The 435,621-nt window shown below is 35.8% G+C and overlaps 8 protein-coding genes, 2 long non-coding RNA genes and 1 pseudogene across 16 annotated transcripts; 5 read left to right on the top strand and 6 right to left on the bottom strand.

Annotated features, from left to right (window-relative positions):
* The first annotated feature begins 25,071 nt into the window (after positions 1-25,071).
* LOC126753059 (sarcoplasmic calcium-binding protein, alpha chain) lies at positions 25,072-38,389 on the top strand. The gene is made up of 6 exons (XM_050464183.1): positions 25,072-25,131; positions 28,048-28,141; positions 35,221-35,387; positions 35,464-35,544; positions 36,441-36,593; positions 37,567-38,389. The coding sequence occupies exons 2-6, from the start codon at positions 28,090-28,092 to the stop codon at positions 37,681-37,683; spliced, it is 570 nt and encodes a 189-aa protein (XP_050320140.1). The 5' UTR covers positions 25,072-25,131; positions 28,048-28,089; the 3' UTR covers positions 37,684-38,389.
* Positions 38,390-39,388: 999 nt separating this feature from the next.
* On the top strand, positions 39,389-42,060 carry LOC126753985 (NHL repeat-containing protein 2). Its single transcript, XM_050465796.1, has 3 exons — positions 39,389-39,738; positions 39,799-41,006; positions 41,066-42,060. Exons 1-3 carry the CDS (start codon positions 39,555-39,557, stop codon positions 41,849-41,851), a joined length of 2,178 nt encoding a protein of 725 aa, XP_050321753.1. The 5' UTR covers positions 39,389-39,554; the 3' UTR covers positions 41,852-42,060.
* A 204-nt stretch (positions 42,061-42,264) lies between these two features.
* On the bottom strand, positions 42,265-44,047 carry LOC126753997 (gamma-interferon-inducible lysosomal thiol reductase). Its single transcript, XM_050465816.1, has 3 exons — positions 43,640-44,047; positions 43,207-43,551; positions 42,265-42,867 (listed from the first exon to the last, which is right to left on the bottom strand). The coding sequence occupies exons 1-3, from the start codon at positions 43,736-43,738 to the stop codon at positions 42,619-42,621; spliced, it is 693 nt and encodes a 230-aa protein (XP_050321773.1). The 5' UTR covers positions 43,739-44,047; the 3' UTR covers positions 42,265-42,618.
* Positions 44,048-44,320: 273 nt separating this feature from the next.
* On the top strand, positions 44,321-45,787 carry LOC126753994 (DNA-directed RNA polymerase I subunit RPA43). The gene is made up of 2 exons (XM_050465812.1): positions 44,321-44,977; positions 45,058-45,787. The coding sequence occupies exons 1-2, from the start codon at positions 44,435-44,437 to the stop codon at positions 45,517-45,519; spliced, it is 1,005 nt and encodes a 334-aa protein (XP_050321769.1). The 5' UTR covers positions 44,321-44,434; the 3' UTR covers positions 45,520-45,787.
* A 472-nt stretch (positions 45,788-46,259) lies between these two features.
* On the bottom strand, positions 46,260-117,622 carry LOC126753973 (uncharacterized). The gene is made up of 13 exons (XM_050465766.1): positions 117,279-117,622; positions 68,274-71,373; positions 62,829-63,061; positions 59,347-59,715; positions 59,080-59,275; positions 58,912-59,013; positions 56,807-57,002; positions 55,527-55,715; positions 55,060-55,202; positions 52,990-53,432; positions 52,757-52,912; positions 52,545-52,691; positions 46,260-50,133 (listed from the first exon to the last, which is right to left on the bottom strand). Exons 2-13 carry the CDS (start codon positions 70,691-70,693, stop codon positions 49,061-49,063), a joined length of 5,667 nt encoding a protein of 1,888 aa, XP_050321723.1. The 5' UTR covers positions 70,694-71,373; positions 117,279-117,622; the 3' UTR covers positions 46,260-49,060.
* A 6,272-nt stretch (positions 117,623-123,894) lies between these two features.
* On the bottom strand, positions 123,895-135,985 carry LOC126754004 (uncharacterized). Its single transcript, XR_007666249.1, has 2 exons — positions 135,669-135,985; positions 123,895-124,010 (listed from the first exon to the last, which is right to left on the bottom strand). It is a non-coding gene; the product is annotated as an uncharacterized LOC126754004 (long non-coding RNA).
* A 104-nt stretch (positions 135,986-136,089) lies between these two features.
* On the top strand, positions 136,090-198,694 carry LOC126753980 (sodium/hydrogen exchanger 9B1). Of its 7 annotated transcripts, none has more exons than XM_050465785.1 (9): positions 170,414-170,481; positions 172,098-172,125; positions 172,958-173,356; positions 179,964-180,102; positions 188,571-188,825; positions 190,836-191,008; positions 193,907-194,674; positions 197,523-197,877; positions 198,109-198,694. In XM_050465785.1, the coding sequence occupies exons 3-9, from the start codon at positions 172,970-172,972 to the stop codon at positions 198,258-198,260; spliced, it is 2,229 nt and encodes a 742-aa protein (XP_050321742.1). In that variant the 5' UTR covers positions 170,414-170,481; positions 172,098-172,125; positions 172,958-172,969; the 3' UTR covers positions 198,261-198,694. The 7 variants fall into 7 exon arrangements, with proteins under 7 accessions (XP_050321736.1, XP_050321739.1, XP_050321742.1 ...); XM_050465783.1 differs by lacking the exon at positions 170,414-170,481 and adding an exon at positions 170,546-170,608; XM_050465779.1 differs by lacking the exons at positions 170,414-170,481; positions 172,098-172,125 and adding an exon at positions 136,090-136,437.
* LOC126753740 (uncharacterized) lies at positions 152,505-153,450 on the bottom strand (annotated as a pseudogene).
* On the top strand, positions 158,338-399,679 carry LOC126754003 (uncharacterized). The gene is made up of 3 exons (XR_007666248.1): positions 158,338-158,655; positions 158,810-158,909; positions 399,663-399,679. It is a non-coding gene; the product is annotated as an uncharacterized LOC126754003 (long non-coding RNA).
* On the bottom strand, positions 203,893-211,999 carry LOC126753972 (HEAT repeat-containing protein 1 homolog). The gene is given in 5 exon segments (XM_050465765.1): positions 203,893-205,149; positions 206,453-209,507; positions 209,510-210,309; positions 210,377-210,633; positions 210,731-211,999. Coding segments are annotated over 5 exon segments (6,429 nt in total). The 5' UTR covers positions 211,897-211,999; the 3' UTR covers positions 203,893-203,998.
* Positions 288,818-349,095, bottom strand: LOC126753983 (zinc finger protein ZIC 2-A). The gene is made up of 5 exons (XM_050465790.1): positions 348,391-349,095; positions 311,175-311,943; positions 310,670-310,999; positions 310,092-310,273; positions 288,818-289,740 (listed from the first exon to the last, which is right to left on the bottom strand). Exons 1-5 carry the CDS (start codon positions 348,860-348,862, stop codon positions 289,301-289,303), a joined length of 2,193 nt encoding a protein of 730 aa, XP_050321747.1. The 5' UTR covers positions 348,863-349,095; the 3' UTR covers positions 288,818-289,300.
* Positions 399,680-435,621: the final 35,942 nt, after the last annotated feature.

Raw genomic sequence — 435,621 nt, 5'->3', positions numbered from 1 at the left:
TTATTTTCTATTTTCTATTTTAAATTTTTAAATTAATTTTCGTAAGTTTTTTACTTTAAAATAACATTTATATGTATGTATATTGTATTTATTTTTTTTAAATTTAAAATTTTTTCCCTACTATACATATTTTTTTACTTTTATTTTTGACTTTTTTAATATTATTTTCTTATAATTTTTTTTTTACTATGCCTTATATAAATATATTATTTTCTTGTGATTTTTTCTACATTAATGCATACATAATGCAATTTGAAATTTTTGAATTTTTTATTATTAATTTACGTTTTGTATATGATATTTAATTTTATTTTTTGAAATTTATTTGATATTTTATTTTGCATTAAAATATATGTATTTATTTTTTAATATTGACATACTTTATTTAATTCCATTATTATATTGAATAAAATTTAGAGTTTTTGAATTTGTATTTTCTTACTAAAAAATGTTTTATATTATATTTCATTTCATTTTTTTAGTTTTAATGCTATTAATTTATTATCAATAATTAAAAATATTTTGTTTATATTAAATTTTATTTCAAAAACTTAATTTTTGTTTTATTTTTAAGTTTTTAAATTAAACAAAAAATGCAAAATTAAAAAAAATCTTACATACAATTTATATTTTTTTATGTATAAAATATAATTTTTTTATATAAATATATAAATTTTTTATATAAATATAATTTTTTTTTTTGATTTTTATTCTTTAAAAAAAAAAATACATACAATTTATATTTTTTTATGAATAAAATATAATTTTTTTATATAAATATAATTTTTTTGATTTTTAATTCTTTTTTTGAAAAATTGTGTTTTTTGTTAAAAATTTTGTTTTATATTTGAATAAAATTTAGAATTTTTGAATTCTGTATTTTCTTATTCAACATTTTTTTTATATTATATTTAATTTAATTATTATTTTTTTAATGTTTATTCAATAACTCTATTACAAATAATTAAAAATATTTAATTTGTATTAAATTTTATTTTAAAAACTAATTTTTTTCTATATATTTTTTATAGTTTTAGACTTTGAAATTAAAAGAAAAATTACAAAAACTTTTCAAATATAAAAAAAAAATCATATTTTATTTCTAAGAAAATTTAAATTTTTTTATGTAAATGTATATTTTTTAATTTTAATTTTTTTTGTTTACTTCGTTTAAAATTTTTTAAATTTAATTTTTTTGTTTACTTCGTTTAAAATTTTGCTTTATATTTGAATAAAATTTAGAATTTCTGACTTTTGTATTTCAAAAATTTTTATATTATATTTTATTTAATTTATTTTGAATTTTTATTTTATTACTTTATTATAAATAATTTAAAATTTTTCATTTATACTAAATTTTATTATATAAACTTTAAATTAAAAGCTTATTTTTTTGTTTTATTTTTTATATTTTTAATTTTTTTAAAATAAAAAAATACAAGTTTTTCATAAATTAAAAAAAGTATTTAAAATTTTACATACATATTTTATTTATAAGAAAATTAAAGTTAAAATGATTTTTGTAAAATAAAAAGTATACATTTTTTAAAATTAAATATAATTAAAAATATTTCATTTATTTAGTATAATATTATTTAAACTTGAAATTAAAAACTTATTTTTTTGTTTTATTTTTTTATGTTTTAATTTTTTTAAATAAAAAATACAAGTTTTTCATAAATTAAAAGAAAATATTTAAAATCTTACATACATATGTTTTGTATAAGAAAATTAAAATGTTTCTTGTAAAATAAAAAAAGATTAAAATTAAAATGTTTTTTGTAAAATAAAAAGTATAAATATTTTTAAATTAAAAATAATTAAAAATATTTCATTTATTTAGTATAATATTATTTAAACTTGAAATTAAAAACTTATTTTTTTGTTTTAGTTTTTTGTGTTTAAATTTTTTTTAATAAAAAATACAAGTTTTTCATAAATTAAAAGAAAATATTTAAAATCTTACATACATATTTTATTTATAAGAAAATTAAAATGTTTCTTTTAAAATAAAAAAAGATTAAAATTAAAATGTTTTTTGTAAAATAAAAAGTATAAATATTTTGAAATTAAAAGTATTTTATTTATATTAATTTTTTTATTTACAATTTCTTTTTAAAGCTTATTTTTCGTTTTAATTTTTTTTAAGGTTTTTAAATTAAAAAAATACAATTTGGAAAAAAATTCAAAATATTATTTACATTTTTGTTTTTAAGAAAATTAAAATGTTTTTTTTTTTGTTATATAAATATTTAAAAATAAATTGAAAAATATTTATATGCGCAGTAAAAAGTATTTTATTTGTATTAAATTTCTTTATTTAAATCTTATTTTAAAAACTTATTTTTTTTAATTATAAGGTTTTAAATTAAAACAAAACAAGTTTTTCAACTCTTAAAATCTTACATTTTTTATTTTTTTTTTAATTTAAGTTTTTTTATTTTTGAAAATTTTTTGTATATTTTGTAGAATTCTATTACTATATTATGAATAATTAATTTATATTAAATTTTATTTTAAAAACTAATTATTTTGTTTTATTTTTTATATTTTTAGACTTTTAAATTAAAAAAAAAACTACTTCACATTCTTATTTTACTTATAAAAAATATTTAAATTTTTTATGCAAATGTATATTTTTTAATAAAAAAATTTTTTTAGTTAAAAAACTTTTGTATTTTACATGCATTATAATTTCGCGCATTTTTTGATTTTTTCGCCCGCTTTCTACAAAGCAGTTTTCTTGAAAACTGTCCTCACCTGTTTACTCATACGATTTTAATAAGTAAAAACTAATAAACAAATATTATGCAAATGCACTCCAAAATATTGTAAAACTACGCAAAAATATCTCATATGAAAGCAATAATTTTTTATATATTTATTATACAAATTGATATTAAATAATTTTTATTTTTTTTTGTTATATGCAAAAATAATTTTCTTTTCCAACTCAGAAATATTTTATTTGCACTTAGAACAAAGCTCACACAGTTATCAATTGGTTTTGGTTTATAACGAATTTTAAGCAATTTAAAATTTATTTGAATAGTCCAACATACATATATTATTTATATGAAAAAATTTAGTAAATTTCACTGTCATATTTAGTTTTGGTATTTATTGGTGCTTAAAAAACTAAGTTGTATGTGTGTAGCATAGTGAAGAGAGAAAGGCGATGAGCAACTACGATCAGCACCAAGAGCGAATAAAGTATTAAAGGTTTAGGCAATGTATGTACTCGTATGTATTGTATATTATAAATATTAGTTGAAAATTTAATGTGGCCTTCTTTAATTGAAAATAAAAACAAATGAAATAAATAAATAAAGTAATGAACACAAACAAAGACTAGCTGCCAATGAATTTGGTATTTGATATATGCAAAGAAAACATGAAATGCGTAAATATATGTATGTAACTACAATTTGTAAGAGAAAATGCGTAAAATTGCAGTTATGTGTATATTGTTTGTAAAAATGTTATGTAAAATGTGTAATTAAGAAGGGAAGTCAATAAGGCAGTAAATAGGTGAAATCAAAATGCAACAGTGCAATTGCACACAGTCACACAGTCACACATACATACACACGCATAGATACAATACATAAACGCATGCATGAAATATTTTTTATAATTACAATAAATGCACATATGCATACATATATATAAACACGCTCACATACACATGTGTATAGTGTGTATGTAAAAACAACAAACAATAATATGTACATATGTATGCATGTGCATTTATGTCATTTTCTGTATGTATTCGTATACTATGTAGCTATACAATATACATATTTATAAAATTCTTCTTTAAATGAATGTGTTAGGCGCAAGGCAAATGTGTGACAAATTGTTGAAACATGGATTTATCAATTATGGACTATATGTGTATAAGTAAAGTGGAATAAAAGAAATATATATATATGAAATAAAACTATTCAGTTCCTGGTATACTGACTACGACAGGTCTTATAACGTGAAAAATAAACAATGTCTTTATTATTATAAATATATATAACTGGCGAAGAACATACATATATATACATATATACATAGTAGATAATGAAGTATACTATGGTAATAAAAATGTTAAAAAATGTAACAATTGTGTTGTTTTTGTTTGAAAATTTGGTTACTTCTTCTTCTTCTTTATTGGTCGTTGTTTTTGTTGTCATCGACGTTATACAACGGTAGGCTTAGGAAACATGCTGTTTCGGCGGTTCGGACCAAAGGAAGAAGGGTGTCAGATGAGTAGGGTTAGTATGGCATGCAAGAGGTGGCTAGTGTCATGCGGAGTCTTATTGCACACTGCACATACATATGTTTGTTATGTCATAAGTAAGAGTTTAAGCTGCTATAGTATCCAGAACGAAGTAAGGGTCACTCTCGTTTCTCGCGGCATCTGGAGCTCTTCGTCTGCAATGGCTGGTGGTTTATTCCAAGTACGCCATTCACTGAGAGGGCGTCGCTGAAGGTGTTAATGGCTCCATTATGAACGGCGGTCAATGCTTGTCGAAAGTTAGTTGCGCACGAAGTCTGGTTGGAGATTTAGCCCCGTTTATATCGGTAAGTCTTCTTTATTGGCGTAGAGACCGCTCACGCTGTTATAATCGCATTTACAACAGCGCACCAGTCGTTCTTCCTTTTCGCTGTTTGGCGGCAATTCGAGATACCAAGCGCAGCCAGGTCCTTTTTCAACTGATCTCTCCAACGGAGTGGAGGTCTTTCTCTGCTTCCCCGGCTGGTACTGCATCGAATACTCTCAGCGCTGGAGTGTTTTCATTTATCCGGACAACGTGACCTAGCCAGCGCAGCCGTTGTCTCTTGATTCGCTGAACTATGTCAATGTCGTCGTATAACTCATTCAGCGATATTCACCGTTGCCATTGCCAAAGTACTATAAATCTTCCGCAGGACCTTTCTCTCGAAAACTTGTAACGCCGACTCATCAGATTTGTCATCGTCCGTGCCTCTGCACCATACAGTAGGACAGGAATGATGAGTGACTTATAGAATTTGGTCTTTGTTCATCGAGAGAGGACTTTACTTCTTAATTGCCTACTTTGACTGAAGTAGCACCTGTTGGCAAGAGATATTCTGCGTTGGATTTCGAAGCTGACATTGTTGTTGCTGTTAATACTGGTTTCAATATAGACGAAATTTTCTACGACTTCGAAGTTATGATTGTCAACAGTGGCGTGAGGGCCAAGCCGCGAATGCGTACTTGATAACAAAAGATATTTCGTTTTGCCTTCGTTCACTATCAGACCAATTCGCATCTAATTCCAACCGCAACCAGCGTCTAGTTGAAGTCTTCGACTATAGGTACAAATTTTTTCCCAAGATTGGTACATTTTTTCGTCGTGTTGGTATCTGAGACATAGCAGTGGATCGCATCATCTCTTATGGATCGAGTCAACATTTTTGGTTAATATTTTAGGTGTGAAGCGTATCAAAGCTAGACTCGTACCGAAAGACCTGAACTTTTTCTAAAAATTCCCAAACAATTATGCTTTGATATTTTTATCCTCGCAGTGTGGTGAGTTCAACTATAGTGAAAATCCATTTGAAATACACTTGTGTGTGAAGTAAGTGCTTAGTAAGTGATGGTTTCGAAGCTTTGATATCATTTTGTAAGAAATGTGGTGAGTTTGACTTTCTACTATTCCCTATGAGATCTTTTCAAGCCACTTGTAGGTGTAGTTATGATGATTTTGAAGCATTTTAAGATTGGAATTTTTTCTTTGAAGTGTGGTGAGTTGGGCATGGTGTTCAAACATATGTACATATGTATATTCTGTAAAAAATTATCATCATACATTTGCACATCATTTTCTTTAAGCCTAGATATCTTTATTTCCGAGGTGTGGTGAGTTCAGTTTGTATTTAAACATTAATTTCAGACAAAATTTGTTTTCTGTATGTTTTGATATCATTTTCTCTAAAATATGGGGAGTTCGTCGTGGCTTTCAAAAATCCATTTCATACAAAATTTCATTTTTGTGCAATATCTCGTCTCATCAGCTATGATATACAAGCCTTTTCAGCATAAATATCAATTACTTCGAATTTTGGTGAGTTTGTCGTGAACATATATTCAATGCAAAATTGCGTTATCATTCATGCTTCTGTCATATCAGCGATAATTTCGAAACCTAGATACCTTTATCACCGAAGAGTGGTGAGTTTAGCGCCGTACTACAGCATACATGCATATAAAATTTCATAATTGTACATTTTCATATCATATCAGCAATGATTTCGAAGCATTTTAAGCTTAGACGTAAATATTTCCGAAGTGTGGTGATTATGGTTCAGTATTCAAACATGTGTTCCATACAAAATTTCATCATTTTACGTTATCCTAACATACATGCGATCATTTCGAGGCCTTCTAAACTTAGAGGCTCTAATCACCGAAGTGTGGTGAGTATGTAGTGATAATAAAACGTATATTCCTTATTTATTGTCCTGTCATATTAGCGATAATTCAAAGCCAGATACCGTTATGGCCGAAGTGTGGTGAGTTTGGCGTGGTACTAAAGCATACATTTCATATAAAATTTCATAATTGTTCATTTTAATATCATATCAGCAATGATTTCGAAGCATTTTAAGCTTAGACATAAATATTTCCGAAGTGTGGTGATTATGGTTTAGTATTCAAACATGTATTTCATACTAAATTTGCACTTAAAGACTCCAATCTCCGATGTGTGGTGAGTATGTTGTGATATTAAAACGTATATTCCATATTCCTTATTTATGTTCCTGTCATATTAGCGATAATTCCGAAGCCAGATACCTTTATGCCCGAAGTGTGGTGAACTTGACGTGTTATACAAACATACATTACCTACTAAAGTCAAATGTGTGTGTGAAATACTCAGTAGCAAAGAATTTACAGTTTTTAAGCCACGAAACCTTTAAACCCGAAGTGTGGTGAGTTCAGCGTCGCTTTAAAACGCACATAACTGCTCATTTGCGTATCTTACACCATCACCAAACATTTCCAAATATATTGGGTCACACTATGACACTCTCATATGTGCAGTAAATCCTTAGTTGGCCGTGCGTCTTGCTCGCCTTTCATGTGTCAGCAATGGCAGCAGCGTAAAATGAATGCCACTGCGGCAGACAGTAAGGGCTTTATTTTTGCTAATTTCAAAACACAACAATCAATGCTAAATCGCGCAAAAGTAGCAACATTGCGCTGTGCGCATACAAACCGACACTCACACACATATGCGCATACATACAGACATTGGTGTTATTATGTATTTACACATGTTAGTACGCGCCTGTGGGTATTTTTAATTCAAACAATATGTGCACAATGCAGATTACGTTGTAATAAAGTGTCTTTTAGCAATCACCTTACCACCGGCGATATAAAATATGGGCTACTGCATGCGATTTGTATGTGCCAAGTGCCTGCTGAGCTAGCCGTAGATAGGCGTAAAAATAGAATTAGCTTTTATATTGACATTCACTGCCATTCTTTTCCTACAAAAAAATACGGGGTAGCACCGCGACAAGATCGCACATTGACAGCTACATAAATATAACACTGCATAAGTATGTACATATGTATGTATGTATGTGTATGTATGAAAGCATGTAAGCATGTATGTTGGTGGCATGTTGTACAAATTGCACCACCACCTCCGCTGCTTTGGTCGAAAGCGTTTCACATACACTTAAGATGTGATTAAAAAAAAAAAAAAAAAGTGATTTCAAAAAAATTAAATGCATACATATGTATGTGTGTATGTCCGCAAAAACATGCCCGAGTAAATTAAAACACACATACATACATATAAATACATATGTTTTACCAGTATAGTGTATGTACATACATACATATATCGTTTTGTACAATTGTCTCGTCGCTGCTGCAAATCACAAGCGCACAACGATGAAAGTGGCATTAAATAAAATTTGAAAGTATTTCGATTATTTGTTACTTATTCAGCTTTAGCTTGCTTGCTTATGTTAAGTGTACGAATGTTTTTTGCCAAAGTAATTCGAAACAAATACCATGAATTTGAGTAAACCCAAATTTTCCGAATACTACAACATGCCGCATTCTTTACTCAAGTGCTATACATACATACATACACATACATTTATGTATTTAAAAATTTGTGTTAGTTTTCTTCTTTCCAACTGTAAAGAATGGAAAAGCTACTGCTGGCACAGAAATCGACTTATTGACACCTAAATACATACATACATATGTACTTGCTGTACATGTTTCCATATATGAATAATACTTTCGAAGGAAGTTATTTTGGAGGAAACGGAAGTGCATACCACCATACTTGACTACATACATACATATACATATATCGTCACCTAAATGCAAAATAAAGTAACAAAAGTTTACAGGCGAAGGAAAAACGATATAATAGAAACCACTCATATTGAAACAAAATTTGAGTTTTGGTTATAAAATGGTTATATATTGGTTAGGAAGCTGAAAATGTATGCTACATACATACATATATGTAATACGAGGTGTGTTCAAAAAGTATCGCGAATTTTGAAATTTCGCGTTATGTTGGTACTCATGTCTCTCACTTATGCCGACAAGCTCGGCCATTTTGAATGTTCATTTAATTGTTGACAGCTGCTTTGCTTGCACGTGTTTTGGATCGTCTTCGATTTTTACCTATTCAAAAAAATTGAAAATGAAAAATTGATTGAAAAATTGAAAGAACCTGTATCAAATTTTGTGTGAAAAACGAAATTAAGTGCGCGAATGCATTCCGAGTGTTGACTGTGGCATACGGAGAAGCTACCTTGGACCGAAGCAACGTTTATCGGTGGTACAAAATATTCTCAGAAGGCCGATAAGATGTGAACGATGAAGAGCGTGCCGGACGCCCGAGCACTTCAACAACAGACGAAAAAATTAATGAAGTGGAGAAAATGGTATTGGCCAATCGTCGAATCACCGTTAGAGAAGTTGCTGAGGACCTAAACATATCGATTGGCTCGTGCCATTCGATTTTTATCAATGATTTGGGCATGAGACGGGTCGCCGCGAAATTCGTACCAAAATTGCTCAATTGTGACCAAAAACAGCATCGCATGAACATTGCTAATGAGATGTTAAATTCTGTCCGCGACGACCCAAATTTGCTCCAGAGGGTCATAACTGGTGACGAATCGTGGGTTTATGGTTATGACGTGGAAACCAAAGCTCAATCATCTCAATGGAAACCAAGACCGAAAAAAGCGCGCCAAGTTCGGTCGAATGTGAAAGTTTTGCTGACAGTTCGATTGCAGGTTCGTGGTGCATCATGAGTTCTTGCCACAGGGAAGAACGGTCAATAAGAAATATTACCTGCAAGTTATGCGCAATTTGCGCGAAGCAATCCGCCAGAAACGCCCGGATTTGTGGAAGAACAAAAATTGTCTTTTGCACCACGATAACGCCCCTGCTCACACATCGTTGCTTGTGCGCGACTTTTTGGCCAAAAACAACACACTAATGATGCCGCAGCCACCGTATTCCCCAGATCTGGCCCCCTGTGACTTTTTCTTGTTTCCTAAACTGAAGAGGCCCATGAAAGGACGACGTTACGCTTCTCTTGACGAGATAAAGACGGCATCGAAGGAGGAGCTGAAGAAGATAAAAAAAAAATAATTTTTTGAAGTGCTTCGAAGATTGGAAAAACCGTTGGCACAAGTGTATAATATCTCGTGGGGATTACTTTGAAGGGGACAAAATAGATATTCATGAATAAATAAATAATTTTTGAAAAAACACAAAATTCGCGATACTTTTTGAACACACCTCGTATGATATATGTAGTGGAGCATATAAAAAGTGAGCAATAAAAAACTCAATTTCGAGTTTTTGATGATACGTTGTTTTGCATTTTAGGTGACGATATAAACTTTATATACATACTTATATGTATTTGTTTAGGATTAGAAAGAAGAATAAGAAGAAGTTGTTATACAAAAGCTCAGCAAGATTTAAGAATTTATAAGAAAAGCATAAAACCATTTATACAAGATGAAATTTGACTTTAGCCAGCTATAATACCCTTCACAGGTTCATTTCTAATAGCTCAAATGGGTATAAAAAGATCTTATCATGATTTTGATAGGTCTGTTCGAATGGCAGCTATATGCTGTAGTGCTTCGATCAGAGCACTGTTCTGTCTGTTCGGAGAATGTAGCAATTGCATTGCAAAATTTAGTGGAGATATCTTGTGAAATAAAACAAATAAAACGATATTTTCGGTTGAACCGAAGCTAGAATACCTTTCACAAATAAAAAAGTTTTCCATACGAGAACTTGATGATGATTTGAGTAACTATAAGAGCACATCAACTTCATTATGCTTGAAATCATATAGAAAATTGTATAAAATAAATGGTGAGCCATTCTGTGGTTCCCTACATTTTTAAAGAAAAAACACAGAAACATCAAATTTAATGGGAATACTGACTATCATTCAAAAGAACATTCTTTGGCATTTATTTTTTGAAGAGTATCTCTTTCAAATCTTGGCCTCGACTACGTCTCAAATGTTTTATACGTAGAGTCCAATTTTCGATGAGACGTTCAAGCATTTTGACATTTGGTAACTGGCGAATGACAGGCTTGATGTTTTGCTGCAAGGCCTGAATCGAAGCCGTATTGTCCGTATAGACTTTAGACTTTACATATCCCCACAGAAAAAATGCTAACGGTGTGTTATCATACGATCTTGATGGCCAATCGATCGCTCCAAAACGTGAATTTTTCTGCTTACAGTAGTGTTCTGTCAATAAATTCATTGATTGATACTAACAATCCTGAATCCTTCTCCGAATGGTGGTAGTATTTATTGAGGACCTTTTTCATGGAAACTTTACGACCACAGGCGTCTGTTATTAAAAAAAATGTGCAAGGTGCTTTCCAAAGTAAACAGGACTTTAAAACAAAAACAGAACACACGGTTTTTTCAGCAAAATCAATTTATTTTATTCAAAATAGTCTCCTTCTGCTTCAATACAGCTTTTTCCACGTTCCAAAAGCATGTCGAACGAGTGTTTTAGCTCGTTGGCCGGTATGGCCGACAGTATGCCGGTGCAAGCCTTTTGAATGGCCTCTACGTCTGCATAACGCCTTCCTTTCATGGACAAATGCATTTTTCCGAAAAAGAAGAAGACGAATGGTGCCATATTAGATGAATACGAAGAGTGATTAATGGTTAAAATGTGATTTTTGGTCAAATAATCGGTCACAAGCGTCGATCGATGATTCGGATTCTGAGCAATTTTTGGTCATCAGTCAATTTGTGCGGAATAAACCGTGCACACACCTTTCGTAAGCCCAAATGTTCGGTCAAAATGCGATAAATCGATGTTTTGGAGATGTTCAACTCCATTTCCATCAATTTCAATGATGATTACGGCTGATTTTTGATGAATTCACGCACAGTTTCGATGGAATTTCCGATGATCACGGATTTTGATTGGCCCACATGTTGATCGTCATTTATGTCCTCACGACCACTTTGAAAACGTTGAACCACTCGTGCACTCTGCTAGGGGATAGGTAATCATCGCCATAAACTTGTTTCATTAATTGAAACGTTTCGGTAAAAGTCTTTCCAATTTTAAAACAAAATTTAATGTTGGCTCTTTGTTCGAGGCTCATTTTCGCACCGATAACACAAACATACTGACACTTAAAACGTAATAATTTCACTTCCAATCAATGAAATGTCATGAAACTCGCACTGGAAAATCGATAAAGACAGCAGATTCTAACGCACCAGTCGACATATAGATTTGGAACGCACCTTGTATGGATTGGAATTTATAATCAAACACATGTCTACAGAAAGACCATTGCTAAATGCAGCTCTCCTATTAGTTGTCTTCGATTCGCATTGCAGTGCAACCTTGAGGATTTGTTTCTCTGACTCTTCGTAATTGTGTTGCATCATTTTATTTTTATGTCATTTCATCATTCAATTAGGTAAATGCAAATGCTTTTCTAGATAATTGCCACATATTTATCATTGTTCAACCCTAGAGTAAATAATTAATAAATATTTTAAAACAAAGATTAGTTTAAGAAGACAGAAAGGTGAAGAATATTCACAGATGCTTTCTACTCACACGGTCACGAAAGGACTGCAGGACGGTTGTTGGCTCAATGACAGGGAACAACCTACTGGCGACCTCCGAGCGGATGGGTATAAGTAAAGACGATACATGCAGGAAATGCTGGGAAGAAGGCATGAGAGAGACGTTGAAACACCTTCTATACGTCTGTGCAGCATAATTTAAAACTCGTCTCAGGTATCTAGGAGCTTCGTAGTTCAAAGGACTAAGTGAAGTATCAAAATTTGATATCAAGTCGCTCCTAAAGGTTGCAAAAAGCGTTAACGTATTTCAGCTCAAATTAAACTTCTCCTCCATCTGACAGTACTAAGGACCAGTAGGTTTATGTATGAGGTGTCAGCTGAATAATATAACATAACCTAACATTTTGGAAATTAAGATCTGATTACTGAGTTGATTGATCCTTACCTTACTTAGACTGATTTCGAGATTCCTACCTTACTTAGACTAATTTCGAGGTTCGAGATAACAGCTCCAAATCGAATTATGGATTTTGTAGTCCAGTGAGCATAGCTATTACTTTTAAATTTATATGTCAGTTTTCTTAGCAGACAAAGCAGATTGTACCGTAAAATTGGGGAGACATCGAAGAGTTCCGTCGATCCGCCCCTGGTCTGCATAGACTACGTAGACTGTCTTTTATATTTCGGGATTTGGCAACACTAGTGTTTATGGAAATTCACAATTTTATCGTAAAGTTTGACAATTTTACATACTCCGAACGTTTTGACTTACAAGCACTATTTGTGCTTTTTACAGTAACTTAAAATATTCTTCTCCACCAAAAAATGGAAATAAATCGCGAATATTTTCAAGTGATTATATTTACAACTTTCGACGTGGATTAACTCATCAAGAGTGCATAGATAAACTTAATTAAATTTTTGACGATGAAGCTCCATCAAAGACCAGTGTTTATCGATGGTATAGTGAATTCAATCATGGTCGTAGATCACTCTAAGATGCTGATATTTATGCTGTGCGCAAACTGTTATTGCAAGAAAGTCATGTGACCTACCGTGAGAATGAAATACCTATGGGCATTAGTGGGCCTTGGATACATTCAATAATTTGCAAATTTTTTGGTCAGTTGTCTTTCAAGAAATCAGGAAAACCAACTCCCAAAGATGGATCACGCTTTACCACGGCTAGCTAGCAAAGTTAGCTCCCACACATCGACTGAAACAAAGCACTCAAAACATTGTTGTGATGAGTCCGTACAGTCCTAACTTGGCACCGAATGCCTTCTTTTTATTCCCTTACGTAAAAAATAAAGTAAAAGGTCTAGGTTATTCGATAGGCGAGGCGGTCGATGCATTTAAAAGACATGTTTTGGAGATACCTTATTCAGAGTGGCAAAATTGCTTTGAAAATTGGTTCAAACGCTTGCAAAAGTGCATAGATCTTAAGGCGGAAAATTTGAAAAACAATAAAGCGACTTTTGATTACTAAACTTTGTGTTTTTTCTCGAATTCCGAAATATAAAAGCCTACGTAGCAGTGGCGCCGTATTTTGGCAAATTGGGGGTGATGATTGCGACATCCGGTGCGTGGTCATGGCATAAGAGTACTTATTTCTTAGTTAAATGATTCCGTTTCTTCTGTAGTTTTTTCATGGTGAACAAACTGAACACCAATTGTCCTGACAATTTTCTTCTGTCAAATAAGCCGGTGGTAACATTTTAGCAATATTTGTGTATGTTTCATCAAAAATCGAAGTGGATGACGTTGGAACTCGTTAAACCAATATTTGACGGCGCCTTCGAAAGAGAAAAGTTACCGTGTACTGCATCCAAGTTCTCTTTGATTTTACTGCGCAATTTCATTTCCAAAAACTAGTATCGAATCATCGACCGATATTGCTGTTGTTGCTGTAGCGGCAAAAAACATCCCAGCAGTTGGTTGGAGGAATGCTGCCGAGTTGAGAGCCCTTGGCGGGTAAAAATCTGGGTCTGTTCCAGTTACGTAGACCCGATAGTCGTGGAAATGGACCGATATTGCACTTTTACCACGGCAAGCTCATTTCCATGTGCAGTCAAACCAAACTTTGAGTTTGAGGCGGAAATTTTATAACCTTTGACAGTAGCCGTCTACGGGAATGCCTTTCTTTTCAAATTTTAGTTTATAGATTTTGAGATTTGTCCTCGCACGGTTTTTAATTATGTAAGTAATTATGTATGTATGTTATATACATATGTATATATGAATCTAATTGTCCGCTAAAAGGAAATTTATAATTTTTTACAGTTTTTAATTGCATTTATCTCAGCATATTCATATCTGATTGAAAGTGCATGCTTTAGTATGTATATAACTCAGTATATATGTGAAGTATATACACATGAGCAAGCATGTTGCCTTGGCATGCCACGTATTTAACCTTAAAACGCATTGTAGCGTTGACATTAGTGCCCATAATTTTCGCAAAGTAACAGCAATATTTTAGACTTTTGCTGCAGAGAACGCATTTAACTAAAACTAAAACTGAAACATACTAAGTATCTAGCTTATTACATGATATTTATTTATAAATTTAGTGTATTAGCTGCGGCACCCGAAACTCACTGCCCAACCCCATTCAAGCATCCAAGCGTCGAAGCATCCAACAGGCGGGCGACTAGGAAAACCTCGAGACATGCGAAGAACAGCCGAAGTGGAGGAGATCTTTTGATGTTGGCATTGTTACATGAATTCTGCGATAAAGCAAAACAAACAGGTCTCATAAATAATTTCATTCCGTATATTTTTACAAGTGCACTTTTCCTACGAACTCACACACACACACGCACATACCCTACATTTGAACGAGGTACCTTAATTGTGGTGGCATAGGTACAAATCTATGCCTTCATATACTTGGCTACATATTTATTTAGATATACTATATTTATGTGTTTACAGTTAACAAAACGCCCAAGAGTGTTACACTCGACGCGGCGTAACGAATAAAATCACAAATACCAAGTAAGGAAGGGCTAAGAGCGTGTGTTGCCATATGAGACACAAGTACCCGCTGTTATTAGGAAAAGACATTTTATGAATTTTATTAAGATAATTCATTTATTGACCGATATATGTACATATATGGTGTTAAGTCAACCGGAAGTTCGAAAATCTTTGTATTAGGTATACGGGAGCTGCGGATAGTATCGACTCGATGTTATACAATTTTGATACAAGTATCTATATACTGTTGGGAGGATGAAACCATATATAGAAGTTCAAGCAACTGAGGAAAGTTCTCTGAGCGCCTTTCACTTGAGAGTGGCCAGAAACGATTCTTTTACATATGGCTCAAGCAGCTCACGAATTCCGGTCTTAGACCAAGTATCCTCTGGGTAGCTAAAAAACATCCTGCTCAGGGTTGTGCGCTGGGTTTGGCACCCGCTACGTAAAAAACATCCCCAATGAAAATAACAAAACAACCTTAGATGAGAGACCCCCATTTTGTTGACGACCACTGTAAACGTATTAATGATTAAAATTTAAGGGCATACACCTGGAACGTCCGGGCCTTTAATTGGGAAGGTGTCACTGCCCACCTTTTTGATGTTCTCGTAAGAGTGAAGGCTGACCTCACCGTCGCCCAAGAAGTGCGATGAACGGGGTAAGGACTGAGACGAGTAGGTTCTTGTGGCATTTACTACAGAGGCCATATAAGTAGGGCGAATTCGATGTGAGAGTCGTCATGGGAGAGAGACTTTGATGCCGAGTGCTGGCATTCATTCCGGTGGAAGAACGTCTACCCACAATCCGCATCAAAGCGAAGTTCTTCAACATATCGCTGATTTGCGCCCACGCCCCGACGGAAGAGAAGGACGATGTGACAAAAGATGCCTTCTATGAGCGCTTGAAGCGCATTTATGAGAGCTGCTACCGCCAATCTAAATCGTGCTTGGCGACTTTAAAGCCAGGGTGGGCAAATATTGTATCTTTGGCACAACAGTCGGTAAATACAGCCTCCACAAGGAAACATCCCCAAATGGGTTGAGGATGATCGATTTCGCCGGCCCCCGAAATTTGGTTATCTTTGGTACTAGATTCCAGCATTGAAAAATCCATCAAGCTACCTGTCTGTATCCGTGCCGAAAAGCCACCAATCAGATCGATCATGTTGTGATCTCGCTCTACAACGTTTTAGGTGTGCGTAAGCTTCGAGGTTCTAATATTGACTCGGACCATTATCTTGTTGCAGCCAAGATTCGCACCCGCCTCTGTGCAACAAAAAACGCACGTCAACAATCACTGGGAATGTTCGACGTCGGGAAGCTGCAATCACAACAGACTGTTGTTAACTCGGCTATAACCTACGTCGTTAAATAAGATAAGTAGACGTTTATATACTCCGATTTGACCCATTTCAATACCAACTTTCTTATGTTACCATGTGTATCGAGTTTTATCAATGTGTATCTATATCTATATCTATATCTATATCTATATCTATATCTATATCTATATCTATATCTATATCTATATCTATATCTATATCTATATCTATATCTATATCTATATCTATATCTATATATCTATATCTATATCTATATCTATATCTATATCTATATCTATATCTATATCTATATCTATATCTATATTTATATCTATATCGTCTATATCTATATTTACATCTATCTCGATCATCCAAATAGCTATTAGGCCCATAAAACTATTATACTCTTTTGCAATATGTTTCGAGAGTATAAAAATATTTATATCATACAAACATATAATATAACAATGTGTGCAAGTGAAAATTCAATAAAAGGGATGACACATATGCATGTGCGCCGTTTTTACTGTTACTACGTGAAAACTAATATTACAGAGCTCATTATAATGACCCAATCAAACTAAAAACAGAAAATAGCAACAACAAGCGGTCTGCCATAGGCGTTGAGCGGACTAATTGCGTAAAAATTTAGGCAAAAAAATAGAAAATTGTAAAATTGATCGCTCACATCAGATAAGTTAAGAGCTCAGGGTGTATTTTTAACTTCAAATATATGGTAAGGAATATCCTAGGCATGTATACAGAAGAAATATTCTTCAGGCAATTAATCCACCTATTTATTAATCTATGCGTGAATGTGGCCTTCGTAGCACGAATAATCTTAGCTAAATCTAATATCTACAATTAGAAGAAGCTTGCATTAATGGCGATAGCCTATGTGTGTATGTCCGGGAGATACGAGGTTTTCGGACAACCTAACGACATCCAATGAAGCATCCCTGTAACAAAAGATTTCAAACTAAGTATGTATTCTGCGGTCTTTTAAAATTTACTTTCTACCATAGTGGATAGGAAAACGAAGAGCTCTCTGCCTTGTTTAGGTCTTATACTGATTATGCCAATAAATAACGTCATATAATGAGATTCTGTGACTGATGAATTTACGTACCTTTTATATTTCGGGATTTGGTAATTCTAGTGTTGCAATCAGGAAACTCACAATTATATCGAAAAGTGACGTTTTAGAAGTTAAGCATAGTCTGGACGTACTTGTGTTGTTTACAGTAACTTAAAATATTCTTCTCCACGAAAAAAATTCGAATTTAATCTCAAAAATTTTTGCGTGATTTTTTTCAACAACTTTCGACGTGGATTAGCTCATCAAGAGTCCATTGATGGACTTAATTAAATTTTCGACGATGAAGCTCCATCAAAGACCAGTGTTTATCGATGGTATGGAGAATTCAAACGAGTTCGTAGATCACACTAAAAGTAATTTCGGGAAGGTCGTCCAAAATTGGTAGTTGTTTCGGAAACTATTGTTGCTGTGCGCAAGCTGATATTGTAAGATGGTCATCGCGATATTGAGACAAATATGGGCACTAGTGGGACTAACATATACATATTTCAATATTGCATAAACATTTGACTGTAAAAAAATGTGTTCACGTTGGATTCCACACAATTTGTCAATCGAATCCAACATAAGTTATTCGCGTACTAAGCACTTCCAAGTAATTGGTTGCCTGTTATTTGGAAAAACTGGACATGGCGCAACCATACTATTGAAACAACGCAGAAGAGTAAATTATGAGTGGTATGAAGCCAGTTCTTTGTCAATTGTCCTTCGCCACGATAATGCTAGCTCGCACACATCGACTGAAACAACTGCATTTTTGAGCATTCAAAACATCGTTGCGGTGAGTTACCCTCCTTATAGTCCTTGAACCGAATGTCTTCTTTATATTCCTGTTCGTAAAAAATAAACTAAGAGGTCTGCGTTATTCGATACCTGAAGAGGCGGTTGATGCGTTCAAACCCGATATTGTGGAGACTAAGGAATATGGCTCGCATTTTTTCTGCATCCACACTCCGTCCAAGACCATGTTTTCAATATCAGTTCACTAAAATTCATTATCCATGTCTTCGTAGCACTAACCTAAGCCAAGATAACATATCTAACAATGTTTTCATTTAATACTTTAATCAAAATACTATAATTCTTCCATTTAGAGTTGCCATTGTTGAAACTCAAACTAAAATGTCACACTCTAAGGATCACAGGTCCAAAGTTCACATTAAATTTTTGGACTTTCTGAAACATAGCTGCAAAATCTATATTAAACATTTAAAGGCTTCTTAAGGATTTCCGACCTTTAGAGGTTGCAGGTTTGTTGTTTTGCTGGGTTCTCTATACTTTTTCAGGGGTTTTAGATCTCTATTGTCTTAAGTTATTTAAGTTTTAAGGTTTCCGGTGCGTACATTTCATCTGATGACTCGTTAACCTTCTTTGCAAGTATAGTGAAATTCGCCAATATGTACAGTCCTCATAGTCGGACACCTCCCATAATTGGATACATTTCATGTTGTGTTCATTACTATTTTCATGCAAAAGCAATTTCTATAACCAGACATGAGAACGTTCCCATGACCGGACACGGAAACTATTTTGGTAATATTTCGTTCAATTATGTCTGATAAATGAACAAGACTTCGTTTTTCAAGAAAGCTAAGTACAATTTATAGCTCCCGATTTTTTATATTCTTATAATTTTTGGTGTTTTGAGACAGTTAAGAACAATACGTAAGATGATCAAGCAAATTAACTTGCGTTGGCGCCGTCTGGTTCGCGGTGGCTCAACAAAACCTGATGGGATAGTTGTCATTCATTAACTCCTGGCTGACATTGGTTCGCATTTATTAGTTCAATAGAAATATACTTCTGAGTTGGAGGTTCTGATTCGAAGAATACGTTTTAAACACCCTGTCTATCCGTTTGTCTTTCGCTATATACATACAAACTAGACACTCAGCTTGTTTGCAGTGTTCGTCATCAAATAGGGAGTCTCTTATCCGAGGCTGGTTTATTGCAGTCGTCGCACTCGCAATATGGCTCCAACGTCATTGTTGATAGTCATAACTTCGAAGTCCTAAATAATTTCGTCTAGCTTGGGACTAGCATTAACAGCAACAACAAAGTCAGCCTCGAAATCCAAGGCAGAATAACTCTTGCCAACAGGTGCTACTTCGGTCTGAGTAGGCAATTGAGAAGTAAAATCCTCTCTCGAGAAACAAAGACCAAACTCTACAAGTCCCATCCTGCTATATAGTGCAGAAGCATGGACGATGACAACATCTGAGTTACGAGTTATGAGTTTTCGAAAGAAAGTTTCTGCGGAAGTTTCTTCATTGGCAACGGCAAATACCGCAGTCGATGGAACGATGAGCCGTACGAGACATACGTTCAGTGAATTAAGAGGCAGTGTCTTGGCTGGCTAGGTTATGTCGTCCGAATAGATGAAAACACAGCTCAGCTCTGAGAGTATTCGAAGTAACTACAGCAATAAAGAAGAAGAATTATATCATTGGTGCAGCCGAAGTTAATGTTTTCTCTTGTTTTTAGTCTGATTTATTGTTGAACCTATAAGTTATGTTCTATTTTTTCCGACATCAATCGCATCGTATGTGCTTTATTTTATAAAAATTCGATTTCTGACAACGTGCCTAAGATTTAAAGTCTTTACGCTTATGAATTTATAAATTTTTCCGACCCTAATTTATAATTGATGACTTTTAAATAAGCTCATACAAAGAAAGAATTTTCCACACAAACAAGTCAGGGTCTATGTTGGTAGGATTGTATGTTTGTCTTGGGTTTCTTGGAAAAAGTATATGGTTTAGAGTAAATAATTTTCATTTTGATTACTCTATAAGAGCCACTTATCAGGTGCGCATCCCGTTCACAAACACACACACACACACATACACAGTCACAGGTATTTGCATACGCAATAAAGTCTGCGGTGTTTATTTTGGCAGCAAAGACTGATCAAAGGAAAGAAATTGTATATATTTACACTCTATAAGTACCTAGGCACGCATAATTGTGGGTGTATACAAATACTTTCGGCGGCACCTGGCCTAGGTCCGGGCTGGCGACTTTTTTCTTTCTCTGCCAGAAGCATATACGTGTGTATTTACATATGTATATACATACATAAATATCTGCTCATATATACCGGATTGTTTTTTAATTGTGGGCAGATATGAGGAACTTTATGGTGGGATGATTTTCCAGCTCGCCATTGGCACAGCAATGGCATTTCATATGTGACAGCCTCTGTAGCAGTGGAAGCGCACTTGCCACGTGTTGACCTTCAATTATTTTGGGGAACAACTCAAAAATATATAGCAAAAAAATTGTTGGAACTTTTAGCGTGGCAGTAACAACAGTCAATAAACAAATGTGATCGTGAGAGACTAGCAGTACGCACTGGAACAATGCAGCACACGGACGATATTCAACCTTGTTGGTTGTGGTTTTACTATTAGATTACAGTCATGACAATATCAAAATCGGTTCATGCAGAGTTAGGTCGCTAAAAATGCAGCACCTCCCTCGGTTGGATACAGGCAGACTTAATTCCGGTAAAAAAGTGATCTTCGTGCTTGACATATCCAAAAAAAGACTGCTGTTCTTCTGTCCTTATGGTGGTGACCCCGTTTAAACAGCTAGTTTCCTGAACCTCTCTCTTAGATAACGCTGATTAGTATTTCTAACTGACTTTCTTGCCTGACAACTAGAAGAAAGAAGCCTTATGGTGCCACCCCATCTAAGTGACACGTTTCCTAAACCTTTCGTTAGATAGCGTCGATCACTATACGAAACAGAGCAGGGCCTGACAAGGTAACGGGAAAAGATCCATACATGCATAACTAAAGCGTGAGAGGACAGTGGAGTACCGGCCCTTTCCCAATCTGATGGAACTGCTGATTCTACTGATAAAAAGGTCAAACACTCCTTCATTAGTATTGAGCGCACCTTCATTAGTCTTGAGATCACTTCGAAACGATACATCTCTTTTACCTTGGTAGCACCCACTATTGCAGTGGTCTGGAAGCTTGAAGTTAGAGTTGACAGAGAGCTCGCGACAGAAGACTCCCTCTCCCATCTTTACCAGAAACTTCAATCCGTCCGTGAAAAATTTCACTGTACATCTTCTCAATATTTGGTTGTCACGAAACATTCCTATCCAGCTCATAGTACTTCACTCTGTGCACAAGTTGAACGCTAGAGCCTCCCAGTGACGGAAAGGAAACATATGCATTCTTGGCCAATGAAGTAAGTATTCAGTTTTATTTGATGTTTACCACATTCAAGTATCCTTGTCCTAGACCGTAGGCGATGTTTAGAAATTCTCCTTTTACCAAAATCGCTATTCACCGCCTAGGCAATCACTCGACTGTCTAGTTCCACGAGTTCGTACAGTAAGTCGTTCACTATCTGAATCCAGAGCAAGGAGGAGCTAACCCCACCTCCGAAGTTACCTATATTTACCCTCCGAAGTCCATGTGTACTAACCAACTCCATCACAACAGTTCTGTCGAAAAAGAGACAGGTGTACTGGAGGTTTGTCTCAACCGTAAACCCATCAAGAGCTCTAATACTCGTAAATGCCTCCGGTGGTACCTTATTAATGGCCTTCTCGATATCAAGAAATGTTTTCTTGCGAGTTCATTGGATGGAACCGAATTGTTGAAAATTTTGAGCGTACATTTTCTTTGCATAACGCTCAAGTACCAATCAAACAAAGAACTGCTCGAAGTAATGAAAATATTACTGATATTCAGGCAAGTGTTGCTGAAGACTGCAATTTGTTGATTCCAAGACGTTCTCAAGAATTGGGACTGTCTCAAACCAAAACCTGGCGAGACAGGATTCGAGCTGGCATCCGCATAAAATTATTCTCACTGAAGAACTGAAGCCATTGGACAACCGTGAACGTCGGTTCTGCTGATTTCGCCTTGGAACAACTTGAAAACGATAACGATTTTTTTAAGAGAATCATATTGCCAGATGATGATTATTTTCATGCGAGTGGTGCGGTAACTAAACAAAAGTGTCGATTCTGGTGCGAAGAAAATCCACATATTAATCGTGAATAACCACTACATTCACCCAAATTGACAGTTTGGTGTGGTTTTTGGTCTGGTGGAATCATCGGTCGAACTTCTTTTGAAATGAATATGGTGACACCGTTACTGGCAATGGAAAGCGATGTACAAGTAGATCGATGATAACCAACTTTTTATGGCCGCAATTGAAAGAAGAAGTTGATCTTGACAACATCTGAACAACAACCGAATTATTGCGAGAAAAGTTAGGCGATTCGATTATTTCAAGAAATTGTGTCATTGAATGGCCTCCAAGAAGTGGTGATTTAAAAGCATTATACTACTTCTTGTGGGGTTATTTGTAGTCAGTGGACTACAGCAATAAACCAGACTCTCTCTCGAAAAATGGTTTCACCGAATTCGTTCCTGCAAAAGAAGTCGTCGTTCAATACCTAATTGTATCAATTGTAATTCACATTCAATAAAAAAATACTTGAATTTCTTAAACAATTAGTGTGTTTTTTTTTTAAGAAATCATATCACTCTTTCACTTATTCACTTATTGGGAAACCGCATATTTCACAACTTATCTTGCAGTGACCTTTATAAACCCCTTTTAGATGCCATATTTCATCTCTGGAAAAAACAATTAGTTGCTAGAACATTTTGTATTGAACTCTCCCAGAACCAAATTCAACAAAAAATTGGTTACCAGTAGCAATTTACATTCTCTGTGCTATTGTAATGTGTGGGTTCCAAAGCGAATAAAAGCTCGACTCCTACTTGGTTAGATAGATAGATAAAAAATTGAGGCTTTGCATTGCGACCTATGGTCTATTCTGACCTCTCCTACATCACATATGGTCACAAAGGTCCTGTATTCTGAACAATTCCAGTAGCCTGCTTGATGTGTCCCTGTCTACGTAATTGGAACCTAGGGCCTTCATGTGTTCAAGAGTTTTTTGTTCCATGTCGCAAAAGTGGTAGTTTGCGTAAGAGACTATGCCCATTTAGAACAAGTGCTTCCTGAGCCTACAATGCCCTGTATAGAATGCTACAAGAAGGCGGAATTTGTCTCGGGGAGGTTGGTCATTTCTTTGTGAAATCCTTCTGGCTTAAAGTGAAAAGTAAGAGGTCCTTTGAAGTACTTGCTCTAAGCAAGCTTCATGTCGCTGCCATGGTAGGCCTGGACACTAGCCAATACGCACACATGAGGTGAGGTTACATTCTTGTTCGACACCATCTGCCTAAGCTGCGTGGAAGATTTGTGATTTCTATCAGCCATTTTAAGAAATACAAATCGAACCAGTATAATCAATCCAAAAATGATTTAGAAATCTCTGAGGTGAAGACATTGAAATCGCACAGGATTCAGCGCTGAGAGAGTGATTGTGAAAATTTTCTGATGCCAGGGGAAAAGCAAAGACACCAAAGTTCGAAAAATTCCAAATTCCAAAAGTCAGATATGAAAATACTGAATGGCTCTACAGTTATATTGAAAAAGCGATAAGAGAAGAGATGAAATTATGACTTGTAGAATAAGCAGAGAAATCGTAAAAAAAATATTTCGAAATACCAAACTAATTGCAAATTACCGACACTTATCATTTCCGTTTCCGTTTTTCGTACGAACAGACACGGGCATTTATAGCTCACAATACACTATAGTTGTATGTGTGGATGTGTGTGTACAAATAGCGCGCGTGGTGGCATCTCAAAGTTATTGAGCGAATAATATGCTCATAAATATGAAAATGCAGCATTTTTGGCAGGTGGTTTCAAAAATGCTGCTTTCATGATATTTTGCTGAAACTATGTACCTATTGTTCAATGAATGTATGTAGGTGTATATGTAAGTGTATATGTGTATGTTTTCAAAGAAGATATTTTAAAGTAGAACGTTCAACCTTCCCGGTGATAGGCGGTGATCTGCAATTCTTAACAGTTGGCTGAGTAAAATATCCCAAATGTTAAACTACATACATACATATGTACATACAAGTGCATACACACACTTAAACGCCAGCAAATGCACGTGTGCGGGCAGATGCCAATGTTGAGAAAAGAGTGTGCAACATGCAACTGGCAACCTCTGTAACTGTAAATCGCGCAATTTGTTTATTTATTTGTTTTTGTTTTTGTTATTGTTTCTGTTTTTGCTTTGCGAAAATTTATACGTTCGGACGGACACTTTTGGCCGGCTGAGCAAACGCAGCAAATGGGCAACTAACCACAGCACACACACATACATACACACGTAGTATTTGGGCGCAAACAGATGATGACGACCCTGAATCGGTGATGCTGGCCACATTTGCGTCTACGAAGGCGGCTTCATGCACCCACACACACACCGACACACATTTTCATCATGTAATTGTAACAATTGACTAAAATACTACAATGGCGATAGTCGTAATAATAATAACAACAGCAGCAACAACAACAACAATTTAATCGTATCGAGCTGAATCGAATGTTTACAAACATTTTTGTGAATTTGTTGTTACTAAGCATTCGAGCATCAGCAATGTTGTATGAAAATGTGGCAAGTGAAAATTTCGCATTGTTTGGCGGTGCTTTGAAGCTCACTTGATAGTCACAATACATTCAGTCGATCAGAAGCGAAACGGCACTCAGGTAGAGCGCGAGAAAAAAACCCCATACTAATAAATTGTGAATTAAACTAATAAGAAGCTGCAAGATTTACTTTGTATTTGAGCACAATTGAAAAGAAAAGAAATTTAATAACATAAAAAGAAATTATTAATCAAAAAATATAAATAATAAAAAAGAAGTTGTATAAAATAAAATTATTAATAACATATAACAACAGTATAAATTAAATAAAATTGTTAAGTTGACACGTTGTTGGAGAATATATTTGAAAATTGAAATGAAATAAATTTAAAGTTATTATAAAATGATTAAATAATTAAAATAACTGCCAAAAATTAAAAAAAAAAATTAAAAATGAAAGTAAATTTTCTTAAAAAAAAGTTGGAGTATTAACTAAAAATATATAAAATAAAATTGAATTAAATGTCATATAATTAACAAAAATGGTGGAAGTTAATTAGAAAAAATTATGAATAAATGAAAAAATCACAAAAAATTTAAAAATAATATTTATATATAAAATATGTATTTGTAAATAAAATAAGACAGTATGACGACAATTTATTTATTCATAATTTTATCAAATTGACTTCGACAAATTTTTACGTGACTAATTATTAAAAATTTGTCGAAGTCAATTTGATAAAATTATGAATAAATGAAAAAATCACAAAAAATGGAAAAAAATAATCATATATAATATTAATAAAATAATAAAACAATATGACTAAAATAAATTAAATATTAGCTAACAATATAAGTAAAAAATTACATATAATACATATGTATATTTATAAAAAAAAAACAAATTATTTAATTAAAAATACAGCTTAGCTAAATACATAAAAAATATTACAATAAAATAAAAACATAAAATATATCAATAAATAAAATAATATCATAAAAGTTATGTCCCTTTAAATTTCAAAACAAATGTTAAAAACAAACTAAATAATTTTAAATTATTTTTAAATAATTATTTGAAATATCAAAAGCAAAACATTAAAAAAAAATCAAAAACAATTTTTTGCTTTAATTATGAAACTTAATTAAAAAATTATTGACTTTTATTAAAAAATGATAGAAATATCAAAAGCAAAAAACAAAACAAAAAATTCAATAATAATTTTTAAATTTTTTAATAGCAATTTTTTTGGTTTCATTATTAAATTTATTAAGATATTATTAACTTTTATTAAAAAATTATAGAAATTGCTTAAAAAATATAACTAAATAAAAAATAAATAATAAAAAAAAAATTGTAATAAAATAAAAATGTCAGGGAATTTCATAAAAGCAGAATAAAAGCTTTTTAATTTTCAAAAAATAAATTAAAAAAAAAAAAAAGAATTAATAAAAATATATATTACTTATAAGATGGAAAGTTTAACTGAAATATTTACATAAGATTATATAAAAAATAGCATACATTTTTTATATAAAAAAAACAAATAATATTTGACATACAAATTTAAACAATTAAACAATATTTTAATAATTAAACTTATAAATTTTTTTTAGTACAAAATTTAAAGTCTTAATTTAAAAAGAAATTAAAAATAAAGAAAGATAAATAATTAATAATCAAATTTATAAAAGAACAACTAATTTATTTAAAACGAATTGGAAACTTTTATTTTAAAAATAAAATAAATTGAAATAATTATTAATTTTTATTTCAAAAATAAAATAAATTGATATGATTAGAAATAATTTTACGAAACATTAAAAAAATAACTTTACTTAACAATAATTTGAGGCAATAATTTGAAAAGACAGTAAAGTAAAAAAGAAAATCAAGTAAATACAAATAATTTTTTAAGGTGTAAATAAATTTATTTAAATGAAATTATTAGTTTAAATAAGTTATAAGAAGTGCAAATAATTAATACTTAAATATGAAATATTAAATATAAAATAAACTATATATATGTACATATATAATAAATTAAATTAAATTTTTTAATTTGAAACCCAACAAAAAAATTTACGAAAATAATAATAAGACAATTTTCGAAAAAAAATAAAAACAAAACTCAATAAAAATATAAAATATATAAATATTATAATAATTAAAAATAATTTATAAAAAATAAAACAAAATAAATATAAATTTTTAATTAGAAAACCAACAATAAAATTTAAGAATATTATAAAAGAGTTTTCGAAAAATAAAAACAAAAATAAATAAATGGATGCATAATAATAGTAAAAAATAAGCTATAATAATCTATGAAATATAAAATTAAATAAATATAAATTTTTATTTCCCAATAATAAAAACAAAAATCAACAAAAATACATAAATTGATTAAAATAAATATAATTTTTTATTTAGAAAATCAAAAATAAAATTTATGAAGATTATAAAAAATTAAAAAAAAAACAAAAATAAAAAAATAAAAAATAAATAAATAGTTGCATTTAATAATAATTAAAAATAATTTATAAAATAAAAAATTAAATAAATATAAATTTCGAATTCGGAAACTAACAAAAAAACTTTTTAAAAAATTTTAACAGAATTTTCTAAAAAATAAAAACAAAGTACATTAAAAATAAATAAATAAATGCGCATAATAGCAATTAAAAATGATAAACAAAATAAAAAATTAAATAATTAAAAAATAACTTTCAAATAAAAATAAATAATAAACAATAAAGTTTAAGAAAAATATAAATAAAATTCTAAAAAATAAAAAAAATAATCAAAATAATTACATAGCTGCATTTAATATTTAATTTTTTTTTAGTGATATGCATGCAAAAGATATTAAAAATTAAAGAAATTTAAAAAGAATTAAAATAAACATACAAAAGACTAATTTTTCAGTAACGCAGCTTTCAAATGTGAAAATACATTTTTAATAGAAAGAAATATTTTTTTTATTTAAAGTGTTAAAACTTTTTTTTTGTATTTCATTATAACTATTTTAGATTGTGTGTGATATAAAAAACCACCGACAAAAAACAAAAAAAATGTCATACTCCTGGGATAACCGTGTAGACTTTGTTGTACGGTATATGTATGGTAAGTGTGCAAAGAAAATTTTACAAAATAGTTAATAATTAACAAATGACACATAAATAAACAGGCAAAGTTAATTTGTATGAATTTAGACACTTCATAGCAAAGCGTACATCACCAGTATACTTGTTTAATAAATAATATACAATAATATACATATGTACATATACATATATAGTATATGTAGACATGTGGATATATGGACTGCACATCTGCGGTACATCATAATCTTTCATTAGCAGCAACTATTTACTATAGTGTAATTAAGTATGCGCATATGTGCAGCAACAAAAAACAAAACTCAAAAATCAAAAAAAAAAAAAAACCGTTTGAATAGTTTAACCCCACACCTGTAACAATGCACAATTTACATTCGAACCGATTCTGGCGAAAATTTATGTGCTGATATAAATATTGTTTTGAAATTAATGTGTTTCGTTAATGTAAGCAGTTTTCGCCAAAAATTTTCAACGAAATTTTATATATCAATACGCACATGCTAGCACCTACTCTGCTATCGACCGCATATACACACTTGCATGCATACATATGTTTGTTTGTACATGTCTGTCTGTGAGGAAGTAGTAAATACTAAGTAGTATATGACTTTGCAGCGAAATTTAGGGAACCGCGCCATGCTTCTTCTTCTTCTTGATCTACGACCAACACAGATTTTATTTACTTCGACTACATTTTGTTACTAAAGGAAAAGACATCAAATAAACAAAGTCTAAAAAATATATTAGCTGAAATCTGCATACCTGAGATACCTGTGAAAAACTTGAAAACTCATTGCTTGCTTGTGGTAAATATCAGTTCTCAACTTAAGGCAATGTATATTAAATTTAATATTGACTAACTCCGAGGCACCGAAGACGAGAATCAAGAGTAAGAGATTAATCACATAACCATATATGTTATGTTGTTGTTTTCCACTAGATAGTTTTGAGGAATGTTGCCGTGTTGACAACATAAATTGATGAATTGTCATAAATACGCTCAGTGGTTCATGTCGAGATCAGCCGACGGCACTTGAAATCTTAAAAATCGTAAAAAAATGTAGAATCTATTTATGTCCGCTAAACTTTACCCTTCTTCTTCTAGACACCGCTTACGAGGTTATAGCCGAGTTTATAAAAGCGCGTCAATCTTTCCTTTCGCTGTTTGGTGCTAGTTGGATATTCCAAGTGAAGCCAAGTCCTTCTCCACCTGATCTTCCCAAATGAGTGGATGTCTTCCTGTTCCTCTGCTTCCACCGGCGGGTTCTGCATCGAATACTCTCAGAGTTGGAGTGTTTTCGTCCATTCGGACGATATGACCTAGCCAGCTTAGCCGCTGTCTCTTAACTCGCTGAACTATGTCAATGTCGTCGTATAAAACTTTACTCCCTACATCGGACAAAACATACACAAGTATCTTCTTAATTTTAACGAAACACCGAAGAAGTTCTGTAATTTTAAAATTTTGTTGATAGGAAGATGTACCGCAATGGTGTGACAAAACGGGACCCGGAAAAAGATTATGTTATTAAGCTACAATTAGTTTCCTAGTTTTGTTTCAGCTATGTAGTGAACTGTAAATCATTTCATATACAGGGTGACCCATCCATTTTGAAGGTTACTTCATACATAAACTCTTGTAGAAACGCTCTTCCATATTGGCAAATAACCAGGAAAGTCGATTTTCACAAGTTTCTGTTGATACGATTTTTTATCAGCAAAATCATTCGCTTTAGACAGGAATAGGTAGTTTACTCGGTGCCGAGGCCGGTCCGGTTATAACCGCGTAAGTGGTGTCTATGCCAATAAAGAAGAAGGTCCTGACTATAAGCTGGATACAGAAGAACCTCCTAATCAAGCGCCTAGAGCTTCTAACGAGTCAGTATCGATGTGTATGGTCTGGCGTTGTCCTAATGGAACACAATTATTCTGCTATTGGCGTCCAATGCTTGACAGTGCAGGTCCAATATATTAATAGATTTAAGAAACTTATGGTCTACTGTGCCCTCTCTGTTATTACAACATTTCGTTTAACTCAGTTGAATCAAAAAACTTACTAAAGCTTCTGGGTTATTGTTTGTGATGTGTTTTCTCACCGGCGCTGCTGGCGTACGCCAATGACATCGATATCATTGGTCTCAACACCCGCGCCGTTAGTTCTGCTTTCTTCAGAATGGATGAGGAAGCGAAGCAAACTAGGCTCCTATGTCATTGTTAACAATCGTAATTTCGAAGTAGTATAAAATTTCGTCTATCTTGGAACCAGCATCAACATCAACAATAATGTCAGCCTCGAAATCCAACTCGGAATAACTCTTGCCAACAGGTGCTACTACGGACTGAGTAGGCAATTGAGAAGTGAAGTCCTCTCTCGACGAACAAAAACCAAACTTTATAAGTCCCTCATTATTCCCATCCAGCTATATGATGCAGAGGCATGGACGATGACAACATCTGATGAGTAGACGTTACGAGTTTTCGAGAGAAAAGCTCTCCGAAAGATTTGTGGTCCTTTACGCGTTTACCACGGTGAATACCACAGTCGATGGACGATGAGCTGTATGAGACGCCATTGACATAGTTCAGCGAATTAAAAGACAGCGGCTGTGCTGGCTAGGTCATGTAGTCTGAATGGATGAAAATACTCCAGCTCTGAAAGTATTCGACGCAGTAGCCGCCGGGGAAAGCAGAGGAAGAGGAAGACCTCTACTCCGTTCGAAAGACTAGGAGGAAAAGAGAGAGCCTGGCTTCGAATTTCCAATTAGCGCCACATAGCAAAAAGGAGAAGCGACTGGCGCGCTGTTGTTAACTCAGCTATAACCGCGTGAACGGTGTCTACGCCAGTAAAGAAGAAGATAAGTGATCAGCGTGACAAACTGTTTTTGAGATACCGATCCAAAACTTTGCATATTTCCTTTTATCTTCAAGAAGCTGCTTATTTGTCGGAACCGCTGATATCGCATCACTATATCATATAGCTGTCATACAAACAGACTGATAAAAATCAAGATAAATATCTTCATAAAAGATGCTTTATTTCTTCTCATTAGTCAGTATAAGTGCTTCCACTTTAAACCCAATAGAAAATCATTTCAAATATATATGGTATAAAGTCTCGTGAAAGTTCGAAAACCTTTATATTGTATTAGGTATATGGAGGCTAAGGAAAGTACTGACCCAATTCTACCCATTTGTAGTACACAGACATAATACTATCAGGAAAGGATTCTCTCTGAATTTAATGTCAGTGGCGTATTTAGTTATTCATATTTATCGCACTTTTAGTAATTTACAACAGTACCGTTATATGGGGAGTGAATGGGGTTACCATCCGATTTCATCCATTTTCACACTGTCGATAGGAGTTCTTATAATATTTGCGCTAGGCGAATTTGATTGTTGTAGCTTTAGTGATTTAGGTGTTATGTAGACACATTACATTTTATGAGAGGGTGGCGTCACGCCCGCTTTTTCAAAATGTTTTGCCCACAGATGCCCTTTGCAATTGCGATCCCCTATGCCATTAGAGTTTTATATCTTAATTTAGTGTTTAGATATGGTAATTTATAATTTGGTACGATAACGTCCATCTACGAACTCGTACTTTTTTACTAAGGGAAGCGCATAGCAAGCTTCTTCAAGATATATAAATTTTTGCTCAAGTTACTTCTTGAACGGACAGACAAACAGTCACACAGATTTCAACTTTTCTCGTCATTCTGATAACCATATATCTATATCGCTTAGTTTTAGGTGATACATACAACCGTTAGATGAACAAAACTATTATACTCAGTAGCAACATGTTGCAAGAGTATAAAAATACCCGTCTACCGTTATGTTTGCAAAATTTGCAGAAATCAATATTTTAGAAAAAAATTAAATTGAATATGAGATATTTAGTAATCGTAAATTTATTTACTCAAAAATATTAAATTTTCTTTCACTTTCAATCAGAATAATATTTACTTCTCTATATAGTACAATATACATATGTATATATGTAAGTGTGCAAGTGTGTGCGCAAAAATGTGTTTGTGTGTGAATATAAATTTGTAGTATCTGCAAAAATTCACAAGTTGTTAAACGCACCCAGCAATTCGCACACAAACAAGCAAAACATATTTAACTAAACACATACACAATCACATAATATGTAGGTATAAGCGTGTGTGTCTGCGCCCAAGTGCAAGAATTCGGTTGACTAAGATTTTTTATGCACCGGGAAATTGATAAATACAACTTATGTTATACATTTAAAATTAATTTAATTAAAAGTAATAGAGCATATAAATTTCTGGGCGTGCAGTTGTTTTAGCTTTTTGTGTGCTCGGTCTGTTCTACAAATACATTTTGGCGGGCGAAAGCTTTTGCTACACACACACACGCGCTTGTTTCACTTAAGCGCTTAGCTGAGTGTTTGTTTGGTTGTGTGCGTGCAATTAAAGTACCCAGATCTGCTGATAGTAACTGTACACGAATAGACAAACGCTCAACAATTTTCCTATTCACTGTGCAATAGCTTTAGTGCTGCAGAGGCGCTATTTATAAATGCTGCAGACATATTACCAGCAAGGACCAAGCAACTACGAAGTGTTATACATTACATATATATGTATGTATATAATTTCTGTGAAATATTAGATTTTTATATTTTAGGGGTGATATTCGCTGCAGTTACTATATATAATTATTTTAAATATTTTTTGTTTACTATTAAGAAGAACTATCTTCGTTCTCAGTTCCCTGTTTTTTTTAAGAAAAAACACATAAATTTAAAACTTAATGAGGAATGTTTATTATCATTGGAAAGAACATTCTTTGTTATTTATTTTTTAGAGATTATCTCTTTCAAATGTTGGCCGAGGCTACGTCTCAGATGGTACATTCGTGTAGTCCAATTTCGATGACTCGTTCGAGAATTTGACTGGTAACTGGCGAATGGCACGCGTAATGTTTTGCTCCAAGGTCTGAATCGAAACGGGATTGTCCGCATAGATATTGGACTTTGAATATATACATATATCCGCAGGAAAAAGTCTAACGGTGTGATATCACACGACCTTGGTGGCCAATCGATGATTCCACCGGCACACAAACCACACCAACCCGTTGTTTTTTCTGAATGAAATGGCAGCTTTTCAATCTCTTCAAACTACTCTTTGTCCAAAATGTGAGAATTTTGCTTGTTTACATACCCCTGGAGTCAGAAATGGGGCTCATCGCTGAACAAAATTTGGCTCGAAAACGTCGAATCTTCTTGGAACTTTTCAAGAGCCCATAGAGTGAAGCTATGTTTCTTGGGAAGGTCGAGCGGCTTCAATTCTTGCACAAGCTGTATTTTGGTATGCTTTAAATTAAAGATCTTGACGTAAAATGCGCTAAGTCGTTCCATACGTCAGTCCGAGCTGTTGCGAACGGCGCTGTCATAGCAACGGTATATTCCATTTTCAGGTCACTAAACCAACTGCCGCGACTCTTATTCTCCCATCTTCGTTTCCATGCGAGTATAGTTTCTTTCTTTATTCGGTCAATTCGAGCTTTACCACTTATGACTAATACACTCTGGCCAATACCTTACGCCAGTTTTTGTTTTTTAGCACATCTACCCAAATCTCTGCTCCGTATAGTAAGACGCTTATAGTTTTTGTCATTAAGAGTCTTCTCTTTTCTTGTGTGGGGCCTCCTATGTTGGCCATTATTCTGCTAAGAGACGATTTCCTGCTGCATGCTGGATTTGTAATCAGAAGGTTAATTTGGGGTCCAGTATTATGCCTAGGTACTATATATCGCTGCCATTAAATATATCATTAATTTGGGAGGAGATTCTCTTCATGCCAATTTTTGTGCTAAGGGACCCAAAAAATTATTAATAAAGGGTCACAGAATACTATTTCAGACTCTATAAAAGTAAATAACACATAGGACTACTAAAGTTAGAGATTTTTCCACACAAAAGCTCACTCAAATCGCAGAGTTCGTTAAATGTATATACCATCTGATCATATTTGACAAGGTCGGAAAAAAATTTAACTACGATTTTGCATAAATTTCTGTGTTTCCGATGAAATTATGGCTACGGAATCCTTAGAAAAGTTGCAGAAGTGTGTGGGAGAGTCCAATATATCATGAACACATGTATCTATTTGAGAGGAACAAAGCATTCGATTCTTTGCAAAAATTACGTTGAGTAGAGATCGCAAAAGAAATGCTTGATAACGTACCTGAGGCTCATACCTTCAAATAAACGGATCATGACTGGTGACGTGGGTTCATAAATATGACGTCGAAGCTGTCCAACAATCTAGCGAATGGCACGAAGTCAAAAAACCCCACCATAGTTGGTAAAAATCATAGTGATGCCCATCGTTTTCCTTGATTACTGTGGTGTGGTTCGTCATGAATCCATTCAACAGAGTCCAACTGATAGATCCAAAAATTTGTACACATATTATGGTATCTTTTGACTGCATTTTAATGCTTAGTATTAGTAAAAATATTTATTTGGAAAGGAACTACAGCTGATCTCCGAAGCTCCTCTCAAAAAAGACGTTTTGCGGTGAACACTATATCTCTGAACTGGATCCTCTGAAATTAGAAAACCAAACAGATTTCGTTAAAGTAGTGTTAAATCAAGTAATTAATGGGAAGAATAAGTAAAATAAAATGATTTGACAAAATAGCGGTTTATAAAAAATCGATTTTTGACCAAAATTTCGAACCTAAATTGTTTATAAAAAAATATATATTTATATCTAATATATATTTATCGTGAGAAAAAATCTAAAAAATATATTTAAGAAGCTCACGTTAAAATTTGAGACTATCGGTTTAGCCCTTTTCGAGTAATGTGGGTCACCGACTTTGAAAACATCATTTTGAGAAAAAACGTTTAAAGTTTGGAATGCACTTCCAAGCACTCTGAAGAACCCTGTAACTTTCAAAATATTCATCGGAACGATACGAAATTTTCTGTGTGCATTCTTAAATATTTGTACATTAAGAAAATAAAATAAAATTTTTTTGAAAATTCTGACTGTATATAACCCCTTAATCACTCCCACTTTCTTTATTTCATTCTAGATATCGACAACAATGGCTATCTGGATCAAAATGACTTCCAGTGCATGGCTGTACGAGCATGCGTTGTGGAGGGCAAAGGCGACTGCAGTGCTGCCCGCATTGAAGAATATCAAAAACTTATGAAGAACTTGTGGGATGAAATCTCAGAAATTGCTGATGATGACAAAGTAAATAAACGTCATAAATATTTCATTTGTTTACAGTTTTAATTTACATTATTTATTTAATGTCTTTTTGCTTTAGGACGGTAAAATTTCAAATGCCGAATTCAAAGAAGCCGTACGAAAAACTTGCGTTGGCAAGAAATACGACGAATTCCCCCAGGTAAGCGTTTTCAGTGATTTATGAATACGTATAAAAATCTAAAACAAAAAGAGAATAATGTTAATATAGAGGAATACAGGTATTGATCGAAGAACTAGAAAAAATTGAAATTTTTGACAAAATTCCGGCTTCCTAAAAAAGTGTTTTTCACTGAGACAGAAATTTGCACTTCAGATGGGCATGAAAAATTCAATTTATAATCGAAAACCTTGTTCCTTCGATCATGGCCTAACAAATATAAATTAGAAGAAATCTTATTCCTTCGATCGTGGCCTAACAAATATATCTTAGAAGATCGTGTTAAAATTTCAAGTTGACCAGCCTTTTCGGAGAAATTTTCCTCACCAACTCTGAAAAGAAAATTGATTTTTTGAAGTTCAGAAGGGGTTAAAACTCCTTCAAATATTTTGAACTAGGAAACAGTCACATAATTAGAGTAAAATTCTGAATTATGTAAGATGATAAATTTATGTCGATAAATAGTCTAGTCATGTAGAATATCAATTTAGGGCCGCTTTCTCAATGTTTGGTTAGCAGCCATCTGTCAGTTAAGTTCTGGTTAACTTAGCCAAGACTCCTACTTTCGGTAAAGAACATTTTTTTTAACAAGAACTTAGCTGCGTTTTCTCAATGTTTGATCTGACAGTTAAGTTCTAGTTAGTATAACCAAGACTCCTTCTTTCAGTAAAAAACCTTTATTTAACTAGAAGTTAACAGACAGATGGCTGTTTACCAGACATTCAAAAAACGACCCTAACTGAATGATATCGAACTTTTACTTATTTGAACAAATTAAGATCCTTTAGCAGAGAGCTAAAATTTACAGTACTTTCAGCTAGAAATATAATTAATTATTAAAAACAAACATTTAATTTTTTCACTCTTCTCTACTACAGGCAATGAGGGCATTTATTGAAGCCAATTTCAAAATCCTAGACATCAATAGTGACGGTATTGTGGGTGTTGAGGAATACCGTTATAACTGCATTACCAGAATAGCTATCGATGATGTTGCACCAATCGATAAAGCATTCGAGACTCTATTAAATGTAAGTCATTTAATAATTAGCCTAATTTAATAAAAAAATTAATTTGCTTAATGAATTATTTTTAATTAACTATTTCTATTAATTAAAATCTTTATACTCTTAAAAGAGTAATTTAATTAAAAAAAAAAATTATTTAAAGTTAAAAATTAAATTAATTTAAAATATTAATTTTTTAATTAAAGATTAATTATTTATTTTTTTTTTTATTAAAAATATATAATTAATATACTCATATATATTTTTATTTTTTAGTAGTATACTTTTATGAAATTAAATTTAATTTCATGAAAACTTTTTTAAACTATTTTTGATTATATATTTATAGAGTATACCTTTATAATATTAACATTTAAAAATCAAAATAATTTTTTTTTTAATTTTAAAATAGTCTTTAAAAAGTATATTTTTTTGAAAAAAGTATTTTGTTAAAATAAACTATTTTCATTTGTCGTTCCTAAATTGTTTTAAAATATTTTAATGCAATTTTTAATTTCTTTTTAAATTTAAATACAATTATTTTTTATTTTTTAATATAATAATTAAAATTTAAAAAAATGTAAGTTAAAAATGTTTTTTTAAATTAGTGTTTGAATAACTTATTTTTTAACAATATTTTATTTACTAGTATACTTTATAATGTTAAAGTTAAATTTAAATAAAATAATATTTTTTTATAGTTAAATTTGAACAAATGATTTTTAATTAACTATTTTTATTTATTAGTATAGTTATAATGTTAAAATTACATATAATTAAATTAATTTTTTTAAATTATTTTTGAAAAAATTATTTTTAAAATTAATTTTTTTAATAAATAACTTTTAGCAATATTAGCTTAACGTTATATTGTAACAAATTGATATAATTGAAATTTAAAAATTTAAAATAATTTTTTGAATAAATTATTTTTGCTTATAATCTTTTATTTTTATTATTTATTCCTTATTATTATTTTCTTTGCATTTAAAAACAGGACGACGACAGGAAACGCGGTGGTCTGTCATTGGATCGTTACAAGGAACTGTATGCTCAATTTTTGGGCAACACTGCCGACGACCATCCAGCTGTCAACTTGTTCGGGCCTTTATAAATACACAAATAAAAAAACAAGCAAAATTTTTAACTATATAAAAATAAATATATATTTTTTTGATTGTCTTCGCTGTTGTTCAACTATTGTCATTTAAGTGTCATTCATAATCACTTTTACATTATATCTAATTAATTAACTATGGCAAAAAAGTGAATTTACGTTATGTACCCACGCACACCGAAAAGTATGTAGAATCGTTAAAAAACATAAAAACAATACAATATACATATATACATAGATAATTGTTAATGGAAAGCAATAAAAAGCAAAATCTACCTTTTTTTGCTCTCCCACAAAATGAAAAAACAAAAAAACAATCTTGACATATGTCTCTCTCTCTTAATCTTAAAAAAAAAAACAAAATGAACATAATAATGAAATAAAATATTTAAGGACTTTCTATACAGAATATACATTTATGAAGTTATGAAAAAAGAAAGAATATTTAACACACAGAAAGTATATAAATAAATATAACATATTTACACATATGTATATATATAATACATATATATAAATATTTTAACATTATTAGCACACAATTACTATATATTTTACGTAAAACTTATTAAATGTTTGTATCAATAACGGCACACACTTCAAAAGGCAAGTGTAAAAAACTATCAATTTTAAGTACACACTTTAACAAATTATGATGTTCCTTTATTTTATACAATAAAATATATAAATATCTTCGGATCAAGGCAACTGCATTTTAATTTTGTTGGATAGTGGAGAAACCGCCATTTTTTGTTTAAAAGAAGATTGCTGTTCGCTAAGGACTTCCATTTCTGATTCTAAGGATTGGATTGAGAAATTAAATAATAATTTCCAACCCCAAATGCCGCTCTAAAAAATTAAAAAACAAAACAAGTTTTTGACCTGAACAAAAATACAATTGCTGCAGGTCAAAAGCGACCAAAACTGCGAACTGGACGGTCTCGTGTTTTTATTGCCGGCGGAGATCGCGTGCTTACTTACTTACTGTGTAGACTTCAATATGTATAATTATATTCTTACATTTTGTCTAATTTCCAAAAATCACTTTTTTGACTATGTATGTCAAAACGAAACATATAAAATAGTGGTACAATTGCACAATGTCTACCACAGCTCTTGTTTTTGTTTCTAATACGTTAGCGTCTGACAGTTATTAACATGCCGCCATTTTGTGAATAGTCTGTTTGAGCGAAGTTAGGTTATAAATAACAAGCGCATATGGGAAAATTCAGCACTTTTTAATTTATGTACATACATATATATGTATGATTAAATAAACAAAATTTACCTTAATAATTTATTCCATAGATTCACTTCCGTTTCCAAGACTGTAGCAAACATTTTGCAGCGCAGATAATATGAACTCTTGCAGAAAAATGAGGGCTACCGTGGATAATGTTTTTTATATGTATAAATACAGCACGACTTAATTATCAACTTATCCATCAAATATTTAAACCATTTATTTGTAACCACATAAGAGTTGACATTATTATGTTGACTTACCAATTTTAGCAATTTCCGCACACCTCCTTCCGCTTACACCATTTCGTAATGACTTCCGTCGCTAAATCTTTCCCGTTCAAAAGTGTTGCGGGCTTCACATTCTTTCCCTAATTCTACAAAGTTACCGGACAACTCAATCAATTGTTTTTCCTTCCCAACTATTTCTGCTTTTCGCTTTACATAAATTTGTCAGATGTGGCAACATTTACTGACTTTCATCATCGCCTAAATTTACTATATTTTTGTACATAATCAGTGTTTCAATTATTTCACCAATCAAAATTGCTTCGCCATTTAAAAGATTTTTGGGCGGCTGCATTGGTCATTTAGCAATATTTCACAAGCAGTTGCGAGGAGCTATAATGGATACGGAACCATTGGATCCTATGGATATATTGGCCTACACTACTGAGGAATTGCAAGGGCGTTTTCGCCGTGCCAAAGATGGCACAGAGAAAGCTAAAGTCTTTGCTGATTTCCTATGTCGTTGGGATGCAGACGCTGCGCTAGCACCTGTGAAAAATATGAAGATTGAATTTCAAGCAGGTTTTTCATTAATTGTTTCACCATCTTTTATGTGAATACTATTGTTTAAAATATTCTCAGATCTAGATTGGTTCAATGTTACACGGCCATTACCTTTGAAGTCACTGCATGGCAAGCTAGTTGTGCTCGATTTCTTTACCTACTGTTGCATCAATTGTATGCACATTTTGCCAGAGTTGCATGCGCTCGAAGAACTCTATCCACCCGAAAGTGGTCTTGTTGTGATCGGTGTGCATAGTCCCAAATTCGAAAATGAAAAAGATGGTGCGAACATACTCTCTGCAGTACAACGTTACGGTATTACACACCCCATCGTGAACGATGCGCACATGACGTTATGGCGCGCAATCGGCATACGTTGTTGGCCATCTTTACTGGTGCTGAGTCCCAGCGGTGCGCCAATGTTACTACTGATGGGTGAAGGACATGGCGCTTTTCTACAAAGCTTTACCGAGCAGGCATTACGTCATTACAAAGCAAAGGGTGAAATTGATAACTCTGCGCTACCGCTGAAATTGTCCACCGATGCGGTGCCAGCGTCAAACTTACGTTTTCCGGCAAAAATTGCGCGTAGCGAAAATGGACAATTTGCTGTTGCTGATGCCGGCAATCATCGTGTTTTAATTTTTGATAGCGCTGGTGTAGTGCGTCAACGCATAGGTGGCTGCACGGCTGGTTTCGTGGATGGTGATTTTGCGACGGCACGATTTAACTCACCACAAGGTCTGGATTTTCTTGATGATGACGTTTTAATTGTCGCCGATACAGAAAATCATGCTTTACGCCAAATAACATTGAGTGCGCGTCGTGTCGAAACCCTTGCCGGCACGGGACAACAGGGTAATGATCGTGTGGGCGGTAAATTGGGTCCACTACAAGCCATCTCATCGCCTTGGGACATAGCTGCGTTCCGTATGCGCGACATGGATATGTCATTCCACTTAGATGAACGTAATGTACCTGAAAAAGCGATTGTTTTAGTGGCTATGGCTGGCACTCATCAAATTTGGGGTTACTTTCCGGAAGGTATCATTTGGTGGAAATACCGACAGTTAGATCCACGTGCATGTGTAGCAATTATCGGTAATGGCATGGAGGAGAATCGCAATAATTCATATCCACAAAATGCCGCATTCGCACAACCCTCTGGCTTAGCTTTGGGCAAAAATTTTCTCTACATTGCGGACAGTGAGAGTTCCAGCATACGTAAAGTGTCGATGGTGGATGGCAAAGTAATGCCGGTTGTAGGCGGTGACCGTAATCCATTAGTAAGTGGAAAATATTTAATTAATCTATATTTAATATTTATTTATCATTTGCATTTCAGAATTTATTTGCATTCGGTGACATCGATGGCAAACAGTATAATGCAAAGTTACAGCATCCGCTTGCTGTCACCTATAACAGTGCAACTGATAAAATATTTGTTGCCGATACCTATAATCACAAAATCAAAGTAATAGACACCGCCTCAAGTTGTATAGAAACACTGTTGATTAAAGACGAAAGTGGTGCGCCATTACAATTTAATGAACCCGCGGGCTTGTGTTTCGATGCCAGCGGCCAATTGCTTTACATCGCTGACACCAATAATCACCGCATACAATTGGTAGATATGAAAACACTTAACGCGAAAACCTTCAAACTAGACTTCAATGCAATTGCGGCCGCCACCAGTGACACGGAAACCGATTCAGCACTTAGCAGCGGCTTGCAATTGCTCAAAAGTGTGCCATTGCGTAGCTGTGTACAATTGAAGTTGCATGTAAATATCAATTTAACTAACGAATTGAAGTTCACTGAGGCGGCACCACAACGTTGGACACTAAAAAGTGCTACACCGGGTTTGAAAGCGTCAGCGACTTCAGGCCAAATAACTAATGGTGTAATGAATTTGCAATTTGATCGCAATGCCGCTTTGCTGCCGGCGGAGGAAGAGGTTAAGTTGGATCTAGCGCTAAGTTTGTGTGATGCCAAAAGTTGTCTTATGAAGCGTTTTGCTTTAGTGCTGAAAGATAGCAACGCAGATGCTGACAAGCCAATTGATAAAGCGTGTGTACTCAATGAAAACATATATATTAATATTACGCCAAACGAGATTGTTATTAGTTAGTGAAGTTTAAGCATAAACTTGTGTACATTTGTTGTACAATTTATAAAGAAATTGTTGTGCGTTGTGTTGTTGCCTACAAGTCAACAAATTATATAAATTCGCGGATATGTTGTAAAGTGACCAATTTTGTAAAAAAGCAATATCAACACTACAAAGAACTTGAGGCGGGTTTTATAATTGCAAATAAAGTGTGTACTTAAAAGGAGTAAGTGTGCATAGTGTATTTTTTTGCAACAGCAAATGCGAATTACGAGAGTCACCACAAGAAAAAAATATGTCACGTACTTCAGATAATTTTGTTATCATATGGTAAACACTATTCATATCAATGTGACATTTCCTATTGGCTGATTTGTTATATTTACTTATATTTTAAGATTTTTAGGAATTTTTTCATTAATCAGACAAAATACTTGTATGTTAGGTGGATTGAGGCATTTGGCAAGCAAATGTTTTTACAGCTGTATTTACAACAACAATAATGATTTTACAAACGCCATAATAAAAAGTAAGTAATATCATTTAAAAGTTGTTTAAAAAATACATAGTTTTCATTTTGTGCTTACTTCATAAATGCTTTATAAATACATACATATATATAAATTTTTAGCTTAATTTAAAAACTTCATGCGGTAAAATATTCAAAATGATAAGTATTAAAAATGCATTTGTTACGGGCTACACGCAAGTGGATGACTTGTTGTTCATATGTGCTGTGTTGCTTTTTCATACATCTTTCGCCATTTGGCAAACGTCCAATGTTCTTTCTATGTAACGCAATATTCTTTGACTTTCTGTGGATCGCCAATAATTCGGCATACTTCAGCCAACAAGTCTTTTAAAATGGCTGGCTGACGATGTTGATCACCATCCAGTGTGATAGTGGGTATAAAACTAACTGGCGGTCGCAGTGCATGTGTGGCGTCGCCGTTAAGCTTTAGCAATTCTCCAGCATGATCACTGCTGAAGCATTTTTGTATGAGATCAGTGTCTTCAACGCTATGTTGACGGGCACACTGTAAGAAAATGTTACATAAATCAAAAAAATAATGACAAAAAAGCTTTGTAAATATATAAACATTTGTTTTGGCACACAATATATTCCGTATACAAAATAAAAATATGCATGCATGCGTTTTTTGTGCTCAGACGATTGCAAATAAGTCAGCAGCTGTTGTGAAGTTAGCGTGTGAATATCATTCATTCATTGTTTTGTTTTACATGAATATAATTGCACGCTTTCTTACCGTATAAACATGCAAAGCACTTTATTGCACCTATACTTACAAAGCAGTGCCGGGTGACAAAAGTTATAAGATCTTTACAAATATAGTTAGATCAGTTTATTTAGTTACCTTAAGCATAGCCTCCTTAGGATTTCGATTATCACGTATCATACATGCAACCATATTGAGGCGAGTTTGTGGATTTTCAACGGCTTCAATCACACAGGCATGATACATGTTACCCTCGCATTCGACATTGCCATGTTGGCATTCAAAACGATAACCACCATCGGAATTTATAAATGTTTGTGCCTTGCCATAGGGTATCAATTCTATATCCATAAGTGGTGCAGCTTGTCTAAATGCCGGCAGTAATTGTTTGATTATGAAATGCTTTGAATCACCACACAATGCTTCATAGTACACCGACACCAACACGGGTGCACCTGGAGAGCGTTTGGGCTCTGGTAGTGGCTATTAGTTTAAATGAGGCGGAAATAAATTACACATTTTATGTCGTTAAACTTTTGATAATTATTGTAATATATTCATATATACTTACAGCCAGTATGGCGCCATGGAAGAGCATATAGCGGACAAAAAGGAAGACGAGCACAAGTGTAAACACAATAATCAAACGTTTATGCGCTGCGGATACCATTATTAGTTATCGATGTGCCTATTCCAACTATATCAACGTTATCAATTAAATACTTAAAATATTTGTTTCATTCGGCTTTTTGTGATTTTATTGTTAGATAAACATATTCACATAAGATAAGCTACTAATATAGCGCTAAGTAATGGTATTAGTGTTGTACGAAAGGACTAGAAAGAAATTTACAATTTCCGACGGTCACCCTTAACGGACACGTTGCGAACGTAATTGAATGCACAACTTTTACTTGTTTTGTTTAAAATTGCAGTGTTACCTGAAAAACAACAAGTTTTACAAATGTAAGCAAATTGTAATACAATAGTAAATCGGCATCAGCTGAGATGGCGATTTGCGAATTCGCCGCAATGCTGCCACATGTGTATGCCACGATGTTATAATAACCCGTGGTAAGATTTTAATAGTTTGCATTTTTACAACAAATGCAATATTTATTTAAAAAAATTAAAGTTTTTCAAATTATTAGCTGTTAATAGTTCATATTGTTCACTCATATAAGTTCAATGCTGAAAGAGGCTGTTCAGCGTTTAATTTACTCTCAGCGTACGTTCAGTGTCACGAAACTTTGATTTGACATTTGACGAGGTTGGATTTTGGTTGGAATCAAATTCAATGTGCTTGTGGCTAATATTTAGAATTTAGTATATATTTTATGATAGATTTTATGAAATAAAATAAAAAATGGCAAAAAGACTACAAGAATATGTGAAATATAGCATAAAAGAGTTGGAATCTTATACAAAACAAGAAGGTTCTTGTGTGCGTAAAATAAATTCCAATTTACATATATCATTAGGTCCATATTGCCTTGCCGATTTTAAACATGCGCTCAGTGCTCATATAATGCGACGCAAAGTTGGCTACTATGATGACAGTCTCGAAGGCATTGTCTTGGACATAAAGAATATCAAAGTGTTGAGCAAATCAGCTGCCTTGCGAGCAGATGATCCACGTATACATGTTGACGTGAACGCCGATTGCTATGTGTTCTGTCCAATCGCTGGTGCGATATTGAGCGGTGTGGTGAAACACATTGGTAACCATCATATCGGTGTAATCATTTACAGAGTTTTCAATGTGAGCATTAGGTTTGCAGCAAAGCTCAATAAGGAGGAGTTCAAAATGGATGACACGGTGCAATTTCGCATAAAAAATTTCAATTTACAAAATGTCTTCCCGTACATTGAAGGTGATCTTGTGACAGCCAGTGGCGATAATATTACGGTAAGTGGAAAATTTAAAAAATTTGGACCTTACCACTTTTTATTTCTTAATATTATTGATTATAAATTTATTATTTGCAGCATAAATTTATAAAGGTTGAACCGGAAAGTGCAGATAGCAACATAGATTCCGGCATTGAGTCGCGTGATAATCAAGAGCTAGACGAATTAGTAAATCTAATCAAGCAAGAAAAGGATTCGGAAGAGGAATGCACTCCAACGAAAACAAACAAGAAAAAAGATAAAGCTAATTCCAGTAAAAGAAAGAGAAAAGCTAGCGAAAGTGTGGTGCCAGTTACCACACCAACACCTATCAAAAAGGAGCCTTCATCGGAGAAAAAGAAACGTAAACAAGCCGATAGTGTAGAACAAGAAAATACTAAAACTGACAAAGCTAAAGTGAAAAGTAAAACGAAAAAGATAAATGGTGAATTATTGAATGCAACACAAATTAAAAAGGAAGAATTAGACGATTTGTTTACAACGCCTACCAAGAAACGACGCAAGTCGAAAACGAATAGTATATCACTTGATAGTAGCTAGTGTTATGCTAGTGTGGTATTGATTCTTCCCGAAACTCTCAAATTATTTGGGTATATTGACTGTCGCTAATTTTAGTGTGTAAGAAGAAACATATTCATGTCCTTAAGACCCAATAGAGCCGCATGTAAAAAGTGTCCCTAAAAGTTTCAAATAAAAAACAACAACTAGTTTTTAATAAGATAAGAATTGATATTTGATAGAGTCTATAGAGTGACCTAAAAATAATTGTTGGATATTTTTAAAATAAAAAATGAAGAAAAGTTTATAACGCAAATCGTTTAAATATATATACATAAATATATGTATATGTAGTATATAGTATAACTGCAAATTGTGCCACGACCGTGAACACTTTTACGTTTTGAGCTAATATAAAAGCCAACGTGTATGTGCTCTGAAATATGTATATTTGTGAGTTGATATACTTATTTTGTATAAGTATAGAGTACATTTAAGTTTGAATAAGTTATTTTGTAAATTGGCACTAATAAAATGAAGAACTTTAAATATAAAAATTTGCAAACAAATTTCAATTGTAAATATGTGTATACATATTTCACCGCCAACTTATTAGACTTTATGGAGACTTCAAAGACCAAATTTCCATATGTACGGAATCAAGACCTTTGGATCCATGTATTGGACTTTATCCGTGTTGAGCCTATGTGATTCGTTGTAAGAGCGAGGAGAGCACAAAATACCTTAGGTAATGGTGCAAAATATCAGTTTTTTTCTATCTATATATTTGTTGGTCAATATTTTATTTTGAAAAACTCATATATCAACTATTTGCGCTTAAATTTATACATTCAGACGACAAGGATGCGAACTGTTTTACTTCCCAGAGCTGTTGTCTCGCCAATATTCGGTCGATTCGGCGCCGTTCGCAACAACTCGGAGTGACTTATGGGACGACTTGGCGCATTTTTCGTCGAGATCTAAAATAAAGCGTACAATGAAAGCGTACAAAATACAGTTTATCCATGAACTGAAGCCACTCGACCTTCCCAAGCGACATCGCTTCGAGCTACTTCTCACACATCGCATCATTCAATGGTCTTATTAAGAAGACACTTCGGTGATCAGATAATTTCATGTTTTGGGGCGGTCGATAGGCCACCAAGATTTTGTGTTACCACACCGTTACACTTTTTCCTATGGGGATATGTAAAGTCTAAAGTCTATGATGAGAATTACTCTTCGATTCAGGCCTTGGGTGAAACATCACCCGTGTCATTCACCGGTTACCGGTCGAAATGCTCGAACGAGTGATCGAAAATTGGACTCAACGGATGGGCCATCTGAGACTTAGCCTTGGCCAACATTTGAAAGAGCTAATCGTTAAAAAAATAAATGACAGAGAATGTTTTGTCGAACGATAATAAACATTTTTCATTAAATTTGAAGTTTCTTTGTTTTTTCTTGAAAAAAGTAGGGAACGTCGAGTCCATCACCCTTTATAAATGATCAGCGTAAGGATTTAAGTTTCGTCGTTTTAACTATGCCTGTCCTTCCGCGAATACGCCAACAGTTTTTGAGATATCGATATGAAAGTATGCACAAGTCCCTTTCTCGCACAGAAGCTGCTCATTATAGTCCGATGTACGGCTACATTCTCCGATTCGAATCTTATTATTATGGCATATTGTTGCCATACAAACTGTCCGTTCAAAATTAAGGTAAAGAAGGGTACAATTCTGTGCTTTAAGAAATACACCTGTGATCATTTTAAAATTCTTAATTCATTCTTCAAAATCTATGTCGTCCCCTTCAATGCCCCTTGTGCCAAAGTGTTTTGTAATCCTCGAAACCGTTGTTATAGTCAATTTCCTTAATAGCCTTCAATACGCCTGGCGATTCACGTTTAAAACGGTTTCCTCGGAGCAATCGTTTCAGTTTGCTTAACAGGCAGAAGTCAAACGAAGTTAAATCAGGTGAATACGGTGATTGCGGCAAGATATTGGTTGAATATTTGACAAAAAGCTTACGAAGAATCAATACAGTATGCGACGATATATTCTCGTGGTGTAGAAACGAAAAGTTGTCGGCCCATAATTCCGGTCTCATTTTACGAATAGCTTTGGACAAACGGAATGAATTTGGAGTGCAGTACACATTGATAATCGAAGACAACTGCCGACATAACCTTGATTTTGATAATTTTTTTGGTTTTTTTCGGGTTTGGCTTATCTTTCCTACGACATTCGGCCGATTCATCTTCTGTTTCCTGGCCGTAAGCATAGATCTAAGACTCATCGCCAGTAATAATACGTTTCATGATATCCTGGTAGTTGGAAATCAGTGTTTCACGCGACGCTGTTTTTGGAAAAATTGTGTGATTTTGGAATCAATCGTGCTTTCACTTTTCTTAGGCCCAAATGATCTTTGAAATTAATTTCACTGATCCTTACGATATTCCAACGATGTCAGTAAGATCTCTGACTATTAATCGTAGATTCTCAAGTAGCAATTCCTTTATTTTTTTGACATTTTGATCACCAGTTGACGTTGATGGCCGTGCTGGATGTGCTTCGTCATCAACGCGTTCTTGACCTTCTTTGAATAACTTGTACCACTAAAAAGCCCTTGCTCGTGACAAATAATTATCACCGAACGACTTTTTCTACATTTCTACAATTTGATTCCGCTCACAAAATTTAATGGAGCTTCTTTGTTGAATAATTTCATTCATTGTAAAAATCGCCGAATGCTTTTTAAGTACTTCAGAAAGACAAGCGTATATTTAAAATTGTATATTATTTTTATGTGACATTTGGCACAGATGACAATGACAGTCATACCAACCCAGGCAAAACGCATATTTCGGCGAATAGATTTTCAGACGAAATTTAAATAAAAAAGTCTTACTATTTTTTGGCCACAGTAGTATTTTTTCGGTTTACCATTAAAACTAGCTCGTTTTAATTTTGTCCAACAATAAATATAAATTTATTAGTACTAAAAAAGAATTTGATTCTTACATTACATTTTACATTCATATAGTCACCATACAATATATTATACAATAAATAATTATTTTTCACTTTTTTTACTTTTATTTTAATACGCACAAATATGCGTATTGTATCTGAAATTTTCCTAAATATATAATATATATATATATAATACGTAAATATAATATAATTTACAGCAGAATATGTTAGGTGTTTATTTGCTAAATAAGAAGCCAGTTAGACATATCTTGGGCGCCACCAAAAAGCGAACGCGAAAATCAGGGTAACATTTCGGAAGTATAGAATATAGTAATGTTTAGTGAAAATCATGCTACAGTTGAAGTAACTGCACATGTGCTGGAACTATTTGTTTGCTAAGTTAACGGTAAAATGTTATTGTTTTTAAAATAGAAATAAATTTCAACAATAAAACTAGATTTTGCTAAACTAACGGCAAAGGAAAGCAAAAAAAAAAAAAAAATGAAAAGAAATATTTGTAGAATAGCTAGTACATTGTACGATATTCAATTAGAGTATTCATTAGTAATTGTATGCATACCTACATAAGTATTCGTATTTGAGTAAGACTAAACCGAAATCTCTTGAATATGTACACGTTTCTTGCCGCTCGTCGACGAAACCGTATTTGAACCCGACGAACGCAAGATGCCACCTTGTTGTTGTTGCTGCTGCTGTTGTTGTTGTTGCAGGTGTGCGCTTTGAAATGAACGTGGCGGTGGTGGCGGTTCCGGTATATCATCATCCAAATCATTGACAATCTCATCGGTGGACACTTTGACCGCATTCTCAATCTCCTTGAATGACAACTGATCCGACGATTGCACCGCATAATCGAATTGCATGGACGTCTGACTGCCGCTGGCCAAGAACGAGCTACGTCTACTCGGCATTAGCGCTGATTCGAGCACCGCTATGCCGGGTGCCAACGGCATTTGTGTGCTGTATGTGGCCATTTCGATATTACTGATGCCTTGTAGATGCTGCATATCAGCCGCCGCTTCCTTGCTGCCGCTGTAGCTGGCCGCCTCTAAAGCGCTGTGATGTTTCGTCTTCAGCAAGTCCAAGGTGCTGCTCGTACCACCGCCGCCGCCGGGCCAATTCAATTCCATATGTGCGGTTGTTTGTGTGGGCGGCAGTTCGACCAGCAGCTTCTCATCCTTGCCGCAACCTTTTGGCGGCTTCTCATCGTAGTAGTTGTATTCGCCGAAAACGACGGTGCTCTTGCCGCTGGTGAGCGCATCAAAGCGCATGCTGCCATCGTCATCGCCCAGCGTATTCAATTTAAGTATGCTAGCCGTTTTGCTGGTCTCATTCGTGTCTTGTAGTTCCTCTTTGGTTTTGGCGTCACGTGCACGCTTTTCGCGCTGATGATAAATGCCGGCGAAGATGAGTATGTTTAATGTGAGCAGGAAACAGCCGACGGCAACGGTGGCTACCAGCGCTGTGGTGTAGCTTGGGAATTGTTTGCCGCTCAAGCGTCGGAACATTTCCAAATTGCCGATGAGTCCGGTGGAGGCGGTCGCCAGATCCTTTTGTTGACCACCATTCTCCAACATTGTGCGATTTTCCGTTGCTGAGGGCTGTTGGGTGGACGCGCTATCGCCAATGTTCGCATATATCGTGCCATCGGGGTTGCATTCTGTGGATTGTGGAGAAGGGTTTATGAAAATAAGTAGTTGTTATGATTTTGGAAGACATTATTTGGTATAAAAAAAGACCATGCCGGTTTATAGGCTCTACAATCACGGAGTAGCTCAAGGTTTTCAGGGTAGTGGAGGTCGCGGCACATCCCAGATTGATGCCAGATCAGTGCGTCGTAATTTTGGTTATATAACTTTTAGTTAGAACTACGTAAAATAATAGAAAGAATAAAAGAATATTTTCGAATAGTTCCTAACTGATGGCCGAATGATTTGAATTAGAACCAGGAACATTATATCAAAATTCTTATTTTCGTATGTCGGATGTCTTTCATCCGATTATATCAAAAAAAGAGATTATGTCGGTTTCAACTCCACTATTTCCGAAATGCTCAGTTTTTTTGGGATAATGGAGTTCTCGGCTTGGTCATGTTGTCCGGATGGAAGAGAACACTCCAGCTTTGAAGGTTTTCGATTCAGTACCCGTCGGTGGAAGCAGAGCAAGAGGAAGACCTCCACTCCATTGGAGAGATCAGGTGGAGAAGGATCGGGCTTCGCTTGGAATCTCCAATTGGTGCCAAATACCAAAAATAAGAAACGACTGGTGCGTTGTTAAATCGGCTATAACTGCGTAAGCGGTGTCCACGTCAATAAAGAGGAAGAAAAAGAGTTCCCGGAACATCTCTGTTGTAAGATATGGGTTAGTTGGAAAAATTATAGAAAAAATATAATATCGAACTCTTTCTCCAGACCATCCAACCGCCGGGTGTATGGCAATTCGACATTACCATCAGTCGTTTGATGGCAGAACTCTTTGCCAGACATTATTAAGATGGTTCCCCAAATTTACAAGAACCCTTACCCTAGGGATCTGTTCAATTGGACGTAAGAACCAGAATAGATGGCAAGAGATGATCTGTTTCTAGGGTCTAATAAAGGACTGGACTGTTACCCTAGCGATATCTTCAACTGGATGTAAGAATCAGGAAGGATGGAAAGAAGAGATTCGCTCCTAGGATCCAATCAAGGACTGTCATCTCCGCAGGGTTTTTTATGATTATTCATTTAATAAAGCTCAACACTTCATTTCGGAATATTTTTTTATCTGATGTGAGAACAGAACGGTCAGAAAGGGTAGAATCGCTCCAAGATTAGTCAGGAGGAACCCGGTGAAGGAATGTCATCTCCACAGCATTCTTTAAAGATATTATTTAAGGAAAGCTTATCAGTTCTCCGAAAAATAAGTTTTTATCCGATATGGTTGTTGGACCTGAGTTCAAGGCATTTTTGAAGGCTTTAAAAGTTATTTCAGTTACATAACGCTATTGATAACATTGGTGAACAAGCACAGAAAATTACGCTCTGTAAGTCGGTCAATATTCCCATTACATTATAAGACGAAGAAACACGGATGACGTATCGAGATGAGAAAGTACTTGGAGCATTCGACTTACTTCGCAGGATCTTTGAAACCGCCATCTATGGGTGGACAATGGGAGCAAGAACGCCTACGCATCCATTAGAAGCACAAAGTGCATAGTAACCTATCTGCATTTTAGAGGTATAACTGGCGTGGCCTCGCAAAGGACAGAGTGAACTGACGAAGTTTTGTGTTCTCGGCCCAGATCGAAGAACGGTTGTAGTGCCAAAGAAGAAGAATGCTAGCAGCTGTAGAAAATATTTCACAAAAAATTGTGCGGATGGCTGGCGATCTGATCAACTTTGCTTGGATAAAAATTCCGCATTGTTCTGGTAACCTAGACATACCAATCTCTTCAGATCGGATATATGTATTGCTGGGTCTATTTTGGGACGTTGGTCAGAATTATTTTAATGGATTTATTCATGCTTTGGACCAACCTTTATTGCTCTCTTTCAACTTTAAACTAATGACGAGTGCGACAAAGACTTTGGTGGAAGGGAATATCGGAGTCCCTATAAAGTATGAGTATATATTTATAGAAATTATCAACGTGACGAGGTGAGTCGATTTAGCTATGTTCGTCGGTCTATAGATACCGATCTAAAATTTTGCACAGAACTCTTTCTCCCCAAGAAGCTCCTTATTTGTCCGCAGATATCCGACCGACTGATCCATTAAAATCAAGTTCCTGTATGGAGTAGGCAGCGCTACAAACTCTGAATATATTGTTCAGATTGGACCACTATAGCACATGGTTACCATAGAAACTGCTCGATCAAAATCAAGGCCTCGTAATTAAAACTATTTTAGTACAAGGATATCTTCACGAAATTTGGCATCGATTATTATGAAAGACAACGCTACAAACTCCGAACATATTGACTGTCACATCGGACTACTTCAGCATATATGTAGCTATCATACATTTTCGTTCAAGGCATGATCGAGAATGAGATAAAGGATCAGCATACAAGCTCCAAGTATTACCTGTTGTTGTAGCGCCGATCAAAGTATTCACGCCAGCCTTAGTATTATTACTCACAGCCTTTGTGGCTGTTGTAGATTTTGGCGTCTTCACCACAACGGTATCCTCATCATCCGGCGGCTTCGTTTGCATTTGTGGACGTACGACACCTGTGTGGGCGATAATTTTTATTTCTTTCAGTAAATTTTGTATACATTTGTTGGCTACATTTTACCTTCGTACAAATCACGATTACTGATGTCATCGGGAAACTGATGATGGCGCATGGACTGATCATTGATATTGGAATGCTTGTGCAATTGTGGTATCAAATTCAACCACATGGACAGTTTGTGACCGCGATAATGACTCTGCACCTCTGCCTTATTACCTGCAAACATTTGGAAAAAATGAAAATACAGTTACTGTCATTACCCACAAAAAACATGCATCTTCATAATCTCTTACCCAATTCCAAGTAGAGTTGATTCACCACATCGTAGGCATCCCAGAAGGGCAAATGCTCACCACGTCCAAGGCTTGGCTCGTCGGCAACAAATCTTAATGCCGCGTTGAGTAATTCATTCGATTCGTTGTTGTTATTATTATTATTGTTGTTGTTGTTGTGCATATGTCGTTTGTAGTAAGCGCGTCGTTCACGCATCGCACCGCTACGTCGCTGATTGTAGATGAGCGCGAGATTTATGGCGCCGCTCGTGTCCAGCAAACTGCCATGTTGCAGGCTGAGTTGATGTGGTATGGTGAGGTTGAAAAACTTGTTGACGGCATTTAGTGTTTTGAGTGAGGCGCGTTTCACTTTGCCATGGTCGAGTTGTGCGGTGATATAACCCGGTGATCGGGATGCTGTTGCAGCTATGGATGGTGTGTCTAAACCTGAATGATTTGGATTGCTGAAAGAGTGATGAGGTGATTATTGTTACTCACGGGTAAACATGGCGTATGAGTAATATTTATAGAAATACAAGTGTGGTACCATGGCGTATGAGTGATATTTGTATAAGTGCAATTGTGGCACCGTGGCGTATGGGTAATATTTACACGAGTATACATGTGGTACCATGGCGTATGAGTAACATCAAATAAAATGCATATGTACAGTGAGAAAAATTATATTTAATTTATGAAAATGACAAAAAGTTTGAATAAAAATAATAAAAAAAAATGAAAGACGAGTGATACCAACATATTTCTGCTATAAGTTTTTTTATATTTGAATTTTTTCTCACATTTCATTATTATACAGGTTAGAATTAAGTTTAACTTAATTCGTTTAATTTATTTTCTGCGAGTAAAATATTGTAAAATTTTAATTTAGATAGCACTGTTAAGAGATTTACAAGACATTTGTGATCAAAAATAAATTAAAAAAATAATCAAATTAAAAAAATTATGATAAGTTTAAGTTAATTCGTTGAATTCATTTTCTGCGAGTAAAATATTATAAAATTTTTATTTAGATAGCACTGTTAAGATATTTACTAGACATTTTTGTTTCAAAATAAATTAAAAAAATAATCAAATTAAAAAAATTATGATAAAAAACACCTTTTCTAAGAAATTTTCAATAAACAACTTTTGTTACTATTATTATTTTATTTAAATAGAGATTTACGAGTCTTTTTTGATCCAAAACATAATTAAAAATTAAAATTATAACATTTTTTAAGAAAATTTTTAATAATTCGTTCATAGTACTGTTAAAATTTAATTCTGGATTGAAGTAATATATGTATACTATTTATAACTTTTCCTACAAATCCAAAAATAAATTTAACAAATAAAAAAATTTAGGTAAGTTTTTTAAACTCTTAGACACACGCTAACCGTATTTTAATTAATTTAATGAAAAGAATTTCAAAAATTTATCTATGAATACATTTGAATCTTGGTGTATATAATTTGTATATTTATTTCCATAATTGAAAAAATTAAGTTATTTTATTATTTAACTGTGCGTATGAGCGTATAATTTTCAAATAGTTGGCAACCCTATTTTATTTTTCAATCCCTAAGTTCACTGCTGAAATTAATTAGTTATTTATAATTTCATAAATTTTGATTTGTTTGGAGAGTTAGTAACCCTATTTCTTCAAATTATGCGCTAACTTTGCAAAAATAGAAAATTTTTTAAAAATAAATTATTTAAATAATTTTTAGTAAAATTAAAATCAACTTAAGCGCTAATGGATTTTTGGGTCAATAATTGGATCATGAAAACCAATGTTAATCGCTTCTACTTATTTAATATGTCGTATAATTTACAAATGGTCACCCACATTGCAAAACAACGTATCATTAAAAAAATAGAAATTAAATTTTTTATTGCTTAAAATTCACTATATTATATTGCTGTCGCTGCCAGATATAACCAATATATAATTTATAACCATTTTATAACCAAAACTCAAATTTTGTTTTTCCGTTTTTCCTTCGCCTATAAACTTATGAACAGTGATGTTACGTTATTTTGCATTTTAGATGACGATATATAAAATATTTAATTAGCAACTTGCTTACCCCGTTTTCGCAAAATTCGCGAGATAGCGCAGCATAAGGCGACTAATCTGTTTCTCCTGAGTTGTATAGTTGTGCGGGAATAGTGGTGAAATGGGTAATCCTAACCAAAAAGGCACATCTTCACCACGAACGGAACCGGTTCGCTATGGAAGAGATAAAAAATTGTGATAGAAATTTAAAATTTTAGTAAATACAACATTTTTTGAAAGTTGACAAGAAAAAGGCAATAAGTTTAATTGGCTAAAATCACAAAAATTTGCCTATATATTGAAAATGAGGAATATAGAAGTAATTGGAAGTTGAAAATTTAATTATTTTATAATTCCAAGGCATTTGGAAAAGTAATAAAACTAAGTAGAGCCTATATCTTTTGGCCCTTTCTTGCTTTATTTCCTTAGTACCTTTTTCATACCTGTATGATTTATTATTATTATTTCTTTAATTTTAGCTACTTATTGGTCACTTACCTGCGGATACTCCTCTTCGACTGTTCTATGCTTAAAATGTATAAAATAACTGCGACCACCACGTAAGCTATGCATATAGCCTAGTTTAATCAGCGCTGCCGCGGTATGCCCATCACTCAAAAAGGAGAGAGTAGCATCACGTGAGCTCAAGGGACTACGTATGGCCTTCTCCCAATCGGTGTATTCGTTCTGGAAACAAAATAAAAAATTGAGAAAAATATTTAAAAAAAATATAGAAATTAATAAGAAATAAAAAAAAATATATAGAGGTTAAAAAAGTTAAAAAAAAATCTATAGAAATTAAGATAAAAAAATGAATAAACAATTTTTATTTTTTGTTAAAAAATATTTAGAAATTAATAAAAAATTAAGAAAAAAAATTATAGAAATTAAAAAAAATGAAAAAATCTTAAAGAAAAAAATTAATTTAAATTGAAATTAAAAATAAATTTTTTGATAAAATAATTTAGAAATTAATAAAAAATTAAGAAAAATACTTAAAAAAATTATTGAAATTAATAAAAAATTAAAGACAAATTTATAGAAATTAACAAAAAAAATATTATTTTGTCTAAAAACATTTAGAAATTAATAAAAAAATTAAGGAAAAAATTAGAAAAAAATTAAAATTAATAAAAAATTAAAAAAAACTAAGCAAACAAAAAAAAATTTTTTATTTATTTAAAAAAAAATTAATAAACTAGTAAAAAATTAAGGAAAAAATTAGAAAAAGATTATAGAGCTTAAAGAAAAATTAAAGAAAAATAAATTGTAGAAATTAGCAAAAAATTAAAAAAAAAATTATAATAATATTACTTTTTCGTTAACAAAAATTTTAGAAATTAATAAAAAATAAATTATAGAAATTAATAAAAAAAATTAAGGAAAAAATTAAAAATAAAAAAGTTATAAAAATATCTAAGAATCTCCCAGTAAAATATACTACTTTAAATAATCTTTTTGATAAAATAATTTAGAAATTAATAAAAAATTAAGAAAAATCTTAAAATAAATGAATAAAAAATTAAAGAAAAATTTATAGATATTAACAAAAAACAAAAAAAAAATACTATTTTGGTTAAAAAAATTTAGAAATTAATAAAAAAATTACGGAAAAAATATAAAAAAATAGAAATTAACTAAAAATTAAAAAAATAAGCAAATTAAAAAATAATTTTTTATTTATATTAAAAAAATTAAGAAACTAATAAAAACTTTAAACGCACTAAATTCAACTCCAACACATGACTTATAACGTTTTAATTTTTGTGCCTACTCACCTTTAACACAGCAAATATTTCGTTTAAATGATAATGAAAATTATTACGAACAAATGTTCTTAGTATACGATCACGTCGTGTTTCGTTAAAACCAAATTCCAAATCTTGTGCACTCAAATCCAGATACGATTCCACTGAGGTAAGGCAAAAAATGAGGTCGCGTTTTGGAAAGTTTGCAAATTCAATTCCTGATGTACTGTTGTTGGATAGTGAAAAGAAACAGTTGAAAAACACAAATATTGAAAATTAATTCGTTTTTGAAACTAAAAGTTTTTATTTAAATACAGAATAATGAGTTTTTAAAAACATTAGGGTGGTTCGCAAAAATAAAAACATTTAAACAAATTTTCGAAATTGTTCAGTATAAAACTGTGTCAGAATTGAACAATTTGATATGAGTTCGCAAGTTATTACCGTTGGTTAGTTTTATAAATGAAAATATACATTGTCTACGCTCATTTATGTATGTCTTTTCAAGCATTAGATAAAAATTATCAATATTTTTCTAATACAAAAAAGTTTGAAAAGAGAATCGAAAAATAAAGTTCGAATTTGATCAAAAATTGAATTTGGAAGGAATTTGAACTTCATTTTGCGAACTTATCTCAAAAATTTTAAAAACTTAAATTAGATTTTAAACATTATAACGGTAATTAGAATAATTTTTGAAACCAATTTTTAATGAAAATTGTTAAGAACCCTTGTAATATTTTATAAACTTTAATTTTTGGGCCTCGAATAGTGACCAAAATGATGAATTTAAAGTTTCGAACTAAGTTCGAAATTCAGATTTCGAAGAAAAACCTATATGGGTCATATTCGAAATTAATTTTTCGATTTTACTTAAAAATTGCAAAAACTTGCATTCAACTTTATAACAATATTTCGAATTGTTTTTGATATTCGAAATAAATTTTTTGATTTTACTAAACAATTGTAACAACTTATTTTGGGCCTCAAATAGTAACAAAATGGCAAATTTAAAGTTTCGAACTATGATCGAAATTAAGATTTCGAAGAAAAAAGGGGCGATATTCGAAATTAATTTTTTGACTTTACTTAAAAATTTCAAGTATTGGCAACTTATAATCGAATAGTTTCTGATATTCGAATTTAATTTTTCGATTTTACTTATAACTTGCAACTTTGTAACAATATTTCGAATAATTTTTGAATATTGTTTTTTTTAACTAAACATTTTACAAACCGTTAGAATACTCGATAAACTCTAATTTTTAGGCCTCAATACGTGACAAAACCGTGAATTAAAATATTTGAAGTAGGATCGAAAAATTAATTTTGAATTTGATTGAAAACTATATGAATGAAATTGGAAATAACTTTTTCGATGAAACGCCTATATGAGCCATTTTCAATAAATTTTCCATTCTTTCTACAAAAAATTTAAAAACATAAACATTATAACGGCGTTTAGAGTAATTTTCGAAAATTATTTTTTCAACTAAAATTGATAAAAATCGTCAGAAAACGTGTTTAGAATAATTTTCGAAAATCAGTTTTTCAATAAAATTCATAAAAACCCTTAGAATACGTGTTTAGAGTAATTTTCGAAAAAAATTTTCAGTTGAAATTGATAAAAACCGTCTGAATACGTGTTTAGAATAATTTTCGAAAATCAATTTTTAATAAAAATTCATAAAAACCGTGTTCTAAAGGTGTTTAGAGTAGTTTTCGAAAAAAAAATTTCAGTTAAAATATATAAAAACCGTCAGAATACGTGTTTATAATAATTTTCGAAAATTATTTTTCATTTAAAATTGATTAAAACCGTTAGAATAATTTATAAACTTTAATTTTGGGCCTCAATCTGTAATCAAAACTGTGAATTTAAACTTTTTAATTAGTTCGAAATTGATTAAAAATCTATTAGGAGGAATTTGAACCTCATATGTCGAAGAAAAGCCCATATAGGTAAAATTCAAAATTAATATTTCGAGTTAAGTTCAAAAATTTTAAAAACGTGGTCCTTATAACGGTATTTAGAAAACGGTGAATTTGAAAAAATAAAGATCGAATTCGATTATTAATCTATATGGATGAATTTCAAAGTTAATGTTTTTTTTGTATTTGAAGCACTTACTTACCTAACAATAGCAGAACCTAAAGGCAACGATAATTCTCCAATTGGATCGGTATTCGGCGATATGACTGTGCCATCGATGAAAGGCGCAAATCCACTCAAAAATCTGCAAGAAACATTGGTTTTATTCCAAAAAAAATCTTCACCTTACAATACCAAACGTCAAACTCACCGCGGATGATCAATTTTCACGGCTAACAGTTCAGCAACCGTTTTAGTGCGCAGACAAGGCGCCAAATCATCGTACAACATATCACCATGACAACCAGTCTGTTCGGCAACACGACGCTTCACGAACAAAGGATTCTTTTGTATGGCCCACGGTGAGAGCGCAGAGCCGCTAACCAGCACTGCGCGCTGTACAAGATCTACAAAAAAGAAATTTTATTAATTTTGCTCAACGAAATCATACGACTTTCGACGAAATTAGCGCACTTACCGCTTGCCACAGGCGAGACCATCAATATATTGGCCAACGCTGCGCCCGTGCTATGCCCGAGCAATGTTATGCGCTGTGGATCACCGCCGAAAGCGGGCAGATTTTCCTTCAGCCAATGCAAACCAGCTACGAGGTCCATTAAGCCGAAATTGCCCTGCGCGCTCTCCTTCCCACCCGTTTTCAGAAAGCCAAATATGCCGAGGCGAAAGTTAATCGTCACAACGACGATATTACCATGCGCCGCTAATTCCGAACCATCGTATGGATTGCCCGAATTCCATTCATACGATTCGCCATGTAGTAGTAGTACGGTGGCGAGTAGGGTTGGGGGATCGTGCGTGTGCTCCATGCTGTTGCTGCTGGTGGAGCCTGTAGGATGAGATTATGTGTTTAATTATTTAATTTTATTATTTTTATTACTGATTTTTTATAGTAAAAGTTAGGGCTAGTTCACATTGAGCAGTTTTAATCAAATTTTTATTGACACTTAATGAGCGAATGAGTTCAAATTTCTGGAAAAGGCTTCCGTTGGTAGTTTTTTGTCGCAAGCAAGTGATTCGTGATTTTTGATTAGTCAATCAAGGGTCAGGAACGCGTTGACGACGAAGCAGGTTCAGGACGACCATCAACATCAACTGATGATCAACACGTCAATAAAATAAAGGAATTGGTGCTTGAGAATCGACGATTAACAGTCAGCGATCTTACTGGCATTGTTGGAATATCGCAAGAGTCCGTGAAAACCATTTTGAAAGATATTTGTGGTCTTAGAAAGGTACGATTGGTTCCAAAACCACTAAATTTTATCGAAAAACAGCGATTAACATCTGTGAAGCAATGCTTTCCGACTATCAGGATGTCATGATCTTAGACCTATGCTTAGACTCAGAAACAGACGTTCAATATTGTGACAAAGGTGAGTCGAAGCCGAAAAACCCACGTCAAAGCAGAAACAATATCAAGGTTATGTTGACAGTATTCTCCGATTATCAAGGTGTGAATTCTTTTGAATTCTTTCCGGCTAAACTATGAACAACACTGTTTGAATGTTATGCATTGTTTGCGCGCAGGTATTCGTAAAACGAGCCCGAAATTATGGCCGACGACTCTTGTTTTTTTTATACTGCATTGATTCTTCGTAAGTTTTGCGCCAAATTTTCAACCAATATCGTGTCGCAACCATCGTATTCACCTGTTTTAGCTCCGCGTGACTTCTGGCTATTAAGCAAACTCAAGCGACCGCTCCAGAGAAACCGTTTTGAGTCAACTGAAGACATTAAGCGTAAATCGATAAGCGCATTTATTTTGAAGAATAAATTAAAAATTGAAATAGTTATAAACAAAGTCATATTCTTTTAGGTTCATAGTAGTACTTAATTGGCAGAAATTTCTTTTTTACTATGACTCCATCTCTCGAAAAAAATTAGTAGCCATTGGCAAAAGGTGAGGTGTCTCACGGAAAGTGATTCTCTGGTTCTACGACACCATAGTGTGGTGGTGGAGGGCTCTAGAAAAGACCAAACTTGGAAAGAAACTCGAAAGTTCAACGTGTGGCGCTCATTAGCATGTGTGGTTCACTAAGGTCCATTCCAGCCAAGGCATTTAACGTCATCTTGCACATATTACCAGTAAACATCATCGAAATTTTCGAAAGTTGCTATCAGACTCAGAGCATCTGGGTTCCTCACACACTTTGACTTCATACTGGATCTCTTGGGTCATGGAGTGCCAAAACGAACTCTGGCGGCTCCTTTTCTTCCCATATACTGGCGAGGCAATTGTGGGTGAGACGAAGCCATTGGTGGAGAGGGGTAGTGAGCTTCTTTATGGATAAATCAAAGCTTGGTGAGAATGTTGGTGGTGGGGTTTACTGTCAGAAGCTCTCTATCAACTCCAGCTTCAGACTTCCTGAGTATTGTAGTGTTTTCCAAGCCGAGGTTGCAGTCATTAATGCAGCAGTATATTTACTGCTCCGGAGTGCAGTCTCCTTCAGAGAAGTAATCATCCACTTAGCAGAGCGGCAATATTAGCCTCGAACTCATTAACAGTGCGTCAAGGAGTGCCTAACCTCGCTTTCAATAGCATCGAGTTTTTATACCCTGAACAGGGTATATTAAGTTTGTCACGAAGTTTGTAACACTCAGAAGGAATCGTCGGAGACCCTATAAAGTATATATATAAATGATCAGTATGTCGAGCTGAGTCGATTTAGCCATGTCCGTCTGTCTGTCTGTATATATACGAACTAGTCCCTCAGTTTTTAAGATATCGTTTTGAAATTTTGCAAACGTCATTTTTTCTTCAAGAAGCTGCTCATTTGTCGGAACGGCCGATATCGGACCACTGTAACATATAGCTGCCATACAAACTGAACGTTCGGAATCAAGTTCTTGTATGGACAACTTTCACATTTGACAAGATATATTAACGAAATTTGGTATATATTATTTTCTAAGGCAACAATGTAATCTCCGAAGAAATTGATCAGATCGGTTAACTATAGCATATAGCTTCCATACAAACTGAACACATAGTTACTAACAGAAATACACCTGTGAAGGGTATTTAGCTTCGGTGCAACCGAAGTTAACGTTTTTTCTTGTTTCGTTGTAAGACTGGGATGTTTTCCAGGCCACAGATGAATCGAAGGAAATTGTAAAGCTGATGAGCTAGCCAAAAAAGGCACCCTAGAACCGATACCGGTAGAATGGGATTGGGTCGGTGCTCCCGGATCCTCTTGCATTTTACTACTGGATAACTGGGCTTAGCGCAAGCTTGGCCAACGCTGGGCCATCATCGCTTCATGCGCTATCGTAAAAGCCTTTTGGCCCAAGATCGTTTGCCAAAGATCTAGTGATCTCTTTAACCTTAGTAAGGCTAGCCTCTCCCTAGTTTTGGGGCTTTTAACAGGCCATTGCCCTAGTTAGCGTTCCCGCAGTAATGCTGGGAGTCCTACCAGACTCCAACTGCCGAAGCTGTATAGAAGAAAACGAGGTGGAAACAACTCAAAGCTTGCTTTTGACTGTCCCGCGTTTGGGACGTCAAGACTGTGACACAACTTTCTCCGCAAATTATATTAATTATTATATCTAAAATGAACAAAAATGCGACATTTTGAAGGTTGAAAATTCACTTTTTTGATTTTTTGTAGAACACTTAGACCTATTTATGTATATAGTATATATTTTTCGATAACGACCGAGTTTTAACTTTCTTCCTCCTTATAATTTCATTTATTCATATTCCTGCATTATTTGATTCACGCTGTTTGCCGCTGTGGTATTATCACTTCCACAATGCTTGCAGTAATTGCAACAACAAACTGCAATGCACTACGGAATTGATGACTCCATAGCGTTTTCCATAACAATATTACGCATTCAACTATTATTATTATTGTTATTATCATTTATTTTAACTATTATCGCATTAATATATATATATTTTATATAATAATCGCATTCTGTCGCATCTCTACTTACGTCTTTTGCGTCGATTTTCATATGGAACATAAATATTTAAGTATAAACAGTCTTCCGATTGATTGCTGAGTAACGGCAGCAGACGTCGCAATTGCGCCAAACGTGCCCGCGGCACTTCTAGCAACGCCTCGGGGCCATTGGGCGGTATGGGCACCGTTTGTGGGCATACGGGCGAGAAGCGATCTGCATTCCGGACATTCTTCCAAGTGGATGGCGTGATGGGTGGCATGAATCTGGCAATGGTGGGTAATGAGAGAGAAATTATTTTCATTCATTATAGGCAAAATTGTGTTTTAAAATATTATGTTGTATTAAAAAATGTATTGGGAACAAATAAACAGCTGCTACTACGAAATGATAGGTAGTAGAAATCAAAGAAGCAATCGTTTAGTATCTACTGTATATAATTTTTATTCTATCAAAAAGTAGAGATTTCAACAAACATAAAACCTACTGATATTAAAAAAAAAATCTGATATTTTGACGAGAGTGTTTTATAACCGAAAATTAGGTTTTTTTTTTAATTTAAATCGTGACAAAGTTTCCGCCCTAATACTTTAAATAATGCCACACAGCTATTACAAGACCAATTCTGCTCTACGTTGCAGTATTATGGTGGACAGGCGTACGGAATTCCACCTACCGGCAGCCAATGGAATGGGTTCAGACGGTCGCTGTGCTGTGTATAACAGTAGCTTTAGGAACAACTTCAACAGCGGCTCTTGAACTGGTACTAAATCTGCTAACTATAGACCTCTAGGTTGAAAACTGCGCAGAACAATCGGCGGGACGACTACTGGCTGAAGGAGAATTTACATATAGAACCCTCGGATATAGTTCAGTGGGTAATGACAGTTAGGCAAACACCGACTACATGATCTCACTTTTCAACTGAGAAAGAAGGTTCAAAGTAAACGTTGAAAAAGATGGCTGCCGTAAAAGTATGTTAGCTACGCGTAAAACTCTAAATATCTATATGGATGACTCGAAAAGGGACGATGGCGTTACTGCGGGGTTATAATGTCCAGAATTAGGCATAAGGCAACCTTTAAAGTTGCCGGACCACTGCAGTAAATTTCAAGCTGAGGTCTTTGCAATTGCGAAAGCCGCGAAGTTGACCTCTAATGCCACTGCAGGCAATTCCAGAGTTAAAATCTACGTATACAGCCAAGCAGCAATCAAGGAAGTAACTTCGTATCGTATATCGGCCAGAATTGTCTTGGGAAGCAGAGCGGCAGAAAGATGCAAGAAACTTTACTTCTACTGGGTGTCCAGTCTCAAAGGCCGAGATTGCTAAAAATGGTGTACGGCTAACATCCGAAAACATGATCAACATTGGGAAACGCTTGCATTGTCTTTACGACGATCTCGACAGAAGCTTAGCAAAGAAAATCAAACCCTATGGAGTGAACTACCTTTGTACAAAACTGGAAAAGTCATTTGCAAAATGATAGATCGGAAGTACACAAAATTTCTATTGGCACACGATAGAAGAGACTGTAGGAACATGATGGGAATACTAACTGGTCACTCTCTGGTGGCGACATACGCCTGCAGGATGGGGCTGACATACGAGAAGACTTCAGAAAATGCCTAGAGCAGGACACCAGAGAAACAATGGATTATCTCTTGTGCACTTGTCCCGCATTGGCAAGACTAGGCTGTAAGTAGCTGATAAGATACACTGGTGGAGGTATCGATAGTAAGACCGCAGAGTTTAATCTAACCTAATATTTTAAATAAAAAAGGGTGTATTTGGGACATAAAAAGGCAAGTTTACATCAAATTTCGTCATCATCAAACTTGACTATTTCAATTTTGCACATACATTTTGAGGTTATGTGAAAAAGGAGTTTACCCAAAAGCTTCAGATCTTTTTATTACCTACATTTTTGTCATACATCTTTTTATAGGACTCGTAGTTTGGTGCTTAACCCTTAAAATTTAACCATGCTGCTTCTCTTTCCCGGCCTCAGATTGCCTTTATTATGAATTTCTTTTAATTTTTTCAAAGGGTTATGCGTGTATGGCTTTATTTGCTTTTAAGAATATCAACACAGGTTATAACTTATTTATGTTTGGAAAGATATCATTATTTATAATATAGATAATGTGTATATCTGATCACAGAACAGGATCTGCATGTTTTTGCTCTTAAAGTTGACCAACATTTTGGCTAAAGGAATCCAATAATTTCAACTACTGTTTGTTTTTGTACAGAATATAAATCCTTATGTTACAGTTTGAAATAAGGCTAATCCCCATATTTCGGTCCTTTTTATGCTAAAGAGTTACAATAAATAATATAAATATCAATGAAGATATCAAATAAAATTCAGAGTTAGCTGCTTTCATGATGTGACTAGTCTTGGATTATACATAAGAAGGTAACATTTTTAAGCCTCGGGGTATCAATGAATGAAGGCCTCAGTGACCATGGCTCCCTCTGTACAAAAATATCGGTGTATTGTCGATATATCGTAATGAAATTATGAGGGCATATTTATAATGATCTCCAGTACCAAAAATGAATAATTAAGTGTAAATAGATTAAATAAATAATTAATATATATCACGTGAAATTCTTTTTTATGTATTTTTTTCACAGTAAAAAAAGTTGTTTCACCCAAAATGATATAATTCACAAACTAATGATCCGACAGCTGTCAAATTTATACAAGCGCCTTTTGAAGGTTAGGGCTAACTAAATATTATATGGATATAACTCTAGTAGACCGGGGGCTTTTCAATTGATTTGTTAATATAAGAATATGCAACTTCTCGTTTACTCTAGATCGTATTGATTCTTCGTAAGTTTTTCGCCACATTGTCTGATTTAGCTCCATTGACTACAGGCTATTCAGCAAACTCAAACGACCGCTCCGCGGAAAACGTTTAAGTCAATTGAAGACAATATATATAATACATTTTATTGGCATAAAGTTATCTTGGACATACTGTTAGTATGTGCCTAAATCATTGATTAATTATTCTAACATCTTAGAGATCGTTGACCTAAAATGCAAATGTTATGAACACAAATTCTTTTTTATGATTTACAACACATGAATGAAAAAATAGCTACCAAATGAGTGAAAAAAAAAATAATATTGAATGTCAAAAAATTTTGACTTTTTGATCAGATATTTTTGAAAATTTTATAAGTAATTTTGAGTTTTGAAGTTTAATAAAAATCACTATGGAAATATTGATTAGTAAAAACATGACATGTATGGTTTAAAAATTATAGTTTAATAATTACATTTGTCGAATAGTATTTCGGACAATGTGTGAGTTTTCTTGACAAAAATTAGTGAAAATATGCTCTCGAGTATATGAGAATCCATTAACACTGATATTATATGTTCATCAATATATAAGCTATTTTAATTAAATTAAAGCAAAATGTTTTCTGGAAAATGATTTTGTGTCAAAAATTAATGAAATCGGTTCAGAACTTGTTCTAGCATTCATCTATCAGATTATACAATTTTTGTACCACCACCTAAAAGCTAACGTCGGAGAATCTACAAGATATATGAATATAAATAATGACGAGCTGAGTCAATTCAGCCATGTCCTTCGTGCGTCTGTTTGTTTGTAAATACGCGAATTAGTCCCCAAGCTTTTGAGATATCGATATGAAATTTTCCACACATTCTTTTCTCTCCAAGTAGCTACAGATTTGCTGCATTCGTCGATATGGAACCATTATTACATACATATGGCTGCCATACTAAATGAACGATCGGAAACTGGTTTTTGTACAAAAATCTTTTTTGTTGTACGAGATATCTACTCGAAACTTGTCATGGGTTATTTCTAAAAAATTTCTAAAGTCTACGAGTATATTGTTCAGATCCACCCACTATAGCATATAGCTGTCATACAAACCGGCCAATAAAAATCAAGTCCTTGTATGGAAAACGTTTTTGCTTGACGAGATATTTTTAGAAAATTTGGCATAAATTATTGCCTAAAGCAATGGTACAATCTTCGAATAAATTGTACAGATCCGACCACTATATTATATAACTTCCATACAAACTGGTCGATTAAAATGAGGTCCCTGCATGAAAACTTTTTTATTTGTAAAGACATCTTTACGAAATTTCGTACTGACTATTATCCAAAATAACAGTGCATTCTCCAAAGAAATTGCTCAGATCGGATCACTATAGCATATAGCTGCCATACAAACTGGTTGATTAAAATCTAGATAAATCTATTTATACTTTTTATACCTCGCAACAATGTTGCTATATTATAGTTTTGTTCACATAACGGTTGTTTGTAAGTCCTAAAACTAAAAAGAGTCAGATATAGGGTTATATATACCAAAGTGATCAGGGTGATGAGTAGAGAAATCTGGAAAATGTCCGTCCGTCCGTCCGTCCGTGCAAGCTGTAACTTGAGTAAAAATAATGAGATATCGTTGATGAAACTTGCTACACGTACCTTGGCTCCATAAGAAGGTTAAGTTCGAAGATGGGCAAAATCGGCCCACTGCCACGCCCACAAAATGGCGGAAACCGAAAAACTATAAAGTGTCATAACTAAGCCATAAATAAAGATATTAAAGTGAAATTTGGCACAAAGGATCGCATTAGGGAGGGGCATATTTGGACGCAATTTTTTTGGAAAAGTGGGCGTGGCCTCGCCCCCTACTAAGTTTTTTGTACAAATCTCGGAAACTACTATAGCTATGTCAACCAAACTCTATAGAGTCGTTTCTTCAGGCATTTCCATATACAGTTCAAAAATGAAGGAAATCGGATTATAACCACGCCCACCTCCCATACAAAGGTTATGTTGAAAATCACAAAAGTGCGTTAACCGACTAACAAAAAACGTCAGGAACACTAAATTTTACGAAAGAAATTGCAGAAGGAAGCTGCACCAGGCTTTTTTTAAAAATTGAAAATGGGCGTGGCCTCGCCCACTTATGGACCAAAAACCATATATCAGGAACTACTAGACCGATTTCAATGAAATTCGGTATATAATATTTTCTTAACACCCTGATGACATGTACGAAATATGGGTGAAACACAACGCCTTCTTCCAATATAACGCTATTTTGAATTCCATCTGATGCCTTCTCTGTATAATACGAGTATATACATTAGGAACTAATGATGATAGCGGAATAAAACTTTACAAAAATACGGTGTTTGAAAAATATGTAAATGACGTATAATGAAATCTCGATTATCACTTTATCATGCGAGAGTATAAAATGTTCGGTGACACCCGAACTTAGCCCTTCCTTACTTGTTTATATTGCAAAATATGCACCTGTGAAGGGTATCACAGTTTCGCAGCAGCTGAAGTTGCGCTTTTGCTTACCTTTAATATTTTTTTTTATATTTTTTTTAGCAATTTTAAGCCAAATTTAACAAATATTTTAAGCAAATTTAATATTACAATTTTTTTAGCACTCACCTTAAGCTACCGACCGGCGGCGAGGCATACGGTATGCCCAAGTATGCTTCAACCATGGGACTCGAACGCACCACAATGCCGCGCAGCAGACCGTATTTCGTCTTCACCGTATTCGCGCTAAACTTGACGCTGCCGTGAAAACACTCGGTGCCATGCCACAAGGAAGATAACAAAATCAACACAGTGAGTGAGCGATGTAACAACGGTAATGAGCGACACTGCCAACGCCAGCGGCAGACATGAAAGTAATTCGTAATAATAAAATGAAAGTGACAAAAACATTGCAACAACAGCGGCGTGATGATGCGCTGTGCGAAACCGCAAGTGATATTTGCTATTTTTTCTGCCTGCGGTTGTTGTTGTTGTTGCGGTTTTTGTTGTGACTGGAGCTGCTGTGTTTGTTGTTGCTTCTGTTGTAGCTGCATTCGCTGTGGTTGTTGTTTTTGTTGCATTTGCAGTTGCTGTGTTTGTTGTTTTTGTTGTCGCTGCACTTGCTGCTGGGCTGGCTGGCGCTTGAGTTGCTTCTGTGGTTGCGGTTGGGCGCACGAATATGTCTGTGGTCGCGACAATGTGTGGGTGACTAACGGTAGTTGTGGCTGTGCTTGTGATGGCGCTTGTGCGTGCTTAGTTTGCGGCGTCAACTGCGGCGGCTGCGAGGATGTTGTCACTGACACTTCAGACACTCGCGCTTGCGGCGTTCTTGTTGTTGTTGTTGTCGGTGCTAATGTTGTTTTTGCTTTTAGCCTCAACATGTGCTTGCTGCGCGCTAAGCGACAACCGACAACAGCCGCTGCAATGACGCTGCTTCGGCAGTTTTGTAAACGCTTATGAAATACATTTGATTGTTGCTTAGGAATTTGTAGAAATCTCTTTAATGATATCAGTCTTATAATGCAAATTCCTTGTATTACTAGTAGTTGTATGTGTAAGTGCGATAAATAGCTAAAGCTGACGCTGTCACTGTCACTACGCGCACTACGACTATGTCTCTTCGATGAGCTACGGCGGCGACTGTGGCCTCTGCTTCTGCTTCTTCTTCGTTTTCTACTGTTATATGCTTTTTTGATTGCTGCTGCTTTGATCGTTGTGTTGGGGTGCGTGTGGGTGCGCGCGTTTGTGGTGAAAATAAGTTTAGTTGTAGAGGAGTGCGAATGCGGTAGATTAATTTTTGATTTTTCAGCTAGTGATGTTGTTGTTGTTGTTGTTGTTGTTTCTGCAGTGCAAGTTGTTGTTGTTGCTGATGTTGTTATTTTTACAACTTCGGTTGTTGTTGGTGTAGCTAATAATTTTTGTCCAGCTACTGTAAATGTTGTTGTTGTTGTTGCAGCTGTCGATAGTGCTGTTGTTGCTATTGCTGCTACTTCCTTTGTTGTTACTTTTAATGTTATTGTTGTTCTTGTTACTGCTGCTACTTCTGCTGTAGCAAATTTTAATGTTGTTGTTGTTGTTGCAGTCGCCAATATTCTTGTTGTTGTTGATACTTTTGCCGTTACAAGTTCTGATGTTATTGTTATAGCAGGCGACAATGTTGTTGTTGCACCAACTTTTGTTGTTGTTCTTACTGCTGCTGCTGTTATTGTTATTGCTCTTTCTATTACTGCTGTTGTTGCTGTTGCATTTTTTGTTTTTGTAGTTTCCTCCGTATTTGCACTACCCGTTGCAGCAATTTGCATGGTATTAAGCCAGCTTGCAACATACTCGATAATCAAACACTTCACCAACAACACACCGGCGACGAAATGCCGCTGCAACAACAAGCACAAAAGCACCCACACTGCATGCAATTTGCGCCACTTACTGCCCTTATGTTTTTCTTCGCCGTTATTGTTGTAGTTGCCCGCCGCTGTGTGCTGATTGCTCTTCGTGTCGCCCGATATTCGGTCACAGCTGCCACCGTGACTGATTGGTTTTACAAACACCAAGTCATGGCAGTTGATTTTGGTGATGATGTTTGATTTGGGCGCACCAACGCTAGAGCTACGACGGTGGCTGCAGTTTGTGGAGCAGCTGGTGCTGCATGGCGTATACGCAACATGGTTTGTGTGCTCGTTTGTGCTGCTTGCTATTGGCCTACCTGACGTATACGCAACCTTTGCTGAGGTTGGTTGACTTTTGTCGCTACTTGTTGTTGTTGTTGGCTTGCTTGTGGTGCTGTTTGTTGTTGGCTTGCTTGTGCTGCTATTTGTTGTTATTGTTGTTGGTTGACTTGTGCTGCTATTTGTTGTTATTGTTGTTGGCTGACTTGTGCCTCCACTAGTTGTTGTAGTTATAATTGTCACCCTTCTGACACTATCTCTGCTGTGTCTACATGGCGTATACGCAACATCATTTGCAGTCGTTTGCTTGTCGTTCGCGCTGCATCCTCCTCTACTGCCACCACTTTTGCTGCCCCCGGTCGTAAAGTAATTAAGTATAAGCATACAGTATATACGCAAGAGATTAAAGTAAATATTTAGTTGTCTGATAGCTGATCGCCGGTCAGCGTTGTATGCCGTAGCTGTAAAGGTAAACGGCAACGGCCAATCTGCCAGTGCAAGCTGGCGCCACAACCATTGTCGACGACGCTGCCACAACCAAGTACAACGCCAGTAGCACAACTCCACTGTGTGACGGGTGTTAGTGGTACCGTTATTGTTGCTGGTGGTGCCGTTATTGCTGCTGTTTGTGTTGTTGTTTTTGGTTTTGTTGTATTTGTTAATGCATTTGCCGCACCAACGGCTGTGCGTAATTGTTGCTGTTGTCGCTGCGTCTGCTGCCGCGGTCGCCTCGGTCAAGTCAACTTCATTTTCACCGTTGTCGTGTGTAATGTCAACTTCGTGCGTCGCGCCTTTAACGACATGCTGTCGCCGCGATACTTTGATTTCAAATATTATATAATTTATGCAGTGCGTTCGTTGCGTTCAAAAAATATTTGTTATTAAATTTTTAGAATTTTCTCGCTCTGTGTGTTTTTTGTTTTTGTTGCTTTTTTTCAGTTGGCTTTCCGCTGCTTCCGTTTTGTTGTTGCTGCGTAATTACGGTACTCTTCCGTTAGCTATACTTTTAGTTCGAAATTATTTTTGTTATAGTTTAGTTGTTGTTGTTTTTTTATGTTGCGTTACTGCAAATTGAAAGCGAAAATGAGGGGAGAAGTATTAGAATAAAATCCGTTGCACTTAATTAAAGAACTTTTTAGTTCGCTTTGTTGTTGTTTTATTACAATTTTATTTTTATTTATTTTTGCATTTATTTACGTTGCTTTTGCCATTAGCAAGGCTAAAGCTAGTTGTGTGTGTATGTGTGTGTAATGAGTATTGCAGTTGTTGTTGGTGTTGTCTATGTTGTTGGTGACACCTTCTCGGCAGCGAGTTTGAGTGCAGACTGTGCGACCGAGATTAGTTGCACCAGCTTAAGTAGCCTCGGCAGCGGCAGTTTGGTCGGCATGCGACCGCATAATAGTGCCGTAGCCATCAGCAATGTTTTTAGTTGTGTGCATAATGCAAGACGGTAAGTGATGGGCATATATTATGGGGTGCTGAGCGCGCTGTTGTTGGATGTACAAACTCTATATATATATACATATTTAAGTTGTTGAAAACTGAAATGCTTATATATGTACTCATATAACTGCATGCGTTCACAAACAAAAAGGTAAAGAGATAAATTTTGATGGGTCAGTTTGTATGACAGCTATATGCTATAGTGATCTGATCGAAATAATTTTTTTAGAGATTGAACCGCTACATCGAACAATGGTTCATGCAAAATATAGCGCAGATATCTCGACAAATAAAAAAGTTTGCCATACAAGAACTTGATTTTGTTTGATCAGATTGTATGGCAGCTATATGCCATAGTAGTCCGATTTGAACTATTTCTTCGGAGATTATAGCGCTAGCTCTTAAAATAATTCGTGCCAAATTTCGTGTCGATATCTCATCAAATGAAAAAGTTTTCCATACAAGAACTTGATTTTGATTGTTCAGTTTGTACGGCAGCTATAAGCTATAGTAACCCGATTTGAACAATTTATTCAAATATTGTAGTAGTAGCTTTGAGAACAATTCATGCCTAATTTCGTGACGATATCTTGCCAATTAAGAAGTATGCCATACAAAGACTAGATTTTGATTGGTCAGTTTGTACGGCAGCTGTATGCTACAGTAGTCTGATATCGGTGTTTCTGACAAATGAGCAGCATATTGGTGAGAAAAAGACCTGTGCAAAAATTTCAGATCGATAACTCATAAACTAAGGCAATAGTTTACTTATTTACAGACGGTTGGAAGGACAGCCAGATGGACATGTCTAAATCTACACAGCTCATCACTTTGATATTATATATATATATATATATATAATGTATATATATATATGTTATAAGGTCTCAGAAGTATCCTTCTGTGTATTACAAACTTTGTACCAAACTAAATATACCCTATTCAGCTTATAAAACTCACAAATACAAACTTCTTTAAAAGCTTACATATTTAGAGACGCATGAAAGTCCAAACTTAGTAACTTACAGATTTACATATTCACACACATTTACACAAGTCGCACACAAACACACCACCTCAATATTTATACTCAAGGTACATCATCAGCACTTGCGCTTTGCCATGCAAATGCGCTCTTGCTTGGCTTTGTGCGCGTGCTTAGCAGCTTCTGTATTCGCTCGGGTTTATAATTGTGCACTTAATTAAAACAAATAGTTCATTTGTCTACACAAATTGGCATTAGAAGTCGTCTATAAGTTGGGGGGGACTTTGAAAATACGTTAAGCTAAATTAGAATCAGCAAAGGTGCGCTCAAAAGTATGCTACAACTGCAGTGCGACCGCAACTGCTTATAGGCGCTTGTTGAAATATTTTTACAAAAACATTTATGAAGGAAGGGGTGGAGTTACGCAATAATTTGGTTGCTGCGAGATTAATATAATGACAATATTTACCGTTATGTGGTAAAAAACACTGAATCTTTAGTGCTGGGGGTACTTAAGTTGATCGCAGAAGTATGCGAAGCTCACGAAGCGAAAAACAGCAATCACCTTGAAAGCCACAAGTATTGGATCTAAACAGCCAGCTTGCAAAATGGAGATCACGAATAATCATATAAAATAATATCAAGTATTAAATGACTTTGACTTTGGATCACTTGGATCATGTCGCCAAACCGAACTCTGTACCGGCGAGGGAGAGTTGTGAGTAGGAAGAAGCCGTTGAAGGAGAGAGGCCGTGAGCTTCTTTATGAATGGGTCAAAGATTTGGGTTAAGGTTGGTTGAGGGGTTTACTATCAGAAGCTCTTTATCAACTCCAGCTTCAGACTTCCTGCCTATTGCAGAGTTTTCCAAGCCGAGGTTACAGCCATTAAGGTAGCAGTAGATTTACTGGTCCAGAGTTCAGCCTTCTTCAGAGAAGAGACCATCCACTCAGATAGCAGAGCGGCAATACTAGCTTTGAACTCATTAACAGTGCATTCAGGGTTGGTCCAAGAGTGTATAACGTCGCTATCAATATCATCTTTCTAATTGTCTTTAGTCTCTTTCTGATAAGACAGGTATGGGTGATAGGCCACAGCGAAAGCGCAGGAAATTGATGAGCTAGCAAGCGAAGGCACCCTAGAACCACTATCTGTAGAATGGGAGCGCGTCGGTGCTCCCGTATCCTCTTGTGTTCTACAACTAAATAGCTGGGTTTCGAGGAAGCTAGGCTAACATCGGTGCATGGATTGTCACGAACGCTTTTGTCCTAAGATCGATCGCAAGAGATCTAGTGCTCTCTTTACCCTCGGTAAAGCTAGCCTCTCCCTAGTTGTGGCGCTTTTAACAGGTCGTTGGCTGTAAGGCTGTGAATCTTACCAAACGCTATCAGCAGAAGCTGTATGGAAGAAGATGAGATGAAACAACTCAACATTCCCTTCTTGACTGTCCCCCGTTTGTGAGGTCAAGACTTAATCACTTGGGAGTGCATACCTTCAGACATCCTACCGAACTGGCTGGAATGGAAATTAAACACCTGTGGAAATTTGCATTGGCTACTAATCCTTTGACAATTTTTAAGTTCGAACACAGGAGTTCTTCTTTTCTATGGATTTACAAAGGACTACATATAGTAGTCCAGGTTCGATTTCTCTAGATCGCCCATCTTACTTAAACTAAGATTATTTAAAGGATTTGGACGTGGTATAAGTGAAATTTTATACACGTAAAAGATCTTTTCTCCAGAGGTGTCTTTTCAAAAACGAATGTAAATAACGGGTATGAATTCCAAGAGAGATTTACTCTTAGTATCACTAAAGTTTCCTACAGCAACTGGAAACGATGTAAATGTACTATCTAGAAAATGGTGTCTGATACACATTAGTTAGCTTCAAAGTTTGTAATATTTAGAAGGAATCGTTGGATACCTCCCAGCGAGGTGATTACAAGAATATCTTACAAAATGAATTCCAAAAATTGCACGATTATTTGAGGGATTTAGACATGATACGACTGAAATTTCATACAGAGTCCGGAAAAGATTATTTCTCTAGAGATGTCTTCTCGAAAATTTTCTGTCTATAGAATGGATATGAATTTCATGAATTCCAAGAGAGATTTATTCGTGGTATCACTAAAGTTTCACGGGGGTGTCTCCATTCATTTCAGCGTGACGATCTGAGTCGATTTAGACATGTCCGCCTATTTATACGCATGCAAGTCTCCCAGTTTTCGAGATATGGGTTTGTCATTTTGTATACGTCCTTCCCTCCCCAAGGAGCTGTTCGTTTGTCGGAATCGCTGGTATCGGTACACTATAGCATTCAAACTGACTGATCAAAATCAAGTCTCCGTACGGAAAACTTTTTTATTTGGCAAGATATTAGGTTGTCAAATATCTCCCTTGCGCCTTTTTGTCTTTTGAATTCCGCGGCTATGAGCTCGTAGGTCTTGACATAACCTACAAAACAACGCTATGCATGATTAGTTTGGATATTGCGTTCAACAGTTCTAGATGTGTAAACATGGAGTTCACTAACGCCGAAATTCGCGCTTTTTTCAAGTATTCCATCGTTAAAGGCAAATCCGCTAGAGAAACGTTCCGTGAGATTAATGGTGTTTTGGGGGATGGTACTCTATCTCTTCGAACTGTGGAGGAATGGTTTCGACGATTCAGAGCGGGTGAAAACGACACCATTGATAAGCCAGCCGGCGGAAGACCTGTGACAACGAATACCGATCAAATCATAGAAAACATCGAGTTAGGTCGGCATGTGGCATCTCGTGACATCGCCCAGAAGATGGCAGTTGGTCACCAAACCATTTTAAGCCATCTGCAGAAGGCTGGATACACAAAAAAGCTTGATGTTTGATTGCCGCATGATTTTACGCAAAAAAAAAAACGTGCTTGATGCAGGCCATCGACCAGAAGCGTTCAGAATTGTCCAACAGCAAGGGTGTAGTGTTCCACCAGGCCAACGCTAGGCCACACACTTCGTTGATAACTCGTCAGAAGCTACGGGAGCTCGGATGGGAGGTTTTATGGCATTCACCATATAGCCCGGACATAGCGCCAAGTGATTACCACCTATTCCTGTACATGGCGAATGCCCTGGTTGATGTAAAGTTGAACTCAAAAGAGGCTTGTGAAAAGTGGCTGTCCGAGTTCTTCGCAAATAAGGGAGGGGGGCTTCTAATCAGATTATCGAACGACGCATACTTGAACTAAATCCGATCACTGTAACACTTTTTATAAAGCATTGAAGAAAGAGCAAAAACCGGAATTTGACAACCTTATATATTCACGAAATTCGTCATGGATTGTTTTCCAAGGCAACGCTACAACCTCCGAACATATTGTTCAGAACGGATAACGATAGCATATAGCTGAGAAAAATTGGTTTACGATGCTTTTAAAGATCTCTGACATCCAAATATTTATACCTCACATATCGGAACAGTAAACAAGGCTTAATGGTTTATTGGGTAAGCCAGCATCTTTGCCATGCAATGCATTTTAAAAGTGTATATTTGTATGTGTATAGTATATGCGTAAGTGTGCATATCGAAAAATCCATCTTCATTCATTTCATAAAAGGCCATAAAAGCTGATAAAATTGCTGGCGACATTTTTGAAGAAAAGCGCACACACGCACACGAACAGCCTCAAACAGAACAAGAGCAACAACAACGAAAGTAGACACAAATGTCATTCATGTTTGCGCATAAATATTACAGCACTAGGAAATGCAAACATTTCCGTTTCACGTTAAAGAAAAGTGATTGCACACAAACTACTTACACGCTGGTACAAATACATAAAAACACACACGCACACATATGTATATACTTGTAGGAAAAATATAGATACATTTAGTTGCCATTCAACTGCCTGTGCGCCGGTGTGTATGCTTAATGCAAGTGCTTGGCAAGGTGCATATGTAAATATTGACATACATATTGTTACAATCACACGCGTACACATATGTGTGTAGGTGTATGTGTGCGTATTTGTATTGTATGTGTGCCTATCGTTGGCTGTTTGTGCACCTATTTGAATGATACTCAAATAGAGTGAAATACCTGTCCATCTCAATGTCCATCAGCACGTTCGTTCGCCGCTCAATTGCAACCGTCAGTCGGTGTTTGCCTTTATAACGAGGGAGGTTGAATAAGTAGGAGGTTTATCGCAGTAAATAAAACAACGGTTGCAGTAGTGGAGAGAAGGATGGATAAGAGTAACAGTAAGGAAGCCATAAGGCTGAACGAAACGCATATCTAAAACTTATCCATCCAAATTAAGTTAGATATCCGAAAAAACAGTTCTTTTCCGCAAAAAATCCGGGTCAATTTCGATAACGTAGAACCGAATGTCGTTGGAACTGTATCCCACAATATGTCCCCTGCATGACACTAACCACCTCTTTGCATGCCCAGCTAACCCTACATACCTGACATCCCACTCCCTATGGTCTGACCCCGTTGAAACAGCACGTTTCCTGGGACCTACCGTTGGATGACCTCGATGACAACTAAACTGAACCTTATCACTCTAACGGGGTCTAGATAACCGTTACAACAACAACAAAAACAACGAAATGAATATTTCGATAACAATATTAGAGTCCTAGCTCCCAAAGATTTTGCTTTTAACTTAAAACTGAGTTATACTTAATTACGCTGTAGTCAGTGTGGCAGAAAGAGTTCATTATGTTATAAAAATCGGTGGAATCCACAGAATTTTATGGTGGGAACTATGAACGTCAGTCTCTGAAGAGGTTTCTGAGTTTGGACAGAGCGAAGTGATCTAATATCAGTTGTCTTCGTTTCGCCATTGATATCTTTAATATCTTGGCGCGCTCATATTTTGTCTAAAAATCAGCATTTTAAAATTCCCATTCCCGTTTCTAGCCAATATCACGGATTTTCGAAATCCCATAGAAATTAGCTTAAATTCGGTCCCCAACATTGTCTTCTCTGCCAGAGAAGTGTGGGAAAGAGGTGAGAGAGAAGTTTGGGAAAGAAGTGAGGTGGATAGGTACAGAAGGATAAGCGTCCAAACTAGATAATCGGCAATGGATAATGTTTCAGACCACTGCAAGCGGAGATCACAACAACTAAACAAAGTCTTCTTGTTCTGAGAAAGAGTCTGTTCACACAATCACAATAAGCGACACCTCTAGAAATATGAGTTTTTAATTGTAACGGAAGGTCCTCCGTTGGTTAACGGTTTTCTGTTTTTCTTATTATCAAGATAGAAAATATGCTTCCAACTACTTGAAAAAATATCTTGTTAATTATACTAAAATAGATTTTTTCGTAAACCCAACCGTTTAAAAGATATAAGAGTTAAAATTTGACTAGAAAAATTCTTTATTTCTATTAGTTTATAACTCAATGGAAAAAATTATTATGAATGATGAAACACATAGTTTTGTAGGAAATTTACTGCTCTATAAAAATGGTCTGATTAATCACGTTTACGAGATATTCATCGTCAAACATCAATGCATATTATGGTGGATCAAAAAAAGTTTTTTTTTTCGTTTGGTACTCTGACAACTAAAAAAATAGGTTCCTACAAAAGACACGAATATTTCCAAGAAAGCCCTCCAAAGATCTATTCATAATAATTTTTTTCATTGAGTTATAAAATTCATAAGAAATACAAAATTTTTCCAAAAATAGAGGAAGAAAGTTGGGTTAATATCTAATATTTTAAACGGTTCGCCATTTAGAAAAATCATGGCGAGACCATATTTAACATTCAATTTTAAAAAGCTAGTTAGAAACATAAATTTTTCTAGTAATAAGAAAATAGAAACCGACTAGTTACAGAAGGATAAAAACTCATATTTGGAGAGGATAATGTTTCTTAGAGGTGGGAAGTATCAATTGGAAAAAAAATATTTTTGAATCATTCCTAATGAATATACAAATAGCCAAGCGGCTTTGAAATCTCTACAGTCGCTTAGGGTTTCCTCAAAGATAGTAGGTGAAAACACTCCAGCTTTGAGAGTAATCGGCGCAGTATTTGCCGGGCGAAGTAAGGGAAGAGGAAGAAGTCCACTTAGTTGGAAAGATCAGGAGGAGAAGGACCATGTTCCACTTAGAATCTCCAATTGGCGCCAAAAAGCGAAAAGGAAGAACGACTAAAGTCTCTTAGGGTTTCTTCAAAGAAAGAATGGTTTGAGCTCTTAAAGTATTTAACAATCTATTTTACGATAAAGCTGCATTGGGTTCCAAGACAAGGTATTGTTTCTGGTAAATGTGAAGCAGGTGAACTAGCCAGAGCAGGCACACCCTTACTTACTCCCTCTGGCTACTTGAAGATATTTAATCGTCAAACATGGTATAAATAGAGCCGAACCTCGGTCATCAATCCCTAACTTGCTCAAGAAGCAGGCAAACGTGAAATGAATGGAATATGGGCCGCACATGTAGACTAAAAAAATTGAAAACTAATGGCATAAGAAATGTTGTAAGAATGCCAACAGGTTATTGTCTATTGTAGAAGCTGTCAGGAGGTCGCAAGAAAGGTGACTAAAATCCATCTTCTAAGCGAATGCACAAATAAAACTTTTTATACTGATGAATTTCATCAGGATATAATAGAGTTAAGGGATTTTCGTTTCGGTGATTTCACAAAGGGCCTCACAAAGGCTTAAGTGCGTCGTTAGACCATACCTGCTTATTGACCTATTTGTCCGAACTGCCTATATAGAATCAGGATAGGATATAACGACGCCATACTTTTCCTGCTCTTTTGATATTTCTCTTCAGTAAGGTTTGCCATTTCAGCATGGAAAGATATACGATTCAACAACGAGTCGATATTATTGAAATTTATTACCGAAATTCGGAGCCAGTGGCCGCAACTTTAAGAGCGCTACGTCCAATTTATGGTCGTCATAATCGTCCTGTCAGATCAATAATTGAGCAGACACAATACAAAATGTTCCCATGGTAGTGAGAGAAAGAAGTGCCCGCAGTGTCGAGAATATTGCTGCCACTATCCTATCAATTGAGCAAGACCGAAATCCGTCTCCACACGTCGTTCTCAAGCATTGGGCATTTCTGTGACGTCGTCGTGGCGAATTTTGCGAAAAGATCTTGGCCTACATCCTCACAAGATCAAATTGACGTAAGTATTGAAGCCGCTTGACCACCAGAATAGACTTACGTTCGTGAATTGGGCTGAAAGTGATCCGGATTTACATCGAAAATCATCTTCAGCGATGAGGCTCATTTCTGGCTGAATGGCTTCGTCAATAAGCAAAATATGCATTATTGGTCAGGCAGCAATCCACACGTACTCCATGAGTCACCATTGCATCCCGAAAAAGTTACGGTTTGGTGCGGTTTATGGGAGGGCAGCGTCAATGGGCCGTACTTTTTCCGTGATGATCAAGACCGGTACGTTACTGTGAATGGAAATTGCTACCGCTCAATGATAACCGAATATTTTTGGGCCGAATTGGATGATGTGGACTTGGACAATATGTGGTTCCAACAGGACGGCGCCACAAGCCACACAGCGAATGTCACAATCGATTTATTGAAAACCAAGATATTATCTCACGAAATGGCCCAGTCAATTGGCCGCTTCGGTTTTGCGATGTGACGCCGTTAGACTCTTTCTTGTGGGACTACGGCAAGTCAATGGTCTATATCAATAAACCAGCGACGGTTGTTGAACATCGTACGAATATCGAACGTGAAATTACAGCCGATCGAACAACCGATTTATGCCTTAAAACCGTCGAAAATTGGGTTCAGCGTGCCCGTGATGGCCATGCAAAAGAAATCGAGTTCTATATATAATGGCATCGAATGCACTTTCACAGGAATGAAGAATTTCCTTGATATCCCAAACCGTTTTTGTTTTATTTAAAAAAAACTTTGGTACTCTTAATGAAAAATCCGTTAAATGAGCCATCAAAGTATGGCATCTGAGGTCAAAATGTTAGAAAATATCGCTGACTAAAAGAACTGTCCTTGTAGAAGTGTATTGCTATCTGCATATATATATTTTTTGTATATACATATATATATATCTAAGTATATTTGCTTAATACCCGCATGCTGCTTTGTCTTCGTGGACTATGCTGAAATGCTAGCTTTTAGTAAAGTTAGCAAAAAAATTTTAAAATGCAATTTTCCGCACAGAAACGTCATCACATAACATACTTGTATATACATATATGCATATAAAGATAATATGGTAGATATATTTGTCTGGCGTTGTGGCGCTGATTTTATGTGTAGATATGTGCAGATCTAAAGAAAAAAGCTTCCCTAAAGGACGCTATAACGGAAATCAGCACACAAACGTTTGCCATAAATGCATTTTACTGCCAATACACACACACACCACGCTCATACACAAACATTAAAATACATATGTATATATGTGGGCTATGCATATGAGTTTGGCATTCAGTTGGGTTATAAATAATGGTGGGAATGCTTGCGAGATTTGATGGTGCAGTGTGAAATAATGTTTGGCATGTGGCAAATGATTTTCCAGTTGATGTCAACCGCAAAAGCCAATGAATATTTGCAATGAGCATAGTTTTTATGTGTACTTAAAAGCAAGCACATGTGTGCTTGTGTGTGTGTGAAGTATACATTTGAGGATCCGCAAATAAAGTTAAATGGCGATATTTATTTACATATGGATAATGTATATGTGTGTTTGTATAGAGGGATAGATATGCATGCCATACATACTTACATACTCAATTACAAAATACACACACAAACACACATATATATATTTATTTTAACTGCAGCTTAAATCTAAATTAACACTAATTGCTTTTCTGTGCTGCCACTATTTACTTATCCAACTTGTTAATCTGCCAGGTAAATATTTTCGGTAACTGTGAATCGAATATTCTATGCCATTTTAGGTTAGTATGAACACAGCGTTTTGCCAAGATTGAATGGAGATGGATTTTGCTCAAGCTAAGGAAAACATACTTTACATTGAGAGCGGTTGATGCATGCATTATTAATATTGCAGCCAAGGTGATCATCACAGTTGAGTAGGCCAAGTGTTCGACTACTAACTGGTCGAAACTGGGTTCGAGTTTCGAATAAGTGATACAAAAAAAACCAATTGTTGTTAGTAGATGGTAATTTGTACCAAATTTCGTCTAATAAAGAAGTTTTCCTTACAAGGACCTGATTAAGATAGTTCGGTTTGTATGGCAGCTGTATGCTATAGTGGTCCGATCTGAGCAATATGTTCTAAAATTATAGCTTTATCTTGGATATTAGTTTGTGCCAAATTTCGTGAAGTTACCGTGTCAAATACACAAGTTTTCCATATAAGCACATTATTTTGATAGATCGGTTTGTATGGCAGCTATATGCTATAGTGATCCGATTTGAACAATTTGTTCAGATATTATAGCGCTGTCTTAGATACCAATTTGTGCCAAATTTCGTGAAGATACCTTGTCAAATAAAAAAGTTTTCTATACAAGCACATGAGTTTGATAGATCGGTTTGTATGGCAGCTATATGCTATAGTGGTCCGATCTGAGCAATATATTCTGAAATTATAGCATTATCTTGGACATTTTTTTCGTGCCAAATTTCGTGAAGTTATCGTGTCAAATACACAAGTTTTCCATACAAGCACATTATTTTGATAGATCGGTTTGTATGGCAGCTATATGCTATAGTGATCCGATTTGAACAATTTATTCAGATATTATAGCGCTGTCTTAGATACCAATTTGTGCCAAATTTTGTGAAGATACCTTGTCAAATAAAAAAGTTTTCCATACAAATACATGAGTTTGATAGATCGGTTTGTATGGCAGCTATATGCTATAGTGGTCCGATCTGAGCAATATATTCTAAAATTATAGCTTTATCTTGGATATTAGTTTTCACGCCAAATTTCGTGAAGTTATCGTGTCAAATACACAAGTTTGCCATACAAGCACATTATTTTGATAGATCGGTTTTTATGGCAGCTATATGCTATAGTGATCCGATTTGAACAATTTGTTCAAATATTATAGCGCTGTCTTAGATACCAATTTGTGCCAAATTTCGTGAAGTTACTGGTCATGAATATCGGTTTGTATGGCAGCTATATGCTATAGTGGTCCGATCCAATACATTCTGAAATTATAGCATTATCTTGGACATTTTTTCAGTTTGATAGATCGGTTTGTATGGCAGCTATATGCTATAGTGGTCCGATATCGACAGTTCCAACAAATAAGAAGCTGTTTTGGTAGAAGAGTACGTGTGCAAAATTTCAAAATGATAACTCAAAAATTAAGCGATTAGGTTCTGTATATATTTCTCCGTCTCCGACGTTTCCTTCTCGTTTAAACTTCACTACATATTTGCCTTCCAAAGTAGTTCAAAAGGTGGTATATGTGTAATTATTTTCAATTAAATCATGGAATGTGAATTGATGACGCGCTAACTGTAAATTTTGAGAACATAATTAATGTAATGTCGGGTTGAATGCGTCCAGACTTTCGCGATCTTCACTATAAAACCAATCAATCAATCAACGTTGAACTTTAAAAACGGAGTCTACAACAGTAAATACTAATTATACACTTAAATTTAGCCACAAACTCGAGTTTATTGTCAACTCTAGGTTTTAATATGCAACACTATTCTCAAATACGGAATTCCCTTAATTACGCCGCACCAATATGGTCGTTTGGGTGCAGTGAAACGCAGACGAAGAAGCAGACATGTCAGAACACTGTACAGACATGTCAGAACACTGTATTCCGGACAACAAGTAGATGTCTCTTGGTGTCTTCTATCGAACATCTGATTAGTGAGGTTCGCATACTCTCAGTTAAGGAGCAGAAGGAACTGCCTGTAGCGGAACCGCCTCCTAGAAGCATCGAGAGTTCAAAGGTCCACCCTCAACTATGTTAACAACTGAAAACAATACGCCGATCACACTTCGGACGCAACAAACCTCAGTGCACTGACCGCCATTCACAGTGGAGTCATAAACATCTTTACCCGACTCCCTCTTAGTGAATGGTATACTTGGAAACAAACCACCACCCATTGGAAGACGACGAGCTCGAGTTGTCGCGAGAATCGAGAGTGATCCTTACGCAGCTTTGTTCTGGATACTGTAGCAGGTTAAACTCCAACTTATCCAGAATTGACTCCGACACATCAAATTTATGTCGAGCGTGTAACGAGTTTCGCATGACATTAATCACCTCTTTGCATGCCCAGCTAACCCTACACATCTGATATCCCTCTACCTATGGTCCAACTCCGTCGAAACAGCACGTTTTCTGAGCCTACTATTAGCTGATCTCGATGTCTTGACATCAACGACCCGACCCGACTCGACCCGAGATCCAAAACAAATTGTCGGGGGTATAACTGATTAAAATGTTCCTTTGAGAAATTTCTGAGTCTTTTCAAACTAGACATAGTTTTCTTAACGGAACTGTGGTTAAAGAGTTTTCTCAATATCTGCGAATATCTGTATAAAACCAGATAACAAGGAAAGTCTTGTTCCTTATGAGCTCGCTATTTTTGAATGAGTCTCTCCGCTTTTCTCTTCTCTAACTGATTTTCTCTTCTTTTCAGATTACCAGCTGAGTTCTTAGATATTCTGAAAATCACAACTTGGAAATAAGTTGAGTTCGGGGTCGCCATAGTTGTCCTTAAATTCAGCCAAATTTTCACCACTGACCTAAGCTTATTAGTCTTCGCAAAAAGATTTAGATTTATAACTTAAGAGTTAAGAAAGCTTATGAAATTGAATAGCGAATCTCTTCTTCTTCTTCTTTATTGGCGTAGATATCGCTTACGCGGTTATGACCGAGTTTACAATAACGCATCAGTCGTTCTTCCTTTGCGCTGTTTGGCGCCAATTGGAGATTTCAAGGGTAGCCAAGTCCTTCTCCACCTATATTTCCAACGGAGTGAAGGTCTTCCTGTTCCTCGGCTTGCTCAGGCGGCCGAATACTCTCAGAGCTGGAGTGTGTTCATCCATAAGGAAAGCATGACCTAGCCAACATACGCTGTCTCTTAATTCGCTGAACTATGTCAATGTCGGCGTATATCACGTACATCGGTATTTGGAAAGAAAGGAACTTGAGTAAAGTCTAAACAGCGATCTTTACAACTCAATTGCTTTTAATGAAATGATGAGTGACTTGTAGAATTGGGAATCTCAATGGTTCGAACTTAAGTAAAGTCTAAAATGAGATCTTTACAATCCAATTTCTGCTAATGAAAGTTACAATCGTGTGGCTCTTATATTTACATCCCATCCTTTTCGATTCCAATGCCCAAAAGCAAGTCTATGAACTTTATCACAGTAGAGTGATTGGATTTTAGTATAACCGCAGTGCTCACAAGGGCCCTCATAAAGACCTAGGTGCGTTGTCCGAAATCCATCCTACCTAGCTAACTAAGTCTCATGAACTAGAAAATATGCCGAGCAAAGAAATGCAAATAAGAAGGCAAGAGACTCGTAAGCCTACTAAGAGTAAAATTAAAAAAGACCCACAGACTTTCGGCATACAGAATTCAATTTAGGTTAAGTTGGTAGCTAATTTTAAATTACAAATGGCGTGAGAAGATGCTTAAGCGTTGCGATTAAATGAAAACAAGAAAAGTAATCTATGCGCATACTAATGAAGTTTTTCAAAAGACGCTATCTCTCTACACAAAATGCACCAACACAAGCACGCTTCATTTACTCCTGCCAGCCATTACACATACGTCTCAACACACACACACACACACAGTACACAGAGGCGATTTATTAAGAAGAAAAAGCGTCATGGCAGCAGATACTCAGTTTGCTCGGCTGCTTTGTCTGACGGTTGGGTACATAAATATTTCTGTTTACACATACAAATGAGTATTTAGTAGCAACAAAGACGTCATGTAGCAATTTATTTGGTAGATTGAGGTCGGCAAAAGGTGGTAACCGGTAGAAGAGGCAGCAAAGACAGCAGTTAAAGGTGGTGAAAGGTGCACACGAATTGAGGATATTATCTAGCTGCAGCTGGGCGAAAGGTTTGAGCGGAAATTGCCGAGGCTCATATTGCCACGCAACGGTATAGATAAAAACATAAATATCGGTACAAATGAGAGTACATACTTACAAATATGGGTACGTGCATGCGGTAAGTTGGAGAAGTCAGTGATTTTGCGAATTTCAAATGCAACACTGCGAGTGACAAATAACAGCTGTTCGGTGACAGATGACAAATTGTTCTAAATGATTTGTGTCTGTTGGTCGGGTTTGACAGCCAATGAAAATAAGTAAGCTTACGCATTTTAATGGAAAGTGAAAGATTGAAGACTTCAGCTACGAAAGCTAGATTTTTAGTGCGAAGCCAACAGTACAACCAAGGAGGTATTTATAGTTAACATGAGTGCCTCAAATAGTCAAACAAAAAAGTTTTTCATACGAAGACTAGATTTTGATCTGTCAGATTGTATGGCAGCTCAATGCTATAGTGGTCCGAGGGGATTGCTAAACTCTGTTTGAACTCTTACAAAAAGTTTGAATAACCGGTTCTTACAAATGAGATATTTAAAAAAAAATTTTTGAAAGATGTTGTTGTTACAACTTTCTTGGTGCAGTCTTGGACAGGGTGAAATAATATGAAAGCGCAGTAATGCCTTATATATGTACATAGTTTAGGTTAGTCTGGTAGACCAATGAGCCACGCATAGACCAGTTTCGGCCCTTTGCGATACCAGACGGAGTTCAGTTACCAGGTTCATGAGGAGTAGTCAACCTTTAGGATGCCTGCGTTTGACACGAATTTCAACAGTGTCTGGTACCTAACTACCAATACGTCCTCCAGTGTATCATAGCGTGGGGACCTCAGATGCATACAGCGTAGTCTTGCCAAAGCACAAGAGCTAATCCATTATTTCCCTGGTGCCTTGCTCAAGACATTTTCTGCAGTCTTCTCGATCTGTCAGCCTCATTCTGCGGGCGTGTGTCGCCACCAGACAGTGACCAGTTAGTATTCCGACTAGCTTACATACAACTGCGTACAGGAAGTAAATGGAAAGCGTTCATAGGCACCTTGCTCTGTGCATAACGAGAGCTCTAAGAACCACTCCAACGGCTGCTTTTGAACTAGTGCTAAACCTCTGAACTATAGACCGCTTCGCCGAAAGCTGCGCTGCAAAATCGGCGGATTGACTGTCAAGAGTTCGGCATAAGGCAGCCTCTTAATCCGCCAGATCACTACAATATAGTTCAAGCAGAGGTCTTTGCTTTTGAGAAAACCGCGGAGCTAGACTCTAATGACAACAGACAACTCCAGAGACAACATCTACGTGGACAGTCAAGTAGCAGTCAGGGCTTTAACCTCGTTTTGCATATCGTCTAGAAATGTCTTGGAAATCAGGACAGCAGCGGAGAACGTCACCAGAATCAAGCGACTTCACGTTTAATGGATGCCAGATTACAAATTCATTGCGGGCATTGAGGACGAGAATGCCAAGACTAGAGTACGGCTGTCAACCGAAAAAGTGATCTATATAGGAAAACCAATGAATTGTTTATATGACGATCTGGTCAGGAGCATGACAAGGAAAATAAAAACGGTATAACATGATTGGACTACTCACTCATCTGAGTCTGGTAGCGTCACACACCTACCTGTCAAGAGCAAGGCACCAGGAGAGAAATGGAATATCTTTTATACACTTGCCCCCAGGCTCAACGATATGAGACACTGGAAGTGGTATAATTAGTAAGGCCACAGAGTTTGTTGAAATTCAGGTTAAGCGCAGACATCCTAAAGGATGACTACTCCACAAAGACTTCTAAACAGTATTCCATCTGGTATTGAAAAGGATCAAACTGGTTTACGCGTGGCTCGTTAGCTTGTCAGAATAACCTAACCTAAACAGTTGTTACAACAAAAAATCGAAATTCACGGATCAATTACAAAGAGGTCTTTTCAGAAGGCAGTCGTTTCAACTAAAAAACTTCAGAAAGTTATGGTTTTTGTTATAACAACAATTCATCTGGGCGCTTGGGTCACTAAAAAGCAGTCCTCACAGCAGAAATCATCGCTATGCTTTTGCAAATGATCTGGAATTGTCGAAAAATGTTGATACATGTTCTAGATGAGCATGGACTCACATTTTCAAAAGATTTTTGGAATACGAAGAAACTTTCTATGGAATGAGACGTGGAATAGCAAAAACTATATAAAGGTGGAGTTGTTTTTACATAAACTGTGTAAAAATTGGGTTGCCGTAGCTCAATCGGGATACTAAAAACCGTCGAGATTGATTAGTTTCTTATTCAGCTCGAAACACACCATCTTTGGAAGACATATGGGGTTAAGGAATAATCGAATATTTAGATTTGCCAGCTGCGGAACGGGGTTCAATGATCTCGAAAGTCTTTTCATTTCTCAATAAAAGCCAAGACAAATAACTTTTAGGTTAAAAAACTTAAAAAAACTTGGGGTGCAGCTCATAATATTTGAATCTGCCGAACCGCCAAGACGCATGGTTCTGGTTCCTCATTATAAAACAGAAGTAGCGGCATAAGTACCTCAAAAATTTCGGAATTTCGAAGCTCAAATTATTTGGATCTGTCGAACCGGCTCGACTTATTGATGTGGTTCCTCTTTTTAAAACAGATGTAACGACATAATACCTCAAAAACTTCGGAATTTCTAAGCTCATAGTATTCGGAGAGGCCGAACCGGCTCTACTCTTGGCTTGGGTCCTCATTATAAAAAAGAAGTAGCGACACAACTACCTCAAAAATTTCGAAGCTCAAAATATTCTGCCGAACCGGCTCGACTCATGGTTCCGGTTCCTCATTGTTTGGTCTGAAAGTTGCAAGTAACAAACAAAAGTTAGACTCAAGAAAAAATTGCAAAAGTTACTACATTGAGCAATAATATTTTTCTAGCGCTAAAATATCTCTTACATCAACAACAACTGTTGTATCAAGCCGACGGACCTCGTAGACTCATATAAGAGTTTAAATGTCTGTAGGTACAAATGCTGCTTTTAAATAACGGCCAGAAAATCGCATGTGAGCGCGACATTAAACTAAGAAAGCTTTACGCTCGGTCTGTGTATGTGTGTATGGGCGCGAATGGGTTCGCGTCAGTATGTATGTAGTATCTGTAGCCATGTGTTTGGGCAGCCATAAAAAGTGCCTTGGCAGCTTCACTAACGATGTTGTCAGGCACAATTAAGTGGGTTTTGTTGCCACCGTCGCCGACTTTCTGTATAAGATTGCTGCTGCTGTTGCTTTATTATTGTTGTTGTTTGATATACACGATATGGCTTCTTTTGAGCGTCACACGCTCTAGTACATACATACACACACATATTATACGCTTAGATGAAAATCTACAATCATAAAGGAAAACATAAAAACCACTACAAGTGTAACAGTCAACGAGCAATCGAGTAAATGAAGGGTTAATGTTACGCAGCATTATATACGCTTCACTCTGGCCTGAACCGCAATTTCCTACAGGGCACACACATACATACATAAATGTGATACGTGGTAATATGTTTACATCCTTGCATGCCTGTTGTCACTATATTCGGTTGAGAAAAAACCGAACGGATATCTGTTGGAAGCAAGTGAAATGGAGTATCGTGCGCCGCCGCTGGTATAAAGGCAATTGCCACAAAGCATCCCAATAGCTATGCCATACATGAGAACAACATATAAATAGCAGCGCATAAGGCTGCAAGTACTTAACGGCGTATCATGGCCTTTAAGTGCTTGACGGCAAAGGGTTGAAATAATAGCATTACAGTGGGCTATTTTGCATTAGTAAGCAGGTAAAAAATTTCGATGAATAGTGTGATAAAATTATATTTTCTTAACCCAAAATGGGTTGTTTACCAATACCCTTTGCCATCTTTCGAACAAAGATTGATTCCCAGCTCACACAATGTTTGATCCTTGCAGGCAAAAAACTGATCCAAGTGATTTTTGATGTCCCGATTTGAGCTAAAGTTTCTCCTACCGCAGCAAGTAATAGTCAGTTTGGAGCATCCTCTTGGGTGTTTAGTTAATCACTCAATTTGTGCAATTGTTCTGCAATACATTTCAGAATTAATCGTGCTGTTATCGAGAAAGAGCTCAAAATAAACGATCCTTTTTAAATCCCACCAAACAGACAACATAACCCTGTTTTGGTGGCTATCGGTCTTCAAAGTACCTGTATTTTGAGCTGGAACTTTTGATACTTGATACTTTTATACTTTTAGATCACGATCTCTAGCGCTTTAGATTCTTTTAAACAACCCACTTTTCGTCCGCAGTAAGAATGCGCTGTGCAAAAGGATCACTTCTTTGACATCACCTAAAGCAAATCGCAGCCGTTAATGCGACGCAGCAAATTTCGTTCTGTAGGAATGTGAGGAACTCACATATCAAGCTTCAAATTTAATTTTAGACGTTTCATGTGACTGTGAACGGTCGCGTTAGACATATTTAAGCTTCCAGCAATCCAGCAATCCAGTTGTTATTCGCCGATTTGCATCGATCAACGACTTTAGTTAATCCACATCGGCTTCAACAGTACTTCCAGGACGTGGTGCATCCTCAAGATCGAAATCGAAGTAAACAAATTTTGAAAATTAATTTGAGCGTTGGAAAACCATCACAGCCCCTGCTACTCTGTTGTTCTTCAGGCGGTAATTGCTATTCGAACCTCTATTCTATCGTCATCGATTATGGAATCGGGTTCGCCATCTCCAGATCTTACATTTTCACTGCCGTTCAGCAAACTGGAGATGTGTTCCCTCCATAACTTCAGTATGCTCTGAACATCAGCCACTAGATCACCAATTTGGACACTACAAGAGTATGCTCCTACAGCCGTAGGGCTATACCCAATTCTTATTCTTTCGTCCTCGCCGCGCATCTTGGAAATTTGAATAACCCTTGTGTGAGATGCTGTAGCCAACCTATGTGAAGCTAAAAGAGAAAAAGCTTCAGCGGAGCCACTCCGACGTAATCGGTTTAAGGGTACGCTGAAGTCTAACTGCAGCGTCTGTTCACCAGACGCAGCCGTATCTCGAGCGGGCGTCGGCTTTAAAGCAAGCTACTCGCTATATAAATGTGTATAAAACTTTATGCTACTCGCCAATCGAGGTTCTGCGCTGGTTTTGGGATCAGCCACAAATAAACAAACCCCCTTGAAAAAAAGAAACGACAGTATAAGGTTTAGTAAAAAGAAATTCATTATTTTTCAAATAGATGGAGTAATCAGTGCCTTTGGTACCGTTCAAATAAAGGTGAATATAAAAGAAGCTCGATGTATGGCGCCACGTCAGTTGACGCTAAAAACTTTATGTACCGAATATCCATTTATGATTCGCTGTTGAACAAAATTCATTCATATCTGAAGCGGGTGGTTACAGGTGATGTAAAATGAGTCACTTTGAGAACGTCAAGCCAAAACGATCGTTTTGAAATAGCCGTTAGCCGGCGCAAACGATGGTCAAGCCAGTATTGACAATCAGGAAAGTTTTCCAGGGTCTTTGGTGGGATTGACAGGGAATCAACTGCTATGAGCTATTCTTCTATGACCAGAATATTATTTTGGAACGGCGATGTCAACAATTTTTCCAGCTAAAGGAAGTCTTCAACCTAGTATGGACTTCTTTGGCCGATAGGTAAGAACTTGACTTCTTTCAGAGACAGACCAGGCTAATCACATCGATCGTTGTTGAATCACGATCAGGCGGCGCAAACGATGGCCAAACCAGTATTGACAGTCAAGAAGGTTTTCCAGGGTCTTTGGTGGGATTGACAGAGAATCTTCTGCTATGAGCTGTTTTCCTATGACCATAATTTTATTTTGGACCGGCAATGTCAACAATTTTATCTTCGAAAGGAAGTCTTAAACCCAGATCGAATAGCTTTGGCCTATAGGTGAGAACTTGGCTACTACCAGAGACATCGCCAGGCCAATCACATCTTTAGTGATCGCCAGTGGCTTCGGTAGCTTAGCTGCTTGGTTCTTATACATTCCGCTTATAGTCGTGGCTGACACAAACTCATTACTATGTCTTACTGTCTTTGTCGAATGATTTTTCCGTGAAAAATTCGTCTCGGGAGAAGCTGGTGAAAATCGACTGTCCTAATTTTGTCAATAGGAACGAGGGTTTTTGTGAGGTTGACATTTTGCAATTACTTTTAAAATTTCAAAAATTTATAAAACAAAGTATGAAACATTGTAGATTTAAATCGGAGTATAATAATTATGCTAAATAAATTCTTCAATTAAATGTCCATTAATTTTGATTTTCTTTTAACTAAAAGAAAATGCCTCGAACTGGCGCTGAAATCTTGTATGGAGATCCACGAACTCACAAACGCGACATCTATTATTGACATACCCAGTAGTGCCATTGAGCATGGAGCTACAAGTATTAGCAGTCTCTGTTTAGAAAAAGGTAACGAAAGTGATTCGGTAATGGGTATTGAGTACATAGCCATCGTTCAGTAGTTCAGGGTAGTTATATTCAGCTTTATTAGACCAGTTAGATGGAACTTCGGTCACCTTGGATCTCTTAATGGTGTACAGCTGTTCTTCTCTCCAACTGAACAGTTTATTTCGTTTGGTATGTTTATGCTGGAAGTGGAAGAAGAAAAGCCAAGTTTGGCTATACCCAAGCAAAAACTTTCTTACAAGTGTATTTCTTACAACAACTACATATATGTACAACTATTGAGATCTGAAAACGTAACTGTTTGTTTATGGTATTGGGCGATAGAACTTCGGCCCGACACAAAAGATCTCTCAAGCGTAGCATCTGTTATCGTCTCCAGCAGCAATATTTATTTGGGTTCTTTGGTTTATGGTATATTCAAAACCAGTTCAACACCACTGACTCTACTTTAGGGCCTCAAAGTGATAGCTTTGTGTATTGATCGAATGATTTCGAGAGCTAGGTTGAAAAACACGACTGCTGGACTCAGGAGGATAGCAGACAAACTGGAAAAAGTTAACTGGAGTACAGCAGTTCACAGAGTTCAAGAATACAAAGTCTTGGAGAGGTTTCCAAGGAGTTTATTTCTCAGCATGTCTTGATCATTACTTTGGCTTCTTTGCAGCAGCTTTTACTTGGAGAGTATAAGAATAAGCCTATACGATTAGCTCTAATATACTCTCTTGAGTTTTTGTCAACAAACCAACAAGTCAAACCAACAAGTCCAGATGTTTGGTAGAATACATTGAATGGAAAGCCTTATAGACTTATTAATGCTAATAATTATATTTCCGCTTTTAAAAAGACATCGCAGTTTTCGGATCGTCAACCTTGGAGAGTTGCGAATCGAACAAACATTTAGTAATAATCAAATTTCGAGTAATCAGAAAAGCGGTGAATTAAAGACAGATAATGATTCTTTGACAAAATGTATTTCCTTACTTACTTTTTGAGTTTTTTTAAAGGGTCTAGGTCTTTTACTCTATATATCCCCATAATTTTTCCAATAAAACTAAAACGTTAGACACAGTAAATTAAAAAGTCTGCGTCAAGGAGGCCACCAGACAAACAATAAGGCCGGTGCGGAGTAAGCGGATACGCCGGTTGACAGCCTATATGTTTTTTTCTCGCATGTCTACAACAAACACCAATGAAGTTATAGTATGTCTCCATATATTTCGAGCCTTTTAAATATATATAAATGGATACATAAGCACTTGGGACGCTAGCTAGACGCACAAACACTTCTAAGCTGTTGCTACTAACGGACGTGTTGTTGTCTTTATTGTTGTTATTGGTGTTTGTCACCCGTGTTGTTGATGTTTACGTTTGAATAATTTATGACAATGCATGAAAGTGAGACAGAAGTGGGCAGCTATGTACGAGTATGCATGAGCATCCACTTTAGGTACGCACACATACACATATACATACAAGCGGAGGCTTAGCTACAAAGATACACATATTTGCACAGATTTGTGTGTATACATATTTCTAAATACATATAAATACTCTAATAGGACTTGCATTTATACACACATACACTGAGGTATTGCGGCTGTTAGAATTGCAAAGAAGCATACATCTAGGCGCTGTGTGTACAGCAAACAAATTGGTGACTTCTGACAGCACAGCGGGGCACTGCAGCCTTTCAAGAGCCTGCACTTGGTTACTCAGTGCATCTCATTGAATAAAAAGAAACGAAAACAAGTAAGGAAGACTGAGTTCGGCTGCAACGAAGTTATTTATAAAATGTTTTCCATACAAAGATTCAATTTTGATCAATTAGTTTATATGGCAGCTATATGATATAGTAGTCCGATCTGAATGAAGTATAAAGAGATTGTAGCATTCTTTTGGAAAACAACTAATGTCAAATTTCGTGAAGATAACTTGCGAAATAAAAAAGTTTTCCATACAAGGACTTGATTTTTATTGGTCGGTTTATATGGCAGCTATATGTTATAGTAGTCCGATTTGAACGAAATATTTGGAGATTGTAGCATTACTTTGAAGAATAACTTATGCGAAATTTCGTGAAGATAACTTGCGAAATAAAAATGTTTTCCATACAAGGACTTGATTTTTATTGGTTGGTTTATATGGCAGCTATATGTTATAGTAGTCCGATTTGAACGAAATATTTGGAGATTGTAGCATTACTTTGGAGAACAGCTTGCGCCAAATTTCGTCGAGATATCTCGTCGAATAAAATCATTTTTCATACAAGGACTTTATTTTTATTGGTCGATTTGTATGGCAGCTATATGCTATAGTGGGTCGATCTGAACGAAATAATGGGAGATTGTAGCATATACTCAAACAATAATGCATGCCAAATTTCGTGCGTATATCTTGTGAAATAAAAAAGTTTTCCATACCAGGTCTTTGTGGCAAACTTAATGCACCCCGTTCAGGGTATAAAAAATGCAAATGCTAACCACTAATATTGCATAAATATGGCAAAGGCGAGCTGGAGACACTCACACACTTACACAAACACACACACACCACTCTACATGCATTAATATGTGTTCGCACTTAATGCAAAAGCGAAGAACAAATAACTACAAGTAAAACAAAAATTGTGAAAAAAATAAGAAAAACAAAAGCAACAACAACAATAATAATACCAACAACAGCAATAAAGATAAAACCCATAATGGCAGGCGAACGAAGATACAAATAAGGACTTCTCGACTGCAGGCAGACAGTCGTACGCTTGAATTGCTTGACTGGCTGGCTGAATGCCTAACCAGCTTGACTGGCAGCTCGCACGGCTGGTCGATTGGTTGGCTGCTCGGTTGGTTGGTTGTTTGGTATCTTGGCCGTTCAAATTATTGCATGTTTCACTTGCTGGCTGGCGACCACTGAACGCCGCTCGACATGTTAGCACTTTGAATGGTGGTTAAGTGAAAAGAGAAAAACGAAAATTAAATGCATTCACACATACACGCACACAGAAACCCCTATACTAAACACACACATACACACTTATATATAAATAAAAGCACACAGACACACACACACACACGCATAAAAATACCAATTGAATGCCCAAGCTAAATAGTACGACGTCGCTGGCACGTTCGTAGAATCGGGCACCGCACCGGGTACGGCACAGCGTCGGCTGTGTGGCAATCACAAGACAAAAATATGACTCGAAACTAAAAAGAGAATATAAATTGCTGCTTAAATATGGAATTGAACGATAAAAATTCCGAGTTGTTATGTTGATGTTGATGCTGTGATGTTGGCGGGGGGGGGACCCCCGTATACCCACACTCACACCCCGGCTCTGACCGTTGCTCCAACAACTGTCGTTTCAGCTAAATAAATAGAAATGCGTGTACAGAGGAAATTTTTTAAATGAAAGCGCACTTTATATTGGCTCGCTAACGAGCGGAGGCGAACGGACGCCAGGCAGCAATGGCGAGGAGTTAATGTGTTATAGCCTTGTTGGGAAAGCACTGCCAAGGGATTTTCAGGACTATTTGGATTTACGTGTATTTTTCGTATCTTTTTTGTAGCTGGTCTGATTTGTGAAAGAAATGCTCTGTTGCAGTTGCATTAAAAGTAAGGAGAGCCACATAACTAGCTCATAGCTGGGAAGTAATTGGTCGGGCTTTTTGTACTTGTGGACCTAAACGATCAACAGTCGTCGAGACGTAGAGATAAAAATGAAAAAAAAAAATATTTATTTCATTCACAAATAAACAAGTTATCCATACTCGAACTTGATTTTGATGTGCTGATGGCAGCTGCAGTGCCCTAAAGTGAGCCGATATCGGCGGTTCCGACATATGAACAGCTCCTTGAAGAGGAAAGTTCAGAACAATTTCTCAAAAACTGGGGCATTAGTTCGCGTATAAACAAGCGGCAAGTCTAAATCGACGCAGATCTTGACGCTTATCCCTTATATTTATAGATACTTTATAGGGTTTCCAACGTTTCTTTCTGGGTATTATAAGCTACATGGCAAAGCTGAAATAGCCAACTCAGAGTATAAAAATGACTTTGAAAGTTTACGTAAGTATAATCCGGACTCAAGAAATATTTCTAGTTGGCCATTTTCCTTGTTCCTAAAGTAAAAGCACCTATACTAAAGTCAGTGTTATTTCATAATTTCATAAGCAGCCATATAAACTCATCTATTAATCGACGATTTTCTACATGCTATTTTCCCAAAGCAAAACGATTTTATGCCTAATCGATCTACAACAAACTTAAGAACTCAACCCAAATATTCTCCTTTGAAGCCATTTACTCAAAGCTCCAACCATAACACAAACTTAGGCGAAACCAGCATTCAACCATGACACCTTTGCCCTAGTATAGTAGGCAGAGCTTTCTTCTAGATGTATATCCTATGTATTCTAATATACGTTTTATGTTTTAGGGTATGATTTTAATATTGAAAGCTCTACTGCTTCTTCAGAGCTCAATTCAATTGTTGTGCTGTCATTGGACTCATATATGTATACTTAGCTACCTTCCTTCTAAGATTTTATCGCTCATAATCTATCCATAATCCAGTAACCTATTGTAGACAACTTCTTCTTCATCTTTATTGGCGTAGATACCGCTTATGCCATTATAGTCGAGTTTACAACAGCGCGCCAGTCATTCTTCCTTTTCGCTGTTTGGCGAAACCAAGTGTAGCCAATTCCTTCTTCACCTAGTCTTTCCAACGGAGTTGAGGTCTTCCTCTTCCTCTGCTCCCCCAAATCTACCATAGAACCCTTTTCTTGAAAAACCATAACGCCGACTCAACAGATGTTGTCATCATCCACTATCTGCACCATATAGCAGGACGGGGATCATGAGTAACTTGTAGAGTTTGGTTTTTATTTTTCGAGAGAGGACTTTCCTTCTCCATTGCCTCAGTCCAAAGTAGAAACTGTTGTCAAGAGTGATTCTGCGTTGGATTTTTGAGGCTGATGTTGTTGGTGTTAAACTGGTTCTAAGAAGAAATTATCTACGATTTGAAGTTATGAGAACAGAAGTCGCCGACTGTTTGTTTGATGATAAGAGATATTTCGTCTTGCCCTCGTTCACTACCAGACCCATTTGCTTTGCTTCTTTGTCCACCTTGGAGAAAGTAGAACTAATGGAGCGGTTGTTATGGCCAATGATATCGATGCCATCGGCGTACACCAGCAGTTGTACACTCTTGTAGAAGATTTTACCTCTCTATTCAACTCTGAGACGCACTGTCTGTAACCTCGTTTGGCATCAAACAGCTCGGAGAGGTCCTTCTCGATCCTGACGGAGCTTTTGGTATTGCTTAACGTCACACAGCCGTATTAATTTTCCGAAGATACCAAATTCAGACATAGCGCCATAAAGGCAACTCCTTTTCGTGCTGTCAAAAGCTGCTTTAAAACCGAATAAAAGGTGGTATGTGTCGATCCTCTTTTCACGTGTATTTTCCAAGATTTGGTGAATATCTGGTCAGATGTTGATTTCCGGACTTGAAGCCACACTGATAAGTTCCAGTCAATTTGTTGACGGTGGGCTTTAATCTTTCACACAGTACGCTCGATAAAAGAGAAAAGGTTACCAAAGGAGTATCGGAAGGAACGAAATCACCAGAAGCTTAGCAGAAATGCTTATAATTTTCAATTTGCATTTGAAGAAGATTGACAGCTTTTTCACTAATTATTTCAGGTAATGAATTTTAGACAAAAGGTCAAATATTCTTGGAAGTTTAACCGAAGTTGGGAGGCAGTTTCCTTCCCATATATCAGGACAAACACCTCTCCTTCCTATATATCAAGACAAAAACTTCACCTCGTAACGTTCTCGAGGGCATACTTTTGAATCAGTTCGTTAACTAACTTACGGCTTTAATAAGAAAGAGCCTTTGAGAAGTAGAAAAACGATAAAAAAAGCGAAAGGCGTCTTCAGAGCTTCGAACTTACCGACCGGGCTTGACTGAGGCTCTGTGTTTTGGGAATAGTATATATTTTCCCATAGGAATGGGGAAATGGGGTCCGTGACCTCGTCAACTTCATACTCACGCGGTACAACCTTTTCATCACGAAAGATGACCAATTAAAGTATGGTATATTCTTACGATTAGTGACGAGGATGTTTCTACGGATGTCTCGAAACAAGTCTCGAATGTAGAAGGTGAAGCCCGTACTCCTCTAAATTTCTTGACTACCGAAATGGTAATAAACAAAAATGAGAGAAATGCTTATGCTAATGGTAACTAAGTGAAGTGTTATTACAGAAAAAAAGTTATCTCCAGAACTACTTTAGTGCGTCAAATATATATAAAATTGAACTCCGTACCAAATTTAGGTAAAATTTTGGAGGATGGAGTCATGTTTAGAAGTTTACGCAAGTTAGAAAACTTCTCTGAGCACCATTCACTTGGGAGAGGCCAGAAACAATTATTTTACATATGGCTCAATCAGCTCACGACTTCCGGTCTTAGACCAAGTATCCTCTGGGTAGCCAAAGAACATGGATGTACTGCTCTGAAGAGCAGCTTCCAGATGTGAATTCACTAAGATAGCAGGGTGGCAACACTCCTCTGTCCTCTTCCGCTATAGCTTTGAATATATGGACAGCCTGTGAGCTTGGTAAGCTCTAATCAACAACAAGAATTTATGTGGTTGCGTGATCTTTCTGGCACAGAATGGAATTCAAGAGGTTCCCTGAGCTAATTGCTTTTAGTAATGTTCAGCTCACTTGTGTTCTGATCACTTGTTTATTATCTGTTCAGTTTTTTCCAAACTGAGCTTGAAATATTTTGATAGACACACATTCGGCGAAACTTGGCGAAATGGATTGATATTAGTCGCCTTGATAAATTTTACCAAAGGACCAACGTTTGCAGCTGTCCAAATGAGATTCTTCGTTATCTTTGGTACAAAGGTCAGCCCAATAACCTTACCTAATCTATGAACTCCTTAAAAGACACTCGGAGAGCTTACCACGAAGCTTATTTAGCAGAGATATTACTTTGGTACGTTGTCTGCTTAAGAGCTTCTCTATTATCAATGAAACTTTCACTTAAGTTAAAAAATTTCTTAAAGTTACGATCTCTTAAAAATCCCTTGTAAAATTCTGCTCACTTTCATTCGATTATTCCTACAGGCTTTCTTACACGCGAATACATGGAATACCAGATAACGGAATATTCGCAAAGTATATAAAAAATTTACATTATTTTTGTTGTCGACTATTCGGCTTCTTCTTCTTCTTATCACAGCCATTTGGTAATGCGAATAAAAGCCACAAACGTTTTCTTAAATAAAACAAATTGGTACATTTACCAGTGAGAAGTTGAAAAGTGTCAAGAGCACTTTGAAGATAGCCGGTTTAAGAAGAATATATAGTTAGTAATATAAAATAAATTATGTGCGTGCATGTAGACACCACCTCGAGAGAGCGGTTTGAGTGGTCAAAAAGTGTATTAAAAGTGCTGAAATCTAAATGTTTTCGTTACCAAAGTATTTCTTCCTGAGGATTGAGTATAAAAAATGCGATTTGGTAATTGGTGTTTGTACTACAGACACACAGACATACATGTGCATAAGAAAGGGCGACATAAGTGCGTGAAAAAGGTCGACATATCTCAGAATATTAACTTTTGACCGTTAGTGGTATTTATAGTGACAAAAACTGTAATTTGGTTGAGATTTGATGAAAGTAGCAGACTGTTGGATAGCGCTGCGAAATACCGAAGTTAAGACGCTGATTTAAGTTGCTGAGAGGATTTTGCTGGTGAGTTGGTTTTGTGACGAGTTGATGGGAGCGTATTTTCGATAACGGGATTTGTGTTTGTATAGCAAAGAGGAAGCAGAATATAAGAACATTTTCGTAAGCTTATGATTTTATACTCTCGCATGATAAAGTGCTAATCGAGATTTCATTATCCGTCATTTACATATTTTTCAAATACCGTATTTGTGTAAAGTTTTATTCCGCTATCATCATTAGTTCCTAATGTATATACTCGTATTATACAGAGAAGGCATCAGATGGAATTCAAAATAGCGTTATATTGGAAGAAGGCGTGATGTGAACCGATTTCACCCATATTTCGTACATGGCATCAGGGTGTTAAGAAAATATTATATACCGAATTTCATTGAAATCGGTCTAGTAGTTCCTGAGATATGGTTTTTGGTCCATAAGTGGGCGACGCCACGCCCATTTTCAATTTTTAAAAAAAGCCTGGGTGCAGCTTCCTTCTGCCATTTCTTCCGTAAAATTTAGTGTTTCTGACGTTTTTTTGTTAGTCGGTTAACGCACTTTTAGTGATTTTTGTATGGGAGGTGGGCGTGGTTATAATCCGATTTCTTCCATTTTTGAACTGTATATGGAAACGCTTGAATTAAACGACTCTATAGAGTTTGGTTAACATAGCTATAGTAGTTTCCTAGATATGTACAAAAAACTTAGTAGGGGGCGGGGCCACGCCCACTTTTCCAAAAAAATTACGTCCAAATATGCTCCTCCCTAATGCGATCCTTTTTGCCAAATTTCACTTTAATATCTTTATTTATGGCTTAGTTATGACACTTTATAGGTTTTCGGTTTCCGTCATTTTGTGGGCGTGGCAGTTGGCCGATTTTACCCATCTTCGAACTTAACCTTCTTATGGAGCCAATAAATACGTGTACCAAGTTTCATCACGATACCTCAATTTTTACTTAAGTTACAGCTTGCACGGACAGACGGACGGACGGACAGACAGACGGACATTCGGATTTCAACTCTACTCGTCACCCTGATCACTTTGGTATATATAACCCTATATCTGACTCTTTTAGTTTTAGGACTTACAAACAACCGTTATGTGAACAAAACTATAATACTCTCCTTAGCAACTTTGTTGCGAGAGTATAAAAATGTATATATGGATACCTATTATAATATGTAGAACATAAATATATAAAAAGTTTATTTCACCTTACCTAAATTTTAATGGCTATACCGAATTCATTCCTGTATCAACCTAGCATATGGGATTACTAAACACTTTATGATAAAATTATTCCCTACCTATATTTATTTGAACGCCCGAAGGTTTCCTGCCTGTGAGTTCTTAAAGATCAACCGAGTCTTATATAAGCTTAAGGTAGAAGATTGATCGAAAAGAGAATCTCACTTGGATAGCTGAAAGCCTCAGGGCATTTTATAAAAGGTTAGGTTAAAAGGTCGATCGAAAAGAGCATCCCACTTGGATAGCTGAGAACCACAGTCCATTGTACTATCTAATTACGTTATTAAGTAATATTAGTATTTATTAACCTTCAAAAATTGACAGAGCGCTTTGGGACCGAGCCTGAAACACTTTTGGAAACGGCTAATATCAATTAAAGACTATTTCGTCAGGTTCGCCGAAGATATGTGTGCCGAGATAATTTAACCTCAGTCTTGCTGGACAATTAAAGGGAAAGCGCTTGGATGTTTCTACCACTCCTTTCGTTATAGAACTTTGATAGTTAGTCGCCCACAAGATTTTCAGCCTTACAGCTTGTGCGCCTATTAGACAATGTCCAGCAAGAACTCCTACGACTGCGGCAAGTTGAATCTCGCTGAGAGCAAGTACTTCAGTCTATCTCCAGCAAATATACTCTGGACTTGGAGGATTTCGCAGTCGCACAAGACATAGCTATTGTCCAGCGTCTATCAAGCTCATGTGAAATCCAGGGAACCAGAAGAGAGGAGATCTGCGGTAATAAATTAAGTTAACTGAAAGGTAAGTACTAAATTGTGAAGAGTTCGAATATTAAGAACAAAATAACGAGGGATTGCGAGTTGAGAGGAGTGTTACCAGATCTCAGACTCTGAGTTCACAGTCGTAGCAATATATCGATAGTGGAGAAAATACCAGATTTATTGACCTGAATGTCTGCTAAATGTAAACCAAAGCCTATATTTTTACGTCGAGTCAATTAAACCATAGCAACCCATAAAAATATATGTAGTTAATGCCACCAAATATGTAAGCCAGGTAAAAACCAGTTTACTGCCATAATATGTACGTATTGCAAAGTGAATAAAAAAGTTAAGCGGATCACGTACAAGCACAGACTGTTGAATTCACTAGGTCTCCACAACTGCTTGGACTGGTAAGCTGACCAAAAAACTCTAGTGCGTACATATATTACCTTCAACTATTGGGAAAATATATTATGTTGCTCCAACAACAGTATGAATAACGGAATGAGGAAAATACGCTCTATGCAGTTCTTGTTTCATAATTTTACCACTGTCCAATTAATAAAACAATCAACTAGAGGTCCAGCGAGCCAATTTTCTGATGAGAAAAAATTCATCTTTGGGGTCTGGTATCCATTCAATAGTACATACTTATATAAATCGGTACTATTTGTTATACTTAAGCCCTTGTATTATCAGTTAAGTAGCATAACGGCAGACGATATCCTGGTACTTTTGGGCACAGGTATAATCGAACTTGTCCTAACGTTACATGAATGTTTGTAAGCATTTTTATACGACAGATGAAGATAAATTTTAAAGAATGAATGCTGTTGGAACTTCTTCTTTCTCTTCGGAATTAATTGCTGTTGCAACAAAATTGATGCATTTCTGAAGCGGATGGTTACTGGTGATGAAAAGTGATCACTAGCGGAAACGTCAATCGTTGTTTTTGTTGTTGAAGCGGCAGAATTCTGCCGAGTTGACAGTCCACGGGCGAACAAAAAAATCCGGGTCCGTTCTCGACTATAATGGAAACGGACGTAGTCAATCGTCGAGGGCGAATAGTGGTGAGCCGTCGTAAGCGCTGACCACGTCAGAGTTGACGGTCAGGAACTATGAGTTGCTCTCCTCCAGTCAAACTCTTAATCCGGACTTGTACTGTCAACAATTGGACGGTCTGAAAGAAGGAACCACCTCTAGTTAGCTTTTGATGACAAAAGAGAAATTGTATTCCATTAGGACAACACCAGGCAATACATATCCATAGTGACTCGCCATAAACTGCGGGAGTTTGGTTGGTAGGTTCTTATGCATCCCTGTTTAGTCCGATACCTGACATCAAGTGTTTCTGTCTATGATTATTGATTTTGCTGTTGAAAAATTTGACTTAAGAAAAGCTTGTGCTTTTGGCTAATAAGAACGGGGATTTCTTTGAGCGTGGAATTATGAAATTACCTTCTGTTTCAGCAAGTTTGTGGCTATATAGCCTGAAAATTAAAAAAAAAAGGTTTGATTAGCTTTTAGTGCTGTCCCGAGATTAAGCAGCCCAAACGCAATAAGCGCCTAAAGCGTAATTTTTGTAAGCTTTTTTTTAAGTTTTAGTCCTTAAAATCGGAAAAGCTCCGAAAAATTTGATTGTCTTTTAGTTCTGCTCCAAGATCTAGCACCCCGAACGCAAAAATTACCTAAAGTGCCATTTTTTTGTAATATAAACTTAAATACTTGTCTATGTAGAGCAATGGATCTCTTGATGTCCGCCTCTAAGACTGTACAAGGATTTGATCATTGACTCGGGTAGAAGCAAAGGTTTGTTTTTCTCATGTTTCTCGATCAGAATAAGAGGTGGTCATATTAAAATGAAGGTCTATAAAAGTCTCGAGTTGCTTTCCGAATTTTTTATAAGCTTTCAGAAACTTACACATGCCACCCACACAAGCTGACGTGAAACAACCATCGATTCAGCAACTTTTTTTTTTGGTTCTACGGATATATGGTGTCGAGGAGAACCATCGAATAAGCAATTTTCTAAGTGAAGCTTAGCTCACAAATCACAACAACAACAATTTGTTTTATATTATTGTTTATTAGTAGCAAAGCTTTTAGTACTCAGGCCAGAAAACAAAAATGCAAAAAATGACTCTAAGTCGCTCACCAATTTGTTGCCAGCCAAAAAACAGGTCACATGCATATGTATGTATGTATGTAGACATCACAACTCAGTTTTGCTTGCGTGACACGAACGAACATATGTGTCACTTTAGTTACAGCACATCTACTTCGAACAATAATGCAAGTTGCATTGCAAACACAGAAGTTCCTTCACACATCATTTAATTTTATTAGTTCTACACTTTTTCACATCTTATGAAAATTCATATCTCACCGGTGAGCTACACAAACACACACATACAAACGTACATAGATACATGCATACACCCAAACATACATACACAAATATAGTTGGTGAGGTAAGTAAGCGAGCAAATGGCAACCCTGCGTGCGCCCACTCATGCACATGCGTGTCACATACGTACAGTTATATAAGTTGTGTTGTGTTGGTGTGCGTGTGTGGCTTGGAGTACTGCCAGTGTGTATACAGTCATATTCATATGAATGCATGTGTGTGTGTGTCCTCATTGAGCACAATGCGCGTATGAAAATATGTGCATGTGTGTGTGTGAATTATATATTATATAAAGCGCTGGTTGGCATGGTGGCGAATTATGTTGAACGTGTGGCTTTGTGTGCGTTAAATTACTTTTCTTTTCATGATTTGATGTTGCGGCTGTTATTTGCTGAAACTTTTTACATTTCTCTTCTTGGCACTTCTTCTGCTTACTCTGCTTCTACCACTGCTACTTAGCCATCACCTCCTGTGGCGATTTGTGGCGGCTGAGATTTGCGTTTCGCTACAAACAATGTGATTACTTTTGATGAATGCTTTCGCGTTGTGGTTTCTATTTGGTTTCTATTTTATTTAAATCATTTTTTTAGATTATGATGGAAAGCGAATTTTTCGTTATTATTTTTTATTTAAATTCTATACCACATTATTTTTTTTTTCTTCGAAATAATTCCTTTTGTTATAAATTGTGACAAAAAAGTACTCAGAAATTGTAAATAAAACGGAATATATTTAATTATTCATCAAAATTTATTTTGTCGCCTACAAAGCAATCTTCACCAGTTGTAATACAGTTATGGCAAAGATTTTTCCAGTCCTCGCAACACTTTTTATAAGCGCTTTTGGGATGGCCTTCAGCTCCTTCGGCGAATTTTATTTTATCTCTTCGATCAACTGATAACGAGTTCCACGAAGCGGCAATTTCAGTTTGTGGAACAAGCAGAAATCACACAAGAACCAAAGCTGGTGAATATGGTGGTTGTATGCATTGCGTTTTTGGCAACAATCGTAGATCGGTGAGATAATGCATCTTGATCGTGCAAAATCCATGAATTATTCTTCCACTATTCCGGCAGTTTTCGATGGATGCTCTCTTGCAAACACCTCAATACGGCCAAATAGAACTCCTTATTGACCGTCTGTCCCTTCGTAACAAATCCATGATGCACCAAACCATGAATATCGCCAAAAGACAAGGAGCATCAACTTGGTTTTTCAGCGGCTTTTCACGGTTTTTTTGTTTTTGGCTCCTTTTTTTCTCCATTCCGATGATTGTTGACTTGTTTGCATGTCAAACTGGTAAACCCATGTCTCATTGGCAGTTATAGTGCTCTTCATGAGTTCGCACAATCAAGCATGTCCAAAGAGATCTGTTTACGGTACCAGTTTTTAAAAAAAAACTCAACTTTATCGGGACAAGTCGAGTTAGAACGCATTTCATACCCATAAGGTTCACCAAAATTATTCGAACTCCTGAGAGATGTCAAGCTCTTTTGCTATTTCTCTAACACTTGCCTGGCGATTTTCACCATTTCCTTCACTTTTTTAATATTTTCATCAGTTGAAGAGGTCTTCAACGATCTCTCGACCGCCTTTGAAGGCTTTATACCACTCGTAGACTTGTGTTTTTGATAAAACTGAATCATCTTAACTCTTTTTCACCATTCCCAACGATTTTGCACATCAAATTTGGTTAGAAATACAAAATTTGACAAATTCTTTGTTCGATTTTTTTATCCAGTCAGTCCTAGCAACTTAGCAAAATAGACGAAGCGTTCAATTGCTTTTAATTAAATATCAGAATTTGATTGATAAAACATTTTTGATATCAAAATTTGTGTATTTGTATAACTTATACGCTAAAGTAGTCCGATATGAGATTGTAGCCTTACCTCGGACAATAATCTGTGTCAGATTTCGTAAAGATAACAGTCAAATTTAAGTTTGATCGGTCAGTTTGTATGACAGCTATATATTATAATCCGATATTAATTCTGATACTGATACTATATGAGCCATTCACACATATTTTTAGTTTCATCGATTTCGTTCCGATAATCTTGAGACCAAAGATGAAACGTTCTCTGAAAGGACAATTGTCGAAAAGACTCCCACTATGCAAGCATTGTTTAGATTCTCCAGCAGCTAAAGATCGCATCAAATTCCGCTTTGATACAAAATCAGTTCGAAGTATGAGTGCCACATGAGTTAAACCAAAAAACGTCATAAACCGAATCTGCGAATAACAGCTGATTTGTAACAAAACTTATTAATTCATGTAGCGAATGATTATTGGTGATGGAAAGTGGGTCACTTACAACAACGTTAAACTAAAACAAGAAAAAACGTTAACTTCGGCTGCACCGAAGCTAATATACCCTTCACAGGTGCATTTCTTCTAGTAACTATGCGTTCAGTTTGTATGGAAGCTATATGCTATAGTAATCCGATCTGAACGATTTTTTCGGAGATTACATTGTTGCTTTAGAAAATAATATATACCAAATTTGGTGAAGATACATTGTCAAATGTGAAAGTGTTCCATACAAGAACTTGATTCCGATCGTTCAGTTTATATGGCAGCTATATGTTATAGTGGCCGATATCGGCCGTTCCGGCAAATGAGCAGCTTCTTGAAGATAAAATGACGTTTGCAAAATTTAAAGAGGATATCTTAAAAACTGAGGGACTAGTTCGCATACATATATACAGACAGAGAGACGGGCATGGCTAAATCGACTCAGCTCGACTTACTGAGCATTTATATATATACTTTATAGGGTCTCCGACGCTTCCTTCTGGGTGTTTCAAACATCGTGACAAACTTAATATACCCTGTTCAGGGTATAAAAATGATCGTGTGCGAATAGAAGCGATCCAAGGCAAACAGTGGACAAGCGAGTATAGACGGCTAGGAAAGTTAAAATCATCTACTATGAGCTCTTACCCGAACGCTTTATTCGGATATGCACTATCAACGATTGTATCGTTCGAACGAAGAAGCGGAGCGATTAGCCAATAAAAAGGAATTTTATTCATTCGAGACAAAGCCAGGCCACACCTATCGATAGTAACACGCCAGTAGCTCAGAGAGCTTAGAGTTATGCATCAGCTTTATAGTTCAGACCTGGGACCAAGTGGCCGTTACTTAGTTTTGTTCATGGCGAATGATTTTTCAGCTGAAAAATTCGCCTCAAGAGAAACTGGTGTTAATCGACTGTTAGAAATTTTTCCAATTTATTGCGAACCAGTGTTTCTATGTGAGTGCCTTTATAAAATTATTCTCCAAATGATAATAAGTTATCGAAAGAGCGGTGCCCGTTTAAATCGCTAATATAACTAAGCTATACAAAACTATGAATTTAACGAAAAAATAAAGGATTTCTTTTTACTAAACCTTTTGCTCGTATTTTATTAAAAAAAAAAATCAAATTTTCTTCTTCCTTCTGAAAAAAATTTATTTCATTTTCAGATTTTATAAATTTCAAAATTTGTTTTTGTACCCTGACTAGAGTACATATAATAAATTTGCCACGAAGCCTCTAACACCAAGAAGGAAACGTCAGAGAGAGAGAGAGAAAATATACAAGTATATCTGCCGTTTACTATAGATATAGCAGTCATGTAAACTGAAAGATCGGAATCAATTGCTTGTATGAGATATCTAAACGAAATTTGGTTATTATCTAAAAAAATAATCCAATCTCCGAAGAAATGTTTCAAATCGGATATATATGTAGCACATGGATGGCATACAAACTGAGGAATCAGAATCAAGTTCTTCTAAGGAAATTTTTATATATAATATATATTTCAGTACAACTGAAGCTAGCGTTTTTTCTTGATTTTTTTTTATTATTTCTTTTCAACATATTTTATTAATTATTTTAATTTTTTGCTGTTATTTTTTAACCAAAAGTTATAATCATAATTTTTTTAACTTTAAAACTATTTTATTTATTTTAAAGTTTCATGAAAAAAACTTTTATAAAATAATATTTTATTAATTAAAAATTTCACTGTGTTAGTAAATACATATATAGTGCAAAAAATTATTTCTACAGTTTTTATACTCTCGCAACAAAGTTGCTAAGGAGAGTATTATAGTTTTGTTCACATAACGGTTGTTTGTAAGCCCTAAAACTGAAATAGTCAGATATAGGGTTATAATATATACCAAAGTGATCAGGGTGACGAGTAGAGTTGAAATCCGGATGTCTGTCTTTCCGTCTGTCCGTCCGTCCGTGCAAGCTGTAACTTGAGTAAAAATTGAGATATCATGATGAAACTTGGTACACGTATTCCTTGGCTCATAAGAAGGTTAAGTTCGAAGATGGGAAAATCGGCCCACTGCCACGCCCACAAAATGGCGGAAACCGAAAACCTATAAAGTATCATAACTAAGCCATAAATAAAGATATTAAAGTGAAGTTTAGCACAAAGGATCGCATTAGGGAGGGGCATATTCGGACATAATTTTTTTGGAAAAGTGGGTGTGGCCCCGCCCCCTACCAAGTTTTTTGTACATATCTCGGAAACTACTATAGATATGTCAACCAAACTCTACAGAGTCGTTTTCTTCAGGCATTTCCATTTACAGTTCAAAAATGGAAGAAATCGGATAATAACCACGCCCACATCTCATACAAAGGTTATGTTGAAAATCACTAAAAGTGCGTTAACCGACTAACAAAAAACGTCAGAAACACTAAATTTTACGGAAGAAATGGCAGAAGGAAGTTGTGCGTGGCCTCGCCCACTTATGGACCTAAAACCATATCTCAGGAACTACTCACCGATTTCAACGAAATTCGGTATATAATATTTTCTTAACACCCTGATGACATGTACGAAATATGAGTGAAATCGGTTTACAACCACGCCTTCTTCCAATATAACGCTATTTTGAATTCCATCTGATGCCTTCTCTGTATAATACGAGTACATTAGGAACCAATGATGATAGCGGAATAAAACTTTACACAAATACGGTATTTGAAAAATATGTAAATGACGGATAATGAAATCTCGATTATCACTTTATCATGCGCGAGTATAAAATGTTCGGTGGCACCCGAACTTAGCCCTTCCTTACTTGTTATTATTTCTTTTCAACATATTTTATTAATTATTTTAATTTTTTGCTGTTATTTTTTAACCAAAAGTTATAATCATTATTTTTTTATCTTTAAAACTATTTAAAGTTTTATGAAAAAGAACTTTTATAAAATAATATTTTATTAATTAAAAATTTCACTGTGTTAGTAAATACATATTTAGTGCAAAAAATTATTTCTACAATTTTTTTAAATAAACTAATAATTGTTTTATACATTTTTTGAATTTCATAAATTTAATTTTTACTTTAAACAATGGCGAAAATGCATCACCATGTTTTAATTATACCGTGAACAGGGTATATTAAGTTTGTCACGAAGCTTGTAACATCCAGAAGGAAGCGTTGGAGACCCTATAAAGTATATATATAAATGATCAGTATGTTGAGCTGAGTCGATTTAGCCATGTCCGTCTGTCTGTCTGTATATATACGAACTAGTCCCTCAGTTTTTAAGATATCGTTTTGAAATTTAGCAAACGTCATTTTCTCTTCAACAAATGAGCAGCTTATTTGTCGGAACTATCAATATCGGACCACTATAACATATACATAGCTGCCATACAAATTGAACGATCGGAATCAAGGGCTTGTATGGAAAACTTTCGCATTTGACAAGTATCTTCACGAAATTTGGCACAGATTATTTTCTAAGATAATAATGTAATATCAGAAGTAATTGTTCAGATCGGTTAACTATATCATATAGCTGCCATACAAACTGAATGATCGGAATCAAGGGCTTGTATGGAAAACTTTCGCATTTGACTTGGTATCTTCACGAAATTTGACATGGATTAATGCTTAAGGTGATAACATAATCTCCGCAAAAATTGTTCACATCGGATTACTATAGCATATAGCTTCCATACAAACTGAACACGTGGTTACTAAAAGAATTACACCTGTGAAGGGTATATTAGCATCGGTGCAGCTGAACTGGTCACTGTCTGTTGGCGACACACGCCTGCATAATGGGGCTGACAGATCGAGAAGACTGCAGGAAATGTCTGGAGCAAGGCACCAGTGAAACAATGGAGCATCTCTTGTGCACTTGTCCTGCATTGGTATGACTACGCTGTAAGCAACTGGGACCCCATGGTATGATACACTGGATGAGGTATCGATAGTGAGGTCACAGAGTCTGTTGAAATTCATGTTAAGCGCAGCCATCACAAAGGATGACTTCGCCTCATGGACCTAGTAAATGTACTCCATCTGGTATCGGAAAGGAAAAAACTGGTCTATGACTGGTTCATTGGCCTACCAGATTATCCTAACCTATTACTTAATTTAATGATGGGGAAGGAATTAATTTCAAATTTTAAAAAGAAATATGTTTCAATTATACAAACTTTTATCTTTATTAATTATTTATAGAATATTTTGCTTATTAATTCTTTTTGATTTTTTTAAATTATTTTTTGGCTTTATTTTAAAAAATCTTTTATTAATTTTTTTTTTATTTTATTTTAATTATCAGCAAAGTTAATTATTATACTTCAAATTTACAGATTTACATTATTTATTTAAACTATTTTTATCAATTAATTGCTAATTTTATTTCCAATATTAATTGCATATAAATTATTTATTAATTTTTTAAATCGTGGCAATATTATTTATTCATGACACATTTTATTCATTTGTTATCTATAATAACTATTAGAGTTGAATTCGTAATATTTATATTTATTTTAATATTTTAAAATTTATTTGTATGTTTATATAATTTCTGATATATTAAAAAAATTTGAAAATTATAATTTTTCCTAATTTCTGTTACTTACTAATGACATACCATATTATTTATTTTTTGATATGAAAGTAATTTGAATAGCAGCTGCTGTGTTCTAAGAGTTTCCTTTTTTGATATTTAAATTTTGTGCTATATTTGTATACATGTACATATATGTATATATATGTGTGTGTATGGCGCTTAACAGGTTGTCGAGGTAACAATATTTTCATTCCACTCCAAGCACACTAAATTCTCAACGCACATAAAAACAATTCAAACACGCATAAAATCAACTAACCATCACCAAACCCACTTAAAACATATGTATGTGGCATACACATAAACGAACACACACACATACACAAATACATTTGCTAGTTTACAATTGCAAATGTAGTCATTTGTACATTTAATGAGGTCCTTGCGCGCTCATGCAAATTTATTCCGTATATCATAAGCAGCGCACAAGCACCTAGTCACACACACACACACGCGCGCACATATAGACACATGTATGTAACAATATTGTGTATGTGTGTGTGTGCTCATATGTGGACGAAAAATGTTGTTTTGGTGCGCCGATTGTCGATTTGACCCAAAAATGCCACTACATGACTTAGTGCCTGCTGAGGCTGCCTTTGCGGCTGTAACCGTAACGGCGGCCAAAGCTGTGTGTGTGTGGCACTGTGCAAGTGTTTGTGTGTGTCGCTCACATTGCCTCGCCGCTACCACTGTTGCTATTGAAGCTGCGGTTGCTTGGCTTATGGCTAGTAGCTGTTGGCTGTTAGTAGTTAGTTGTCGCTATCTCAATGTCCTTGCGGTTGCCGCCATTCCCACACACACACACTTACACGCGTATGCATGCATGGCTAGAAAATGCCAGAGAGGGTGTTGTACTAACTGTATACAAATGCATGTGTGACATTTGCTAGATTATATGGTAGTATTAGTGGGTGACTAGGCATGCGTGTGCGTACGTTGGCCACACAGTGCTGCCATATTGGTGCGAATGGCAAATAATTGTGTAACTTGTTAGTTTTCAGAATAAAAATTAAACAAATTTACTTTTTAGGCAGTTTTTGGCAGGAAAATGAACTTAAGACAAGTAAATAAATTAAAAAAAATTATAATAGCAAAAATATGAGAGAAGAAAAAATAATATAAAATTATATAATTAATGACAAAAAATGTTAAATTTTAAAAAGAGCAATAAAATTGAAAAATACAAGTATAAAAAGTATAAACTTGTTTATAAAATATAAAAGTAAAAAGTAGTACTAAAAGCAAAAAAAAAAAAAACAATGAAAAAAATATTAAAGAAAAAAAAAACAATAAAAGTAAGTAAATAAAAGAGAAAAAGTCTAAAAGCAAAAAAAAAAAAAAAATGAAAAAAATATTAAAGAAAAAAAACAATAAAAGTAAGTAAATAAAAGAGAAAAAGTCTAAAAGCAAAATAACAAACTCTTCAAAGAGAACAAATTATCAGATCAAAAGATTAAAAATCCCAATTAAAACTTTTAATTAAAAAAATACAATAAATTTAAAAAATAATGAAAATAATAACAAAAAGGAAATAATAATAAAAGCAAAAAAAATATTAGTAAAGGAAATAATAAAAAATAAAATAAAATAATAAAATTCTAAAGTTAAAATAATCAAAAAAAAAGTTACAAGAAAAATTATAAAAGTGAAAACATAGCAAAATTTATATAAATAATAAAAGTAAAAAATAGTGAAAATAATAAGAGTAAAATCACTTAAAAATAAACATATAACTAAAACAATAAAAAAATTAATAAAATTAACAAAATATTAGTAAAGGAAATATAAAAAAAATAAACCCAAAAATTTAAAATAAAAAAATTAAAAAAAAAATATGAAATTAAAAGAAAACTAAATAAAAGTAAAAAAAAATAATAAATATGCAGTATGTTAATACTAAAAAATAATACAAAAGAAGAAAATAATGAAATTAAAATAGATTAAATATAAAAAAGTAGTAAAAGAAACAAGTAAGGAAGAGCTAAGTTGTGGTATCATTGAACATTTCATAAACTTGCAAAGAATTCTTTCTGAATTTAAATTATATATCTCATACAATGAGCGATATTTTTAGTAAAAAGTCGGCTATAATACTAGTTCCACATATTCAGTAGTTAGGGGCACTATTTGGGCAAAGTTTTATCCTGATTCATACTAGATTTGTATACTGGAAAGGAAAGAGTCATATAGAACTTAAAATTGTTTTATATGGAAGTAGGCCAAATTTGATTGAAATCGGTTTGGTGGGTTTCGATTGTGATATGTGATTTCAACTAAAAGTGGACGCTGTCACGCCCGTCGTCGTCCAATTTTAAGGGTTTTCGGATTTCAAAAAATCGATTTTTTTATTATCTTATTAAATACTACAACACTTCTAGAATTTTGTGCTAAATTTTCAAGTTGATTCGAGTAATAGTTTTGGAGAAGGAAGCTAACTGCGCCGTCAACTAATCTTCAGAAATTTTACATAGGTCTTTGATATACAAGTCTTAAGGGCTGTGTCCACTTCTATTATTGAATTTTTTAATAAAACTTTCCTAATTCATCAAAGGATCCTTGTCATACTACTTTAAATCCCATGAGCATCATTCGTACTTACAGATTTATTGAGAAATTAATTCATGATTTCTTTATACCGCCAATCAGTAGACGCCTATACATATATAAATCTCAACTTATTTTCTTTAAAATCCAAAAACAGGTAGAGTTAGGAATCTTTTTGAAACACTTTGGCAAATACCATAAAAGTAAAAAGAAATCAATTATTTTCTGGTAGATGGCTTTAGTAATCTCCATCTCATGTTGTGTAATCAGGTTTCGCTATATGGCCTATACGATTTCGTCTTAAAAGAAACTTTTCAGACGGTTTTATGATTGCTGGACTCAGAACTCTTTAAACACCCGTCAAATTGGACACCAACAAAGAGAAGTCTTTCTCGGATAAAGGCGCTCGCTTGGCGGCTGAAAAGATAAATAGTGTTTATGATCCTGATACTGTAATAGAAAATCACGCGGAAGTTTTGTTTCATCGTTCGGCTAGTTTTGATGTCAAAAATGTAGCACGCACTAGGAGGAAGGTTAGGTTATGTTACACTGGCCGACTGTCACACAATACATACACCTATACTTGACCTATTGGTCTTTAGTAATGCCAGATGAAGGTTCAATTCAACTTCAGATGAAGTATTCGTCATAGAGAACATCAACGCTTTTTATGAACTTGAAGATCGACCTGATATCTAATCGTGATACTTTATCTAGTCCCTTGAACTGCAAAGCGCTTAGATACCTAAGGTGGCTTTTGAAAATGCTCAAAAGAAGCATAAGAGGTGTTCCAGCGTCTCTCTTATGCCCAGCACTTTCTGCATGTATCGTCGTTACTTATGCCCATTTGGCTCGCAGCTGATGCCAATAGGTTGTGACTTGTCATTGGGCCAACAACCATGCTGTATTCGGGAACATGTGAGTAAAAAAGCATGCGTTGTTGTTATTGATCTAGTGATAGATTCTGCCGAGTTGAGTTTACGTAGACCCGACTTTCGTGGGAAAAGGAAGTATCCTTGTTTTCCTTCGGTGGTCTTGCACATGATTTTGGGGATCCTGCATTTCATTAAGACATCCCATCTCGCTCTCATTTGTCTTTCAGCTCTTTCGGAAATTTCATTGTATATAGTTTTTAGTGATTTCTGTATTGCCTGTACTGGTTCGGTAGCCACACGGATGACACTTTTGGCAATATCATCAGCCGATTCGTTTCTAGGAATTCCCTAGTGGCCTGGAATACAGTATATGTGTATATATGGCAGCCACTACAACTACTGCCTTCCTGCTCCGTAATTTTCTTGACCGCAAAGTCCGCTCTGGAGAAGTATTGTCGAAAACTTCGAGGAAATAATGGAAATCATCACTCAGTTCGATCGTCATACCGTCACCATCTCGATTGTCCAAGGCTATACTTGGCACAAAAACCCTCAAACCATTGAGGCTGAAAAGCTCAATGCAAGGGAGCTCTACGAGTTGGCACAAAAAACCCACATTAGCCGAATTTCTAACTGCGAGTTCCAACAAAATCAATCCATTTTTGCAGGAGGTGATTATTGATGACGTAAAGTGGGTTAGATACAACATCACCAATCGAAAACGGTTGTGGTCGAATCGCGTTGAGCCGGCGAAAACGGTGACCCAGCCAGCATTGACCGGCAGAAAGGTTTTATAATGAGTTTTTTGAGATTGGCAGACAATACTATGAACCGTTCTGCTACGATCAAAATCTTAATTCGGACCTGTACGGTCAACAATTGACTGTCTAAAGGAAGCATGCCCCAGCAGCGACCAGCTTTGGCTAAACGATGAGAATTTAGGTTCCATCAGGACCTCGTACGACCACTTTCAACGATAGTGAGTCGCTAGAAACCGGCAGCTTGGTTGAAAGGTTCTTATCCATCCACTTTTTGGCCGGACCACAAAATAACTGATTGCTAACTGTTATTGTGAATGGCGAATGATTTTGTTGATGAAAAATTCGCCACAACAGAAGTTTGTGAAAATCAGCTGTTCCGGTTGTTTGCCAATATGGATGAAGGAACAAAGAAACCTACCATTATGACAATTCTTTCAAAGTAATTTGGACCTTATATAGTTAAAACTAATTCAAGTAAAAGATTACGAAATTCAAACTTATTCTGCTGCGAAACCTTATTCATTTCTTAGACCGAAAAAAAAAAATACTCCGGCAACACTGCCGCCCAATCGTCGTCTCTATGCTGCAGGCTGTGTAGACAAACGCTTCATCGCTAACCGAAAACGGCACCGCCGCTACCAAAAGTGTAGAGCAACATCAACAACGGCAACCCCTGCACTTTGGGGCAGCTAGACTGCTGCGTCCAAGACACGCACACACATACCCATACACATACGCTGAATTATACGCTGGCTGTCAGCCTTTCAGCTGCTGCAGGCTGCTTGTCAACCCCACAACACACGCACACAGTGTGACACACATAGACACACATGTACGCACTGGGAGCGAGTCTGGTTTTGCCGCCTGCTGCGCTAGGCCATGATTAACAGCCCCCAACGAGCCGAACGTCGCATAACGCGTCGACCGAACGAAATTGTGTCTCTATCGCCAGAACGGAAATGGCAACAGCAACACCAGGCGAAAGCATAAAAGCGCACACATACGCACGCACAAGCAAGGGTACGTAGCGAATGTATCGAATGGTAGTGGCAAATGGCTAATGGCAATTGTAACGGTAACGACGGCGGGGGCATTTTTTGTAACTTTAACAGAAACTGCCACAGCGGGAAAATGGCAACGAGCCAGGGCAGCAACAACAACAACAGAATAGAGATGTGCTAACAACAACAACAACAAAAGAAATTACAAAAACAGCAGCAAAAACAATAATAACAACAAAAGAAAATACAACAACAACAACAATAAGTTGCCACAGCAACAACAACGGCAACGAAATTGGCGAGAACAACAACAATAAAATCGAAAGCTACAACAACAGCAGCAATGCCACTGAGCACGCCAACAACGGTGGCAGCTTCGGCGGCTGCAAGTGTGTGCGTGCATGTGTCTGTGTGTACACGCATGCGGGGCAAAAACGAGCGCTGCTGCGAGAATTTGTGTGCAGCATCTTTTTGGGCGTTGATGCCCTTTCACTTTTTTGCACGCATCGTGTTCGTTTTCCACTATTTTTTTTTCTCTAACACACTTGAATGCTTTGGGGAATTTTACTGTACCCACTCATATTACAAATCCTTTTTCTTTAGACTTTTTCCCCATTTTTTGTTTTTGTTGTATACTTTAAAGAGATAAGAAAATGTGTTTGCCATAGAGTTTGTGCAAATAAATGCCTGTGTGTGTGTGTGTCTTTAATAGTAGCGGAAATTCGTTTAGACTTCTTGGCCTACAGCGTAGAATAGCATGCAAACACTATATACATATAACGGTATATTTATTAGCATACTGTCAATAGCTTATGGTTTGTATATCATCTATGCTTACAACAGCACATTTACGAGCGGTTTTTTTTTGTATTTTCACCTCTTTACTTCCAGCTCATCAACACCGAAATTAGCCTCATTATGCTCGCCATTTGGTCAGTGCAGTATTTAGTTTCGGATTTTCACGCAATTAACGCCTTATTGGCTGTCTCATTTTAACACCCAGCACTTTTACCGTTAGATTTCTTTTGCGTTTTTGCTATTAAACTTGTATTGGTTTTTAACACATATTTCTCAATTTTGTAGCTATTTATGCGGTTTAAAAACTGTTTTGAAAGAATTTTCGAACTTGAACACTGTTTGTGAATTTTTTTTAATTTGCAAATTTCGTTTGATTATTTATTTTCGGCTTAGAAATCGATTTTAAAACAAATTACGCTTCAAAACTGTTTTGAAAAATTATTTTTCGGCTTCAAAACCGTTTTGAAAAATTCTTTTTCGACTTCAAAATTGTTTTGAAATTTTATTTTCTGCTTAGAAACCAATTTTAAAATTATTTACGCTTTCAAACCGTTTTAAAAATTTGTTTTTCAGCTTCAAAACTGTTTTGAAATTTTATTTTCGGCCTGAAAACCAATTTTAAAATTATTTATGGGTTCAACACCGTTTCAAAAATTTGTTTTCTGCTTCAAAACTGTTTCAAAAATTTGTTTTTCTGCTTCAAAACCGCTTCAAAAATTTGTTTTCAGTTTCAAAAACTTGTTTTTCTGCTTCAAAACCGTTTTGGAACTTTTTTTGGCTGCCGAACCATTTTGAAATATTTTCGAACTCGAAAACCGTTTCGAAAATTTGTTTTTTAGCTTAAATAATTTTTTTCCAACTTTAATTTCGTTTCTCAAAATCTTTCAGCTTTTATTACGTTTGCTGATTTTCGCAATTTTTTTTTCGCTCAGCTTAATTGCTCACTTTTTGCCATATTTGCTTTATTTTTTTTGCTATTACACACACTTTTTGCCTTGGCTTTCCAGTTGTCAGCAAATTTGCTTGAACTTTAAACTTTTCTTTCATGGATTTCTTATTTGCACAACGTTTCTTTTTTCTTCAGATTTTTGATTTTTGTTGGTTTCTATTATTGACTACTCCTTTTCTGCTTGTTAGTTGCACATCAAATACTTGAATGTACTAAAGTTAGTAGAAAATCGCAGCAGCAGCACCATTTTCCGTGTCGGCGCGACCAAGCGTTCGTCTTCTCTAATTGCGTTAAGATTTGTTCGCGCTTACAAGGATTTCGATTGAATCGTGGTTGTCGCCGCCACCGCTGTCTCATTGCCACAGCACAGCATCATCGTATTTGTTCTCCCACTTATGCTTCCTCTTTCGTCTACATATTTATTATGCTCTCCTTTCACTTGTGCTCTTCCAGCGCTAATATACGAATGTACGAATCGTATGTGAATATCTTCGTATGTTTTTGGCTGCTCTTGATGTTGTTACAAATTTCGTTGTTGGTTTTGTTATTATTGTTGTTGTTGGTTTTGTTATTGTTATTTTCACTGATTCGTTGATGTTTTTGTTATTGTTGTTGCTGTTGCTGGTTTTGTTTTGTTATTTTCACTGCTTTCATCTCATATAATATGTAGACAGTGGGACAAAGTAGGTTGAAAATCGGACAGAAAAAAAGTAGCGGCAGTTTGGAGATAATTATAGAGATTTTTAGGAGCCCCATAATTTGGGTTACCAGTCAAAGGTACATGTTCTATATTTGGCGCAACGAAAAACCAGACCAGCTGGCCAAAAGTGCCAATATTTCCTGCTATAAGAATTAAGGCGTTTGGTCGTTGGAACAAGAAGAGTTATGACCATAGCTAATGCTGAACCAAGTCGATACTAATCTAAATAAATCAGACTATACGGTCCCAAGCTTCGTTTTCAATAGTTATTTCAAGGTGAGAATACCCTAATAGACATGAATGAAGAAGAGGTAGAGCAGTAGGGGAGAAGAATACTACCTTAGCCTTTATCGACGGGTCCAAAATGGACCGCGGTGTAGAAACGGGGATATATTCTGAGAATCTTGAATCTCTCTATTTTTCCATCTACGAAACTCAGCTAGCATCTTCTAAGCGGAAGTACTAGGTATAAAGAATGTGTGTATCCGAGGCAGAGCCAACACCGTGTCCGCTGGGTATGTTCAAGAGAGAAGTCAATGAGGATATTTGGAGAGCAATGCTTAAAAATTGGTATGCCTATAATAACACTTGTCGTAGCTGCAATCTCGAAAGACTTAAAATCAAGTATCGAACTCTTGGAATCCATCAGATACCAAACCTTGAATATCTGTTTTCAAAAAACCATAACGGAGATAAGTGGTTTCATTGAGGGCACCAATTGATTTGAACATAACAATGAGATGAATGAAAGATATCAAGGTTTAAAGGTCTTACGAAAGTGTATCAAAATGGCGCATCAAGTACTAATTGATTCCGAAGGGGCTGAACTCTTACTTACCCACCTAGGATAATATTCGATATATTTCATCTACTAAAAAGCAGAAAATGAAAGAATTCTGAGATGTTGAATTACTATCAATAGTCAAGTTCATAGTCCAATTTGGCTTAGTGATATCGAAGAAGGCTATGATTCTGTATATGGCGCACCACCTCCTTTGCTGGCGACCGGCAAAAATGTATTTCAAAATTTCAACTGGTGACATGTTAACGCTGTTTAAGCTTAATCCAAAAGAGTTCACATGATTTAGTGACCGTAAATATTGGACTTCACCCGACATACTTCAATTTTTCAATCCTTGACCGCCGTTTTATAAGATTCACAAGATTTCATTTACATCGACACTCTGAAAAAGTGAATTACAGGACTCAGAGCATCTTTAGACACCGAATTACGGAATTAAAGACTCCATTTGGCGTAGATAAAAGCACTCTTCCGGCATGAACAATTTAATGGTTAATCACCGGATGGAATTTTGATTTGAAAACCAACCTCTTCGGAGGCTTATTTCTCAAAACTTTACAAGTCGTAATATCCAGATGAGCTTAAAATGCTGGAGCATCATTGGGTCAAGTGTACCTAAAAAAATTATGTCGAGAAATAAGACGCAATTTTTTCCAAAACTTTCACTATTATTTTGTAGCCTATGTACTATGTACTCGGAAGGAGAGAATGATATAAATGGAAGTTATGTAAATGCTATAGTTCTCTTCATTTAAGAGGATGTTCAAAACAACAAAACAGCTTTCATAAATTCTATTACCGTTAGAGACTTTAAGGAAATCGTCTTAATTTAACAGATTTTCGATATTATATAAAATTCAGAGGATTCAAGGTGAGTTCAGTACCGGCTATTATAATTTTTTTTTTGAACTCAAGAGATTGTTGTTAGAAGTAAATATATTTTTGAAAGCCTATGTAGCTATAACCACCAAAAATTAAACTGTACAAGTCACTCATCATCCCCGTCCTGCTGTATGGTACAGAGAGCTTTGTGTTATGAGTTTCGAGAGAAAGATTCTGCGAAAGATTTATGGTCCTCTGCGCATTGGCAACGGCGAATACCGCAGTCGATTGAACGATGAGCTGTACGAGGTATACGACGACATTGACATAGACAGCGGCTACGCTGGGTAGACATGTCGTCCGAATGGATGAAAATAGTCCAGCTGTGAGAAAATTCGAAGCAGTACCCGCCGGGGAAAGCAGAGGAAGAGGAAGACCTCCACTCCGTTGGAAAGACAAGGTGAAGAAGGACCTGGCTACACTTGGAATCACCGATTGGCGCCAAACAGCGGAAAGGACGAACGACTGTGCGCGCTGTTGTAAATTCGGCTATAACCGCGTAATCATAGGCAAAACTTAGATTGGATCAAGGTCCTAAGCACAGAACCAACAGTTTCTCTCATATGTCGTATGAACCTTGCTGTTTTCATATAAATAAAGAGACTTACATGTTTAAAGTCGGCTAAAAATCGCGGAGAAGCTTTTTCATGATCAAAAAATATGTAGAGATTTGACGTTACCAGACGAAGTCCCACTGTTAATCGCAGAGCCCTAAGTGCTACATTATCATATGAGATTATGGTGTAATCTAACTTAATCTATGAGTTACTGTGGTTCGAAGCGTCAAGGTTTGCTAAGGATCACAAATTGTTGTCCGACCTGTATAAAACGTTGATCTTTACCTAACGGGATTTCTTTTATTTAGTAGTAACTCTCTGGAGGAGGGAGCTATGTGTAGAAGTTTACGCAAGTGAGGAAAGTTCTCTGAGCGTCATTTCCTGGAGAGTGGCCAGACGATTCTTTTATATATGACTCAAGCAGCTCACGATCCCAGGGTTGTGTGCTGGGTTTGGAACCCGCCACGTAAAAACACTATCAAGATGAAAACAGCCTCGGATGAGAGGCTATAACCGCGTAAGCGGTGTCTACGCCAATAAAGAAGTAGTCACCCCGCATATATTTTATAGATTCCTCACAATTAGTAGGAATTCGTGCTATCTATCATCATAAAAAATATTTTTGAATACTTTTTCACTTACCGTTACACTGTGCATCCACCAGCTGTTCGGCGTTTGTCAAACGCGCTACGTATAAAAGCTTTGAACTTCGTACGCTTTTGTATGTGTACGTGTTCCAAGGGCTGTTATCCTTTGTCGGGATATCTCATTGTTGCTCCAGCAGCAGCAGCAGCAGCTACGAGTGCTGCAACGGCATCGTGGCGCGGCGCGTGAGAGTGTTTTGTTGTGAGTGAGTGTTTTTTGTAGCTTTGGCTTTTGTTTTGCTGTCGTCGCTGTTACTGTTTTTGCGCGAAGCGTACGTGCGTTGCTCCAGTTTATATTGGCGACTGTGTAGCTTGGTTGAATGCTCAATGGTTGCTCGTTGCCGCGTTCGTTGGTTGTTTGCTTGGTTACTTGACTAGCTGGCTGGCTGGCTGAGTGGCTCGGTGGCGTTCTGGCTGACTGGTGTGCAGCTGAGTTTCGCTGAAGAATGACTCCGGTGTGCTGCTGCTAGTCTGGCTTGCTGGCTGCACTGCACGCGTGCCGACTCCACTGTGTGTGTGTTCGATTGGCGCTTGTCTGTTTTGTGGCATCGCCACACACACACACACACACACAGGCATTGTCGTTTGGCAATCGTGTTGTCGGTCGCACAATCGCCTTTTTGGCGCATACTCAGTATGTGGCTGCTGCGCTGCTCACACTATTGCTGTGCTCGGCTACTCGGCTACTCTCCTAAAAAAGCATTGTTCTCTGTAATGTTTTGTATTGTGTTGTTATTGTTGTTGTATTGCCTTACCATAATCAAACGGTTGCGTGGCGCTGCATGTTGCTTTCGCTTTGTTCGTCGGTTTTGCCTTTACAGCTTACGGTTTTTTGTTCTACAAATATAATATATTGTGTTTGTTGTTGTTGTTGTTGTTATTATTATTATTATTGTTTTTGTTGTTAATGTTATGCTCGCTCGCTCTCATCGCCGCATACACACATACATACATACAACTGTAAATGTTGACTGCTGTAACTGTTTGCTTTTAATTCATTCGTTGATGTTTTAGTTGTTTTTGTTGCTGGTATTGTTATTGTATTTGTTGTTTACTTTCAATGAGTGTCTGAAGTGTAAATTTGCTTAAATTACTTTGAGGCTTCTGCACTCGCTGACGGCCTGAGACTCAGCCATCGACATGCTGCAGCTCTTTGGCTCAACCCCTCCCACCGGCCAACGTCCACGAACTCGGTGCCAGTTTCGTTGCATTATTATTATGTTGGCTGGCGGCTATAACGCCCCCTACTTCTATTGTTCGTGAATATTCTCCGCTACATTGCTTTCCATTGACGCGTAAGCAATTTCAAGCCGCCGAAAGCTTACGTAGCTTCTTTGGAATGGTGCCTTGGTGCCTGCTGATTTCTGGTTACTGGAGTTTGGGAATGGGAGTATGCTGCTTGCTGCCTGGCTAGACGGCGACTGTGGTTCGCTTGTTCGCTTCTCAATGCTCAGTTCGGTATGATCGTTTCTGCCAACGCTAAAGCCGCCGAGGCTGTGCTTCGTCACTGCTTTAATAGTAATTGCTCTTAATTGATTGTTGTGTGTGGCTTTTCACTTTTACTGTCATCATACCCCGTAAGCCCAGTGTTACTTACAGTTGCTGCTTCGGGGCGGCTATTTTTGATTTATGCTTGGAGTGTCTGGCTGCAGCGTATGCTTTACTCCAGCTTCGATGGCTGGTCGTCTTTGGCTCGTATGATTGTGCCAAATCCGATGACGATAATGCTTTTGCGGCCGTTGTTCATGCAATTTTCATTGGTGTTAAGCGGTTTTTGAACCTGGTGGCGTTTGTGTGGTTGGGTATTACAGATTTATGGTTTCGAAGTTTGTCAGAAAGAAGCGAGGTATTGGGACATTGTTTGTTTGATTGGTTATAACGCTGGCTGTGAATGCTGGGTTCAAAATTTCATTGTTTTTGCTTCTTCTGAGAACTGCAATTTTATTATCTCTAAGCTCTCGATTGAATCATTCTTTCTTTCTTTTGGCGTAGACACCGCTTACGCGGTTATAGTCGAGTTTTCAACAGCGCGCCAGCCGTACTTTCGCTGTTTGGTGCCAATTTGAGATTCCAAGTCAAGCCAGGTCCTTCTCCACCTGATCTCTCCAATGGAGTGGAAGTCTTCCTCTTCCTCTGCTCCCGCCGGAGGGTACTGCGTCGAATACTTTTAGAGCTGAAGTGTTTTCGTCCATTCGGACGACATGTATATTTTTACAATTGAGCTGACAAAGCAGAGTCAAGAGCTCGATTGGGTCCTTCGTTGAACTTAATATCCATCTGAAATCTCTAACCGAATCAGTTTTTTTTGAAAATTCATGATTGTTTATGATATAATCTTCAACTGTTCGTTAAAAAATGATCAAAAAACTCAGGTCCAGTCTTTCCTTTTATCCAAAGACTGAGTTCTTTCGCACACGAAGGTCGTTATTTCTTCATATAAGTATTATATATTCTGTTAAATCAGTAGAAAATACGAAAAAATCGCTTGCAAATTAGTAGATCTGAGACCTTTCGTTAGTGTAGCGACATTAACGTTGGAACGATGCCAACGAAGGAAAGTTTAACAGATTATTTGATCAATCTATGAATGGCGTTCTACTAGTAACTAAATTAGGCGTTGCTTTGACGAATATCAGTGTTTTTCGTGATCTCTTTACCACCTCACTCGCCTTGAGAGGGAAGAGAGAGAGATATCTAGGAACTCTGATAACATTAGGAAAACTCGAGATCATCTTAGCACCTCACACAACTTGAGAGGTGATGAATTGAGTGAGAAATATATAGATTTTCGTGATCTCTTTACTCACTCGCCTTGAGAGAGAAAGAGAGAAAGATATCTAGGAACTCGGATAACATCAAGAAAACTCGACATCTCCGTACCACCTCACCCAACTTGAGAAAACATGAGTTTAGAGAGAAATCTATAAGCTCTAATAGCGTTAGGAAAACTCAAGGTTTATCTACAGAAGCGTATGATTCGAGTTAACGGAACTACATTTTCCCCAAATATGAATGCTAAAATCTGTCTAATAGTACAACTGATGAAATGCCTTTTTCGGACACTATACTTCGTCTAAAATTGATTAGTATGTAGTAGATAAGATTGTAATCACTAAAGGCAGCTTCTTAACCCGCCAACTACAGTGGGGAGCAAAACCGTCAACATGTTTACTGAATGCGACTAAAGGTGCTTATAACTTTTTTTCTGCTATCAGTATCGGCAACATTTATACACCAAAATAAAGATAATAATTCAATTTATTAAAAATAGAAAACAGAACAGCTTTTATTTATTCTTGAACGAAAATATACGATAAATTCCATTTACAAGTCATTTTAACAGTTTTGCACTTTTACACTTAGACCTAAGTTCTTCACAGGGCTTAGTACTTTGTCCATAGACCTTTATTTTTTATTACGCTTTTTATGCGTCTGGGCATACTTTCAACCAAGTTTTCAATAATTGAGTGGGGTATATTTCTCCACTCCGTCTGTACCCGACTCCACAGTTCGTCCATGTTGAAAGGCGGATTTCGATACTTAGCTAGCTGCTGCTTAACGTATGCCCATAGATTTTCTATCGGGTTAAGGTCGGGACTTTGTGCTGGTCATTTGAAAGTTTTAAAACTTTGATTTTGGAGCCATTCTTGGACAATTTTCGCCGTATGTTTCGGGTCGCCATCTTGTTGAAAAATTATTTCCTCCGCTGGATAGGCACATTCGTCCACGAAGTCAGGCAACTGTGAATTTAAAATATGCAGATATATCTCCTTATTCATTATTCCACTTATTCTAAACAAAGGACCAATATGCCACCACGTGAAGCAACCCCATATCATCAAACTTCCGCCACCGAATTTGACTGTTTGCTTTACCTGTCCACGCTGAAGCTTTTCTTGCGGACGATGCCAAAAATATGCCTTACATCAGATTGATACCTGTTAATTTTCGTCCCATCTGACCATATAACCCTTTTCCAGTCCTCAATTGTCCAATCTTTCCGTTCTCGGCAAAAATGAAGTCTAGCTTTAACATTTCGTTCAGATAAAGCAGGTTTTTTTTTGTTTAACCGCAGCAACCATACCAATTTTATTTAAAGAGCGTCGAACTGTCCATGTACTCGCTTGAAGTTCTAACTTAGCAGCAGCTTCTCGAGGAGTCCTACATTCATTTTTGCGTAATAATCGCTCAACAGCACGGGCATCACCATCGGTAAGCTTCCGCGGGCGGCCTCCAGCGTTTACAACTTTTGTCTTTTCTTCACATTTATTACCGTTTGTCGACTTATATTTAACTTTTCGGCAATTTTCCTAGCTGAATAGCCGTTTTTAATTAAAACAATAACTTTATCTTCGACGTCTCGCAGTAACTTTCGCATTTTTTTTTTGGTTCACAAAAAACCCCTGGAAAAATTTTTAGTAATCGCCACGACAGACAAAACGTTACTAATATAAATTGTTAACTCCGTCTCTACTCAGAACTTCCATTTAATTACCGAACCCAGTCATTCCGGTAAATATAGCGGGACTTTCATGGCATACTTATACAATGGTGCAAAACTGTCAAAATGACTTGTAAATCGAATTTATCGTACATTTTCGTTCAAGAATAAATTTCTATTTTTGATAAATTGAACTATTATCTTTATTTTGGTGTATAAATGTTGCCGATACTGCTAGTAGAAAAAAAGATATAAGGACCTTTAGTCGCATTCAGTAAACATGTTGACGGTTTTGCTCCCCACTGTATATGCCCACTTATCGAAATATTTTTCCTTCGAAGACTTTATTTCGGGCCAAACAATTTCACCCGGTTTTGCCCGTGTAAGCTGCCACAACGCTCAAAACAAGTCGATAAAAATGTTTACCCTAACTTGGTAAGACCTCTTTTTATATTTATTGTGCCTAATGTTAGTCGTCCCTCCACCACTGTTAAAGACAATAACATCGAATAAGTTAAAGAAACAGTGTCTGAAATGCCTCGTATTGCCAACAGGGAGATAACAGAGGGTCTCAACAACTTCTATGGACCTACTCAAGACATTTTGGGTAATGATTTGAGTATGAAGCGTGTCATTGCTAGATTTGTACCAAAAACCTGATTATTTTGTAAGAACGACGTCGAGTAGAGAATCCTACATTCATCTAATGTATCATTTAGTTTTTTTTTCAATCCGGGTCAAATTTGATATTTCAAGTTTTTTCAAAGACTTATTTTCCATGTTCATTCAACAGGTTCCTTTGGACTTGTTTTTCTAGAGTGCTTGAAATTCATCGTGTTGGCATCAAATACATAGCAGCTAGATTTGTACCAAAAACCAACATTGAATCAACCCAAGTAACATTTTTTTTTTTCAATCCGGGTCAAATTTGATCTTCCAAGTTTTTTCAAAGACTATTTTCCATGTTCATTCAAAAACCTGAACTTTTGCAAAAACGAGTAAAAGTGAAAGTCACAAAAGAGATGCTGGCTAATATAGTTGAGTACCTTACATTCATCAAACGCATCATGCAGTTTTTTGTCAGTCCGGGTCAAATTTGATCTTATATGTAAAATATAATAATGATAATTCTAAAGACCTAGACCATTACATATTGAGATTATTTCGTTCATTTCGTGCGAATTTCCAAATTTATTTCGTACACTGATTTTCCATGTTCTTTCAAGAGGTTCCTTGGAACCTGCTTGTCTAGAATATGCACCTTATTCTATATTATGAGGAAATTTTTGAAAAGATATGCCTGTTTCGTCTCTGTGAGGCGCAAAGCCACATTTGTTCCTCAAAAATGTACACTAACCCCAATGAATGCCCAAAATTCTGTTGCGCCCGTATTCAGCACATGCTTACTTGCAAGCGCTTTTGCAGTTCCTTTTATGTTGTTGTGTTTATATTTTATGCTAGCTCGGTGGACTTTTCGCACGCGCTCATAATCACGCAAAAACAATTGAAGTCATTGTGCCTACTCACGTGAGCGCTGCAAATCAATTGTTTAGCAGCGACAACAACAAATATGTATGACTAACCGCACGGCCGCAATTAAATTTGGTCTCGTGAGCTGGCTGCCAACTCGCCAAGAGTTCGCGGGCGCATCGCCATCCACTTCACGAGTATGCGCGCAATGGTCCATGTGTTTGCTTATGCAAGTGCGTTTGTGTGTGTGTGTGTGTAAGAGCGCTTGTTTTGGAGTGCGTATGATAAGTTGTTGCAGCATTGTTGCATCTCTAGACATCCCTCTGCGCTGCACTTTGCGTCTTCGTTGCAATCCATTGGCATCTGATCATTTATTTCCATTGTGGTGACAGTTATTAGCATGAACTGGTATATGTATGTATGTTTGTATCTTATCTGCACTTCAAGTGAAGTCACGCGAAAAACTTAACTGACTAATTAAGTGAAGTGATATTGTAAAAATATTGATTTTTCATCTATAAATATAATTTACGTGAACTATTGGGCGGAACTTATTAGACAATTGAAGAAGGTCCTTGATTATGAGTTTTGGTTCGCTTCGGACCACATTTACTTCAAGGATTGTTGCGGTATTTACTGTTACAGCTGTAGACTTTGAAGGGGTGTCTTTCAGGATTCATTTACTAAGCACGTGATTGAGTAAGAGCCTTACAGTATCGTTGTGTCCTTTGCTTCAAAATAGGCCTCAGTTTCGCCGATTAGCTCTTTATTTGACGAAAATTTCTTTCCAGTAAGCAATCTATTGAGATCTGAGGCGAGATCTGGAGAATACAGTGGATGGGCAAGCAATTCGAAATCCATTATTGGATTTTGGCTCTCGTTTTCACAGACTTGTGACACGGTGGATTGGCTTGGTGAAACAAGACTTTTATTTTCTGCAAATGTGGATGTTTTTTGCTGATTTCGTCTTTCAAGCGGTCCAATACTGTTATGTAATAGTCGCAGTTGATGATCTTTCGATTATTGCGTTTTTCTACGCTTTGTAGATGGTTCGTCCTTTCCAGTCCATCCGCATGGCTGTGCAAATTAAGTTGACTATGCTCAATCCATAAAATCGGCGCCAACTACCGTGGAATAAGCCTCCCCAACATCGCATATAAGGTTCTATCGAGCGTACTGTGTGAAAGACAACAAACTCATTGGCCCTTAGCAGTGTGGCTTCAGACCTGGAAAATCAACAACTGATCATATATTCACCATGCGTCAAATCTTGGAAAAATCCGTAAAAAGTAGATCGACAGACACTACTTCTTCGTTGATTTCAAAGCTGCTTTCGACAGCACGAAAAGGATCTGCCTCTATGCCGCTGAACTTGGTATCCCCGCAAAGGTAATGTGGCTGTGAAAACTGAGGTTGAGTACTACCACAAGCTCCGCCAGGATTGGGAAGGACTTCTCCGAGCCGTTCAATAACAAACGAGGTTTCCGACAAGGCGACTCCCTGTCGTGCGACTTCTTCAATCTTCTCTTGGAGAAAATAATTCGAGCTGCAGAACTAAATAGGGAAGGTACTATCTTCTATAAGAGTATACAATGCTGGCCTACGCCGATGATATTGATATCATTGGCCTTAACAACCGCGCCGTTAGTTCTGCTTTCTCTAGACTGGATAAGGATGCGAAGCAAATGGGTCTGATATTGAATGAAGGCAAGACGAAAGATCTCCTGTAATCAAAATTAGTCGTCGCACGCGCAACAGGCTTCCACTTCACTGTTGACAGCCATAACTGCGAAGTCGTAGATAATTTCGTCTATCTTGGCACCAGCATTAGCACCAACAACAACGTCAGCTTCGAAGTCCAACGCAAAATAACTCTTGCCAACAGTTGCTACTTCGGACTTTCTAGGCAAGTGAGAAGTGAAATCCTCTCTCAACGTGCAAAGTCCAAACTCTATATGTCACTCATTATTCACGTTCTCTCGACGTTACGAGTTTTCGAGAAAAAAAGATCATGTCGTTCGAATGTACGAAAACACTCCAGATCTGGGCAGTATCCGCCGGAGGAAGCAGAGGAAGTAGAAGACATCCACTCTACCAGGTGTAGAATGACCTGGCTTCACTGGGTATCTCGAATTGGCGCCAAATAGCGAAAAGGAAGAACAACTGGCGCGGTGTTTACGCCAGTAAAGGAGAATAAGTTACTTTCATTATTCTTCTTCAGCCCACGAACCACTAATGCTCATATGATCAACCAGCTGATCCATAGTGCTGATTAACAGCTCAATTTGTCTTTAAAATCAAATTTTTAAAAGCGTGAATGCAAAAAGTTCTCCCTCAAACGCAAGCACCATTGCGTGAATCTCACTTATTGGAATTAATTGCTAACCTTCTGCAAATCATGTTTATTTTATTCAAATATAGACATTTTTAACGCACGACAAAATTTATGACGATGATTTGGCAACAAAAAAACCCCAAATACAATGATTAGATCAACGATGAGCACTTGCTAACAGTAGATAGAGTGAAATACGAGCAAAAGCTTACCATTTGACGTGTTGGAGTTGACATTTTTGACAAACATTTACAATGGACACTAACCAATTGTGCTCGCAATGAATTATATCAGAGCACTTTAATGTAAATAGTAAGTGACGCGCAAGCAATTATCAGCAAATATGTTGAAATGTTAGCACCACATATACATACTGTACATATGTATGTACATACAGGCATAGATGACACTCGCATTATGTGGATTAAGGCCAGTTGAATGCTAACTAAACACGAAATTCGAAAATTTTTTAAATAGATTATCTAAATTTCGGCTGTGAAATTTATGACGAGCGTATTAACCAAATATTTGTGCACATACATGTATGTATATATGAGAATATGTTGTGTATTTGATCTTTATCGTCAACTCGATTGCCGTATTTAGATCGGCTGATAATAATATTCGCAATAAAAATTAAGGCAATCATAATGAGTAAATTCAATAGAGACTGCACTGAGAGTGGCATTGGTACTGGCATACGCAGACAAATGAAAGTGCAGTTTACTTTTGCTCGCGTTCGTTATAATATACAGATGTAACAGCTCAAAAGTCTCCGTATAGCAAAACACATTTTTTTCGGCAAAATTAGCGACACTGCAACTTTTCGATCCCATTTTTATAATATGATGTATCTTTTGCTTCAAAGCAGGCCTCAGTGTCGGCGATCAGCTCTTTATTCGTTGAAAATTTCTTCCCAGCGAATATTCTTTTGAGTTCTGAGAATAGGAAATAGTCGCTGGTGGGGAGGTCTGGAGTTGCGGAAGCAATTCGAAGCACAATTCATGGATTTTTGGTATCGTGTTTACTGACTTGGGACACGGTGCACTATTTTGATTAAGCAGCTCTACCTTTTTCTTCGAACGATTCAATAATTCCATATAATAGTCGCTGTTGATGATTTTACCTTTTTCAAGGTAGTTAATGAAAATTATACCATAGATAGATAGATAGTGTTATGAGGTAATGCACCGCGACCTAGGGTCTATTGTGCCCTCTTCGATATCACATGTCTTCCCAGAGTCCCAGCAGCCTGAATAGCTCTAGGAGTTTGCCGGGCGCTACTGAGGTGGTGTGATCCCTGCTGATATAAATGGCATCCAGGGCCTTAAGCCTTTTTCCACAGATTGCTGTGCAATCCAGGATTAGGTGTGCTGGTGTTTCCTGTTCCAGGTCGCAGAACCGGCAGTTAGCACAGGAGACTATGCCCATGTTGGACAAGTGCTTTCTGAGCCTGCAGTGCCCTGTGTAAATTGCGATGAGGAGACGGAATTTGTCACGGGGGAGGTGAATAAGTTCCTTGAACCTGGAGAGATTGTACCCTCCTAGTAGCAGTTTGGCGTGGCGCATGCCTGATGCCTGTCGCCAATGCCGGTCTTGCTCTAAAAAGCAATATAAATTTGCATTAAGAGGTTATATCATCTTCTTTACTGGGGTAGACACCGCTTACGAGGTTATACCCAAATTTATAACAGCGCGCCAGTTCTTTTCGCTGCTTGTCGTCAATTAGAGATTGGAGTGTAGGCAGGTCCTTCTCCAACTGGTCTTTCCAGCGGATTCTCAGAGCTGGAGTGTTTTCGTTCATTCGGACGACATGACCTAGCCAGCGTAGACGAAAGGACTATAAATCTTCTGCAGAATCCTTTTATCGAAAACTCAGGACGATGACTCATAAGTCCGAAGTTGTAGCAGCTGGCAAGAGTTAGATTTCGAGGTTGACATTGTACTTGGTATTAATACTGGTTTCAATGTAGACGAAATTATTTACGAGTTATTTAAGTTATGACTGCCAACAGTGACGTGGAAGCCAAGTCGAGAGTTCCACGAATGTTTGTTTGCTGACGGGATATATACGTCCACATTTACTACCAGACCCATGTCCAGTCTGGAGAAAGCAGAACTAATGGCGCTGTTGTTGAGGCCAATGATATCAATATTATTGGCGTACGCCAGCAGCTGTACAGATTACTGTGTTTTTTATCGGAGTAAACTGTTATTCTTCTTCTTAATTGGCGTAGACACCGCTTACGCGATTATAACCGAGTTAACAACAGCGCGCCAGTCGTTTCTTCTTTTCGCTACGTGGCGCCAATTGGATATTCCAAGCGAAGTCAGGTCCTTCTCCACTTGATCCTTCCAACGGAGTGGAGGTCTTCCTCTTCCTCTGCTTCCCCCGTCTGGTACTGCGTCGAATACAACATGATCTAGCCAGCGTAGCCGCTGTCTTATAATTCGCTGAACTATGTCAATGTCGTCGCATATCTCGTACAGCTCATCGTTCCATCGAATGCGATATTCGCCGTGGCCAATGCGCAAAGGGCCATAAATCTTTAACAGAATTTTTCTCTCGAAAACTCGTAACGTCGACTCATCGGTTGTTGTCATCGCCCAAGCCTCTGCACCATACAGCAGGACGGGAATTATGAGCGACTTATAGAGTTTAGCTTTTGTTCGTCGAGAGAGGACTTTACTTTTCAATTTCCTACTCAGTCCGAAGTAGCACCTGTTGGCAAGAGCAATACTGTTATTACGTCGACATATTTGCAATCTTTCATCACACTACACAACATTTGGAAAAATTTTACGTCGTCAAACCGAAACTACACCTGTACTGTTACAAGTATTATATATTTATTTTTACGCCCACCCAATACCGATAAAATTTCAAAGCAAAGTCACAATATTTTCTTTAAGCATGTACTAAACATATATTTACACAATTTAGATTGAACTAGTTAAAAGTCGTTTGAGTTTGTTTTAGTAATTAATATAAAATTCTCTCAACCGCTAACCACAAATTCTCGTTAATACTAATAGCAACGGGGGACGCAGCTTTTAAAGGTTTGCTTGGAAGTTGCAGCGTTTATGAATTTGTTAGTTTAAATAAGGTTTACAATCTAGCAAATCAATCGACATATATATATATCGATATGTATTACGATGAATAATATCTCTTACATTTAATAGTTTCAACTCTATAATATCTATAATAGATGGTCCATCCGTTGAGTCCAATTTCCGTTGACTCGTTCGAGCATTTCGACTGGTAACTGGCGAATTTCAATTTACAATCTTGTCGTAAAATGCGCCAAGTTGTTCCATCGTCAGTCCGAGTTGCTGCGAACGGCGCCGAATCGACTTTCTACGGTCTTCGTGTATACTCTCAGCTATGACTGCTATATTTTCTTCACTACGTGCTGGACCTAGTCTATTCGGACGAATATTATCCAATAATAAAGTCTCAAGATGGGTTATGGTGTTGCGAATTGTAAGCTGAATAGGCAGGTTATGTTGGCCATAAGTTGAGCGAAGCGCACGAAACACATTATTTACAGAACTCATGCGTGAACTGTCAGAAAAGGACATTTTAGAAGTACCTTTGATCTTCTACTTGGATTACTCGTTAGTTCCATGCATTCAAAGCATGGAAAGTTAATGAACTCACTAGTTACCTGAGGAATTATAAACGGTGTACGATATTCGGGTTTCGGATAGCGAAAGTCCCTTAGATACTATAAGATATATGACAGCGGAGGAGCTTCCAATAAGTCAACGGTATCGATCACAAACTTCGAGGAAGGCTACTACTACTAAGTGTTCGGTTCTTGTAAAATATTCATAGATTAGGTCCGAAAAATTGCCCTAACAATATAATATTTTAGCCTAGAACAAAGCAAATGTTCCAAAAAGGAGTTGTTTTACAAATTTGGACAAATGCCAAAAGATAAGGATTCTTACATATGATATACGGGTATATCGGGAGATTACTATCACGATATGTGAAAAAACAGGCCAAGTGAGGAATAATATAAATATAATATCATATATTAGAGTAGATCAGAGAAAATGTTCTAAAAAAGACTTGTCTCTCAATATCGGTCAATTGCCAAGAGATAAGGATTCTCTAATACCGTACATGTCTATATCGAGGAATTACTTTAACGACAAAACGAGAAAGAAAGCAAGTTCGGAATGCACTACTGAACTAACGAAGAACTAACTACCATTATAGTAGACCAGAGCACATGTTCCAAAAAAAGAGTTATATTCCAACTACGGCCAAATGCCAATAGATAAGGGATGATACATATGTATTGAGGGATAACTTTAACGATATGTGGTAAAACGTATCAAGTTTGGAATGCACTACGGAACCGTTAAGTTACAATCGGTTTGTCAGGTAGTGTGTTATTGGCTTAAAATATCGGCAGTTGATTCTAAATTCAATAGATGATGTCAAGAAGCGATTAGAATGGGTGACGGTAACTGAGATTTGGCATGCCGTTGCTGCTGTTAATCACACATTTGACAAGCAGTTACTAAATGGTACCCCACAAAAGATTAATAAAACTCATTATAGTATAGTTAGGACTGATTAGGAACCCTCTTTGGCGCTCGTCTATCTGAGAACCCGTAAAAGATTTATGAAACTCACGAAAGTATTGTTTAGACTAGTTGGGAAAGCTCTGAGTCTAATTGATTTAGTATCAGCTGTTGGTAGTAGAAAACGAGAGTGATCTACGGGATGAGAGGAATGGTTAATGGTAAATGAGATTTGGCATGCCGTTGCTGCTGTTAATCACACATTTGACAAGCAATTCCTAACTGGAGTTCCATAAAGGATTTATAGAACTCAAAACAGTATAGTTAAGGAACCTTCGTTGGCTCTCATCTATCTAAGAACTCGCAAAAGATTTATGAAATTCACCAAAGTTCAGTATAGACCAGCTAGGCTATCTTCTAGCTCTGAGTCTATTTGATTTAGTACCGGCTGTTGCTAGCAGAGAAAGAGATTGGTCTTTGGGATGAGAGGAAAGGGTGACGGTAACTGAGATTTGGCATACCGTTGCTGCTGTTAATCACTGATTTGACAAACAGTTCCTAACTTGAATCCCACAAAGGTTTTATAGAACTCAAAACGGTATAGTTAAGGAACCCTCGTTGGCTCTCGTCTATCTGAGAACCCGCAAAAGATTTATGCAATTCACCAAAGTATAGTTCAGATTAGCTGGGGAATCTCCTTAGCACTGAGTTTAATTGTTTTAGTATCAGCTGCTGGTAGCAGAAAAAGAGAGTGTTTTCCGGGATGAGTTGAAAAGAAAGCTGGAAGCAGCCATATTACATTCTCTTAGTGTTTTTTGTCAACTTTCAAAACAACAACTCGTTGAAAATTTGGTAAACGTTTATCAATTCAATCAAAAGGATTAAAATAGGGATTTTTTGTAGAAGAGTGAATTAATATTTTAGCTCTCTCGGGTTTTGCGTTCACTAACGAAAATGAACAACATGAAAACTGTTATAAATACATATACTATAGCGCTATTAACGGTTAATTTAAAATAGGTCTTAATTATACGATTTTTCGTAATTATTACCTACCTAAAATATTACCAAGCGGCGTGACTACTAAAAATTGTCAACCGACAATTATACAAAATTTAACATTTCATATAGAAATACATTTACTTACTGCTCCGAAATAGTCAATTACTTTTTATTCACGAGTACTTGTACGCATACCTATGCATTAGCAAACACAGAGTACTAGTTAGAGCGTATTGATCTCATAACACTTGTTGCCGGCGTAATCAAATCGTTTTGTTTTGTGAACTTCTCGTGATCATTTACTTATTTTGTCGTCGTATGCGACTTCGTTTGTTGTTCGTTTATTCATTGTTGTTGCAACGCCGCGTTTTATCGGCCATCGATCGATGCATGCTGTTGTGGTGGGTGTGAGAGTTGGTTGGTAGTTAGTTTAGGCTTTTGCTTTTGCTGTGTTGCTTCGTCATTTATTGGCTCTTCAACTTGATCGACACACACTCGCAGCCTATAAAGCGACGAACCAGTTTACGCGCACCGTCAGTCGGTGTGTGACTTAGCGACGACGTTTACTTTCGAAAGGATCGTTGTTACGGCAGGAAGAGCAAGAAAGTATTTGAAGTGGCGTAAGATAGTTAACGGCGTGCATATCAACGAGTTTCTCGAATTTCTGTGTGTCTGTGCTCTAGTAGTTATATTTGAGAACTAAAAAAAACATAAAAAAATTAAATAAATAAAAAAAAACGATGAAATAATTTTAAGAACTTTGATATTGTGAATTGAAATAAAATATACGTACATAAGTAAAAAATTACGAAAGTGAAGTAGTGACGGTATATTTTGTGCGAACAATTGAAAACAACAGAGAGCCAAAGCTGAGCGTTTTCAGTGGAATTTTCTTCAAGCAGCGGAATTTACAAGTACGTGTAATTTCAATTTATTTTTAGAACTATTGTAATATAGTACAAATATATTGTGTTTTTATTTAAATAATTAAGGAAAAAATTAGCAAAATTTTCTTGCGCCTTCAAATTGCTAAAAATAGTGTAGGAGAGAAAAGCGATAATTTAAATCAAAAAATTATTGAAAATAAAATAATTTCAAAAAGTAAATAAATGTAACAAAATGTTTGATATATTTCTAATAATATTTGGATGTAAAACATTTAAATTGATAACTATTAAAAAATATTCGAAATTCAATGAAATTTTTAAGTGAATGTAAAAATTTAGTGGAGTGAAAAACTACAAAGGAATAAGAAATAAAGCAATTAAATATTTAATAAAAAAATTAAATTAAATTGATATTAAAAAATGATTGAATTTTTTTCCGTTTCAATTAAAGTTTTCAAACTTTTATATGAATTAATTAAATAAAAATTTTTAATTTGACAAATTTTTTTCATTTAAAAACTACAGAGGAATAAGAAAAAAAAAATAAAGCAATTAAATAGTAAAATTATAAAAAAATTATTTAAAATTAAGAAATAAATTAAATTAATATTAATTCTTTAAATTTTTAGTTTAATTGAATTTTTTTCCGTTTCAAATTTAAAATTTTTCAACTTAAAAAAAAAATTAAATGAAAAATAAGAAATTAATTTAAATTTTTAATTTGACATTTTTTTTATTTAAAATTTTTTAATCTATATTTTACTTTTCCTAACTTAAATTTTAGAGTTAAAAAAATATATCTCCCATAAGTAAACTTATAAAAATAATAAATTAAACTTTCAGTAATAAAAATAATAGTAACATATAGGATTTAAAAAATATATAAAAATTAAAAACTAAAAAAAAGATATTAATTTAAAATTTTTAAAAACTTTCTCTTTTGAAATAAATTTTAAATTATTAACACATAAAACATTGTCTAAAATTTAGTTTTTCAAAAGTTAAAATAAAAATTATAAACAAATTTGTGGAAAAATGTTTTTAATATTAATTGAAATTTATAAAAAAAATGTTTTAAAATGAGTTTTTGAATAAAATTTTTGTCTTAAATTTATAATATAATTACAGAGCTAAATTATAATTAATAGCTAGAGTTTAATATAAAAATCTAATACAAGTAAAACAAAAATTATACAACTAAAACAATTTCTAAATTAATAAAATTTAAATTTTCACAAATATGAAAATTAAATAAAATTTTAAATTTTAATAAGTTTAATTAAATTAAAAAAAAGATAATTAAAATTAAAAAAAAATTTTATCTAATTAAAATTAAAAGCAAAATATAGTTAAAATTAAAAAAAAAAAATAATTCAATTAAAATTAAAAAACAAAAATTTAATATAATTTTAATTTAAAAAAGTGCTTTTTAGTAACAAAATAACTCCGAAATAAATAATAATTAGAATTTTAAAAAATTTTAAAATATATTTTAAATTTATATTATTTGTTTTAAAATGTTTTTTTAATTTTAATTTCTAAATTTTTTCAAAACAAATCTAATTAATATTTAAAATTACCATTTTATTTAATTATTATAAATAATTTATATTAAACATTTTTCATGAATTTGTAACTTTTTTAAATTTCCAACAACCAAATTTAAAACTGCAGAAGATTAACTTAAAAAATTAAATTACAGTTTTATACATAGTTTTAAATAAAATTAGTAAAAAAATTGCAAAATTTAATAAAAGTAAAAAAAAATATTTATTTATCTTTCAAAATAAAAAAAAGTTTTAAATTTAATTATTATAAATAATTTATATTTTTAAATTAAGTTTTCTTTTTTAAATAAAATTTTGTTTTAATTTTTAAAATTAATTTTTTTTGTTTAATTTAATTTATTTTATTTGTTTTACCAAAAATGTCTATTTATTTTATTAAAGAATTGAAATAATTAAAAAAGAAAACTTATAAGTCTCAAAATTTTAAATATTTAAAGTATTTTATATAACAGTAAACTAAATTTAAATTTTTTGCAAATTTTTATAAAAAAAAAATTATGACAAAAAATATTGTATATCTGAAAACCTATAAAAAATTGATAAAAATAATTAATGAAAAATTAAAATTTTACAATAATATAATTAATAAAGAAAGTTTCATATATTGGATTCAATTCAAAGAAAAATATTACATTTCGATTTTTTACAACAATAAAAAAATTTCAAAAAATATTTATTTAATGAAATTTTAATAACTATTATAAATTTCAATTATGTTAAAAATTATTATTATTTTTTTATTTTATTTTAAAATTAATTTTTTTATAAAAATATGTCTATAAATATTTTATCAGAAATAATTAAAAAATCGAACCAAAAATTATATATTTTAACAAACAGAATTACGCTTAATAAAATTATAATAATCATAAATAATTAATTATATGAAAAAAATCAATAAACTTCAATTATCAAAAACAAAAATTCACAAAATGTCAACAAAACAAAAATGCAACGAAACCAGTGTGTGTGTAATGTACTATATGTATAACCAGTTAAACAAAATTTTGAAATATTTTCACACACTCTTGTATGTGTGTATGTATCACATGTAGGCAGACACAATTGAGTTTATTGATTTGGTTTTGGAAGTGTTTAAATTGTTACGCTACATGAGGGCAGGCGTTAATGACACGACGCGATGCGCGTATGAAGCTGCGCAAGCGTTTAAGAACCGAACTCTGTTCTCGCTGCTGAAAAATAAAATAAATAAAAAAGTTAAAAGACATAGTAAAAGGGGAAAACCCCTCGGCGGCGCAATGCGCACTTAATTCCCGGCTTACAATCCAATCATGTGACTTATGCCTTTGTCATGTTTGTTTTTATTGTCAAGCCGACCACTAATTATTTCGTCTGTGTGATATTTTTTTTTATTTATTGAATTCTTAGCCACAGAATATGAGCACATAAATGTAAACAATGGAGAAAAACATTTAATAAATATCCAGTACAGTGTGTCGTGAAAGTGTGCAGATGTAATGAGTTATTGTTGTAGAGTGTTGGTAGCGAAAAATATTATTACTGGAGCACGAAAAACGATCTTAACGAATTTCGAATATATTGAATGGGTATTTCTAAAGTTTTTTTTTAATGAGGTTGTTGAAAATCCACATATCCGCTAACATTTCTAAGGTTTCAGGGTTTGAAATAAATTTTGTGAGTATGCGTCATAGTCTAACCGGTGGTTAAAGTGACGGTTAACTTATTATGAAACAAATTTTTGGGTGATATTAGTATTAAAATTTCGAAAATTCATGCTAAAACTTAATGGCATAGTCTAACCGGTGGTTAAAGTGACGGTTAACTTATTAAGAAACCAATTTTGGGTGATATTCATATTGAAATTTCGAAAATTCATGCTAAAACTTAATGGTATAGTCTAACCGGTGGTTAAAGTGACGGTTAACTTATTAAGAGACCAATTTTGGGTGATATTCGTATTCAAATTTCGAAAGTTCATGCCAAAGCTTAAAGACATAGTCTAACCGGTGGTTAAAGTGACGGTTAACTTATTAAGAAACCAATTTTGGGTGATATTCATATTGAAATTTCGAAAATTCATGCTAAAACTTAATGGTTAAAGTCTAACCGGTGACGTTAATTTCGAAAATTCAGTGACGGTTAACTTATTAAGAACCAATTTTGGGTGATATTCGTATTGAAATTTCAAAAATTCATGCTAAAACATAACGAACATCAGACTTTATCTAACCAGAAGTTTAAGTGACGTTTAAGTGTTAGTTACATTGAAAACTCTTACAAATCCGTTCCATATTAATGAATCTGAAATACATTTTGAGTAATGAACACGTAGAAATTTCTTTAAAGTCTGTGCTAAAAACTTAGCGGAAATCAGTATCAGTTATCTAACTGCCGGTTAAAGTGCCAATTAAGTAACTATTATATTGAAAATTCTTGAAATTTCTTCATTAATTTTGGTTGATGATTGCACTGATCTTAATTATAAGTCCATCCTAAAGCCTAATGAAACTTTTTTAACCGACGGTTAATGTGGCGATTAAGTGATAATATTGAAAAATCGTATATATTCATCAAATACCGTGGTTAGGAACCAAATTATGGCTGATAATCATATTGGAATTTCTTAAAAATTCATTCTAAAACATAGTTGAAATCAGACTTTGCCGAACCAGAAGTTAAAGTGACGATTAAGAGTTAGTGAAATTGAAAACTCTTACTAATCCAATCCGAATTAGTGGGTCTGAAATAAATTTTGGTTAATGATCACATTGATCTTACTTATAAATCCACCATAAAGCTTGGATGATATAAAAGTTTCTCTAACCGACGGTTAATGTGACGATTAAATTATAATTACATTGAGAACTCGTATGCTTTCATGCCAAATCAATGGTTAGGAACAAAATTTCGTCTGTTGATCACATTTAAATTTCTTAAAAATTCATGCTAAAAACAGTGACAATCAGACTTTATGTAACCAGAAGTTAAAGTGACGATTAAGCTATATCATATTGTATATTTTTTTGAATCCATTTAAATTATGAAACTAAATGTTAAATTTTCAAATTATTTTGTTTGAATTCAACAGTTGCTAATTAAATCAAAATTATAATAATTAATAAACAAATTGGATTACTTCATTTTATAGTTTAATTTAATTAAGTTACAAACAATTAATTAATTATTTTTCTTAAATTTGTCAATTATTTTCAAATAATTATATAAAATAAAATATATTACAAAAACTAAATTAGTTAAGTTAAATTAAATTTAATTAATTAATAAAATTAATAATTTAATTAATAATTTATATTTAAGAAAAAAAAGTAATTAACTTAATTAATATTATTAATTAAATACTTTACTTTCAAATAATAATTATAATATACTAATTAAATTATTTTTAAAATAAATTTTTTTTGTTATAATTTAATTGAATTAATTAATTAATATTAATAACTTAATTATAAAAATTAATAATTTAATTTAATAATAAAAATGTAATTAACTTAATTAATATTATTAATTAATATAATAATTAATTATTTTTTTAATTTAATTTAATTAATTAATAACCTAAATTATAAAAAAGTGAAAATGTAATAATTAATAACTTAATTAATTAATAATTAAATTACTTACAACAAATTAAAAAAAATAATTAATTTTTTCAAATCTGTCAGTTACTTTACTTTCAAATAATAATTAAATATACTAATTAAATGCTTAATTAAAATAAATTAAATTTAATTAGTAATTTAATTAATATATTAAATTATTAAGTTTGAATTATTTTCTTATAAGTTATTAATTTTTTTAACTAATTAAATTGAATTTAAATTAAATAGAAAAAAAGAAAGAAATAATAACTATAAAACGTACAAAATAATTTAGGTACAACCAATTATTTTGTGTTCTAAAACACCTTCAATGCAGTCATTTAAATAAATTTGTAACTCTTTATAATTTTATCATTTCATTTTTTAATACAAATACTTATGCAACACACTGTATGTCACGAGTTTCTAACACTACCGACACATAAACCAGAAGCTCGTTAATTATTTACATATGTGCATACACTTACATATGTATAAGTATGTCAGTCAACGGCAATAATTAGTCTGAGTGGACGTGATTTTGTTTTCGATCACAATTGGGTGTCGAGAAACAGGCGAAACGTGTATAATGTATATAATTGTATATAATTTTGTTTTGCTTTGCCAAATTGCACATGAATGGCATAGCGGACATAACTTAGTGCACATTTGATTTCAATTATTATTGTCTAAATCTTATCAACTGACTTGGCTAAAAATTAATAAACTTTTTGCCGACAACAAAATTGAATAATGAGCAATAGGTGTGTAATTTATTGAACAATAAATTGAACTTCTTTAGAACTGCGTTTTGTAATAATTGATATGCATTTGAAAAAAAAATCGCATGCAATAAACTTTATATACGAAAACAATATATTTGTTGTGATAAAAACGCAGCGAGTTTCGTTCAAAAAATGTAAAGCGGGGCCGCACAGTCGCTTCATACAATCCGAGGCAAAAAATAGAAGGAATCGAGGTAGGGCTTTGAAATTTGGCACACATCTCTCATATTGCCAAATTAGATGGGGCCCACCTCCCATATAACACAAAAATCAAAAATCATCCTACAAACAAAATTTTGTCTTCGCCCACAATTACGCCCATCTCCCATATAATATAATCACAAAAGTTGCAATATTTTCGCTGTTATCACAGCTAGTTGTAGTAGATTAAAATGCTAATTTTTTTAAATATTCAGATTTTAAAAAATACCTGCGCGCTTCAACACATTTTTTTACAAAATTTATTATAAAACATAAAGAGTTATACACACACAAGGTAATAATCTGAATAACAATAAATAAAAATTCCGACAAATTGTGTCGGAAAAGTGTACAAGATGGTACAAATGGAATGATAAAAAAAATCTGGTTTTTTCTAAGGTTTTTTTAATATTCAGAAAAATTTACTATCAATTTATTTGTAAAATTTATACATCACTGTTTCTGAATTACAATAAAAAAACCGTATTGTGAGAATTTTGGAACTTCAGAATTTGCGTGGCTTCTAGTTCCTAAATTTTATATACTTAATATGGAAGATATTTTGTAAAATTTCACTTTTGTTCGAACCACTTCATGAAACTTGTAGGTAGGTAGATAAAGGGGGGCGCCAACACAGCCGTGGCTCCGGGCGCCTGAAGTTGTAGCTACGCCACTGAAAAATTATGTCGGTGAGTTACTAGTCGAAATGCGCGAACGGGTCATCGAAAATTCGACTCAACGAATGGACCATCTGAGACGTAACCGCGGCCTACATTTGAAAGAGATATTCTTCTCTTATCAATTATCTTTCGAATGATAACAAACATTCCCCATTAAATATGAAGTTTCTGTGTTTTTTCTTAAAAAAAAAGTAGGGAATCTCGAATTGGATGAAGCTTTATAAAATTTTGGTTTGAAAACATACAATTTCTCAACAAAAATCCTACCATCACTGATATTACAATAAACAAACTAGAAAGTATCGCGTTCTATGAATAGAAATGTGACGTATAACGTCTCAACAGTCAGCTTACTATGCTCTCAACTATAATACAACCTTTCGAGAACTTGCAAGGATTATTAGGATTTACGAAATATTTGAAACATTGTTGAAAAATGATGTTTTTAAAAGCAAAGCCCGTGTACTCAACTAGAGTATTGCACACTTTTCAGAGAATGACGTCGGTTGCAATATATTACTATTACAGTAACGGATATCCGTTGCATCACTTCATTACAGCACATACAGTTATTACCTGCAGTTATCTCAAGTCTAAATTATTGATAAGTTCTAATACTTATAAAGTAAATACTTTTTATATCAATCAATAAAACAAACAGCATTTATATTCGTCTCATCAAAACACTTGAGCTCTGATAGAAGGTAATTACCAATTAAGGTTTAGCACACATACGACGTATATTTGTATATACTTATTGTACGATCTTATCTGAGACGACTCATCATATTTTGAATATTTTCCATTCCTTCATAAAATTTTTATTTGAGTTTTTATTAAGATAAGAACGTGATCACATTTCTTGTTTTTTATTAGCGTTTTTTTTCGCTTCCATGACGAGTAAAACTACCGTAGTAATAGTAAATTATAAAGCATTGTCATCATAATATATATAGTACATATGTACAACGAGTGTTTTTGATAGTAATCCAATCATGATATGTCTATTTAATTCTTCTTCTTATTCTTATTATTCCATTATGTATAATTTTGGCACACACTATATAAGCTTTCTATTTCAATTTTATTTATAACAACCAGAAACATTCAGATCGCAACGGTGAAGACCCTATGAAGTATATAACATCTTCGATGTTCTCCACTTTTTAAATAAAAAACACAGAAACTTTAAGTTTAAGGGGGTATTCTACTCTAGAATTTTGAAAAATTCGTTTTTTTTTCATATGTGACCTGGTCTACGGAAAGGGGGCTTAGGTGTCAAAAAACCAATTTTCACTTTTTAGTTGATTCGGATGGAAGATGAGATGCTTTTTCACGTGATGGAATCCAAAAAGTCATAACTTGTTTGAAAGTTCCCTAAAAATGTAGAGAAAGAAGAGTAAAAATACGCTTCGATGTGACTTAGTATCACTAAATCAAGTTCATTTTTCGACATCTCTAAACAATTGTTACGCGTACTCTCGATCATTTCCCGTGGTATCAGTGTATGACATTTATTATTACAACAATCTTTTGACAGAAATTTTGTTACCAGCTCCTCCTCCTTTACTTCAACAACAGACAGGTTAATCTTAACAAAAGTTTGTTCGGTATCATCTTCTGCCTGAGATACACATACTTCGTCTTCATCATAATCGCTCTCTTCATTGTTTTCATCATCCTTTTCATGGAAATATTGTCCGTATACGGCACTGAACTCCTCATCAACACTCATGTTTCATTTCATGCGAAATGCGAAGACGATAATCAACAGAAACACTTACACAAATGTGATAACAGAACATCCGGAAAGAGAGACGAATGAAAACAAGACAACAGCAGCTGCGCGGTATTAGAGTAAACGTCACTTCTTCAGTGTTACTTTTTTAAATGTTCCACACTAGCAACTTACACGATGAACTATAATAATATTCCGACCAAAAACAACACTTACTGGACGTCCTTGAAGCCTCTGGAAAGGAGAACAATTAATGAGATAACGAGAAACTGACGAAACGAGTTGTTTATTTTTAACAGCTGTTTCCCAGAAAACTAGTTTTCGCACGTTAGCTCCCTTTTCGTAGACCAGGTCACATATATTTAAAGTATAGACCCTTAAGAACATATCCTCCAAAGGATTTTTAAAAATTAAAATTATTTTAAGAGCTACAGTTACTTTAGTGACGCAGTACCTAGCCCGGTTCGGCCGTATCGAATTTTTTAAACGCGTTTTTCTCGAAACTACTTTTTTCCACACAGTACCGGCATTATCTCAAGTTCTATACAACCGATTTACTTGAAATTTTGTGTGAACCTTCTTTATATAATCCTTTATCGTTCCTACCAGCATTGTGTCTGAATTTTTGTTTTTAATATTTTAAAAAAATTCAGGAATTTCAAAAAAAAGCGTAAAAAATGATTTTTATTTTCAGGCAGTCGCCATTTTTCAAAAAAAAAAAAATTTCGTGTTCCCTGAGGTAAGGACTATAACAGCATCCTTACTGATTAAGAATTTCTTTTGATTTTTTTTTTTTCAGACCACCAGGAGAGTCAGGATCAATGTCACCAGGATGCGCCATTTTTTTACACCTGTCTCTCCCCCCCCCCCCCCTCTAATTATTTTAATTTTTAATATTTTTTGTAAAATTTTTTTCTGTATTCTTAAGATATCAATGAAAACACAGATGGTCCATTCGTTGAATCTAATTTTCGATGACTCGTTCGAGCATTTCCAAGGCCTGAATCGAAGCAAAGACTTTAGACTTTACATATCCTGACAGGAAAAGCCTAACGGTGTGATATCACATGATCTTGCTGGTCAGTCGAAATAATTTCTTCACCGAAGTGTTCTCTCAATAAACCCATTGATTGATGCGATGTGTGGAAAGTGACACCGTCTTGTTGAAACCAAATGTCGCCGAGAACACGAGCTTCCTTTTCAGCCAACAAATAGCCGGTTATTATGGTCGCCATTGACGGTTACGTTCTCCACCGGCATCATTTTTGAAGAAATATGGACCGATGATTCCAGCGGCCCACAAACCACACCAAACCGTTGTTTTTTCCGGATGACATGGCAGCCCTTGAATCTTCTGCTGGATGCTCTTCGTCGCAAGTGCGGCAATTTTGCTTATTTTCATGCGCATATGAACTGCAAAGTGAACTCTGAAAATCCCAATTTTAGTAATCAAGGGATTTGAAATAATTGATACGACTAGGTTAGGCCATGCTGATCATTGGTGCAGCTATAGAAATGTTAGGTTCTCAAGAGAAATTGATATATTTGCTACTTATGGGTAACAAAGCATCTTTAGCTGTAAAAATGTTGCGTAAAATAGTCATTGCTGCGTTGAATAGTGGACTTTTGAATTACGAGAGATATACTCTTTTCAAGTATGTACCTCTCACTTTTGGCTACGTAGACTATGAAACTGAAAGGAAATTCATTCATTCAAGTTTTGTTTCATAGAATTTATAAGATAGCTTACATAATAAGTATTATTATCTTCCTAAGCAGAGTTCTTCGGGGTAATACCATTTGATACAAATTTTCCCGCACTAAGGAAGTATTTATTATCGCTTTCAAAATAGGCTCTTTTTGTGTCCTTCGGGATAATGTCATTTGATCAAATTTGACACGAAAACGAACTTTTGATTATCAAAATAGGCACCTTTTGAGCCAATACAAGCCCGGCAATATTCAATTAAAGCTTCTGCATACTTGATAAAAGCCACGGCCCATAAGGCCTTCAGCTAATAATTTCTAATGGCAGCAATAGAATTCAGTCAAAAATCACAGGAAGCGACAAGGCGATGACTCTCGTATAGTGTTTGGCCTAAAGCTCAGCCACAGTCATACTACATAGAATGTGACGGCGGATTATGGTGGGGAAAGTTCAATGGATTTTCTGCACACAAATCTGGTCGTTCACTACGAACTGTTTCTTGTAGACTGCCTAAAATAGCCAAGTAGTATTCCTGCCTTACCATTGACTCTGTGGAACGAATGCATAGTGAACCGCACTACGGTAGTTGAAGAAAATGATGAGCATCATCTTGATTTTTAACCGACTTAGACGTAGTTTTTTCGGTTTCGGCACAATTTTACAGCGCCATTCGCTGGTTTGTGGGACAGTTTCGACGTCATATTCAAAAATCCACTTCTCGTCAGCAGTAAAGCTGCATTTGAAGCGTTTGATCCGCTACGTTATGAATAATCTCTATTGCGAGCTTGGCGTCATGTTTTAAGTCTAGCATTGACACTCTAAATACTCGAAACTTTAACCGAAATGTATTGAGTGGATCCATAAGAGACACTTCATACCCAAAATTTTAACCGAAATGTACTGAGCCGATACATAAGTAATGTTAAAATCATCTGTTATCTCTGTGATGCCAACAGGACGATTTTGAAGCACTGTTTCTTAAACCTTTTTGATGCTATGAGTATCGTCTTTAAAAGAGGTCGATGTACGAATCGCATCAGGCAAGTTTTCGTCGATTTCGCGACCTTCACTGAATGTTTTGTGCCACTGAAATATTCTAGTTCGCGATATAGTAGCCTCCCAAAAACATTTTTGTAACATTTTCAAGGATTTCGTTGTGGGAACTCCATAGGAAAACCCAAAATTTCAAGCAAACTCGTTGTACAATTTTCTTTTATGGTAAACTCGTCAGACGAATTTTTGGCGTCATAAACAAACAGCTGCCAAAAACCTACTAATTAAAATAAGAATATCAAACTCCACAGGAACATTGAAAAAGGGTATATCAATCTAGAAAAAAATCGATTCGGCTTGTTTCGGTAGTGGACCAGTCCGAGTCAAATTTGATCAGCTGGTATAATACGAAAAAATTATATTTAATATCCGCAAATTAGTGGACCAGTCCGAGTCAAATTTGATCAGCTGGTATAATACAAAAAAAATTATATTTAATATCCGCAAATTAGTGGACCAGTCCGAGTCAAATTTGATCAGCTGGTATAATACGAAAAAATTATATTTAATATCCGCAAATTAGTGGACCAGTCCGAGTCAAATTTGATCAGCTGGTATAATACGAAAAAATTATATTTAATATCATAATGAGAAGAAGAAGCAAACTGCTAAAGCTAATTCTACTTAAGAGTTGTATTAGTTGGTCTTAGGGATCACAAGTTTTTTTCTGGTAATGTTGCTTCAGCGGAGTAACCACAATTTATAGATGGACAGATAGAGATTTTGAGTATTGTTTCTGCGTTTGAAACGGTATATCGGATCAATGAGATGCAGAACTTGGTACTCTAAGGAATTAGAAATACAGTTACAAGCTTAACCTTGAAAGTAAGGCATACTCAGCGCTACAATGTACCGTTAAGTGCGATTTTATTATAAAACTCAAACGATTTGGCCTTAAAAAACGCATAATGTGTAGAACGCTGCCTACTTAATTCATAAAATGGTCACTTGTGGATAACATACTTATGTACCCACCCAGAAGTACTATTATCGTACTGCCGGCCGGACGCTGCTATGATGGCTATGATAATTATAAGTGTACTCGAAAGATATAAAGCCATTAAAATTAGAACATTTCAATACAAGTGTACTTAATACACATACAAACACACGCGCATATATATACATATGTATATCAGTAAGTATGCTTTCATAGATATTAGCAGAAAATCAACGATTACCAAACAAGGCGCAATTCAACCGAACTGTTGACATTTGTATATATGTATATATATATATTTTTGTCTGTATGTGTGTGACTAATCAATGATGGTGTTAATAAGTAATAGCAACAATTAATAATGAGCACACTCACATACTTCCCACTGCGCCCACGCCAACAAGCCTTTGTTGTATTGGTGTTAAGGCTAACAGAAAAAGCGCAATAACAACAACAAAAGGCTAACTTTTCAACTCTGATTATTTACATCCAGAATCAGTTGGTTATCAGCTAGCAACATTAAGACTTACAAGTTAAGAGTTAAGTCATTACGTTGAAACAACTTTTGACGAAGACAAATTTGGGTGGCATTTCGGCGTCGGCTACTGGCGATAAATCGCTCGCATATCAATACTCAATAATGACGATAATGTGTATATTTGCGATAATAATGCAATAAAACAATAAAGCGAATGTTTGTGATCGCAATCAATCAAAATAGTCGCTGAATATTGATTGATTGCGAGCAATTTTTGTGATTTATATCATTGGGTATTAGGCAATAAAATGGGTTTTCAATTTACATGCAGATATAGTTACATATATGTATGTATGTATGTATATGTACGAGGACAATCTTGAAAGTTTTTAAGCGCTGAACCTAATTTTTTTTTTAATATAAAAATAATACATATGCTATCCACCAACAACAAGAGTCTCACAGAGTCTCACATCATTTCGTTTTGTTTAGAGTACTTGAAAAGTAAGAGAGATTTATAGCGTTTACTTTGAGTAACCGTTAGAGAGTGCTTACTAGAGAAGCAATACTATTTTTCACTGTTGATTTTCTTATAGTGTAAAAATGCATAAAAATGTCTTGATCTTGCTTTTGGTCAATAAATTTGTATGGCAGCTATTTGATATAGTACTCTGATCAGAAAGAATATATTCGGAGATTGTATCCTTGACTCTGGCAATAAATTGTGCCAAATTTCGTAAAGATATCGTGTCAAATAAGAAAGTTTGCCGTACAAGCACTTGAAACCGATCGTTCAGTTTGTACGGCAGCTATATGCTATAGTGATCTGATTTGAACAATTTATTGGGAGAACGTAGCGTTGCTTTTGACAATAATAAGAGCAAATTTCCGTGATGATATCTCTGCAAATAAAAAGTTTGTCATACAAGCACTTGAAACCGATCGTTCAGTTTGTATAGCAGCTATGAGTTATAGTGATCCGATTCGATCAATTCGTTGGGAGTTTGTAGAGTTCTCCAAGACAACAACTCATGATAACTTTTATGAAAATATCTTGTCAAATAAGAATGCTTTCCATACTTCATATATGATCATTTCTATATGTATGTACATATGTACACTACATGGTCTTCGACGATTCGTCCAGTGTGTTCGAATCGTCGAGGTAAACTATTCTCTCACTTGTCATCACTTGTCTTGTCTCTTCTAAATATGTATCTCACTTGTCATCCATCAAACGTTCTCAGTCTCTTCAAAGCGGAGGCACAAACAACCAATGAGAGCAAAGTGATTTCCAAAGCATATTTTCTTTTAAAGCGCAAAGAGAGATCATCTGTTGAAAACTTACCCATACAAACGAGGTTAGATATCCGAAAGAACAGCACTTGACCGGATAAAATCTAGGTCAATTCCGTTAACGAAAAACCGACTGTTGTGGGACCGACCTTTCACGTTTCCCCGCTGCACGGAACCTAAAACTAAATCCACAGCGACCATATTTACTAACTGGACGAAGGAGTACAGACTTGACCTTAATATTGCAGTCGATGGCGTTAAAATTCTTACTGTCAATAACAATAAGATTTTAGGTGTGACATTCGACAGCCTGCGTTCCTTCACTTCTCACACGACCGCGATTAGTGCCGAAGTACCGAGCCGTAACAAAATGCTCAAGCTGCTAGCTGGCAGCACAGAAAACACAAAGAAATGTTATTGGCAACATACAAAACGATCGGTCGGTCGGTTCTTAAATACGCCACACCAATATGATCGCATTGATTCAGTGAAGCGTAGACCAGGAAGCTGAAGATATGTCAGAACACTGTACTCTGGACTACAAGAGGAAGCCTCTTTTTGTCTCCCATCGAACACCTGCGCGGTGAGGCCCGTATGCTACCAGATAAGAAGCCCAGTCCCAGTTTTTAATGGACGATGTGCTGTCGCATAAATCATTCCTGCAGTCACCTGCTTGAAGCGAAATCGTTTCCTGGTCAAGAAGTCGTAGAACTATATCGACGGACCAGACTTGGGACGCAACAAACTTCAGACATGCACTGACCGCCATTAACACCTTCCCCGACTCCCTCTCAGTGAATGGCGTATTTGGAGTCATATCGCCACCCATTGCAGATGAAGAGCTCGAGTTGCCGCGAGAAACGAGAGCGACCCTTACGTAACTTCGTTCTGGATACTGTAGCAGGTTAAAAACCCACTAACCCAGAATTGATCCTGACATATTTTGTGAATAACTTATTCAGACCGTGCGTATTTACCTACAAAAATTACCTAAAGGTTCAGCAAATTGAAATATAAAGCCAATCCTTCCATCGATAAGTGCTATCATTTGAATGGACTCAGACATATTAGTTTGAAGTTTTCGAAGCAACTGAAGAAAAATTGATAACGCAGGCCAAATCCGGACAAATATGTCAAATTTGGTGTTTAGAAAAACGAAGATTTGCCAAATAAAAAAGGTAGAAAGGGAAATGTTGAAAGAAGTCAAATTTATATAATATTTAGTTCGTCGCTCTTTAACATTTTTAACAGCTTGCTTGATGCGGTGAAGAACTTCTGAATTTGACCCTTAGTTGTTACCATGAGTCCTTTTATAAACCTGTAATGCTGTTGTGATAGGATTCGCAATCTTTTTGTCAAATCTGTTTTGGCTTAACTGATAATTTTTTCATTCTTTCACTCTTTCGAAGGACCTTAAGCGAAAACTCAATTATAAAGCATTCTCAAAAACTTAATAACAGCACACCACATAGCCTTGTATTTGAAACTATCAAGCGTCTCACTGACTTACTTTTCAAACGACCCTTGTACCTATATGTCATTCATAAAACCACATGGACTTTTTATTTACAAACACTCTCGCTCATAAAATGAATAGAACCACAAGCTCGTCATAGACAGGCGACAGACATTGGTCAGCTTTATGACCGCAAAACATTAATCGCTGACGTCATCTACATATCTATTTGGTACTCACATAGAAGAGTGAAACAAGAGAGCAAAACACAATTTTTAGTTTAGTGTCCAATGATAAATACTTTACACATATATTGTAGGTATACATCGCATACATTTGTATTGGTTTAGAGCGTAAAATGAACTTATGCTTAACAAATGTCCTGCTATAATTTGTGTAAGGTTTCCGGTTCACTTGGAAAGGTTGATATAGAACACTGGTCTACAGTGGTTTTGTTGGCTTAGATATAAGATCGACTATTCTTTCCAAAGTTATTCGAATATGTCTTCCGATTATTCATCTGTTCCCTTGACCAGTTCGAAAAGATTTATCTGCGCAACTTCTCAGATGTAGTCAAAAACCCTCGATCTATAGTTGCTCTTCTTTTCCTCTATAGATCCTTACGATCGCTTGGAAGATGTTTAAATGCTTGCTCCTCTTCTACCTCCTGACTGCTTCCAAGTACAATAGTCATTATAAGGCATTCTTGGTCTACTGACATGTCTGCATGTTAGACAGTGAGCTGTTAGTCCTCCTACTAGAGTTTTTATATCATTCATTTGAAATTTTAATAGTCGGTATGTGCGGCCCATATTCCTGCTTGCAGAGCAAGTGTGATTCCACCGAGACTCGGCTATTTTTATAATATGTTTGTCAATTAAATAGCCCGGGCATATAAATAGCCTCTTTTTCGAAATTTAATTGTAGGGTGGTGCTTGTTCTGGCTAGTTCATCTGCCTCACAGTTTCTAGGGATATCACTATTCCTTGGTACCCATTGCATATTTTTCGTTAAATAAGATGTTAGGTTCACTAAGAGATCAAGACATTTCTTCATTAACTTTGACGAAAACCTAAGAGACTCTAGTAATCTGAAAGTCGCCTGGCTGTCGGTATATATGTATAAATATATTCCTTGTTTTGAGCACACTTCATGTCAAAACAAGAAGGCTCTCTTTAATTGTTGTGATCTTGACCGCTTGGACAACTGCAGTGGTCTGGTAGGCGGAAGGAGATTTTGGTATTTAGCTGTGTAGAGAACACGCCACCTCCTACTCAGTTGTCTAACTTGGAGCCATGTTGTTGCTGTAGCAGCAGAAATCTGCCGAATTGACAGTCCTTGGCCGGATAAAAATCCGGTTCCGTTCCATTTACGTAGATCCGACGGTCGTGGGAGCTATCCGTATAGATGCTTTTCCTTTCGGCCTTGTCCACCTTGCCCATTTTCCGCTCTTTTATGGAAGGGAAGGCAATATTGGAGGCCGAATTTGGAATCAACTCTATAGGATTTCGAAAATCCGTGGAAATTCGAGGAAACAGAAAGTTTTTAATCAGCATAGAATGTTAACAGGGAGGATTCCCTCAATCTAAGAGCTGACTTCGCTGTTATTTGTAAGATCCATTCAGCATTTTCTTCGAAGATATATGTTTAGAATTGGAATAGTTGGAAGGTTGCTCTGAAGATCACGTGAGAGAAATATGACAGATATGTATAGATAATTTTTTTTGAATAAAGTCTATAGACTAATAGATAATAACTCGATCCAAATCAAAGGCAATATACTGAAGTAGAGTGGAATATAAATTTTCATCAAATAAATGTTAGACAAGCATCGAGTATCTCAAATGAGAAAAATTTAACGCTCACAGCGTAACTCATTTGTGTCTAGACCCATTAATTACTAAAATTCGCTGTCATTTACCGTATTATTTAGCATTACCTTAGAAAATTCCAAATTACTTGTAAATATTTATTTATCCTTGTAAAATTTGCATTAACTTTCACGTTATCGTATAATGAACAACACACGAAAATTGAGTAAATCAATATGTTTACAAATGAAAAGCAACAATACACAGTATCCAGCAATTTATGATATTCAATTAGCACCAACAATTAACACCATTCAAGCGACTTTTTTGACTACTTTATTAACAAAGCTTTATATTATAGCGTAATCAAACATTTTTCCATGAAGAAATGGCTTGTAAATATTTACAATAATCATAAATTAAGATTTCTTAGCCGACGGTTTGCGTATAGTCCACATGGGCCTGGTGATCCTCGTCGCCATGCCATTATAATTAGAGTGAACAAGCTTAATGATTGATAAACACATCGTTGCTGATTATTGTACCCTTCGCTATTTATTGCTTTTCATAAATAAATCATGATTTTATGAGTAAATAATAAAAGTTAGGTTCGATAAGCTGATGAATGAATTGAATTGCCGATTAACAATGAGAGTATCTAAGATAGAGTGAGAGAGGTAGATGTAAGAGCGGATAAGCTTTGCATTGTTTTGTTGCGTGAGAGATTCTCACTGTTACGAAGATATAACATGTGGTACTAGACTTTTGCTCTTCTTCTTCTTTACTGGCAAAGACAACGCTTACGCGATTATAGCCGAGTTAACAACCGCGCGCCAGTCGTTTCTTCTTTTCGCTACGTGGCGCCAATTGGATATTCCAAGCGAAGTCAGGTCCTTCTCCACCTAGTCCTTCCAACGGAGTGGAGGTCTTCCTCTTTCTCTGCTTCCTCCGTCGGGTACTGCGTCGAATACTTTCAGAGCTGGAGTGTTTTCGTCCATTCGGACAACATGACCTAGCCAGCGTAGCCGCTGTCTTTTAATTCGCTGAACTATGTCGATGTCGTCGTATATCTCGTACAGCTCATCGTACCATCGAATGCGATATTTGCGGTGGCCAACGCGCAAAGGACCATAAATCTTTCGCAGAACTTTGCTCTCTAAAACTCGCAACGTCGGCTCATCAGTTGTTGTCATCGTCCAATAAGTGACTTATAGAGTTTGGTTTTTGTTGAATGAGAGAAGGCTTTACTTCTCAATTGCCTTATCAGTTCGAAGTAGCACCTGTCGGCAAGAGCTATTCTGCGTTGAATTTCGAGGCAGTCGTTGTTGTTGCTGTTAATACTGGTTCCAAGCTAGACGAAATTATCTACGAATTCGAAGTTATGACTGCCAACAGTGATGTGGAAGCCTAGTCACGAGTGCGACGACTTTTTATTTGATTACAGGAGATATTTCGTCTTGCCGTCGTTCACAACAGGACCCATTTGTTTGGCTTTCTTATCCCGTCTGGAGAAAGTAGAACCAACGGTGCGGTTGTTGAGGCCAATGATATCACTATCTTATAGAGGATTGTATCTTCTCTATTAAGCTCTGCAACTCGTATTATTTTCTCCAGCAGTAGATTGAAGAAGTCGCACGATTGGGCGTCGCCTTATTTGAAAAATCATTTGCTATCGAACGGCTCGGAGAGGTTCTTCCCGATTCTGACGGAGCTTTTGGTATTGCTTAACGTCATTTTACACAGCCGTATTAGTTTTGCGAGGATACCAAATTCCGACATCGCGGCGTAAAAGCAGCTCCTTTTCGTGCTGTCAAAAACAGCATTGAAATCGACGAAGATGTGGTGTGTGTTGATCCTCTTTTTACGGGATTTTCCACGATTTGCCAGGCTTAAAGCCTGTTAAGGTCCAACCAGTTTCTAGACGGTGAACTTTAATTTTTCATTCTATACGCTCGATAGAACCTTATATGCGAGTTGAGGATGCTTATCACACGGAAGTTTACGCAGATAGTGGGATCTCCCTTTTTGTGGATTCGGCAGAGCACACTTAAATTCAAATCGACGGGCAAGCTTTCGTCCGACTATATTCTACAAAAAACCAGTTCTTCGCCGCCGTATTTAAATAACTCGGCCGGCAATCCGTCGCTGAATTGTTCATCAGACGAGCACTTGCTATTCGAATTTCTTCATGGTCGTGTAACGGCACGTCTGCTACATCATTGTGGATAGGAGAATCGGGTTCGCCTTCTCCTGGCGTTATGCTTTCATTGCCATTCAGCAGGCTGGGAGTAGTGTTCCCTCCATAATTTTAGTATGCTCTGGGCATCGGTCACTAGATCACCTCTGGGGCTTTTACTAGAATATACTCCAACCTTGAAACCTTCTGTTAGTCGCCGCATCTTTTCGTAGAATTTTTAAGCATCTTCCTTGCCGGCCAGCTTGTGGAGCTCTTCGTACTCACGCATTTCGGCCTCTCTCTTTGGATTTGAGTTAATTTGAAGCAAAAAATCTTCTTCACTGCTAAAGCGATTTTTTTCGGAGGCTCTACTGGAGATCGACTACAGCATCAAGGGAATCAATTTTATCAAAATGAAACAAGGACTAAAGTTCATTGAAATCTGTAAATGTACATAGGTTTTGTGTTATATTTTAAATAAAATGCCTCTTCAAAAAAAAAAAAAAAAAATCATGACAAAAGCGATTTTGCTGACATGAAAAACCCTTTGAGTGCACTAATCCACATATCATGTGTTGCATTAATCAAAATATAGGCCAACAAATGACAATTTATATGCAGCCTCTGTACTAAATCAATAAAAAAAGTGTTGTTATTGTGGTTACATAAAATCTCTGCTGCCTCGTGTTATGAATTAGGGTAAGTGCGACATAACCGACTTCACTTTTCGATGGCTTTATGTGACTAAAATATTTATGCGATGCAAAAAATTGACTTTGTCAATAAAAATTTGAAAGTGGGTGTGTGTTGAAGTTTAGATATACATATGTATATAGATATACCATATGTATGTATATGTGTGTCTTCGTAAAATTTTCTCGATAAATTGCTAGTCTATAAGAAATGCAGAGCATAATTCCATATCCACAACTGCAAAATAAATCTATAAGAAATAGATAAACACAAAATTTAGATTTATGCACACATACATACATACATATATATATATGTATGTATACATGTATTTGTTTGCTTATGCATATTAGTCGCTTAAGAGTATGTACATTGTATGTGTGTAAATAGCAATCAAATTGGAAAATATTTGAAGCACGATCTTTGTATTTATATAGCTAATAGCCGTAGTAAGAAAAACAACAACAAACACCCCAGTTACCAGCACGTCGCGCCGAGCCGCAGTGAGGGCATCACGTGTGAGGCATTTAAAAAAAATCGCTGTGATTAATTAATATTCATTGCGAGATTTTACACACCGTAAAATGTCAATAAACTACTCTATACAATATATAACATTACAATAATAACAACAACAGAATAATGTGTAATAAGTAAGCAAAAATGGATTAAGGAAAAATGCAATTTGCACTTTTTTCACAAACAGTTGCGAAAAAGATAAATTATTTAAGAAAAAAAATTGAATATGTTTATATTATTTGCGGTTTTTTTCTCGAAAGTATAAAAAATGAAAGTGATAATCATACATGCAAAACATGAAAAAAAAATGTTTCTTACAACCTTGAAAAAAAATAAAAAAAACATTTCAAGAAATTTTTTGATAAATTTTTACGTTTTAAAATGTCGAAAATAGAAAAAGTTAAAATAAAAAATTTACAAAAACAAATATTTTAAAATTGTGCTCTTTGGTTATCGATTTTTGTAATATGAAAATATTATTTATTTCCAAACTTGAAAAAAAAACATTTTTTTTTCGCTAAATAGAGCGTAAATTTAATAGAATTTTCAATGCAATTTTTATTTATGAATTATTTTTAATATCCTATCTTCTAAGTTGATTGGAATTGGACACAGTGTACTAAATTTTACTAAAATCGGTTCAGTAGTTTAGGAGTCCATCGCGGACAAACAACGTGACACGTACTTTTTAAATTCAAAGATTTGTAATTTTTTTTTCTCTACAACATTAAAATTAAAGAAAAATGCGGAGAAAATAAAATTTAAAATTGCTTGAAAAAAAATAGAAAATATATACATATGATATATTTAATTTTTTTATTTTTATTTTATTTTAAAATATACATATATGATGTATTTCATTTTTTTTCGGAATATTGTTGAGTATATAAATTGTATAATTTTTCACTCAAAATTATAGAAAATTGAAGTGAAAATAAAATTGCAATTTTTCCTTAAGAAATAATGCTAATTAATATTCTCTCGAAAAAAACAAAAAGTTAAAGTGAAATAAAGTGTACAAATATATAAAAAAAAAATATATTTAAAAAAATATTTATATAAAAAAAAATAAAATAAAATTCCAAAAATATTTTTATAAAATTCTTAAACATTTTTTTAATTTACTTTATTTTATTTTATAAAAATTATTAAAAATTTTATAAAAATATACTTTTATATTTTTGTTTTATTTTTCTTTTATAAAAATATATTTTTATATTTATACCCTGAACAAGGTATATTAAGTTTGTCACGAAGTTTGTAACACCCAGAAGGAAGCGTCGGAGACCCTATAAAGTATATATATAAATGATCAGTATGTTGAGCTGAGTCGATTTAGCCATGTCCGTCTGTCTGTCCGTCTGTCCGTCTGTCTGTATATATACAAACTAGTCCCTCAGTTTTTAAGATATCCTTTTGAAATTTTGTAAACGTCATTTTCTCTTCAAGAAGCTGCTCATTTGTCGGAACGGCCGATATCGGACCACTATAACATATAGCTGCCATATAAACTGAACGATCGGAATCAAGTTCTTGTATGGAAAACTTTCACATTTGACAATGTATCTTCACCAAATTTGGCATAGATTATTTTCCATAGAAACAATGTAACCTCCGAAGAAATTGGTCAGATCGGTTAACTATAGCATATAGCTACCATACAAACTGAACGATCGGAATCAAGTTCTTGTATGGAAAACTTTTGCATTTGACAAGATATATTTACGAAATTTGGTATAAATTATTTCCTAAGGCACCAATGTAATATGTGAAGGGTATATTAGCTTCGGTGCAGCCGAAGTTAACGTTTTTTCTTGTTTTATTTTATTTTTCTTTTATAAAAATATTTTTTGTTATATATTTCAAAGCTATATTAAGTAAAACATTACAAAAAAATCAAAATTCCACGCTTTGGTTATCGAATTTCTTTAATATGAAAATATATACACACTATATGAACAAAATAAGAAAAATGTTTAAAGTATTAAAAAAATAAAAAACTACAAAAATTTTAAAAGTAAAACTGGTATTAGTCCTATACAAATTTTAAAATTTAGTGATCGCACTCTTAACATTTAAAAAAAATCGATCAATATAAAAGCAAAGTAAAGGAAATTCGAAAATTTTAAAAACTTTAAATTTATTTAAAAAAATTAGTAAATTAAATTCTATAATATTTCATTAAATATATTTGAAATTTTAAAATTCCGATTTTTTTAATCGATAAATTTTTACCATCAAAAGTAAAAAAATAAACAAGTAAGGAAGGGCTAAATTGGGGTGTAATAGAACATTTTATACTCTTGCAACTTGCAGAGATCAAATACAGGTAAACTCTTTCAGGTGCTGGAAAAACTTAATATTAAGAATCGACTTTAGTATCGACCCGATTTTATCTATTTTTGCCCATACTAAATACTATAAAATGTTCCCAAGGTTTCATTAACGTACCATACATACAATCGGCAATCATTTTAAGTAAAGTGAGCTGGATGTTCGAAAACCTTGATATTAGCTATATGGGGGATAGGTTAAGTTTTCGCCCAATGTTACCCATTTTAGGCGCAAAGCTACACTGTTATGATGAGATAATACAGATATTGGCTGATATATACGGTATAAAATCATACGTAAGTTCGAAAATTTTTATATTAGGTACATATGTATATGGGTGTTCAGGGAAGTATTGACCCGGTTCAACCCATTTGTAGCACACAGACATAGTGCTATCAGAAAAGGATTCTTTCTGAATTTCAACTATGTATATACTACAGTGATCAAATTGAAAGGTGACTTTTTAATTTATCTTCGCGTGTTTTTCGAATCGGTAATTTTTTTTCTGTAAGTTGGTAGTACACCGTTAGTGACATCTATTTTTTTTTTTTTTTTGTTTGTGAGACTCTAAAAGTGAATTCTGCGATTTTTACTACGTCTAAATTTATTTAACAAAGAAGTGCGATAATGCACCATCTCATACTGCATTGGTGATTAGTGATCATTTCGTCACATTTTCAACTAATATCGTGCCGCAACCACCGCATTCGCCTGATTTACCTTCGTGTAATATTTGGCTATTCAGCAAATTCACTCCGAGAACACCGTTTTGACTCAATTGAGGATAATTGTATGTATGTAAAAGCTGGATCGAAGAAGGTCTGATGGCTATCACGACGAAGGATTTTTCCAACTGCTAGGATGACTGAAAAATTCGTTGGCATAAGTGGGAGGGGATTACTTTGAAGGAGATGAAATTGACAAAATTCACCTTTCAATTTGATCACAGTAGTATCTCACACATTGAGCGATATTTTCGGTAAAAAGTCAAATAGAGATACTGGGGCCCAAATATTCCGTGCCTAGTGGCTTGAACAGTTTTTATTGGATTTGCCCAATTTTAGGTCATAAGGTGGCAAATCTCTAAACGCATTATTCGGGCAATGTTTTATTCTGTTATATTAATTATTTCTTATTTGTGTACTGGAAAGAAAAATCGAAGTGGAATTTAAAATTGTGTTATATGGTAAGTAGGCGTGGTTGTAGTCCGATTTCGCCCACTGTGATATTGGAATGTGAAAAGAATGCCACGGAAAAAATTTAGTCAAAATCGGACAGACGAATCGTGAGACATAATACAGTATAAAATTATATTAGTAAAAAACTGAAAATAAATAAATAGTTTTATTGTTGTAATCAAATTTTTATTACAAAAAGCTGAAAATAATTCAATATATTTTTTTTTTTTTTGAATTTTGATTTGTATGTAGAAAATGTTTTGTTTTATATTTTTAAATAATATAATAATACTTAATATTTAATTTTTGTGTAAAAAAAAATATTTTTATATATTTTTTATTTTTGTTAAAAAATTTTTGAAATAAAAAATTTTAATAAATTTTAATTTTAAATTACAAAAGGCCGAAAGTAATTAAATTTGTTATTATTTTTTCTCAATTTTGATTTACCATATGCCAACAAATTAATTAGGTCATATTTTTAAGCAATATATAATAATAATAATTTATATTTAATTTTTGCATTAAAAAATAATTTATTTTTGTGAAAAAAATTATTAAATTTTAATTTGAAACTACAAAAAGCTGAAAATCATGAAATAATTCTTCATTTTTTGTTTTTTTTTTTTTATTTTTGTTAGTCAAAAAATGGATTTTTTTATATTTTTAAATAACATTATAATATTTTATATTTAATTTTTGCATTAAAAAATAATTTATTTTTGTGAAAAAAAATTATTAAATTTCAATTTGAAACTACAAAAAGCTGAAAATAATGAAATAATCTTTGGTTTTTATACTCTCGCAACAATGTTGCTAAGGAGAGTATTATAGTTTTGTTCACATAACGGTTGTTTGTAAGTCCTAAAACTAAAAGAGTCAGATATAGGGTTATATATACCAAAGTGATCAGGGTGACGAGTAGAGTCGAAATCCGGATGTCTGGGCCCGTCCGTCCGTCTGTCCGTCCGTCCGTGCAAGCTGTAACTTGAGTAAAAATTGAGATATCTTGATGAAACTTGGTACACGCATTCCTTGGCTCCATAAGAAGGTTAAGAAGATGGGCAAAATCGGCCCACTGCCACGCCCACAAAATGGCGGAAACCGAAAACCTATAAAGTGTCATAACTAAGCCATAAATAAAGATATTAAAGTGAAATTTGGCACAAAGGATCGCATTAGGGAGGGGCATGTTTGGACGCAATTGTTTTGGAAAAGTGGCCCCGCCCCCTACCAAGCTTTTTGTACATATCTCGGAAACTACTATAGCTATTTCAACCAAAGTCTACAACGTCGTTTTCTTCAGGCATTTCCATATACAGTGCAAAAATGGAAGAAATCGGATAATAACCACGCCCACCTCCCATACAAAGGTTATGTTGAAAATCACTAAAAGTGCGTTAACCGACTAACAAAAAACGTCAGAAACACTAAATTTTACGGAAGAAATTGCAGAAGGAAGCTGCACCCAGGCTTTTTTTAAAAATTGAAAATGGGCGTGGCGCCGCCCACTTATGGACCAAAAACCATATCTCAGGAGCTACTAGACCGATTTCAATGAAATTCGGTATATAATATTTTCTTAACACCCTGATGACATGTACGAAATATGGGTGAAATCGGTTCACAACCACGCCTTCTTCCAATATAACGCTATTTTGAATTCCATTTGTTGCCTTCTCTGTATAATAAGTATATACATTAGGAACCAATGATGATAGCGGAATAAAACTTTGCAAAAATACGGTATTTGAAAAATATGTAAATGACTGATAATGAGATCTCGATTATCACTTTATCATGCGAGAGTATAAAATGTTCGGTGACACCCGAACTTGGCCCTTCCTTACTTGTTTATTTTATTTTTGTTAGTCAAAAAATGGATTTTTTTTATATTTTTAAATAACATAATAATACTTTATATTTAATTTTTGCATTAAAAAGTAATTTGTTATAATTTCTAAAAAATAAAAAAATTGTACTAAATTATATTCTAACCAGAACAAAAAGTATAAACAATGAATGCAAACTAAAATATTTAAATAAATTTTCTATAAATAAAAAATACAAAAATTTACATTTTATAAATTAATAACTATAATAATATGTATAGTAATATCATACTTTGATATCATATCTGATAAATATATAATACAATGGCAACTCCCACACACAATTGCCAATTAATTTAAAACGCGTCATGAAAAACAGATCAAGTACGAATGCTACGAATTATATAAATTGTAAATGAATTAAATTTTTGCTCGCGCACAGGGCTGGAAGGTTGCGTAAATCTCTCAACAACGCACAGTGAGGGTCGACCCCCAGCGAAAACCCGGCTTACGTGCCACGCTTACAAATTTATGTTAAATAGCGGCACTAACTAAATGTAAATACACACATAATACATACATATACATATGTGTTTATATATGTATGTACATATGACTTATATAAGTATGTATGTGTCCGTATGTATTTACAACAACTATTTATTAGCGCTTACATTGTTCTCTTTAGTTGGGCTATCAGTTAAGAATCGTATTTAAACGCGTCTATAATGTGCTAATTTAGCGGCAACACAGCGACAGGCATATTTATATGAACACACACACATATACATACATATTATAATTATTTTCATTTCGCTTTTAACAATTAACTAGCTGACAATAAATAATTTACGAATATTTACAAGAACGACAGTTAATTGAAAAGTTAACATTCATATTGACGGACTTGTTAATTTAGGGGGTTGTCAAAAAACAGATAGCAATAAAAACAAACACAGTGGATTATAATAAAACAGTTTGAATGCTAATTTGCACCTGTAAAAATATATATGTACATATAGTTAACGGCAACTACTGACACTTTAATGAGCAACCATATAATATCCAGATAAAAGCAATAATCGTTAACTTGTAGGAGTGGAGATCTCGCCATGTAAATTATTTAAATCGCTTGTCAGCCGCTCGATTTATGCGCTGTGACAGTTATAACAATGTAGGCGAGCGTATTTTTATAGCGCCGGATGGATTTTTCCATTTAAAAAATATTTTTTGTGAAAAAATATGTTTATTACTTTCGAAATACAATATTATTAGCAATATCTGGAAACGAATGTCACAAAGTGGATCGTAAAGTTTTGATTTATTGTTGTTACACTAAAACAAAAACAAAAACATGAATCCGGCTGCGCCGCGGCAGGAATACCCTTTACAAATAAAAACTTTTTCATATAAAAAGTTGACTCTGATCGGGCATCTTGTATCGAAGCTATATCCTATAGTGGTCTGATATCTGTGGTTCCGATTACCGAGCATCTTCATGAAGAGAAAGAAACGTGTGCAAAGTTTCAAAACGATATCTCAACAAGTAAGGAAGGGCTAAGTTCGGGTGTTACCGAACATTTTATACTCTCGCATGATAAAGTGATAATCGAGATACCGTTATTAGCAACTTTATTGCGAGAATATAAAAATGATGCCCTCTGAATTACATGAAAACATCTGAGAGATTTACTGATATTTTCGGTGAAAAATTAGGTTAGGTTAGGTTAGGCACTGAATTCTTCTTGTTCGATATAAGGGACCTTGAAAAGTTATAGTCCGATCACGACAATTTTTCCACAAGGGATACCTCAGCTCAAATACCGTATTTGCGTAAAGTTTTATTCCGCTATCATCATTGGTTCCTAATGTATGTATATATTATACAGAGAAGGCATCAGATGGAATTCAAAAGAGCGTTATATTGGAAGAAGGCGTGGTTGTAAACCGATTTCACCCATATTTCGTACATGTCATCAGGGTGTTAAGAAAATATTATATACCGAATTTCATTGAAATCGGTCTAGTAGTTCCTGAGATATGGTTTTTGGTCCATAAGTGGGCGAGGTCACGCCCATTTTCAATTTTTAAAAAAAGCTTCCTTCTGCCATTTCTTCCATAAAATTTAGTGTTTCTGACGTTTTTTGTTAGTCGGTTAACGCACTTTTAGTGATTTTCAACATAACCTTTGTATGGGAGGTGGGCGTGGTTACTATCCGATTTCTTCCATTTTTGAACTGTTTATGGAAATGCCTGAAGAAAACGACTCTGTAGAGTTTGGTTGACATAACTATAGTAGTTTCCGAGGTATGTACATAACGTCATATATATATAGCTGCCATATAAACTGAACGATCGGAATCAAGTTCTTGTATGGAAAACTTTCACATTTGACAATGTATCTTCACCAAATTTGGTATATATTATTTTCTAAAGCAACAATGTAATCTCCGAAAAAATCGTTCAGATCGGATTACTATAGCATATAGCTTCCATACAAACTGGACGCATAGTTACTAAAAGAAATGCACCTGTGAAGGGTATATTAGCTTCAGTGCAGCCGAAGTTAACGTTTTTTCTTGTTGAAACTTCGTTCGGAAATTTTGCATAAGTCCTTTTCTCCCGAAGTAGCTTTTCCTTTGTCGGAACTGGCGATACCGGACCATTAGAGCCATTCCATGCGAGCTGATCGATTAAATCAAGATAAAACTCTTCATAAAAGATTTTTTTATTTACATATGTATGAAGTTGCTATAAGAAATACACTTGTGAAGGGTATATAGATTCGTCGTAGCCGAATCGTACGATTTTTTTTGTCTTGATATTTTTTCTATTTTGTATTGATGAAACAAATTTTATCTTGTCTTACTGCCATTATTAATTTCTTAGCCGGTTTATAACTTTTTTATTTCCTTTTCTACTATCTTTCGCATTATTGTCAATTTGCATAAATTGAAAATGCAGAAGTGACGTCACATTTGTTATCGAATTTTTTATACTTGATATATATACTTCATATGTATGTATACATACTTACAAATGAAACTTTCTGCAGCAGTTTACACGTTATTAATTGTTTATCGTTTTTATTGCAAAAACCTTTAAAAGCCGTTAAATACAGTTGCATTTGGTAAAAAAGCAGATTAAGCGCCGCTTAATCAAAAAGTCTCAATACTTTTTTGCATATTGCTGAAGTTAAAAAAAATGTACTCGTAAAAAATGTGATCCAATATAAACTAAATATTATGTTTGTAAGCAAAGCTTTTTTCGCTTGCATGCTGAGTATCAATGAAGAAATAGATTAAAAAATATTAATATTATATTTTGCCGGAAACAGAAACATGTGACCAGAGATTTTTGTGTCACTTGAATGTTGAGTACTACATATGTATGTACTCAATAATCGCTGCCGAAAATAATACTCTTATGCTTATATAAAGTGCTTAAATTTCGCTACAGCCTTTCCTAATCCTTATCTCTTATAGAAGCATTATCATATACGTATAGAAGTAGAGTGTCTTCAACTATATCAGGATGAATGATAAAGTTTTGTGAAAGAAAAATATACAATAGATATTTTCGTCCAATATTTATACTCACTCGATACAGACTCCCATATATTATATGTACTATATAATGACTTAGAATCTCAGCCCAAGCATATGCCCTATAGCACATGTTTCTCAGACTTGATATTATTAAATTTGAAACTCAAAAGATTCTTGGCCAAAAGTGGATTCATATTAATTTGAGAACATGTTCGAGCTGCTTAATATTCTTACATTTATTGAATTCTCTGGAATAACTTAATATGAGTAAGTTGAGCTCAGCAAAGTATACTAACTCTTCTTAAAACAAGTAAGGAAGGGCTAAGTTCGGGTGTCACCGAACATTTTATACTCTCGCATGATAAAGTGATAATCGAGACTTCATTATCCGTCATTTACATATTTTTCAAATACCGTATTTGTGTAAAGTTTTATTCCGCTATCATCATTGGCTCCTAATGTATGTATATATTATACAGAGAAAGCATCAGATGGAATTCAAAATAGCGTTATATTGGAAGAAGGCGTGGTTGTGAACCGATTTCACCCATATTTCGTACATGCCATCAGGGTGTTAAGACAATATTACATACCGAATTTCATTGAAATCGGTGGAGTAGTTCCTGAGATATGGTTTTTGGTCCATAAGTGGGCGAGGCCACGCCCATTTTCAATTTTTAAAAAAAGCATGGGTGCAGCTTCCTTCTGCCATTTCTTCCGTAAAATTTAGAGTTTCTGACGTTTTTTGTTAGTCGGTTAACGCACTTTTAGTGATTTTGAACATAACCTTTGTATGGGAGGTGGGCGTGGTTATTATTCGATTTCTTCCATTTTTGAACTGTATGTGGAAATGCCTGAAGGAAACGACTCTATAGAATTTGGTTGACATAGCTATAGTAGTTTCCGAGATATGTACAAAAAAACTTAGTAGGGGGCGGGGCCACGCCCACTTTTCCAAAAAAATTACGGCCAAATATGCCCCTCCCTAATGCGATCCTTTGTGCCAAACTTCACTTTAATATCTTTATTTATGGCTTAGTTATGACACTTTATAGGTTTTCGGTTTCCGCCATTTTGTGGGCGTGGCAGTTGGCCGATTTTGCCCATCTTCGAACTTAACCTTCTTATGAAACCAAGGAATACGTGTACCAAGTTTCATCATGATATCTCAATTTTTACTCAAGTTACAGCTTGCATGGACGGACGGACGGACGGACAGACAGATATCCGGATTTCAACTCTACTCGTCACCCTGATCACTTTGGTATATATAACCCTATATCTGACTATTTTAGTTTTAGGGCTTACAAACAACCGTTATGTGAACAAAACCATAATACTCTCCTTAGGAACTTTGTTGCGAGAGTATAAAAAGAGTTTAGTCTGTATATGAACTTATTTAATTATCATCAAATGATTGTGAAAGCTGTCAAAGGATTTTTAACTCATAGAAATCAACATAGTTAGACCCTGACTTCAATACTTGCTTCGTACTTGCTCAACAGAAGTACAAGGTGCTTTCCAAAGTAAACAGGACTTTTTGAATCTAAATCTGGCCAATGGTGGCGCCATCTATATGTCACCTGGTGCGTTAGAATCTGTTTTCTTTATCGATTGTCCAGTGAGAATTTCATGATATTTCATTGATTGGCAGTGAAGTTATTGCGTTTAAAGTGTCAGTATGCTTGTGTTATCGGTGCGAAAATGAGCTTCGAACAAAGAGCCAACATAAAATTTTGTTTTAAAATTAGTAAAGCTTTTACCGAAACGTTTCAATTGATGAAACAAGTTTATGGCGATGATTGCCTATCCCGTAGCAGAGTGCACGAGTGATTTCAACGTTTTCAAAGTGGTCGTGAGGACATGAATGACGATCAACATGTGGGCCAATCAAAATCCGTGATCAGCGGGAATTCCATCGAAACTGTGCGTGAATTCATCAAAAATCGGCCGAAATCATCATTGAAATTGATGGAAATGGAATTGAACATCTCCAAAACATCGATTTATCGCATTTTGACCGAACTTTTGGGCTTACGAAAGGTGTATGCACGGTTTGTTCCGCACAAGTTGACTGACGACCAAAAATTTCTCTCATCGATCGACGCTTGTGACCGTTTATTTGACCAAAAATCACATTTTAACCATTAACCACTCCCCGTATTCACCTGATATGGCACCGTGCGACTTCTTCCTTTTCGGAAAAATGCATTTGTCCATGAAAGGAAAGCGTTATGCAGACGTAGAGGCCATTCAAAAGGCTTGCACCGGCATACTGGCGGCCATACCGGCCAACGAGCTAAAACACTCGCTCGGCATGCTTTTGGAACGTGGAAAAAGCTGTATTGAAGGAAGGAGACTATTTTGAATAAAATAAATTGATTTTGCCGAAAAAATCAATTGTTGTTTGTTTTTGAAAACTCCTGTTTACTTTGGAACGCACCGTGTACAAGAAAATTTGTTCGGAGTTTATAACATTGCTTTGGACAATAATCTATACCACATTTCGGAAAGATACTACTATAGCTCGTCAAATAAATCAAATAAAAAACTTTTCAAAACAAGAACTTGACTTTTGATCGATCAGTTTGTATGGCACTGTTCCGGTATCTGCAGTTCCAATAAATGAGCAGCTTCTAGGAGAGAAAAAGACGTGGGTGAATGTCAGCTTGATGTTAACTACACCCAAAATATATTTAATTTAATTGTAATCAAAATCCTACATTGAACGCACATACACAGAAAGCATACATAATATTCAGTTAAAAAAAAAAAAGATCGAAATATTTACATCCTAACATAACACCCTATAGATTCCAAACTTCTAATATAAAACTTAGAATTGGTTTAATGAGATCGTAGATCTTGAAATATTGACATCCTAACACAAAACTCTTTTGATTCAAAACTTCTAATTTAAAACTTAGGATTGGCTTAGGAATCTCTGGGGCCTTGAATAGATCATGGATTCCTCATGTGGCATAGTTTCTCATATATTCATCATAACTTATTCGAAATAACAATATAGTATGCTTCCAGTTTAATAAAGCTATATATAGGTATCTATATTTCTTCAATCAAAGACGGTCGAGAGATCATTGAAGACGTGCCTCGTTTTGGACGACCTTCAACCGATAAAGCTAATTTTTTTTTCAAAAAAAATACGATTGTGACCGAATTTAAAGACAAAACCTCAATGAATGCCACCGATCAACCACAGTATTCACCTGATTTGGCTCTATGTGATTTTTTCTTGTTCCCCAAACTGAAATTGCCGCTCCGTGGAACCCGTTTTCAGTCGAGCGAGGAGATAAAATGCGCTGAAGGAAATCCCAAAAAGTGCTTATGAAATCTCTTCCGAGAACTGAACAAATCTTTGGCATAAATGTATTACATTTAGTGGGAACTACTTTGAAGGCGACATACCGATGTATAATTAAATATCCAATGTATACTGTATGAAGCAGTTAAAATTTGAAGAAAAAACGATCACTACTTTCTCCAGGCTATTTGCGATCGTTATCCCTAAGCTTGTTTATACAAGCCGGTGGCAGGTTGCCACTCGTCGTCTTCTTGTTGGTCTAGGAAAACGTCTCGAAAAAACCTGTTTAAACTCATAACTTCCTCATTTGTTCCTAATCTATTGGCTTATTGTGATTTTGAGATTATATAAAAAATACTTGAAAACATTTGTAGACATGCATGCACTTCTAAGTACTTTTAACAAGAAAAATTAAAATCGTAAAATAATGTTAATCACACTTATTAGTGTTTAAAAGGCCGACAAAGAATAAAAAAAATACGTAGGCTGAATTTTAATAACGTTGCGGATAAAATAATGGGAAGCAATGCTAATGAGATGACAGCATTGAATGCACGTGACATTGTTTATAACTTGTATAATAACAAAAAAGAAGGAGAAAGAGAGCGAAAACAATAAAAAGGGAGAAAATAATATAGAAAGGAAAGAAGAAGACGAAATAAAAGCAATAACATTTTTAGCAGGTAAATAAATTAAAATAGAAAGAAAAAGACAAAGGAAACAACAATAACATTTTTAACTGAAAACTAAATAAAGAAAGAAGCAGACAAAAGAAAAACGAAGATTACAGAGAATAAAAGCGCCGATTTTTCATCGTAAGCGACTAAAAAAAGGACAAAAAGACAAAAAATAATATTAAAAAAGAACAAATAACTAACAAAAAGGTGGAATGCAAACAAACAGCACAAAAAGAAAAAAGATTAACGAAAACTTGAACAAAAATTTGTATAAAAAATTAGCAAAGCAAGAGACACAAAACACGACAATTAAGTTAAATTAAGTTACAAACGTCATAAAAAGGGAACAAAGAGAGCGTAGTCAAGTCAGACAATTGGCGAGCGACAGTTGCGGGTTAACATTTGCGAAAACGTGCGCAAGATCGATAAATCGAATGCGCAAATATATTTAGAAGCGGTGGAGGTGTTAATTGCTGTGGTAATGACCACAGAACTCGGTAATCAGTAATCAAAAATCAGCGTTGATCAGCTGAGCGACAAACAACTGTTACACGTTAGAGCTAAATTAGACAAATTAAAGCTAATTGTGTTAGCACTTGCTGATAAAAGGGGGGTTTCTCTAGGGTTTGTCTATTTCGTTATTTGCTTTTGTTCGCTATTTTTGTAATTCCATGTTCTTTGTTTTTGTAAAATTTATTTTTGTTATACCTTGAATAGGATATATTAATTATGAAAAGAATCCATTAAAGTATATACATATGTTTAAATGAATAAATAATCAGCAGGACGAGCTGAGTGAGATTTAACCAGAGCAATCCGTTTGTATGTATATTCACGAAATAGTCCCTCAGTTTTTGAGATAACGCAATGAAATTTTGCATACGTTTTTTTTTTCTCAAGTAGCCGCTTACCTATCGGAATTGCCCATATCGCACCACTGTAGGATATAGCTGCCATACAAACTTATCGTTCAAACTCAAGTCTTTGTATGGAAAACTTTTTTATTTGTCGAGGTATCTTCACGAAATTCGACATGAACTATTTTTTAAGAAAATTATGCAATCTTGGAAGAAATTTTTCAGATCGAATCACTATATCTTATAGCCGCCATTCAAACCGACCCTTCAAAAGCAAGTACTTGTATGGAAAACTTTTTCATTTGTCGAGTTATCTTCACAAAATTTGGCATGTATTCTCTTTTAAGGCAATGGTGTAATCTTCGAAGAAATTGTTCAGATAGATACACTTTAGCTTATAGCTGTCGTACGAAATAAATGATCGGAATCAAGTGCTTGTATGGAAAATTTTTTCATTTGATGAGTTATCTTCAAGAAATTCGAGATGGATTATTTTTTAAGGTAATGATGCAACCTTGCAAGAAATTTTTCAGATCGGATCACTATATCATATAGCCGCCATGCAAACTGACTAGTCAAAATCAAGTCATTGTATGAAAAACTTTTTTATTCGTCGAGTTATCCTCACAAAATTTGGCATGTATTATACTCAAAAGTATCTCTATAATCTCCAAGAATATTGCACATATCGGAGCACTATAACATATAGTTGCCATACAAACTGATCGCTCAATATCAAGATAAAGACCTTTTTATACCCTTTTATGCTATAAAATATATATGTGTAGGGTATTATAGCTTCGCTACAAACCAAGTTAACATTTTTCTTGTTTTTGTCGCTTTTTTCGCTCTATTTGGTACTTTTATTTTCGTTTTTTGTCTCCTATTTCTGTCTTTATGGCACTTTTATTTTCATTTTTGTAATTTTATTTTCGTTTTTCTTGTCGCTTTTTATATCTTTTTTGGCTTTATTCTAAGCTTCTTTACTTATTTTCTCTCCTTTTTTGTTCTTTTCTTTCTTTTTCTCTTCGTCCTTCCTCTTACTTTATTTTTATTTTTGTTTCAAATTTTGTTTTTGTATTTTTCTTTGTACTTTCCTCTCTTTTTCTCTTCGTTCTTCTTCTTACTTTTTCACTTTTGTAATTTTGAGTTTTTGTTTTTGTATTCTTCTTGCTTTTGTTTTCAAATGATCTGCTTTTAACCAATTCATTTCGCTATCAAATAAAATTGCTAATATCTTGAATACTTCACATTAGTAATTTCCGGCGTCGCAGCGCAGCTAACGTACGAAGTTTTTACATACAAATACAACTAGTTAACTTGGGGATGTTATGTGTATATTTATGCCAACACCAACATTGTATTATTATTGACGATGTCATTTCGCTATTAAACGGTGAACGAAACGGATCATAAAATCAATCAACGCTTGACGATCAAAGACGCGACTACAACGATTGTAGCACAAACGGCAACGAATAACGAGTAGCGAGCAACGGCAAACCAAATTGATATTGAAACATACAAAAACGAAAGCTCGTATTTAGTGTTTCGCGATGCGTTCGAATATCTATCACGTTGTAAGTGAATATAGATAGTGGGTGTTGGTTGCCTAAAATCCTAACTATTGCAAACGCCTATTCGGAAAGTGTCGTTAATTGTATAATTATGAGATCATAAAGCTCATAAAATGCATAGAAAAATTAAATTAGCTATTAAAATGTAAAGTGTGTGCGTGAATATGGGGATTAAATAGAAATATATACAAATTTATGAAATATATATAAAATTATGTGTGGGCCTTCAAGGCATAACTCCCATAGAAAAATGTATAAAAACTAAAAAACAAAAATTATAAAAAAAATTATAAAAAATTACAAAAATCTAAAAAAATCTAAAAAAAAAAATTATAAAAATTATAAAAAACGTATAAACAATTTATAAAAAATTTATAATTTTTTTGAATTATAAAAAAAAATGTTTAAAAAAATTTAAATTTAAATTTACTAAAATATATACACATACTCGTATAGTAAAAAAAAATTAAGAAAAAAATTTCAAAAAAATATTTAAAAGTGCCTTAAACTCACATTGTGCTCATTTCGGTTGCTTACAGAATCCAAAAAATATGAATGAACGCGCCGAAACGGTGCCAGATGTCCTTGTTAATGGCCAGGCGAATGGCAGTATTATGTCCCATTCAGCCGATGGGAATGCGGGCATTCTCACAAACAACCATAGCAATAGCAACATCAATAATCACAATGGCAGCAGCAGCACCATAACAAATGGTTTGAATCACAATAATTCGAGCATATCATTGCCTGTGCCGCTTGTGTCCAATGCAGCGGTCAATAATATTGGTAATAGCGCCGCCTATAAGAATACCATTGTTATCGATAATCAGCCGAAGCGTAAAGTTAGCATTGTATCGGATCCGGCAAGTGAAGCGCGCAGCATTGGCGCCTACGACAATCCAGCCTATGAACAAAATCCACATCGCAAAATATCACAGGTGAGTTGTCAGAGTGAATTTGGCAAGTCTAAGATTTTAAATTAATTTTAAGTTTCGTTAGTAGAAACAAGTTTTGAAAATGTTAGAAAAATTAGTTGGAAAAATGTTTTCGAAATTCAAATATATAATGAAACAAGTAAGGAAGTTCAAGTTAGGTGGTACACAAAACTTGGTACTCTCGCAATTATCATAAATAAAAGTCGGCGGCATATTTTCAGGTATTAAAAATGTTGCGAAAGGAACAGACCAACAGACATTAATCGACGAAATTATGGATTTATCAAAGTCATATTAGATATCTAACTTAAGCTATAGGTCATACGAACACTTCGTCCGATACAAAAAGCCCCCGAAAAACATTTTTTTATTTCTATTCCCGTTTTAATTCAGTTTATTCAATATACGAGGGCTGCTATATATATTTCTGGCCTAATAATGAAAATAGGAATATTTATCAACGAAAATGGTTTTATTGTTTTTCAAAACATTCTCCATCAAGATTTATACACTTTTGCATGCGCTCAAACCAATTTTCGAAGCACTTTTTCCACTCCGATTGAGACACCTCCAAAACATGGTTTTTGAATGCTTCAACGGCATCTTCTGGCGACGAAAATCGTTGACCACGCATTATTTTTTTGATGTGTGGGAATAAAAAGAAGTCATTGGGTGCCAAGTCAGGGCTGTACGGCGGATGACCCATCAATTCGACGTTTTTTCGACGTAAAAAGGCGCTGGTTTGAGCCGATGTGTGAGAGCTCGCATTGTCATGGTGCACAATGATTCGTCTACTCTTGTTCGTTTTTCGAATTTCTCCGAAGACTTCAGGCAAACAAATGGTGGTGTACCACTTAGAATTGACCGTCCTACGTTGCTCAAGCGGAACAGTCGCCACATGACCAGTTTTGCCGAAGAAACAGGCGACCATTTGCTTCGAAGTGCTTCTTCCACGAACAACTTTCGTTGGATTTGGCTCGTCTTGGAAGACCCACACGGTCGATTGCTGTTTTGTTTCGGGCTCATACGCATAGATCCATGATTCGTCACCTGTGACGATCTTATAAACGTCTTTTGAAGCACCGCGATCGTATTTTGTCAGCATTTCTTTACACCAATCCACACGAGCCTTTTTTTGAGCGATTGTCAAATTGTGCGGGATCCAACTAGAACAAACCTTTTTTACGGCCTGGTGTTCATGCAATATCGAATGTATGCTGGTGGGAGAAATGCATAGGCATGCCTCTATCTGAAGGTATGTTACATGACGGTCTTGCATTATCAGTTCACGTACGGCATCGATGTTTTCTGGCACAACGGCTGTTTTTGGACGACCTTCACGGAATTCGTCTTTGAGCGAGCGTCGGCCACGATTGAATTCGTTGTACCAGTTTTTCACAGTGCTATAGGATGGTGGTTCATAGCCATACAAAGATTTTAGTTCATCGATGCACTCTTGTCGTGATAATCCACGTCGAAAGTTGTGAAAAATGATCGCATGAAAATGTTCACGAGTTAATTCCATTTTTTGGCCGAGATGAATTTTTTAATTCCCTGTAAATAAAAAAATTCACGTTTAAATGACAAAACGTACTGAGTGATGTTATGCTAAAAAATGTCAAACTTTCCGATGAAAATCAGTCAGATTGCACCCGGCAACACTTAGTGTTGCCTAGGCCAGAAATATATATAGCAGCCTCCGTAGTTCCCTTCAAGGGTGATGCACTGGTTATAGCGACCCTCCCTCTTTTGTTTTTTAGTAAAATTTGTACTTTGCTTCAAAATAGGTCTCAGTTTCGGCGATCACCTATTCATTCGTCGAAAATTTCTTCCCAGTGAGTATACATTTGAGATCTGAGGGCAGGAAATAGTCGCTGAGGGACAGATCTGGAGAATGCGTTGGACGCGGTAGCAAAGACTCTGTTTAATTGCGCTTGAACATCTTCAGACACTGCTCCGAAGCATCAACTTTCCGTTTCTTTGTCAAAAGTAAGCTCGCGCGGCACCCACTTTCAACAGAGCTTCATCATATCCAAAGATTCGTGAATGACATGATGTATTCTATTTATCTTTATATAGACTACTACTCCCACAGTTTGTGAAATATCGATCGATTTTACATATGTATCTCCTTTTGTTCCTAAGAAGCTGCTCTGATCCCTCTCCAGTCGTGAGTGAATAGAGAAGGATTGCAGTATCGCAGCATCTCCTCATTTTCCTCGGGGGTGAAGAGTTTAGCTGGGAGTTAGACACAAGCTCGAGGGCATAGTGGTAGATCTACTATAGCCACCGCCTCTAGTTTAGCTTCTATTCAACTTTCCTCCACTCTTGAGACAGTTTTCTTATAAGGGGATTCCAGCCGTACGTGAGAACATTTTATCAGCTTGTGGAGGTCGTGGATATTTCTTAAGAGGTGCACCGGGATTTCGCCTGACAACAGATATACTATATAGCCGCCACTACTCGATAGATAGACTCTCTCTAAATTTAATTAAGGTAGCTTACAAATATATCGGCCAAATGCGGTATAGAATCAAAGGGAAACTCGAAATTGTTCATACTAGGTATTGGGAGGTTAAGAGAACCATTTACCAGATTTTACCCAGTTTCAAATCAGATCACATTCAGATTCTCTATGAAATTCAGTAATAATTCTCAAAGATTCAATAATATTTACGGTATACAGTTAGACATAGGCGCCGAGGTCCACATATTCGATATCTGCGGGCTTGAAAAATTATAATACGACTTCAACCGCTTTTTATAATAAAATAAAGGATTTCACATAAATAAATTTTCAATTTTTCTATATGTATTTATCATCACCTTTATTATCACCTTCGAGATATGCTCCTTTTGAGCGAAAACGAGCGTGCCTGCGATTAATCCAACTTTGCATAAGGTTAGGTTAATCTGGTAAGCCAATAAGCTACGCATATACCAGTTTGGTCCTTTGAGATACCAGATGAAGCTACGTCCAAAAGAAGTAGTCATCCTTTAGGATGCCTACGCTTAATGCGTATTATAACAGACTCTGCGGCTTCGCTACCGATACCTCCTCCAGAGTATCATGTATCATACCCTGGGGACCCCAGATGCTTACTGCATTGTCTTTGCGATGCAAGACAGATGCAATATATGCTCTATTGTTTCCCTGGTGCCCTGCTCTAAACATTTCCTGCAGTTTTCTCGTTCTGTCAGCCCCATTCTGCGGGCATGTGTCGCCATTAGACAGTGACCAGTTAGTATTGCCATCATGTTCCTAGAGTATCTTCTATCGAGTGCCAATTAGAATTTTGTGTAGTTCCGATCTACTGTTTTGCTCCAAACTTTTACAGTTTTGCACTAAGTTAGTTTGTTCCACCGGGTTTTGATTTTCTTTACCATGCTTCTGTCAAGATCGTCGTACAAACAATGCATGGGATTCCCAATGTTGATCACGTTTCCGGATGCCCTCGGTGCCTTTGTGGCTTGGCTCAGTAGAATTGAACTTGCTTGCTTTCTACTGCCGCCCTGCTTCCCAAGACACTTCTGGCCGATATGCGACACGAGGTTACTGCCTTGACTGCTGCTTGGCTGTCTACATAGAAGTTGACTTTGCAATTGCCTGCAGGTGCATTAGAGGTCAGCTCCGCGGCTTTCGCAATCGCAAGGAGTCTTGCATAAACTTGTTAAAAGCCCCAGCAGAGATGGTCTTTAGTGTCGTGTAAGAATTTTGGTTTTCTTGATTTCGCCTAATTTTTGACGCGCCATTGGCTGGATTGTTAGACAGTTTTGACGTCAGTTTCCTTTGATGAATGTAGGGTCCTCAGCTACATTGTCAAGCATCTGTTTTCTAACCTCTATACGAAGTTATTTTTGCTAAAGTTTCACGTCTTTTGATAGGAGTCTAACATTGACACATTTCATACCCAAATCATTAGCATAAATGTGTTGAGTCAATACATAAGAGATGTAGAGATCCTCTGCTATCTCTATGATTTCGATTTTCAAGCGGTATTTCTTTGACCTTTTTCGACGTTATCGTCATTAACAGGGGCAGAGCTACTACTCGCATAAGTCACGTGTTCGATAACTGCTAGAGCTTCTCTGAGTGCCTTGTGCCACTCAAATACCTCAAATAATGGTGTTTCTGTTCCCCAAAACATGTTCAATGATTCCGTAGGCGTTAAGCCTGCTTGGTGCACTATAAACGCCCCACTTTTTTATTCCCATTTGATTATACCAATTTGTTTGGTTTGTACCAGTTGTTTGTACGATTCGCCACTTCAAATTATGGAGCGCTGAATACAGCTAACTGCGCAGCAATGGAAAATTTTCTTTTTTATTTTATTAGTCTTATATGGTATATACATATTTACGATAATTATGGTAATACCAAAAAATCAACAATACATTATAAATTTTAAATGCGAGCAATAGGCTATGCTACTTAACCCTTAGGACTTTCCACAAAGCTACAAAAATACATACTTGTACATACTTTTTATTTGTCGAATGTGTGTTTTATGTGACAATGAATTGTCGAAGTATGATTAACGTCCATAGATTTTTTATAGGGATTGTAAATCACTGGTTAAACATTGTAAATCAAATCTTTATTATCACTGTGGTGAATTTGGTTTATTGGTTGATTGCTTTAATCAGTCTAATTTTTAAATACCTAGTCAAGGTAGGCAAAGCTGAGTAGCTAGAGGAATTATTGCTGAGTTCAGTATTACATATCAAAAAATGTTATCGGTGTGCAGTTACATATACTAAAATCGTCTTAGTAGACAAGGCCACCACGTAACATAATGCGGTGGTATACCTCTGATAAGAATTTATGTGGGGGTTGCTTGCAAACACGCTCCAAATTGAGCAGCAGTTCTTCTCTTGCTAGTTGTCACATCTTTTAAGCATATCTATGAGATAAGAAGTCTATAGCTTATTGTAGCTTGTTAAATAACGAGACTCCAACTTTTACTCTTGATGGTAAGATAATTTTTATCTTGAAGCCACATGCAAATCGTGCTATTGAACTACTGCAAGCAGCACATTGTTCCATGAGTGAAAAGAAGATATTGAGTAGCGTTTAGAAATACGGAGAGAAAAAGACTGGATACTTGCGTTACTACTTTCAACTAGTAATCTTATCATCTGTCATCTTAAATAAAACATAATTAATTCGATGTGTCTCTTAGACTCCCAAATCCCCTATTCAAAAGCAATCAATTAAAAAGCCCAGCAACAGACATTTTTTTGGCAAAATTCGTTTTTTTATTCAATTCATTAAAAAGCCCAGCAACAGACATTTTTTGGCAAAAATCGTTTTTTTATTCAACATAGTTCTCTTCAAGGATGATACACTGATTATAGCCATCCTCCAACTTTTCGATACCAATTACTTCGATGTAATTCTTAAACGTCCTGATTCACTTCAAATATATATAAAGCCTTCGATTTTTCGATTTTTCTTTTTTTCTTTTCTTTTCTTTTTTTTCTTTTCTTTTCTTTTCTTTTCATCGATACTTAAATAGACTTTTCAGCTAACACACTTCACTTCGAACTTGAAAATTAAAATACTTACTAGCACCGTATTCGAACTCAAGCTTATCAGCTAATAATTTTTTTTAATTTTCAATCATTAAACGAACTTTCTCCCTTTTTTAGAAAGATATCTCTATCCAAATATAGAACTATAAGTTCTGCTTCATCTATGTCAGGCGTGAAAACGGTATCAGTATGGGTTAGTGGAGACATATAGGTTTTTGCCAGTTTTCCCCCAAACCCAGCGCACAACCCTGGGTGGGATGTTTCGGCTTATCACTTTAGCTCGCCTTCAAACGGATGTTCGTTGGCTACCCAGAGGATCCTTGGCCTAAGACCGGAAGTCGTGAGCTGTTTGAGTCATATGTAAAATAATCATTACTGGTCAAATAAATAGCGCTCAGAGAACTTTCTCAATCACCAATCACATGGAGTAAAGTCAGCCGTATGTTCGAAAATCCTGATATTAGTTATATTGAGACTAGGTTGTTTAGTCACAAGGTGGCATACTCTAAAGGCATTATTCGTGCAAAGTTTTATCCCGTTATATTAATTGCTTCTTGATTTACGTAACGGTAAGTGAAAGTTTCAAATGGAATTTAAAACATTGTTATATGGGAAGTAGGCGTGGTTGTAGTCCGATTTCGCCCATTTTCGCGCTGACAAAGCATACCAAGCTTCATCAAGATATCTCAATTTTTGCTCAAGTTACAGCTTGCACTGACGGACAGACAGAGAGACAGACAGTCACCCAGATTTGAACTCGTCTCGTCATCCTGATCATTTATATGTACATACATATATATGTATATAACCCCATATCCATCTCGATTAGCTTTAGGTGATACATACAACCACTAGGCAAACGAAACTATTATACTCTGTAGCAACATGTTGCCAAGGTATAACAAGCTCAAAAAGTTCACTTTATGCTTTCTAATATAAATAATACAGATTACCAGGCACTGAATAAAAAACCGATGTCATAAAACTTGAAATGCCAACGACTTTATCGATTGTTGTATTTTATATTTTTTTACGAGTAATTAAAGCATTTGTTAATTGATTGCCAATATTTCAGACTTCCACACATTCACACACAGAATTTGGACCCACACGAAGAAAGAGTATATTGGTGAATTCGACAACCAATATAGCACCGTTATCCCTACCGAATACACATGATAATGAATCCGATCGAGGATCACTGCACAGCACTGGTAAGTGTACAAATCAATACTTAAAACTTAGTTGAGTGAAAGGAGAAATGCTGAGCGGCAGGTAGATGAAACAAAAATAGAAAAACAAAAGTTATGAAAAATTTTAAAATATGTAAATTTAAAATAATAAAACAAAAATTAAAAACAAAAAAATATAATAATTAAAAAACAAATAAGTAAACAAAATAATAAATTAAGTAAATATAAAAAATAATTATAAAATATTAAAAAACAAAAAAAAATTTAATAGTTAAAAAACAAATAAGTAAAAAATTAAAAAAAAGGAAAAATTTAAAAAATTTATTTCAAAAAAGTAATAAAAAAAAGAAATAAAAAATCAACATTTTTCAATTTAAAAAAATTTTAAAATTAATTAATTAATTTTCAGCAAATAAAAAAATAAAGAACTAAGAGTAATTTAAAAAAATCAGTAAAAAATTAAAAAAAATTAAGTAAAAATTAAAAAAATATATAAAAAGTTAAAAAATTAAATAATAATAGTAAATAATAATAATAATAAAAAAATAATAATAATAAAAAAAAATTAAAAATAAAAAAAAGTAAAAAAAAATAAAAAAAAAAAAATATAATTGAAGAAAAAAACTATTTTATTAAAAAAAATTAAAAAATTAATTACAAATAATTTTAACATATAAAAAAATAAATAAAAAACATAATAAAAAAATATTAATAATTAAAAAAAAAAAATTTAAAAAAAAAAATTAAAAAAAATTTTATAATTAAAGAAAAAAAATTTATATAAAAAAAAAAAAAAAATTAATTAGCAAATAATTTCAAAATTTGTTGATAATTAAAAAAAATAAATATGAAAAAACACAAGTTTATAATTAAAAAAAAGCTATTTTATTAAAAAAAATAAAAAAAAAAAATTAATTTAAAAAATAATTTCAAAAAATATAAAAAAAATAAAAAATAAGCGCGAACATATAATGTTAATAAAAAAATTAAAAATAAAAAATTAAAAAATATAAAATATTAAAAATAAAAAAGTTAAAAAAAAAATTAAAAAATATATAATTAAAAAAAAAACCTATAAAAAATTAATAAAATATTAAAAATTATTTACAAATAATTTTAACATATAAAAAAATAATACTTAACAAACAAACAAATAATTAAAAAATTTAATTAAAATCAAAAAAAAAATTATTTAAAAAAATACAAATAAGAAAAACAAAAACAAAAAACAATTTATAATTAAAGAAAAAAATATTTTAGTAAAAAAAAATTAAAAATTATTAGCAAATAATTTCAGCAAATTTGCTGATAATTAAACCCGTAATTTGTGTAATGAGCTTTGTACTTAATTTCGCACATTTATTTTTGTACATTTTTTTCGCACTCTTTATCACCCTTTCACTGTGTTAAGTGGCGATGAAATCATACTTAAACATGCTCAAATATATTTGCATTTAAATCTGTAAGCAAAAACAACAATGAGCACAATAAGTGCAAAATAATATTCATCAATAATGATTTATCTGTTTAAAGATCACTGATCGACCAGCCACTTGACGCTTCCCTGGATCATTTGTGCAAATTCAATTATTTGTTGTTGCGACAGTTCGTCGGTTGTGGCAGCCGTCAAATTATGTGCTCACACGATAAGTGCCCTACATAGTGATTATCTTGAAATTTTCGACGGGACTCAATGGGTTAATAAACTACACGCGCCTACTGTTTGTTAACCGGGAATTGCCCATTATTTTTAATACAAACGCAGAAGGGGGCAACTGCGTGTTGATTGATTGACAGCTTTTTAATGATAACGAAGGACCTTACTTGACAGCAATGTGTTGTTTTCCATTATAAACTAATAAATACAGTTTGTTTCTAGAGTTTGGAAAAGTATTTGAGTCTTTGTTTATAGTTATAGTGAAAATTTGTTTAACGAGGCGTTACACCAATTTCGAGTGACGAAGTGTGCCCGACCGTTCTTCACCCCTTTTCTAGCCCAAGCCAGCCGTTTGACCTCTTCTTCCTTCAGGCTCGCCTTATTTTTAAGGCGATTACATATTCATACATACATACTCTTACATACACTTTTGCCTTCAACACCTCCTTGTTTGGCTTCTTTTGGGGCCCTCTCTTGTTGCCAGAGCTGGAAGCCTCGGTCGCCTGCACAGGACAGCAAAGAAGTTCTTCTTCCCTTTCCGCGTTTATGCTTACAGCGCTTTCTTGGTCCGAGTCTGCATGGACTGTGGCAGTAAAGCTGTTTCGACAGTACTACTACAACCACCGCAATCTCTTCCCGTTCCAGTGGACAGGCGCGCGGAGAATACAGCTAAGAGAATTTTTTTTTCCGAAATAAAAAAAATGAAATGAAAAATGATTTACGAGCGATCTAAGGTTCCGAAGCGAAAGAGGAGAGGTTAGATGGAATTTTTAAGTGTTACAAACTGAAAAATCCGTTGCCGGGGAACGTGTCATGGTATTTTTCAGCTTCCAAAAAATTCAAAGGCAGCCAAGTCTGGTGTTCTGCAAAACGAATTTTCAGTTCCAGTGCAAAGAACAAAGACAATAAAAGTAATTCGCTGTAGGCACTGAAGGATACCATAGCCGAGGCTTATATCCAATGCACGGTTAAGTGGATTAAGTGTTGGCTTTCTTGTGTTGAGTCAGGAGACTATTTTGAGGAAGACAATAAAGTTTGGAATTAAAATAGGTGAAAATGTATTTTTTAGTTAGTCCTGTTCAAATTTGATCAGCTGGTGTATTTGGTTCAGTATATATGTATCTGCTATAGTTTTCGGTATTACAAGCAACCGTTAGGTGCATATAACTATAAAAATATCTGTACAAACTAAAATCTTCATTTTGCACATGTTTTTCGATGTAAAAATATTATCTCTTGTTTTTGTATTACTTATCAAAATAAAATAGGTACTTTATATCGTCACCTAAAATGCAAAACAACGTATCAACAAAACCATCGAAATTTAGTTTTTTTATTGCTTGCGATTAGTACATACATTCATACATATTCAGCTTACGCCGTCAGGTATAACCAATATATAACCAATATGTAACCAACATATAACCGATACGTAACCAACATATAACCAATATATAACCAACATATAACCAATATATAACCAACATATAACCAAAACTCAAATTTTGTTTCAATATGAGTGATTTATATTGTATCGGTTTTCTACATCATATTACATATACCTATGTATCATAAACTTTTAAGCTTTTGCTACCCAATATAACCAGTATATAACCATTTTATAACCAAAACTCAAATTTTTTTTCAATATGAGTGGTTTTTATTATATGGTTTTTCCTGCGCCGTCAAACTTATGAAAAGTGATGTTACGTTATTTTGCATTTAGGTTTTTAGGTGACGATATGTATGTATGTACATATGTATGTAAGTATTTATACTTGTATATCTTAAATAGCATACGTGGTGTAATTTCTCATATTTATACTTAGATTTATTATATTTTTATTGTTTTTATAAAAACAAATATTTATTGCCATAAGTGGCCACATAATTACATACATACATACAAATAGGCGCTTTAAATTAATTGTGACTGTGTACAATTGTACACATGTTTGCATAGTTCACGCTTCTAGGGCTACTATGGCTGGCTGGCGATAAGCACGTGGTTCGCGTTATCCACATGTTTAATTGTTGATAATAGTTTGCAAAAAAAAAATATATGAACTGGTATACATACATACATATGTACATGTGAAGAATATGAAATTATTATTGGCAATTTTTTGCGCACAACTTGACGTTTCGTCAAGTGTGTGTGGTTGCATGTGTTTGTTTGTTTATCTTTTGCCAGTATTGACAGCCGAAGTTGTCCAGTTTGGCTAATGATCGCTCATAGGGGCAAAATATCTACTAGCTAATTTTATAGAATATATCACTCTGCTATTTTTTGCATATAAACATCTTGCCAACTGTCTGCGGCATCCGCCGGAAATGTCCTGCTTACGTGACATTTTGGGTGTGACTTTGAATTTGGCTGAAGATAAGATAAATAGACGAGGATTGCACCGCGACTTTAGGTCTATTCTGGCCACTCCAAAATCACAAAGACTCATCTAGCGCCAATATTTTGGTAAAGTTCAATACTCTCCAAGGTGCTAGCGAGACGATGTGATCCCTATTTGGAAAAATGGTACCCAGGGCCTATATTCTGCGTCTGCAGACTGCTATGCAGTCAATTAGATGGTGGAGTTTCATTGTAGAAGAACCGGCATTTTGCACAAAAAGTTAGGCTCATGTTATATAAGATCTTCTTCAGTTTGCAGTGGTCAGTGTAGAAGGCGACAAGTAGCCCGAGTTTGTTCCTGGGGAAGTTGATTATTTAAACCTGCTAAGGTTATAACCTCCCATTAGCAACTTGACATGGTACGGGTCTTGGAGTTGTTGCCAATACCTCTCTCTGCCTACCCCTTCTTCCTTGCGAAGCAGCTCACTTATGGTATGAGAACCCATCCAGATGAATGGTTCAGGTCCCACCATATTAGTGGTTGCTGCGGAGCGGGCGAGCTCAACAAGCAGTTCATTCCCGGCTATACCTTTGTGACCGGGCACCCAGATAGGGTGCACTTCAGCCGTTCTTTACACTACTGCACCAGTAGCGATTTGATCTCATAGAGAGAGATTGCTTTCAGTGCCTCTCGACTGTCTCTAAGTGTGGTTACACGTTCATTGCGATAGTTGCGTTGGAGGTTTATCTCTATGCACCAACTTATGGCAAAGACTTCTGCTAGAAATATGCAAAACAAACTTCCCATAGGTATGGAGAGTTTGGTGCGTGGCTCTTAGACTCCTGCAACAATTCCTTCCGACCTTTTCGAGCTGTCGGTACACCACTTGATTATACTCGTACTATCTCTAATCAGTAGCTCGAGAGTAATCATTCCATTCAGCCTTCCTGCTAAGGGTAACCCTGAACTTCTTGATGAAGTTTACCCTTTTGGTAATGCTGTCCCTAGGGAGAAGAGCCAATGGTATTACCTCACTTGATTCTAACATCCGGTGGGGTGAGATTACCTTAACATTGCATACCCCTTCTGCTGTCATTTAGAGCAGTGTGGGTTTAGCTATCTCTCCGATTACTAGGTAAAGTGGTGTAAGCTCAAGCAAGAGTTAATTATACCCTAAACACTTGAAATTTGGCACACGACTTTTTCTCCCCAAAAAGCTGCTGATTTGCTGACACCGGCGATATCGTTCCACTTTAACATATAGCTGCCATACAAGCTGACCAATCAAAATCACCTAGAAAAGTTGACAAAGTCGAAGCTAACACTGTTTCTTGTTTTTATTTTTGTTGTTGCTTATTTGTTTATATTTTTTATTAGAGAGTTTTTTGATCTTGTCGTTGTTGCTTGTTTGTTTACGTTTTCATTCGAATTTTTTCGTGGTTTGTCGTTGTTTATCTCATTCTTATTTTATTTGCTTGTTTCTTTTCGGTCGCCAAGCATTTTTGTTGCTGTTGTATTACTGTTACTTAAATTTACTATTGTTTAATTATTTTATGTTTCTTAATGAGCGTCGCGTGTTTTTTGTTAAGAAACTCACATGACATGCATGTGACTAATTGATTGTTTTAATTTTGTTAAATATTTAAGAATGACTAGACTTGGGTAAACATGGGCGGCGGTGTGGAAAAGTTTGCGTGGGTGGTGGGTGTTCAAAGACAAAGTAGAAAACTAAGGCGAACATGTGATCAACAAGTTTGGTTGTCTTTATATAAATACAACTTTCTAAAAAAAATTGAGGTTATGTTAACTTAAGTTTTGTTTAAATTAAAAAAAAAAAATTCAAACCCGGACAAGAGATTGGCAGTTGGATTGACAGTCGTTCTTTCTTTTCGCTGTTTGGCGCCAGTTGGAGATTTCAAAGTGCAGCCAACGGAGTGAAGGTCTTCCTCTTTCTCTGCCACCCCCGGCGGGTACTGTGTCGAAAACTCTCAGAGCTGAAGTATTTTCATCCATTCAGACGATATGACCTAGCCAGTGTAGCCGCTGTCTCTTAATTCGCTGAACTATGTCGATGTCGTCGTATATCTCGTACAGCACATCGTTCCATCGACTGCGATATTCGCCGTTGCCAATGCGCAAAAGACCATAAATCTTCCGCATAACCTTTCTTTCGAAAATTTGTAACGCCGACTCATCAGATGTTATCATCGTCCACGCCTCTGCACCATACAGCAAGACGGAAATAATGAGGGAATTATAGAGTTTGGTCCTTGTTCCTCGAGTGAGGACTTTACTTCTCAATTGCCTACTCAGTCCGAGGTAACACATGAAGGCAAGAGTTATTCTGAATCATCGATTTTTAAAATGCATTAAATTGTTTACCGCTGACCTTACTCTACACTCAAAAGATCCGATAGACTTTAGAGCCATTTTAATGTCTACTGAGAAACTGTTGGTATTGCCAGAAACTACTTTCGTGCATTCCACGTTCTCTGCTTAAAAGACGATTATGGTCGTGAAGTTTAAATTTGATTTCGACGGTTTCACAAGCGTTAGACTTTCATGCACCGGATATTCTGATAAACCCTGTATGAAATGTTCCATTAAACATACATCGTAATCATTTAAGTAGGACACCACAGTCTCGGCTGAGAATCAAGCGGGAGGTCTCTCATTCGAGGCTGTTTTCTTCTTTCCATTGGGCGTGTTCTTTTCGGTGGCGGGTCTCTAACTCAGCGTACAATCCTGGGGAGAGATTTTTTGCCTTTTCACTTTCGCTCGCCTTCAAGCGGATGTTTTTTGGCTGCTCAGAGGATACTTGGTCTAAGACCTGTAGTCGTTAGCTGCATGAGCCATATGTAAAAAAATAGTTTCTGGCTACTGCCAAGTGAATGGCCCTCAAAGAACTTTCCTCACTTGCGTGAACTTCTGCACATGCCTCCATCCTCCAACCAATTTCACGATAAACTTACAGTCGACTCCATTTTTGGAAACAGTGAAGCAGATGAACTAGCCAGAGCTGGCACCACCCCACAATTAGACTCCGGAATAGTGGAAATTTATATGCCTCTGGCTACTTGTAGATTTTTAATAGACAAACGCCTTCAAATCATTGTTTTTTGGCTACCCAGAGGATACTTGATCTAAGACCGGAAGTCGTGAGCTCATGAGCCATATGTAACACAAGTAAATGGTGCTCAGAGAGCTTTCCTCACTTGCGTGAACTTCTACACATGACTCCATCCTCCGCGTAAGCGATGTCTACCTCAATAAAGAAGAAGAAGAATCATCCAAATAATTTCCACATTTTGGGGAAGTTAAAAACACGAACTAACACCACTTACTACATTAGAAAAAATGCTTCTAAAAAACTTTATAAAAGCTTGAAGCCAATAAAGAGACTAAACCTCTGCTAACATTGAGTTAAAATAAAAACAATTATTTTTTTCTGAAATCATAGATTTACTCTTCCATCAGGTTATTGTTTTTCACCATTTTTTTATGAATGTTAATCGGTTCCTTTCGGAACAATTCTAATAACATTTCTTTGACTTTAATAACAACTGTATTCGATTTGGAAAACATAAGTGAGTAGTGAAACGAACAAGCAACTGGCTTAAATCACAAAGAGTGTCTGTCGTAATCAAATAGAAATATAACACCGATTTTGAAGAAGTATCCAGCTGCTCTCTTGTATTATATTTAATTCAATTGCATAACTATATTGTAAATTTTATAACAAAAGATCAGAGTTCACTGATAGCGTGCTGAGCAGGCGATAATCGAAGAAAGCTAATAACAATTGGAATTTTATAATTATTTATAGCATCAATATTTTGGAGGAATCCCAATCTAAACAAGCGGGCGATCCCCACCATAAATTATTAACTACGCTCTCGTTGATTATTCATATCTCGCAAGAAATATATACATATGTATATTATATAAGCATACATACAGACTATGTCGTGTACGTAGCTAAGCACCATAACTGATCGCTGATCTTCAGTCAATTGACGACAAGGCTGAAATCACAAATTAAAAACTGTTTAACTGACCTACCAAACAGTAGAAATTATTGCTGTTTTAGTTATTATTGTAACTGACAAGATCAAAATAGCGATATGGAAAATATACGACTGAAATAAAAAAGGTTGATAAAACGTTGAACTTAAGAAATTTTAGTTTTTTTGAAGAGAAATCCCACGAGAATTTTGTAATAACACAGAGTACTCGGTAAAGAGAGTTTCTCGACGTTTTTAGCTAAAACAAGTTTGAACTTAGAGATTTTAGTAGTTCTTGACGGGAAATCCTTCGATAATTTTGTAAGTAATTTTCATGACTTTGAGTTCGTTTTGTTGACGTCACTTTAGCTACTTTGACAGCTTCAAAATTTCACACCAAACGAAATTTCTATTAACTAAGCTACAAGAGTACACAATCTATCTAGTTATTTACTATTTTCCTCTTTTTTTATCTTACAGGCGACAACAGTCGACCCTATAGATCATCAGCGCTCGACAATTTGAATGCGAAAATCTATCAGCACCAACAGGAGCAAGCGCTATATGGACAAGGTAATAAGCTGGAGGAATCGTGGATTTATTCATTCTGCTTAAAATGTCATGGCGAGGAGAATCGACCGTCTTGGGAGCCACCTTATTGGCAGAAAATTTGTCCATATCCATTGTGTCCATCGTTTCGACAATTTGCCCGTCTACTCGTGCTCATATTAATCGGTGAGTAATGATGTAAAAAAAAATTTATAAAAAATAATAAAGTAATAACAAAGTCTAACATAATAAAACACTTACATTAAAAATAAGCTGTAGAATGTGTACGTTTAAATAAACAGTATAATATCAGGAAACTTACTGGAGTATAGAGAGTAACCGGTGCAGGAGTTATCAGGGCTATTAAGTCATATCCACTGATGTGCTCAATACACTCCAGCAACAGCTGCTTATAGACGTCTTTACTGAGTAGCAGATAAAAAAAAATTAAATTAATATTTTTTTTGTAAAAATAAAATTTTTTTCTCAAAATTACAAACTTGAAAATATATAAAAATTATATAAATACCTACATATATTTAAAAGTAGGAAATTTAATAAAATAAATAAATAATTTAATTTAAAAAAAATATAAAAATATAAAAAATATAAAATATGTATAATTCAAGAACAATAATTATAATGTCATAATAATATTTAATGTATTAAAATTAAATAAATTGTTATAAAAAGCTACCATAAATTGTATAAAAAATATTTTTTTTCTAAAATATAATTATTATAGTGTTATAAAAATAATTAAAAAATTATATTATTTTTTCTAAAAAATAAATAAAAATAAAAAAATTACAAATTCCAAAAACATAATTATTATAATATCATAAAAACATTAAAAAATTATGTATAAAAAGTAATATATATTTCTAAAATAAAATAATTATCGCAGTGTCATGGTAATAATTAAAAAATTTGCTTTAAAAAAAATTGTAAGAAGAATTTTTTTTTTAAAAACCAAAATTAAAAAAGAGTTTTTTTCTAAAAAATATAACTAATATAATGTCATAATAATCAAAAATTATGTTTAAAAAGAAAGGTATAATTTTTCTTTAAAAAACGATTTTTTAACAAATTTTTCAAAAAACAAAAAACGTTTTTTTAACAATTTTTTTCTAAAAACAAAATTTTTTCTGAAAAACTATTTTTTTCTGAATAAAACAATTTAAAGAAAGAATTTTCCCATTTTTTTCTAAAAAATGTTATTATAAAAAAAATTTGTATGAAAAAATAAGTTAAAAAAAAAACAATTTTTTAAAACAATTGTTTTTTTAATTTTTAAAACGATTTTTTTTCTAAAAAACAATTTCTTTTCTAAATAAAACAATTTAAAGAAAGAAACTTTCCCATTTTTTCTAAAAAATGTTATTATAAAAAGAAATTTGTATGAAAAAATAAGTCAAAAAACAGGTTTTTAAAACAAATTAAAAAAAAACGATTTTTTTTCTAAAAACAAAATTTTTTTCTAAAAAACTATTTTTTTCTGAATAAAACAATTTAAAGAAAGAAACTTTCCCATTTTTTTTTTAATTTTGTTATTATAAAAAGAAATTTGTATGAAAAAAATATAATGTTCCTTTAAAAAACGTTTTTTTTAACACAAAATTTTCCAAAGAAAAAACAATTTTTTTATACCTTTTTTTTCTAAAAACAGAACATTCTTCCTAAAATACAATTTTTTTTAATTAAACAATTTACAAATTTTTTTTTTCTAAATTGTTTCTAAAAAATTTTTTTTTCTAAAACAAACCCAAAAAAAACATGTATGTATGTACATACATATGTATGTATGTATGCATAATAAAATTTTTTTTAAACAAAAAAAATTTGTTTTTTATAAAAAAAAAATACCTAAATACAATTTTTTTTTTTTTTTATAATTTTTTTTTTTTTTCTAAAATAAATTTTTGTTTATAAATTTTTTTTTCTAAAAACAAATCCAAAAAAAAAACATTATGTATGTTGCAAAAAAAAAAATTTAAAACATAAATAAATTTGTTTTTTATACGTCCTAAAATACATTTTTTTTTAAATAAAACAGTTAAAAAATTTTTTTTTCTAAATTGTTTATAAAATTTTTTTTTTTCTAAAACAAATCCAAAAAGAACATTATAGTTGTATAATGCAAAACAAAAAAATATTTTTTTTTAATAAATAAATATATATATTTTATACGTGCAGGTATACTCATCTGGTTCACGGCTTATGTAATCATCGGCGATTCAGCTGCGCCAGGAGGTCAACTCTTCAATTTGGTTGTGCTGGCGGTGGCGGCTAATTTCGGCGGTTGGCTAATATCGTTGACGACATTGCCGCGGCTCATTGGTATGCTGCTCGTAGGCATACTATTTCAGGTGAGTAAAGCTTGTATGACTTCATATGCATTGTCTATATACATACAAATATGTATATGTACGTATATAGACATAGATATATATATGTACGTATGAAAATAAAATCTTACGATTGACAATTACAATGTGTATTTACATACGTACATTTGCGTAAACAATCAAATTTGAAAAGCGGCGCAGGCGCAAGCGCAAGCAACGGCGCAGCACTCCATAACAACTACTCAAACTAATTTGTATTTCAAGTATGTTTTTTCTCGACTTTTTATCTCCGTTTTGCTAGCACAAACAATCACGAATGATATGGTAATTACAATACAAGCATGCATGTTTATACGTATGTATGTATGTATGCATGTGTGCAGGTGCTTGTAAGCATGTCTGCCTGTGTGTATACAATATATTCTGGGAATTTATTTGAATAATTAGAATGTTTCGTTTTTCGTCATTGGGTAGGCTTTATCAAAGTCTGAAAACGAACCAACAATAACAATAAAAAGCCCTATAATAATTTGACTGTTGAGTGTCAAGGCCGAATCGGTTATCATCGTTAATTCTGCCGTCGTGTAAATAAAAAATATAGCTTAGAACGTTTACTAAGTTCTAGACGGAAGAATTAATTACATTTTAGACATCTAAGGCCAATTAAGAAGATAACAGCAGACGTGACTCTGCTGTAATAACATTTTTTCGGTTCTAACCTACAAAGTGGTGAAATAATGCAAAATCATTTAAAGGTTGGAAAAATATAGGGTGGCCTAAATGTATGCGCGCCCGAACGTCCACAATTCTACTTTTAATTTAGTTCACTTCAATTTCCACTAAAAAACGTTAAACATAACCTCAAATGCCACTCTCAGTAGTTTATGTATGGAAATCGGCAAAATGTGTATATGTTAAATTTCTTCTTCTTTGTTGACGTAGACACCACTTTCGCGGTTATAGCCGAGTTTACAACAGCGCGCCAGTCGGTCTTCCTTTTCGCTGTTTGGCGCCAATTGGAGATTTCCAAGTGTAGGCAGGTCCTTCCACCTGGTCTTTTCAACGGAGTGGAGGTCTTCCACTTCTTCTGCTTCTCCCGGCGGGTACTGCGTCGAATACTTTCAGAGCTAGAGTGTTTTCGTCCATTCGGACAAAATGACCTAGCCAGCGTAGCCGCTGTCTTTTAATTCTCTGAACTATGTCAATGTTATCGTATATCTCGTTCGGCTCATCGTTCCATCGACTGCGGTATATGCCGTTGCCAATGCGCAAAAGACTATAAATCTTCCGCAGAAACTTTCTCTCGGAAACTCGTAACGTCGACTCATCAGATTTTGTCATCGTCCATGCCTCTGCAGGATAGGGATGATGAGTGACTTGTAGAGTTTGGTCTTTGTTCGTCGAGAGAGGACTTTACTTCTTAATTGTCTACTCAGTCCGAAGTAGCATCTGTTGGCAAGAGTTACTCTGCGTTGGATTTCGAAGCTGCCATTGTTGTTGTTAATGCTGGTGCCAAGATAGACGAAATTATCTACAAATCCGAAGTTATGACTGTCAACAGTGACGTGGGAGCCAAGTCGCGAAGAATGCCCTCGCCCTCATTCACAACCAGACCCATACGCATCGCTTTCTTAACCAGTCTGGAGGAAGCAGAACTAACGGCGCGGTTGTTGAGGCCAATCTTATCAATATCATCGGCGAACTCCAGCAGCAGTACACTCTTATAGAAGATGGTACCTTCTCTATTTAGTCTGCAGCTCGAATTATTTTCTCCAAGAGTAGATTGAAGAAGTCGCACGATAGGAAATCATCTTGTCTGGAATCTCGTTTGATATCAAACGGCTCGGAGTCTTTTGTCTTTCTTAGGTTAGATCATGCCGTATGACTGGTTCTCGTTTCAAAGGTAACGCAGGATTCCATTGTGACAACTTTGAACGCTGGTCCATTGTGAATTCCAAAACTTATATACATATATGAGTTAACAGATCCTTATAGAACCAAGAAACAATTTGAGCTTACCACTTGATTTGTTAAGGCGGCTGATATCAATCGCAGGAACTTTGTAAGGGTTCGCTGAAAGTGTGTTTGACAAAAGCCGGAAAGTCAAGAAAAAAGTCCTTTTCCATTCTTCTTTCATATAGCTTTGATTACATACGATCCGAAGTTACATCCGACAAGAAATTTAGTCTCTTCGGTGAGATGAACCTTGCTGAAAGCAAGTAGTTCAGAGGTTCAGAGAAGTGTCCCAGAGCCGCACAAGTTATAGGTGTTGGTTTTTGACCAGCACCCGCCAAGTTCCCGGGAGATCCTTATATTAAATGGTACAGCGGAAGAGGACAGCAGAGAATCTATCTGTCTGCTGTCTGAGCCTCTTTAGCAAGCTCATCTGCTTTGCAGATTCCGCTGTAAACCGGCACCCAAAAAAATCGGATAGTAAAGTAGCTTGATGCTATTAATAAAGATGACAAATACTCCTTGACAAATCTTCAGCGATGTATTGTTCCTCTAGAATCGTTCTGAATGCATACCTCTCTTCGGAACAGTACATCTATTACTACCTTGATGCTAGCCACTACCTTTTGAAAAGACTGTGCAGCGGTCTGGTAGCCTGAAGCTAGAGTTGATGGAGAGATCTCGATAGAAGACACGTTTCTCTTAAGCTTCGATCCATTCGAGTAAAAGCTCACTGCAGATCTTCTACAGCGTCCGTCTCCCTTAAAAAATCTCAATATTTTCCAAAAAAATATTCTGTTAAAAAAACCAAATCCCATCGATGTCGACTTCCTGACAAAAGATCTCTACGAAAGTTTCGATATTTTACTCTGAACTCAGGATTGTTCGAGCTTTATTTAGTTTTCCTCACAAAGACCAGAATTAGAGAACAATAACAATGAAGTCATATTTATTTTATACTTCCAGAATGTCGGCTGGGTTCACTTGGATGGCGATTTCTCACAAGTCACAGCGCATTTACGCAAATTTGCACTCAACATTATACTTATTCGAGCTGGACTCGAAATGGAACCGGAAGCATTTCGTAAGGTCTACAAAACCATACTGAAACTTGGCCTCATTCCATGGTTCGTGGAAGCTGTCGCTATTTCAATCACAACACATTTCCTCCTGGACTTGCCGTGGATTTGGTCATTCCTCTTGGGTTCGGTTGTTTCTGCCGTCTCACCGGCTGTGGTAGTGCCATGCCTCCTGCGACTACGCTCAAAAGGTTATGGCGTGGCCAAAGGTATACCCACATTAATCATTGCCGTGTCGGGTATTGACGATGCGCTCTCTGTGGCACTCTTCGGTATTATAAGTAGCGTAATGTTCTCGGATCGTGGTCTGGCCTTTCAAATATCACAGGCGCCGGTTTGTATCGTTGGCGGCTTGGCATTCGGTGTGATCTGGGGTTATATGGCGAGATTCTTTCCCGAGAAGGGTGATGAATATGTTGTGCCGTTGCGTTCTATACTTTTGTTCGCCGGTGGCTTAGTCGCGATTTACGGCAGTGAAAGGTTGGAATTCGAGGGAGCTGGTCCGTTGGCTGTCGTCTTTGCAGCATTCATATCGAACCTCTTTTGGTGCAAGCAAGGCTGGGAGGTGGACGATAATCCGGTGGGGACAGCATTTGAAATTATTTGGATGATATTCGAGCCGATATTATTTAGTGTCACCGGTGCCACAATTAAGGTGAGTGGAATGTCACGTGATTTAATTTTGTTTGTTTTATTTTAATTCTATTTATTTTTTAATTGTAAATAATTGTATTATTTTATATTAATTTATATATAAAAAATTATTACTTTAATTTATTTTAAGTTTATGAATGGGTTTATTTAAAAAATATTTCTTTTATATTTGAAGATTTTATTTATATTATTTAAATTAAATTTAAAACTGATTTTAATTTAATTAACAAATATAATAGTAATTAAAACAGCTAGAAAAAATTTAAATAAAGTTTAAAGAAATAATTAAAATATGTATATTAAAAAAGTAATAACAAAACATATAATTCAATAAAAAATATTTATTAAAAATAGTAATAAATAACAAAAATAACTAAAAAACACTAATTAATAAAACTCCAAAAAAGTAAAAATGTTAATTAAAAATAATATCAAAAAAAATTAAAAATAATTATAATTATAATAAAACATTAATTAAAAAGTAACTTAAAAGACAGTAAATAAATAATACTAATAAAAAACTGAAAAATAATAATTAAAAAAAAATTATTAAAATAAATTATTTAAAAAATAAATTTAAAACAGTACATAATATAGTAATCAGGACACCCCACAAACCTCTTAGCACATCAGTCGCAATTTTTTTAGATTTGTTGAGTAGTGTAATAATTAAAAAAATTAACAAATAATTAGAAAAATAACAAATAATTAAAAAAAACAAATAATTAAAAAAATTTACAAATAATTCAAAATAATACCAAATAATTAAAAAAAAACAAGTGATTAAAATAAATTAACACATAATTAAAAAAATTTACAAATAATTAAAAAAAAACAAATAATTTAAAAAAAATTAACAAATAATTCAAAAATAACAAGTAATTAAAAAAATAACGAAGAATTAAGAAAAAATTACTAATAATTAAAAAAATAAAAAAAATATATTTATTTTTTACAGCTTAATAATAATAATGTTTTTATTATTTATATCAACATTTTTTACTTTTGAATTAAATTATTTTACTTGCTAATTTATAGAAATTGTTTATAATATATTTTGTGGCAAATATACTTGTATTTATTTTTTTTTTTGGTTAAACATTCTTTACTTTTTAACAGTCAACTATGTAGGACTTTATCGTAGAAATATTTAAAGAATAAAATATAATAAATATAAAAATATTTTTAATATACACACATACGTATGTAGGTATGTATATGGAGCTTTAAAGATGTTACGAATTTTTTTATGACAATATTATTTTTTTTATATTATCAATTTTTTTATTGAAAATTACTTTTTTGATGAAAATTATTTTAAAACATTTTCAATTTAATTTTTTTCATAAAAATGTAATGCATTTTTTTATGTATTATTTTTTCATGAAAATTATTTTTAAAAAAAGTTCAACTTAATTTTTTTTATAAAATATTATGAATATTATTTAGGTATACTTTTTTCATAAAAATTATTTTAAAAAAATTTCAACTAAATTTTTTTATAAAAATATTATTTTAGGTTGTATTATTTTTTGAATGAAAATTATTTTTAAAAAATTTCAACTAAATTATAAAAATATAAATTTTGAATGATTAATTTTTTTTTATACAAACAATGATTTTTTTATTAAATTTTTTTTTTTTTATTATTGTTAAAATATTTCAACTTTTATAAAAATATTATGAGTTTTTTTCGTATTAGTTTTTTCTTGAAAAGTATTTAAAAAAAAATGAAAAAATGTTTATTATTTACGGAAATTATATTAAAAATATATAATATAAAACAAATATTTTATTTAAATGTTCTATTTCACTTTCACATATGTAATTTTTTTGTGAGTTTAAATGTTTGTATTTTTTTTTTTTGATTGTGAAATATAATTTTTATATGTTTTATAATCATTTCATAAATCCTTTTCAGTAAAAAAAATATTTTTGTTATTTTGCTTCAATTTATTTGCTTCTCAAAACAAGAACTAAAAATTTTTTGTTTTTATATAAAAACCCGTAAAATTAAAAAAACATTATTTCTTAAAGAAGGAAAAGTTTGGTAATTAATTTTTTTAAGTGTTTTATTTTTATAAAAAACTGTAAAATAAAAACAAAAAAATTTAGTTTTTTTTTAAATAAAATAAAATATTTTGAAAAGACAAAAAATTTAGTTTTTTCTTTATTTTATTTTTTTTTTTAATAGAGCGTTTTTTTATAAAAAAAATTATATAAAAAAAAAATATTTTAAGTGGAATGGCAAAAAGTTTCGTTATTGTTTTTATTTTTATTTTTTCAATTTTATTTTTATTTTTTTAATATAATTAATATTTTCTAAAAAACTGTATAATAAAAAATATTTTATTTGAAATTACAAAAAATTTAGTTATTGTCTTTAATTTTTTTATAATAGAGCCCAAAAATTACAATTGGAAATTCAAAAAAAATTTTGCTTCAAATTTACTTAAAATTTTTTTTTTAAATAATAAATTTAAATAAAATTCACATTTTCGTAATTATATTTTAATTTTATGCATTTTTTTTATTGTTTTCCATTACTTTCCATTAAATTATTTTATTTTATTAATTTATATTATTAAATTGTATATAACGTAAATATATTTAATAAATTTTATTTTTATATTTTATTGATAATTAAAATTATTTAATTATTATTAATTTTTTATATTTGTATTAGAAACAATAAAAAAATTCAAAACTTTATATTTCTGAAATAAAATATTTTATATTAATTTTATATCGCTTTACCATTTTCCTTTATTTTTTAGTTTGTTTTATTTATTTTCACTTTCATTTATAAATGTTTTAATTATTTTTTTTTTATTCGCTGCATTCACCAGATAAACGAATTGGACGGCGACGTGGTCTACCTAGGCGTGGCCTGCATAGTTGTCTCGGCAGTTATACGCATACTCTGCACCGCTGGCATCGCCTTCGGTGATCGACTCAACACGAAAGAGAAATTCTTTGTTGCCTTCTCGTGGATGTCAAAGGCCACCGTGCAAGCGGCACTCGCACCGGTCGCCTTACGCAACTTAGGCGACACCGCCACCGACGCGGAGAAACGTTACGCCTATATTGTGCAGACAATTTGTGTTTTAAGTATTGTGTTGACAGCGCCATTGGGCGCCATCTTGATTACACTCAGCGGGCCGCGCTTGCTGACACGCACCAAACAGCCGCAAGTGCTGGAGGGTAAGTAAAAAACAGAAAAAAAAACAAAAAAAGAAAAACCAAGAAAAAAAACAAAAAAAAAACAAAAAGAGAAAAACCAAGAAAAAAAAACAAAAGGTATACGAAAAAAATCAAAACAACAAAAACGCCAAAAACAAAAATCACAACAAAAACACAAAATCACAACAACAAAAATTACATGCATTAAAGCAGTGATTAAATTGTTATTTTTCTCTTCACTCCTCTTTGCAGGTTGGCGCCGCAGTCATCGGCCATCCATTCGCGACATTAGCATTATTGACGAGGAGGAGGAGCGCGAGGATCCGGAGTTGCCGGCAGATAAAACCACCGCCGACAATACACAATCGAATGCACACATCAACAATATTGGCTATGGTTATTAGCCTACGACCTCGTACACATACACACACCTACGCACACACATCCACATATGCATATACATATACATATATATAACCACGAGAAAATGCAATTGTGCAGCAACAACTCTTCCGCTTTTGGTCGGCGAAGTAGCAGAAGAAAAACGCAAAATTTCAATATTGGACATTGCTTTTGTTTGTAGTACGTGTTGTTGTTGTTGTTGCACAAAGTTTTCACTTACGTTTATGTGATTACGTTGCTGAATAAATAATAATGTACGAATATGCTGAAAATAGTATTAAGCAGCCGCCATCGGCAGTAGTTGTGAATATCTATTATACAGATATTACTATGCCTACCCCCCTCTACCGCCCATAATTTTGTTTTTGTGTTTGTTTGTTTGCTTATTTTTTGCGCCCAATCGTTTATAAGTTATAAATTGCTTGATAATAAAATATTATATATTTACTTAATTAATAAAAATAAATATTCAAACGAATAAAATTAAATTTAACTAAAGAAAATGTTGTTGTTGTTGCTTAGTATGTGTTTTTATGTTCGAAGATTGTAATGCTGTCTTGAACAATAATCCATGCAAAATTTCGTGAAGAAATCTTGTCAAATAAAAAAGTTTTCCATACAAGTCCTTGAATTTGATCGTTCAGTTTGTATGGCAACTATATGCTATAGTGGGCCGATCCAAAGAATTAGTTCGGGGGTTGTTGTATTTTCTTGAAAAATAATCCATGCAAAATTTCGTGAAGAAATCTTGTCAAATAAAAAAGTTTTCCATACAAGCACTTGAATTTGATCGTTCAGTTTGTATGGCAGCTATATGCTATAGTGGTCCGATCATAACAATTTGATCGGGGGATATTATGTATTTTCTTGGAAAATAATCCATGTCAAAATTTCGTGAAGAAATCTTGTCAAATAAAAAAGTTTTCCATATAAAGCTTTGAATTTGATCGTTCAGTTTGTATGGCAGCTATATGCTATAGTGGTCTGATCGTAACAATTAGTTTGAGAATTGTAGCGCCCGTCAAAGACAAGCGTCGTCCCTTTTACAAAGCGAAGATCACTTCCGGACTAACTAACACTTGGTGGCAGGGAGTTGGAAGTATCTAAAGAGGTCAAATTCCTAGACCTCACATTAGACTTGACGTCGAAGGTGCATTGACAATGCCTTTCATGCAAGTGTCATCAAGGAACTTGAGAAAAGGAAGGTGGCAGCTGCAGTATGCAGATGGATAGACGCTGTACTGCGTACTAGGATAGCTGAAATCACTTTGGGAGAGAGAAGAATGCGTCTTGGTACTAAGAGAAGCTGACCACAGTGTAAGCTTCTATCCCCCCTACAATGAAGTTTAGTAGTAGATAAACTCCTTAAGTTGCTTATAAGCAATGGGATGCGGTGTTAGGGCTACGTCGATGACATTTTCATAATGGCACGAGATAAATTTCAGAACACTCTCTGTAACATAGTCCAAAGGGGCTTAAGTCTAACTAAGGGATGGTGTAATACGGTAAGGTTAAACATCAACCCATCAAAAACAATCGTCGTCCCATTTTACAAAGCAAACACTTGGTGGCAGAGAGTTGGAGGTGTCAAAAGAGTTAAAATTTCTAGGCCTCACATTAGACTCAACTTTACGTGGAAAAGGAACGTAGAATTAACACTGTCCAGAGCCACCAAGGCACTCATGATATGCAGACGCCTAGCCGGTAGATTCTGGAGCTGCGAGCGAGGTATCATCAGGTGGCTGTATACCACGATCATAAGCCCTATTTTCATTTATGAAGCAGTTGCTTGGGCATCGAAGACAATGCAGTCTTCAGTAGACCTTCAACTATTGAAGCAGTCCATGAAGTTTTGCTGGAGCTCAGACCGCTGCATTTAGTGATCAAACCGGCAGTGAAATATACAACGCTGCTTATGGCAGCAGAGGGTTTTGGTAAACGGAAGATAATGTCGTCTCAACAACCGAAGGCTTTACTGGAAGACACATCACTGAAGCTTCTTCCAAGAGACGGCATTACGAAGTGGGTAAACTTCACAAAGAAGTTTAGAGTTACTCTTGGCAGTAAGGCGGAGTGGAGTTATTCCACGCTCAACCTACTACTGAGGGACAACACTATCTTGTCGTACACTGACGGCTCGAAAACACCGAAAGGCATTAGAGTACGGCATACCAAACTATCCACACCAATGGGATGTTGTCAGAGCATCTTTCAAGCTGAAATCTTTGCTATAAGTCAGTGTACAGAAATCAATCGCCACTGCAACTATCGCAAGCAGCGTATCGCTATACTCAGCGATAGTCAAGCGGCGCTAAAAGCGATATCAGCTTATGAAGACAAATCGCTAATAGTGGAGGAGTGCATAGGAAGGTTAAACCGCCTATCAGTTTGCAACGGTGTACACCTGGTCTGGGTGTCGGAACATTAAGGGGTAGCCGGAAATGAGCTGGCCGACGAACTAGCCCGCTCTGCCGCGGCTTCCAGGATGATAGGGCCGAACCCATACATTGCGGTGGGGCCCCACATCATAAAAGAGTTGCTCTACATGGAGGACAGCGTGGGGAAAGAACGGCACTGGCAACAATAATCTGTCACGCCGTATTATAACTGAGAGGTTATATATTTTGTCAAAAAAAAGTTTTTTATACAAGAAAATGACTTGAATGGGTCAGATTGTATGACAGCTATATTTTATAGTGGTCCGATATCGGCAGTTCCGATAAATAAGCTTCTTCTTGTGGAGAAAAGCACGTGTGCATAATTTGAGATTGATATATAAACAAACTGATAGACGGACATCGCTAAATGGACTCAGCCCGTCACATCAATATGATATGTAAATGTATACTTTATAAGGTCTCCGACGTTTTCTTCCAGTATTACAAACTTCTAGGTAAACTTGATATTGCCTTTTCAGTATAAAAATATCATAAATTGCCAAATCTGAATTTTTTAGTGAATTGGTATGTGTCTCTACTAAGTCGCTGTTTGCCTTTGGTTTGAAACTCGACTAAATTTGTTTTTCGTAATCATAAGAAAACATAATTTCTAAAATCTGTAACTTCTCTCGATATAAAGTATAGAAAAAGTAGAAGTAGAAATCTCTTAATTACATACATTTTAATAAAATTGGAAACTGATATGTTATAAAAAAAAATCAAATAAATTTCGAAGTGCATCGTTGGTATTGATGAAAAGTGGAGCGAAAATGATCTTGAACGAATCGCCGCTAACGGTGGTCCAGCCAGAATTGACGGTAAAGAAAGTTTTGCTTTGTTTTTGGTTGGATTGGTAGGGAGTTATCTACTATGAGATGTTCCCTTCAGCCAAATCCTTAACTCGCACCTTTACAGTACCTCGAACCCAGCATTTGACCGTCTGATGGAAGCTAGTGCCCAGAATAGTTTTGAGAAATTTGTTTCCATCACGACAACGCCAGGCCACACACACATTGTTAGTGACTCGACAGGAACTTCTGGAATTTGGTTGGGAGTTCTTATGCACCCACCTTAAAGTCAAGAGTGTTTACTACCTGGTGCTGTCTATGATGAATTATTTTGCTGATGAAAATTCGCCCTAATAGAAGCTTAAGAAAACCGACCCGAGAAATTTCAAAATTTCGAATTTCAACTCGCAAATAATAGAGGGTTGTGTGATATACTTATCAAGCATCCGGACTTTGATGAAGATTCAACCTAGGTTTAGATCCTCGGTGGTAAGCGGTCGATCGATTCGATTTGGCAGGTCAAAGAGAGTAAAGAGAATTGAGTACTCTGGCCTATATATCACTATACTCTTAAATAATTTATTATAGTTCTTCAAAACTTACCTGCTGCAATTTGCTTGATGATAATAATGATTTAAAAAGTTTGATTGATGGATATGATTATTTCAAAAATGTGGCATGTGGCGACTTTAATATGTTTGATTGATGCATTTTAACAGTGCAATACCTGATCAATGGGATTTTGAACTTGATTGATTATAGTTTAGTTTGATTGATTGATTATAGCTTAGTTTGATTGATTTATTATGAATTATTTTGATTGATAGCTTATAACAAGAATTCAATTTTGATATACGCTTTTCCTTTATCATTTTTTTGTAGATCTCAATATTTGATTGATGTAATCTTGCTTATTCGATTCAATGATTGAAATATAGTTTTGATTGAAGATTTTAAGATACAATTACTCCACTATGCTTGATGGCAATTTCAGTGTCTGATTGTTGTATGGTAAAATGAAATTCAAACTATGTGATTAATGATGGTTTGGTTGAAGATTGATCTGCAGTTTTGATTGAAAGTTTTAAGTCAAAATTGTTCTGCTATGCTTGATGTGCATTTCGATGTCTGAGTGATTTAAATTTAAATTTAAAATATTTGATTAATGATAGTTCGCGTGCAGATTGATTTACAGTCTTGATTGAAGATTTTAAGTCAAAATTGTTCTACTTTGCTTGATGGCATTTTCAGTGTCTGATTAATGTAAAATTAATTGTAAAACATTTGATTGATTGATGATTGATGGTAAAACTTTGCTTTTAAGCTTGATGTGAATCTCAATGTCTGATTGATGTAAATTAAATTTAAAACATTTGATTGATGATGGTTGATATGCAGTTTTGATTGAGATTTTATGGTAAAACTATTCTTTTGAGCTTGAACAAATCTCAATGTGTGATTGATGTAAAATTAAATTTAAAACAATTGATTGATAATGGTTTGCATGAAGGTTGATCTGCAGTTTTGTTTGAAGTTTTTTAATCAAACTTGTTCTTTTGTGCTTGATGTGGATTTCAATATCTGATTGATGTAAAATTAAATTTTGAGCTTGTTATGAATGTCAATGTCTGATTGATGCAAAATGAGATTTGATTTTGGTGGTTCGAATTAAGATTGTTCTGCAGTTTTGTTTGAAGATGTTTAGTTAAAATTATTCTTTTGTGCTTGATGTGCATTTCAATGTCTGATTAATGTAAAATGAAATTTAAAATAATTGATTGATTGATGATTCGCATGAAGATTGTTCTGCTGTTTTGATTGAGATTTTATGGCCAAATTTTGATTTTGAGCTTCATATGAATGTCTGATTGATGCAAAATGAAATTTAAAATATTTGATTGATGACAGTACGCACGAATTTCTTTGCTTGATGTTGAAAAAATGTTTTGAAACAAAACATCATATTGCATTTAAAGAATTTTCCAAATTGATTGATGAGTGCTTGAAGTTAAAAATATTTGATTGAAGATTGTTCGCCTGCATTACCTTGTTTGATGTTTAATAAATTATTTTCAACAAAACGAAAACTTATTTCATCTAAATAACTTGCGAAATTGTTGGAAGGGTGCTTGAAATTAAAAAAAATAAATTTTTGATTGAAGATAGTGCGCTTAAATTACTTTGCTTGATGCTGAGAAATGTTGCTTTAAAACTAAATTATAGCTTATTTAATTTGATTGACAAGTGCTCGAGCTTTTTTCTTGATTGATACGTGCTTGAAATATCTAATTTGATTGATGCGTGCTTGAAATTTCAAATTTGATTGATGATAGTTAGTTTTCAAGCATTTGATTGATGCACGACGCTTCCGAATCCCAACTTTTATAATAACATTTTTGGACAGTAGATTTTTGTTACATTTTAAAATCAGCATGGATGCATTAATTCATGCAGATCTTCGTCAAATATTTATTAAAAATTCTGAGACATTTTTCAAATCTTCTATCAGCAAACTTATAAGTAACTCTGCAGCGATTCACCAAGTATGTTCTCCAACTCTTGCACGGCCTTGCGTGTGTTCTTCTCGACACGTTGATTCTCATCCTCCAACAGCTCCGCCACGAAAGGCACCGTTTCCGGCAGTAGCGGCGTAAAGTCTTCACCCAATTTACGCGCAATCTCTAGGCAACAATTGAAGGACAATATGCGCACCTCCGGCACATTGGTGCGCGTCTTCATCAACACCTGATAGTTCAGTTGCTTCCACATTATGTCATTGGAGACGGCCGCAGCCAGTTGGGCGACACACATCTGCAAAACCTGTTGCAATTCTTCGCTCTCCAACACCAAACGATTCTCCAACTGATCGACCAGCGGCTGCATAAGCACCTCAAAGCGTCGATTGTTAACGAAACCCTTGCTGTCGTGCAGGAAGAGCGTGTAGAGCGTGCTCAAAATGGATTTGACAATATCGCTAGTGAGTGCCTCTTGATCGGCTTCGATATTTTGCTTTGCCGCATTATATTCATTGAGCAAATTCGCCGCATCATCGATGATGCCGTCACGTGCAAAGAGCGCGAAGAGCGTCTTGAGCGCTTCGGCAATTTTGTTTGTCAGCAAGAAGAAGGTGAGTATGGTTTCACGTTCTGCGCGCTGTTTGATAGCCCATTCGTAGACTTTCTGGTAGTATGGACGGAAACTGCTTTCGGATAGTTTCAGCACCCATGTGACGAATGCGTCAATGATGACCGTCTCAGTGCTGGCGACACGTTCACGCTCACAATTGTTGCGCACCTGCAGGCGGAATTCCAGGGTGTGCAAGAAGAATGCACCCAATTCGCTTTGTACGGCTGTCAGTTCGGCGCTTGGTGTCTTATTTATGCATTCGGGCAGTAGTTGCATGAGCACAGCGATATCGGCGTAATTGTGTGCAGCCATTAACTTGCGATAGGCCTTTTCACAGCTCGGCACCAGTATGCGCACCGGCACATCGCTGGCGATCTTCGACCAAATTGTGCTGATGCGGTGTAGGGCGGTGGCGGCGCGCTGATCGCGTTCGGATTGTTGTGCGCTGATGTTGGCGGAAATTGTACTCAGTGCTGTTATGACGTCGACGACATACGGTCCCAGGAAGAGTGGTAGCGATTCGAAGAGTTTTTGCGTGCCTGGAAAGAGTTCCGAGAAATGTTAATTTTAAGTTTTAATGAAAGACAAGTTTTTTTATACCCTGAACAGAGTATATTAAGTTTGGGTCACATCTTGAAAGAAGCCGTGACCCTATATAAATGAGCAGCGTGACAAGCTCAGTTAATTTAGCTATGTCCGTCTGTCTGTCCAACCGTCTATTTGAATATACACGAACTAGGTCCTCAGTTATTGAAATATCGACCTGGAATTTAGTTTAGAAACGAACACAGTTTCTTCGTTTTCATCTCACTCTGTTTTCTTGACTTCTACAAGGCACCTAAACTGAAGTCCCCAACTTTTTTGTTTTCATAGCGACCAAAAAAGCATTCCGGAAGTAATTTGAAGGAATGTTGCCAAGTTGACAGTCTTGGGCCGGATAAAAATCCGTTCGGTTCGTTCCGATTTTGTAGAACCGACTCTAGTGGGAACGGTCGAAGCCAACACTATGTTATCAGTACTCATTTTGCTCTGTTTCCATACTGCCAAGCCTCCCGATGTGTTTAATATGAAAAGAAATTCTATAGCTAACTTCCAGCTCGGAGAGCCCAATCTCTTTTTTGGGTTAAGTGGAGTCTGCAAGAGGTTTTTGATTTTTGAAGCGTTTTAAAGTGTCTGTTTTCGAAGTTTCTGTAGTTCCGTTTCTTCTTCTGATTTATTCAAACTGATTTGATTCACCTTAACCTAGATTTGCACTGTCATGAAAACTTGTAGTAGTCTAAGGAGATTATTATTGAAGCTTATTTCCAGGCGTTGTATAGCTTCGGAAGTTTTCCACACATTTGAGGTTAGATAGATAGAAAAATCAAGGCCTTGCACTCCGAACTTTGGTCTATTGTGCCCTCAAGTTTGAGGTTAGGAATTTAGTTCCTGAAAACTTTTATTAGTATTCAGGAATATTTTCTAGCTTTTATCCAAACTAATTTGAATTTGGTTCATCCTAACTTAAATCTTCATACTCAAGAGTACATGAAGAACGCTAAGGAGATAAAAACAGAAATAATAAAACTTATTTCTAGGTACTGCAAAGCTTCTGAACGTTTCCACCTGTTTGAGGTTAGGTATTCTCTTCCGAAATACTTTTTTACGGAGCTCAGAAATATTTTCTCTCTCTTTTACCCAAACTAATTTGACTTTGTTTCATCCTAACCTAAATCTTTACAGTCCGAGAAGATTAATTTTTATATTTTTTCAAGGCACTGTAGAACTTTTGAAGTTTTTGAGCAAGTTGAGGTTAAGATTTTCGCACTTTTGAAGTTTATTTTTCATGTTGTAGTCACTTACCCGTTATAATAGCAATGCAGACATTATCCGGCAGCTGAGACTGCACCAGTTTCGCTTGATCCTGTAGAATCTCTATCATTTGAGGCATATATTTCGGCAGCAAAGCCAACGAGTGAGCCTTCAAATTCGAAGAGATCTCTATAATGGTGAGCACCACTGTAGCCAAGACAATTTTCGAAATCTTTGAACGTTGCTTCAGCACCTTGATAAGATGAGCGAGTATTTCCTTGAACTCTTTAATATGTTGCAAAGCAAACATTTTCGATAAGAGCTTGATGGCAATGAGCGCGGTCTGCTGGAGGAAAACCAACTCATTGGTGGGCGTGGAAGGTGAAGCTGTGCCCGGTGTGGCGGACGACGACTCGTGTTGGGTCAGTATGCCCATGGTGATATCGCTAAGCGGCTCCAGCAGATTATAGAAATTTTGCGGATCACTACGATCGAAGTAGCCATCACGTTGTTGTAGTTTATTAATAAGCAACTCGATGACTTTCTTGCGTATGGAGACCAATTGATGACGCATGAGACCATATACGACCACGAGGAACATGTCGGGGGACAGCAATGAGATGGCATTGTCCAACACATCGTGCAGATGATGGAGTATGACTTTCCAGAATTTCAATTGTGATGTTTCCTCAACAGTTTCGATGGCTGTATTCACTAACGGTATGTACGTGAGTGTTTTTATGATGAAATTTTGATAATATGGCTTTATGGCCAACTGTTCGGCATCGCTGAGCATGGCGATCTTACGCAAAAATTGCGGTGAACTCGAAATACCCGAAAGGTATTGCATAATTACGTATTTGTAGTGACGCAATTGTTTGGCGGTGCGACATTTCACATCGAACAGACACTGCTCGGTGGTGTCGATAGCTTTCTTTGCTTTGCCTTTAGCGCCTTCGGTATCCGCTTTATCCATGGGCAATGATTTGATATAACCGAGCAGCTCAATGCAAGTGTCGAGCGTAATTTCGGGCGCAAATTGGTTGGTCAGCTCCAGACAGACTTCCACACGTTTGGAATACTTCTCGGCAGCCGCCGCTGCTGGGCCGCTGGGCTTATCATTCTTGTGCTTGCGCTGCAAAAGACGCTGCTTCTCATCCTCCAGCACATGCGCTTCGAAGACGATGCATAAGAAAATCCATAAAAACTGCTCGGCGCCGAGCGTCAGCAACAGCTTGCTGTAGAGCGGCAAACGGCGGTGCTCCGGCACGTCCAAGAGTATGTCGGAGAACACCTTCAGCACCGGTATGACCAGCTCCACGGTGCTCGTGTTATCCACCGCACCGTCGGCATGCCCTGAACGCACCAAGATCGGCACGATCGATTCGATCACATTGTTGATTATGTGAAAACTGAAGGCGTCGTCGTGACGCACCACCGACGAGCCCATAAATGTGAAGACATCCACCACGCTATGCAGCACCTGGTGCGGAAAGAGCGCCGCGCAATGTGACAACAACAGCAAAGCATTATTTTGTGTTTGTGGATTTTGCGCGCCGCGCACACACTGCACAATCAAATCAATGCGGAACGTGGACTTGGGCAACACTTCCGCCAATTGTACGCCGGACGCTTGCGCCAGCTGACAGCAATGCAGCAGCGTGGAGAGCGTCAGTTGTTTGGTGTACTCCACCACAGCTTGCTCCTCCAATTCCAAACAGAAGCGCAGCAAATCGAAGAGCGCGGGCAACAGCTGCTCGGATTCCTCGAGCTTCTTCTTGTGCTCGAGCAGTTCCAACAAGGCGACGCCCTGCTTCCACGCCTTGGTGGTGACTTGCGTTGTGAGTTGGTTTTGCGCTTGCGCGTCGCGCTTGGTTGCCGATGTGGGCGTTGACTTACGCTTAGCCGCCGCGCCAGCACTCGCCTCGTTGTTTTCGACAATGCGCGACATTTGCGCCAACAATTCCACCAATGGTGCGCAGTTGATGCTGCAACGCTTCAACAATTTATTGGCGCTTAAGAAGACGGCATCGGTGTCGGTGGCGGCCATCGTTTGCACAATCAATTTGATCAAGTCGGTTTTGTAATTTTGCGGTATCTGCTCGTAGCAGTACTCGTCGAGCGCCTCGAGCAGCACACACGGCACCGCGCGCAATTTGCCGCCATGTTGTATGTACACATTGTGCGCGCCGAATAGCTGCACGATGAATTGCCAAGCGGCCGTTTGATCCAACAGCACCGTTCCGATAGTTTGATGCTCAAAGCGATCGCATATCAATTGCAATATGGTGCTGTAGGGTTGCGGCAACAACAACAAAGCGTCCTCGACGTGCGTCTGCGTGAGCGTGCGCGCGCCCAGCGGTATCAAGTCGGCCAGCAAACTGGCATCGTCTATATGCTTGAGCGTCTTCAGTATCTGCGCGGTGAATGCGGCATGTTGGAGCGCATCCTCGGCGGTGACCAGCTGCACAATTTCGCGCAATACTTTCAAGCTTTGCGGCTGTTGCTTCTTATGCGTCGGCTTCAGTATGGTGTAGAGTATGAGTGGAAATTGCTCATGATCCATGCTAAACTCGTAGCTGCGCGCCAGTATGCTGTCGACAAAGTGTTGAAGCGGCGCGCTTAGTTGCGTGCACGCCTTCAGCACTTGTAGCGTTTCGAGCGCTTGCAGGCGCATCGTCTCCGAGGGCGCATTCAAGGCGCTGGCTATGCGAAACACGTGTGAGGTGTTGATATGCAACTTGTTGTTTTTATTTTTGAAAAGCGCATTGGTTAGCTTGAAGGCGCGCAAACGCAGCAGCGCATAGTCGGCGCCGAGTGCAGCATTGCTCTCGTATACATAGAAATTGCTGAGGAATTCCAACTTTTGCTGCGCGTTGTCGAAGATGTGGTCGAAAACTTCTTTCAGCGTACGCAACCATTCGGTTTGCTGTGCGGCCGCTTTGCTTTGTTGGAAACCCTCTTCGGCGAGTAGGTTGAAAATGTCGAAAAATGTGCGTAGATCATCGTGTATTTGCTCCCACTCGAAGAGATGCTCGAAATGTGTATGCTGCGCTAGCGAAACGATAAAATCGGAGAACAATTGCAACGGTATGCATTTCTCTTTTCCACCATATCCCATTGTTTGCTTTCGAGTTGACGCACGCGAAAGCGTCGGTAGGTGGTGCGTATTTGTGTGAATATGTAACCAGCTTCGGTGCCAGTCAAATCAGTTTTCAAGCACGCAGTGGCCAACAACAAGAAGTGTGAAAAATGTAAAGCGTTTTTGAAGATACGTTCGCCGTGCGTCTCTGCGCTGCGGAAGAGACTCAAACCCGTCGGTGTAGCTGTTGATTTGGATATAACATCGAGAAATTGTTTTTTGAATTCCACTGCATTAAAGCTTTCACTATCGCGCACCAGTTTCAGCTCTTGCAAGAAGCCAATCTTCGCGCTTAGCGGACTTTTAAGTATGCTAGTAATGGCCCTAAAGGTGTTGCTGCTGCTGCTGTCTGGGAAGAGCAGCGGCATTAAAGCTAACAGTATTATGTTAGTGTCGTAAGTCTCCACAATCTCACGGCTTGTCAAATGCTGCACGGTCACTGCTGTTAGTGGCGCCCAGTGCTCGGCGTCTTGCTGCACTTTATTCAAAATGGCAATTAAAGCTTCGGCTACGTTATCAGCGCCTAACACTTGCACAAATTCTGCGGTTGGTAGCTTCAAGATTTCTGTAACAACCAATTCACTGTCGTCAGCTATGCGGTCGGCGAGGCATTCTCGCAGTAAATGCATATTTTGTGGACGCGCGCTGTAATCGCGCAAATTTACTAAGAGCGTTTGCACGGCAAAGGCGCGTATTTTGGCTGTGTGGTGGTAGAGTTGTTCGTAGATATCTGTGGCGCTTGGATCAAACGTTTTCAAACGGAAACCTGCAAATTTTGCACCAAGTTATTCAATTCTAGTAAATAATAACAATAAGAACCATATGTTATTTACCTAAGGCCATTTTAAGCACACTGCGTTTGTTCGCGAATTCTTGTGAATTTGAGGTTAGACCCTCTTTTATGGTGTGATCGAATGCGACGGGATATTTTCGTTCGAGCTTACGCAAGTATTCAGAATACCACGCTTGGAAATTACTATTATTATCTACCATTTCCTCGTCGTCATCCGAACTGAGCTCAATCATTTCACCGTCCTGTAACGCTTTCTGCGGTGACAGCGGCTGCTCTTCGTATGCATTGAGAAAAGCGCTAAAACAAAAAAATTTACATATATAGTGTGTATGTGATGTGTGAAACTAAACTATAAAAGTAAATAAACATTTAAAAACAAATTAGAAGCACTTACTTAATTATTTCCTGCGCCGAATCATCATTTAGCGCCACCTCATTTAATAAACGTTCCAGAAAGGATTTTAAAGCTTCCGAATCTTTGTGCTCAGCTTGTATGGCGCTAAGCGCTTGTTGCAACAACGCTACATACAATGCATGCAAATATACATTGCCTTTAGCTAAGGCGGCCAAATTCGCGATAAACCATTTTTGTGTTGCCAAATGCAATAAAGTATTGTCACTGAAATGCGGCTTAGCGCGATGCTGTTTATCGAACAGGAAAACCAGAAATAAGACCGCTGTTTGGCGTAAACGTTCCAAGGACACGGACGCAGCACGTTCCAACAAGGCATTACACAATTTCGGCGTTACCTGTGTACGCGCCACCAATTGTGTGGCCACAATATAAGAAGCCGCTGCAAAATCCAATACTTCAGATTGTAGACCCTTAAGTAATGACGGTAGTATAGTAATTATATGCCACTCCTCCACTGCCGCCGCGTGCTCAAGTGCGCCAACCACAACGGAAGCATAAAAATTCAGTTGTGTTTGCAACGAGTTGGCACGTGTGCCCAACTCTTTTACAGCGTCCAATGTCGCTTGACAAACAAATTTCAAGAAGGCTACATCGCTTGCCGCTCGATTGATTAGCACTGTTTTCGGCACAGGCACACCGGGTTTCTGCAATGGATGCAACCAATTCCATTCTTGATCGGCTTGTTTAATACGTATTACTTGTAATATTAATATGAACGTATTCGTTTCGTGATACGGCAAAGCTAAAGCTAGTAGCTCATTGCGATTATATTCTTGTATATGAAAACGACGTATCAACCATTCCAAACACATGAGCGTGGGTCGCAACAAGAAGTATGGCGACAAGTGTTGTAGGAATTTATTGATATTGCGATCGATTAATTTATTAACATCTGTATGCTCAACGGAACGTTCCAACTCAATAGTGGATTCATTGAAAAGGGTATTTTCAAAAGTCTGAAAGATGGGATTCAGTGCGGTGAGTTCCTGCAAACCAGCTAAACCTATCTCATATATGATACGCCGTGTTTTAGTGCCAGCTTCTTTGCGATCGAAAAGTACGGAAGCTTTCGAACGCGAATCAGCCAATGTCATAGTCTGCGGCACGGCTAGCCGCTGCAATTGCTCCTGCAGCGAGGTCGACATTTTTAACACCTTCTGCTATTTAATTAAATATTTATATAAAATTCACTGATTTATGTTTTTCACTTGTAAAATGCAACAAAACACGCGGGACGTTAAAAATTGTGAGAGCGTGTTCGTGCAATGTTGTTAACATTTGATTGTAGGGGGAAAAAATTGGCCCAACTAAAAATTTTCCCTATATACTACCAATTTTGTGAATTATTATATTTTTAGAGTAAAGTGGCACAAATATGTTAATGGTTTCAAGAAGGAATTCTAATTTGTTCATAATCCTTCTATAATATACATTCGAAGTCAATTTCAACAGTATGAAAAAATTCCCTTTTGCAATAAAGAAACTGCATTGTTTTCTGCTCAGCTGTTTTGTTGGCTGTGTTCATGGCTTGTTAAGTCTCAAGTATAAACAAACACAGGGTGTTATATGTTAAAAAATTATTGAATTAATAATTAAGTAGGCCTTTTGACATAAGTAAAACTTTTTTAAAATAATTGAATGTTTTGTTATAAACAATTTCTATCCACAATTTTTTCTATAAGGTAGAGAATATTATTGATAGAATTTTTCTATCAGCGTACTTAAACTTTTGCCTACGCTAAAAGTACGCTATGCAACTCTGAATACATCCTCTTCCGTTGTCATTTGTAAATACCGCTTATTGCGCTAATTTGCTTTAAAATTGCAAATGTCAAACAAAATTATGGCAAATATAAAATATTTTTGCGAAATTCATTTATTAGAGACAAAAAGTGTTAGTAAAGCTTTTTCAAATGCATTGTCTACAGCTATTACAATAAATAGAATGTATTAAGTGTAATATTCGCACGAACGCAATGGGAGCCACAGCAGCATACATAACCCTTTGTATGTGCAAACACAAGTAAGTTCTTCATTTCACTTATTACTTCTTTTTTATACTATAATATGCATTAATTTCTTAATAATTGCGAACTAAATGACTTTGCCGTATTCAATCTCACAAACAATCAAAATAAAACGCTTCATTCAGCCGCCATTGTTCACCAAAACTGCACGCCAAAAGCTGGTGTATGTGTATCGCAGCTCAAACGCTGTCTATTTGTAAGCGCTAAGCGATAATAATACGACGGACATAAAGATAATCCGGTTTCGGTTTGAGTGTCATCAAATTAACAATCGCCCCAATAATTTATCATTTACTCTTGAGTTTGATTCCTGCACTCTAGCCATGTTGGACCGCCTGCCATCCACAACAACTACAACCTATTTGTCTTGCTGCTGAAGGCTTTCTGCAAATCATGTCAGTACAGATTTCAAATTCATATCTGCCATGGCAGCAGCTACCCTTGTGACGTGCGCTAGCCATGCATACATACATACGCACAAACTGTGAGTGCTCAAATGCAGTATGCTGGAGGTGGCAAAAAAAAAGAAAAAGTCGTCCGGCTAATAGTTTTGTCAGCAGCTGTTTTGTTCCACAACTATAAGTGCGTTTGTGTGTGTGTGTGTATACTTTCTCGAGTTTATTGCCGCTGACATGTTTCGTAGGCGCATGAGGGTTTATTCTCGTGACTGGCAAAAGCACACAAGCCACACTTACTGCTGTGTGCACATTGTTGTTAGAGAAGAAAAATCAATGAACTGCTATGCTTCATGAATCACATGGCAGGCTCAATTATTTGTTGCGGGGATTTGCGTTTCTTGCTTTATTATTCATATGCATGCATTACTTGTTGGCTGCTACTACTACTAATGCTGTTGTTGTTGTTGTTGATGTCAGTGTTATTAATGTGGTGGTCGGCAAATATTTTGGCAAATCGCTTTTGTTCTCTTGGCACATTAATAACTTATGAATATTGTCTTCCATCTACTGTCATCGATGAGATTACGAATCAGCGTCGGAAAGTGCATTTTTTCTCCCGCAAGAGGGGTGAGCGAGCGCTTTATTTTGATTTTTAATTAAATTTCTCAATAATACTGCACTAATGACTTGTAAATATAGTCAAATATGATATTGCGGTTTAGTGATTTTCTTTTGTCTCACTATTCGGGTCATTTGAGGGTCACAACTAAGCTGTAAATGAATTAACTTGTTGGTGAAAAATTTTTGAACGTAATTATAAACACATTTGTGTATTTATTTTTATAAAACAACCCTTCTAAAAATCATTTCAATGTTTTTGAAAAGAAAATGTGGTTCAAAATATATTTGTTACAAGAAAAAAAAAGTTAACTTCTGTTACACCCTGATGATTCCTATGGCTTATGTGGAGAATTCTTCCTTCAAGTCTTAAGTTGGAATTCTTCTTTGACTCAGAGTAGAAGTATGGACGAAGAACTTTAATTATGGGCATCTGTAATAGCTCGCCCCGATATTACCAACTAGCGGTGGTTTGATAAATAGCATAACATAGAGACCTATGCTAACTTTCGCATCGGACCATCTGCCCATAATTATCTCGATTGAGAAACCTCCCGACTTTATTTGTATGGACAACCACACCTTCGTTAACTTTAACAAAGCTAATTGGATCGGTTTCACAGAATTTAATGAAAGCATCTTCACCGCACTACCCATTCCTACGGACGTAATCGTTGGCGAATGTCAATTCTGCAAGGTGATCGCAGCTGCTACCGCTCGTTTCACCCCGGCTGGAAGAATCGAAGAACTCCACGCCAATTTCCTAGCCGAATCCCATGATTATTTTGATCTCAATTTGGAGATTCGGCAAATGGTAAATCAACATAAGCGGACAAAATGGATTAAGCGCTTGAAGTTCTGCAACCTCTCCACCGGTTTGAGTAAGCTTTGGGCTTTATTTAATCCGAAGAGACATGATGGCCGAGTTGAAATCTAATTCAATGACCATACCTCTTTGGACCCGAAGAAATGCGCGAGCTACTGTAGCCGGCAATTTACACTGCACCCCTTGGTAGACAAAGCCAAACGATGTGCTATCCGACTCCTGAGCAAAATGCCAAACGATTCAGAGTATCATCAACAAGGCAAATCGTCCAAATCCATTGGCCTGATGGAATTATCATGCTGATGTTAATGCCGTTAGGCTCGACAGGAGTAAGTTTCCTCATCAAGGTCCTCAATCTCTCAAATACCCGATGTGGGGAAAATTGGAAGAGTGGTCCCATTACAGAAACCTGTGAAACCCGCCAACAAAGCGGAGCTCTATCGTCCGACAACTCTCCTCTTACCAGTAGTGAAGACACTTGAGGCCTTGCTACTCCCTTCACGCACCACGTGAGCCTAGCAAAGCACCAGCATAGCTTTCGAAAAGTGCACCACTACAGCACTTAACGTTATAAACGCCCAGATGGTTCATGGTCTCAACCAAAAACCAACCAGCGAGAGGGCGATCCTCGTAGCGTAGCACATCGAAAAGTCTACGCTCCGTCCAGGACTAAACTGGAGTGGACTATGGACTACATGAGCGGTCGACAATGATCCGTACTGTTTCGAGGTAAAAACTCTAAATTGAGAAGAATTAATGAAGGGGTTCCGCAGGGTGGTGTTCGCAACAAAATCCTCAATGAACTCCTCTCATAGAAGCATCAATAGGTCATTCCTCAACTACGTCGACAACATAAAACAATACGCCGACCAGATTTCGGACTCAACTAACTTCCCATATGCATTGACCGCCATTGATAGTGGAGCCATTAACATCCTCTCTCTCAGTGAAAGGCGTACTTGGAGTTAAACAACCACCCACTGCAGACGAAGAGCTCGAGTTGCTGCGAGAAACGAGAGCGACCCTTGCGCAGCTTCGTTCTGGATACTGTAACAGATTAAACTCCTACTTACAGAGAATCGACCCTGATATATCAAACATTTGTCCAGCGTACAACGAGTCCCCACATGACACTAGCCACCTCTTTGCATACCTATTTAACCCTTCTCATCTGACACCCCTCTCCATGATCCGTCCCCGTCGAAACAGCGCGTTTCTTGAGCCTACCGTTGGCTGACTTCGATGACAACTTATCTAATCCTTACCATCCCAACGGGAATTAGGTAACGGTTACAACAACAACATTAACAAGAACTTTAAGTGACATTCACGGACCACCTCTTTTCTGTTCCCAAGATAATCGGATTAACGTAATGGGAGCGGGATCGGATTTCTATACGGCCAAGAGCTGTAAATTCGACAGCATTTTTCGAGTTATTTGTGTAATTACAGTATCAATAATAACCGAGATTTGGTCTCTGGTAGGCACTCTAAATAAGATCTAATACGTTTAGACTATATTATGTTAGTTTTAATACTGTAAAAACTCTCCAATGCAGATTTCTTCAATTAAAATCTGCCACTAAAATGGTTAATTTCTCGTTAGCGCAACCTAGCCGGGGTCACATTTTTATGCACGCAGCTGTATTTAAGTACTTTAAGGCCAAACTCACAATTTATAAAGTCACAGAGAGATAATATAACCTCACTTTTATTTTCATTTTATGGTGATGTTTTTGGCCAACAATTTCAAGCAGACATACTACAGCGCAGCATTACAACCTCTTTCGACCACAGCAGCCCACCAAAATAATGACGAGTACTTTGCTGTGCCGCAAGCGACAACTTACAGCTACAAGCTGTGGCGCGTTGGCAGCCCTACGAGCTAGCAACCGATGTAAAGTTTAGTCCTTTAGTGGCACATTTTGACGCTGACAACTAATTTAGCACAATTATACTTAAAAGTTTTGTTAATTTGCGTACAAATGCTTTGTCGGACAATTGTTTGCTGTTCTACCATTTGGTTTTATGCCTCTTGTGTGTTCGGTGCGAGCTGCTAATAGTTTTAATTATGACAGCTACGAAAAGTTTTGAGTGATATTACTGTGAAATGTGTGGTTATGCTTAAAGTTTTGACTTGTAAGTATTTTATATATGTATGCGTAGATACATTTTTTTGAAAAGATTTTTGTGTATTATTTATTATTAATTTTAATGCGCTTATCGTCAAGACTTCGATAGGGTCCTTTAGCGCTTCTTTTTCAGCCCCTGCTACTTTCTCTTTTGTTGTAAGTGAGTCGAGGTCTCTAATCTCTATAGTAGCCTTTGATTTAAGGTAGGCAGATTCTTTAAGGGTGGTCTTGAGTGCCTCGCAGAAGCTGGCTTTCGTTGACTGTCCCTTCTCCAGCTCAAATAGTAGGGTCTCGGCTCTTGTTTTGTGGATTCATTTGATCTTCACCTCTGTTCTACCTTGCTATGTATATTCTTAAGGACCTCAGTCTAGCTATTATATCCTGCTGGCTTTATGAACAAGGCCACTGATTGTCGTTTAGGCCTATTATTGCTCTCTGACTGGCAGCTGTATTCCTCCCTTGTTGTCTCTCTTTTGCGTTTTTATGTACTTCCTCCACCGTTCCTTCGTTTGCGTGGAACTTTCTTGCTTCCACTTGTAGTCGTTTTCATTTCGTGGTCGCACTGTTTCACGAGGCTCCACAGGGCTTGTTGCACGCCACTTCGGGGGGTAGTGATGCCTCTGCTTAGATGTTTCCGTTTTTTCTCATTTTCTCCAATGTGCCGGCTTCTGCGGTAACTCTTGATGACGTCGAAGAGTTTGTCTAGCTGTGCCATAACATTCTTAACATCCATGCTGACGTTCTTTTGTTTTGCCATCGCCATCTTCATATTTTATATGATATGTATTCTTCCACTTTTCTATTGATTCCTCTTCTGCTCGTCTAATTTGGGTAATGTATTCTTGTTTCGGTGAGTGGCAGCTGGAGTGCTCTTCCCTTCTCCTAGTTTTGCCGGTGGTGCTTGTGTGGCCAGAGTTTCGCTTGAAGCTGTATTTTTTCGAGTTTTCTCTGGTTGTTTTGGAGTGGATCTAAGTATCCTACTGTTTCTACGGAAGACGGTCCCGTATTTCTCGTCTTGGCCATCTTTATTTTGTTGTTCTTTCAGTTGGGTTCTTTGTTGCTGTTGCGGTATAATAATTTTTATTTGGGAATCTTCGCTTCAAGCCGCTTTCTCCGCACGTTGTAGCGGTATGAACCTCGTGGTTATCTGTGCAAGCAGGGAGGCCATGCGAGGGTTGACACAAGTCCTTATGGGAGCTTATGTTCTGAGCCAGGTTCGGGCACGAATCAGGAGTTCGTCTCAACTGAACTTGTGCGTCCAAAAAAAAATTATGGCGACGTGCATTAAACGTACTTGACCCAGGGTCTTAACGAGATGGAGGTGAGAACAGTATTAGCCTGCTGCCATTTTGGTAAGATGTCACTCTTACTTACTGAGGGGACAGAATACTGTGCTCACCAGCCCTTTGCCAAACCGATCCGTTTCGGGTTTCCAGTGCCCCATAATCAGAATCTTACTGGCTCTTATTTCTCACCTCTTCGCGGGAGGTTCATTGGGCGCAACCTTAACAAGCTCAGTTTTACCCTTTTGGATAAAGCTGACATAAAAACTGACCTATCAAAATCAAGTTCTTGCATGAAGAACTTTGTTATTTGACAAGATATCTTCATAAAATTGTAAATGAATTATTTCCGCTATAATCTGCAAATAATTTTTTTCTATTGGACCACTATAGCCTATAGCTGACATACAAACTGAACGATCAAAATCAAGAAAAATGTGTTTTTATTCCCTTTTATGCATCTGTGAAGGGTATATGCAGTCGAAATCACCGTTTTTCTTGGTTATATACATAACTGTAAATATATTTTTAATAATATTTTTTTTTATTTTTAAATTCTTAGTTCCAGCATTTTCATTATTGAAATATATTTTCAAAGAAATCAGAAGTGGCATAAGAAAATTTCCAAAAATCAATTTGCAATTATTGCATTATCACTGTAATCCTACCCACACACATTTGCAATCAGGCGGGCGTTCGCAAATTGCCGATACCATCTCACGATACGACAGGCACAACTCAATCTCGAAATCCCCCGACACACGCACCACAAATCACACTGGCTTTTAGCAAAAAAGAAACTCACATACTCTACTTAACAAATATTATTTGTATGTCTGTATGTTGGCAGCAGTCCTTAACCGGCTTATCAACCTGTTCCACTGGCCGTTTGGTCGAACACTTGTTCAAAAATAATAACACTTAAAAATCTTTTTCCGCTATTCAAAAAGTGTTGGCTGCCGTCCAAGGAGCGGGGTAGTGGTGGCGTGGCAAATGCCTGGGAACTACATGCATTGCTGATTTCCGCTTGCGTTTTGTTGTGTTTTCCGTTATGGAAGTGCGTCGTGCGACACGTGACCGACGCGTTGCTAGTTGATTATTTGATTTACTGTGTTTCGGCGACAACCCTTGTTTTGATTTTTTATAAGTCCTCCTAAATATGAATCTACTTATGAATGTGTAAATATACTTTTATATAAGTATGGTTGCATAACCGCGTGTACCGTGAAGCCGCCAATAATGTCATAAATATGCCCGCCATTATCATGCATGCGCTCTTGTTTGTGGCTTCTTTTAATGGAGTTGTTTTGTAAACCTTTTTTTGTTTTTTTTTTTTTTGATTGTTTAGTTTATGTAGAGTGTCGGTTAATACGAGTATGAAGAAGTCAATTCATATACGATAGTCAAGCGAGAATTTTAAATAATTACTTTAAATCGTCTGGAGCTCGACAGCTTCAAAACGCTTCATATTACCTCAGAAAAAATTGTCTCTTTCTTTTTATTCTGCCAAAGAGATATGTCTAAACAAAGCCCCAGATTGAGAGTTTAGTGTTTTAGATAGCGACTACCCTCAAAATATGTATTTAGAGTTTTCACTTAAATCTATCATCATGCTTGTCCGACAAAGCTCCAAAGGACTAGATTTTTCGACTTAAGTCTATCAAGTTTAAGCTTGTCCGACAAAGCTCCAAAGGACTTGGAGTTTCTTTAAATGACAGCAACACATCTATGATGATCAACTTCTAGACTTTCTATATGATATTTAGACTTTAGTTTTCTTAAAGTAAGTTAATCCAATCCACGAATGAACTGGTCGTGAAAAAAGGAACAGGTTTATTGAAAAGTTCGCTTGGTCGATGAATTACCAGCTGAGCTGTGTAAAGCCAACGGCGAGGAGTTGGCAAGACGCCAACGTATGTATACATGTCCAATGATTGGAATATGAGTATACTCTGCTCTTTCCACAAGAAGAGAGATCTCGAAGTTTGCGGAATCAGCCTTTTTAATATCGCATATAAGGTTCTTTCAACAGTACTGTAAGAAAGGCTTGAGTTCATTGTAAATAAACTGATTGAATCTTATCAGTGTGGCTTTAGACCTATCAAATCCATCATAGATCAGATTTTTACAATTCCTCAAATCCTGGAGAAGACCGTTGACAAAGAAATCGAAACAAATCATCTTTTTGTCGATCTCAAGCCATTTTCGACAGCACTGAAAGGAGCTGCATATTTAACGTCATATCTGAAATTGGTATCTCTGTGCAACTCAATGACGTTAAGAACAAGCATCATCTCCTTTAACATCGGGTAGAACCTTTTCGACCGTTCAATATCAAACAAGGTTTTAGGCAGAGTGATTCTCTCTCGTGAATATTTTCAATATAATGCTAAGAAAAAGAGAAATATGCCGCTAATCTGAACCGCGGAGACACTGTATACTCTAAAATCTACTGGATATCGCAGGCCTTAACAATAAAGCAGTCAGCGATGGCAAGACAAAGTACCTGGAGTCCACAAACAAAGATTCTTCGTGATCCTTGGGTGGACCTCGGAAGCAAGGGCGCTCACGCATTCAATCGAAGGACTTAATGCATAGCGAACTTTCTGCAAAAGTTTCGTGCTCTCTGCCCATACCGACCCAAGAAAATCGGTTGAATTTGTATTTTTTATATAGAAAAAACTGTTTAAACCCATCAGAAATCAATTTAGGTGCTTTATTTCTTCTCTCGCTAATACTACCTAGATACTTGAAGCTGTCAGATCCAAAGTATTTTGTCTTGAGCCCAGGACTAAGTAGACGTCTTGCGATTTATTTCAGGCCAAAGAGACTTTACGTTGGCATAGTTGCTAGTAGTTGACAGCGTTCGGTAAGCCCACGTGAGGCGCAGGTATCCAGTAAGAAGAAAACAGCGGGACTGCGACCAGTTCCATAGTTGCTGATAGTGACACAGAACCTCGTCAGCTCAAGAGCTTTGAATTCCAAAGAGGACAGGCATCAATAAATGTTATATTGAAGTAGCTCGATGAAATAAATAGCGAGGCTGTGTATTCGTTCTTTCGAAGAAGTGTAATCCTTGTAGAGAGTATGTATGGTAAAAGTTGTTCAGAGAAGATTTTATACACGAAGATGAAAGAATATTGACTTAAATAAAATTTTTCTTCCAAGCTTATTCGAGAAATGAAGAGCCACACCGACATACTATGTGAAACCTGATAAGTTGCGAGCTGTCTACCCTCCGAATATAGTAGAGCTTTCTGCAGGAATTCCAAAACTGCCGAAAGTTTCTTTGCGAGCTCTCTGCTCCCCAATATAGTGAAGCTTTCTCCGGGAATTCTAAAACCGTCGAAAGTTTCTTTTTGGCTTCGGACTAAACAGATCTTTGGCTGAAGAGCTATGTAAATAAAAATTAAAAGTCTAGTATTACAGGAGATATTACGCAGTACATGACCTTCCGATTAGTTCCGCAACCATATTTATGGTCATAAATCGGAAGAACTCATCGTAATATAAGGTCTTCCAAAAATATAAGTTATTTTTTCATTAAAAAAGGACGCTTTATTTAACGTAGTTAGAATGATCAGATTTAGAGCAAATACGCACCGTTTTGTTCGATGACTTGTTGTCATTTTATAATTACACTCTCATAGAAACCCTCATCCCTATTGTCAACAACCTGGAAAAGTCGATTTACTCTCGAGCTTCTCCTGAGACGAATTTTTCAACAAAAAAATCATTTATCATATTCAAGAACAGGTATCAAGAACAGTGATCAGTTGGTACCTACTTCGGGCTATAAGGTGGAAGGCAAAATGTCCTCCCAACTAAGCTCACGGTGCTTCTGGTGAGTTACTACGCTGTGTGTTGTCTGGCGTTGTCCTAATGAAACAAAATTCCTTTCCTTTTGACCAAAGCTGACCGCTTCTGGGCAACTGCTTACGTCAAACGGTCAAATTGTTGCCACTTGAGTTCCGAATAAAGAGTTTGATCGTTGAGAAACAGCAGAAGTTGGATTCGCTGGCAATCCCATGAAACACATAGCAAAACCTTTATGAACGTCGAGTCTGGCTTGGTTACCGTTTACGCCAGCTCACAGTGATTCGCTCACCCGATTTCACTGAACGTTTTCATAAGTAACACACTATTCATCACCAGTAACCATCCGTTCAGAAATTGAACGATTCTGTTACGTTTCAGCAGCGTTCCGAATATGAAAATGCGGTTCCGAGCTTCTTTTTGTATCCAACCTTATTTGAATGGTTCTAAACGGGTTTTTAGTTCCTGGACAATAAATACAGTGCATTATGTATGGTTTTACTTATTTTATCGGCTTCGACAAGTTTTCTACCGAAACGACTTAGTTTTTGACATAAAGATTTCCGGAACGGAATCCATGAAATCAAAATTTGACGTGATCGGCTGTTATATTATGAGAATTGTAAATACTATTCACATTTTCAGCTGTCTGGTTTACGTTTTCGACTTTAGTGAAGAAACACTGTAAATATTTTTTATTTTCCCTTTCCTGGTGCCCATCTTTGACTCGTTCTCTAACAATACTGAGTCAAGCAATCTAAAAACTGTCTGAGAGGACTTTTAGTACGAAGTCTTTATCTTTCTAATGGCATATAACGTAACCTTATCGCATCTTTACAAAGCGAGATCCATATTACTAAAGTCATGTATTTGGAAAAATAGTGGGTTTCTTCGGCTATACTCGGCTATAATCGCGTAAGCGGTGTCTACGCCAATTAAGAAGAAGAAGAAGGGTTTCTTCCTACTGGGTCTTATATCTTTAAACAGCTCAAAATTTATTTATTTTTTCCTACCTCGATAATCGTTTAAGGTTATGTTGAATATTTAAATGCTTACCTTTCACTTTGCATTCACCATCCATGAAGATTAATGGCCTACAACAAATTGTTAGTGTCTTAAATCAATGTTTAATAAATAATACATGCGCCTTGACAGGGTTAAGCATAATAAATTAAACTTTATAAATTACAAATCAACTCACAGCAAAAGAAGGAAAATCGGCAATTAACCGACTGAAGAGCCGAACTGAGAAAATAGCAACAAAAACAAATGAAATATCAACAACAAAAATAGCAATAGCAACAACAACAATAGCAATAATGACAACTATTAAGCAAATTGGTAACGATGTAATGTCAAGATTCAAAGTGATGACAAAAGCAATTAATTAAAGCAGGAAACACAGCATAGCAAATGCCAAAGCAGGCAGGTGAACGCCAGCACACACACAACCATGCACACATGTGTATGGATATACTACTTATAAATTATGTGCTAAGGGAGGCGGGTTTGCATTGCCACTCTGACGTAGAAGGGTAAGCGCTTGCCAACTGATGGGTGGTGGAGTATGTGTGCTGGTGTTGTTGTAGTGGTGGCCAACAGCAGTACACCGGCTGAGGCAAATAAATGGTAAGCGACATTATTGCATTCCACTGCCGCCAATTTACCCCCGCTGCGGCAGTTAAATCACCAATCAAAGCATACAAGGTGGATTTCCGGTGGTTGAGTGTGTGGTGCGCTCGGTGCAAAGTTTCGGTGTGCAAAAGTTGTGGCGCAAAACTTTCTTTTGTGTGTCTGTACACACATAAATACATGCTTAATTACTTATACATATGGACTTAAGTACAATTATATCGAAAGTTCAACAAATATTAATACAACTTGGCACCTGGATTTTGAAAAATAAAATTTATTTGAGGTGAGAATTTGTGGAAAACAAGAAAAAAGTAAAGTTCGGCAGCACGAAGGTTATTATACCCTTCATAGATGCATTTCTTATAGCATACAATTGCATAAAGACTTTTTAGCTGGATTTTGAACGGTCAGTTTGTATGGCAGCTGTATGTTATAGTAGTCCGATCTGAACAATTTGTTTGGAAATTATAGCGTTGTCTTGAAAAATAATCTGTACCAAGTTTCGTGCAGATATCTTGCCAAATAAAAAAGTTTTCCATACAAAAACTTGAGTTTGATCGTTCAGTTTGTATGACAGCTATATGCTATAGTAGTCCAATCTAAACAACTTACTTAGAGTTTGTGGCGTTGACTTGGAAAATAAACCGTACCAAATTTTGTGAAGATATCTTATCAATTAACAAAGTTTTCCATACAAAGACTTGACTTTCATCGTTCAGTTTGTATGGTAGCTATGGCTTATAGTGGTCGGATATCGGCGATTTTGACAAATGAGCAGCTTATTGGGGAGAAAAGGGCATGTGCAAAATTTTATATCGATAGCTCTAAAGCTAAGGCACTGGTTTGCATATATACAGAGATATATAGACGGGCATGGCTAAATCTACTCAGATCTGATCATTTATATATACTTGTATAACTCAGAGGGGCTCCGACGTAACTTTTGGGTATTACAAACTTCACGGCAAGCTTAGTATCACCTGTACAGGGTAAAAACATAAATGGGCGTAGTTCACAAGCTGAGAAGATTATCTTTTTACGATTATCTTGCAAGATTGCAAGTCATATAAACTCGGTTTCTACAAAGTTTCCTTGTGGTACTCGGCTCAACTTCCTCAACCTCAAAAAACATTTCTGTCTAGAAGGGGTAAACTGCAAAATATTGTTATTGTACTAGGTATTAGCATAAAATATTTGATTTTCGAAAAATATATCTGAGTCTGCAAATCTTGATACAATTTAGTCATATATATAGACCCGACTATCGTGGCCATCATTTCGTACTTTGACTTAGTCTTCATCTAACATTGAGCACTGCAGACTCAAAAAACAGCTGTCCAATCTGGGCATAGGCTCTTGTGCAAACGGCCAGTTTTGTGACATGGAACCGGAAACTCTTGACCAACTGATTCTTGATTGCACAGCTATGTGTTGACGCAGATTTAAGGCCCTTGGATCCATGTAACTGGTTATAGATCACATCACCTCAGCAACGAACAGCAAGTTCTGGAAATTTATCAGAGTTCTGGGCCTTTGTGAGTACATATGATAGAGAGGACACAATAGACAATAGGTGGCAGTGCAAACTTCTATTAAATTCTAGTTCTAATTCTCGTGCCAACTCGGTATGTCAGCAAGACCGCAATGTTCTTAAGAAAGTTCTTCTAGATAAATTATCTTCTATAGTACTTAAAAAGCTTTAAGCCCTGTAGATATTTACTCTTTTCAACAGCATCCCTGTTAATTCAGGAAACGAATAGCTGGACACCGTTGAGCCATTCTCGTGACAGTCGAGTCTACGTAATTGGCTATTATCCGGCCAAGGACTGTCATTTCCTCAGCATATCTTGAAATTGCTACAACCGATTGGCTACAGGTTGGGATTTGACAAACTTAACCTAAAACTCGCCGATCCAAACAGGGCTCTTATTCTTCTCTATTGACATATACACCGCTTACGCGGTTATAGCCGAGTTTACAACGGCGTAACAGAGTTAGATCGCCGAAATAACATCCCTTGAAAGGATAGAATCCGGGTCAAATCTGATAACGTGAAACCGGCTGTCTGGTTCTGGATACTGTAGCAGATGAAACTCCTACTTATTCAAAATCAACCCAATATACCAAAAATATGTCCAGCATGCAACGAGTCCCCGCATAACCCTAACCACCTTTTTGCATGCCCAGCAAACACCACTCATCTAACACCCCTCCCGCTATGGTCCGACCGAGTCGAAACAGCATGTTTCCTGGGCCTACTGTTTGATGACCTCGATAACAACCAACCTGAACCTAATGTGAGCAAAAAATAGTAAGACCTTTATCATAATTTTATAATTCTTAATTTATTCTTCAAAATCTATGTCGTCCCGCTTACAGTAATCTCCCTTGGCCCCAATACACTTATGCCAACGTTTTTCTTAGTCATGGAAACAGTTGTTAAAGCCAAAAAAAGTTTTATTTCTTTAATGAACTCAAGACGGTTTCCACGGAGCGGTCGTTTCAAATTGCTGAATAGTCAGCTGTAGGCCGATAGTATATCTTTTTGACAGTATAGCCGGTCGGAAGGAATTCGGAGTGCGCCAAACCTCGATAATCGAAGAAAATTGTCTATAACCTTGATTTTTGACCTGCCTTCGGCTCACCTTTGCCACGATATTCGGGCGACTGATCGTCTGTTTCCGGATCGTAAGCAAAGATCCAAGACTCATCGCCAGAAATAATACGTTTCATGACAACCTGGTAGTCGGAAAGCATCGTTTCACAGACGTTAACGCCACGCTGATTTTAGGAAAAATTGAGTGATTTTGGAACCAATCGTCCTTTCACTTTTCTTAGACCCAATTGAACTTTCAAAAATGGTTTTCACTGATGCTTCCAATATTCCAATGAAGTCAGTAAGATCTCTGACTGTTAATCTCAATCATACTCAAGCATCTTATTGTCGGTTGTGTTCGCAAGGCCAGCTTTAAAATGTCTAAATAGTCAAAAATTATAGTGCAAGGGCCTAGCGGAGTCATCTGCAGCTCTAATTGAGTTTAACACTCTCAAGCAATGATTTTATGACATTGTTTTTGGATTTCTTAGGACGGTTGCCAGCGTCGCAATTGCTTTGGTATCTTTAGAAGGCTCATTAAACAACCCACTTTACTCAATGTCCCCTTCAAGTGTCTTTACGTATGATTATTTTGTATCTCGAGGTGTAGTTAATTATACCAATATATCTGGTGTATACTATAGTACCACTTAAATGTTGAAACATATTTTTTGGTATATGTAAAATATGGTGAGATGTATCGATAACCATATTCCCATTTCAAGTATAGTATTTTCCTAAGCCCCGTCCTCTATACTCAATTGTTAAGTTTACTACCGGTTATCCAGTAGGCGCCTTTGCTTTTGAGTTAATCGCAGGCAAGCACAAAATGTAATTAGTGGGATTAAAGGATTTCCAAAGCTTCGCAGACAAAACTGTTGTCGTACAAGTTACTCCATGCACTGACGCATTTACTTAGATGTTACCCCTGTAAGAAAATTAGAACAGTCATTGGAATTGAGAAGGTTAGAGGTTATTAATGAAGTTCAAAATAACAAGGATTTTTATTGCTGAATAAACTGAGAATATTTGAGAAGGTTTGAAATATAATACACACTGATCAAATCATATTATCTGAGTCCAATATCATTAATCAATTGTTTCTTCGTTTACGTCCTTGATATTAACAAGAGTAAACAATATATTCACGAATCACTAGCTTGATTTTTAGATTTGTTAGAACAAGACAAATTCGGGTTGGAACCGAATCTAGTATTATCTTATATAACAGTTTTCGTCTTTCTATCCTTTGACTATAACCTAATCTGTGAAATATCGCTCTACCGTTGGCATTTACTAGTTTTTAGTGACGATTTACTCATTCGGGGTTTTCCTGACACATGATCCTCAGAAGGTTCATCCGTTGAGTGCAATTTTCCATGACTCGTTCGAGCATTTCGATTGGTAACTGGCAAATGACAAGCGAGATGTTTTGTTCCAAAGCCTGAATCGAAGAGGGATTGTCCGCATTGATTTTAGACTTTACATATTACCACAGGAAAAAATCTAACGGTGTGATATCACACGATCTTGTTGACCTATCGACCGGCCCAAAATGTGAAATTATCTGCTCACCGAAGTGTTCTCTCAATAAATTCATTGATTTATGCGATGTGTGGGAAGTGGCGCCGTCTTTTTGAAACCAAATGTGGCCGAGATTACGAACTTCAATTTTAGGCATCAAATAGTCGGTTTTAATGGCGCTATAACGGTCGTCATTGACGGTTACGTTCTCGCCGGCATCATTTTTGAAGAAATATGGACCGATGGACCGTTGTTTTTTCTGGATGAAAAGGCAGCTCTTGAATCTCTTCTGGCTGCTCTTTGTCCCAAATGCGGCTTTTGCTTGTTTCCCTACCCATTGAGCCAATAATGGGCTTCATCGCTGCACAAAATTCGACTCGGAAACGTCGGATTTTCGCCGATAGAGCGAAGCGATGTCGCTTGGGAAGGTCGAGCGGCTTCAGTTCTTGCACAAGCTGTATTTTGCACTCTTTCTATTTAAGATCTCGATGTAAAATGCGTCCAGTCGTTCGCGACGTATGAAGTCCGAGTTGCTAAGGAAAAAAGTTCCTCTGCTTGGATCATCCGTTTTATGTCATAGTAATGATAATCGAATCAAAATACTTAAGTTTCCCAGGATATATTGTAATTGACATAAAACCCTTCCGGTAAAATCCAGTAGCGGTTCGGGGACTGGTCGTACTCAAAAGAACATTACAGTTGTCGACTAAATAACTGGATGTAGTGTAAGTGGTCTTAAAAAATAACGGTAACACGGGACATACCATGTGTTTGTTACTTATTGTAACTCCGATTCCCTTAAAAACGTAATTTTGTTGTTGAATTGAAAATCTGCATAAAAACTTCTCGTTACTCAAAATATATTTGTATATTATTGACTATTGTAAACCTGGGTTCAGTGACAGATCTTCGAGACATAATAGGTACGTCATGAACAAGAAAATGCAATGCAGTTCCTCTCGGGTTTTTCCAACCATCCTCTGGTAGTGTTGTTTAGAAAGCAATCTGACGCACAGGTGCATATGTGTGAGCTCTCAGCTGCTGGCAAGGATACCGAAGTGAGATATATTACATACTTACAAACTCCCATGTAAAGAGGAGAGAACACATGGAAGGATTGAAGGACTTCCTAGAATATGTGAGACTAACTGAAATTCTGTGGCGACGACGATGATTACGACAAGGCGACGATGGCGTTGACAACAACTGCTTATTAACTTTAAATACGAGTGGGGTTTGGGATGGGCTGATGGGCGGGTTGGCGAATGGTTACTTGTGGCGGCTACGTCAGTGACGAAGCTAAACGCATAAATTCCCCTTAGCTGACAATGCTCTTCCGTTGAGTGGGGGAAAATGCTGTAAAGAGTTGGCAAGCTGCTCGAAAGTTTGTATGCATGTGTGCATGTGTTGTTGTTGTGTAGGCGGAAAATGCAAAATAATTGTGAGACAAAGAGTAATGAGTCGATTGTCGACGGAGCAGTTTGTTGGAGATTGCCATCGGTGAAGGGTAAGATGGTTGGAGTAATAGCGCATTATGCCGAAATCTCAAATATTTGCTGCTAACAATGGAAGACGCTTGCCTCTGTGTTGTGTGGTTGGGGTGGTATAAAAGGCGTTGATTGGAGTGTAAGCAAATTCAACGGTGACTTAATTGAGCGCCATAAATTAAATGTGAAACTTATCAGATACGAAGCGAACTGGCAAAGGTGTGATTGTTGATGTCGGTATTTGTTGGAGTGAATGTGCGATATTTGTGGTTGTTAGGGTGGTTCTCACGTTTTGGGAATTGTAAATATGCCGTATGCTAGATAAGAAATGCTTGTGTGAAAATGGATCATAATTTTTGGGTGATATTAATCGAGATCGCAGCATTCGATATAGATAAATACTTAGGTATATGTATATGCAGATTCAGCCTCCATGATGAAACATCCCTAAATAGATTGAGGCTGATAGACTTCGCTGGGACCCGAAATATGGTTTTCTGTAGTACTAAATTCCAGCATTTATCAAGATACCTGGCTGTCTCTGGATTGGAAAGCCGCTATCCAGATCGATCATGTTGTGATAGATGGAAGACACGTCCCCAGTGTTTTAGACGTGCGAACGTTGCGAGGTCCTAACATTGACTCGGACCGCTATCTTGTTGCAACGAAGACCCCGCACCCGCCTCTGCTCAGCAAAAAAAACATGTCAACAAACCCAATACATGTTCGACGTCGACAAACTGTAATCACAACAGACAGCCGAACGATTTTCTACTCGACTTGCACTACTGCTCTCTGAGAGCACTCGTCAGTAACTCGGTATAAGGAAACTGTGGGACGGCATTTCAAGCTCCTTACGTACAGCTGTAATCGAAAGCATTGGTTTTCGAGAAAGGCAAAAGAACAGCTGGTACGATGAGGAGTGTCGTGTTGCAGAGGAGAGAAAACATACTGTCTAACTCGCAACGTTTCAATCGACCACAACACGAGCGGGATGGGGTAGATACCGAGAGTTGTAGAGGGAAGCGAGACATATTTGCAGACAAAAAAAGAGAGAGAAATTCGTCAGTACGAAGTACTTGACAAGCTGACCGACAGGAGAAATGTTCAAAAATTCTACGGAAAATTGCGGCAACTAACAGAAGGTTTCAATACGGGGGCATCCTCTTATAGAACTCCAGAGATGTTGTAGTTACTGTTGCCCAGAGCACACTGAAATTATGGAGAGAACACATCTCCAGCCTGCTGAATGGCAGTGAACCTGATTCCCTAATCGATAACGATAGAGAGCTTTTGACAGCACGAAAAAGAGCTACCTTTATGCCGCTTTGACTGAATTTGGTATCCCAGCAAAACTAATACGGCTGTGTAAACTGATGTTGAGCAATAACAAGAGCTTCAACAGGATCGGAAAGGACCTCTCCGAGCCATTCGATACCAAACGAGGTTTCAGACAAGGCGACTCCCTATCGTGTGACTTCTTCAATCTACTTCTGGAGAAAATAGTTCGAGCTGCAGAACTAAGAATGCCTCTCTCTTTACCAGGGAATAAGGACCTGACTACACTTGGAATCTCCATTTGGCGTCAAACAGCTATTTAGGGTATAAAAATCCATTAAGTGCCACCCTAATGCCCACTCACTACACTTTAATCCAGCCGACAACGCTCAATGCCAACATGGCTGCTGCTAACGGGAAATCGGAATGCTTGCTGGCGATTGCAAAACGACATTAAATGCGCTCATTCTTGGTTTTCAATTAAAAGTTTTCAAGTGCATAAATTTGAAAGTGATTTTTTCACACACACATACACGTATGTACGCCAATGTATATGCAAATGCGCATGACTAAGCCAATTTTATAAAAATAGCACGACTTTAAGCGCCAATATTTCTTGCAATTAGCAAGGGAAAGTCAACATTTGCGAAGCGTAAAAGTCAAAAGCAGATGGCCGGCCACTTTGGCAAATTGTTGACATCAATAAAGCACTTGAGTTGCAAAAATACAACTTAAAGCTGAAAAATATTGCAAAATGTGTGTGTGTGTGTGTGTGGAAATAAAGATAAAATTTGCTTTATTGCTTTGGGGCATTGATGGCAAAGATTTTCGTTTCATGTGATTTTTAGTTCGGCAACTAATTGCGAATACATATATGCAGATAGAGTATTTACCGTTACAAATTAAAATCACACATAAATATCTAGTGCTGCTTTGCCCAGCAATGGAACACACACAGCAGCAGCTTGGATGCACGCTCACTCACACCAAGAGCTATTGCAAGCAATTACACATATACCTATATAAAATATACACACATAAACACACATACATACACATGAAGCTTCATTTTCGTATATTTTAGTGCGATTAAGTATGCATAAAATTGTCAACACAAAATAAACAGAATATAAACAATTTTGCGTCAGTGTTGTGTAAGAATTTCAAATTCAATTATGCACAAACACACTGTCACGTGGACAAACCGAAAATCCGGGATATACTCACATATCGATATCCTTATATTTTTATGTAGATATGCATGTACATATGTACATATTTAAATAAAATTGTCAGGCCTGTGCGGTTTACTTTAGTGTGGTATTATATAATTGTTGCAAATTTTGGACAATCAGTTGATTTTCAGAATTGAAACAAAGTTGCCGTTAATAAAAAAAAAAAATAAAAATAAATTTAATTTTTTTAATGGAACTTTTTTTTATATATACAAATGTGTAAAATTATAATTATTTTTTTAGATAAATGTATTAGTTACTATAAACAAAATTTTTAAAAATGAAACATAGTTGCCTACGATTATTTACAAAAAAAAAAATAATAAAAAAGTACACAAAAATTTTTTAAATTAAAATAAAACTTTTTGAAAATTTTTGATTTAAATATTTTTTTTTTTGTTTTAGCTTTAAATAAACACTTTTTTATAATCATTAAAAAATTATTTCTTTTTTGTTAAATGTAAAATATAACTAATATTTGTTTTTAAATATTTTTAATTAATTTTTTTTTTTTTTTATAATTTCAAATAAAAATTTTGCCTACGATTACTTAAACAAATTGAAAAATAGACAAAAAAGTTGTAAATAAAAATATTTTTTTAATTTAAATTGATTTTTTTAATATTTAATATTAAATATTTTTTAAAATATTTTTAATTAAAATAAATATTTGTAATTTTTTTTTTAAATAAACGTTTTTTGTTATACTTTAAAAGCTATTATTTTTTTGTTAAATCTAAAATATTATTGAGTACAAAAAATTTCAAAAATTAAGCAAAGTTGCCTACGACTACTTAAAAAAATTGAAAAAAGAGGAAAAAGAAAAATTTAAATGAAAATAAAAATTTTTAAATTTAAATAATTTGTTTTTTATAATTTTAAAAATTTAAATGAAAAAAAAAATTTAAATAACAAAATATGTTTAAATTTAAATAAATTTTTTTATAATTTTAAATTGAAAATATTTTTATAATATTTTATATTAAATATTTTTTTCAAATATTTTAAATTAAAATTTTAAATTAAAATATTTATTTTTATACTTTAAAAATTATTATTACAAACATTAACAAGTGCAAAGATGTTTGAAAATTAAACAAAGTTGCCTACAATTACTTAGAAACTTGTAAAAAATAGACAAAACAATTTTTAAATTAAAATTTTTTTTTTTATTTTAAAATTCAAATGTTTTAAAGTTATTGAAAAATTAAAAAAAAAAATATTGTCAGAAAATAATTTAAAAAGTATATAAAAACTCTGTCATAAAATTAATATTTTTATATTTACTTAGTTATTCACTTTTTTAAGCTTTAGCTAAATTGTTTTATATACTTTTAAAAATTTTCTCACTACTTTTTTTTCTACTTTAAAAAATAATTATTTTCACAAAACCTTGAAGTTTTTAATATTAATCAAACAAATTCATTATTTTTTATAGCGTTATAGCAAAAGTTTTGAACTTTCGTTAAGAATTATATTTTTAAAATATTATTTTTTTGTTTTTTTTTATAATTCATTTAAAAAAATTTATTTTCTTATTAATATTTTTCAGTAAAAAATAAACAAAATATAAGGTAATTTACATTTTTGGTACTAACTGAAAGTTTTTCAACTTTCAAAAAAATAATTATTTTTCAAATTAGTTTTATTCCTTAAAAATCAAAATGCTTATTCTCCTCTATTTTATTTTAATAAAAATAAAAAAATAATAAATTAAAAAAAAAAAAATTTCAAGTGAGATTTCAAAACAGCAAGCATAACTATTATTTTCGAATTTCCAAAAATGTTCATACCATATAAAGGGTGTAAAAATAGTTAAAGTCAAAATTTGAAAGTCAAAAATTGAAATATTTGATTTCGAAATTGAGCTTATTGAAAGTGTTTTATTAATATTATACTCTGTATAATTAATGGTATATAAAATTTTCTGGTCAAGTCTATATTAAAGATACTGTAAGGTCTCAAGTTTGGAACTTCGAAAAATAAATAAAAGTTTTGTATTGCAAAACTGCTGACCTTAAGACAAATGTTAAAAAATAAATCTTAGTTGAATACACTGACTTTACATTCCACTTCCCGGTAGAGATATGTTTTACTATTTTTGTTAAGGTTTTGGTTTGACAAAATTTCTGAAACGTTAAGGCAAAATTAACCATTCTTTGAGAATAGTTGAAAAAATTTTCAATATTAGAGACCAATCTGCAGCACCAGTATCTAGTATAACTGAAACTGAATATATTAAGTGTGTGTAACACCCAGAAGAAAAGTTGGGAAACCTTATAAAATACATATGTATGTATGTACTCGTACATATATACAAAATGATCAGCGTGGCGAGCTGTGTCGATTTCGGATCACCACAGCGTTTAGCTGCCACACAAACTCCTCGTTTAAAATCAAGTTCATATATGGCATATTTATTTATTTGACTAGATATCTTCACAAAATTTTAAGTGTTTTATTGTCAAAGGCAGCGCTAGAATCTCCAAACAAATTGCTCAGATCGGACCACTATATCAAATTCAAGTCCTGGTATATGGAAAACTTTTTTATTCGACAAGGTAACTTCACGAAATTTGGAGTAGATTTATATACAAGGCAAATGTACAAACTCCGCATATATTGTTCAGATTGGAGCACTACAGGGTCCGGCACTCGGCACTATAACAAATAGCTGTCATACAAACTGGTCCGATCAAAATCTTCATAAAGCATATTGATACCGTATTAAATGACATTAATTCCGCTTGTAGGTTGTTTACATTTATTGCAAAATTGAACTGCTTAGTCAAAAGATTTCAGCCATCGTCTGAAACGAGTCGAAGCTCTTACACGCCTTACTTTTCTGTACATTATGCATGCATACATATTATATTTAGTTACACTATCCAAACATCAGCACAAGAATACATACCTGAGTACATGCATACATTCACACTACATATGTACATACAAACATACATATATACACACATACATACACACGTAAATACATACATATGTATATCCAATATAATGTCCACTTAAACCCTTGAGCCTATGAAAATTTTAACTAACCAACACATCAAAATATGCAACAGTAACAGTATTACGGGTGTAAACAACAATTGTCGAATTTTGAAACTACAAACTAGTTAAGCACTAAACCTGACTGTTGAATTGTTTTTACCGCAATTTAGAGAATTCAATTCACGACATGTTTGTATTAGCAATAAAGTTTTGGTTCACCCACCGGTGATGAGGATGCTCACCAATGCGTATTATGTGCTAAGTGTTTGTCGCTTGGGCAGCTGCTTAATGTCCGCTCTCACTGTTGTTGCTGCTGTTGGCGTGTTTGTATAAAACATTTACCGTTGTTTAACCAAACTCATTTATTGAGTTAACAAATTTTGTATTTGATGTCGTAAAATTTAGAGATTTCCAAGTGGACACATGCAAATTATTTCTACTCATCGTTGTGTGTGTGTGGGTGAATGAGTTTATGTGTTTGTAGTATAGTAGTTAAATAATAAACACAAAACACGTACAAGAAGTTAAAGTAATCAAGTTTGCATTAAGGCGAGTATTTGGGAGATAATTAAAGTGTTCGACATAAAGCTGGTTGATATTTACATAAATTATGTATTATATATACATATGTATATACATATTTTCATAGGTAAGCATAGTATATGCTTGCTTAATTGGGATAAATTCGAGCACTTCTACACAGTGGCGTAGCTAGGGGGGGCGAAGGGGGCCGTCGCCCCAGGCGCAACGTCTTGGGGGTGGCAAAACGATTTTCACTGTTTTTTAATATACAGAAAAATACTTCAACAATTTTTTTTACAAAATTTATTATAAAAGACAAAGAGTTGTACACTCACAATGTAATAATCTGAATAACAATGAAAAATATTAATTTTTACTCGAATACTCTTCAGCATTTGAATTTGTCTTATATCTTTTGGCTTATATCTTTCTTAAAAATAGTGATAGAACTTAAAGATGCACTTTTCTAGCTTTGATCGCTGCAAAATCACATATCATATCATTGTAATTTAAAGTTGAAGCAGTTTCACATTCTATTGAGAGAATCGCAAGATTGGACAGTCTACTCTGACTCATGGTCGATCTCAAGTAAGATTTGATCAATTTAAGTTTGCTAAAAGATCTTTCACAAGATGCAACTGATACAGGTATACTGAGTAGTATTCTTAAAGCTGTCGCTAACGTCTTGTAGGCTTCCAGTCCCATTAAAGAAATGTATAATAAAACTTTTTCTGGCGAAAATCCAATTTGTTCTTCGTTTTTTCTTCGCTCTCTTTAATAAAAGTAGGACGCCTTGGTTGTCACTGTATAAATCTTCGTTATCCAAGTTATCTGGATAGCATTCGGCAAGTTGCTGGCATTTTTCTTTAATTTCGACGAGTTTGTCATTGTATGAGTCTCTGGTTAGTTCTATAATTTGTTCAAAATCACAAAGAAAACCAAAACGGTCATTAAGCTTTTCCAAATTGGTGAAACGGGTGGATATTTCCATTGATAGCTTATCCAGATTTTCGATCACACAGCATCTTCAGATATTTCCCCAGACATATTTCGCTTCTTCCGAATTCTCTTGATAATAGTAGCACCCCACTGTTCGCACTTATTTTTGGCTTTGACTTCTAGTTCCTAAATTTTATATACTTAATATCGAAGATATTTTGTAAAAATTCACTTTTGTTCGAACCACCTAAAGAAACTTGTAGATAGGTAGATAAAGGGGGCGGCAAAACACCCTTTACCCCGGGCGCCCGAAGTTGTAGCTACGCCACTGCTTCTACATAAATTCAAAAGATTTTCCGAGAAACAAGTTGAATCAATGAGAGCTTTAAAAAAACCAAGAAAAACGTTATAACGGGTGATCCCAGTAGAGGTACTTTTTTCAATACATTGAGTCGTGTCAAGCTGTCATTTTATTTTTGTTCAGTCAAGACTAACCCCTAAACAACGTTTCCAAATCAGTCAACTTTATTATGACAATCACACTCTGTAAAGAATGTTTTTCGGGCGCCTCGCTCAACTTATGGTCAACATAATCAGCCAATTCAGCACTATTCGAAATCCATCGCCCATCTTGAAACCCATCATTCATTATTGGGTAATATTCGACCGAATAGACCACGTCCAGCAAGCAGTGAAGAAAATATAGCAGCTGTAGCTGAGAGTGTATACGAAGACCGTGAAGAGTCGATTCGGCGCCGTTCGTCCAATGGACTTATTGGAAGAACACGTGGGTGAGCAGATAATTTCACGTTTTGGATCGGTTATTTGGCTACCAAGATAACGGTGTGAGACTTTTTCCTGTGGGAATATGTAAAGTCTAAAGTCTATGCAGACAATCCCGCTTCGATTCAGGCTTTGGAGCAGAGCAAAACATGACGCGTGTCATTCGCCAGTTACAAGTCGAAACGCTCGAAAGAGGCATCGAAAATGGAACTCGACGGATGGACCATCTGTGACGTAGCCGCGACCAACATTTGAAGGAGACAACTTTTAAAAAATTAATGCCAAAGAATTTTCTTTCAAAGGGTAGTAAGTAATCCCCATTAAATTTGATATTTTTGTGTTTTTTTTTTTAAGTAGGGAACCTTGAAATGGATCACACTTTATATAGTGGTCCAATCTGACTAGATTGTTGGAAGCGTTGCTTTGAACCATAACATATGCCAAGTTTCGTCAATATATCTCGTTAAATTAAAAAGTTTTCGATAAAAATCGGTCAGCTGTTCGACATCTCAATCCCATATGGATCCAATATCGCCGGTTCCGCCAAATCAAGGGCTTCCTGCGTAGAAAATAAATCGAGTCAGCACGTCGCAGAGATCATTTGTATACACCGATAATTTAGAGGTTTTCGACAATTGGCTGTTTCGGGTATACTTGTAAAAGGATAGTAAAAATAACTTTACAATCAACCAGAGTAGCAGACTACTCCACTAACCTATACCTTCTTAACAGATAGATATGCTATATCTGGACTTTCAAAACTATTTAATTTTTCTTTATAAAGATAGATTAAGTTAGTCTGGCAGACTAGTTAGCCACGCATAGACCAATTTAGTTCATTTTCATTAAAAAGTCCATGAGGTGTAATCAATCTGTAGGATGCCTGCGCTTGACGCGATTATAAACAGTATCTGTGGCCTCACTACCGATTCCGCTTCCAGTGTCTCAACAGTGGTGGTCCCCAAATCAAACGTTCATGAGGTGACAAATACACGTAGTCCGTATTTCCAATAGATGATGCCTGATCTCTCAGCATTCAGCATGCCAGTATAAACATTCGATCAGTGCCAGTAGGAACTTTGGATCGATTGATTTTTAGTCTTGAAACCAGGTAGGTCGTTCCATTAAATTTTTATTTTCCTTGTCATGCACCTGTCGAGTTCGTCGTATAGACAATGCATGGGTTTTCCAATGTTGATCAAGTTATCGGGTGGTTATCTTACATATTATACAAGTACTTCTGTTACCTCATTGCCCTCGATGCCTTTGTTATGTGGTAACCAGTAGAAGTGAAGTCGCTTGGTTCTGGCGAGACTCTCCACCTGCCCTGATTTGCAAGACATTTGTTGCGGAAATGCAAAACAAGGTAAAAGCCTTAAAATATGCTTTGTTTCCCTAACTTTGAGACGTTATTACATGTCCTAAGAAAACCATTAACCAGAGACCATATTTCCCATTTGGAATTGAGGTTCGAGGTCCGTCTTAGTTACAACTAGAGAGGGAAAGGGAGCTTTTCTTTCTTGGAGATCTTAATCAATCGTTATAAAATGATGTGTAATAACGGTCGTTGCCCTTATCTTTAAAGTAATCTGTAGACAAGATAATTAGTCACAAGACAATAGGTCTTTCTGAATATAAATCTGCTGAAATATCGTGTTGGCTCTAAGAAATATTAAGTTGTATTCCTCAAGCATTGACTATGACAGCTTCATAAGTGAACTCCTTCATAATATCGATAACTGTATATGTGCGGTCCGTCAAGAATTTGGAAGTTCCAATATTCCGAAAGCTACAGTCTTAGTTTAAAAACCTCAGCCGGTGACAGTTTACGGCGAACATGCTCTAGCTGAACGAACGTGACAAATGCGGCCAAAAGACTAAAAGACTTCCTAAAGGTTAGAAACTGGAAGCATTACTCGATGAAAATTGTTGCCAAACACAAGAAGAGTTCGCAGAATCGTTGAGAGTTACTCAAGCAGCCATTTTAAAACGTTTAATACACAGAGGGATACTTTGAAAATCATAGAAATAGAATGCCAATTAAATTGAAGCTAACATAATTTACATATAAGAAATGCTGGTTGAAGACTTCAAAAGTAAGTCGTTTTGCATCGGATTCTGGTGATGGATTGGAACCCATTATGACCACCCTAAACGCAAAAAACCATATGTAAAACCTGGCCAACCAAAACCATGACACCAAAGTGATAAATACTCTGTATTTGGTAGATTCGTAATGCCGTGAACTCCTAAGACCAGACGAATTTATTCAATCATGAGAATGATTGGCCTCATGTTGTAAGAACGATAATAAAAATATTTGGAAAAACAGCGGTTGGAGAGTTTTGCCTCATCTGCCTTACGAGTCATGCAATACTTGTGCTGAGCTCGCTAACTGTGCGTTCAAAGCTAGTCAAGTGGTGTCTGTCCTCACTAGAAATAGCTTTAAACTACTTCATCATCATCCTCGTTTGGGTGCCTGGTCACAGCGGAATTGCTGGCATTGGCGTCTTGCGTTCTAGTACTGGACCAATGGGCCTAGCGTGCGCTTAGCAGGCGCTGATCGATGGCCAGCTTCTGTGCGTCTGCGAGTTCTTTCTGGACTAGAGTAGAATGCAAGAGATCTACTGAACTGAGGCGGAAACATCACTCTCTGATATTAACCGTCTCAACTAATTTGTGACAGGCTCAAAGCGCTTCGACGATCTGTAAGCGTCTTATGATCCAGCATATATGAGTTTATAGATATCTCAACGAACCGGCGTTATAAGCTATCCAAGATCGAACTTTAATTTAACAGAACCTAACCTAAAAAGGTGAATGCTAAGAATATAAATGTGGTTGAATATGAATGAAGTCGGTGATCTGATATGTTGAAGTTGGACCCTGAATAAATATATTTATATAAGTTTCGGACTGAGCTAGTTTTCTAGGATGAATAGTTTCTTCGTAGTATCTGCTGTGGGTTACAACCTCATCAAAATGTTAAGTAAAAGGTGTCTTTCCGGTTGTTTAGAGACAAAGTAACACGGCTTGGCTGTCCATCTTTGCTAGTTCGCCATTTCTATTTTGGCGTTTCCAATCGCTTAAGCACTTATAGTCTCACCCAAGTGAAAGAATAACTTGATTTTTTATGGCAACTTAACTAGTAATACGAAACTTCTGCATTAGTCTAAGCAGTTTATTTGTACAAGTAATAAATTATGTTGTATTTGCTATTTATTTTGAACGCGCCACACACCAATGCCAGCACACTTCCCACGAGTGCTCATTTCCATATTGAGAACTCAACTTTTTTCATACATTTCGGTGCGTGTCTAAATGGATCTAAGCGCCTCAATTGTTATTAATGCCTACTTATGTGACTTACATGCTATGCTATGCTTGGCTATGCTATGCTAGGCTATGTTTGAATAAATAGCCAAAGCAAATACGCGCGCATAAAAAACAAACGGAACTTTATCTATTGATTTAAAAGAGAAATATTACATTAATTGACGTTAACACCCAAACCCCGGTCATATGATACGCGCACTAAGTAGCGCCCCCCACCAACAACGCAGCCAGCGCATTCGATACACTCGCTAATTTACGAAAGGCGGGTCGAATTGTACGCTTGTTTGTTATTGTATTGTTGTTGCTGTTTTCGATATTCATTTTTTCGCGGTTTGCTGTTTTTTCGGCTCTCCGCTTGATTGATCCTAGTCCTGCGTGCGGTAATGCCGTGAGCCCTTGGCACCCTCTATTGGCATTTTCATTACCAGTTCACATTAAGCATTACCAATTTCTCACACACACACACACCCATTTCGCCCATTCCCTCATTTCCCATGGTGTGTGCACACCTTAACGCCTCAAAAACCTCTCGAAATTCAATTGGCACTCATGGTGGTGGCAATTTTTTACCCTCTTAATCAATTAAGTCATCGTCATCGTCGTCGTCGTCACAATTGGTGTTTGTTTTCGCATTCTGCTTGTGTATTTGTTGTTGTACACGTACCTCTCGTTTCATCGCGGGAGCATGTACGAATATAGCTCATAGTTATCTCTATGGGCTCATTGTCCTGGTATTGACTTTTTATTGTCGTGTATTGTCTTTTGCTTGCTTTTTATGTGTGCTTTCAGTAAGTACTGTTATTTTTTTATACCCTGAATAGGAGATATTAAGTTTCCCACGAAGTTTGTAACACGCAGAGGAAACGTCGGAGGCCCTAACCATACACTATATGTGACCTGGTCTACGAAAAGGGGGCTTAGGTGTCAAAAAAAGGAGAATCAATTTTCACTTTTTAGTTGATTCGGATGGAAGGTGGTATTTTTAACAGCTTTTTCCCAGAAAACTAGTTTTCGCACGTTAGCTTAGATAGGTGACATATACATATATAAAATGTCGAGAATCCCATGGGAATGAGAACTAGTCAGTTTATGAGATATCGATCTGTAAATGTTTATACGTTCTTTTTTCCTCAAGATGCTGCTGATTTCTCGGAACCGCCGATATCGAACCACTATAGCATATAGTTGTCATACAAACTGATCGATCAAAACCAAGTCCTTGTATGGAAAACTTTTTTGTTCGACGAGGTATCTTCACGAAATTTGGATTAGAATAATACACATGGCAATTCTACCATCTCCGAAGAAATTGTTGAGATCGGTTCACTATAACATATAGCTGCCATACAAACTGATCGCTCAAAATCAAGTCCTTGTATGGAAAACTTTTTTATTCGACGAGATATTTTCACTATATTCGGCATGGATCATTGTCCAAAGCAGCGGTATAATCTCACAAAAAATTGTACATAACTGACCACTATAACATATACATAGTTGACAAACAAACGGAATCATCAAAATCTTGTTCTTATATAAGAGAACTTTTCTGTTCGACGAGATATCTTCACGAAATTTGGCATGGATTATTGTCCAAGCCATATAAACAATCTCCGAAGAAATTGTTCAGATCCAAATGCTATAACATATAGCTGTCATACAAACTGTTCCATCAAAACCAAGTTTTTTAGAAAATTTTTTAATTTGTGTAGGGTATTATAGGTTCGGAGACGAAGTCAATGTTTTTTCTTCCATTTATTTGTGCTCTCACTTAGTACCGCTGCTTTTTTAATTCTTATTTGGTTACTATTGCTTTTGTTGTTGTTATTTACGAAATCAACACGTGTCTTTGTATACTTTTCCCATTGTACTTGTATTGCTTTGTATTGGCTTAATTCTTTTTTTTTTGTATTCGATCAGCAGGCGGACCATCCCACCATGCCATCCGATCCCATCTTGCCGTTTTTTATGCCGATTATCAATCGGCGGGCCATCAACAACGCACGCTCGGTGTGCAGCTAATTAAGTTGTATCCGACTGCAGTGTCTACTAAATTATTTCATTAAACAAAGGAATGAAAAAAAGACATGAATAAAGTGCGTTATAATTGAATAAAAAAGAGGCATGTCATATGCGCAACTGAAAAAACTAAGAGCCTGATCTTTTTTGCTTGCATTGAATATTGTAATCTTGTACCTAATAATGTAATCTTATGTCTAATAATGTAATCTTGTTACATCAGTTGGCTTATATTGAAATTTATAGGATTTGTTATTGATGGCTTAACGTTTATGTTGTAATCCAAGTCCCTAACAGCTATGCCGGGGATCACTTTTAATTTATTTTTTTGGCGAAATGCTATAAGAAATTTGCTTTTGCATATTAACTGCTCTCCATTATGATGAACTCTGCAAAAATAATTGTTTTTTTATTCAAAAATTATGGGTATATTCCTTTACACGCCTAATATTATGCATACCTTCAAAAATCCTTGCCTACATTTGAGCGCGGAAGTGATAAAAAGGAGAATAGCACACAAATCTAAAAATGTTTCGAATATAACTTCAAACTTCAAGCAAAAGCAGCAAAAAATTAGAAAAAAAGTGAAATTTCGAGGCTTAATTCACGGGATCCCGAAATGTTTGTTAAAGTAAACCTAATAATATTTTAATTTCCGAGCAAAAGCAATGAATTTAAATTAAAAAATCGAAATTTCGAGACTTATGTATATAAAATAGCTAATAATATGCATACCTTCAAAAATCGTTGCCTACATTTGAGCGCGGAAGTGATAAAAATGAGAAAAGCACACAAATCTTAAAATGTTTCGAATATAACTTCGAACTTCGTGCAAAAATAGCAAACAATTAAAAAATACGAAATTTCAGGGCTTAATAAACGAAATCCCGAAATGTTTGTTAAAGCAAATCTAATAATGTTTTAATTTCCGAGCAAATACAATACATTTAAATAAAAAAATCACGAAATTCCAAGACTTAATAAACGGGATCCCGAAATGTTTGTGATATATTTTAAAATTCATAAGATTCTTTCAAATATTATGCATTACTTCGTGGATCATTGCCTACTTTAGGAGCTAATAAAAAAGATAGTAGCGAGGAAAACTAATATCGTATAGAGAATAACTTGAAATTACGATAAAAAGAAGCAAAAAATTAAAATATAGTTCGAAATTTTTAAACGGGATCACGAAATCGGGATTCGTTGTTTACTTTTCATCAATATATTTATGAGTATATTCCATTAAACCATGATCTACAAAGGAAATTACAGTACTTGTATTAGAATAATAATTATAATATTAGAATAATTTCCTTCGTGGATCATTGCCTACTTTTGAGCGCGTCTTTATTAGAAATGATACCTGCTAGTATACAAACCTTAAAATATATCGAAAATAACTTCAAACTACGAGTAAATTGAACAGTAAATTTAAAAACCTCGAAATTTCGGCTCTTAATAAACGAGATCCCGAAATATTTCTGATATAGTACTTATATGTACATATGTATTTTTGGGATTGGGATTTGATACTTCTCATCAATATATTTAAAGTTTATGAGTACATTCCATTGCAATTCTCATATTATAAATTCCTTCGTTTACATAGCCTACTTTTCAGCGCAGCGCTGACAAAACTGAGACCAATTTAATAAAATATGAGATCAATTTAACAATTTTTAGAAAATAGCTTCTCTTTTACAAAGTAAAAATATCAATATATTTTTTATTTTCAATAATATTTTTCTCAAATCTACTAATCTCTAAAGAATAATTTCAAACTACGAGCAAAAACAACAAGTTTAAATAGTGAAAGCCCCGAAATTTCGGGACTTAATACAGGAGATCGCGAGATTCTGCATCCGAATTCGGTGTCAATGGTTTCACCCCCAACACAGCATGAAAAAAATATTTTTTTCAATAATTCTTCACTATTGCATATTTTTGAGCGCAGAGCTATTTAATATGGAAAAGCTGCAAATTCACCAATCACTTAAAATTGACTTTAAACTATGTTTAAGTTTCACCCAGTTCCTATTGCAGACACTCAAATAAAGCCCATAGCTGGGGATTTTATATTATATGTATATGTAATGTCGATTATCGTTTCGATGATCCCGGCATTTTTCTGATTTTGATTGATTGAATATAGAAATCATTAAAAAATATATATGTATATTCTTTCCTAATATTCTTCACACCTTGCTGTTATATTCTGAATATCATGATCCCGAAAGTTTTCGGGATTGTTTGAAGAAACATTAGTATTCGTTTTATAAAGTATTATATGTGACCTGGTCTACGAAAAGGGGGCTAACGTGCGAAAACTAGTTTTCTGGGAAAAGCCGTTAAAAATAATCGTCAATTTCTTGTTATCTCATTAATATGAAATTCTAAAAAAATACTTATCGGTTCCCGAAATTTTTCGAAATTGTTTAGAGAAACTTTAGCATTAATTTTATAATTTATTGTGTATGAAATTCTATAAAAAATCCTTATCGGGATCCCGAAATTTTTCGGGATTGTTTGGAAAAAAATTAGTATTAATTTTATAAATCATTGTGTGTGAAATTCTAAAAAAAAAACTTATCGGGATCCCAAAATTTTTCGGGATTGTTTGGTAAAATTTAGAAGTTTAGAATTTATTTTATAAATTATTATGTATACAATTCTAAAAAATCCTTATCGGGATCCCGACATTTTTCGGGATTGTTTGGAGAAATAATAGTATTAATTTTATAAATTATTATGTATGAAATTCTATATATTTATACATTTCTTTAGATGATAGATGACTACAATTAGGAACCATAAAAATCTTTCGAGTTTTAACTTATTGAAGACATCAACATCAGCAAAACTATTGAGATGGCGCTTTAAAGGACCTCATCCAAAAAAATCCAAAGAACAGAAGTCATTTCTAACTGTTCATTGGATTACTCACATTTCTAGGTTGCGCGGCGAGGACGCGAGAGTAAGAACTGGGTATAGCCATACGACTATAACTGCTTAACAGTAGCGTGATTAAACCCCACTACATCATTTTATGTTGTTATCCAATTAAAATTCATAACAAATTGCAAACGATTTCCGGTCTTGCTGCTTTTCTTGAAGCTGAAATTACAAACGCACAATATTTGCATATTATTTAAATTGATTGCCTTCCCTGTCTCAAACCACCAATGATTGATTTCTGGCGCTGTCGCAAAATTTTCGCAAACATCAATCAATAAATTTGTTTTAAAGATTGTTTTCGGCACGTGCTTCTTTTCAGGCGCGGCGAAGCTCAGCTGCGCGAAATTTTGCAATGAAAAATTGCAAATGCAAAATCTAATTAAATAAAGATTGCAGTAACTTGAAAGCCAATAATTTAGTTCAATTACAAATTATTGAAACGAAGAGCTCATCTGGTTGTATTTGTCATTAATCAGGGCATTGTACTAGGGAAAATAATGGAGATCCCAAATATTGGTCACATCTCTGCTCGATAAGCTAGAAAAAAAGCCAGGTCGGTTATAAAGTTTTATCTTGAGGCCCAGCATTTATTATTGGATAATATGATAAATGGAACGACTTGGCGAACTTTACGTCGAGATCTTAAATTGAGAGCGTACAAAATACAGCTTGTGCAAGATTGGAAGACGCTCGACCTTTTCAAGCGACATCGCTTTGCTCTATGAGCGCTTGAAAAGTCCCAAGAAGAAATGACGTTTTCCAGCCAAACTTTGTTCAGCACGAAGCTTACTTCTGGCTCAATGGATATGTAAACAAGAAAATTGCCGCATTTGCGACGAAGAATAATCTGAAGAGATTCAAAAGCTGCCTTTTCATCCAGAAAAAACCACGGTTTGGTGTGGTTTGTGAGTCTGTGGAATCATCTGTCCATATTTCTTCAAAAATGATGCCTGTGAGAACGTAATCGTCAATGGAAATCGGTATCGCGCCATGATAACCGACTTTTTGAAGCCTGAAATTGAAGCTCGTGATCTCGGCGACATTTGGTTTCAACAAGACGGCGCCACTTCCCACACATCGCAACAATCAATGGATTTATTGAGAGAACACTTCGGTGAGCGGATAAGTTCACGTTTTGGGCCATTCGATTGGTCCCCAACAACGTGTGTTATGACACCGTTAGACTTTTTACTTTGTGAATATGTAAAGTCTAAGGTCTATGATTACAATGCCGCTTCAATTCAGGTCTTCGAGCGAAATATCACGCGTGTCATTCACCAGTTATCAGTCGAAATGCTCGAACGAGTCATCGAAAATTAGAAAAAATGAACTCAACGGATGGATCATCTGAGACGTAGTCGCGGCCAACATTTGAAAGAGATAATCTTCAAAAAATAAATGCCAAAGAATGTTATTTCGAATGATAATAAACATTTGTTATAGAGTTTGAAGTTTCTGTGTTTTTTCTTTCAACAAGAAGGGAACCACGAAATGGATTACCCTTTGTAAATATATAATATATAATTTGTATAAGAATTTCTTAATTTTCTAAGAGTTTTCTTTTTTTTTACACGAAAAAAATAAAAAAATTATATGTATTTATCTCCTTTCTAATTTCAGGCAACCATTTTTCGGCTGATTAACTACAACAATCTTTCAGAATAACAACAAAAAACAGCAATTAAGCAATTGAGAGCGAAAAGAGTGCCAAAAAAGTGCGGTGAGTACAAAAAAAATTAATCATTGCCACAAATTGTAGAGTGACTAAATTTTTTTGTATTTTTTTTCATCAAAACAGACATATATTTTTTTGACTTTTGAACACGAAAGGGTTGCTCTTTGCATAAGTATCTATTTTTTCTGCTTCTTCTGCCACGACGAATGTTATGCATTTACATGCGCTTCATTACATATTCACGGCGTGTCCGCTGTCTGTCGGTCCGTTTTGCGAATTTCATTTGAGGACATCATTTTTTAAAATGTTAACTGTCACACCGTTAAGGAGATATTAGAAAAACAAGATAAATGATTTACTAACAAGCCATGCGAGGGTGGCAATTGAGTGGAAGTGTGCTTAGCCACTACCGGAAAAAAACTGAAAAATTAAAATAAAAAAAGCAATTCTACAAAACTAGCAGCAATAAAAAGAAAATAAAAAATGTGAAAAACCGAAAGGACAAAGGTTGACACTTATATTTAACAGCGTATTAACCAAATGAGCGCCGAACGTGCGTGACAAAAGGTAACAACACTGTGGCAGCCCTTTTCCTGTCATTTATGTGTAAAGTCAGATGCATTAAGTCTTGTAAAGAGAAATCCATTATTTTAACATAACACTGAAGGTTTTGTTTAGCATAGTTAGAATGATCTCTCATTCGTAGTGGCAAAAAACTGAGACAATAGATTGTTTCAAGCTTGTTTTGAGAAGAATTTTCCACCAGCAAAATCTTTCGTCATAGACGGAAACAGGTAGTATCACTTCGTGCCAGGTCCGAAATATAAAGTGGATGCAAATCTCCCAATCAAGCTCCTGAAGCTTTTGGCGAGCCACTATCGATGAGTGTGATTTAGCACTGTTCTGGTGGAGCACGATTATTACTCTTCTTTTGGTCTTAGCCAGTCGTTTAGGGGGCTGCTTCCCTTACACGATCTAATACTAGGTGATACAGGGCCAAATTAAGAGTTTGGCTTCAAGGAAGACAAGATTTCCGTAACCAAATTATATTAACATATCTTCCACGATTTGTATTTACAAAAGAACACTGACTTATAGAGGAAATTCAACTTCTGATACCCTGGCTCCCTTTGTCGTAAAGAAAATGACCCATATATTTTAAATAAGGTTAAAATGTGGTTTCATAATCACTTACTGTTATGAACCCAATGTTTTGATAATAGCTCCGAGTTCACCGTGGAACGTATTAAATTTTTGAAAGTATCTAACCTAGTTTAACAGTCTCCAGCTGTTAACGAGAGCACCGAACTCATAGTAGGTCCTATCATAGCACATATTTGAAAAACCTTAGCCTTACATAACAGGTTCATAACTGACATCGAAAGAATACAAATGTACTCCTGAAGATAAGTCTTTTGTGAAGCGAAGAAACATCAGCTGTTGTCATCGTCCATGTCTCTGCATCATAAAGCAGGACAGGGTAGATCCTGCTGATAGTCGATGCCATTGTTCTTCGAGAAAGGACTTCACTTCTCATTTGATCTTTCAACCAGTAACCTTCGTCAGCATGTCCTAGCCAGCGTAGCCGCTGTCTCTTAATTCGCTGAATTATGTCAATATCGTCGTATGTTTCGTACGGTTCATCATGCCGTCGACTGAGATATTTGCCATTGCCAATAAATCTTCTGCAGAAACTTTCTCTGGAAAACTCGTTACGTCGACTCATCAGCTGTTGTCATCGTCCATGTCTCTGCATCATAAAGCAGCACAGGGATGATGAGTGGCTTGTAGAGTTCGGTCTTTGTTCTTCGAGAAAGGACTTCACTTCTCAATTGCCTACTCAATCCGAAGTAGCACCTGTTCTGCGTTGGATTTCGACGTAGACGTTGCTGTTGGTGTCAATGCTGGTTCCAAGATAAACGAAATTATCTACGACTTCGAAGTTATGACGCCAAGTCGCGAAAGTGACGACTGTATGATTGATGACAGGAGATATTTCGTCTTGCTTTCGATTGTTGAGGCCAATGATATCAATTTCATCGGCATACGCCAGCAGCTGTACACTCTTATAGAAGATTGTACCTTCTCTATTCAGATATGCAGCTCGAATTATTTTCTGCAGCTGTAGATTGAAGAAGTCGCACGATAGGTCCTTTCCGATCCTGACGGAGCTTTTGGTATTGCTCAACGTCCGTTTATACAGTTGTACTAGTTTTGGGGGGGATATTAAATTAGCGGCATAAAGGGAGCTTTGAAATCGAAGAATATGTGGTGTGTATCGATCGTGTTTTCACGGGTCTTTTCCAAGATTTGGCTCATGGAAAATATCTGGTCAGTTGATGATTGGCATAAAGCTTGTGGGGTCTCTCTGTTGTTTTCTTTTCAATGGGGTGTTTTTTTACGTTGCGGCTCCCAAACCCAGCGCACAGGGAGGGATGTTTCGCCTTCAAACACATGTTTTTGGCTACCCGGAGGATACTTAGTCTAAGACCGGAGATCGTTGCTTGAACGGCATGAGCCATATGTAAAAGAATCGTTTCTGGCCAGTTCCAAGTGAATGCCGCTCAGAGAACTTTCCTCACATGCGTGAACTTCTACACTTTTACTTCTTCCTCCCTGATCTGATTCCTCCACTTTCAACAAATCAAGCTCTAATGTATATATCGGGATAATACTTTGCATAAATAGTGCCGAAATGCAGTATAAAAATTGTGGGACAACTGTTTATGCTCCCAGGTACCATATATGTGGACCCAAACGCATATACTAGCTGACTTTTTACCTAATATATTTCGTCAATGTGTGAGTTATATATAATATATTAATGGAATTCGGCGAGATTCCTTTTCTGAAAATGGGTTGAATTGGGTCAATACTTTCTTGAGAGCCTATATACCTAAAATAAAGATTTTTGAACTCCGGTTGAATTTACTTTTTTTTTTACTTCTCTTAGTCCAAGTATACCCGAAATAGTGATTTCTGACGGTATTTACGTTGAATATTGTTCTCTATTTCTCAATCGCAATTCATGTTTTAACCGAAATGGAATCATTAACTTTTGTTGTTGCTACAATAATTTTTTATATTCAACGATCATAACAATTCATTGTCACAATTTATAGCCGACCACGAGCCTTTAAACAAACATAGAGGCATGCATATCCTTAAAGTAAACTCCAGCGGGTATCATGTCGTTCGTTTACGAGTCGTTGACGAAGTATTAAGTATATGAATGCATTCAATTGGAAAACCACTATTTGGACATATGTTGGCATTGTTTACGCTGCTGGCGTTTAAATACCGCACAAGCAGGGGTCATAGGGTGACTTACACTACACCAACACACATGCACGCTTCATGCATATACTCTGCCTTAAATGCCTAACATTTTACTTTTGAAAACCTTCCGGCTTTTCTGCCTGCTTTTATATGCATATAAAGGTATTTGTTGTTGTCCTTGTTGTTGTTGTGAGCGTTAATAAATCGCTGTGTGTTGTAGAAAATTAAGTGAACAATGTTGTACGTTCGGTTGTAGTAGTTGTTGTGACAGATGGTAGGTGACTGCGTGCTGCATTGATGATTAGGCGACTTTTTGCTTTTCATATACCGTTATTTATTTGCTTTTCGGCCGGAAAAGTTGACTATTTGATTTTCATTCATTGCATTTGGCTGAATTAATTTGTGAAAGTATGGTCGAAGATTGTTTCGAAGTGATTGTTATTGTTGTTGTATATAGTTCACGGGTTAGTAAACTTGGTATCCGCGGCGTTAAAAATACACTTATACTCGTATGACCATCAGATCCATAGTCCGCCAGTGAGTTGTGATAAAAATTTGCGAGGCTTTACTTCCAAATATCTTACGAAGCCCGACAGCTTTCGGCTCAGACTTTGGACGCTGAAACGGGCTATTGCAAAGTCCTTGAAATGAGGTCATGATTTCTCCGAGGCCCAAAGTTTGAAGTCATCGAAGTCTTAAATCTCCTACAACAACTAATTTGGGTTAGGTTAGGTTTGATGACAATACAAATCTGCTTATATATTAATTTCGATTCCCATGATATTTGAAAGTGCGAGCTTCCAAGTGTACATATAAACCTTGATCTCGAAAAGGCGGGACAATAAAGAGGAAAGTGGTAAGATGATTCTACTTCGTCTTCTTCCATGAAGTTTCAGCAGCTGGAATCCGGTAGGATTTTTATCCTTTAACCTGTCGAAAGGGCAATGACCTGTTAGAAACCTTCCAACTAGGGAGACGCTAGCCTTACTGAAGACAAAGCTCACTGGAATTCTTCTAATCCTGCGCTGGCTAAGCTCCAACGAAGTTCAATTATACAGCAGTAGAGTGCACGAAAAGACAATAACGCCGCCCCGTTGCCATTCTTCTGATGGCGGGGTTAGGATGTCTTTCCTTGTCAGCTCGTCATCTTTGCAGTTGCCTACGATCAGATGTGACTTGTCATCCATATTAATCTTATCTCAAAGTTACTCAATGCCATTGATAACGAGTTTAGGCATTCCTTAACCTGCCTTCAATGGACGGTTGGTGAACTCAAGGCTAGCATCGCCGCTCAGCTTTCAAAGCCACTTCTCTGTCGCTGCGCTAGCGCGGACGAATTTCAGTAGTAAATTTTAATAATCTCGACTTGTTGTTGAATCGTATGGCTTTCAATGATGAAATGGCAAAAAAAATGGTTCATTAGACTTATTTTTTAGTTAAGAAGAATCGTAGAAGTTAGGTTAGACAGTCCTATAAACACGTGGATCTAGCTCCAAGGCACTTAAAGAAGTAATAAGATACTCATCAGCCGTTAAGAGCATAAGATGTAGAAAGGAAGTTTGCAATGACGAAACCTGTTTAGAAGAAGTGAGAGCTCTTATGTCGACTCCCTGTCAAATATGGACAATTGAAAAAATAAGGTTTTAATTTATCTCATAATCCTATTCCTTATTTTGTTCTTAAAATGTTCCTCGCTTAGTTTTTGGCGAAAGCTACTGAGGTTAAAGTTCTTGACTGGATATAAATCGGTATTAAAGACATATATCTGGTTGACTCGCCTCAACTTCCGTAAGACTTCAGACAGAAATATGCTTTAGATCCATTGTGTTCAGGCGCATCTGCAGCTGCAAGAATAGAACCCAAAAGGTCCTCTGAACTACCTTCTCTTAGTAAGGTACAGCTCGCCGCCACTACTGTCGATGCCACCAGTCCAGAGTAGTGTGGAAGCTCCACTGGTAACGGTTACAAGGTCTTACCGGAGACTTAATTCTGGTACCACAGGGAGCAGGAGGCCTTGGAGTTCGATCCAACCTGCTTATGCGGACCGGCTCTCGGATGGGTATCGTGGTGGTTGTGGTTAAAACCCGAAAGCGGGAAGAACTGACACTTTGTCAGTTGAATGTGAAGTTGCATTGCAACTGAGAGCCGGACCAAAGTACGGCATAGATTTTAGATTGGCCTCGAACCTTACCAAGTTGTTTAGTATGTCCATTCTACACTACCAATTGGTACTGAAAATGTCTGGCATTCTCAGGGCGCTGATCAACGCATTGATTTCAACCGCTGTGCTTATGAGTACCGTGGGGTAAGACTGTCGTTACCAGGTACCCACGTTGCTTTCGATGCGAGGCTGAGCCCTCGTCCTAACGTAAGCTAACCTAGATGTTTAACGTTTAGAACTAGGAGACATGGTTTTGTTACCCTATGGTTTTTGCCAGTACGGTCCTTATTCACACTTGGCTAGGAGGTTGTTGCTTATTTCAAACTAGAACTCAACAACTAAATGTTAGAAGGGACGATTTGAGGTTGCTGAAAAGTTTTATTTTGCGGTACTGTTTCGAATTAAGTGATCTATCGACAAAGATTTTCTGAAGAATTTGAAAGAGAATACTTAAGATTGCAGTTGAAAATACTTAAAAAGTATTTTCCAGTAGCTTATCATTCAAACTTTACCCAACAGTATTATGTGTCTTGCGGAAGGCTAGAAGTAAAGTTGACTAAAGTAGCATGACAGATATGCTTATTACACAATTATCGGCCAAATGCACGACACACGCCCCCTTGGGCAATGGCTAAGAGTGGTGAGAGAGGTAACCGTGTGCCAGACTTTTAGTTTGGAGAGGGTTGTTGACAAATAAAGGACATCAGCCACACCTGTTTGCCAAGTGGTAGCTAGTTATGCATACTTATAGGCGCTTGACATTGCATGCGTTTAATGCCTTCCTTGATTTGCTTGTAAAGCTTGTAAACTAAAATGTATTGCCATGAAATTATGAATTATTGCTAACCTAACAGACTAAACAAACAAATCGTCAACATAGTATGCATGCCGCCTCACATTTTTTATTCCAATCCTACGGGTAGGCAATGTATAATCATGGCCATAAAAATGTCAAAAGAGGACATAAACTTTGTGGCAAGAAAGAAGTTTCGTAGTTCGAACTAAATTGGAGGAAATCAAACAAAATCAAGCTCAGAGAAATTATATTTTTGTATTATGAAATGCAGACGAAGTAAAATCATATATACAGGGTTGCTTTGGGAAAGTGCTTCACCGAAGAGTTAACATCCATAATTCCGGCCTTATTTTACAAATAGTTTCGGGCAAACGACGCGCAATACAAATAGTATGCCTTGTTGACAGTTTGGTCGGTCAGAAGGAATTCGAAGGATGCATCACATCTCGATGATCGAAGAAAACTGTCAATTTTTTTGGCTGCTGTTTCGGGGTCGTAAGTATAAATCCAAGACTCATCGCCAGTTTTTCCAAAAAGTTTAGTGATTTTGAAACCCATCATGCTATCACTTTTCTTAGGCTCAAATGAACTGATCCTTTCGATATTCCAACGATGCCAGGAAGGTCTCTGACTGTTGGTCGTCGACTCTCAAGCACCAATTCCTTTATTTTATTGACGTGTTGAGCATCAGTTTACGTTGATGGTGGTCATAGACGTGGTTCGTCGCCAACGCGTTCTCGATCCTCTTTGATCAATTTGTGCCAATCATAAATACATGCTCGCGACAGACATTTATCACTGAAGACCTTTTCCAAAATTCTAAAAGTTTCGACACCAGAAAACTGATTTACACACAAAATTTAATGAAACTTGCTTTTTGAATAAATTTTCGAATGCAACATACTTCAGAAAGTCAAGCGTATATTAAATCCTAATGATTATTTTGATGTGACATTTGGCAAAGATGTCACTGACAGTCATACCAACCGAAAAAAAAAAATATTTCGACGATTGAATTTTCGCGCGAAATTTTAATTAAAAGGTCTTACTATTTTTTGCCCACAGATTTCAGATTACTTGTGGATTTCTTCCGCAAGGAGTTATTTATATTAAGATCAGACCGCAAAGAATTGTCAAGAGAAGAGTAGTAGTACTCCATTTCTGAAGGAGAGTTCAACTCAAACTCTGCAAAAGTAGCTCAAGGTACTGAATCAACTAGAAGAGATCTCAAGGGAACATGTCTAGGGAGGTTAGTACTGCAAATGAGCGAAATCAGACCATTGTCTAGCTCTCAAAATTCCAGTAAGTGAAAAGCTTTAGAGGGTTACAACTAAGCCAGAAGTTGAGATTAAGATACAAAATCTTCAGTTTACATTAAAAAAAAAAGCGTCGTGGCCCCACCCTCTAATGGGTTAAATGTCCATACCTTACAAACCACTAAAGCTACATATATAAACTAAATTTACTAAGAACAAGCTCCTCTAGCTGCTCCTCAAACACTGTGAAAGTAGCTAAAATCAGATGATAACCCCGCCTATTACCGGTTGTGTCAAAAAATACTAGAAGTGAGATAACTCACTAAATAAAGACTAAAGGCTTCAAAGAAATCGGTATAAAATGCGAAGAATGAGCGTGAAACTTCCACTAAATAACATAAACCAAAAATATTCGAACTCAAGTCAACTGGAATACTATCAATACAATCGCGGCAATATCACCCTTACTACCATACTCTGTACCTCATTAAAATTTTAAACTTTTGGTTGACCTTATACCGTATATAGCTGTCAATATATAAGATATCTTAGCAAAACTTGGTGAACGTAAAATAGCGGATTAGATCTTATACATGGTAATTTGAAAAGCCCTCTACACATAGATGGCGCTACTAAAATTAAATCTATATGATTTTTACTTCGTCCTAACCAAAAGTCGCATGCATAAATTAGACAGCTATCGGATCATTAGTTTGAGAATTAAAGGGTGATTCATTTTGAGGTTTCCTACTATTTTAATGAAAAACCACAGTAACTTCAACATGATTGATGCGATGTATGAGAAGTGGCGTCGTCTAATTGAAACCAAATGTCGCCGAGATCACGAGCTTCAATTTCAGGCATCTCATAGTCGGTTATCACTGTGCGATAGCGGTCGGCATTGACGGTTACGTTCTCACCGGCGTCATTTTTGAAGAAATATGCACCGATGATTCCACCGGGCCACAAATCACACAAACCGCTGTTTCTTCTAGATGAAATGGCAGCTCTTGAATCTCTTTCGTTTCTTCTGGATGAAATGGCAGCTCTTGAATCTCTTCAAGTTGCTCTTCTTCTTCAATGCGACAATTTTGCTTAGTTACAAACCCATTGTGCCAGAAATGGGCCTCATCGCTGAACAAAACTTGGCTTTTCAAGAGCCCATAAGGCGAAGCGATGCTGCTTGGGAAGGTTGAGCGGCTTCAGATGCGCTAAGTCGTTCCATACGTCAGTCCGAGGACTGCACTCGTTTTACCCGCTCCAAAGCGTGGAAAACGCAACTGTCGTCTGGCAAGGTTATGGCGTCTGTATTTTGGGATGCGCATGGAATATTTTTTTATTGACTACCTTGAAAAAGGAAAACCATTAAAATCGACTATTACATAGCGGGCGCATTTGAAGAAAAGAGAAGTGCGATTTCAGCAAGACGCACCGTGTCACAAGACAGAGGAAACGATTGCAAAAATTCATGAATTGGGCTTCGAATTGCTTCTGCATCTACGGTATTCTGCAGATCGCGCCTCTTACGACTATTTTCTGTGCTCAGATCTCAAAAGAATGCTCGATGGGAAGGAATTTTCATCAGATGAAGAGGTGATAGTCGAAACTGAAGTCTATTTTAAAGCAAAGGACAAATCGTACTACACAAAATGATATCGAAAAGTTGGAGGGTCGCTATAATTAGTGTATTACGCTAGAAGGGGACTATGTTGAATAAAAAAAACGAATTTGGCAAACAAATGTGTTTTACTATGGTAAACAGGGGACTTTTCAATTAACCAAGCGTGCACGGAAAAATTTCTCAGTTGACAAGATATCTTTACCTTTTCATGTATGAAATCGACCGATCACAATCAATGTTGTATTCGTGTAAGGTATTGTAGCTTCGGTGCAACCGTAGGTAACGTATTTTCTTCTTTTAAGTATCGTAAATACCTAAAAAATTTCAACATAATTTTATTACGCTTGTTATATAATTTCAACAACAGCACTTACACCTAACCACCTTATTTACCCACTCCGAAATGACGCTTAACCCACATGCACACACACACACGCAAGCTAACGTACCTACAAACCGTGTTGTTCAAATATTTGTTGACATTTCTGGCCAGCGGAATTACTATAATTAGTTGATTTCGAAAAATGCAGGTTGTTCCCACTTTTCGCCTATGTTTTGTTGTTGTTGTTGCTTGTTCATTTTGTCGCGCCAGTGTTGGCCTTCGTGTCAGCTCATCATGTCCTGTTTGCACCCATTCAAGCGACAGGCCAATAATTAGAGCATATGTACAAATGTATGGATGATTTATATGTTTGTATGTGTGCTTTTTCTATGTGTTTGTGTAAGCGTTTATGTGTATGTTTGCTATTTGTTCCTGCAAATATTGTGTTTGTGCGTTAACCAGCTCATTTGCGTTAAACTCCTATGTTGTCCGCGTTATCCGTCACTCATCGTTTGGCTTCGTTTGGCTTCGTTTCGCTTAGTGGGAGTGTAAATGCGAATTAATCAGTTTGAAATAAATATTTGTGCAAACATACATATGACATACTTTTTTCATAATTAATTTTTTTTTTTTTTTTTTTTTGGTTGCACACTTGGACCTTGGTAATACTGTATGTTTGTATGCTTGTATGTATGTAAGTCTGATTGACGTGACATTGTTGATGATGAAAGACCATGTTTATTTTGGTGGAGTTAATTGAATGACATTTGGGCGGTATTTTGTAATGGATACCTAACGTTATAAGCGCGTTGAACGGTAATTTCAGTCTGGGTGTATGTGGGTAGCAAGTATTTACAACGGCAGTTAGTTAGGGTGTGTGAAAACAACGTTGTAAAATATATTAAATAATTAAATTGAAGAGCTGTGATGAATGGGAATGAGAAATTGGTTGATAATCTTAAAAAAAAAATTAAATAAAAAAAAAATTCCTATAGTAAAATTTAACATTTTTGTAACGTTGCGAGACAAACTCGAGTTTATTAGTACCAGTTTAGGCAACTTTGAGTTTAACATAATTTTTTTTAAATTTACGATTATAATATACTAATTTAATCTTAAACACCAAAATAGCCAGTAAACTCGAGTTTATGATAAACACGACTTTAGGCTAATTCGAGTTTAACTTAGTTTTTTTTAGGCAACTCTGGGTTTAACATAGTTTTTTTTATATTTGCGATGATAATATACTAACTTAACCTTAAACACCAAAATAGTCAATAAACTCGAGTTTATGATAAACACGAGTTTAGGCTAATTCGAGTTTAACATAGTTTTTTTTTATATTCGCGATGATAATATACTAACTTTAACCTTAAACACCAAAATAGTCAATAAACTCGAGTTTATCATAAACACGAGCTTAAGCAATTTTATATTTTTTTCTTATTTACGATGATAATAGACTTCATAACTTAGTATTAAACACTAAAATAGTCAATAAACTCGAGTTTATGATAAACACGAGTTTAAGCAACTTTTATAACAGACAAAACAGTTAGGAAAGAACAATACTAATACATTGTGGAACCAATATTTTTTTTCATAGTTTCCATAACTCGAGTTTTTGATAAACACGAGTTTAAGCAACTTCTATAACAGAGAAAATAGTTAGTAATGAACCATAAATATCCCAATCGGGGACTAAAATTTTCTTTTCCATAGTTTCCATAACTCGAGTTTTTGATAAACACGAGTTTAAGCAACTTCTATAACATAACAATAGTTAGTAATGAACCATAAATATCCCAATCGGGGACATTTTTTCCATAGTTTCCATAACTCGAGTTTATGATAAATTGAGTGACCAATCAACTTTTATCCATAAAATTGTTGTCGATCATATATAACAATTTTCCATAGTTTCCATAACTCGAAAGTTTTTTGAAAAAACGAGTTTCTTTTAAGCAAGTCTTTTATAACAGACAAAATAGTTTAGTATATAACCAAAATAACAAATTTTGCATCCAACGACGTTTGATCTTTTTCCACTACGACCATATTTCATCTCTTGGAACTCTCAAAATGTTTGTATTTAAAGCGAGTTTAACAGAAAAAAAATTTGATATAACACCAAAAATTATCCATAAACTCCAGTTTAGCAACTTTAAATTTAACAGCATTTTTTTATTTACGATGTTAATAGGCAAAATAGCTTGTTATGAGCCAAAAAATAATATTTCTTAGACACCAAAATGCTTAAAGAACTCGTATTTGGTGCAATTATTGCTTTCGTATTTTCGGATCTATAGCTAAGGTTAGCGTATAAACATTAGTTTAATTACAATGTCAATGTGCTGAGCTCAGCTAGGAAGTTTTCGAAAAATATACACAAAGCGACGATTAACAGGTTAATTTAGTTCGATTTATAGTGTTCACCTCGAGATCTTTTATGGGATGTTCCTCATTATTTTGAAATAAGTTTAATACCGTTGGAAATAATATTAAATAATAGAAAGAAAAGACCTACGTTGTTTAGATTAGAGAGTGTCTCAGAATCCAAATGAGTGGAGAAAACGAACCTACAGTTTCAGAGACCTTTCTAATATTCATTTCGATAGATCTATTGCAATCCAGATGACGGAACAAGCTTATTATAACAATAGAGCTTATGTTTCAAAAATCTTTCTGCATTTCGATTCATGAGATCTTTCGCAGTTCAGATGGATAACCAGGAAAGCTAGCGAAAAAATACATCTTAAATTCTAAAATTCTTTTCTACAATTCGATACATTTCAAATGATGTGGTATTTAAAGGAATGAAGATGACCGATGGATAAATGTTATTTCTTCTTCTTCTTTAAAGGTATAGACAACGCTTCTACGGTTGTAGCAGAGTTAACGACAACTGGCACGCTCTTTTCTTCGCTATATAGTTCAATAAGAGATACCAAGTACAACGTCTGATAGTGTTTAACGTGGGATCCTGCTGGCGACAGCTTAACTCCACGGTGCTCAAAAGCACAACGGATCAATACAATGCGTCGATCAGCGCCCTGAAAACTGGGTAACGATTTTCAGTACCAATCGGCAGTGTGGCATGGACACACTAACCACCTTGGTAGGGCTCGAGGCCCATCTAAAACCTCTGCCGTACTTTGGGTCCGGCACCCGGTTGCAATGCAACTCCACATTCGACTGACAAAGTCAGTTCTTCCCGCGATTTGGGTTTTAACCACAGCCACCACGAATCTCCACAAAGGGCCAAACCCAATGAGCAGACTGGAGCGAACTCCAGGGGCAACTGCTCCCCGTGGTACCAGGTTAAAGTCTTTGGTATTGACCTTGTAGCCGAAGCCCTGGACTGGTGACCAGGATCTTAGTCGCCTGTTACGACAGGCATGCCTTACCGCGGGTATATTCGGTTTCCCCTCGAACCCGGAGGGGTCCCCCCGTACCCGCAGGGGGAAGTCAGGTCCTTCTCCAACTGAACTCCCCAACGGAAACCTTCAAAGCTGGAGTGTTATCTTCCATCCGGTCAACATAATCTAGCCACCGCTGCCGATGTCTTTCGATTCGTTGAACTATGTCAATGCTGCGATATTCGCGGTTGCTAATGCGCAAAGGACCATAAATTTTCCGCAAAACCTCTCTCCCGAAGACACTTAAAGCCGACTCATCAAATGATGTTATTGTGCATGCCTCTAGAACACATAGCAGGACGGGCATAATGAGAGACTTGTAGAGTTTGGTCTTTTTTCGTCGAAAGAGGACTTGTTTTCTCCAACAATAGGTTGAAGAAGTCACACGACAGGGAGTCTTCTTGTCAGAAGCCTGGCTTGGTATCAAACGGGCAGGTGAGATCCTTCCCGATCCTGTCGGTTCTTTTCCTGCTGTCGAAGGCGACTTTGATATCGGCGAAAAGTTGGTGTGTGTTGATTTTTCTTTCACGAGTCTTTTCCAAGACTTGACATATGATGAAAATCTGACTGATATCCGTAGTAGAGTTTCCACTTCAAAAGGCACAATGATAAGGTCCAATTGGTTTGTTGACAATGGTCTTCTATCTTTCACATACTAAGCTCAATAAGAGATTATATGCGATATTATGGCGGCTTGTCCACGGTAATTGTGGATTGAGCAGAACACACTTGTTCCAATCATGGCGCATGCTTTCATCCGACTCCGTCTTGCGAAGAAGTTGATGCATGCATCTTGTCAGTTCCTCCCAACGTATTGGAATGGCTGGGCCGGTAATGCCTCGATTATTGGTCAGTCGCTTCAAACTTGAAAAAGAAACAGTAAAATTATAATGAGAACTTGACTAAACATTCAGAAAAATTATATCTCCACCTTCTCTTCTTACGATGCTATTATTAATGAAATAAATTCTCTTGATCACTTTCACTTTTCCCAATGCAATTAGCTTGTTAAATATCTTATGAGTTCTGGAAAAAAGTTGTTGGAGTATATCTTCAGCGTATACCTCCTCTATTCGAATGCACCTTTGCGTCTCTCACTAATTTATTGTCGTAAATCACGTAAATATCATAAATTAGCAGCCAACCAGCTAGTACATTGACCAAACGAATGCTGCACGACCGCCAGTTTCGCTTCCGCCGCCCTCAACTTGCTAAGATTTTTCCACCACACAACCGAAATGCGAAATGAGTCTTTGTCGCTGGTTGTGAACCTGTTTATTAGCTGCCTAATATACAATAATATTCATTGATGTCTGAGGGTAGGAAATTATTTCCATCCTTGGGGAATACTTAAGCCAAAGTAGTTAAGACTCTCGAGTGCAGCCGAGCTGAGCGGTATTGCGGCGAGTCCACTCGCCTATTTCGCGTCACATTCAATTCACCTAAAACGCCAAACAAATGTGACCTCTGCGCCGGTATACCAGCAGCAGCCACAGACGCCGCCTCGGCCTCGCTGGCGGTCTTCGTAAGTTGCGACTGTGCGAAGTCGCTTTGAGCGGCATTGAATTACAATGCACGTCTCGGCTTTCAAGCGAAAATCTGCTGCCACTTCGTTATATTCATTTGCTACAACAACAATGCGATACAAATTCATAGCACTTAAAGGCTGATTGCAGGCGCAGGAGCTCCAGCCTCAATTTGGACGGGGTTGTTTGTTTGTCCCTGTGTCGCGACGCATTGAGATAAATCACATTTGTGGACTGTAACAATCAGTTCAGTTTTTGTAGGTAATAATTTTTACTACATTTTGATTTTTATTAACGGTAAGTGATTGGTGTTGGGTTCGGCGTGGCCGTGGAAATATGAAACATGTAGCACAATGAGCTTAATTCGAGCGGCTTAAGGCAGGAACCACTTACATTCGCGTGTTGAAAGCACATTTGGTTATGCCACATCAAATAGCCAAAATCCAATTATGACTGATTTGTAAATTGAGCGCGAATTTTATTCAAAAGTTTTCACTTTCAAATGATATGTGTCTAGTACGTGAGGGGAAAACAGTAAGAGATTAAAGCATGGAATCGAATATGTATACTGCTGAGATTACCTCAAATTTGCGGTAGACAGTTGAATCCCGGCATCCTTTATGTGCAGTTCTTCTGGCCCCATAGTAAAGGTTGGCTTGAGATTTGGAAAAATTCTGAAGATAATCGGTGAAACAATTAACTCGAAGCGTCTAGACGCCCTTTATGAGACATTCTTTGTCCGTATATCAATGATAGGCGTAAGATCAAGTTCTGTCTAGAACATAATAGTTAATTTTAGACGTCTAGGCGTCATTTATGGTACATTTTCTAGAAAAATTTCAGTAAACAAAATGATGTGAGCCAAGTTTTGAGAGTACTTCGAGAACTTCTTCTGCAGTGACTTCAATGTCATGATGCGTGTGGAGCAACCCCAGCCCAATCAAACTATCTTGAAGCATTTTCGTCCTCAGCCACGTTTTCTTGCGGCGAAATGTCGTCAAATGAAGTGTTCAGAATATGCGAAGAAAACTATGAATTATGGGGTATAGTTCTACATACATCGCAGTTCTTCAACATTTCCAATGCAGTAGTCGGTAACTTGTTGTCTTTTGACTGGTGAATCTGCCCTCAATGGCACTGCCAGAGATCAAGTTTACCTTTCAGCTTCAAACGTCGCACGACATTGTCATTATCCAAAAGGCCTTTGAAACCAGCTATCAAGCAGTCAATACGATTTTCCATTTCTTTGGTTTTCAAAGCACATACTTTTTCTGGAAGCAGCAATCTCAGTTGAAATCCATCCAATACTTCTACAGAAAAGCGCATCTTCAAAACTTCGCCGATTATATCCAATAGAGAAATGTACACTGAGACCCTCCATTATTTTTCGCAAGTTTTCATAGAGAAATTTTCGCGCAGTGTTTGCCGGCCGCAGATTCTTGGTTTTTCTTCGTAAACTTTCAGTTCTGTTCCCATTTTCTTCGTGTCTAAATAAATGAATCGAAAATGTTCTTCAGCTTTTTGTCTTCGATTTCGGAACGTTACAAACAGCATATCTATCATATTTGATGCCTTAGTCAGATCTTGATTCTTTCTGAAGGTAACTTCAGAACTTGTAACTTCACTGGTATCTCAGCAGTATTTATTATATTCAAAAATAAAGACAGTCTTTAATTTTGTTTCTGAAATGAGATAGCAAAATCCTGGATTATATTTCTGTTAATTTATATTTATTTAGAATAGTAGAATAACTAATAAGCCAATGGGCCCTTGGGGAGGAAACTTCCCCCTTCCCCCCTCTGAATCCGCCACTGCATTTACTTGTGATCAAATTGAAAGGTGAATTTTTAATTAATACTTCGCTTGTTTTTCGAATCGGTACATTTTTATACTCTCGCAACAAAGTTGCTAAGGAGAGTATTATAGTTTTGTTCATATAACGGTTGTTTGTAAGTCCTAAAACTAAAAGAGTCAGATATAGGGTTATGTATACCAAAGTTATCAGGGTGACGAGTAGAGTTGAAATCCGGATGTCTGTCTGTCCGTCCGTCCGTCCGTGCAAGCTGTAACTTGAGTAAAAATTGAGATATCATGATGAAACTTGGTACACGTATTTCTTGGCTGCATAAGAAGGTTAAGTTCGAAGATGGGCAAAATCGGCCAACTGCCACGCCCCCTACAAAGTTTTTTGTACATATCTCGGAAACTACTATAGCAACCAAACTCTACAGAGTCGTTTCCTTCAGGCATTTCCATATACAGTTAAAAAATGGAAGAAATCGGATAATAACCACGCCCACCTCCCATACAAAGGTTATGTTGAAAATCACTAAAAGTGCGTTAACCGACTAACAAAAAACGTCAGAAACACTAAATTTTACGGAAGAAATTGCAAAAGGAAGCTGCACCCAGGCTTTTTCTAAAAATTGAAAATGGGCGTGGCCTCGCCCATTTATGGACCAAAAACCACATCTCAGGAACTACTAGACCGATTTCAATGAAATTCGGTATATAATATTTTCTTAACACCTTGATGACATGTACGAAATATGGTTGAAATCGGTTCACAACCACGCCTTCTTTCAATATAACGCTATTTTGAATTCCATCTGATGCCTTTTCTGTATAATACGAGTATATACATTAGGAACCAATGATGATAGCAGAATAAAACTTTACACAAATACGGTATTTGAAAAATATGTAAATGACGGATAATGAAATCTCGATTATCACTTTATCATGCGAGAGTATAAAATGTTCGGTGACACCCGAATTTAGCCCTTCCTTACTTGTTTATTTTATTTTTCTACTATGCCGGTCTCTTTCGACCAATTCAGCGATTTTATCGCAATTTTCGACGACAGGCCTTCCGGAGCGTGGCGCATCTTCGACCACCTCTACACCAGAACGAAAACGTTGAAACCATCGTTGTGCGGTGGAAATGGAAACTGTAACGGGTCCATAAACTACACAAATTTTATTGGCGGCTTCAGATGCATTTTTGCCTTTATCGTAGTAGTACTGTAAAATATGCCGTATTTTCTCTTTATTTTGCTCCATGTTTGCGACGCTTTAACTCACGAACGACTTAAAAGAAACGACAATCAATCAAACACGTGTTAGCGCGTGAAATGAGCTTTTCAAAAAGGTATAGCATGGCCCGATGCGACGAATAAAACTAGAACTACGCGCTTTCAGCGCCAACTAGCGAAAATACCGCAAGACTTTTTTGACAACCCATTATTACAGCCTTTTTGTTCGATTTGTTCCGAAAGTTTAAAGAGGAACTCGATTAGGATCGGAAAATCATTCCGACTGTCATATATCTTTACGAATGCAACATTGTTATAATGAATTATCATCAGTTGCGAGCAAAGCTCTTGGTGTAAAACGTGCTCCTGAAGTAAGACACAGACTTTGCTTTTAGAGTTCCGAGGGACAAAAAGTGAGTTCTGTCGCGAACCGTATCACAATACTAAAATGCTGAAATCATTCTAATTATTTCTATTAAGTAATTTCGAATCACTTCAGCTTCACATTAAATTATTTAGGCTACCTTTCGAATACTGGTATATGAGAACTGTCCTTAGAAGCCAAGTGTCTGAGAACCCTTCAAATTGAGTACAAAGAACCAGCATTCTTAGAAGCTAAGCATCTTTGAATCAGCTGCAAGAAAACTTCAACAAAGTATCCTCAAATACTTGAAAAACTTGTGAGAATATGAAAGTCATCTCAAAAATTAGCTCATCCATTGGCTTCCTCATTTAAATCAAGTCATAAAATCTTTATCTTCAGGGAGGGTGTGTCTGTAGTTTACAAAAACACTTCACTTTTCCATATAACAATAATGCCCCACCACCTTATCCCGACAATTGTGGGAAACGGATTTAATATTTTTCCTTTATCCAAAAATTCATAATAAGTGGTAAATATTTTCATTTCGAAAACTGCTTTGTGGAGCAAAGTAAACCCTTTTTTGCGTTGGTTATGCGGCAAATGCTGAGAAGCAACAAAGCCAAACACATGAAGTGCAACAACAAACACCGCAAAAAGTACAACAATAGCGGACAATAACAATACTCGACAAAATACTCATAATAACAATAACAATAAAGCGGGAATAGGAAGAGCAAATACACGGTAATTGCCGAAGGTTGCACAGAATCAACCGGCGTTTACCGCCCGGTCCGTCATTTACGACTTATGACACCAAAGCGTTTAATGTGCTGCGCTTGTAGCTCGAGTTTCTGACGTCCGACGTTAGACGAATGCGATTTGAATGAAGGCGAACGATGATTGCCAGCCGTCGAGGGGTGAGCGCAAGACGGAGCGAACGATAAGGGCAATGAGGATTGTGAACTGAGGATTGAGAAGCGAGAATTGTGCGTGAATTTCAATTGTCGCCGCGGCAGCATGCATATTCGTACCAAATTACTCCAGTGGGAATGTAGCGGCTGCTCTCAATACGCACGAGCTTCAAACCCGCGTTTGTCTCAACTCGGCAGCGCCGCCCCGACAAGGGTGGCAAAGCAACAAAACACACTGACGATGATTGCACTTGATGCTGCCGTGCAGATTGTGCTGATGCACAGCGCCGTTCTATCGAGATGAGCGCTTAAAGGCCGCCGGTCGTGGTGGTGAACTGCTGTTTTGGTTGCTGTCGCTCCTGTTGCTGTTGCTGTGTGGCTGCCCATCATTGCAATTGAGACATTTTGCCAAGCAATTTGTGTGGCTATGACTTTGTATTGGCTTGAATTGATGCATATTGGGCGCATTGGCTGTTGCGCCGTTAACGTGCTGGGCGCGTTCATTGATTAGTCGATTGCCTTTTTACAGCCGTGACGCATTTGAGAGGCGCGAGGCAAGTGTGGTTGTGTGTGGCGTGATTGTGTGTTTGAAGGGCAGGCATGTGGTGGTGTAAACAGACAAGAGGAAGGTCATGTTTTTGCAGGGGGTGGTGTGATGGCCTGCTGTGCCAACGGAAATTATTATTGCGGTTCACAATATTTGTCTTCGCTGCGTTAGTGTCGAAGAATTGAGATTTCGAGCTGGCTGGATGTAACCGCGGGTAGTTACAGTTACATATAGTGGAAGGTCTCAGTCGCGGTGAATGAAATTATTGTTTGAAAAGCTTTGTATGTAAAGCTATCAGGTATAGAAGTTGGTTAAATATATTTTCGGGAGATCTTAAGTTGGTTCAATCCCCAGGAATCTTAAGAGGTCGACTTAAATAAATTTGGCAAAAATATATTTTTGGATTTAAACATGTAAAAATATGTAATGTTAGACTTCGGATTAAGTATTGAGATCCCTATATAAACCTATTAAATTGGGAACTTTCGGTCGGCGATGTTCGAAATATTTCGAAAAGAACGTTCTTCATCATATGGACGCGAGCTTCACAATGTGAACTTTTTGCTTAAAACCCCCTCGCCTTCTGAAACCAAAAGTCACTCTCCAACTCTTTCCAAGGTCCAACTAGGCTTAAGATCTCGTAAAACCCGGAAGATTATCGTCTAAAAAGTAAAGAAAGTAGGATCAAAGTTCTTTTTTAAAATTCGTGATTGGACCTGATATCCGGAATACATTACTTCGTTAGTCCGAAGCGCCAAAACAGAAAATCTGACAAGTAGCTGCCATTGTTTTCGACATCCTCTTCGTCTAGCCTTAAGTAAGACGCTTCGTCTCTTCAAGTAGTTCTTTCACATGTCTCGTCTCTTTAAGTAGTTCTTGCGCATGTTTCTTGCGTTCTGTTCTGTTCGGTTCTGTAGCGAGACCTGAGACTAAAATAAATTTAGTCAAATGATATTACATTAGTTCCGATTAGATTTCATTAGATTAGATGATCATGGTCAGAATAGATTCGATTAGATTTCGTAGAGTTAGACTAAATTGAATCAGTGAAGACTAGTTGTGATCCGATTGTGTCATATTAGATCGAATTAAATTTAACCTGGTAATAAAACTCCGAATAAAGAGGCTAGAGAACTAGGATCGTAGTCCTTTTTCTTAATATTTTACAGCTACTCATGAACCTCGTATCCAGTTCAAAGCAAAAGAACTGAAAAGGAACTGACTTTCTTCGTCTTCTAAAGTGCTTCTTTTTCATGTTACGTGGGTTCCACACGATACGTGACACTAAGAGAAGCAAGATCATAAAATATTAGACTCAGTTATATTAAATTAGACTAGATTGGATTCGTTTAGACTAGTTGAGACTCTATTGAATTCTTCAGAAAAAGAGAAAGTCCATTGGTTATCGAAACTGTTCAATAGTTTAGCTAATGGCGCTCCAAAAGTGAGCCGAAATCGAAAAAAACGTGAAAGTCAATCAAAAACCAAGATGATGCTCATAGTCTTCTTTAATTGTCGTGTTTTGTTTAAGCCTCAGTTCATTTCACAGAGTCAAAGGATCAATAACCACGTGGTCCTTTTACGGCATCTACGTGATCCAATTGGTCATAAGACCGGATATGTGGACAGAAAATTCGCGTATGACACTAAAGACCGTCCCAGCCGAGGCTTATATAAAGTGTATGAAAGACTGAATTAAGCATTGGCATCCTTTTATTGCCTCAGAAGCAGCTCATTTAAAATATGGGAATAATATTTTTTTTGTTAGACCGGATCAAATGTGATTAGATGAAGCACTCTAGGTTATCTTTAGGATAATTTGTTTTTATTTGCTTCGGGGAACGCGCCATGAGTCCAATGAAGCCACTAGGAGTCATTCGCTGATGGCACTAAAAACCATTCCAGTCTAGGCTTATAAATAGTTTATGAATGAATGGATTAAGCGTTGGCATCCTTGCATTCGCTCAATAGGAGCTAGTTTTAAATAAGGGAAAAAAATTTTTTGTTGTTCCGGATCAAGTTCGATTAGATCAAGGACTCAGACTCACAACGATAACTGAGAACTTACAGCCTCCGAAATGATGCTTTTAGTTGAAAATTCCTGAATGAAGCTAAAATATCTATTGGATCCAACATTTTTTTTATGAATGAACATCTAAACCGGAAAGAAATACAAATTTCTTATCGACTAACCGGTTTTGCTAGCAAGGTACGCAGGTAACAGAGAAGCAGTGTCGAAAATGTCATCTCTCGTCGGGAATATTGAGCTTCAGATCCATGATATTTCGTTCAATGTTGACTAATGTGCTAGTGAGAATAGTATTCTACTACCTCGATAAGTAAAAATAAAGACATTTTGAGGTATCTAATAGACTATTGTTATAATGAAACTCGAACTCAATGAATACTCCAAGAAAAATTAAGACTACAAAGAAAAAGTGGAATTTTTGGAAGACTTACTAGTAATTTCTCAACAGAGCCCACGTTGAAGCCGAGATACTTGACCCAGCGACTATCTAATTTCTTCAATCCGTTTAAAAAGTACGTTTCAAGGAGGCCTTCAGAACAGTCAGAGACTCCGAGCGGTCATAACCTCTTCATTCGATTTAAATTTTTGCTTGGGAAGTGACTTTTTCAGATTTGAAGACAATAAGAAGTCGATAAAACTTGATCATATTGAAGATTCTCAAAGAATAATATCACTTATCAACCAGGTATGGTCTTCCATACGTATATGGATGTAAATTTTGGAATCTTCAAAAGTTTCCAGAATACACTCGTATATCAAATAGCTAACAAACCCGATTACTCTCGATTAAACCAACAGCTTTCCTAACTCAACACCATCCGCCACCAACGTCCTCAATAACATCCCTCCCTCGGGGTTGAATTTAATTTTCGTAATGATGAGATTCCGCCTCGCATAGAGCGCAACATTGTAACCGTTGCTGTTGTTGTTTTTATAAAATTATGCCCTTTTTGTTATTTATTAGCCTGCTGTTTGCACCGGTTTCAAGTGGCCGTGTGCGAAAACACTCCACTTGCAACGCCAGCCAAACACTTCACCCCCTCGACCAGGGCGCAGGCGGATGAGACGACCACTTGAAATTGTCAGCAGGTGCTTTGCAACAACACAGCTTCTTTTACTTACAATAACAACAACCAAATGTTCCAACAAATGTTCGGTGGACAAGTAGGAAAATGACAAAATCAACGTTTATGCAACATTAAAAGCACAACAAAAAGTAGCAATTTAATTCAATTGCATTTGGTTGGGCTGCGGATTCGGCATACGGAAAGAGATTGGGAGTGGGAATCGTTGTTGGAATTGGAATTGATTGTTTTATCTTGTCTGTTGAAAGCCGTTAACTGTGATCCGCCGAGCGCAATTAACTGTGTGTGGCAAGTTGACAACGGACGGCGACGACGACGAGAGGCCGCTGGTGATGCTGGGCGTTGATGGTCATTAATTGTTGTGCGGGGTCATCGGTTAGATAATGTGTATACATTGTTTTTGCATTTAGTGCGCGCAATAAAAACGCAATTATCGAGGAACTAAAATGAATGCGGGTTGTGCGTGTGGTGATTTTATTTCTTCATCTTGTTTTATATAGTTGAAGAATGGGATTTTTCCGATTTTGATAACTTTATCAGCAAACAGTTCATCCTTGGTCCTTCTTATGTTCGTAACTTTGTTAGCGACTTCGTCTTCTTCTGTACTGGCGTAGACACCACGTACCCGGTTATAGTCGAGTTTATAACTACGCGTCTGACGTTGTTCCTGTTCTCTGTTTAGCGCCAATTGGAGATTCCAAGTGTAGCCAGGCTCTTTTTCAGCTGATCTCTCCAACCGAGTGGAGGTCTTACTCTTCCTCTGCTTCCCCTGGCGGGTACTGTGTTGAATACTCACAGAGCTGGAGTGTTCTCGTCCATTTGGACGATATGACCAAGAAAGCGTTGCCGCTGTCTCTTAATTCTTTGAACTATGTTAATGACGTCGTATATCTCGTATACAGGTAGCTCATCGTTCCACTGACTGCGGTAATCGCCGTGGCCAACGGGCAAAGGACCATACATCTTCCGCAGCACCTTTCTCTCGAAAGCTCGAAAGGCCGACTCATCAGATGTCGTCATCGTCTATGTCTCTGCATTATATAGCAGGACGGGGATGATGAGTGACTTGTAGAAGTTGGTCTTTGTTCGTCGAGAGAGGACTTTTCTTCTCAATTCTCTACTCAGTCCGAAATAGACCATACATCTTCCGCAGCACCTTCCGCTCGTAAGCTCGAAACGCCGACTCATCAGATGTCGTCGTCATCGTCTATGTCTCTGCATTATATAGCTGGACGGGGATGATGAGTGACTTGTAGAAGTTGGTCTTTGTTCGTCGAGAGAGGACTTTTCTTCTCAATTCTCTACTCAGTCCGAAATAGACCATACATCTTCCGCAGCACCTTTCTCTCGAAAGCTCGAAAGGTCGACTCATCAGATGTCGTCATCGTCCATGTCTCTGCATTATATAGCAGGACGGGGATGATGAGTGACTTGTAGAAGTTGGTCTTTGTTCGTCGAGAGAGGACTTTTCTTCTCAATTGTCTACTCAATCCGAAATAGCACCTGTTGGCTAGAGTTGTTCTGCGTTGGATTTCGAGGATGACGTTGTTGCTGATGTTACTGCGTTGTTTCCAGAATAGAAATTATCTGACTTCGAAGTTACAACTGTCAACAGAGACGTGGGAGCCAAGTCGAAAAAACACCTCACCGAAAACTATCGCATTTTGTTGGATGTACATAAGTATATGACGAACATGCTCCAGCGAAGTTGCCAAAAGTGGTAATTTTGGCTTGGAAGACGGAAAATGAACTGGGCTGTCAAGAGAGTTTGAAAATGAGGAACTGAAAGCATTACTCAGTGATGATTGTTGCCAAATACAAAAAGATCTTGCCGAATCTTTGTGTGTCACTCAGGCAGCCAAACCAAGCCGTTTAAAAGCAGCCGGCAGGGACGAAAGCACGATTTCGGACAGGGTTTTTTGAGGTGTTACTTTTATAACGGGTGATCCATATCGAGGTCTCCTAATTTTTTAAAGAAAAAATACACAAAATTTCAAATTGAATGGAGAATGTTTATTATCATTCGAAAGAACATTATTAGACATTTGTTTTTTGAATAAAAGCTCTTTTAAATGTTGGCTGCGGATAAGTCTCAGATGATCCATTCGTCGAGTACAATTTTTGATAACTCGTTCGGGCTTTTCGACTGGTAACACGCGTGATGTTTTACTCCAAAGCCTGAATCGAAACAGGATTGTCCACATAGACTATAGATTTTACTTATCCCCACAGGAAAAAGTCGAACGGAGTGATATCACACGATCTCGGTGGCCAATCGACCGACCCAAAACGTAAAATTATCTGCTCAACAAAGTGCTCTTTCTCTAAATCCATTGATTGATGCGATGTTTGGGAAGTGGCGCCATCTTGTTGAAACCAAATGTCGCCGAGATCACGAGCTTCGATTTCAGGCATCAAATATTTGGTTATCACCGCGCGATAACGGTCGCCATTGACGGTCACATTCTCACAGGCATCATTTTTTAATAAATATGGATTCTATCGGTTCACAAACAACGGTTTTATGGACCAAATGGCAGCTCTTTTCTTGGCTTATTCTCTTCAGACTTCTCTTTGTCCCGAATGCAGTTATTTTGCTTGTTTACATACCCATTGAGCGGCTTCAGTTCTTGTACAAGCTATATTTTGTACGCTTTCATTTTAAGATCTCGACATAAAATGCAAGTCGTTCCATATGTCCATGTCCGAGTTACTGTGAACGGCGCCGAATCGACTCTCAACGGTCTTCGTGTACACTTTCAGCTACGACTGCTATATCTTCTTCACTGCGTGCTGGACGTTGTTTATTCTGTCGAATATTCCCAATAATAAATGCTGGGTGTTAAGAGCGGTGATGAAGCCTAGGCAATTTCTTTCTAGAAATCATTTCCTTGAAGCCTGAAAAAGAAATCAATGGAGTGTTCAGACCACGATGTTTCGGTAGGCCAATCCAAACGATTCTAGCTAGTTATTTTTTCGGGCTCACGGAAAGTCTAGCAGTAGCAGTAAAATCACATCCATTCCGGGATTTAACCAAGATATCAAATTCTCTTTAAGCAAAATTTTATTTTCTCAAGAAGTCCTCTCGCATGTTTCATGGAATCTTTAGCGAGTTAAATGAAATCAGAAGATATTGTGTTAGCTGAGAAGAGCTAGATCAGAACATATTAGATCAAATTAAATTGCATTCTTCATTTATGGAGTAAGTCCATCAAATATTCCAAATGACTGTATATTTGTTCAAGTTTTCGCTTGTCTAACTTCTGGGACCTTTTGGGATTTTTGGTACAAAATTTTATTGCGGTCCTGCCACTAAGCTTTCTTACCACTAATTTAAGTGCCACCAAATCACACGTAGACAAATGGCTACACAGGCATATGTATGTATGTAAATATATTTTTATATTCATAAAGCACACTTATGACATATTAAATTTTAATCAAAAATATTGCTTTTCAACTTTCCAATTACGCTTATCGTATTATGACATTTCGCAAACGTAAAAATTGATATTTGAATGGAAAATAACTGTATTCGAGAATTTATATGTATTTGTGTATGTACATACATATGTATGTATGTATGAATATCTGTGTATATGTATGGCTCTATTCAATGATGCATGTAGGTATGTGATCTAAGCTGTGTGCGGTTGAGTTATGCGAAATTCCCTTAAGTGTCCGGTTGACAAACGTTTACCGCTATAAAAGTACCGTAAGCAGATATCACATATCAAAAATACAAATGGAAAATTGAAATATCCAAACAGCAGCATTACAATGTCATAAATACATAAATGGATGTATGAAGAAAAGGGTTTGTCCACCATTTGATTGTCACACGCACAAACACACACACTCATACACATACATACATATGTAGCTAGCAAATATTACAATAAAAATATTGTAGATACAGATATGCTTTGTTGTTATACCTTTAACATATTAAGTTTGGCACGAAGTTTTTAAGACCCAGAAGGAAACATCGTAGAGCCCTGACGAGCTGAGCTAAGTCCAATTAGAGTTATATGGGAATTAGTCCCACAGTTTTTGAGATATCGCGCTGAAATTTTGCACACATTTTTTTCTTCCCAAGCAGCTGTTTATTTGTCGGAACTGCCACTATAGCACTACTATAGCATATAGCTGCCATACAAACTGAACAGTCAAAATACAGGTCTTGTATGGAAAACTTTTTTATTTGAAAAGATATTTTCACGAAATTTAGTATAGATCATTGTCCGAGACAAAGGAACTTTTTACGAACAAATAGTTCTGATCGGATAACTATAGCATATAGCTGCCGTACAAACTGAACGATCAAAAAAAATCTTGTATGAAAAACTTTTTATTTGACGAGATATCTTAATGAAATTCGGCATGAATTATTATCGAAAGGCTATTCTGCAAGTTTCGAACAAATTGTTCAGATCGGACTGCTATAACATATAGCTGCCATACAAATTGACCGATCCAAAGAAGGATTTTGTTTAGAAACCTTTTTTATTTGACAAGATATCTTCTTGAAATTTGCCGTGGATAATTACCCAAGGCAACTCTACAATCCTTGGAGAAATTGTTTGAATCGAACAAATATAGCATATAGCTACCATACAAAGAGATCTAACAAAATCAAAATACATCCCTTTTAAGACACTTTAATGCTATAAAAAGGCAACCGTGAAGGGTATAATATGCGACGGTGCAGCCGAAGTTCTATTATTTATTGTTTTGTTGTTGTTGTATGCGCGTGTAATTCCCACGTCTATCATTTGTTCGGTTTTACTTGAAAATATTGCAATGACTTTGACGGTGTGCCATTTTCTAAGCGGTCGCTGTGTGTGTGTGTGTGGATGTCTAACGGAATATATGTATGTATGTTTGTGTATGTATGTGTGTGTTTTCAACTTAAGTGGTTTCAACGAAATTGTATTTTCTTCGTTTAACTGTAATAAGCATATGAAGGTGTATGAAATTATACGTGTGTGTGTGTCATATAAACATGTATATGTGTGTGTCATATAAACATGCATATGTGTATATACATATGTTTGTATATTTATATATATGTATATGTGTGTGTCAAAACACCTCTAAAACGTCAACCACATTGCAATTTCATCAATAAACCCATTTACTATGCATATGCATATCGCTCACCACTACCAACACATACACAAATATGAATATGAATTTCAATGTTTTTGACAAGTTGACTTGTAAGCTGTGCGGTAAAAAAGCTAGCAAACCGTTGTTGTACGTGTCCATATCCATATCTAGCACTTGGACGACATTCAATTGTAACGAAAGCTTAAGTGGCGCGACGATTGATTAGAAGTGGGTGGAGTTGCTGGCAAAATCCGTTAGTATTTTTTTTTCTTTTATACACCTAGCAAACACACACTCATGCACATGTAGCTGTAAATACATGCCACTCTAATTCAGTCACGTTTTCGAAAGGATTATCACAAATGGATTGGTCTGGCGGGCGTTCTACTTATGCATATTAGATAGTTATGACTACATTTACACTAACTATTTCTTATCATTTATGAATAGCACACTAACAAACACACACATACACATATGTACATTGTATGCATGTTGTACACGCCCAGCATGGAAACTAAACTCATTTGAGTTGGGTAAAAAGTGAACGCAAATAATTTATGGCAAATGGAATTGGTTAAGAAACGTGTTATTTACGACGTTACTACTCGTACACAGATAGTGGCTGCATGTCACTGCTTGACAAGCGCTTTCTATTTATTTGACAAAATTGAAAAACTAGCAGACTGTTTTCCATTTTCTTGTGTAAATTTTACAATGTTTGGTTGAAGAAATTTTTTATATTTTTTTTTTTAGAAAATTCTTAAAATTTGAATACCATTACCAACATATTTGTTCAATCAAACTTGCTCGATGATCTAGGTCGGTATAATATTTTTTTATATTCTCGCAACAAAGTTGCTAAGGAGAGTATTATAGTTTTGTTCACATAACGGTTGTTTGTAAGTCCTAAAACTAAAAGAGTTAGATATAGGGTTATATATACCAAAGTGATCAGGGTGACGAGTAGAGTTGAAATCCGAATGTCTGTCTGTCCGTCCGTCCGTCCGTCTGTCCGTCCGTCCGTGCAAGCTGTTACTTGAGTAAAAATTGAGATATCTTGATGAAACTTGGTACACGTATTCCTTGGCTCTATAAGAAGGTTAAGTCCGAAGATGGGCAAAATCGGCCTACTGCCACGCCCACAAAATGGCGGAAACCGAAAACCTATAAAGTGTCATAACTAAGCCATAAATAAAGATATTAAAGTGAATTTTGGCACAAAGGATCGCATTAGGGAGGGGCATATTTAGACGCAATTGTTTTGGAAAAGTGGGCGTGGCCCCGCCCCCTACTAAGTTTTTTGTACATATCTCGGAAACTACTATAGCTATGTCAACCAAAGTCTACAGAGTCGTTTTCTTCAGGCATTTCCATATACAGTTCAAAAATGGAAGAAATCGGATAATAACCACGCCCACCTTCCATACAAAGGTTATGTTCAAAATCACTAAAAGTGCGTTAACCGACTAACAAAAAACGTCAGAAACACTAAATTTGACGGAAGAAGTGGCAGAAGGAAGCTGCACTCAGGCTTTTTTTAAAAATTGAAAATGGGCGTGGCGTCGCCCACTTATGGACCAAAAACCATATCTCAGGACCTATTCCACTGATTTCAATGAAATGCGGTATATAATATTTTCTTAACACCCTGATGACATGTACGAAATATGGTTGAAATCGGTTCACATCACGCCTTCTTCCAATATAACGCTATTTTGAATTCCATCTGATGCATTCTCTGTACGTATAATATATACATTAGGAACCAATGATGATAGCGGAATAAAACTTTACACAAATACGGTATTTGAAAAATATGTAAATGACGGATAATAAAATATCGATTATCACTTTATCATGCGAGAGTATAAAATGTTCGGTGACACCCGAACTTAGCCCTTCCTTACTTGTGTTTTTTTTTTGCTTCGTTGATTCGTTTCGGCAATTTTGATGTTAAAGATGCAGCACACTCTGAAAGACCAAATGTTCGGTTAAATAAAGCTGGATACAAAAATAAGCTCGATATTTTAGGGCAACCACTGCCTCACAAGTTAAGCAAAAACACGCATAGACCGAGTTTCTGTCTGAAATCTCTGCTGAATTCCATCAGAATTTACCCATTTTTCAAGCAGGGCAGTTATTTGCGGAAAGTTTCTGCGCGTCATTCACTTGGAAGTGATCAAAAACTCTTCTTTTATATATGGCTCAAGCAGTTCACGACTTCCGGTCTTAGACCAAGTATCGTCTGGGTAGCCGAAAACATCCTTTTGACACGTAACACTACCAATGAAAAGACGAAAACAGCCCCGGATGAGAGTCCTCCTATTTCGATGAGACCACTGCAAACACATTAAGTATTACGATTTAAAACCATGCACCTGGAATGTCCAGTCCCTTAATTGGGAAGGTGCCGTTGCCCAGCTGATTGATGTCCTCGTTAGAGTAAAGGCTGACATCAGCGCCCTAGAAAATATGCTAATATGCACACACGCTTGGACGGAAGAGATAATATGTCTTCCATGAGCACTTGGAGCTGCCCCCGCCACGATATCAAATTCGTGCTTGGCGATTTTAATGCTAGGGTGGGCAGTGAAGGTATCTTAGCACAACGGTCGGTAAATTCAGCCTTAGTGAAACATCCCCAAATGGGTTGAGGCTGATCGACTTCGCCGGAGCCCGAAATAGTGTTATCGGTAGTACTAGATTTCAGCATAGGAAAATTCAACAAGTTACCTGGCTGCCTCCGGATCGAAAAGCCACCAACCAGATCGACCATGTTGTGATAGACGGAAGCAAAGATGCGGCGACTAACAGAAGGTCTCAAGACTAGAGCATACTACTGTAGAACCCTCAGAAGTGATCTAGTGACTGATGCCCAGAGCACGCTGAAATTATGGAGGGAGCACTTCTCCAGCCTCCTGTATGGCAGTGAAAGTTTAACACTAGGAGATTATGTACTTGATTCCCCAACCGATGACGATGGAGCAGACGTTCCATATTCCGACCATGAAGCAGTTCGAATAGCAATTACTCGTCTGAAATACAACAAAGCGGAGGGGGCCGATTGCCGGACGAGCTGTTCAAATATGGCGATGAAGAACTGATAATCATCATACAAAATGTAGTCGCGCTCGCAAATTGACTCCCCGTCACTGTTGACAATCATAACTTCGAAGTCGTTCATAATTTCGTATCTTAGAACTACCATTAACACCATCAACAACGTCAGCTGTCGACAGTCAGAAGACGTAGGTATGTAGATTATTTCGTTTATCTCGTAACCAGCAGATTAACTCTTGAAAATACGTGGTACTTCGAACTGAGTAGGCATCTTAGAAGTAAAGTGCAAGTTATTCATCATCCCCGTCCTACTATAAGGTCCAGAAGCAAAGACGATGACAGCATCCGATGAGTCAACGTTACGAGTTTTATGAAAGAAAGGTTCTGCGGAAGATTTATGGTTCTATGCGTGTTGGCAACGACGAATACCACAATCGATGGAACGATGAGCTGTACGAGATATACGGAAACATTGACATAGTTCAGCAAATTATGAGACAGCGGCTACTCTGGCCAGGTCATGACGTCCGTATGGATGAAAAGATTCCAGCCCTGTAAGTATTCGGCGCAGTACCCGCCGCAGGAAGTAGAGGAGGAGGAAAACCTTCACTCCGTTGAAGAAATCAGGTGGAAAGGCATCTAGATACACTGGGTATCTCGAATTGGCTATAAAGTTGCTTTAGTTCTTACTTATTGACCTGATCGTACCGCGGAAAGAACACCAATATTTTAACATAGTGTAAGAAACCTAACTCGGCTATAATCGCGTAAGCGGTGTCTACGCCAATTAAGAAGAAGAAGTAAGAAACCATAGAAAGGTCCTGACAAGCTTATGACTCTATCGACACAATCGATGCAGAGCTCATTTAACAGGTTATACAATTAAGCTGAGTTTGCCTATAGTCTGCTGGCTCTTGAGGTCGTTTTCGAAGCGTTTCATTGATGTATTTTGTCAAAGGTCACACTAAAACACGTTGCCAAAAGTTTAGAAATGGGTTATCTTAATTGATCTTATGCCTATCTTTTTTGAAGCTTGCGACAAATTTGGCGTGATTGAAGATCAACTAAAACTACAGTAACTCAGCCTATAAAGCTACTTGGTTCTTGAATTAAATCTGTCGACCAGTTTTATGTATTCCTCAGTGCTACGGTGGCAATTAAACTGAGTGATCAATAATTTTATTTTGGACTATTCAGGAGCCTATCTTACTGAAAAGGAGTCAAACCTGCTGCCATTTAGGCGTCGATCTCTGTGACCTAGTTCAATTCGCTATTTGTTGTAGCGAAGTATTCACATTTCTCATGTTTTTTGTTTGTCGCGAACTGACGGTGTCCAACTCAGAACTGGACAGTTGAGAACTACAAGTGAGCCCTACCACTTACATATAAGTTTAATAGATATGTTAGGTCAACATCTTTGTGATGTGCTCATAGATATTACAGCCACATTCCACATCAGAGTAAGAGATGAGGTTGTGCGTTTAGGGCTTCATCCTAAATTGAGAGGATGGCTGCTATATCTTCAACGGCTAACCGGAAGACTCCCGTTTTGAGGTAAGCCGTGTCAGTTTTGAACACCAAGTGCAGCATCAGAAGACTGGACTCAGCAGTTATTATCCGCTGTTTCTCACTGCGCTTCTAGCGGTCCGGAGCGTTTGCCAGTCCTCGGCCTCGGCTCCCTTACTGGTGGCGTGGTGTTTGATGCACTTTTTGTTCATCTAAGAGCGAGGTTGGGGTTTCCAAAAACCGTTTCCAAGTTTCCAAGAAACAACACAAGGTAAATATAGTTCGCTTTGTCCTCCTACTCCATTAAACGCTTACCATCAGTCAATCCATCTTTCTTGATTTTACAGCTCGGGCTTGGCACTAGCTGAAGCGGTGGATACCCGGTGTGGATAATTCGAAAGTGCAACTTAGTAAGTTCTTAAATAACTGCGAGATATTGATTGAGTAATTTGAGTCTATATCGCCGAAAATTTCAGTAGAAACAAAAGCACCAACAACAACAATAAAAACAATAAAATTCTCTACAATATGTTGTAATAACAAGCTATCAGTTACTTTAAATCAATCATATTCAATTTGTTAATGTCAATTGGAGTTGTGTTGAACTTCTGACATATGCAGAAATCTACGCTACACCCGCAATAACTGTTATTCACTTATAGTACCGAACGATGTTGCAATCATAACGCAATTGATGAAGAAAGTCACATGCACGAACGTCTGCAAACGAAGAGAGGTACCATCTCGCATGCACGAAATAATTTTACAACTGTTTGGATGTATGTTGCTGTGTATGTGTGTGTATTTGTTTAAGTATATATGTATGTACATAGTAGATTTAAAAAGTCAACTCTATTGCATTTCCTCGATGATCGATCACATCCTGTGGGAGTTAATTAAACAAAGTTAGCCGCCGTCAAAGTAAAGCACAGCGAAAGCGTATGATCAACAGAGATGCATATTAGGGTGAGCCAAAAAATTTAATTTTATTTTATTTTCTTTACGTAGTAGGAAATGCTGAAAAAGCACTGAAGCATATACATACATTTATACGTATATGTATGTACATTAGGGTGAGCCAATTTTACTATTAAATTTTAAAATCAAATTTAAAAAAAAAAAATAAATTTTAATTAAAAAAAAATTATTTAATAAAAAAAATGTAATTTAAAAATTAAAAAAAAAATTTTTTGCCCATCCTAACGTAAATATGCCTTAAAATAATTTTAAAAAAATGTAAAAAATATGCCTTAAAATAATTTTAAAAAAATGTAAAAAAAAATTAAAAACAAAAAAAATTTATTTTAATAATTTTTTTTGGGCCCACCCTAATGTGAATATATTTTTATGAGTGATCTTTCGTGATTTCAAATGATATTTTCACGGTATCTAAGGAATTTTCTTTAAATTAAAGTTAAACAAAATTTTTAAATTAATTTTTTAAATTAAAAATGTATACAAAAAAATTAATATTTATTTGGAAATAATTTTAATTAGGAAAAAAATTTAATTAAAATATTTAAATTAAATAAAAATTAAAAAAAAAATTTATTCGAAAAAGTAAATTAAATAAAAATTAAAAAAAAAAAATTTTTGGCCCACCCTAATATGTGTAAATACACGTATGTATGTGAGCGCTTTTTCACCCATTGGCATTTATGAGCATTTGGCTGCCCAGACCACCAGTCATCGCTGATTTATAGCCAATATAAAATAAGAAAATTTGTAATAATATATCCACCAACACGCATACATGCTTGTACCGTTATTACTACTGACTACAACTACAACTATCTATTTATAAACTTCCAGAAATCAGCAATATCCGGTGTAATGCATCAAAGATTATAGTTTTTATATTGCCTTTGATCGCATGTCGATCGACTAATTCATATTTATGCGCAAGCGCACAAACACACACACCACACATATGTACACACATACAGCACATAGCGGCTTCTCTGACTGTCTGCATGATTTGTATATCCTTTAGTTAAGTTCAATTAGTTACGTTCGTAAAATATTACATTCGCATACACATTGTTGTTGTACTTACAACATATTATTGTTATTGTTGTTGTTGATAAAGACAATATAGCAGCGTTCTTATAGGCGCTCGCTGCGGGTCTTTTGTGTGAATTAAGCCTAATTACGAAAGGTACTTCATAGCTCGTAACAGTAAATTCAGCTGCATCGCTGACAGCAGCAACACTGTGGACACACAAGCGCACCCTAAACTGTGAAAAATGCCGTTATGTGAATTTTTTTTTACGGAAGAAGTTTTCAATTCGGCATGACTTAGCGATATGAAGTGTGGCAAGGAGGAGAATTTCGTGACTTAAAGAAAATGCTTGATCATTCGCTGTGTACAGTGGTGGTCATACAATTGGATACGGCAAATAAAAATTTTAATCCTTTTTTTTATTATTATTGTTATAAAACAGCTAACTTATTCGCCGTTGCCAAAGCCCAAAGGTCCATAAATCTTCCGCAGAACCTTTCTTTCGGAAAGTCGTAAAGCCGAGGTGATGTTAATGCGCTCCTTTGTTCCAATTCGGAGAAAGCAAAACTAACGGCGCCGTTGTACATATGCTCAATGATATTGATATCATCGGCGTACGCCCGCAGTTCCCCACTCTAGTAGAAGATTGTACCTTCTCTATTCAGCTCTGCAGCTCGAATTATTTTCTCCAGCAGTAGATTGGAGAAGTCGCACGATAGGGAGACGCCTTGTCTGAAACCTCATTTGGTATCGCACGGGTCGGAGAGGTCCTTCCCGGTCCTGACGAAGCTTTGGGTATTGCTCAATGTCAGTTTACACAGCCGCATTAGTTTTGTTCAGACATCGTGGCATAAAGGCAGCTCCTTTTTGTGCTGTCGAAAGCAGTTTTGAAATCGACGAAGAGGTGGTGTGTGTCGATTCTCTTTTCACGGGTTTTTCTCCAATATTTGGCGCACACTGATAAGGTCCAAACAGTTTGTTGACGGTGGGCTTTAATCATTCACACAGTACGATCGATAGAACCTATATGCGATGTTGAAGAGGCTTACCGCACGGTAGTTTGCCCTGATTGTGGGGTCTCACTTTTTGTGGATTAGGCAGAACACACTTAAATTCTTAGTTCTTCGCTGCCGTATTTAAATAGCTCGACCGGTAATTCACCGGCCCCGCCGCTTTATTGTTCTTCAGACGGGTAATTGCTATTTGAAATTATTCATCGCCAGGCAATGGAACGTCTGCTTTATCATCATAGATTGGAGAATCGGTTTCGCAATCTCTTGGCGTTATGCCTTCACTGCCATTCAGCAGGCTGGAGTAGTGTTCGCTTCATAATTCTAGTATGCTCTGATCGTCAGTCAGTAGATCACCTCTGGGGGATTTACAAGAATATGCTCCGGTCTTGAAATCTTCTGTTAGTCGCCGCATCTTTTCATAGAAATTTCGAGCATTACTCCTGTCGAACAGCTTGTCAAGCTCATTGTATTCACGCATTTCGGTCTCTTTCTTTCTTTGTCTGCAAATGCGTTTCTCTTCCCTCCTCAACCCTCGGTATCTTTTTTCTCTCCACTGCGACAGGCTACACCTCATCGTACCAGCTGTTATTTTACTTTTTCGAAAACCAACGCTTTCGTTTGCAGCTGTACGTAAGGGTCTTGAGATTCCGTCCCGCAGTTCCCTTAACCGAGCTGCTGATGAGCGCTTTCAGAGAGCAGGAGTGCAAGTCGTGCAGAAAATCGTTCGGCTGTCTGTCTAATTGCAGCTTTCTTACACAGAGCGCTATTTTTTTGCTATTTACCATTTAGTTGACTTAATTATTCCACAAGCTCCGAAAACATCGAAATGTTTTGGTCCGTAGCCCCAAATCAGCGATTTATTTTGATCTTGTTACTTAGTGTATTCCATTTTACTAGAGACCACGGAAGCATAAAAATTTTGTTGGTTCTGGATCGAAAACTTACGATGAATCCATATTTCGACCCTGTTTACAAGGAGTCTCTCGAGTCTTTTTAAGCTCCAAATAAAATTCCACGAATTTCTAGAGGATTTCTAGTCCCAAAAACTCTTCCAAATGACCTGAAAAAAATTAAAAATGGCATCAAAGAATTTGTTTTAATTTTGAGTGACTCTAATTATATTTCCACAGTTGTATACACATCCCATGTTAAGATGTTAAGAACTAAAAATAAAAAAAATATATAAAGTTGTGAAATTCTTAGAGCACCAAATCAAGCGTCCTTCCTTTTGCGCCCATCACTGTATGGATTTCGGAAAATATTTTACAGCGCCTGTCTTTTGATTAGGTCGTAAATTGTAATTATCTAAATTAAATGCTAAGAAATTTTTTATTAACACTACAAATGAGTGAAAATAGAAATTTTAAACATTTCAATTATCGACTCCCAGCATTTGTTGCTATTGTTGTTGGCAATAAAGTCATATTAAAAATTAATAATTATTTTAATGTCTTTCGGATGATTTTAAAAGAAGGGGTGCTTGATTAGCGCTTCGTTATGTGGCAATTGTGTTGTTGTTTGTTGGCTCAAGATTGCTATCGTTCCTTTCAAGATTAGCTGAAACCGATATCACGCGATTTTTAAGCCGGTTGCAGAGTTGTCCGAGAAAGACATTTACTTTACTTTCTTCCTATTTTAGCTTCTGCTGAGATCTTAAAGTACCACAGGAATCATGAAGTTATTAACAACTAAATTACTGGTAGTTTCTGAGCTTACAAGCCGTCGGCTTTCAATATGCGCGTTTCATTTCTACATCTTCGACTGTGGAAACACGGTCAGCGCTCATGACACAGCAAATCAAATTCATTGGAACTCAGAATAAATCGATGAACTAGTTCTTCGATTTCCTTGAAATGAAAAATGTTACCTGTTGAGTGCCCAGTAACTGGTAATAACAGTAATTACTTACGTTTCTCTCGAAAACACATAACGCCGTCTCAATAGATCGTCTATGTCTCTGCAGCATATCGCAGGACGGGGATGTGGAGTGACTTTTGGAACTTGGTCTTTGTTCATTGAGGGAGGACTTTAATTCTCTATTGCGTACTCAGTTCGAAGTAAAATCTGTTCTCAAGAATTATTCTGCGTTGGAACTCGAGGCGGACGTCGTTGTTGCTATTAATGTAGTTTCCATGATAGACGAAATTATCCACGACTTCGAAGTTATGACGTATGCGACGACTGTTTATTTGATGACAGGAGATATTTCGTCTTGTCCTTGTTCAATGTCTATTTGCTTCGGTTCCTTATGCAGTCTGGAGGGAGCAGAACTAAAGGCACGAATGTTGATGCCAATAATATCAATATCATCGTCGCACGCCATCAGTTGTACACTCTTGTAAAAGATTGTACCTTCTCTATATATGTAGCTCTGCAGTTCGAATTATTCTCCGGGACTAGATTGAAGTAGTCGCACGATAGGGAGACGCCTTGTCTGAAACCTCATTTGGTATCGAACGGGTCGGAGAGGTCTTTCCGGTACTGACGGAGCTTTGGGTATTGCTCAATGTCAGTTTACACAGTCGCATTAGTTTTGCGGGGATACTAAATTCAGACACAGCGGCATAAAGGTAGCTCCTTTTCGTGCAGCAGCTTTGAAATCAATATAGAGATGGTGTGTGTCCTCTAAGCCTAAGTCCAGTCTAAGGCTTTGCGCATGGTAAATATCTAGTCAGTTGTTGATTTTCTAAGCCTAGACCCACACTGACAAGATCAAATTAGTCTTAAAATTTCGTTGCGAGTGACTATCTCAAGTTTTGGAACAAAAAGAAGTCATATTTACGGAGCTGAAGATGTTGAATATGGTGGATGCAGTAAAAATTCGTAACCCAGCTCGGCCAATGTGATCATGGAAATAATGTGAACCCTTGTCATGTTGTGGGAGAACATTTTTTCTTTGACAAATAATGCGGGTTTTTCTATATTGCATGAACATTTGACTGTAAAAAAAATTAGTTCACTTTGGATTCCACACAATTTGTCATTAGCTCAAAAAAGGCTCCTGTCGATTGGTCCAGAGAAATGCTTAAAAATACCATTGCGGTGCGGAGATTTACGCGCATAAGCCCGAAAGTAAGCAGCAGTCTACAATATGGATGTTTCCAGATTACCCGAATGAGTCTTGAATCTATGCTTACGACCCGGAAACAGATGATCAATCAAAGCCGAATATCGTGGCAAAGGTGGAACGCAGCCGAAAAAAACCACGTCAAAGCAGGTCATAAATCAAAGTTATGTTGACAGTTTTCTTCGATTATCGAGATGTGTGGGTGCACTCCGCATTCCTTATGACCGGCCAAACTGTCCACAAGGAATCCTATTTGAGTGTTTTGTATCGTTTGTGTAAAACTTCGTAAAACGAGGAGGGAATTATGGCCAACAACTTTTGGTTTTGCACCACGATAATGCGCCGCCGCATACTGCATAGATTTTTCGTGAGTTTTTCGTCAACTTTTCAACCGTGTGACTTCCGTTGTAGTCAATTGAAAACATTGAACGTGAAGCGCTACGCGCATGGAAGAAGGCTATTCCGGAAATTGGCTCTAACAACGGTTTGGAGGATTGGAAAAAATGTTGCCACAAGTGTTGGGGCCAAGAGGGACTACTTTGATGGGGACGACATAAATTAAAATTATGAAAAAAGTCTTACTATTTCTTTCCCATAGTAGTATACCTAGCATACAAACTGACCAATCAGAATTAAGTTCTTCAATAGAAAATTTTTGTATTGGTTGAAGTATCTTCACGAAATTCGCCACAGATTATTGCCTAAGGCTTTGGCACAATCTTCAAAGAAATTGTTCATAGCGGATCACTATAGCTTATAACTGTCATACAGACTGAACTACCAATATGTTGCAATTCAAACAAACCAATTTTTTTTTTTTTTAATTTTTAATCTGAATTTTCATTTCAATAAATTCATTTTATTTATTTGAAAACAAAAAAAAAGTTCTTCATCATTTTTTAAGCTATTTACCAATTAATTAACATTAAATGAATGTACATGCTTGAATTATTTTAATTATACTTGTACAATAAAAACGTTTTCACTTAGTTTTGTTTACAATTAGATAAATTAGACTAAATCTTTGGAATGACAATAATATCAAAAGTTCTTTTTATTTTCACACAACCAACAAGCCGACACTTGTATGTATTTATATGCGTAAGTGCATTTGCATGCGTACATGTGTGTGGGTGTGTGTGCATCAATAAAATTCACGGCTAACTATTTATTTAGAAGCGAGAATTATAGTTTATAATACATACAAACGCGTGCATACATGCATACATATGTATATACATACGTACATGTAAATTTACAATGCATATGCTATGTGTACACACATATGTACATATATACATACATGTGACAGTGTCCATTGTGTAATTTATATTACAATTGTATGCATGTATGCGTGCGCCCATTTAAGTTTAATGCACATTTATCGAGAAATTACGGTATTTACTTACATATACAATTACAATTACATAAATACAATTTAATTATTTTTTACATACATATACATACATATATACATATGTATGTAGGTATATTACAAGGTAATCTCTAGGCAAATATTTACAGTTTACAAAATGCTAATTACTTATTGTTGTTGTTTGGAAAATGGCAAAGTTTCATAGAAGTAGTAGGAAAACTGTATGCGTGCAAATTAGAAATGAGTTTCATTATATAACTTGTTTTCTGCTTGCAAGTTTTGCTTACATTCTTATTAATTTATAAATTTTTTATAATTTTTATTTGATCAAGGCGAGCGCATACAGGGTGGTAGCAGCAATTTTTTGAGTGTTTAACTGTCAAAGTCTTAAGTTTGTTAAGTTTTGTTCTCTCTCTTAGTGACATTTTTTCGAGTTATACATTTTCTTGTACTTGTTGTTTTTGTTCCGCCATTCATTACGTTTGCATTAGCCTTGCCATATTTAATTATTATAAATTTTTTTACTTTCATTTATTTTGCTTGCAATGTGATTTCTTTTTTTATTTTAATTTTAATTAAATTTAATTTTGAAATTTAATTATTTTAATTTCTTTTAATCTTTAATTTATTTTATTTTACTTTAACTTGTATTCAATTTTTCTTTGAATGTTAATTTAATTTTATTTTAATTTTTTATTTTAAATTTAATTTAATTTTAATTTTGACTTTATTTTGAAATTTAATTATTTTAATTTCTTTTACTTTCATTTAATTATCTTTATTTTATTTTACTTTAACTTTTATTTAATTTTTCTTTGAATATTAATTTAATTTTATTTTAATTTTTTATTTTAATTTTACTTCCAATTTTAATTTATTTTTTAAATTTTATTTTATTTTAAATTTTATTATTGATTTTATTTGAAGTTTTAATTTAAATTTCTAATTATTTATTTTATATTTTTAATTTTTATTTTAATTTTTGTTTCCATTTTATATTTTAGTATAATTTTTTTCTGAGTTTTAATTTTTAATTTAATTTCGAACTTAAATTTTATTAATTATTTTAATTTAAATTTAGTTATACTTTGAATTTACGTCTTAATTTTTTATGTTAATTTCAATCTTAAATTTTATTAATTATTTTAATTTAAATTTTGATTTTAATTTTAATTTAGTTATAATTTGAATTTAAATATTAATTTTTTATTTTATTTAGTTTCAATTTATTTATTAATTTTTATTTTAATTTAATTTAAATTTTTGTTGAATTCTAATTTTAATTTTATGTTAATTTTGGTGTTAATTTCAGTTTTATTTTAATTTTAGTTTTAAGTGCAAATTAAATTTAATTTTATTTCACTTTCAATTTTACTTTTAATTTATATTTCAAATTTAATTTCTTTTTAATTTAAGTATTAATTTTTATTTAAGTTTCAATTTAAATTTTGATTTTGATTTTAATTTGAATTCGGAATTTTCAATTTTAATTTTTATTTAAGTTTTTAATTTTAATTCTAATTTACTTTCAATTTTAATTTGAATTTTATTATTTATTTTAATTTAAGATTTAATTTAAATTTTGATATGAATTTTGATTTAGTTATAATTTAACTTTAAAAATTTTTTATTTTATATTTTTATTTTTATTTTAGTTTGACTTTTAATATATGTTTTTTTTTAATTTTAATTTGATTTTTATTTAAGTTTTTAGTTCTAATTTAATTTCATTTACTTTTAATTTTTATTTTAATTTAATTTAAATTCTTACTGAATTTTAATTTAAGTTTTATTTTAATATTAGTTATAATTTTAATCTAATTGCAATTTTAACTTTATTTTAATTTTTTTATTTTTGTTTTAAATTTACGTTCAGTTTTATTTTAATTTGCATTTTAAATTTAATTTTTATTCAATTTTAAATGTTATTATTAATTTTAATTTTAATTTAAATTAGCATTTTAATTCAGCTTTAATTTTAATTTTTGATTTAAATTTAAAATTTGAGTCTTTATTGCATATTTTTAATTTTTATTTTAATTTATTAAATTCTTTTATTATTATTTAAAACCTTTTTGAATAATTTTTTTAATTAATTTTTTTATTTTACTTGACTTTATTTTATTTTATTTTATTTCATTTCTATTTCATTTCATTTTATTTTATTTTATTTTATTTTATTTTATTTTATTTTGTTTTGTTTTATTTTATTTTATTTTATTTTATTTTATTTTATTTTATTTTATTTTATTTTATTTTATTTTATTTTATTTTATTTTATTTTATTTTATTTTATTTTATTTTGTTTTTTTATTTTATTTTTTTTTTTTTTTTTTTATTTTTTTTATTTTTTTTTTTTTTTTTTTTATTTTTTTTATTTTATTTTTTTTATTTTATTTTTTTTATTTTTTTTATTTTGTTTTATTTTATTTTATTTTTTTTTTTTGTTTTATTTTATTTTATTTTTTTTTATTTTTTTTTTATTTATTTATTGTTTTTAATTTATATCATTTAATTTAATTTTAATTTATTTTCTATATTATTCCAACAGAATTTGCTCCAACTCTAACACTTAAATAATAATTTGTACACACTAAATTATATAAAAAAAGCGCAAAACTATTGCTTTGCTTTGGCAACACTGGAAATTTCGAAGTATTTCATTATATAATACAAATACTAACTGTACATGGAAATTCACGCAAACACTCTGCGCCCACAATTCGTCTTTTGCACAAAAATTTGAATAACTGTTCATATATTTTACATTTTATTGCACATAATCGTTGTTGTGGAGTGTTGTTGTCATTATTTGCTATTTTAACCCGCCCACTCGCTCCCATCGCCCTAACACCTTAACGCCTAATCGACTTGCAGGCATTCTTGCTGCATGCGCAGCTGCTGCTCTAATAATCTCTCATGTTGTTGTTGTAATTGTAGTTGTTGTCGCTGTTATTGTGCCTGTTATACCAACAACGACACCTTTTGGCAATTCATCGAAGCCAATTGCGTGTTGATGGACGTTGCAGCTGCCGCCGCCGCCGCTGCTGCTGCTGCTGCGGGGCTCATACCGTTAGCGGTGAGTCCAGCACCGCTACTGCCACCGTGATTGTGGCCGCCCATTGTGGGCGTCAGCGCATCGTGTTGGCCCATTTGTTGCGCTGCCGCCGCCGCGGCCGCCGCCATGAACTCCACCTTGCCGCCGAGGTTGCGCTCGATCAGCGGTCGCAGGTCGGTGTGTTGCGTCTCTTTGTGGCGACGCAGATCGACTTTGCGCTGGAATGATTTGTGGCAGAGTTTGCAGGCGAACGGCTTGTAGCCGGTGTGCTTGCGTGAGTGCGTGATGAGGTTGGAACTTTGGCTGAACGCCTTGCCGCAGACCGTGCATTTGTGGGGCTTTTCGCCTGCAAAGAGAAGAGAAAACGGATGGGGTTAGTTTAATTGAAGGTTTGCATTTGTGATACTGTGCTATATTACATCCTTTGTATAAAGTTTGTATAACAAAATTCATATTTATAATAAATGTAGTTTGAATAAAATTTTTTTTTTATCTGGTAATATTTGGTATATTGCTTAGAAGCTGAAAATTATCGAAATTCCTTAGTCAAACTTATAAGTAAAATTTCTAGTTTAGTTTTCTATAATCTATTTGAACATTTTTACATGAACTTTCCACCGTAGCTTAGAGTCAAGTGTTATTCCTAAGTATTTAGGTAAGAGCCGTATCTTGTGGTATGTGAAAACAATGTTTTCAAACATAGCTTCAATGAGTGTTATCTGAGTTTTCTTTGCCCATTGTAGAACTTTATTGTTTTTGGAGATTAGTAGTTGTCTCGTGTTCACTACTACCAACAGCAAGCAACGCAGTATCATCAGTTAATGTGGCCGGTGTATAATTGCACTCTACTGTCAGTTCATGCCTGAATAGAATATAAAGAAGAGAGCCCAACATACTGCCTTGTGGAACTCCTGATTTTATTTCCCTTAGAATAAAACACTGGTCTCTCTGTTTAACGCGGAAGTAGCGACCTGATAACTATGATTTTATGATATCATAATACTGTTTCCATAAAATCAATTTCAGTTTCGAAAGCAGTCCTTTGTTACAAACTTTATCGAATTATTTTTCAACATCCAAAAACACGATGGAACAGATTTTTTTCCTCGAAAGGCTTTTTTAATAATGTGTGCAATTCTGTGGATATTATAAGCAGAAGTCATATGAGCCTGACAGTATGTAGTACCTTCTACTATATATGTGTTTCTCGAATGTCTTCCATTGGTTAGGGACCGAAGATATTTTGCGAAACTTTCATTGTTAAACCTTCTAAATTTCCAATTAAGATCCTTAACACCTTATTTAAAATATATTTATCAACTGGGCAACGAGTTTAATGCCACTTATGTCGTAGTTTTCGTTTTAAATTAATTATTTCTTTCTTTTAATAATAGCTCTACGAAAGTTTTTTTTTTAAATAAAACAAAAATGGTTTGGGATATCAATGAAATTATTTATTCTTGTGAAAGTACATTCGTACATTATTCCGTGATGATCAAGACCGGCACGTTACTCAATGATAACCGAATATTTATACACTGAACGTATATTAAGTTTGTCGATTTGTAACACCCATGTCCAATAAAGTATATATATAAATGATCAGTATGTCTGATTTCTGTCCGTCTGTCCGTCTGTCTGTATATATACAAACTAGTCTCTCAGTTTTTAAGATATCGTTTTGAAATTTTGCAATCGTCATTTTCTCTTCAAGAAGCTGCTCATTTGTCGGAACGGCCGATATCGGACCACTATAACATATAGCTGCCATACAAACTGAACGATCGGAATCAAATGCTTGTATGGACAACTTTCACATTTGACAAGATATATTCACGAAATTTGGTATATGTTATTTTTTAAGGCAACAATGTAATCTCTAAAAAACTTGTTTAGAACGGATTACTATAGCATATAGCTTCCATACAAACTGAACACATAGTTACTAACAGAAATGCACCTGTGAAGGGTATTTAGCTTCGGTGCAACCGAAGTTAACGTTTTTTCTTGTTTTGGCTCAAATTGAAAGATATGGAATTGGGCAATATGTGGTTCTAAAAAGACGGCTCCTTCCGGGATATTTTGCCGACAATGAAAAAATCTATCAGGTCCGGACTTTTTGGCTATCTGATGGCCAATATGATGGTAGGCTCGGCGGTGTTATTTGTTTAGGCAAAACACCAGCTTATGTAGAACCGATTTAACTGAAATTCGTTGATAGTATTTTTTATAGATTTGTCTACGCTTGAAACGAATCGTATCCCCAAATTTCAAATTTTACTATTTAAAAAATATATAACAATTAAAAAATGTTTACAAAGTAGTATTTTTCGAGAAATCACCATTTCCTGATAGATAATTTTATTTCCTGATTATAAAAAAACAACTAATTTTAATTGATTTTATTTTTTGAAAAAAAGGTTAATTTTACTTAATAAAAAAAAGAATTTTAATTAATTTAAAAATTAATCTTAATATTTTGCAGATATATTTTCCAAAATATATAATTTATTAGAAAAATGTTTCTTGTTTCGTAGAAAATAATTTTATTTTATGATGAAAAAAATTAATTTAATTAATTAAAAAAAAATATTTTAATTAAAAAATTATTTTAATTAATCTTAATTGTTTAAGTTTTTTCGGATATATTTTGCTATAAAAATTTTACTTTTTAATGAAAATTTTTTTTTTTAATTTTTAAAAGTTGTTTTTGGATATAGTATTTTCCAAAAATATATACATATATTGTTATATTAATGCTTCTTGTTTGAATTTTAATTCATGAAAACTAATTGCAAAATATTTTCCTTTACTTTTTATATTCCTTTTCCTTTAATAGTTTTAAACATTTTATTCGTTGTGTGTTTTTAAATGCGTTAAAAAGATTTTAATACATACATATATTAATTATTTTTAATAATTTTTAGAAGAAATTTAATACTATAAATTTCCATATTTATATACAAATCTCTCACCTAAACAATGCTTCTTCTGTTTTTATAAACTTTTTTATCGTAAATGTATGTATGTATAAAAAAATTAATTTTCAAAAATACCGAAAAACGATTTTTACATTTTCTTAACAGAATTTCTTCTCATAAAATTACAAAACCGCTTAAACTAATCAATCTTATATTAATTATTTTAATATTATTTATTTTTTAATTTCGGAAATTATTTATTTAAATTTTTTTAATTTCATAAATTATTAATTTTAATTTTTATATTTTCATAAATTAATTATATGAATTAACTTTTTTAATTTTATAAATTATTTATTTTAATTTTTTTAATTTCTTAATTTATTTAATTTACTATTTCCCTCATACTCTATTTTTAAGCACAAAAAAGTCATTGAAAGTAATACATACTCACAAGCATAACTGAAATATTGCAATAAACCAACACTTATGCAGCGAACGCGTGCGAAATCTCAGGCTTTAAATTGCTTCGAATGCAAAAAATCGATAAAATCATGAAATCAGCGCGAAAGCTCGCATTGCGCTAACATATTTTTTCTACTGTTGTATATTTTCACGTTTTTGTATTCGGTTACATTTGCTCGTTTCTGTTTGGATTTTCTTTATTTTCCCCATTTTCTTTTATTTCAATATTTTTGAGCTGAATCCCAACCGTTACTGCTTGCGCTTAGCGTTTTCATTGCATTTAGTTTTACGTTTTTGGGTTTTTATTTTATCTTATTGTTTGGAGAGCATGTACAACAGCAACTGCTATGCATGTGTGTATATATAGTATATAATCTACATTTTATCCTTAACACATACCGTCGGTTACGGGCATCACTTTTAGCTCAGATATCTCAGTTTTTCAGTATCATTGCTAGGGATTTCTCTTCTCAACAACAACATTCACACCCATACAAATAAAAATGTCTGCCAACTTAAGCCGCTCATACTTTTCTCTATTTATTCATCTAACGGCTCAAGTAAGCAGCCAAGCATTATGCCATGTCGCTACCCACTGCCTAACGCCATTAACCCCACTGACATGGCGGCCAAAGCTGTGTGTGCTTGTGTATGTGATTGTATGCTTTGTGTGTGTGTTTGCATGTTTGTGTGTGTATGTCATTGCATGTTTGTGTGTGTGCTACACCCATTGCTCCAATTTACAGCAACCCCCCAAACAACATGCCGCAATGTAGCCACCCTGTGTCGGTAGTTGTGGTATTTTTATTTGTTTTTGTTGTTGTTATTATTTTTCTTCTTATTGCACCCCCTCCTATATCGTTTCCGTTAGCTTTTGTAGATGTTTAAATTTCAACATGCGGATCATCTGCGGTTTTTGTGGTTTTATACACGTATGCGGAAGCGGCTGCGCTGTGGTGGGGGGCAAGTTGAGTTGCGGCAAGCAAATTCAAGTGTGAAGCGCTTAAAGCTGGAAGTTTTCGAGGAGCTCTAAATTAAAGTTTTTGCTTAGAGGTTTGTAGATTTATTTTAAAGCTGCGGTTGCTCTGGAGGAAGTATATAAGATGTCTATATACTACATATATATGTTTTTATTAAAACATTTATATGCATATATCGCACATAAAATGCAAAACAACGTATCATCAAAAAAAAAAAAACGATATTGAGTTTTCATCATATTACATATATGTATATAGCATAAAATTTTCGGCTTCTTCTGTCAGATTTAACTAGTTTATAACCAATGCATAACTAATTCATAACCAATATATAACTAATATATAATTATTTTATAACTAGTTTATAACCAATGTATAACGAATTTATAACCAATTCATAACTAATGTATAACTAATTTATAACCAACATATAACTAATATATAACCATTTTATAACCAATGCATAACCAATTTATATTATTTTATTTATTGCTTCAATATGAGTAGTTTCTATTATAGCGTGTTTGAATTTTCATCATATTAGAGATGTACATATGTACTATACATGTGTGCATAAAATTTCCAGCTTCCGCTGTCAGATATAACCATTTTATAACCCATGTATAACCAATTTATAACCATTGTATAAGCAAATCATAACTAATATATAACCATTTTATAACCAAAACTCAAATTTTGTTTCAAAATGAGTGGTTTCTATTATCTCGTTTTTTCTTCGCCTGTAAACTTATGAAAAGTGATGTTACGTTATTTTGAATTTTAGGTGACGGTATATGTACATATGTATGTACATTTATCTATATATTTCATTTCATATATCAGCACTGAAAAAAATATCCTCTATATACATAAGTAGATATAAATTATACTATATGCCATCACATATCCATGCATTTTTTGACCGCTTTCTCATGCACATATACATATGTATATGTACATACATGCATTTGTACGCTTATAAACGCAATCAATTTAATCATTTCTAATGAAATCGCCGCTATTATTAGCCGTAAATGGTCTCTGATTTTATTGCAATAAATAAAACTTAACTACTTTCAATTATATGGTTTTATATAGCACTGTGCTTACGAGTATATATGTTTGTATGCATATACTCGTACAAATAGCTGATACTCGTACTTAACTTTAAAATACGCTGCCATAATCACGATAAGATTTTTTTTTTAATTTTATTGTTGGCTTTAATTTGCCAAAATTGTGAAGTAAGACGAGCACGTACGCAAAGCAATCCTAAGAATATCGGATCTCGAACCGTTCAGAGAGCCTGAAATCATCAATACTGTTCACCATTTTTATACTACTATGAAGGAAACAATGAAGAGTAACGCAAGTAAAGCGAAACCAGTGGAGAGCAGCAAGACCACCTGCGTCGATTTAGCTCGATTTTTATGTCCGTCTGTCTGTTTATACGCAAACTAGTTCTGTCGTTTTTTGAGATACCAATCTGAAATTTCGCACACGACCTTTTCTTACCACGAAGCTATTCATTTGTTGAAACTGTCGATTTCGGACTACTAGGGAATATAGCTGCCATACAAATTGACCAATTCAAATCAAGATATTAGAAATACAGTCGAAGTTAGGTGAGGTTACACTTCCTACAGTCCCTTGAGCTTGGAAACTTCTAGATATCTCAACCGAGTTCCAAACATCATACCAACCAATCAAAATCAAGATATAGGAAATGCAGCAAAAGATAGGTTTGGTTACACTTCTCAAGTCCCTTGAGCTTCGAAGCTCCTAGATATCTAAGCCGAGTTCCAAATATACCGCCATACAAACCGACCTTTGAAATTCAAGATATAAGAAATGCAATCGAAGTTAGATTAGGTTACACTTCCTCCAGCCCTTGAACTTCGAAGCTCTTATATAGTATATCTAAACCGAGCTCTAAATAAGACCGACAAAAACAGAGGAGCTTTTCCTGCGTCGTTTTCATGCCCACTTCCCTACACTTTTTACACGTGTCATCGTCCATAATGCCTAACGGGCTCATGTGCTGCCAGTAAGCTGTAGCCAACAACTGTCCTGCAGTCTTTTCGAGACCGTACGCTTGCCTTCGACACCCTGTTTTCTCTCAGTTCCCTTGCACAGGTTCTTGACGATTCTGCTTGTACCTAAAGCATTCCATCTCATCCTAATCCGTTTGACAACCCTTCGAAAATTCACAATGCATCGTTCTTAGCGACTCTTAGCGAACGACACAAGTTTTCTTCTTTATTGGCGTAGACACCGCTTACGCGGTTATAGCCGAGTTTACAACAGAGCGCCAGTCGTTCTTTCTTTTCGCTGTTTGGTGTCAATTTGAGATGCTAAGAGCAGCCAGGTCCTTCTCCACCTGGTCTTTCCAACGGAGTGGATTTCTTTCTCTTCCTCTGCTTTCTCCGGCGGGTATTGCGTCGAATACTCTCAGAGCTGGAGTGTTTTCATTCATTCGAACGACATGACTTAGCCAGCGTGATAACGTTAGAGTCTCCCAATCAGTAATACAATTTTCTACATTGTTGACCTGAATATTTCAAAGATGAAGTCGAAACCTTGAATCAAACTCAGGAAGAAGAACGCTATTGCTATGCATAGAGAAAGTTAATACTTTCAAATCTAAAATAAAGATCCACGTTGAAAGTGGAACCACAATAAAAGCACAATATTTCCAGAAGGGTAAACTAATGTTTCTTGGAAGAAATGACAATCTTCACTAAGAGCGAGAACTCATAACTAGATCGGTAAACTCTCGAACACAAATAAAAATTGGCTAACTAAGTGAAAGGCTTGCTAGATCTCAAAGTCAGTCTTGGTGTCTGGAGTACTGTAATTTAGAGCCCAAGAAAGAGAGCAAGACACAAATTTGAAACCAATAGCTGCTCTTAGTGAATCATTAAACCTTCAAAGCCAAACTTTCATTGGAAATAAGAAAAGCCGACGTGCAGATAGAATATCCAAGACTGCACCAAAAATCTAAATAATATAAATCGAACTCTTAAATCATTAAAAAAATTTCGAGCAAACGTCCTTAAAAATTTACCAAAAATTTTCCGCCATTTTTGTACAAAGCTTCGTAATCAATTTTCGTTCACACTCATACATACATACTATACCATCCAATGAGTACACACTCCTCCTCTAAATAAACCTCCGAAGCAAAAATTGCAAATAAAAATCAGAACTTCAATCATCACATCTCATCTGCTCGGCTCATTCGTTTGATTTTTCGCCAATTTTTTTTTTATTTTTTTGTTTTTTTCATACCAACTTCGTGCTTTTTTCATTGCTTGTGCACTGAATTGCTGAAAGCGGTAATGTGTCTTTCGGGAATGAAAACAGACTAAATCAATTTAATGTGATTTTATCACTCTACCATAACCGACGCTCTACGCTCTCACACCCTCCCAAGCTCTCAGCAGCTGGTATTTGGCCAGTAAAAACTAAAGTTTACTTAACTCTGATATAACGGATAGTGGCATGAAATTGGAAAGAAAAATGAAATGGATGTCAAGTGGAAGGATACAGCGACTAGATAAAACATGCCATGCATATACACATACGATTGTAATAGTACTGGTATGTATAAAAACAACAACAACAAAAAACAACGTTAACCATTTCATGTGGCTCCTATGTACTGCTATTATTCGATATATATTGTGGGTATATACATATGTATGTATTTGGTTTGCGAAAATTGTCGCATGTGACACAGGGTGACACCGAGTGGCCGAAAAGCGCAGAGATGGGAGTTCCTATGATATAAACAGCAGTTATCATACATACATATGTATGTGTTTGTATGTGAGTAAAGGAATTGATATGCATCAACCTATTGCTGTTAGTGCGCGCTGTGGCTTTTGTCTATATGTTCTGTACAGCGATGGTCAGTAAAATATGCACACTTTTAAAACCAAAAGAGGAATGTAAATGTAAAAAATAAAATTTAATGAAAGAAATGTTGATAGCTGCAAATGATAAAAACTAATGTAAAATATTTTCAAACATTTTTTTTATATAATTTGAATCAGAAAAAAAGGACTGTAGCAGTTTTACATAAAAAAATTGCAATTAAATTTTAAAATTTAATTTAAATCCCCAATTAGTAAAAAAATAATTAAATTAAAATTTAATTTAAAAAAATTATTTAAACATAATTTTAACATTTTTTGTAGATAATTGGAATAACAATTAAATTAGTTCAAATAAAGATCTTCTAATACAAAAAAAAATTCTATGGAAAATAAATTAATTTTTCCATTATTTATTATTTTATACGACCTTGTCCTAATAAACATTTTATGATTTTTAAAAGTTTACGTATTATATTTGAATTTTTAACATTGAAAATTGTACAAAAATTAAAATAAAATATATAAAGTCGCAGATAATTAATAGTTCCCTTTTTAAATTAAGATATTTTAATTTAAATTTTTATTTCGAAAATTAATTATTATATTTAAACTTATAAAATTGAATTAAAATCTCGAATATATACATATAATAAAAAAAATTAAAATATATTTTAAAATTTAATTCAAATATCCAATTTGTATAAAAAATCAAATTATAATTAAGTTAAAAACGAAATGATAATTATTTATAAAAACTAAATCAAAAATCAAACTAAATCAAAAATAAATAGATAATAAAAGAAAAGAAAATTAAATTATAATTAAGATGTTTAAATTGTTTTGATATAAGTTTTTTAAGTTCGAAAATTAATTATTTAAACTTGTAAAATTTAATTAAAGTCTCCAATTTATATAAAAAAATTAAATAAAGTTTTATTGGGATCTTTTTTATATAAAATAATTAAATAAAATTTAATTGTAATCTTTTTTATATAAGTTGGAGATTTTAATTAAATTTGACAAGTTTAAATAATTAATTTTCGAAATAAAATTCCAACTTACAAAATTTGGTTAAAAAATTTATTAAAAAAAATTTTCTACTAAATTATCTTTACTGGAAATATGTATAAAAATAATATTTTCTGGTTCGCAAAAAATATATTTTTATATCCCTTTTCTCAATAAAAAAATAATTAATTTTAATTATTATAATTATAATTATGAGACTTATAATATTTAGTTAAAATACGCCAATTTATTTAAAATAAATCGCAATTAATTAATTAATTTTTGGTAATTTTTTGTAATTATTATAAAATAAATAAATTTCTTTAAAATAAACGCTGTTAATTAATTTATTTTTTATAATTTAATTATTAACTTTTAATTCAAGTATTTTTTACTAAAAGTAAAGTTTTGTAAACAAAACAAAAAAATATTTTCGAAAAAAAATTCGTTTGCAAAAAATATGCTGATATTTCTTTACTGGATTTGAAAATTATTAATTTTAAATTTATAAAATTCAGTTAAATAAATTTCTTATATCTCAATTATTTTCTTTTAGTTTTTTTAGTTTTTTAATTTAATTTAATTTTTCGTATTAAATTATGTAAAGAAATATAAAGAAACAAAAAAATTCCGCTTTTCAAAAAAAAAATATTTTGATACCCTCTTCCTTAATTCCAAAATTATTTTAAATTTATAATTCTGGACATCATTTTTTATAAAAAAAGTTTGCAATTAAGTTTTTTGTAATAAAAAATGTTGAAATTAAAGTTGCTTTTATTCAAATAAAACAAAAAAAATCTTTAAAAGAAAAATATTAATTTTCTAAATTGGAAATACTATTTTATGTAATTATTTTCAATAAAAAATCGTTTATGTAACATATAAACTTTTTTAATGTTTGATGATTAAAAAAAGTCGGAATAAAATTTTTTGTGTAAATTTTCTTTACTACAAATAAAACCAAAAAAAAAAATGTTGAAACGAAATAAAATAATTTTTAAATTGGAAAAAACATTTTATGTATTTATTCTTAATAAAATTTCTTTATATAACATATAAAATTTTTATTGTTTGAAAATTTAAACAGTACCGTTATTTTTTATAGCTGATTTCGAATTTTTACAAAATTAAACAAAAATAAATAAATATTTTTATTAAATTTGCAAATTTTACTTAAAAGCATTGTACTTATTTCAATGAACGATGCTGTTATCACACTTTTGCTTATACATAAATGCACACATACATATGTATATACTATATATAATATATAAGAATGATTTCGCAAATATGTATGTATGTATTTTCACGATAAACACAATTTCCGATGAATCAGTATATACGATTACATAGTAAATATATATTATTATGCTATACATACATACATACATATGTCTGTATATTTATCAGTATATATGTATGTATGTTCATGCCTATTTTTTCATGCTATAAAGGCCTACAATCAGAGTCACTTATACGAGTATCAACAAAGTCTCATATATGTATACTTTTATATCAGTGTATGTATGTATTTTTTTATAAATTTAAGTTATATCTAAACAAACATATATATGTATGTACTTCTAAAGTATAATATATGCACATACATATGTATCTTCAGCTCGTTGTCTTCGCCAAGCAAAGATTTAAAAGAATTTCCGCAATGTGTTGCCATAAAGAAAAATCCTTGAAGAGCCCTCTCTGTCATGCTCGACAGCAAGCAATTTTCATGCTTCCTCTTCTGCTGATTTTCAGAATTTCTGATTTCATTTACTACACTATTTACTACAGTGCTTCAGCGCTCAAACGCTCCACAACTCGGCAAACTGGTGGGTGGCGCCACCCAACAATATATGCGGAGCGCACACGAGCATAGTTGTAAGCACATGCACACATACACACTTGCGCATAGCAAAAGCAATCTGATACTCGGAGTACGCTGCTTTGCTTACTTTGGTTTTTATGAGTTTCCAAGGATAACGACGCTTGGAGTTGGCTGGATAACGCTTAGTGGAGTTCAACAGACGGACATATAGTATATATGTGTATATATTCATATACATATATAAATGTACAGATGTGTATGGATATCTGTATGCAATTTCTTTTGTATGCAGGTTTTCGTTAGTTTTCCGCCCTTTTCGTCCACCCCCTCTCCAGCTTCGTGATAAATAATAAAAGCTGCTCTATAATCTCTGCGTCTACGTGACGTTATTTGTTCCGTTAGAGTACGTACGTGCGCAGCGTATGGACCACAATAAACCCGTTTACATATCGACACACATATATATGTATATAATATATTCTTATATATGTATATACAAGTATATGCTTAAGGACCTGCTTGCGCTGCTGTGTGCCGGTCTAGCTGACCCTAGCGGCTCCGACTAGCTGGAAGCTATGGGACATATGCACGTGATAGAGCGCATACACACATACATATGTACATATGTACATACATACATATATATGTATGTATACATTAACTTCCAATTGCACTGTTGCTTTTATTGTGGCCTCTGCGTGTCTGTTGGGCACTTTTGGTTATTTTCTTCTGCCATTTCTTTGCAGTATATGCATACATATACATATATATATATATGTAGCTTTAGCACGTTCCTATATACATATTTACTTAGGCATCTATATGTATATGTACATGTGTGTAGTGCATTAACATTTGCCTTGCTCCTCTTTCTCTGCTTTGGTCTCGTCTTGTAATTTTTACAATCGTTAGCCGCGTTGGCTCGGTCATGGCACACAATGAATCCGTTGCTAATGCTGAATCAGAGCACATCCCTACGGTCGAATGTTTCGCAATCACATCTCTGCAATACCATTATGGGATTCCACTCTGCTTCGCATTCAATGTCAGCACCGGTGCTGGTATGCCACCAAATATACACCCATGTATATATATACAAATACCATACATACCAACTTATGTTAATACATATATACATACATATATATATATATATATGTATATATGTTATATAAACGTAGTAGTGTCTCTAGATTATAGATTTTTACAAAGCGTTTAAATTTTAAGGCTTTAAAGCAAGTTAGATTTTCTGGTTGAGTAAGCTCCGAAGGTAATTTTCTGTCCTTTAGGTTATAGGAGCTTAAACACCTTGAAGACTAGTTGCGTTGCAGCTTCTTTAGCGTCTTTCTTGATTCAATTTATTGACCAGGTTCAGGTATGAGTTGAAGAATTTAATTTACTTGCTCCTTTAAAAATTCAGAAGAAACCCTCGATCTCAAACATACATATGTATATATAAACCGGGTTTTTGGTTAATTTTTATCTCCTTACATTAATTATTGAGAATTTGTTTGAGAAGCAGTTACTTTCTGACGCGAAGAGTTTGTGTTTTTACCATGAGAAAAAATTGAGCAACGAGTTTGCTTCAAATTTTGTGCTTCCAATGGAATCACGGCTACGGAATTGTTGAAAATGTTGCCGAACTGTTCTCGGGAGTCTATCAAGAACACAAATCTTGAGTCATCGAAAATTTGAAGTCATCTGAAACTTGCCTCATTCGAGTCGTCCATCCGGCTCTGTTAATCGAATATGAAAAATCTAAAGAAAGGCTCTAAAGTCGTAGTTTTGATCTCAAAGAACTAACAGAGGAGCTCAACATCTTTTTTGGAGCGGCTCAGATGATTTTGGTTAATGTTTTGGGTATGAAGCGAAAGCTAGACTTGACTCTTTTGCAGAATCGACGTACAGTAGAGGTCGCAAAAAAGATGCTTGGTAAAACCAAGTAGAGATCGCAAAAGAAAAGCTTGACAAAATCGACATCAAGTGGAGGTCGCAAAAAAGCTGCTTGACAGCATTTCTGAGGACCCTGCAACGAAACTGTTCAACAATGTACAGAATGACGCGCCAAAACTGAGCCGTAACCAAACAAATCAAACTTGGCTAATGCACTACGGCCCAACCCAGCCGAAGCTTATAAAAAAATCGAACTTCGCTGAGGCACTGAAGACCATCCGAACCGACTGTTTTAAAAATTATATGAAAATTTGGCTTAAACATTGACTTGTATTTGTTTAGGATACTATTTTGAAGGCGTTATTAGAGATTTGTATTAAAATCCATGAAAATGTATGTATATTTGCTCTCAGTCCGGTTCAAATTTATTCAGTTACATATAAGAGAGGCTCAAAGGAAAAAACATGAAATGAAAATAACAAAATCTTCTTCTTTAAAATTTTCAGTCCGAATCCTGTTACATAGGGCGTTATTGTCTCGGGTAATACTGTTCAGAAACTGGATTCGCACAGACGAATCAGTAAGAAATTGTTGTCTCTGTTAAACTCAACTTTGCGAGGGGATAAAGTAGGCAAAACTCGAGTCCAATGTAAGATTTTCTATAAGCTACTGTAATCCATGTGATAAATAATGAAATACTACATATATATATGCCTGATATTAACCCCGTAAATTACAACTTTATGGGTATCTGAGCTGAGTTAAAAATATTGGAGCTCTTACTGCGGAGAATATTGTTTAGAACCGTTTGAAAATAATTTACTTTTTCTAAATCAAGAATTCCATTTATTACCAGATTGGAGCTGGATCTTTAAAGAATACGGCAAAGCAAGTTTTCGGAAAGTAGCATATAATTTACTTTGACGGTTTGAACCAACGGACTAATAATTACCACATAACTGGCTTGGAGATAATGGATCTGACATTGACGTTATGCATATCTGCTTTGAGTGGACCTCATCTACTTTCCTTTACACATAACCTCAAAATACTTCGGTATAGTCAACACTTTTAGGTTATGTGTACAGGAAACTAGATGTTGCTTCTTCCAACATAGCTATAATGATATATGATTGAAATCATTAAAATTTATCATCAAATTGTTATTTCAAAAGCCATTAAAGTTTAAAATTTTGATTCTAAAATTTAAAATTCTAATTCTAAAGCTACAAATTTAAAATTTATATTCAACTAATTATTCTAAATTTCATTTTTAACTGAATTTGCTAAAAAAAATGTCGAAACTTTTACTGAAGATCTGTGAATATTTGTTTTTCTTGCTGGTCTATCTGTACGTCGGCCTCTCTATACGAGAACTAGTCCTTCCGTGTTTGAGATATCGCTATGAAATTTTGCACAAGTCTTTTCCACCTCAAGAAACTTCTTAATTGTTGAAATCGCCGTTATCGGACCACTGCAGCATATAGCTGTCATACAAACTGCCCTATGAGAATCAAGTTCTTGTATGAAGAACTTCCTTATTTAATTAGATTTCTACACAAAATTCTAATGAAAATTGAACAAAGTTCTTATATGGAGAACTTCCTTATTTGATGAAGATTTCTTCAAAAACTTCAGCATATATAATTATCTAAGCCAACGCTACAATCTGCGAAAAAATGGTTGAGATCGGTTCAGTATAGCATATAGCTGCCATACAAACTGACCTTTGAAAATCAAGTCCTCATATGGAAAACTTCTTTATTTGACGGGATAGCTACACAAACTTTGGCATATATATTTATATAAGTTAGCGCTATAATCTACCAACAAATGGTTTATATCGAATTACTATAGCATATAGCTGCCATACAAATTGAACGTTCAAAATGAAGATACAGAGCTTTTTACACATCTTTTGCTATTACATATAATATGTACATATGTATCTGTGAACGGTATTACAGCTTATTAGATTTTTGTATTTTATTAATTTGTTGTTGTTTATTTTCCTTTTGAAGAAACTGTTGTTAATAGTTTAAACTTCTACTTTAATCCAGTTTTGCCAGTTAGTTGGAACCTCAGAAGCAAGAAGTGCTTTGCTTACATGATTGCGTTTTTTAATTAAAGTTCTAAAAGTTTTTAAGAAATAACCTAGTTATATAATAACCGTATTTACTTATTCAGAGAACTCATTTACATACCTGAAATCTAACCTAACCTAAAATTTAATGTCTTTTTCATTCAAGCGCACCTAAACGCTTGCTTGAAGCCCTTTAAATTTCTATGCCTCATATGTGTATATGCTTGTAACTGTTTTACACCTGTTTCAACTACCCAAAACAAGCGCCAGTGGATATTGATTTTCCGATACAGTCAGTCAGTCGGTTGTCATAAATAAATCTGTGTGAGTGCGTAAACGGAAATCAGAAAATTTCATATAAGCATTTGTAACCAGCTTAGATGCGCTACGAATTTGAATATTTATTTGTATAAAATTTTTTTATATACTGAAAACATATTTCTAATATTCTATATATACTATACATACACATACTATACATACACATGGTATCTAGAAGTATGTTGGCATACAAAATGGCCAGAAGCAATGAAATCGCTAGCGGAGCTGAGACTAGCGTCAAGAAAGCATAAAAATATTTCAAAAGCTTTGCTGAAAAATAAAAACCACAATAAATTCACAAAAAAAAAATCTCAAAAAATCCACGCGCTGACTTAAATCTGAATGTAAATGCGCTGCTGGCAACAAATCCCCGAGTCAAACACAAGCGACGCTGGCCATTAGATACCAAGTAACCGACGGCAGTTTGAGCATGGAAATAGAGAGGGAAAACGAACATTGAGCAAAAATAAAAAGCATCGAAAGCAATCGAAGACAAAAACGATAAAAATGTCTGGCGGCCAAATGGAGCTGGCTAACAGCGACCGACGGAGCCAGTAGCGCCACTTGCCACTTCCAGTGGCTCATATACATATACACATATGTACATACATACATAGAGCTCACTGGCACGTTCGTTTCGCTTCGCTGAAGAATGCCGCAGCTCAAGCGCCGCATGCTGCAGCGTTAAAGTTATTATCTCTGCCATTTGTTAAACTGATTTACGGAAGTCTTCATATATTTTTGTTGTTGTTGCACGCATACACTATATTACATACATAGACTATACATATGTATGTACATACATATGTTGTGGTAGTTGTTGTTTTTGTTTTTGCAATGCCCCTTACTTGTAATTCTTCCCGCACGGCTGTGTTGTTGTAGTTGTAGCTTCAATAAGGAATTGGGAGGAATCCAGCGTCAAACTTGGCGGGTTTGCGCAAACTTCTAGGCAAACTAAAATATTTCCAGTGCTAAGCATGCCAAGCGCACTTCCTCAGCGCTCACAGCACCAACTCAAACCACAAATTGCTTCCCCTCACACCCCGCACTGCTTCCCCTCACACTCCGCACTGCAGTCCCTCAAACCACACACTACAGCCCCCAAACCTCCCACAACATTCCCTCAAAACACAGGAAGCAATACCACCCTATCATTTAGTGTTGTTGTAGCACCCAAAATGGCAGCGCCAACGCGCAGGCACCAAAACTTCATGCAACTACAACGTTTTGTTAGTGTTTTTGTTGCCACTTCAATGCAGGAAATGGCTGCCAGAGGTCGTCTCACTGACTTTTAGCACTGCAATTGTATTTGTTGTTGTTGTTTGATACTGGCAATAGCATGTGCCAGCGCCACCTCCAAAACAAACTCAGCACCGCTGTGTGTATGTGTAGGTGTGTGTGTGTCGTCTTTAGTGGAGCGCGCCGTGATTGCTGTGAGCACATACTACTCCAAATGGGGTGTGTTCTCTCTCTCTTTGACTAATGGCATGTGCTCTGCTGCCGTGTAGCGCGCACACGCGTTTGAGAGTGACTGAGCGCGACTGCATTGAAAACATATGCCGAACAGCACGAGCGCAACTGCATGCATGGGAGTGTGTGTGTGTGTGTGTTTATGCGCTGCAGGAGCGTAAATTTCCAAGAATAAAATAGAAAATCAAAATCCCCTGACTAAATTTTTCATTGGTTGGCTGTGATTGCGCGCTCAGCGTGTCGGCTGATAGGCACACAAACATACGCATACATATTTACATAAATACCAATGCGCAAGCACACCCATATACACACAGGGCGACTCGCATACTGGGCAGTACTTCACGCTATTGTTGGTCGTGCCTCACACTGCTTATGTTTAATGCTTTGGTGGCTCAAGCTCACTGCGTGCTTGTGTACGTATGTATGTATATATGTTTGTTTGTATGTGTTTTAAAACCAATTGCCATGCACTAGTATGTGTGTTTTTTGCATTTTATTCCACGATACAATTTTCCAGTGCGACTCTGATTTTTATCGCTGCCATTGATAGTTGTTGCCGTCGTCGGCGTCATCGTCGGTTGTTTAACAATTTGTTGAAAAGCACTAAAGAATATACATATACATACATACATATAACGACGCTTATAATGTACATATGTATATGTTCATACTTGTATGTAAATGTGTATGCACACATACATTTACACATACATATGTACATATACATATGCATATGTGCAGCTATTTACTATGAGTTTGTGCGATTAGAATGGCAATGGCGTTCATTTCACGATAGCGCTGCTGCTTGTTTAGACTTATTTTAGAGGAAAGACGATTATAACGGTTTTTATCAATATGCGTATGTATACACTATGTATTAATATACATATATATATTTATTTATGTATATTTTTTATGTACCACCGATAAAATTATGGCAAGTTTTGATATTTTCCTGCTTAAATGGATTATATCAACGCTTAAGAGAATGATCTATGGGACTCTTGCTTAATAAATGAGTGAACATGCGAAGCTAACCTACAAAACAAAAAAATCTTTAACTTCGGCTGCACCGAAACTATAATATTCTTCACAGTTGCCTCTTTTGTAGGATAAAATGGTGCTGCAAGATTTTTACGTCGATTTTGTAATGACAATTTGTATGACAGCTATATGCTATAGTAGTTCGATCTGCGCAAAACGTTCTGAGATTACTGCATTACCTTGAAAAATAATGTTTTCCAAATTTTGTGGAGATATCTTGGCAAATAAAAAAGTTTTCCATACAAAGTCTTGAGATTTATCGTTCAGTATGTAGGACAGCTACATACATATGTACATACATATATATGGTCTGACATCGCCAGTTCCAAGAAATTAGCACTTGCTTGGAGAGAAATAAGCATGTGCAAAATAGCAGATCAATATCTCAAAACTGGAGTACTAGGTTCGCGTATATGCTGACAGACAGACAGCCTCAAACCACCGAAAAAGTTGTGAACCGATCAGCAATCAGTAACACAGATTTAAGAATGAGTTCATACCGACGGCTTTTAATTTGTATTTTTTCAGTACTCGAATAGTTACTGAATGGCTTAGCAAAGAAATGGAGCTCAGAGTATTTAGCCAGATTTGACGAAAAACCCTAAAAAATGCCTTTAACTTTTCAAATAGTTTCGAAAATTATAATTTGCAATATGGTTCGGAAAAAGCACAATTTTGACTAACAAACAACATTCGAGTTTGTTACAGTAAATTGGAACAATTTTTGGATCCAGTACTAACAAGCATAATCAAAATTTTAAACGCTAACTACTTCTGAGATCTCATAAAAATGAGTCTCACACACTGTTAAAAATATATCGATTTTGTTTCATTATACTGTTGTTGTTGTAGCGGCAGAAAGCATTCCTGGAGTAATTTGGCGGAATGCCGCCTAGTGGAGTGACTTTGGCCAAACAAAATCCAGGTTCAGTAATGTGGATCCGACATTCCTGCGAAAATCTTCCTTATCTCCCCTCTAGAACAAAGTTTACTGTAAATCCAAAGCAATCCCTGAAGTAAGTTAGAGAAACGCCACCTAGTTGGCAATCTTTGGACGAACAAAAATCCAGGTCCGTTACATGGATCCGCCACTCCAGCGAGAATCTTTCTTATCTCCCTCTAGAACAGAGTTCAAGATTTTTATACATCCAAAACAAGGTCGCAAGAATTCCATAATCCGATGAATGAGTTTCTTGGAAGCCAGTAAATATTTGCTTCTGCCGAGGATCTTGTCATATCACCCAGGCTTCCTTTAACCTAACTTCAATGTTCTCAAAGAGAAATTATGCATCTCATGCTTCCTATAACAACCTAACTTCAATGTTCTCAAAGCGAAATTATGTAACCCAGGCTTCCTTTAACCTAACTTCAATGTTCTCAAAGAGAAATTATGTAACCCAGACTTCTTATAAACTACCTTATGTAAATGTTCTCAAAGAGAAATTATGCAACTTATCTTGTTTCGTCCAAATGTATGTAACCTTTCCTAACCAACGCTTCTTGAAGACAGCAAACCATAGATCAGCACATAAATAGGTTCTGGGAGTTCTGTGAGAGAACACATTATGTTATTTCTCCAAACTGATTCAGGCATACACAAAAATGCTTAGTTCGGTAGCCCAGAAAGAAAGCGCGAAACCCATATTTTGATTCTGACTACAAAAGATCTTGCGTGTTTCACAAGTCTAACTAAAAAGCGCTCACTACCCTGTTAAAAATTACACCACGGAGAAGGACTAATCCTCAGATAGTCATAAAAGTAACTGAAATAGACACTCATTCACCGTTCCCAAAATCGTCGAGTTTACTTAAGAGGAACGGAGAGAATTTTTTTCTCGTCGAGGAGCTATGTATTACCCTTTAAGCTTTCTTCTTATGAGCCTCAATGCGATTCGTCCATTCGAATCTCTGTTACTGACGATAAAATCGAAGAAGTGAAAAAAAATGTTTTTTGAAAATCGTTGTGTTGGCATCAAAGAGATAGCAGAGCATCTCAGCATCTCTTATGAATCGACTCAACACATTTTGGTTAGTGTTTTGGGTATGACTCACACTAAAATACCTGAAACTTTAGCAAAAACGACGCCAAGTAGATGACGCAAAAGAGATATTTGACGATCAAACGCACCATTGCTGGTGAGTAGACGTTGGTTTATGAATATGGCATCGAAACTGTTCAATAAACTAGCGAATGACGCGCCAAAAATAAGCCGAACCCGAAAAAAATAAGTTCGCTAAAAGCACTGAAGCCCGTCTTAGCCGAGGTTTATAACAAATGTATGAAAAATTGGATGGTTGAATAAGATGGTAAAATCCTTTGCCTTTTTTCATTTTGTAAGTGTATTGTATTAGACATTAATCCACGCCTGGCCCTACAAATGGATTGCCGACATGTTTAAGACCCCCCTTACCAATAAATAACTCACTTATTTGCATGAGAGGTATTTTTACATCAATAAATCATTAAAAAAACCAACTCTGTGTATATAACCCGCTTTTGAAATTTGAGATTTCGCCGAGTCGGGTCTCAAACCCTTTACACTCAAAGTATTAGTTAAGTTCCAAACCAACTTACTTATCACAGTATTTAGCATAATTAAAAAAGAAACAAATTCTTTGTATAATTTCGAAATTTGAGATTTCGCCGAGTCGGGTCTCAAACCCTTTACGCTCAAAATATTAGTTAAGTTCCGAACCAACTTACTTGCCATACAATGTACTTAGCATACAATTTGTGTTTCTTTAAAAGAATTCTACAAGTACTTAAAGCAAGTAGCGCATTTAAATATCTGTCAAAACTTACCTGTATGTATGTAGGTGTGCTTCTTCATGTCGCTCTTCTGGTGAAAACGTTTGCCGCAATAACTGCAAGGATAAGGCCGCGTATCGCTGTGTATCAGCAGATGTGTAGACAGCGTGCTGGAGCGTTTGAAACGCTTGCCGCATTGTTTGCACTCAAAAACCTTCTCCACATTATGAACAGCTCTAAAAGAGAGAGGAAGAAGGAAGGCAAAGAAGAGTGGGAGCATGTTAAAAGCGAGTCAACTAATATTTTATGCAAACTAAAAGTCTTTATGCGCCTTTAAGTCACTGACTTAAGAGCTGAAAGGCTGAAAGCCACATTAAACGCAGGGTTGCAACGGGCTGGGTGTGAGTGTTACATTTGGTTTTTAATTTAATTGCACACGGCTAACAAATTAATTCATTTAAACAATGTAAGACTAAACAGCGCACCACCGAGACCGCTGCAGACATACATACGTGGGCTCATTAAGTTTTCACACACACACACACGCACACACACACAGAGAGAGAAACACACATCGGCCGAATGTTTTCAAAAAGGCTTTTGGGACAAAGTTCATGTGAAAAACAACATACCTGTGTTGACTCAAACTAACTTCGTGGCCGAAAGTCTTGTTGCAGAGTTCGCAAGCGTACGGCTTCTTGCCGTGATGCGTACGCCGTGAGTGGACCTCGAGGCCGTGCGGTGTGGAGAACATCTTCTCGCACTTCATGCATGAGTAAAGGTCACTGAATTGCGGCAGGCCGGGCCATTTGGCCATGTGGTGGAAATGCAGATGCGGTGGATGTGGCAGGCCGAGATGGGAATTTGGCGGCAGACCAGACGCGTCGCCATTTTGACCCGCCTGCAGAGGCACCATCAGATTGCGCAGCCGAAAGATGTCCTCCTGCGAAGCGGGATGGTAGCTGTGGAGCATAAAGAGAAAGCAACAAATTTACATATATGCTTTGAACATGAGCGCGTGGACTGGCAATTAAATATTTTGCCGCTTTTAATTAAGTTTTTGTTGTTTCAAGTGTTTTTTACAATTATTTTACACTTTAACCATTATACATATGTACACGAAATGGAGCTACTTACGCTGAGGTTAAACCAGATTGTTGACCCTGATGCAGCGCAAAGGCGGCGAAGAGCGGAAAGGCGGGCGGCAACAGCGGTCGTTGAAAGAATGGCGGCTCGTAGCTGGCAGCGCCTCCACCGCCGCCGCCACCACTACTGCTCACATAACCATTGCGAAACGCCTCGAAGGGATTCACGCCAGCCGGCAAACTCATGCCTGTTGGTGACTTCTGCAACGGTCGTACGACCGTCACGCCATGCGCCGCCGGCTCATCGCGCCGCAAAAGCGCCGACACTGAAAACATTTCAGACTTTTTCGGACTCGAACTAATTAAAAGCTCTGCGGTTGTTGGCGGCGAACTCAATGGACTGGTGCGACTGTTGTGTTGGTGGTGGTGGTGGTGGTGGTGCAAGGCGGGCGGTGGCGGTGAATCGACTTCGAGCTCGACGGAACTTGAACGTGAACGCGAACGCGAATGCAGCGAGCGTCGGCAATTGCTATCGTCATCGAGATCGATTTGTGATGAGGTGCGCGAATGACTGCGCGATCTGGAAATCATATCGTGTTCCGTGTAGGAACGCGGTTCGCTAATGCCGCTATCACTTAGCGGTTGTTGTAATTTCCATTGTAGTATTTGATTTTTGCTCAGAATGCAGATGGAGTTGTTGTTATCTTCGTCATGTTTCGCTACTGCGTTGTTGGCGGCGCTGCTACTGAGTAACGTAGGCGGGTGATGACTGGACAAGTGTTCGGCTTTCACCAGACGATTGATGCTGAAGGCGAGCTCATCTGGAAGGGAAAAGGAGGGAAGCTTTGTTTATGATTTGAATTTTTGTTGGCGTAAAAGTGTTGCGTATATTTTTGGACTATAAAGTTTCTTTTGTATATTCGTATAGAATATTCACTCTAAGCTCTTCTTCCGTTATCACCTAACAGCCTCAACAATAGTTATTATATGGCTTTTCCAAGGAGTAGCCGGCAAGTAGCTAACCGCTCTGCGGTGGCTTCTAGAATGGGGCCAGCACCCTGCATTGTGGTGGGGTCTCACACCCCGCTTCGCACGAAGGAGAGAGTGAGTAGAGAACGACAATAGCAGCAGATAACAGAAATGTGCCACGCCAAGTTACTATTGGGAGGTTACAACATAGCAAAGTTTAAAGATATGATCAACCTCCCCCGAGACAAACTCTACAGGCGCAAGAAAAATGTATCCAACACCGGCATAACGGGCATAGTCTCTGGCGCAAACGACCGGTTTTGCGACATGGAACCCGAAACTCCAGGTCACCTATTTCTAGATTGCCCCGTTCTCAAGACCGTTCGATCCTTCTACGTGGAAAGGGATCACATCACCTCCATCGCGCCCAATAAGCTACTGGAATTGTTCATAGTGCTGGACCTTTGTGACCACATGTGATATACTAGAGGGCACAATAGATCATTGATCGTAGTGCAAACCTTCAATTAATTTCTATCTATCTATGCTTTTTCCATTTGCCCTGACATGTTTACCAATTAGACCGTTACCTATTAGCACTACCACTGGAGTTCTTTTGTCATTCCTTTTCAATATTAATAGTCGACATGTGCGGTCCATATTCCATACGTGCTTGCTGAGAGATCAGGCATTGACTCCTTTGAGACTCAGCTATATTTATAACATTTATTTGTCGATTAAATATCTACAAGTGATACAAGAAACATTTAAATTCCCTCTTTTCCAAAGTCTAATTATAGGGTGGAGCCTGCTAGCTAGCTCATCTGCTTCACGGTTACCTGGTATATCACTATATCCCGGAAGCCATTATAGGCTTAGCGTTGAATAGGATATTAGAACTGCAAAGCATTCTTTCGATATCTTTGACGAAACCTTAGCAAACTTTAATGATTTCAAAGCGGCTTCATTCCTCCATCTCGACTATCTAGTTTGAGCACATCTTTTTCTAATCTATCTTGCTAATCTTTCTGTCTATAATAACAGTGTATTCATACTTGCATGTCTAAAGTGACAGTCAAGCAGCAGTCACGGCAGTAACCTCGTATCGCATATCGGCCTGACGTACCTTGGGAGGCAGTGCTGCAGTAGAAAGTGTTGCCGGAAGCAAGCAACTTCACTTCTACTGTGTGCCAGGCCACAAAGGCATCGAGAGCAATGAAATAGTGGGCGAGATTGCCAAGTATTGTGTACGGCTAACAACCGAAAACGTGCATTGTCTATACGACGATCTCGACAGAAGCATGGTGAAGAAAATAAAAACCCGATAGAACGAGATGAATTCTTCCCCAGCCTTTACATCTAATAAAAGGATTTTCGAACATATCTTCTTAGTAAAATAAGGTGAACTTGTATGTACTATAGTTTCATGCCGAAATGGTATGAAATCGGTTCACGAATGACCCAGCTCCCATATACCATATATAACGATTTTCGTGTTATTGATTATAATGATTTTTTACATAAGTTAACGTTCTAAAATTGCATGAAAACATATTCGCCAGTATATTTAAATCAATCCAAAGGTTTGTGCCAAGACCTTTCTCTAACCCAAAACAAACTTTAAAAGTCTTTTTTTCAGCGGATATCTGTGAAATTATGAATGAAACTAAGCCGAAGCGCTTCCGTGTTTTGGGAAGCACTAGGTCTTAGTCAGTATCGATAATATATTGATTTTCGATGCTCATGTTGGCGTTAGGTCTAAGCCCCATATCCTTAATGCATATAATACAAGTATAGATTTTCGATTCTCAAGTGGGCGCTTTAGAACTTTGTCTTGATTTTCATCGTTCAGTTTGTATGGCAGTATATGCTATAGTAGTTCGATATGCGCGGTTTGGACAAGTGAAAAGTGGTTGAATTGTCACTCGAGGCTCCTCACGGCTTGTCGCGCGCCGCTTCGACGTTACTGGCTCAGGCGTCGTGATGCGTCTGCTTAGATATTCCCGCCTTTTCTCATTTTCTGCAATGAACCAGTTTCTGCGGTAACACTTGATGACGTCGAAGAGTTCGTCTAGCTGTGCCGTTCCGTCCTTATCGTCCATGCTGACGTTCTTTTGTTTTCCCATCGCCATCTTTCGCATATACCCTTTAACTTTTCTACGGATTCCTCTTCTGCTTCTCTCATTTGGGTAATGTATTCTTGTTTCGGCGAGTTCTGAGGTCCTTCTTTAGTGGCAGCTGGGGTGCTCTTCTCTTCTCCTTGTTTTGCCGGTGGTGGGTTTCCCTTGAGGCTGTCTTTTCTCCAGTTTTGTCTGGTTGTTTTGGAGCGACGGTGAGTGTAGTCGATCTAAGTATCTTACTACTTCTGCTGAAGACGGTCCCGTATTCCTCGTCTTGGCCATCTTTGTTAGTTAAGAATATTTTAAATCGCATTCATTTCGTCTCGAGTTCTCTATTTGCCGCCATAGAACATAAATACATGCCTCATGAAGCATATGGCAAATAAATAAAAATAACATAAATCACCAAAAACATTATTTTCGCATTATGCACGCCAAAATTTCGAAGCAAAAAAAATTAAAACAAATAAAATCTAGACCAATGTCCGTCCACCTGTATATGCACACACCAGCCTCACTCCCCGGCACTTGCGCATCTGTCAAACGCCGCTACTATTCTATTTACGACAAATCAATCTTTATGCCCATGTATATGTGTGAATGTATGTGTGTATGGTTGTCCGTGACGGCATCGAATTTCGAAACATAATTATTTTCGTATTCAATCATATAATCCACCTTACATGACCATTAATTCACCCTAATCAACCGCCCATCACACAAAGCACAAGCATTTACACACACACGCATATAGATGAGTGAAGCGGCGATGCAACGAATCGGCAAATCAGCATGATCATCAACCGCCTCTCCCTCCCTCCTCGCTCTGTCAGTCTGTCAACGCCGCACAGCAGCCACTGACTTGACGTCACAGAGCATACCTTCAGCCACCTTATGGTAAATTCAGACGCGCCATAGAAAATAACAAGTTACAACAAAAACAACAATAGCAGTAATAATAATAATACGCGTTTAAATGGAACATCTGTTCGTCCACACACCCGAGGTAAATGGAGCATGACCAAACACAAAATACACAAACGCCCAGCAAAGCGACATTATGAAGGCGCTACAACAACAACAATAACAGGGTGCTACAACAACAAAAACATTAGGAATGTGTTACAACAACAACAAACAATGACAATATATTTTTACAACAACAATAAGACCTTACAACAACAATAAGACATTACAACAACAACAAGAACGACTCGCTACAACAACAACACCAACATTAAGACATTGCAACAACAACAAGAACAACTCGCTACAACAACAACAACAGCGCGCAAATGAGGCCCGCAAGCGATTTGCATTCATGGTGACATTGATATATAAACAGCTAACAAATTACAGCAACAACATTGATCAGGAGTATAATAATAGCGTTCTTCAATGTCATTGTGTTGGTGAAGTGCGAAGCAAAAAGCAAAAGGGGTATGGAAAATCTGCCAGCACAAAAGGACAATCACGAGCGAATTGGCGCTAACACACCACAGAGTCAACACAGGAGAAAGGGAGAATATGCGATAAAAGTAGGAAGAGGGGGAAGCGGGCATTGGTGTATGCGTGACGAAATGACGCGTCGCGCTAAATTTGTAATTTCACAAAGGAAAAAATGGATGAAACGCATTCGTGACGCTTTGGAAAATCAAATAGAAAGCAATTGCTTGCGGAGACCAACACACACACAGGTGGTGTGTGGTGTGGTGTGGTGAAAAGGGTGCAGTGTTGAATGTGGAAAATTGATGTTAACTTTAGACACAGACGTCGAGGCGGTCTAATTGTTGCACAATAGGAAATTGATAAATTATATGAAGGAAAAGGTGTTGATGTCTATGAGACTCACGGGAGTAAGTGGAAGGAGGTAAAGGATAATCGGGTTATGTTGGCTAAGATGCACAGAGCTGCGACATTAGGACCTTATGTGAGTTTTGGAGAATTTTCAGTAGAAGTGAGATCTTTATTGGTTGTCACCGCAATATACTAGTGTTTGCCGCGCAAACCTGAGTATTGAAAAGTTTTGGATACCCTTGACCTCCAAAAAAAAAGGCACTCCACATCTGCAGCTTGAAAAATTTTACTTCCTTTCTCAATTTAAAGCTGTAAAACACTGTAAAGCACTAATGTAGAGAAATCCTTCCATTTTCTCTACTATCTTCTCAGCGGTTGAACCTCTATAAGATATACAAGCTAGATTAGACCGGTCGATGGTAGTTACCAAAGCCAGATAATTGGAATTCAGGTATAAGGCTTTCAGGGATTCAGATAGCGCCGTTCTAGTTCATCTGATCAAATTTAACTCGGACTGATCCACTCAAACCGAGCGCAAGCCGTATCGATAAATATTTTTCTAGAAGAATAGGGTCCTTGAAAATCGTCGTTTTAGCATCAGAGAGAGAGTAGAGAATCTCAACATTTCTTATAGATCGACAAAACACATTTTGAGTATGAAGCGGGTCAAGCCGAATGGATGAGTATATTTTGCTAGATTGACATTTGAAGTCATCGAAAACGTATCGTGCTTGAAAATCATTGTTTTTGCATTGAAGAGATGGCAGTAGATCTCAACATCTCTTATAGATCGTCAAAAATGACGTAGGCCAGGACCCTACATTCATTAAACGCATTATTAATGTCAACGAGACGTGGATTTATGCAGTAGCTGAGGACCTTAAGTTCATCAAACGCATCATTGCTATCGACGAGACATGGATTTATGAAATTAACCTCGAAACTGTCCAACAATCTCGAGAATCGCGCACCTATCTAGAAAGAGCCAAAACCTCAAAAATCCAAATTCTCTGAAAGCACTTGAGGTCATCCCAACCCATAGTGGACAATACATTGACATGCTTGTATTGGCTCTAGATCCACCTTCAAGGTAAAAAAGATTTATATAAAAATACATTTTCACATGTTTTTGTGTTTAGTTTGGTAGTCCGCGTCTAATTTGATCAAGTCTTATAAGCGAAACTTTAGAATTGTGTAAGGCGACATAGAACTTCGAGAGATATACATTCAAGACAAGTAAAAATTTAAGTCTCAAAATCAAGATCAAGAATCAGATCTTCAATCATGAAACTTTGAATATTGTTCGCCAGAGAGAGAAATTCTCCATACATTGGCGAGATCTACCTAAAATTTTCCAGTCAAACAAAAAATTAAGTCTCAAAATTAAGGCTACAGATCTTCAATCATGAAACATTGAATACTGTTCGCCAACTTTCTCTCTTCTCCCTACAATGGCTATATGACATTTAAGTCTTGACGCTGACATCATTTTAGCGAATATTTTTCCGAAACGAACACTGAGATATGCAATCATTAGTCAAATCATTAAGTAAGGTTAAGAATTTTGTGGTAACATGTGGTCTCTTTTAGTATTTTCTTTCCGTAGCGTGATTGTATATATATTTTTTAGTCCTCTCACCATTCCACAAAACCATTCGGAACATATTTTATGACTCCATAACAATAGATTAAAGCCCATATGACCTCGAGTGATCTTTTTTCCTCTTTTCATCAATACCAATCTTCATATTCCCTAGTCGCAATCAGTCTGCGACTCAGCAATAATAGATTAAAACCCTTAGGTTCGCGCGTGTTTTTTTTTTTTTCTTTTTTAGCATTCCTTTCTTCATATTCACTAATCTTCTGAATCAGAAGAGTTTGCTTGACTCAGCTCGATACACTCTGCAATGTCTATTTGGTTGACCATAATCAGAACTTTCGACAGTTTCTAAGTTTTAAGTAGGTTTGAGCTGTAACAATAATATCAAGCTAGTCCGAAACAGGATTTCATTGAACATACAAGTTTCAGAATCTCTTATTGAGCTTTATTTTAATATTTATCCGACTATTTTATGGATATATGTAACTCACGAAAGGACTGACTTAGCATGTAAATTTTTGGTAATATTGTGTAAGGTATAACATACATATTGTTACAGGCGAAGCAAAACAAAATTCGAGTTTTGATTATAAAATGGTTATATATTGGTTATCATACACTCATATTGAAACAAAATTTGAGTTTTGGTCATTAAATAGTTATATATTGGTTATTATGTCTGACAACGATTTTAAATTTTTTTGTGATGACACTTTGTTTTTCATTTTAGGTGACAATATATATTTCGGCATGCATCATCACCAAAAAAAAATTATCATTAACAAAAAAAAAACATTTTCGAATATTTCATAAATCTTCCAAGTCCTTTATTACCAAATAATTCACTTCGAGAACACACACATACTCACGACAATCCCATAATTTGATTTGTCTACGCTGAATCAAGCGGTGTCTACGCTAATAAAGAAGAAGAAGACGCTGAATGAACGTCGCTGAGAGCTCAATCAAGGGGGAGTATGAAATATATCCCATATTTACATATACCAAACTCCATAGCAGTGGACACCCTCAATGCGTGCCAAAACCGATAATTATTCGCTCATAATACGTGAATAAACTGTGTGGGTGTTTGTAACGGTATTGATGATGCAGAAGCTGATTTCTATATTATATACATACATACATGAAATTATAACTTCATATACATATACATACATATCTACATACATACATATCTATCTATATAGGCCGTTAAAAAATTTACTCGCGCTATCTTCTTCTCTCCCTCCTTTATCCTATCTTATAGGTCATCGGCTTATAATCGGCAAGGCTCATAAACTTTTTTGCGCAAAACGTGACTCTATGCGCGGTCGTGATTCTTAGATGCAGCTTAAATTTAGTTTGCTCGTATTTCCCCGTGTTATAGGGAATTCTCTTTTGTAAGGGTTGATGTGGGGATAATCAGTTTTTTGTCTGCTTTCGCGCACATCCATGGTTATAAGTGCGTGGGCAGCGGCCTTGCACACCTCTTTTAAAGGTTAAAGTACGCATATTAATGCAATGTAATTTGATTTATTCAAATGCTGAAGATAATTGAATTTTATCACGAGAAGGGTATAAATGGCACAGATTAATTGCTTGGTGTATGATATGGGTTGTATAGATGTTACACATCTCATGAGAACAATAAGTTAGATAATGAGAAAATATTAAAATTTGAAAATCGGATACTTTCGGTATCTGAAATGGATAGTCCCGAAAAATTTCGGTATTATTGATGTTTAATATTTTTCTAGCTATAGATGTTACACATCTCATGAAATCAAAAAACAGCTATAAGATTGGTAATACAAAAATTTGAAAATCGGATTTTCGGTAGCTGAAATAAAAAATTTCGGGACCAACTATTTTCAATATTTAATTATTTTCAATATTTAATAAAAATATAATACCAATTTTTTTAAAGCAATTAATTGATAAGAAGACCCGACATCCTATCCTAAAGTATTAAAATTTTAAGACCACACTTTCGGGATCGGAAATCGAAAGTTTTCGGGACCAATGATTTTAATTATTATGTAACTAATATTAATAGTCTTATTATTATTAGCTATTATTTAAAAATAACTGACAATATCGAATACTACAATTTGAAAATCGGATTTTCGGTGTCTGAAATTGACAGTCCCGAAAATTTCGGGATTAAATTTTAATATTTTTATAACTAACATAATATTTTTATTAAGTAGCAATTATTGAATAAAAGATATAGCAACGTGAAACACACAAATTTTCGGTACCAACTAGTTTAAATATTTTATAATAATATAATACCATTTATTAGAAGAATTTAATTAAAAAGAAGGCTTTCGGGATATATGAATCTAATGTGAATTTAATGGGATTTTATGTTACGATTATTATTATTAAAATTTGAAAATCGAATTGCAGGTATCGCAATCCCGAAATTTCGGAACTTTGAAAAAGTAATCGAGAACAAAGAATTTCAGGTGTTATGATTATAAATACTTAAATTAGAAAATCACATTTTGAAAATCGGATTTCAGAGTTTTGTAAATTTACACATTCCCGGAATTTCGGGATTTTTAAAAAGTAAACGAGAACAAAAAAGTGCAAGTCTAATGTTTACAAAATACTAAAATTAGAAAATCACATTTTCGGGATCAGAAATTGACAATCCCGAAATTTTTCGGGATGACTTCTTCTTTTGCTTGAATGATTGAATGCTTTGCAATATTTTTGTAACTAGCATTTATTACTTATTAAGAAGCAATTATTTAATCAGAAGGCCTGAAAATGTCAAAGTTAATGTAAAGCTATAACATTTAGAAAATACAATATAATGCTGACAAAAAATTTTAAAATAATTATTTTTCCAATTTTGCTCTACTAAGTATTCTAAAGGAAAGACAAAATGTACGTTTATCCGTGGGCTAAATTTCGAACCATCGGGACTTCGGGAAAGTAAACGAGTGAATCGAAATTCAGGTGTCATAATTACGTAAACAACTAAAATTAGTTGGATAATATTGAAGTTAAAATACTAAAATTTCAAAATCAAATTTTCGAGTTCGAAATTGGCAGTACCGAAAATTTTCGGGATTCCCATTTATTTTCGTTTTGGCCTTTGTGATACCATTCTGAAATTTTGCACACGTTATTGTCTCCCCATTAAACTATTCATTTGTTAGAACCGGCGATATCGCACCCGTGAGTTTATAACCATAACCGATAAAATAACCTATAAAAATCTAGTTAATACATATATGGAAAATATACTTACGAAATTAAACACAGATTATTGCCTAAAGCAATGTTGCAATTTCCGAAGAAATAATTCAGATCGGATAAGTATAGCATTTGCTGTCATACAAACTGAACGATCAAGATCAAGTCCTTGTATAGAAAACTTTTTTATTTGATCAGGTATCGTTGAAAAATTCGGCACAAAGTAATTCTACAATCTCTGAAGAAATTGTTGAAATCAGATCACTATAGCATATAGCTGCCGTACAAACTGAACGATCAAAATCATGATAAAGACTTTTTATATTATTTTATCTTATAAAAAGCTGCTATAAAAAGAATTAAGGCTTTTTTACGGCCAACGTTAACGGTTTTTGCTGCTTTTTACGTAAAAAATATTTATTTTTTGCCAAAATGATTGACCTTGAAAAGTTTTCATAATTTTTTTATACAGCTGCTTCATTTTCTTAAACTTGTATTAGAAGATTTTAAAAGTTTTCTGAAGTGTCTTAATTTCCAGCGCTTAAAAAACCATTTACAGCAATAACAATCGGCTTAAAAGCGTTTATTTTTCAGCTAAGCCGAAATAACTTTTATTTCCGCAGTCGAAAAACAGACATACACATACATACTTATATATAACACACTTCCACACACATTGAAAAGCATATTTATATTTTACTTAGACTTAGTCCATGTTTTTGCCATAATAAATGCCAAAACAACCTGCCGCATGCACCCCCTACCGCACACTTGCCACACAAGCCTGCTCGAGATCAAGTGCAGACAACCGCCTGCGTGCGCCTTACAAGTGTACCACCAGCAAGAACAGCATCAGCACAGCTCAACACTGGAGGAGGGTTGTGCGCCGAACAGATGTCGACAGTCAGTGTCGTCGTCATCATCGTCGTCGCTGTCGCTGTCGGCTGGGAGTGAGCGATATATGGAGGGCGGTTGGGCGGGCAGGTCGAGCCAGACTATGTCTAATGCGTACAAATTTATGACTTGGTCCCGCGGGGCGCGTGCCGCACAATATTCACACACACACACACATACACGCCTTGCTAGTTGTATAGCTGCTCTAATACATTGATAAGTTGGCAAAAGGGGCGGTTTATTGTTGTTGCTGCTGCTTGATGTTAATGATGACGAGGAGTTTGCCTCGGCAGCTCATTCGAAGCGCTTTCGAATTTTATTTACTTTTGCCTGCGAGCGTCTTTGGGGTGTAAAATCTCCTAACACTGGCTCCCGAGGTCCGGGTGTGGGTTACAAAATCCACAATCCTTATTATTATCCTCGTTGTGCCATTTAACATTTGAATTTTGAGCAATTACCGAGCTTGTGTGTGTGTGTTTGTGTGTATGCGCAATTTCTTTGCGTGAGGGTGTTTGCGCTGTTTGGTGTTAAGCCTATAATTATTATCCGGTGGTCGTAAAAAAGGTGGAAATTAGAAAATCACACCCATTAAAGCGATTGCTGCTGTTTTTCTTCCGGTTTGTTCCGGTATGTGTGTGTATGTGTGTATTGTAGTGCTAGTGAAATTGAATTTTAAATGAACTATTGTAAAGAAGTTGTTCATCTATTCATTAGTAGCTAACGGTTTATATGTTTTTACTTCGATATTAAGAAAAGTTTTTGGACATACGTTTGGAGAGTGCTTTGTTGTTGTTGTAGCGGCAGAATTCTGCCGAGTTGACAGTCCTTGGCAGGATAAAAATCTGGGTCCTTTTCGGTTACGTAGACTCGACTGTCGTGTGAACGGTTGAGAGAGCTTTCTTATGTGTTGATCTTAATCTATAACCATAAAATTTTATTACTCTTGTGTTCGAACTTATAAATCACACCGGCAATTTCCAATTCGGATGGGGTGTCTGGAGGTATGCGCTTCCTGATGCATAAGTCTTAACTTTCCAAACGCGGGACAGCAGTTTAAACGCCAACAGGACAATTGTCTGTTAAAAGCCCTTCAACTAGAGAGAGGCCTTACTGAGGGCAAAGAGACCACTAGAACTCTTGCGATCGATCTTGAGCCAAAAAGCTTTTGTGACAGCGCATGCACCGGTGATGGTCCAGAGCTTGTCAAGCCTCCGCGAAGCCCAGCATCTAGTAGTAGCAATACACAAGAGGATACGGGACGTCGATCTACTTCCATTCTACTGATGGCGGTTCTGGGGTGCTTTACAATTGCTTGGGATTCCGTTATGGCTTGGCACCCAAACCAGTCTTATCACAAACACTGTCCGAAGTTGGAGTTGATAGAGAACTCCTGATAGTAAACCCCTGCACCAACCTTCCCTCCAAGCTTTGACCCATTCCAATATCCTCGCTGGTAAATGAGCAGAAAAGAAGCCGACAGAATTCGGTTTAGCGACTCCATGATCCAAGTGATTCGGTATGAAGTCAAAGTGTGGGAAGATTTCCGAGTGTGTTCTTTTAGGAACCTTGATTCTCTGATAGCAACTTTCGCCATACACCTACCGACGATGTCTACGCGCAATAAGTGCAAGATGGCGTTAAGTGCCATGGTTGGAGTGGCCCTTAGTGTACCACATATGCTGACGAGTGCTGCCATTTCCCGAACTCTAAGCTCAGAAATGAAATAAAATATGATTAAAAAAAAACAATGTTTTCGAAAAATATATTCGAAAATTTGCTTTGAGGCATGAACCCTTGGCAAACGGTGTTTCGGTCACGTTGAAAAAATTTGTTTTTCCTTTTTTTTGTGGTCTCACGGTATGAAACACAGGTAGAGTAGTCGATTGTGAGGTAAAACGGCATATGGCATCACTAATGATCGAAACTGGTCTATGTTTGGCTCACGAAGCGACCAGACTAGCTTAACCACAATTAGGTTAGGTGCTAAACCATTAAAAAAAAAATCAACAGATACGTGTGACCCCAAATATTATTTTCTATTAGAAAAAAAAAACAACACCGATCAATAAAACATTTGATAAATGCGCTGCAAATGCTTCTTATTTCTTTATGAGAAAGCCACCAATGACTAATACAATATCCGACAAATGCATTAGAAAGTCTGCGCCAACGAATACAAGGGTTAAGAAATCATGGCAATACTTTAGACTTTTAGGCTCAGAACATACTATAGTATGCTGTGCAAATTTTCTATAAGCCAGAGCTGAGGTTAACATAATAAGTACCGGAACACTCACAACAGGATCAACCAAATCAATTTCCATCAATAAAGCCTCTAGAAACGTTAATTTCTTGATGTTCAATCAACGATAACAGACCGAAAAATTAAATAACGTCTTTAACCAAGGATTTTGCCTGAAAATTTTTACTACACCTATAGGACTTCCCTCCTTAAGACTGTATGAGTCATGTGTCAAATATATTTCCTGTCAATCAACAAGTTGTTGGTATATTACACAATTGTTAACCTTTGAATGACTAGAAAATAAGAATGCCTATGAAAAAGCTTCCAAGATTCACAATTTTTTACACCAAGCAAAAGAGGTAGAACTAAAAGCTCAAAGTTCTTAGGGTCAAAAGGACTCCGCATTGTTAGCATTGGGCTAAGACTCTATATAAACAACTCTCAACTATTCTAAAAGTTACCAGATGAAAAAAGAGTTTAATAACCAAATTTAAAAAAAATGCAAAAAAAAAATAAAATAAAAAAAAATTTAAAAAAAATTAAAAAAAAACTGTTATTAAAAAAATTGTTATTAAACCTTAATAAAACTAGTAAAAAATTTTAAAAATTATTTTGATTTAAAACTAGTAAAAATTTTATTAAAAAAATTATAAAAACAAGTTTTATAAAAAAATTAAAAAAAAATTAATATAAAAAGTTTAAACCGCACGAAAATTAATAAAAAGTTTTAAAAAATATTTTAGAAACCAATTTATGATTCTAAAAATTTATTTTGTTAAAAATAAATATAAAAAAAAAAAAAACTTGTATTAATAAAATTATTAAACCTTAATAAAACTAGTAAAAAATTTTAAAAATTATTTTAATTTAAAACTAGTAAAAATTTTACTAAAAAAATGAACAAAAAAACTATAAAATAAATTTTAAAAAATTAATAAAATGGCGAAAAATTTCAAAAATTATTTTACAAAGCAATTTCTGATTCTCAATATTTTTTTTTTATTTTTTGTTACAAAAAAATGATTTAACGCATTTCTCTGAACATTTTATTTGAGCAATATCTGAAGACAATTACCATTTAAACCTTTCTAATCCATTACAAAATAAAGAAAAATATGAAATGCCTTAACATTTACTAGAAATGGCACTTTCGTCTTCCTAAATTTTGCACGATAAAAAACTATAAAACGCAATTCAAATGGAATTTGCCAAAATAGTCACTAAACAACTCATCGCGTTAATGGAAAATACAAAAGGCAAACTTTGAACTGCAGCCTAAAAACGTCAGAAGCCAGGTCAGCAGAAAGCAATAAACATGCGCACATTTTAGAATAGAAATTTCAGCTAAAAAATCATTGATAAGCAATTATAAACTAATTTCGTTCTTCTCGGTTTTTAATACCCTGAACAATTTTTAACACCCTGCACTAAGAGTGCCATGATGTTTGTTACAGCCGACAAGCTGAGTTTACTCATTTCTTAAGATATCGGTGTAAAATTTTGCACACGTCCCTTTCTCAGTATGTAACTGCTCATTGGTTGTAATTGGCGATATCGGATCACTATAGGTTATAGCTGTCATACAAACTGACCAAACCAAATCAAGTCCTTGTATGGAAAACTATTTTATATGGCGAGATGTCTGCACAAAATTCGGTATGGATTATTGTCTAAGATAATACTACAATCTTTGAAGAAATTGTTCAGATTGGACTACTATAGCATATAGCTGTCATACAAACTGACCGTTCAGAATCAAGTCCTTGTATGGAAAACTATGTTATTTGTCGAGATATCTTCATGAAATTTAGCATGGATTATTATCCAAGGCAACGCTAAAATATTTTAACAAATTGTTCAGATCGGACTACTATAGCATATAGCTGTCATACAAACTGACCGTTTAAGCTCAAGTCATTGTATGGAAAATTCTTTTATTTGTCGTGATATCTTCATGAAATTTGGCTGACATTAGTATCCAAAGCAACGGTGTAATCTCCAATGAAAGAGTTCAGATCGGACCACCATAGCATATAGCTGTCATACAAACCAACAAATCAAAATCAAGTCCTTGTATGAAAAACTATTTTATTTGTCGAGATAACTGTACAAAATTTGGTGTGAATTATTGTCCAAGGCAAAGCTATAATCTGTGATGAAATTGTTCAGATCGAACCACTATAACATATAGCTGCCATACAAACTAACGGATAAAAATCAAGCTAAATTCTTTTTATACCCTTTTTTTGTTATAGAAAATGTATCTGTGTGGGGTATTATAACATTCGGTGTAGTCAAAGTTAATGTTTTTTTCTTTTACTCTATCAAAGCTCACTAAAATTGCTAACGTAAAATATGATAATATTTTTGCTGTTTTTTTTAATAGACACACTTCATTTTGCACTTTGTATTCAAGATATTAATGCAGTGTTAGCTAATATATGTACTTTATTATTTTCCACTTATTGCATAACAACAATGTAGCTGTTTTTGTAGATGTGCTTTTTGTGTGTATTTTTGCAAATTTTATAATGAAATTTCGATAAATAGCGCAGCAAGGAAATAGTTCGTAAAGCCATGACGACCATAAAGATTTCAGTTGTTCACATTTAACCATAAAAATTTATTTTCGTAACATTACTCGCTATAAAATCAATAGAACTTTTCGATAACTGTTTTTATTTTGTTTTATTGTTGTGTTTTGATATCTAAAATCACGCAAAATTTAAGCAAATAAGGGAGCTTCTACTGTAACAACTGTGCATGGCTGTAGTATGCACATATGCATGTGTATATGTGTTTACCGTTATAAATAAAAGCGCGCAAAACACCGACGGCGAATTATTGATATTTTTTTGTTGTTATTGTGTTTTGATTTTTCGCTTGTTTTCCTTTTTTGAATTTTTAAATTTTCCAAGCAATCGCAAGCTACCTTTTTCACCACTATCACACCACTGTGCAGGTGTCAACTAACCGTGTAACTAACTGCCGGTCGTGCGAGAGCAGTCAAGAGTCAGCAATCAGTATTGGAAATATCAACTCTTTGGCAGTATTTTTTGTTGTTTTTTTCTACTGCAACTTTGATGATGAAGCGTATATTAATGCTAAACAGCAAAGAGCAAACAATTAGTTATCAATTTATCAGTGGAAAAAAGGTGTAAAGTTTAGATAGACCCCTGATTTATGAGCGTAGATAAAGAATTCGTGCCTAGGCAGTAAGGTATAAATGTACATAAGCACATATTACATATAGAAATAGGTTTGTCCATGTGTAGATGAGTTGTAGCATTCGTTGTTTTTGTGCTTATGCCCTGAATAGGAGTAGAAGCGTCTTGTTATATACATGAACTAGTCTTTCAGTTTTTGAGATATCAGACAGAAACTTAGCACAGGCTCTTTTCTAATCAAGTAGCTACTCATTTGTCGGAATCGCCGATATCGAAACACTATAGCATATAGCTGTCATACAAAGTTGTAGAGCAAAATCAAGTTCTTGTATGGAAATTTTTTTTATTTAATGAGATATCTTCACGAAATTTGACATAAATTAATGTACAAAGAAATGACATAATTCCTGTATATATTGCTCTGATCGGACTACTATAGCATATAGCTGTCATACAAACTGAACGATCAAGATCAAGTCTTGGTATGGAAAACTCTTTTGTCTGCAGAGATACTTTTACGAAATTTGGCATAAGCTATTGTACAAGGTATCCTTATAACCTCCTCATATATCTTTCAGATCGGCTTACTATAGCATATGCCTGCCATGCAAAGTGAACGATCAAGATCAAGTCCTGGTATGGAAAACTTGCTTATTTTGTGAGTTATTATCACGAAATTTGGCATAAATTATTATCCAAGGCAACGCTATAACGTCCTCTCATATCGTTCACATCGGAGCACTATAGCATGTAACTGTCATACAAAGTGTTGGTTCAAAATTATGTCCTCATATGAAAAACTTTGTTATTTGATGAGACATCTTCTCGAAATTCGGCACAGATATTTAACCAAAGCAATGCTATAATCTCTGAATATATTGTTCAGATCGAATCACTATAGCATTTAGCTGTCATACAAACTGACTGAACAAAATCAACACATAGAATTTTGTATACTCTTCTTGCTATAACAAATTCAATTGTGAAGGGTATTATGTTAGCCGAGAATTACGTTTTACTTTGTTATTATTATTTTTGTTATTATAATTTCTCATTTTTATTACCATTTATTTTTTTCCTTTCGAAAATTGCTTCTTCTGATGGTTGGCAACTTGGATATACACATATAAACTAAAAATGCTGGTGTTTTTGCTATTTCTATATTTTCTATTGTTGTTGTTGTTTTTTCTGTTGTTTTTGTTATTGCTTTTTTATAATCTATATATCGCTTGTAACAACTATCTGGATCGATCGCGTTTTTCTGATCGTACATGCATACATACATACTTAAACTCATTCAAACCCAACACAATTTCCCAACACCCAGCGATCGTACAATCAGGAAATCAATCATATAAACTATAGCAGCCCATAACTCAGTTATAAGTGCATCTTTAAAGTTTACCGCCGCCAAACGAGCCACAAACGATCGATAGCAACTAATCGCTAACTATTTGCTTATTGCCCTTTGCATTTATTGCCCCTATATATAGTGCATACAATGTACTACATACTTATATACATATACATATGTATATATGTTTGTATGCATATTTACTTTCACAATATTTGCCCAAAGCGTGTTATTGCTGTCAACGTTGTAAGCCTCATGTAATTACTTGTAAGAAAGTTGTTTGCCTACGCACTCATAAAGTGTCTTCGCGACAAATCAGCGATTCAACACGATGTTGTAACAGAAAATTATAGCGTGGCATTTCAAACAGTATTTTCTTTAAGGCAATAGAAATTTATACTTTTGCTCCTACTTCGGCTGTTCTCGGTCTGTAAGATTTATGATCGCTTTTGGCTTTGTGGCGGTGCTTGCCGCGGAGTCAATACTCGAGACTATTGAAGCGCTTTTATATCGTAGGTTCGACATTTTTGGATTCTCTCTGACATTCAATTATGTATCTCACACGTTGACCGATATTTTCTTCACTTTTTTCCAAGAGTATAATTAATGGAATTGTTTTTAAAAATACATATATAAATATACGAAAAAAAATATTTTTTAATAAAATAACATTATAATATAATTATTTAATAATAAAAAATAGTATTTCATAATAGAAAAAAAAATAAAATTTGAAAAATTATATATTGTTTTTTTTTTTAAATAACTTTTTTCAAAATTTTTGTGTTAAATTTGGTTTGCTTAAATAAGTAAAAAAATTATATTTTTCTACCTTTTTTGTTTTTTTTTCAAAATAATTTTTTTGTTATCTTAAAATAACTTTTTTTTTATGTTCAGTTTTAATTTTATTTTAACCAAAGACCATTAATTTGACAAAAATATGTATTGGAAAAACACATTTTTTACTAGAAAAAAATAAAGAAATAATATATACAAAAATAAACCAAAGAATATTTTATTATAATATAAAATAAAAATAAAAAACATAAGGAAAAAAGTTTGTATATGTATAAATATGTTTTTTATTTAGTTTTTCAATTTTTTTGAAGCAAATATTTATATATAAGCTTCATATATTAAAAAACAATTTTTTTATTTAAGTAAAAATGTTACTCTTTTTCCTCGCTTTTTGTCAATTTTTTATATAAAAAAAGTGTTTTTATTTTTTTTATTAATAACAAATATTTTATAACTTTTTAATAGTAATATATATTTTAATAATTTTTTATATTTTATATATTCACAATTTTAAAAGGAAAAATAATCTAAAAAAATGTATTTGGCAAAACTTCAGATATTTAGAAAAAAAAACAGTTCTTTTTTATTTTTCAAGACAAAATATTTTTTTTTTAATTTTTCTTGTTTTCTCAATTTTTTATTAATTATACATACAATGTTGTATATATTTTTAAATTTTTTATTAATACTTTTTTGTTGTTTTTTTTTATATTAATCCTTATATCTTCAAATTTTTTTGAACCAAAAACAAATTGGCTAAAAAAATAAATTTAAATATTTATAAAAAAAATGGTTTTAAATATAATTTTTTTTTATTATTTTATGAATTAGTTAAAAATGTTAAGTTTTCTTTTAATGTATTTGGCAAAACTTCATATATTTAGAAAAAACAATTCTTTTTTATTTTTTAATACAAAATGTTTTTTTTTCTAATTTTTCTTTTATCTTGCTTTCTCAATTTTTTATTAATAATATATATTTTTAAATTTTTTATAATAATATTTTTTTGATAATTTTTTAATATTTCATATCGTTATATCTTAAATTTTTTTAAACCAAAAACAAATTGGCTAAAAAAAAATTTAAATATTTATAAAAAAAATTGATTTTAAATACAAAATATTTTTTATTTTATTTTATGAATTAGTTAAAAATGTCAATCTTTTTCCGTGCTATTTTAAATTTTTTTATTAATAATATACATATATCTATTTTAAATTTTTTTTTATTAATTAATTTTTTTAATATAATAATTTTTTAATAATTAATTAATTTTTTAATTATTAATATATATTTTAAATTTTTTTTTATTAATTAATTTTTTAATAATTAAATATTTTATTTTTTAAATAGAGCCAAAAAAAAATTTTTTAAAGTTATAAAATATAAATATGATTTTATTTTTCCTTTTTTTGGCATAAAAAATTACCATATTTGAAGCAAATAATTAACTCTCACCAGTAAATTTCTAGAGCCATCGACATATTTACTTATCCGGTGGCAATTCAATGCAATCTTACTCAAATCAAAACACTACAATATGACTGGTGCAATATTTCTTCAGGTAATCTGGTCAATATTTAAACATAAAAAAAATTACACGAAAAAGTAACATTTAAATCACACCAAACAACTCAATGGTGTCAATTAATAAAAATCGCAACGGTATATTCTGAATATACGGATAACCGAAAATTTATTTGTTAGTTTGAAAGCGATTGTAAATTTAATATATTTTTTTTAATGGCATTGAAAGCAAACGACGCGCTAAAGATAATATATAGCAGTGAGTGGCAATGATTGTTGCTAATGAGGAGTATAGCAATACATATGTGGTTATATACATATACATATATTTATATAACACGAATATATAATTATCTTTAATTATTTGGAGAACATGATATACTAATATATTATATATGTATTTGTGTGTGATAGTTAATGTATGTATGTATATTTATGTTGAATATTATGTTGTTGTTGCGCTACCAAATGCTTCTATTTAAACATAATATAATACATATGTATACACTTTACACAGTTATATGTGAAATCAAAGCTTAAAATGCAATAAAAATAAACGAAACCACAAATATTTTTGTTGCTTTTGCGTGGTAAATCAACGAAATCAGCGTTTAAATAACAAAAATTAAATGAAAAAAATTCCCAACTAAAATTCCTCAAACAACAAATACTTGCACTACAACACTGACAATGAACGATTTTTAGCAGAACAATACTAAAAAAATAGAAAAAAAAATTTAAAAATAAAAATTATTAATAATAAATTTTATCTACTAAAAGTAATAACTGTAATAGCAAAGCCATAAAAAATAAATAAAAATAATTTTCGAACCGAAATCTGGCACAAATTATTTATTACGAACTTTTATTAAACACTTCAAGCAATTATGGTCAGTGATTGATATATAATATTATATATATGCATATAAATATACATACATATGTATATACATATGTATATGTCATACATATTACCGTTAGCGTTACAAAAGTCGCTAAGAAGGCAGCACAGTTGCTGTCATATAAACAACTGTCACTCAGCCGCACACTCACCGGCGCGCTCACTAAACACTCAACTCCCGAACACACCTCAACGCTATCTATGACAGTTATTAGTTGTCAAAATAGTAAACTATTCAATTCCTGTCAAAAAATGACTTCATTATCAAAGCAATAGAACATGCATTCAACAGCCAATTCGGCGTACACTCACTGCTCACTCATTCGCTCAGTTGCTCTGCACTCACACAGCTATTGATTTATGAGCGGCAAACGCATGTCGCATGCAGTTCAGTTGCAGGTATTGGTCGGTCATAAATTGTCAAAAAACAAAAAAAAACAAAAAAAACTTTGTAAAATTTGGAACATAATTGTGGCTAAGGCTTGCACCGTTCTGCGTCTAATAAAAGTTAGACAGCTTATACATATATATTCATGTTTGTACATATGTATATGTATGTTTGTATATGAGCAATCAAAATATTTGTATTGGCATTTTTGGCAGCCAAATACCAATGAACAAATATTGAATTACCAAATCCCTGCCATAAAACATGTAAATATTGGAAATGCACAGTGGGTCGTTTGCACAAGTATTGTGGTCAAAAAGGTTTGACTTTAAGCAGACAGATTTTTACATACAACTAAGTTTTTAAAAAATTATTTATTATTAATTATTATAATAAGTTGGAATTAAGTAACTTTTTTGATGTCCTGTTCCATCGTTTCAACAGTACAGGGTTTGTCCGGAAAGTAATAGGACTTAAAAACTATCAAAATAAGCTCCTTCTGCCATTCTCCGGATTAGCCTTGAGAGCCTAGGTGCATGCTGCTTGGATCCCCTCTGTCGTCTCAAAATGCTTGCCTTTCATCGGCCTTTTCAGGCAAGGAAACAAAAAAAAGTACGGAGGGTCACATCTGGGCTGTAGGGCGGCTGCGGAAGCGTTGGGATGCCGGCCATGGTTAGGTAGCTATTGACAAGAAAAGTTGTTTGAGCCGGGGCATTGCCGTGGTGCAATTTACAATCGGCTGCGATGTCTTATCGAACCAATTGACCCTTCGTTTGAGTCTCTTGGAGATTGCCACGTAAAACTTGGCGTTGACGATTTGTTCAGGAGGAACAAAGTCATGGTGGATGATGCCTTTGATGTCAAAAAAGACAAAGAGCATCGTTTTCACTTTCGATTTGCTCATTCTTCCGATCTTCATCAGCGACCTCCGGCCCTCCAAAAAGGCCTGGTGCCACCGAAACACACCACTTCTTGCTAAAGCAACAGCTTGGTAAGCTAGCTTGATCATATCAAACATCTCTATTGCAGATTTACCGAGTTTCTCACAGAATTTAACCACGTACCTCTGCTCTAACGAACGCTGCATTTTCGGCTTTTACCACTCACAGAAACACGTCTCGCGAAAATGTTTGTGCTGACTCACCAGGTGCTCGCAGACAACTGACCAGCCGCTCGTTCGTTATTTAGGAGCGCCCTTTACCGAATGCAGTCGGTTCGCGCACGCTCCGAAATACAATCGCGGCGGAAGAAAATCAGTCCTATTACTTTCCGGATAAGCCCTGTATACAGTCTTGGCAGTTCTCCCATTAATAATTTTAGAATCCTATAATTCCACCATATTATATCGGGTGATTTTTTTTGAGGTTAGGCCGCGCGTTGTTATGATGGAAAATTATTGCCTCGTGCCTAGTGGCAAATTCCGAACGCTTTTCGGCATTGGCTCGCTTCAATTTGATGAGTTGTTGTCGGTAGGTTCCCCCATTAATAATTTTACCCGATTTTAGAATCCTATAATTCCACCATATTATACAAAACATTACCTTGAAATTTAAAGAGACCGAAGATATTCGACTTTCCCGTTGATGTTTTCTGTGGGCCATATGAGATTTTACGCTTGAGGTTATCATTATGGATCCATTTTAAACCATACGTCAGAATCTGTTGCCAAAACGACTGCTTTTTGTGGCGTTCAAGCAGCACTTCTGGCAATAAGAATCGTCTTTCAACTACTCTTGGCTTCGATTCATACCCGATGGCACCTGAGGACACTGTTGAATGGATCCGACTGCTTTTAAATATTTTGCAATGGCTGCTTGAGTGACTTCAAAAGCTTCTGCGAGCTCTTCGTGTGTTTGACAGCAATTTTCATCGAGTAGTGCTGCCAGTTCTGTTTTCTTCAAAATTTGTTTGGTCGCCAAAGACATTGTTCAGCTTTCAAAATCACCACTTTTAAATCGTGCAAACCACTTCCGGGAGGTTCGCTCAACTAAAGCATGTTCACCATAAACTTCCACCAAAAATGTCTTTCAGCTGACAATATCTTCATATTAAAGTGATGTAGAAGCACCCCAGTAAAAACACTTTATGAGACTTCCGAGAATTAAGTGGAAAAATTGTTGTAGTTTACGCTTCATATGAACATATACTTCAAAAAGAACAAGGAAAGTATGTTCGAACTTTTAGAACAATGGAATATTAACCAAGTTACGCCAACACTTGACAAATCTTACGAATATAGCCAAGGCTCTAAACAAATATAACACACCTTTGACCATTTAGGGGGCTTGTTTACCTAAATTATACCCTTCCCGGTTGGCTAATCTAACACTTATAACAAATTAATACAACTTTTTTGACGTTCAAGTGCGCAGCGCCTGCTTGTATAGTTATTGGCGTATGTTCATATGTATGTATATGTATATGTGAGATTATATTTCGCAATTTTTCAAAAATAATTTATGACTAATAACGTGTCGACTCGAGTGTGTATTGCTTGTGGTACTTGTTGAGAACTGTTACTGTAGGGCCTAATCGGAAAGCAATCTGAACGAAGTATAAATGCATTAGGGCAATTCTTGACATACTTAAAACACACTTTTTAAATCTTAGATCCTTCGTCAATCATACTATACATACACTTGTAAGCGGTGAAAATTAAAGTCATGCTCGAAAGTTCTACGAAAAGATGCGGCGACTAAAGCAAGTTTTCAAGTCCGGAGTATACTCTTGTAGAAACAAAGTGTTGATCTAGTGGCTGAAGTTCAGAGCATACTGAAATTATGGAGGGAACACTTCTCCAGCCTGCTGTATGGCAGTGAAAGTACAACGCCAGGAGAAGGCGAACCCGATTTCCCAATCGATGACGATAGAATAGATGTTCCATTGCCCGACTATGATGAGCTTCGAATAGCAATTACCCGCCTGAAGAACAATAAAGCAGCAGAGGCCGATAGATTACTGGCCGAGCTATTCAAATACGGCGGCGAAGAACTGACAAAGTGCATGCATCAGCTTCTTTGCAGAATGTGGTCGGACGACCTCACAATCTGCGCCAACTACCGTGGGATAAGCCTCCTCAACATTGCATATAAGGTTCTATCGAGCGTATCGTGTGAAAGATTAACGCACACCGTCAACAAACTGATTGGAGAAATCAACAACTGACCAGATTTTCGCCATGCGCCAAATCTTGGAAAAGATACGTTAAAAGAGAATCGACACACACCACCTCTTCGTCGATTTCAAAGCTGCTTTTGACAGCATGAAAAGGAACTGCCGCTATGTCTGAAGTTGGCTGTATAAACTGACGTTGAGCAACACTAAAAGTTCTGACAGCATCGAGAAGGACCTCTCCGAGCCGTTCGATACTAAGTAAGGTTTCAGACAAGGCGACTCCCTATCGTACGACTTCTTCAATCTACTTCGAGCTGCAATCTAATTCGAGCTGCAAACCTGGGATCCGCCGTGAGAAACAGAGGAAGAGGAAGATTTCCACTACGATGGAAAGACCAGGTGGAGAAGGACCTGGCTACTCTTGGATTCTTCAATGTGCGCCATACAGCGGCAAAGGAAGAGCGACTGGGGCGCTGTTGTAAAATCGGCTAAGCGTAAGCGGTGTCTACGCCAATAAAGAAGAAGTGTCACCCTAATGTGTATAAATATATCAATTTATTGTGCTTTAACTGCTTTTTTGTACAAAGTTTAGAAATTCCTCAACGACTAGTCACAGCATTTGTTAATCAAGCATTTTGACAGCTTAGGTGATCAATCTGTCATTTAATTAAAGCGTGATTTGTCATGCAAAGTAACTGTAAAGTGTCAACTTGCCAAGCAAATACAAAGTGTATGCGATTTCTTATACATTTAATATGTATATGTATGTGCTTATGTCTGAATATGTATGAACTGTGTTGAAGGCAGCGCGTCGGCCCGTGCCTTCAAATCTAATCAAACTTACACACGAGCTTCGTAGCTTTTCCGAAAGCGTCGCAAAAATTAGATTTATTTTCTTAATTAATATGCGTAATTGTTCGAGTTAAGATATGAATTTTTAGTGTTAGAATTATACCGATGTTAGGTAGTAAAGACACATGCCGACATATACATATGTACGTATAAGTAGCCATATGCATGTGTCTTTTAATGCTTTAGGATGGGAATTGTAACGGTATCTAGTATACGAAAAATCTCTGTATTTATAAATATATCGTCACTTAAAATGCAAAACAACGTATATTCAAAAAATCGAAATCTGCGAAGAGATGGCCAGTGTCATGCGGAGACCCATTGCCCGCTGGACATATTATACATTAGATATGTTAGGGTGTATTCTGAATAAGTTGGACTTTAACGAGAGTGACCTATAGTATCCAGAACGAAGATGCGCAAGCGTCACTCTCCTTTCTCGAGGCAACTTGAGCTCTTCGTCTGCAATGGGTGGTGGTTTCATTCCAAATCAAAAGGGTCACTTTCCTTTCTCGAGGCAACTTGAGCTCTTCGTCTGCAATGGGTGATGGTTTGATTCCAAATATGCCATTCACTGAGAGGAAGTCGGTGAAGTTGTTAATGACTCCACTGTGAATGGCGGTCAGTGCTCGTCGGAAGTTAGTTGCGTCCGAAGTCTGATCGGCGTATTATCTGATGCCGTCGACCTAGTTGAGTAATGACCCCTTGATGCTCATAGGAGGCGGTTCCGCTCCAAGCAGGTGACCACAGGGATGATTTCTCCGAAAGCACCACAGCATGAACTGCTCCTTAACTAGGAGCATACGGGCCTCACTATGCATGTATTCCATGGGAGACATCAAGAGGCATACTGTCATAGTTCGGAGTGCAGTGTTCTGACAAATCTGGAGCTTCCTCGTCTGTGTTTCACTTAATTCAGGCGACCTTATTGATGCGACGTAGTTTAAGACCGACCGGTCTATTGCCTTGTAAGTTGCCAACAACCCGAGTGAACTCTACTCATGGTTCGTTATTGAGTTCATTCCAAGATATTCTCGAAAATCTATGAATGTTATTGTAACAGTTGAGATTATAATTCTTGGAAGCATATAAGTCAGGGTCCCTTTTGATTATGTAGTCTCGGAAATGATTTGCCACGAAGTTCTGGATTTTCTAGCTGCGATAAAAAAATAGTACTGTTGATGCTAAAGTGGGCAAACTTAAGAACAATCTTTGTCGAAAATCCACTTTTTATCAAAAATCTCAAATCAACTCTGCTCCATGACGTTATTTTCGATAGAGAACTTGAATTTTTTTATATTATCTATTAATTATTTGAACTCTCACACTTCTCTTTGGGATAAATGAGCCCAACAGCCATAGACTGAGACGATTAGACAAGAAAAAGATGTTAGGATGCTAGTTTCCAAATACGGGAGAGGTCTATGGAAGGGTGATACGAAAAGTTCGAGAGAAATCTTTGAAAGGATGAAACGCAAAATTCGTCAGGGGTCTTTCAAAGCGTGATACGAAAAAGGTATCTTTTGAAGTCGAGGAAGGGTTATTACACTACTGACAGATTTAAAAAAAGGTTTAGTATCACAAGATTGACCTCAACTTGTTGGCACATTATTAAATCTTAGGTAAATTCAAAACTTGCGATGAGAGCGAATATCTGTTGGATAATTATTATCACAGTCTCGTTTAATGAATCTGAAGTTGAAGGACCTTGCGGAAAAATCTTGCAGTATGTCATTGAGAGTCTCGAAGAATTTTCTCGACCAAATCTAGGGCGAATATGCAAAAGCTGTTCAAATGCCTGCAGTATTAAATCTTGATAGTAATATATGTAACTGTGGTCTTGGTACAGTTTTGGTATCCGAGTTTTCTGGAGCAACCAATTAGCTTTGTAATCGTGACCATTTAACTAACGGATGCAGCAGTATTTGATGGAATATAATGCAGATTATTCTACACTATACGGAAAGAGTGGATTTGAAGCTTTCTGTAAGTTTTAGAGCAGTCTTAAAATTCCGATAAAAGGATAAATGAGGTTCTATAATGAAATTGCATAAATGAAAAAGTGCAAACTAAAGCATATACTTGTAAGTACATAAATGGTTCAAAAACATACATGGATCGAGTTTTGACATATGATCAAATTTGACCCGGACTGACAAAAACATTTCAATTATGTTGATAAAATCCGTTATAATTAGCTATAAAATGAGAATGTGCAAAGTTATAGCATATAAGTACATAAAGTGTCCAAAAACACACGTGGCACAAGATTTACCATATGATCAAATTTGACCCGGACTGGCAAAAAGATTTCAATTATTTTAATAAAAATCGTTATTATTAGCATATAAGTACATAAAGTGTCCAAAAACACACATGGCACAAGATTGACCATATGATCAAATTTGACCCGTATTTACAAAAAAATGTTCAACTATTTAAATAAAAACCATTATTATCAGCTCCCTTTGAACTTCAGCATATTATATATGAGTTTTAATTAAGAAATATATTTACTCTTTATACCTTAATACTTTATTTAATACGCGCAACTACAAAAAACAATAATGAAAGCCTTTTCCAACTCCATTATCCCCTAGGCTGCTACTATCAACAAAGTTGAAATTTAATTACATCAAAAGGCCTGCAATATACATGTGTATGTAATCACGTGCATACCTACATATGTACGTGTGTATGTACGATATTTGCCAACAGTCAAAGCGTATGACATGTGAAAGCAGAGCCTAGAAAACGCCCGCGCCGCAGCGCTTGGTGTGAATTGTTGAAAAGTAATCACATTTCAGTTGTTTAAGCCAGAAAGATTTTTTGGCAATACACAGCTGTCAGTATCACATGACAAGCAGGCAAAAACAAATGCAAAAAATATATAAAACAACAACAGGAAAAGTGCAAAAAACGCTATGTAACACATAAGTGAAATGGCGGCAGGAAAAACCAACACACATGCACAGCTACAAATGCACAAGCGCTTGTTTATATGAATGTATGTATGTATGTATATGTTGATATGTAAAAAATATATTTGCTGCGGAAAAAAGTGGCAACATAAATCCACGCTGTAAGTCCTGGATGAGCTTTTGCCGTGTGGCGACGCGGCGTCATCTCAACTTTGAGCGACAGACAAACTGTGACAGCGCGAAACATGCATATGTACAGATATACATATGTTTATATGCAGGTATGTAGTAGTTATGTAAAAAATCATATTTACTCACACCTACGATTATCTATATACATACATAGATATAAATATATATATGTATATTCTATATGTAAACAATATGTGCTACTAGTACTAACCTATGGAATTCATGGTTAAAAATTTACATTTATGTATGTATGCATAAAGAAAGAAAGTAAAGAAGAGCTCAGTTCGGTAATAAGCGTATGGAAACTCCAAGGATCAAAGACGTGAAATAACATCAGGTGCACAATGATGCAGCTCTATTCGAAAAATACGCTCTCTCAATTTTATTAAGATAACTCATATATTGTATTTGCCGTAATATGCCGGATAACATCACTCGGATGTTTTAAAATCTTTCTAATAGATATGTATATAGGGGCTAAGATAAATATTTATCCGATTTAACCTATTTTTGATGTCCATATATATATTCTTAGAAGAAAACTCTCTCCTATTTTCAATTATATATCGCACACATTGACCGATATTTTCGATAAAAAGTCAGTCATAGGCTCTGGGGTTCATATTTCCGTAATTTAGGTACTTGAAGAGTCGTGGTCCAATTTTGAGCATTTTTAGACCAGAGATGGCTTTCTTAAAGGCACTATTCGTGCATTCATTGGCGCTGGATTTGCTTCTTGGACAATGAACGAATCAGATGAAATTTAAAATTGTGTTATATGGGGAGGTACTGGGATATAAACATGTCAAGTTAACGTTATACACCAAACTTGGTTGATATCGGTCAGATGGGTCCTAAGATCGTCAAGTTTCAAGTTTGTACAGATATACGGATAGACGAACGGATAGACAGACAGTCACTCGGATTTCAACTCGTCTTACCACACTGATCATTTATATGTATGTAATCCTATATCTAATTCTATTATTTTGAGGTTAACCAAACACCGGTTAGGTGAACAAAACTATTGTACTCTGTAGCAACATGTTGGTACATGAAAGAACATATACTAACTAGTTTCAAATTGTTAAAAATGGAACCTAAATATGGACGCTTTCAATGGAAGTTTAAGTCTCCATCATTTTCAACTCGAGGTAATAAAATGATTAAGTAAGAACCTAAAACACCATCATCTGAAATCGCAGCAGTAGTAAAAGAGACATCTGGTATTGTTGTATACTCCCGTACTATCCGCAAAGTGCTAAGCTGCGCCAGTTATAATACCCGAGTTTGCAGAAAAAAGCACTTTATAAGCAAGGCGAACAAAATGAAGCAAGTTTCCTTTGCGAAAAGGCATTTACATAGTGGAATTCGACTCTCGGGATAAGGTAATATTTTCGGAGGAAAGTAAATTCTGCGTGTACTGATCAGATGAACATCTCTTGGTGTGGAGAAGAGAATGATATTCCTAAATGAGAAAAATATTCACACTACTGTTAAGCTCGGTGGGGCTGGTGTGAGGTTGTATGTCAACAACAGGAGTCGGTAAACATATCTTTATAGAGAATATTATGGACAAACATGTGTACTTAAATATTGTAAAAGAAAATTTGGTAAAAAGTGGCCGAAAGATCGGTATAGAATCCTAATATCACTTCCAACAGGACAACGATATCAAGCATATCGTCGAAATAATTTGCTTGTGGATCTTACAGGTATCTAATACGTTTCACACCTTAAAAACACCACCTCAATCAACGGATCTAAATCCGATGGAGCACCTGTGGGATCATCTGAATAGATTACAGAACATAATATAACATCGAAAAGTAGTATCAAAGAGGTGCTCTTATAAAAATAGAGAAAAATCGGTTCTGATGTCACGAAAAAATTGCTACAATCAATGAGAAGCGCTTACAGGAAGTCATAAAAGTGAAAAGGCAAACAAGCTTAATATTAAGAACTGAGATTTTACATTAATTTTTTTTAATTAATTGTAATTGTCGAGCACTTTTAGTCCTTTTAAGATTTCGTAGATATTTATCTTGTTTTATTTTTTTTACAAACAATAAGAAATCAAATAATAATTGGTTTTATGTTAAATTGAAATAAATGAATTCTAATATCTATAAAAAATACAAATTTCGTTGTTTCGATTTTTTTGTCATGGTGGGGACCTTCAAAGGGTAACTAAACGTAATGTCGAACACTTTTGTCCATGTGTGTATGCAAATTGGAAACCAAAACACATACATACATACATAAATGCGTGCATATGCGCTTGTAAGTATGTAGAGTGTGAGAGCCAACGAATATCTCAGCAATCTAACTGTAAGTGTAGCGCACTGATAGGTTAGTCACCCACGCGCGCCATGATGGACAGCATGAAAATACGCCAACAAATACGCCATTTTCACAAATCTGTTGTCCTCGCAATTTTACTGCGCACAAGCTTACAAATAGACGTATGTACGTGTGTATGTATGATTTGTATGTGTTGGTGGCAATGCCACAAAAATTCGCCATTGCTGCTACATAATGCTATTTGCGCAACACTACAAACTTTGAAAGCGCGCATACATATCATATACTATATATACATATACATATTTTTACTTGTCTATATAACAATATGTATGTACATACATACATATATATATTATAACCACTCCAGGCATCCGCTTTCATTCATCCTGCTGTTATGGATTTTTCAATCAAAAAATCTTTGCATATTCGCTTTTTTGTTGTTGTTTTGGCGTCGCATTGCTTTCTTATACCCTAAACAGGGCTTAATCAATTTGCTGTGACGTTTGTAACAGCCAGAAGGTCGGAGACCCTACAAAATATTATATACATATATATGTATGTATATGCGCAAATAAATTCCTGTTTCTGAGTTATCGATCTGGAACTTTGCACACTTTCTTTGCTCCTCAAGCAGCTGCTCATTTGTAGGAACCGCCGATATCGGACTACTATAACATATAGCTGTCATACAAACTGACCGCTCAAAATCAAGTCTTTGTATGGGAAACTTTTTTATATGATGAGATAACTTCACTCAACTCGGCATAAATTATTGCCAAAGAGATGGCTATAATCTTCGAAAAAATTGTTCAGATCGGATTACTATAGCATATATAGCTGTCATACAAACTGGCCCTTAAAAATTAAGTTCTTGTATGAAAAACTTTTTTATTTGATGCGATAACTTCACGATATTTAGCACAGATTATTATTAAATAAAAGGCTATAACCGCATAATAAATTCTTCAGATCGAACCACTATAGCATATATCTGTCATACAAACTAACCGCTCAAAATCAAGTTCTTGTATGAAAAACTTGTTCATTTGATGAGATATCGGCACCAAATTTGGCATAACTTATTTTCCAAAGCATTGCCACAATCTCCGAAGAAACTGTTCAGATCGAACTACTATAACATATAGCTGCCATACAAACTGACTGCTCAAAATCAAGTCTTTGTATGAAAAACTTTTTTATTTGTGCAGGGTATTATAGCTACTCTAGTTTTTCTTGTTGGTTATTGTTGCTGTATCACATTGTTGTGCTTTTTTTCAACGCCTTTCGCCTTATTTTACGCCATGTCCATGTCATACGCTTGGGAGATTTACGCTTGCCAGCTCAGCGCACAATGATCCACAAACGGAATAATGGATTTTTGGATTTGCTCTTTGTCTGTCGCTTATTATTGTCCTGCTGTATATATGTACATACATACAAACACATATATCGTATATACACATTATACATATATGTATGTATGTTTGTATTTATGTGCTCAGCGTTGGCGGTTGGCGCTTTAAAATCACACATTACTCAAATTAATTTTAATTTTTTTCTCGCTTTGCTTTGTCCATTTTTCATGTTTTCGTCCATTTCGCTTTATGCCACAACTTTGCTGTTGTCCGTACATACATACATATGTTTGTTGTTATGTGTATGTGCATATATTTTTTGTTTTCTGCACTCTGGTAACGCTGTCAACGCCTGGCTCATCGTCGCCAGTTTTAATTAACTGGGGAGTACACAACGGCTCCGCAGGCAAGTTCTGTGCGGCGATTTGATGAAATGCTTGGCATGAAATTCATCAGGTGTAATGTGCGCGATATTTTAAAGTTTCAGCAAATTTAATTTCGTTTTTAAGCGATGACTATATTATTTTTAAGATGAAGTAACATATTAATTATATTTTAAGAGAAAAAAATATAATTCGCAACAATAATGTTCAATTTAAGTATGAAAAAAAATCCGAAATTTAAAATTCAGTAAAAAAGTATGAAATGAAAAAACGCCAAATCCAGGTAAAAAAAAACTAAAATTTAAAATTCGGTAAAAAAATATTTTGTTTATAAAAAAAAACACCGGAGGCGTTATATCCACACTAAAAAATGCCTATCTTTATGATGACTTTGTAAGTGGAATTTTGTTTAATAAATAATTAAAAACTATATACAATTAATACAAAGGGTGATCCAAGTGGAGGTACTTTTTACAATAGCCTTTTTTGACAGTTCCCCATTAAATCTGAAGCATATGTGTTTTTTCTTCAAAAAATTACGGAACCTCGAAATGGATCACGCTTTAATAGTCTGCGAATCACTTTAAAAACTTTTGGATTCTCTTGATACGGTAGCCGCTTTTAAGGAGTACCACCGAAAATATTTTTTTTGCCAAAAAAAGTATTATAACGATTCTTGAATACAGTTAATGCTCACTTGAACAGTGAAAATTTTGATTTTTGAAATGCGGTCATGGCTTCCTAAAAGGTCCGTTTTTTTTGTGAAAAAATCGATTCCCTGAATCGTGTATCGACAAATATGTCTAAGAAAGTTAGGTTAGCTAAGCTGACTGATCCCTCCGCGTGACGGGGGATCATTCTTAGACTGTTATGTATGTTAATTTGTGAAGCCAGATGAAAAACTCCTATAGTTGGATATCAGCTATTGGAAAAACGTCCGAAGTCTATCAAAAATCTAAAAAAAACTGAAATTTAGAAGTGCATATAACCCTTAATGAAAAAAAAAACAAATATATTGCTCTGATAATTCCATATACAAATGGTCACCTAAACAGCAAAACAGCATATCATCAAAAAAATCGAAAATCACTGTCAGATATAATAACCAATATATGTGACCTGGTCTACGAAAGGGGAGCTAACGTGCGAAAACTAGTTTTCTGGGAAAAGCTGTTAAAAATAATCGTCAGTTTCTCGTTATCTTATTAATTGTTCTCCTTTTTTTGACACCTAAGCCCCCTTTCCGTACACCAGGTCACATACATATAACCATTTTATAACCAATACTCAAATTTTGGTTCAATTTGAGTGGTTTCTATTATATCGTCTTTCCTTCGCCTGTACACTTATGAAAAGTGATGTTACATTATTTTGCATTTTAGGTGACGAAATATATTATTTTATCAATCAAAATTAGAAAAAAATTCTAAGGTTTATTCAGTTCTTTTAGTGGAACTAGTAATTTGTTTATAAAACTTAACATTAGTTTCGATAGAGCAGTGCTTCTACGCCTAAAATTTCTAAACTGTGATTTCTGTAATTAACTTTATTATCTAGTTTACATTGAGGTTATGTGTGTTCTTTGACTTAAAATTTGTGGAAATACTGAAACTCGATAAATTGGGGAAGAAGAGCTGAAATGGCTGCGAGCAAAATAATATACTGTTATCAGCATAGCATATAAAACACTTTTTGTTGTATTTTTTTTTTTTTGTAATTTTTTTTATATTTTGGTTCTTACTTTCTTTCTTGGGTTTAATAAAAAAAATTATGTACCCAAAAGCATTTTCTGAGAAAGCTTACTATAGTAGTGTATACATCAGAAATATAAACTTGTACTAAACACTAATAATTATTTTGATGCGATATTTGGCACAGATGTTATTGGCAGTCATACCGACCTAAAAAAAAGATATTTCAACAAATGGGTTTTCGCGTGAGAACCGTTACTATTTATGCCCACACTTTAAAGAAAATAGTTAAACACGGAAAAAGCCCACCTACTTAAAAACAGAAAAACAAGTGATCAAGTCCGGCTCAAATTTGATCAGGTGGTACTGGATATTGATTGAAAATTATGGTTCTCTTACGATGTTAAGCCAAAATAAGTTGAAAAAAATAAAAATAAAACATTTAAAGAGTTAGTTTAACCAAAATTTCATGAATGAAAACATTTTTTTTAATTGTAAATTTCGAGGTTATATGAAGACAAGTTAACACGAGAGTTGCAGATCCTTTTATTACCTAAAACTTTGCCATTCAACTTTTTTTCATAGGACTTAAACAAGTTTTGACGGAGATCCGGATGAACCTTATTTTACCCTTGAAAACTGAACCATTCACCTTTCAAAATGCAATTTAACCAATTCTAAAGAATAATCAATAATTATAAGATAATTTGTTTAATTAGATTTTAGACTAATATTGATAAAACTTGGTTTATAAACTTTTGTATCTTTTTAAGTTTTCGCCTTTTAAAATAGTTTTTAAAAAATTTCGGTTCTTCGAGTTCCAAATAAACGAATAAACTGTTTAGTTTTTGGTTTAGATTTGTTTTATTTCCATGGCAAAGATTCTAGGAAAGTAATTTTTGGTTTTACTTAAAAAATCCGTATACTGAACAATCTGTGGAGTAATACATATTTTCGATACATTTTTCGAAATCAAAAGAATAGACACATTTTTCGAAGTCAAAAATAGAATAGTCAGAAGAATAGAACTTCGGAAAATGTATATAATATGAAGGTGCAAGGTCTAACTGGCCTAATACACGGCACAAAAGATGCACTGAACTACCTAATCACAATAAAGTTCAGCTTCCTGGCCATGCAATAATATTTGATATTCTGAAATTTTTGTGGAACGCAAATTGTTAAAGTTTGTATGGAGGGAAGTGAGGCGAAAACAGCCCAGCACTTTCTTCTCATATGTCCAGTTTTTGCCAGCCTGAGGTTGAAACATCGCCGCAATCAGTTATTCGACGAACCAGGACCAAACTAGCATTAGCCATCTAATTTGTGATAATTTCAAAACGTTTTGTCGAATTATAAGTAGCTTTAAGATCAATACATATATAGAAATTTTAGGTATGATAATGGGCAGGCGTTCTCAGCTATCCAAGTGGGAGCCTTTTTTGGAACGACCTTTTAAACTAGCCTAACTTAAAGGTACTAGAAAAATCTATGTTTAACTCAATAAAACTGTCTTGAAATAAACTGTGCTGAATTATTTTTTTCATGAAAATATATCTTTTCTTCACATTTTATTAAACCTAAAATAATAGTTTTCGAAAAAAAATTTATAAATAGGCCGAAGGATTTTAACCGCAAGAAATGTTGGCGCATAAATATTGTTTAGACCAATAGAAGTTATATAAAGGGTTTCAAAAAACCATCTTATTAAATTCTACAATTCTTCTAGAATATTGTCCAAAATTTTCAAGTTGGTCCGAGTAATAGTTTCGGAGATAGAGCCTTGAGAACTTGTGTACTTTGTAAATAGGTCGAAGGATTTTAACCGCAAGAAATGTTGGCACATAAATATTGTTTAGACCAAAGAAATGATAAAAAAGGGTTTCAAAAAACCATCTTATTAAATTCTACAACACCTCTAGAATATTGTCTTAAATTTTCAAGTTGGTCCGAGTAATAGTTCCGGAGATAGAGCCTTGAGAACTTGTGCGCTCGGGGCTGGCTAGGCTAAGTGCGCCGTCTTTAAACACTTTTTTCCCGAAAATTTGCTTTTGTAGTCGGTTGGCAAGATTTCTCGAGAACTACACAAACCGATCTTCATGAAATTTTACACAGGTCTTTAGGATACAATTTCTAAAGACTTGGACAAAGGATTTTTTTTCGATTACAAATATTTGAAAAAAAAATGTCGCAAATTTTTCACTCAAATTTTCATTTCCACTTTTAAAGTATGCCAAAAAATTCAATTTTCAGTTTTTTTTCCACGTGTTGTTTTCACTTTAGATAATCCAGTAAGGAGTTATCCTGCCAACACAAGCGCATCTTTTTTCCGAGAGGTCACCGGAAATGGCGTCGCAATGGCCGAGCTTAAAATATTTGTTTCCAAAAATTTAAGAATTTTTTTGTTAATGGTGTTTGCATGTTTGTAACAATAAATAATTCTAATAAAATATTTAATTTTTCATATGAGAAAAAAATTTTTGAAAAAGGCTATTTTTCACCCGAGGAAACTCGTGTAACCCTATATTTATTTTTTGTAGCAAACATAGTCGCTCATCATCATTTTCCAGAAAGAAGATTTCATTTTCCAAATATGTTTCTATACGCAGAAAAAACGTTTTTGAAATACATTATGACAAAAAAGTACCCAGAAATTGTAAAAAAACGCAAATTTCAAAACAATCCCTACCAGATGTAATATATTACTGCAGACCTCGAAACACTTTTCATAAGAATTTTTTGGCACGGCCTTCAGCTCCTTCAGCGAATTTTGTTTTATCTCTTCGATCGACAGTCCTACCAACTTAGCAAAACATTTTTTTTTTTAAATATCACAATGTATAGTTACGAATTGCATAAATATTTTCTCTATACTCTAACTATTAACTCTATGAGACTCCACTCCAAAATTAAAATATAAATTTTAGCGCAAGAAATTTCATAATTTATAGTTATGGCTTAAAGAAACAGACTTGAACACGGTCACGTGAAATTTGTTACAAAAAAATGGAAAAAATAATAATTTATTAAATATATTACCTAAAATGCAAAACAACGTAACACACTTAACATAAGTTTACAGGCGAAGTAAAAACGATATAACAGATACCACTAATATTGAAAAAAAAAATTGAGTTTTGGTTATAAAGTGGTTATATATTGGTTATGTATTGCTTATACATTGGTTATAAATTGGTTATAAATTGGTTATATATTGGTTATTATATCTGACAACGATTTTAAATTTTTTTTTGATGATACGTAGTTTTGCATTGTAGGTAACGATATTTAAATATGCACACTTAAAGCACTTTTCAAAAACTTTTGAGCTTGAATTTTGTTAAGGAATGGTTCCTAAATGCGAGCTGCAAGTTCATACTAACACGCCATTAAAATAATTTTCTTTCAACAAATGTTTGCATGAGCAAATTGCTAACAGTTAACACACACATTCATTAACTTCACTAAAGTCACTGCACTTACCGTCGGCGATTTTCTTTTTCGGCAAGACGGCTTTGAAAGCCGATACCGGTTGATAATCTTGCGTTTGATCGCTGCCATGCTGTTGCTGTTGTTGTTGCTGCTGTTGCACGCGTTGTTGCAGTAATTGTGTTGGATTCGGTATTGTTGTTGCTGCTGTTGTTGTGATATTAGAGCGCATATTTAAATCGCGTAACGGCAAACTGGCCGCCGTGCCACCGTTGCTGCCACTAACAAAATTGCTGGGAAAATCAGCGGCAACAGCTGGCTTGAAATTACCCAAACTATAGTCGAGCGGTAGGTGATGTTGCTGTTGTTGTTGCTGCTGCTGCTGACGCACAGCGGCCGCACTGGCTGTTGGTGACAGCGTGTGCGTTTGTGGCACCGACGGCAATGCTGTTGTAGGCGCTGTTGTGGGTTGTGTGGCAGCCGACGGTGGGTGTGGTAAATTCGTTTCCATTTTCACAATTTCCATGTTCCGGTTTGGGTGTGTGGGGGGAGATTTGGAAATTATTTTTTTGTTTTTTTTTTGGGAATTATTTTTTTTTAATTTTTGGAATTTAAATTTTTTGGTTTTGGGAATTAGTTTTTTATAATTTTTAGAAAATTAATTTTTTAATTAGTGTTGGAAATAAATTTTTAATTTTTTTTCAAATTAAATTTTTAATTTTTTTTCAAATTAAATTTTTAATTATTTTTTTGAAAATTAATTTTTTAGTTATTTTTTCAAAACTAATTTTTTTTTTGGTTTTTGAAAATTAATTTTTTTTGTCTTTTAGAAATTTATTTTTTTTTATTTTTATTTTTTTTATATCACAGCAGCACTAAACAATATTTATTTTAAATACTTTTTTCTGATATACAGCACTTGCACTTGTTTGTTTGTATATTTTTTTTTTATTTAGCTTAACTATACTTTCTAATTGTTAGGAATTTTGAATAATTTTTTTCCGTTGAAAAATTTTAGTGTTAACTTTCTTTATTCAAAAAAAAATATTTTGAAAAAATTGTTTTTTTTCCGTAAGTCATGCCTGATTGAAATTGTTTAAATATTTTTTAATAACTTTTTTTTACCAAAAAAAAATATTATAAATTTTTAAAATATTTTTTTAATAAATATCTTTAATCTTTGAACGCGCGCGTTACATTTTTAAGAAATTTTTACTGTTTGACGTTCGCATTGTGCGCGCACGACATTATTTTTGTGTAGTTATCCGCCAGTTGGTTGGTGTGTCTTCAGCGTCATCTATTGTACTAACAGTAAAATTAATCACTGCTTCAGTGGCTACCATCTGCAACGTCGCAAACTGAGTGAAACTGATTTCCGAAACTGGCGCTGAGACTTCTCGTTGCCCTCATATGTCGCCATATGCGTATATACATACATACACATGTACACTTGTCGTTATCGTTTTATACTGCAACCCCCGCGCAAGCTTTAATGTCACAGTCACACAGTCACTGTTGTCGCACTCCTCATACCGTTCAACCTGCCAACGCAAATACACAGTAGCTGATGCTGTACATATGTGTATATATGGGTGTGTATGCATTTATGTATATATGAATGTGTATATATGTGGCGCGTGTGTAGCTATGTATGCGTTTGTCACGCGGTCCAGCGCGCTATATGTCACAGTTACCCCAACCGACCGCGGTAGCTGTGTGGTGCTGTGGTGGTGGCTGAGCGCCTCAGTTGTTTGCACAAACTAAGCGCACAAGAGCGCGGGTGTCGGTGCGGCGCGTTGGTGGAACGCGCGCGTTTAATAATGGCAGCGCAGCGCAAACATCCCCACCCAACTGGTGGAATAAAAACGCCAATCCGACGCTTCCAATTGATGCGATTTTTCGACTTAGATTGGAAGAAATCAAGAAAGCCAACTAACGGTAACGACGATTGCGTTTACGACAAAGCGTCTGTATGGGTCAACCGGGTGTACAACAGTATATGGAGAGCGAGAGCGCGCGCGTTAAAGGTTGCGGCGCCACAATGCGTCGTATAAGTAGAAGAGTTTTGGCGTTTTGGTAGCGGGCGTGCGCTGGCTATAAGTAACAACACACAGGCGCGCTTCAAATAAAAGAGAGCGCGCGCGATATATATGTAAATGTACATATATATACATATACTGTATATATATATTTGTTGATATGTACGTACTAAAAGATTCGTTTAGCGCAAATCTGCGCTATGTAACGGCATGCGATTTACCGTACCGCTTCTATTGTACTGCGCTTGTTTGTAACGCGGCGCTGTGGCGACGACCACTTACTCTGATACCGTACCGTTGAGTGCGGCACAAAAACTGATTGTGTACGCCACAGTGTCGGAGAGCAAAGCGATCGAACGCGCTGCAGTAGAGAGTGTATTGCGCGCTGCCGCCGCTAGCGCCGCGTTCCAGCGCCGCATACACTAAAAGCCACTTAATCGCGTGTAATTGTGGCGATAACATTAAGATAACAACAACAAGCCGCGCCACAACCACCAGCACCACCACCATCATTACCATCGCAAAAGCGCCGCGATAACACCACCAAATCAGTGGTTGACAAACAACAACTAAACATCGGCTTCCGGCACCCTTGCGTGCTGAGCGCGCTATACATTTTCGTTTCTTTTCACGCGCGCGTTCTGACTCCATGTTGTGCGCCTAACTGTAGCATGTGCGAGCGAGCAAGTTAAGCTGTTGCGCGTTATAGTTTTCCAATTGGAAGCGCTCAAGCAGCGCATTGTATTCCAATAAGAGCGCGCTTATTTTGCTGTGCGCTCTCTACATTTTCCGCTGTGCGGCAGCGAGCGCATTGTTACTGCTTGGTCTATTTCATATTTTTGTGGGGTGCTTAAAGCTGTTGTAGTCTCTGACCGTGATTATTCCAAGATTTGTGCGCGTTGTTATTGTTTTTACACACACTGTTGCGCAACCACTTCAGCCACTGTTGTTGTATTGGAATAACGGTATGTTGTGGAAATGGCACTAAAGTGTGAGTGAAATAGTGTGCAATTAATTTTGATTTTTTTCAGCTTTTAAGTGTATGCGCCATCTCTTTCGTGTTAAGATGACTGCCTGTTGCTTCGTGTACGCCCACTTTTCGATATGGTGGCTATAGATAAGCTGTTTTTTTGTGTTTTTTGTGATCATGCGAATATGTAGGTATATTTTTCACTTAAATATAATTTAATTTAGTATTTTTTTCTTTTCTTTTGAAATATTGAATATTTATATTTTTTCTCATAACATATGTATGTGTATGCCCTTTTGACTGCTTTTTACCTTCGTTCGTTGTTCACGCCCACCTATTTGTGGTTTTCCAAAATATAGAAAAGTAGTGTAAGCCTTTTAAAGGCAAATCATTTTGTTTGTTGTTGGTGTTCTTTTAATTTTGTTCGCCGTACTTTGATAATGTTTATTGCATTTTATGAGTTTGTACTTCATTCAACTTCGTAGGCATTAGTTAACGAAACTTTAACGGTGCATAGAAACTTTTTAATAATTTTCGTAATTTAATATTATTCGAAGTTTAATATTTTTCGAAGTTAAATATTTTTCGAAGTTTAATATTTTTCGAAGTTTAAAATTTTGCAAAGTTTAAAATTTTCGAAGTTTAAAATTTTTCGAAGTTTAATATTTTTCGAAGTTTAAAATTTTTTAAAGTTTAAAATTTTCGAAGTTTAATATTTTTCGAAGTTTAAAATTTTTCAAAGTTTAAAATTTTCGAAGTTTAAAATTTTTCGAAGTTTAAAATTTTCGAAGTTTAATATTTTTCGAATATTCCAAGTAATAGAAAATTGCTATATAAACTATTAGTTGATTTTTTGTTTTTTGTGCAAAAATGGCTTTTATCGGCAAAATAACAGTGTTTTGCTTGCAACTGACCTTGAGTACAATATGGTTGCAGGTAATTTATTGGGGAATGACGTCTTTAATTAGTGGATATGTACATAGCTGATAATCAAATCAAAGTGCAAAACTGCTTTAAAACTAAAATATTCAAAGCAATATTTATATTAATTTTTTTTTTACCTTTCTTAATCAAAAACGTTTTTTTCAATTTCTAGTGCCAAAAATCGGTTTGAAAAACTAAAAATATATTTCTTATTCCAATTCCAAATTGAACATTTAGAAATAAAATTTTAATCCAAATAATCGAATTAAAAATTAAAATTATATTTTAGTCTCAAAAAGCCGATTGTAACTTGAACAATAAATTTCTAATCCAAAAATTTAATAAAAATTTAAAAATTGAATACCGGATTTTCTTTTGATTTTCCATTGCCATTGCAACTAGTTAACATAAAATTAACTAACGAAAAATTTGTTTGCTTATTGTGTAATTCAAAAAATTAATGGTGCTCTGCATATAAATTACAGAGATTCTAGCTACTGTATAAGGTGAAACGGTTTTTGCATCTATGCATTTTTTTCCATTTTCTTTGAGCGACAAAGAGCTCTGGCTTCAGTGTTCACATGGTCAGAAAGTCTTTCCATATGAGACCCTGTATATTTGTTGATTGATGTGGCAACTGAGCCAATTCCGTTCAAGATCATGACTGTAAACATACCAAGGCGCATTTTAAAAATTTGTTTTGGAATTGCTGAATTTGTACGACAGACCTAGGGCTTCAGTAGCCCTAAGTCCAAACTGGTCTGAACACCTGCTTGTAAACAAGAATATATGGATAGGGCAGAGTTTCTACCCAATAGTCAATACATGTTTCTGAATTTTATTTCAAATTCTCTTTTTTTTTTTTTACATGTGCACTCCATCTAAGCTTTGTGTCCAAGCACAGCAAGCAGTTTTCCACAAGCTTTGAAAGTATTGGCAGGAGAGATATGGGCCGACATGAAGTAATGTCATGCGCTAGCTTTCCAAGTTTATTGAACATAATCTGCAGTTTTCGAGTAAATAGTTAGGTATTGTAGATTAATAATAGCGTTCACTATAGCTGTTTTAGTACTTCGCTGGCAATAAGGTCAAACCCAGGCAGTGGCGTAGCTACAACTTCGGGCGCCCGGGGCCAAGGATGTTCTGCCGCCCCCCTTTATCTATCTACCTACAAATTTCATGAGGTGGTTCGAAAAAAAGTGAATTTTTACAAAATATCTTCGATATTAAGTATATAAAATTTAGGAACTAGAAGTCACGCAAATTCTGAAGTTCCAAAATTCTCACAATACGGTTTTTGAAGAATTTGATAGTAAATTTACAAGACATCTTATTAAAAACCATAGAAAAAACCCATTTCGCTCCATATCTTGTACACTTTTGACACAATTTGCAGGAATTTTTGCCCGAATTGGAGTTTTAAAAATCAGCGAAGATCGTTTTGCCGCCCCCAAGACGTTGCGCCCGTTGTTTCATTTCTGCTGCATTGGAGGTGTCATATGGTTTGAAGATACCTTCAAAGTATACGGAAAAAACATTTGCTTTCTCTATATCGCTCTTGGGCCATGTCTGATCTGCTTTTCTTATACCATGATGCTGAGTTTTGGGTCGTTTTTTGTACAGAGTTATATTTTTGAATACCTTTATCTTGTTTTCTTATTCAGCTAGGAATTACAACTTATTTTTACGTGATTATCAACATAGTATAGCATTTGATTAAAGTATTCCCAGTCGGTGTCTTTATTTGTTAGCGTGGGTTCTTAATAACAACATTTTCTTGTAGTATTAAATACAGGTATATTGCGAATGTTCAGAAGTCATATTCAAAACGCTTTCTTTCCAAAAGATTATACTGAACGCAGTCATGTGAAGAGCTTAGATAAGAAATTAGCTGCATTTTTATTAAACCAGTCAAGCGAACAGTCGTGTCTTAGTATCGGGTTCTTTGAAGTTACTTCAGGAACGTTAAATTCAAGGTCGGCTCGAAGTCTCAAAACTTAGAAAATCACGAATAATAAGAATTTATAAGTTAGAAGAGACTACATAAGTTATAGAAAAAAAGGAAAACCAATAAAACAAAAACAATTCCGTTACATAAGTTATAGAAAAAAAGGAACCAATAAAACAAAAACAATTCCGTCGGAATGCAGGTGAAATAATTAAGATAGCACAAAACTTTAAATGTCAAGGCATGGCATATCACAGAGTATAGTTCCCACGACAATCAAAAACATAACCGAACATCACCGGATTCATCCGGAATATATGTAACCGGCAAAGTACTGTCAGTTAGATAGGTGGCTGTCTGACAACAACAACTTTAAGCCACTTCACTTGGCACTGTTATGTCCTCTCTGTACCGCTCTGTGCTTCTGATGAATTTCTTCAATACATACAGTTTTAGTTGTACAATCTCTGAAAGATCGTCAAGAGAGCAATAGTTTTCGGACAAAATTCATTCAAACATTCTTCATTTAGTCTATAGCCTATATACATACATTCATGCCACGTTTGCCTGCTTCCGTCTTCTCTAATTGTACGCTACGGTTAGTTCATCTATTTCACAGTTACCAGAAGTATTACTATGTTCCGCAACCCATTTGTTGATTTAACGTTAAATAGGATGTTAGGTTCACTAAAAGATCAAAACATTCTATCATTAACTTCGATTATACCATAGGAGACTTTAGTGATTTCAAAACCGCTTGCCTATCAGTGTATATAGATATGTATATTCTTTTATACTTTTTTTAATGCTGTGGTCTCCCCTTGGAAGATACTGCAGTGTTCTGGTAGACGGCAGGCGATTCTGGTAGTTATCTAATCTTGCTTAAAAGACACCACTCCCAACTCGATTATCTAGTTTGGACTGACAACTCTTCAGCATTCCTTAAAATCATTGAAATGGTTACTGTCATTACAACAACAACGACAGCAACCACAACGAAGGTATACCAAATATTTGCACGCGAAAACCCTTATGATGCGGAAGGGAGTTCAAGTGAAGCCCACTTCAAGTCTTGAACACTTATTTTAGCAATTTGTTGTAATATATTGAAAAAAATAATAATTTTACAAAGTTTAAGCGGTCAGTAGGGTAAACTGGCCTGTTTTCTTGACTTTTTTTTCATAGAAATTTCTACAATAGAACTTTCTTCACATATCATGAAGCTATATCGTGGAGTGTATAAACACATTTTTTCGGAATTTTTTGATGACATCTGTCGGAGAAATGGCTGGGGGAACGAGATGCGTTTTTTCACTGGCGGAAACGCTGTCTCATGTTTGGATCATCTGAAGCACAAAACCCAATTCATTTTTAAAAAGTACGTGAATGGTTATCGTCCCTACTAGAATTATGAAAAAATGTTGATAAGTAAAAAAGTAATTAACGATTTTTTTTTTAAATTTTCCCCATGTTTTTTTACATAAATTTTGTCATAACATTGTCAATAAATTATAAAAAATTATGAAATGGGACGACAGCCAGGCGTTTTGTGAACATTAAAAAAAAAATTAAGCAAATCGGTTTAGTAGTTCGACCGGAATCATGTCCGCCAGCTTAAAAAAGTGTGTTTTGAGAAAAACGCGTTTAAAGTTTGAGGTGTGCACTCCGAGCGCTCCGAACGTCGAGCGGTATTATTATTTTAGGCCTTTTTCGAAACCTTCCAATGGTAAAGTGGGTTTCTACATTGATTCTAAGGGCATAAGGGAACAGAAAGTGCAGAAAAAAAAACAAAAATTTTGGAAAAAGATTACCCTGCTGACCTCTTAAGTAGAAATTTTCCAATAGCCGAAAAGTACAGAAAACATAGTCTAGATATGCTATTAGTAATACTGTAATAAATTAACTTAAATAAGCCTGAATTTTATACATTTGCTTACCATTGGGCTTTTGACAAACCTTATCTCAAAAGACAAGAACGTAACGGATGAATATAGCACTTATTTTTTCTTACATATATCAAAAGTTCTACCTGGAGATCGAGGACACTCACTCCCGGGCCCGGACTTCGCAGGGATTGTCGATGCTCTGCAAGAATTTCTTGTAAATTTTTTCTTCGAGAATTCACTAAAATCACACTATAACAAAACTCAAAGAAATGTTTGGGGTACTCACAGCGTGTCCTAAAGCATCGTAAAATCATCAAATCATTAATTCTTATACTAGTTTAAAAAATTTGTTGTTGGATTGCAACTAAAATACGTTTACGCAAATACAACTCTGAACGCTATGTTTTCGGATCGTTATAACTTATAACTTTATGAGTCTATGTGAAACCCCTAGTTGTATTTTTGTCATTTTACAACAACTAAATTCGAAGAATTGTTGTATTTTTGCCAATTTAGATTTTTTTTGTTACCTCGCAACAACAAGAGACAGGAAAAACTTTCAAAACTAGTTTTGGTATTTCACAACAACATTTCTAAAAAAAATATTCTCCAGACATAATTTGTATTTTTTCATTTTACAGCAACACATTACAGAAAAAACGCTCCTACTTCCAAACAATTGTTTCTATTTTACAACAACAAATTAAAGACCAAGCTCGCCAAACTCGTTTTTGTTTTTACAAAAACACAGTATAAAAAATCTTTCGAAAAAATGTAAGTTTTGTGATATTACAACAACAAATTACAGAAAAAACTTTCCCACTTCCCATTGGTGCACAACTGTTCGGTTACAACAATATATGTACTAAAAACAACAGCAGAAGAAGCTCAAAATATTTTTTGTAATTTTGTAATATTACAACAACAATTTACCGAAAAAATCTTTCAAAAATATTTTACAACAACATATTGCCAAAAACTTTTCAGACTGCACTATATTTGTATTCTTTCATTTTACGACAACAAAATAAAGAAAATTTGCCAAAAATTGTTTTAATTTTTATTATTTTACAAATTCTTCTGCCAAACTAATTGCTGTAAAAGAAACTTCAGCATAAGCTTTAAAAAATTACTTCAGTAATGAAATATGACCTTCATGAAATCTCATGCAATTAACACATGTTTGTAAACACTGCCGACGCCAACAGAAATATTAATATGCGACAAAATGTAAAAAGTACAAAAAAATATACAAAAAATCAGAAGCATTAAAAAATGACAACAAAAAGATGCCAACAAAAAAATTAAAAAATTACAACAACAAAAATCATAAAAAAAATTACAACAAAAAATCATAAAAAATACAACAAGAAAGACATTAAAAAAAAATCATTAAAAATGGTCAACAAAAAATTGTGAATAAACTCGTCAGCTGCGCGCACTCATTTCAACATACATATATACAAGTAAATACATACATATAAATTCCTAAAAGTTTTGCATTTTCCACACAGATTTCAGAAAGTATTTTTTTTAAGTTTTTAAAGACAAATATGGAGCAAATATGGAAATGGTGTCAACATATGAAAGCGATTTTCTAGCAAATAACACACTTGATTTACTAAATGTGAGTGTTAAGCATGAAAATACAAAAAAAAAAAGTATAAGAATATATGTATGTGTGTATTCATGTTTATATTTAGTTCAACTTTATGGCTCGTAGGCGTAAATCTGTGACGCATATTTAGTGTTGCGTCTGCCCCAAACCCACAGCATGCCATAACACAAACACGCACATACAAACACTAACATAATTATGTATTTATATAGCTAGACATGCTTATAAACGCATATGTGGCAACGCCAAATATGCATGAGCGCCAATTGCTTGCCTCAAGCCCATTAGGGCTGTGCTTTATGTGCATATATGTATATACACATACATACATACAGATGTACATGTGTGCTTACAGCGATATATTAAAGTAGTAGCTGTCACAACTGTCATACAGTTTGCCTCAAATTATTAACTTGCGCTTAAACAACATGTGGCAAATGCAACATATTGTTGCACAAACATGCTATGGCGCTCAGATACACATACATACATATGTATGTACATGCTTATGCTTAAATATATAGTATATAAATTTGTTTGTGTCAAGTTAACTTGGTGCTATATGCAAATTAAGCTCTTCTATTTTCTATGTTGGTTCATTTTCTTTTTTATGATTTTTATGGTTTTGTGCTAATGCGTTGACGCAGTCTTTTTTATACCCTGAACGGGGTTTATTAAGCTTGTCACGAAGTTTGTTACAGCCAGAAGGAAACGTCACAGACCCCCAAAGTATATATTTAGATTGGCAACACGAGCTTAGTCGATTTAGCCATGTCCGTACGTATTTTGCCGAATTAGTCGCGGCTCTGGCATAGACTCGGACCACTATCTTGTTGCAGTGAAGATACGCACCCGCCTCTGTGCAGCTAAAAACGCACAACAACAAACACAACGAAGGTTCGATGTCGAGAAGCTACAACCAAGACATACGGTTGGGATAGGTACCAAAAGTTGAAGACGAAAGCGAGACGCATTTGGCCAAAAGAAGTTCGAATACCAATTACCCGTCTGAAGAACAACAATGTGGCAGAGACTCATATATGGTGGCGAAGAATTGATAAGGAGCATGCATCTACTTCTTTGTAGAATAAGGACTAAACCATACCCGACGATTGGAATTTATGTGTGCTTTGCCCAATCCACAAAAAGGAATACCCCACAAAATGCGCCAATTATCGTGAAATAGTCCTCCTCAACATCGCATATAAAGTTCCATGTTGTCCGTTCCCACGACAGTCGGGTCTACATAACCGGAACGGACCCGGAGTTTTATCCAGTCAAGGTTTGTCAACAGCAGAAGTCTACAACAACATATAAGGTTCTATTGAGCGTACTGGTGAAAGTCCCACCGTCTGATTGAACCTTATTAGTGTGACCTTAGACCTGGAAAGTCTTCAACTTAACAGACTTTTACCATGCGTTAAGTCTTGGAAGAGACCCGTAAAACGAAGATCGACACGCACAACCCCTTCATTGATTTTAAAGCCGCCTTCGATAGCACAAAGCTGCCTTTATATCGCAATATCTGAATTTGGTGCCCCCGCAAAGCTAATACGGCTGTGTAAGCTGACGTAGACCAACACCAAAAGCTCCGTCCTCTTCGTGCCTTTCGATACAAAGCGTGACTTAACATAAGGAGTCTCACTATCACGCAGTAAAACTCTTGACAACGGGTGTTACTTCGGACTGAGTAAGCAATTGATAGTAAAGTCCTCACTCGACGATTGAAGACCCCACTCTACAAGTCACTCATCATCCCCATCCTGCTATATGGTGCTAAGGCATGACGATGACAACAGCTGAGGAGTCGGCATTACGAGTTTTTTAGCGAAAGGTTCTGAGGAAGATATTCCTTTGGCATTCGATGAAACGATAAGCTGTACGAGATATACGACGACATTGACATAGTTCAGCGAATTAAGAGGCAACGGCTACGCTGGCTACACCATGTCGTCGGAATGGCTCTGAGATTATTCGACGCAGTACCCGCCAGGGGAAGCATAGGAATAGGAAGACCTCCACTCCGTTGGAAATACCAGGTGGAGAAGGAGTTGGCTACACTTGGAATCTCCAATTGGCGCCAAACAGCGAAAAGTATGAACGAATGGCGTGCTTTTCTCACAAAGAATATGTTCATTTCTTGGAAACGCTGATATCGAATCCCTATAAGATATAGCTGTCATACACACTGAACGATCAAAATTCAGTCCTTGTGAGGAAAACTTTTTTATTTGAGGATATATCTTCATAAGATTTGACATAGATTATTTTTCAAGGCAACTTTACAATCTCCGTATAAACTTACCTTTCAAAATCAAGTCAAAGAAATGTTTATACTCATTTATGCTATAAAAAGTGGAGTTGTGAAAGGTATTAGAGCTTCAATGCAGCCAAGTCAATGTTTTTTCTTGTTTTTATATTTTTTTCTTCTCAAACTGGGTCACATGTTGCGCTGGTGCTTCATAATTATAAGGCATTCATTTTTCAACACTTCATAAAAAAATATAAATAAATACAAAAAAAAACATATTTTTAATTCATAAATTCGCATTTCGCTTTTAATTTGCTTAGATACATATAAACACATATCTTTACTATATACACATATATGTACATATATATTTTAAACACACTTCTAATTTTTTCTATTATCATAATTAATTATTTTTTTAATTTTTAATTTCCTCAGCTACTTAAGCTCAATAATCGTAAATATGTGGCAATTTAATGGACATTTTTTATTCAAATTTCAATAATTTTATTGTTTTTGTTTTCTACTAGCACCCACTGAGTCACTTTATTTGTCTGCCCATTTGTCTGTTGTACGGCTTTAGACTAATGCCTCTAAATATTACTCTATTTATCATATTCATCACATCTTAAATATACTTACATATGTATATATATAGTACATACATACATAAAGATGCGCATAACTACAATTAATTGTTAATGGAGCAGAGTCAGCGTCAACGTTAGACTCATTGTCTGCATTAAATTTGGCGTAATGAAAATAAAATTGTTCAATTCAAGCATAATTTGGTGTGTGACTGCTGATTCATGTCTTCGTGCATTAATTTATTGAGTCGAATTTCAAGTACTTACATACATACATACATACATATATGAGCATAGACAAATAGTACATATGCATATAGTTATAAGATCCACTTTAACAAATATTTTTGCCTTGAAGTGTAGCTTTATTTTGCCACAACTAGAAGGATCAGCTCTAGGAAAAATATGCACCGGTTTGACAGATAACTTGTTGTTATTTTGAAGATAATTTCAATAAGTCACTATTAAAGAAACCTTCACCCCCACAACCCTCATTGTCAAAATTTTGTGTTAGTCAACTTTCGCAAGCCGCTCTTGAGTCGAATTTTTCACCAGCAAAATTTATCACCATAAACAGAAACAGGCAATAAACAGTTGATGCCAATTCCAAACTATCCGGTAGATGCATAAAAACCTCCCAACCAAGCTCCCGGCGCTTCAGACGCCTCAATATCGACGTGTGTGGCCTGGTGTTGTTCTGACGGAACACAATTCTTCAACTATTAGTCAAAGTTAGCCGGTTTTGGGCAATTACTTCCAACAGATGGTTCAATTGTTGACAGTACATATCCGAATCAGGAGTCCGACACGAGGGCGGTTATTCCTTGCCATCTAAACACATGGCAAAACCTTCCTTGCTGTCAATCTGAGCTTGGCCACCATTTGAGCCGACTCAACGCGTTTCAAGCACGATCGTTTTCCCTTAACGCTGTTTTAAGTTACCCACTTTTCGTCAGCAGTTGGCAACCACTCCCGAAATTTACCGATTTTGTTGCTATTTAGCAGTGATTCCCACATGTAAAATCGATTTTAAGTCAAATAAGTTTCTAAGTAGGAGCAATTTACTGAGAATGTGAAGCGTCTGACAACTGGTTGTTGGCTCCATATTGAGCTAAACTTATGTCTAGGGCAAATAAAACCTTAAAGTAAGCAGTACTAGTTATAACAAAGTATCGATTGTACCGCCTCAACTTAACCTCAAAAACGACTATAGAACGGTTTAAAGGAGTTTCTGACTTGCCTTCATGAATTCTTTGCAATGAAATCAAATGACTGTGTAGTGCTTCCGAATTTTTTCAATGGTATTTTAAATAGTCTCTAACATCACGCTTCAAGTTATCGTGTTTGAAAACTGCTTTTTTCCAAGTACGTTTCGTGGATTGAGCTTTGAAAACGTACTGTTTGCTCTTCATTATATTTCTTTTGCTCCAAACACTTCTATTTTAATAATAATTGATAATTATCAACAGTTTCGATTCAGTTAATAGGAGAATACTTTTTCAGTTCATAAATTTAGTAAAATTTCATCACCACCGGATTCCTAGAAGAAGAATGCAAAATTTCTTAAAAATTAACACAAAATTTAATAGAAGGAATATTGAAAAAGTGCCCTATTATGCTCGAATGGATGAAGAGATCCTGTTTGTTAGAAAACCGCCTCTGTAACCACCGCCACCATCAGGCTCTGCAGATAGATATTCTGTCAATACATATCTAAAAGAAATATAATGTGGGAATTATGGTAAGTAGACTCAAGATTCTAGGCCATTATAGCCAAGCTCCACGTCACTGCATGTATGATAATGTATTAGGCTCGACATTGCTAAAGAACTCAAACTAGATTGCCAGTATGACCGAGAAAATGAGATCTTTGGGTAATTAAACATAACCTCTTTCATTCCCACCAGAGAAAAATGAATATATGGTACTGAAGTCGATAGTACCAATGACGAAATGTTTGTATTCACTGTTGGATCAAACAAAGAGGTGAAACAGGAAAGGGAACAGGCTTCTTCTGTAGTAATCTATAAACAGACGACAGCTTCAAATTAAATTACTAGAATTCAGTATTTCAGGCTGAATTGTGGGCATAACCGAAGGTGCCAACTGGGCCTCTACTCTAACCAGCAAGTTCATAAACCTTCAGATAGGCAAGCGGCAATAAAGTTATCCGCAGCGGCCACAGGTAGTTTCACTGCCTAAGATTATGTTTGAGGGCAATAAGTAGACTTTTGGTATAAAACTCGGTGAACGTCATCTGGTTACCTATATTGGACATATAGAAACAGAAAAAATTAAGAGGCAGACAAGTTGGTGCGTCGGGGCAACCGGAAATGTAAGTCATTTAAGCTGCTCTAGATCATGTAGTACTTCAGCATTCAAGGTTGCTTGGAACAATGGACTCTAGAGGAATACCTCAGGTTTTATAACACTAACGAAACAGAGCACACCACTTTGGGTGAGTTCCGATAGACCAAAAAGTTTTTAGCTTCAGATAAAAGGAAACTAAGCAATCTTATAAGGGTCATTATAGATCATATGTATACCTCTAGGAGCTCAACTTCAGAAGCTTGGTAAAAGGAATCGGCAGAAGCTAGAGCTTGCGCGGTGGATGATGATTTTACCGCTGAACCTCTCCCAATTTCTTTACTTATAACATATTTTACAGTTATGAGTAAAAAAATCAGAGTTTTTGTCAAATCCACCGAGTTTCTGAATAAGGCTTAATTAGTTACCAGCACAATTGGCCTAATGATGACTCAGATGCGGCCATATACGGTGAGACGCTCTTTCCTTTTCAATCAACCATCACAAATTTTTATTGTTCAAATTTACCATGACTAAAAAACATGGCGCCAGATTAACCGTACCTTGATTGATTGATTTATAAACGTAATCCGCATTATAATAAACCGCTTTAATCACTTTGCTAATCAAATTAACATTTGATTGAACGCGATTTCTCTTATCAAATCGTAAACGAAGAAATTCCTTAACCTAAAAAATTTGATTTCACTGAGATTATGAAACACCTCGCAAATATTTGAATGGAATGTGATGCCGGTAATATTTTGTAAACACGCTTCGAGCTTGATAATGAAAGCAACGAGCTCGTCCGGAGCCTAAAGGAACTTGGAGAAAGCTGAGCCAATGCTATGAAGTGGCAAGTTTGCTCTCAGTAAAATCGACTGAATTCTATATATTCAGACTTTAGAATGTACATATGTATTGAAGGATGGAGTCAAGACTTCCCGTCTTAGCCCAAATATCCTCTGGATAGCCAAAAGACATCCGTTTGAAGGCGAGCTAAAGTGAAAAGGCGAAACAATATCGTTAGGGTTGTGCGCTGGGTTTCGGACTCGCCACATAAAAAAGACTTCCAATGAAAAGAAGGTCTCTCATCCGAGACCCCTGCAAATGAGTTAAGGATGATGACTTTAGGGTAATAATGGCATTTTTTTTGGAATGTCCAATCCCTTAATCGGGAAGTTGCCGCTGCCCAGCTGATTGATATCCTCGTTGGAGTAAAGGTTGACATCACCGCCGTACAAGAAATGCGATGGATGGGACAAGGACTAAGGCGCGTAGATCCTTGTGACATTTAAATCAGTGGTCGTATAAATGAGTGCAAATTCGGCGTGGAATTGGTGATAGGAGATATATTCCGTCACCGAGTCCTGGCATTCACCCCGTTGGATAAGCCTCTAGCCACAATCCGCATCAAAGCGAAGTTTCTTCAGCATACCGCTGATTTGCACTCACGCCCCGATGGAAGAGAAGGATGATTTGACCAAAGATTCCTTTTTTTATGAGCGCTTGGAGCACAGCTATGAGAGCTTCCCCCGCCAAGATGTCTAAATTGTGCTTGGCAACTTTTACGCCAGCGTGGTCAAAGAACGTTTGGGAAATTCAGCCTTCATGAGGAAATATCCCCAAATGGGAGACTAATCGACTTCGGAGGGGTCCGAAATATAGTAGTAAATAGTACTAGATGCCAGCATAAGAAAATTCATCAAGTTACCTGGCTGTCTCCGGATCGAAAGGCCACCAACCAGAACGATGATGCTGTGATAGACGGAAGGCACGTCTCCAGGAGTTTAGATGTGCGTACACTTCGAGGTCCTAACATCGACTCGAACCACTATCTTGTTGCAGCCATGATACGCACCCGCCTATGTGCAGCAAAAAACGCACGACAACAAACACAAGGAATATTCGACGTCGAGAAGTTGCATTCACAACAAACAACCGAACGATTTTCTACTCGACTGGCACTCTTGCTCTCTGGGAACACTCAACAGCAACTTGGTATAAGGGAACAGTGGGACGGCATTAAAGCTCATTTCAAACGAAACCATTGATTTTCGGCATAGTAACAACCGGTACGATGAAGAGCGCCGTGTCGCAGTAGAGAGTAAACAGACTTCCTACCTCACAAAATAGATACTTAGAGCTTAAGAAGGAAGCGAGACGCATTTGTAAACAAAAAAGGAGAAAGGCCGAAATGCGTGAATACAAAGAGGCAAACATTCTACGAAGAGATGCGACGATTAACAGAGAGTTTTAACACCGGAGCATACTTTTGTAGAACCCCACGAGGTGATTACTAAAATTATGGAAAGAACACTTCTCCAGCCTGCTGAATGGGAGTAAAGCCAGAACACCAAGAGATGGTGAAGCCGGTATCCCAATCGATGATGATGGAGCGTTCCATTGACCGACCATGAAGAAGTTTGAGTAGTATTGACCTGTCTGAAGAACAACAAAGCGGGGGAGCCGATGCATTGCCCGCCGAGCTAGTAAAGAAGACTTCCACTCCGTTGAAAAGACCAAGTAGAGAAGGACTTGGCTAAACTTGGAATCTCCAATTGGCGTCAAACACCGAAACAGAAAAACGACTGGCGCGCTGTTGTAAACGCGGCTATAACCGCGTAAGATGTCGAATTTCATAACTTTTTATTCAACTTGCGAGTCAAGAATTGGGCTCAGCTTTTATTAAATCAAATAAATTGGTGAATTGCTTGCATGGGCATATGTGTGAGCTTCTATATATTCTGTAAATATACACGACTTCTGGACTTCTATCAAATACGCAATCGATCGCTGTAAATATATGTATATATGTATGTATATACATACATATAAAGTTCTTAACTAAACACGTTTGGTCATATAATGAGCAAACAATCGCGAATACACAAAGCCACACACACTCACATATATATGAGTATATATGTACATACACAGCACTCTAGATAATCATGCCATAAAATAAATCGAGGGTTTAGATCGATCTACCTTGTATATGCGCAATGAGGCGGCAAAATCAAAGTCGCTTATGGTGTGGTTTACGAGTGCCATATTGCACTATAGCCGCCAAGCACCGTTATCATTAATGGTGATACCCTGATATACGGTGATATTATTAGTTTAACTATCATATACTATATATGGATGGTAATCGTATAGCTGTCGTATATAATCGGCGAAGCGGCAGTAAAAGTAGCGACTGCAGCAGTATAACAAAAGTTCGGGTGTCACCGAACTACTCTCGCATGATAAAGTGATAATCGAGATTTCATTATACGTCATTCACATCAGATGGAATTCAAAATAGCGTTATATTGGAAGAAGGCGTGGTTGTGAACCGATTTCACCCATATTTCGTACATGTCATCAGGGTGTTAAGAAAATATTATACACCGAATTTCATTGCTTGCGATTTCTTTCGTAAAATTTTGTGTTTCTGACGTTTTTTGTTAGTCGGTTAACGCACTTTTAGTGATTTTCAACATAACCTTTGTATGGGAGGTGGGCGCGGTTATTATCCGATTTCTTCCATTTTTGAACTGTATATGGAAATGCCTGAAGAAAACGAACTGCTTTAATATCGCTTGCCGCTGGCGGCTAATGGTATATATAACCCTATATCTGACTCTTTTAGTTTTAGGACTTACAAAAGAGCGCACAAAAAAAATATAAGTATAAAAATTAATAAAATTGTTATTGTTGTTGTTAAAGAACATGCCAAATATGCATCGTATACTCTTATTATTATCGTAGTTGTTGTTGTTGTTGGATTTATTACAGCTAGAAGTTGATTGCTTGTAATCACCTGGTAAATATAAATATTTACACTGGACGATTAGCAGAACGGCATCGATGATCGTGTAATAAGAGTCAATATACACATATACATACATGTTGTGTGTATGTGTGTGTATGCTATTGCAGACACGTAAGCAGCCATGTAAAGAAAGTGAAAGGAGTTGAAAAGAAATATTGTGTGACATTCTTCACTTTGCGACACATCATTAGCGCGGTAAGTAAATATATATGTATGTATGTAAAAACAACAACAAACTGCATTCTTGCAATGCGCATTAAGTAGATTTTTCCGATTAGATAAGCCACACACCAAAAACAGCGCCGCCGTCACGTTTGAAAATATTTAGCTGCCAGAACAGCAACAGCAAAAAGCTATATAATTATAACAAGCAATGCATTAATAGCAAATCCATCAGTTTTATAACGATTATCCAGCCAAATGTGATACGGCGCGTTTATCGAATAAATGTTTGGGCACTAAATCAATAGTAAGGAGTTATAAATAATGCTTAAAATGCTTACATATGTATGTATATGCATACATATGTTTGTCATATACATGTATGTATATATATATGTATAAATTAATAGTATATTGTATATGCATAGCATTATACTAAGCTTTGCGCACCTGAGTGATTTGCTAGAGGCAGCTAGTGCTTACTCAACTGAAATTTTGTTTTGTTAGGCAAAAAGTGCGTATTACGGTGTGTCAGAAAATTGCAGAACTTTATTTATTTGTATTTAGTTTATTTTTATACTCTCGCAACAATGTTGCTAAGGAGAGTATTATAGTTTTGTTCACATAACGGTTGTTTGTATTTCCTAAAACTAAAAGAGTCAGATATAGGGTTATATATACCAAAGTGATCAGGGTGACGAGTAGAGTAGAAATCCGGATGTCTGTCTGTCCGTCCGTCCATGCAAGCTGTAACTTGAGTAAAAATTGAGATATCATGATACACGCATTTCTTGGCTCCATAAGAAGGTTAAGTTCGAAGATGGGCAAAATCGGCCAACTGCCACGCCCACAAAATGGCGAAAACCGAAAACCTATAAAGTGTCATAACTAAGCCATAAATAAAGATATTAAAGTAAAATTTGGCACAAAGGATCGCATTAGGAAGGGGCATATTTTGACGTAATTTTTTTGGAAAAGTTGGCGTGGCCCCGCCCCCTACTAAGTTTTTTGTATATATCTCGGAAACTACTATAGCTATGTTAACCAAACTCTATAGAGTCGTTTTCTTCAGGCATTTCTATATACAGTTCAAAAATGGAAGAAATCGGATAATAACCTCGCCCACCTCCCATACAAAGGTTATGTTGAAAATCACTAAAAGTGCGTTAACCGATTAACAAAAAACGTCAGACACACTAAATTTTACGGAAGAAATTGCAGAGGGAAGCTGCATACAGGCTTTTTTTTTAAATTGAAAATGGGCGTGGCGTCGCCCACTTATGAACAGAAAACCATATCTCGGGAACTACTCAACCGATTTCAATGAAATTCGGTATGTAATATTTCCTTAACACCCTGATAACATGTACAAAATATGGGTGAAAGCGGTTCACAACCACGCCCTCTTCCAATATAACGCTATTTTGAATTCCATCTGATGCCTTCTCTGTATAATATATGTATACATTAGGAACCAATGATGATAGCGGAATAAAACTTTACAAAAATACGGTATTTGAAAAATATGTAAATGACGGATAATGAAATCTCGATTATCACTTTATCATGCGAGAGTATAAAATGTTCGGTGACACCCGAATTTAGCCCTTCCTTACTTGTTTATTTTAAGTTTTTAATTTGTGTAATAAATATAAATAATGAATGAAACACATAACAAGTAAATAAGTCTTTTTAAGAAGAATTATAAGAGATAAATTTGATTTATAAAATAAAAACTATGTAAAAGAAGAAACTTCAGCTGCACTGAAGCTGGAATACCCATCACAGTTGCATTTCTTGTGGCAGAAAAGGGTTTCTTAATATCTTTATTTTGATTTTGTTCAGATAGCTTGTCAAATAACAAAGTTTTCCACACAAAACCTTAATTTTGTACGACAAGTTAATATGGCAACTATATTTTACAATCGCCCAATCTCAACGATTTGCTCATAAATTATAGCGTTGTCTCGGATAGTAATGCAGACCAAATTTTGTGAGTATATCTTGTCAAATGAAAAAGTTTTCCATAGAACAACTCGCTTTTGATCGGTCAGTTTATATGCCAGCTATATGCTATAGTAGTCCGATGTCAAAAATTTATTCAGTACTTATAGCGTTGTCTTGGATAATTCTCTATGCGAAATTTCAGGAAAATAATTTGTCAAATAAAAAAGTTTTCCATACAAGAACTTTATTTTCATCGGTCATTTATATGGCAGCTATATGATATAGAAGTCCGATGTCAACAATTTATTCTCAGACTGTAGCGTTGCTCTGGATAAAGATCCACGTTAAATTTCGTGGATATATCTTGCCTATTAAAAAAGTTTTCCTTACAAGAATTTGATTTTGATCGGTCAGTTAGTATGGCAGCTTTATGGAATAATGGTCCAAAATCGTTGGTTCCAACAAATGAGCATTTTCTTGGGTAGAAAAAGACATGTGTATGATTTTAGATTGATATTTCAATACTGAGAGACTAATTCGTGTGTATACAGACGAACAGACATGGTTAAGTGGACTTAGCTCGTCACGTCATACTTTTATGTATACTTTATAGGGTTTCAGATATTTCTGGGTGTTTTTTGGCAGTTTTGATTTCCTTAGATGAAATTGAATTTTTGGCAATCTTAATCTACATAAGATGAAAGTAGATGAAACATAAATGATAATTCTTTCTTTGATTGGTTCATATAATTTTACATTCGTGGGAATTTTGAGCTCCTTAATCCAAAAGTTTGTCCTATAACGATTATAAAAATATGTAAAATCTCAAGAGGATGCGCTTATGTAATGCAGAATCCTCAATAAATTACGGCATAATAGATTTTTCTCAATTTTTTTAATTTAATTTATTATTTTTTAAAAATAAATTTTGAATTACTAATTGTTGTTTTATATTTAATTATTTTCTCTTGATTTAAGTTATTGGAAAAAATTAATTAAATTTTTAATTAAAATAATTTTTTTAATTCATTAATTTTATATTTAAATATTTTCTCTTGATTTAAGTTATTGTAAAAAATTAATTAAATTTTTAATTAAAATAATTTTTTTAATATTTTTTTTTAAGTTTTAATTAGTTTTTTTTACCCAGCGCACAACCCTGCGAAGGGGATGTTTCGCCTGCTCACTTTACCCAGAGGATACTTGGTCTAGGACCGGAAGTCGTTTTCTCATATTTTATTTTATTAAATTATTTTTTTTAATATACTTTTTAATTATTTAATATTTTATTTTTAATTATTTTCTCTTTATTTCAGTTATTAAAAAAAAAATAATTAAATTTTTAAAATTATTTTATTTAATTTAAATTAATTTTCAATTAATTTTTTTTTTCATATTTTAATCAATTTGTTGACCAGTAAATATTAAATATAAATTCTACTTACGATCTATCAAGCCAGATTATTGTTTTTATTTAGGAATAAATAATTAAATTTTTTAATATTTAAAAAATAATTAAATTTTTTAAACATTTTTTAATTAGTTAATTTTTTTATTTATAATTATTTTTTTTTAATTATTAATCAATTTTTATTATATATAAACTATATTTATGATCTATCAAGCCAGATTATTGCTTTTAGGTTAGGGTTTGTTAGGTTAGTTGATAGTTTCTACAGCTGACATTAGATTTTTCTCAAATTTTATTTTATTAAATTATTATTTTTTTTAATATTTGTTTAAATTTTCAATATTTTATTTTTAATTATTTTCTTTTTATTTAAGTTATTTAAAAAATAAATAAATTAATTAAATTTCTTAAATTATTTAATTTAAACTTTTTTAAATTAATTTTTAATTATTTTTTTTAAGTTTTAATTAATTTTTTTAACCGTGATTATTATATTTAAATTATACTTACGATCTATCAAGCCAAATTATTGTTTTAATAAATAAAAAATTATTAAATTAATTAATTTTTTTTTTTATTTTTAATTAATTTTTTTTAATTTATCAAGCCAGATTACTGCTTTAAGGTTTGGGTTTGTTACCTTAGTCTGTTAGTTGCAACTTAATATGATTTATCTTATTTCATTTTCTTTAATTTTAAATAAACATTAATTATTTTTAAACAATTTCATGTAACTTTTTCATTAATAATACTCAAATACTTGTATATAAATTTTTAATTTAAAACTTTTTAAACTTTAATTTAATTTTATTAATTAATATCCACGAAAATACGTTCGCACCCTAATGCTTAATGCCATTTAGCTTGACTTTTCTGGGTTCAATTGGTTTTTTCGGTAGATATGCTGGTAACCAAAAATTAGCACTTCGTGCTGCTGATAACGGCGCAATGCGTTGTGGAAATAAAATCGTCAATTGTCGATTGTGTGCTGATAACCGTGTTGGTATTAAGGCTATTAAAATTCTGATTGAAAATTCATGTCAAAAAATATATTTTATTGTCGGTCATAAATGTTCATTTTCTCTTCAATTCACAGCAACAATAATATACATACACACCAGCGTTAAAGTTGAAAGTGTTACTAAATTTACTAACGAAATGCAATGAAATTATTGATTTATAACAAAGTACTTTAATACTTAGTAATACTTAATTTTCAGTGAGAAAGTTTGGATTTTTTAGATTTATGTATATGAATAATATATAGCAGCTAGATCTTTGTATCTCTATTGTCTGCTATGTAAATGAAAAATTCTATACATTATTTGAGACGTGTGTTCGTCGTAAAAATTTTAAATAATCTTTATTTGTGTGGTAATCTGTACAATTATATGTAATTGTGGTACGTATGTACATATGTACATATATGCTTAATATGGTCATTTAAGAATGAAAATAGCGTGGGATTTAAGCTATAAAAGACTTCTGAAATTGTGAAAACGCAATGCTTACACACACCATAGAGAATAACTATTCTATAATTGTTAATATGGTAGTACAGTTAATTTCCGTAAACCATCTGATCAAATTTGACCCGGACTGCCAGAATAATATTTTTTCACGTATTTTAATACAAATATTTATTATCGTCTTCAAAGTAGGTACCCTTTGAGTCAATATTAGGATTCCGCTGAGCTGGCTTTTGGTACCTTAAACGAATTTCCCTACAGCAAAGACAGGTGTGAACAGAATTGAGAGAGCCAAATTGTACACGTTACAGCCAAGTACTTCAGGCCCATCCGCCTCTCTTCTTTCTTTCTAAAGGAAAGGCTGATGGACTGGTACATAAGTAGGCGCATTCCGAGGGACCATTTATCTGGAGCCCAACATGATTATTGTAAAGGTGGGCTAAGGGATACGGTACCGCATACTATGGTGCCATGGCTTGAGGAATCCATTAGATTTAAAAAACTCGCTGTTGGCACCATCCTTAATATTGAGGAAGCGTTCAATCACGTCCCGCCGGAAACAATCCAACTGCTCTGAACAGTTTTGGGGTTGAATGAAACCCCAAACATCTCATTTTCAGTCTTCTGTGCGGCAGAGTGATTGAAACGAAAAGGGGGCAACGCACGTTCACGACAAAATGTGAGTAGTAGAACACCACAAGGTGAAGTTCTCTCTCCTCTTCCGTGGATCTTAGTCGTTAACGACCTGCTTAAAAAACTTGAAAAACCGGGTGATTGATTATGACGATGTGGGACTTATAGTCACAGGAAGATACCGTGCCCGAGTAGACGCAAATCTGCGTATCTGTATCAGCGTAACAAATTGAGCAGTCGGAAGTGGTCTTGCCATCAACCCAAATAAAACCGAGATGGTTTTAAATGGGAGGCATCCGTTGCAGCAACGTCTCCAACCGGCGAAAACAGTTAAATATATAGGGCTCATCCTGGGCAGGTAACTTTCATGAAAGTCGAATATAATTTTTCGTTTTTGAAACAGAATAGTTTTAAGGAATTTCCTTCCTTAAAATATTTCTCAGGTTCGTTTAAAGGATTACGCTCGTTTTTTGGACCCTCGAAAGTCCTTAATTTTCTTCGAATAGTAAACAAAGGGAAATTCCAGGGTGAAGATATATTTGAGAATAACAAAAAGCAATATACGCTTCTTCCTACGGTCTCCTACGAGCGATAGTGATTCTAAAACCTAGTGCTTCCTGAATAAAAATATACAAGTAATTCAGGCTGGACTTGCCTTCGAGACGGTTGCATATTCCGACCGCCTCCCTGTACCTCGCTTTTGGCTTCACGCTTTCTTGCTTGGCTTCTCTTCACGCCAAAGTTGAAACCCTCGGTCGCCTGCACAGGAGTGCGAAGAGGTTTCTCTTCCCTTTCCGCGTTTATGCTTACAGCGCTTTCTTGGTCCGAGTCTTTATGGACTGTGACAGCCGTGAGCTGTAAAGATGGTTTGGCAGTAGTACTACCTTGTACAACTACCCTAACCTGCTCCCGTTGCAGTGGAGGTGTAGCAGCTCATACGATCGCTGTGCCGCCGGTGGTAGCAGCCTCGTCTCCCACCGGCGTTTTAACCGATATCCCGGTTCGTTTTGTTCCTCTGTTGTCCTTCATTTTGAGTTTTTGATTCGGGGTTCAGTGTATTTGCCATTCACATACTACTGAGGATGCATATAAAGCAGTCCAACATAAGAGGATGATTAGGAAAATACGTCAGCCTTAGCTAGGAGTCGCCTGCCTGCAATGTAATGCCTCTGACAGAAGCCAGCTTGAGATCATGGCATTGTAAGCAGTGACACCCATTACCCAGTCGACACTTGCGCGGAGGATACAGCTAAGAGGAACTTTTGACCGACCCAATAAGATCTTACATACAATTGGCTTGTACACTGCAGTTTCCGAGTCTTGATTTGTCTGGCGGCCTACTTATTGTCTAAGTTTGCTGTAATATTCCGCCCAACGCTGAGGTGTGGTTTCTGGAATAACCACACTAACCGCACCTGTCTGGAAAAAGAATTCTACATAATGTCGCATTATGTTGAGTGCGACCAAAGTCTACTACCGTTACGTATGATTTATGGAATTCCAATATTTGTTTTATCTAAGTAGGGAAATTATTTATTTGATTCGTTTTTCGGGCAATAATAATTATGAAGTCTACAGGAAGTGCATACAATAAAGACGCAAATGGGTGCGAAGTGCAAACGCCAAACTGTAAATTTCCATGATTTATGCAACAGCAGTGAGATAATATATCACTTATTGTTTAATAAATTATTTGTGTATGCAAATAAAATAACTCATTGGCCAATATGCTTAAGGGCAAGCTGAAGTACGCATATGTATGTATGTGAGTATTGTATGTTTGTATGTACTTATATATGTCCGTATATACTTATGTATGTATGTGTGTATATATTGCGCACTCTATTCACTGTTTAAACGGTAATTTTACAATGTCAATGAATGCCTACTAGGCGTGGCAAAAAACAATAATGGTAGCTGCAATAAATTATAAAGTAAGGCAACAAGCCCGCAGTAGATATACAGCGAAATAAAAATAAACAAACCGAAAAAACTTCAAAGCAACACCGTAGAAACGTACAAAAAAACTTTAACTTCGGTTATACTACTATAATACCCTTCACAAATTAAAGCGTTTACATACAAGAACTTGATTTTGAACGGACAGTTTGTATGACAGCTATGTATGTATGTATGTATATGTATATGCTGTAGTGACCCGATCTGAACAATTTACTCAGAGGCTATAGTGTTACCCTAGACATTCATGCGTACCAAATTATGTGAAGATATCTCTTAAAATAAAAAAGCTTTCCATACAAGGGCTTGATTTGGAACGGACAGTTTGTACGGTAGCTATATGTTATAGTAGCTCGATCTGCACAATTTGTTGGGAGATTATACGGTTCCCCAGAATAATAGTCCATGCCAAATTTCAAGAAGATACCTCATTAAATAAAAAAGTTTTTCATACAAGCACCTGATTTCGATCGATCAGCTTGTTATAAACTTCTTGATAAACCCAATACCGCTTGTTCAGGGTATAAACATAACTCAACGAAATAAAAAAAATGTCAAAATCTACGAACAAAACTTGTTAAATCAACAATTACCACCATTAATAACCATTTGTATGAAGCTAACAACTCGAATGACTTACTGATACCAACCGCCACACACACACACATGCACAAGTTGTGAGCCTATTACGAACTCCAAACGCTAAACTAAACAAACACAATTGACACGGATTGTCATAATTTGAAATCGACTTCAATTTCGAGTGTGATAACGTCAATCCAGCCGATAATGGCTTTGTTATCAATCAAAACAGACAACCGCTGCCGCACGAGCTACTAAATGCAGGGTGCGACCGTCCGAGCAAGCGACAGACAGACGGACTTGAAAGTATGCGTCAGAAACGCGCGGTGGGACGCAACGCATAACCGACCAACATCCCTACGCAACGACGCGCAGCACGTGGGCGAACGACAGCCAACAACGACGGACGAAAGCAACGCTGTGATTGGCTCAAGCGCTGATTTTCTATTGAATGCTAAAGGAGGAGCGCAACGCAATCAATTAGTCTGCTGCCCTTTGCACGCGCCACACACACATCCACCGAAACATGTTTGTATTTCCAACACACGCGCCGCTGCGTCTATATGAGTTTTCTAAGCTCAACGCAAGCGGTCGCGGCAGAGCGAACCAATCACAAACCTGTTTCCAGCCATTTGCCTACAATTATGCGGTGTTAGTGCATGTTAGTGCTTGCTCAGACACAGCGCCGAGTAGGTGTAGTAAACAGCCATGCACAAACATGCACACGTTTGAAGGTATACATACATGTAGTTCGGTTCTCATACTCACACTCGCTGTCGCTTGCTTCTGCTATCAATCTGGCCAATAGCACTGGTTTGCGTCGCTGCTGGCGTTGTAGGTGCGCGAAGCATTTGTTGTGCGTTAGACGACGATAGACGACAGTGTGATATTGCGCTGTTGCATGCCGTACGGCGCCTACGAGTGAGTGAGAGCAGCTGCGTTATGCCGACAAGTGTATTTGTTTGGGTGGAGCCATTTTATTTGATACGAAAAGGTGTGTATGTGCTGTAAATGCGATTTTATAACGATTTTACTTGCATATATGTACATATGTATGTATGTACATGTATATCTATATTATTTTATGTGCATACTTATGTATATCTGCTGTTTTAGCAAATCAAAATAATAAAGCGCAAATGTTAAAATGCACAAACCTACATACAGCCGATATAAATTGGGGAAAACCATCAGGAATTGCGCATTTCATATACTTACATACATACACATGTACATATACACATAAATGCTGACGTTAAACTCTTATATAAATATTATATGAAAGCTCAAAGGCCAAAATTGTTTATTTTTCTATAGCAAAGTGTGTTTTGCTGTGGCGAAAAATACCAAAATGATTGCAGCATTCAATAATAAATATAACTTTTTAGCTTAACAATTCGAAATTAGATTTGCTGCGCATGAAAATATGGAATATATGTACATACATAATCGGACAAAACTCATTGGACTAACTCGAGTCTCACACATGTTCCGTCATAACTTTTTACATAGATGCATTAGAAGAATCATTTTTTTTGCAATAGATAGATCACATATTCTATATTAAGAAACAATGCAATAATATTTTTTAACTTTTATGTAAAATTTATAAATTATAACAGAAGGGAAAAAGTAAAAAATACATATGTATGTATGTATGTATGTACCTAGGCTAATATAAGAGTTGCGTACATTTAAAGCAATCTTTAATTTTTACTGTTAAAGCGTGCGGTTGGCAGTATAATGAGTTATATTTAGTTTTTGTTATTAAGGAAAAATGCATTTATTTAAAATTGTATAGAGCATTTGACTTTTCAAAAGCTAGACCATTAATATGGGTTCTTGACTATCTTCCACTGGGCTCAATACTTCAGATTTTTTCTAATTCCGTAATTTTTGAAAGTTCACTAGTCACAATCCATTACAAAAACGGCTTCTTTTTGTAGCATTCAAACGCCTTTTCTGATACTATGTAAAATCGTCTTTCAAAATCTCCTCAAAAAAATGTATGAAATTAACATATTGCCTAGATGGAAAACAGGACCTCTATAAAGAAATTATAATCACATTAATTTATCTCTTGAAATTTAGTTTCTCGCCATGAATGCCCGCTTTTCTACGCTTTTGCTTGGACTTCCCTCCTTCCTGTTCCGGCTGGTCTTCCGCGTCTTCATCTTCCGTGATTATGCAAGTCCAGCCAGCGATTGCCAATTACAGCATTCCATCAGCATTGTTAATAACACTTTGCCAGAATATAAATACATACATATGTATTTGCAAGTAGATGTACGAATTTCCTTTAACTCCGGTTGGAGCGTAGGATTAAAGATCGGCATATTGATTTAAAGACAACGGTTGAGACAAAAAGCAGCGGAGAGCTCGCGAGCTAACATCTACAATGGGCTAGTGGAGTTGGTGACCATCAGCGTGGAGGAAACTTCTAAACCCTTGTTAGTCTAAAGGCAATGCCGGCAGTTCCAACTAGACATGGATGCAGAAGGCTCTTGAAAATCACAACCAAAATAATAAAAGATATGTTGTGAGCTCCTTACTGACGAAATAATGTTTCCTTATACCAAGAAGATCAACCGGACTACGTAGAGGATGTGGATTGATTTAACCTCGTCAACTATTTAAAGTGGTTTACTACTTTAGGCGTTCGAGATGAAGTTAAACAGTATCTGAGCGAATCGGAATATTTTTTACAAATCTAAGGAACTCGAGATGATTATTGATGGTTCAAAGTTAAAAAGAAAGGTAGTAAATAAAATATACATTTTCGGACTTTCTTCTTAGTTAAAGCTTAGACTATATAGTACAAGCAGAACAGTTATAGTCTTTGGGAGAATATAAGACATTAGGGAATCAATTGACCCAGTCGGCTCACTAGAAATAGTTATTTTGATGACCGGTAGAGTTTCTGTATGTTTGGGACTGTATTTCTGCTGGAAACATTTGTGTGTAAACTTAATATTGACATGATGGAATTTATATATACATATATATTTTACCAGCTCTTACAAGAGCTTCTACGGCTGCATGCTAAGCCGAACTCCCTCAGTGGACAGGGCAAACGCAAATATACATACATATATACGTCAGGTTGCATGATCTACTGAGACTATTAGATCTCGGAGAGTGATGCTGTCAGTTTATCTTGAAATGGAATTGTTGTTGTTGTAGAGATAGAATTCACACGAAAATCGGGTCTACGTACCGGAACGGACCCGGATTTTTATCCGGCCAAGGACTGTCAACTCGTCAGAATTCTGCCGCTACAACAACAACAACAAAAAGGAATAGTCGATGATAAGGATGAAGCAGTTATCTTCTTTGGTATGGCAAAATGTGATTTTTTTAAATTTTCTTTGGCATTTAGTTTCAGTTACTTCAGAATATATGCTTGAAGTTTAGTTTCCGCACCCGTAGCCTAGCTTAACTGACTCTCATATAATAGTCTTGCGAAAGACTGTTACAGAGAATATAAAAACATCGCTGAGTCAGCTTCACGCCCTTCTATTTGCGGATCTCTACTTACTACAACTCACTCACACAGGGTCATTGCATGCACTTTTTGACCAACCAACAATAAATGATAACATCAATGATAATCTATAAATGTACTTAGAAGCATTGCATTTTGAGTCTAAAATATTTTTAGCCGACACGCAAGGTCTGGCAAATAAATAAAATTTAAATTATAAACACATACATATATACATATGTATGTATATAGGTTTGGTAGCGGCATCAGTGCCTATAAAATGCTTATAAAATTCTAGTTAAAATTATTTAAATGATCCCCTTGACCGCTTGGCATATTACGCAAGTACGGATTGACGCGCATATGGCCTGTTGGCCTGATGGGCTGTTTTGTTGTTTACTCACAGAGCTTAAGGGATTGATTTACTTCAATTAACAGACGCAACAGTTTGCTTGAACCCTATTGACCATTTTCATATACATACATATGTACGTGCAACGACAAGCAGCCTTTGGAGTGCCTTGCCTACCAACGAAAACAGAAATCTGTCAGATCTGTTGGAAGGGCGAGTCAAGTCGCCACGCCGCCACCAACGCAACAATTGACGGTACATGAACGGCGCAGAAAGCAAAGCGATTGCGTGACTTGGTGTCATCTGGTCGGCCGGAACGGATTCCAATATGAATTTAGTAGATTTTTCGACTTATTTATTATAACTGTTTTTTTGTTGTTTTCTTTTTAAACTCAGCTCATTCCTTGGGTTTTTATTTTCATACGGTTTTTTTATACCCTGCACTGGGTATACAAGTATTAAGTTTAAAGAAAGCATTATATGTTACAGCGTGAACTAACACCTTAGTTTTGGAGATATCGAGCTGAAATTTTAGACACGTCATTTTCTCCCCAAGAAGCTGTTCATTTGTTGGAATCATCGATATCGGACTACTAAATCATATAGCTGCCATACAGATTTACCGATCCAAATCAAGTATTTGTAGGAAAAAGTCTTTAATTTGAGCAGGTATCTTCAGGAAATGTGGCACATATTTTTATTTAAGATAATTCTACAATCTTGGAATATATTCTTCAGATATGGCCACTCTAGCATATAGCTGCCATACAAACTGACCATTCAAAATCAGATCCTTGTATGGAAAACTTTTTATTTGACAAGATATCTTCGCAAAATTTGGCACAGATTATTGATAAGGTCAACTGTAGAAGTTATGAAGATTTTGTTCAGATCTGGCCACTCTAACCTAGAGCTGTCATACAAACTGACCATTCAAAATCAGATCCTTGTATGGAAAACTTTGTTATTTGACAAAGGTATCTTCACAAAATTTGGCACAGATTCTTTCCATAGGCAATGCTATAATCTCACAATAAATTGTTTAGATCTGGCAACTCTAGCTTGTAGCTGCAATACAAACTGACCTCTAAAAAAGCAAGTTCTTGTAAGGAAAACTTTTTATTTGACAACACAACTTCACGAAATTTGTCATAGGATATTTTCTAAAACAGCGCCACAATCTCCCAAGAAATTGTTCAGATCTGGCCACTCTAGCATATAGCTGCCATACAAACTGAGCGCTGAAATGCACCTGTGCAGGGTATTATGGCTTCAGTGCAGCCGAAGCTAACGTTATTTCTTGTTGTTTTAGTTATGCGCAGCTGCTCAGTCGTTCATTCGTTTATTAAATCGACAATTGAACAATTGTCGAACGCGATCGGTGCTGTAAAAAGCAGGATTCCGCATGCTATAAAGTGGCTGACTTGACGAATTTCGGTGCTTTATTGGTGAAGGGCTTACTACAACTAAGCTTTATATACACATACATACATATATATATATATATATGTATGTGTGTGTGTTCAACGTGTCGGCATAAAACAATAGCAAATGGTGCAAATGGTACGCGCAATAACACCGATCTTCTCCCCGCAGCTGCGCCGTTGTTGCCTTTGTAGGCTTCGGCACATTGCGCATGTGTGTGTATGTGTGCGTGTGTGTTGCCCAATTAATTGCCATTAAGCGCATTTGTAGATTTTTAATTAAAACAAAATCTTCTTAATTTAAATTGATCGCCCCCACTGCTTAATGACGTTGTGGTCCGCCGATAAGGCGATGCGTGTGTGGCAGCAAAGCAGCGAGTTCACAAGCGCCGCCAACGCCACGGTCGCCAAAAAAAAGAGCAAATAAAGCAGTAGGCAAAAGTAAACTGTCTTACACGAAGTGGCAAGCAACATATAGCGGTATATATTCTTGAATTAAATTCCACTGCTTTATTGCTTAAAGTCGGTTGAGTTTTATTATTCGAAGAAAATGACTTTTGGTTTAATAACTCTATTGGCTTGGATTACTTTTGATTCTACGACTTATACCCAAAATGGGGGCTTTTAGTTCTAGGACTGCTATATAAACTCAAAAAATAACTTCTGTATTTAGATATTATTATATTATAGATCTGATCAAATTTGACCCGGATTGAAATCCCTATTCTTCTTCTTTAATGGCGTAGACCGCGCTTACGCGGTTATAGCTGAGTTAAATCATTATTATCGCTGATTGATTGATTTTCCTTTGTTCTTTCTTTATACAAATTTACCGCTCTGAGTCAAAGTAGTAGATTAGATGGCATATCGAAAGAACGCCTCGAATCAATCACAAATCTGCTAAGGCGTTTAATTCTACAAGTATTCCCTGTCGGCTAACAAGCTTAACTAAAGGTGTTAGAAACAAAGGTTTGCAATCCTGATCTAAAAAGCCGGAACCGTCAAGAATCTTACTGAGGCTTCTAGTTCTTCTTCTTCTTCTAAAGGTGTGAGAAAAATAGTTTTGTCGCTTTGATCTCAAAAGCCGGAACCGTCAAGAATCTTCCTGAGGCTTTTAGCTCATCTTCTTCGAAGAATTGGCTTTCGATATAATTTTTAATCTTACCACGGGGACACGAATTCAATAATGACCAAGTGAACCTACATTTACGGTGGGTGAAGAGATCACTGTTTCGCTTGTGATTTACATTGGGCCAGAAGGATCTTGCGACCGGGCGGTTACTAACGATTGCTTAGTGCTCTCCAAACTCCTGCGCTACCCAGCCATCCAATAGTAGAAAGCAAGAGAAAAGTGGAGCTTCGACACCTTTCCATTGTAGCGATAGCAGGCTAAAATGACTTCTCTTATCTAAGGAACTCTCCCGCAATACATCTGTTAATAAAACTTTCTTTTGCGATTTCTGAAGTTAAAGTTGTTCCTTCCTTGCAATTCCTATGAAAGGGTGTACTTGAATATGAACTGAAAGCGCAAGTGGCATTTGTAAATCCTTTTTCATCATACCTATAAAGTTGAAACTCTGAAATCTCGATTGGAGAATGAGGAGCACTTTACGAGATGGTTTAAAGGTCCGTTCCCAGTTAAATATACTTAGCCGATTTGGATCCGGATCTTTATTCGTCCAAAGACTGTAGTGTAGTGTGACAGTAGACAGGGGAAGCACAAGAAATGAAAATGTTGCAAAAATAGCGGTAAAATTCTCAATATAGTCGCTTTATAACTTGTTTGAGGCAAGCTCTATTCGATTCTCCAACTTCTTTAATACATATCCGTCTTTAAAGCATTAACCTCCTGATTCGACTCGAATTCTGCCCGAAAGAAGTTGAACGTAGCCAAATCTAGAAACTACGGTAGACGGAGCAGCAGTTCATAGGCTAGTTCGACTGATTTGTTACTGATAACGACGGAGATGTGAGCCGATGCGTTGCTATGGTAGACAAGCACCTTTTTCATCAAATAATTTTCCTCAAATAAAAGAGATAGTCTTCATTTTCATCGCAGCAGGTCCGGCAGAAGAAGTGCACTATTGTTGTTGTTGTAACGGGTAACTAACCCCGTTGGGATGGGAAGGATTAGATAAGTTGTCGTCGACGCCATCCAATGATAGGCCCCGGAAACGTGCTGTTTCGACAGGATAGGACCAAAGGGAGAAAGGTGTCAGATAAGTAGGGTTAGTAGGGCACGCAATAAGTAGGAGTTTAACCTGCTATAGTATTCAAAACGAAGCTGCGCAAGGGTCACTCTCGTTTCTCGCGGCAACTCAAGCAGTTCGTCTGCAATGGGTGGTGGTTTGACTCCAAGTATGAAATTCACTGAGGGAGTCGGTGGAGGTGTTAATGACTAAACTGTGAACGGCGATCGGTGGTTGTCGGTAATTAGTTGGGTCCCAAGGAATGGCCTCTTGATGCTCCTAGGAGGCGATTCCGCTCATGTTAGATGACTGCAGGGATGAATTCTGCGAAAGCATCCCAGCAGGAACTGCCTGGAAAAAAGCAGTTTATTATGCTCCTTAACTGTTAGAACCCTTTGGTTCCATATTTTTTTTCGTGTTTCTTCAGAAAATACTTCAGATTTTGTTTACCAGTGTCTCACACTGCTATATAAAAAGTTATTCCAAGGATTCAACGTGGTCACCATCCAGCTGCTGCATTGGTTTGGTCGGGAATCGCCTGTAACAGCGTTGCAACGCTTTACTTCTATGAAAAAGAGTTTAAAACTGAGACAAAAATGTGCAGGAAGATGGTTTAGAAGACGTGGTAAAGTAGTTAGGCAATACGCTCTTTCATGGAGTACAATGGATCTTTAGAAGACGTGGTAAAGTAGTTAAGCAATACGCTCTTTGATGGATTATATTGGATTTTCTAGCCGGACTTTGTGCCAGTCCACAGGTCAAGAAACACCCGGCAGTGAACTAAAAGCAGTGTTCCCGGTTTCATAGCTGCAGATGATTGACCGTCTGGAAGTTCAGATTTGAATCCTTTAGACTCCAGTTTGTAGTGAGAGTTGGAGAACATGGTCTGTGGAATATCTCACAGCAATTTAGACAGTCTCTAAAAGACTTTGGTTCAAGCGGCGTCGTCAATATGAACAAAAACTGTGCGTGCTGCTATTGATCAAGAGCGAAATCGTTCGAGGGCTTGTGTGAAGGCAACTGCTGATCATTTGGAATAAAATTCCCTACTACACTCACTTAATGTATGTACTGTTAAATAAAGATAGCTTTAGTAAAAAATGTGTTATAGTCTTATTTTTATAACAGCTTGATTTTGTAACACAACTTATGGCATTAAAGTGGATAATACAATGGAGATATTGAAGTTTTTTTTTTAATTAAGCTAAATTTAAGCCGAATTTGCACATATAAAGATAGTATATATGTAATATCTGCTTATCCTTGACATCACTCACGCATTTATTTAGGTTTAACATACCATTCTTTGTGTCCTATTTCACGACAAAGCAACCATGAAAAAGTCTCATTTATTTTCTCATTGTTGGCCACGTCAACACCACATGGTTGCATTAATTATCGCAGCAAAGTGTTACTCCTACATTTGAGGCAATTTCCATATGTACTTTTGTACATACTTATATATGTATGTGCATGCATACATACATATGTATATACATGGCCTTACCATTAATTACACTTAATTTACAGTAGTTTTGCATATTTAATATACTTTTTAAATAATCTGAGCTTAACGGAATTGCCAACTAAGAGAGAAAAAAACAACACAAATATTTGATGAGAGAGCGCACATGTAAATGGGAGCAGTACGTTACACATACACACATATGTAAAAGTATAGTTTGTATGTGTGTTGCAATATATGATCTAATCGCATAGTAGAAGAAAAAAGGCACCCAACCCAGTCCCCAGATGGATATTTATTTTAGTTAAGCTGCTATTTGGGCGTTGAAAAGCGATGACAACAATGAATTGCTACAATAATATGCAAATGTGTGGAAAATGCAGAGGCGTGCAAGTAAAATTGTGTGTAACATACAAACATATACTTACATAGAGGCGAGTGTGTACTCAAGGGCACCTGAATTTAAGGAATTTGGTGGTTAAAGATAAATTTAGAAATTCTGTAAAACCTTACAATACCCTACACAGCAGCATTTATTATAGTATAAGTGGTATAAAACGATTTTTCTGGTTTTTAAGCGGTCAGTTTGTATGACAGCTATATGCTATAGTTGCACGATCTACAAATTTTTTTTCGGAGATTATAGGGTGGTTTCAAAAAATTATTTGTGTGAAATTTTATGAGGATAACTTGACAAATAAAAAACTTGTCCATACAAAGACTTGATTTTGAACGATCAGTTTGTATGGCAGCTATATGCTATAGTTGTACGATCTAAAAATTTTCTTCGGTGATTATAGAGTTTCGATGGAAAATAATTCGTGCCAAATTTCGTGAAGATATCTCATTAAATAAAAAAGTTTTTTATACAAGAACTTGATTTCGATTAGTTGGTTTGTATGACAGCTATAAGCTATAGTGATTCCATCTAAACCATTTGCTTGGATATTGTAGCATTACTTTAGACAACAATGTATGTCAAATTTCGTGAAGATATCTTGTCACATAAACAACTTTTCCATACAAGGACTTTATATTCATCGGTTGGTTTGTATGGCACTATATGCTTTAGTAATTCGATCTGAACAATTTCTTCCGAGATTATAGAATTGCCTTGGAAAATAATTCATGCCAAATTTTGTGAAGATATCTCGTCAAATAAAAAAGTTTTTCATACAAGATCTTGAATTTGATCAATCTGTTTGTATGACAACTATATGCTATAGTTATACGAACTCAACAATTTCTTCGGATATTAAAATATAGCCTTGAATTTTTAATCTTTACAAAATTTCGTGAAGATATCTTGACAAATAAAAAACTTTCCCATACAAGGACTTAATTTGGATCGATCAGTTTGTATGGTAGCTATACCGTATAGTAAGCCGATAACGGCAGTTCCAACAAATGAGTAGCTTCTTAGCAAGGAAATGATGTATGCAAAATTTCAGATCGATACAACAAAAACTGAGCGACTAACTAATAACTGAAGGACTCAGACGTACATCGAGTTTCCTTAGAGCTCGGTACATAAAATTTTCAGGCTAATTACTGCATATTTGTTACGAAAAACACTTGTTTGTTGCTTGATACTCTGAAATATGTTGTTTGTGGACTGAGCAAGTCCCTACTCGTACCCTCCAAATATAATTTAACGAGCCGCCACTGTCTTCAGCACACGCCTACATACCGCCTTGCAATGCAATGTCATGTAGTGTGAATTCACAAGCGCATGTTGCATGCCACATACTGAAATATATTTAGTTGCAAAACACTAAATACTTTTTAGCTTGATTTCTTTGGGGAATTTCAAGGTGAGCGAGCCACTCAACGTGTGGCTTACTCAAGCTACACCTTAATGTACATATGTATGTATACATTTCTAAGCACATATGTATGTAATTGTATGCCTGTAATTTTGTTCAATTTTTTTTAGTTTAGTTTTGTAATCACTCCAACATTTATAATTTACTTAATTACTTTGGTGTGTTGCGTCGAAAGTCCCACACAATTGTAGCCTATCTCAAGGCGCGCGCGTATACCAACGCGACGCTTGATTTTGTTGTACTCGTTTCTCCGCTGTGTCACATATGTTTACATAACCAAAGAGCGCTAATTAAAATAAGTACCCTTTTTCGCTAAAATAAAAAGTAAATAAAGTAATAATAGTCGCTGCTGATACATATTCAAGGTTTGTCCCATATTTCGTTTCGACGCCTTGAAGTGCGCCCTCGCGGTTTCGCACAAATCCATTTTAGTAGCATACTTACAGGCTTTACTTGTTTTTTTGCGCTTGCTCATTTGCGTTTCGCGTCCATTAGGCTGACATGTGTTGGCTTTCGCGTAACGGTTAACTGCTGGTTGCACTATTGTGCCTGCTGTTTGTTGTTTCTATTATTATTTTGTCATATGTGTAACGAAGCGTAAGCGATACGTTTAACCCGCCCACAACAAAACTAATCAGCGGCTGAATGTTCACTTATTAACCCATATTATGCAAGTTCTTGCATAATTCTCTTGGTACGAGGTTAGTTTGATAAGTCTGTGAAATTTCGCGAACAAAGCTTGCTTAGAACTCGGTAGAGTTAGTTTTGGCACAAGTGAACGAGAGTGGTGGGGAGATCAGGACAATTCCTCCAAGGCCCTGTGAAATTTCTCGAACAAAGCTTGCTTTCGCGAATTAGGACAAGTGAACGAGAGTGGTGAAGAGATCAAGACAAATCCTCCCGGGTCCGAAGTTTTTAGTTGAGATCCAGTTCTCTGCAAGAATTTTTTCAGATTTTTTTTTTACCAACACTTCACTATAACAATCCCCGGGTTCCTGTTTGCTCTTTACGACACTCTTTGAGGTTATCTGTAGCTTTTTTGTGTCAGCGAGGAAACCTCATTCAGTTGGATTAGGAAACAAGTAATTCTAGGGAATATGTTGGTTGGGGATTAAGCAAGTCATTACGCAATTAATAGTATTCAGTTTCAGTGAAACCGACTAATAGTATTTAGTGTCAGTGACCTCAGCGGCTTATTAGAAATGCTCCAGAGCTCTCAAATACATATATGTATATATCAGCCGTTTCTATTGGATTACAATCGCTTAGAGAGGTCTACAGCATTGCTGTTCCAACGACTGCGAGATTCTTTTGGCGGACTTTGTACTGAACTACTTGCTCACAGCAAAGTTCATCTTGTCGTCTGCGTAAGAGTTCTTACTGGACATTGTCCAGTAGGAATTCATGCGGTAAGTTCTTTTCGGACGCAAGTTTTCAGAATTGTATGGAAGAATGTAAGGTGTAAACATCCAGTCACTTTCTTCTTCATTGTGCAGCCTTTACAGGACTAAGGTGAAAACATCTCGGCAGTCTTACTTTCGGTGAACTAGGAGACCTCACTAACTGAACCTGATATTAGCCGCCTTTGTGATAGACCCAAAAAGCCTTTAGTAGATTTATGAGAGTCTTATGATCATTATTGTTTTAAGGACCGCAATGGACTGGCGTTCTAAGTTATTTCCACGTTATACTAATAATGAGTTATGATGTAAAACGAGGAAGTGAGAACAAAATAGAAGGGCTGGAGCTATATTTGGTTCATAATTGATGACCTCCCTGGTTAAAGTCATCACCCCGTCTTTATAGAAAATTCGACAAAAATTAAATTGAAGCTCGACAAAAATCATTGAGAAACTTAAAGTTTGCTAATCGTGATATCATCTATAATATGTATATATGGTTTGGTCCAGAATGAAAGCACGACTTCTTTAGTATCAGTTATAATGACAGAACCTAGTCTGCCTAAATAGAGTTTGTTTGAGACCTACTGATATGAAGCTTCCTTTGACTTCAGAGCCAAATTTTAAATCAATTCGATACAGCAGGGTATGAGTTCCGTCCTTTGAAAAGTATTAACTACAGAATTCCTAACCAGATAATATTCACCAAACCTTTGTTTAAGTTAAGAAGTTGATCTTAACAGGGTTCTCATTAGCACAGCATAGAACGCTGGTCCATTGCCTCACTATCAATATGTTTAGCATGGTATTGGCTTGATGGAACACAATTCTTCTTCTATTGGCTGGCTGGCAGCTTTCGGGGGATTACTTCCTTCAGTCAGTTCAATTGTGGCAATACAGATCCAAATTTAGAAAGAATTTTACGTCTACATAGCTACTTCTGTGTGCGGAGAGTAGCTATGTTGTGTTGACTTCTCTACATTTGCGACTTGTCCATGAGTTTAAATCTCTTATAAGTCAGGCCGTCCATCTTCCGCGACTCTCATTCTCATTTGCAAGACTCATTCTCCCATCTTCGTTGCCATGCGAGTATCGTGTCTTTCTTTATTCAGGCAATTGGTTATTTTCATCTTCTTTAGCTCCCACAGCGTTTTTGTTTCGTGCACTAGAAGATCAATGGGAGCTTTATCACTTAAGTTTAATATTACATCACCTGACACAGTTCGGTAAGCTGCTGCATTTCTGAGAGCTGCGATGCGCTGAACTCTGGCCAATACCTTACGCCGATTTTCCTTTCTTAGCACATCTGCCCAAATCTCTGCTCTGTATAGTAGACGCTGATGGTTGTTGCTTTCTCTTTTCTTGTTTGGGCCCTCCTATGTTGGCTATTGGTCTCTAAGATATAAAGTAATTTTCGCTGCTTTTTCTGCGGAGTGCTGGATTTGTACCCAGAAGGTTAATCAGAGGTCCAGCCTTAAGCCTAGGTAACTCACAGCTTTTTGTGTCCTTAGAATAGGAATGTGCTTATTCGTCCGCAGTAGAAGCTCTGTTTTTTCTGTAGCAAACTGGAAGTTATGTGAGTCAAGCCATGTTTGGCCCAAATCATAACTTGATTCGGCTTTCTTCGGGCTTCTTCCATGTCTCGGGCTGTGATTACTGCTGCTATGTCATCCGTCTAGCCGATTAAATATGATTCGTCTGCCATTTCAAGTTTTGGTATTCCGTCATAACTAATGTTCAACAGGTCTAGGCCTAAAATGGGCCCTTGTGCTGCTCCTGACGTAACTTCTATTTATCGTGGTTCCTCTCTAATCTGGTACAGCAGTTTTCTGTTACAATACTAAGTTAGTTCCGGTCGGCATTAAGGTAATCGGGGATTCTAACATTTTTTTTTGTAAAGTGTCGCTCATGACATCTCGCGCTGTTGAAAGCGTTTCGAACGTCTAAAGTCGCCAAGAGAAGTAGTATTCGCTTGTATTCGAGGCATAGCTACTTGCTATGACTTGCTACAAATTGACATTAATGCCGCACATAACCGCACTTTAGAATCAAACTACCCTCGTACTCACATACACGTTTATGTAAATTGATATACATATATTCACGTAAGAGAGGGTTGCAGCATTGCCCCTGAAGGGTTAAATGTATGTGTAGATGCGCAACTATTTATTGTCTACTAAAGCGTTTGTCGTTTTCTCTTCGACCTTTCGTTTAATTCCTTTCATTTTTCCCTGTCGAGGCGCAGCAATTCAATAGTTATGCATATCTCAGCGGCAGATCGAACATTATCCCATAATTATAGGGCTCAGCGCATGAAACAGTTACTCGTTACAACATAAAGGCGGCAAGGAAGTCGACGTATTGTGTCATCATGCCACGTGCCACATGGTGTCTGCTTTTTGCCTTATGCTTGCAACATGTTTATGTATTCATTCGGTGGTTTACTCCTGCCTTCCACCACAGCAGCTTAATACTATTTATGCAACAATTTAACCACAGAAAAATTTATTCACGATTTCTAGCCTATATCTATAAATAAATAGCACATAAATGCTGTCCGCCCTCTTAATTGTTGTTGTGGTTGTTATGAGTGAACTTTTTGTTGTGTGTAACCCTTTTGTTGATGCTAAAATTGCTATGCTTCCATATGTTGTATGCAGGCAATTTTCGGATTATCAGCTGGGAATTTCATTAAATTGGATTCTTCAAAGTGCCTGTGGTCTCTTTAGTAAACTGCAACTACCGTTACAGTGGCGAAATTATTTCCAAAAGAAAATTTTATATAACTTAATAACCAATAAATAACGAGTTGTGCTGAAATATGAGTGATTGAAAAGGGTAGCGGGTGGAAAAGTATGATGTGTGCTTTTGTAACAATTACGTGCTGCCGATTACTTAAAATAACGGTAATCCTCAAACCGCAGAAATTCGATTTAGCTTCAGTGCTAATACTTATTTATATAAAGCCTTTCGTTTTAGTAAAAATAATGCCGCAAAAAGTGTGGTCAGATTGCTCAAGCAGATCGTCACTCTTCGCGAAACAAACACGAGCAAACAGTTTCGTGGTCTGACAGCATGAACTCGTTGTTTCAGTGTTACTCATCGTGTATTTTGTGGAAGCTCGATGCGTCAACTTCATTATCAGAAGAAGGTAGAAGGCAAAAAATCGATCTGGCAACGACTTCTTCTGTGTATTTATTGAAATCATCTGTGCAAAATCCGAAAAAAAAATTACTGAGTTGATCCACAAGAGATTTTGAGAGTCTTGGCTGCCTCCCTAATGTTGACATGATGATCCATTTTCAAATTTATTATAGTTTTACATTGAATAAATACCATGAACTCTATCCGAGCTTACAAATTTCTTTTGTAGTATTATTTTTCTTTGTATATATTTGCTTCCAATCTTTATTATTGGCTTAGTGATGGAGATTCGGACAGGATGACTATAGTGCGTAGAACTTTATTTTGAAAAGATTGAATAGCTTTGAAGCAGCTGAGCTCCGACAGATATGAATTCCGACCAGATCAGCCCGATTATTGCCTTATATACTGTATCAAAGAAGTTCGAAAAGCAATTACCAGCCTGAAGAACAACGATGCGACAAGGGCCGATTGATTACCTGCCGAGCTATTCAAATACGGCAACGAAGAATTGACATGGTGCATGAATCATCTTCTTTTTAAAATATGGTCGGACGAAAGCATGCCCGACGATTGGCCAAAAAAGGTAGACCCCACAATCTGCGCCAATTACCATGGGATAAGCTTACTTTATATCGCAGTGTAGTGTGTGAAAGATTGAAGCTCATCGTCAACAAACTGATTGGACCTTATTAGTGTGGCTTTAGACCTGGAAAATCTACAATCCACCAGATTTTCACCATGCGCCAAATAATGGAGAAGACCCGTGAAAAGGGGATCGACACACACCACCTCTTCGTCGATTTTAAAACCACCTTCGACAGCACGAAAGGAGCTGCCTTTATGCCGCTGATGTCTGAATTTGGTATCCCCGAAAAACTGATATGGCTGTATAAACTGACGTGACGGGAAGAACCTCTCCGAGCAGTTCTTTACCAAACGAGATATTTCTGCAGAAAAGAATACGAGCTGCAGAGCTAAATAGAGAAGGTAAAATCTCCTATAAGAGTGTACAGCTGCTGAGGTATGCCGATGATATTGATATTATTGGCCTCAACAAACGCGCCGTAAGTTCTGTTTTCTCAAAACTGGATTATGAAGCGAAGCTTAAGGGTCCGTTTTCTCTATCTGATCTATCTTGGAACCAGCATTAACACCAACAGCAACGTCAGTCTCGAAATCTGACACACAAACAGACTTGCCAATAGGTGCTTCTTTGACCTGAGTAGGCAATTGCAAAGTGAAGTCCTCTCTCGACGAATAAAAACCAAACTCTATAAGTCCCTGATGATGAGTCGACTTTAGGAGTGTTAGAGAGAAAGATTTTGCGGAAGACTTATGGTTCTTTGCGCATTGGCAACGGCGAGTACCGTAGCGATGGAATGCTGAGGTGTACGGGATACACGGCGACATTGACATACTTGTAGTTCAGCGAGTTAAAAGACAGCGGTCTTACTAGGTCATGTCGTCCAAGTAGATGAGAACGTTCCGGCACTGGCAGTATTCGACGCAGTACCTGGCGGGGGATCAGAGGAAGAGGAAGACCTCCACTTAGTTTGTGGACACCAGCTGGAGAAGGACCTGGCTGCACAAGGTATCTCGAATTGGCGCCAGATATCGAACAGAAGAAAGCCGCGCAAGTATTGTCTACGCCAGAAAATAAGAAGAAGAAGATATAGATACGTTGCTGTATACCTCGAAACCAAGTTGTTGAACGTCAAAAAAGTTTTCCACAGAAAAACTATGCCACAAAAATCTTTTGAAATTCTTGACCGAAATATCGGGAAGCTGCGATGATATCTTTTAATAGCAAACCGAACCAAGTGATTATGACTCTACTTTTGTTTTGATGAGCGAAAAGAGTCTTCAACTTGAGGCCGGGGTCTTAGGCTGTTGACAGCTAATATACATACCTATAGTGTGTACATGTATGTATATATACGGAATATAAAAAGGATTATAAAAATTGATATTTCGATATAAAATTTGAAAACAAAAATTTCCAGCAGTCACTAAGTCTACAAATCGCTATGAACGACCACACAACAACAAAAGCGAAGTGAGCACCAAACTGACTAAATTCCAGTTAATAAAGTCATCACATTGCGATGAAGCAGCCAAACATTTCAATTTAATTGAAACTAACAAAAAAAAAAACAACAATAGCAACAAAAATGAGACAAATATGCTGCATGCCATTGAGGGTAATAAAAAAACATTAATTCCCCATTCATACTTTAGTTTCAGCATTGTTTGGCCCAACTCGTTTGGCATAATTAGTTTTTAATCATATTTTAATTTTTATGCCCTCAACTGGACAGCTTTACACACATTTTTACATACATACATACATATCTATGTACATGTTCGCGACACACACGCGCTTTGAAAGTGTTCTATACAACGCTTTTTCGGCGCTGCGTCTCCAAATTGAAGAACAAAAAATTAAAAAAAAAAAAATAGCGGCTAAAGTTTTGACATAAAAGGCGGTACGAACGCACCAAACCATTAAATTTTTTCCATCAATTAAAAATTACAGTTTTACGCGACACAGACGAACTGCTACTATTTATAAGTATGTATGTAGCAGAAGTAGTGCTCGGCTGTTTTGAGTTTCGGCAGCGTCATAAATTTTCATTCATTAATTTCTTTTTCGATCCAGATATTTGCATGCGTATGCTCATACATAAGCAGATATTAATAAATATGCATATCTTCTTCTTTACTTGCGTAGATATCGCTTATGCGGTTACAGTCGAGTTAACAACAGCGCGCCAGTCTTTTCTTCTTTTCGTTATTTGGTGGCAATTCGAGATACCAATCCTTCTCCACCTGATTTCTACAACGGAGTGTAGGTCTTCCTCTGCCTCTGCTTCCACCGTTGGCTACTGAATCGAAACTCTTCAAAGCTGGTTTGTTTTCTTCCATCCGAACAGCATGACCTAACCAGCGCAACCGCTGTCTTTTAATTCGCTGAACTATGTTAATGCCGACGTATATCCCTTACTGCTCAAGCTTTAAACGACTACGTTACTCGCCGTTGTCAGTGCGTAAAGGACCATAAATCTCCGGAAAACTTATCTCTCAAACGCTTCTAAAACCCACTCATTAGATCATTGTTTCCCAAAGTGGGCGATAACGCCCCCTTGTGGGCGCTGCAGGTATCAAGGGGTGCGGTAAGAGACCCAGAAAGAAAATGGGGGCGTTGTGTAGAGGCCTGGGGGTTATTTGTAATTTTATTTAGCTAGGAGGCCTCTTAGACAACGACTACATGAGCTCTCGACTCTCAACAACAACTTGTGAACATCAACTAATATGAATTAAAAGATTGCTCAAACTCGGTTCTATATTTCTCTCCGCGTAGTTCATATATCTGTCCTATTTTATTGAATATAGAAAAAATTAAAATCATGTCAATCGGTCGCCATTGAAAATCCCACAAACCCATCCTCGCCTTTGTGTCTTCTATGTCTAAAAACATTTTCGAATGAAGCAATGAAGCCTTCAAGACTGCAAGATCATTTGAATAAAATGTGTCCAGATAAGAGAGACAAGAATGTAGCTTATTTTCAAGACCCAGAGAAGAAGCATAATACTCAGCCAAGTGTAGCAAAATTATTTTCGGCGGCTGCTAAGCAAGATGACGACGAAGTTCGAGCTTCGTACAATATCTCTTTGTTAATTGCTCAAAAAGGCAAACCACATAACATCGGAGAAGATAATAACTACTGTGCTTCATAAACCGGCCGCAGATATTATCCGAAAAATTCCTTTGAGTAATAATTCTGTGCAAAGACGAATTGATGAAATGGCTGAAAGCATTGAAGAATCATTTTGCGATCACCTGAGGTCAAGTCAATTTTCAATTCAGCCGGATGAGTCCACTTTACCAACTAATGAAGCATTGTTATTGTCTTACGTGAGTTTTATTAAAGATAAGAAAATATGTGAAGAACTATTATTTGCTAGAAATTTAGAGACCGATACAAAAGGCGAAACCATATTCAATATATTGGAAAAGTTTTGCGATGAGAAAGAGATTCCTTTGAAAAATATTATTTCAATTGCTACGGATGGCGCTCCGGCTATGATAGGGTGCCATAAAGGCTTAATAGCGCACTTAAAAAATAAAATTCCAGCTGTCCTTGGTGTACATTGCGTTATTCATAGACAACATTTAGTTGCTACAAACTTAAGTGAAAAACTATTTCAATCACTGCAATATGTCATCAAAGCAGTCAATAAAATCCGCAACAGCTCTTTGAATGATAGATTATTTCATCAGCTTTGTCTTACTAATGACGAGGATTTCAATCGGTTGTTGTTTCATACTGAAGTTCGTTGGCTATCAAGAGGCAATTGTCTGACTCGATTCTACAACCTGTTTGACTTCACCGAACGATACCAGGACATTTTAAACTTGGAAATACCAGACTGGGTGTTGGATCCGTTTTCAAATGTCAACACAGCAATGTCACCTCAGCTGGAAGAAGAACTTATAGAATTGACAACAAACGAGGAAATAAAAATCAAGTTCAAAAATGCTTACCAAGAATTTTGGCTACAAAAACCGATCTCACAATTGTACCCTGGATTATGGTCAATCGTTCAACGATTCTTGATAGCATTCCCATCGTCATATTTGTGTGAACGTGGATTTAGTGTTGTAACAACACTGCTTACTAAAAATAGAAATCGTTTGCTTGTTACCGAACGTGGCGACTTGCGACTGTTCTTGAGTAAATTGGAACCTGATATTAACAAACTTATTTAACAGCATCAGATTCATCCTTCACATTAGTGTTTATATATGGATCGATTATTTTAGTTTTATTTTTAATAAAATATTCTCTGTTTTAATACTAAAAAGTTGTGTTTCAATAATCATTCTTATTGGCAGGTGGAGCCCGCAAGAGTTAACTTGAGACCTAAGCGCCGTTGTATGTTACCTACTGCGCTTAGGTTTCAAGTTGCTGGTTATAGTAAAAGTTTCGTTTAGAATTCTCCGTTAATATATGTACATATATAGGTCACAATAATTAATTTGAAGTTATAATGATTTTTAAATAAGTGTAAAAATGGGGGCGCTAAAAAAATATTTATTCTCAAAGTGGGCGGTAGACAAAATAAGTTTGGGAACCACTGCATTAGATGATGACATTATCCATGCCTCTGCACCATACAACAGGCCGGGAAAGATATGAGACTTGTAGAGTTTGGTTTTTGCGCGTTGGAGAGAACTTTACTTTACAATTGCCAACTCAGTCCGAAAGACTGGTGCTACGTTGGCAAAAGTGATTCTGCGTTGGACTTCGAAGCTAACCTTATTATTGGTGTTAATGCTGTGGCAGCCAAGTCGCGAATGCGACGTCTGTTTGTTTGAAGACAAGAGATATTTTTTTCTTTTTCTCGTCACTACCAGACCCATTTGCTTCGCTTCTTTGCCCAACCTGAAGAAATCAGATTCTTCTTGATCGTATCTATATACAGATACTATTTATTTACGAAATCGTTCGATGTGAAAGTAGAAACCTTCAAATCTTCAAATGATTTTTATGACAAACTATTCACATCGAAATTAGAGTAGCAGTATAGCTTTTTGAATCACGCTTGCGTTTAGGTTTGCCAGATGTAGAAGAAGGAAGATGAGTTCGAAAATTCTCAACACTTACTTATTTATTGTCCCGGTAGTCGAGCTGGTTGAAATAGAAACATAGGGTGATCTATTTCAATGTTCCCGACTTGTTTAAAGAAAAAATACAGAAACTTCAAATTTAATGGCGAATGATTATTACCATTCGAAAGTACAATCTTTGGCATTTATTTTTTGTAAATTATCTCTTTCAAATTTTGGCCGCGGCTACGTCTCAGAGGGTCCACTGGTTAAGTTCAATTTTCGATGACTCGTTCGAGTATTTCGACTGGTAACTGGCAAATGACAGGCGTAATGCTTTGCTCGAAGGACTGAATCAAAGCGGGATTGTCCGCATAGACTTTAGACTTTACATATCCACACAAGAAAAAGTCTAACGGTGTGATATCACATGATCCTGGTGGCCAATCAATTGACCCATAAGGTGAAATTATCTGCTCACCGAAATATTCTTTCAATGAATCCATTGATTCATGCGATATGCGGGAAGTGGCGCCGCACATTGGGATTTCCGTGGCTGAAATTCAAAAATGGCATGTTGTCTGATTTGAATGAAAATTTCACAGTTTGTTACCAACTATCTATACATTATTTTCCCAAAGTATTAGGATTCTATCTGCATTAGTTTTTTGTCCAGAACTGCCCAAAGTTGGTGAATGTGGAAAACATCAAAATTAGCAAAAAATTTACTCAAAAGTGAAATCATTGATAAAATAAAACAACTATTGAAATTCAACTTTATTATTATTTTTCATTTATAATATGTATCAAAGAAAAAATTTGCATCAAAATCCATTAAAAAAAATAATGCATAAAAAATATTGTGGAACAACATAATTTGGACGTCAAAATTTCAATGTTCTTCAAATTCAAAGTGGTGCATCTTTTTAGCGCTGTCTACCGCTGTCGACATACATACACCGAATTAAAGCCTGAAGTCTCAGCTAAACGATAAAAAAAAATTCAGCTGCCCCAAATTGCCCCCCTTGAAAAAAACAATGAGATACTCTAAAATGGCAAGTTACCGCCCAAAAGTATGCAATATATATATATAACAAGGATTACAGGAACTATAGGATGTATCATTCCAGAAGAATTGGACGCATATCCACTAACGAAGATGTGATGCATCACTTATTAATGTCTTCGGGACCGTACATAAATATTTTTCGTGCTAAAATAAAATTAAAAAATTAGAATGTCACGAAGATGTAAAAAAGTTGCTAAAAGAGAATTTAGTTTGTATGGGAGGTGGGCGTAAAAGTGGGCGGATATTATTGAAATTTAACATCAACATATATAATGTCATAAAAATGCTATGTACCAAAAATCAGTGCTGTAGGTCAAAAATTAAGTTTCACCTTATATGGGAGGTGGGCGTAAAAAAGGGGGCGTTATTTTGATTTTTTCATTTTTTTCTTGATTGGAATCCAAAACAATGATGTACCAAATGTCATTGTCCTGCGACAACTCCTTATATTTTTAGCCGCATTATGCACTAGCAGAAACCTATGTGCGCCGTCCTGTTGAAACCAAATGTCAGCGAGATCACGAATTTCAATTTCAGGCATCAAATAATCAGTTAGTTTTCATGGCGCGATAACGGCCGCCATTGGCGGTTAAGTTTTCCATTGAACCAGAAATGGGCCTCATTGCTGAACAAAATTTGGCTTGAAAATGTCAGATCTTTTTGGAACTTTTCAAGAGCCCATAGAGCAAAGCGATGTCGCTTGGGAAAGTATTTTGAACGCTTTCAATTTTAGATCTCGACGAAGTCATTCCATACGTCAGTCCCAGCTGCTGCGAACGGCGCCAAATCGACTCTCCACGGTCTTCGTGTACACTCTCAGCTACAGCTGCTGTATTTTCTTCACTGCGTGCTGTGCATGATCTATTCGGTTGAATATTATCCAATAATGAATGCTGAGTCTCAAGATGTGTGATGGTGTTGCGAATAGTAAGCTCGGTAGGGCGATAGAGAAAATTTATTTTTTTATTAAAAAATAATAATTAAAAATAATTTTTTAAAATTAAAAATTTTTTTTTTATAGCAAAATTTTTTAATTAAAAAATGTTAAGTAGTAAAATAATTGCCTATTTCGTTTGAAAAAATAAGAATGAAATTAATTTTAATGGAATAAAAGGCAGTACGAGGAATATGGTAACTACGAGAAGGACCACATTACTATATATGGAATTTTAACTTGCATGTATGTTTATGTATACATGATTGTGCATAAATGTACAAGCACATATTTGCATTTCCCATAGGCACCACTGCAACGCTGTATTTACAACAATTTTCGACTTAGTTGAACATTTTCACATTAAATTAATTAACCCTTTGCGTGCCAAATGGTTCCGCTTCTCTGATTCCACGGCAGCAGATAGCAAACAAATACATAACTAAATATACATATATACATACATATGTATGTAATATATAAGTCACAACCATATGGTGCGAGCGCTAAGTGTTCAAATTGCAGGATTTAGCTGGTGGAAAGAAGCGCTTTTTCCTATAGAGCTAAATAGAGGATGAGTGCATATTTTATTTTATTTTATTTGCTGCCATTTAATCCTTTTTTCCACTCGCACACACATACATATACACGAAAAAAGCGCTAACATGAACTTTGATGTGCGGAAAGTCGAAAGGCGGCGCGGGTAAGGACACCAGTTGAGGTGCGGTTCAGGCACTTAGGAGCATACATACATAGAAACGAGCACTAACAAGTATTTACGCCCATATATATATATACACACATATACATATATACATATGTACATATATATATCTAACTCTTTCGAAACACTGCCATGCAAATGACTTGGGTGCGCCCGCCTGCTTTTCTAGCGCCCCACTGTTGCTACTTCTTGCTTTGCATATTCATATTTTCTCGCATGCTACTTTTTTTTCCTCATACTACTTTTTTCTCTTCATACTACATGCAAACACTTGCATATCCACTCATCTATTCCATGCGCTGCGTGTCTTTTGACCCTTTACGTGGCATGATTGGAACCTATGATAATCAACTTGTGCCGAAATCACGCGCCGTCTGCGAGTATTGAGGAATTTTGCTTTAACTTTTGTCATTTTAACAAATTAGCATGTTTTGTTCATAATTGTCCGTTCGTGAAGATGTCCAGCGGAGATAAAAATTAATATTTTTACTGATTTTTTTCCTTTTCATTGTTTGTTGTTTTTGTTTTTCTTGTTTCTCCTTTGTTTGTCACACGTGCGCTTTTGTGTCGTGCTGTTTATTACCGTTATACTTTTTTAATTTTATTAAAATGCTCTGATTTTCTTTTGTTAACATTTTTATTTTTATTTTGCGTGTCGTGAATGGCCTGTAGCGGTAGTTATGATTAGTTTGTCCTTGAAATGAAATATTATTAAATGATACATATATAATGATTTATATATACCACAGGTACTTATGTGTTCGTGTATATGTATATACATATAAAGGCGAATGGTTAATGTAGATCTCATCCGGATAGACCTTTAATACCTTCAGCGATTTATTTCTGAAAAATCAATATCGCGGATATGTACTGTTGAGAAAAGATTTTTTTGGTGATTTTTTGTTTGTTCGGAGAAACTTTTCGATATTCACACAAATAACTTTTATATAAATATGAATCTGTTCGGTTTGCCGATTGAAAATGGTGGTCGAACGCCGAACATAAATTTAAAGATGTGAGAAACTACGATATATAGTGTAATGCTAATAAAAAATCACTTCATGCAACAGTGAAAATATCTTGACTGAAAACGACTCCTGGCTAAGATTAGTCCGAACTGAGATAATATAAGATACTGTCATAGAAGATCTCGCTCCTGAAACTGTGACAGTCAAGTTTCATTAGCTTATTTTCACTTGTAAACTCATTCGTCATAGTCAGGAACAAATAATAATCACTGGCTTCTAAATTCGGACTAAAAGATGGATCCATAAGAACCTCCCAACCAATCGTCTAAAGCTTATAGCGTGTCGCTATTGATGTGTGTGGCCAGATGAAACGTAATTCCTCTCCTATTGCTCAAAGCAAGGCGCTTCTGAGTAATGGCTTCCTCGAGAATGGTTCAATTGTTGACAGTACAGGTCCAAATGAAGATTATGTTCGAAGCGATGAAGCTCACAGTAGATGATTAACTGCAAACTCTACCATATACATAACGAAACCAGGGGATCTATTGATGACAAGTAACAGTTATTTGTCCGACAGACTACTGCTGTACGATACTCATGCAGGTCCAAAAAGTTATATGGGGACAGGTGGAGTACTAAGTCCATGACTATGGAATGCGCTGTATGATGAGATGTTACGATTACCGCTACCAAAATAGGCACCTTTAATTTATTATGCGGACGCCATTGCTGTAACTATCTTAACTTTTTCGTATACAGAATATACTCAATGAGACTGAGGCGAAAATTAAAGACTGGCTTACGAAAACTAAGCTGCAGCTTGCCATGATTGACAGAAAACACGGTAGGACAGACTTCTATATAACGCAGTTCTTATCGAGCCATGACTGTTTCAGGTAATACCTGCACAAATTTGACCACAATGATGAAACACAATGTTCCTTCTGCGGAATTGCCACAGAAAACGCAGAGCACATCTTTTTCTACTGCTCGAGGTTTGTGGTGGAGAGAACCACGTTAGAAGAATTGACAAACGAAAGGATGACGACCGACAACATAGGAGTTACATGTAGTAGGGTTGAAATACAAGCTAATTTAGGATACTGTTCCGAAAGTTTAACATAGTAATTAAATACTGTCTGCTCGTGGTCCCAAAAAAGAGGTGTACTTTAGGGGACAATATGAATCGTGTATGCTGCCATTGTAGTACTTTGGTAGTATCTTTGGAAGATTCCTCTTTCAGAAAGAAGTATAACGACACCTTATCGACTGACAATTCTGGCTTGGCCACCATTTGCGCCGGCTCACCACGCCTCGGGCACTACCGTTTTCGCTTGATGCTCTCGTAAGTGACCAACTTTTCATCACCAGTAATCTACTTTAGAATCGATTTTGTTGGTATTAAGAAGCAACACCCACACATCGAACGTGCCATCGGTTGGTGAGCACACGGCTAGAACTAGCCTAGTTGACAGTCACTTCTCATTGTAAATGACAACATCTTTATCATAATAACTGATACAATTTTATTTCTATTTGTCAAGAAATCTGTTGTGGGTTTTTGGCATAAATTTGTCTCAGTTCAATTCAGCCAGTTCACGATTTTGACTATTACTTAGATTATAATAAAGTGCAGTGTCCAGATGCTTACGTCAGAGTCTCGCCAATGCGGGACAAGTGCACAAGAGATGCTCCATTGTTTCCCTCGTGCCTTGCTCTACACATATCTTGCAGTCTTCTCAATCTAACAGCCCTATTCCGCGTGCATGTGTCACCACCAGACAGCGACCAGTTAGTATTCCGATTATGTTCCGACAATCTCATCTATCGAGCCCCAATAGGAATTTTGTGTACTTCCAATCTAACGGGGTTTCTAATAAGAGTGATTTGATTTCTTAAACAAAAACACAATATTTCTTAATGAAATTCAAATGTTTTTATTTAATGTGAAGCACAATCGATACAATTAAGTTCTGAATATAACATCATTCATATGGCCTCCACGGATTCTAATGACAAGCATCTTTAGTTCTAACGAAAAGAGGTTGCCTGTAGGTTGCTGGAGCTTGTTTAGCTTGACACTGATCAAACGATATAGAATGGTGTACACCAACGTAGGAAGTTGCAAAACGTTGTGTTTTAGAAGTTCTTATCAATGGACGGCCGCTACAGCTTCATTATGTTTTACCATATGATCAAATTTGACCCGGACTGAGAAAAAAAAACTACAAATTCATATTAACAACTTCCAAATAAGCAGTACTAATGCATTGATAAATCTGGGGTCCTCAACTACGTTGTCAAGCATTTCCTTTTCGGCCTTTAATCGACGTCATTTTTGGTAAATAATGAAGTATTTTAGTATGAGTATAGTATTAACATGCATTATACCCAAAACGCTAACCAAAATGTATTGAGCTGATCCATAGGAGATACTGAGTTTCTCTGCTATCTCGCTGGTGTCAACACAACGATTTGTTGGTTTTTTTTTAACCATTTCGATGTTATCGTCTTTAAAGATTGTCGCCTCACGACCTTCACTTAATGCTTTATGCCATTCAAATACTTCTGTTCGTGATAAAGTAGACTCTCCATAACACTACTGCAAAATGGGTGATACCGTAGTCATGATTGTATTGAAATCAAAAAATTTGAAGCAAACTCCTTGCTACATTTTTCCCATGGTAAAAATCATTCGACAAACTCATCACATTCAAACAGCAGCCAAATTCACATGAATTGACATATGAAGATCAAATTTCACACGAAAGAGAAATCAACAAAATCTTTGTAACAAGAAATCAACAAAATCGGCAAATCGGTTTGCGTATGCAATTTATATGGACCAGTCCGGGTCAAATTTGATCAGCCGCTATATGCCCTCATTTCTTAAATGGATTATCATATACGATTTACACATGACAAATGTACAATATATGTTTTATTCTAAGCTTAATTCCACCAACAACTTTCTCTGCTAACAAACGCCGCCATAGCGTATGAGTAATGTGCCATCCGACGACCTAAAAAGTGTAAAAGGGCACTTACTAAGGCCAACGACTTAAAATTAAATGAAATTTCTAAATTTAGCCGCACAGCATAAGGCACACAATGAATGCGTGTTGCAATCAAATGTGTCAACATGCCACAAAATTTGTGCTGTGGGAATCCGCCGAGATGGAGCAATCAAGCAAGCAACAAAAGTCATTACAATGCACACATACATGCCAACATATGGCAGTGTGTGTGTGCAGCCGAAGCAGCAGCTGAAGACGTACTAATACTAAGCACAACAACAACAAAAAGCAGCAATAACAACTACTTGTTGCTGTTAAATGTGTCACAGCGGTTAGTTGTAAGGCATGGCAGTGCTGCCACCCTTTCTCACACACTGTAAACACACGCATACGCACCCAAATATATGTATACATGTTTATGCACGCTCTTGTACAAGTAAATAGTTGTTGTTGCAGTTCTTGTAATTGAAATCTTAGACGCCGCTGCCGTCTATCGTGTGGGTGCCGCATGTGTATGGCAAATGTTTGTTGTAAATAATTAAAAATATGACTTGAGTACGACTACAGATTATTGTACACACATAAAAGTTGTGGTTTTTGTTGTTATTGTGCCACAACAAGCAATGATGTCATAACTGTGCGGTCAAATGAATCATGCAACGTGCGACTGAAAGCTCGAAGCCAGCAAATAATGAACGAATTTTATGTAGAAACATACATACGTATATACATATGTATATAGTATGTCCAAATATGTGCTTTCATTCATTTACTCATTCATTTGGTCGCAAGAAACCACTTGCAACAAATAACACGTTGTCTCTAATGCCTGCTGTTGTAGTTGTTGTTATTGTTTTTTCTTTCTGCTAACTTCTATCTTCTTGTTCGCATTGCGAATTCAAACTATATGCCTACATACATAAATATACATACATACATGCATACATACGTGTCTCTTCGGCTTCGAATCTAGACAGCATGGCCAATTTGGCCTGGTTTGGCAAATCAATTAAATTCAATTAATCCCCTCAACACTGTTAATGAATGATAATGGAAGGGTGACACAAAGCGTTATGGATATTCACACACTCGGTCGGCCAGCTCATTGGTCCGTTTGGTCGGCTGCTTCGTCAGTTAGCCGTTTGGGAGCGTGGTGTTGTGGTATTTACACTTAACCAGGAAGAACTGCATGCAGTGAGAGAATTTTTTGGTTTTACTACAAAAAATTTTTCAAAAATTTTGGATCCAAAGTTTGAAGATTGGGTCGAATTATGGACTTAAGCGGAAAAAACCCCTAATTTTCGGCTGCACCGAAAGTATAATACCCTTCACAGTGGCATTTCTTATAGCATAACAGGGTATAAAAATCGTCGGACATGATTTCATCCGACCATACCTTGCAAAGAAGCTGATGCATGCACCTTGTCAGTTCTTCGCCGCCGTATTTGAATAGCTCGGATGGTATTCCATCGGCCCCTGTTACTTTGTTGTGCTTCAGGCGGGTAATTGCTATTCGAACCCCATCATAGTCGGACAATGGAACATATATTCCATCGTCATCGATTGAGGAATCGAGTTCGCCATCACCATAACTTAAGTATCCTCTGAACATCAGCCAGTAGATCAGGACTTTGGGTCCTACAAGAGTATCCTCCCATCTTATCCTCTGAACATCAGCCACTAGATCAGGTCTTTGGGTCCTACAAGAGTATTCTCCCATCGTATCCTCTTATCCTACAAGAGTATCCTCCCGTCTTAAAATCTTTCGTTAGTCGCCTCATCTTCTTGTAGAATTTTCGAGCATTACCCCTTTTGGTCAGCCTCTCAAGCCCTCATACTCACGCATTTTGGTCTCCTTTTTTTTTGTCTGCATATGCATTTCGCTTCGCTCTTCAAGTCTCGGTATCTATCTCAGCAGGTCTTGTTCTCAACGCCCGCAACATTGCCAGGTAGGCTGCATGCTGTTTTTACAATGCGAGACGACGGTCCTCATCATACCAGTTCTTCTTTCGATCTTTACAAAATGGTTTCTCTTATACTGAGTTGTTATTAATGAGTGCTCTCAGAAAGCAGGAGTGAAAGTTAAGTAGAAAACCGTTTCGCTGTCGGTTGTGATAGTATCTTCTCGACGTCTATATTTATTGACGGGGGTACTTTGCTGTACAGAGGCGGGTGCGTATCTTCGCTACAGCAAGATAGGGGTCCGAGTCGATGTTAAGTCCTCGGAACATACACACGTTAAGAACACTGGATGTCGTCCATCTATCATAACATGATCGATCTGGTTAAGAACTTTTCGATCCGAAGACAGTCAAGTAGCTTGATGAATTTTCTTGTGCTGGAGTGTAGTACTACAGACAACCATATTTTGGGCCCCTGCGAAGTCGTTCAGCCTCAACCCAATTGGAGAGTTTACGCCATGGAGGCTGAATTTTTCAACTGTTGTGTCAAATATTTCTCATTTGCCCACCCTGGATTTAAAATCGCCAAACTTTGATGCAGATTATGGCAAGACGTTCATCCAACGGAGTGAATGACAGAACTCAGCAATGGAATCTCTGTCCCACCACGAATCCCACACCGAAGTTGCGCTCCTTTATATGGTCATGGTAGTAAATGCCACAAGGACCTACTCGCCTCTGTCCATGTCCTGTCCATCGCATTTCTTGGACGTCGGTGATATCAGCCTTCACTCTAATGCGGACATCGACCAGGTGGGCAGCGGCACCATCCCAATTAAGGGCAATTAAGGGACCGCACATTCCAGGTGCACGCCCTTAAATCATTATCCTTAATTCGTTTGCCATGGTCGTCATCTCTTCCGAGGCCTTTTGTTCCTTTTCATTGGGGCTTTTTTACATGGCGGATCCCAAACCCAGCGCACAACCCTGGTAAGGGATGTTTCGCCTTCTCACTTTAGCTCGCCTTCAAACGGATGTTCTTTGACCACCTAGAGGGTACTTGGTCTAGGACCGAAAGTCGTGCGCTGCTTGAGCCATATGTAAAAGAACGATTTCTGGCCAATTCCAAGTGACTAGCAATCAGAGAACTTTTCTCACTTCCGTGAACTTCTACACATGACGTCATATGTTATATTTTATTCAAAACAGAATTTTTGCTTCGTCAATCCTTTACATTTTCAAAAATATATTTCCAACCCCTTCAATTTCCAAGTGTAGCCACAAATATGTATTGTAATTCCGGCTTTGTCTCGTTTAAGATTTACAAACATTTTACAGTTAACGCATTCTCACGCTACAGCCTATGTGGCGATTTGACATTTTCGAACCTTTGCATGATTTTTTAAAGTTTAATTGCCACCGAGCGCAGCTATAGCCGGCAGTGCAGTGGGTGTCGCCAGCGGCAGCGCCATAAATGCAGGCATTGCACACACACACATACATACATGCAATTGTAATTGTGTGCATTTCATATTTATTTACTACAAGCATATATACTTACATACCGATGCATTTACTGCCCACCACCAGCGTGACTTGGCTCCCTGGGCAGCGTTCGCCACCCGGCAATTGCATTGTTCTCAGCACTTATTGCACTGTTGTGTGGCGTTGGGATTCAATTACGTTGTATTGGATTCATTAAAAAATGCTTAACGATTTAATTACACGTCGCACTTGCACAGGCAATGTAATTTTCATCAAACAACAACAAAAATAAACAGCAAAGAAATATTTAAAAGCACACACACAGTTATAAAATTCGACGAAAAGTTCAAGCATAAACAATTCCAATTGGCATTGGGTGTTGCAAAGGCAACAAAAAAAACAACACCAAAGTGAAAAAAAAAAACAAAAACAGTTGCATCGCTGATTTATCAGCCAATCACCGAAGAGCCAGTGAAAGGCCATTGTGTGTGGGAAAGAATCATGAAAGTATGTCGTGCCACAAAGCAGCAGCAGCACAAAAGCACATATTTATTTTTTATAAAGATAAATAAATATTTAAGCAAGTAAATAAATATATGCATGCATACACGAGGATGGTACGATAAGTCAATGGTTTCTGAAATGAAAAGTTTATTTAAAGTCATTTATTTGTCAATATAACCTCACTTTAGCTCGTTAGATCTAATCAATCAACTACTTCGGGTTTCTAACATGAATGGCTTGAGTTCGCTGACTCTAAACTCGAGACTAGTGAAGGAAATGCTAAACTGCTTATCTCTGTTAACGAGTTATTACTTGATTACACTGGCTCGAGTGCCTGGCCAGCGCGGTAATAGAGGTAACTGCAGAGCTGATGAGCTTGCTAGGTCAGGTACATGCGTCTGACTAGATACAAAGGCGATTCGGTGCTTGTGGTTCACTACTGAATGCTGCGACCTTAGGTCAGCTTGACAAGCGCTTGTCAACAACTCGCAACCGTTCGCACGACAGTTGGGTCTACATAACCGGCACGGACCCGGTTTCTTTATTCGGTCAAGGACTGTCAATTCGGTTGAATTCTGCTGCTGCAACAATAACTACCAACTGTACACTCTCAAGGTCTCTCTGGTACAGGATAAATCGTATGAAGTCCAGTGCGCTCTTCGCCTTCAGCAAAGCTCATCTTTCAATAGTTGTAAGAGTTCTGTTTGTGCATTTTCCGATCGGGTTTCATGCGGTAAGATTGAATATATTAGTGGATGCCAGTTGCATAAGCTGGTTAGAAGAAGGTGAGAAAGAATCATACCTAAAATTACTTCTCGAATGTTGCACTTTTGCCAGATTAAGGCATCTTGGATTTCATTCTTTTAGGCATTCAGATGAAATACTTAGCATAAAGAGTAATAAAGCAGCTGAACTGAAACTAAAGGTTCAAGGCGCTTGGTCGAGCGCTTATTTCCGATTATAGGAGCTTTACAAAGGACTATACACAGCGGTCTAACTGTGATCTGCAATGGGTGGTGGTTTGACTTCAAGTACGCCATTCACTGAGAGGGAGTCGGTGAAGGTGTTGATGGCGCCCCTATGAATGGCGGTTAGTGCTTGTCGGAAATTAGTTGCGTCTGAAGTCTGGTCGGCGTATTGTTTGATGTCGTCGACGTATTTGAGAAATGACTTCTTGATGCCACTAAGAGATGGTTCCGCTCCAAACAGGTGAGTGCAGGGAAGATTTCCACGAAAGCACCCCAGCAGGAACTACTTGGAGAGGAGTTAATTATGCTTCTTAACTGGGAGTATACTGGTTTCACTATGCAGGTGTTCGATAGGAGACAACAAGAGGCATCTTGTCGTAGTACGGAGTGTAGTGTTCTGACAAGTCTGGAGCTTCCTCGTCTGCGTTTGACTGAATCCAGGCGACTATATTGGTGCGGCGTAGTGAAGGATCGGCCGACCGATTGTCGTGTAAGTTGCTAACAAAGTTTCTTTGTCCTTTCCCCATTTGCTGCCGGCTAGAGACTTGAGGATTTTGTTGCGGCTCTATACTTTGGCGATAATCGCGGTCGTATGAATAGTGAAGGAGAATTACAGATATTCCCACAACAGCCGGTTCTACGCACCGGAATTGACCCGGATTTTATCCGGCCAAGGATAGTCCTTCGGAGATCTAACCACGTTTGGATCGATAAGTCTTAGTTTAAGCCTTCAAAACATGCTCTTGAGTGCCTGATCGAATATAAGTTCCGGTAACGAAGATTTGACTACCATTTCAACTTAACGGTTCCAAACTAGAAATTATATTATCGAAATAACAGCCTTTTACTGGCTTTTTTACTGGTAAAACTTATGGACAATTCATTATTTTAAGATGATTTCGATTTGTCCTATGTTTTTTATAAGCAGATAATCGCTACAACAACAACTACAACCTTAATAGCATTACATCGATATATGTATAAATAGTTGTGAAAGTTCTAAATTGGTCGAGAAATAGAGTTCAAAATATTTTTTTTTTCGTTTATTCCCCTATAGTGATCGACTTTTCTAAAAAAAAATTTAAAAATCTTTCCTAAATCTTACGAATAATATTTGCTAGCGATCTTCTGACTATCATTTGGTTAATAAAACACATTTCGTCTTTCCAGAAATAAATTATCTGACCTTTTTGACTAGACAAACCCAACGTAGCCTGCTTTTTATACGCTTAGATAGTATCTGAAGCTTTGTTTTTGATATCCGCAGAGATCCATTCTTTTCACCATCACAAAACTCTTACGAGTCGACGTTACAAATCTTTAATCATTTCTTTGCCTTAATCATCATATGGGAACTGTCATAGCCGGAGCTCATAATATTTTTTGTTAAATTTATATCTCAAGATCTACATATTTTACTCCAAATCATTGTCGCATATTTTCGAAAGAATACTCGTTAATGATTCGCTAATTATATTTTGGTTAAAAATATACATCTGAGCTATCAAAAACCCTTCTGCACTTAACATGGTCTGTGATGTTGGCCTCTGTTGCTTAATTTTTAGTTTCCTAAGAGATGACTTAGCATTATATTGTACATATGTAAGTACATCTTTAAATATTACTTTACACTGATCTTCTCATGCCTGATGATCTAACAGGAGATCGTAATATTTTTTGATAAATAGCATCGTTTACCCCTAGGATCTACCGATTTTTCTCCAAATCTGTTGTAGAAGTATGTGTCTAAAATCTTCCGAATAATATTCACCAAAGATCCTCTGACTATCTTTTGGTTATCTTGGTATATTTCTGGTTATTTTGATATCATAGTGTGCTGAAAATGTATTACCAGACCTCATTACCTCGACAAAACCATCATAGCCTTCTTTAGTATAGGTTCAATTGGTCCATGATTCTTAGTTTTTGGTAACCTATGAGACCAAATTTAGGAGAACTTATAAATCTGACTCGACTTTTATTTCTTTGAACACTTCTTTGCATTGATCAAATATAGTCACAGTTGAATGTATACCCGAGTTTTTATGTCCAAAAAATGGGAGCAATGTGATGTAACCAACTTGTTGTGTCCACTTTAACTTCAACCATTCTATAGACATTCGTTTTATTCAAAAAATTAATTTTATAAACGATTTCAGGATATCATTTCAATGTGCTGAAAGCTCAGCCGCAGGATTAAAAGACGACCAGAGCGAGATTGGGTAAAACACTTGATTGATCCATTGAAATTACTGTATTTTAAGGAAATTTTCCTAATCCTAGTCTTCTTCTATATATATTATACTTATATAACTATGATATATAATTGCATATAATATCTACTTGACAGCCTCAGTGGTGCATTGAAGTTTCCAAAATTCCTGACATATCAAATTGACCTGTCAAAATATGACGTCTGCATTGCGTTTTCCACCGCACAAATTTATTACTTGTAAAATATATGTATATGGCGATGTAATCGTATATTTTTATGAAAGTGTCCTGCGGTCATTTGTAAAACGTGTGCCGCATTCAACCCCTTATTGGAAAATATATGTACATATGTGTGTAAAAAAGCACAAGCAATGGATTTTCATAGCTTTTGAAATGGAAATTTATCCGTAATAGCTCTGCGGCCTATTTCCTTAAGAAAATTACTCAGCCAGCTTATATAAATATTATGTGACTTTAGCGGTAAATACCGGTCTTGCTGTTATACTCACCTCTTTATATGTAGCGATATGCTTATGTATGTACATATATCTCCTTAAAGAAAAGCTATTTGGTCCTTTGATGTGCACTTGTACGCTAGAAATGGCCTCAGGTCTTTCGGTATAAGGGTTGTAAAGGTGCTTAAGAAAAGTTCAAGTACGCAGAATATATAATTTCTTCATGAGAGGATTTGCATTATAATAAGGAAATCTAAATATTTATCAAAAACCTTTTTATGTTGCTTTAATTAGTCCAGATCAGCTGTCCTGATTCTTCTGTTTGGCCACCTTTCATTTTTAAAGCAGCTATTCTTCAAATTTATATGTCACCTATGTATATCTTACTATATTACTCTGATAACAATAATTAATGCAGAGAAAATGACTTGCGCAAAATTTTAGATCGCGAGGCACAAAAAATTTTAGATTAATATCTCATAGTCCATTAAAACCTAGCTAAAGTAAGGCAAAATATTGAAGGTTTTAATTGGTAGATAAATTTTAGGTAAAATATTCATCTTTTGTTGGATAATTTCTTGTTATTTTGAATAAATGAACTTCATTTTCATAGAATTGCTCGTCCGTAATGGCCGAAAACTGGGACAGTCGATTTTCACAAGTTTCTCGTTTAATCAAAATACTCCATGATTAATTATGGTTTACAACATTTGAAGAATACTTAAAGTAAAAGTTTTACCGAAAATATATTGAATAAGGTTTTAATTGGTAGATTCGAAAAAATTTAGGTAAAATATTCTTTCTTTAGTTTGTTAGTTATCTTTAAAAATTTTTTGTTCGATAATTTCTTGTTATTTTGAATAAAGGAACTTCATTTTCATAAAAATCCTCGTCCGTAATGGCCAAACTGGGACAGTCGATTTTCAAAAGTTTCTCTTGAAAATGGTCAAGGGGGACAATTAAGACGTCAATAAATTTTTTGAAAGATCTTATTGTAGGCTTAAGTGAAAATCATTTTGAAAGATCATTTAGGCTTAAGAAAAGTGAAAGCACGATTGCTTCCAGAACCACAAAATTTTTTCGAAAAACAGTGTAACGTTAACAGTGCTTTCCGACTACCAGGATTACATGAAACGTATTGTTATTGGCGATGAGTCTTAAATCTATGCTTGCGACCCGGAAACAGACGATCAAGTTGAGCCGAAGCCGAAGAAACCAAATCAAGGTTATGTTGACAGTTTTCTTCGATTATCGAGGTGTGGTGCACTCTGAATTGCTTCCGACCGGCCAAATTGTCAACAAGAAGTACTATTTGATTGTTATGCGTCGTTTGGGCGAAGCTATTCGTAAAAAAGAACGAAATTATGGGCCGAAAATTCTTGGTTTTTGCACCACGATAATGCATCGCCGTATACTGCATTGACTCTTCGTGAATTTTTCGCCAAATTTTTTACCAACTTCGTGTAGAAACCACCTTATTTACCACCGCGTTACTTCTGGCTATTCAGCACACTCAAACGACCGCTCCGGGGAAACCGTTTTGAGTCAGTTGAAGACATTAAACGTGAATCGCTACACGCATTGAAGGCTATTCCGGAAATTGACTTTAACAACTGTTTCGAGGATTGGAAAAAACGTTGGCGCAAGTGCTTTGGGGTCAAGGAGGATTACTTTGATGGAGGCGACAAAGCCTTTTTAGATTAAATTGAGAATTTAAAATTATGAACAAAGTCTTACTATTTTTTGCTCATACCAGTGTTATAGATGTATAATCAAATCTTGTTATTTTTGGACTTCGTGGCTACCTAATAAACACTGAACTAATTTTTCTTCTCTCTTAAATTATCGTTTGCTTTGTGACTTTAGATTTTAGTAGCTGCGGGAAAAAATCATGTAATTCTAAATTACATGCGCCTATAATAGAAATTAATCAATGTCATGAGAATATAACTTTTTGGCAATATATTCTAATTAAAGTACTTTTCAACGATGCATACGCTACCTCCACCCACTCAACATTGGCAATAGCATGACTAGCTAAACTTGGGAGGAATCATTGGCCACGCTTAATTTACGGCATCGCGTGTAAAGTCAAAAAAGCAATTGATCAGAATAAAAGAAAGCGATAAAAGGTGAAGATGTATTACAATATTGATAAATGCACATATGCACATACATACATACACATTCACACAAATATATGGCAGCGATATTTTATTTAATGATGAGCATTAATTTTCGTAATATTCTAGGTTAGGGTATGTATATACGTTACATACATATTTTTTATTGTTGTTGGTTGGTATTTAACACGCGCTGAGGTGTGAGTATCTGCCTGCGTATATCAGCTAAGCAATCGTTGTTATCAAAATGTACTTACATTAATGCTTTTGCTATTAAATACTTGTTTGCTTTTTTGGTAAGGCTAAATAATTACAGTTGTGGGCATAGAAATTGAGACAGTATTTATTTTCATTTACTTAAATATTTTTGGAATATTTTGTTATAATAGTTTCGAATTTATTAATTAAAATTTTTATTTTTATCTTTATTGTATTATATAGAGTAAAGACAAAAAGCTTTAAAGAAATAATAATTTTTCATTATTATTACTATTTTATATTGTCATGCAGTTTATTAGAAATATACTGAAGGTTAAAAGTGCGAAACATATCTATGAATTAAGAATAAATAATTTTCTTACTAAAATGATATCCAAACCTGTTCCATCCGATAAGTCAATTCAACTGTCTCAATCACATTGACGAAGAATTAAGTTATTGGAGGCAGTCGGAAAATGAACCAGAAGGTATTGTCTGCAAATCCGAGAGCTCCCGGTGATCCAAATTTTGGGATTCCAACGAACATGTTTAACAGATTTGATAACATATGTGACCTGGTCTACGAAAAGGGAGCTAACGTGCGAAAACTAGTTTTCTTGGAAACAGCTGTTATTATTATTGTCTTCCACCGAATCAACTAAAAAGTGAAAATTGATTTTTTGACACCTAAGCCCCCTTTCCGTAGACCAGGTCACATATAGATAAATTGATGGAATTTCGGGTCTCTTGCTGAAAGGTTCTTTAAACCCAATAAATTTCTTAACAAAAATTGAAGAAGTTGATCGAATTTCGGGTCTTCAGCTGAAAAATTCTTTAAAACCAAAAACTTTCGTAACAAAAATGAGAGAAGTTGAAGGAATTTCCGGTTTCGGGCTGAAAAATACTTTAAAATCAACAGTTTTTTTATTAAAACAATGAAAAGTGTTAATCGAATTTTAGGTCTCCAGATGAAAGATTCTCTAAACTCTAAAAATTGCATAAGAAAATTTAACAAAATTGATTCGGTTTTGGGTCTCCTGCTAAACAATGTTTTAAAAACAACAGACTTTACGACCTAAATGATAAAATTTGACCGATTTTTGAGTCTCCAGTTGGGTCTCCAGCTTTAAACCTAACAGATTTCGTAACAAAAAAGGTGATCGCAAATCAGAACTTCTGTTGAAAAATTCTTTAAACCCATAAAATTGCGTAACAAAAATGGAAGAAGTTGACGAATTTCGGGTCTCCTACTGAAAAAAAGTTCTCAAACCATTAAATTTCATTACAAAAATGAAGAAAGTCAATGGAATCAGGTCTCTAGTTGTAAATTACTTTAAACCCAACACATTTCATAACAATAATAAAAGAAGAATATCGAATATCAAGTCGCTAACTGAAAATTGCTTTAAACTCAACAGATTTCATAACAAAAATGAAAAAAGTCGAACGAATTTCGGATCTCTAGCTGAAAAGTGTTCTGAAACCAATAGAAAAAATTAAAATGTCTTAAACACTTCATATTTCATAAAAAAAAACGATAAAAGTCGATCAAATTTTCGGTCTTCAGCTAAGAAATTATGTAAATTTAACAGACTTCACCAGAAAAATTTAAGCAGTTGTTCGAAATGCTGCTTTCCAGCAGAAAAAATAATCCAAAACAAACACAATTCATTACAAATATGAAAGAAGTCAATGGAGTATGAGGCCTTAAGCTAGACATTGCTGTCAAACCAACAGTTTTTATAACAAATATGAAAGAAGATGATCGAAAAAGAGTGAAGTTATGAATTTCTATGCCAACCTGCCATAATTTTGAAATATTCCCTGTCTCATCACTAGAAGAAGAAGAAAAATAGCTGCACATCCGAAGAAACACTTCTTACATACTTAATAAAACCCAAAAACGGTAAGTCCTACATTTTTTGATAGTAATATTAGTATATATGTATAATAATCATAGTTCTGTAGAATCATGTTTTTAACATATGTATGGTACAATGAAATTGCATCTACATAACATAAAGTTATTGAACCTAAAAAATTCGACCAATTATTAGCGGTTTGTTCGACTTCCAAAGCCGCGGTAAAATCACTTACTCACTTATTTATCCCAAATATTAAAGGAGCTGTCAGACTTTGGCTTTACTCTACTCTACTCTAAATGTATGTATTATATTTCAGATGAGATATCACAGTAGTCTACATCTTCTTCGAGTAAAAATAAATTTTTTGGACCAAATATTTCAGAGACAATCGATATGAATTAAGATCAATCAAAGAAGTTGAAATTGAATGCTTTCAATATAATTTTTTCTAAATATTGTGATCTAAGTAGTGCCTATACACCAAATCTTGCACTTTAATCGATCCGTTGGACGATGACCACACTATATCATTGCATTATCGAGGTTAACAAATCTTTTATAAAAGCAAGTGGAGTCGAAAAGCCTTGTGATTTTGGTTTAGGTTAGGTTACATTGGCTGACTGTCATGTCATACAAATACCTACAGTTCCTTTGTAATGCCAGATGGAGGTTTATTATTAAAACGAGCTGAAGTTGACGTCGTGCAAACCATCAAAGCTTTTTGTGAAATTTAATAGAGATTTGATATCTAATTCAGATACTTCCTCCAGTTCCTTGAAATGATATCCAAGGCGAGTTCTATGTAGATAAAGTCAAGCATAAGTCGAGATGACGTTCCAGCGTTTCGCTCTCATTCCTACTTCCCAGCACTTTCTAATACATATATCATAGAAAGCTCGCGTGTTTACATGCCGTTCTCTTCAGTAGACCATCGAATAGCATTGCAAACTCGTCAGCTATTTCCCGGAACACTGTTGTAGCCTTAGACCCAGCATATATGCCGCCGCTTTCCGGCAGCCACTATATCTATATCGTCATCCAACCTCTTTTGGCGTGACATGTAACCTTCACTCCAAGATAAAGCGTGAGAATCTAATTTGTCTGTGTTTATTTTGTCCATCGACCCCCTGTCTATCGAGCTAAAAATGTCTAAAGGTTCTTATCGAAAATCCATCTAGCGCCGCCAATCTTGCAGCTGATTTCGTAGCCGAGCCTTCCACTGCGATGTCAATTGGTAACAGGTTGAGTAAACTCTCAAGTGCAGCCGTGGGAGTGATTCCAAGTGCTCCAGTTAAGCAGAAAGCCGGTGTATTCACTCCAACGGTTTTCTTTTGGCGTGAAGCTTGCAACCTGCTCTTCCATATAAAGATTGACGAGTCAACAACGTGAGGTCTGCGAGTTTTCGATGAACTGAAAAGTTGTGCGAAAGACCTATGCGCGTTAGCCACGGCGAATAAATTCGATGGAAAGAGCTGTCGAGATATCGACGAAATCCATCTAAAAGACAGCCGCTACGCTTGCAGGTGATTTCGATAGCCGAAAACTTTTCCACTGAAAATATTCGATGTCAATTGGTAACAGGTTGAGTAAACCTCACTCCGTTGGAAGCAGCCGTGGAGAAGGACCTGGCTTCGTGATTCCAAGTTTAGCGAGAATGAAGAAAGCCGGTGTTATTCACTCCAACGCGGTTTTCGTCCAGATTTTAATGGAAAAGGAAGCGGTACAGCACACCAAAGCAGCTTAAACTAAAGCCGTTTCCACTGACAGGTTCAAACTAACCGGAGCGGACCCGGATTTTTATCCGGCCAAACACTGTCAACCCGGCAACATACCTCAAAATTACTACAGGAATGTTTTCCATCGCTACAGCAACAACAACAATAACAACCTTACAGTAATATTGGCTTGACATATATGTAGCTCTAGTGGCAATATTGTATTATATGAGATCTCTTAAATATAAATTTCCTTCTAGAAGAAAAGTTCGTTTTCTTAGCAAGAAGCGTGTAAGCTTTACCAACTTTAAGCAGGAGGCCTTTAAAGTCCCTCTGTCTATCTGAATAATATTCCAGTTATGGTGTTTTCTAGCGGAAGCTGTTGAATTCATCAAGTGAAAATATCATTTCGGATTATTCGAGCGCTCTCTTAAAAACTAACGGGTTTAAATTTTAAAATTTTTAATATAAGATTCTCACTCACTCCTGAATTGTGACCAGCATCTGAAAACATTTTCGAAATTTTGAAAACGTACACATTTTTGTTCCCACCACTGTATGAGCTTATATATTATTAGTAAATGCTCATACGCAAATGTTTATTTAGCAGCCACAAGATATAATTTTAAGCAGCCATCAATGCTTTATAACCGCCGCTACTGCTGCATTCATAATATATTAGCGCATTAAGCGATGGATTGCGATCCACTCAAACCCGAATTTGTTTCAGGCTCGTTGATGCGACGGTTGTTGCTGCTTTAGAGCTTCATTCCAGCGTTCCGAATCGCTTTTCAATTTTTCACGACTCCATTTTGGCAAGCGAAAATGCCACAAAATTGCTTTGGGACCTTAGGACAATAACAACAGCAACAACAGCATGATTGCATTTGTTTGTATCTCTGTACCTATGGTCCGCCCATTCGACTGGCGCACGCCACGCCGCCAATGACGACACCTATAAACATTAACTTGTCAATAAAGGTAATTCATTATGTCGCTATTGAATACCCCATGGAATGGCACAAACAAGCAGCAGCAAACAACAAATGCTGGTAACAGTCAAAACATTACAAAAACAAAATAAAATTACAAAAACAAAAATATATTTATAGCAGCGACAGGTTTTAACGTGGGCAAGCATATAGAAACAATTCCGAACAGTGCTTCAGAGCATCATTGTTGCAGGCGTTGGAATGTTTTACAGGTGTTGCGGCCCTGTAGGAAAAAGTTCAGAGCTTTATTTATAATTTTCTGTTTACTCACAACTTTAACTCAGCGAATAGAGAGCATCAGTTTTAGCTGTCTGAGCAATTTTTTATTTTATTTGAAGTCCAGGGCAGCATGCCCGAATCAGTAAAAATCTTGCCACCTGGCTGAAGAGCTGTTCCAGAGGGCCTCTTGGAAACAAATATATATCTTTTTATACAAGGCTTTTCTTTTCCGAAGTTAAATTTTTCACTGTTGATTTGGCAGTAGAGGTTGAAAGAGAAAGGTAGTAAGATATACCCTACAACCTATGTTCTATTGTGCCCTTTCCTTTTTTTTACAACTGCACACATGAGCTCATCACCTTTATAATTTTAAAGATCTGGCCAAGTGACAGATAGTCGTTGTGTTCTCTGCTAAGATATGTGGATCCCAAAACTTTGCTCCTGCGACTACAAATTTTCGCGCAATCTAGAAGCAGATTATCCGGAGTTTCAGACTTCTTCTTCTTTATTGATGCGGTTATAGCCGAGTTTACATCAGAGGTTGTTTTGATTGGGTGTGTTTTTTTACGTGGCGGGTCCCAAACCCATCGCAAAACCCTGGGAAGGAATGATTTGCCTTCTAATTTCAGTTCGCCTTCAAACAGATGTTTTTTGGCTATCCAGAGGACACTTGGTCTAAGACCGGAAGTCGTGTGCTGCTCGAGCCATATGTAAAATAATTGTTACTGGTCACTCCCAAATGAATGACACCCAGAAAACTTTCCTTACTTGCGTGGACTGCTATACATGGCTCCATCCACATCACGATACATGACACAATATCGGCATATTAAAGATAAGACTATGCTCATATTATGCAGTTGTGTCTTAAGCCTCTAGTTCCCAGCTATATATTCAGTTGAAGACCCTGAATTCTATCTCTAAGAAGGTCCACTATTCTTTTGAACATTTCGAAGTTGTATCCTCCCAGTAACAGTTTAGCTGGAAGCTTATCTCTCTATTATTTTTCTCTCTCCGGTTTGGGGACCCATTGCTAAAAAGGGTTCTGGTCTCAGCGGTTTGGCAATGACGAACTGCTGATCACTCGTCTTAAGCTGAATATCTCACTGCTCATCATTCCGATTGAATACACCTTATCATCTATAAGCACTGGTGGACCTTAATTGAGCGCCATCACCAAAAAATTAAATAAGTTCAGCGATGCTCAGTTGCTGAGTAAATCTATGTCGAAAGTTGTAAAAAAAAATCGCACGAATATGCTCGTCATTTAATTCCATTTTTTGGCTGAGATAAATATTTTGAGTTACTGTAGCTACACAAATTTCGCTCGTATGTCAAAACGTTCTGAGTATGTTTAACGTCGAACATGTCAGACTTTACGATAAAACCCTAGTGTTGCAGTCTGGCCACTCACGTCTTGACTTACGGGCGCTTTGTGTGGTTACAGTAACTTAAAATATTCATCTCATACAAAAAGTGGAGTCAAATCACGAAATATGAAATGTAACCTAAGTATTGGCTAAGAAGCCTGTTTTGATAATAAATATTTGTATTGAAATAAGTATTTTTTGCCAATCCGGATCAAATTTAATTTGATAAAATAAGCATACCTTTTATGACTACTGAAATATTTTTCCTTTGGCGTTTTTCACCTGCAACTTCTACGAATTTCGTCATTCTCGTATATGGCTTTCGACTAAAGGTCCTGCAAACTTCGAAGTTATGCCTGACACGGCTTAGAGCATACAGCGTTATCGAAACCAAAACTTATATTGTCGTTCTCTTAAAGCTGGTTACTCTTTTAGTCGGTCTTTATATTCCATACTGAATATGGAGCCATGTGTAGAATTTCACTCAAGTGAGAAGACTTCTCTGATCGCCATTCACTTGGAGTGATCAGAAACGACTTCCTGGTTTAGAGCAAGTAGCATCTGAGTAGCCAAAGAACATACACACGTTTGAAGGCGAGCTGAAGAGAGAAAACGAAACATTCCTCCCCAGGGTTGTGCGCTGAGTTTGAAGCCGCCACATAAAACATACCTCCAATGAAAAGAAGAAAATAGCCTCGAAGAAGAGACGAATCTATCTTAGAACAAGATACAATTCGAACTACTCCATTTTTATAATTCATAGCTGCGCTCACTTTCATAGCCAGTAAATTTCCCAGCAGGGTTGCAATATAAAATTTAAGTACTCGTATCCATATGTACCTATATGCTTGTGGACGCGAATGATACACTTGACAACATTTAACCGCAACTGATACAGTTATCACGTCAACTCACACCACACACCGGCAGGATGAGCGCATAAGTGGGTAAGTCAATGGCCCAAAAATGTATGCTGACGCTATAATCACTCGCACCCACTTGCTACAGTTCCCCCACACTCTCTCAGCAGGGCAAGAAAAAAATCGAATTCGAATCGGCGTCGTCAACAACCTGAGCTAGTCGAAAGACGGGCAAAGGCAAATTTTAGTGGCCTTAGCACGCGATGCACAGTGTGAACCCCCACAACTACAATGTAGCAATAATGTTGTTGTTTTTGTTTTCACTGTCACTTCGTGTACTGTGGCGCATCTAATACGCGCGTCCATCGATAAACAATAAATACATCTCTCCGTTGTATAATAAAATGCTTATGGCCAAACATTTGGGGACAAATTGATGATGTTGTTGTCAATGTGATACCTGCTGGCGTGCTGGCGGGGGAGTGGAGTATCATCTACTGCAAATATGAGACCGCACCAGCAAACGCAAGGGTGGATTATCGCCGCCAGTGTGGTTGTTAAAAAGGAAGCTGCACGATTTCGTTTCTCTTTTGTTTTTGTTGGCGCTTGCGGTGGCCGTTCACGCTGAATATTGACAAATAAGTACAAAATGAAATGCCGTTAACTGGTAATTGACAGTGGCGTAACTAATGAACTCACGATTGGATGTGTAAATTTGGGGGACGGCATTCCTTCAAGGCGTTCATTAATTAATGATTATCGAAATTGACGAAGAAGATCTCAGACGGGATTACAAGTATTAGAATTTGTATAAAGAGCTTTTTTGTCACTTTTTTTTTTGTAATTTTTGGGTGTCAGATTAAAGTGCAGAGGGTACTAAGATACTGAGACTAATGATATCTTACCTTTTTTATACCAGTTAGAAGTTTCATAATATAGGAAAAAAAACGATTGGGTTATCAATTTCTAAAGAGTTATTCAATACACCGAATTCTTAATCGATGTTAAAGTCCATTTCTTCTTTATTGGCGTCGAAAAGAGCCCACTACTGAGACGTTATTTTTCTTAAAGCTGACGAAAATATCTTAAGCTAAGTCATTAGGAAATACCTTATAGAAAGTTCTCCTTTCCTATCCTAAAGACTCGATCATTAAATAACAGAACCAAAATACAGTAAGCTCTTCAGTTATTGTGTCCTTTAAGACCACTTAAAGTAATGTCATGTTTTCGAGAACTCAATAGAGAAAAAAGAAAAAGAAAAAGAAAAAGTTAACTTCGGCTGCATCGAATTTATAATTCTTTATAGCTTAAAAGGGTATAAATTGATCTTTATCTTGATCTTTGAGTGGTAAGTTTACTTGGTAGCTATATAATATAGTGATCCAATCTAACCAATATATTCGGAGATTTTAGCGTTGCCTTGAACAATAATCTATGCCAATTTGCGTAGAAATAACTTGATAGATCTCATAGACCTCCTTTCTTCTTCCGAAAGACCATAATTGAACTGTACCTAGATTGTACTATTTTAATGAACTGAAGGAAAGAGAATAACTACGATCCATAAAAGGTCTAATCAGAGCCGTCTTTAATAATTTGGTTCATGCTGGCCACGGTCAAATCCGAAACTCGAAATTTGTAAAGTTCCTTGTAATTTTCCCCATATCCAATGATGAACAGAGGCGGCCCGGCTTACCTCCGCTTTTCGAAAACTTTTTGATAGGTGGTAGGTATAATTCTTAAACTATCCTAAGCTATTAAGCATACTCATCTTTAAAGGTTACCAATGGACGTCATCATTTTCAACAAAAAAAAGTTGAGTTTTTGAAGATCTAATGGTTAACGACCGACTTCCTCCAAACATTTTCCAATACATGTGCCAACCTTAATTACTCTTGAAATCTGAAGTGTTTTTCATATCTAGCTTACTCTCAATACCCCCTTATTCCGATAAACTCAGAAAAATTCTATTGGAGATTCCAACTAAGCTTAAAAACCGAAAATTCCAAAGTTCGATTAATCGTAAGTTGTACGTGTCACCTAAAACTAAGCGAGATAGATATAGGGCTATATACAAGTATATTTAAATGATCAGAATGACGAGAAAAGTTGAAATCCGACTTACCGTCCGTGCAAGCTGTAACTTAAGTATCGTAATGAGACTTGGTACACGTGTTCCTTGACAAAAAAGTGAGGGCGAATGTGTAGATGAGCATAATTGAACCACTCTATAAAACGCCATTAAAGGAAAACCTTTAAAGTGCCATAATCAAGCGCAAAGTCAAGATAAAGAACTATAATTTGGCAAAAAGTATCGCAAGAGCAAGGGGCAGTGGACGTGACTTCGCCCTATAATAGGTTTTCTATATATGTAAATTGAGGCAAAATAACCAAATTCTCTCGAGATAAATCCTATTAGAACCTTTACCGACGTTGTGAAAATTAATGAAATCGGATCATAACCCCGCATTTAGGGAAATCACATATCTCGGGTTCTGCTCGACCGATTTCAACCAAATTTAGTATATAATATTACTTTAATATTCGTACGCCACAATATAAAATTGGACGCAAACGGACTATAACCACATCTACTTTCCATATAACACAGTTTTAAATTCCTGTTGAATCTTTCACTTTCCAACATACAAATCAAGAAGCAATTAATTTAGAAGGATGAAACTTTGCAATTCAAGAAGCAATTAATATAGAAGGATGAAACTTTGCACGTATTGTGCCTTTGAAGTATGCCAACTTTTGACTGAAAATTTTCCAGATCGAACCGAAACTATTCAAAACCGTATGCACCGAATATGTGGACCCTAATGCCTATAGTTGACTTATTACCGAAAATATCGGACCATGTATGGGATATACAATTGAAATTGAAGAGAAAACTCTTTCCTCATAATGGTATCTCTGTGTGTCAAAAAATGGATTCAATTGGGTCAATACTTCTCTTAGACCACATATACCTAATATAAAGATTTTTGAATAACTTAGTACCGCATATTTCGGCCAATATGTGAGTTATCCCAATGAAAATGAGAGAACGTATTTTACTCATAACAGTATAACTTTATAATAGCAGGATTTTCGAATATCCGACTGATTTTACTCCACATGAACATACATATGTACATATGTGTGGAATCTTGATGAAAACTTGAAAACTTTTTATTGTTCTGTGGCCTTTTATATAATAGCAGGTCAATACTATCTTTTCGAATATGCATTTTTCCGCATCGGGATTTTCACAAATGCCACTTTTAAGTTTACGTGAGCCATACATCGCAAACAAAATATGTGTGGAATCTTGATAACGGCAAAAAATCTTGGTCAATAAAATTTGTGCATTTCACGGTCTTTTCAGAAACAGACGCAATTGACGCCTGTACGATCCTGTGGTCACCTTTTAATCTTCATCGCCATCTCGGAAGTCTATTTGAAAATGCATAAAAAGCTGAATTCTCTTTCGAAAAGATCCGGCAGCAGCCGCACAAAAAAATCGATATAAAGATTTTTATCATGAGTCATCAAAAATGAGAGAACGTACAGTATAACTTTCAATTAAAAGCGAAAACTTCATATATAAAAAATATCCGACTGATTTTACTCCAAGATATTGTATCTAACATAAAATCTTCAAATTTTCGTCAAAATCAACTGAACGTATAATATTGGATATAATATTTTTGCACCTTAAGTTATTTCTCTGACTTTGGTCCTGACAAGTTTCAAAAGTATGAAATCTTTGGTTACACCCGAACATAACGCTTCCTTACTTATTTCAACTGCTACTGTCATATGAGTGCATTCGAAAAACTCGCCATATGTAAATACACGATTATGTATAAATATGACTCTTCGCTGACTGGCTGGACGATTCTCACTCCAATCATTGCGACCACAAAATACCAACACACGAATATATACGAAGGTACATACATACATAAGTATGTCCTTGCAATATTTTGTATTAGCACGTCGCAGCAGTGGGATTGCGTGATATGTCAACTCAATTTTTCAAAAAATATTTTACGCAAATTTATTTGTCTGCCAATGCATTTGGCAATTCTACTAAATATTCGAATATTATTGGCATGGGTGAGTGCAGTTAGAAATATCCTGTATGAGAGAAGTGAAACGATGTAGTGTGTTTCTATGCAAAGGTGATTAAAGAGCCCTTAATCCCTTCCATACTGTGGAGAAACTGAATTGATTAGAAACCCAATTGCGTTAAAATTGTTTTTAACATCAGTTCCTTGAGAGCAAGGCTTTTAAGAGGCTTTTTGGTTGCTTTGCAATTATGGTTGAGTTTTTATATAATAATAGGTAAACTTTAGTTTCTGGAGGACAAGGCTTTCAAGAATACATTTTTAGTCGCATCTTCGTAGCTTTAGAGAAAATTATGGATTTTTAGCATCTTAGTTTGCACTCACATCTTCACGCCTTCGTAGCTTTCCCAAAAATTATGATCGAGTGCACATCAGGTGGACGAGTGGGTCGAAGTCTTCAGCTCGACATAAATAACTGCACTATAGAGCTCCTGTCCACTGAAAACACTGAAGGACACAAGGAAACCTCTCGGTGGGCTATAAAACTCTCAGAAATCAGAGCGTCCTGCAGACGTTTATTTAACAAGGCCCGTAGGATTGGGTCAAATGACTACTGGGTGTTGTACAAAACGGGACTTGCAATATACCAGTCTGAGTTCAGAAAAGCAAATAGAACCTCATGGAAAAGCCAATGCCAAAAAGTGGTGGACTGCCATGTGTTAGCTAGGTTCAGGCGTATTCGCGGAAAAAACCCCGTTTCGCAGGGTTATCTTAAGGGAAGTGGGTCCTAAGTAGTGAAGATATACTTCAGATGCTCACATTCCTAGCTTTACGTCCTCTGGGGGATATCCCTCGCAGTGCTGCAAGATGATTGCGCGGTATTTGTCCTCTGGATGAACGACACTTGACCTGGGCGATCAATTTGTTCAAATTCTTCAAGTCCCCGGGACTGGATGGCATCAGGCCAGCGCAGTTGCAACAGGCTGTTAAGTTATCGTGCAGCTGGTTGGCACCTCTCTATGGGAACTGCATCAGACTGGGTTACATCCCGAGTCAGACTGGGCCTGGAGACGAGTCAGAGTTACGTTCATCCCGAAAGTTGGCAGGAGCTCCCACGTTACGGCCAAGGACTTTAGGTCCATCAGCCTCTCCTTCCTTCTTACTATACATAAAGAGGCACCTTCCGAGGTACTATCTATCAGGAGCGCAACATGTTTGAGAGGTCAATACCTAAACACTTGGAAGCGTATACCTTTAAACATCCCACCGAACTGCGCTTGAAATTAAACGCCTATCCAAATATGTATTGGCTACTAAGCATTTTGCTAATCTTTAAGTCCGAACACAAGAGTTCTTATTTTCTATGGCTTTACAAACGACTAAATTATATATGTAGCAGTCCTCGTACGATCTTCGATCAATCACCTAACCTAACCTCACATCAGTTCCTTTAATACAAGGCTTTCTATAACAATTTTTTGGCGCATTTCCACAGCTTTCCATGAAACTATGGTTGAGTTTTTTGGGATAAAAATCAGTTTCTGGAGAACAAAACTTTCCTAAATCATTTTTAGTGGCAACTCTCTTAGCTTTCTTTGAAGTTATGGTAGAGTTTTTAGAGTAAACATCGGTTTCTGGAGGTCAAAGATGGAAGGCAAAGCTTTCAAGAATCGTTCTTAGTCGCATCTTCGTACTTTCTCTAAAGTTATGGTCGGGTTTTTTGTCGTAAACATCAGTTTCTGGAGGACAGGAATCTAAAGAATCGTTTTTAGTCTCATCTTTTCAGCATTCCCCGAAATTAAGGTCGAGTTTTTTAGGGTAAGCAAAAGTTCTTGGAGGACAAAACTTTCAGGAATCAATTTTAGTCACATCCTCGTAGCTTTCCCTGAAATTATTATGAAGTTTTTGCGAGTTCCTGGTGGACAAGACTTTAGGGATCAATCTTAGGCGCATCTTCGTAGCTTTCCCTGAAATTATTATGAAGTTTTTGCGAGTTTCTGGTGGACAAGACTTTAGGGATCAATCTTAGGCGCATCCTCGTAGCTTTCCCTGAAATTCTGATGAAGTTTTCGCGAACAAATATCAGTTCCAGGTGGACAATAATAATAATAAGTGCATCTTCGTAGTTTCGTAGAAGCCATGAATCTAACTACGAATTGATCCTTCAATACGTAATATTAAATGTACGGATTCATAGGACTCTCCTACAGCTTCTTCACAGTGTTCCCAAACTCCATTTGATTCCTAATATATCCATCCAAAAATATTAATTTATTAATCATCTTTTTCGCCCACACTTTCCAAAGCTCGCATAAAAACCCTTAATAACTCATTTTCCAACAAAACCGGGACTGAGTGAAAATACTAATGCACTGTAGAAATGCAAATTTAAAATTAAATGTGTGAAAATGAAATTTAATTATCACCAACGGCTAGAAATGATGTTGGATTTCTGCCGTTATTGCTGGAGAAGTACTCAGCTCACTCAATGTCTGCTGGCTTTAGTGGTGAAAGCCGAAAGGTGGCACCAAGAAGAAACCGAAGGCAGCGAAACCATTTTGAATAAATTTGCATTTCACTTAAGAATACCGTTATATAGTAAGTACTCGTAAGAAGAAACGATTTCGAAAGCATAAACACAATAAGAACGCGCTCCAAGAGAATATCGGCAAAGTAGGGAGAAGGGTGTTGACGGCTACCGACTGACGGTAAAGGCGAAGTCAAAGTCATTTAAGACAAAGGAAGACGACAGCGGTGGCAGTGGCAGGTAATAACAACAAATAAAAACGCAATTCTGTGCAATTGAAAAGTTTGGCGAAAAGTTAAAATAAATTGAGTCGCGCAAAGTCGCGTATGCTCGGCAAGGCAAAATAAAGTCGTCGCACGCGGTTGGGACCGAGGTGAAAGAAGATGTTCAACGTTTTTCCAATGCAATGAATGGTTAAAACTTTGGTAACAAGTAGCAGCAATTGAAAGACAGCAAAGCAAAGAGGAAGACAGATGAAGTTAAAATGAAGTATGTTCTTTTTGGCTACTTGTTATGCATATCATCCCCATAGGAAATTATCACATAGGTTTTTTTCAGTGAATTTATTTGCAGACAAGAAAAAATATGAACTTCAGTTGCCCTAACCCTACCTATTACAGATGAATTTGTTATCACATAAATGTTTTACTTTCATAATTTTCATAGGTCAATTTGTATGGCTGCATATAGCCTTGCCTTCTATGCTTACGACCCGGAAACAGACGATCAATCAGCCGAATATCAGAATCACCGTATCAGAGCCATCTTTAGTAATTTGATTTCTATTAGCCACGGTCCTATCCGAAACACGAAATAGGTAAAGTTCGTTGTATTTTTTAGCATGAGATGCTATATCTCCCCATATATAATGCCAGACAAAGGAGAGAGGGGAGATCGACAGCAATTTCTTCCGTACACAAACCAAAAACTCACTACAAACATCTCGGGCTCCGGTTTTCTGCCCATATCATCATTAACCTCAGTTTAGACAAATGTAGAAGTCTTGCAGACATAAATACATTGCTTTCTACCTCCAATGATCTATTTTGTAAGGTTCATTCAGCCCCCCACGTCGATCATTTACATACATAATGGGTTGTCAAAAAAGTCTTGCGGTATTTTCGCTAGTTGGCGCTGAAAGCGCGTAGTTCTAGTTTTATTCGTCGCATCGGGTCATGCTATACCTTTTTGGAAAGCTCATTTCACGCGCTAACACGTGTTTGATTGATTGTCGTTTCTTTTAAGTCGTTCGTGAGTTATAGCGTCGCAAACATGAAGCAAAATAAAGAGAAAATACGGCATATTTTACTACGATACTACTACTACTACGATAAAGGCAAAAATGCATCTCAAGCCGCCAATAAAATTTGTGCAGTTTATGGACCCGATACAGTTTCCATTTCCACCGCACAGCGATGGTTTCAACGTTTTCGTTCTGGTGTAGAGGTGGTCGAAGATGCGCCACGCTCCGGAAGGCCTGTCGTCGAAAATTGCGATAAAATCGCTGAATTGCTCGAAAGAGACCTGCGTAGTAGCAGCCGTAGCATCGGTCAAGAGCTGGGCATGAGGCATCAAAAATTCATTTCAATTTCAATAAAAAATTCAATAAAAATACCGCAAGACTTTTTGACTCAAGACTTGACCTGAGCTCACCTCTGATTACGAGGCTGATTCTTGGGACAAAGATCACACAGAAGACAACTTCGATTGCTGTAAACAGCAGTCTCTTATGATGTCAGATTTCCTAAATAGAGATGAAAAGACTCTCATGTATCGACGAAGAGCTTTAAGTTAATCACAAATATGTTGATGCAGCTTACATCGATTCTACCCAATTCGCGCTGTTCGACGAAAGTGTGACTGCCGAGATGTTTTAACTTCAATCTAGCAAAGACTGCACATTGGAAAAAAAATTGTGTGGATGTTCCGCATATCTTTCTCAATACAGCTTTGGTGACTTCATACTGTCAAAATCAGTAGCATGTTTGACTATTCCTCAGTGTCTGGTTGTAACTCCAACAATTATGACAAGATGAACCTTGCTGAGGGGAAGTAATTCAACAGACGTTTTGCTAAAAATTTATTGAAAAGTCCCCGGTCTTCCGTAATGAAACACATTTTTTGGTGAAATTTGTTTTTTTATTCAACATTGTGTTCCCTTCAAGAGTGATACACTGAGTATAGTGACCCCCCAACTTTTCGATACCATTTTTCTAGTACGATGTGTTCTTTACATCAAAATAGGTCTCAGTTTCGGCGTTCACCTCTTCAATCAACGAAAATTTCTTCCCAGCGAACATTCTTTTGCGATCTGAGAACAGGAAATAGTCGCTGGGGGCCAAATGTGGAGAATATGGTGACTGCGGAAGAAATTCGAATCTGAACTCATTGATTTTTGCCATCTTTTTCACTGACTTTTGGCACGGTGCATTGTCTTGGTGAAACAATACTTCCTTTTTCTTCAAATGCAGATGTTTTTCGGCGATTTCATCCTTCAAACGGTTCAATAATGCTATGTAATATTTGCTGTTGATGGTCCTTCCTTTTTCAAGGTAGTCAATCAGTACTATTTCATGTGCATCCTAAAATACAGGCGTTATAACCTTCCAGCCGACTGTTGCGTTTTTTCACGCTTTGGAGCGGGTTCATCGTATGCAATTCACTCGGATGATTGCCGATTGGACTTCGGAGTTTGGTCAAAAGTGAGCTCGGTTCATCGTGTGCAATCCACTCGGCTAGCTGCCAATCGGACTTCGTAGCTCGGAGTTTGGCCAAAAGTGAGCTCGGTTCATCGTGTGCAATCCATTCGGATGACTGTTATGAACTCATTGTTTTTGGACAAAAAAGAATTCGCTCTGCTCCCACTTATCTCCGAACTTTCTTATAGCAAAATATTCGTGAATAATATGGTACACGTTCTGTCGATATCTTAAATCTTAAACAACTTCACTTTACGGTCATCGACAAATATTTTGTGGACTTTTTTGAGGTTTTCGTCGGTCACAACCTGTTTTGGGCGTCCACTGCGTTCACCGTTTTCGGCGCTCATTTCACCACATCTAAACTTAGCAGCCAACCCTTAATGGTTGATTTTACTGGGGCAGTGTCCCGAAACTCATCATCAAGCCAAGGTTTTGCTTCGACTGTACTTTTTCCCTTCAAAAAGCTATATTTTATCGATACGCGAAGTTCATTTTTATCCATTTTTTCTCATAATAACAAAAGTTGCTTCACTCAGAAGGACGTATTTCACAAAGTAATGATCCGACAGCTGTCAAATTTATACAGACGCCTTTTGAAAATTAGGCCTAATTAAAATTCGTATATATGTACTATATATTTATTCTAGGTGTAGTCAGATTGGGGACTTTTCAATTGACCTCTTGAATTACTTAAGCCAACTATTGGAAAATTAATGGCATTTTTTAAATTTGGTTTCCAATTAGAACTCATCAATCTTACCTTAGTTGAGACACTTCGCGCTTCTTCCAGCAATTTTTCCCCCACCATTCCTGCTGGGACGACAGATTAGCTGCCGGCTGCAACGTTTGTGGTGTGACGCAACCAGCGGGACGCTAATAGAGCTAAAACTCTGTTGCGGCACAACTTATTCAATTGCTTGCCACTCAACAGCGCGTCCAAAGCAGCCATTTGCCAACTTGTTTTCACAGTTATGCAACATCATACGCGCGCTAAATTCCTTACTGGTGGGTTCGTACATATATACATATGTATACGGTTCGCCAAATCCCTTTTCGGGCGTAGCTCACAATCGCACTCACGCTCGCGCAACTCGGGCTTCTGTGCGCGAATTGCACTTTAATTTGTTTTTACAAGCTCAATTATGTTACGAAAATGGAAATTTTGTGAAATTGTTTTGCTGCATCATTTCGCCGTTTTGTTACAACACATTGAGCGCTTTCTTGTTATTGTTGTAGCACAACAACAGTCATTTAAACATTTTAATATGCCTCAATTACCGACGCTTACCACTTACTTGTTGTTGTTATTACTGTTGTAAATGTTGTTGCTGTAACTGTTTTTATTGTTGTTGCTGTTATTATGTGCGCTCGGTGCGGTGCTGAAGGCTTCTTTGCCAAAGATTATCCCATGATACGCAAATAAACAGTACCACACACACACACCTATATACATATTTATACATACAGAGTGATATGTGAGTATGTGTGTGTGCCCAACGAAAAACGCTTGTTATGGCGGATTAGCGGTACAAAGCGGTAAAGGGTAAGGGGTGCAGACACTCTTTTCGCGCACTTGCATTGTTTTTGTATGTATGTGCGTATGTGTGTGTGTATGTTCTCCACACACATTTGAATAAAACAATTGGAAATACTCATATGAAGCGCTCGCTGGCAGCTAAGACCATTTTCCACTCATCTGAAATGAATTCAAATTGGAAATGACGAAAACGCTTTGCTGTGTCGCTGCGTACACGCCAACGGTGCCGTTTGTATTTTATTTTTGTTTATTTTTCAAAGGATTTGCCTGTGACAAAATATATTCGATAACTCGTTGTGTGGCAGCACACCGGAGAGATGGGTGGTAGCGACAGTAGTGTTACCCAACAAGTGCGTGCATTCAAGCGAGGGCGGACAGCTTGCGGCAAGTGCATGCAGCTGCAGCGTCCAAAAAGAGACCACGGACCAAAGAGTACCGAACAAAAGTGTTTCTACAAAATTTACTTAAAACACATTTAATGTGAATCGTTTCAAAAAAAGATACTTTTACTTCCTTTATAGAAATCTATTGTTCTGAAGAAAAATTTCATTGTTTAGTAAGTTTTTATTTTTTCTAAAAATACCATTTGATCAAATTTGACCCGGACTGACAAAAAAATTATCGCCTTCAAAAAATACTGCTTTTGAGCCATTACAGGCATGCCAGTCTGGAGAATGTAGCACTAACGGCGCGGTTGTTTAGGCCAATGATATCAATATCATCTGCATACCCCAGCAATAGTACACTCTTGTAGAAGATTGTACTTACATTCTCTATTCAGCTCTGCAGTCCGAATTATTTTATCCAGTAATACCAAACATTGAAGTAGTCGCACGATAGGAAAACGCCCTTTCCAAGAATTTGCGCATGGTGAAAATCTGGTCGATAGTAGAAATTCCAGGTCTAAACCCACATTCATTTGGGTTTTCACCGCCATATTTGAATAGCTCCGCAGGCAATCCTTCTGGCATACAGGGTTTGTCCGGAAAGTAATAGAAGAGATTTTCTTCCACCGTGACTGTATTTTCGAATGTGCGCGTTCCGACTGGATTCGGTAGAGGGCGCTCCTAGCTAACGAACGAGCGGCTGCTCAGTTGTCTCTGAGCACCTGGAGAGTCAGGACAAACACTTTCGCGCGATGTGTTTCTATGAGTGGTGCAAGCCGAAAATGCAGTATTCGATAAAGCAAAGGTACGCGATTAAATTCAGTGTGAAACTCAGTAAATCTGCGACAGAGACGTTTGATATGATCAAGCAGGCTTACCCAGACGTTGCTTTAGCAAGAAGTGATGAGTTTCGGTAGCACCAGGCTTTTTGGAGGGTCGGGAAAAGGTCGCTGATGAAGACCGTGCTGGGAGACCTGCGACTTCGACAAACACCGACAATGTGACTCGTGTGCGCAAAATTTTGAACTCAGACCGTCGACTAAGTATTCGTTTAATTGCCCAGATGTTAAATTTATCAAAATCTGTGGTTCATGGCATTGTGACAGAACACTTGAACATGCGTAAGGTGTGCGCGAAGATGGTCCCAAAAGTGCTCACTGACGACCAGAAATTGCGTTTTTCTTGTGAACAGCCACCTAACCAAGGTCGGCATTACAACGCTTCCGCAGCCCTACAGCCCAAATGTGGCCCTCCTAATTGTTTTTGTTTCCTTGCTTGAAAAGGCCGATGAAAGGCAAATATTTTGTGACGACAGAGAGGATCCAAGCAGCATGCACCTCGGCTCTCAAGGCTATTCCTGAGAATGCCTTTCGTGACGCCTTCAATGCTTGGAAACCGCTCTGGCAGCGTTGCATCGACACACAGGTTTTCGCACAAACCCTGTAAAGTTTATATTATTTAGCCGCGACCTAGGTATGATTTAGCCGGTGACATCCAAATAATTCACTAGGGTTATGACTGAGGAAAGGTCGAATAAAAAGAGACCAGAAGTTTCAAGGGTACTAGGTTTATTAATGAGACCTAAGACGTTAAATTGATGATATTGATATCATTGTCCTCAAAATCCGCGCCGTGAGTTCTGCTTTCTCCAGACTGGATAAGAAAGCGAAGCGTATGGGTCCGATAGTGAATGAGGGCAAGACGAAATATTTCCTGTCATCAAATAAACGGGCGTCGCACTCGCGACTTGGCTTCCACGTCAATGTTGGCAGTCATAACTTCAAAGTCTATCTTGGAACCAGCATTAACACAACAACAACGTCGGCCTCAAAATCTAACACAGAATAACTCTTGCCAACAGGAGCTACTTCGGACTGAGTAGGCAATTGAAAAGCAAAGACTAAACTCTACAAGTAACTCATCATCTCCGTACTGCTATATGGTACAGATACATGAACGAAGACAACATCTGATGAGCCGGCGTTAGGAGCTTTCGAGAGCAAGGTTCTGTGGATGATTTATGATCCTTTGCATATTGGAGTCTATTGGTTTTCTGAGCGCAGGCGTTGCCAAATTTGGACAGGTTTGCTAGGTTATAATTATTATTTTTTGCTTAAACGGTGCTGTAGAAGCACCGAATAACGGTTTCTTACCATAGACAGGATTGTCGTAGGAACAGCTTATAATTCAGTAATAATATTATTTTATATGAAACAATTTTACATAGTACAAATAAAATAATAATATATTTTCTCCCTAACCTCCTTGCGATCATAGCATTCAACACAAAATCCTTTTTTATTATAAGCCGAATCTTTTAGATAATTTGTTAATCATAAAATATACACTAAGTACTTCTACACATGTTGCTTAAGCACTGAAGGCATTCCATAAGGTCTCATATCCCGTTACGGCTGAGTACCGCCGATAAACCACAATAAAAACAAAAATAAGTGCGATATACTATCAAAGCTACCCAACAATTGCCGCAAGTACCAACAAACAAAGAAAGCCTTTTGCACTGTGCGGTATCATTTCCCCCTGTGTTCGTGGGTGGGTGTGTGTGCTTTCGGTAGTATTTCCATTTAATCCGCGTATGCTCGTTCGGCCACGTATGAAATCGAGTATTTAAAACCCATTTAGCTTCACCTGCGCCGTTCCCACACTCGGTACTGCCAAAAGCACGGGCACAAAACCGCTGCCGCCAAATATGATTGCGAACGAATGTGTCGCCTTTTATTTACACTTTTTTCGCCGTTATTCCCATTCGATCAGGAACGAATGAGTTGTTGGCCCTGTTTGTTTGTTATGTTTATGCCACTTTTTTCGTATGATGTTTAAAATCGAATGGGTACGTAAAAGAGCGTAAAAAAACACGAAGCATTTCAGTGCTACTTATCGGAAAAACGGTGGGAAGCGACCATTTTGAGTGTGCTTTGGGGTAAACAGGCGATTCGGGGTAAAGCTGGAGCAATTTCAAACAGGTTTCAGATATTAGTCGCGCAGGTTGTTTCGAAGAGATACGGAGGCAAATCCTACTTTACTTGATCTAACTAATGGTCAGGAGGGCTATCTCTTGCAATTGGATCTAAAGAAATATTAAACTCGATGGTTGTTTCGAACAGATAAAGAGACAAATCCTGCTTTGCTTGGTCGAACTAATGATCTGAAGGGTTATCGCTTCCAATTGCAGCTGAAGAGGTTTTAACGAAACCTTCAAAAATACTACAAACATGAACTTTTACATGCGATATCGTGTGAGAGACTGATTTGGGCCTTCCTCAATTGATCCTGTAAATTCAAATTTTTCCACTAGACGCTCAAATGTTGATCTGACAGGACGATTATGATGACCATAACAAAAAATGTTCACTACATTATACCCCGATCTCGAGGCTTCGGTTACACATTCAATGCTCTTTACTAGATATAACCAGATCACCTCATTGTACAATAGCTTTTGTGCCAACGGAATGAAAGTTGGGTGATGATATTAAAAAGAAATGCTGGGAAATTCTAAATTTATTATTTTCTTGGGTTCACTTCTCTGCTTTTTTTACCGTTTTCTATACAAAAAACCGATCAACTTTCTATATCAAGAGAAAAGATCTATTACATGCTTCTAACAATTTTATAAGGGTTTGATCATCTATTCGTGATGTCTTCTGATTGGAATACGCGTACACTTAATGTAGAAGATTGAAGATGTAAACTATCATATTAAATACTGCTCAAGATCATCCAGTAATACGAGCTTTCAAAGACAAGCTACAGCTGAATAAAATATTCCAGCGAGTTGACATCTCGTAGCTCCGATTGGAAAAATAGCTTTTAGTGTTCAGGAAACATTTGAAATCAATGCTTTGGAATTTAAGAGGCTTCTTCGAATGAACTTAATGGTGTCGGACCAAGCTATTTTCTTTTCTTTCGAAGTTTCGTGTGTAAAATAATACCATATATGTATATTCAGACGCGAACAGCCGAAAAACGCGTAGAAAAGTGGGACTCGATTATCTTTTTCAAAGGTCCGGAGTATTTTTTCTTACAGTAAACAGACAGAAAACGTTCGTCTAAAATAACTTAATAGTCGCACCTGAAGTAAGAACCTTTAAGAATACAAAAAAGTCATTTAATTGTGATACCTGAAGTAGAAACCTCCTAGAATCAAACAGTTCTCCACCTCTTACTTGGGAGCGATGCTGTGCCTCTAAGTCTAGTCTTAATTTCTTTATGATTTCTTATTAAGAAAAGAATGCACTTGAAAACTAAGAATCACGATTTTTTTATGTGATCTGATGGATCCATTTTTTTCAATGGGACCTAAATTAGTTTTCCCATGGAGGTGTAGCTTTTTCGTTTATTCTTTGAAAACTGTATAAGTTTCTTTATTAAGATACTCAAAACCTCGCTGCGGTTTCTCATTTTTTTTCTAATCAACTAAAGTAGATTAATTGAAGTTTAGCAATATTTCTAAAAAGTTCCTGGAATCCGCCTTAAGCCTACTCGCCACTGAGAGCTTGATGGGATAAAGTCTCTGACTCACACTGGAACACTGGATTTTACCATGTGTTTGGTGGTGTTGACAGGGAATTATCAGGTATGAGTTGCACCCTTGCCGCCAAACTCTTAATTCAACTTCAGTGTTGAGCCGTTTAGTCGCAGAGACCGAACCCATATCATCGTCTTGCTCTGTCTCTGACTCCTCCTTTGTGGCTTCTGCCTTCTTTTCGGAAACAGCGCCAGCACCAGCAACTGGAGCAGTGGCAACAGCAGCAGCATCAACAAAGTTGTTGCGGTTCTTGATGAGCTCTTGATGTTAGCAGTTTCCCAGAAAGTGAAAAGTGCATAGCTTTAGGTAATAGAAGAGGAATTATGTTCCATCAGGACGCTAGACCACACATCTTTAGAGTTACACGCCAGAGACTTCGGGAGCTGGATTGGAAGGTTATTTTGTACGGTCTTGATATCAAGTGATTACTATATGTTCCAGTTGGTGGCGAACGATTTTGATAATGAAGAATTTGAAAGAGAAGTTAGCGAAAATCGACAATCACTGGTTTTCTACAATAAGAATGAGACT

This window comes from Bactrocera neohumeralis, chromosome 3 (genome assembly GCF_024586455.1).
Source record: "Bactrocera neohumeralis isolate Rockhampton chromosome 3, APGP_CSIRO_Bneo_wtdbg2-racon-allhic-juicebox.fasta_v2, whole genome shotgun sequence".
NCBI classification, from domain to species: domain Eukaryota; kingdom Metazoa; phylum Arthropoda; class Insecta; order Diptera; family Tephritidae; genus Bactrocera; species Bactrocera neohumeralis.
This window is presented reverse-complemented; position numbering and strand designations above follow the sequence as displayed.

Bases quoted from the DNA above. Each gene is read 5' to 3' on its own strand.
- LOC126753994 (XM_050465812.1), top strand. From the start codon at position 44,435: ATGGCAAAAAGACTACAAGAATATGTGAAATATAGCATAAAAGAGTTG. The intron at 44,978-45,057 runs GTAAGTGGAAAA...TATTATTTGCAG, and splicing joins CCAGTGGCGATAATATTACG to CATAAATTTATAAAGGTTGA.
- LOC126753997 (XM_050465816.1), bottom strand. From the start codon at position 43,738: ATGGTATCCGCAGCGCATAAACGTTTGATTATTGTGTTTACACTTGTG. The intron at 43,552-43,639 runs GTAAGTATATAT...TTAAACTAATAG, and splicing joins TCCATGGCGCCATACTGGCT to CCACTACCAGAGCCCAAACG. The intron at 42,868-43,206 runs GTAACTAAATAA...ATTTTCTTACAG, and splicing joins CTAAGGAGGCTATGCTTAAG to TGTGCCCGTCAACATAGCGT.
- LOC126753983 (XM_050465790.1), bottom strand. From the start codon at position 348,862: ATGGAAATTGTGAAAATGGAAACGAATTTACCACACCCACCGTCGGCT. The intron at 311,000-311,174 runs GTAAGTAGCTCC...TATGCTCCACAG, and splicing joins CAATCTGGTTTAACCTCAGC to CTACCATCCCGCTTCGCAGG. The intron at 289,741-310,091 runs GTAAGTTTTGAC...TTCTCTTTGCAG, and splicing joins GCACACCTACATACATACAG to GCGAAAAGCCCCACAAATGC.
- LOC126753980 (XM_050465778.1), top strand. From the start codon at position 172,398: ATGCGTTCGAATATCTATCACGTT. The intron at 180,103-188,570 runs GTAAGTGTACAA...TTTATCTTACAG, and splicing joins AGGATCACTGCACAGCACTG to GCGACAACAGTCGACCCTAT. The intron at 188,826-190,835 runs GTGAGTAATGAT...TTATACGTGCAG, and splicing joins ACTCGTGCTCATATTAATCG to GTATACTCATCTGGTTCACG.
- LOC126753985 (XM_050465796.1), top strand. From the start codon at position 39,555: ATGGATACGGAACCATTGGATCCTATGGATATATTGGCCTACACTACT. The intron at 39,739-39,798 runs GTTTTTCATTAA...AAATATTCTCAG, and splicing joins GAAGATTGAATTTCAAGCAG to ATCTAGATTGGTTCAATGTT. The intron at 41,007-41,065 runs GTAAGTGGAAAA...TTTGCATTTCAG, and splicing joins GCGGTGACCGTAATCCATTA to AATTTATTTGCATTCGGTGA.
- LOC126753059 (XM_050464183.1), top strand. From the start codon at position 28,090: ATGTCATACTCCTGGGATAACCGTGTAGACTTTGTTGTACGGTATATG. The intron at 28,142-35,220 runs GTAAGTGTGCAA...ATTTCATTCTAG, and splicing joins TGTTGTACGGTATATGTATG to ATATCGACAACAATGGCTAT. The intron at 35,388-35,463 runs GTAAATAAACGT...TTTTTGCTTTAG, and splicing joins AAATTGCTGATGATGACAAA to GACGGTAAAATTTCAAATGC.
- LOC126753973 (XM_050465766.1), bottom strand. From the start codon at position 70,693: ATGCTTATACTTAATTACTTTACGACCGGGGGCAGCAAAAGTGGTGGC. The intron at 59,014-59,079 runs GTGAGTTTGACG...TGTTTCTTGCAG, and splicing joins GTGAAAATTGATCATCCGCG to ATTTTTGAGTGGATTTGCGC. The intron at 50,134-52,544 runs GTAATACTTGGA...CACAATCCACAG, and splicing joins GATCGGCGCTACAACAACAG to AATGCAACCCCGATGGCACG.